At 41.2% G+C, this 576,716-nt stretch overlaps 4 protein-coding genes across 6 annotated transcripts in view; 1 reads left to right on the forward strand and 3 right to left on the reverse strand.

Moving 5' to 3' along the window:
* Positions 1 to 25,648, reverse strand: part of TRPC7 (transient receptor potential cation channel subfamily C member 7) — a 74,349-nt gene extending 48,701 nt beyond the window's left edge. The window contains 2 exon segments of the mRNA XM_036391949.2: positions 16,819 to 17,596; positions 25,329 to 25,648. Coding sequence (XP_036247842.2) covers positions 16,819 to 17,596; positions 25,329 to 25,330 — 780 coding nt within the window. The 5' untranslated portion in view covers positions 25,331 to 25,648.
* A 150,863-nt stretch (positions 25,649 to 176,511) lies between these two features.
* SPOCK1 (SPARC (osteonectin), cwcv and kazal like domains proteoglycan 1) lies at positions 176,512 to 446,284 on the forward strand. The gene is made up of 11 exons (XM_054516394.1): positions 176,512 to 176,788; positions 177,186 to 177,353; positions 262,610 to 262,655; positions 329,981 to 330,095; positions 356,276 to 356,408; positions 388,303 to 388,417; positions 428,006 to 428,122; positions 434,696 to 434,917; positions 435,502 to 435,564; positions 440,603 to 440,740; positions 441,728 to 446,284. Exons 2-11 carry the CDS (start codon positions 177,186 to 177,188, stop codon positions 441,916 to 441,918), a joined length of 1,308 nt encoding a protein of 435 aa, XP_054372369.1. The 5' UTR covers positions 176,512 to 176,788; the 3' UTR covers positions 441,919 to 446,284.
* Positions 446,285 to 507,918: 61,634 nt separating this feature from the next.
* On the reverse strand, positions 507,919 to 556,591 carry KLHL3 (kelch like family member 3). Of its 3 annotated transcripts, XM_036391362.2 has the most exons (15): positions 556,453 to 556,591; positions 548,750 to 548,866; positions 545,663 to 545,769; positions 540,548 to 540,669; positions 532,698 to 532,860; positions 530,010 to 530,119; positions 525,072 to 525,188; positions 523,937 to 524,086; positions 521,261 to 521,378; positions 520,359 to 520,556; positions 519,339 to 519,440; positions 516,539 to 516,667; positions 513,155 to 513,295; positions 512,801 to 512,944; positions 507,919 to 512,568 (listed from the first exon to the last, which is right to left on the reverse strand). In XM_036391362.2, exons 1-15 carry the CDS (start codon positions 556,464 to 556,466, stop codon positions 512,540 to 512,542), a joined length of 1,761 nt encoding a protein of 586 aa, XP_036247255.1. In that variant the 5' UTR covers positions 556,467 to 556,591; the 3' UTR covers positions 507,919 to 512,539. The 3 variants fall into 3 exon arrangements, with proteins under 3 accessions (XP_036247255.1, XP_054372367.1, XP_036247256.1); XM_054516392.1 differs by lacking the exons at positions 545,663 to 545,769; positions 548,750 to 548,866; XM_036391363.1 differs by lacking the exons at positions 545,663 to 545,769; positions 556,453 to 556,591 and having other exon boundaries at positions 548,750 to 548,862.
* A 7,955-nt stretch (positions 556,592 to 564,546) lies between these two features.
* Positions 564,547 to 570,726, reverse strand: HNRNPA0 (heterogeneous nuclear ribonucleoprotein A0). The gene has a single exon (XM_036391662.2). It carries the CDS (start codon positions 570,413 to 570,415, stop codon positions 569,483 to 569,485), a length of 933 nt encoding a protein of 310 aa, XP_036247555.1. The 5' UTR covers positions 570,416 to 570,726; the 3' UTR covers positions 564,547 to 569,482.
* Positions 570,727 to 576,716: the final 5,990 nt, after the last annotated feature.

The following is a 576,716-nucleotide window of genomic DNA, read 5'->3' on the forward strand; positions in this document are numbered from 1 at the left end:
TTATGGCTTCAAAGCACTCCTCTCACGTCAATTCCATGCTTTAATCTTCCCCACACCAAGATGAATTTCAATAAATTGAAAGCTTACCTCTTCACTGAGAGTATAGATGGCCAAACAAAAATATCAGCCTCTAAATAAATACAGAAACAGTGAAGGACAGCAAATATGGATAGATCTGAAAACATGTGTAGGGTGGGAATGAAATGCCTTGCTGCCACAGGTAATGGAGATGCTTAATTAGCCCAGCAGCTTAAAAATAACCAAGGGTGAGAACTCTGCTGGGCTTTAATACCGTTCTCTATGTACTGTTTGCAAAGTTCACAAGCTTATCTCTTAACCAGCACATTTTAGGTAATTCTCATCACCACTTCCACATCATCTGAGCAACTAGTTTCTATTAGATTAGATTATTTCTCCCTCTTCTCCTTTCTTTAAAGAAAGATGTTTAGTAGCAACTAGGAAAGTGCTTCCAAAGCATCTGCAAATGGCAGGTTCCCAGCTGGCAAACTCTATCAAGACCCAACTTTATGCACATCTCCAACCTTAATGTTTTTACTGGTTCTGTACATTTGTAGAGACTATGGATGATTTCCTCATTCAAAGTTTTTTACTCCGATTTTTAAAGTAGACACAAGCAGCCATACATCCTATCCAAGGTACAAACTGTAGAGAGAAAAATAAAATAAAATAAAATAAAATAAAATAAAATAAAATAAAATGAAATGAAATAAAATAAAATAAAATAAAATAAAATAAAATAAAATAAAATAAAATAAAATAAAATAAAATAAAATAAAATAAAATACTGCCCTACAGCAATTCTGCAGCCAGGCAGGCAGGCAGATTGCATCTCTCAGGAGACTGCTCATCTGTTAAAACAAGTCTCAAAGGTCACTGAACCTGCTGTGTCTTCTGATGATCCCTTTTACAAAATCATTTGTCATCTTTGTTCTGGCCTCCTTAATGCTCACAGTCATCATAGAAAAGCCTGATCATCCTGATGGCAAGAACACACTCAATGACTCTCCTCATGTCAAGGTATTTCTCTCAAGCACACATTATTCTTTACTTAAAAACTGAGATTAACAGAGGTCTGACAGCCAAGCCTCTTCTGATCCTGGCTTGCAAAGCACAGCTCTGGTGATGCAAGCAGAAATTCTGTACCTGCACCTAAAATCCTGCATTGTGAGTTCTGACGCACGGGAAAAATCCCAAGAAAGCCAAGAAGATTTATTTACAGGCAGCATCCAAGCTCTATTGGTGTTCATGCCAGCACTGTTTATTTCACACATTTGCCTGTTTTTCATACATTTGGAAGCATCCAAGATGCTGCTTTCCCTGCAGGAAGGAAAGCTGGGACAGTGGATGGGAGGCTGCAGCCCAGGGCAGAGATTAGCCAGGGGTGGGAGGAGGTGAAGAAAAACAAGGATGCATTTCCAGATACTTCCAGAAATTGGTGAGCAATTACAGAACTTGGGGAAATGGCCTGAAGCTGTGTCAGGAGAGGTTTAGGTTGTATATTAGAAAAATCTTCACCCAGAGGGTGTCTGGGCACTGGAGAAAGCTCCCCAGGGCAATGGTCACAGCACCAAACCTGTCAGAGCTCAGGGAGCTCCACAGTCTCAGGAACATGATGGGATTCTTGGGACTGCTCTGTGCAGGGCCAGGAGCTGGACTTTGATGATCTGTGTGGGTCCCTTCAAACTCAGAGCATTCTGTGATTCTCTGTGGTTCTTGTTACACCAAGGCTTTTGAAGATCACAGCCCTGAGGACTCCCATGACTCTGCCAGAGCACAGAGGGGCAGATGGCCACTGTGCCTCGGGGTGCAAAGGGACAGTCCCCACTTCACCACTGCCCTGCCAGCCAGGTCCAACCCCTAAATCAGGCACTTCATGGCCCTGCTGTCCAAATGAGTTTTGTGGAGAACCATCCTGGCTGCAAGCCTGGCCAGGCAGTGGGGTCAGACTTGTGCCACAACAGGAAACTCAGGGCTGGGGACACAAAATCCAGCTCAGTTCTCCTGGCAGGGCAGCAGAAGCACACACAGGTAATGATAGTAACCCAAACTTTCCCAAGCTCCCCAGTTAGGTGCCATAGTATGAAAGTCTCAGGATTTAGAGGCTCATAAACCAGATGGATTTTTACACTAATGAAAAATTGCAGGTCACACATGAGAGATGCAGGGGCCTCATCCTGACAGGCTGAGTGCTGTCAAGCCTCAGGGAGGAAGATGAGGGATACAACCCAGTAGGCAAGAGAGCCAGTCTGTTTCAAATAACACGTGGAAGAGACTTTTATTTCCAATAGAGGTAGTGAGCAGAGCAGGATCAGGATAATGCCTGAGAATGTTACAATATCATTTTTTAAAAACTAGAGTGTAATAAAAGGATTCCAAATTAGTAATTTCCTGCTTCTTCTAACACTGTTGTGCATGTGGAGTTAAAAATGTCTAATTTTGCTGTTTTGAAAAGGCTGATGGTACTTGTCATTCACTGCAATTTCTCCAAGTACCCTATTATTATCTGTTGATTATGTTCTAAATGAACTCTGTCATGTCTCCACATCTGTTCAAAACCAACCAGATATTTTCAGAAAAGAGCTGTTTCAGGTCAGAGGGATGGAGTTTGAGTAAAAAGTTAAGTGAAATGAGAAAAACTAAGACCAGGAACCTATCTGGCTTTTCTGGGTAGCATTAAATTTGCTGTGCAAATGAAAGCTGCAGGCACATTGCACAGAGTCTCTTTTTATGTTTCTCTGAGCTCTTGGCTCTTTGTATTTATTCTACATCACGCATACACATATATCAAGGAGAGAAATACTGCATTGCTTAGATTAGCATTTTCAGAAGAGACAGCAGGAAAAAAATGGAGAGGCAATTCTGTAAATATGAACAGAAAACTCCCCCAAGTAAAAATTATTGTAGAAAGAAAATAAAGCTGAGAGAAAGGAGGGGGACAAAATGCTGAAATATTTCACGCAAGATTTGAAATGAAATTGTTAAATAAACCATCATGTCAAATATTCAAAATGCTTATAAATATTTGCCAATTAGACACCACATGAAATATGCACAAGCCTGCACTGAAAAGCTGTGGGGCAGATTTCCTTGTGGGTACTTACAGTGTCTTTGGCTGGCCATATGTTTGGGAGTGAAAAGAAGCACAAGGCCTGTGGCAGGAAGGTGATGAGAGAAGATGCTGAGGAAGGGCCCTGCCCTGATCCTGGCCAGGATTTGCTTTGCTCTGAAATGCACTGAGCACCCTCCCAAAGAGCTTTGCCAGCTGCTGGCACTTTTGAATACAGTTGAGTGCATTCTTATTGTTTCCAGACTAAATGCCCACATGCACAGTCTATGCCAAGGCTGTACAGTTAATTCTCCAGAAAGCACATAAACATTGGTTTATGTTCTCTTGCTCCTTAAGTGGCAGCACATCAGAGAATTATTGGAGCTCTGGGTACATTGTGCCATAGCCGTGGGCATGTCTCTGAATTTAGAGCCCAGTGCTGGTTTAAAACATTTCCCCACTCAGGTGCAGGTTGCTAAATGTTTCTAGAGGTAGGAACAGATGCCTCAGTTCATTTTCAAAATGATCCAGACCTTGACTTCTTAATCTCCAGCGTGCATAATATAATAAGCAATCTGTTCATATACAAGAGTTTGACATTTCACAAGTGTGACTGTGTTGCTTTCCCAGCAATTTGGACCCTTCTAAATGGAGCCAAGATAAACATGGCCATGGTTTGTCCTCTGAGCAGTGCCCGGTTGCAGCATGGCAGAGCAGAGGGGTCTCCAGGTAAAGGGGGATTTTAGACTCTGTCAGGAGACACCAAGAGATGTGGCCAATATAGGAGCCCAAGGACAAGCCAGTGTGTGTCTGTGTTGACATTATTCCTCTCCAAAGAAGCCCAGAAAACAATAGGATCATTTGACTGAGGACCAAAAATTTTCTGACTTTCAACAAGCCATGGAAATAACAACCCTTGCACCATTGCAAGGATTTCAATGGCAGTTGCTCTGACTGATTTACAATAAGACTATTTTTTTTTTTGATGTCTCTTTATTCTTCTCAGCTTTCTAGCTGCAATTCATCTCTTCCTATGCACTGCAGAAGCTCATGTCTGAGACAGCATATCCCTCCACCAAGGGGATAGAGCATTCAGGAATCCATCAAACCACTGACTTTGGATTTCATCTTGTACCTATTGACTGGTAGATACATTAAATACTTCAAGAAGCTCGACAAGAGGGTGGTAGTAATTCTAGCTGTGGGGTTGAAAATCCTTTAGAATTGTTACCATGTTTTGCAGCATCATTTGCAGGTACAGGTATATGTTTAATCTTCAGCAATAACATTCCAAGAACTTTCAAGTGTGAATTGTCAAAAGCAGCAGAAAGGACAGGTTTGCACCTCCCTGTTTCCTTTCTACTCTTTTGTACTTTAGCTCTTTTCTGCTCTAGCAAATCTAGAAACTTACAAGCTCTTACAAATCTAAAAACTCTACCAATAATACCTTCTGGGAAATTATTAATATTTTTGATAAATGTAGCTTCAGTGGGACCAAAACTAATGAATAAATTTTGGAAGCTGTTTTTCCATCAATAAAAACATTAGAAAAGGAAAAATACTTTACTTTGACTTCCCCTTGGAACAATTCCTTTAAAAGGTGTCTGGATGGTTTTTAAAATCTAAAATTAATGGATGTATTATTTGGGGAAGCAAATGCAGGAATCAAAGACAATCCTTAAAAAAGTTAAGGACTGTGACTGAGCACAATTCCTGACTCTTCAAAGTTTTAGATTCCCTAGCATAAGAAATTTCAGAATCCACTCTCAGCCTTTTTTATTACTTCTATTGATTTTCTTTACTATCTGAAACTTGAAATAAGTTTCCTGTACATGTGAACTCCCTCTACACTGAAATTAATGGATGATTTTACTTATCAAAGTTCTCACCCTGAACAGAATACAGTCTTGCTTTTCATACCTAATGAGTTGCCAGAAAAACACTTCCATCTCCTCTACTCCTTTCCCCCAAAGTCACCTTCAGCCTGACAGGTACCATTACTGAGCATCCCTGTGCAGGAACAGCAGTGCTATTCAGCAGAGAGCTGCAACCCCATTCCAAGTCTCTGAAAATATTTGATTAACCTAGAACAGAAATTATATTGGTCTAAAATTTTTTTTAAAAAATGAGAATATTTAAAGTCTTAAGGTTAGCATAGCAGCTTTTCAACATAAGATGGCATTTGATGCTTGAGGTGCTTCTCTTTCCTATCACCTCAGCTTGTTTTCAAACACACATCACAAATAGGCCACAGCTTTTGATTCCTCAACTGAGTGAAAGGTGTTTTTTTCCTCCAGATTTTCCCTAGTTCATTTGAATGTTTATGCTGAAACACCTGTTTTCAGAAGATAAACTCTCAAGTCACTGGATGTCTCATAAACAGGACAGAGGTATTAGTGAAATGTGCATGCCAAATGTGGGGAATACACAAATGTGGTCAAGGAGAGGGCCTGTCTCCAGGGTCCTGTCAACAGCTTCTCTTTAAATGCAAACTATGCATTTCAAAATAACACTCTGGTGGTTTTGTGGTTGAAGAAGAGTTTAGGATCTGCTCATGTCAACAGTAAAATCAAGCTCATGATGATGCAGTGCATTGCTCCAAATCGCTCTTCATGACATTCAAACATTTGTTCTCTCCTTGTGTGGGGATATGACACTGAGAATCACCTGGGAGAAAAGGCCATCCCCCACCTCATCACAACCTCCTTTCAGGTCATTCTGCAGCTCTGATGTCAGAAATTTTTAAATGCACAAAGTTACCTCTGGGCCAAGCTTCTCATTTCTCATGCCATCCATACTTTTTCTCTCTGACATTTTCCCATGTATATTACATTTCTGATCTCTTTGTTGCAAGCTTCACTGGGGAAGATTTCTATTTCCTGTACAATTTGAGATGAAATAACTTCATTTCACTAAAAGAATTAGCTGCTCTTCCTCAATTGTATGGCTCTTTTCAGCTCAGCTGCTTGAAATCTCTGTGTTTCCTGAAAATCAGATGGCAAACAACCAGGAGAAAATAATGTATTTAAATTCACAGTAATTGTTTGCTCATGACAGCTTCATTTATCCCTTAGGCTGAGGTAAATTTGGTACCTTCAACTTGCTTTAAAAACACATTTGTATGTTCAAAAGTGCTATTAGTCCCTTCTCTCACAGGAATTTTGGCTACAAGCAGGACATGCATATCAGGAAAAAGACTCCTCCTAAATCCATCCTGCAAATGAATGTTGACCTAATTGCAAGCCACTGCAAATGATATTAATAATTAAAATAACCTTATGTTTTCCAGGTCTCAAACAGCCAACTACCACAGTTCTCAATGCCCAGCAAGGAGAGCTTCTAATAAAACTGGTCACAAGCATCAAAGTGGGTGAAATTGTGGTTCCCACAGCACATCAGCAGCAACCAAGCACTTCGGAAAAACGTGATTCCAGCTGCTGAGTCCTGGCATAGGGCACTCTTGACTTTATGGAAATTCTCCTCTCTCTGAGAAGAGCAGACCTAGAAGTTGTGCTGCAGAACCTTCTTGAGCAGAAATATGAACATAAAATTGCATAATTATATCTCTTTGTTCTGAAATGAGTTCAGATCCTGGAGTTTGGACAGTGAGAATGAAATGACACCCAGTGGGTAATGAGCTGTTTCCATGTTGTACTGGTGACAATTTCCCTGCAACGAATTAAATTCCAGAAAATTGCCATTTTTGATCATGTGAATGCCACAAAACCATAGATACTACAGTACTTAGCACCATTTTAAAGCAATATGAAATTGTTTGTATACCATTACTGTTTATCCACAATTCTCTGAATTGTCTGCCTGGACTCAGTGAGGATAAGTTCATGACAATTATCTACAATAACAACAATTAACAACATAAACTAAATCACTTCCCATCTGCATCCTATTTGATGTCAGACTTGAGATCCCCAGAATGTGTTACTTCGTTTACATCCATTAATATGATATTGATTCCCTACAGTGCCTTGGATAAGTGTACCTGACTCCATTCTCCCATCTGCTGATCTAACACCATTATTCTGTTCTGAGCACTCATCCTCATTATGCACATTTGCAGTTCCAGTAGATATCCCTTCCCAACGTGAATAATGAGCAGCACTCTTTGGAAAGCCATCATCTTGCTCATCACAAACCTCCCAGCTCCTAACTATTCCCAAACCCCAGTGCTGGTACCAGCTGGTTGGTTGGCCATTTGGTGGCACTAATTAAATGCAAAGCTTACCAATGTTGGATTGGAATGATATCACAGTAGTGATCACAGCCTTTTCTGCCTGTTTTCCTCAATAAGAATTGGATTTTGGCTTTCTGAAAATATCTTCATTTTTGGTCCTCTAAGCTTGACCACTCTTGGTACCACTCATTGATGAGGGGAGGAAGAAGGGGGATTGTGTTGCTGTGCCATTTTATATCAGTTAGTAAAACAGCAGGGCAACCCCGACGAAGGGAGAAATGATGAGGAGGACTCCATTGATATTCAAAGGCTAATTAATTACTTTATTATACTATATTACACTAAATCTAAACTGAACCTGCACAAGCACTCAACTCTACTGAACAGAATCTTGTGACTCTGCTGACCAACAGTCTGCACACACACTTGGCCCTGACAGGCCAAGGAAACAAAACACCATCACTTGGGGTAAACAATCTCCATCTTGCATTCTACTTTTGCACAAACACAGGTGCAGCAAATGAGATAAGAATTGTTTCTTCTTTCTCTGAGGTTCCTCGCTGTGATTCCCAGAAAATATCCTTGGGAAGTTAGTTGTGCCTTGCTTTTCTCTGTGAAGAGAAATGCAGGCCGCAAGTAAGTGTGCTGAGAAAATTCTCTTTGATGAGTGAGTGTGTAAGGGCAAGCTCAAAGTCAGAGGAGCTCTGAGCTCCCTGCAGAGGACCCAGTGACTGGGATGGAAAGGCCCAATGAGTCTTTCCTTTCAACAGCAGCTCAGGGCAGCAGGAACCCTCTCACTGCACTGCCATCAACAGCATGCACCACTTTGAGCACGAGGACTCATTTTGTCTTCCACGCTCAGTGGGCAAGAAAGGAAAACACTCTGTCACTGTTAGCTAAACACAGGCAAGTGGCCAAATCACTGTCCCTGCTCTCAGAGCTCCTGAGCAGCTGGCAGCAGGGCTGGCAGGGAATTTGGGATGCTCTGCAAGGGCTCCAGCCCAGCCACGGCACAGGGACAGGGCAGGCAGGGAACAGCAGGAGGTGGCACAGAGGGCTTTGTCTCACCTTTATTGCTTAGAGACTGGAGAGACAAAGGTTCATCCTGTGGGAGAATCCAGATCTTTGGGAGATTGTGCTAGGGATCAGTCCCACCTAGTGATACACAGCCCACCACGCCTTGCTGTGATGGATCCGAAATGTGAGATGTTACTCCTCGTTTGTATAAAGAGAGGAATCCACGAGCAGGGGTCAGCCTTGGATCAGACCTGCTGGTCACCCCACTGCTTCAGTGCATGTCATTCTTTCAAAGGGTGAGGAGAAATCATGGCTTCAACAAATCTGAAGACAATGGTCAATGGGTTTTGCCAGCTACTGAGTTTTTCTCCCATGTTAAAGCTGTTATAAAGATCAAAATGGGAGAATAATAAGATTGTGGTAAGCTGAACTTTTTACATTTAAATTTTGAAAGTATTTCTAAACTATTTTTATAGGGATTTTCCAACTCCTCAGAAATGGGCTCTTGTTGGAGGATGGGCTGCTTATTTTTAAGGAAACACTGAAATCCCAGAGGAAAAATTACCTTAAAGCAATTTCAACTGGTTCCAGATTTTACACTTATTTCTCTACCTGGCTAAAGCATCACAGTGATTGGTTTAAAAGCTTTATATGTAAAAATGCTTCTGAATTGCTTGGCAGTGGTGAGGCAACTGCTGTGCTACTTCCTTATGTGACACTTTTCTATTGCTCTCTGCTTCCCAGATGTTTTCTCCCATTAATGATTAGAAAAGGATTCCACGTGATTTTATATTTTTATGATCGTGTCTGTTGCTCACCTAAACTAAAATCCTGCTCCAGGGACGTGTTCAATCAAGCTGGAAGCAGTAAGATGTGAGTGCTGCAGTTGCAATGTTGCTCATCCTTAACTGAGTAGGACTAAAAACGACTTCCCAGGGAGCTGTAAAGGGTAATAAACATTGCACTGATGGTGTGCACACTGGCATTGCCAAAAAGCTCACTTGCAGGAGCATCACAGGAAACAAAAGTGTCCCAGCTACACTGTCTGGGAGAGTCAGATATTTCCAGGGTTGCATCTATCTTGCCATCCTCAAATGTTGAAAGTTTCCTTCAAGTTTTTGAGATTTTTTAGGGAGGCTTAATTCAACTTGAGGCAATTGAAGCATTAATTCAAATTTTCCATTTTCTTACACTGGTGCATTGTCTATGCTTTGATGTGGAGAAGGAAGAACCTTTATTCCCTTTTCAGTCTTTCAAAAGAGAGAATGGGCTGGTTCCCCAGGAAGGTAAAGAAAAGTTTTTCCTGCATATAAAGTATTTTGATAACTTTAAAGAGGTTTTCTTTTTAGCTGGGAGATTTTAACAACAATGTCACTCCTAAGGTAGGTGAAATAACCTTGTGGGCAGTGGACATTATCCAATTTTATGTGACTGCTCAGTGGCTTGTGCTGCCAACAGAGTTACAACTTCCATGAAAAATGTTCTTCATTTTCCCAGGTACAGGTGTGGGTTGTAGATGACTGAGCTAAACCCTTCCCTGTGAATCACAGCACCTACTTCTCTGTGCTAACACACCTTCACACACAGAGGTACAAATCTGCATTTCTCAAGGCAGCTCCAGACATCCCAGCTTTGGCAATGGCTCTGCACCCCTCTGAAAAGCTTTGAAGATTTTTTTCTCATGCAACATTTTAAAACCATTTTTCTTGGGCAATATGCCAGGCAGAAAATTATTTAATCACAGAGCCTAAAAAGAGCACTTACCAAAACAACTCTCAAAATATAAAGGATATTTCTTAGTTTATAAATACGTAGAGAGCAACATAAGAGTCACAGATTTGGTGGGTTTTAAGGGCAGAAAGACTATATATATATCCTTTTTCCACAGCTTTTGCTACATATCCTTAGAAAAATGTAACCACAATGAATTAATTTAGCTATCAAGACAAAGCTGGTGTAGCAGCTATTAATAGTGAATTTGTCTCTGAAAAAGAACAGCATAGAGAATGAGTTCCTTCTGCACAGAGTCCCACTCAGTGAGCCAAGCACTGATTTCACTAGAAGGCTTAAATCTATTCTCCTTCTCCCAGGCTATTTCAATTATCACTTTTAATTTCCTCTCTTATTTTAATACCTAATTTGTTCCAACAAGAAGTTAAACTTGTAACAATAGGAAATTTGTTTCCCTGCTTTACTGGGACTTGATTCTTTCCTGTACTATGAGTTGGGTAATTAATTGGTTGTACCTGTTTATGCATTTGCTTTGCACAAGTGAAAATTAAAATAAAGAAATCATAGGTTCTAAATGTGCATGCTTTCATGGCAGTGGGGAAAATTGGTTTATAGGTGAGAGGGAGAAAGAAGGATCAGTCCTTTTTAAAAGTTAAAAACCACCAACCACATTCCTGACTCCATCCCTAAGAAAAAAATATTCTCACTGAAGATTGACCTGGAAAAATTAATATCAAAAAAAAAAATCATTTGGGAGTAGTGATGTTCCTATACTCATTTGTACTGGGATGCTTAATTTTCAAAACAGGCAGTAGGTAAGACTAAGAGCTGTGCAAGAGAAATAAAAACAGTAATAAAAGGCAATGAGTACATTCTGCCTACCAGACCAAATTTCTGAGGTTCCCTGCTGGCTTCTCTTCTTAAAACCCAGCAAAGTGAAACATGAGGGAAAAAAAAAGAAAGCTGCTTAAGTAAAAAATCCATCTCTTTAAAATATGCAATTCCTGTCTGGAAGAAAAATAAAGGAACAGAATGTCTGAAAAAATAAATGAAAACTTAAACAAATGCCATATAAACACACTAAAGCCTTTAAGAGCAACTTGCTGAAATAATAAATATGAGTCATAAAAAGTAATCCCAAACATAACAGAAGCAAGATGTCTGCCAGAGAATATGTTGAGGGCAGAGATTAAGAAAAGATGAAAAGATCACTGAAGGAAGAATGGGTCAGAGCAGAGATATTAAGTGATGGACTTACAGGAATGTTCATGAGGATAATTACAGAGGTTCCCACGCCAGTTTCTGCTTTCAGTGGGAGATGAGTTGCAGGCACCAGCTCCCATCAGTCAGTCCTGAGAGCAAACAAACCCCAGAGTCTGCCCAGCCTGGGTAGGAAGCAGAGTTTATAAGTACAGCCCTGCTGGTTTACAGTCTGAGGCTTTTCAAGTATTTTTCTCTTTCCAAGTTCACTGCTATCCTCCATTCTCTCAAAGGATGGAGGATACTATTTCACCCTTCAATGTTTTATGCCATTTTCCATCTTTTTGTCACTCATTTCAAAAGAGTCTAATGATAGATATTTTTTTAACTCCCTGCAGCATGGAGCCAGAAATACCAAGAAAATGGACTAAGTAATTTCTCTTTAAAAGTTTAAGTTAAGCATATCCTGTGAAGTTAACAATTTATAGTTAGGCAGAATAAAAGCTGGAGCTGACTTACTGAGGCAAGAGGAGAGCCAGATCATCCTAGCAAATCATAGAGTCTCAAGGGCTGTTTTGTTACTCTTCCAGCATCATGGGAACAGAGGGGTTTGAGGCTCAGCTGCTCTCCATCACTGCAGCCCCAGTGGAAGCAGAGGCAGCTCAGGCTCATCCCTGCAGTATCCACACACTGGACTTGCCCCACCAGCCTCCCATCCCACAGCCTCTCCCAGTTCCTGAGCCTGCACCTGATGCTCACCTGCACATGAGAGCAGGCTCACTGCCAGGACCTGCTTTTGGATCCCAAAAGCTTGTAGAGAAAGTGTTTTAGAGGGAAAAGAGACAGGAAGAAACACATAAGTGAGAAACAAAACATGTTTTGCTGTAGTAATTGCACTGACAATGTTGGTGGGAGCAGTAAACAAAGACCACACACCATATGTCTTCCAGGTGGTGATTTTGATCTTGCTTTTAGTAACATTTTAGTCAAGAGGAGCTGAGCTCTGATTTACTGCTTATGGTTGGTGAAATTTTTTCTAAGCCTCCTTTGCGAGTCTCTAATTTGATTTGTCTGGATTGCTAAATGGAATGATTTGCCTGATTTACTTCATCACAAGGATGCTTCCTGACACACACAAACATGTGGTCTAATTTGAGAGCATGCAAGGCTGTAAAACAGTCCTGGCTGTGGAGTGGGATCTCACCAGAAAAAGGAGTCCACAGTCACTGCTTTAGGAAAAGTAAACAGAGCTCTTGTTCTGGGTTTCACTCCATTTCCACACTGTGGACAGTAGTATTGAGCTGATGCTGCTGTTAAAGACAGTTGCAAAGGCATTTCCTGCAGGCTGCTTGCTAGAAATTCGATCTCCTAAGGCTTTTGATGGACATATAAAAACAATTCTGTTGACACTGCTTTTAATATTCCAGCCTTGGCAATGAGTCACCTGGCTGTGACCAGCTGGTAACTGCAGACATCTGCATATGCCCTCACACCGAGCTGCCACAAGGGAGATGGATTCCTCTGGACCAAAGGGGAGAGCAGTTCTCATCAGCCTGGCTCAGGGGTGGATGCCTGCTCCAGATGGACAAGCCCTGGCTGTGTTATTCACACTGCAAGTGCCATCAGACTTATTTATATGAGCAAAAACAGAATCCTCTGTAGATGGCACAAGGATTATTTGCTTTATGACTGAGGTGCAAGATCTGCAAGCTTTTAAAGAAATTGGAATGTACAGAGTTTTTTTTTTTTTGAATCAAAAGGGGAGAATGAGAGGAGAGAATTTTTCCTGTGTGGACTAGAGAGAACCTAGCTCTGCTAGGCTGACAATAAATGCTTTCTCCCCCAAAACAGCTTCACATATATATCATTAGCCTAATATCTGGTTTTGTCCCTTTGTGGAAAACTACAAAGCACTTTAACTTTGTCCTATAATTGTTTTAATTGTACTTTTGATTTTTGAATTGAGGTGCCCCTCAGTTTCCTACCCAGTTTTTCCTACACTCTGCAGAGGCAGGGTCACTTGAAATCCTTCAATCCACACGGGATCCTCTCTTTCTCTGTGTTTCCAAGGGTGATACAGAAGGGACCCATCCACTGGACTAAATGGGGCCCCCAATCTGTACTGCCTTTGCTCCAGTGGATGGTGGTTTGGTTTTTTAAAACACAAAATTAAAACTAGAAAGAGAGAGAAAGCAATGAACTGGTTCTTAATTTAGAGCTTTCAAGTGGGATACACAAAAATGACAAAGCACTGAATTAGGGTTATTCTTTTTCAACCTGGGCTGCCTCCACTACAGGAGAATATCATTGCTTAAAGACCTGCACACGTACACAGGGACTCTGATGTTTGCTTCTCTCCCTTCTGAAATCTGTCTCTTAGGGGTTTCCTACCCACCCCATTTCTACGTGTATTTTCATAGAAACAACTGGTTCCATATTTTTCATTTTACTTTGGGGAAGGGGTCGTATTCATTTCTAGACTAATGGACTATAAATTTCATAGCAATTTCTTTTTCTACAATTAATAAGAAAAATGTGGGTTTTGGCAACATTTTGCAAAGCTGTTTCATCAGCTTTGCAGCATATTACTGAATCTTAGCAATTTAGGGTGATAAAAATCTATTCATTTTCTGCCACAGTAAAAAAATGAAAGAATGGATAAACTGGCCTACCACAGGTAACCCAAGTTTTCTTCTTTAAAGTGGTCCATGTGGCTGTTTTGTTTCACATTTCTCTGCACAAAGAGGTAACTTGCTTAAAAAAATTTAATGTTCTTTAAAAAATAGCACATGCATTGGCTTCTCATTTTGATGTGCTGAAAGGTGCTATTGCATAAGAGATTTGGGGCAGCAAGCAGCAGGAGAGAGGCACTGCATTTATATTTTAATTAGCTCATGCTAGCAGTTTCTTCAGAGGTTACTAAATTACTATTTGTCCACCTACATTATTAAAATTTTGTGTCTTTCCGTTTCAAGGACTCTTTGTACCTCCTGAAAACTGCATTTTTGCAATTGCACATAATTTTTAAATAATGTTCTTAAATAATCCTGAGTGATAATTTTATAAATCTCTTGAGTACCAATTTTAATTATAGAACTTTAGGAATCAAACATATTAAGTTTCTGGAAAATTCTATTTTAATCACAAAAAAGCCCTCTAGAACTTGTCTAATTTCATAAATTTTCTTCATTTGTGGGCTTCTTAAACATGTTTTCAGCAATTGTGTTCTTTCCTCAAAATAAATTCTTAAGTTGTCATGTTCTGTGAAAAACCCCCACTGTTTTATTAATACCCTATTTCACATCACACTGATTATGTTAATAAGAATAAATATTTTTACATAAATACATACCTCTGGGGGTATTTTTTTTTTTGCTATAGCGAGAATAGATTAGAATCTCGAGAACTTTCTTATTTCTGGAAGAATTAATATAGCAAAGGAATGTGAAATCTTTGAAGCAAACTTATGGTATGGGTAGGTACTTCACTAACATTTATGGATGTGTGCTGCACAGACCCTTCCAACAAGACAATGAACTTGGAAAACCTGGAAATGCAGTCATTTGGCAAATGGTTTCTAATGTTTTGGGGTTTTTTCCTGGTATTGATTTGTTCACATCCATTTGCCAGTGCAAAGATATAACCACCATGGAGCTCTTCAATATTGGATTGTTGGTTTGCTCCTGGAGGATTCGTGCAAGAGAAGATTCTGGTAGAAATATATTTACTTTTCTGCAGCCAGACACTTATCAGGACTGACAGGCACAAAATGCTTGAGGCTGCTCATGCTCCTCTCAATACACAGCTGTCTATGAAATGAAGCTAGAGCATTAATGAGATATTATTGTTGTTAAGTGTGGCCATGAGCCTCCAGTGCTTTCACACTGGAGCAACCCTCACTCAAGCACTGGGATTCACTGAGCCCAAGGAGGTTGCTTCAGTCAGACTGATTCCAAATAAAACGTCCCCTTCAAATTATTGTGTCCTTGCATTCTGATGTACATGGGGAAAAAGAAATTGCAAAATTTTACCCTGATTTTATTGCCCAGAAGATCTCAGTGGTTTGGGAATTTTTTCCTGTTAGTTACTAAATGGTTGCAAAGCCCGAGATTTCTTCTTACTTTTAAATTGGGGAGCACAGATTCATAGAAGCATTTAGGTCGGAAAAGCCCTTTAAGATCCAGCTGTAAACTCAAGAGTGCCCAGGCCACCACTAAACCATGCCCCCAAGTGACACATCTGCACATCTCTTAAATCCTTTCAGCGATGGTGACACAGCCACTTCTCTGGGAAGCCTCTTCCAGGGCTTGACCCCCTTCTCTGTGAAGAGATCTTTCCTGATATCCAGCCTAAACCTCCCATGGCACAACTTGAGGCTGTTTCTCTTGTTGCCTGTTATCTGGGAGAAAAGACCAACCCCCACCTGGCTACAACCCCCTTCAGGGAGCTGTAGAGACTGAGAAGGTCCCCCCTGAGCCCCCTTTTCTCCAGGCTGAGGCCCCCATCTCCCTCAGCTGCTCCTCATCAAACTTCTGTTCCAGACCCTTCCCCAGCTCTGTGCCCTTCTCTGAGCCTGTTCTAGAAATCCCAAACTCTTTCTTGGAGTGAGGGGCTCAAAACTGAACCTGGGTTTGAAGGAAGCCCCATCAGAGTCTGGTGCAGGGGGGAAGTCCTTTGTATTATAGAGCTACAAATCCTGAAACAGATGCTTTAACACATGAATAGTTTTCTTAATTAGAAATGATGGATTCCTGGTGAGCATCCTGCCCCAGTGTACTCACAATGTGGACTTCATTACCCCAGAGTCACTGATCCTGATTGTAGCAGCACAATAGCCATAAGTCAGAAAAAAGGCTAATGTTGATGGCTGAGCCACTGAAAATGAGGGGTTTAATGACTAATTTATATTAGAAAGGGAGACAATGCTCTTTACATCATGTAAATGACATACAGAAATACTGCAAATGGCACTGAACATTTACAAACTCATTATGATAATGGAAATCTCAAATAACTTGTAAGAGAGTTCCACAAGCTCTACTCTTGAGTTTGGCATGATGATAAACTTCATAGCTATTTATTGATTGTTTCTCTTTTCCTTTTTCATGCAATTCATCATGCGTAGATGCAGCACCAAACCATTAAGATGCAATGCAGTTTAAATTATTTTACAGAGAACCAAATTTTCTTGATTTATACCTTTTATCATTGTAGCAGAACTAGATGTACTGGATTCTTAAAACAGTCTCTAGAACTCTGCCTCTAAAATAGATTGCTCAATTAAAAGACTTACCTTTCTTACAAAAAACGAGTCTCCATTTTTTGAACAATCTAATTTTTATTCCTGCTGCAAACTAGAGATTCTAAGCAATCACAGTGTGCAACACAGAAACTTAAGCTTCTGCTGTAATATGCAATGTTCAGTTCCAAGCATTTATTAACTGGAGAATGACAGTGATCTGAATCTATGCATAGCTAACACATCTGGCAGTCTCTGCCAGTCTTACTCCCCCACCTCTCAAACAGCAGCCCAAAATTTGATCAAAACACGTAAACTACTCAAAAGCCTGAGCACTCTCAGCCCAAGGAAAAAGGCACAGTGGTGAGTTACCTTAAATTCAGTTTCAATGTTGGCTAGCCTGGCCAGTTCATTGCTAAGCTCTAGAGCAGTAAGGACAGGGTCTTCACTGGACAGAGACAAATAAGCAGCACTGGCTAATCCCTTGTAGGCATTCATTCTTGAGCGAGAGTGGCTAAAGGAGTCTTTCCTCTGCTTTTCCATACATTCATTGCACTTGCAAAAATAGTCATGCGGCCTTTCAATCCGTGCACCTTTGAGAAGCAAGATGTGAACAATTTCATACTCCTGGCAGTGGGCAGCAAGTATGATGGGGGTAATGTCGTGGGAGAAGCGAGTTCCATCTTCGTCGTACGCGTAGAAGTCATCGTCCCTCAGCTCCTGCTCCAGGGGGCTGAGCGTGAGGCGCTGTCCCTGCGCGAAGGCCGGGTGGTTCAGGATCGCCTCCACAATGCGCACGTACCCTTTGCTGATGGCCAACAGAAGGGCATCCCCGACTCGGGCGAGGTTCTCCTTCTTGAGGAGCAGCTCTGTCACTTCCAGGTGCTCGTTCCCCACGGCCAGCTGGAGGGCATTCTGTCCCATATAATCGACGCAGTTGAAGTTCAAGGTTTTGGATTCCTCCAGCATTTTCCGCACGACGGGAATGTTGCCATACTCTGCGGAGTCGAGGAAATGCTCCTCCTCGGCAGTGAGGCTGGTGCCTTTCTCGTTGAACATGTAGGCAGGGCCCCGGATGGCCTGGCGCCGGCCCTTCTCCCGAAGGGTGGCGTGCCTCCGATGCATGTCTTTAGAATTGCTGTGTCTCAACCTGCAGAAAACCAGAGAGGAATGTTGGTTATATCCCAGCATAGTCATCATTTCACAGAACCTGAAAGAAGGTTGGAAATGTGTCATTATGGCCACATCTGGCTAGCTTTTTATGGCCTGAGCCAGTTACTTAAAATCATTTCGGATATACGTGGAATAAAGATTAGCTTCTGAACAAAAGACAAGTGATTTGCTCCCCTGATTGCAACAAGGATGCTCAGGACATCCTTGACTTGATAAATAGGAAAATAAATGCATAATTTTATAATATATCTCATTTTTATATAATATATTATTTTATATATATTATATAATTATATTATATATCATATCAATGATTATATATATTATTTTATATTTTTATATTTTATAATAGATATAATTTTACATTTGTATTGTTTAGAATTTCATTACATCATATTTAGGATTAGTATACACAAGACATTATTTTTCTGAACTATTCTTCTTGAATTTTGTCCTTGAGGGCACGATCCCTAAAGAACGTTAGCAGGACTCTCCCTTGTCAATAGACCTTGGATCAGGCCAATAAACTATGTTCCATAAAGTTCATATGTTTCTAATTTTAAGCACATGGTAACAAGGATAATTATATTGCATATTCTGATAAGATTCAGCTGGTACAAGAAAACCACCTGTTCCCTTCTTTTTTTCAAGGTATATACTACCCTTTTTCTGTTTCCTGATGTAGAGAGTTCAATAATGAATTGTCTAATTTCTTACTGAACTACAGTTGGCCACTTCAAATACAAGTATCCAGATCCAGGGGAGAGTCTAAAAACACAGGAATAACTCCTGATACAGTGTCACAGCAGTCCCCAGTAAGCATCTCTTAGAGAGCTACTGCAGAAATACAAGACACAGGTCTCTCATCACAAACAGAAGGCAGGAGAAAAAGAGTCATAAATTTCCTCCCTGGTTATGTGGCTGAAATGCCCTTCACTTGGAGCTGGTGAGATGAAGACAAACTATTCTTATTCCACCTTCTCTGGAAGTCCCAAAGAAAGCAATGTTATGTGCAGTTTGTCTCATGGATGAGAAAACGCACTTTTGTATGAAATAAACATAAATCCTAAATGTATCTGTGCCTTTAAAACATTCATATTTTGCATTCACAGCTGTCTCAATGTTGCTCTTTTAAAAAATTTTATTGCAGCAGCCTTTCAAGACATTCACAGTGCCTTTTAGAGTCTAAGCATGTGGAGTTAATTGCCATCCAAAGCCCACAGAATGTGCAGCCTGAGTAAAAAGGTAAAAACAACACCTCTTTCACAGACTGCATTTGCACTCAGCCCAATGGCAAGTCCTAAATCACTTGGGTAAAATCTTCAGGGGCCTCTGAGCTGCAGTGGACAGATGTAACAAATAAGCAGGTGTTAATGCTCAGTGGGTGGCAACGGTTCATCCTTCCACACTCCATCTGTTCTCCAAGTCAGTGCTGACCTTCAGTCAATGAAAAGTTCATGTGTTTCTCTGAAAAAATACTACAGAAGTTGGAAAGTTCTGCAGTGAGTGACGAGAGGGAACTGAGCCAGGAGACAAAGTGGAGAAGGTACATTGCCTTCAAGAACAGGTAACAAAGGAGTGACAAAGGAACCAGCAAGAACCTGGCAAAACACAGGGTTATCAGAAACCCAAAATATCTAAAGATCCAGAACACTGAAATTGTCAAGGTTGCTGTTCTTATGGAACTAATATATACATATGTATCTATCATTTTAATTCATCACTTTTGTGCTGATATGGACTGAAGACTTTCAAACAAATTTTACAGCATTTTTTTTAAGAGTTACATTAAAATTTAAACCAATCCTAGGGAATCAATTATGTGACCACACAAGATTGAAACAGATTCATAATTGAGAACCTCTCCCCCCAAGCTTTGATGCATAACTGTAACATCTTAATAAAAGCTAGTAGGAACTGAACATATCATCCCAGGCTCCATTGAGAGATAAAGTGCTGTATGAATCTTAAAACTATTTCCTTCCAGTGTGGTTTGAAGTTGAAGAAGCACACAGAGATGAGGTATACTAGAATAATGAAGGCAATATGGTTAAGTGAATGAATTCCCTAGACTGCATGAAATTTACTGTAAGAGAAAACAATAACAACTAAATAAATAAAGTATGCAATTAACATATTTGATAGGGATATAGAGTTCTCTAAAGCCAAAAAATGCCTGGGGTAAAATTTGGGACCCTCTGAAGTCAACATTATAGGTTTCATTGATTTCAGTGGAGTCCAAATTTTGGAAACATATATGCATCCACACTGATATTTTCCTCAGCAATTAGCTTTCATCTCAGAAGCAGTTCCAGTAAGGCTAGGAAGAGTAACACATGGTTAAAAAGAAGTGTTTAACCATATGCACAAATGCTTTTCTAAACGGGAGCTCCTGTCTTCAGCCACTCAGGACAGCATTTACATTTTAAACATGTAGTGGAGCCTTGCTGAGTTCATGCAAGGACTGCACATGCAAAGAAACACTTCTGAGTTGTGACTTTGTTAAGTGGGGAGTTATAGAACCAGAAAGCACTTTAAAAATTTACAGCCTTGGGAGTCCCTGAGTGTTGAATTAAATCTCTTAAAATGTTAAGCAACTTGAAAGGACAAGCAAGTGATGACTTAAGCCATCATTGCTGGGATCAAGGGGAAACCAGTCCAGCCCAGGTAGGTGCTCAGTGATCACCCATGAGTGCAGCAGGATTGAACATGCCTGAATATTTTAGGACAGTTAATTTTATTGGCTGTTTCAAGCTGGAGGAATTCCACTTGGATTTTTTGATATTCAAAATCCATGTATGGTAAGGCAACCTTATATTTGTTGTTACACTTAAGTGTCAGTGCTGGAAGCAACTCAGAAATATCTATAATTTCCAATAGTGAGAAATCTATTAGATATTTTTCCTGATGTAAAAGTACAGTTCTTGATTTTTTTTTTTTTGTTAGAAAACTTTTCTCTTCAGGTATTTTTTTACCTCTAAAGGACAACCCACATAGATGGGACAGGTAGTCTTATAATCACACCCAAAGTAAACATAAACACACAAATATTACTGTTGGCCTAGTTAAGATTTTTGCCTGAAAAAGAGGTTAGAGTTTGGCCTAGAGCTATTTCACACCTGTTTGTTGTATATGTGAAAACATGCCAGAAAAAGAGGACCTTCATTTCACTTTCTCCAATTTAGAGAGAACACTGGTTTCATACACAGTTTCTAACAACAGAAAGTGCATCAGAAAAAGAGGAAACAGGAAAGAGCACCTGCTCTTCACAGAGATAATGAGCACCCAATATTTATCTTGCCATAAATGTTCTGCAGGGATGTCCCCACAGCACAGAGCTGATCTCCACTCCCTGCAGCTAAGGGCAAGAGCACCAGCATCCAGAGGGCTTCCCCTCAGATGAATTACGACCCCCCCCACCCCCTTGCTCATCAGCAAAGATCAATATCTCAGCTATCACACTTTATCACCTTTATAGAGAAGTAGAGATGAATAAAAAATTACACTTTGAATAATTTCATTAGACATGCTCAGCTGCCAAACCCCCTTCTGAAAAAAAGTTATAATTATGCTTGACCTGAGCAGTGAATCATGACAAGAGAAGCAGTAGTGCAAAGAGCAAAGTATGCAGTACCTGAAGCTCTTGGAAACTGAACCCTACTGCAATGTCACGACTGTGCTCGACACCTTGTTCTGTTCTGCTTTTCAGCTCTGTGCAGGCAGATTTAGAACTAATCATATTTACTGAGCCTGTGTAGTGTGCTCACTTAATAAAAGTAATTGTGACTTGATTGCATTTATCTTATCATTTTTCTTCAAAGGTGCTTTGGATTGAAATGACTCTATTTGCATATTTTATTGAGACAGCTACTGATCAAACCCATCAGGCACTGCAGTTAAATACTGTGTTTTTCCAGGAAAGGATGCCAATACATGCAGTGCTCTTGGAGACAAAATGGTCCAGGAAAAGAAAATTAAAAATTTCAGAGCCTGAGTACTGCTTGCAGCAAAGCACATCCAGCTTTCCATGGCTGAGGGAGCCACAAGATGTCTGGACTCCTGTGGGGAGTGGAGAAGAATAGCTCTTTCTGAAAGGTGATTTAGCTGGTAACAAATCTTCCTCTGGGAGCATTTCAGTTTCTAATTAAAGTGACTGAGAGCAGGTCCTTGCAATTGGCTCTGACGGCACTGAGACACTCAGTGTCTGAGAGGGGAACATGGCACAACATGAGATTTGTTCTTAAAGTGGATGCATTAGAAACACACTGAAGCTGAAACTCTCCTTTTTTTTGCAGCCACACTCTCTTAACTGATCTGAGTGCTGACATGTAGGACAGGGTGGACATAACAAAGGAGTTGAGCTGCTTCACATGGAGCTTATTCCAGCAAATGGCCTCTCCTTGACCTTCCTTTCCACAGTGCTCCAGACTCTGCCATTCAACACCTTCTGCTGCCTCTCCAGTCCCACACAAAAACCTATGGAAGGGCAGGGCTACCACCTGGAGCTGGGGCTTGGAGAAAATGTTCAAAGACCCAAGTGCCTTAAAAGGCTGAATTGGAGTTTTTACACATGGCTTTGAACCAGAGCTTTAAAAGTGTGTAGGAGAGGCTGAATAGTACCTGCTTGAGTTTTTAAAACATCCAAAGTCTGTGAAAGGTATTGAAATCAATAGGTATTAGGAACTGCAGCAATTCTGGAATTCTCAGGTGATGTCAACCTTTACCTGTCTTTAAGCCTAGAAATTGAGCAGGACTTTTACAAAGGCAGCTTTAGGGACACTTGGTCTCTGACTACACTTTGGGTTTGCCTTCTCTGAGTGGGGAGAGGTTGGCAGGAGTCTCCCTGTGTCCTTTCAATGGCCCCCTTTGTCCAGAAACTACAGAAGAGACTTTGGATATGTGACCATTACTGTGCTCTATAAGCTCTGTAAGCACCCCTCAGAGCAGGCTTTGATGAGACCTTAACTCTGCCTTGTTGAAAAGAAAATTTCAGTTTCTGAAAGCCATTTTGAAAATACTGCCCTCAGTTCCTGCAGAGCCTCAGAAACTGTCTAATTGACACTTTATTTATTATTTTTCTTTCTACTTACATCAATACTTCTGAAAAGAATCAGGGCACATAAAGGCTGCAGCCTCCCTGAGGCCTCTTTGGAATTGACACAGCTCTTATATATCAAAGGACCATTTTTCTCTGTTAACCCTTGGTTCCACATAGAAAACCTGGCCAGGTAAGACATTCTATAAACATGAACAAAATAGAAGGAAATTGGGTTCTAAAAGCAAACACAAACTGATGTAGAAATCAATCAATTTAAAAGAATAATTCAAAATTTTCAGAGTAAAAATAGTAGAATGTTTAATCTTTTAATTAAAAATTGCAACTTATTTTGAAGCATACTCCAGACTTCAGGCAAGGAACACAGACTGAACACAACTGCATACATTTATTATCCTATTTACAACAGGCTACCCTGGCATTCGAAATGCTGCACAGACTTGCATTGCCAGAGTCCTCTGATACCCCCTTTTCCTTCAAAATCTTAATCAGCTTTCAAAATCTTACCTTAAGTCAAGCTTTTTCTCCTGTAAGACAAGAATTTTAAGTATCTTTTCTCACATATTGCTGATTTACTATGTAAACAGACTCAGTAAAATTTGGGATGGCTGCTTTGATTGGCAGCAGCTTATTCTGAAGTTTTCTATGCTTTGAAAAGCTGAAGTGCCACTTTGTTTATTCTTGGATTGTGACCAACATTGAAAACCCCAATTCAATACCATCAGCAATGTGGTCATTCTCCTACATGTAAAGTTGAGTACATGTCTAGGATGTATTATTAGATTTTTTTTTTATTAATAGATTTTTAGATGTAATTAATAGAAAATTTTAGCCCATGCAGGCAGATTTAATTCATTTGCAGAGTAGTCCTACAAACCAGATGCAGGAAGTAATATCCTCTCCCCATCATTCCCACTGCTCATACAGATCAAAGAAAAATTTGGAAAGAGGTCTCTCTCCTTGTAGAATTACAGGAGCAGTCAGCAAAACCACACCTTTTCAAATCTTTTTAGGGAATGGCAGCATGAGAATGTTCAGGAAGACAAACCAGGCCTCTGGTGCTGTTAAAAAATGCTGATCAATGACACACATGAACACTTTTAACATCTTCGTGACGTGAAGCAAAAGCTCTGAGGACAATAGCCTAGAAACATTTAGGATGGACCACCAAATCTTTAACAGCATCTACATTTTCAAATCCTCCCTGGTCTCTGTTAGAAAAGAGGCAGCTCTGTCTTGTGGTTTGGAAAAAAAAAAAAGGATATGGAATTTGGTTTTCTACCAGCTATCTTGCAGAAAAAAACATCCGCTGCTTTTCAGCTGTCTCACCCTTCTCTTTCTTATAAACTAATCATCAGCATTTTCTTCCCCATCCCATAGAAATGTCGTGCACCAATACAAGACTTTCACAGCAGGAGAGACTGATAAATAATCACCTTTGCTCTTTTATTCAAATTCTTCTTGTGTTATAAAACGAGTACTAGGTTACTTTTTTCCCCTTCCTTCCTTGTTTTCCCTTAATCTCTGGTTGTGAAGTTGGCTAATTATTAAAAATTTATCACAGAACACTTGAGATAGATGTACCAAAATTAAGGCTATTTTTACATTCTCTCCCATTGTTCATTCATTAATAGGTTTGACCACCAAATGAACTGTCACAAGAAGAATGAGTTCTACTTTTTTTATTTTTAATCTGGCTTTAGGAACTAGGAATAATTCACCCTCACTGTTGAAGTGCTTCAAAACTCAGGCTTGGATCATACTAGAGAACACAACAGAGAAATACCTGTTCATTCATAAATTTTTACTAGTGATGAGAAAAACGAAAAATCTCCAATTGTTCAAGCAGGGGGCAGTGTAACGCTGATTTTCGTCAAGCAGTTCCATTAAAAAGAGCAAGAAAAGCTTTGAAAAGAACTAGTAATCTCTGTTCTGGCTGCATGTCATTTTCCCCTACTGATGTACCCTTTTCAATGCTCACTTCGTAGTTATCTCAAGACAGGAAACAACGTGCAGAGAAGGACCCCTGACAACCATTAGACCTTGCAAGCTGCAACAGGCATGATACGGGCAGGATACAGTGTCCCCTTTCACTTTTTTTTTTTAATTTTATTTTTAATTTCACCTTGCCCAAACTGCTTTAACGAAAAACAAACCCTTAAACATTTCATCCAGCTACCAAAGAAGACAACAGCATGCCTCCAAACCATGTGCTGCTAGCAAACAACAAGCCCTTTGCATTACGCTGAAAGCAAGCACAAATTCCAAGGGTGAAAAGCCAAAACACTGGTGAAAAGCCAAACCACTCGTGAAAAGCCAAACCACCTGCACACCCATCCAACCCACCCTCGTCCCACCAGCCCATCCTCAGGCTTGCAGGAGACCGAGTCACCCGGAGACCTCTCCAACCCCCACAAAACTTCCCGGTGCCTAAGTAAGGAGCGGCATTGCAGCGAGGAGCCGAGAGGAGAGGGGCAGGGGCACCATCCACCCATCCATCCATCCATCCATCCATCCATCCATCCATCCATCCATCCATCCATCCATCCATCCATCCATCCATCCATCCATCCATCCATCCATCCATCCACCCATCCATCCATCCATCCATCCATTCATCCATCCACCCCCCCATCCCCGCTCAGCCTCTTACATGTGCGCGTCGGGCAGGCTCCGTTCAGCGGGCGGCCGTGGCCGCGGGGCGCTGGCCGCGGTGCCGCTCGGTCCTGCCGCTGTCCGCGGTGCTGCAGCCGCCGCCCAAGCCGCTCATCCTTATCCCACCCTCGGAGCTGCCGGGGCACGGCTCCCCGGGAGCGCCCGCGCTTCGCCTCCTGGAGGAAGAGCCGGCTGCGAGGCTGGCATGAGAGTGGCGTTGTCCTGCCCGTCTTCCCTCCCCCTGTTGGCACGCCGCTGTCCTCCCGGAGGTGTGGATTCGATGCTGGCTTGGGCGCGCCCCCTTCTCAAGCCCGGAGCCCAGGCGGGGCCAGAGCCTTCCCGGGGAGGGCAGGGCTGCCTGGGGCTGCCCAGCGGGCGGGGGGCTCCGCGGGGCTTTCCCCTCGCATGCCAGGCTCTGCCTCACCCCGCTGTGCCGCCCCGCTCCGCGAGGGGCTGGAGCCGCTTCTCCCCGTCTGCCATGCCCGCGCTGGGATTGTTTGATCCCTTACCTAGGAGAGCCTGGCTTTCAGGAAGTGGGGGAGAAGGGCTGTGTGTGTGCGTGTGCTAGGAGAGGAGGGAAAGGAGAGTGAAACCAACACGCAAAAGAATCAGTCAGTTCAATCGCTCCCCTCCCTTGCGTGGCAGGGGAGAGCTGCCAGAACAACTTCAAGCTGCATCCAGGAGCACTTGGGGCATCGTTCTGTCCCCCATTCTGAGTGTTAACAGCAGGTGTTCTTCCCCCAGTCACTCCCCTGGATGCTCCCAGTGCCTCCCACACAGCTCCAGTCACACAGGGCTCTCCAAGTCCATGACTTCCATGTCCTTCCCCACTGTGCAACTCCCCTGCCCACCTGCTTTGCCTTACCTGGATGCAAGGATCCCCTAACCATGCAATTACCAAATAATGCACCCTGCCTCCCCTGCCGTGTCTCTGGGAGTTCAAGCCTGGAGGAACCCCTCTGCTTGGAGGGATGATGGTGGGAGGCAGGCCAGAGCTCTCCAAACAGCACACATGGGAGGATGGCACAGGAATGATTTGCCCCAAGTTCTCCTTCTGCCATGCCCTCACAGCACTGCAAGAAGTGAGAGCACTGATTAGGAGGAGATTTTTCACCATCTTTCAGTCTCAAATCTGTGCAATCATCTGAGGATGTTATTTGATTGAAACACCTGAGGGCACTGACCATTTTGGCAAGGACCACAGAGAGCTTGCTGTGGCTTCTGCAGTGGCACTAGAAAAGCATCCCAGATGATGCCTTTTAGAAACATTTGAAGGTGGCTGATGCAGGACTTTCATCCCACATCTTTGAGCAATGAAGTTAGTTTTACCAGCCCGAGCTGTGAGGAGGAGAAGTCTTTTCCTACTGAGAGTTTTTGTCTGGAATAAGGGGGAGAGAGTATTAACCTCTAAGGATTAAGGGCAGCAGCCAGACCTGTAGGATTCACTGCACTCTGTTTTGACACTGTCAGCACCTCCTCTTCTGTAAAATGCACCCATGGCATTGGTCTTGCCCCATTTAGGGCCTCTTGAAGTTTGCTTAGAAATTAATCAGGTCTTGTATTGGCAAATATGAGAAGGATGTGGATGTCACCAGGCTCATGGGAGATCAGCATTGTGTAGGAAGAGATAACCTGTGCAGATTGGAAAATAAAATGAAAGAAAGCAAAAGAAAGACTCCACAGCTCACAGCTACACACTCACTTATGCTGTTGAGGTAGTTTTGAAATGCAGGCACTGCATTTCTGCTCCATGTGTCTGTACAGTTGCAGTTACATCTCCTGACTCTTTTGAGTTGTAACTTCACTGGAAAACATTCACCAATTCTATTTCTGTGCTCTTATGTTTTTCCCACCTTTATTTAAAAAACCCCAAAACCCAGCCACAAACTCCTAAAGCCCCAGTAATGTCTAGCACTCAGTTATCAGGAGGACCTTCTTAATAATCTTAATAATCAACATATCCACTCCATAAATCTGCGGCTGATAAAATACTGACAGCACTCCCAATTGCAATTAATTATGCCAGATTAACATGCAAAGCAAAAAAAAAAAAAAAAAGAGAGGGAAAAAAGGGGACTGGGGATGTCTGTAGTCTGTTATTATCAATGCACATTGAACGTGTACAAAGTACTGTTGTAGGTTTCTGCTTAAGCAAGCACGCTCAGAACTAGTGGAAACCCAGAGCTTCAGAACCAAGAAATCTTACACTTGGTTCTTTTAAAAGGCATTTAGCAGAAGGTTCTGAACTTCTGCAAATTGCCTTTCATCATGATTAACTTTGCATTTTGCTATTGCAACAGTTTCATATGAAAAGAGTGTGCTGAGAAATCTATTTCTAATATTATACAAAACTCTTCTGACTAAAGTTGTATTGAGTAAGAAACCATAGAAAACTTGTGGTTTTTTTCCTAAAAATCATCAAATATTTGCACTCTTGTAGAGTGTACCAAAATTGTTCTTGCCTCACTGGCAAGATTCTTTTTTTAAAGAATCAAGTTGTTACTTTTCTCATCTCACCTGTGCCTTTAACTAAAGAAAACACATGGTAATTGTTGCATCCTACAGAAACCAAGCAAGTGCACATTTCTCTGCAGAATCAAAAGATGGAAACAATTAAGCAATTTTAGAAGTCATGGAATTGTATGGTTATGTCATCAAATTGAATGAATATTGAGACTTCAAATTCTCTCTCAAGGTTTGTAGTTTTGAAAATTTGAAGTTCTTATTGGGTTCATTATTCCTTATCCTCAAATATTATTGTATTCCAGACATATTGAAGACAGAGAATATCAACTTCTTAACATATTCATGTTTAACAAAAGTCTATTTGTGTTTGCTTATGTCTGGAGTTTCAAGCAGTTATACATGCACCACCAATAAAGACTAAAAGACTAAAGAAAGATTTTTGGAGAGAAAACTTAAATCAAATGGGAAAAAAAGTTTAGAAATTGTGATATTAAACTTTTTTATTGATTTAGGAGTAGTTAATTGCCCAGTTACTCATCAGAGTAATTTCTCTTGTCTCTTAATGATTTCCACCACTTAATTGCTGTCACAACTAGATGAAACAAGAGGACAGATGGAAGTTCAATGATTTTTTGGAAAAACTTTTGCTTCTGTTGATAAACATTGTGTCATTACCATTGATAAACCATTTTTTCCAGACATTTCTGTATTGTTTAGTCACTGAAAAACTTGATTTGGTCCTTCTTTCAAACACATGCATGTATTAATCACCAACATTTCAAACCACTTCAGCTAAAATATGAACAATAAAGAAAAGAACATTAAGAGTATGAACAAGGTTGGTAGGATTCCATCTCTTTTTCTCCTTTCTTTTTGCACTGGCTGTGTATTCTTTGCTGTTTACAGAAGTGCATGTGCAGGTGTTTGAGGTTTTGCTGCTGTTTCCCACCAAACAGTAGGATGATGAACTGTTGCCAACTTCAGATATTTTTTTAAAAGAAGATTCAGGTAGCTTTTCTGCTCTCCTCCAGTTTTACTGCTTCTTCACAACCCTTGCCAAAGCTTTCTAGGGCTTTTATAATTTTCTTTGTCCCATTTTTCTCTTTCAAGTGTTTAATTATTTTTGCTCATCTTTTCTACTCACCCCAGTTTCCTTTCTCCTGAGGGTACAGGTTGGGGACGAGTTGCCAGATGGCCACACTCACACTTGAGCATATAATAATTAGCCCTAAACTCTTCCCATTTCCCTTCTGAATCCTTTCCCTCTGCTGTCTTTTGTAATCAGATTTTATGCAACACTTCCTGCACGCTTCCCAAACAGATTTGGTTGCAGACCCCATGGCCATTTCCCCCCGTGATACTTTCTGGATCCCACCCTCTAATTGCATTTAGATGTCAGAGCAGATGTATTCCTCTCATGGTGATCTCCATCCACTCTCAGAAGTTCTACTGACGTGGTCTGAATTCCTTATATTGCACTTAAATATTGCTCCCTCCAGAAGCATCATAGAACAGTATGATATCTCTCACCAGTATTTAAAAAAAGAAATATTCTATGTATAGGTAGAGCGTATTATGTGTTTCATTAATTTTTTTCCGTCTTAGACCTGCTCAGGATTTTTTATAATGTTCAGCTCATTTTTTTTTTGTTCTTCTGTTCACAATATTGTAAATTGGCAGAATTTCAAGGAAAAGGAATTTTATTCTAATTGCATAGTACAGAACATTTACATCTGTTAGTGCCAAATCTTCCTCTATGCTGAAATGAAATAACTGCTTAAGGGAAAAGAAACCCACAAGGTACAAAATTGCATACAATTGCGTGATTACTAGAGAGGATTCACAGAATTGTGATTGTTCAATATTTTCATTTCTTTAAAAGTATTCCCAAGCACAAAATTATTGATAAAACTCTTCACTAAAATATTGTACATAAAGAAAAAACAACATAAGGTAATTCATTTTCATGGGAATCAATACACATGAACACCAGAAACAAGAGCCCCAGAAAAGATGAACATGTTTTTTGTTGTTTGGAATCAAAAAATCTTTATGTAATCAATACTTGAGAATGTGGGAAAGACATAAAATGAACCAAAATATTCCATTTAAGGATCAGAACACAATGGCAAATTCTCTTTTTGGATTTTTTTTTTTGGGGGGGAGCAAAACAAACTTGGAAAATTGCAAAATCACAAATTACTTTTACATTACATTAATTATAAGTCAAAGAGACATTTTTGCTTTTCCAAGGTAAGATATTTTATACCTATTTTCACTATCTGGTTCTAGAGTATAATCTGTAAACATGGCATCATTTTAAAGTAAAAAAATGCAAAATATTGATGTTTTACAATGTTTTTAAAGCAAGTATTTAACCACATATTAGAGAAATGGCCACTTAATGAAAATCTTATGTTAACACTAAGTTCTCAGTTCTATTTTAAGATTTTAGGCACAAAAACCTTTTTTCACTTTTCACTCCCCAGAAATATGACCTGTTCCTGGCCCTTTCAAAACTGCATTTTTGTTGCCTTTTAGGGAATGAACACAAACTCTACCAATGACAGCCCAAACCCTCAGCTGTGCTATGCTTATCCTGTAGGTTTCCAAAACAATCCGAATAATGATATTATCAGTGAGAGCATCAATGCTGCTGTTCTCTCACCCACTTTTCATCAGGGATAATTTGGGGCAGTTTAGTGCTGTGGGGAACTCGAGGGTAGCTCTGAACCCCCATGGGGACCTTCCCCAAGGCTTCTGGCAGGGCTGCTCCTGCTGAGTCTCTTGGCCATCAACAAGGCCCCAAAAGCCCAGCTACACTTCCCAGCTCCTCTCTTTCACAGCAGAAATGAGATAACACTTCAGGATAACTTTTCCATTTCTTCAAGCATTTAAAGAGGCCAAGGAGCAGAACCCTGATTAACTATGTGTGTCTAAAAGAAGGATTTCCACCTAAATGTTTGTGCACTGGAAACAGTATATAACATGGGACAGATGATGACCTGCTTCGTTCAGTTTTACTCTACCTGAGAAGAGCCTGAAGCACAAGGTACAAAATGAAAAGCTTAGCCTTTGAAATCAGCGTTTCCATTAAATCTGCACTTGAGTCCTTGCAGACATGGAGAGCTCAGACTGTGCTGGTGACAGCAACATTGACAGCACCACTGCTGAGGATTTTTGTAGTTAGCAGCCTGTCCTAAACATCCTGCCATGTGTTCTGAAAGTCAGCATCTCAAAACATTGTTCTGAATCTGGCTTGATTTTGGCCTTCCTTCCTCTCTGAAGCAGTTTTGTAAACAGTGTTATCACCAGAACAAGCTTGTCTAAAGCCCATCCTCTTAGGGATGCTGCTGTGATGCCAGTGCTCTTGGAGTTATCAGCTAAAACAAACTGGATGAAGGTGAACTTTCCTGCAGTACTTAAAAAACTTGAAATCTCAAAATAATAAAAAAAATTAGAACTAGACATTTAAGATATTTTAAAGTAAAAAAAAAATTGTTAGGAACATTCACAAGCAGTTGTTTTTGGAAATAGCACAGTGTGATCAGCAGCATTTGACAGCAAAGCCACACAATGGCCTTTCTTCTGGCTTTGAGACAGTGACAGAGATGAAGGATTGGCTCAAGCACAGATCAGTCTCTCTATCTGAAAGTAACAAGCCTTGAAATAACTGAAAATTTTATGCAGGAGAATAAAGTCCCTCTCAGCAGCCTCTAGAGTCAGCAGGAGGAGGTAAAGCAATCCAGATTAAGCACTGAAAGCTGATGAGTGAAAGGTTTATTAACTGCACCAAGTTGAGCCTGGAGGAATCCCAAGCATTTGTTTGACATAATATGTCTACACATTGATTGAGCAGAAGAGAAAATTAGCAGAGATGACAGCTTAGTTCACAAAACCACTAGTAAATTCCTTGTCCACAGGATATTGAATGAAATCAACAGACTCCACACACTGCATTTATTCAATTTGCTCCTTCTTTGATCTTTCATGCCAAACACTTTAATCCCTAACAGTTTTTCTTTCCTTAAATAAAATCCACAAGATAAAGGCTATTTTGCATAACATTGTGTTCAGCATGAAGCTTAGATTTGTGGGTACCTCATATTATTCTGTGCATTTTCAGCACAGAAGAAAAGATGAAGAAAAAATATCTGAAACAAACATTTTGTGTGTGTGTGTGATTTAGTGCCTTTTAGCAAAATTTGTGTTAATGTCATCTTTGTTGTGCTCTGAAATATGATTGGCATAGTAGAATTAAAATAAAAACAAACCCAAGAAACTATATCTCAACAGTATTTCAAAGAGTGCCCCAATTTGATATTTGCATTAAATGACCATAATAGTAGAAAACAGATCCCAAAGTGGAACCTGCCTGTGGATGAATCCCAGCAAAGTCCTCTGAGTGTCTTCCAAGGAACCAATGGTCAGATATTTTTTACAGAAAATAGACAATTGTTAAGCCTTCAGAAATGCTTTAATAAAGAATATCCATGTTATGCCAGCTAGACTGTGAGCTTCAGATGTGCCTAACAAAGTCCTTACTCTCAATGACAACAAAATCAGCCTGAGCAACATGTTCCATAGATAGGCATCTTTCTGGGCATGTTCTGTAATTCAGCAAAGTCTGGTTTTCTTCTGAGGACAAGTTTATTTGTTCATATCTCTTCAAAAAATTACCCACGGAATGAAGGCATTCCATAAACATTCATCTGGAGACTAACTGAAATAGTTATCAGTATTTGATATGTGATACCTGGCTTCCAACATTAAATTCTATTATATGCTGTAAGAAGAATGAGACAGATAATAAACCCACATCAGATCCTTTTTGAAGGCTAGCAGTCAATTACTTGCCTTAAATGCCTATTACCAGTTTGGCCACTGCCTTGGCTTCCTCTTGGATAAGAAAAACTCAAGAGAAAAATAGAGTTTTTATTCCTTTACCTCATCTTCGTACTGTACACCAATACTTCCATGATATGAGATTTCTCTTATCACTCTCAGTGCAGCCCCTGGCAAATGAAGTGAGCTCAGAGATAGGAGTTTTAAGCTGACAAGTGAGTTTTGATATTTGGATTAACAAGTTGCAGTGTTAATCAGAGCATCTTTCCCCCATCCTTTGCAGAGCAGGCCTGCACCCAGCAGTGCCACACCCTGCAGTGCTGCTGTCACCATCTCCAGTTCTCACCACTGGTGCATTCAGCACAGGCAGCGTGCAGGGTGAACTTGGAGCACAAATCCCAGTGTGGCACAGGAGATGGGAAGTGTCAGACTCAGCACAGGGAGATATTTAACTCAGCCATGATGTTCAGAAACTCTCTAGTGGAACTTCTCCAGTCAGGAGTATTAGATGTGGCATTTTACAGTTCTAAAGAGTCAGGATCAGCTCCACACAGGTGTTTTAACTGGGATTGCTGCTGGGTACCCAAGCAAATCAAAGGTATTACAGCCCCTCAGCACCTATTTAGCAACTTTGCAACTGAGGGGTTCAACTCTGCAAATTCCTTCAACATCAGTTCAAAAGAGGACAGATGTAACCCATGTACTATTGCAGTAAATCAGTGTGTGCCAGTTGTCTTCAAATACAATTCCATTGCATTAAAACTAACCCTGATCTACTTTGTTTTCTTCGTGTGCCTAGAGCACATAATTCTTGCTCTTTACTATGTTGGAAAATGAGTTTTTTGAATTACTCCCTCAGAGCATTTGATATGCACTTCATTTTAAAGGCAGCAGCATTTGAGCATTCTGGAAACCACATACTTGTTTCATGATGGAAACAAAATGTCAATAGTGTCATCTTTGAAAGGCAGGGAAGTACGTCTTTCATTCCACCTTGTTGAGTACATCTGTAAGTCATTTAAAGTTACACTTGACATGCTCCTATTTTGCAAAGAAGGTTGCAAGAAAACAGGATTTATGAACAATAGATACATGATACATCATCACAAGAAAGCAGTAAAAACTTAACATACCTTTCAAACAATGTTGAAAGACTTGGAAATCTTTCCTGCCTTTTACATTCTGAATTTTATGTCAAATCTTTGTGAATCTAACTGGTATGATAAATACCTCATGTTCATATTCTGATTTTAATCTATGTAGGAATCAATGGTGATATTTAAGAATTTTGCATGAGGTGACTGAGTTTTGAGTCTTGGTCTCCACTGCTGATAGATAAAAAATATACAAATATTTGAGCAAAAGAGGATTAACTATGACACCAAACTTTTTTTCAAGCATCATTACTAAAGTGTATTGTATTCTGCATATAAGGCAATATAAAATAGTGTACACTGAACCCTCAGAGCCAGTTTCTTTCTGGAACACATCTGTGGTTATTTAATATCTCTGATCCACATAACCTTCCCTGCCCTTCAGAAAGGAGTGGTGCTGACTAAAGGACATTGGTAGGATGTTCTCTTCTTTTTTTGATTAAAAATTTACTTGGGAGGAAAAAATCTGTCCATAGTGGTGGAAAGTAGGTTCACTCTTCTCCTTTCTCATGCTGTTCAGCTTGGGCTCAGGGATCAGATTATTTATTCTTCAAACAGTGCCAGAACTACCCAAGTAGGTTAGAGGATGGATCCACATGTGCTAAGAGCAGGAAAAAGTGAAAGAAGGTTCCTTTTACTCAAACACAGGTTGGGGACATGAAAGTCTGAGGAAGTCTGAACCAGTTTTTCAGTGAAAACTTTTGAGATTATTTTTTTTAAATGTCAGTCATTGCTTTTAGTCAGTTTGGCTTACATTCCTCTAACCTATTTTGTTTTGATTATATATGAACCTTCTCATTAGACCCCAGGACTTAAGTTCTCCCCAAATTAAAGCAAAGCTCAAAGAGTGGAATAAATAGCATCACACCTACTTCATATGGACAGTGCTCTTCCTAAACCTCAGTTTGCCAGCCTGGGAAACTCTTGTGCTGTGTATTATTTTCAAAACCCTTCAGATAACATTTTAGGCATAATTTTTTGTCTTCACTTTGTACTTAAACACTAAAGCTCTCCTGAAGAGCTTTCCTAATCGCTGGGGAGGACAGTTGTGGTAAGAATCCCCTTTCCTCCCCAGCCTGATGCCACTGCTGACTGCAGCTACTGCACAATGCACACTCATTAATGTGAACAGCCCACTTACCTGTCAGAGTCTGTGCTATTTGCCTCCCTCCTCTATTTACTGTTAAAGAGAAGCAATCAAGGGAAGCTGTGAATGATGAGGTTTAATTAAGATGCAACTCCATTAACTGCAATCCCCCAGGAATTGCCCAGCAATTATTCACCTGCAGCAGGTCATCCTTCCTTCTGTCATTTCCACCCAGTGAAGGAGCTCCCATTGATCCTCCACACCTCAGCCTGAGCTGTGCTTTTCCACAGGGCTCCTCCTGCATGAGAAACTTGTGGCTGTAGGAAATCCCTGCCTCCTTTGTGTACCTCCTGGGCGTGGGATTCATCTTTCCTGACAGGGGTTTACAGAGAGAGGAGGTAATGGCACTCTGAACTAGACATACAGCCTCTCTTTGCTGTCAAAGGAAAGAATGAAGCACTCCCAGGGTGAGATGTGCTTTGTTTAGGTGCCTTAGATCTATTCCCAGCATACCTCTTCTCCTCCTGACAAGACATTAATGTAGACAATGATTTAAGGGATAGTTACAGACATCTCAGTCGAAAAGGACAAATCCCAGTTTGAAAGAACCAAGTCACTGCATATATGCCTGCAGTGGATGAGGCTCAGACTGAACATTTGCCACAAGAGGATGGTCCTGCATGCATCCATCCAACCAAACAATCCTGAATTTGGAGAGGTAACAATTGACTAACTTTAGAAGTGAATTAATTCACCAGATGAGGACATCTTTCATCTTCTTTAACTTCAAAACACAATATTTAGGGGTTTTGCCTAATTTCTAAATTTCTTTCAAAAAAGGGCTAGATAATTTACAATCTACCTAGCCTTTTGTCTTCTTGACCATGACAAGCCTGACAGCTCCTTTTTGCCTTGGCTTTTGCTCCAAAACTTTAGATTTGTTTAGAAGACTTTCCCTCAAATATTATCACCCTAAATCCTTCTCTGTCCCGATCTGCATTTTAAACCTCAAACTGATTCCACTCCTTTTTTCTTGGAGCCAGCAGTCAATGACCCATCATTTTAAAATCCTTCTTTCAAGCTCAGTCAAAAAATTGCAGTCTCGGCTCTAGAAAAGTGAGACCAAACTGTGTGAGCATGAAACCTGATTGTTCTAACTCTCCTTTTATGCCAACCAGCACAAGACAGTATTTTGCAAATAAATTGTCTGGGTAGATGTCTGCTGTGCAAAAGTATTTCCTGAAAAAATTACCCAAATGTAATTACTGTGGATTCTGCACTTGCAGTTGAGTTTGCACAGCTTAATGAATAACACATGGTGGCTGATGCTTTATCTATTATCATGATTTCACAGTGGTGATTGGAATAAAGATTGTGGAATGAAAATCCTTTTTATAATGATCATTTAAGCAAATAGGTACGTCATATCTTCCTGATCATTACAAGGCCTTGAGCTTTGTCTGGAATCAGCAGGAGTTTTGTGACAAAATCCCTGAGATTCAGTAAAATTTCAAATTAAGCCAGATTAGTTTTTTTGTATCTTCTGATAATCAGACACCAAGTGAGCATTTTTGGGTGGCACCCATAGCCTGATGGTGTAACACAGCCCTCAGCCTGGCACAGCCTAACATGCCACTGCACAGACAGGAGCCAACGCTTCCTGGAGGAAACAAAAGGAATCTGTGTCACTCCTGGAGTCATCTTCACAGACCTGGACTGAACCACCACTGGAAAAAAGTGTCAACCATGTCAGCAACACCACTACAAAATGCTGGTTTCATCAGTGGTGCAATTTCCAACTCATCTCAGTCTTTAGGAGATGCTTCATTGTACTAAGACAAAACTCATGGCCAAGGCTCATAATAAATTTAATGAATGTAAATAAATCATCTTTCTATGATCAGTATTTATTTGTAATTATCTGTGCATCCTAAAGCAGTGGAAAAAGAATGTTCTGTAAATTTTTGCCATATGCATTCTGTCCACAACCACCTTTGATAGCCAGATAAAAAGCCCTTATCTCCCCAAAACACAGGTAGAGAGTCTTGTCAATAAGAGATGATTCATGAAAGCCATTTGCCTTATGCTGTTCTTCAGGGAAGCTTGGAAGGGTGAGAAGGTGCATCTTACAGAGATTTATCAGGGTGATAATGGGAGAGGAGAGAAATCTTTCTTTTTCACAGTTCTAGTGGAAATCCAGCATCATTTCCTCCACCAGTTCAGAATTTTAAGAGAATACTCAAGGGATGACTGGTGGGTTTGTCCATCTGAGCAGTGCACACAGTAAACAGGAACCTGGGGGCTCTTGAACAGAATCTCTGGCTCAATGTCATCACTAAATGGCCAAAGGTCTAAAGTAAAACTGAACCCAGTTAGCAGAAAGAGCACTGAGTTCACAGGGCTTCCCTTGAGCACATCCAGATATATTGAATGATGCTCCTCCTGAAGCCTTCGTGCCCATTTTTTCTCACAAATAAAGATGCTGAGTTGATAACTGGAGACAGGTTTATGTATTTTGGTTCACATTTATGACAAGCACAATTTTTTTTAATGTTTTTTCATGCTTATTTTGAAAAAGGCTAACCATCCTCAGAGCCTAATGCTTCCCCTGCTGAGAGGTTTCCATGGAAAGATTTAGAAAGTAGCACTGAAGGTCCTGCTCAGGCTCACATTGAGGAAATGCCTTTTCAAAACCCTTTTCTACAGGGTTTTCTTTCAGGAAATGGGAGTTTTTTTAGCTAAACCAACCTGAGTAATTTGTACAGACAGAGGTCACTGTGGCCACTTTATGCTTTCAGATTTATTTCAGTTTTGAGAAACTGTGCACACCACCTGCCTCTACAGTCTGCTGCTTTAACTGTGAGAAGGGTTAGAATCTTTTGTCTCTACTTACTTTGAATATTAAATTAAACAAGGAAAATCTCCCTGCTTTGTTCACAATAAGTCTTTCAAATATTACTGTTTGGACCGCAGAATTAAAGAACAGAAGAGTAATTTTTCCTCATAAAAATGCAGAGAGTATAAGATTGTTTTAGTCTGTCAAAAGCTAAAAGAAAAAAGTTTCAAAGAGAGATGTTTTTGCAGCATGGGCAAAACCCTTGTTACACCAAATCTGAGGCTATTTGTAAGGTGGCTTCCAAGCCAGTTCTTATCTTTGAGCAGAAATCCTGAGCAAACATCCTGAGCAGCTTGTGTGTGTGTGCCTCACCTTGTTACACAGAACAGGGAATCCAACCCATCCCTGCTGCAGCTGCCCCAGCTGTTCCTGGGGCCAAGGTCAGAGCACTGCAGCGCTCACTGTGCAGGGTACAGAACCCTCCCTTCCACCACAGCAAGGGAGGCCTTGGAGAGGCTGCCTGGAGCAGAGGCTGGACAAGGTTAGGAGAATAAAGCAGGTATTTATTAAAGGCCTTCAATAGGTTCACCCTGGGCAGTCTCTGAGAGGGGCTACAGCCAAGATGGACAATGGTCATGAGTTTTTCAGACAAATATAAGTTTGGTCCACTTACATATCTGGAGTTAATCCTCCAATTACAGCTTCAAGTAATGAAGTCCAGTTATATTCCCCAGTTACAATATTCCCCCAGTTTGCTTCCTGCCAATTCACTTTTGTTTATACTTTTCAGGGCCTGAGGCTGTAGGCTGTCCTTGAGCTTCAGGCCCAGAGGAATTGTTTTGTCTGCCCAAAATGTGAAGACAGTAGTTAACACTCTATATGGAGTTTAAAGTTATGCACTAATGCAGCACAGGATTCAAAAAATATAAAAGCTAAAATGTTAAGGCATCACAAGAGCAGAGTATTTGCCACAAGACTGGAACCAACTCTAGTAGGCACATCAACACTGGAATGCAGTTTCCAGATATGGCAACTTGGTGATGTTTTGCTTTGAACTGATTTTCTAAAATGACCAGGAAGCAAATCCAACATGAGGGTTTTTTTGGGGGAGATTGAAGGGAAAAATACAGCTGCAGCCCCTTGTAAGCCTAATAGGAAAACAAGTTCCATAGGAACTGAGGAGTGGATAATTATGTGTTGCCTAAGAAAAAGAAAACTGCTCCCTCCTAGAGCTTATTTTGTTTTGAACTTAAGTACTGCTGGTGGGTTTCTATTGAGGCAAAATAATGGAAACAGAGAAAACAGGGCAGGAGAAGCTACACAAGGGTTTGTATACAGGAGCAAGAAAATATGCCAAATTAATTTCATAGAATCATAGAACATTTTGGGTTAGAAGGGACCTTATAGATCACCTAGTTCAGACCCCTCTGGTATGGGTAGGAAATCTGGATATTTTTCATATCAAAACAGGTATTTTGGAGATGGTGAAGTAGTTATTTAATGAAAGAGAAAGCAATATGCCTATTGAAGAGGTATTTAGAGTGATACATGAGAGTCAATGGATTTCTTAAGGGGAAAACTTAAGTCCTTTAAGAGCAAAAATAACCATGTTTCACTAGATAAATACATAGATCATGTTTTTCCTATAAACCAACAGCAGCAGACACAGAAAGATGAGGTAAAACTGCGGGGGCTTCTTAATGGTGCTTGAAACTAAGAAAAAAAAAGGAACAGCAAAAGAAAAAAAAATCCATTTGAAAACATGCAGAGATTGGAAAGAATGTGAAGATCAGATCCCTCTTAAAGTGTGATTAGGGTGACAGGAGGGTTCCTTCTAGGACATGCTCCCCACCGTCTGCTCCGGAGGCAGCCAGAAGTGCACGAGTCAGGCAGAGCCATGCTGGAGACAAAACCAAGCTGGCTTCAGGTTTGAAAACCCTGAGGTAGCTCAGGGCAGGAAACTCACAGAAACAGTTCAGCACCAGCCTGGGTGGAAAGTAAAAGGAATTTCTTGGCTGAGCAAAAAAAAATGAGGCAAGACACAAACCCAAGAGAGTCTGGTCACAACAGCTGTGTGATTAATGAAAGAAATTTTAACAAGGACGGCTGTGCTCATTTTAGGTCATACATTTTGAATTCACAGAGGTTACAAGGGACATCTGGAGCTGATTTGGTCCAAGCCCCTACTCAAGCAGGGCACCCAGAGGCAGCTGTGCCCAGGACTGTGTCCAGACAGCTTTCCAGTTCCTCTAAGGGTGCAGAGCCCCCAGCTTCTCTGTGCAACCTGTGCCAGTGCTCAGTCACTTTCACAGAAAAAAATAATTTTCTTGTGCATGACCAGCCCTTGTAGATGGTTTGGCACTGGCCATGTCTTTAATTCCAGTGGTGTGAAATATTACCTTCAATCAGCTCACTGTGCACTTCCCTTCCAGAACTGATTTTTCACACCTGTAAATCTCAATCACGAGTCCTACACACAGATTTAAAATTGGGTAGTGGGTAGGAGCTGCTGCTTTTAATTCTCTTTTAACTGCTTCCTTTAAACTGGTGCCACAGTCACTTAATTTGCCTCTCCAGTAGTACCAGTTGGTGGGATTTCATTTTGCTTGTATCTTTTGGCTTTTTTTGGGAGTTATTTTGGGGGGTTTATTGTAACTTAATGGTTCTCTTTTGAATGGTGGAAGAAAGCATCCACATCCCAGTGATGCAGCACAGATGATGGGCACTGGCCCTGAGGATATCCTGGCTGTGCCACAGCAGGCAGGATGCTGGCAGTGCTGTGGCACAGGGGGCTGGTGGCAGAGGTGGGCCAGGACAGATGTAAGGAGGCTGGTAGCACTGCTGATGGCACAAAATCAGCTCTCTGCTCCAGAAAAATGAGCTTTCTCACAGGACAGACAAACGCAGCACGCTGGGAAGTTGCGTGTGAGGATTTGTGCTTTAGAGATAAGGAGCAGCCTCACGGCGGGCACTGACCCACATCGACAGCTGCAGAGGTAGAGCTGACCCACAGGGAGCTGCATCCAACCCACCAACACAGAGGGAGTGCTACTCAAATGGACTGGGCCATTTAAAGTGCCAAACGAAGCTGGGGCAGCTACTTGGGGACAGGCTTTGTTCCTGCTGCCAGACATAAAAAGCAAATGAGATCAATACTTAATTACCAAGGATTATCTGTAATTGACAATACCCTTTATGTTAGATGAAGTTTGCACAGTTTCCAGTGCAATGCACACTCCTTTGTAACTAACAGAGTTTTTTTTATTCCTTTTCCAATCTCATTTAAGCAGTGCCAGCCCCACTCCTGTCCTGGCTCCCAGCAAATGCATCGGCTGCTTCAAGGTAAAAAATGTGTTCAGAACCAAAAAAGCTCTGCTCTATTCAAAATTTCAAGGCAAGATTGTTTTCATAAACACTAGGCTTGTCTGTTTAGAGGTTTGATGTGTTATTGACAGCCATACAAGTCAGGTTATGCAGATGGAAGAGATGCTGCCTTTTTTAGGGACAATTAGCATTTCATTTCCTATCAAACGATTTCCCTATCATGTTGAGCACCACCAGAGCAATGGGAATATTCAAAAGAATGCTTCATTGCAGATTTTTGCTTTTAAAAAAACCCCATCCAACAAACAGAAAAACCTAAGCAATTTCTTAACTAAGGGATATTTTGTGATCTTTTTGTTTGTTGTTGTTATTGTGGGTTTTTTGTGTGCAGTAATTAATTTAGCAATTAGTGAATTAATACCATGTATCATATCTAAACCTTTAGGAAGGTTTGAACTCTCTGTTTATTTAATTTCTCTGATGGACTTAAAAGTTACCTTATTAAAATTCTTCTTGCAGAAGGGAAGTTTGTAGTGAATATCATAATAGAAAGGAGACCAGTAATCTCCTTGGCTTTTCCCAAACCACCAGGGATGGTTTCCTATCATCCCCAGCTTCTGAGGGGCAGGAAAGGGGAGAAGAACCTCCTGTTAGACCCATGCCAGGCTGTGTTGGGATTTGGTGCTGCTGAGGAAAGGGCTGAGGGTCAGCAGCTCATCAGGACACAAATCCAATCCCAGGAGTTTGAACCTCTCACACCTCCAGGTTGTAGGCAATTGTTAGCCACATCTCCTCATTTTGAGGAAATTTCCAAGGGAATTCCTGTCAAAATTGATGCATCTCTGGAAGAAGTTTGGGATTTTGTAGGAAGTTTTCTCCCAGCTGATCCCTGTTCTGTGGACTGAGGTCCTGCAGGCTCTGGCTGATAGCAGACAGAAGATGACACCCTCCTGTCACAAGGCTAGGTGACCATTATGGTGCTTGTCTGGTTACTGGGGGGCTCTCTGAGGATGTAAAAGGACAAACAGCCTGATCCCTGCTGAATCCTACCCAAAATTCATCACCCAGAGGACATTTTAGCATGGTAAAAGAGACCAACACCTGGCATTGTAATTTACAAAGCCTCTCCCTGTCAGGATTTAACTACAGTTTGCCATAGACTCAGCTGCTGCTTTAATAGACTTGATGTGTCATTTATGCTGCTCCTGCCTCCCACAGACTTCTACAAACCATGAGCAATGCTCATTTTGCCATTCAGTGACAGCAGAGTGCCCCAGCCACACTGTCTGCTGAGTGTCAGTCCAGTCACAGTGGTAAATACACCCAGAAAAGCAGGCTGGAGGTTTAGAGCCTGTGCTGGTGACATTTGGGGCTTCACAGAGGGGTGTCACCACCCAGTGGAACTACAGGATCCTCAGGCTGTCATAACAGCTGAAATAGGTCACAGTGGAAAACCCAGTGGTGCTTCTTGTGCTAAAACAAAAGTTTCTAAAAAGTTATTGTGTAACTTCAACTATCCTTTGCAGAGGGAATACAGAATAAAAAGAAAAACTATCTATGGCTTCTAAGCATAATATTTCTACTTTTAAATTGCATTAACCACTTTGAAATTTAGGTTTTCTGCTCATCCTTTGATTAGAATAGAGATAAGTGTCAGCTGTCCCCTGGCAAACAGAAATGTCCACACCTGGTGTGCACAACAGGGCAGTTTTAATACCCTGTGCATGGTCAATGAGGCTCTGGAAGAAATGAGCTATAATTATTGTCCAGTAGTAGAAAGTGGCTTCAGAAGGTTTGCAGAGTGATCAGTTACTTTCCAATTTAGTAATGACACTGATCTTCTGCTGTACTGGGCTCTGAGGCACAGGGTATGATTTGTGGGGTGTTCCTGTGCAGGTTCCCATCCAGGAGCTGGGATTCAGTGATCCCTGAGGATCTATTCCAGCTCAGGGTACTCTGTCATTCTGTGTTTGTGTGTGATCACTGGAAAGAAGTTTTAAAGAGACAATTTAATAACACTTGAAGAACAAGAGTTCATAGTGTATTCAGTTGAAAAATGAACTGTGAAAGGTTCTAACAGTAGGGGTTTGATTTCCATGGTAATTGGGTGTACACAATAGAATTGTACTTTAAGAAATTATCTATAAAATTGTGGATTCTGTGTTAGCTACAGCCTGAGACTCCTATAGCCATCCTTAAGCAAAAGAAAAAAAAAACCCCAGAGGATTTTCAGGCTTACTTGTCACCTTGAGATAAATATCAAAATTCAACTAATTTCAAAGGGAGCTTGAAAAATGCAGCAATAAAAGGAGAAGTATTGGGCAACCATTCATATTTATTGAAAGCATTAAAAAGATTTATTTTCTGTATAATCAAATCCACACATAAGCATCTGTTTCTACTATTGTATTCCAATAAAAGTAAATTAAATTAAGTCAGAATTGATGGCTTTTCCTCGTGAAACAGATAACAGCCCCAAATGAGTCTATGGAAAGGAATCAAACTATGGGTCCAATTCATATTGTTTAAAGAGCAGGAAAATCAAGCAGCCATGTAAGGACAGACTGTGATGGTAATTTTCCTTCATTCCTTTTACACTAAAAACTCTTTAGTTATCTTCTTTAGTTGTTTGGTTGGGTTTTTTGTTTGTTTGTTTGTTTGTTTGTTTTTCCCTGAGTCTTAAAAAATTAGGAATGATAATGCAAGCCAGTGGCAGCCAAAGAAAAGAGAAAAATGTTTCAGACATTAACAAATCTCCATCAGCTCCACGTATGAAAGCATTTCTAATCTGGGCTGTTTCTTTGTGCTGTGCTGCCAGATGAGTCACGGATAGATGGAGGAGTTTGTAGTGCAGCAGACATGAAAACTGTTCCTTATAAACCAACAGAGGGAATTGCACACAGAAATACTTTATTTAAAGGTAGACACACCAAAGAGTTGCAAGAAGCTGCTCCTGCAATCTCACTGCAGCCTCAGCAGGCTCAGACACTCCTGGCAGCCCCAGTGCTGCCCTGACCCAGCCAGCACAGGAGCAGCCCTGGGGGCTCTGCTCCAGCCACTGAATCCTGAGACCAGCCTTGGTTCTCGTTCTTTAAACATTTCTGCCTTCATTACTATTCAGCCTGTACATGAAAGGAGACTGGCATGCCTCAAATATCCCTGGGCTTGCTCAGAATGTGGCTTTGTCTTGTGGCATTCACTGAACTTGCTGCTTGACTTTGCAACCGAATGTTCTCAATGTGGAAGTTCAGCACTCCTGCACCTTTATTTTTCGAAGAGAAAAAGGCTTAAACTTCTTAGCATGTGTGGCCCAGAGAGATATTCATTGGCTCCATAAGAAAAGATGAAGTTCAAGCTCTAATCAAGCCAGCAACAGACCTCTCTCGACTCTATAAATTCAGCCTTTGCTTTGGATTCCAGTTCCAATCCATCACTGCATGAGAGCTGAAGGAGCAGGTGGCAGCAATGATTTGGGACTTGGGACTCCAGACCACAGGGTTCCAGAAAATTCTGTTCCAAATATCTATCCTTGATATTTGGCTCAATAGAATGTCCTGCAAAGGGCACAGAAGGAGCAGTTGTGTGGAAGAGCCAAGGTGGGATGGAAACCCTGGGAGAGGGATGAAAGACAAGAGCTGCCCCTGGCTGCCTCTGTCCCTGCTGGAACCCCAGCAGGAGGACAGAAACCAAGATCATTTAGACAAATATTTGGAGATGTTAGAACAAGTTAAAAGTTATTGCTGTTATTTTCAGAAGGACTTGGCCCCTGTGCAAAATGAGTTGACCTTATGTAAAGCATGAGGCTATGTCATATTTCTGCTCTCCTGCTTAGTGCTGGCAATCAGAGGCAGAAAAGACACAGGGGATCTCTCAGTTCTCCCAAGGTGTCTCAAATGACCTCAGAGATCTGCTACAAGGACACTCTTATATTTTGATCAGATTAGAGCTTCATGATTACCCTTTTTAGGCAAACTTTATGATTTAGAAATACAGCAGTGTTTTTTTGCCCTGTCTGTGACCTCTAATACAGAAGAAATTCTGACAATTCTCTTCTGGTTTCAGAAAGCAGCAACAGCAAGAGCTGAAACTGCAATTAGGAGCCAAGCAAAACCCAGTATTTTTATGCAATGCCAAAATGTGTCTCAAATTTTTAATTCTTTCCCCTGCCATATTGGAAGCTAACACTGAATACAATAAAACAAACCAACAATGAAACAAACCAACCTGCAGTAAATTATTTGCAAAATGAAAGATCCAAAGTATTTTTTGTCCCTAACAAAAAGTAATAAATGGAACAGCTGCACTAAGTAATAAAGAAAAAAAAATTCTAATTTATGGAATGTTTAGAAAAGCTATATTAATCTAGTTACTCTTGGGAAATGGTCTGTAGTAATAAATATTCTTTAAATATTGCCAGGAAGGAAATAGAAACTGACTTAAAACAGAAAACTTCACTATATAAACATTGCTGAATGATGGTGCCTAGATCCAAAACAAAAGGTTCCAGTCCCTGAGAGACAAATGTAAGACTGAGTCATCCAAACCACTGATGTAAGAACAGCTCTATACCACACAAGGGAGAACACCACAGTGTTGTGTAGTCCCCACCTATAAAGCATTTCTGAATGTTTAAGGTGTCAAACACATCTCTTTCTTTAATACTTTTATTAGTACAAAATGTTACTAGAAGTACTTTTGACATTTGACTAATAAAGAGACACTCCCCAAATCACAACCCAACTCTGGCAGAGATAGAAATAAAAATCACACTTTACACATAATCCCCACATCAGCAGAGTTTCCTGCAGCTGACTGAGCTGGTCCTTCCCAAAGCTTTCAGCTCCTGAACAATTTGAAGTGCATGTCTTGAGTCCTCAGCAAGAGCAGCTTCACTGTAGAACTCTGTCCTTGTACACCTCTTAATGTGAGCACAGAATCTTTTCTTAAGCTGGAGACAAAGGGTTCATTCTATGAAAAACAAAATCAGAGTGAACAAGTTATTATTAATTTCTCATCCCTTCTCTAGCACCATGAGATCCATGCTGCAGAGCCTGGTGATGTTGTTTTGGGACAGGAACATGCACACATTGTTCTACACTGAAAGAGAAAACCCTTGGGATGGCTTGTAGGCAGTAGCCTTAAATCACCTAGAGAGTTTGAATAGTTTTGGAAATTATTCTGCATAGGTGAATGTAGGGAGAGAAAGGACCATGGAATTAAAGAAGAGAGAGCAGTGGAACAGGGGAATGAAAGGACAAGAAAGTAGAAGTTTTCCATAGGTTTGCCATTTATATACACACACAAAAAATTAGCCTTTAATAGTAACAGAAATTTAAAATAAAATTTAGGTACTTAAAACAGTAACACAAATGTATTTTCCTGTTCATTGAGCAAGGCAGTACCTTCTACCTATGAAATAGGAACTTGTAGACAGAAAGTTGATGCAGTTCCCAAAAATGAGAAAATTTTGCTATTTAACTAATTGATATTTCTCTAAAACATCATAGTGACCTTTATGGAGTGTTCCTTTGATGGCTTTTATCCTCTGTTTCAAGGCCAGTATAGCTAAACACAGGAATTTCCATAATCCTCCCAAATCTTCTTTTCCCTCACTGTAGACAACAGTCATCCAGTCCTACTTCCCAGGCAGTACCTTCATTTCCCCTTCTAGGTCACATAGATTTTTATGCACCTTAATCCAAAACTAAAAGTTTTCCAGAAAATAGAACTTTTCCTAGATTTCCTGAGACAAAAAGTTCTTTTTAAAGTTTTCATCTCTTCACCACAGTTTTTTTCCCCCTTTGTTCACTCTGAATTCTGCTGAAAGATCATTTTCCTTGCATGGCCTATGTGACATCTCTATTTCCACATGTTTTGCTGCCTCCCCCACTCTGCTGGTATAAATTGAGTGTCCAGCCTTTCCTGGTCCTTCCCAGGCCAGCTCATCCCTGCAGCACAGAGCCCTTGGACAGCTCTGACCCATCCCCAGACCCTGCCCCATCCCAGACCCTGCCCCATCTGCTTGCCAGATTGCTAAAGACATCTCACCATCTTGCTTACCATCCTTCTTTCTTACTGAGCTCCCCACAACTTTGCTAGATCACCTCATTGCTTATTCTCAACCCCCCCATTTTTACCACTCACAGACATTCAAGATTTTTTCTCTTGATAGGAATCTGCCTTCGGGCATGCGAAGACCAGCCCCTGTCATACTGACAAATATCTTCCTATTACCTTGTTTACTCTCATCTATCTGTCAACATCCATCATATCCAGCACTCATATTCTTGGAATATTATATTTTTCAGCAGGTATTGTCTTTTTCTGTTCAAGAGACCAGTACAGCTGTGAATTTCAGGTGTTCTTCCCGTTCCCAAAAGAGCTGGGTGAGTTCACAGCAGGTCACATAAGTTGAATTTAATTTCTCTCATTAGGAAAGGGATCAAGGAGCTTTAATGCAGGATTTTCTCAACTGAGGACTACTGAAACAGGGATAAGAAAAACGCAAGACAAAATGCAAAATTATTTATATTAAATCCTGATTTATTTTATCATCTGAAAGCAAAATGCATTTATTTAGGCTGAAAAAAAAAGATGGCCAGGCTGGACAGGGCTTGGAGCAACCTGGTCTAGAGGAAGGTGCTCCTGCCCATGGCACTGGGGGGAACTGGATGAGCTTTCAGTCCATTCCAACCCAAACCATTCTGGGATTCTGTGGAAGGTGGAGGAACAGGGTCAGTTTAGAGCTGAGGGGCAAGGATTGCTCTTGTCCCAGGAAGTCTGGTGTTGGCCCAGTGCCACTCACAGCAGGGAAATACAGATCCTGCAAAAAATACATAGAAATGCAAGAAATACAAGAAATACATAACCTGCAAAGCTACAGTTTCATGTGCACTGTTTCCTTTGATCCTTTACCTATAGAATGCAATTAACATTTCAAGCTAGACAAAGCATTATTGTTTTGATTAGAAGGCTAGATAAAAGGGATAAAATACATATTTTAATTCTGGGTTTTGTTCAAGTTATGTTTTAATTCATGACTTGTGGTTTTTTAATTACTTTGGATTACTATCTCAAGAAAATGTCATATATCAATCCCTAGAGCCTTCTAGCTAGAAATCTGAGGGTGTATCTCTATAGGCAAACAATAAAAAACCACATTTGCTGCACTGTGCTCTGTTCAAGGTTCACACTGAAGAAAAACAGTCAAACAAGGACCCTGATTGTAAAGGGGCAGATAAATATGTATTCCCAAAAGAACAGAAATTATAATATAGAGCTGAGCTTCCTTTAGCAGCAATGTCCTAGGAGACATTTCCTAGAACAACCTAGGATGGGACATTTTCTATCTCTGTAAACTCACAGGAGGTCACCAGAGGTACAGGCTGCAGAACTAAACCTGTACATTGTACTCTTGAGCAGTGCAAAGCCACAGTGAGATCCCACTTCTTTCCAAGCACAATCCCTCCATACAGCCAGCTGTGAGAGTGAGAAACCCTCATTTCATGGGATTTAGAGTGCTCTTTGTGCTCTTCATGAGGGTCCAGCAGGGAAAGGCACACTCAGTACTAGATTGCTGAAACCAAGTGCTGAAAATGGATCTTTTCCAGTAGATGAGAACTAAACACAACTACCTAATAGCCCAGGAGACTTCTAACATGTATATTTAATCTTTTTAATTTATATAAAGATATATTTTTAGATCCAACATAAGGCCTTAGTAGTTACAGTCAAAACTACACACAAATTACTAACCATGGAAATCTCCTTAATTTTCTAACTAGTTATTATTTCCATACTTCACTGTGAGATGTTTTAAGTGAATATGATTTTTTCTTCTCCTCCCCAGGCCTAGATAGTAGATATGAATCCCTTCACAAAGCTCCAGGGACAAAATTCATTTTATAAGAAAGGAAGTAATAATACAAGCAATAGAACCATTAGTAAGAGAAAAGGAACATTGTAATTATTGTTTACAATGTTGGTGCTCTTCACACACTGGAGTCATCTCAACTTCTCTACAAAGAGAGATACTTTTTATACTTTGCTTTTGAGAAAATATTGACTTGATTGCATAAATGTAATGTTCAGGGGTTGCAAATACTTGTTTGGATTTTGAAGCGATGGAAATCAGAAAAAGGGAGGCACTTCTGGGAAAAAGTACAGCTTGAGGCCTGATTTTTTAAATATATCATCAAAAAGATTGTGGTAACAAAATGTGTGGGTAGAGAGGCCCATGACTAGGAGCAAATGCTGTCCACAAATCCTGACTTGCTCAAAATTTACCAGGAATTTTAAGAGACCTGTTAATGTGTTCATATGACTTCTCCAAGCATCTTACTACCAACCAGACAGTTTCACTGAATATTGAAGATTTTCTGTGTACTTACCAGATGAATCTCTTGGTACCATGATGCTCAATTACTCCTACCAGTGATCTTCTGTCTCCCACTCAGCATCAGGCCTCCCACACAGACATTCCCAAAACAAGCTAATCAGTGCAACAAAGATCACATCATGCCTTCCTATTTGTGTATTAGTCTGATTGCACACAGCAGAATGTTGAGCTCCAGAGCTTGGGGATTTTACAGCTACCACAGGTATTCTATTCAGTGCAAATGGAACTTCTCACTTAAACCAGGCAGGTCCTGCACAACATAATAGAAAATAATAGACCAGAACCCTTGCACAGTGTGTGTGTGTGGGAAAAGCACTGAAAATCATTTTTTCCTGCAGGGGCTCTCTCCCTCCCCTTTGCCTGCTCTCTCTGGAGAAAGCACATCCACTGCAACAGGGCTGCCCTGCCAGGTCCTGCCAGGTGAGTGAACATTTAGGAAGGAACCAGTTCATATTCAAACACCTCTATAGATTGCATCTGGAAATATCCCATCCAGACCAAACAACTGGATTGTTCATTAAAATCACCTGATTGCAGGCACTTATCTTTGTGTTCACAACAAAAGAGAGAAGAAGAAAGAAGAGCTGCTTTTTTCAGTCCTTTGTACCATCATCTCTTTCTATTAGAGTCTGCCTATTGCACAGAGATTTTACCATGATTGGTTTCTTTGACATGTGTTTCTATTGCTTTTCATTTGAAAGGAGAAGGTGACTAAAAATTAAATGAATTGTTCATTTAATAGTTGCCCCTGCTTTGAGAAAAGGTTATCCTTTCTTTGGATTCTTTGATGCTGTGCTAACGATGCCTTTTCTTCCATAGGCTTTGTGCATAAAAGGAAAGCTCTTGGGGAAAAAATTGGAAAATAAACCTTCTCCAGTCCACCCCTCCCATGATGGTAATTTAAGAGATAACTGTTTTCAAGATAAAGCTGATTTCTGATAACAAAAGACTCGCTGTTTAAAATGGGAGTCTGAAATTCTTAGCAGGTGATTGACAAGAAAAATGGTCCAGTAGAAGGATTGGTCATACTGGCTGATGGAGACTTGCAACAATGAAAAATAAAGTAGCAATCATAAATCAAAATTACTCCACTCCTCTTTCTGGGCTAGAACTGTGTTTTCTTTGTTTGTATTTTGTTTTAACTATTGGTGCATTTAGACACAGCAGGAATGTAGGTCATCTCATGTGAAATTGCATCCAAAAAATAAAAAAAATCAGCCAGCTCCTTGCTTCACCCATCCTCTGTTTGTAGTGCAGACATTCTGAGTTGTGGTGTGTGAGTTATGTAGGCTGTATGGTGGTTTTCCCTCTCTTATCTTTTGTCTATTACTGCTAATAGAGTCAAGTTTATTTGTTCTTAAAAGAAAAAAAGCTAGAGGAATGTAAAAAAAGACAATAAAAAATAAAGATATACTTGGGATTGGCATTTATTATTTCTTGAATGTTGCCTTATTCAGGAATATGTTTATAAGAATTTGTAGGTAAAAGTCCAAGAACAATGTTTTAGATTCATATTTTTTTGCTGAGGGATGCTTTCATACTCAACAAATTACAGAGCAAAATATCCATCAACTCAAAAGTGTCAGCACCCACAATCTCATGACAGATGTAGAAAAATGATGCATGATTAAGTTCCTTGCCTAGTGAGAAAGGACATATGCTATTTGCTTTTTTAATTATTCTGCTGCATTGTTCACCAACTATGAATATATTGATTGGAGAAGAGGCAATAAATGTCACCCAAAGCCCCCCATTAATTGTCATTATTCTTTCTCTACTCAATTGTTCCTATCCTCAAAACATTTATATTCTGCATGCATACCCGAACAGAGTATGGTGGGTAGAAGAGCACTGAGTAAAAGAGATGGGAAATAGGTGATAAAATAAACCAAAGGAGTCAGCCATGGCCAGGAGGTGCTAATATCAACAGATTGGACCAGAGGCTCTGGAAAAGTCTCTTCAAGAAGAGTTTGGGTGCTGTGCAGCAGCAGCACGCTCAGAATTACACACCAGGTAAAGGGTCTGCAGTCTGCTGCCCAGGGAGCTGACTCCTGCACTGACTCCATTCAAGCTGTGTTTGCTTTTTTACTAATAAATGAATGTTTGGATGGATTCACCATGGATTTCAAAAGGCTTGCCAAGGAATATCTTCATTTAGGAGGCAAAATTACTTTTTTATAGTTCTATATATGATTAACCCCTAGAAAATTTCCCTCAAAAATTATTCTGGGGGTACATCAACAAGGACTGAAGAATTATGTGGTGCTCAATGCCTGTCCCATCAGCCCATAACTAGCTCTATAACTAGCTCTCAGCTCTGAGACCTCCAGCTTGCCACCAGCACAGGTGATCAGTGTAAAGGATGTGTTTAGGCTCTTAAGGACAATGCAAAGTCTCTCCCTTGGCAGGACCTTCCAGAGTGTTCAATGACAGCAGGAGAACCAAGAGTTGAAGCCAGCACCAGGTCAAACTCCTGGAACATATTTTTGGTTTTTTCAACCCCCTCTTCCCCTGGAGTTGAACAAAGCTGGGTGCTGCTCCACATGTACTTCTGAGCCTCAGGGACATCTGGAGAGCACATCTGCTGCAGAAGACAAGGACAGCTGGGTGTCTGCAGCACTCTGGAGCAAGGAGACCCCCAGGGGTCTCAGATGAGTGTGAAAAGCAGACCAGAAAGTCCAGTTCCCAGGGGGTCCATATGCCAGGGCCACAGGGGACAGGAGCAGCAGATGTTTCTCATGCTCCTTTGGGACCTCCCTGTCCTTCTTTCTCTCCTCCCTTCCAAAATACTGGAGTGACAGAAATCTACAGCTGCATGTTGTCCTGTGGTTTGGGCAATCTGCATTCATTGACTTTTTCCTCCAAACTCAGCTGGTCACTCATTCTGATCATCCTTTCCTCCAGTTCCTGTTCTGCCAAGGCTGCTGACACTGCCAGGGTTGTCTGGAAGGTGCTGGGCACTCCTGAGCCAGCTGGAGCCCTTACAGTTTCCAGGAGGACTGGATGCACTTGCAGTGCCTGTCCTGAGCCGTGAGCCCAAACACTACACACATGCTCTTGTATGATTCTTGATTAATTCTAGATAGCTCTGAAAATCTATAGCCTCAATATAAATCTGAAATATGATTCTGAGAGCTGTTTGCAGAAACAATCAAAAAACGTAACAATTTTTTTCCTTAGCAGAAAAAATAAATAACCATTCCATTTCACCCAGTTTTAACCAGGAGTTAAAGTTGCAGTTGTTTGAAAATTATTGTTTCATCTATCTCAGTTCTTTAAAATTAAAATGAAAAGGGTGGATGACTGTAGGAGCAGAAAACATGACCTACAGCAGATCTGAAGTAATTGAAATCATCTAGCCTTGAATACAGGAGACTTGAAGGAAAACAATAATAGCTCTAAGATAAAGAAAGCAAATTATACACCATGACATGCTCCACAGCCATAATATATGTGTTCTTTTGACAAACATTTTTTTTTTCTGTATGATTACAGTGACTTTTATTAAAATAAGAAAACCACTATTTGGGAGGGAAGAGGGGAGGAAATTGATTAATTGTATCTCATTTCCTCCCAAAAATCTGGATTTAAGAATCAGAAACTGCATATAGCACAATGGTGACACATTTGTTTGGAAATTATTTTCTAATGGCTCATCTCACCTTAGGTGGGGAAGGGATAGATTTTGTCACTTAACTGTATGTATGAAACGTCACTCAAAAAGGCTTCAAAGAAGCAATGGAATGTTGAGAAATGAAGGGAATAAGTTGCAGAAGCCCAGAGATTATTGTGAGCCCTGTTCTAGTGGAGTCCAGTGGTGTCTCTCTCCCCAGAAGAGAGCAAAGGGTGTTGCATGGGAGTCAGGCCTATCATTCACTATGTCACTATGTTTTTGTTATCTATTCAATTACCATCATTTTTAGAAAGGACTTGAAAGAGGGAAACAAAAAGGAGACAAAGATTCAATGTATTCACTGTTAGTCTGTATCTCATGCACATCAAGGCATCTTCACCTCCATATTTTAGTACATTTTAGTGCATTGTTTGCCATTCTAAGGAACCATAGAGAAATACATGATCATTACTCAGCTGAGGATAGTACCTTCTATTTGAGGCAGACATACAACAAGCCTTCTGCAAGCCAAGCAATCATATTTTATCACTCTATCAGTTAAGTACCTCATTATTCCTACAAAGTTTTTAAACAATTGTATTTCATAGTACTTTTTCTCAAGTATTCTTTCAATGATAAATCTAACAGCAAAACTTAAATAAGAAGACAGCTTACTGCTAAGGAATCTGTGAGCTTGGTTTTGCTGTTTACAAACCAGTCCTGGAATAGTATTTGGAAACCAAGAGCAGCTGAGTTTCTATCACCACTGCAACTACAGAAATATTTAGTAGGTTTATACTTTCACTTGTAAAAAAAAACAAAGGAAGAAATAAACTGTAAATGAACCAGTCTTTTTAGCTCCAAAATGGAAAATTTAGGAAGCTACCTTGAATAAAACCTGCACCCTTGTACACGCCAGTTGAGTTCCTAAAATCTGGAAGAAAAAGGCTGCAGTGATAGTTTCAAAATGCTTGCAAAGAAAAGTAAGGATAATATTTCATTGCTATAAAATCAGAACCTTTTCAGTTACTTAGAAAATACTAGCACAGGTAAAGGCAGCTAAATAACAATTAATGAGAACCTGAGAAGTAGCTGGGTTCTACACACCTCTTTTGTTCACTGAGGTGAAGTTCAATTAAAGTAGGGGAGAATTAATTTAGCTGGAGCCAGGAATCCATGGGAGGACTAACCAGGCTCCTCCTCCTCTTCCATCAATGCACAAAAGCATTTTGGGAGGGACAGGTTGCCTGATTTTCTCTGAAGTGTCCATAAGAAAGGCACAAGACTTCTCTGCTCTAAAAAACCCCAAAAACCCTAAAGAAACAAAGCATACAAAGCTGAACATCCCTAAAAAGAAGAAGGTGGTGGTGTCTGCTGTATTTCAGGCAGGAACCAAAGCTTAATGCCCCAGCTGGCACTCATGGAACTTCCCTGCTGATTGTCCTGTCTGCAGCTGCAGAATGATGCTGAATCAGGATCCCAAGGTCCCTGTCCTTGCCTGGCAGCTGTCAGTGTGTGACAGACCCCAACCAGCCCCCAGGGCCCTTCCTGGGTATCTGATTCCTGGTAAATAACAGCAGCATACATGGGAAGACCCATCACCTCCTGCTTTCAGAAACAGCAATATTTTCATGCAGCATTTGCCAAAGGACATTGTCACAGACATTTGCACATGAGCACAAACCCACTCAGCTGCAGCAGCGCTCCCCCCCAGCCTGGGGATGGATGCAGGGCAATCTTTGTGCTGCACAGGAGAGGGAAAATGCAGGAAAGGGTATGAGACTCACTCAGTAGCCCAAGGTGGACTGTGTTTTTATAACTGATTAGTATTGCTGTGCCATTGCATTTCTCATTAAAATCCCTTTCTTGAAGCTAGGTACAATTTGCACCATGTTTTCCACTTGTTTGAGCTTCAAGCTGTCGCTCAAAAAATTAATTTTAGCTGGGTTCATCTTTCCATCACAATTTTTTTGTCACAGTGGTTGATTAATTCTATGTCATTGTTTGCTCTTTTGCAAGATTAATTGCAGGATGAGAGAATAGATGACTTTCTGGTGAGGGAATATATGAAGTTATTGTAATTCCACAATGCTGGAAAGCAACTTTTTCTCCATCTGACTTCAGGCAGCCAGAAAATGATGTAATGAAGCTGGTTTGTTCTGTTATTGGATCAATAACTGACCCAAGGAAAGACTCTGTTGAGTTTTTTGGTTAAGTTCCATTTAAAGTCTCCAAGATCTAAAAGCTTGAAAAATATATCCAGAGCTCTGGAAAGAGACAAGCCACAATCAGAGCCCAGGCAGGCTGACCAACAGAAGAGAGGTTTAACACTGAAACAAGTATTTCCTCTGGAATTGTGCAGCATTTCATGGTAGGAAGCACTGCCAGAGGCTTTCCCAGGTGGGGCTTGTGCCCCTCCAGCCCAGGTGAGCTGGCACCTCCAGCTGTAATACCCTTAGGACACAGCAGATTTAGCTGAAGTAAGGACAGGAAGGGGGCTTGGGGATGGTTTTTTTCAGTCTGTAAGGACACAAAACTGACATTATTTTGTATTCAGTCAACCTTTCACTGGCTCCCTTTAGTATACATTTATTTCCCCACAGAGCTGCTTGGCAGAGCACATCTTCAATGCTGTATGATACCCTCATGGAGTTCTTTTCTATACAAACCTTATTTATTCAGCTCTTATTCTATTTATTCTGCTTACTGATCCTTTGCAAAAAATACTACTCACTTCTTAGACAACTGAATTGATATTTCTCTACTGGTTTTTCATTTAAGTTTGAACACAGTCTTTCATTTACCCCATTGTATAGAGAAATAAAAGGTTTTCCAGAAATGTCTATGCTCCCAGATGTATAATATTGCAGTTGCTTGTCCTTTCCTGCACTGAAGGCAAGGAGAATATTTCTCCAGTTTCTATGAGAGCAAGTTTAGGCACTGCTTGTATAAATTAATTTCATGAATAATGAAGAATGAATTGCTTTGCATCATAAGACGTCCAACCCAAAAATTCATGGTGCTGCATAAATGCAATAATATTGTCCATAGTCTGTGAGATTTTTACTATTTGAATTAAATCTATAAATATAAAGTGGCTTTGCAGTGTTCAGCAGAATGGTGTAAAAAAGGAAAATGCTTGATATTTTAAATTTTTTGTTAATTTTCCCCAATCAGCTGTAATTTTTTGCATGCACAAAGTTGGGTGTGCATTGCCAGGAATATTCCTCTTTTTTGTCCCATGACACTTGTGAGCAAATTCAGGAAGACTAATGGGGGTAATTCAGGTAAGAGAAGGCAATAAAGCACATCAATTCACTGGTATTAAACCCTCTAACAGAAGCTACAAACCACCTGGAAGCAGCATCGACTCAAAACTGCCTTGAACTGCATGAATATATGAATAAAACCTGAATGGTAATCTGAATTTTGCAATTCTCATCAAAATAGATACTAATGAACACTAAAAATACCTACCCCTCTGCAAGGAGATAACTACAAATTTGTTTGCATTATTTTTCCTTTTTTCTGAATTTAACCGGAAAAAAAATAAATTACTTTTTTTAAGAATGCACTTCAATGGAGTACTTTAAATTTATACTCTTTGAAAGCTGAGCTGCAGATTTTATTATTAAAAAGACCCTCACTCTATTTTATCCAAGAAAAATAGATTGCAATGTTGGAAGCTTGTACTAGCCTTTCATAGTAAAAGCTGACTGTCAACAAAATCCACCTCTCCTCAGAGTACAAATGTAATAAAATATTTAGAGTTTCTGTATCCAGCATCAAGCTACTCATGCAGCAATGAGGGAAAAGCACTGGGGTGATGGACTGAGCTGCTTTAACGAAAAGTGTTTTGGTTTCTGCTTGTATTGGCCCTGTCTAAAGTCTTCCCTCCATGAATGCTGCTGGGGAGGATCCTGTGCACAGAGGGATGACAACTGATCACTTGAACACAGGGAGGGGGAATAAAACCCTAGAAACAGACATTGAGAGAGTGCTGTGACTCCCACAGCATGCAATTTCTTCCTGATTTATGTGCCAGGATAGCTTCAGGAACAGGGAATGCAAAGCCCAGACCAAAACCCAGCAGCCTGTCCAGTTTATTTGGTTTATTGTTTTCTATATTCAAGCTTTTCCAATGTGTCCTGTCCTTTCTTGTGAGAGAAATCTGCCTCTTAAAATCCAGCCCACAGAGGAAATCAAACCTGATTTGACTTTTCCAGATAATAAAAATTTGTGTTCTATGGGGAGTTGCTGTACCCAATTCAGTGAAATCATCACTGACGTTACAGCATCAAGCCTGTGATTTTGAAAGTCTGACTTTGGGGACTTACTTTAGAATTTAACAGGAACTATGTGACTCAATCCCATCAGGAAAATCCCACGAGTAACTGGAAAATTTCAGTATTAAAATTGAAATTCAGTGAAATACTATGGAGCAATCTCTATGTTCCTTCTGTCCAGGTAGCAACGGTGAAATTACATCCTGTGTGGAAGAGGCCAAAGAAATATGTGAGATGTTGTAACTCACAAAGAACACTCTTTTTACAGCTATTTTACCCACAGGAATATTTATTACATCCCTCTCCATCATCCAATGCCACACTGTGATGTTCAAGGAGGCTGAGTAATTTCTGCAATTCCTCTTCAGTCCCAGCTCTTTCAGCCTTCCTGCACCACAGCAACGTGTCTGGGGGAGAATTTGCAATTTCTTGTCATAAGGCAGCATCTGATAATCAAAATATCATCTGTGCTATAGTTGGCAAGTCAGGAGATGACTTAATGAGCCATAACATATACATAAAGAATGCATAGTTTTAAAAAAACTCATGGTTTTCTCTTTCAATGAAAAGCTTTTCTTAAGTATTTATCAAAGCATCAGGATTTCAAGAGAATTACTCTGATGTTTAAAGCTTGTTATTTGTTTAAATATCTCATAGCATGAGGAAACTAAACTTAATGAGCAAATTTCACTTGTTCACAATATGCAATTTTTTTCTAGTCTTGGGACTCTTGGGCATTATACTGAAAAATTTTAGAAAGCAGTAATAATTAGGTAGAATTGCAGCCAGAAAGTAAATCTCAATATATATAACAGTGTGGGATTTCACAGGACTTTCCCCCTCCCTCCAGGCCATGGTACTCATTTAGAAAATATGCAAAAGGAAAATATACATCAGTAAACGAACAAATTCTCAAAACAATTTACATTTTTACATACCTCTGAGGAAGTAGGACAGCTTTATTAGCTACTATGAGGTAGCACAAATAACTGCAGATTCAACTGCCTGGTTTTCTGAAACTTGTCAGAGAGCTTAATAGAAAGATAAATGAGAACTGCAAGCTCTAGGCTTCAAATCCTTGAGATATGTCAAGCTACAGCTTTAATACTAAACTTCATCCCTAATACAGTCTCCAAATTCAAAATGAAGCTATGAAGTGTGATTATAGGCTTTTATTTTGCATCTTAAATTCCATTTTGGTGTTCTGTTCAACATACTGGATTTCTGGGAAGTCCTTTGTGCTTTGAAGCAATATTGCACCTCATATCAGACCAACCTGCCTTACTTTCCCCAAAAATGTTTTTAATTTTTTTTTTGCAACAGAGTGGTGCTGACATTTCATAGTTTTCTTCCATGTCAGGAATTGGGATGACCAGATTATTTTCCCTCTGAAAAGGGTTGTCTGGAGATTTTAATTCCTCCATTGGTTCATTTATCAGGGGAGACATCACCTGCTTCAGATTGCAGGACTGTGATTTCATGCCAGGGATTGAGGAGTACATGGTTTGTTTGGAGACAAAAAACTCCTGTCCCTGCAGCTGGCACTGGAATGGCATAAACAACATGGGTATATTAGTTTTCTCTCAAGAAGGCAGTGTGTGTGTGCACACTAATACTTTATCCCTGTGTTATCTGTCCTTGCTGTTAGAATGAGAATTTTGCATCTGTGTAATTGAATTTCAAGAAGGCCAATGTCTAAGCAAGAAAACAGAGATCTGCAGCAACCCAGCTCCTGCTCTGCATGACCACAGTATCTGAAGCCACTGCAGCATACATTTGCAAATATCCCATTACCCAGGAAATTGCTCTTTGACTTATAAGCTTTTAATCATAGCTTTTTTCATTGGAAAAAGTCACCACACTTTGCTTGCTTAAAAGAAAAAGATTCCCAAGCTGGGTTGAACACCTTTACAATAACCATGTGCCCCTGGCATTTCAGGGAAAGAAAAGAAGACAAGTCCAAGACGGAATATCAAGATTTCAAGTTTTGTAAATAATTTTGAAATATGCTCTCTATGATTTATTTTAGAAATACCAAAAATCCTTCCAAGTTAAAACTGGTATATATGTATTAGTAATTTCATGTATATTTATGTCAACATTTTTAATGCTATATTTTAGTTCATCCAGGAGATATCCTTTCATTACAGCTTTCATTTCCCTGCTAAGAACATACTCAGTGCATACCTTTTTCTTGTGCAAGAAATGAGGCACCAGACTTCTCTGTCCTGCATGTGTAATCCAGGAATTGTTTTTCCCCTGCAGGTAGCAATAATTGGTAGTTGTGATTTGATTTTCTTGGAAAAATAACAACTCAAACAGCTCTTTATCAAGGCTGTAAAGACCAGGGCTTTTTTCCTCCAAACCTTTTGCTTTTTCCTACCTGTGTGTAATTATCTACATACTCAGATCAATTTATTACCCCCATGCATAAGCACATTCACTCTGGTTTTCCTTTCCCTTGGGACCTTTACATTAAGATGACGACTCAGACTGCTCAAATAGCCCAGCTGCAAATGCCCTTTGATCAAATGATGACTCAAGGAGACTCAAAGATTACTTCTGCAGGGAAAGTCAAGGCAAATTGATCAGTGCTGTCACTGGAGAGCAACAGCTCCTGAAGGACTAGATTTAAAATGCATTATCTTTAATGTAATCAAAGGAACATTTAATTTAATTTTAAAATGCCTTGCAATATTTGTTAGTGCTATCATTTCAGGGTGTTGCAGGGACAAAAGTTAATCACACTGACTAGACAAACACTAATTTGTTTAATTAAGGCTATCCTGCTTTCTTTGTGTACTATTTTTCCAAGTTGGTCTACCCACACATTATTTTTGAAATAGTAGGAGGACAGATGTAAATAATGTTTCATGGCAGAGCTGCTGAGCCTAATGAGGTATGAGGGAGAGCTAAAGAAACTGAAGGAAAGTTTTCTTACCACCTCATGACACATTTTAGATTTAAATGAGAAGGCACTAAACATGTCCATGGCATGGATTTTCCAGAGGTAGATCATAATCCACCCATGGATTACCCAGGCAGCATGAGTGAAATTTTGGTTTTCTGCCTAGACACTGCTCCCAGAGCCAGGGCTTAGGGGAGTTTGCAGCCTTCTGCTGTTTTCAGTGTTGGCTTTGCCCTTTTGAGCTGCAGCAGTGATGGTGGAAGGTCTCCAGAGGCAAAGCCCTTCCCATGCCAGTAGCAGGAGGGATGTGCTGAGAGGAGAGGCTGAGAGCCCTTAAACCCAAAGAATTTCACTCCCAGAGCTGCCCAGGCCACAGAGCCCCACACAGGGCACCAGGCACCAACTCTGGCTTTTATCAGCCTGCAACAGGCAGGCTTTGAATGCTTGGATGAGCCAAAAGCATGCATTTCCTCCACTCTTAGGAATTCCCATTGGCTCTAGAAAGCAAGTTAGCATCAAGCTGGCTCTTCCTTATGACTTTCATTTCTGTGACAGAGACTCATTATCTTCCTGGTTTATCCACTCTTAAATGACAGCGTTAAAGAAAAAGAGACATTTAGGAACCAGTGAAAAGTGGACACCTGGAGTTAAGCAAAAGACAGAGCAGGGCAGGGAGGGAGAAATAGGGAAAGCATGTCTTGAAAATGGAGTCCTGAAGTGAATGACACTGAGTAAGATTAATGTTATTTCTAAGGATCCTCCAATGGTTTTTTCCCGTGTAACAACTCACAGGCATAAAATGAAACTCAAGCCTTTAAAACCTTTAAAAGGGAAAGAGATGGAGTCTGAAGAACTTCTGTACTTTCCAGATATCAAGGACATTAGACATAAATCAGGAACCAACAACAACCTGGAGAAAAGATCATAATAATAAGAGTAGAACCAGGACTGCACCAAGGAAAATATGAATTAAGCAACAGAGAGCCCTGAGCAATGAAGCCAGCTGGCTGTGAACCAGGTGAGAACACATCTTCCCTGCCCATCTGTAGGATATGTGGTTCCCTAGAAAAATTATTTGCCCCTGGATTCTGTCTTTCAGTGCAAGAACATGGTGTGCCCCTGTGCACATGTAAAACCAGAATAAGCACAGGGAGCTTTGCAGGGTGGTTTTAGATTTACAGTTGTTATAGAAAAGAAAAATCTGTTTTATTTTTCTCCACCCATATTTTTCAGATGCATTTTTTTTGTTCAAGAAACTTCATGGAGAGTAATTTATTTGTAGTAGAAATAACTTCTGCTTTAAACAAATTCTACAGCAAGAAAGTTTTGTTTAGAACCAGCCTTTACTCTTTTCTTATTTACTTTCTGTGAAATCTACACTGCACCCCACAAGAACCAGACTTAAACACAGTAAATTTGAGTGAAAAATTCCTATTAAATAAAGCATTTATTCACTAGCATAACATTATCAAACCATGGGCAAGACCCAAGATTTAGGAGACCAATGTAAACATTTTCTGACATTTATATGTCTGCTTCCCTATAGTAAAAATGTGTTTGAAAGTCTTCTTTTCAGTAGCATGGGCACAGAGCAGCTCTTTTTCCAGGATGTCAGTCCTTGTTCCACCATTGCTCACCTTCACACCAGTCATCTTCTCAGTCAAGCAGAAAAGTGAAAATGGAAGTAACACATCAAGTCAAGGAAATAATAAAAAGAAAGTTCTCTGAACATGACAATTTGGATAAAAGCATTTCTGTGCATCCTCTCTCTTTGCTGCAGAAACAAGAAGGGGGATGTGTTTGATCTGCTTCTCATTCAGAGCTCCAGCTGTGGGTACAGCCAGAGCTGCTCCCAGAAAAAGCACTTGCACAGGAGGAAGAGCAGAAAGGTTTCAGTTTTGGATAAGTTCCTAAAAATGCAGAATCAGACTCTGGTCTATGTGGAGTACTAGTGCCCCAAGTATAGCTGACTTCCAAGAAATATTTAGTCCACTCCCAAAATCTCTTACAGAGAAATGGTGGGGTTGTTTTCTGATTCACCTAAACGTAGCTCTAAAATTTTCTCAGGAAGTTCAGCTATAAGGGATCTCTTCTGTCAAAAAGCCCTAAAAAGGTTCAGCCTGAACTGGTTCTTGGGCTCAGTGAGGTGGAAAAAGCATAGACTACCCCAATTTGTTTGGGTTTTATGATAGGTTTGTAGCTGGCCATGCCACTCACTTGACTTGTAATGCTGTTTCCTTTCACCACACACAGAGTCTGAGCAATGAAAAAGGGATTCAATCTTCCTATTTCAAACAACTGTTTGAAATATTTTATACTATATATAATGCTATGTATTATATATATAATACTATGAGAAAATCTGGTTTGTATTTAAAAAAGACAGGTTTTCACTAAATTTCCTTCAAGATTTCATGAAATTAAACAACAGCAGCTGCATTTACAAACTGTCCCTTTCCCAGGACAGTCACTCCAGACCAGTCTATGGACTTACAGCTCAGCATCATGAACAGTTTGAGTAAACTGATTTAAGGCTCCTCTTTTTGACTTGGAAGGAAAACAAAAAGGAATAACTTATATAAGCCACCTTTTTTTCCCCCCTTTTATATTCAATAAAGCATCTTAACTCTTACCCTGATCTTTTGTGAATATCTTGTATGTGATGTCACAGAAAAGAAAAGTGATAAAACATTCACTCTGTGCTCAGAGTGAGACCCATTCACTCTGTACTTGTTACAGGCAAGTAATAAGCAACAAGATTCCAGGATTTATTTGCAATAATCCTGGTTCCATGCCATTAACTACCAAAAAATCCCTCTCCCCCCAAAATACCCCAAACAGGCCATAATATTGTCTGAAGTCCACATTTCATGTACTCAAAGCAAGTGCATGGCACCTGCTAAGCTGAAAGGAGAACCAGAGGAAATGATTTCTGGTGATTTACAGGTGAGCAGCAGCAAGGGAATAGAAACAAGAAATGTGTCGAGGACTTTGGGACAGAGAAACTAAAAGGTAAGAAGAGGAAAACAGAACAGTGGGAACAGAGAGAATCCCAGCCTGTGTGGTCTCCTGTGTGCCAGTGGGAAAAGACCTTGTCAGAGTGAAGCAACAAGACCTCAAGGCATATAAATTTCTGGCCTCAGTTTGATCTCAAGCTCCCTTCACAGCCTGGAGCAAGGGACTCCAGAGGAGGAGAGCAGCACAGCTTCAAATGACACCTTGGCAGAAAGCCCAAAAAACTCTGTGCAAGCTCCCACTGGATCATTTCTCCTGCTTCTTATGGAAAGTTTTCAGTCCAGACTGCAGCCAGATTTCATGTTCAAGTTAGCTGATTATGACTTATTGTCCCCATCACAGACCTGCCACCAGGCCACCCCAGCTGGCTGTGCCATGAGGTGCTTTGCAAAAATAAGATGGATGGCAGCAGCAGGAGCAGGAGAGCAAGCTCTGAACCAGGAGCAAAAGCAGAGCTCATTTAAGTCTCTTTTGCACTCTGCTGCAAAAGCCTGGGAGGGAAGAAGAGAAGGGCTAATAGTTTAAACACATATCAATTTATATTAAATAGAAGGAAGAATTTTTTCATAGTGAGGGTGGTAAAGCACTGGCACCCAGGGAAGTGGTGGGGGCTGCATCCCTGGAAACATTCAGGGTCAGGCTGGGCATGGATCTGGGCAGCCTGGCTGAGCTGGAGAGGTCCCTGCTCTTTGCAGGGGCTGGGGCAGGTGAGGTCACTTCCAACCCAAGCTGGTCTATGAGTGCATTTAACTTCGATTAACTATGGTTGGTTAACTTTCCTCAGAAGAACACAGGGTGGGCTGGACCTGCAGAGGTCAGATTGGAGGAACCTAAACAGAACTCTTCCTAAATGAGACATGTTATGGTTTAAAAAGCCCTTCAAAACAAACAAACAAACAAACAAAACCCAAACAAACAACAACAAACAAACAAACAAAACAAACAAAAAAAACCAAAAAACACCCAAAACCCAACCAACCAAAAACAAAACCAAAACCAAAAACCCAGAAAATTGCGGGGTAAAGGGAACAGTGGAAAGAACTTTTTAAGAAAATCCCAGGCAAGGAAAATATTCCTTCAGTATTGGACTACACCCAATTATTTTTTTGTACTAAACTCTCTTGGGCTGCTGCTGAGGATCCCTGGCTACCTCAAGTAGCAGAGCCTCTGAAAGTCCTGACAATTGGCCTCTGGATATATGCAATTCAGAATAAAAAGGAATATATAAAACCAGTAAAGTGAGGAAACCTTCCTTTGGATAGGTAAATACTTTCCCATTCAATGTAAATGAAAATCTTCCAATGGAACTCATGGAAGAAGAATTCTATCACAAACAAATAATTGAAACAAGGATTATTTCTGCCATATGGACTGGTCTCCTTTGCATGACATCAGTTACAGTTTAGGGTTAAAAGCAGAACATCTGTTGAAGCTTTTTCCATTTGCTTTACACACATTTTCTACCACCACAGCATGAAGATTTAGGATGCTGGATGTTTATTCCAGCTTTAATTTTCTTCACAAATTCTTCAGCTCTGTGGCAAATTAAAGGAGCAGATGCATCCCTGGGAAGGTTTCCAGACTGGTTTTGAAGAAAGTGAGACATCCAATACTTGCTGAGCTGAGCTGGGGTTTCTGATCAATGGCAACACCACACACAGGATCAAAGAAGAGCTTGCAGTAAATAACTGATGTGTGGAGCTGTATTACATGGTTAGGGTGCAGATGGTTTCTGTACCTCCCCATGGACTGCTGCTGAAAACATAAACTGCTGATCCCCATCTTTGATTATAACTCAGATCATCTATATTGCCTTATCTTGTGATGCAGCTGAATCTCTGCTTTATTATATGGGTAAGTGATGAAAGCCCTTCCAAAAAATAAATACTCACGTAAATGTTGTATGTGCAATATTATTAAACTACTGTGTGATAATAAAAAGTCTTTTCTGCAAAGACATGACTTTTATTTCAGATTTATGGAATGCAAATAACAAATCCCAATAATTCCTCTCTGCTTCCCTGGGCACTTCAAATAAAAAGGAAAATATCAGCTCTTTATTTTGCTTTTAGTACAGGTCCTAACTAAGTGTTGCAGAGCATTTCAAAAACTGTAATATTCATCTGTTCAGCTTATTGGAGGTGAACTCCCACTGATTTTCATGAGGTAATGAGCATAAATAATGCATTTGAGAAAATTCAGTTACAAAATTAAACTGATCATTGTTCACCTGATGAAATAAATTCTGTCCCTTAAGCACAGGCAAGCAAGAGGCTTGGGGATGTGGTTTAATCTCAGAGGGGCTATGAAAGCTGATGGAGATGGCACAGATTTTCTGCATAACCTGGTTTTCAGAACAAAGCTGGGTTTTATTGGGGACATCAGATAGAACTACAAATAGATTCTTCCAATGCTACTAAATGACCATTTAACTGACACAAACAAGCATAAGTTTGCAAGAAGAAGCCAAAAAACCTCTTATTTCTAATACCAACAGAAAGCTCTTGCTTCAGTGGCCAATTGTCCTTTTCACCACATGAATCCTTGCCCTCTATTGGAAAAAGACATTTCTTTCTTCATTCTTCAATCTTCTTGAGAAGACTGTTTTGGTTTTCATCATGTGGCCAAAGCCTGAGGGGACATTGTAATATAAGTTGTAATTCACTCATTTCCTTTCAGCTCTACAATTTGTTCTGGTGTGAGATTGGCCAAGAGAGTTTTTGTATCATCCTCTTAACTTTATATTTCCTTTAGTAGGGAGTAAAGAGACATTTTTGTTGCATTTTTATTATTCCTATGTTAAGATCAAAATTGCAAATATGAAGAGAATGGTTTCATTTATAATAAAAAACATAAAATTTTCTATGAATTATGATGTTTGAAATGTGTATTTTTTCTCTCAGAAGTAAAGTTCATTACACAATATGAATACTGAACTGCATAGCTAGGCCTTCAGCAGAGCCCCAAAGGCCAGAATTTTCAGTTCTACCATGTGCTGCTGTATTAAATATATATATATATATACACATGGGAAAAGTAAAAAAAAAATGCTGCATTTCATTAGGGAAAAGGAGAAGAGATTACCAGGCTCTTGTGCACTACACTTACACCCTGAAAGTGCAATTCACACCCAGGGAAACACTTCCAATGCTGGCTTTCTGAAAGAACTATCTGATAAATTCAATGTGTAGAAGTGAGAGCTCTCATACCTTCTGGGGAGAGCTCTGCTGAGCATGGAATTGGAGATTAATAATTTAATGTAAAAAAGTAATTTCAATATAACCAGATTTCCCAATTAAAAAAAATAGATTGCCAAGAAGTTATTTTTCTACCAAACTCAAGCAGTTTTTCCAGTTTTACTTTCCTCTTGCACCCACTTTTTCATTTGGCATCTGAACTGGCACACTGGCTTGCCCTGCAAGGGAGAGGGTATAAGGTGGGGATGGATGAGAAGCAGAAGGACACAGCAGAGCCAAGAAATCCCATCACTTTTGTCAGGGACACACACTGATGCCAAGACAGAAAAAAGTCTGTCCTCTAATAAATCTCTGTCTGTCTTGTCAGCTCTAAAACACTTAAAACATTATCCACTGCCATGCTGTAATGCAGGACCTGGATAATCAAGGGAATGTGAGTGTTAAAGTAGAGTGAAATTACAGCATCCTCATGTAGCTCATTTTATGCATTATTTGAGGGAAAACTTAATGAAGGGCTTTCTATCAAGGCAGAAGACCAGGAGGTACTTTCAGAAGTGCACTTCATTTCTGAGATCCTGTGCTGAGCCCCAGAATCAGATATTTTACAAGATTAGCACTAGGCTGCTGTGCTTCCCTTCACCTCAGTGCCAGTTTCCTACTGTGACTGAAGCAATTTGTTAAGCATTAGTGAAGCAGCTCCCCAGTGTGTGTCACCCCATGGCATTCTGGCTCTGGGGACCCTGTCCCATGCCACCTTCTCCCTTGCTGCACCAGGGAGCCTCTGCCTTTCCCAGAGCTCTGCCATCTGCTCTCCCACTGCTCCAGCAGCAGTGGAAAATTCCTTTTTGTCTGGAAGGGGAACTGCATGGTAAATCTCAGTGACAGGATCAGGAAACATCTTAAACCAAATTAGCAAGAAGCAAAGCAGAGTGAACAAGTTATAAATTGTATTACCCATCCTAAGTGTCCCTCTGGTCTCAACTCCTGCTCTTTGCTTTTAATCTTACAAAAAAATAGTTTGTGCTATTATTTTCCTAAGGCTTCTTCTGCTCTTTTTGGGAGGAGGAATTCAGAAGCAGTGGGATTTTAAGGAGTGGTATCTCCAACCAGATACAATGGCATGACCTATTCCAAACTGCAGTACAACCCTCAGCATTGAAATTATTTGCAGAAATAAATCAATTAAATATATTTACCAACCCTGGGTAGCATTGTCTTCCAGAAAACACACAACCTCCCAAACAGGAGATAGATCTCAAGTCCTTTGCAAACCTAAAGGAACAAAACCATGAGCCCACAAATGAGTTACAGCTCTTTCAAATACGTGTGTGATTTTGCCTCTTTTGGCTGCAGAGCCTCTTCCTTTCCTCCCTTCCTCTATTTTTCCTCCTTAATTTGCTTGACACAAACCTCCTTCCCAATATATTTTAAATACAGAAAAACCCACCACAGAATCAGTGATGCACCCAATTCAATGTGATGACACAAAGACAAGAACTTCATTTGCAATCACTGCTCAACACCCAGCCATTAACACAGCAGGAGGACAGTGCAATACAATGAAATCCACAATAATTAATCAGAATCTGGTAATTTGAGCTTTCACTGCCATCCTGAACACAAGATAAGATGACTTTTTGAGATTCTTCCCGTCTTGGGACTGCAGAGGGACTTGTGGATTCACTTCTCCCTAACTTAAGTATTATTGCAATAAGAATAATGTTGAAAGGATTGAAAGATACTTCTTGTCACTTGAGCTTAACTTGTACTTTCTCAGTAGCTATATAAAAGCATCAAATACACTTTGTTCAAGAAAAAAATAATCCCAAACTGCATCTATCAGTGTATTTGAAATTATTTTCTGTTGTTCAGCCTGAAATCCTATTTTCAACTGACTTTTAAAGGGAGTTCTCAGGACTTTTCCTAATGTTCTCCAAGCTATAAAGTCTAAAGACTTGATAACTCAAAGAGAAGATTCTTGGAAATCTGAGGAACACAAAAGTGGTGCTACACAGATGAAATTTTCTATGTTAAACCAGTGATGGAAAATGCCCACCTCCTGCCTGCTATCCTATTTGTCAGGCTGTGAATAGTGGTGGGAATAATAAGCAAGAGGCACAACTAGCTGGATTTCCTTCCTCAGGATCAACCTGTTTCTTCCCCAAAAGCATCCAACCATTTCTGCTGGCCGTATAGAGCTATGGCAAGCTTGGGAGTAAACATCCTAAATAGGGAGAGCTTGGAAGGACTTTGAAACAATTTTAAAGAAACACTTTACAATTCAAGTGAGACAGAAGATGCAGCAAGCCTTGAGAGCAGGGAAGCTTTTGGTGTGGGTCAGAGGAAGGAGCTGGGCAGCTGCAGTGCTAGGTCACACTAAGGAAATCTGCAAGGAGAGTCTCCAAAATGCACAATCTGACTCTGCTCAGCATTGCTAATAAGGAACTTTGTCCTTCAGGACCACATTATCAGTTCAACTTCCCAGGATCCACAGTTCAGCTGAGCCCAATTACTAAGGCTGTGAATTAATCTCCATATGGACTATTTGCTTTCCTCCTGTAAAAACTGCCTTGGAATTTAATGTTTAAGACAAGATTTCTCTTTTCAGAAACACCCACCCACCCACCATACACTGAGTTTGCCAACAATTAACCAGACAATCTGTCTGTAAAATAGCTAAATATGTTCTAAAGAAAAAAAACCTTTCTATTTAACTAAAACAATTACAGAACTAAACAGTGTGATTTTTTGCCAAGTACAATTTTTTTGGAGACAACATGGCCTATGTCTTGTGTGTACCAATTATAGGAAAGTTGTAGTTAAGACCCAACAGCAAAGAGCTTGATCTCACAGTACCTCTCATATCTTGCTCAAATTAATATTCTTTTCAAAAGTTGTTCAGCCTTGCTGAACAACCTCATGCTTCTGTTGATAGCAACCTGAAATGTGAGCTTTCAAATATGGATCTGTGGCTTTTTAATTCTGTCCATTCACTTTGGTGTGAATCTCCCAAATACCTAATTTCAAGAACTGATTAAAATTAATTAATAAAATTAAAATTAAATTCCATCTCACTCATTAGCTATCATGCAAACTGAGCCAAGACATTTTCCTCAATACATTCTGCAGTACAGATTTCATCTGCAACACAGCTACAGAGAAAGCAGCTTGTGGATCCACACAGACTCCAGGAGGTATCACCACACAGGACAGTGTTTGCAGAATACAAATATCTTTACATCTTACTGTAAACTTGTCACCATGGCTGCTCTATTTTGGATTGCTCTTGTATTTAATTTCTTCAACTTCTTTATTGACATTTGCACTTCTTAAAACTATGCCTGAATAAATCTTCATGTCCTTTCCACTTGCTATAATTAATCACCTTCCCAAAAAACTGCAGAAGAGAGCTTGAAAGTATTGAAAAATCTTCCAAACTAGACATTTTGTGAATCCCAAAGTTTGAATGAAAAAGCAAAAAACCAAGAAAAAAGCCACAGTTGAGCATGTTTGCAATTCAGTGCTGTAGATATCCCTGGGATGAAGGGCTTGGTCCCTGGAGGTGCTGAGTGTCTTGGCCATAAATCAGCATTTCACAGCCTCAGGGTTCAGCAGATAAACAGTCAGAGTTCAGTCTCACTTTCCCCAAACAGGCTGCTCAGGAAGTGAGGTGGATTGGAATGAGATTACAAAATTGTTATGCACTTCAGCAGCACTAGCTCAAATTATTGTTAAAAAGAGCATAAAGCAGTGATCACAATTTTTTAGCAGTTCTCAGATTTTAATGGCACAAAAATCAGCCTAAGTTTTCTAGCTTACAAAGTGTATCTTTTTTCAGCTTAGACCCCTCAGAATTTCTTCAATTAAAATTTATTTCTATGTTTATTTAAATTCCTGAATTATTGACAAATGTTGTATTCAAAGAATTTTTTACTTCTGCAGCAGCATATGTGCACAAATCTGCAAGACAGATGATGCCTGCAACATTGCCAAGCAGAATTTTGCCTGGTACAGCATATTTTAATTTTGAAGACTGAAATGTACTGGTCTAAGAGAAGATCAGTTCCAAAATTCAGGATAACACCACATCATAAATTAATGTTCCATCATAGCATGCCATGGATGCTTCATTTCTCATCTTTCTCCCTCTACATGATATCTATCTGATTAAAAAAAAAAAGTGAAAGAAGAAAAAATGCAAGCTGAGAGTTGTTTATTTTGACAAGCAGTCATGACCTCTCCCAGTGAAATTTACATACAAATGTTTCTAAGACTTTTTTATTAAATTGAGAAAATGAATTCACATTTTCCCAGGAAGCATATTTTTTTCTGGAAAACATGACCTCAAGGAAAGGAAAAACAAAATCCCACTGTTAAAATTATATAATCAAAATTACATTTGGAATGGAATTTTCAATTCTCTACTTTACCCTACCTGAAACTCAGGTCTTACATATCATGAGCACAGGCAACACAAGCAGCAAGACAAAGAGATGTAAATTCACTGTAGAGCAAAGGTTTCCATTAAGGCACCCAAATTCTGAATGAAGCCAATCTGCACATCCTAGGAGCAGGGAAATATCATACAAACCTCAGTGTGAAATGGTGGGAAGGCAGTGAGGCAGAGGCTGTCCAGCCCCAGCTTGATCTATCAGTCAGAAAACTTCAGTGCTTTAGGCAAGTCAGATCCCATTTATTATCAGGTGACAATTTTTGCCTCAACTGTGTGGATTTCCTACAAGCCATGTTTATGCTACATTTAAGCTGTTTAAACATTTTAAACCTCATCCAGGTGTGGAAGCTTTTCTGTTATGGTTACAAACCGCTTCAAATGAGCCAGCAGCGCTGGGTGCTCAGGTGGGCTCAGCTCAGGGAGGGCTTGGGAGCTGCCCAGTGATTCCAGCCTGGGCTGATCCAGGGTTCCTGCTGAGGGTCAGCCAGGCAAGCACGTTATCCTGGGGCAGCAGAGCTGTGGTAACTCTGTCTTCCACCAAATCCACTCAGGGTTCTCATTTGCAGCACCCAAACACTGCTGGAATCACACACCAGAAGTATTTGTTTTACCCCAGCTCCTGCTTCCCAGTTCCCCACCAAAACAGCCTCCAGTAAAAACCATAATGGTCTCATTCTCCATGAAATAAAAGGGATTCCTCAGTCTAATGGGCTCACAGTTGTTGCAAACCAGAGCAATCCCTCTGAAGCCAGGGGAGATGGGAGACCTCACACCACCTCCCCTGCTGCCGAGGCACCTGAAGATCCCACACTGAGCCCTGCCCTGCTTCTGATTGCCTGCTGCCCCACAGCTAGAGCATTCCCTGGTGGGCTTTTTGTTTGGTTTTGTTTTGCTTGTGGCTTTTTTGTTTGGTTCTGGTTTGGTTTTGTAACGATAGTGCTCCTCTTTAAATCTCTCCATCCTCATGCCTGAAGAGATTAAAAGTTTCCCAGCTAGGTGCAAAATACACTGATCTGCTTAATGCTCGTGCCAGCTCCATCCTACCAAGATCCATGCAAAGCATGTGGGAAGAAGGAAGCTCTAGTGGAGAAATGAGCAACTTCCATATTGATGGAATGTGTCTCACAATACTTGTTAAAGACATTGCTCATCACTTTGCTTTTACTTGAACACCCAGATCCTTTAAAACTTCCACAATCTACATTTATGTGTGTCCTGATTATGTTCTCAAGTTCTGAGAAAGAAACCTACAGTTTGATGAATTTTAGCTCAACTTGAAGATTTTCAAGAGGTTTGAGGCAGTATCAGGGCCTTGATTTCCTCTGTCTTTGATGCCAATAGAAGGCAAAAGGGTTTAAGTAGCCAGAGGTACTTGATTTCTGCAGAGCCTGCCCCACTAATGTGCCCATCTCACAGGCAGTGCAGTGAAACTTGATTACCATCCATGCACATTGCTTAAGGAACATGGAAGTGCCTTTGATCAAAAATGCAGCCAAAGTAGGATTTTCGAAATATTCAACTCCCACTGAAATCCAAACTCTACCCACTAGCTTTAAAGAAAATAGATTTAGGCCAGAACTGAACACCTTTGAAAATCCAAACCTGAGTAGAAGAGCTCCATGTGGTCACCATTCCCTAAAGTAAAAAGATGCAGGTAAACCAGGTGTGATTGGATGTGGAACTGCTGGAATTTACCTAAACCCATGCTTGAATCTTTGCTGAGTTTCAGTTTGTTTTCATTTAATTTGTGATTTTTCCTTACTTCCCAAATGATGAGTTCTGGGAGCAGCTGGGAGTTGGACTGTCATAAGTGTTGTTTCCATAGCATTTCCAGTCTGACTGGAAGCCAAAAACATTAGAAAGCTCAAGAGACAGCCTGTTTTCAAGAGTTCTCAAGCAAATTTTGGCTGATCCACTATGTTTTGATGACTTCAGAACAGCATCCAAACTGAGGCACATCTCATAGCCAAGCTAAGACCAAACCCTGGAGAAATTTGACTGCAACAAGATGTGATTTGAGAAAGAAAAAGATGGCTAAATATTTTCTGTGGTTTATTAGAAGCCTTTAAAGGCAGGCAGAGCAGAGATAATAAAAACAAAGAGATCCTGAAATATAAGACTGACAACTGTTTTCCAATTCAAGCATTCAGACATTACTAAAATCCAAACCCCTTGGCACATAGCAACATTACTTTGGGCAAAATTAATTTTGGTAGGGTTTGAAGATGGGGAACTGTGTGCTGGGATCTCTACTCTGGACAGGATATGTTTCTACATGCAAAAGAAAAATAATTGCTGTTTTCCCCATTTTACCCCAGGAAAGGGTGGACTCCAAGTTCCTGATACAATTCCTAAGTATCGGAAGGCTTTTCTAGCAAGAGCAAAGTTGAAAATCTACATTCAGGCTTTGTATCAGTAATTCACATTTTCATTCCAGTGACAGAGCCTTTCCTTCAGCAAGCTGGATATTAGCTTGTTATCAGGTTTTCCTTGAGTGCCAAATTGAAACCAGACAAAAATAATAGTTCATTCCTCTAGAACACTTCTAGCCAAGGTGTCAAGGGAAGAGAAATTCGTAATGGTGAGAGCTTGCAGCTTGAGCAGTCAGGGAAGTAATGGACATTCCTGGAGCTGGAATGATATTGAAGACCTGAGAGATGAGCTGGGAGAAAACTACAAGTTCAGCCTATCTTTGGTCATTGTGAAGCCCTTCTAGTTTTTTGTAAGCAGTTTAGAACCTTGGCTCTTTCTCTGCCAGCCAGAAGAAAATATGGAAAGATGCTCCTTTCATACCTCACCTCATGCCATGGTCAGACACACAGAGCCCTCCTTCAGCAGCACTTTCTGAGAGCCCAGGTCCATCAGAAAGGTCAGAGGCACACAGGGAGAGGAGCTTCCAGCAGCTTTATCTCACTGGTCTCCCTGGTGCCTGGCAAGAGCCTGTAGCCTTCAGCTTCTCCCCAGATCCCCAAAACACCTGACCTGCAATGTGATGTGTGCCCTACTTTCCAGACCCCCAAGACTGCTTCCTCTCCTCAGGGAAGATGCCTTCTTTCTGAGCAGGAAGGACACAGCTTAAATAGAGACCTTGCTGCATGTTCCTGGTGGAAGCAGAGCTGCCTGCTCTAGCTGGTGCCTCAATAAACAGAGGGGGAAAAGCTCTGAACAAATAAAAAAATGAATGAATTAATTTGCCATGCTCTCCATGAAGTACTGAGTGTATCATTTTTTGTAAATTGAAGAGAAGACGAATGCTAAGTGTAATTCCAGCTTCTCAGTGCAGATATAACAAACTATTTCCTGGCTCCAAATCTCAACCAGCCACCATGCAAGAAAATACATATGCATGTTAGTATTTCTTGTTTGATCAGTGTCAAGATTGCTTCCATTTTTTTTATTTCAGAAGAAACTAAGAAAATGCAATTTTAAAATTCAGTGCCAAGCACAGATTCAGTGAGAAGATCAAACTCCCAATTGATTGCATCCTTCACGGTCACTGCCACAAATTCCAGCTGTGCTCGTCACCCTCTCAGAAAGCAGACACGGTGCATTACCAGATCTTTAGTTTTATTAGCTGCACCACAGGTCCCAGAGAGACCTCAGCTCAGTTTGCTTTTCTTTCTGCTGCATATAACGCCTCTGGCTTCTGCTGTATGTGCTACTTCATTCTGCATTTGAATTTCTTATTTTAAGTTCAGAAATGTGGCGCTCATTCCCCCGAATGGACTTCAAAGCTCACAAAGCAGGCTGATCCTTGCACATAAATATATTGATTTTAAGAGCACACTTGTATTTAGGAAGAAGACTTTGGCTTTGGAGCAATATTCCTTGCTAATGTCTCATGATCCAAGTAGTGACAGGAATTTTTCTCAGTCGAGTGTGTGGTTACTCATCACAAGGTGTAGCTGCAAATTTCACACAGCAGGACTCCTTTGTCAAAACAATCCTCTGCTGCAGAAGTCTCTTCTGTGGGAACTCCACAGGGCTCTGAGTACTCTGACATTTCAATCAAACTCTCTCAGCTCACAACTCATTTTCAGCTCTCTGTGCTAAGCAGATTTGCTCTGGAATGGCACAAGGAGAATGTTCCTTACTGCTCCAGCAGCTCTCACTGAGTGCTGCTCTCAATTCCCCATCAATACACTCCATGGAAAGCAGTGAGGAGATCAGTGCAGACCCAAAGGCAGCTTGGAACATATTTCAAAGAAATGAAGTTTTGCCTCAGCCTCCTTGCTTTTCTTCAAATATAAAATATACACATAAAGTGTATTCAGTGATTTGTAATCTGTGTACGAGAATTACTGAGAAAATGTACTTCCAGCCTGAAAACAAGGTAATTCCTCAGTTTCATAAAGAGTTTCATTCCTATTTATACTTTCCTTACTCCCTCCTTTTATCAGCTCCTAAACTGGATGGACTAACCACGTGTTTCTTAATTTTGTTTAAAGCTATACTTAATACTATGTCAAACTAGAGGCTGGCTGCCACCAGACTGGTTAAAACCCTGGAAAATCCTCTCTCAATCCACCTAATTGAGTCTCTCTCTTCTTGTCCCTGCAGATCAGAGATGTTTATAGGACAGTTTTTTGACTTTGCAAGCTGGTTGAAGCAGCATAAAAAATGAGAGTGCAGCTGCCATTCCTGTGACCTGCCACAGAGCCTTGGCTGTGGAAACAAGCCACCCTCAAAAACTGAGACTGGGAGTACTGATTGAATTTAGTCCTGAAGACAGAGTTTTTGCTTTTGATTTTTAGATACAGAAGGAAATATAACAATAATTAATATAATTTTTACAAGGAAAAGAGGAAAGTTTTTAATCTCATAAGTATATTCAGGATTGTAGCAGAATAAAGCTAGAAAAAATAGATTAATACCTGGAAAATGTATTCCAACAAGTTTCTTTTGGAGAGGAGAGATTACTGGAAGCAACAGTGAGATGTTGCATTAGTCTATTTCAGCAGAAAAATGGGGAGAACAATGAAGAGGAAAGGAACCCTAACTTTGCCCATGAGAACAGCCTGTATTGTTGTGTGGTTTTTAACACAAAGAACAGTTGAGCCAAATACCAGAAGGCAAAATACCATCTTTTCAGGGAAAATAAAATTCACTTTTCAAAGCTTTTCTTAAAGAAAAAAGTGGTGCCACAAAATGGATGGAAGTCACATGAGACCCAGAGATTTCCTTGTAATCACTGGAGAAGTTTTTATATGAGAAGGCAATACAGCAACAGTAACATGGATTTAGGTGGAGAAAATCCCAATGAAAATTGACCAAGAACAAGGGAATTGAGATGAAAATACCTGATTGTTTTAGAAGAAATGGCTCATTACAAATATAATTTCTGAAAACTCATTGAGTTATCAAATTGTTTCAAGGATGGCAATGGATAGTTCTTTATTTGAAAACATTAAGCACTTGTGAGGACATAATAATTAAACAACAACCAGCACAAATTAATCTAATTATCAGGTTGTCTGGCAGCACAGTGACACATGGAGTTCAAATGAATGAAGAATATTTTTTTTCCAGATTAATTTACAATGGCAAGGCTACTGCAAAAGTAAGAGCTCTTTAAATATGTAAAGTGCTGCACTTCACCTAAGGTCACAGTTTATAACCCAAGGCTGAAAATCATATAATATTAAGTCCTTTGGAATCTTCTATCAGTATCTAGGTGTTCTTTGTTACTACTTTAGTCAAGCTGGATTCTCAATGTAGTATTTTACAATAGCTGAGCAAATACAGACAGGTAATAAAGTAGATTAATTTGGTCATAAGGTTTTTTTTTCGATTTTCAGATTGATTATTCAGCACCATCATTAGCAAGCCCTTCTTTTTCCTCACTAAAAGGATCATGCAACTCACTGTGTTAAACATAATTTTGTTCCAGTTATTCAATTAATGTCTGCACATATGCAAAAATTAGAACTTCTACCTAATCCATTTTAACGTAAGATTTTTCTTCTTTTCATCCATCACTCTAGCAAAATAAGAATCCATACATATCCCACGTCTTCTAAGTAAAATAATTGTATTTGAAACAGGAAAGTTAATTCAGCTACTGGAACTGAGTGTTCATTCACATTTAGTGATAAACAACATCAGACAAACCATCCATGTTGCACTTCAATACTCCCATCATCCTTCAGACACAGCCCAGGTGCTCCTGAACCCCCAAAAGCTGATATTTGCAGCTGGGATCAGTCATTACCTGGGGGAGCCCCATGTCCTGCCCATGCAGGGTGTTTGTGACCCAGCACAGAGCAGAACCTGACAGGAGCAGGGATGGGTGAGCCCCTAATTCCACCTGCAGAGCCCTGGAGGTCAGAGCCCATCCAGGCTCTCTTCATCAGGGCTGTCAGTCACCCCACACCTTCCAGGTGATTCAGACTTGCATTTTAGGATCATTCACTGAGCATTTGTTCTATGGTTCAAACACATATCTACTTGAGATCTGAAGACAGGAGAGCTTGCCCCAAAATGTAGGGCTTTTTTCCCTTGGTGAGAAACAGTGCAAAACTCAGGGTAGCCTCTTTTTAAAAATGAAACTCACCAAATTCACATTCCAAAAATGGATACTGAAAGCCTTTAATTTGAAGCTCTCCTTAAGAAATCATCCTTTGGCTTCTGATAGTGGAAGCCCATTTCTGAGTAAATAACTCTTTTCCAGTTTCTTCTGTAGAACTCAAGCATTAATAGCTCTGGGGTATATCTTTTATATAATGAGCATATATATTTTGTCTATATAAGTTCCAGACTTATTTACATGAATAGAGATGTAGTAAAATGAGATTGAGAAAAAAATGAAAGATGGAGAAAATAAGCTATTGGTACAAAGCCTCCATGCAGCCTTCATTTCCTTTTAATTTTCTGTGGGTACAATAGCTGCATCCTCTGTTTGTGTTTTTCTCAGATTTCCACTCCCACTTTATCACATTCTGCACAATAATGTGAGAGTTTTTGTCCTAACTGTGCTCTGAGACAGCTGACAGCGTGGCAAGTAAATTCCAGAATGGAAAGGGTTTGAATATTGGAACATGAGATGATTTCAAAAGAAAGAAATAGGATTATTTTTCTTCTCCCTTCTGACCATTGCTTATTTTTCACTGGCAGTTTTGGGGTGAGGCTTCTGAATGGAAAATCCCTAGTTCATGTGATGATCCAGTTTTCCACTCTTTCCCTTGTTTGTCAAAGTCCTGAGTGTTTTGCAGTGTTATGTCTCTTTTATTTAAGATCTAGGATGCTCCTAAGTAAGACAGATAGTCTGTTTTCAGTGCTGTGGCATGTGTCTATTTATGAATAATGAGTATGACAGACAGACTGATTAATAGGCATTTTCTATGTGGGAAGAGGCTGGAAAGGAGGACATTGTGTGGAATAATTATTAATGAAGTACAGTCAGCACCATGCAATGGGTAAAGACTTTGTGGAGAAGAAAGGGCGGAACATAAAGAGAAAACTTCCCAAAATCTCCAGAAAGACTGGAAAGTAAGTGGTCAAGGAGAACAGCACAAAAGAGGAATAACATGAATGGAAGGCAGTGAAAAGTGAGCCAGAGTCACATAAACTGAATTCATGAGCACAAAGAGCCTCTCAGATTCTCTGCAGGTGAATAACAGAGATGATCACAGCAGTACCTCACTGGCAAAATTGTAATTTATATTTTATCCTGAATTAATGAGCACACAGTGTGTCAGTGTCAGTAGTGCCACAGCCTGAGTCTCATCCAGTCACTTAAATCTGCCACTCAAACATTAAATCAGAGTTCTCAGATTAAAGATCTGCCAAAGTGAGCACCTGCTGGCATTTCCCCACTGTTGGTATCAGCATCTCACAGTACCTGACAAAAAGTCCCAGGCTGAAATACCTTGTCCAGGAGCTCCAGTAACTGCAGCTGGAGAACAGATTTACAGCAACCTTTTCTATCAATTTAGCCTTTCCTGACAAAGAAAATGGAAGAATTTTTCAAGATTCAAAATAACCCTGAGACAGTCAGGTTTGCATCACCTGAAACTTGTTTTCTCATGTTTAAGAACCACAGCATGCAGAAATTCACCTCTAGTGACAAACACATGCCATGGTCGTGTTTTAGCTGTTCATTAATTGCTAAAATTCTCAGTAAAGCAAAGGAAGGAGAGGAGAGGAGAGGAGAGGAGAGGAGAGGAGAGGAGAGGAGAGGAGAGGAGAGGAGAGGAGAGGAGAGGAGAGGAGAGGAGAGGAGAGGAGAGGAGAGGAGAGATTTTAAGAATGAGAAGTTGCTCTGTATGTCCATGTCCATGGACAACCATCCATGGCTAATATTGTTCATCACTTCTCTTTATTAACAAGTAGTATTTTCACCCTCTAAAGAGGCTGTAAATTAATCTGAAAGTAGGGTTATGTAATGCCTCATTTTTAACAATTTTCTCTCTTTTTTTTCCTGAAATAATAACTTTCCTGTGAAACACTAGAATCCCCTGTGAATGCCCACTGTGTCAAGCAGTCTCAGAACCAGCATGAGACCTTCAGTTCCTATTCCCAGTCACAGGGAATTTTAAAGTCCCTTATCTGTCTTAATCTCTTAGGAAAATAGTGGCTTTTTTCCCCCCTGTTACCCCACTTAGTCACAAAAAATGAGTATATTTGCAATCCTGCTTTATTGTGTTTTTCTCCAAGCCCTCCTCTTCCTCACTGAAGATGCAATGGAGAAATATTACAACTGTGGCTAACTGTGGTTGTTGTGACCCCAGAGCTCTGTGAGGAGCAGAGCTGCCCTGGCACCCTGAGCACCCTTGGCCAGCATGGCCAGCCCAGGTGAGTCCAGCAGTGCCAGGACAGCCAGGACACAGATCACAGGTGCTGAAAGGCCATCTTTTCACTTAAAATGCATGAATACCTGAAAAGAACCTGTAAGCATGTTTACTCCATTTGTCATCTGGATCATGAGCAAAGGATGGCCAGAGAATGGGATTTCTTTGGAGAGTAGGGAGCTTAGTGCCTTGGCACTCACCTATTTTAGCATTTCTCTGGACTGTAATTTCCAGTTTGCTTGGTTATCAGCAACTGTTTTCATGTTAAACAGGTGATTTCAGTGCAGCTTGCCCAGGGGAGCTCGATCCTTTTAGATCTGATTTGTACTGGCTTGAACCTTCTTTGCCTGGTTGGATGCAGCTGGATCTGGTTTGAACTGGTTTGTTCTGGTTTTATTCAGTTTGATCCAGCTGGAATATGTTGCCTGTATATCAATCCTCACTCTAAGGAGATCTGCAGAGCTCAGCTGGAAAGAGTTGCCATGGATTTTACCTATCTGTTTTCAGAACTATTTGTTGTTCTGCTTACACTGCTCACAGGTTTTTCTGTACCATTTCCTCCTGGTCCCCATGCCCAAACTCTAGGATTATTTTGTTTAATTCAATGAATATCTGCCTCAGTGATATGTGGAGCCAGGCAAAAACCTCATTTGCAGGATGTAATTTCTATTTCCAGTGCCCAGTCCTGTCAATCAACTGGTCTCAGGCTTCCACAAAGCTGTGTCAGATGAAACACTTTTCATATTATCCCCTCTAATCAGTGTGAAAGGGAAAATAATTTTATTTCATCTACAGTGTTTCCATATTAAATAAAAAGTTTCTTAAACCTCACCAAGATTCAGCAGGCACAGATGAGACAAAGCCTTAATTAATTTTTCAGCATCAAGTCTGCCCAGTCTGGAGTACTCCTTTCCTCCTCTATTTTTATTTTTGTCATTCATTTTGTCATGTATACAAAGTGAAACAATGAAATTCAAATTTTCAAAGGGAAAAAAAGCTGGAAACCCCATTGATTTGGTGTTGTTTATTTTAGTTTATTTGTGAGAACAAATTCCTGTCTGTGAGCAAGGGGTATGTGGATAAAGAAGATGATGTGTTCTTTGGAAGGACACAGCCTGCTCAGAAATGTGGAGTATTCACTGTTTGTATTTCATGTGTATATCAAAATCATAAAATAACCCCCTTCTAGACTTTTTTACCATTCTTTATCATTCTACCCATTTCAATTTATGGGTACATATTATAAATGTAAAATCTTCTGAAAATTGCTTGGAAAAGGACCACATTACAAATAAAAACATCACAAAACAAGATGAGCTGTATTTCTTTTTAACAGCTCATCATCAGTTCCCTCAAGAGAATACTCGTGTCTCTGGAAAGAAAAGCACTTCAGCTGAAATAATTCCTCAGATTTTTAATTAGTACATTCCTCTTCAGAAGTCGTCTTTTAATTGCTAATTCCTTCACCTGCCCCTTTTTCTTAATTCTTGAAAACAATCCCCTCAGAAGTTCCAGCAGTGATGTGCTTTGCTCAACTGCATTTAAAGATAAATCATAAAAGAAACAATCAAACTGACCAGCTCAGAGGTTAATTTTAGAATGAATATAAAATAAATCCCAGCTACTTTTTAGCTCTAATTTTATCTCTGTTAATGCAAACTGAAAAGAATAGACACAATATTTCCCTGAGACACAGAATCCCAGAATAGTTTGGTTTGGAAGGGACTTTGGAGATCACCTGGTTCCAACCCCTTGCCATGGGCAGGGACCCTTTCCACTGGACCAAGTTGCTCCAAGTTCCATCCAACCCATAGCCTGTGACCTTTCCAGGAGAGAGAAGTGCCTGTGCACTCACCAGAAATTATGCTCTCCTGGGATTTTGGCAGGTGTAAACCTCTTGTTTTAAGCTATCAATTGGGAAACCTGAGAAAATTAAGTCAGAACTATATTAATATTTTATGTCATATAATGATTCCAGTTCAATACTGGAGATCTCTCAACCACTCTTCACACTGTGCCTTCAAATCTGTAAGCAAAACAGTAAAGAGTTCTCACACACAAACATACATGGGTGTTGGAGTAATTATTCTGCTTTAAAGTATGAGAACTGTAAGTAGCAGGAAAAATAAATTACTCACAGAAAATGCATATTCCTCTTTTAAACTTCTATATAGGCTGGTTTTTGAAGACCTAAAATTACAAATCAACTGATTTCTTATTTCTGCACAATAGGCTACTTGGCCTACTGCTGCTCAATGATTACTTTCATGTGAACTTCAAGAGCCTCTGCTTTATTCAAAAATACACATTTTATTTTCTCCTTCATGCAGGAGTTTGCTTTTTTCTCAGCAGTAATTCCACTTGTCCGGTGCTGGTATCACTGAACTCAAACAAGGCTGTTTATTCTTCTGCAATTTGAGTCACAAGAAGAATAAACCCTGACACCAAAGTGTCTCTGAGCACTGCCACACTAAAAGCAGCCCCTCAAGCTATTCTGCACACTCATACAGGTTGGATAAAAATGAGAATAAAAATTAGGATAAAAATTAGAAACCCTCCAAACAACTACTCAGAGATACAAATCTGAGTAATTTCATCTGCACATCTGTATTTGGTGTTACTTTAACTCCTAATTGCTCAGATTCATTCTTTATACTTTCATTTATATTTTGAAAAGTTAAAAGAAAAGAAAGTTATATTTTGAAAAGTTAAAAGAAAAATTACATTTTTTACAAGGAAAGTGATTGGACAAGGCTTTCAATTGAAAGAGTACAGATTTAGATCAGATATTAAGAAAAACTTCTTCCCTGTGAGGGTGGTGAGGCCCTGGCACAGAGAGAAGCTGTGGCTGCCCCATCCCTGGAAGTGTCCAAGGCCAGTTTGGATGGAGCTTGGAGCAGCCTGGGATAGCGGAAGCTGTCCCTGCCATGGCAGGGGATTGGATCTGGATGATTTATTGAGGTTTCTTCTAACCTAAACCACTCTGTGATTCTGTGATTCTAGGGAAGAGCACATTGCCAGGCTTCACCTCCAGGACACGTCACCTTTGTGTAGGACCAGGACAACTTCACTGACTTCACCAATTTTCATCTGAAGCACAGAATCACACATCAGGAAATCTGGATCATCAGCCTGATTTAATGGCACAGAAGGACTTTCAAGCAGAGTGATTCATCACAGGGACTGATTCCCAGGGCTCTGCTGTGTGAAAGGCTTGGCTGGATACGTGCCAGCAGAGAACGGGAGATAAAAAAATAGCAGACATATTTCAGAGAGCATCCTTTTCTTTTTTAAGTCATCAATAAACACAATAAATATTTATGCTAAAATAATGCTTTTACAGCTTCTGAAAAATGAGAAAATTCCAGTGTTGGGTAACAGCTGACTGCTTCAAATCTAACACAGCTGATCAAGCAGAGTTGATGAAATTGAGGAAAACTGTGAAGATTGGTCTCAAAGTCACACACACAAAAACAACAACAACAAAAAAAAGGCCTGTAGAGGAGAATTTCTGACAAAGAAAGTTTGATTTTGAGAGGGTAGAAAAAGAAATGCCTACTTAAAACATCTCTTTCCTGCAAAGAGGTGACAGCAAATCACCAGTGCCTGGTTGATGAAAATCTGCTGCAGATGTAAGGGATGAGTGGAAGGCGCAGGGTCTGCAGCTGCCTGGTTTTGTCTGCAACTGCTGATGGAATTTGGCCTTGGTCATGGCAGCCTCTGGTGATCCAGGCTGGGCAGGAGCTGCCCCTGGCAATGGGTCAGTGAGGATTAGAGACCAAGAGCAGGGGCTGAGGCTTCATCTCAGTGGCTGAGGCTTCATCTCAGTGGCTGCAGCAGTGAGACAGCTCCTCACATCTTGAAAACTGTGGATTTTTAACTTCTCTTCAGGCTCTCTGCTCGCAAGAAGTTGAGAACACTGGTAAGACACAACACATCTTCATATACCACGAGTAAGAAATTAACCCTACTTAGTTTTTGGAAAATTTTACTTATTTTTTGGAAAATTACTTTTTTTTTTCTACTTCTGCTTGACATGGAGCCAAATACCTCAGTAAAATAGAAGATCTATAACTTCATATAGTTGAAAGATCTAAAAAAAAAATAAATTAAAAAATGTATCAGTACAGATTTTTACTAGCCCTGCTTTTGAAAGTAAAGCTTTTACATTAATTAGTGTCTCCACATGCTTACAGATTTGGAGATGTCCCAGAAAAGTTTCTAGGGATTGGAAGCCTCTGGCAGACTTCAGCAAAATATAATAGGTCAGAGTAGAAAAATCCATTAATGCTCTGCCCATCCCATTGTGAAAAGAAAAATGGCTTCTGTAAATGAATATTAAATCAAGACCCTAAGCAAGAGGAAAATTACATTACCTTCTGGATCCAAATCTTTATAAACAGCACAAAAAGAAGGATAGCCAATATCTTTGGCCCAGAGGGGTCTCACTCCCGTCCAAATCTTCAAATTTGCATTTTCCAGGCAGGGGCCCCTTGCAATTCAGTGGCATCCACAGAGCAAGTGGAGCTGGGAGCTGATATACAATAAGTTCCATCTGAACAGGAGGAAAAACTGCTTTTCTCTGAGGCTGACAGAGCACTGGAAGAGACTTAGCAGAAGGGTTGTGGAGTTTTCTCCCTCGTAGATATTCAAAAGCCACATGGAGAAGGTCCTGGGCACCCTGTGGCAGGTGAAGCTGCTTTAGCAGTGGGGCTGGGCTGCAGGGTCTCCACCTGCAGGTCCCTTCCAGCTCCAGCCCTCCTGTGATTAAGGGATTTAAGCAGCTGGCAGGATCAGGACACAGAGCACCTTGGGGCAGTAGGTTCTATTACTGTTTTCCAAGTATTTATTTTCAAAGCCTGTGGTGACCATTCTGCTATAGCAGAGGTTTTGAAGAGATTAATGTGTGTTCTTCAAGCTGGAAAGGATATATTTTTCTATTCCTGAAACCACACTGATTGCATATTAAAGCCACTAGTATTTAATATTTCATCTGAAAAATTCTGAGCTGTAGAAACTACCTTGCAAGTGTCCTCTTATATTCAAGACATACCTCTACTAAAAAAAAAAAAAAAGTGTTAATTTGGGGGGCATTTTGGACCTTTGGTTCAATTTAAGGGGATTTTTTTCCATATTATTATGAAGACCTAAAATACTGGCTTGTTCCACCATACCTCATGTGGAAATGAAAATCAGAAAATAATCAAGCACATGGAGACTAATCATCAAGTAAAAGGAAAATGATAACTAGACAAACCAAAGTGCTCTGGGGCAGGACAAAATAAGCATTTGTTCCCAGGGAGATGACAAGCTGTACTTTGCTTGGCAGCCAGGAAAAAACACCAATTTACACCAGAGGAAAGAGCCCAATTAAAGCAATTAAAGAAACACCGATCAGGAGTTGACCAAGTTGAAAGCTTTTCAAAATGCACACAGTTATGTTCATGATTGATGACATTCCTGTGTGCTGGGGTATTTCATACATTTTCTCTCTTGATACAACTCCTGTTTGATCAGTCAGGGAGTAGTGTTTAAGCATAAATGTTGCTGTAATGTACTTCATACTCCATTACAAGTTAGACAAGTATTTCCATAGTGGATTGGGGTTAAGAGAATAAATTAGAATCCTATTTCCATATCTTGTACCTTTCTTGGTAATAATTGGACAGTTTTGTTACAAAAACCATAAATCTGGTTGAGTTCATCATAAAGGCAATGTGAGAAAAATAAAACTAACTGCTCTCTCAGCTTAGCATTATTTTTAATTCAGGAGAAAGAATTACTCCCCTGCCCAGAAACTGAGGACTGGGTGGATTATCTGTAGCTGCCTAGAGTGATAACCTCGGTGCAATCACAACCAGAAAATGTTTGAAAACCCTGAAAACAAGCCTGATTTTGTAATATTCCAGTTTTTCCTTTTGCTCCTGCGCACGGAAGCAAAACTTAGCTTGGATGGAAGTTGTTTACATCTTATTCTAGTACATTTACCATGGCACAGCCATCTGTTTGCAGCCTGCTGGCTCTAATGGTACATCAGGGGAACAGTGACCCCCCAGGTTCCCTGCGTCACTCGGGGACAGAGTGGGCTCAGGCTTTGTGCTCTCCCTGTGCCATTTGAGCTGCGCTGTGCTGGCAGGGCTGGAGGGACACGCTGTGAGACAGCCCAGAACTGAATATCCTGCCTTGCTTCAGTAAGTAGGGAAAGGGAAGTCAGTATTGAGGACTCTAAACATGCCATAAACTCAGTGGGAAAAACCTTTCTGATGATTTCCCAGGAGGTATGGAAAGGTACATGCAATTATTCATTTATATGCTTTTATTGCAGCTTCTCGTCCTCCTCTAAACCTCCCTCTACCCCAATAAAAGCCAGCCACCAAACCTATAACAAATCCCTCACATCACACCACTGTTTTTAGAGGGGTAGAGTCAGGTATCCCAAATTAGACAACAGCATCCTTAAGCACATGCTTAATTAAAACACTGACTATTGGGAGTTAAATATGTCTTTAAATGCTTTGTTCAATTGCACCATAAAGCAGAATGTCACTTTCCAGACCCAACTTCAGCTATATCATTGTCTTCCCCACAGCCTTGTGAGCAGTCTGCAGCCAAGCTGCTACACAGGTTCCTCAGAGCACATCAGGGCTTGATTCCCTGCCAGCTGCAGCTGCTGCAGCTTGGAAAATGCTCTGACTCACATGCCAGCCCCCAAATAGCTTTTCCTGCCCCAGGGCCCTCTTTCACTAATAAACATAAATTACAAGGGTTTGCCTTTGGATTTAAATTTTCCTTATCAGCCTTAAGGAACCATAGAAACAACATCTAAAATTTCAGCTTTGGAGTAGTCATTCTCAACATGGAGGTGTTTCTATATCAAACATTGTGCCATGGAGTTTTCAAAGTTAAACAGTGCAATTTCTATTACAAATTTATATTCTCTAATGTTTTTTGTAGGTTTCTCTTAAAGCACCAGCCCTTCTGCAGATTATTTGGGTTTTAACCAGCTCTGAGTACCAGTGGATTGTCCTGTGTTCCTTAACCCTCCTGCAGCTCCAGTACTAGGGAGAGGGAGGAGAAAACTGTCCAATATTCACTAGCTTGGGGTTTCTTTTTCCCTTGAAAGAGCACTTTTCTTTTTCAGAATAACCACTCTGCCCTATCCTTCTGCCTGACAAACCCTCAGAAGGCTCAGCGTGAGCAGACTGAGAAGCAGAGCTGTGTCCTCCACACGTGGCACAGGTACTGCCAAGATGTGCTTTCAACAACAATTCCCAAGGCAACTTTCAACATTTCTTTGAATAAACTACACACAGCTTGTAAGGATTCCCATTAAGCTCATCTAGCAAGAAACAATCTACAAAACACCAATCACCCACAGGAAAAAAAAACACAACACTAAAATCAACATAAATATATTGCAGAAAGCATAATACTGCAATATGCTTTTTAATATTCTGAATCAGAAGTTTTAAAAGGGAAAAAACCCTACAAAATGAACAACAGGAAAAAAAAAAAGCCCACAAAACAAGAGTCAGAAAATGTCCTTTAGCTGTTAATAAACACCTGAGATCAATTCTGGCCAGGCAGGTGTCCTGGGGAGGGCTTGTGGGTGTTTTCTGGTTTGTGGCAGCTCTGTGATGATGCTTTAGGTGGTTCAGGGTGGGACTGGGCTCAGTATGGATGCTCAGCATGGCACAAAGCCTGGAGACACTGACCTGCTTGCATGGATGGAGGGAGCAGGGTGAGGTTGGTTGGGAGCCCTTTTACTTCTGATTTAGACACTCTTGAGTTTCCTCTCCTTAAAAAGTGAATTATCCTGATTTGAACTGTAATAAATCCTTGATTTAGTGTAAGAGAATGTTGATCTTTGCAGGGAGCTGCTGCTGCACAAGGCAGAGTGCTGGCCTGGGGTCTGCTCCCATCAGGAAGCAGTGATTGAGTGAGTGTTGCTTTTAAATTACTAAACCTGATTTAAAATTTTGTGGGAGGACAGTAAGTAATGTGATCCTGTAATCTGACAAATTTCCAAGCTAAATGAAAAATTCTTAGCTCTGCAGGTTCTCCTGGGTGTTTATGTATTGTATGCTCTAGAACTGCAATGTTTCTGAATTATTGCAGGTGCCAACGGGAAGTAATTTTCATGGAAAAAATATTTCTTGTATGGTTGGTACGTTGTTCCTTTTCCTGTCATTTGGAGATGATAGTGTTGGTGAAAACTGCAACAAATTGATGCAAATTTCCAAGGTGGATGCATGTGTTTAACCATAACAAGGAATGCTGATTAGTTATTAAAAAGGAGGTTTATTAAAATTATTATATTTAGTCTGTATGAATGTTTGAGTTTCTTAAGGGAGCAAATGAAGAAATTGAAAGGTAAAACCTTAATTTTAGGTTTTCACTCTGTTTCCTTTACTAAAAATCTAACTTTAAAGAAACAAAGAATAGTGTTAGGGAAGAGCAGGGCAGCAAAGGCATCTGTGGAGCTGCACCTCCGTGCTTGGGCACTTGGAAGCTGCTGCTAAAAAAGCAGAGGTTTGAAGGCTCAAAATCAGCACTGGCTGATGTATCTCCCATTCTTTTCTTGGGTTTTGTTCCTTGCTTTTGCTTTCATGGATTTTATCACAGTTCTTACAATAAATCTCGTGTGTATTTGCAGCAATAGCTCTGCAGAGAGATTGGTTGTTCCCTCCTTTCCAGCTACTCCAATACTCAGGATCAGATTGTTCACAGCTAAGAGTAAGACCACAGGCATATAAAATGTACTTTTTTATTTTTCCTACTGTTTCTGTCATTAAAGTATTCCTGTTTTATCTTCTCAAATCTTCCCTCTGAAAGATGTACTTTTAATGTAACTACTTTGATTGACTTGATGGGCTGGAGCAGTGAGGAGGATGCTGCCCTCCCCCTCTGGGCAAAGGCAGGAACCTTCCATGGAGCTCACAGCAGATTGTTGATAGCCTGGAGGGAATTTGGGGTTTTTGAAAGAAGAAATAGGTTTTGGGGAATGAGGTTCTGGAATCAGGCTCTCCAACAGGAATTTTAATGTAAGTTTAATCTATAGAAGGAATAAAACAAGTTGGCTGCTGAGGCCTGGATTCCAGGGCCTTGGAGGCACCACTTGGTCCTGGGCTCCCACTATGCTTTTTCCAGGTGCAGGGGAATGAAAGATCCTGGCTACAGCAAAAGAGGGAAACAATGAAGTAGAATAGTATTCTTGTATTTGCCTATTTTAACAGGCTCCTGTAAAATGAGAGTTACAAAAGCCATTGTTTGCTTTCTTTTTTACTGACTTTCTGGGATCACTGGGGGAATTATTCACATTCGTAGACTAATTTATTCAATCCTCAAAGTAATATTGTAATATTGTAGCATTCATTGATGGTGCTCAGATGAGTAAGTAAAGCAGAGGGTTAACAGCCTGAGAAGTGTTACAGCATTTGCAATGCATAGCTGGTTCTAAAAGCTACTTCACAAAGCAGCTGGTGATGATACAATGATGCTGCACAAGAAAAAGATTGTTATCCAGCTGTCAACTGTCTTACATGTTTTCATCCATCAAGTGCTTTAAAGGGGCACCTTCCTACACTGCTGTAATTTAAGCCACATAGCTGTGACATCCTAGGTCCATTTTATGCAAATATGAATTATCTGTATGCCAAAAAAACCCTCTTGATCTCCCTAGTGTGATCTTGAAAATTGAAAAATTCAATAGATCTTTCCACCCCAACTACACAGGTGCATATAGAGGAGCATTTCCTGGCTAAAGAGTTCCCCTGAGTAGTAAATATCTCCCATTCTTTTCTAGGGTTTTGTTCCTTGCTTTTTCTTTCATGGATTTTATCACAGTTCTTACAATAAATCTCGTGTGTATTTGCAGCAATAGCTCTGCAGAGAGATTGGTTGTTCCCTCCTTTCCAGCTACTCCAATACTCAAGATCAGATTGTTCACAGTTAAGACCACAGGCATATAAAATGTACTTTTTTATTTTTCCTACTGTTTCTGTCATTAAAGTCTTCCTGTTTTATCTTCTCAAAGCTTCCCTCTGAAAGGTATACTTTTAAGAGTATGTAACTACTTTCATTAAAATAATACTTTTTGCAGTTAATCACAAATCTAGAAAGATCAGACTAAAGATTCAAAAACTTGTTTTATCTCCCATAGATTGTGATGTTCAGTTAACCTGCAAATTCTTCTATAGCAATCAGGACACAGTCCTAAGGCAGTTTTGATTACTCTTGAAAGTGTTTTTAGCTGTATTTAAGTATTTGGATGATTCAATATGGGAAGTCTAACAGCCATAATATCTAAGTGAGGTCTGACAAATATTCATTGAACTTACTGACTTCCTTGATAGTAAATATTCATGAAGTAAGGGTAACTTGGATTCATGTTTTAAGAGGAATATTAGTATTAAAAGCCAGATGTTGCCTTGCACGGAGCTGTTCTCTGCACCTTCCAAAGACAGAGATGGAGCAGAGCCAAGGCTCTGGCATTTTGAAGCTCTTGCCATGAGTCTGGATGGCATTTTCAAACATGAATTAGCTGCAGAAACATGAGCTGGATTGGGAATAAGTGTCTAGTGCAAATTAAATGCTATTGCCACTGCATTCCTCACCTTTCTGCTGATGTTTTTCTGAGATGCGCTGGATCTCTGCCGCTGTTGGGTTTATTGGGACCCCTGGCTGGAAAAGAAGAGAGCAGGAGGCTGGTCCAGCCCATCCTGGCTCATTGAGGTGATGATGCTCATGCCAATGTGCACAGGCTCCACCCTGCCTTTCAGCCTTCTGTGGCTTAGCCTGATGTCCACAGGAGCTGGCATGCTGGGATAAACACTGAACTCTGGCTTATGGTCAGCCCTTATAATTGACTTCACTCTGAAACTATGGTAAATACTACTGAGTGCATTAGTATTGACCTGGCTGCAAGATCAGTGCCTGTGGTTCAGCTGGGAATGGATTTGAACAAATCTGTGAGGCCCTGCATGTATTTTATAATACTGTGTTTAATGAGCCATTCATTCTGTTTGTTGCAACTGTATAAAACAGATAAAACAAAATATATTTCCTGCTCCCAGAGCAGATAAATCCTGGTGCTGTTTCCCTGCTTAGCTGACACTGCCTAATAGCAACACTCTGCCCTCTTTGTCAGGGTGTGTGTAGGAGTCTTTCAGCCTAATTTTGCATTCTGTTAACACTACGTTTCTTTCAATGTTTTCTCTCATTGCTGCAGCTAATGTTTTGTAGACTTGTGCCCATGTTGATACAGCCTGGTGCAAGGAACACCAATTTACCTCTGGCTTGCTGTTCATTATTTTCTCTATCTCTACTGGGATTCACAAATCCACGCCAATGTCACTTTTCCACAGTCAGTACATCCCAGGTCCTCTTGCCACTAAATTGGAAGCACTCTTGACAGGAGTGGCAGATATGCCTGAGGAAGAAGTAGTGTCTAGAGGAGAGTGTTCAGATAAAGCTGAAATTAATAAGCAGATGAGTTTATGATGATGCTCTTGAATAAAGTGGCTAATCAATAAAGCACACTTTAACAAAAACACTCATCCTTTATAAGTGCAGGGACTTGTCTGTGGCTGGAAGAGACAAAACATGTGAGGAACTTGTTTTTGTGGTGTAAACAGGGTTCTTACAGTTAAAGTTTTAAAGCAATCTTTGAGATGTATTTTCCAGAAATGTGTTGTAAATATTTTGTAGTTAGAACACACAAAATAGATAGGAATGGTTACAGGATGTGTTGTTGGAAGAATGTTTCTTTTCCACTACTGGTGTGGGGCACTTTTTGCTTTTGTTTTTGTGGGGGTTTTTTTTGTTGTTGTTGTTGTTGGTTTTTTGGGGTTTTTCTCTTTATTTTATGCAAAACAGCCTAAAGGGCCACAGCTGCTACCAATTTACCAATTGGACAGGCTGGCATTAGGACGGGTACACTGCTAAAATGACTTTTCTATTTTCTCTTTTGTTTTGTCTCTCTCTTTTTTAAAATAAATATATTTTTCCGATTCCACATTCAATACCATTTCTGAGACCCCCAAGCAGTCTCCTGCTTCCTTACAGCTGTGCTATCAACAAAAAAATGTGACTTCTTAAGTGTTCATCAAGTGCAGTGGATGTGAGTCCACACAGCCTGGTCCATAACTCTTAAATGCCATTCTGCAGTCTTTTTCTCACTTGATATTTATATTCTAATGGTTTTATTCCCTGCAGCCAAGCAAGGCAGGTTACTTGTTATTCCAAAGTTATCAAAAACCTAACCCCTTCTGTGTATCTGTCCTTCATTCTGTCTGTCCTGGGTTTTCTTTGCAATGAGACAGATTCTGTTTCATTTTACATTGTTGGATTTGTTATTGGCAATGAGATTCAACCCCAAACTGTAGATAGCCAATATAAAATAATATCCTTAAGCAGCTGTAAGCAAAGTGTGATTTTCATTGCTTGTCTGTGGTGCATGCTGCTCTCCCCATGGGGTTTTCCTGGTATTGAGGGAAAGTTCTTTCACATAAATGAATTTCCTTGGCAATTTCCTTGCCTGTTACACTCATAGCCATAGAATTGTTTAGGTTGGAAAAGATCTCTAAGACCCTCCAGTCCAACCATTAACCTAACACAGCTAGGTGCAGCACTAACCCATGTCCCTAAGCACAAAATCTACTTGTTTTTAAATCCCTCCAGGAATGGTGACCCCTAAACCTCCCCTGGTGCAACGTGAGGCTGTGTCCTCTTGTCCTATGAACACCCAGTTGTTCAAACCCCAGTTTTTGTTAAGCTACAAGGGTAAATCATGCAGAGTCAATTGCATATGTTGTTCGGTGGTAACTTCTGCTAGGAAACACATTCTCCTTTCTTTTTTCTTTTTTTTTTTTTTTTAATTTCCATATACCTCCTGCAGTGGGCTCTTTATCATCTTATTATGGAGGTTCTGCGTCAGTAGCTCCAAAGTGGGAGTTGATGGTAGCAAGGACACATTTGTCAAACTACACACTGTGACATGCTCTTAGCAGAGTGGCCATGGCAGGTATGTTTGGGATTTGGAGAAGCAGTTCTGTGGGTTTTCCTCTTGCCTTTAATTTCTGATCTTCCTGTCTAATCAGTATTATGGCCTGCAACTCTGGAATCAGCATTCCCAGGAAGGAATTCTCTTCACTGAGGCATCTGGCAGTTTTTATCTGCAAGCAGGAAGCTGGCCAAACTCATAAAGCATCTGCCTTGTTAGTCCTGCTCCTCTGCCTCCATGGTTAGTTTTATGGTTGCGTGATGCCTTTCCAGATTGGTTTAAATTTAAAATATTACATGGAACACATTTCAAAACAAGATTAAAATGACAGTACGGTTTGGACTCCATCCTAAAAATACTTGTTTGCCCTGTTCCTTAAGGACACAGACTCTGCTCTGATTTTTTTGCTGCCCTGAGTTTCAGATCCAACCTGGGCATGAGAATACCTCATGTGGGTACAACCCAGCAGTAGGAGACCCCTCTAGGCTGAGACAATTTGGCCCCAAAATACCATGAGGCAGTGCAGAACCAAAGCTGGGATACAGTTTCTTTTGTCATAATATGTGTATTTTGCTGTACCTTTTGTTTGTACTTTAAACAATAAACCACCAATAACAGCCAGGTGGGGGAAGCTGCTGAGCCTTTTGAACCTTTTGGACTTGTTTTCCTCTCCCACTTTCCTAATCACTAATGAACATTATCCAAGGAGCTTTTATTCCTGTGGGAAAAATTTAATTTCTCGTGTATGACTTGGGGACACAGTCAAAATGGAATGAAGTGAAAAAACTTCCCCAATGCCTCCCTGAACTACTTAGGTGTTCATTTGTGCCTTAGTGGAATAATGTAAATATTTACAAGTGACCTTGTTTTTCCTTAATATTGTTAAGAGATCCCTGCAACATCATCAGTGTTACTCCACAAACCCTGCCTGTGGGAAAGACCCATTAGAAAAATGAGCTCTGTGTAAGCCTAGTAAATGTTGAAGCAAGGGAGCAAAAGGGACTGCAGTAGAGTCAGATGGCAAAACTCCCATTGTTTCAGTAGGATCAAAACTTCAGTAATTGGCCCTGCTTCTCCATAGAATGAGGAAGGAGGGACAACATGCTCATGTGAGAGAAGTGGTACATATACATAGCATAGGTGGCACTTTTCAAATTTATTTAAAATTTCTGATGAGCATCTTCTTATTTCCAAAAGAGTAGTGTTGGTGAAAGCAGGGGCTTTTGCAGAAATGTTCGCATTTTTCTTGTGTGTTTTAACTTGACATTATCAAAACATGTAATTTGTAGTATTTTTCAAGTTGTGTTGGAGCATAAGCTCAGCAAATCTGTATGATGTTAACATTTTATAAACATAACTTTTATGTGCTGAAAAATTGGAGATTTAAATTTATTGCTGCTATTTCAGTGTTTGGGGTTTTATTTTTTTTTTAATGCATCAAATCTGAGATTCCCTTGCACAGACCAAACTAATTCCACTTGATTTGCTGCTGGGGCTGAGAGGGATCTGGTGCAGCCAAGCCTGTCTCTGTGCACTTGCATCCCAAGCCCCTGCTGGTAAAGGGAAGATTTTTTCCTTTGCTGCAATGTCTAAAATGTTTTTTCTCAGCCTCTTGTAAAAGGAGCAGGCTTTTATCACACCTCTTCTTGACCCTGCACACCCCCTCAGGGATGCAGTTTCTTCTCATGGTTACACAGAGCTATAAAATCACACATGGCCATACTCTGCCACCACAGCAATGTGTGTTCCCACCACGGGGTGCACTTACCTGAGACTGGCAAATTTCCACTAAATCATCCCCTTTGCTTGAACCAAGCCTGACTCCAATTCCAGTAATTAATGTGTGTGCACTGAGCTGAGGAATGCAGGGGGCTGTGTAAATGAATGTAGGGCATTTGCAGAGCCCCCACTCCAGCAGGTTAAATGGAATTGTGTATAGGAAATATTCCCTTACAGCTGCTGCATGGGAATGAGGTGCTCAGGCAGATAGAGCAGGCAGGCTGCAATCACCCCTGTGACTGCCAGCAGCATGGTATGGATGGATTCTCTCTCAGGGGTTTAATTGCAAAAATGAGACTGAGTTTTGTGGCTATTGATTTTGCTATTTGCTTCACCAGTCATTTAAATGAGTGTGGAAGGGAACTCTTGGGTGTTGCATTGCTGAGAAATAATTTCCATAAAGTAATTGTGGTTTGTGTCTTTACTAAGCATCCTGACTGCATTTCCTACATGGGAATTCAGGACAGGGAGGGGTACAGGATCAGTTTGCTTATTAACCTTCTGGCTTTCTAGTCTATTATTTCCTGAACACTGTTTTATAACATACTTTATGTAATTAGTGCAAATCCTCTTATAAAGGCAGCTCTCCTTGCAACAAGATAATCTGAGCCTGGAAGGAACAGTTTGGGTTTTGGTTTCTCAAAACATCACTCCTTGGAAAAAGAAATTGCTGGAATTTGATGGGTCTGACTGAAGCTGATGACAAACAGCCCTTGGGGGGCATCAACAGAGCCTTAATTTCTCTTCCTTTTTTTCCTCTTCATAAGAACTCTCTTACTTTATCACCTGAGCAGGGTTTCAGATACTTGACCACACCTGGCTTTTCTGAAGCTTGTGTCAGGAAAAGGTCTGACACTGTAAAAAACACAAATTTGCGAGATCTGTGCTGAGGCCAAATCTTTCACAAAGAAAAACCTCTCTACCTGCCTGGTGATGTGCAGCAAAGAATACAGAAATAGCCTAGATGAGACTTTAAAGAATAAACCTGCTGAGCCAGAGAAACACTAAAAACTTTGGCAGAAATCTACTCTGTCCCAGAAGGTCACAGTGCACTTGTGGAGCTTGCACTGTGCAGAAACAACCAAAACAACCAAAAACCCCAAAACGACCAACTACCCAACCCTCCCACTCCCTCCATAAAAACTCCTCTTCAACCAAAACTTTGTACACCTGTGAGGCAGTTGGAGATCATTTACACCCATTTAATGAAAGACTAATTCAATTATTTTTGTAAATGGGTGTTTTCTGCGTAGCTGTGTGGAATGAAAGGATACCTTGGCTCAGGTTGGTATGGTAACATCAAAAAGCATGTGTTTATTTACTCATCAGAACTGCTGGCAGGGATTTTGAGTTCAAAGATTCTGTCCCTTGTGCCTCCATCTTGAAAAAAAGCATTAAGTGAAATTGTCTAAAAATATGTCATTACAGTTTCTGGACTAGTTTTTAGGTCTTTTTAAGATCAGAAGGATGCAAAGAAGTACCTAGAATATTAATTTTCCTATTACTAGGGGAGCTGCAACAAGGCCACATTGGGAGATGTATAATTTAAGTGCATCAGAGGCTCTTTATGGACAATTTCCAATGATTTTTAGCTACATATTAAAACATATTAAAATTACTATCCTGGACTCCCTTGCTGTATTTCACTGGCTTAACTTCTGCACAGTCTGAAATACTTTTTCCTACCTCTACATCTTTTCCTTTGTAATTACAGGAGATAGTATTGAGATTTTTCCTACTTTCCAAAAAAACACACAGGGTATTATCTTGCATTTATTTTGTGAACAAAATGTGCTTGAATGTTAGAGGAAAGCCAAGTCTTGTTTCTTTAATCACGTTGTGTAAATGGATTTCAGAAAACTGAATGAGAATCAGTGTAAGTAGCATAAGCTTTATTATCAAAGTCTCATCCACCTCATGGGACTAACTTAGCTATTCATCCAGGTTTTTGCCTGAGGAGGGAAGATTAGAAAAGAAAATTTACTAGGAGCTGGTCTCCTTTGATCACACATTTTATGATCTTTCATATATGCTACATTTTAATGCCCAAGGTTTGCTAAAAGTTCAATAAATGGCTTCAATTTATAGGTGGCAAAGCAGGCAACCTTTCTGTGGAAAAGATCAGTGAACTGAATGTGTGGTCATATTCTTAAATATAACAGATGCAGTAAAAATGCACCCCTGATTATGGCAGGCTTTCCATGAATCTGAGATAATTTCTAAAGGCTGACTTCTTGTAATCACTGCAGAATCATTTGCCTGAGATTTTAATGTTAAAATGGAGGTGTCCTGACCTGAGGGGTAAAGACCAGAAGGTAAAGGCAGTCAGCCCAGATTGTTAGATTAGATGTAAAAAATGGCCTTATAGCCTAATCCAACCTCACCAAGAAACACAAACTTCTGCTTTTCCTTAAAACCTTTGCATATTGTACAGGAAATTCTTGGAATACGGAGACAGCTGTAATTTATTTGTTTTTTTTTTTTTTTTAATTATCAGCTCAGTCACTGAAATAAAAACATAGAAGTAGACAGGAAGGCAATAAACCAAACTTTTGGTGTGAGGTAAAGTGTTGGGTCTGCCAGGAAACCAGAAATTTCTTTATGATGAAAGCGCAAAGATATATATATATATATATATATATAAAATACTTTTTTCTTTGCCTGGAAAAGAGGTCTGTATTTCCACCTTCAGCTACTATTTTAATAATTAACATAAAAATATACCTTTTATGCATGTTAAAATTGTCTTTAATTGGAGCTTTTCTGAAGGCCAAATTCATCAGTACTGAGATGTAATTGGCAAAAAATATCTGTAGTAAATGCAAACCTCGTTTTGTACAAACTAACTCACAATGATAAAGCAATTTCTTGAGTGTTTATTTTTCCCTTCTATTGGATCTAGTTCTACACATTCTTCTTAGGGTCTAAATTCCACTTTTAATTTTTATGCCCTAGAAGTTTTGATGGTCACTGTCTGTCACTGGACCCAGCTACACAGATTTTGCTCTTTTAATCTCCTCTAATAAGTCAGTCCACCTCCATCTGCATCAGTTTATGTTGCTCTCAGTATCCCCAGTGTGTCCATCTCCTGTTAATGAGGTGGAACTACCACCAAAACTCCTTCCCTGATTGCCGACATGACCCTTTGTGATGGGTTCTACTGAGCCACAAAAGGATTGTGAGGAGGAGACAAGTGGGGAGCTCACAGACAGCAAAATGTGTGTTAGTTGGGGTACATCTGAGGTGAGAACTGATAATTCTGACTGGCTGATAATCAAGTGTCTCCTGGAGCATTAGGCAGTCTTTTTTATGTACTCTAGAGCCCAGTCCTAGAGGCACCTGCAAGACGGAGAGGACCAACATATTAAGTTTAACTTAATAATTAATTGGGAAGCCAGCCAGAAGGAAAGAGAAGTCCTTACAGTCCTTGGCACTCAGGAGATCTTTGATTGTGCCTGAACCTACACAATTTTCCTGGGGAAGGAAATGAAATTTCAGTAAGTGAAGAAGAGTTTCATGTTGCCACTGGCAAAGTTTAAGTTTCACTATTTAAAACTACTTCCTTGCTTGTCTCATATTTGGCATTTGGCAGACCACTCACCAGTAGCTTCCAGTAGTTTGTTAAAGTTTCCATTATGTTGTATGTATTGATGGCCATGGTATTTTCCATAATATGTTTTGAGTGAGCTTGGAAGAATAAGGGTTCAAGGCCAGGCTGGATGGGGCTTTGAGGAGTTCCTGGTCTAGAGGAAAGTGTCCCTGCCCATGGCAGGGGGTTGGGAGGAGATGTCTTTAAGGTCCCTTTCAACCCAAGGCATTCATGTTATATTTAGATGTTAAATGAGCTTGTTCTTGTTTGCAGTTTATTGAACCCCTTCTCTTGAGCTGGGACAGTTCAGTCTCAGGGTACAGGTCTGGCTGGTGGCCAGAGTTCCATGGCCTGTGCTGTGGAGAGTCCATCAGCATGCCAGCCCTGGTAAGAGAGTGAGACAGCAGTACTCTGCAACCCACAAAATTCATAAAACATTCTAAGGGAAAATGAAATTACCTGGATGCTGAAAAATCCTGACATCCCCCTCTGAACTCTCACAGTTCTCACTGAAGCCTTGAGGATTTGTCCATATATATATATGTTGGCACATTTCACAGAGAAAAGCAAAGCACAATTCTTCCCAAAGATTTCTGAGATTCACATTCTCTGAACCTCAGAGAAAGAGAAAACACAATTCTTATCACTTGCTGTGCCTGTGTTGTACCAAAGTAGAATGCAATATGGAGATTGTTTACCCAAAGTGAAAGTGTTTTGTTTCCTTGGCCTATCAGGGCCAAGAGTGTGTGTGTGTGTGTGTGTGTGTGTGTGTGTGCAGACTGTTGAGTGACAGTCACGAGATTCAGGGCAGAGTGTGTGCAGTTGTGTGCAGAGTAAAGTGCTTAACAAATTCAGTTTTAAATGTATAGAATAATATAATATAATATATAATTAATATAATAATTAAACTTCTGAAATAATAAAGTCAGATGCAATTCTCTCCCCTTTGTCAGAGTCGCCTTTGATTTAATATATGTATATATATATATATATATTTATAAGGGAGAGGGGGAAAAAAATAATGCTGTGAAGCTCTTGTGGCAGTCTGGCCCAGTGTGCTCGTGCTCAGCCCTGCTGGGCTGGCGAGGTGCCTGGAAGGAGCAGGCAGCTGCCTGTGCATCCCTGCACAGCTCCGTGCTGGGCAGGACCCTGCCTGCAGCACAGCTCAGCTGCTCTGGCACCACAGCACAGCAGCTGAAGCAGAGTTCATGTTTAAAAAATATTTTACTGTTGAATTACAGTTAATTTAAATAAAGTCTGGCTGATCTTCTTTTGGCCCTGCTGGTCTGGGAAAGGCACATTGTGAGCCTTTGAGTGCTGCTCTGCACAGCAGAGCTCAGCTCAGGATAAAGGTTGTGGAATCTGTCTCTTTTCCTGCAGTTTGCATCATAATATAACTTTTTTTTTTTACCCATATCATTTTAGAGATTTACTTCTATATCAGTGTGATTTTGTTGTATGAATGCAAAGCTCATGTCCATTTAATTTTCATTGTCTGAATTCCTAGCACTACTACTCTCAAGACATTTTGGCTAGACAAAACAGTGATTTAAAACATAAAGCAGCATTTATGGCCTATTTTACAGTATTTATAAAATTTAGTAAGCATACATGCACGATGAATCATGGTAGTGTCTTCTGCAGACAAAGCTCCCTGGAATAAATACTTGATGCATAGTCAAGCAGAGCTCTGTTTATGCAAAGCAGAAAATGCAGATACAAGGGTTTCTGTCTTAAAAGGTAATCCTGAGGTAAGACATTTTAGTTGGCTGTTTGTTTTTAATAACAGGAGGGAGAAAAGAGGTAGGATTTTTAAGGAACACAAAGCAAGGTTTGTGTTTACATTCAATAACACTGATTTTATATTTTGGGGTTGGGAAAAGGCTTGTCTTACAAAATCAGCCCAAGTAAACATTGCATACAAAGCTGTAATAACACCTGAAATATCACTTGATGTGCCTTACACCAGGCTGGTTTGAAGGGTACATGCTTCATTGATTTTCAGAGCTTATTGCTTGTAATATTTCTGCAGCACACTCATTACAACTCCTGGCTGTTATCGGGCTCGGAGCAGGCAGCTGTGAGCTGACAATAACGTCTGAAGCTGCAAACCCCAGCTTGAGAGAGATTTACCCTTTCCAAAGTGATTATGTAGATCAAACCAGCATTCTTTCCTTTTGGAATTCTCTTGCAGTGCTCTCATATAACATTTGTACAGTATCTCGTTGCTCATCTGAAAGGCAGCTTGTTCCAGGCATAAAGGTTCACATCTGTGCTGCTTTTGTAAGAAAAGGGTTGTGGAGAGGCTGATAATAAAATTATTATTGCCAAGAACCGTTTAGAGTATAATCTCCAACCTAAACCAGTTACCTGGATGTTTGTTTATTCTGCACCCAGGTAAATACCAGCAGGGTCTGGGTTTTTCCTTCTGGACAGTGATTGACTAATTTTTCTAAAATAACAGGATATGGATTATGCTCTACTTGGAAATTGAGCTGAACCTCCTCTTTTTTATAAGAAAAGAGTTTCCCTGAAAGTACAGCTACCACTTGAGTTCAAGCAGCAAACCAGAGGAGTGTACTGAATTCTTGTGACCTAATTAACAAGAAAATGTATGTTAAGATAGGGATAGCTCCATAAATCAAAACAGTTTGTGTCCTAGAAATCTGTGTTGGTCTGGTGCCACGAGTTGTCTGGCTTTTGAAGGAAAACAGACATATATTTAAAACTCTAATATAAATAATATATATATATATGTATAATACATAAATAATTATAAAATATAACATATACTACATATGTATAAATATATGAAAAGTATCTGAACTCTATTATTTCTGAAGTATGGGTGCAACTCCTATTTGTACTGGTTGAAGCTCTGTCTTTATTCTGCTTGGAAAATGAAGTAGGTTGATTTAGACTGCCTTGAATCAATATAATGGAGGGTTATGTATTCTAAGAGTGACAAAGGAAAAAAAAAAGTAAAAAATTTCTTTGATTTTTTTTTTCCTACTATTGCAGGTGCAATGTTTTCCATTAAATTAAAACTGTCACTAACAAATTGCTACTTAGATTTAGGATGCCAGAGAAGGTATCTGACACAAACAGCAAGAAGGAAAACAGTGCCCACATCAGGGAAATCTATCATGAAGTGGAAACTCCTGAAGGGCTGTCACAGGCAGGCTCAGTCCTGAGCAGACCCATCAGAATAAGTCCTTAGAGCCTGGTAAAGCACCTGGCACCTTTGTGCTGAGAGGCTTGAGCAGCAAAACATCCCAAGGCTGCAGTCCCAGGCTGTGCTATGTGCATGAAAAGGGAAGGATTTTTAGCTGTGGATGGAAATCTCTGATATCTCCTCTCACAAAAATGCTTCTCTCATTCCCTGTGCCCTGCAGTGGTGTGTGGTGAGAGGCAGCAGTAATTCATCAGGGCAGGAGCTGCCTGTGGGACACAACATTGAGTCGTCATTGTTTTCCCAGCTCTTAAAAACATGTTTTTGTTTTTAAAAAAGTGATGAAGAATGATACCAGTTGTCAAATCAAGGTGATGTAAAAGCAGGTATTTTGCCTAATTCTGTCAGGTTGTTCAGTTACTGAATTTCAATCCTGGCCCTTTGCTTTCCCACTCATGAATTTCTCTTATCGCAGCACAGGGTTCTTTGACACTGCCAGCCCATACCTGTTCTGGGCTTTAGTGACACAGCCCTGCCTTCTCACCTTGATCTTTGGCAGTGATTTTAAATTTGAGTTAACAAACACCTAAGGGCTGACAGCCATCAGCTGACTGGGTCAATACTTTGCTGCCAAACTCCTCTTTACACCGGAATTTCTGACTGCAGCCATCAGTGAACACCCACCTTGTCCTGGCTGTGGGCAGTGGTGGGCAATCCCCACGTGGGTGGCACTTCCCCAGTTCTGCCCTGCTTAGGGTTTGACAAGCCCTCTTGGATGCTCCAAAAATTCCTCATTTCCATAAGCTTCTTGGAGGGAAGAAGATGTACATACAGCTTCCCCTGTACATACATCACTGTTCCAGAAAAGCTTGATCAATTCTTAAGTGTTTTTTTATAGCTTAGCTGTGCAAGATAAAAGGTTTGTTTGCACCCTACCAAATATTCACATATCTCTAGTTATACACGTGCAAATCTATAGCATGCAGGCTTTGAAAGTGTAGTGTTCAGGACATACCCATTTATACTGGAAACCCTTTCCTATAAAACTTGATTTCTTTAAGGGAGAGGGGAACTGAAACGTGCTCTACATGGTTACCAAATATAACTATCCCTCAGAGGGCACAGTTGTGCCTCTAGTTTGTAATACCAAGGAAAAGCTCTATGTCAGACTCCAGAGCAGCAAAATATTGCAACCATTTAAGTAAATAGGCTGGTTCCTTCATTATAGAAAGTTTCCTTGCTGAGCTAGATGTACAATGTATTTATTTTTTCATGAATATAAATGTCTGCTACTGATGGAAACAGTCAGCTGTCACTATACTACAAATGCAAATTGCAACCTGATGGTTGAACAATTAAGATCTAGTGCACAGAGCTTATTGCCACTGGAGGACTGTAATTGAATTCCTATTGCTGTCAGACAGGTTGAAAATTACTGTAATGAAGAGCATCAGTTTTCTACTTTACATCTCGTTGTTTCCCAGCCAAAGAGCATTGGTGTTATGCAGGTTCCCACAAACAGATAATTGAATAGAGAGCAGCAATGACAGAGGAATGCTACCTGTCATTAAAGAAGAAAATAATTAATGCTCTGTAGCTTGATTCCCTCATGCCCATGAAATCCAGGGATCTCTAAAATCAGGGGACTGCCCTCGGTGGTCCTGGCTGTGTTGGTGTGTGTGCAATTAGTGATCAAACAGCTGTGCACCCAAATACTGGGTGATACTGTAAATAATTTGATAACTTGATAGGGTTCCTCTTAATACAGAGGAAAGTTATGGTTGTGTGACATAAGAAAGAGGTCCTGGAGTAATCTTTAGTTATTTGTGTGAAGGTAGAGACTTTTGCAAGTTCCCCCTTTAAAATATTCAAGGTGGGCACGTACACATGTTCATTGCATCTAAATGATAAGAACTTTGAATAATCTCTGGAGTGAGCAAATAAGGAAAGATTAAATCATTACTTACAATGTGCATTATTTGGTGCAAAACTCCTGCTTCTTACATAGATATTTCTGCTTCTGATATTGCGGGGAAAAGTATGAGGAAAAAGGGAAATGAAACAGGGAGCTGTCTAATACTCATTTCTCTGAGTTTCCTTTTTGGGGAGGTTATAGCTCCCAATGAGAGTGTTCTGTGCTGCTCTGTGGAGGAAGTTTCCCTGCTGTCTCAAACCTGACATGAGTTTTGTAGCCATTGAAGATATCTGGGATGTGCCAGCACCCCTCCCTTGGTAACGTCTGAGAGCAGGATGTTTGCATCAGCTGGGCTGTTCCCTGTGTCAGGAGCTGGAAAGGGATGGGCTTCCCCAAGACCTCCAAAACCTTTGTGCAGTGCAAAAGAACTCACTTCAAGCTGGAGCATGTGTATTGGACAGCTAAGGTTAGACTGCAGAATGTTTTCTGTGCTGAATATTTGGAGTTTAAGCTCTCTGCCAACAGTGGGTCTCACAATCACAAATGCCCAAGAGGTGCTGCACCCTGTAAGGAAAAAGGGAAATTTGGTCTGATGGGGTCACTCATACATCTTCTTGAGCTGTACCAGCCTTGATTCACCTTGACCTAATGCTTAAGCAGATGCAGGTGGCTTTGGAGATGTCAGCTTTCCTGTAAAAAGGGACTTCAAAATTTTTGGGCATCTAAGATGGATTGGAGAGTCTATCAAGGGCTAGGGCAATTGATGAAGCATTTGGCTGTGAAATCTGTTTGGCCAGGCCCTGATGTGGCAGCAGCCTGGAGAAGTGCCTCAGACAATACAGGTGTGGATCCAGCAGTACAAAAAGAAAGCACCTGCTTCATCTAAGCAGCTACAAAATTTTTGTTAGACTATGTTATAAAGGCCATATGTTGTGCAACTTATTTGAATTTAAAATATTGCTGCTGTGAGTAATTCTCTGTTTAATTTTCAATTACCCCGCACAGCATGATTGTGCACATATTCCAGTATATTAAATGTGAAAAGAAAATGAACATTCTGGAATACGAGCAAGCAACATGCTGTAATCATCTGAATAGACATTTTACAATTTAAAATAGTGCACTAGAAAAATAAAATTGAGGGTTCTGCACAGCTTTCATATCTATTTTATGATCTTCAGAGGTGTCCTGCATGTATATGTGAGTGTATATACCACACCATAAAAACAAAGACAAAATGGCAATTTTTCTGCTTACTTTGTAAGCTGCATAGCTCAGATGATGATGAAGGAGAAGGACTCTTAGCCAGTCCAGCAGATATTATTCCTGAGTTTACTATTTTCAGTATCATGTAACAGGATTTTCTTGCTCTTGTGGTCATCTGTGCCCAGAACTCATTAGTACCCTGATTGTGGCTGAATTCACTTTGTACCAGCAGTGAATCCTGAACAGAAAATTGCCTGATGTTTACTTCTGTTTCCTTAGTGGAAGTGTAAGTCCATCTGGATGTTGTAGGGAAATTCTATTGTCACACTGAATATTTAGTACTCCTTAATAGAATTCAATGCAGTATTTATTATTTCTGTAGATATCAGCAGTTGGTGGGACCATGCAGCTCTTATTGCTTCAAGAACCATTAAATCAAAGCAGAAGAACAGCAGTTCAAGACAGATGTAGTTTTCTTTAAGGCACTCCAGCGCCATAAATGTTGTGCTAATACAGGGATGGTAGTGACAAAGAGCTTCCTTTTGGCAAAACCAAACCTATTACAATCTACTAAGTGTTACACCCCAGCAGCTAAATAATTCATGGTATTGGCAGAAAGTTTCTGTTCTATAAGTCTTTTCAGTCCAATGGAGTGAGATGTAAATAGATCTGAGGAGCAAGATCCATCTCCTCCCTTATTAAGAGGTTATTGTACATTAATAGAAAAATGTTCCCACATACAGGGTTTCCCAGTGCATTGTATGATGTGCTTGAAAACCACAAAATCTAGTCCTTCAAAATTAAAATGCTCTTTCTTTCACGGAATGGTTTTGTCCCTGATGACTACTAAAAGTCTAAGCTTTGCTTCAAGTAACAAAGACCATTTTCTGTACCACGATGAACGATGTACCCAGAGTGGGTCATTTAACAACAAGTTACACACAGACTGTCCACTTTTCCAGGCTAATAGTTTTATAACCAGTAATTGCTTGATTTTGGTGCCTGACATATCTCATTGAAAAAGATCTTTGCTCATGCTGAAAAAATACCAGGATATCTGGAAAGCTCAGCTCTTTTTGGGCTCCTGTCAGCTGTGTAATGTATTCCAGGCTGGTGACACCTACCTTGGCAGCAATGGTTGGGGAATTTAAAGCATGTGCCTCCCTTGGGAGGACTCAGCCATTTGATAAAGGCAAGTGATCATGTTATCCTTCACTTAGTGGTATTCTATACCAAAATTAGAATAGACCACATAGAGTAGGAAAGAGCTATCAAGTAAGAAGCCCGCTTATCCCAAAAATACTCATCCTTGCTTAGACTGGTGATTTTTCAGTAAAAACAAGAGCAGACAACTTGTGCTTGCTTTCTCACTGAGCATCTGCACTCACCTATAACCTTCTGCTTCCCTGGACACTTTCATATTTTCTGGTGTCTTCACCTTTTCCTGATTCCTGAGCACTCTGATAATACACACAGGGGATACATGGGTGAAATTGTCTGGTGACACCAGAGAGAAGGTTTGGTATGCAAAGTATTTAAAATGGCTGATTGTTGTGCTTTTTGTTCTACTTTTAGCACTTAAAGCTGTTCTGTTCCAGCCAGCCTTCTTGCTTCATGCTCCTGTGTTGCTTTTTTTCTGGAGAACACCAGAAAACCAAAGCAGTAGCAACTGGGGGCTAATTGGTGCAACCTGAAGAGTGTCCAGTTCCCATGGTGTGGCCCAATCTCTATGAATAGGATAAGCAAATAATCCTCACTGTGAAATGATTTGTTATAACTTCCAGTTCATTGGACTTGTTCCACATTGAAATGACATTTCATGTGGCCAATTTCCAGGAGCACTAAGCCAAGCTTGCCTGCACACTGCCTAAGCAGGAAAGGTTTTCTGTGTGCTATGAGGTGTGTTGATCAGATGCAGCTCTGGCTGCTGCCTCAGGGGGAAAAAAATAAAATCCGGCACCAAAAGAAATGAGGGCTCCTTCCTGAAGATGATATCTTGAATGTCAAAATTGTGTGTTTACATTCAGGTGGTTTTTGTTCTAGGCCTAATGACAGATAATCAGCCACTTTATTTTCTTATAATAATTCACAAAAAAGCTTCAGATTTGCTAGACTCATGGGTTTTTTCTCTTGAATATACATAGATGCCTTTAAGAGTGGGGGGAAATCTGCTTTTCAAACATTTCTCTGCAAAGAGGAAGACAAAATCTTGTGGATTATTCTTACTTCAACTAGAAAACAAGCCATTAATAATCAAAATCTCTTTTTTCCCCACCAGATCTTTTTTATCTAAAGGGAACTCCATCACTATTTAAAAGAAGAACAAAAGCAGTTTTATACTTCCGTGGGTGCAATCCTTCTATGAACCTAAAAATAAAAATTCCTGAGGTGTTTTTGTGGTTAGACTCTGCAGCAAGAGCCACGTTCACAAGATAAAACTGCTAGATCAAACAAACAGATTCAGCTATTGGTGCTGGATGAGCTCAAATGTTTATTGACATAACTTGATATTGACCCCAGGAGAACAATTAATTAAATGGCCTCAGCAGTGAGTGCTGAAAACATTATCTGCAATGGATGTGTCCTTGTTTAGTACTTGGTTTAATCAGCAGAGAGAGCAGCTAAGTAAATATTGTTATCTTCACCACCTTTGTCTTAGCTTAAAAATATATGAAAAGCTCTGTTGTGATTTTTCTGAGAAAGGTATTTAAATTCATGTTTAGAGCCAAATTTGCTTTTGCCATATGTATAAAACCACTGACATCACTGCAAGCATTGAAATGAAGGAACGAGTGAAATCCCTGCTTGAAGTAGATTTGTCTATTGGTTTTGTGATCAGGAAAACTAACATTCAGCTTGGCTGCCATGCTGAATTCATTCCACAATATTCTTTATGTTTTACCAAATACTTTATTTCTAATTCTTTCTGCTGTGATTTAACTGACAGGCTCAGGTAGGCTCACAGCTGCTAAAATAATCTGTTGCACACAGGTAAAGTTTTTTGCTGAGATGAAAAGTGCTGTTATCCCATGCACCTTTTTCTCCTGAACAGTCAAAAATGCTCCCCAGGGAGACTCTGGGAGCACTGGGTTCCTGGAGATGGAAGCATGTTAAATGCTTTCTCAGCTGTGCTGCCATTAATCCTGCAGCTGTTGAATGAAGCATGCAGAAGGTACTATACCTTATCTTCAACCATTTTTAAATACAAAGCCTTTAAAAACAATCTCTAGAGATTCTAGTAATCCAGAAACTCATCTATCTGCTCACTTTCTCCTTTTTCAAAGGATCCTGGGTGTTTAAGAGCCGTTGCCAGCAGTGACAGCGATGGGAGCACAGCAGTGACCTCAGGCAGGTTCAGAAGTGGGAGGGCACAATTCCTATAATTTACTGGGGGGGAAAAAAAAAAGAACACAAAACCAACACCACAAACCCAACTCTATATCTGTTACCTGTGAGTGAAATGAGAACACTTTATTGTAAGATAGTCTGGGCTGTCCTGCTCCATGTCCTGAGTGCCTGTGCTGTGCCTTCAGTGCCTGCAAGAGCATTTCTGAACAGAGCTGTGCCCACTGCCCCAGGCACAAGGTGTCCTGGGCATTAACCAGCCAGCAGAGCTACCTGAGGTGCTGCAGGGGGCAGGGACCAGGCTGTGTCAGTCCTGCTGGGAGCACTGGGAGGTGCTGGGATGCTCCTGTCCCCGGTAATTAGCCTGGAAAGTCAGAGGCTGTTGGTAAAAGCAGTTACTTGTCCTGGCACTGAGATGCCCAAGGGTTTTCAGAGGCAAAAATGAACCTGTGCTCCAAGTCCTTCCAGCAATCCTGCATCCCCATCCTTCCCTAGAGGGAATCATGGCTGGAGTGTGTGCAATGCAATGGCTCCTCTGTTCCAGGGGTGACAGTGAAGTGTCCTGTGCCAACAGCACTGACATCCTTTGGGGGGATAATGGGGGGGCTGCTTTTTTCCACTGTTAATCTCCCTCTGCCCTGCCAGTCTCTGTCAGTTGCTGCCTCTGCCAGCAGGCAGTCCTATTTCTTTGCCCCAGCAATAGCTGTAAAATTAACTTTCACCTATCCAAAACAGCTTGCAGGGATTTAGCCACGTAATTTCTTCTGACATTAGTGGAAGATACATGATTAAAACTTAGCTCAGTGGCCTGAAATTGTCCCAGTGGTGTGTTCACCTTATCCTGGCACCAGTGATGCCTCAGCATAGCCAGGGCTCCCAGAGGCAGATGGGCTTGAGGGCAGGGAACTGATCTACTACTTCTGCTCATGGCAGAGATTTCTCATCCTGCTTGCTCTGGACACACTGAACAGGAGAACCTCTTTGCAAAATGATAATTAATGAGGCAGGAGGAGGTGTGAGAAGGAAGATGGATGAAGGGGAAGTTAGAGGAGGAAGTATTGCCAAAATATGGCTCTGTCCCCACCTCTTCCTTGGCAAAAGCCTCACCCACATGAACCTTTTACAGCCTCAGCTAGGGTTAGGGTTAGGCACAGGGTTTGGGTTCCAAAAACCCAAAGTTCCAGGCACACTGCAGCTGCAAAAGGCATCCCAAGGGGAACACAAAACTGCCACACCATGGCTTCCACCACAGCATTTTCCTTGGAAGCAGCCTTAGCAGGCGGCTTTTACTGCCTAGATGTCACAGACATATTTTATGAAAAATCCTTTCCTTAGGGTTTTTTCTCCTGAGAAGCTGAGAGGCCTCAGGAACAAAATGTGATCTGCTGCTGTGGAATGCAACAGGTGCATCTGGGATTGGTCTCATGTGGTTGTTTCTAATTAATGGCCAATCACAGCCCAGCTGGCTCAGACTCTGAGAGTCACATTTTTATCATTCCATTTTCTGCCTTCCTTGCAAGCCTTCAGATGAAATCCTTTCTTCTATTCTTTTAGTATCGTTTTATTATAATATATATCATAAAATAATAAATCAGCCTTCTGAAACATGGAGTCAGATCCTCATCTCTTCCCCCGTCCTGGGACCCCTTCAGTGAACACCTCCACACCAAGGGTTAGGGTTATGCCCCCATTTTGCATTTAGAATGGTGATATCATTAATCATATTTTACTGGTGAATGCAGGTGATTCCCACAAAATCCCATAGAAACTGAAATCCCTCAGTAAATGTGTTTCCAGAATACAGTAGTGTGTTTCCAGAAACAGTAAATGTGTTTCCAGAATACAGTAAGTGTGTTTCCAGAATACAGTAAGTGTGTTTCCACACTGGAATTCAGAACCTAGAATAGTTCCCCTGGTTGTTATTCAGGGACTGCCTGCAGTATGGCTGGAAATGCAGAGCATCCATTAATACCCAATTGTTTTATGAAGTATAAACTGAGACAAATCAATAATAAACCCTTTAGAAAATCAGCAATGAAAATGAGGATTTGGAAGCCTCTTCCAGAGGGTGTCAGCAGGGAGTATGGGTTAATTAGTGAAGAGTCTGGCTGAGAGACAGAGATGTCCCTCCTGTCCTGCAGCACTTTGATTGCTCAGTGCAGGTTCAGTCACCTGCTGCACTAAACCCACACTCAGTATCAGCTTTTTGGGATTCTCAATAGCCTGTGACCTTTCAGCACCAAAGGCAGGGAGGAAAGAGGATTGAACACAAAAAAAGGGCAGCAAATGCAATGGGAAAACTTCTGTGGAAGGCCAGAGAGCCCTTAAAATGATCATCCAGAGTGTCATTAAAATTCCTGTCTAGTTTTTACCCCAATATATCTAACAGTCAGACCCCAAACTTCAAAACAAACTATCCAAATCATGAAGATTATTTCTTAATAAGCAGTAGCTGCTGCAATAGCAAGAGGACAAATTCCAATGCAAGAGAGAATGTAATTGTAGGTAAGGTTTTGGTAAAATCTTTTAAATTTTTCCTTCTTTTTAAAAAATTCTTCCAGACAGTCAGAAAATTATGGACACTAAATGGAAGCTGTTCTGGCATGTTACAGGAATTACACAAGTAGCTGCTGTGTAAAAATTCAATATATGCTTAAGAACAACAAGAAAGACTGCCAAATATATTAAATAATCTCAAGCATTAAAGTATACTATGTGGGGAGATTAATGATCTCGGACACAAAAATATCTTCCTGAGGAAGTGGAAAAGCACTGAAGTATGAATGCAAAATAATTGTAGCATTTACATAAACCCTGCTCAGGCTCTAAATCATCCTTGGTCAAGGTTTCTGTGTTTGCAAGCACCTACAGGCACTTATACTCTGTTTATTCCTTCTCCTTTTATCTCTGCAAGGTCAGCCCTCAATGAGTCCTTCATTTATTGTTTGCTGAACAATTGCTGAAATGACTGCAAAATGTACAAATAAGCTGAACAGAAAATGCCTATCCAGAAAAAAATTATTGTAATGGCTGCTTAAAACAATTCCAACTTCCACAATATCACAGAATCCTAGAATGGTTTGGGTGGGAAGGAAATTAAAGATCATTTAATTCCAGTGCCCCTGCCACAGGCTGGCAAACATTCCAAAAGATCAGGTTATATAAACAACAACATAAGGTAATCCTTATCTCCATGATTTTCGGGTCAAGAACATTAAAACCACAAGCACACACACTGAATTTGGCTGTAATTTTGTTAGTGAAGCTATTGTAACATTTATGCCATGAGATGGCAGCTCAGCAACCATCTGAGAATGGCTGGAGGTAACTTTACTTCCCAAAGTTCATGGCTCACACTAAGTATAAGAATACTGCAAGGCCTTGTCATATCCTACTGTATGGCAAAGCAGCTGGCTCAAAACTCAAAAACTGAAATGATGCAGCCAAAGCACGAGCTGGAACCTGGGCACCTCCTGTGCCAGGAGGTTTCTCCATGGGATGTGCCACACAACATTCAAATGATGCCCAGGAGCCACAGGAACCACGACGGATCCCAGGTGAGCAGGGATTTGGTGCTGCTGGTAACACAGGGTTGGTAATTCCTCAGTAACAGCACTTCCAAAGGTCACACTGATGCTCCCAAGAAATAACAGCCACCACCAGGGTGATCCCACTGCAGACATGGCCTGGCCAAACCAGCTGCCCATGTAAAAAACTGTTGCTGGTAGAATGCGAATTCTTTTGGGGAAAAATTTTATTTAAGCATTTAAGCCTCAAGTATTTTGAGGCTAAAATAAATCACAAAGCTATGAAATAATGAGAAACAGTGGGGCATAGAACTAGATACAGCATGTTTCTATGTCTTTGCCAATAGAAGAGAACAAAAAGATTATAAATCCCTTCCCTCAAATTACCCAGGGGTCAGGAGGAGTGAGAGAGAGTTCTGATGTGCTTTTTTCCTGGATCTATTTCTGCTCGCCATCTTCAGCTGAAGTCACTCTGCATCTATTATCTCCTTGGCCTTTCAACTTTTTGTGGAGAGGCCTGGGCCTATAAATAACTACAGCCAAGGGAATGTGGTGCTTTTTGCAGTGGCAGAAGGATGCCTTTGAAGGCTGGTCCTGAAAACTGCCTGGTTCTGAACCATGTCTCCATGAAGTCACACAAACAGAGGCAGGTGAAATTAGAACATTGAGAGACCAGAGCAGCCTGAATATTTGTGGGGAGGGAAAAGTGGGTTTAACAGGTAAAACTTATTTAAAATGCACCAGAGGAAAACCCCAGGTTTTTCCAACTACCCCTCCTAGATATCTTCAGGGATTAAGACAAAGAAAAAGGCAGATACTCAAAGCAATCAGGGTCCAACTCTAATTCTGCATTATCAATGTTATAGAGGTTACAAGGAAAATGCTCCTTTTATTTTTTGGCATATTCTGATGTTATTCCTGTCAGCCTGATTCTTTGGATTTGGATGTCTGTTTTCATTCTGTCACTGCAAGTGAAAATGGATGTGGAATCAAACCGGTAATCCAAATATTTCCCCAAACACCAAGAGAAATCAAATCTGCATTGAAACTTGCTACCTCAGGCACTTTATTAAATGCAAATTATTCTCATTAAAAGTAGTATACCCAAGGCTGATCTCCAGACATACTATTGACTTGATCAAGCCTCCTGCTGAACAACTCTATAAATGTGATTATAAATATTAATGAAGTTCATGTAAATAACATCTCCAACAGTGCTGCTGCTGCTACACAGGTAGAGTGCACAAGAAATTTATTTATTTATTTATTTATCATCTTAGGGAGGTGGTCCCCTTCTCTATTAGAGGGAAAGAACAGAGCCATGAAAAAACACAAGGAGTACCTAGGAGTGAGGGAGAGGCTGAGTCACTGGCAAGGCCAAACCCCTGGAAATTGAAACAAATTGGTCCTGGACAGCAGAGTTGGCTGTATCCAGACAAAGGATTCCCACTCCACCCTCGGCAGGAGCCTGCTTTGGACAGTTTCACAAGGCTGATTCAGCACCCAAAAGCCTCTCACAGCAGTGAATGGTTCATTTTGCAGGGGTTCCTGAGCACTGCCCAAACACATCCCTGCCCAGGAAGGACGGGGCTGCCTTGGCAGAGGGAGCTGCCCATGGACTGGCAGATGCAGCTTCAAACAAGCTCAGCCCACTCAGTGTTGGGCTGCTGTGGGGACAGGACCAGGTGGCCTTTAGCTCACCTTTAGTTTAGACCCTGTCTCTCTGCTTCTTTACCAAAACCAGGCCAGACACCCTTCAAAGTTACTCTTGGCAAAAGTTGGGTGGGCGATCAGGAATATCCTCCCAAACATTCCAGCCCCTGGTGCTGCTCCATGGCAATGCCAGGGTCAGAGAGGACACCTTTGTGCCCAAGGTGAGGACACCTTTCTGCCCAAGGTGAGGACACCTTTGTGCCCAAGGTGAGGACACCTTTCTGCCCAAAGTGAGGACACCTTTCTGCCCAAGGTGAGGACACCTTTCTGCCCAAGGTGAGGACACCTTTCTGCCCAAAGTGAGGACACCTTTCTGCCCAAAGTGAGGACACCTTTCTGCCCAAGGTGAGGTCACCTTTCTGCCCAAAGTGAGGACACCTTTCTGCCCAAGGTGAGGACACCTTTCTGCCCAAGGTGTGTCACCTCAGCTGCTCCCTGGCAGGGTGGCCTCAGTGGGCAGCTGGCAGAGCCCCAGGGCCATCTCACCAAGTCCTGACAGGGCTGCAGATCCAGGATCTGCGCAACTCAGCGACAAGAAATGCAATGCAGAGTGAAGGGTGCCTAGAGCTTTTCCAGAGCACTGAGTTCAGCACCATTGAGACGTCTGAAAGGGAAGATCCAGGCCAGACAGCTCTCAGTTCATCTCCTGCTCTTTCAGCAGGCAGCTGCTGCTGGGGAGTTTCTCAGATCATCTCTCTGATGTGCTCCATAATGAAGGAGCAGCTCCCACACACCTTCAATGCACACACGGCTCAAGAGGTCACTGAAGTCACTCTGCATCTGCCAGCAGGAGCTCTGCCATGGCTGAGGCAGTTCCTGGGTTATTAATGCTGTGATTTTTATCTTTTACTTGTGATTGTGTTTTGTCCTATTTCATAGGGTTCAGGATGAGAGAATAAAGTCTCTTCAGGGGAGGAAAAAGGGAATTTGAGGCAAAAGTCTCATTAGTAGATAATTCTGGTAAAACTACTCTGAACCACTCCCCCCTGGAGAGAGTAATGGCTACAAAATCTTCCCTCTTATTTTATTTTTCTATAAGAAAAGCTTCAAACTAAAAAGAAATCTCATCACTAGGGAAAAGAATGTTTGGTGTGGCTTTGTTTTGTTGTTTTGTTTTTTTTCCTAATGAGAAGTTTTGCTTCTATTTGTTTATAAATAAATAAATATTCTTAAAAGTTACCTTTAAATTTCAATCTTGCTGTGCTGATCCTCCCTGCACATGTTTTCTTAGTGATCAACAGGCAGAATATGTACCTATAAGTATATATCCATGAGGAAACATTGAGCTATAGCTCATTAGTGAGCTGCATTTATTTTTCATTTTGAAATTACCTTGTAAATATTCAGGAGCATGATGCAGAACAGGACCTACCTACGTGCCTCCTATTCATATCACTGAGGTGCCTTATTTTGAGAGTTTAGGAATGTGTGCAATGTGCATGAAAGACATGAATAATTATCATGATGATTGCCAAGAAAACAGAAGCAAAGCCCATGAATGACAGTCAAGATACACAACGAGTTGAAGAGCCAGCACAAGGCAAGAGGACAAGTAGCAACAGTCACAGCTCATTGTATGGGCTCAGCATCAATTCTGTTTTCCATGGCCAGGGTGCCCCTGAAGGGAGATGGAAGCAACTGAGGAAAGGAACTGCCTGAGTAGAAAAATTTTTGGGTTCAGTTTTTCTCACATAATAAGAGGGAAAAATTCCTCAACCCAGAGCTGAAATGTTACTCCTTGCATAGAGGGGATGGGATGTAACTCACAAGGGGAGTGCTCTGGTGCTGTCACACTTGGCAACTCTTCATCCCTGGGGAGTGTCACCTGCAGACAGCCCTGCAGCTCCCTCCCTGATCCCTGTGGGGATCCTCAGAAGGAGGACAAACCTCTCTACCCACAGCTCTTGTGCTCTGGGCTGCTCGAGGATCAGAGGAGCTTGTGTTTGGTATGGTCTTTCTTCCACATTTTTTTAATTTGTAGAGATGCTTCTTTCATCCTTCTCCTCACTATAAATGGGAAGATGGCATCTGCTCCCCCTGTTCCACGTGTCATAACACAGACTTGGCTCTTGCTGCCTATCAGCAAAGTTTGAATTTATCCATTTCCTGGAATTTGGAGAGAGCAAATGTAGGTGGCAGACAGGACTGATTCTTGAAACCTCCTTTCCTTCATGTAAACCAGTGCTGTGAATGTGAATGTGTTTGATTATGTGCAACTCAGACACCTCCATGTCTGAGCCAGCCTGGAGGAGGAGGTTCCTCCTCTCCCCTCCTCTGCTCTGCTCCCCGCAACACTGTCAGATGAACCTGCCTTAGCTGTTCTTAGCTGCATGCTCTCAAGAATTCTTGTCAAAAATTGCCAAATAATTTTTTAAATCTCCTCAGCTGGATTCTTGGAGTGAAAACAGGCATTCCTTTCAGGAAGAGAGGCACTGCCTTGTGTGAAAGATTGATACTGTAGGAGCCTAGAGTTGAAGGTAAGTGCTTCAAAGGAGAAGTAAAAAGATTTGCAAAAGTTCAAGTGAATCTTACTGCTAAATCACAACTAGTTGAAGCATGGGTGTTTAAACTGGTTTTAATTCGGAAAGCAAATAAAAGAAAAAAAAATCTAGAAAGAGCACTAAAAATCTGTTGTAGGACAATTGCCTGAAAGTGCTGATCACATTCAGCTCAAGTTATAGCAATTATGGACAGGAATAAAAAGAAAACAGATTCCTCAAGACAGGCTGATGTGGTACAACCCTGAAAGAGAAGTGTCAGGACAGAAACATGGCAGTGACAGAAAACTGCCATGGTGTTAGTTCTGCACTTGGCCCTTCTGCACAGCTCTGCAGCTCCTAATCTATATTGGGATTACATACAATAAATGGGCTATATAAAAGCTAAAAATATGGGATACAGGCATAATGTGCCTGTAACAAAGGACACATAAGTAACTGCAAGAAACAGAATGTGATTAATTGCAGATTTATAAGCAATACTGGATATACTAAACAATGTAATCTTTTAATGACACGGCATGTGTAGGCACATAGCCACACTTATGTCCCCAGCTACAGATTTGCAACATAAACTGGAAAATTTTTTGGTCCATCTTCTCTTGCAATGCCTCTTTCACTTTCCTCACATATGAAAGAGAATGTCACATTTGGTGATGTTGGAATATAATTGAGAATTATTTAAAAGTCACTAGTAACTCTGTGACTTGCTGCAGGTTTCTTGGGTTTAAGAGTTAGGGGTGTTTTTGTAACAAGTATTTGTTCTGAAAAATAATTACTCTGTGTCTGTCTTTCACAAAAATATTGAAACAGACAGTCGTGGTCTTGGCATTCTAATAAGGATGTGACATTTCACAGCTTAATGCTTATTCTTGCAGGGGAAGATGGGGAATTCATTTTCCATTGACCCATGAAGAGTCCCACTGAAATTGCACTTTTGTCTTAAACTCGTGGAATGATGAAAGATGGGGCAAGAAAGTATTTCTAAAACTATATTTAGCCTATTGTCCTTCCCCAAGACACAGTCAAGTATACTACATCATTCCTTGAAAGTCTTTCCTTTAACATTCAGGTTAAGTGAGAAAAACAACAGTGAAAAATAACCCAGGGAAAAAAATAGAGAGAAAACTGAGCAGGAGACAGACAGGCTGTCATGAAAAGATGGGAGGGCATGCAGGTGAGTAAATAATCCAAGGCCAGATCTCAGCAGAGTAAATCCACCTTGACTCCCTTGCCTCTGCACACCCGTGGGACAGAAGCTGTGCAGTGTCCCTCAAGGCTGATGATTTACTTGCTACCCCAACTCATAAGCTTACCAAACTAAATTTCTACCAAAATGAAATTCTTACCAAGACTTTTGTACAGGCAGTAGGCTGGGCAGGAGAGTGTCTGTTGTGGGTACCATGTTAACAAGGAGACCCAGTTGGGGAGATAACTTTTCTTTAAAATCTTAACTTGCATAGGCTCAGAGATTGGTTTGGGTTGTAAAGGATCTTCAAGGATCACCTATTCCAACCCTTCTGACCATGGGCAGGGACATCTTCCACTGGACCAGGTGGAAGCCCCATCCAACTTGACCTGGAACACTTCCAGAGATGGGGCAGGCCCAATTTCTCAAGACAACTTGGTTCATGTCAAAGTTGAGTTTGAGCTGTTAGCAAGATTCTTCACAGGGAGGAACTTCTGGTAGCAGGAGGAAGGTAAAGATGCAGCCATGAACAAAATCAGGTGGAAGTTGAACAAACAGGGCTGAATTGCTTTGTTAGCATTTAGCCAGTCATGTGAGCCTAGTGACTCCTCTGGCCCTCAGTCCTGAAGTTAAACCTCAGTGAAGCTGAGCAGTTAAATATGCAATTAGCTTTCAACATCTGACACTTCAAATGTATTCCCAAAAATCACACCTAGTTCCTGAACAAATCAATCAAATGTACTACTCCTTTTAAATTTTCTATGTACAAAGAAATTGTAGCTATTAGCCCAGAGGGAATAATCCCAGCAAATCCATCAATCTGAATGTAAGAATAAGGGATAAAACACCTTATGTGAAAGGCACATCAGCAATGTCACTCCTGAGCTGGACTGAGAGCTTTTTGCTAATGTCAGTCTCAGATAGTGCTTCACACAATAGCCAGAGCCAGCAGCCTTTTCAAGCATTACTCATTAAAAATGTCAAAGACCACAAAATATTTGATATAAAGATGTGACCTTCAAGGGAGGAAAATACAGAGGCTTTTCCTTCTGAATGGCTGGTACTCTTAAGTGGAAACTAGGGCATAAAGAAGAAACTCAGCAAAAATTACATCTTATTTAATAAGAATACACAGGATACATGTGGGCCTTCCAGGAGAGCAGGCTAACATTGGGTGACAAGGGATGAAACCAACCTGTGGTCTGCCAGAGGAGTGTGAGCTCCTGTGAATAGTCGTTGGGTTTTTTGTTTGGGGGCGTTGTGGTTTTTTTTGTGGGTTTTTTTTTCCAGTTGGGGTGGGGTGTTTATTTGCTTTTGTGCTGCTCAAGGTAGCATGAACTCATTCTTATGTACCTGGGCAGAAAGGAATTGCTCTCCCTTCCCCTACTGCACTGTTGTTTAACGGGGAGTTCCTTCCAATCCTTTGTACACACTGGGCTCATCTCTTCCCTCTGCTTCACCCTGCAGGAACATTCCTATTGAACAACATGTTCTTCCACCCAGGACAATTCTCCTGATTGTACCACTCTTTTGGCACCATGACTTTTTAGGCCAGCAGAAGACCAGAAGGATTCATTAGACAAATTCCCAGTGGTGTTGTTTGCTGTGTGCCCTCATCCTTGTGGGCATCCTGCTTGTGTGGGAAGCACATGGGACCCCTCCTGTGCTGGCAGGGAAGTTGTGTCAATGGGCTGCACTGAGTGCTGGCTCTGAAAGACATGGGATTTTCACCAGTGGATGCTTGTCTCAAGGCTTGAATCACCCAGGGAATAGCCAGCAAAGCACACAGACCTCTCAGTGGAGACATTACCACTGAGAAGTGAAGAATCTTCCTTGACATTGATCAGTTTTTGTTATATAGACAGAAATAATTCTTGTTTTCATGAAATCAGTGAGTCTGTCAGCACAGCATATTCAGTCTGGGCTGGGCCTTTAGGTATCCTGTTTTTCTCTCACTTTACCAAGGAAAGACAATTCAACTCATTCCTGCTACCAGCAAGAGTCTACAGTTCTACATGCAGTGAAGCTTTGTAAATTCAGTCCTAAAAATCTCCTGCTAGAGGGATGAAAACATGTTATAAGGTTTGAATAGTTGAATGTATTTCAGAGAAGCTTTTCTCTTTTATGACTAAGGACATTTCCAGCAGGAGAAAGCCAAGAAAGGACAAGGCTTATAAGTCAGTGCAGAATATTCTATAAGTTCACACAAGGAAAAGAAGATACACTGAACTGAAAGAACAGAAGATACTTCCTCACTCTCCATCACACTCCAAAATAAGGTGCAAATGCAAAGTCCTCTGCTTCATAACACCCACATCTTCAGGGCAACAAAGGCACTGGTGGTTACAGCTCTCCCTGAGGAAGAGCAGCTACTGCAGTCTCCAGACACAGCACAGGCTTTGCCGAGTACAAAGAGACCTGCATCACTCCCCCAACAGTCTCTGTTTTCCTGAGCAGTGAACACCTTCCTTCAGGGGAACAACAGGGTGACTCAGCTCTGAAGGAGAACAGAGCTAGAGGAGCACTGGGGAGCAGTTTGTGAAAGACTGAGCAGAGCAGCTCAAGCATTGTTTATGCAGCCAACACCAGTCATTTCACAAATTATTTCTTACCAAAGCAGGTTCAAACCTACACAAGAAGGTGCCAGCAAACATTATTTCCTTCCCCCACCTCATTTAGCCTGCTCTCTGCATCTTATAATGGAAAGATTAGGAAAGGTGAGCTTTTCTGTCCCAGACACTTTCTTGTTTGGTAAGGCTGGCAGGGTTAGTGCAGGTCAGAAACTCACAGCAGCTCCCTGGGCCAAAAAGCTTTATAACAGATCTGCTAAGAAAATTGTTGGTGTGAGAGGTCCAGCCTAGTGATTTGAGAACATTTACAGTTGCCTTCTGCAAGCACAGAGGACTTTTCAGCTTTTACAGAGACTGACGAGTTCAGCAGATCATACTCACAACCTCATCTTTAGGACTGGAGCTAAGATGGTGTTACAACACAATTAATCCTATTGAAATCTGTGGGGGGATAGGATGTAAAAGAATAGAGATAGTGCAGAAGGCAGTCTCACCCCTGAGGAGCTGCAGCTGCACTGATCACCAAAGATTAAGAACAGGCCTGCCCTTAACAGGCCACAGCTGTGCCCAATAAGGATGGGGGGGCTATAAAAGAGTGGGTGAGCTGGGTGAGAAGAGGGTTGGAGTTTGTTGGCTGTGCTGTGAGGAGATGCCCATGAGAAATCACTGAGAAGGTATGGAAGTTTTGCAATAACAACAGAAATTATTTGCTAATAATTATCCACTTGCTAATGATAGTGTTGTCTGGTAGCAAGATCTTCTGGTCTGGAACAGGCCTAGTTATGCTGTCTTTATTCATTCTTTAGTGGCCTATATATCATGACATGGGATTTTTACCAAGGAAGCTACACAAAGTTACAGATCTTTCAGCCTCAACATGAACATTTATTAAAGAAATATTTGATGTAGTATGAGGCAGGACTTGTAGTCCTAAACTGGTGCTTGAACTTTATGCCCCTTTTACCCCCATGTATCTATAAGCATGTTTTCTTTTGCTAACTTTTAGAGACATGCACGAAAATAAAAATGTATCATCTAGCATAAGTGATTTCAGAATATAGGATCACTGTGCTTCCCTGACACATCTTCAGCTGTTTTACCCCTCTGTTGAAAATCTACATTTTTAAATTTCTTTAGTTCTAGCATACATTACCTCAGTGACTCATTTGCTATTAACACTAAATTTCATGTGTTGCTAAGATAAAGCTGTTGGTGTTAATACTGCACAGGAGTGAAGCTGTCACATCTTGTGGATGTCTGTAGTAATTGTTTGCACACTTCAGCTCAATGGACTGAGCCCACACTATATTTTAGTCAAAGGAGCCTGTATTGCTTTTCCTTATTCTTTCTTCTACTTTTTATTCCCCATTCAGGGGTAACAGCTCATTTAGCATCATGTTAGTAAAAATTAAACCTTGATCACCTGGATGTGTCCCTTTCTACAGAAACATGCAGGGCTCAGCCTCTTACAAGTCCAGAAAGAGTATTAATTGTAACATTACAGAGAGAAGTGGAAATCTATGAATTGATTTAACAGCTATTTTTGAAATTTTGCTCTGATTTTTATACATGAAATAATACACAGGAGTGACAGACATTCATCTTAAGACAAAGTTCTTCTTGAGTGACATGTGAATTAGGAGTTCAGGCTGTCAATAATCCAACAGCATTGGGGATTTAAAGGGATTTTATTCTTGTCAGAGGGATAGTTTATAACAGGCAGATGTGCAGAGTCAAAAACATAATTTTGACAACAAAAACCTTTTTCTATGAAAGTTTATCTCATTACAGAAGCCAGGAATTGGGGTTGGCCACTGAGATAAGGATCTGTGGGATGCTTTGTGCATAGCAAGAGGTGCATTGCTGTTCCAGCAGGGATTCTGTAACCTCGTGCCCTGCAGCTCTCATTACCTAGTTTGGGCGGACACAATTCAAAGAATATTCTGAGTTGGAAGGGACCTACAAGGATCCTTGTGTCCAACTCTTAGGTAAATGGCCAGTACTACCACAGGGGGACATTCACAGTGCAAAATCACAAGACCAGTTGATAAACTTTTCAATTTATGCCAAATTAATTTCTTACCTGTATTCTGCACAATATTCTGTAGTGTGTCGAGAGGGTATCACTGAATTTCATACTTGAATTCACCCTTCTGAGACCAGGACATCATCCCCTCTGACACTGATTAATGTGTAAAATGCTCCACAGTGCTGAAAGCCAGACTGTGGGAGAGTTTTTCAGATATTTGAGCTTACACTTGTGCACATTTTCCTTCAAATTCGGGCCTGAGCCTTTGTCTAAAAAAGAATGATCCTGCTTGGATCCACATCTCACTACTCTGGGGGGGATCTGCAAACCCAGGGAAGCTGCCTGGGGCAGAGCAATGATGGAAAGACACTTCTGCCAGCAAAACTCACAGGAAAAGCAGAGTAATGGGTGGCCATAATAACTTCACAAGATGGTGAAAAAGGGATGAAAAGAAATGTTATCCTTGTAAGGCTGTTATCTTTGGCAAACCTTTTAGTTTTGTAATAGAAAATAGAGCTTTGGTTCCTATGTTATACTTGGGAACACGTGATACCAGAGTGAGAAAAATCACTGCCCCAAAGATCTCCTAGTTTAAAATGAGAAAAGGGGGAAATGGACACAAGTTCTCCAGAAAGGGAGTTTAGGTAAGAGTAGAAGGGGTTTATGTGCTGCTGTGGATTTTTTTATACAGAGATATTCACAAACAGAACTCGGGCACAAGAATTATGTGAATTGCAGTCCCTCCACATTTTACTATTAAAATGAAATGTGAAACTGAAGCTGCTTTCCAGATGGCCTGGCCAGTTCCACCTGGGGCCAGACATAAAACAGTGTAGCAAAGACAGAAGTTCCTGACAGAGGGACCAAAAGAAAATAGGCCCATGAAACAAGTGCTTCTATTAGGCTAGAAGCCTTCTGCCTGGCCAGTTTCCCAAACAAGAGCAAACTTTGCTCTGGGCTCCAAGGATTCAGAGAGCTTTAACCTCAACCTTCAGGTTTGAGTCAGAGTTTTGCTTTCATTTAGCATTTCCACAGCAGTAACTAAGTCAAATAAAACCTCTTGGTCCTGTTTCCTGTGGGAATTACCCAACCAATTAATATGTTTGTTTATTACTGTATTTCTCTAAAAGAAATTGTAGCAGATTGAGTTGTCTCTTCAGAGGAAAGCACCTCTTGCCCAGGATATCTCAAGACACACATATTGCTCTGCTGTTCTAATCAGCCTGGGGACAGCCTGAATCACAAAGAATATATTTTTACCATTGAAAATCTTTAGCAACTGTCAAAGCTTGTTTCAGTAAAACACACTCAGAGGGAGCTCATAAACATTCAGAGTGTGAATCACGCCTGAACTAATACAATATGTGCTGTGATTGGAAAGGTAGGAGGAGCCCAAGCTGTAACAGTTTGCTTCACAGTTTAGAAAATAAGGCTGTGTTGTATTCCAAGGAGTAGCTGTCATGGAACTGGATGTGTCTTAACTAGTGAAACAACCCAGTCTAGGAACACTTAGGAGCACATCTGTGATCCCTGACCTGATCTCACCTCAAACATGTTGTAGCCTGTTCTAAAGTACAACAGCACAAGAGACCCAGCAGTCTGCAGCACTGCACACCGCATCTTCTGCTTTGGAATATGCCAAATTCTTTAAAATATCAATTCTAGCTTATGCAGACCAGGAAATAATTAAAACATTTTTACTTGCAAGTGGAGGAAGTTAAGGAAGGCTGAAAGTTAAGGAACACTGAAAATGAAAGCAGCAAAGCTGCAGAGAGTTTTGGGTGAATGTTTCATTTGATTCTCATCACATTCAACTAGTTAACACAAATGAGTATTTTTATAATCAGGGTTCAAAGGTGACAAAAGAGAAGCAAACTGCAGTCAAAATGGGATCATTTCACTGGTGACACATATGAAACCTTGAAATGCTGCTTGACTTTTATAGGAAGCTGTAAATCAGGCCTGGATTACTTGAAAAGTTCAAGAGCCCTAGAAAATGTTTTAGCTAAATGCAGCTGAGTTTTATGATTTGTGCTTTTATGCACTGAGCTCTGAAAATGAGCAGTGCCATGAAGTTATTTCAGAATCTCCCTGAAGCAGAATGTTGGACCTGCCAAAAAGAAAAGCAGGAAGTGGTGATGTTTCTTTTGTCATCTTTGTAGATGCAGCTGTACTGTTCACCAGGGTGAAGGCGTGCAAAGACACAGCATTGTAAGGGCTGTAATAGGTATTCCTTATGAGATTTAAAAAAAAAAATAAAATCACAGAACAGATATTTGTCACAAATTTGTCACAAGTTTTAATCACAACTGCAGAGGTTTTAAGGGCATTGCGTACTTGGTCCAATGCAGAAAAGCAAAAGAAGTAGCAATCCCCTTGAAATGCTGATACTGTTACCTGTTTGCAATTCAAAAATACAATATTAACCATTCTGATGTCAAAAGGGGGTCAGGGAGTCTAGGAACCTAGCCTGTAACACAAATGTGCTGCAGTGGTTCCTGGCAGATTTTTCTACAGCATGGGGAAAAGGGGAGTGTTATATCATTTATCTACTTTGATCTATTAATAAAAGGCCTGCCATGAGAAAATGCAGGTTGCATTTTTCAGAGAAACAATCAAGGTTACTGAACCACAAATAAAATCCTTATAGCCATGCCCTGATTAACCTTTAATGCTTTTTAAGCAAATCAGCCTGGTTTGGAGCAAAGGGCAGTTTCCTCTGCTGCTGTCCTATTTATAAACTTTAAAGGCTTGCAAAACAACTGGCAAGCAGAGATGAGAATCTGAAATGTGCCCGTTACAACCTGGCAATATTCTTTCTTAGCTTTTAGGAAATTTGAACAGGAATCAATTTTCAGTGCTGAAACATTTTGTGAATTGGTACACAGCAGTGGTGTGCTGCCTGGTGAAGAATGCAGAGGAAGGGAGAAGAGGTTTCCATGCCAGCAAATGTGTCTTTGACTGTACCAGAGAACAAAGTGTACAGACCCTGACTATAATTTATATTTGCCACAAGACCTAGAGATGCCAGAAGACATCATGTTAGTCAGGACAATTCAAATTGAAGGATCTGTACTATGCTTCTTTAGCCAGAATGTCTCAAGTGGGAAAAGACATGTTGAACGCTTGAAAAAGGAGTAAAATTTGCTTTTATTTCACTGGCAGCTGTACATATCATTTGCAGGAAAATCACCAGCAATGTCTTTGTTAGCTTTATGCATTATTTGCAAACAGCAATTCCTTTAAAAATGCTTCATCTTCTCTAGCTCATCATTTATGCCAACAAGGTTCCCCCTTGGCCCAAATCCATGCTCAGGCTGGAGGGGAGGAGGCTCAGGGGGGAACCTTCTTGATGTCTACAACTCCTTCAAAGCCAGGTGGGGGTTGGTCTTTTCTCCCAAGACATGAACAGGAGGAAATTGCCTCAGGCTGTGCCAGGAGAAGTTTAGATTAGATAATTCAAAAGATTTCTTCACTGAAAGGGTCATTAAGCATTGGCACAGACTGCCGGGGCAGTGCTGGAATCACCATCCCTGGAGGGGATCTACACAACAGATGTGTAAATGTGGCACTGGGGACATGCCTTAGTGGTGGCTTTGGCAGTGCTGGGGGAACAGCTGGGCTCCATGATCTCAGAGGGCTTTTCCAACCTAAACTATTCTGTGACTCTCTGATACCCTCAGCTGTACACAAGCATTTGGTCAAGGGCTCTGTAAAGACCTGCTGGGCTGATGCATCAGGCACAGAACCCAGGGTGGAGATGAGGTCAGGATGGCTTGGAAAGCAATAGAAAGCTGTGCAGCCTCTAGCACAGGGACTTAGAGAGTCAAGCTTTGGTTTAACAGGTTACAGCTGCAATTATTTCTGTGGTAGGGAATGACAGGGCCTATACAAGAGCTAATCAAATAAACAGCACATGCATTTCACAGCAAGAACGGATTCCATTTACAGATGTGTCTCAGGAAACTGAACTGAAAGGTTGAAATTATGGTGGCAGTCATTATTGACTTTGGCATTAACTTGCTGGGATGAAAAAATCTCTCTGTAGGAAGTAAATTAAAACCCATGAATGAAATTAATTTAATTTGTACTACCTGACCAGTAGACTTTATATTCCATCAAGATGTGATACAGTTTGTACTAAGAAGTCATTTTTCTCATGGTCATTTGAAGGAAGGGGAGCAGCAAGCAGAGACTGAAGAGTGGACATGTCAGAATTAATTTGCACCATGGTGCTTTGGCTTTAAACAGTTATAGCCACAGGTCAGTTCTAGCTTATAGGAACTTCTGCTGAGCCAGGAAATTTCCAGGTATGGAAATAAAGAGTTTGGATAAAGCAGGGGTGATTCTGTTATGAAAGTGCTCAAAGCAAAGGGCCAAGCTCCTGTGCCTGGGGGCTGCAGCCCCCTCCCTTCACCCAGGTCTCCCTAAGCCTCCCCCAGGAGGGGTTCAGGAGAGCTGACCTTAGAGTGTTTCAGAGGTCACTTCCACCCCTTTCCTTCTGTGATTTCATAAGGAATTTGCCTTTTTAGCTGCTTTATTCTAGGAGACAGACATCCATTCCTGGGGTGGGGATGAAATGTGGTGTCAGATTTGCTGTTTCTCCTGGTGCATATTCTGCCTGTGCATCTGCTGAGGCAGACAGTGAGGCTTGTGAAAATCCAATACAATCAGCTTTGTGACAATTCCCTTTTTTCCTCCTCACTCCTTGCATGTCTCTCTGTCTCCTTTCAATACTCTGGCAGTTCTCCAGACTAGAAATTTGATGAAAGAGCAGGGATGTGTTATGAGCATTGGCAAGGTTTCTCATCTTTGCCTCCTCGTTCTCTGCTTGCTTACTTTCACATGAGCAATGTAAACCCACGTCTCTGATGGGGTAATGAGGACATGGTATCCTGTCAGCAAAAGCAGATGCTACTCAAAGCATCAAACCACAAGAGTATCTAATGAACACAGAGCAGTAATAAGTGTGTTTTCAGACACCTCTGAGCCTGTCACAGGAGCAGAGCCCTGGATATCTTTATCAGTTTCCAGTACTGAAGTACATGGACATGTCCCTGGTTCCTCATTACAGGTTATGTCCTTTTATTTCTCAGGAATTGAAACACCCCTTGGAATCTGAAATCTGCTCTGAGAGTTGACTGCTTAGTGCTGTCAAACCTAGTAAAAGGCAAGACAGGTTTGTAAGCTCTTTTTGCCCTGGGATTTATGTAAGGTTGACATGAGTAAGTGCTCTTGCTCCTTAGGGCAAGTGTATCAAACTCTTTCAGGTCTTGCCCTCTTATCCTCTGTTTCTGACAACTTACCCTGGGAAGTTTCTCTGCCAGATTTGAGTTTGAGAAATGACTCAGGTGTGCAGAGAAGCAGAAATGTGCTGCTCCCTGCTGCCATGGAGTGAGAGGCAGCTCTTGTAGGTCAGTTCCAGGTGGTGAAATGCAGAATTCCCAGCTTTGCAGTACTCTTCCCAAAACAGAACACAAATGAGAGCAGGACTCATAGGCCACCCCACCCCTCTGCAAATCAGTTGGAGAGTGAGTTCCTCCAGACTAATCCTTCACCTCTGCAGACTCAGATCTCTTACACAGCCCACAGAATTTGAACCTGGGCTGTATGGAATAACTTTCCATGACTGCCAGAACTGAAACACTTCACATGGGGAACATTTTCAGTTGCAGCTCACTGCTCTCTGTCCAGGTACATCCAGCACATGGGTCAGCTGGGCTCCTGGCTGTACAGGGGGGCAGACCCAGGCAGTGGGGAGGGGCTGAGAGAAGACCTGGGGGATAATTACTGGGTTTTGAAAACCTGAAATTTTCTTCCTGAAGCTCAGAAGTGGATCTCCCTTTCTTTAGTGGTGATGGATGTCCTAGCTGTGCCAAGGAGACAGCCCTGGGTAATCAGAGTATGGGGAATGTCTGTGCTCAGGAATTTCCCTCAGGTGAGCTACTGATTGCTGAGCAGGGAGGGCTCCAGCACTCTGCCAGGCTGACACAGGCAGACCGATCTTTTCTTCTTAGCACAATTTAAATAAAGCTTCTCCATCATTGCAGCCCCTCTTTAGGTAATCAAAGGCACTACCCAGCAGAAAATAAAAGCTGCCCATGCCTGAGCAGTGAGCTCCCTCACATAAACTCCAACAGGGATGGATGATTGTCTCAGTATTTGCTGTTTCCCAGTCTCTCATCTGGGCTTTCTGACCCCAAGAAGGGTTGTTCCTGCTGCAGTCATTCCATAGCAGAGGCATTAAAAAGTCTCTTCTCTTCTTGGCTGTCCATTTGCACACAGCTGGCAGAGGCTCCTCTCTGGGATAGCAATGCCTTTGTCACACATCATTCATTTGAGGGAGAAGAAAGCAAAGCATAAAGGCTAAAAGGCATTAAAAAGTGAACTATGGGCAGGATTTCATGTACTGAAAAGACATCTATTTGGATTTTGTGGGCTTATTAAAAGAAAAATATTCATGGTTAATTAATGCCAGTGACAACAAAAAATGGTCCAAGCGTCACAATGACAGAAATTACAGATGAGCTTTCTAAGAATACAGAGCTTCAATTTTATTAATAGAAGACAAGATTGACTTTTTGATAAATGACAGAGAAATTAGGATAGACTTAAAGACAAGTTGTACTCTCTAGGTATGATTCTTCCTATAAGAGAACAAAAAAAACCTCCAAATTACTCTATTTTTCATGTTTCTCTTGGTCTTCTTGTTCCTTAAATACCCTGTTCCTCCAAACCTGGGCAGCTTTAATTCACAATCTCAGCAAGCTTTGTCCTCAAAAGTTACCAAGTGAAATGTCACATGATGTATCTGAGAAGATTTTGGTATTCAAAGCTTTCATGAGATTTAGGAACTTTCGAGAAGACGGAAATTCTCATCAAGAAGTAAATTACATGTGTAAAAGTAGAGGGGTTTCTGGTTTAAATTTTATACTTTGAATTATTTTGTTATTATTGTTGTTGTTATATTGTATTATTATTGCAACCAGTATTGTGATCTCTGTCCAGAAGTTTATTTGTAACTTTCTGACACCCAAGAAAAGGCAGGCTGGTGGACTATAATGCATTTAAAATTTTAGTGTCATCTATGCAAGTTTCTATATGTTTTCCCTTTAATGAGGACTGTCCCTTTGGAAGTGTTCATCTTTCCCAGACCTTCAGTGTAATGTGGGACAATATCAGGTTATAACATTAATATTTTTCCCTGGTGCTCTGTTAAACATAAAATTCACCTTGATGAGACATCCCCACAACCTGCTTGCCCCTTTTAACATGGCTGACACACAGTAGAGCCACCTGTACTAAAAATGCAGGAAAGGCAATAATTATAACTGGGCAAAAGCAAATATCCTTGACAATCCCATAAATCTGAGAAGTCTCATGAGGATAAGAGAAGGCAATGAAATGAAAGGGGAGCTCAAAGCTGGAATGAAGTTTGGAAGTTTCTGAAGATGTGTACAGGCAGGCTCAGAGCTGGGATATAAATAGATTTGCTGTCTGCTTTTCTAGAAACCCAAGGGAAGGTGCAGCTATACTTTCCCTTCCTGCCAACTCCAGAGCTTCTGCAAAGATATCCTGCATCTCAAGGCATTCCTGCTCCTTCAGAAAAATTGGGATTCTCTTTATCACACAGCTCCCCATCTCCCAAGCAGCTCTGTCCCAGAAAGCTCTGGAGAGCTCTGGCAGGAGATGAACCTTTCCAGCTGATCCCTGTCTGAGGGACCTGCCCCAAAGGGAAACCCAGAGTTGATCTGTGCTGCAGAAATTGCTGTCCCCAAACTGCTGCAGTTTGACCTGAAACCCTTCTGGCCCCAGGCTCCCTGCTCTTGGCACAGTGCTGCTGGGACTGTGCAGTCTCAGAGAGGCCCCAGATCAATTCTGGCTTCACCCAGCAGGATTGGAGAGTCAATATAAATTATCTGTTCTGGACCTGAAACCACAAAGTTTTTATTTCCTGAATGACAGGCAGGAACATGGCAGAGGGCATTTTGTTACTGTGGAATCCAGAAAAAGGAGAAAAAAGAGTACAGTAGTCCAACTTCTCCTGAAAAGAGGGCAAGGGGGTAAAAATAGCCAAGCAGAACACATTGTCTTGCCTTCATGATCTTTACTAACAACTGTGGGGTCACCAGTTTCATATTTACTGGCAAGAGGAAGCAATTAACTAAAGCATCTCACACTGTTTTGTCACTGCCCCTTCCAGGCCAGAGACAGGAGTGACATTTATATCCAAAAATTGAAAGATTCACTTGCTAGCAGGATTAGTGTGTGCCAAAAACGATGAGATACAGAAAAATTGATTCAGGGATATTCTGCCAGGAACCCACTTATCCAGGGTTCAAAACCAGTTTAAACTTTAGTCTCAGGCATAATTGTGGAACCCAAAATCATTATCAATGCTTTATACATACTCACAGGACTTTGCTTAACTGCAGTATGGTCATGGCCATTCAAAGAGGGTTTTTTGTTATTAAACAATAATTTTTTGGTATGGCTTGAAGGGAGGTTTTTGTATGAAATTGAGGTCAGACAAGAGGGTAACAGGGTGGCCCAGGGGCTGTGCTGCCCAGTCACCCCTCCCATCATACCTGGATCTTTTATAAAAGGAAAGAGAGAGCATTTTAGTTGAGATATTGTTTACAATAAGGAATTAATTTTCCAAACATGTACCCAGCACTTTAAAGAGTCATTTTGATTGTGCCCAGGGAAGAGGCTCCAGACAGAGATGCACTGCCCACTGCAATTAGGATCACAGTGTGACTGCTGGCCATTAAATGCAAAATTTTAATCTGTAAAGATGCAAAGGGTGTCAATCAGACACTTCCTGGGTAACCAACCAGCTGCTTTGTGTATATAAGCATTGAAAAAAACCATTGTGTATGCTATGATGCCTCAGTGAACCCCAAGGAATAATTTAATGCATTATTAAAAATCCTCAAATTCAGAAGGAGAATATTAACTGTGCTTGGTGCTGAAGTCGAATATTTAATGAATAGAAGGAAGCAGAACAGTTTTGATAATAATGGAATTTCTTATCTCTTAGTTTCACATACTTCAAACTAATTTAAATAATTAGGTAAAGGTCACTGTTTCTGCCCTTTGTTCCAGGTGGCAGCAGCATCTGGTTTCAGCTGATTCTGTATAAACTGACAGCGAATTGTTCTTCTGAAACACATTTAAATAATTTCTTTAGTTCAATGGAAATTCATCAATTCATTTGATTTCTCATGAAATAACTGAAATCAAAGGGTCACCTATTTGCTTGTGAGCAATTTCAGATCTGTGTAATTAATTAACCCTACTTTTTTTTTCCCATAAAGAGGAGATAACCCAGATGTGCAAGTCACATTAAAGTTAGAACAACTGTAATGTGACCAGCACATCTGGGTTATCTCCTCTTTGAGGAATTCCTGCTCTCACTGGCACACAAAGAGGGGGCAAGCAGTTCTTGCCTGGAGGAGAATAGAGAAGGTGCACAGCTTAGGAGTGATTACATCTCACATTTACCCTGAAAAAGGACTGCACTCTGGGCTGGAAAAGCTCACTGAGTGAATTGGGTATTTGGAAAGCATCAGAGGCAGCATGCCAGCATCCTGCTCTGCACCCTGCCAGCTCCAGGATCAGGGCTGGGGCTGCCACCACCCCTGGAGCAGCGGCTGTGCAGAGGTGGAGGGGAGCCCTGGGGAGGGTCACAGCAGCTCCTTGCTGGCCAGGCCACCATCCCCTGCTGCTCAGAGAGCTCTTGGAGGAGCAAAGGGCAGGGACTGGCTGCTTTCCATCTCCAGAGAATGCTCTGCTCTGCTCTGGAAGGTCACTCATTAATAAGATCACTGCCATCGTGACACTGTTAATAGCCTTGCCTCTCCCAGGACTTGTCAGGTTTTCTCCTGCCCATTACTTGGTTCAATGCAAGACAATAATTTCTGGTAATTACAGAGCACCTTGAAAACCTCCCTGGGTGCCCCATGAGTGCACAGCAAGGGGACAGTCACCTCACTGTGCCACTGTGGGCCAGAGGCAGAGAGCAGATGGGCCCAAGGAAAGGACAGGGAAGCACAAAGTAGCAGCAGAGCATGGCTGTGCTTTCTCATTTATCTCTGGTGCAGGAAAGGGTCAGATGTGAGGGATGATTTTTTGTGTGGAATAAGCTCAGGAGATGGCAGAACTGGGTGCTTGAGTGCTGAAGGAAATGTCACTTAGCAGGGAAGCACAGCATTTCCAGCACTTGTGATGTCTAGTAAGGAACAGAAGTAAGCAGTGACAGATCCTCTGCAGGCCAGTTCTTCAGGTGCTAACAAATGATCAAATATACATCTCTGCCCAGCCTCCTGCTGTCCCTGTTCTGTGTTTGTCATGAAGGCCTCCCAGAACTTGAGGGAATTATTGCCCTGCTCAAAACACCAAAGCACAGACAGAAAGAGCTGTGGGCAGCACCCCTGAACCCCTGCTATATTTGGGACCTTGTGAACCTCTACCTTCCACCCTTCTGACACAAGGTGCCTCCCAGGCCACTGGCTGTGGGTTAGCATGTGTAAATCAAGAGGTATTACTGCCAGTTGAACTGGAATTACAATTTAAGATTACTACTCCTTTTGCAATACTTTTTCTTTGCATACTGAAAAACCCATCGGGAGGGATTTCTGCTGCTGTTCTGTTTGGTCTGGCAGGATGCTGGTGCCATCTACTGCTCTGCCCACCACTGCTGTGTCTGAATTCTGAGACATTTGCCCAGAGGCACCTCTCCCCTGCTAAACCTCATGGGACAGAAACACACTCTCCTGGCACGGAATATATCCTTGGTAGCTGAGAAAAATGTAACAAAGCTTAGCTCCTCTGAATTGCTACAACAAACAGTTTTTAAGATTATTGGGGAAAAAATATCCCCAGTAAATTAAAAACTGTTGTCTTACTGACTGGTATGTAGGGGTTTGGACATTACTACCTGGCTGGGGTGCTACAGTCACTGCTGTACTCCCAAAACCCCCACATCATAGAATCACAGAATTGCTGGGGTTGGAAAAGCCTACTAAGGCCATTAAGCCCAAGAATTACCCCAGCATTTCCAAGGCCACCACTACACCATGTCCCCAGGCACCACATCCACACACCTTTGACATCTCTCCAGGGACAGTGACTCAACCACTGCCCTGAGCACCCTTTCCCAATGCTTCACAACCCTTTCAATATCCAACCTAAACCTCCCCTGACACCACTTGAGGCTGTTTCCTCTCATCCTGGAGCCCAAGCCCACCTGGCTACAGCTCCTGTCAGGAGTTTTAGAGGGTGAGAAAGTTCCCCCTGAGCCTCCTTTTTCCAGGCTAAACACCCTCGGTCCCTCCACACCAGACTTGTGCTCCAGACCTTCCCCAGCTCTGCTGCCCTTTCTGGACATGCCCCAGCCCCTCAGGATGGAGGTGTGTCTGCCTCAGCAGCTGTGCAGGATCAGAGTCTGAGTGCAAGCAGGACTTTGAGAATCTGCACTTGGTCCTGTCAAGCTGTGTCTTGGTCATGCTCATTGCCACAGGCCACAGACAAACCTGTTGGGTGTAGTCAATCTAAAAGTAGCTGATTCCCAAGAAAAGTCCTGGATCTGTAATGCCACTCTGCCCTCCCTGTTACAGAATGTTAAAGCCACCTCTGAGGACCCATTGAAGGGAGTGACACATTGTTGTCTGATTAAAGGAATTCTGTGCTGCTGTAGAAAGATTCCAGTGTCTTACCATGTTTTTGGGGTGTTCCATTAGCTCTGTAATGTTTGCACAGTGTATTTTTATCCTGTTGCTGTATATTTTTAGCCACGTTCCCATTTGCAGGTGACACGCAGTACGATGGCTGTCATTGCAGGAACACTCCTGTCTGGCTTTCAGCTAATCATGCACTGTCCCCTCCAACATCAGCATTTAATGTCTCACCAGAATACCTGGGGCTAAAAATAACTCCCCCTCCTACTTGCAGTGTGAGAGCTGCTTAGTGCAGGAGCACCAGCACGTTGAACTTTGCAATCAGCAGATGTAATGCTGTGTGTCAGGTCTGTCAGCAGCATTTCATCCTGCAAGCTGCTCCCAGTGATGCTCAGGAGATTGGACACATTGACCACCACTGGCTGCTGACTTTGATGGATGGTTTAGTCTTGTAGCTCTTTACAAGACTCCAAAGCAAAACATGAAAACAAAATATATATATAGCTAGATCTTTAAAAGATACTTCATTGCCTGGCTTCTGTTGATAGGGTCTGTGTTTACATGGCAAAAGCAGTGTTTATGTGTAACTTCTCTATTAAAAATAGTAGGGAAAAAAAAGAAAGAAGTGCAGCATCACATGAAAGTATTTGTGACAGGGAGAGAAATGCTTTTTATTAGGCCTAAGCTATACATTTTTTTCCTTCTGTCTAGTCCATGCCAGGGCTACCTTGGATGCATTTGCTGTTGGATAGAATTCCAGGAGATTACAAGGGAAAGCATGTACACAATACTGGAAAATTCAGAAGCATATGTAATTGTAAAAACTTCTTTACCACTGACCTTTTCTTCCTTATGCTTTCATAAAGTGATACAAAGGCTGGGCCTCAGTGGAGCTGAAAGCTCACCCTGGGACAGGGTGATGTCTCCTCCCTTGCTGAAGAGAGATTGGATTCATTCTTCTAAAGCAAAGGCAGCTGCAAGAGCTCTCCATAATCTGTAATTCAGTCTGACTGCACCACTTGCTTTTCTAGTGAGTGATGTTTTTGCTAGAGATGGGCATTATTTGCTTTTGACAATGAACAACTCTTCTGTGAGTACAGTAATTTGTGCTTTTTCACAACAATTTGGGAAACAAGAGTCTGAATGGATTACCAGCACAGATCACACAGGAACCTTTTGCTTGTCAGGCTCCTCAGGAGCCAGAGCAGTCATCTCCAGGCAGGGTGCCTCTACACAGGCAGCCGTGGAGAAGAAAAAAAGGCAATTAACTCTCTGGTCTGAAGCAGGGAATTCAAGGAGATGCTGGAAAAAAGGCAAGTCAGAATATGACCAAACACAGCAGTGCAGTGCAGAGCAGCAGGTGCTTCTTGCACCTCCTCAGGCACCCCCAGCACACAGGCAGGGACTCCTCTGCCACAGCCAGCTGCATTTCTGGGGCTCTATCCAGCCTGCTTGAGCTACAGCATCACAGCCTTGGAAATAAAGACTTTTTTCTGATTCTTTGCCCATTAAATACTCTGGCTGTGTTTCATAATGTTTCCTTGTCTTCTAGACCATCTGAGCATCCTTCACCATCTGCATTATTATAGAAAGATCAGTAATCCTTGGTGCTGCCATAGTTCTGTGTTTTTCTTATTCCATTTCATCTTGATCTCCAAAACCTGAAGGAAAAGCAACCAAGCCCCTTAATTGTTTTATCTCAAGCAATGTTACCTGTTCAGATCTTTCCTTGCTTTTCCTTCATCTCTTTATTAGCCTCTGCCCTCCCTCAGTTGTCTGTAGTCATGTGTAAAACACCATTCCTATTGCTCCAGGGCTTTTGTATTTGAAACTAGGTGTGTGAATTTGTGATTATTTCTCCCTAGACTTAAGTTGTGCACATCTAACTTTATTTTATTTTTCATAACTCTGCATTATCTGTTTATTTCTGGTTATAATTTGTTGGTAGCAGCTATTCTGCCACTGGCCATAAATTATTTTGCTGGTGTTTCAGTGATGCTGAGTACACATGTAGGATCAATACAGCTGCTGGGCAGCTGCTGAAAAGGCTGCCTATTGCTGTTGTGATTAATTAAGCTTTGAAAACTTTTAGAACTAAGGTCTGAATTACAAACTTGAGATTTATAGTTGTTTCAACACAACCTAAAGGGGAACCTCAGAGGAATTTTGCAGAGTTGCTCAGAAAAACCTAAGGAAACTCTCTTGAGACTTCCCAATGTAAAGGAGAATTGGGATAGCACAGACTCAAGTGACATAGAGCCAAACTAGGTAATTTGAACTGTAGTTCACGTCAAGTATATTAAAGTAGTGCTTCAGGGTTCCTGAGATCCTTTTCTAGGTGGTGATGGTGAAGCAGGAGCTTCTCTGAGGGGAGGCAGGGTGGGCATGAAGCTGGAGCCGCTCATGGCTCACAGGGGTCTTGTGTCAGTGATTATGCACCAGGGGCAACGGGGAATTTTCAGACTTTGAGCTAAGTCTGGATAATTTCTGGTTTATGCCATTGCACCTGGACCCAAGTCCTGAGTATTTTAGCACCTAAAATGGCACCTGGTGAGTTCATTCTGTAATTTATTTCCAGCTGGAAAATTGTCTTCATAAAGGCTAAAAGTAAGTATAACAATGCTGGACCATGGTCTAGAGACCAAGTGCTCTGCCTGACACATGTCAGTATCTAATATTGAAAATAACAATTAGAAAAACGATTTCAGAATGGGTTTGTTTTCCACTGGTGCTTAGTGTTGCACACATCACGTGTGTTAGCATGCAAAGAGGAGTAAAGTAAAGGCAAAGCACACGTTTCACAGCCAGCGGTTTGTAAATTCCAGCTTTACTGAAGGAATTCAGCAAGAATCCCGAAGAGGGCACTGTTGGCCGCCTTAAGGCTTCAAGTTGCAAAGAGCTCTTTCTATTCAAATCTATTCATCCCAAGTCTGCCCCTACAGGGAGACCCTCCTCACATTTGGCAGGTAACTCAAGGTAGTCTTTGCCCAGTAGCATTTATCCCTTGCTGTAACAATTAATAAAAGTGCTCCTGCTTAAGTCAGTTCTAGTCAGTGATAAACATATCTCTGAAAACTGAACATATCTGCCTCCCAAACTCTGAGCCCTTCTGTTCCCAAACCCTGCTGAGCAAGCAGTAACCCAGCTACTGCTCTGCCTGTCTGAAAGGACTGAAGCAGGGAGTCCCTGGCCATGTAAGCACTTGGTCCCAGTCTCATGAGCCTTTTCACTGCAAGTTTTGTGCTACAAAACTCAGGGGTGGGTGTGGATGGTCACACAGCCACTGAGGTCCCAGGACCTCCCTCCTTTATCTTGGAGTCCTGCCCACAGCTGCCCCAAACACAGGTGAGCTGAGGGCTGCACAGCACAGTTTCCTCTCTTGATATTCCTAAATAAATTCTTCCTTGTGTCTAAAGGAAACAGCAGCCAAATACCAAATACAAAACCAAACCCTTCTTCTCATAGGAAGTTTTTAAGCAAAGATGAATTTTGTTCTCAGATTAATCATTGAAATACAGGATGAACACACAAGAAAGCTCTAAGAATATGAATTTAATTCAAAGGCTTGGCTGCATTTGTGTCCCAAGAGATGCCTGTGTGTGGGAGGAAAGGTCAGGAGAAACCTTTGCAAAAGACTCAGATCAAAAAGCTCTCCCTTGCTGACAAATCTGGTTGCACAAAGGACAGCCCCTCTCTCCGAAGTTCAGGCTTCTGAAGTTGTCTTTAGAAGTGTGAAATCAAAGGCAGTTTATTGATCATATGCCTTTAGATCACAGTGATTTCCAGGTCATCACCATAACTTTGAGCAGGTAGAAGTGAATGGCAGAATTTTCTTAGGTTTGCAGGGGGGGAGTTGTGCATCTCTTGCTAGGGCAGTCAGTGCCATAGCTGATGCTTTTTTGGGACTGCTTAAAAGAGAGGCCAGACAAAATTAAGGGGATAAAAAGTGCTTATATTTATTGTAGGGCCTTCAGGTACATTTCAGGCAGACAAAATCCCCCCAGGGGCTACAACCAAAAATCAATGACAGGTCATAGGGTATTTTACTTTTATACATTTGGTCTATTTGCATATTGGAGGTTAATGTTCCAATTATAGCTTCAGGTAATGAAGTCATTTAGCCCAGGTTTGCTCCCCCCCAACTCACTTTTGTTAATATCTCTAAGGCCCTGAGACAGTGAGGTGTCCTTGGTTCTCAGGCCTAGAGAGGAATTGTTGTGTCTGACCAAAATGGGAGAACAGTAACTAACACTGTATATGGAGTTTGGTTATAAAATAATGAATCACAGGATTACAAATATATAAAAAATATAAAAGCTAAAGTCATAAGGCATAGCCAGAGCCCTGCTGAAATGTTCCTGTAATAAGCTGATCAAGTTTCAGACTTTGCTGATGTTATCTTAAAAGGGTGATTTACTGGAGGCTGTACCTTTATCCTCAGATAAAAACCCCAACACCACCTGTTGGAGATGATGCTGGAGATGATGAGAGTGTTTAGCCATGCCAGATTTCTCCTACAACCCTCACCTATTCCAACAGCACTGACTTTCCTGCTGCTGGTGTTTCCTTTGCCCTGCCTGCCTGTGACACAACCCCCCCCCACACCAGGTACCCCTGGCCCTGCCATCCTGGGCTCTCTGAGGGTGTCACAGCATGGAATTCCAGCAGCACCTGGAATTTCCCACACACAGCCAAAGGCTCCTTCCCAGGGCCATCCACATCTATCAGAGCTTCTTCTACATGGCAGCATTTTCTTACGCAGGTTAAACTCTTTCTGTTTGTTCTTTTTCTGCCTACATAAGAGGAAAGAAGAGACATGGTAAAAACAATTCACTGCTCACAAGAGTCTCATCAGTCCCTCCCTTGTCCACTGATGGTGCTGTATGAATCTGTGAGTGGTATAGGACATTTATGTGTGACTTCATCCATGATTTTTGCCTGTGTATACACTTCCAGCTTTGCAGGGCACCTTGCCCACAAGAAACTTCATGTCTCACATGTGCTGTAAATATTTGTCCTTCCACCGTACCTTTGTTCCTGGGAGATAGATTGCTTTTGCTGACCTTCCTTTCAGAGGTGAGTAATTTCTGCTCCTGCCTTTTAAAAACATGCAGAGCAAACATGATGTCTTTGCCTACAACATGAATTATGTGTTTTCAGCTTAATTTAGACAGGAAAGCAGTAAAGTGTGTAAGAGAAAAGTGGAGGACGTGAGGAGTTTTGAAAGCTAGAGAGCAGCAGTGTTCCAGGAAGAGAAAACCAGCAGGAAAAAGGAACATTAGAGAGGGCTGTGTTAAATGGAAACCTGGCAGGGTCACAAAATCAAGTGAGCATCTGAGATTAACAACAGGCTAAGAATTAATGAGCCAGCAGAGCTGTCCTCAGTGAGCAGCAGCAGCAGTGCCTCATGCATTGCCTCTGTGCTCTCCTGCTCACCACACCTCATCTCCCATCGATGCAGAATCATTTTGCAAATCTATATTAAATCCAGGGAGAGAGCACTTCATGGGCAATGTGTTAGGTCATTCTGTCATTGAAGCTACAAAAGCCAAATTTCACAGTCCTGAAGTCTGATGGTTCCCAGATGGGATCTTGGGACCCCGTCAACCCAAGCAAAACCCTAAAGAAATGGCTGGTATCTGGCAAGATGAATATTTGACATATTTGCATCCTCCTGTCCTGTGGCTCTTTGGTCACTGTTACTGTTTGCAGAGGACAAAGAAAGGCCTGAAGCCATTTCAGTCTGCTGTGATATTCTACAGGGATCTATAGGGATGTTTCTCAAACTACAGGTTTGCTGGACTGAAAAACAGAATTACAGCTGTACTCATCACGTGTGGTGTTTTTGATTTGAACACTTTAATATCACCAAAAAGTTAAATAAATTTTAAAATAAATATTTTAAAAAATAATTGAATGCAACCTACAATGAGCCTAAACACTTAAATGTAGTCAGCTTTAAAAAGAAAATAAAAAGAAAAACAAAGAACAACAACTGTGGGCTTGCTTACATGGGTATAGCTGATATACAGGTTGCTATGATGCCTTGGTTACTGGTAAAATGTGTGCAGACTGATTACAGTGTCATGTGTGAGCTTCAGTGAGAAAGTTTATCCATGCTGATTTGACACAGTCCATCCCTTGCATTTCTCCCTCCCCAGTGTTTCTTTGTGTGCTACATCCCCTTTGCATTAGAATTTTTCAGAAAAAAATTCCAAGCTTTTTATATCATTTTGCTCTATCTTCTTCCTGCTCTTAAAACACCTGACAATTCTGGCTTGTAAAGAATGTAATTCAAAGTTGATGCCACAGGGTTTTAACCCAGGCACCATGGGGTGGATCCAAATGAGATGCAGAGGTAAAAGGTGTATCTGAAACACAGAGAGACAAACACATTTATTGCAGGAGCTCTCTCAGCAGGCAGAGGTGGTGGCAGTTCTCTGTATCTATAATCAAGGGCTCACACTGTTGCTTTCTAAGTCTGCCATACATTTCTAGTGACTTCAGTAGGATACATACCAAGAGCTTCTTGCATAATTGTGCTATTTAAAAGAAAAAAAAAATCTGTTGTGGACTGTAGTCAACAATGCATCAGAAAATAGCACATAGTGTTTGTTAAAAATGGCACCCCCAATTCAGTTTCTGAAAATTCATGGTTTAAGAGTGATTTGAGTTTTCTATAGATCTGCACCTTCCTTTGCTGCAGAAGGAAGGAACACACTTCAAACCAACCTCTGCTCCACACCTGATGCTCCCCAGTCCTTTCCCTCCTGCCTCTCCCCAGCTCAGGTCAGAGGTGTTCTGTGACTCACAGCCTGAAGTCATGGAAACTTTCAACCAAGCGAGTGCAGGCAATTCCAGACTACTGCCAACAAGAGGATAATTTACTAAGAATTATCAAAGTTACCACCAAAGCCTGCTGGATCAAAGCCTCTATTGAGAAGTGCCCTTTGGTGAGAATGAAAACACAGATCAGAACTAGGTTTCAAAGGAGTTATTTACATATTATTTGTTCTGCTGTCACACAATAGCTCTTGCAGTCTCACCCTCTGGGACTGGGAGATGAGTGGATTCCTCTGTTCGTGGGCTGTGTCTAAACCCAGAAGAGCCATGGTGATAATCTGCTCTGATCTGTGGCAGAACTCAGCACAGGAGCCGTCCCCTGTTCTGCTTTAGCTCTCACCTCCTACCTGAGATGTATTAGTTTAATTTCCACGTGTGGGTCCAGCTTGTTTGGTGGTGCCATAACTCCTGGCTGCTCACTGGGGGAAGTTAAACAGGAGATGGCTGTGCAACCTCAACAGAAGGTGAAACAATAGACTTCAAGGAGCTCAGATGTTGTTTCCAACCTCAGAAAAACTCCCAAATTAATTGCCCTTCACATTTGCTCTTGTTAAAGGTTAGAATAATCCATTCCCTTCCATTGCTGTAACCTAGCACACTGTTATCACTCCTAAAACCTTATTAAATTTCAAAATATGATTAAGTGGATTCTTGAGGGAAGCTGGTGTGGGGGGAACTGGGGTGGGTTTTTTTTCTCCTGAAAGGTTAAAATATTCATTTGAGTATCAAGCACACAGCTTATAGGAATTCTTCTATTTTATGGTGGCATATGATACCCAGAGGCATTACATATTAAGAAAACCTATTGATCTCTAGGTTTTAATAAACACTGAACTACTGCACTTGTGAAAAGAGTGGTTCTTAATCGGGAATGATTCCATTATGATGAGAGAAGTATCACAGTGTTTCAATCTGCCTTTTTTCCAAAATGCTGCCATCACACACAGTGACTTGAGTCAGCTGCAGGGAGCGGTGAAGGGGACAGCAGTTCTGTCTCATTAGGGATGGCAGTCATATGAAATGGGATTTTACTCTGGATCCAAAGAAAAGCAGAAAAGGTCAACATTTCTGAAGGAATACTCATGCATTTGTATCTTTTGCTCCAGCAAAAAAAAGGAAGTGTTATACTTCATGATTTTGTTTTGAACTCGTGGGTTTGATTTTTAAAGGAAATCCAGGGGAATGGCCCAGCTGTGGTGAGACTGAGGCGTGCAGTGGGCGGGACAAGGTGCTGGCACCTGGCACTGAGTGCTGTGGGAACAATCAGGGAATGCTCATCTTGCTCCTCCAGCTGATGTGAGAGCACAAAGCTCCTCCAGTACACCTGGTTCCTAATTACCTACAGGCTTTTTGCCCTTTTTTTGTATTAAGGCAGTATTTAGATCATGTGGGTCCTCTGAGAATGTGATATCTGTGGAATCCTAGGCTAAAGCCTTTGCTTGATATCGATGTTATTGGGTGGCTTTTCAAATTACTTTAAAAATCAGAGGACTATTGAGCTGGGGGAAAGAGGAGAAGTTGCTCAACCAGCACCTCTAATACATTCATGAGCTGCAAGACAGCTCCCAGAAAGAGATCATTGTATGTCAGGGGACACCAGATGAAAGGACAAGATCAGGAACATTGCTTAGGATATGCAGTGCCTGCCTTAACAGCCAGCTGGCCTCCTTCCAAGGAAACTCAGACAGCTGCTTCATCTCAAGGCCAATTTAATGCTCAGAACAAACTTGGATTTGAAGCATTCTCAGAGCAAGGGTAATGTGAGAGGACTGAGTGCATCACCAGCACCATTTCCAGCCTCTGAGAACCACCTGCATGCTGCTCCCAGCACAGTGCATTTGAAGATTCCCCCTAAGATTCCCTCAGTGATGAGGTGCTTGTGCAGAAAAACACTACACTGTGGTGTAAGGGAACAAAAGGGAGAAGAGAAAGCAGTTCATATCATCTTGCTGTTTGAGAGCTGCCCTGGTACTTTAGCCAAATCTCTAGTTTGGAAAACCAAGCTAAATATAAGGGAAAATTGCAACAATTAAATATTAAGTAGGTAACTTCTGTTTCCAGTAGCCTGTATCTGTTCTTGCTGATAAGCATGTCTGCTGCCTTTCCACCAAGCCACACATTTCATTTCTTTAAATCTTCATCGTTTGGGGCTATTCTGTTATTTACAAAGTTATTTATTTTGATGTAGATTATGCATCTTCAGAGGGTGTATTTCATCACTGCTTCACAACTCGTTTGACACTTTTCTTCTGGCATATCTGTCTCCTGAATAAGACATCTGTGACATAGGCTACTATAAATCATGGATGGAAAAAACAGCATCAGGGACAATTTCTCTAAGGGCAGCAACATTGAAACCCTCTATGTGCAGGTTTTGGATAAAGATGTATTTTTAAATGAAGGTAAAATTGTATCACTTCTAAAATGCAATGAGATCACTTGATGAGAATTCAGTCAACATTTATTCCATAGCATTTGCCCTGAACATTTTATAAGTGCATAATGTTTTAGGACATCCATGTGGTCATGAGCCAAAAGCTGTGCTGAATTAGGAATCAAAAAAGCTCCAACTGATATATCATTATTAATTTCTAATTCCCCATCTGCAAGGTGTAACAGATAAAGAACCTGTGTCCTGAAATTGCATTTGACAAGTGGAAGAAAAATGCATGTCAGCAGTTGTAATGAGAAAGGGAGGCTGAAGAGGGAGAGGAACTTGTGCATGAAGCATGTTAAAAATGTTTTAACAGAATAAAAGTGCAGGAAAACTCCTAATACACCAGTATTGGAGGCAGAAGCCTCTACATTTGAGAGACTTTATGAAGTGATTTGGATGTCAAAAAAGTGACATTTAATATCCACTTTGCATAAGTGTTAACAACTGTACAAGATTCAAAAAATGGGAAGTATGGTCTATTTATTTCATCTGGCACAGTATGTTATAGTGCAGTAATTTGCACAGTAAACTGTTCTCCAAGAATGTCAAATTTATCATCTTGTCACCAGAATGTTACTGTCCACCAATCTGAGACCCAAAAGGCATAATCAGAGCTGTATCCAAGGAGAAAAGATTCAAAATTTTTTAGTCAATACCTGTCAAGTAAATAGGGTTTGAAAAGTGGGACTCTGTAATTTAACCCACTCTTCAAAGTGTACATAGAACAGAATAGAACAGAAAATTCACTGCAGAAAGCTTCACAAAGCTCCTCCTCTTCCTTTTAGGAACAGCTCTGGAAAGTGCTGGAAGGTGCTGGTTGTGCAGCTGCTCACTGTAACCCCTGTGGAAGAGAACAGGCTTTCAATTAAAGCTGGATTTGGGACAATTTACACAAATGAACATACAAACCAATGCTTGGACAGCTCTGGAAAGGAGAACATATGTGTGCAGATATTCTTGCCCTCCTCCCATGTCTGCCATTTCACTCCTGTGACGGTGCTGACACCTGGATGCTGCACCAAGCCCTGTCCAGCTGCAGGCAGGACCCTCCTCACCCTTCCTCTTTGGGAATGGGAGGATCTGACCTTGAAGCCAACCTTGCAGCCCCTCACAGTTACAAATGTGACAGCTGTGGGGGGACAGAATGTAAGAAAATCAAGACAGTGCAGAGGGCAGTCTCACCCCTGAGGAGCTGCAGCTGCACTGATCACCAAAGGTTAGGAACAGGCCTGCCCTTAACAGGACACAGCTGTGTCCAGTGAGGATGAGGGCTATAAAAGAGTGGGTGAGCTGGGAGAGAAGAGAGCTGGGGTTTGTTGGTTGTGTTGTGAAGAAGGAGGAGTCAGTGCTGTGAGGAGATGCCCATGAGAAATCTCCAATTAGGTATGGAACTTTTGCAATAAGATAATAACAGAGAGTCACTGTGATGGCCAACTTCCCATGGAGTTATTTCCTGGGCTTCCCTATCATTTTTTTGGTTTCAGTAATTAATCTTGGGTTTAGCTGCTGTGGCTCAAACAGCAATTGTCCTTTACAAGATTACACTGGAAAATGATTTAACACTGTATTACACTGAGCAAAGGGTGATACTAAATACAGGCAAGTATGCAAACATTTCAGTAGGCAGGTAATCACTGTAGCCAGAAGAGTATATTTGCTAGGAGTTCTGCAAATATTTAGCATTTAAAGGTTGCTGCTGTTATTTTACAGCCTTATAATGTCTTACCAAATTATACTCCTCTAGCCTGAAAACTAATTTTTTCTTCAGCAGAAGTCATGGATGCAAAAAAATTTAGTCAGCTTGGAAAACTTGGTCCTCTGCAGGTATGTGTGATCTTTTCTGTAAGCCAGCACTTCAAAGCACTTCATGAATGATGCAGGATAATGGAGTCCAAGTTGAAAAGCACTTCAAAAGTTGTAGAATGCTCTGTCAACACAAATCCTCCACACTGCTGGATTTATATTGTGACCTTTTTTAAAGAAACTTATTCTAACCATTGAAATATCACCCCTTGTAATATGTAATCTTATAATTTTGTGTGACAAAGAAAGAAATAGATTATTTTCCTCACTGTTTTGGCTTCTGACTGCTTACAATGACTAATTCTTTACATCAGCAGCAGCACCAGTGTGGCTTCTCATACAGACAATCGGACATGCAGCATTCTGATTCAGCATGGTAGTAAGAAAACTGATTATTTACTTCAAATGTATAAATAAGCCTTTGGAGTTCCCAGCCCTACATCCCCAAATCCTTTTTCAAAACAAGGAGATAAATCAGTTGAGACAGATCCCCTGTGTTGAAAGCTGTCCTGCGGCCACATCTTCCCTGAAATGTTAACAATTTCAAACCCATTTGTCTCAAATAGAGTTTGGATCTCCTAGAAAGTCCTTGTAATACTTAAATTGAGAGTACATCCATTACTTGTCCCATTAGTTTTCTTTTTTAAACCTTTTTGTGTTTAAAATGCAGACTCCTCAGCTGCCTTCAGTAAAACACCTTCTGAAGGGTTGTCAGCTGGAGGCATCACTAAGCTTCCTCAGGTTTAATTTCCTGATCTTATAATGACCAAAGGCTATTTCCACCCAGAAGTTCTACAGCCAAGATCCCAAAAATGGTTTTGCAGGTCTAAGAAAGGTAAGGCAGGAGCTCTTGCTCAGCTGTACTGGAGCAAAGCAGGAGTAGCTCTGCTGGTGTTAATGTACCTGCATCAATTGGGAGCTGATGTAAGGGGAAAATAAACATGTGGGTTATCTCCCTGCCACTGCCCTTTAATTTGTAATGCCAGAATTATCAACAACTTCTTCCAATTATCTGTTTTCCTCTGAAGATTAATGCTAAATAATAGCATTCAAGAGAAAAGATTTTTATCCTGTGAGGCCCTGAGTGCTATTGGAATATTTTCCTGTAGGGAGTATTCTAGAGGAAGCAACAGGGATGATTAGAGAGGGCACCAGATCTGGGGACTCTGTTATTGAGGTTGACATTGGTCTCTTGCATAGCAGAAAGGTCATTTCAGCTCCCTGGCCCAGCTTCTTCATCCAGGCTGCCATGAGGATGCTCCTTGCCCTCCTTCAGTCCAGCACCTGTCCTTCTTACTCTGAATAGCTCTCTCCCCTTGTCCTTGTTATGGGTTAAGCCATACAAAAAATAGTTTCTAAAAGAATTTGAGAATCAAGCTCCCCAGAACAGCAAGATATTTGGAGATTAAAAAAACCATTAAAATTAGTTTCAATTGGGTTACTTTTTGGTTTTCTGAGGTATTAGATGTTGCTGGTATGGGGTTCAGGGAATCTAAGTAGTTTAGAAGATAGAAATTTGCATTTAAAAATAATGACAGCTAAGATTCTCAGGGGAGTTGAGACTTTAAAGGAAAGTACTTTGAAGCATAAGAAATGTTTTAAGAACTGAGAATTTGAAAACTATACTGTGCTTTTCTGAGAGACTGTGCAAAGCTGCTTTCTCTTTTCTAAAGATATTTGTGTCTTACTCTCAGAGGCCAAACTGTGCTTTAGATTAATACCTGAGTATTCCTAAACAGCTGGTTGCAAATGAAGAGTCCTCTCTCCCCCACAAATCCCATTCACCACAGCTTCTTGGGAGGCTGCAGGTGACTTATTCACCTTGAGGCCATCCTGTACAGCAGCACAGACATGAGACAAGGGCATGGAGTGATAGAAGGTAAAATGGCTTCAGACTAACAGAGGGCAGGGTTAGATCAGATATTAGGAAGAAATTCTTCCCTGTGAGGGTGGTGAGGGCCTGGTACAGGTTGCCCAGAGAAGCTGTGGCTGCCCCATCCCTGGAAGTGTTCACAGCCAGGTTGGGTGGGGCTTGGAACAACCTTATCTGGTGAAAGTTGTCCCTGCCCAGGGCAGAGGCTTGGATCTAAATGATCATCAAGGTCCCTTCCCTTACAAATCATTCTATGATTCTAAGAAATCAGCCTAAGGGCAAACTGGAACCTTGGCAACCAGTGTCTGCTCACACTGATAATTTCCAATAAAGGTTTCTCATACTCCCAAAGCTTTCTTCCCACTGAAAAGTCTGCTGGGCTTTTATTCTGTGTTGTTTTCCAGGTGTCCTTTAGAGGACTCTGAAGCCTTTAGCTGCAGGTCAGCAGTGAGTCTGATTGACTCATCCCTCTCTGTGACTCATGCCCCTTCCATGGGCACATGTGTGGCAAAGACAGGAAAATATTGCTTGAAAAGGGACCAACCTCTGATCATTTGGTATGGTCTCTACTTTTCAATAACAGTAAGGATTTCAACAAAAAATCAGTGCTGAATAGATGGCTACAGAAGCTGTTGCATGCTGAGACAAAATACCTTCCTGTGCTGTTGTGTTTGAAATGTGAGTTGGGTTTTGTCTGTAGTAACAAAAATAAGCCTTGTAACTGTTCCTATGTGTAGGGAAAGAAGGAAGAGATGCCATTACTGAGTAAACTGGACTTTAGCAGCACCAGGTAAATTAAATGCTAAAATACATCTTTGCATCCTAAATCACTGTGCAGGTAAATAGTAAATCCAGAAAGGTTAATGTAATTTCCCATCCATCAGTGGCAGATGGAATCAAGGGTTTTGATGAGGCATCAGAATTCTTGTTGTGCCAAGAATGGTTAAGGATGGTGTTAAATTTGATTCCTTTTTTTGAAAACTGAGGAAATTTGAAGGCTGAAAGACCTGGTTGTTCTTTAGGATGTAAGGAAACCAAAAGTTGCAGCGCAGCAGTTGCAGACATTAATTTGGGTTTGTGCAATTCTTGCAAATTCAAGGAGATTCCTCAGTCTCCCTCCTGGTGCAGAGGGATCTGTGGATGTGTATGTGCACAATCCCTCACTTTAATAGCATGGGCTTTTAGTAAAACAGTGTGCTGGCCTGAAGAGAGAAAAGCACTTGGGAAGCAGCAAAGTGCTGAGCAGCCTCACTCACAGTTTTCTGTTTGGCCATCCCACAGGAAGCTCTCAGCACTTTTTATTTGAATCTCTGTTGTGAATCCCTGAAGACTTCATCAGAAGGAAAAAAAGGAAAAAAGTTCCACTGCTTGTCACACTCATTTTTTCCTGAGTCTCTGAGGGATAGAGTGTCTCTGCAAAGACAAAAGTAGAACTCCTCCTTTGTCAAAAAATAGTCCAGAAAGTTAATACCTTTATCTCCACACACAGAGTACTCGATATCTCTAAGAGCTTTTTTTAATTTATTTTTAAATGGAGCTATACATTTCCAAAGACTGGCTCCTTTTGTGTGTGCAAAGGGCTCTTTCTCTGCTGGTGGAATTTACCATGCATAACCTTTCTTTCACATAATAAACTCCCCCAGGAGAACAGGTCTCTGCTTTTGGAACCTTCAGCTCCACCAGCCAATTGAAGGGTCACCCTGTTGTTAAGGGACAGGTTTCTTGGTCTGTTCAGCTGTCCCTGTGTGACGAAAGAAGAAAGGACTGAGCAGGCAGGTTCAATAGGTTCAATTGTAATGTCAGAGAACAGCCCACCTTATCCATGGGAAAACCTTAGCAGCATACACTGTGCAAATGTAGGAAAAAAAACAACTTAAAAAGGTACTGCTCTAAATTATTAGAGTGAAATAAATTAGTAATTTTCTGCAGTCAGCTGTGTTGTTTCAATGACTGGGTTATAGGAAAGGTCTTCTCCCAGGTCATGAGATACTGTACATAAGAACCGTGTCTAAATGTGGATTTCAATTTTGCAAAATATATTTCCCCTTTTTTAATAGATCACTAAAATCTGACATTAAACCACTCTGGCACATTAAGGTCTTGCTACTTAGAGGTAGAAGACCCAAGGGTCAAGTTATTCTACACATGTTGCAGTCTACAGAAATTTCTCTGGGTTTTCAGCAGTGACAGCCTCACTTGTGAATTCAGAGTTAGAGGCTGGCTCAGTGACAAGGATTTAGGGAGCATCTCCCAAGAAAGGCTTTAGACAGACCCAAATACTCTGAGCTACCATAATGAGCTGTCTGGCAGAGGCAGACTGGAGGCTGAGCCTGAGCAGATCCATGGAGGCTCTCGGCAGGAGCTCAGTGCTCTGCTCAGACCTGCCTGCCCTCCTCAGGGCTTGCTGGCCTGGGGAAAGAGAGGGCTCACATCACCCCCTGCACAAATGTCTCTAGAGAAATGGATTTTAAATCCACTGGGAATGAAAGGACTTTGTTAAATACTTGTGAAAATCCCTACCAGGCTCCTCTCTTGGCAAATGCAAACACTTTAATAGTGACTCCTAGGGTCTCACTCACTCTCAATCTTACCTTGCCTTTAAAGTGGGGAAGTCCTGTCTTCCTCAAACATATTAAAAAATAAGGAGCTCAACCAATGTAATAAACCAGGGATTGCAGAGGAGTTCATAAGGGAGAGCATGCTGATACAAGTATCATAGTCTGATTAAGCTCTGATTCAAATAGAATTTTGAATTAAAATATAATATTCAAAAGCAGTAGATGAAGACATACAGTTTTCACACAGAGTGGACATGACAGTGTTGCACAAGGCTGCAATATCTTTATTTATAAAACCCTCTAGTAAGTAAAACTTGGTATTTTCTCCCCCAAACAGTGAGATTTTAGCTCATATAGCTGTTCTAGGAAGACAAGTCACAAGGAGTGACATCAAGGCAAATGGGATGAAGTAGAAGTACAGATTCCAGCAAGGATGGCCTCTAATTTTTTTGTAATGGAGATTTACCCTTGTTGATCCAAAACACTGGAGTCACTGCAAAATATTTTATATCAGTGTTTTAACTGTTTTATCAAGTTAGTTTATAAATAGCTTGATAAAGCTGACTGGAGCACTAGAGATTGCTTTCTTTTGCAAGAGTAATGCATTCCCCAGCTCCCCTTGGCAGCACTGGAGTCCTGTGGAGCCCTGCTCTGCTGTACAGGGGGATGCACTCCAAGGGAGTGTTCAGGTCATGATCCATTTTCCATCCAACTGAGCAAGCTGCCCTCAGAGGTGTTTGATGTAGAGCTGGGATCTGAAGGGACATTTCCAGTTGTCAATGAGGACAATGCTTGAGCAGCAGATAACACCAGGCAGAATTACTTTCTGCAGAAAATACTAGGTCATGGTTATTCTTTCATCCTGCCCAAGGGATGTGTCTCAGCTGAGATTGTCAAAGTTAGAAAGTTTATGGCTTAATTCCTATGAATAAAAAGATCTTTATGGAAAATTCAAGCAACTGGAAAGATATTTAGAATGTTGTGGTTGCCTGCTTCTGTACCAAAGTTAAAGAAATGTGTTTTATTTCACACGGGCTTTCTAGTTTCCCAGTGCACTATCAGATTGGAATTTTTCTCTGCACTCTTGCTTTAGGGAGTTAATCAATGTAGATATTTGGATGCTGGACCTCATTGGAAAGTGTCTCCACTTCCTGTTGCTGGCAGAAAGGACCCTGATAGTAAAGGACTAGAGAGGGCTGGGTTTGGGACTATCCAGCTCCACAACCTTTAGTCCATGACCACTCTCTAATCAGGACAAAAACTTAAATACACAAGATAAGTATTTGTGAATGACTAAAAGTTGGTTTTGCCCCTGGGCACTGCTCCAGTTCCAGAGTGTCCCTGGCTGAAGCTGGCTCCTGGGCATCCCTGCAGGGCAGGCTGTGTGTGGGCAAAGAGCCAGGCTGGGAAAGGAGCTGATGTAATTTCTGCTCCAGGCTTCGTGGTGGCAGAGCAAATATGTACTTTCTATAGCTCCCCAGTTCAAGATTGTTCAAACAAACAGCTGTACCTATTTTATCTTCCTCTAGCTTCCCAACAGGGTACCTTTTTCAGTAGGAAGCAGAAATGTGCATTTCTAAACTGCAGCAGGCTTATCCCTGGAATGAGGTCTGTGTGATGACCTTCCTCTAACTGGATCATTTTTTGTGGTATTTTCTGCAGATTGCAGCAGGTAGCAAATAGTTTTAGTCAAAGCTTTCAAATACAGTAATTTGATGTTCCAGATGGTGCTGTATGATGTTATTTTGACTTTGCTGCTATATTATTTGATGCTCTTTTTGAAATCTAAGTACATCATGTGAAAAAATTCTCATTAAATTATTCAAATATTTTCTTATGAGTCTGTAATACAGCTAAAATGTTGAAGGAAAATAATTGCTGGGGATGTTCTTTCTTACCCAAGAACTATGATTTTCTAATAAACATAATATTCCTTGCTGAAGAAGAGATATAGTTATTAAAAAGAGCCATTGTTTGCTTTTCAAGGTAACGTTTTGGACTTTTGTTTGCTTCTTCAGACTGAATGAATAATGTGTATTTACAGTCACTGTGTATAAAGCTGCATTATCTTTCATTACTCTTGCAGCCTTTCTGGGGTGTTAGGTTGGGAAATGTATTGTAATTAAAAACGAGAAGCTGGCTTTAAAAAATAGTTATCCGTGGCTGTGCCTGGGAAAGAAACATTATTTCCTTTGTGACAAAAGAATAATAACCCTGGCAGATGGGTTGCTGCAGAGCTGGAAGAAAAGCTCTGTTAGAGAGGGACTGACAAAGCCATCTGTGCCGAGCAGGAAGTCCTGTCGTGGAGGTAATAAAAAGACACAGTTTCAGTTCAACTGGTTCCAGATAATCCCTACTTTAAGCTTGCCTTCCGACTTGCTAGGAAATATCATGGTGCCAAGATATTAATGGCTCTTCTAGCTTATTGAAATGACCTTGTTGTTGTTCCTTCAGCAAAGATTATTTGAGAATTGAGTATCCTGCCCTCTTCTCTCTGCTGGATTCTACCAGCACCTGAATCCCTTGGCATTAACACAGAGCAGGCCCAAGGAATTCTGTTGCAGTCAGGGCTGTGGCAGCTGTAGATGCATCACACTGATACAGGAGGAGAGGAAGCCTCCCTGTATTTGCAGAGTAAGATGGGTCGTTGAGGAGGATTATCCCGAGCAAACTTCTCAATAGAACCTCAAGAGAATCGTTTCAATTTGACTTTTGTTTTGTTGACTATTCAATGTTACCCAATCTTTTCCTCTCTTAAAATAGATTAATGGATTTCCTACCAATCATTCCTTTTTTTTTTCCCCTTTCTTTTTCTGTGGTTTTCAGCTGATTTGGCCAGGGAGGAAGGGGTATAGATTTAAGTATTTATGGCCTCCTCTGGCCTGTTTTAAAAACGAGACAGATTGGATCCCCACTATTTGCTCTCTTTATTTTTATATTCTTTTTCTTTTTGCTAAAAAAGTCCATTAAAATGAGGTGAAGCAGAAAAGCTTCTTTCAAAAATAATTACTTAGAGGCTCTCCAGCCATGTGAAAATGAAGAAAATCTAAAAACCTAAACTTCAACAGGGAAATGCAAAACCATTGGTAATAAGCCTTACCTTGAAAACACAGAAAGATGCAAAACAGAACATTCTGATACAAATGCCATGGTTTCTTCTTGAAGAGGAAGATGACACTAAATTCCAGACCTAATCAGGATGCTGCTCTTTCAGGATGGGTACAGTCCCACCCTGAAGCGGTGCAGCTGGAGAAGGATTGATTGTCCTTCTCAGACTGTCCTGGCTGGCTATCCAGCACCGCTGGCACTACGGGGGCACTGTCCCGGTCTCCGTGGTTTGGGACAGCACCTGAGGCAAACGCTCTGTGCTGTGACAGCAGCGCCAAATTGTGGTAGGACACAGCTTGGCTTGTGGCTACAGTCAGCAGAAATCAGAGAGCGCGCTCCAGCTGGGGTGAATCTAGGTTTATTGGGCCCCAGGGGAAACCGACAGCCAAAGAGAAACAGGGGGAAGTTGCAACAGCTCATAAGGAGGGAGGGAAACAAGGGAGGAGTCAGTCCTTGGACGAATAGGGCTTCAGAGGGGAGTGGGATACAAAAGATTGACTTAGGGAGAAAGAACCCCAATGGGGATAAGTTGAGGGTAGGGCCCCGGCCCCTGAGCCAATCACTCAACGCTCCAGCTGGAAGTTTCTAGAGAGTTCTAGGAAAAGGGTGGGAGCGCCGAGTGATGGACAGGGCACCAGGCAGGGATTTGAGAAAGGGTACAATAATCTCCAAGGCAACTGGGGAGGAGCTGGGATAACTGGCAGCATAAAGGAGGGAAGGGAGAACCAGGGCAGAACCATTGCATGACAGGGGGAACAGAACAGTCCAGCTTATACAGACACAACACAACACCACCCAAGCAAGCTGGAGCTTGTTTCTGATTTGATCTGAGCTGCAGCTCCAATATTTGGTTGGAAGGCAAGATATCAACAGGGCCATTGATGCTGTGATCAATGCTCTAAGAGTAGCAAGAGTCTTACAATAAACAGTAGGGATTGTTGTCCCATTTCTGTGGAGACTGAAGTAGTGTAACAGTTTGCAGACATTTTCATTGTGACACCTGATTTCTCCTGGCATCCCAGTCTCAAACCTGCTAAACCTGGGCATCCTCCTGAGCCTGCACCCAAGGATGCTCTTTGGAAAGCTTTGGTTCAAAGCATGTGGGCGTAGGCATTTCTTTTTTCTGAGGCTGTATTTAAAGGGAAAACCACTCCCCTTGTTTGAGTCCTACCCAGTAGATTCTGATACCGAACAAATAACTTATAGGAGAGCAATTATTCATAAAAATAATAATGGGTTCTGGGTAAAAAAGATGGTACTTGATTAATTATGCCTTTTTTCTGGGTTTGTAAGAAGGAGCTGAACAGGGAAGGAAGAGCAATATTTCACAATTTAGTGTTTTCATATGTTGCTGAGAACAAAAGAGCTCACAAGAGTACTTGAGTCTCACTAAGTTAGGGAACAAATGCTTCAAGAACACAAGAAGGTTTAGCTCTTTGTTTTCCTAATCTGTTTTCTGAGTCCAGACTCAAGTTTCTTTGCTTTGCTTTATTGACCTTGAAATTAGCAATGGTAAACAGACCAATATAAATCACCTTGCTAAGATTAGGCTCTTTCACAGTCCTTCTCATAAAACAGCTCTGGGGAGTCATTGCTGGAGCCTTTGTAGTCAAATAAGTACCAAACAGCCTTGGTTCCATGGATGAACAGAAACCACATTGTTATTTAATGGTACTAGCAAGGTTAATTAACAAAGTGAGATGATTAATTCACTGAGACATCTCAAGTAAACACAAGAGTTTGAGTTTAATCTCTGGATGTGCCTCCACTGCTAAAACTATTTTATTTTTATTTTAATAGGGAAGAGAAGGTTGGGTTGATGCTTCTGTCAAGAATGTGCTTGACTCAGCCAAAGACATCACAGTGGCTGTTAAGGTGCTTTAGATGTTCTGTCCACGTTGTAGCATTCACAATTACTATTTTAAGTGTTTGGATTTACAAAGGTTATGAAAATAAATTTATAGAACATTAGATCTATAGTCTTCTGCACTAGCAGAAGCAATGATAGTTGAAGTAACTAACATTGCACCATTTCAGTGGGAAGTGTAAGAACTTAATTCAAATCAGTGCAAACGATGCCCCCTGAAGTAGGTAACAGGTGAGCTGCAGCTTCAGGTTCCAGCTGCCTGTCTGCCACAAGGCATCTGCTGTGAGGCCACAAAGGCCACCATCAGCCCCTCCTGGGTCATACAAAAACAGGCTGGGGTTCAGAGGAGACATGGCAGGACATTGTGCCAAGGAAAAAGTAGTTTTATAAAATCTCAAAAGACACTGAAATGTAGCAAATCCTCAGTTTGTTTACTGCTCTCTCTCAGGAAGGTGGGTTACTGAAGGAGAAGGTGGGATTCCATTCTCTTCACACTTAAGTGAACTGTAATTCCCCCACTGGTACTAGAGCTGATGTGTTGAAGCAGATATTAGTGTTTCAGTTGCTTAATTATTTGCTGCTTTGGGGCCTGACCTTTCATTGCACCCAACACAGAATTAATGGCACGTGAAATACTCACTGATAAATCCCAGGCCTTTGGGGCTGACCTAAAGCCCACTGACACTGAGCTGAGGGTTTTAGGACCCTCATCACCCAGTGACTGAACTGTCACTCTGCACATACTCCCCCTGTGCAGTAACCATGGACTATTCTGAGAATAGCAAGCAAAATTTCAACAAAGTAGTGTTATTTTGGAGCACAATAGGAGCTGATTATCAATATATAAGTACTGAAAGTTTTCTTTTGTGTGGAGAATGTAAGGCAAAACTCACTGTTAACAATTGCCTCTAACTGAGGATTAATTAGTCACTATTGGAGTCTTAAGACCAAATTGGACTCTTTAAATACAAATGTCTTTGTATTTTAGCTCTTCCCCAATTAATTTTTTTATTCTCCTTGAAGGGAAGCTTAGTAACCATTAAGTATATTCTATTCCTAGAAGATAAACCAACATATGAAATGCTGTGTCAGGGAGTCAAAAATAGGAGGTTGAAGTGAATCTTACTACTGGGGGAATGAAAAGCAATCTTTATGTTCAGTGTTAATAGTCCCTCTTTGCCTGTTTAAGAGATCTTCTGTAGTAAAACCCATTAAACAGGTGATAACAGCTTTTCAAAACAGGTTGAATTAAATGTTGAAATTTCAAACTGTGTTGAGCTTCTGTTTCTGACAGAAGAAAATTAAGTGGAAAATGAACAGAAACATTTAGAAACTACTTCTTATACCTGTGAAAGTATGCTAGGATGGGAAAATTACTTTCCTTTGTTAGTAATCAGTCCATGGCTCAGCTACTCAGGGGATATTTCATCCACAGTAGAGAGAGTGGGCAGAAATATCCCAGCATTTGAAGAGCCATTCTTGAGGGAAGGTTTATAATTGCCTTTGGCTGAACACCCATCACTGTCTTATGGACCAGGGAATTTTTTTTTTTGGTGCCTTCACCTTTGCTTACAGAGAATATAGCAACCTCTTTCTGTTCTACCAAACATTCTCCATTACAGCAATGTGAATGAAATTTTTAACATTCTGAGCATCATGAAGCTGGGCAGGCTGCACCCAAGCCAGTTGTCATCATTCTTTCAGAAATAATACAATTTTAAATAAATGCAGTCCCAAGTGTTCCCTTCAGTTATCACCACAAAACAATGCAGGGAAATGTTGCTGACATGAAGACTGATGGTGGCCCATTGAAAAGACTGCTCACTTTCTTAAACTGCAAATACCTGCAGACCAGATCTGAAAACAGCTAATGAGCAATTGCCCTTGGAAACATATAAGACAGAAGACATTCCATCCTGATCTTTTATATATTCAGAGGCATGACTTCTGGGTAATTCACCAGAGCCATAACTCACTATATGATTCAATAGATGTTAAAAAAATGTTTGAAGTTGTCATAAATAAGATGACAAATGTGCAAACTATATGTGCAGCTCTGATGAATCTGCAGAAGATGAACAAAGCAGACTTTTGTGCTCTTTAGAAAGTTCCAAAAATTATTTAAAAATTCCCAAACCACAGCACTCCAGCACAGGGATGTCCCAGTTTAGCAAAGCTTTCATATACTGTTTGTCACCACAAATGTATCTGTTAAATTCTCAAGTAAATCTTCTGTAGTAAATTGTCAGATCTTGTGACTAAAGACTAAAATAAAAGCAAAACTTCTGAATAATCATACTACAGATCTTAGCTATTCTACTTAAAATGTTTTGCTTGACCAAGCACGAAGAGTTTTTCTGACAGCTTCCAAGATTCAGAAAAACTTCAATATATTATTGAACTACATTTAAAAAGAGAATAATCTTGCTCTAGTTCTGAGTAGCCACACAATAAACTTTCAGACATTGCACAGCAGTGGAAAATTCTCCAGAGCACAGACTGCATCATGCATTGCTTTTTGAAGGCCACATCACTAAATCCATGTGCAGTCTCTATTTAAAACCACTGCAGCCTGTGCCTGGAAAAATGGAATGTTCTGGGCATCCAGTGCCCTCTTCTTCTGAAGAGATTTCTCTTCAGAAAGTTCAGTGTTTTGATGGTCAAATTCCTTTTTCTAGTTTATGGGTTGAACTTGCTCCCATTCAGATTGTCTGGAAGCTAAGCAGCACCAGGACCACTGAAAAATAAGACAGAAACTGGCAAAGGTGTGTGAGGAGGAGGAAAATACAAAAAAATGCAAACCAAGTTGATCCAAAGTCCTACAAATCTGATACAAATAAGAATAAATGAAGGCCTGAAAGGTTCCTATAAGTAAACTTTCTCTGATTCCTGATCATGTTAATTCATAGAAAACCAAATGCTCTAGGTTGATATTCTTTACTGTTTGCTACATTTTTTATACATGATTTGGACTGAGATCAAATGATGATCAAAAGGGTGCTCTAATAATGACAACCATTTACCTTCAGCTGTACATCTACTCAGTGCTATAATTTTGGAATTATACCAAGGGATTACAGATAATAAACTCAAGTTTTTATTTCAAGTAACAAAGGTTCAAGTTATATTTCTGTACTGTGTTACACCACTAGTAATGTCTAGAAATTGAGACAAAATAGCAGTGAAATAAAGAAAATGGTCAAAGGAGTGGAGAGTTCTAAACCAGTATATCTCTTTCTTTTTCTTATGTTCACAACATCACAGATATATACTTTTTCCAGGCAGTGCTTCTGCAGAGCTAAAAGGCTTCTAGATTCAACTGAGGTCCACATCATGCCATGAGATTAAAGGAATGGGGTATAAAGATAAAACACAGGAATGACTTATACTCTCCATGAAAGCATTTTGTTTCATATCATTGTAAAAAGTCTTTTGATTATGGAGAAAGGATCTAATTTCACAAGCCTTTCATGTAGATAATTCAGCTCTAAGAAACCATGCCAGGCTACTTTCTTTTTGATGCTTTGCAATATGTGTGCAACAGCAATCCTAACAAAGCAAAACTTCTTGTGCTTTTGAAAGATGCTGATGACTCTCCAAGAATATTTATGATTTGCAAACTAGCCTAAGCCTGTTAACTTTGGGAGCATTATTTAAGTTTTTAATTTCCTAATCAAGATTTGCACATTTCTGAGGAATCAGTTGTGTTCTTGCACTGCTGAGACTTTGTAATTCCCTCCTTTGCTCCAAAGTGGACACAAAAAGACTTCAAGGTTTCCAGCAGCTGAGAGGTCAATTCCCACTGTGAGCCTGTGGGTGTGATTCCTATTTCAAAGCACTGGTGCTACCCCATGGACAGGGATATTCTGCCTGCTGCACCAACTGCCAGAGGCACAGAGAAAATGGAAAAGTAAATGCACATGGGTGCTGAGAAACATGTCCCTGTGTCAATCCAGGCTCTGTTCAGAGACTCTTGTACAAATAACATCAGCTCAGCACGACAGAAACGCTGAATAGTACACAATGGAGGGAAACCTGTGCTATGGGGAAGGGAAAACAGCTCAAAGAAGAACTTGTTAGGTTATCATGGGATGCCAAGAAAAAGATTTGGGTTCCTCTTCTGACAGATTATTGTACACTACAGGGAAAAAAAAAAAAACAACAAAGCTTTACTGTGAATAAAGAGGCCAGGAATTTAATTCTCAGGGTCCTACAGGAAAGGCAAGCCCTACAGGAAGACTGCATTTTCACATGGTCCAGAGCTGAAATGTGCAAGTTTTGATCAGCAACTGAATGCTTTGACACTGCTTTTTTCATGATAGGTCTCACAGGGCTTTGGACCCTTTCCTGCTCACTGGGAAATAAAACTGTCAAATCTTGAAAGCTGCCATGGAACAGAATGTGCATCCTCCCAGCAGCTTTGCCTGTCATGGACATGATTATTTCCATGCTACATACAGGGTGAAACAAAGCTGAGAGATGAAAGGATAAACATCCCCTCTACATTTTCCTTCAGGCTTTTGTCCTCACTTATCCTCACCTTTATTCCCTCCACCCTTTGGTTACCATATCATATTGTACCATTTCATGTCATATTGTTTCAGTATGTGGCTTTTGGAGTCAGAGTGGGCAAGAGCCTTTGGGGAATTTGGAGTCTGGGTGCCTGGGGAGCTGCAAGTCCCCTCCTGGCACTACCCCTCACTCAGACTTGTGGGTGATTCTCTAAGTGAGAAAGGGCTTCTAAAATGATGGGTGATTTAACCTTCCTGGATTGACCTTGAGCTCAAAAAGACAAAAAGAACAATTCTAGAGTGTGACACCAGTCATGGTTGGGAGGGGAGTCCAAAGTCTACTGCTGGCATGTTCAGCTGGCTCTGAACTATTGTACTTGGGAAAGGTGAGTCAGGCAAGCCAGAAAAGCCAGATCAGAGGGGTTACAAACTCAGTTTCCTTCCTGATGTTCATTCCTACTGATCACCCCAGCTTTTCCTTTAAACCATCTTGCTTATGTGCGCACTGTGTTACATAAAAACAAACTCTGCTTTGAATCAATGATTTCCCTGCATGGCATTTGGAAGATTTATTTCCTCTCTTATGTGTTCTCCCTCTAGTTGGGAGGGTCAAAGCCAGCCTTTCCTACTCCTCTCACTGTGCTGCTGCACTTTTCTTGTAATTGAGTGCAGTCTCCTGCCTGTTCTTGGGGGTTTGACTTCCTCACCTTCACATCATTATCTCATGCCCTTGCATTTCTACTTAATGTGGACAGTTGTGTGTTGGCATCTAGGCTGTTCCTTAATATTTACAGTGAAGTATTGTGACTCCAGGAACAGGCTACTCCTGAGTTGGAGACAGAATTATCTTACTAAATATTCCTACTCTTTTGTGCCAGTTGTTTTCTTAGGAAGGAGCTTCATTCTGTTCTCACAACTGCATTTTTCTAGCAGAATCTTAATACAAGGATCTTATGATTTGAGATTCTCAGAATCTGATTTTTTTTCCCCTGCTGCTGCATAGTTTTGACTTCTATAAGTTAACTTCAGTGAATGCAGTACTTAAAATTCCAGCAACTCTGTTAGCTCTCTTGGTTATACATATATTGAGAGAGAAACTCAGCACAATTTCATGCATAAAAAGGCACAAGTACCAAATTTAAGAGTCCTTTTATTGATCTAAACATTGAGGTGTACCTGCCTTACAGAAAATATCTTCAGGCATGTTAGCTCTGAGATGGGTGTGTGCTCAGAAGTGTAACAGAATATCACAATGTAATTATGGCCATTACAGGGAACTGTTTTAATGATCATGAATGTGCCTACCTTGCAATAACATGGCATTCTCTACATAGCTAACAAAAATACTTATGAGTTGCTGTGTGACTTATGTACACAGCTTACCTCACACACTGCACTGAGTCTGGGCTGTGTTTTATAGGACTTGGCACAAAACAAAGCCATTAAAAGAGTGAGCTAGAGAGCCCACAGGGGAAAGGATCTCTGCTCTGCTCTGCTCTGCTCTGCTCTGCTCTGCTCTGCTCTGCTCTGCTCTGCCTGGAGAGGAAAAGAGGCAGCTCTTGCCATCGTTTATGCAGCACATGCAGGGCTTCGCTCACACACTGAGATGTTGATCCTTGTTGACTCCAGGTATTGTGTTATATTGTGCTCTTCAAGGCTCATTCCAACTGTTTTGTGTAATTGGACAGGAGTGTTTGGTCAAGGTAAAGGCTGGAGAATATTACCCAGTAGGCCCAAAGTGAGAGGCAGGCTCAGGAGTGGCACTGGGGCTGGATGTGCCAACTGAACAGCTCAGCTGTGCCATGGTGTCCCACACAGTCACTCCTTGCCCACTGGGACACCTCTGGAATTCTGACACACAACCAGCAAAATAACAGCATGGCTCCTGCAGCAATCCTGTGAGTGCTCATGCAGGAGCTCTGATTATCCAGACACTGATTTGAAAGCAATGAATTTTGGGGGAACTGTCTCAAGCCACTTATTTGACTATAACAAGAGTTGATGAGAATGTGTGCCTGAGGTGAACAAGAGACTGTAATGGTAATAATCTCCAGACCCCACTGATCTAAGTAAATAATAACCAGAGTTGTGAGATGAGCTAACAGCTCCAGTTTATCTTTTGCTGCCTAGTTAGGTGAACTGTGTCCATCTCTCCCTTTACATTTTTCTGGCAAATGAAAGACACACTCTGTGTTCTGAGAGTTGCTGTATGGGAGCAGGGGACTGAACATTGTTGAAAATACCTGGAAGTATGAATAAGAAATCTGAGTGGCAGAAATATTTAAGCAAATACATTTTTACTTCTACCTTTCTTTTCTTTTTTCTTTTTTTTTTTTTTAAGCAGGGTTCTTTAGATAATACCGTAGCTGCTCTTTGCTTTGCTAATGACAGACTGCATAAAGAGAAGAACATATTTTAAACCCAGAGTGTTTCTTATGGGGTGTGTTATGTATTGGGGCCAGAGAAAACATCCTGTTCTGCCCTGTCTTGGTTGAAATGAGGCCAGGGATGAGACAGTCTCAGGACTTGTCTGTGGGGTAGAGGTCTGAACTGGAGCAAGGGTATCATTAGATACTGTTGGATTGTGGTGACCATATTGTAGCATTTCAGTAAACATTCCTTTTAGTCTCTAGGTCTTGAATAATCTGCACATAAACCAATAGAACAGATTTATCTCCTGACAAAGAATTGTGTACAAATGCTGTAGGGCACAAATACTTGGGGAAGGGAGATGATAGGTCTTTTTTGCAAAATTTCTTATTTCATTCTGTTGTGCCATGGATCCAGATAATGATGAGTTTGGGTTTTTTTTTCCCTCTTTAGAAAAATGAAATATATTTCTGTGGATCCTAACAATGAAATTTACATTACAATACATGGCCTTTCTAACCTTCTGTCTGCAGTGTTCCAACTTTCCTTGTTCATAGTAATGATTAAAAATCTCCCGAGCATACAGTATTTTTGGATTTAAAGAGATTTTATAAGAGGAAAATCTTAGATTAAAATCTGAAGTTAAACAGCATATAAGGACAATTAAATACACAATTCTCACTTCCTTACATTCTCCTGTTTGGTGTATTGCCTCAGGTTTCGTTGCTTGTGATCAAAAGATGAATACAAAGTTCAGACAGACACAAATAGGTCATCCTCTCTTGCCTGGCGGTATCAGTATTGTGCAGCTGTAGTTGAGGTTTGCAAGATCTTTAACAGAAGTTCATTTCTCATTCAGAACACAGACAGATTTGTGTTGCTGAATCCTTTTCACATCCACTCACCACACAAAAAAGCATGTGCTAAATTGAGTTCAGCCCATAGCAAGAGTTCTTCTGATAACCTTGGAATGCAGACTGCATGGACAGAGGACACTTTAAGTCTTTAGGAGGAATACTTATTAAATAAGCCCCCGCTTTTATAATAAAAGCCCAATTTTAATAAAACACTCTCAGGCATTCTCTTTCAAGTAACTACTGCATTTATAGAGCCAGGTGCTCCTCTTGCTTTTATCTCACCACTTGTAGCACAATCTCAATTTATGGTTGTAAAATTTTTGTTTTCTGGCTTTTGTCCATCTCTCTTTATAATTGGGCTTCTATGTTTAACTCCATGCTTGCCATCATGAAATCATGAAAATTCAGTTGCTACTGCTGTTTGGATGTTGCCATTTCAATTGTTTAATTACAGTGCTCCTGTGACTTTCTACCCCATTCTTTATCAATCTAACCCAGATTTGATTCTGAGGGGAAGTAACAGTGGGGAACAACAGAACTGAGGTGATATTTCACACTTCTCTCTCTGTTTTCTGGCTCTGAATGGTAGGGAGCTGTGGCAGGCACAGACAAATTTCTACTTTTCCTTCCCTGTCCTCAGCACTTGCACCCTACAGCAAAAATCAGACATTGTGTTTCTGGTCAAGCTTTCTAACAAATGGAGTTCAGCATTATGGATATCTGCTGGAAGGATCCTGGAGTAGGCTTACACTCTTTCCTTTTGCTCAATACCATGTGCCCTGCTCACCTTCTAAGCATTTTTCTTTGTCTAACAAAGAGAGATTAATGGGCATTAGGTGATACTTGTCTGTGTGACCTCTCTGGAGCTCACCCAGAGGACTGGCCTGCAAAGGAATCCCAGGAAAAACAGATGAATGCTCTTTCAACAGATTATCATCTGCTCTTACTGAGTAGAATAAAGCAATATAAATAAAATGCTATATTGCACAAAACTTTCAGATGATAAAAGGTGAAAAAAATCCCATTAAAGTTGAGTGTCCATGGAAAATGTTTTTAGAGACTTATCTGCCTCTACTTTCATGGCATCATAGCTGCATATCTTCATCATGATCCTTAATAAAAGTCTGACATGTTCAATTACCAAAGCCACTGAAGATATTTGCTGTTATTAATTTTAATTTTACCCTTCTGGATTTTGTCCATCACTAAGTTACATCCTGTCCTTCCTTCTGGATGTACTTCCTTTTTAACAAAACACAATCCTATAAGCAATAGGCTGTTCCTACCATCCTGCACCTTAATATGTTGTGATCCATTCTTTAGGAATGCTCTGCATACCTTTGCTCAGAAATCAGTTATGTTGGCTCTTAGTGAAGTTGGTGTTTCTTATCTAAATTGCCTCCAAGTTCCTTCTTGGGTTTGGATGCTTGAAGTAGAGAACCAGATCTCCAGCAGGCATAAATCAACACATCAGTATTGATTTTAATTATGTGCAGTGTCTTCTTATACTGGCAGATGATCCAGCCTGGAATTACAGTACAACGGATGCCTTGTGCATTTCAAGGAAGGAGGCACATTGTTTTCTCCCTGGAAGCATCCAGCTGTGTTTCTTGTACCGTTTTCTCCAACAGCAACATTGCACAGGCCTAACAAGAGTTTTCTAAATCTCATCCTTTAACAGAAGAGGTGTTCTTGTCATACAGGAGAGCTTCTTCCAGAATTAACCTTCTCTGGTTCAAGATACAGTCATAAGCTGCCAAATCTGTATTCACACACTGGTGGATCTGAGCCTCCCAGATAAAGTAAAAGCCTTTCTGCTTTTTTCAGTGTCTCTGGGATTTAGCTTGGTCTTTTCTCTTCAAGGCATGATGAAGAGATGAGGACTTGATGAAATAATGCTTAATATTTCTTCCTTAATGGTAAAGAAACACAGTGGATTTGGACATGATTGAGTAAAAGGCTGGTTCTAAATCCCTGCTCTGACAGAAGACAAGCATGCCAGTATATTTTATGAGATTTATGTGTTAATTAGACACTCTTTCTCATCAGCCAGCCTGAGACAGGAATTGTGTTCTCCAGAAAAGAGTCAAAATGTTCCTTAGTTGCTGTGCAAAATACACCTGATTTGGTTGCTAAATCTGATGTTTACACATAGGAACTAACACTCAAAATCATAAAGGTACAGAAAAGTGTGGTTCTCCATCTGAAAAGACAAAAAGGGAAAAAAACCCCAAAAATCCATTAAGTTAGATGCTTCTATGCTAGAGGAAGGACATTTGATACAGCAACATAAATGATAGCAAAATTCACCAGCTAAAATTGTTTTTACAGTTTTTTTTTTTAGAGATGGCAGTTACAATCCAACTTATAGTCCTGATTAAAATAAACAAAACAAAAGAAACAAAGGAAAATGAAACTCTTTTCTTCAAACACAGATCATAGACAGAATGATTAAAAGAAAAGAGAACTTGGCTTCCTTCCCATGAAAGCAGAGTTGAACTGCCAGCTCCTTAAGTCAATTCTTAAAGCAGTTTGTACACTCTAGGATACAGAGGTGACTGAAAAGTGATGAAAAGAGAGAGTAAGATGAGGGAGTACTTAGATTGGCACCACTCTATAATGAAGTGAAAGCTGTGTACTATTCTCTGGTCAATGCCCGCCATAAAATATGTGTACCCCATACACTGGGATCAAATTCTGAGCCTAATTGTTATAGACTATAGACTGAATAATAAGTTAAATTCTGCAATCCAGTCTGATTATGTGCAAATTCAATGTGACATAGTCCTAATTTGAAATGTGTAATTAAAGGTCACAGCAGCATTTCCTAGTTTCAGAGATTGATTTTTTTTTCCCACCCAAACTCAGCTACTCAGATACATTTTAAAGAAAATTTTATCTAGGAGAAAAATCACATCATTTTAAAACTTCTTTTCATATTCATATTTACAGAGCAATGTTGACTGAAAGGAGTATAAACAATGACTTCAGGGAGGCTGTTTTCATGAGTAAGATTGCACACTGTAAATATGAATTCTGGAATTAGACCTGACTGGCAATTTTTGTAAACGCACAGTCCTGTCCATAATGATATTCAGCACTTGCTTTGACCCAGGTTTATTAAATTTATCATACGTAGCTGCATCACAGCAATTACTGCAGGGGCTGAAGACAGGAGATGGTGAATGCTAAACTCTGCAGCAGAGCTGAATTTTGAAGACAGGACCCGTGTTTAGGCAGATGTTGATTTCACAGAGCAGCTTTGCCATTCAACAAGTCAGTGTGTGTGGGAGGATGCCCAGCTGGGTGGGTGTGGAGGTGCTGCTGAGCACTGCAAGATTGTCCAGATGTGTGCTGGGAATGAATGCAGTGATGCTGTGGTAAAGAAAGTCACAGGATACTTTGAGGTGAAAACTCCTGTTCTTTACATGTGGTAGGGAGAACTCAAAAAACCTGGGCTCCTGTTACAGAAAACTGTGGTTCTGTGGACCACACTTCCTGAGGCAGAACCTTCCATAAAATATTATTCACTGCCTGCCTTGGCAAGCCTTGGACACAGCTGAGCACACCTAACTTGCTCAGTAGAGAACCCTGGACAGACCCACTGGAGTTCCTTAGCAAAATTACCCTCACCTTGCAGACTGACACCGAGTTCCACTTCCCCTGGGATGAGACACAAGGAAAATGCCACCTAACCAAGAACTGCAATGCTAGACAAATGTCCAAAGTAACAGGAAATTAATGCAGCTTTCTGAAAGCAAACCTAAGCAAATAAAAAAGCCCCATATGTTATCTCATGAGAGTGGAAGAGTAAATAAATGCTATCTAGGGTTTACCAATCAAGAAAAGAGCATGAAAAGCAGGCCATCAGCATTTCTGCTGCTTATCTGAGCCCTAAGCAGTCAAGCTAACCAATTCAAGCAGTAAGGTTTTTCTGAAGATATCTCTGAAGGTCTTTTCTGAATTTCTGAGCTTGACTTACCTAAAATTTTAGCTGTGCTGCAGAATCTGGAAGAAGGAAGTCACTAATGGTTGGGCTGAGATAGTGTATCATGCTTCTTTGATATTCAGCCTCAGCATTACATTTTCAAAATAAAAAGGCAAGTAATTCTCCCTCCTACTAAGGAACAAAGTTGCTACGAAGATGGAAGATGGTTGTGTTTCCTGAGTTTCTTTTACTGCTCTGCTTCTCTTAAATATCCTGCCACAGTAGGAGGGGATGAAGAAAAAAAAAACAAGGAAAGAAAAAAAAGAAGCAAGAGAAAATCCCTGAAGTTGCCTCTAAGTTTACCCACAAGGTCGCATCTATGTTTAAGTGCTTTGCTGAAATAACTTCTGCTATCAGGGCTCTGGCAAGGACTGCCTCATATTTTATGTACGAATGCTGAAGCCCCTGGTTGATGTTATAATATAAACACCAGTAATTATTTTTAATGTTAAGGATGAAGATAGTAGTCAGCTACTGGATGCAGACTATGAGGCTGCCCTTGTCCTGAAAAGTTTACAATCTAATTAGGAGTTGAAAGCGGTCTGAGGATCAACAGTCACACATCTGCATACACATATATTGTTCTCCTCAGTTCCCCTAAGAAATGCATAAAACCAAATCCACACTTCATTTAAATCTACATTTAAAGAAAATTAGATCTCATAAATAAAGCTGAGTCTGAGGGGAGAAAAACGCACAAGTAGGATTTCCCAAGTTGCGTGGAAAGTGGAGAATTAGGAACAAATATACTCAAAAAGTTATTCTTTTATTAGGCAGGACCTGTTCACACAAATTAGACACTAATCAGAGTCAAATAAGTACTTTGTTATAAATCCCCATCTTTAACAAGCATAGACTCAGTAAATTAACATGAAGGCCCCAAAAGGCTCCGGTAGACAGATGCTAGGAAATCTTCTAGAACAATGATCTTAGTGTGCTTCAGACTTCACCCTGTATGATAAAGCCCATGAAATAACAGAAAAATTTTAGCTAAAAAGGGCAATGTAGAATATAGATGTAGGAGTATTTAATGATGGCATAAGACAATAATCTCTCCATTGTTTCAGTTTTATTAAAAAAATTACATTAAAAAAATCAAGTAATGAATGCTATAAAAACAATGGAGAATGTGAGCCATGTAAAAGGTCAAAAAGACATTCTGCCATCTTTAGGGTTTGCCAAAGCTGTGCTTAGATGTTGCAATCCTCATGACCAGCTCTACTGCAACTTTGAAGGAGAGGGGTCTATATTTAGAGCCAAGCCCATTGTCAGAAAGTGCTGTCAGAGCAGGCTGTTTGCAGAGGGGTGGGGCAGGCACAGTTTGTGCAGGGAATCTCAGTCAAAGGAAACCCACCTTGGAACTTCCATCTCAGCTGCAACTCCTGCATGGCTTTGTGGCCCATCATTGTCCCAGCACATCATGGCCCACATGTCCTCTCTTCTACAGACCATATAGAAATATAATACAGGATAAAATAGGATTTTACTGTGTGAGGTGATGGGCACTTTCTTTTATACCATAACCAGAAGGTAGCTAAATGCCAAAAATCTTTGCTCTGATATAGAGAGCTATCATATATATATATATATATATATATATATATAATTTAAAAACTCAATGTCTTGGATTGCAGATACACACTATGAAAACTGTGACCCAGACTTTGATTCCATTGCTCTGACTTCATCCTGTGCCACTACAAAGTTTGGCTCTACCTCAGAGTTTGGGAGCAGGCTCTCAGCATTTTGGGTACATATCTGGAAAACAACAAAGATCATCCAAAAGTTTCTCCTGTTTGGCTTAGTGGCCAATAAATGATGCAAGAAGTGAAGAAGATGTGACCTCCTTTTGTGTATGGAACTCTGGAGGTATTTATTTATTTGTTTGTGGTTCACCAGGAAAAGCCTTTCCTTTTAAAGTGTACTTTCACAAAAATTGCTTCCATACCCGTTCTGCATTAATATTCAGGATCTGCACTCATAATCCATTGCTAAGCAACACTTAACAAAATTGATCTTGCATTAAGCAAGCTCTGGAGCTTGAATAATACATTATTTCCTCTTTCTACTTAAAATCAGAGAAAACCTTTGGTTGCTTTTTGAATGTCACAATATTAAAACTGCATTTTAAATACAGATTTTAATTGCTGGGAAAGTCCATTTGGATTAAGGATTGGATGCAAATTCACCATTGGTACTCTTTAATGCTAAGAGTAAATAAATTGCAAAAAATTGTTCAACCCTTGAAGAATATGGGAAAACTTATAAGTGGAATGTAGTGTAATACAGAGCAGCCATATCCCATTTTGCATTCTGACACATCCAGGGCAATACCTTGTCAGTTTTTGTGTGTGTATCTTAAGCATCTCTGTCACGGTTTATTTATATTCTGTATTAAGATTACACAACTGTGTGCATTTATATGCTGAATAGAGGAGTTTGTGATTCCCATACATGAATTTTATGTACATAGGAAATAACCTTACCTCTCTGGAGGTGTCTGGATGGCTGCTGGGGATAGAATTCCATGCCTTGAAGTTGCTAGAAACTACCTGTTTTGTCTACTAGCCCATTTCTCTGCCACTGCAGGATAGTTCCCCAGAGTATTTTCACCAATGCCTTAATCATCCTCTTCTTAAGAGTCTCAAGCAATGTCCCCTTTGGGAGTTCTCTGCACAGCCTATTAGTGCTAGACAGTGCTTATTTATATCCATCCTGCATTTATTAAGCCAGAGTCCTTCCTGTCTCTATCCTTCCAAGCCCCTGTTACACCAGTGCAAGAGAGAGTGCAAGAAGTGATTACTGAAGGTTTAAGGCTTGGGATAAATATGTATGATTCCACTTCCATGGAATAATTAGCTGTTTTAAAACTCTAAAAGTTGAGCCCTAGAGAATTGATTCATATTAATTATCTCACTCATCATTCAATAGGAACTAAATCTGAAATATAATCCTCAACAGGATCCAGACAAAGGGTTAATTTACTGACATCTCTTATTATTTTTGCTTATGCTCTCTCAGTCTTCATAAAGCCTCCAGTATCCATGCTGTAACACCTAGGACTGATGTGAGGAGCTTTAATCAAAGGCTCTTCCAAGAACCTGTACTTTGCATTTAGGAAGTGAATGAGTTGCTTAAATGAGTACAGAATATAAGTTATTTATCATTTGTCCAAGAGAATTTTTTGGTAAAATTAACCAAAACACTCCATGTTCTTGTCTGGAGGTTAAGCTTTTTTTAAAATTTGTCTTCATCAGTGTAAAACTTTATGCTGTGACTTAAAGAGGGAGGGAGTTATATTTTTTCTGTGCAGTTCAGAACAATTCATTACTCAGTGCTTTCCCGCAAGATCTTAAATAACATTTTGCTTTTGCTGTATTGTATCCCATATGCTTCCCTGTCACTGAGTATTTATTAGGTACAAACCAGGACTTGTAGAGTCCTTGTACTTTGCAGGGAGCACAAGAGTTTGGATTTACCCTTAAGAAGGAAGAGGGAAGCTGTCACAGTGGGTGCCCTTCTGTCCTTCTGTCTGGGTTTCAGGGGCAGGGCAGCCTCAGGTGAGAGCTGTGGGATACATATGGGACCCAAACCATGGTGCTGCTTTTCCACTTTCTTGTGTAGCTCTGTGTCCCTAATGAGTGCAGCTTTAGATTTTGAACATTCAACAGGTTTTCTGTCTTCTGTTGAATAAAACATCAGCAAGTGATTAAACTAATTACATTTTTTTTTTAATTTTAATATGAAGTCTGGAAACAAGTCCAGTCTGTCTGGGCAGGCTCTTTGTTCTTTTGACACTTTCTCCCAGCAACCCTTTGGACTATGGATGATGAGGAATACTGGGCAGGAATCTGAAGCCACATTTCAAATTAATGGCTTAAACTGAAGCCACATACACCAAGCAGTTTATTGAGCTTGTCAGTACTTACATATGTAGAAAAATAAACTGAGACACAGGATTGCCTATTTAATTGTAGTTTCTTGCAAGAATGCTGCTGAGAGGGACAGAATAATATAACTGTTATATATCTGTTTCTAGACATTGTTGTTAAATTCTCTTGTTGGAGAGGACAGCAGAGGACAGGCAATTCTTTCTATGTTGCATCAGTGTGCTGGTGATTATCTTCTAATGTGCTCTTTCACTCAGTGTGGTCTCTCTTGCTGGCCTAGGTGACAATATTTAATTGCACATGCTTCATTTGAGGCAAGACTTCAGACCTTTTCTTAGAGTTTTTAATGTCTAAAGTCACCTTTGTGCATATCTTCATAATTTTTTCTATGAAGCCTTGGGGAGTCACTATCTTTGCCTCTTTAACAATTTAATATTCTCATTTTTAAAAGTATATGGGCCAGGAACATGCAGAGCTGACTTGTGCTAATAGTATTAGTTTTTTTTCTTCAGGGGGATCTCAGCTGTATATTTGGAATTTGCAATTTTTACTTCATCTCATGTTAGACAGGCTGGTTTTATGAACTGCATTCAGAAAAACATATATAATCAAGCAGTACACTTCATTCTGTTGCCCTTCTGGAGTGTGTATATGTAACCAACAGCCATGCACTTGTAGATGAGCAAAAACAATTTCAAAAGATTATTTTTCAGGTCCTCTGGCAATGGTAATAAATTTTCATATTTAGTTTGAGCTGGCAAAATACTTAAGAAAAGTGTTTACTCTGCTTGAGATAAAAAAATTGTTTTTCAATTGGAAAATTATTGTTAGGTTTCTGCAGACATAATGGTATCCAGAGTAAGAGAACTGACCCGTCTCCTTTTCCTTCTTTTCTTTTTCCTACCCAAAGGAAGGAAAAGAAGCTGCCTGTGAGAATCAGATTTTCAGAACCTTCATGTGGTACCTGGGACATCAGGTCCACAATTCTCAAATTCCTGAGAGCTCTGCTGGCTCCCAGCAGACGCTGAGGTCAATCCTGCCTGCACCTCTTCCCCTCTTCCAGCCATTGCCACGCCCAGTGCCTCTCTTCCCTCCCTTCCCAAACTCTTCATCTCAAGCACTTGGGCTTCAAGGGATTTGGTGGTTGTGTGAAACAGCATTTGGCTTTCCAGAAGGGTCCAAGTTATTGGCAAAGAGAACTGTCAGCTTCCCTAGAGAGTTTAAGCTTCACACCTAAAATGTAGTGACAGGCAGAAAGAAAATAGTTTCCCTGCATTATCCGAGAGTATTTCATTCCAGCACATCTTCACATTATCCCCCAAAGGAAAGCACTGAAACCACAAAAACTGAGGAGGGTTTATGAGTGTGCAAACCATTATGGCTCAGCTGTGGCTCATCTTTATTGTCCTCATCTATAGACATCAATACTTGTATTTTATTTTCTTTAATGAAAAGAAGGTTTAGAGAGAGCCAGAATATTTGGTACAATAAATCCCGAGTTCCAGTTGTTTCCACATTACTCAGCAGATTCAAAGCTGATGATAACCATATGCAGCTGGGCTGATGCCAAGCCTGGCCTCGAGCTGCAAGATGTTCTGGGACTCCTTGTCCATCAGGCAGCACTGGCTCCGTGAGCTGCAGGAAAGCTGCTGCTTTTGTCAGAATTTTAGCATGTATGAACAAGGGAAAAGGGGGAAAGGAAGAGTGAAGTAAACAAAAGGAGAAAGGGAAGAATGAAAGAAATTTTCAGGCTCAGAACCATAAAGGGCTCACAATGTGAAGGCTATATAAGGTTGTGTTAAAGATCAAAGAAAAATTGCAGCAAAAATGGGGAAATATGAGAAAGTTGAAGGAGGAGAAAAGAAAGTACAAGCATACTTGAGTCTTCTTTAACATTTACATGAATGCAAATTTAAAGTATGTAGTTCTACCATTAATGATGCTCCATCTTCCATGCAAATTTAATTTCTGAAAGCTGACTGTTAATGTAAGTGGTGTTATTTATTATTGTTTTCTGCTGTGGTGCCTGGCAGATGTTCAAAACAGATCTTACTGTGGTAAATATTGAACAAACCCATTTTATATTCCACTTGTTAATCTCCAAATCTCTGTTTCTGTTCATATATTATAGAGAGGCTTAAGGCAACCCTGTAAGACAGCTTGACAGTGACAGATCATGCCATGATATTTTCCAGGTTGAAGAGAACTACAAAACTTCATACCAGTGTTTCATCTCAGCTAAGTAAAAAGTCTGAGAACAAATTTAATTCTAATGACCTTTTCCATCTGAAAAAGAAGGCTGCATTGGCAGAGTTAACTCTGGCATTAAATGGTGAAAGCTCTTCACTGCAATATTTATGTTAACCGATTTTTGTGATGTAATTCCTAGTAAAAGTTCCAGTAGTAATAAAAGCCACTATAAAATATGGTTGCCATTTTACAAGATACTTTGTGAAATACTATAAAATCACTTCTGTCATGATCACCAGACCCACTAGAAAGATAAAAAATTGAAACCATTTGTCAAATATGCAGGGATTATCTTCCCATTAAATACTTAGTCTTTAAATTGATGAATGCTCTGATGTGACCCAAAAAGACTGATTCATGTCAGTTATTTTATAAAGTTACTCTGTAGGTCCTGCGGACAGCAATCACAAGCCTACCTTACACCTGGTGTGCCTCTGGTTTTGTAGGCTCTTTCTGGAGTTGATAACATCCTTCACAAAACAATCCACAGTGGCTAGGACAGACACCAGCTCTAAGGCATCATTCACAAAGACTTGTTTCTTTTTCCTAATGACAGAGGAAATTGAGGATGAGCCTCAGAAGACACAAGTTAAACATTGTGAATACCTGCCTCAATCTCATTTTTCAGTTTAAGTGTAACCTTGTATTTGATTATACATTTTATGTGAACATGAGTCTTTGCAATTTTAAATGTATTTTTCTCTTCTCACTTCTAGACAGACATGGGCAAGACATTGCAACTGGAGAAAGATTTACCTAGAAAACCACCTTCCACATTTTTATGTGATAAATAATTTTATTATTAATTTTTACTGTCCTTTTACTTGAATTATTTTGTTTCTAATACTCTCTACCATAAACTGTGCTCAGCTTTTACTTTTTTCCAGGACTTGCCAGTATTAAAACTCACTTTAATCTGGGTAATTACAACTAGCAAATAGATTGCAGAACATGATAATCTTTCCTGGTCATTGGATGTTTTCTCTTTCACTGAAATCACTGACATTAAGTGATTTAAGTTATTACATTAAGGGGTTAAGTGGTTCAGAAGGATGAGAACATGGGGGATTGCACCAACTGCAATGTCACCAAAGTAACTGGGGACACTTTGCCTGCTAGGAACCATAACTCTCCTGCCATGGGACATACTCATGTAGCAAGCATTTAGCAAATTCTTGCAAAATTCCAGGCACTGTTGCAATAAAATGTGGCTGTCACAGGGAGCAGAGGCCAGGAGCAGAGGCAAATAAAGAGGTCAAATCAGAACCTGTATTTGCAGTATTTTTAAAGCAGAATTATGGCCTGTTGTAAAATGAACAAATGTCTCAGGAACTTTGTATAAGCCACCAATCACTTATTGCACAGGTTAAATAGGTTTTTCTCTGCACAATTGGCCAGCAGAGCTAACAAAGCTGAATCTGCAGTTCTGAGACTCACAGGAGGAAATAAAACTCTTGTCTATTAAAAGGATACGACAGTATATGGAAGATACAAAGGGTTGTTAAATAAAGGTCTATCCCACTGCATGCACCTTTATAGTGATATATTTTTAAATCTGTTTAAATTACCAGACCTGAATTTTTCTAATCCAGTCATGAAGGACTCTGGTACAGTAAAGAAATTCACTTTAAACATTGGTCACTGCAAAGATTTTCTTTCCTTAGTGAATGTTTGAAAAAAAAATTGAATGAGAGGAATTGTGGCTCACAAGAGAAGGAGGAAAGCCATGAATAAAAGTCCACAGAAGCTTTGAGGTGCCACTACAAAGGCTGCAGCCTCTGCCTCAAGAACTATGGAAGCAATCAAGGTAGTGAAAAAGTGAATCTTGCTGCCAAATATAAAAGGAGGAAGTAAAATCCTGCTCATGCTTCTGTGCTATTGCTGTGGACTTCACCTTGCTGGGTACACAGCTGCTGGCTATGGGCTCTGCTGGGAGGCCAGGTGAGGGGAGCTTCAGGGAAAGCAGGAGGGCCTGGCTTGGTTTTCCTGTCATCCTTGGTTTGTGTTTCTGGGCTGGCAAGGCTGGTGCTGAAGGCTCTTCTGTTACCTGAGAGTTCCCAAGTGCCCTATTAAGACCACAAAGACATTCATTGCTCTGCACGGGGAGCTTGGTCTTAGTCGAGATCTGCCCCTTGATTCCTGTGTGTGTGTGAAATTCTTTCTGCACCAGAGGGTTCTGCTTCCAGAACAAACCTGGACAGGCCACAGCACAGAGAAGCTGGCAGGGTATGGCTGTTAATACAACTTCTGATCAAAAGATTTATACAGTTGAATTATCAAATAATATCCAAATTCAATACTGTGGCACTTTTTACAGCTGTAAGAAAAAAAGAGAAAAAAACCCAAAAAAATAAAAGAAAGGTTTTTACCACTTCAGTATTTCTTCTAATTTGGAACAAAGGAGCTGTCTACATCCAAAATACCAAATACTTAAGTCATCCACAACAGGGAGATCTGCAATCCTGTATTTTTGGATGAGAATTAGAAGCAATTATAGCACCATCCCAAGATAAAATCCAGCCGACAAGGGTGTTTCAATTCTAGTCATGGATGATAAACAGTGTGGAGGTGAAATGCAGCAGCTGCTGAGTGATAGAGATTGCTATCAGGATTAAACAGGAAGGCTGTGTTTTACAGGATCAAGAAAGATTAGCCATGTGTTGAATATGGGATTATGAAGTAATTAGATAAATGAAGACACATTTCTGACACAAATTTTACATGTAAGAAAGTAATTACTCACTTTATAGACAATGTTTCTGTAATTTATCATCCAGGTCTTTGACTGGCAAGCAGAGCAGCCTATTTCATACTCAGTGAAGTCAACAGTACTGAGGTCACCAAAGGACTGAGTCTGGTTCACTGTGCTAACAAGTGTGTTTTACAGGGGTGAACTAACTGCTCCTATAAATATATAATGGGTGGAACTCCTGCAAGTTCGGGGGAAACAATGTTCTGCTGCTTTTTACCAAGTCAAGCCTAGGAATTCATGAGTTGAAGAATTGGTCAAGGGAGAATTGAGTTGGTTGGATCTCCAGTGGGATGAAGAAAGCAGTAATTAGTGCTCCTGTGCACAACTGTCATGGTGCATAAAAGTCCTCAAAAAGTTAGCAGGTAATAGGGTTTGTGCCTGGTGGTGCTGAAATGCAGTCAAATGGAGCTGTGTAAAGCTGAATGGCCATGGATTTCTATAAGGTCACAGGGGAAATCTCTTAACCATCAGATTTAAAATGGTGAAAGATCTTTAATGTCTGTGCAGAAGAGACAAATTCTCTGTTGTTAAAAGCCTTACAGAAAAGGCCCATACAGAGTAAACTGAACAGTACCCCATTAATCTAAGTAAGAAGGGAGGGAGCTTGTGTTGACCCTGCCAGGTGGAAGTTATATAAACCTTATCTCCCACAGAAATGAACAGTTTATAGGATGGTCTGTGCACAACAGAGAGAGATTTGAGAGGAATATGTGCCCTGGGCCACCTTCAGCAAAACAGTACAGTCCATTGTAAAAGGGAGGGCACAGAAAGGCTTTTAGGTAAGGATTTACATTCAAATCTGCAGGGCTTCAGTTTGGATTTCTTCTATTTGTTGCTTTTATTGGGTTATATTTTGCCCTCCTGCAGGCATGTACTTTTCATTAGATTCTATGTGCACCAAGGGGAGGATTCAATGCAGGGCACTTATGTGCATGTGTTTGTTCTCTGCTGTTAAAATTAATAAAACTTCACAGTTTTTTTAAATCCCTGAGGATTTTATTGAGGTAACATCACATTTGGGAACTGTATTTAAAATCAGATTTAGGAATAGATCTGTGTCCTGCATTCAGTGCTCAGATGCAGCAGTAAAAAAATAAACGTGACCCTGTTCTGTATTACTTAAGAAATGCCTAATGTGTCTGTCAGGAAATGTGGAATTAACCTTGTTGACAATTTTTTGTAGAGAAAAGGCATTATTTACAAGACAGTTTAATGAACCATATTTGAAAAACATCATATGGAACAATAGTCACAGCTTTATTTAAAATGACCATCCAAAGTGTATGTCCTCATTTTAGGGCATCATATGATGTATCAGGGGATGAGTTCCCAGATGTAGGAAACCAACCAGCAGACCCCTCCCACCTCCTCCACTGATAATGGAGAACTTCCCTTTTTATCCCTGGAGAAGGTCTCCTCCTTTCAGCCCAGTTCCCAGCCCGATGTAGTGCCCCTTGTTTGTTCCTCCTCCTTTTTAACAACATGAGCTGTTCTCACTGCACCCTTCTGACCTCCTGGGCAGTGTCTGAGGTCATTCTCCAGTGCGGGAGCAAAACCTTTTCACAGTGTGGGATGTGCTGGCCCAGGGAGGGAGCGCCTTCCTGAACAAACCCGGGATGACCTTTGAGCTTTGGAAATGTCACTGCTCCCGTAAATTGTAAAACCATTGACTCAAGACAGTCATCCCTTCCCAGGACTTATGAAAGCTGCAGTTTGAGAGGGGTTTTATATTTTTAAGGCCACTTTTATGTCTCTTCAGACTGCAGCGGTAGTGAAGACTTCACTGAGGATTTCTCCCAAGAGATCATCCCCACATATGATCACGGGCACCCTCTCCAGGTATCCTCACAGACATTCTCCCTAAGATTCCTTACAGACCTCCTTCCTAGGATTCCTTACAGACCTCCTTCCCAGGATTGCTTACAGACCTCCTCTCCAGGCATCCTCACAGAGGATTCTCCCCAAGATTCCTAACAGAGCTCTTCCTAGGGTTGCTTACAGCCCTCCTCTCCAGGTATCCTCACAGTCACCCTCCCCAGGTTTCACTGAATTGTTTGGATGGGAAATGACCTCTGGAGATCACCCAGCCCAACTCCAATGCCAGGATCACCTGGAGCAGGTGACACAGGACCGTGTCCAGATGAGTTTTGAATATTCTCCATACAGGGACACTCCACTCCCTCCTGGGCAGCCCGTTCCAGTCACCCTCCACCTGAAGGTCTTCCTCATGCTCAGGTGAAACTTGCGTTTAGTCTATGGCCATTGCACCTTGTCCTGTCTCTGGGCACCACCGAATAGGATCCCCACGCTCCTCTTGGCAGCCGCCTTTGCAGTATTTAAACGCTGCCTCTCTTGTTTGCGTTTAACGCCCCCCGCGCCTCACGGGCCCCGCGGCCCGGCTCGGCCCTGCGGCGGCGCTGCCCGCGCTCCGCCCCTGCGCTGCAGCGCGCCCGCGCCCGCCAGGGGGAGCCAGGCCGCGGCCGCGCCCGCCCCGCGCGCACCCGCAACACGGACACGGCGGGCTCGGGACGCGCCACGGGCAGCGGCTCCGCGCGGGCTCCGACAGACAGACACACACACAGACAGACAGAGAGACAGACAGCGGCACCGCCACAGCACAGACACAGAGTGCAGCGGCACCGCGGCACCGCACGCAGCTCAGCGGCACCGCGCAGGGCTCGGGCGCAGCGCAGCGCGGCACCGGCAGCGGGAGGAGGACGAGCGGCGCACGGTGCTGGAGCCCGGCCGGCGGCACTGCCCGGAGGTAGGAGCTTCTTCTCCGCCCTGGCAGCCAAACTTCGCGGAGCCAGCGCTGGCTGCGCCCGCGAGGGGCTTGGCTGCGATTCCGTACCGCTGCTGTCCCCTGGCTGCTCCCCGCCCGCCCCCAGCGGCCCGGTTTGTTTTTATTGTTGTTATTACTATTGTTGTTATTATTGTTGTTGTTATTATTATTGTTACTGATGCTGTTCCCCGCCCCTCCGGGCCGGGCCGCCGGAGGGTACGGCCGGTCTCGGCGGAGCCGGCAGCTCCGCAGGCAGAAGTTGGCGAGGGCCGTGAGGGGCGAGTGGCCCCAAGTTGGGTCCCCTCAAAAGTTGGGAGCCCGAGGAGCCGGGGCTGCCCCGCTGCCCCCGCCGCTCCTCGCTCCGCTCCTCTCGTTGCAGATGTCGGGGGTGCTGGTGATCGCTGCCTGGTGCTTCCTGCAAGTGGAGAGCCGGCATCCTGAAATCATCACGAGTAACAGCAATCATGGCAATTTCCTGGACAACGACAAATGGCTGAGCACCGTCTCGCAGTACGATAAAGACAAGTACTGGAACAAATTCCGGGATGTGAGTACTGCTCACTTTACCGCATGTTTCTTGTTCCGTTGACCGTAGCATCCTTCCAGGGGGCTGCTGGCTGCCGAGAGCTGTGGGTAGAAGAGAAATGCAGCTTGGGCAACCGGTTGGTGCCTGTGTGAGGGATGCTCGGGGTTGTTTGGGAGCTGGACAGACAGTCCTGGCGTTCTTGACTTACCCCATAGACTGGGGCAGCCCGGGCTCCGTGTCAGTCTCGCTGTTCTTATGGTCTTCGATTTTCCTCTGAGGAGGAACTTTGAGTGAAGTTTCTTGTTCAGTGCTTGCTGCTTAAGAGTCTTCTTAACTGAAAAATGATGGAATGGTGTGTGTGTAAGAAGGAATACTTACCAGTTCAAGCCACAAGGTGGTAAACAGCAAAGCTTTTTGTGCCTGCAGCTTTTGTGGAAAGGATTTTATTGTCAATTCTGCCTGTAGAGATCTTTGATGCTGGTGTAGTGTTGGAGTAAGCAGTGCTTTAGCTCTTTTTCTTCCCTGTAGTCTGGAAAAAAGGATATTTTTAAGATGTATTATAATGTGTTATCTGTATAAAACAAATAGATTTCTTAAGCTCAAAATTAATTCTAGACTTCCCCTAGTTTGAATACAATCATGTATTAAGTCAATGACTTAATACAATCATGTATTAAGTCAATGACAGCAGAAAGGGAAATGCAACTTTTTTTAAATAGAAGTAATATTTATGTAATTCCTCTTACTTCTGCCATCTGTACACTGAAGAAGCTTTTTTGGAGCACACAGAAAACCCTGCTTCAGTCTGCCCAAGACTGTGTGATGGAAGCTTTACTGATTGTGTTGATCATGAGCACAGTGAGGTTAAATGTTCTTTATTTTCTGGGATTTGTGCACCGTTGCCACAGTGAGACTCTAGGAAAGGGAAGACTAGAGCTGGCTATCAGTTCTGGTAGTACCCTTCTGCAAGAATTTGTTTGTTTATTTAGGAATCCTGGTCTTTTATAGAATATTAACAAGTCAAACTTTTATGTTCTGTTTTTGTCTCTGTGATCCTAAAATTGGATCTGACTTTGGAAAGGGGAAGTCAAAGTATTGCAGTTAAATGTGGTGTGTCCCTGCTTAGCTTATTCTCCCTGTGTTTTTCTGTAGTTTTGGTCATCTCTGTGTGAGAAATGCTGCTCGGAATCTCAGCATAACAGAGTGTGGCCTTAGCAATGGTGGCAATTAACAGCTGTCTTGGAATGTGTCTTCACTTGCAGTCACTGATCACATCCACCTGCTGGGACTGCTGAGTTCTCATACAGAAAAGGGCATTCCACAGTAAAAATGGATTCTTAGATTTACCAGGCTTCAAGGGAATCTTTGCAAATATCTGGTTTAGTCTTCTAGGGAACAGAGGTTGAGGATTTCACTTGTTAATTTTTACATCTCACTTGACGTGAGAATTGACCAGCATTTGAAAATGGTAAATTGAATGAAATCGACACATTCATCTGAAAACACTTCTAACTCGAGACAGATTTGTAGCAAGCAATCTTTCAACAGTCTCCTTCCAAATGGAGGCCTCATGTTAATCACAAGACTTAAATGTTTTATTTAAATTGATGTAATTTTTATGTTTTCTGCTTCCCTCTTTCTTTTCTTCTTAAAACTGGAGTCCTTGCAACTTCTTTTCTTGTCCCTTTTTCCAAGACACAGTCTCACAAGTCCAGAGAAACTATTTCTCTTCTTGTGGATAATATTCATGAATAATAATACCTCTCATATTTTAAGAATTCATGGCTAAGAATGCCTTTTTAGACCTTCTGAAAATGCTAAAAAACCCCATAAAAGAGCCTCAAAACTCTTTTATGTAGGAAGAATCATTCTATGGAAAAGTAAAACCAACCTTAACCAGTGGTCTACCAAGCAAAAGCAGTAATATGAAGTTCATCAAAGCTTAGGTATCTTTCTATCTGGCCATCTTAATGGTTCTATTGAATTACTTCAAAACTAGCATTTTACATATAATTATTCATGAGACCTTTTATGGAGCAAATTAACAGACTAGTAATCATCTTCTACTAAGCCTTTTCCAAAAAGAAAACATAAAAAGCTTACATATGTAATTAAGCTCTTAATTACTTGTCTTCAACCACATTGATTTACTGGATCATAATCTTCCATCAGAGGTTCTGTGCCCACAGGTGAAGCCATGCATAGGTAGAGTTGCTGCCAGCATAGCAGGTACAGCAGTGACAGCACACTTCTTGCATGCAGAGATGTGGTTAGAAGAAATCTGGTCCTTACTTCGTGGCTGTGCTGTTGGAGATAGATTGTTAAAATGTTTGTTAAAACATTTCTTAGAAGGCAGCCTGATGTGATGCATCATAAGAGTATTACCTGCTGTGGATGGACTAGACCAGCATTTCGTGGATAATTGTTGATTTCTAGGAAAATTATCCTGCCTTTCCCGTCACTGCCAAACTAATAAACTGATTTTATAGACACCATGTCTACATCGGGTTCTCAGTGTAGGCTTTGCACAGGAGGCTGGAGTGCAGAAGTGGTGTTGCAGTTAAACTTTCTTGGATCTGACACTGCAGTCACTACAGGGCAGAAGCCTTGTACCTCGTAAATCAGCAGAGGCAAGGTTGCAGTAATTAGCACAATTACCCTTAGCTGCTCTGTGAAATTTATGTCATGTTATATAAACATATTTGCACAAATATTTACATGAATGTGCCCTTCTGGATGGTGGGGAAAAACACTGAAGGTGTGGAGCTGAGATTTGATGCTCAAAGCTCTGAGTGGGTGTGGCCACTTTATGTGCATCAGCAGAAACATCTGCACACACAGATGTGCATATAAATCTGTCATAATGTTGCAGTACTGGGAGGGTTGTTTACCCAGATGAAGTGAATTGAATATAAAATTTTAAATTAAGCATTTCTCGACATTTTCAGTTATTCTTTTCAAAATCAATTGGTTGGTCAGCCTTATTGAGCTATGGGCCAATATGGCCTAATTTGAGGAGAAACTAATGGTAGATTTTTATTTTTTTTAGTGTGATCCAAATTTCTTTTGGGCAAAGGCAGCATGGTGGTTGTACTTATTGTCTCAGCAGTCACTACTTTTCTGTGAAAAGAGGGCACAGAAGTACACCTCATTTGAAATCTGCATTACAGCCACAGAATCATGCTAAGTTTTTAAATGTGACTGAATTCAATAGTGTGAAATGTGTCATCATTTTCCAAAGGCCTCAAGGGATGTGTCTAAAACAACAGTTTACAACACAATCTTTTCATGTGATTTGAACACAATTTCTTGGTTAAGTTCTCCATTTAAAAAAAAAGCTGAAAATAAATAGTGAGACCAGTGTGACTGATCTGTTGTTAAACATTTGCTGTTGAAAATCTTGTATATTTTACATCTGCCCAGCATCAATAACAGTGCAATGTCTGTGGGATTAATAAGTTTTCAGTGCAATCTAAACCTGTTACTCCAGTCTGTCTTTCACCCCTTTTTCCTTGTCTGCCATGGACTTTGTGTGATACTTGACAAAATCTTAGCTGTGCCTTAAGTTTAATTTTATAGCTGGGGATAATAGTATTTTTCTTCCTCACAACTATATGTTGAAGCTGTAAATAAGAAAGGACAGAGCTCAGAATCTGTGGTAATATGGAATTTATTATTCACCTAATCCATATATTGAATGTGGCTTGGTACATACTTAAGTAACTGACTAGTAAGTTTCTAAAAAAATAAGAAGTAAATCAATGTAATTATTACTGGAAAAAGAAAAAGTAAGCAAGATGCACTCTCTGGGGAGGACCTCCAGCTATTTCCCTTGTGCAGATCTGAGGCTTGGAAAAGCAGACATGAGGATTATGAAAGTCAAATTAGACCTTCTGATACCAGGAACCCAAATATGAAGACCTCAATCTTTTGATCAAACCTGTGGAGAGGGATCCTTTGGCTTGAGAGGAGCTTCAGAATAGATTTGGGAGCTGAATGTGAATTCTTACAAGCCTTAGGAAGCATTTATTGTTATGGGAATAAGCATACATGTTGTTGTAACAGGTCACACTGCAGCATCTCATTGTGCTCATAGAGGCTTGGCACAGAAGGCACAGAATAAATGTCATTTTAGTGATAGATCTGTCTTTAATCAAAATTATATGAACGGACTAATTCTATTACTTCTGCTTGGAGTTATGTCTATTACATTATTAATGCTTATATATAAAAAGGTAATAAGTTCAACTAGCCATGGATTAAACTGCAAAAAGGAAGAAAAAAGTTAAATGAACTAAGAGGATCTAGTATAAACCCCACAAGGAATTTCTATGAAGTTGAAAGCTAAGAATCTTGGCATGAACTCTGGTTTCAGTGCATGTTTATGCATGGCAGGCTGCCAGACCACGTTCTGAACATTAACTAAGCTGTTTCTCTAAATTTTATTGCTTACAGAGTTTCAGTTCAGGCTATCATGTTAAAACCTCCATGTATTTTATGCCTGGAGATGCTTTGAGACTGTGCAAGCCTAAGGAGCAAGGCATGAAATGTCATCATCTGTGTGTACACATTGCTCAGACTTACTGGGGATAAATAGTTACACAGAACTATTCCTGCTGAGGATGCCTATCAACAGGTTAGATAGATATTAGAATTCTGACACAAACCACTGAAGGGTCAATTTTGTCAGCTATTAATGTACATCACCTTTCTGAGCCTGCAAATTCCTCCTCACACCTGATCAGAAGTGCAGTGTTAGGTGACAAAACAAATACAGGATTAGGAACTTGAATTGTTCCAGCTTTGCCACTGATTTTTGTCATTTGGGCTGGCTCTTCACACTTCTTCACTGCATTTCCCCTTGTTGGCTCTTACCTTTCCCTGATTTTTTTAGCCCCAAATTAGAAGTGTGGTAGTGAAATTTGATAGCAGGGAGTTGGAGAACATGACCAGTACTGAGAAGGGTTGGAATACCAAGCAGGCAGAATTGGAAGACCTTGGGAACTCAGGTAATAGAAATGAAATGAAATTTAAAAGTACAAAGTGGAAGGTCATGGAATTGAGAGCTAACACAAATTTATTCTGGGTCCTGGCAGCTCAGCTCGAAATAGATGAGAGGGAAAACCTGTATACTTTCATTGATTTGCAGAGTTATTCTAAGTTGCAAAAGTAATGCTACTCTGAGGAGAGCAAATATATTGTAGGAATGCAGAAAATGAAAGATTTCTGCTTCTATTGAAGACATAAAAATGTACAATATATAGAAGGGATCACGTAATTATGAATATTGTGAGCTCTTCTGATCAGTAAAATTAGTGAAAGATTTTTATGGAGTTGGTAATCCAAAGGCCTTCCAGCATCATAGAAGAAAAGACCCTGTTTTAAAATAATATAATATATTCATTTACTCAAACAAAAGTTATTACAAATGAGTGGATTTTCTTCAGAATGTTTATTGAGAAGATGACACAAAATCCAGCATTGTGTCAAAATTCTAAAGGCCTTGGGTTTTTAGATCATGAGATTTAAAGCCCCTTGCTGGTTGTTGTCTTGCTCCTTTTCCATGCAGTGTGGTGGAACCTGATCTGTGACACCCAAATATCTGCTGCTCTGGGAGCATCTTTGAGATAAGAGGTCATTTCTGTAGACTGGCTTCTTTCTGCTGTCCCTTCCCTGACAGACACCTGCCTTCAATGAGTCAACTACCAGATTTGATACTGCATTTTCTATTTTTTTATATTGTATTTAGGTCTACAGGAAGAATTAAGTATTTTTCTGCCATAACTTATTAACAGAACATCTTTTTTTTTTTTCTTTTTTTAGCTCAAATGTAAGCACAGGTTTTTCTGTGAAGCAGTTATTGGTACGTTCAATACATACATTCCTGGAGAATCCATTCAGGTCCTGCTAATTATTTGTAATGAATTTAGTCATAAGGAAGGTTACAGTACTCTTGAAGAATATTTCCTAGCTGGGTAATGGATGTACCAAGTGGCTGGGTTGTGACAGGACACAGACACCTCAGGCTGGCTTCCCAGGAGATTGTCATTGCAAGCCCACCTTGAGATTTAATTGAAGGTGAAGACTCTGTGTGTGTGTATTCCAGTGGATCTGCAGCACAACAGAGTTGAAATGTGATTTATAAGTCTACCCAGGCACTCCTAGCATAGGTTGTCTCTTAGAGCAATTCTTACTCAACAGGGGGACAAGGCTGGAATATAAATGTGATTGAAAAGTACAGCTGAGATGTACTTGCATGAAATTTAAAAGAATAGGAAAACATGAAACTGAATCTGTGCAAGTGTAATGCATAATCAGCTTCTTACAACAGAGGAGATATGCTTTTTCAAAAAGCCCTTCTCAAACTTGACACTTTCCTTTTGCAGTGGACAAGGGGAAAAATAATGGCATTTATGTCAGAATAATTAACTTAAGGAAGGTACAGAGAGCCAGATTTTTCTAATTAACTGACACTTATCCAGCTTCCCTAGGAATTACCTAAGACTCTAAAGTTAAGTAGGTCAGTACAAAACTAGGGTGTTAGTTTCTGTATTATGTTTCAAATTATAACTTTAATAATTTCCTCACTGCAGACTGCAGTCACAAATCATATCCCTACCATGAAATTCTGTAGATTTAATGTTTTCTCCAACATGTTTTATGCATTTTTAGAGTAACCATTCTTGTATTCTATTGCTTGTCCCTGTCCTGTCCTCCCCCCCACCCTCTAGTGGATTTCTTTCTTGTTTTAATCCAAATTTAAATTGTAATTTTGTCAGATTCCTGAGAAATTCACAAAAGGAAAAAAGGAAAAAATGCCACAAAAGTGAGCCATGTGTCAGTGTAATATCAAATGAGTGGATTGAAAATCCTTATAGAAGGCTGAGTTCTGATGTTGGTTAGTGTAAGAGCTGCTATCAAGCTCAGGTGTCTATGGGCAAATTATACTACTTTTATTTTAGGTAAATTGGCCAGGGTGAGGGTCCAGAAAAACAGGTCCATTATTCTCAAGGGCCAAAAGGGTATTTATGATACCCTGTTTTGACCATCAGGGAGACTGTCACCTCTTTTTTGGGGGGGTGGTGGGGATGGGGTGGGGTTTCTCAGAAATTTTAACTATTAGCTTTATACTTACAGTTTTAACCATGAGACTAGAGACGTGGAATTCCAGTCAGTGTCTTTATCAACCTGTGTGTGTTTTGAGGGTAAAATGCAAGCCTGTCTGAATTTGGGGTGGAGCAGCTGAGCTGCTTTTACAAGAAGGAGGACTTCATGAGGAAAGTAGAGTTCAAATATTACATCTGGGGTGTGAAAACCTATTTCTTTTAGATAACATCTGCTTATGCAAGGAGAGGTTGATTATTCCTTTCCTTATGTAACCAAAACTGAGATGTGTTCAAAGGAGCTGTAGTGAAGTCTTGGTTATGTTGAAGCCGATTGTCAAAAATTGCCAAATTGTCAAAGGCTTTAGTGAAGCTTGAGTTTGATTCTTGTATTGCTTATCTTCCTGTTCTCTTAGACAAAGATCCACAGTACATGACAGACCAGTTAGATTAAACAGTTCTCTTTGCCTTTTGGAGGACCCTGTGGAATTGGAAAAGCCTGAAAGATAGGTGTCTGGCTAGCATAAATAGAAGAAGCTCCCTCAAAGTCCCTGGAAGAATCAAACTATCTGAAAATCAAACATCTGTAGTCTACAAAGTACACATTTTATAGATTTCAACCAAAACAAGAAAGCAGAGTTGACACAGTAAAATTAAGGTGATGCTGCTGCCTCCAGTGTGATTTTTTGTACTTCCACCACTTAACTCTTCCAGCTTTAGAAAGGGACTTCTTGCTGTGGAGTTAGCAAGTGCTAACTCTGAGTAAGCAGTCTGTTATCAGCTAGATAACTCCAGCAGTTATCATTGGGGGATTTGCTGTAGCAGGTTGGCAGCGAAAATTGAATTACACGTTTGGACTGAGCAGCTAATGTCTAATGACTTTCAAGGCTAAGATATGATTCAAAATTCAGTTTACAGATAAATTGCTAAGCTACTCAATAGTGGCTTTGGCAGGGAGTAGATTGGTCTTTATCTGTCACTTCTGTGACTTGGCTTGTAATCCTGGGTAACAGAAAATCATTCTCATTAAATAGGTACATGGGGACTTCAATTAATTCTGTGATCTTAGCTGTCCTCTTAATGAACTTTGTGTCATAAATTTACTTCACTGATTGCTTTCTCCCAGGTAGATAGAAAAATAGTTTATTAAAGTTTACTGTCAGAGTAACTCTTTTCAGATTAGTTTTTGAAAAAGGTTTCAATATATCATGGCTTACAGTTGAGTTCTGACTAACACAGGGATTGATAGAGGTAAGTGATACTTGTCTGTCTCTGCAGGTTGCTTTGAAATTGTCTAATCAGGAAATTCAGCTGTGCACACAATTTCATTTGAAATTGCACAGCATAAATTTTGTGTGGTTTTTAGCTTGGACATCAGTCTTCATCCTTCCTTCCCTGCATTCCGTTGTCCCTTCAGAAGTTTATTCCAGACCTGGCTTCTAGTATAGTATCTTGTGTAGTATCTTCTAGTGTTTGGCCTTTCTGGCTTTCTCTTCAAGTGGTAGCAGTTACTTGAACCTGGACAAAAGATTGAGATAGAAAGGTAAAAGTAGCTGCAGTCATTGGAACTCAGTGGGGGGATGCTTAAATGTTAGAGAATGGGAGAGAGGCTGAAAATTATACTTGTAGGATTAAGAAGAAATTAGGCTAAGTTGTTTCTTCAAGGGAATAGAAAACATTGCTATTAGAATAGTGTTTCTGTGTGTACTAGGAATGTTAAAGTTCTTGACAGAATTTGATTACAATTAGTAAATATTTATAAAAATCATTTTGAGAGAATTCAGAATTCCCTGGCATTTCTTGGTGAATAACAAGAGTGTTGTACTTTTCTAGAACAGATCTGTCTGTATGTGCGCCAGTGCCCACTCTGCTTCCAGAGCAGAGTGCAGCTCTGCCTGCTGCAGGGTTTGCTGAGGGTCCAGCGGAGGCAGCCGAGGCTGGAGCCGCTCAGAGCCCGGCTGTGCTGCCCGGGGCTGGAGCATCTCAAAGAACTGGCTGTGCCCGTGTGGGGCTGGAGCCGCTCAGAGCCGGGCTGTGCTGCCCAGGGCTGGAGCCGCTCAATGAACCGGCCGTGCTGCCCGGAGCTGTCCGGTGCTGGAGCCGCTCAATGAACCGGCCGTGCTGCCCGGAGCTGTCCGGTGCTGGAGCCGCTCAATGAACCGGCCGTGCTGCCCGGAGCTGTCCGGTGCTGCAGCTGCTCAATGAACCGGCCGTGCTGCCCGGAGCTGTCCGGTGCTGGAGCATCTCAGGGTCCCGGCCGTGCTGCCCGGAGCTGTCCGGTGCTGGAGCATCTCAGGGGCCCGCCGTGCTGCCCGGAGCTGTCCGGTGCTGGAGCTGCCCAATGAACCGGCCGTGCTGCCCGGAGCTGGAGCTGCTCAGGGGACCGAGCTCTATGGCGCAATTTGAGGACCCTTCCTCTCGCCTGAAAGTCCTGAATCTTTTTGTGTCATCCCGTGTTACGTGGGGTAAAGCACTTTTCTGACGTGGTTAGGTACATGGGGATGTATTCCAGATTAGACAGATGTGAAAGCAGAGGATAAAGCTGGTTCAGAGTTATCCATCAAGCTAATGCCAGATATAACAACAATATTTATGTCGTGCAAGTCCCAGGACAGCGCTCTTCTGTAGAGCGATGAACTGTGCTGGAATACAGAAAGACAAAGCTTAACAGGTCTGTGTGGATATATGTGCCACTATCTGACAGCAGGGTTTATTGGCCCAGATTCATTTCTTGTTTGATAACATTAACTTCACTCAAGGTATATAAGGGATAAATTTTGTTCCCTTTCTTTTTTTTTTTAATAAGTAAAGTCAGGGTAAGCAATCTTTTATGCTAGCTAAATGTTATTTATTATTTATTTAACGCTAGGTGAATAGCATATTGGAGGGAGATTAGGTATTTCCTGTTAAAACAGAAGTATTAGGCAGAGTGGATTTCCTGTGTTTATCTAATTTTTATATTAACTACATCTAGTGAAACTCATGAGGCTCAGGTCTTTTACATCTACTGATCTTTTTAAAACTTATCTTAAAAAAACCCCTGTTTTAATAAAAGTACACCGGAGTGCTACATTCAGTGGGGATATCTATAAACATATGATAATTAGTGGTTTAAATACAGAATTGTCTGCAGTATTCCTTAAGCATAACCATGAATCTCTACATTATGGTTCACCCAGGACAGCAGCATCCAAAAGGAAATTGTGCCACATTTAATTAGAATAAATATAAACTGCTAAAATACTGCATACTGTCAGTTATGTGTAGAACTGCAGTTATGCAGCATGAAGGAAGCTGGTAAACCAGATATATTTGCTCATAAGGAAGGATATGGTGATTCAGATCAGTGACCACAGATTTATTAGTCTCTTCATGCTTATATAACAAAGTTAAGTTGAATATAACAAGACACTTAAGGGTTTGTTTTCATTGGAATATGAGGCAAGATGGACTGAAATGAGGATCCTTCTGTGACACAAATGTCTGTTTTTATATTTAGTCTCCTTTTTATAAAGCCTTTGTCTCTTCTGATGAAGAAGTGCTTTCTTTCTTATGCATGTGTCTCATCTTAATAAGTTAAAAAGCTCAGCAGAGCAAAGGTTTGTGACTTGTAATGAACTTATAACTTGAGATGAAATGTAATCCTTTTCCCCTGGAGACAGTGCTGTTGGAGATTGTGAGCAAGTATTTCCTATCCATGTGCACTGCCTGTAAAAGAGAAAAGAAGACTGAACACAAGTACAAGGAACTTTAATGGGTATAGATCAACAATTTTTGAGCATTCACAAAAAGCTACTATAAACAATTTTAGAACCATGATAAAATATATTGAAACTTCCCCTTGTAAAGTAACATATGGCATCACAAATAGTCCTATCTCAGTATGAAAAGGAAAAAGAAATCCAAACAACTTTTTATGGGCCATTTTTTGCTATCAGTATTTTTTTAAGTAACTGCACAACCTTAGCATCAGTTTCTGTTGAGATACTGCATCCACACTTTAATGGCAGACTATGTCCCTGTGTAATCAAGAACAAGCAATATTCTATTACAGCAGGGCAATGTACAAATACAGACAGATGTGGCATGTGCTGCAGTTTCCATTAGCAAAAAAAGAAGCTGCAAATAGGAAGCAATTTTGAAACCTGCCGCCATAATTGCAAACCCATTACTGATATATCAGGGATGGTGCAGCTGATGTGTTCCCTCCAGAATGACACAAAGTTGTCTATAAAATCTGAACTCACTAAGGAGAGATGTGGATATAAAATAAGATGCCATAAGATTTCTTAAGGCATGGCTGATTTTAAAGCTGAAGCTCCCTGAAATTAGGAGTTACTGAAACAGCGATGATGGAATAAATGTGGTTTTTTTCAGTTCTTTCTATAGGTGCAAGGAAATAAATAAAACTAAAAAAATGAATTAAACCAATCAAAAGGCCTTCTAATACCAAAATATCCCAAAGTCCCAAAGAATACAATCTGTGTCAGAGGCAAATGAATGCTGGATGATTTAGTGGATCCAGAGAGAGGAGTCATGACTGAAATGGAGACATGGTCCATTAGGTGAGAAATCATGTCTGGAACAATCTTTACTAAAGCCCAGTGATTTCTCCTCATGGAAAATACTTGGCAGAAAGAGGAAATGAGAACATGACATGTATCTGCATATATAGCAGGTAATGAATCTATAAACACAGAGAGAATGGGAAAAAGGTAGATGAGGAAAACGATGTTTCACTTCATTACAAGCAATTTCAAAACGACACTTTGATGAGGGTTAGAGGGAGAGGAGAACAAGAAGGGATTTAGGAAGGATGCAGCTGAAAATTATTTACCTACTGAGCAGCATCCTGGGTGACCCTGACTTGGGCAGCAAAGTGTTCTTGTGAGCAAAGCTGTTTGCAAGCCCCACTTCAGACGTGTGTGTGATTCTGCACAGTTTTAAGCTTGTCTTGCTGAGTGTGCACAATACATTTTGGACTCTGAGCAATCACCAATGGCTGATTGCCAGATGAGGAGCTCTAAACATCTGCCCTTCTGTGGTCTTCCTGCTGTGGGACTTGTGTGGTGGGTGGTGTTGCTTTTCATTTGAGATGAACAATGAAGATGCATGGCAGAAAGAATATATGCACTTTAATCACTTTTTTCCTTGCAATGTAGTTGTGGGTATTTGTAGCATTCATAATTAGCTGAGGAACAGATGGCAAAAGCTTGGTATAAAACAGAGCATCCATTGAGTGATCATGTACTGCTGCAAGCTTATTTTGGAAGAAGTTTGTTCCGTTAGATGATGCTCTGATACAGTGGTGCAGGAATAAAGTAGGAAGATAATTTCTAACAGTTGGTGTAATTTAGTGTGTAGGACATGGAAAACATTTAAACTTACAAAATATCTCCTGGATGCTCGTGTCCTGTGCTTCAAAAGGATAATTTCAACCTTTACTGTTCTGCAAACCTGAAACCTGTTATGCATGAATTTATGTATAGGGGAAGTACAGCAAAATGTCCCAAGGATCTCCCCATTCCCCTGTCCTATATCTGCACAGCAGGGAACAATTTAGTTGTTCTGTGCTCAAATTTCAGTAACTATTGTACTGTAGCTTAATCAAAAAACACCTCCAACAAAACAAATGAAAAACCCTGGGTATATATTTCACTTGTGTGCTTCCAACATGAACATGGTGCTGCAATTTTTCAAAGCTGGAAAACATGAGAGAATTTTGTCAGCATTTCACCATGACACTTGTTTCACTTAGAAAGCCAGAGGGCAAAACAAAGAGCTTTCTTTTGGTCCATGTAATCTTTTTAGAAGGCAGTGGTAGCCCGGCAGGCACAATCACTGAGATATGTATGAGGTAATGTTGGAAATGATGAGATTCTGGATGTAAAGGCTGATTGATTAGTTGCGTGATTCCATGTTCCAAATTCAAAACTTAGAAATATTTGATTTTAAGTAAAGGTAGGAGCAAGGAGAAGGTTGCTGAAGAGAAAAATAAGCTAAATCTGTTTTTCATTGATAAAGTAGAAATATGGGATTCTCCGTCCCAAAGGAGCTGAATGGATTATTGCAACCATCCAATCTAGTCGAGATCACATTTTCTTTTTGCTTTTATCTTTTCTTAAAAAAAGATAAATGAACCCACGTTGAGATATTTATCTCTGTGAGATGACCTGTATATACCTTCAAGTCACAATGAACTGGATATTCTCTTTCTCTGTGAAACTGTATCACTCTTTCTCCCTGGAGACTCTATGGATGCAGATAAAAAAATATTTCTGTGAGAACAGTGGTGCCATTCCCTCTATGTATGTAATATTTTGGAGGATATCTGTAATGGCCAATGAAATGATCTTTGATAGTTCCTATTTTTCTCCAGATGCTGAACTGTAAATTTAAATATATTGTGAGCTGTGTTTTCTTTTTCTTTTGTGAACTCCCTATATCTCCTCACAGAAAATAGTTCACAGAATATAGTAGTTTTGTGTTTGTCTATAGATGATTGTGCAAAAGCTGAGAGTTCACTGGGGCCTGTCATCTTTCTGAGGACTGCTGACCAGTATAAATTTTATAATACAAATAATTAATCTTTATCTCCAATTGACATGGTCAGTAGTAGAACTGAATTAAAGCAGCCATGTCACTATGGGGTCTTTTTGTGTTGAAAATCTCTCTGCCTTCTCAGTGTGCTGCTCTTTTTAAGAGTAGTTTGCTCAGACTACAGAAAAACTTCAGCTAAATTTATTGAAAGAGCAGCACTGTCACAGGATTTGACTTTTCCTGGGACTCTCTTTCCTTCTGCAGATCCCATAAAACCAGTTCAGGTTCAGAAATAGCCTTTTCTAAGTTAGTTGATGTATTTTCACTTTAGGGATTACCAAAACAGTCACAACAATCTTAGTATTCAGTTACAGGAGCTACAAAAGCAATATAATTTCAGTTGCCCCCACAGCAGAATTAAGCCCAACCTGTTTGAAACTTTAGTCAGAAATGGTTCTTTCACCACGAGTTTCCAGAAATTATTAGCTTATTACAGCCACTTGAGCCAACAGGCCCATGAGTTGTAGGAACTTTGCCCAGTAGAGTTCTGCTTTCTCCCTTGTTTTTGAAGCTTTCAGTTGATTTTTAAGATGCCATTCCTCATAGTGATTGCTGAACACCACCTCAATGGCTCTTATCTGCATGTTCATGGCTTCAGAAGATGCATCTTAATTGCTGAAAGTATGGAATAGACAAAATGCCATATCCATCACCCAGGATCTGAAGTGAATGCAGCTGTGCTGCTCCAAACTCCAGCTGCCTTCAGGAGCTGAGGAATTGCATGGTGTTCCCCATAATGACAGGGCTTACAGCTACCTGCTGGGCTGGGAATTGTTCCTCCCAGCTCAGACTGTAACTTGCACTAACATGACTGTGCAAAAAGCTGAGGAAGAAATTCAGGCCACCTAATCCCCTCTCCTAGTGCCACCAGCAGCCCAGTACTTAGGGCTGTGAGTTGAGTGGATGGTTGAGAAAGCCTGGGGGATGTACCTCAGGAATGTACAGAGAGTGGGAGACTTGACTTTTGTTTTGAAAAAGGTCATTAAGTGACTGCTCAGCAACACAACATGAAAAATGTGCTTGGTATGGTGAAAACCAGTGAAATCCAACAACAGAGAGTAAACAGCATCTTGTTAACAGCTGGGAGGAGTGACAGGAGGGAAAACAAAAATTTCATAAAGCAAATTTTCATTTGCTGCCTATGAAGTGTTTCTTTCTGGGGAAAGGCAGAATGCAAGTTGTTGCTCACTTTTGTCCAAAACGCTGTTTATAGAGTGAATTCCTGATTTGGGAGCATTGCTGCCTTTCTGAACTTTCTAACAAGTGCAGTGTTAAATCAAACCATGGAAGATTTGCACCCTGCTGTGATCATGCAGCTCCTTCTCCTCACACCTCCTTTCCATGTGTCAGCAGCAGTGCTCAGCCTTTGCCTGCTCGCCCTTCCTGAGCACTGCAAATCCTTTTTGCTGGGCCTGTACACAGAGGCCACAGGGGCAGGAGATGGTTGGTGACTTCTTTGTATTCCTGCATTGAACACAGCAACTACCCAGCCTTCCCTCCACGTCTTCCAGTTCATCACTCCTTGTAAATCTGACACTGAGTTCACTTCTGTGCTTAGTTAAGAGCACTTCTTTTATCTTTTGCTTTCACAGTACACAAATAGCAAATGCTGGAACGCTGTGGGAAAAGCTCCTCCTTCATTTCAGCCTCATCATTTCTGTTACATAAATGGTTTTATTTTTATTTTCAGCTTCCACTTTCTGCAAAGCAAAGCAACATAAACGGATTTTTAATCTCTACAGTCTTTTTTGCCCTACTGAATATGAGAAAAATAAGTCTGTTTTTCAGAGATAGACCTTGGATCATGCTTCACAGTTTCATGACAAATTCCCAAAAGTGAAGCAGTAGGAGTTGTCACTGTAATTTGAAAAATAAAAACAATAAGAAAATGCCAAACTAAAAGTCATGTCCAACCTCCCTTTACAAATGAAATGACAAACTACCAGCCAGAGTTAAAAAGAATATCCAATATCCACAGGCTCTGCTTTTATCCCAGTAGCACTGGCAAGGCTCCTAGATTGGTGCCTGGGAGAGCATTGATAATTGGCCAGGGGAGGGCTGCCCAAAAGTGGGAGAGGCCACTCAATCATTTGGCACTTGTGGCAATTTTATGCCAAGAGAGCACTGGGGTTTCTGTGAGTCTGCAGCAGGCAGGATGACTGCTCTGGAAGAGGAATCCTAATGGGCTTGAGATCTCGGTGGAAAGGATCCACTTGCATTTTGAGATGTTCTGGCACCATGAAGCACTAATGTCCCTGTTACTGAGATTCTGAGGGTAAAAAAGGCTGAGTTGAAAAAAAAATTAAAAATCAGCCAACCCAGATTAAAACTGTCTCTGGCAGTTGGTTTGTATGAAAATTATTCACACACTTATTTACAATTACACAAAGTATTGTTTAAGATTCACAGTTTTATGCCTAAATATAAACCTGTTTAGATAAGTTTTACTGTTTATTCTCAGAGAAAAATCTGAAACATTTTTTGCCAAACCTGTATGCACATTTTATAAAGAAGTCATCAATAGAATGAATTTACCTTGTTTTCTAAGTTTCTTTGTCAACAAAGATATATTCAGAAGCAAAAGAGGCAGCTTTTTTTACTGTTCTCCTTGCTATCAACTAGAGTAGAAATGTTCTATGATGTTGTTATAGTTCCTTTCAGAAATAGCTGATATTCCATCTGCTCCTCTGCTGTATTTTGCAGTGAGTTAAGCTGTGTAGGATTCCCTTAAAACATGTTGAACTCTCCCATGGAAATAATAGACTGTGATAACAGAGGCCAAACTTTCATGATTTCTGGAGTTATGAATTTTAATGTGATACTAGAGCTGAAAAGAGTCTTTCAAAAAGAAAAAATGATGTTTCCTTACATCCATTTTGAAGTGTCGTGTAGAGAAAGTAAAAATAATTAACTGCCCTTCATTTTTCCTTCTGGTGACCAGTTTTCTGACTTTTATCCATTTGGTGACTATTTTAGCCTCAGGCTAAGCCCCTGAAAACCAGATAGAATATCTTCCTGCCTCACACAAGGTTAAGTGAGTATTTCTGAAAGGGCTGTTACTAGTATGGATTATCCTTCAGGCAGTACTCTCTCCCTTTGGAAACTCTACACTGACATTTAAAATCCTATATTTGACATATTCATCAACAATATAGGAATAGGTGATGTGCTTCCTGAAAGAGATTTAGTTATAAAATATTTTGGTTTATGTCCTAGCTAAAGAGATCTTAGTAGAATTAAAGCATCTCAGATTTTCAAAATAGTTTCTTTCTGTTCTTTAAGGCTTCCTGCTTTGTCTCCAGGTTCCCAGGAACCCTCCTACTCTTATTTATCTCTGAAGTAGATTTTAAGCAAGAACCCAGCTCTCAAGGAAAGAAAACATTTTAATGGGTTTCTCATAATAATCTTGCTAGTAAGGCATACTTAAAAATAAACTGCTTCTCTCCTTCCCTCCCTTCTGGAATGAGCTGAGAGGACAACAGCCAAATCATCCGTCTGAGTCATGCAAACTGCTGTCATTGTTTGATGTAAAGATGAACTAAAAAGCTGTCATTTGCTTGGGAACATTTTTATACTTGACTCACTTATCTAGTGAAGGGGAGAGTTTTTGTTAGTTTTGTTTTTTAATCTTTTTGCCGCCTTTTACATGGAAAATTACAACGAAGCCATGTGTCATTGTAACAGCTATAAACTCTGGTACTAAAAAATCTTTACAGAAATCTTCCACCTCAGAGCATCTGTCAGTCTGAAAGTGTGGCTTTTTTGCAGTACCCGAGCTCTGTGGGGCTCTGTGCAAACAGACCCTTCCTTCAAAGGGTTTGTGCAAACACCTCCTGCCCAGCTGAGTGCTGCTGAAATGATTCATTCACCTCTGGGCTGTCCACGCTCTCCCCCTGATGCTGATCCTCAGGTTCATGTGGTTTTGCTTCTGCTTTTACTTTCCCTCCTCCATCTCTCATTCTCTCTTGGTTTACCTTGCTGTATCTCTTGTAGTTGACTCTGTAGCATATTCTGCTCTTTCTTTACTCTGCAATCTCAGCTGTTCATCCTCTTTTTTTTTTTTCCTAGTGTTAATCTTTCTCCCCTCCTTTTAGAATAGATATCTGGGGAGGATAGAATGTAAGAAAATCAAGACAGTGCAGAAGGCAGTCTCACCCCTGAGGAGTTGCAGCTGCACTGATCACCAAAGATTAGGAACAGGCCTGCCCTTAACAGGCCACAGCTGTGTCCAATGAGGATGAGGGCTATAAAAGAGTGGGTGAGCTGGGAGAGAAGAGAGTTGTTGGTGTTTTTTGCCTGTGCTGTGAGGAAGAAGAAGGAGTCAGTGCTGTAAGGGGCTGCCCATGTGAAATCCCCTAGAAGGTATGGAACTTTTGCAATGAGATGACAACAGCTATCTTTAATATTTTTTTCCTTCAAGTCCATGTTTCTTCCAAGTCCTGTGAGTTTGCCACCAAATATTGCTTGCCAGTAAGTCAGAGCAGAGCTATTTTATCCGAACTGATGATGATGTGATCAGTCTGACTTTTGTCTTAAACCTGGCACACTGAAAACTGGTGTGTATGCCTGCTCAGGAATTCCTGCAGTCTGGGACTATAGGACTTGAAAGCATGAACCAGTGCTGAAAAATTATATAGCCTTGGCAGAAGTGTAGGGACTAGTTCTGAGTCCTAATTTCTCTAGCAGTCTGTCCAGCTTGTAATTGTAAGCATTTATTTAAGCTCCCTAAACACAGCTTCACCAAAAAAGTGGAGTTTTTCAAGTCTGTCTAGCTGAAGGAAGATCTCTACTTCCAGTTCAAGAGACTAGATAGGAGATGAAGATGCAGATTCTCTTTATTGTTGTGTCTACCATAAAACTTAACATTACTGACTAAAGGACACTTATTATTTCAATATCTCTGAAACAAGTAATGGGTTTAATACATTTCTTACCTAAGGGATCTAATACAAATCTCACATGAACTGGAAGGTTTAGCTGTCCAGTTTTTGTGCTCTTAATGGTTTTTTTTTCTAGGACCCACATTAAAGCAAAGTGCTGCAGTCTCTTTGAAGTGTAATTTAGAAATCTATTACAGTTGATCTCAAAATATTAAAAGAAGAGGACGGTGATATTTCTGCTTCTGTAACCCTACAGGATCATTTCTTTATACTCTGGAAGATGGAATTTATGTCTCTTAAGCTTTGAGGCTAAGCCCAAGTACAACACTCTCCACTGTGACTTGCAGGCTGCACTATCACATTTTTTCTCATTTTCCCCTAATCAGGGTGAGCTTCTTTTCTGAGATGTATCTCTCTCCAAAGTTGGTTTGTATGTTTTGAATGCTGCTTTTGTTTTGGAACGTGTTGGATTCCAAAGGAAGTCATTTAGAGATACCAGGTTAGAAAGAATTTGGATTCCTGAAAAAGTGGTGGAGAGTTGCCAGATCAGTACGATCTTTCCAGCAAGCTTAAAGCCTAGCTAAAAACATTAATTTTTCTGGTAGACAGGATCATTAACAAGTGTAATTTTGTCTGTCCTGCAAATAAATTGAACAGAGCCTCTTGAAACACCACAAAAGGGGTAAACACTAATGTAGAGCAGATATAGTCATTTAACATGGGAAATAAAGGTACTGTATAAAGCAAGTTGCATTATGTGAAAGAGCTATTTGAAACCTGAGGTTAATGTTTTATATTGAGTATTTACCATTTTATAGGTGCTATAGAAATTAATTTAGTTTGTAAATGTCATGCTGTCTTTCAGGAAAATGGTAGCCTGACCATTATTATGTAAAATACCATGGAATTAAATTGCATTATTTTGATTGAGTCAATATAATGGTTAGCTAATTTCTCTGGCCAGCAGTACTAAGGAGACAGCATGGCTATGCTATAGTTTTGGTACCTTGCTGGAAGCTTTGAACAAATTGTTGTTACAATGAAGTTGTGAAGTCCTCACTGTGATAAAGCTTTATCATGGTCAGATTGAAGATACAGCTTCAGCATATTTCAGAAATGCAGAATAACCCCCTACCTGGTTTTCTTATCTTTGTGACAAACCATGGTTTCTACTTATCTGATCCCTTGTGTGTGTCAAAGCAGTTTCCCAGAGAGCCTGAGAAAATTAAGTGTGAGGCAAATCACTGCCTCTCTGAGCCCCACTCCATTTTCTGAAGATCTACTGAAATTGGTGGCATCCTTCCACTTTACCTGCACACATACTGTGTAACCACAGGCATGAAAGTCAGTCATATTTCCAATAATTTCAATGAATCTTTATTTTCACATTTGTGCTTAGCCCCAGTGCAACCAGCAGAGATTTTGCAGACCCCAGTAAGCTCTTCAAACAATTGGCCTCCTCATACTTTGAAGTAAATGAAATATATAACCTTTCCTTTCTTTTTTTACTGGTTTTATCAGCCAGCTGAGTACAAGTTATCTTTCTATTCAGTTGCCTTCTGACAATTTTGCTTATGATTCTTGTGCATGATACAATACGGTGTAGCAATCTGTAACAGCAACAGAAGTTTTATAACCAGATTCCTTGCAGCAGTCTCTTCAAATACATCTACTTATCCATATTTCTTTCTGCTTGGTGCTTTTTTTTGATGCGAGTAAATAGGAAAACTAGAGGAAAAAAAGGTGAGCTTTGGGAAGGAGGTGAGGAGAATGCCTTCTTTTCAAAGGAGTTTAAAATGAAAAAAATCTGAATTCTGGTAGCAGTAACAAATATGTTAACTATCAGTTCTCTTAAATACGCAGACATTATACTTAGAGTTGCCAAATCTGCAAATATTTAAGTAGGTGTCCACTTTAAAGAATAATGATGAATTCAGTGGGCTGGTTTGCCTTCTCTAAATTAGGGTTTTCTATAGCTGTTTGTAGGATTTCTATTTAGTGATGCATTTCATTAGCTTATGGTTGAATTTTGAGCCCAAATATGGAGCTGCATAGTTACAAGTTTCAAAATCTGTTTGCCTTCACTGGAAAGCTATTTATTTTGCAAAAGTAGTTTCATCACTCAGTCCTGATAAGAAGACTTTGGTAATAAACAATCAGAAATGCTGTGGCCAGTGAGGTGGCTGTATGTTGATGCCATAAAACAACAAATACATTACACAAAAGAATTGGTGCGTTTGAATCTTGCAAAAAGTATTGAGGAAAATCTTCTAGTGACTGACTTAGTCCTGAGACTTCATTAAATTGTGGAATGCTTTACCTGCCTTTGAAAGGCAGCTGTCTACAGGGTAAAATGTAGCAGCTGGTCTTACACACCAGAGTTAACCCAACCTGACCCTGCTGGGCTTGGAATCTGACAAAATCACAGTGGGAGGCTGTAAGGCTGCAGGCAGACCTGCAAATAAGCAGTATAAATTACTGACAATTCCAAATAAATGACTAAGAGTTGCAGAGATATGGAATGTGCCATTTTGTATTTTGTGAGATCACAAAATGTATTTTATTCTTTTCAAGCTGAGCTCGCCTTCTGTTTTAGTGGGGTTGATACTTCTCTGTGAACCCACTTCAAGGGTTTTGATTATAGGTCCATTTCAGAATGACAAGGTGACATTATTTTCTTTCCCCGTTTCGGTGTTGTTAAATTCTGAGTGCTGGCAGGGCTCAAAGATTAGTCACTGGGACAGATTTGCCATTATTTTCAAGCAGTCTGGTGACATATTGGTGCTCTGAAGCTTTCACTTTAAACAATACTAAACCCACCTTAGTGGCTGTCTTAGCTCTTGTTTTGTGGTTGAGCACTTTTATAGCTGATGTGCAGCTCTCTGTCCTCAGCTGCTGATCAAAATCAAATCAAATGCTTATTCCTGAACTTGAACCTCTCCCAGTGTTTTTCAATTTCTACCCACTTACAGATGTTAGTTATTTGTAATTTTCAAGTGCCTGTTGTTTAAAGTTGAAATTGTGGTCCCACTCAGGCCAGGTAAATTTACCTCTAGTGGGGTCATGTTTTCCACATGAAGATATTAAATACTCCATATTAATTTAAAGCTTCTTTCCCTTGAAAGACAAGAAAACAATCCTATCAGAAGAAGCCTATTTTTCTGAAATATGTCTGTACTTTGCTTTCTAAGTCAGTAGCCTCAAGCAAAAAATAAAGAGGTATAGGTTAAAAAAATAATTTCAAGTCAGAACACAAGAAAGTTGTTGCAAGTGGCTTTTAGAATTTGTTCACTAGCACAATTCAGGTAATAGAAGAGTCCCAAAGCACATGCTCATATATGTCATGTCCAATACCGTTACAATATAAATCAAAAAATCATGAAAATACTAACAGCTTCCAAATAAAGGAGGAGAGAAAAAAAAAATCAAACCTTGATCAATCTTAATGTCTTGCTTTGTTTATAGTTTATAACGTGTGCTAACTGCATAAGGGGATGTGAGGATTATGATTTAGCAGTCTACATCTGTTTAAATTTGCAGGTCTGATCTAAAGGATTTTACTGATATTTGTGCTCAATCACTCTGTGTGTCTGTTCAGTCATTTCAGATACAGGCAGTCTTCTCTATTGATTTTATTCCCTGTGATACTGCATTTGATATGGCAATTTTTCCTGCTAACATTTCATCTGATAGCCCACTGAATGTGCCCCAAACAAAGTACTTTGCTCTGCTTTGGTTTGCATTCAAACTGGATTAGAGTATTAAAGCCAGAGTTTGATTGAACTATTGATATTCTTCATAGTCAGCTCCTAAACTTCCCTTGGAAAAGGTTGGCATGGGAAATTTTAAGCTTTACATCCAGGCTTCCTTAAATTGTGTTGTACTCAGGTATACACAATACAAATTTATCTTTCTAATCTTCTTAAAAATAAATGTATATACATTCAGATGTGTAGGGCATATTCCACAAGAATAGTTTTGTAATGTCAGTGATTCATATAAAGAATTATTCTCTTGAACCTTAACTGTGAGAAATGTGCAAATACACTGTTTTTTAATCTTGTTGAAGGTATGACTGGAAAGTAATGTAAAAACAACTGTAAAGTAAAAAGCTTTTCATTCTTGTGTCTTCTGGAAATTCATGTCATGTGTTTGGCTCATTTGTGAGGACTTAAAATTCCTTGCTCAGGTTTCCTTCTTCTGCTTTATGTGAATTCTTATTCACAAGAGCAAGATATTGCCAGTGACAGGAGCTTGCCAATGTGACTGAAATTGTTACATTGGACCAAGGGAGCGCCTTTTGATTTCAACAGTTGAGCAAAATAACGTAGTGGTGAAAGGTTTATGGTCAGAAAACATGAATTCAGCCACTTTACTGGACATCAGCAGCAAGGGAGGATGATCAAAAAAGAAACAGCTGCATGTTCTTCCCTCCCTACTCAGTGTGTCACTGTCCAAAGTGGAATCGATGCACTCGGGTTTTGGGCTGTGCAGCACTGCCTGGTGGATGGCTCCAAATAACAGCACTTGGATTTCACTGAGAGAGTGGGAGCCCTAGGAAGGGAGAGGATCATGTTAAGAAAATGGACAGAATAGCTGTTCCTCATTTATTGATCTTAACTAGATCTACCTCCATAGGCCATATCACACTCACTCTAGATTAGATTTTTATTTTGAAGTAGTTACTTAGTAATCTATGAAAGATTTTCCAATTAAATATTAGCATTGATCTTAATGAATGATGCTAGAGTGTTTTGAAACACCTGACTTGTTAATTTTTCCCCTTTTTTCCTTCCTTTCCATGTAATTACTCTTTGATTTAAGGTGGCTATTGATTTGTTATACACTCGTCCTTGGTGTAAATAGATAACCCTTAAACATCAGATAAGAGGGCATGAGTGACACTTCCCATTATACAGCTCCTGCTGTCAGTTACTGGAAATGTTTCCTGCATTGGAAAGGATCCTCCAATGGATTTTCTTTTGTTACAGAAACTCTTTTGTGGTATTTGTTGACAATACTAATGACAATTAGCATGCTTCTCCACATCAATCCTGGTGAGGAGCCTGTCCCCAGGGCAGCTGGCATGTTTGTCAGTCCTGGAGATGAGGGTGTGAAGTGAATCCTGGCAGGAGGCTGGACCTGGATGGATGCAGTTCTAGAAAGAAGTAATGGAAGGGAAATGCCTCATTATTGCAAAGTAAAATCAGATTCTGCCACTTTGAAATTCTTTTGGAAAGCCGCTGAGGTTTGCAAGGAGAAATCACTGATGATCTAAGACAGAAGGAACTGCTCCCTTTCCCATAGGACGTTCTTGTCAAAAGTGATCGGTGTTTCCTGGGCATTTCCAGGGGACAATAACTCTCCCAGCAAGTTCCCCTGTTGCAGTTAGGGCTGCTGCTGGAGGTAGGATTTTGTTATATGTGAGTGGGAGTTGCTGTCTGAGTCAGTGACTTACTGACTGCTTACCTGAGAGACTCAGGGCTGCTGCAATTGGCACAGAAAGACTTCTCAGTAAAAAAAGAAGGGATGTGTAGCTGACTGCTTTCAGTGAGAGCTCATTGCAAAGTTTGTCACTTTTAGTCTGACATGCTGACTACTTGCTGACCTTCAGAGGAAATAGCAGAGTTCTTTTTTTTAATGGAGATTCTTACTGAAAACTTTTCCCTGAGAGGGATTTTTCCTACACATTTTGCTTCTGCTTTGAGGCCTGATCTGATTGTCACATCATGCATGGATGCTGCTGCCTTAGGTGGCTGATTGTGTCATTGGCAAAGCTTTCTACAAGGCTCAGAAGAGATGCCCTTTATGTCTGTCCTTGTGAGTGACCTGCAACAACAAATGGGACACATCAGTAAAATTTAACTCTTACTGTCCATAATCTAAGGAATTTTGCCTTTGATAACACAGTAAACCCTTGAGAAGAATCCAGGCTCATCTGCTAAACGTTTTTTAATGGAATCTTAACATAATGCTGATTAATACACTGTGTATTTTCTAGTTTTGCAGAGCATGTCAGAAGTAATTGATCTAAGATCATATTTTGCCTTTATTGCCATGCAGCTGGAAATATATACCAGCCACTTAATTAGAGCCAGCTTTAATGAAGATAATGAAAGGAACAGCAGTAAATGGAGCAGAAGCAAGATCTAAGTATTGCTTAGTGCAAGTTGCAGGATAAAGGCTTAAAAACGTTCTTTGTGGATTCTTGATTGTGAGGCAATTCTGTACAAGGTCAGCAGGGTTGAGGTTTCTGCCCCCTATAATGGCCTGTTCTAGTCCAGCAGAGTTTTGAACCAGACTGGAGATGTCTGGGATATGAGGAGGGTCTCACTGTATCCCTTCTCTTGAATATGTCTCTGGCTGAAGACTGTGAGATTGAGATTGAAGAATTTATCCAAGACATTTGGTCCTGAGCAACAAACTTTGTCCAGATAAAAGTCTAGCCATACTCAAGGCATAGTGTTTTTATATTAGAGGCACCAAATGAAGAAAATTACAGTTAAAATAAACACATCACCTAGGAATCACTAGAGAGGATCCAAACTGCTACCAACAAACTGCTTGTGGCATAATGTATTATGGCAGAAAATCAAATGTATCAAAAATGCAAATTCAAAGCACAAGAAGCAACATTTAAAATCATTTGCAACAACCGATAGCTGAAGAGAAATAGAACTGTGATTGCCACAGCAGCAAGTGTTTTGCAAGGTTATGGAGCTGCAGGAGGAGAGCAGTAAAGCTGTAATCATTTTTTTTAATCAGAGACAGATTGGCAAGACACAACTCTGAGCCCTAGGGCTCAATAAATGAAACCACAAGGACCCACAAAGTTACTTTAATTTTGTGAGGAGTTTGGGTAAGTGGCAGCATTTTACACATGCATTCAGAAGTGAGAGGATGAATATTCAGTTTGCATTCAACCCTGAATGCTCTGATGGTGTTTGGAGCTGTTCAGGCAGTGACCCCTGTAATTCAAGGGCTGAAATCTGCAAACCATCATTACTGTTGCCTATCTTTCCTTCCTTTCTTGTTTTAGGTTTCATTTGTTCTGTTTGGGTTGTATTGTGGGGTTGTTTTTCTTTGTTTGTTTCTTAAGCTCCTGTTTTAAATTGTGATTGGGCTGGGGATGTGCCAAATAGAACATCACACGTTCTAGGTGTATTTTTTCTTGGTAAGTGATGGATCACTGGGTGCATCCAGAGGAAGGTGCAAAGTTCATTGGCTCTTCTAGAGAGCATATTGAGTGCAAGCATTTAGAAGATTATAGGGGCTCTAGTTCAGAGCTCATACACGGTATTGTTTGTTTATCAATCTATCTGCACACAGAAGAACCCCTCAGAAAATTCTAATGGACTGTGAATTCTCTAGAAAGGGAGTCTAGGAAATATAGTAAGTTTTTTTCCTGAGCTGTGCTTTTCACTGCAACAATGACAATTTTCAAAATCTTACAAGAGGGCACCTCCCTGTTACCTTTTGACTTTCATGTAAAATTCTGTTTCTTCACAGTGTGCTGATTTTTGCAAGGTTGCTGTGAATTTCTGTTTATTCATTACAGTTGTAGAGTGTGAATAATGATGTATTTGGGAAGCTCAAAATGCAGAGGGGAGTCACAGAGGAATCTGTGGACTTCTCTAAAGCCTGTGGCCCCACTTGCACTGGATTATTTGAGAAACTTAAGAATATGAGGTGTGGGTGAAAGGCAAGTGAAGAGGGAACTCTGCCATAAAGAGAACCTCCCCTTTTTATTTCTGGGAAAACTCCTAAGGCAAGAAACATTCTTTTGCAGTCAATATGCAAAAAATGCACCACAGAAGTGATAGTGTTGTGGCAAAGATAGTCTCAGACTAAGGAAAATATTCCCTTTTTCATCCTGATAGGTTGAATCAATGTGTAAATATTTTGTTGATTTGCAATGTATTTTCACACTGTAACACATTAAATAAAGATTGATTCCCATTTTACTTAGAGGTCGTTATGAATTCCTTTAAAAACAATGCATGGATCAGCAAATTCTTGTTTTACTTGTAGGCTACCATCTGTAAGTCTTACTGGATCTATTTAATTAGATTTCTATGCAGCATCTGTAGTAATGGAAGATGCAAATAATTAAGCTTTATGATTTCTTGTGTATTATAAATGTCACCCAACTAGTTGCTGCAGAGCAGATAATTCCTTTTGTAATTGGAATTTGTCATGAGTTGCTCCCTCATTTATAGCAATTAGAACTTTGTAAATAATTTTATATAATTGGGTTCACTTTGAACTGCCTTTTCCTATAGGTTACTTTTTTTTTTTCTGCTGTATCTTACTCTCTTTTTCTTTTCAGGTGCATTTTATGCTTTCCCTAAACTGACTTATTATTCCTTTATCAAAGCAGCTGAAATAAGTGTGGTCTGGGAGAAGAAGAAACAGAAACAGATCTGTTGTGGCTGCCATGTAAGCTGAGTCAGGTTCATCCCAAAGTGTTCCATGCTCATGCAAAGACTGGAGTTTCTAAATGCATGGCACTGGGTGACAATCTCTGTTTCATTAAAAGAAAATGAAAAATTCAAACAGCAACATAGTCAATATCTGGAAGGTTTCTATCTGCATTTCAGTCTCTGGTGCAAGGCTTGCTTTTGTAGCTGTTGAGTTTTTCAATGCTTATAGATGAAGTCCTTTAAGTATTCAAATGTGACCTTCTGGGGGTGTCACTGCATGGCAACTGCTGCCAGAATCTGAGCACCAGTGCCTGGCAGATTTCACCTAGATTTCATTTTGCTTTCTACCTTCAAAATTTTGGAAAATAGTTGAAAATTTAAGATATACTATAAATGTTCTAAAACTAAAAAGGCAAACAAACAACCCCCTTCCAGATAAAACCTGTACATCATTTTGAAGTCCCTTAGGTGACAGTTTGGATCTCTAGATTTCTGTGACTTTGTGGTTTATGAAATTTAAATTCATACAATTGAAAATAACAAGGTTGAAACACAGAAGTCTGTATAAGATATCAGTTGACTGTGTTGTTTTTTGGTCAAGCCCTGACATCTGAGGCTTAGTTGGTTTTGTGTGGTTTTTTTTTTCCAAGAGTGATGTTTTTAATAAAGCCACTACATGAAATTTAAAAATTTGGACCAGATTTTCCTTTACACTGACACTGAGCTTCAGGTGTTGCCCCTGCCCTTAAAATGAGGCATTGAGATCAGACATTTTGATCCCATTCTTGGAGAGGACCACAAAGCTTTCTCACTGTTCTTGAGGTGTCTTAACATGTCCACAGAACTGAAAATGTACTCAACACCCTTAATGAGGTTGGAGTACTGGAAGGCATTGCTGTTACACCTCGTGCTTTCTCTGAAGTCACAAAGGGTGTTTCTACTTTGGGAATCTGAGGCAGAGAGATGATATAACTTTTGGGTTTGACACTTTACTGGGTGAAGGGCAGAGCCACAAATAGAATTCAGGTCTCTGCAGTGCGATCCTGCTCTCTACTCGAGCCTGCTGTTCTAGAGGCTTTGCTGACCCAGCTGCTAGCAAATTTGGGGACAGACAAATTTTAATTTACTTGTATATGTTCTTCATGAACTGCAATTAATGCATTTTTCTTGCAGTCAATGAAAGCCTCTGCACTTGCATCCTTGTTAAGTGACAATTCTGTCAAGCAATGGAAGATTTGCAGTGATACCTGTGGGAAATGTTGCATTTATTGAGTGTTTATTACAAATTCCTTGCTATAATGGAAAATTAGGCAGCCTGGGGAACATGCTGAATAGGTATAGAAGAAGGAATCGGACAAGTTTCTGTACTGCAGGTGAGGAAACCCTGGGCAGCTCCTGAGAATTGCCCCTGAACACTTGGAAGGCAGTTCCAGTGTGTGAGTGTCCAACTGATCGAAGCTGATAAGACACTGCTACCTTGGCAAGATACTGATTGCAATAGAGAAACTTGGCACTGGATTCTGCAGTTTCATGACTTGGGAGCAAAACACAGGTGCAGTGAGATCAAAAACACCAATGTGCTCAATAGCTTAGATTTCCAGGGCAGGCTGTTGAATAAAAAGGTTACACCAGATTTATAAATGGCAACATCACTGCCTTGGTTCCTATTGTATTGGCCACACATGAATCTCACACCATGGGGAGCATTAGTGCAGCAGTCCCAACATGGCTCTTTTGTAACAGTTCTGTCTTTTGCAGTGATTAATGAATTTAGCATTAATCTATTATTACCACTGGGAATTGAGTGGATCAGGCATATACAAGTTATTAGTTTCCAAAACATTTCTGAACTAGGGATTATTTGTCTTTTGAGGGGTCATTTTATTCTTTCATTGTTTATTTTAAATATGTTGCATATGATTTATTGTGATTTATGGAGCTGACAAAGACTGGATTGTTTGGAATACAATGAGTAAGTGTCTATCCATTGAATAGTAGCTTTTGTTGGAAATAAACTATTATGTTTCAGGGTGCTTCTTAAATGTAATTTTCCTTCTTTCCTCATATGGCATTTACTTAATGATTTACAGATTTTTTTTTGCAGTATTTTTTTATTCTGTATGTAAGCAATTCAGGTTCTAACTCTTTCTATTGCTCACAATTCTATTCAACCCAGTATACAGGAGGAATTAAAATACTCTCAGCCTAAATCTCTCTCATTGTTTTTAATTCAGTGTAACTTCATTGAAATAACAAGATTAAGAAAGTCTCAAAGCATAATACTAAAATGCTGTTCTGTTGAATTAGGCTTGGCTATTAGCCAAAAATCTGCTGATAAAACTCCAATAATCCTGCATTTGCAGAATGAAGAAAGCCAGGTATTTTTTTAGGGTCTCAAAAGACTCAGAGACAACTGTAACATGCTTTATTATTGTTGCATGTTTCTGAATTTTCTGGAATCGCACAGATTTTTCATGATTAATATGGGATCTCTTACATGAAGTTTCATGATGTTCTTTATGCTGAGTGTCACCTGGCAAGTAGCAGCACTTGGGCAATAATATGAATGCCTTTGAATGCATAGAAAAAGCTGATGTTCACTGGCATGAAAAGAACATCCATAACAGTTTAACCTATATCTCTTAATCCTAATGAATTGTTACAGAAGTTACTGAAAGGTAACTGCATGTTTTTCCAGCAGTGGCTTAAAGGGAAATATTGATCAGCATGGATGATGTAAAGTAGTATATTAAGACTTCTGGCATGTTCCAAGCTTTAGGCTGGTTTGCTTATACCATGGTTTTAGTAGCATTCAGGCAAATAACAAAAATGAAGATCAATAAAAGCATTAGAAATAATGTTATTCTCTTGGGTGAAGTAATCCATTGTGCTGCACCTGATCAAAGCTCAGGTTTGCAATAAAGTTAATTTATAAGCATGATGGGCTGATTGATAGAGGAGTTGTCTCAGATATCCTGTCTTTAATATTAGAAAATCAATTCTATGGATGGGCTTGCATAGAAAAGAAGATTGTGGTATGGGAATTCCCAAAAGTGCAGCGCTGTCTTCTGACCAGCCAGTGCCATTGTACTGTGTATTTCAGAAGATATTTGGTTTGTATGCAGTTCAGCAATAACACCTTTGCATCTAAGAAGCCAGAAGAGATCCAGTTTTCTGGAACTGGGGCAAATATCTCTTAAAGAAGTGGCAGTTCCTGACTCCTGTAGGGAGCAGTTGTTGAGGTGATTGAGCTCAGATGTCCAGGCAAATGCCTGCAAGGCACATTCTTGGAAGTAATGGGCCATAAGGGCAGTCCCAGAAATTTGTTGCACATCACAGACTCATCTGACAAATGTCTGTTGCCTATTTCTGTATATGTTGGGCATTAATAATTCATATATGTGAAGAGTTGTGTATCTGTGCTTTGCCTGGGAGGTTGGAACCTTCCCACTTGAATGATGTCGTGATTCTATGATTCATGTCCTGATACAGAAATGTTCAACCAAAATGATATGGAGTGGTTTTGTTTTTGGTTTTTTTTTCTCTCTTTTTACTGTGTTTTACAACTGCCAGATAAAGTCATATAGTATTGAGAATTTTAGTAGTTTATGTACTGGCAATTTATGACCAATGAAAACTTAGGTTTTCTCTTACAGAAGGTGGCTCTGGAAAAGCCAGACACCTAGAGGACCCTCAGACAGAATTTCTTCTTGTTTCTGGTGAGATGTGGGAGGGGAGAGATAAGAGGCAGAAGGCTTCATGAACTATTGATGATTCCTTATAGCTGAAATTTGTTGTCATTGCTGAGTGGTTGCATGAGCAGTTGTGATGCCTGTGACTCCTGCTGAGCTGTGCTCTGTGGGAGTTGAGACATGGTGTTCTTTTTCAGTGGATGTGGCTGTCAATTTCTAAGCTTGATGCTTATGTAAAGTATGGCTTTTAAATATTAGGGTGGGTTTTTATTTTTTTTTCTCTTTGTATGATAGTAGTGCAGTTCTTTCAGGCTGATGGTTTGTCATCTTTCTGTAACAATTTCAAGTTGGTTGAGGTTTTTCTTTGTAGCTATTTCTCTGAGGGGAGAGTCAGGGGTATTGTCAGGAGATTGTCTGCCAGTGGTCAGCCCTGGTATCACTCACCTGTCCAATGTTTTCTGTGTTGGGATGCTGAAGGGCTGAGTCAGGCTGTCAGGGCAGGCAGGTGGGGGGCTCTGCTCTAATACCCTGATCAAAGATCCTGTGATTTTGTTGAGTTTAGCCATCAAACAGCAGCATTCTCATGGCAGAGAGCTTGCATGGGCTGTTTGGGTGACTGATGGGATTGAAGGGGAGAGGAAGGCAAAACAATGCTTTCCATCACAGTTCATTGGGCAGAGGCAATGGTGTGAACCCTGACAGACAAGAGATCTGCTCTCTGTGAGCAGTCTGCCTCAGGAGCACTGAATTTCCTAAAAGACTATAAATTAAAATTGTTCTATAGCTTTGGTAGGTAGCAGAGAAACCTAAGATTAGATAACTACATTGTTATTCTGAAATAATGTTCTATAATGTTTTGTTCTATTTAGTGGGAAATGTACCTGTATAGGAAGATAACAGTAATTTCAAACCCTGATCACAGGCTCCTTGGAGGAGTGCAGGTTCTGTTATATGTGTTTGCAGTAAAATAAATGGCCCCACTGAGGATATTACTCTCAAATCCATGAATTAGGAGTATGAGAATTGCTAAATGTTTTTGCAAATGGGGAAAATGGAACAGCTGTAACATTTCAGATAGGCAGGACAGAGAGCAGGAAAGGGCAGAGGAGTAAGCTGCTACATTACCATGCATGTGTACAGAGATATGAGATCCTCATCTGCCTTCAGATTTGAGTCTGCAGGAATGGAACCTGCTCTGCCTTCACTCAGCAGTAGTGTTCTGTATTGTTTCAGTGTGTCTGATGGGGTAAAAGACCTTAAAAATAAAAAATATATATATTTAAATTGAAATAAGGGAATACTTGAATTCATTGAAAATTCTGGACTTTCAGTTGTTCTGTCTCTCAGAGTGCAGTGCACTGCTTTTTGTTCAGAATACCTGATTACAGCATTTAAAATAGCAAATAAATGTAAGTAGCTTATTGTAATATTAGTCATATCATTGGATGACTTGGTTTGATTTATATAGTGCAAGCTAAAGGGTCACATGCTGTCATGTGCCCATAGATGCATTTCTAGTCATGCTATTTGATGTACAACACAGCTGCTACTGTGTTACTGAATTTCCATATAAGTAAAATCAGTTTCTGCCATGTACAGCCTCATTAATCAGCCTGTACACAAAACTGAAACCAGGCTGTAACTAGAATATGCCATCCTAACCCATGACTGGACTGAAGACTATTCTAGTTTTTATTTAAGGACTGGAGTAGCAACTGCAGGTTTGAAGTGTGACTTGTGCTGTTTCAAGCCATCCATCACATGTGTATATATACAAGTTTTATTCCACTCTTCTGGCTGTTTTGGACCTGTTGTGGGGGTGATTTCCCAAAGAAGGCAAACATGCAGGTATTTCAGTCACGACACTGAGCAGCTCACAGAGGAAGTGTGGCTCCATCAAGGAGGTGCAAGGCAGGGGTTTAGAAAACTTGTTTTCAATTTACACCCCTCAGGTTTCCTGTATGACCCAAGCCACTAAATTACAGAATATCCAGCTTCCTGGGCAAGCAGCCGTTGGAGTGGGCACTTGCCTGTACAGACCATACAGTGGCATTTGTGTGGCTTGCAATGGTCACCATGCCATGGCCCCACCAGTACCTTAGATGGACCTGGGAGGTTCTTAGTGCCAAGTGCTTTAGGAAATGGTTTCCTCAGGCCGTCATTGACTCTAATTCTCTGGAGAATTCAGTTTTTGCATAAGCTAAAATATCACATATTAAAAGTGCTAGGAATTTTCCCTGACCTTTCCTTTCTATACTTGCTTCTCATTATTCCAGTGTTCCCTGTTTATCATTCCATAGTTAGCTGAAACAATTGTGGTTCCAGCAGGAACACCTGCAGTGATTAACTGAAGAGCCATATGTTGGCTCAGCAGGGCAAAGTCACCTATAAACTATTTAATTTTTTTTTTTTTGATGCGGAGGACAGACCTTACTTTCAGGAAGCAACTTGTACGTCAGGGTGGTGAAAATCCCTCTCCAAGGGAACTGGCATCAGTGTCCATACTGCTAAGCAAGCAGTACAATCATGTTTCAGTCTTGGTTTTTCATTACAGAATTCTGCCAGGCTGGTGATCTTTCAGGCTTTAATAGAGCAAAAGATACACTTTAAATGCAATTCATCTGATCTAACCTGAGCAGGCTGCACTATAGTTGTACTTCAGCCAAGTGGTTACACTTGTTTTGCAGCCACTGGAGTGAAACGGACAATTAATTTTGGATGTGGTTCATCTGACCTAATTTGGATAGCTGTGTTAGCATGAGATGAATGGAGCCTGCCTCAGCTTACTGGCTAAAGGAAACCTAGACACCAGCTCAGAGGAATCCTGCCTTTCAGGTCAATATTCAGGTATCTCCTCATACAGAATCTTTCTATACTTTAAGCTCAATCAACACAGTCCTTCTATCAACACATAGATAGAACAAGAGTTTCCTTATGAAAATGGCACTAAGTCTTACCAAGTCAGTATTTTTGGGCTGCAGAGTTTTTAACTTTCCTATACATATTCTAGAATATAAATGAATGCATGAATGCAGCTGGGGTACTCAAGGCAGTCAGCAGCATGGAAGAGACTGGTGCCAGGTTATAATTCTAGTAAATCTTGTATTCAATATGCTGTAGTGATCTTCTCTCTGAGACATAAATAATTTACTTACTTTGCAAAAGGGGACCAAGCAATGTACAACTCCAGAGGGAAAAGTGAAAGAATGTGGCCTTCCCTTTACAGTAATAGGATATTCTTAACAAGTAGGCCACAGAAGGAAATATATTGGGAACGAAACAGAAATAAAACATTTTCTCCTCTGTTATGCCCTGGTGACCCATGGGTTTTCTGATACAGATATACACGGAAACTTGGCATGTAAAAATGGACTTAATTTTCCACTCTAGAGCACAGAGGGAAATGACATTTTATCAGGTGTGGGGTTCACCTGTTGATGAGCTGCTGTGAGTACTGCCAGCTGATAACTTATCTGCAGCTCAGAGGGGCTGCATTCATTCTTTCCATGGTGTGACTGAGGCAGAGGAGCAAGAACTGCAGAGCTAAAGACCCTGCATGTGTGGAGAAGGCAGGGCGAGCCTCAAAGTCCAGAGCTGAGATGGCAGGACAAGGGGACATAATGTCATATTGCAGTCCCAAAGTGCTGCTCCAAGGAGAGCACAGATTCGGAGGGCAGGACACAGCCTTACCCTTGAGGGGGAAGATCATCCAGTCGGGATCTGAATATGAAACTTCAGATCTGCACCTTTTTCACTGTCAGTTCTCCCCTGTTGTGCTGATTTGAAGATGTTGTCCATGGTCAAGCTACCTCTGGGACACATCAGGTAACAGCTTTGAGCTGAGCTTTGTTCAGATAATACTGTGTTTTATTCTGAAAGCAAAGTAGCTCTAAAATTCACGATTGTACCTGCTGGCTTTTCCTCATTTATATGGTAATGCCATTTGGGGAAAAAAGAATATTTGGTGTTTTCATGGATTTTTGCAGAATTAAAAGAATAGATTAGCAATGAGAAGCTGGGTCAGAAAAATATACTTTAAAAAGAAAAGGATGGTGAAAAGTATAATTCATTAATGTTGTAATCTTTCTGTTCATGTGCTTTGTAAACATGAAGATTTATGGTTATGTTCCATATTTCTGCACCATCTGGAGAGTAAGACTTTCAGAGCAAAACTTTTTTTCTTATTTTTATCAGTGCATCAGAATTTGCTTTAAGTGCTTCAGGAAGAGCAGTTTTCTGACATAAGGAACTTGAAAGTGAGTTTTGACAGAGTCCTCCATTTGTCTAATAAGTACAGTTCCATAATACACTATATGCAATTGCTGCTGAGAATTTCAGAAATTTGGGGTTCTAATGTGCAGGGGGGCATTTTAAAAGTAGCTAACCTCTACTTAGGACATTACATGCTCTTTAACAAATTATTTCACTATCTCAAATTCCACCTGAAAAAACCAACACATTTTAGCAGTAATACCCTAGAATATTTAACTAGAATTCTTGTTCTAGTGCATTCCACTCTCAGTTTTTCTGAATGTCTGGTTATATGTTTGTTTAAAAAAAATATTAAATGCAAAAATAATTTACTAGTGTTCTAATGTAAATTAGATTGAACAATTAATCAGAAATAGCCATTCAGAAGTTATTCTTCTGGGGAGGGCGAGCAAAGCATTAGCCCAGAGCAGTGTGTTGGTATAAAAATGCTCAATTGAACATGTTCCACCACACAACCAAGGACACTCAGAGATTCCAAAGTTAAATCTAACCAAATCAGTGGGTGTACAGGTCAGCTGGTTCGTCTCTGAGGTTTGTTCAATGCCTCAGAATTAGCATAACTATCTAAAGTATTTCTAGAGGTAAGTTATTGGCACAGGGTCAGCTTGAGTGCCTGAAGACTCACTATGTGTGTAACATCACCAGATGCTTGCAGAAGGGATCCTGCCTTCCTGGTCAATATTTTCTTTTTAGTGTCCCAGTCCTACAGTTACTTAGTTACATTTGACTCCCATCTTTTATGTGTTTCAGGACTGTGTAGAAAAAAGTTAGGAAGCCACAAGTTGGAAGCTGCTAGGCTTAAACATTTTTTTTTTAAATGCAATAATCTGGAATTTAAAAAAAAATTGTGATTCTTTGTGAATCACTTTTTATTTGGTAGCAGCTACTCTTATTCTCTGAATGTTTGGAGTTATTAATACTTAAAGTACTCTCTGCTGGCACATAAAAGATTTTTCATGAGACAGTGGGACTGCTTTGTCTGTTATATTGCATGTAGCATAAGGAAGCCAAGCAATTAAAAATTTGGAGGCCTTTTGCAAAAGTCTCAGTGGATGCTCCTTGTACTGACAATCAGGGCATGTTTGGGGCAAGACTGCCTTGAAAAAGTTTGTTGTACTCTCCTTAATATCAAATGCAAAGGATTTGCACTCCCATGTGGGGAGTAATGTCATATTGCAGTTAAAAATTTAAACCCACAGCCCCAAAGCTGAAAAGGGAGAGTTGGAAATTACATAATCTAAAAAAAGTTTTAATAAGACCATTAACAGACTGAGGCTGCTATACCAGGTGGGAAGGGAATTCCCTGGAGACAAAGGACATTTTTTGTATCTCTAGGAGTTTTCTACTTATCTCACAATGCATGTTTCCAAACTCTGTTATTCTGACAGGAAAACCTCATTCGAAATGGACAGAATGACTTGGAGGAAAATTTGAGGAGGAGGCTTCCCTACTTAGGGAACCATCTGGTTCACAGTTGGAAGCTGCCTGCTCTACTCTCTTTTGTCTTTAGCTGCAGTGACTGTTCTAAATGTGTCCCAACACTGTACATCTGATAGCTACTGTAAACTAGACAGAATATAGATGTGTGAAACTTCTCTCAGAATTTTGATTTTTTTGATCAAAATATTTATTTTTAAAGTACTATTTAAAAGAGTACATTAGATGGCATTAATTTAATGATTCTGCATTCTGGATTATTTAGCTGCATCATACCACACTGAGGTATTCCTGTGGATTATTTTCTCTTCTCTACATTCAAAAGATTTGCTTCAACAGACTCTTCAAGTCACAAAAGTAGCATCCTTACCCCTGTGAGCAGTCTTACTAAAGCTGCCAGCTGATTACTTACTGCTGAATATAGTGGATAAAAAAACCCCAGAAAGTACTTGTAAAAAACATTCAAATTGCTTCTGTGGAGATCTTCACCATCTCTTAAATAGCCTTTAAATGTCTCCAAAAGCTGTGTGTGATTTTCTATTTTCATGCCTGCTGCAATTGTATGAATTTAAAATTTTTTAAAAGTGCTGTGTGTAATGACAAGTGAAGTATAACCAGTGAGTGAGGGGGGTCCATCACAGCCTAGCCTTTTTTTCCCAGCATAACAGATGCAAACCTTTATTTGTGTGGTCAACAAATAGAGCTGTTTGGCTCTCTCATGCTCTCACTCTCTCTGTTTTAAATAAAATTGGATTGTGGCCAAGAGAATCAATAGTTTAAATACTTTTCTTAAAAGCAACGTGGAAGTCAAAAAGCAGCTTTATAACTGGTCAGACACACTGAGAGTTGTGCTTGGTGCTCAGTCACTCCCAGGATCCATGGTGGTATCCTAGAGCAGGTACAGCAGGACAAGAATGATGTCTGCAGAGGGACAGCTTCAGAACTTTAGAAACCCTACAGTTCTGAGGATGTTACAGTTGGCATTGAATTCTTCTAAGGCAGAAATCCCAAACTTACTGGGGAGCTGAACAGAATGGGTAATTTAGTTTTAGTCACCAGATGTGGATATGATGAAAATGAGGAAACAGTCAAGTGTTTGCTGGCAGCTGCCAGCCCTGGTTTGAGGACTTTAGAAGACTTCTGTCTTGTGTTCTATTTTTGTTGCACCATCTGAACAGCTGTAAGTGGATTTCTGTTTTGAGTTACAAAATCATCAATCCCAGTTCACAATTAGGGGTTTAGACACCTTGTACCCTCTAGATTTGCTCAAGTATTGTTCAGAATAGGGGACTGAACCTGAAACTCACTCCCCTTCCTTCTTGAACAGTTACTGCCCTTTACATCTTCTATAATGGCTTCTCTATGGATCACTTGCTGCAGTTGCACTAGACTTTAATAAATTCAATCTAAAAAAAAAAGCAGAATCATTGTAAATATTGCTCAGGGTGAGTTTACTGAGTAAACGTGAATTCTTAGTTCAGTTTCTATATTTGAAGAGGGGAAATCAGTTTTAGCGAAGCCAAAACTTGGTAGAGGGGCATTGTTTTATTTTTTAGAAAGTCTATACAAACAGTAAATTAAAAACCCCTCATACTGAGAGAACACAATTTCAATTTTTATGTGAAAAGCTGCTTTGCTTTGTTTTTATTTTGTAGGGGGTTTTTTTTGTTTGTTTGGTTGTGGGTTTTTTGTGGTTTTTTTTGGGTTTTTTTTTGTTTTGGTGGTTATGTTCTGATGAGTTTTACAGCTTGTCAGAAGGAGGGAGAGGATTAGTGCCAGGGATGCATTTTCCACTGAGCTCCATAAATGTGCTGACCATGAGGATGCTCATCTTGTGTAGCTTCAGCTCAGCACCACAGGAACATCATCTCTAACAACCCTTAGAATGGAACCTTCATGTTTCTTCATGTTTGCTGGTGGCTGAAATTCAACCAGTTGTTCAGGCAATTCATTCAGGTACAGCCAGGCTGGTAAGTGGTAAGCTTGGAAGACTGGCTGCCTGTGAAGTGAAATAATAATAAACTTCAGATTATTACAGTTTAATCCTTTTTTTTTTTTTTCCCCCTCCATTCATTGCTTCTGGCCTACATTTGGCTGGTAGGATATGAGAAAGTGTCAATTTTTTTTACTGTATCCCTAATTGTATGCTGATCATATTAACATCACAATAAGTGCAAAAGGGGGTTTTGGGTTATGATTTTAAAAAAAATTATCTGAATGGAAATTCTGCCTGGAACTACTGGAATATTATCTAAGAGCACAAAGGTTGAATGAAAATTTTCATGAATTTGTGGTTTGGTTAAAATGAGATGAAATAGGACTGTTTTATCTGATATTAAAGTTGTGCAAGGCAAAAATGCATTTTAAAATAACTTGCAAAAATAATGTTAAGAAAGCACAAGAAGTACATCATAAATTCATTGCAAAATGTTCCTGCTAACTTGACTGTTGACTGAAGAGGAATGGATCTCTACCAAAGCAATTTGTTAGAATGGTTCCTGGAAAAGCAAAATTAGATCATTTATGACCAAATAAACATCTCTGATAACAGATGAACAGTATTAACATAGAATTATAGACTAATATAATTAACTGTATTTTTTGCTGTTTGTAAGTGGCCTGTAGCCATTTGTAAGTCAAATTTGTTTGGGGTTTTTCTGCAGTTAATATGTTAAGTGCACAATTTAGCTGATGCAGTAAAATGGACAAGCTGTTCTGTCTCACTGTGTGTATTTCAATGGGGCTAGAGGCAATTCAGGGATCTGTTCTCAACTAATTTCCAGAATTCAGTGGCAGCTCTTGAAAAGTGACTTAGCAGTCCAGTCTCATTCCTACAGATCATCATTACAGTCCCTCTTAAATCCTCCTCTGATGGAGCTGAGAATGGAAGCTGCAGCTGAATAATTACGAAGTCATTGTAAAAATACCTAGGAGAGGTGTGTATATATATGTGAAGTAGCTTTTAAAAAGTGAAATCTTGTTAGAGCCCATCAAGAAAGCAGAAATAATTTGCATGTTTTTCCAGTAGAATGTGTCACATAACTTCTAAAAGTGTATTTATGCTGGCTTGCAATTAAACTTGAAACGTTGATGTAGCTGCAGCCTGTGCTACATGCAAACCATAAAACAACCTTGGTGTGTGTTGTTCAAGGGGCAGTTTAGAAAACTGTTAGTTGAGTATCAGCATATTGCTGCAAGCTCCATGAGATGTGGACTGCTCCCAGAACAGGTCAGAACAGTAAATCTGAGGATGCTTCAGAAATACAGAGATGGCAGCAGCCTCTGGGAATCAGGAGTTACCATACCCAGGGTCAGTGTTTCTTGTCTAACACTTGTAAGGGCCTTTTAGATTTCCCTCTCTTTCAGTACTTCAGGATCAGGATTTTCTTCTCCATACACCTTTTCACTCAGGAAATTGCCACATGAGCAATAAAACTGATTTTTTTTTTGTGTGCCCATATACAAATAGACCAGTGAAGGAAAGCAGGCTCCATGTCTTATATCTGTATCTATATCTGTGCCTAGATATCTTATGGCAATGGGCAATTTCAAGGCATTTCAGTGTTAAACTGCAACTTCAGCTCCCAATTAAGCAAAGAGTCTTCCTACCTGAATTTCTTACCTTCTGTTGAGTAGTACCTTTGATCTATGGTTTCATTGAGCTTCAGGAAGGAAAGGATCTCCCTGAGTCAGCAGTTGCAATTTTTTCCTAATGAGGGCAGTGTGTCATTTACCCTTTTATACTTGGAGAGCACTTTGTTTCCCTGAACCTTGACTTCATGCTGGCTTTCCTGGAGGAGCTGAGCCATGCCTCATTCTCTGTTATTCACTGCAGTGAGGCCTTCTTATTTCCTTTTGACATAAACAAAAGTAAATTTTATTTGTGCATAAGTACCAGGCCAGGCAAAGTCTTCCTGGACCTGTGTGGGAATTTGGAGGCACAAGTGACTCTGCCATACAATGGATAATAATGCTTTTTTAGCAGTAATGATTAATGCTTCTTGAAAGTGATTTAACATGTCTTGAAACTTTGTATGGATATCAAAGTTGTATCCAGATTATGAAAGAACAAATAAAATGATACACAACATTAAGTAGTAAGATGATAGTATTTGTTTTGGCTCATTCAAGTACTGTTAAGGATGTCCAAATAGTTTTTGAAAACATGCTCATTTGCTGAATCCTCTGAGGGAGCAAAGCTTGAAAGAAACCAAGCCATTTGAAGTGTCAGGCACACATGACTGATATCTGTCCGCCAAAATTATTTGGCTTCATTTGACTTTCTGAAATAGGGCTTCTGCAGCAGTGTCTTACATAAGAGATGATTAATAGGATGAGGAAAATAAGGATCTGAATAAAAAATCAAAAATAATTTCCTTCCCTTGAGTTATTACAGGGTTAAAAAATTCTGAGACATCCTACAACTGTTAGAAACCATTTCAAAGAAAGCTTTTTGCCCTGAAAACAGCTCATGAAAAGTAAGCATAAAAAGACATTGCCATTTTAGCAGCATCTTTTGAACAATAAGTCTCTCTTCTTGTACATTAAAACCTCATCACTTTCCCTTATAGTCTGGGAATTCTCTGTCTTGGAGGTAAGGCTGAATCTGTGCTTTTTTGATCTATTTCATGTTTAAGGATATTAACATATATTCAGGATAATGAAAACCATTTCAAATGCACAGAGCATCTTTGTTGTCATGAAAGGCTGATGTTGGCTTCCTGCTGAGGTCTGCAAAACCAGAGCTCTTGAATTTAACAGAGCTCAGAGATGTGCTTCTGGACTTACATTGGGTTAGGAAGATTCTTCCTTGCCATGTTGGCCTGCAGTGATTTTTGGGTTTCTTTTGTTTTTTGGAAGGATGAGGTTTACTTAGACATAATGCTTAGTGATTTTCTTTTGCTACACAGGGACTCAAAACGTGATTCTGTGATATAAATTGTCAAGTTCTGAGGTCAAGGTCCTGTGCCACCTACATATTAATTAATTAATTTTCAACTGCTGGAGTTTGTATTTTTCTTTCTCCTTGTCCTGTTAGAGTTACATAAGGAGTTTTGTGTTTAAATCTCTGAATATAACTTCATTTACAGACTGCTGAAAAAAATCCATAGTATACAATAGTGATGAAATCCCTTTTTTGGACTCTGGTAATTGATATACCTGGAAGTCTTCTTATATGATAAGGACCACTTGTTTCAGTAAAGTTTCAATAGAATTTCCACCTACTTCTGATCTTTCCAAGCTTTAAATCTTTTTATTAATTTTTAGAACCAAGTGGATTATATACTCTCTTTCTTTGTGGAAAGACTAAAACTTTTTTCTTAATCAAGTCATCTCTGACTGTGAATACAAAGCTTTCTTCCAAGTCTTCTGGCACACCAAAACATCCACTTTTTTTAAGGACAGCAGATGTCATCTCCAAGAAATGGCATTTTATAAAAAATGTTACTTTCAATCAAAGCGTATTTTTATAGAAAATTTTCGGCTAGTCTAACAATGCATCACCTCATGCATGTCAGTGATTACAGTTTGGATTTGAGGGGAAACAGCTTACCCAAACTTTGAGGCAGCTTATTATATCCTTGCCATGTTTCCTGAGGACAGAATACATTTGACAACTGTTTGTCATTAATTTAATCAAAAATTCCTTCCTAGGAAATTACCAGGGTAAAAACACTGACAAAAGCAACTAAGGCACAAGTCTATTAGCTTTGTTTCTTCAGGGAAACATTTCATAGACAGAAATTATGCTCTCAAGAGTGAGGAAAAACCATTATGAGAGGAATTTCATTATTACTGAAAAGAACATAAGAGGTGTGTGCATGACTGAGAAGGATGGGATCACTCATTTGAAGCCTCTCAATGCACTGGTGACTTCAGCATTTCAGCAAAATGCCAGAAAAGATGCATGATCTGAACCCTGGTGTCTTTATTACTGCAGCATATTATCCTGGCATATTCTGTACTAAGTGCCATTGAGCACAGCCAACATTTTGGAGTAGAATTCTTCTTTCTCAATTTTTTTAAATGTTTTCTTACCACTTGGTTCATTCTTCCTCACCCTGATCTTGCTTTGAAGTTGTCATTCTTAGACCTCATCTTTTGCTTTCCTGATTCTTTTATAGCCTTGTTAGTTAAGCAATGCTTATTGCCATTTAAACAACTGAGGAAAAACTATAAGACTTGCATCTGATTATCAGATTGTCTTAAAAGTGAAAATTCAGTATCATTCAGGCCTTGTTCTATTACTCTTAGGGAGTTTGTCTTGCTGTTATAGGTAAAAATAAAATGATTTATGAAGACAAATAAGGTGTGCATCATTCTCCTAGTTTGCAAAAAGGGCTGCATATCACATTATGTAAGTCAAAGAAGTGTGAGAATATTAATAACTCTGTCAGTCAACTTAATGTTTCATTTCAAGCCATGTTTTACCTCTAATCTTAAAGCAGAGTTGTAATCCCCAGTTTTAAAATAATATTGTTCACCAATCCATTCCAAAGTGCCTTTCACTGTATTATTCCTATTTTTTAAATCAGGAGAAGCTGAAGCAAAAGTAAAATTAACTGTCTGAGCCCTCTTCAGCTTCCTCCCTGATGCCATTAGGCTTTGCTCATGATTATAGCTCTTTGCTTAAAAGTGTCTTTATTAAGAGAGTCATCTTCTCTTGGACTCACACCACAGTCATGGTCATCTCTCATTCTGTCCTTTCTGACTGCAGACATGTGGGACAAGTGGCTTTTGCTTCACTACCACAAATGAGCCATGAATATATGCAGGGGGCCTTATTCTACTCTGAAAGCAACTTTAGCCTAAAATAATTCCAGAAGCCTTTCTGGCCTTCCTTGCCCTTGAATTGTGCAGGATTCTGTGGAGAAAGCTGGTGTTGTTGAGATGAATAAACCTCTGTGGGAGCAAAGAAGACATTGATACCTGACATGAATGTGCAGTGATGCTGGTGGCAGCTGTGACATGTGCCAGCTCTTTGGTTTGGCATCAAAGAAAGGACCTTTTTGAAGGTGAAGGTAAATTTTACCCCTTCGGATGAGCTGAGGCTGGGATGGGCTCTCACAGGGAATAATAGCTGGGTTAAGTATCTCAGATTTAATATCCTAATCACTACCCTATGGTTTTGGCCCCTAAAGAGATGCAGGTTCATCCTCCCTCTGGTGCTGTCCTCATGCATCTGGAATGGTTTGGTGCCCAGTCCAACTCAGGTGTGTGTGACTGGTACAGGGAACACAAATAGTTGAAATATGTTCTATAAACATACTCACAATTTTGATTTCTCTCAGTTAATTGCACACTGTAAAAGCCATGAAGATTTCCATGGAGAGATCTGGGGTGCTGTGGTCAGCCTATGATAATTTGGGGTGTAACTTTTTTAATTGCCCCTTGTCAAAGGAAGGAGGGAGTGCCTTGGACATCCCCTCTCTGTCTTGCCAAGCTCTCATACAAGTCCTTTAGTTTTATCCAAACCTAGCAGGCTGTCTCCATCGTGGAGGAGGGAGAGGATGTTTGCACTGTGGGATGTGATTAGTACAAGCACTTCTACTCCTGGGCCATTTAATGGGAACAGGAGAGGCAGGTACCCCATCTTGCTCAAACCAAGGTCTTGGCACATCACACTGACATCCACACGTTGGTTTCCTCAGATTTGTGTACAGCCTCCAGGCAAAAAAGTCTCTGTGGTCCTATGTGCTCTGAAAGGTTATGTCTAGAATGGTTATTATTTATTTCTGTTTTCTTTCCAGCTTTTAGCACCATGGTGTTTCTGCATATCTTGATTCCCAAAGTGTAACTGTTGATTATGTGCTCGAGTAAATGTGCCCAAGTTGCCAAGCATTCATTTCATAAGTAATACTCAAGTGCTCTATGAATGCTGGTAAAAAAAACCAAACAAATCCACAACTGTGGATCAGATCTTTTCCTGATGTAAACTGATGTCACTCAGAAAACGTATAATTCAGAATATTTCTACTGGGAGTCAACATGGGGTAAACTTAATAGCTGGAGGTTGGGAGACACAATTACATGGAACCACTAGACACTTTTGTAAAGGCACTTTTAAAACACTCTCCAGTTGAATTTGAAGGATGTTTGTGGCAAATCTTTTGAAAGGGTCATTGACTGTACAAGGATGAAAGTTGTGGGCAATCAAGTTCTGTAATTTGTTTCTGCCTTCTGAAGTAAAAGGGCATATGTTTCTACAGAAGTTTTTGACTTCTCATCGTTTTGATTTTTATTTAACATACAAACTTTAAAGGAATCATTTTATTTTGGAACAAACACACATAAAAACATAACAGAAGACTATTTGGCATAAAATAAATTACCAAGAATGTACACAGTCTCAGAATTTCTGCTTGTGAAGTACACGGCATGGTTTAGAACCTGAGCTTCAGTATTCATTTTAAACCACTGATTTTACTGTATTTGATGGAATGTTTATAAATTTAGAGTAGACATTCATAGGTGATGAGAAAGAACATGATCTCTCAGACTAGTTGGCTGAAAATGGGGTTAAAAAACGAGTCTGGGGTGAAGGGGGAGCAAATAACTTGCTTAGCAAGCTGTTGCCAAGCTGTGACCTACACAGCTGTTTGTTTGAGAACTTTTGCCCATACTCTAATTTCAGAGATGATAAATGTGAAGCAATTAGCACTGATTCATGCTTGTAAGTGCTACTTGAGAGTTCAGTTGAGGAACTGTGCCTTTGTATGATTTTGTGTAAGTGGTGCTTCAGCATATTTAATAAGGTCAGTTATAATACATGTTTGAAAACTGCATAAATGCAATCAGGAAAACATTTCTGATTGCATGAATAATGGTTGTTGCATATGCTTAAAGTGCAGTAAATTATAATGGGATATAAATTGAGCTCTAGAGACATTTTTACATTAATAAACTTAAAATCTCATGTATTTTGACTAAATGTTCTGATTAAGCAGACATTTGAAGAGAGTGAGGAGGGAATACCCTGTTGCTGAAGAAAAGGCAGTTGCAGATGTCACAGAACAGATTTCTAACCTGAGCTGATGACACAGACTAGGATGAACATGTTTTGTGCAGCTAAAATGTAGTTGTGCTTAGATAAACTATTTTATAAAGAGGTTTTAAATCAAAGTACAATAGGCTGGCAAGACCTTTAAGTTATTTGGCTGACCCTTTTGCTCCAATTCCTGTGCTTTTCCCAGCAAGTATTTATTGAGTCTGTTAAAACACTAAATATTCCTACTGCCTGTTGTTCCACAGCTTGCATGTGAGCTTTGTTCCTCTTGACTTAAGATTTTCTAGTCTCTAGTCAGAATATTTCTGCTGGAATTTGATGTGATTTTTTCTTTTCCTATTTACAAGAATATAAAGAATAGATACTTCCCTCTGCATTAATCTTTTGGGGACTGTTTCTTATCTTACCTGCACACTGCATGTGTTAAAGGTTGAGAGGGCACAGTATCCAATTTTCTCCATTTCCAAAGTCACTGTGAGCTTCTCTCACTGCTGTTTCTTTAGTGCCTGTTCCCATGATACTGTTATATTCCCCAGCTTTCACTCCTGGGGCAATTTCAAAGGGCCATTGAAGAATTCAGTGTCCATGAACAAGTTAGTATTCCTGGTTTCTGGTTCACTTAAATTTCCTTCCACTTAAAACTGCTTGTTAATTGTGTTGCCCATATCCTTTTGATGTGCAGAATAAATGGGAAATTTATGTAAAAACTGTTTCTAGGTGTTCTGCTGCATTAAAAAAAATGAAAGAAAAGACAATACTGAAGTTTCTTGCATCTCAATGAATTTTAGGGAAAAAAGTCTGTAGGACTTGAAGGGCCAGTGTGTTAGGGGAGAAGAATGTAGGGATGAGGATGATGAATGTGGTTTCATAGATGGATGAGAGTTTAAGGAACTCTGGAGAGCAATTGGCTTTGTGCTTAGCCTCTAAAGAGAGGAAAATTGCATTGACTGAGACTGAAGCTCCCTTGGGTTTCTCATTCAATTCCACCCTTGTACTCCCTGGGCCAATAAACAGATAAAGAAGAACTAATAAAAAAAAGAATCAGGTTAAAGAGAGAATCTGTAGCTGCTGGTGCAGCTGCAGTTAAATCCTCTCCCTGCATCACAGATTGCTCCCAAATAAAATCATTCACTCTAAGGCTATTGAAAAGACAAAAGCTTCTGCTTTTTAATCGTTGCCTGCTGAAGGCTTTGACCTTTGGCTGTGCTGAGGCAGGAGGACTGTGAAGAAAAATGCAGATGGGAAATAGATCTGCCTTCTTTTGAGGTGTGTTCCCTTCCTCAGTGCAGGAAGGAGCTGCCAGCAGCTTTCTCAGAGCCACTCAGGTGGCTCCAGGTCTCTTTACAGCCACCACAGGTTACAGATGGTGTTGGCAGTTCTTCAGGCTAGTTGGCTAGTTCTCCTCCTAAAGGCCTCCTCTGTTAGCAGAACTGTACCTTCCCTGCCTGCTCTGTAAAACATGAGATCTGAGTTAATTTCTGGTTGTTTGCATTTACCCAATTATGACTCTGACCCACTTTCTACCCTTTCCTGATTTAAAAATATACATTGTCTTAAGAAAAAAAAACATCCCTTATTGCAAACTGGCAGTTGTACAGATATATCTAAGGGCAAATAAAGCTTTATATTTTGCCTTTTTTTTCTTTTAATTCTCACATTAAATTGCATGACTATAAACCTTTGCTTAGCTTGCTGTATTTTCCCATCCTATGGTATGATGGCAAAGCAAAATGTAACAGAAGAAGTTAATTAAAATGTAAACTTTTAAGTTGGAATGAGTTTTGAGTCAGGCTTCTCAATGTTGCAGTGTGTGTTTGGTACTCCAGTTCCAGGGGGTACGTGCAGCACACTTCATTCTGTGGACAGCTTAAATGTTATGAGGTCTGGCAGTTCTTTATTTCACTGCTGATTAGATGACCTATGAGCAGTGTAGTATGTCACCCTTGCATTGCAGAAGAATTGGCACTGCCCGTGGAGTTGGATTCAATTGTTGGGATGTATGAATGTCTGCTTCCAAATGCTTGACAGAGATAAATAAAGTGCAGAGTTTCTTAGAGAGAATCAATGGCAAGATGGCAGATGCTGGTTTCTTTGTCCCTTTTTTTCTCGGGGGTAGCATGGGGGAAGTTGCATTTTCACAGTAACAAACATCATAAAAGCTTGGGGACAGCTGATGTGGGATTCTGAGAATCGGGTTCATCCCGTGGGCCTGCTGTTATATATAAAGTTCCACTTGCTGAACAGTAGGAAGGTGTTTAGTTTGGGGTTTTTTTAATTTCCTGTTAACATTTCAATGCAAGTTTGGGTGTGATGTTACTTTTGGGAAGATTTGTTCTTGTGCAAATGTGTCCTCAGATTGAAAACCCTCTGAGGAAGAAATGAGAGACCCAGAACCTTCAACCAAATAGTCCTCAAGGCCCCTCTGAAAACCAAACTCACTTTTCAAACTCTGTTCCAGCTGTTCTGAATTTTTAAACCTATAAGGAAGTCATGCTATTCAGTGCTTTTATAGAATAAAAAGAAAACCCCACCACTACCAAAAATAGAAGCTATTGATATGTCAAAAAGTGTTAATGTAAACCGCCTACATGTACTTCACTTGGTCTGTTTTAATTCTTCTCACTTTTCCCCTACTCCCCCACCATTTTTGAAGAGTTACAGGGTATGTGTCTATTCCTTTGCAACTCAAGTCCTGATGTGGCTGAGAAAAAGAGGATGGACAAGCACATCTTTCTGAAATGGACCACGTGGGCCAGTTTCCAATAGAGTTATGTACTCACCTAATAATGAGAGTATTCATTTTAAACACCATTTCCCCAACAAGTATTTCTTATATATATATATATATCTTACTGAAGACTCACTAGTGAGTTAAGTTTCTGTAACCTTCCTTTGAGACCAACTGGCTTGTGAGAGAATTTTTTCTGACTACAGTTCCAGAATCAATACCTGAAAAAGCAGTCCTGTATTTTCTGTTCCGTGGACTTTGAGGTCATTTAGTTCTTTCTGTGGTAATACTGAGTGCCTATTAAATTGGAGTTCAAGGTAGCTAGATAGGAGGTAGGAGATAAAGGAAAAATATGTTTTAAATGCTTGATCTACCCTGGCAAAATTTCTTGAAAAAGATCTGCAGAGGCATTACACATTCTGATTGGTGGGTGTCTGTAGGAAGCAAATGGAAGGAAACCCTTTTCATCACTTGCAGATAAATTTAGCTACAACATAAAAACATACTGTGGGGGGGGGTAAGAGAGAATGTATGTTGAGAAGTTGAAAGGCTATTAGGAAAAAAAATCATTCTAATCTAAAGAGTACAAAGGAAAGACCGTTTTGTGAAGGTTTCCAACATTAGGCTTACACATTTCATTTCTCTTATCAGTATGGCAAGTAGGGAGTGTATTAAATAAAACATATCTTATTATGGATTTTAACTGTTAGGTAAGAAAAAGGATTATTTTTCATATGGGTCAACATATAGAATTATTTCTGGTTTTGCTAACAGCTCAAATGTTTTCTATAAAAATTTTGCCATCAAAATTTGCTGCATATATAAATAGAAAAGGCTTACATGGAAGATTGAATCCAAGCAATTAAATGGGAAATTGTCTTGCCTTCTTCTAATAATGGAAAAAGCTAGAGGCTTCAGAAAATGAGGGGAAAAATCAGGTTTTAACTCCTTTTAGAAGTAACAGCCTTTCTAATCTTTATCTTAGTTTTTTACATGTTCCTCTTGCAAACCACAAGTTCATTTAACCCAAAACCTTTTCATGGGAGGGTATCTGTTTCCATGGCACTGTTATCAGAACAGGATGGGATTTCATCTCAAGCTGGGTTGAGGAAGACAGGTGAGAGAGGAGCAATGATTGGTATCAGCTCAGATATTTCATGTCTACCTGCAGTCCTTCCTCTGACTTGTTAGGTGAAGGATTCAGGCTGTTTCACCAGAACCTTCTCAGTGGAAGTTCAAGGCTAGGCAGTTCCATTCTTTTCATTTTGTGTGTGTAAATCTGACTCTCTGCAACCCACCAGGCTGTGGTGATGCTCCAGTCAAGATGTTTGTCTTCTCAACAGCTGCATGTGGTTCAGGGGAGAGAAGAGGTGGGGCTGGAGGAGCAGAGCTGCCCAAGCAAACGTTGCTATAGAAAGAAGCCTCTCTCAAGCTGGGCCCTAAAGGCCAAATAGATTTCTTCTTGCAAAGAACTGAACCCAATGCTACTGCTCTTGCAGGAATAAACTGCTTCCTAAATTTGGTCCCCTTTGTCTCAGAGCTTCTCAAGGGAGAATGGCTCTCAGAGATGGACTGATGAATTGTCACATATGTTTAAATGTATTCTTCCTCTGGCCATTTTATTCTAGTGAATTTTAATGTGAGTGCAGAAATACTTAATGTGAATATAGAAATACAGGGGTTTTTCTCTTCTCATTTTGTCAAAGTCCTATTTAATGTGGGCTTTTGTTGGAAATAGAAACTTTTTAGTTATTAACTAGAAATGTCAAAGGAAAAAAATCACAGTGTTGAAAAAAACAGGTCAGCTTTGGACCTTTAGGAATAAAAACAGGCTTTAAAGTTCTGAAATGCTGTCACAAGGTTTTGGAGCCATTTTTTGCTCTTCAGAAAATTCTTAATACTCTCCTCTTATCACTTGCTACAGTTTTTTCAGCTCCATTATGAAAGCTCATGGAGGCCAAGGGATGAGTGATTTCGTAAGAAGGTCGTCCATCAAGTTGTTCTTCACTCTCTGTAATTAAGCTAAGAGCACAGTGGGAGGCTCATCTTCATACTCTGACCTTCCTGCAAGAAGGGAGGTTATGAAATAGCAAAGCAAAGTTTCTTCCCCAGTGTAATCAAATCTCTGAGATGTGGTTTATGTACCTGCAGCTTCTTACCAGGACACAAGACAGAGCCCTAAACTGGCAGGCTTTTGTCCTTGTAATAGGATGAATCCATAAAAAGTCACCTTTTGGCAGACAGATACATTTCATGATGGTTTTTATTTAGGATTTTTCCATCTCTGATTAGTAAAACCCATTAAATTGGCTAAGAAGGTTTCCTGAAGATGGAGTGGGGAGGTGACATGGGGAACTTCAGAGAATGGGACTAAACCCAGATTATTAAAAAAACAACAAATAGGTAAAAAAGCATATTAATGAAGTGCATGGGCAAGACTGAGCAGGAGAAAATGGGTATGCAACTAAGGCTGTCAACAGCCAATAGAAACTGAGAAAGTAAAACCCATACAGAAAATAACAAATGGAGATCCTTCTATAAACATCCAGCCAGTATGTGTGGAAAAAGCAATCCAAGAAATAGAGGCAGGTTATTGGATACGTCACAGTGTGGCAGTGGGAAGCAAGTGAAGCAGAAGAAATGCAGAGTAACAGATTTAGAATTTCAAGGTTAGATATAACTCCATAATTACAGTGTACATGGGGTTGCTCTAAGTTGGTTTCTGGTTTACCCATCTTCCATAGTGAATTAAATTCTACTTAAACATTTTCACATCTTAGGGCATATTATATGGTCCTTCCTTGAATTGTGTGCACTGAACCACGCAGTGCATTGCCCTTCAGGATTTTCAAAGTAAACAGAATCAAATCCTTATGACTGGAACCTAATGATGACAAGTTTCTGAAGGAGTAAAAAAGCAGATAGTGCTGGGGTGGCAACCAGATGACTCAGTGGATACAGGAGAAATCCTTTTCTCCCAGCAGAAAGGATGTTTGCTGCGCTGATGGATCTCCCTGTGCACTGTGTGTTCTCTGGCTCTGTGTTTCAGCTGTGTCTGGGGTCCCTGACCCTGATCTTACTCATGCTGCAGTGATGTACAGGAGTCTCACTCTGCCTTGGTGTGTCTGCATTCTGAAATGTAGCTGTCTGATGTTTGACTCTTTTATGCTCTGCAGAGATGGAAATCTACTGCTAAAAATTACCTTGTTAAGATTTAGGGATACAGAGCCGTGGAGGATTTTTGTACAAGGTTATTTTTTGTGAGGTTATAACACACTTTAATAGGTTGCAATTGTTTTAACCAGAGGTTGTAAATATTAGAGAGAATTACATATGCTGTAACTTCAGCAGGCTGTTAAACAAAATTATAGGAGGAAGAGGGTGTAGGAGAATGCCTCCATAGGAGATGCATATTCTGGGTAAACAGCCTAATGGGAGCACAGGACTGGGATGTGTGGGTTGTTTCCTCAGCTGTGGTGTTGGTCCTGCTGGGTGACCTTGTCAAAAGTGTTCCCAACTTTGTACCTTGGTTTCCTTATCTGTGCAGCTTTAACAGCTTCGCTTGCCCTGCAGTTGCTGTCGAGGGCTGGAACACATTGTCCTGCTGCTGCCCAGGCAGCTCAGTGCTCCTGGGGCCTTGACCTCCTGTCCTGCTGGCATTTTCTTTGCCCAACAGTTGTTGGTGAGAAAATCAGATTGTTTTTTTTTTCTTTTTTTAAGACAAATGATGCTAGATGTGTCCCAGTTTGCAAATTGGCTAGACAGCAGTCACTACTCATATTTAGCAAAGGTCTGGATCTGCAACTTAGGTGCCAACATACATAGACAAACACCTATCAGGATTTCAAAACTCAACCTATATTTCCAAGCAGTCCCAGAAGCTTTCTCCATCTGTTTCCAGTTCCCTACCCATTTATTAACTCCAGTTCATTAATTCAGTTTTATTTAAGAAATTGATACAAGTTTGGCAGTGTTGTTCTCTTTTTGAATTGTAATAATTAAATGTATGCATCTCTTAGCACCTAACATTCATTTTAAAAATTGGGTCCAAATAAAAAACAAATTTCTGATGCAATGCTTAGGGGCAAGAAACCGAGGGGCAGAACTGAAAACAAAGCATTCTGAGGCCATAAAGTGGAACAAAAGGAATTGTACAAAATATGTATTTAACATGTTTGTTCTGAAATATTTTATTGAATAAATGTCAAGAAGGCAGATAGTAGATAGATCCCAGAACCCATTGTCTTCCTTCCCATTATTTTCCCACCCTTTTTTTTTAACCTTTTTATTTGGAAGAAAAAGTCATGTCCTGTATATACATATCTGAAACAGTTTTTATAACAAGAGTGGACAGATTGATAGAAGGTGCATTCCTTGGAGAATATCTGACTGCTTTTCCCTTGCAGCTGTTAGCGATATTTGTCACTCAGATGATAAAGCTGTTCACTGGCAGTTGGTCCAGAATACTTGACACTATTTTAATAAACATTGCATATTTCCCCTGTGTTGAAGTGAACTGCTTTTATCTGATGGGAGAGGTATTTGTTCCAGGCACAGGAAGGGCCCCTGACAATGGTGCCAATGTGCCACTTAGAGTAATACAGTGATGGACTACCAAGCCAGTCTGATTCACTTTGAAGAAACTAAAGCACTTATTTCTCTGAGGATTGGCTGCTTATTCCTATTGATGAAGTATAAACAAAATGCAAATGAAAAAAAAAGTGAAAAAATTATCATACTAATTTTGGTTTTAGATTTCTCATAGGATTTCAAAAGGAAAAAAATGGTAACAAAAGAAAAAACCAGACAATTGGCATGGCTTTCTTGCCAAGTGGAATATTAATAAAAGGAGGTGAATAGCACTGAAGTCAAGTCTTCATCCTTAAATCTAACCTCTGGAAATAGCATGTCCTTTATTTTGTGTATTACGCTTACTGTGAAGCCTAATTATAAATATAAACCCATACGTTTCTGTAGCCTCTGTCAAGGAACCAGGCTGGCTGAAAAAAAGAGATGAGTTTTCAGCCTAATACAGACATAAAATCCCTGTTTTCTATTTCTGTGGCAACAGAGATTCATGTTGAATTAGAGTGACCAAGTAAACATAGCTTGAGCAAGGAATTTAGCCTAATCTGTGGTATTTAGTTGGCATAAGGGAATCGCTGCTATCCTGATGACATAAGCAGGGCAAAGCCAGCAATCTGAGCTCTGTTTTACCCATGTAATAACACATACCATTATATTTGGTGGCTTTACTTGGGATTTAGTGTAGAATGAGATTGTAAATCTTCTAAAGAAGTGCAAATAGACACAATGTTTTATCTGGAGCCTACGGAGCTAAACTTGTTCTAGGCAGCATTGAGATCCACAGTCCTCAGTATGGATGAGGGGAAATAAATAGATGATGGGAGGTTGAATGTGGAAGGAAGCAGCACTGGAATACTTCAGTGAAAAGAGGAGAGGAGCCCCTTGGGATGTGCAGGGTGAGAGGGGATTTTTGCTGAAACTTGTGGCTTTGACAGCAGCTTCCCAACAGCTCCATGGTGTGTGTGCTCTGTATTGTGCACAGACCATGGGAGAGAGCAGTGTTTGAATATCTGGTGCCCAATTTGATGTGTCTTCCCTCCTTGGAGCAGTGCATAAAGCTTGTCTGCTTGCTGCAGCCTCCACAGTGGTGTTTTGCTTCTTGTCTCCTAAAACAGTGATCAGATATGTGAGCATTTCTCTTTTCTGACCTAGTGGTGTGGCCTTACCTTGGGTTTGCTCTTAGTGGTGTGTGAAACAAGTCACTGGGTAGAAAAAGTGACAGTTCCAGAGCAGTGATTGATGCAGGGAGAGTAATGTGGCACCAACAGGAGGTAAGCCTGGCTCCTAAGCAGATAAGGAGAAAGAAAGGCTGGCTGGGAGTTACTGCTGCTTTTTACATTTTGATTTTTTTTTAAGTTGCAAGATATTCTCTGCTTTTCTCTATACTATTTCCACAACTAGATAAAGTAAGGTACTGTGTGTTTTAGGTTTACCTATTTCTGTCCTCCCAAGAAAGTCCAGGCTTGTCTATCATGCAGCCACCATGGCTTCAAGTCACGATAGCTGAATCCTCCCAGCTAAAAATCCTTGACAAGACTCTGATGCTGTGTTTAATCCTAGCTTTGTTTTAATTGTGATTGTATATTCTGCATTTCTGAGAGTGATTGTAGATGTGAATAAAGCTTGTGAAGAAGTCACTTCAAGCTTTTATGGGTTTTGGCCACGGATAGACATGACCAATAACTTGGTGGAGAAGAACACAGTGCCTGTCTCTAAGCCTGGGGAGTGCTCTGGCATCATGGGGTGAACCCCACACTGGTGTTGCTGCAAGGGACCCCTAAATCCCAACTGGCAGCTCCCCCTGTGTGAGTGTCCCTAGTAAAGGCACAGGAGGCTGCACTCTGCACCCAGATGTGACACCAGCTCAATGAAACTGGAGCTCAGGCCAGTCTGCTGCCATAGGTACAGCCTGTCATCCTCACAACATCACCTCTTGAGGAGAAAAAGCAAGCTGGCTTTAAAATACAGGGTGAAAATCTATGGGAGGCTCTGGTGAGGCAGGTTACATTCTCTAACTCAGTTACCTGAGTTACCAGATTTTTTTTTTCAGGATTTTTTCAGGATTTTGGATGAAAGGTTGGGTTTTCTTCCTTGAGGTTTCTTATAATTAAATGTCTGTTCAAAAATTATTTCTTTCCCTACAAAGTGGAGGGAGGTGAGGGCAGGCAGAGACTTACAGTGCTCTAGAGAGAATAACTCGATTGGCCAGAAGCTGAAAAATACAGCTATGTCAATAATTAAAAAACAAATTTGTATTTCCATACTCCACAAACTATGGAGTAATGAAACCTGCTGACTCATTGGATTATGATCTAATAATAATAGAAGCAAATGGATTTCCAGAGCACTGGAGTAAACTCAGAGATTTGGGTAGGTCAGGTACCTTGAGATGAGCCCACAGGTGTTTGGATGTTTATCTGAAGTGCAGTAATTTACCAACTCCTTTGGCATCAAAATTAGCAACACAAATCTGACATTTCCAACAAGTAGTTAATTCCAGAGATCAAGGATTGCTCCAGAGGCTGAAAGTAAATTGCAATGTTTTCTTAGTATATACCTCCTACTAAGTGCCACCATCTGACGCTGAAGAATGTGACACCACCTCTATTTTAAACGCTTTGGGAGAGGGAGATGCTGCTTTTCAACACAACCTTTAAAAGGCCATGTGATGTGCAAGGAAGTTACTTGAAAGTCAACTTAAAGAGTAATTGCTGAGGTGACTCTGAGAGCTGCCATTAAACAAAAGGATGAGCACAAAGCAATAAACTATTTGGATCCAATAGCTTCCATGAATCTGTCTCCTTTTAAAGCAACTATTGATTTTCACCGTGAGATGAGGCAATCAGTCACTCTCTCACAGTCACACATATGCATGCAAGCAACAATCATGTGGGGCACCCAGTTCCCCAGAGAAACATCTGGTTTGGGGTGTGGAGGTTTTGGTGATTTTGTTAAATTTATTTAGAGTGTTTCCCAAATATGATTTCTTAAAAAAAAAAATTCACCACACAGGTGTTTTATAGGCACTTTTGGTTCTTTAAAACTGTGAAAGCTAAGGAATGACAGGGAGGCTAGTTTAAAAAAAAGATTGATTTTTAGGAAGGTTACTGAAGTCTTAAATGCTTAACTGCTTTATTTCAATTCGATTGTATTGAAATCACTGCTCTTATCAATTGGCCAAGTCAGAGTTATTTGCTTTCAAGAAAGATTTAAACATTATTTGCTCTGTTGTCCTTCAAAATACGTCTATATTCTATGTTGATACATTCTCACTTTGTGGGAGCAACAGAATTAATTATCCACCCAGGTCATTTGGCTAAAGACATTTTAGTTTCCAAGCATCCATTAAAAAAGAAAAATTCCACCAGAAGAACTCAAACACTGGGGTTAAGGGTTATGATTGTGCTTTCTCTCCAGTGTAATCCCTTTAGCTGGGAATGTGTTTTTTGACTATGCAAACTGGAACAGGATGTATCTAACAATTCCCTAAAAACCTTGTTGTATCCATATTGCAGTTTTTTGTCCATATAACCATATATCCGTGTGGTTATTCTATATCTCCCTTCTACTGTGCCTGTGCCTCCATTTGCTATTATTTTTTTAATTGGCAAAATGCAGACTTTTTGGGGTTGGAATGCTTGCATTTATCTTGGGAGCATTGATAGCCTGTTATATATTTACTGCAGTATATTTAATACAAGAAGAATTGTTCTCTCTAAGTGATGTTTCAGGCAGACATCTGATTTTTCATTTTTGTCATTAAGAATACCTGACTTGATTCAGAGAAATGTTTTGGGAAGAAAGAATGACCAGAAACCACTAAGAACAGCACCTTCTTTCTGAAAACTGTTTTCCATTTCAAGAAAAAATATTTTGAGGCTATTTTGTTTCCATAAATTATGGAGTCATAATACATTGAAAGGTTTCTTGCATAGTTATTTGCACTGAAATCTTGACTTCCTGTAAATCAAAGATAAAAACAAATTTTAAAAATGATTGTCTAATAAAGCTATGGCTTTGCTCCAAATCTTAGAATCATGGAATGGTTTGGGCTGAAAGGGACCTTAACGCTCATCTGGTTCCAAGCCCCTTCCAGGGCTGGGGACATCTTCCACTGAATGAGTTGTTCCATGTTTTTCAGGAGATGTCTGAGTAGAAATATTTCTTTTTATAAAATGATTTCTTAGACCATAAAATGAACTTTTCATTTTGATAGGACTTTTTTTTCTTCGTGTGTGAATGAGATTTTGAGGTTTTCCTTAGATCTAGAATTGCTTTAGAAGCACAGGGCATTTGTAACGTGCTGCATTGTCACTCTGAAGCTTCTGAATAGATCACTGATCTTGAAATTCACAAAAGCTCCAAACATATTTTTATTCCTTATGTGTACGAAACACATCAGACAGAGTCAAGAAAACTATAATTAATTTTGCTGTGCTGTTAGAATTGAAGCAGCACAATTTTAAAGCAATCCTTCCATTATTGGAATCTGCGGACAAACATTTGAAACTTTTAGTGTTTGGAAGCTTTAAGATAGCAAAGGATGTACAATCCCTACACCTTAGCTGGCATTAATGTAGAATTTGACCAGCAGACACTGTTTTTGGGAGAGATTCCAAGGCCCAAAAGCATGCTGAGAGGGGATGAGGTATGATAAGTAATTGCTCATTTTGCAGCGTTTTTAGAGGTTATTCTCAAAGCTGTGTTTCGTATTTTTGTGTTTCTCTAAACAACTGTCAAGGAAAGATCCCCATCAATAAAATACACAATCAATGCTGACCTCAGGTCCCCTGGCTTCAATAAGACAGCCAGCTACAAACTGTTCTAATTGAATACTTGACACCCAAAGTATGCTGATAAGATTGGTGCTGCCTTCTGCTGAAGGATGATAAATCATCTGTGTGAAATCTCTGTTCATTTAAACAAAGTCACATACAGGATTGGATTTTATTTTCTGGGAGAAAAGGGGTGTATCAGTAAGAGTGGACTTCAAGCCAGAAGGATTGTTCTTTGGGCTGTAAAATACTTTTTCAAAGTAAAAGCCTTGGAGAATTTAAAATCCAGGGTGAAAGTCTGTGGGAGGCTCTGGTGAGGCAGGTTGCTTTCTCTAATAATTGTTTCCTGTGCAGGACACTTTTACCCCCAGGGAATGTAGGAAACACTTTATAGAGGGGACTTTCAGAATTCAGTTTAAGGCTTTTCATTTTACATTTTTCCTATTGGAATTTAAAAAAAGTAATTTAAATAAAATTCATTAGGGTTTTGTCTTGGGGAACTCAATTTGATGTGCCAGACCCTTTAACATAGAAATGTTAGAAGCTGGGCCCTTGGAATGGCGCTGTGTTGAAGCTGATCTTCAAATTTGCTCCAAGAGGAGATCTAACACGGGAAATACATGCACTGTGGGATATCCTCAGTCTACAGCTCCCAAGAGACAGCTAAAAGGCTGGACTTTGGGAAGGACACAAGGCAAATCCACTGTAAGCAGCAGCAGAGATGGGGAAAATTCTGTTCAAGCCTTTAGTCCCGTTTCACAAGATTAAAGGTCATTATTTTAAATAATTTAAATTTCCATTTAATTTTAAAACTCTTGAAAACGAAATGTAGCAACACAGTTGGATAAGGTGCTCTATATTCACGTTTGAATTCTTGTGGGTTTGAATCTGGGAAGAGGATGAAACATTCCTTCCTGTGCTGACCTAGAAGGGGCTCAAAGCCATCCCTGTATTTACTGTCTGATTGTTGTTGGGAGTTGTTCTTCTCTTGGAGCTCTCTTGCTGTATAATTCAGAATTGATTGAAGCAAAAATAGTGTGCAGGAGAGGCCATAAATCCCAGCCTCTGTAGGAGAAGATGAGGATATTTTTTAGAAAGATGACCAAGGAAAGGCAGTGAATGTGCCCAGGAGAGCTCCTGCCCACGTCCCCAGGGCAGGATGTGGGGTGGGAAATCACCATTTGTGTCTGTGTGACACTGATGTGACACATCCTGGTGTGTCCCTGTCCCTGTGCTCAGGGCTTTGGGAAAAGATTAAGATTTAGGGGTGTAATGGGCACACTTACACATCCTGAAGCAAATATAATTAAAATATAATCCTGGTGCTATTTTTCAGCCCACCAGGGCAGCACTCTGTGCTCCTGACCCAAACCAGGACAGTGGGATGCTCTAGCACAGGGAGACTCCCACTGACTCAAAACAGGTTTTGTTTGTTTTGTGTGAGGGCACAGCAGAGAGTGAAATTTGCAGGAAGCCTTCATTTGGGGTATTTCAGACAACATTGGCATTAACTCTTTCATGGTACATCTAGGACTCAAGACTGTGCACTGAGGTTTTTTGATCAGAAGATGCCCCACAATGAAATAGCAAGATGAGCAACTTAAATGTGTCATGTCGCATGAATAGCTAAGTGCTTCAATTCTAATATCCAAACTCAGATTTTGAAGCTGTTTTTATTTATTTATTTGTCTAAAAATGTGAGGAAAACTTTTTTCTGCCCTAGTCTCCCATTTTCATCCCAGAACAGCAGGAGCTGAGTGAGATAGATGGGCTCTCTTGAGAGCAAACAAACCAGTAACTACTCATGAATTGAAGGTAAGGATGCAGTGGCCAAGACAAATAAAACTGAAACTTTGAATTTCTTTAACCAGTCCTTTGTTACAGTCTCTTGGGAGGAATATCCTCATTAGTGAAGAAAAATATTTTATTGGGGTTTTCAACATTTTTTGTCCCTTTGATTTAACATTTCAACTACTAACTTAAAAGCTCTGGAAGAGTCTCAGAGCTATTTCTATATTCACTGTACTTGTGAGTTGTCAGTGTGGGCTCTGTTCACAGACTGAGAGATGAAGAGTTTTATAAATGCAGGGGGTCTAACACAATAAAATATTAACTTTAGCACATCCCTTAATACATTAGTTATGTATTACATTTATCATTAATACATTTAGCACATTAATATATTAAATTGTATTAACCAGGATAACAATAACTAGAAGCAGTTCTTCCTCTTCCTCTATTACCTAAAACTCTGGATGACCCTATTAATTTTGATTAGATGTCATCTATGGGTATCTGTATTGCAAGGTATGGTGGAAAAAATAAATCAATGTTTAAGACAGAAATAGCCTATTCTGAAATACAGATTGTGTGACTATTATCTGATACTGTCTATTAATTACTGTTTTTCTGTTCCATCACATTTTTACCCCCATTGTCTGTGAGCTGGGCAGATGAACAGCAAACTGTTCAGCAGGGTGATTTCTCTGCCCTGCTAATCATAGAAATGTGTGTTTCTGCACTGTGTTTTGGGCAAATACTTTATGCAGCGATGTTTTCATTTCTTCCAGTAAAGACCAGACTATTTAATGAGAAATCAAATATTTTCTGGGATAGTGTTTAAAAGCAGAGAATGCACTTAGGCAAAGATTTGCTGTGCCCTGCTAAAATCTTTCACCTAGCTATGGACATTTAACCTTCATATCCCCCAGATGGTGAGGAGATGTCTTGTGATGTATTTTATTCTGTGTGCTCTTTGACTCCTTGGTTAACACTCTTAAACTTCTAACAAAAATGTGTAAATATTAATGAATGGCCATGTTACAGTCCATTTGGGCTGTCTGCCAACTTATCTGTCTACCTGGCAAAAAAAGCATCTGCCTGGCCTTTTGGATTAATCAATATTTAAGTATCTTATGCAAAATGGAAAATTTTCAGCAGGCAAAGAAACAATTCCAAGGCAAAGCAGGGATCTGCAGCTGGTCAGAGAGTTCCATTAACCCTCAGTGGGAATACAGCTGCTCTTGTGTACTGATCCTTATCTTTGCTGCAGCCAAGCCTCCAGAAAAGCTCAAGCCTCCTGCAATCTTAGTTACTGGCATGAATATAATGATGTACTTTGGGGGTTTGTTTTGGTTTGATTTTTTAACAGGAATTTTGCTCAGGGTTAATTGTGTTTTGCTTTTGGAGTAGTTCTGGGGTGTGGAAAGGTGGGATAATCCATCTCTTAGTGGTGCTTTGAAATGTTGTCTCCTTTTTTAATTTTGTATTCTTTAAAAAAAAACCCTAAAAATCCCAAAATATCATGCTTATAGTTTCTTCTGTCTTCAAGAATTCCTAAACAACACAGCAGATTACCTGATCGATAGCAAGAATTCAGTTCATAGACCCAAGTAAACAATTTTAAAATCACATCTTCCATTCCTGTAATGAAATAATTTTTCAGAGCAGTTTTGACACTGCTGATCTGTGCTGCTGTCAGTAGCTGCAGCAGCTCAGTGGCAGTGTCTGGGACTGATGCTGTATTTCTGTGTCATCACAGCCATTCCTCACTTACCACTGTGGCAGCATGAATGAGAAATACACACACATAACAGGCCTGTCAAGTGAGAACCTTTGCCTTCAGAGAAAATCTTAGCATCTCTTGGTCAAGATTCTTCCCTGCCTGAGTGTTCTGAGTATTGACCTGTGGAATACTCCTTCACAGGGGTGTGAGACACTGATTACCATGTGTCAGGGTAGCACAGGACACTTAGCTTGGCTTTTCCCCAGCTCTGATAATCATGTTTTCTTCAGACAATATCTACAGAGTAAATTATCTTCTTCCTGAAGTGTAACAAAAATGCTGCAGTAACTCCACTGAGGGCCATGTGAGGAGTTAGAATTAAATCCTAAAATACTTGGTAAAAATTTAAGTATTTTTAGAATATTTGGTCTTCCTAGAAGCTTGCCACTTTTTTGCCTTTTTTTAATTGTGTCAAGTGAACTAATTGGTCACAGAGTGAGAAAAAGCCCTCCAATTTTATCAGGCTTGTTCATCTTGCTTGCATCCCTTGTCAGCTGTGGGCCAAATGCCAAAACCTTAGACTCACAGGTTTGGAATTGAAGAAAACAGATAAGTCTACAGTGTCTGCACTGAAAGCTAAGTTGGAATAAGTAAATATTCACTGAGCAGCAAATTAACGAGGCTTGGTTTCCTACAGATTTATGCCACGTGAAAGCTTTTCCAGCTTTCATAGAGCATCAGGCACATGAATAATATATGTGTTCTTACCACAGCCTTAGTATTCTAGCAGAGACAGTTGGAAAAGCTCTCTTCTCATCCATTTCTCCTGTTGGGATATAGTTACTTGTGAAGCCCTCTGCTCTTTTCACCACACTGATTTAAAATCAGTCTGTGTATTCAGAGTTTGGTGGCTTGTGCACAAACCCCAACACAGAAAGAATGTTTAAACACCATATCCTTAGGAAAATATACTAAAAACTTAGTGTAGCTATGAAAAATGAGGGAAGTTTAGATTGGGTATCAGGGAAAATCTTCACTGAAAGAACTGTCAAACATTGGAACAAGTTTGCCAGGACACTGTGTAGATGTGACACCTGGGGACATGGTTTAGTGGTGGCCTTGTCAGTGCTGGGTTAACAGTTGGACTCTATGATTTTAGAGGGCTTTGATTCCCTGATTCTGTTCCATGTTGTAGAATGGAAGATCTGCAGTCCCACCAGTGGCTGCATGGAGTCTCTGGAGCTCAGATCACAGGATGGTGATCCTATCTTCACTCTCAAGCTGTGACTGAAACTAAGGTTTTCAAGTCCTTTCTAGTGTTTCCCCAGAAATAATGACCCTACCTACAAGTTGTTCTTCCTTCTTTGTTAGTTTATGGCAACGAAGTTCTGCCACAGCTCAAGAACCTTTGTTACCCACACATTTGCTGTCTTCTCAGCACCCTGCAGAATGACCAGAAGCAGCCACTTTCTGCAAATGGTATCTTACAGCTGTCTGAGCTGTTGAGTGGACTGAGAATGGCTTCAGTTCCAAGGAATCAGAGGAATAAAAACATGCAAAAGCACCTTTATATATGCAGCTGACAATGCATATTGTTCCATTCTTTGTATCAACTATATCATGTTTTATGTTTGTACCACTATTACTTTGCTACCATAATTGCATTCCATGAGTCTTCACTCTGGTGTTATTAATGGCTATCATATTGGCAAGTTAATTTGGATACAGTTATTTCCTTCTTCTAATACAAACAAGGTTTGATTAATGAGAAACATTAGGAATATACAATGGGCCCATTATTGCAGTTGTGTGTTTGCCAGTGTGTATTGATGGCTGGAAGAGGCATTGGGTTTTTTTTGCTCATGCATGCATTTATTTCACTTGCATTCTGCATTTTAAATAACAGAAAATTGCTAAAGTGGGGAAGCAGCAGTAGAAAAAAGTGTTTAGAGCTGATGATTAAGTTGTGCGAGTCTGTTACACTCCAAGGTGTGTGCAATGAATATGGACATAGTTAGAAAGCCTGGTGATTTCCATAGCGTTTTAGAAGTTCAGTGTTGTTCCTTTTCTGAATTTGTGCCACTGTCAGTGATGGAATATTGATGTCTTAATGCTAATACTCACTGGTACCTCCTGAATTGCAAAGGTATCAATGACAACATTAAGTACAGAAATAGTTGTCCTGCCTGTTTATGGAAAGGCTGAATTAGGCAAAATAAATGGGTTGTGTATATCAAGGAGGGTATCTGGAGCTGAAGCTGTAATCTTTCCAGTTCAGCCCACTCCTCTACTTTCAGAGCTTTCTGACAGTTAAATCAAACTGCACTGCTTTTATGCTTGGTCTCTGCCCAACCTTCCTCCCACCCCCAGATATCTGGGTTTGATTTGTAGGAGAAGGTGAAATATGCAGAAATCCTCCTTTGGAAATACTCCAAGCATTTTTGTTTTGGGTTTTTTTGGACAGGAACATTTCTAACTTTGAATCGTGGCATAAAAATTGTCCTTATGGCTTCAGGGAAGAGGAGATAAGAATAGGCACTCGTGATATCCCTTTCCAGGGTTCCTGGCTGGAATCCTCAATAATTTTTGGAGTCTAATGAGGACTTGGCCCTTTACAGATCATTACATGCTCTCTCTCAGCAAGCATTGAACAAACCCTTATAAACACTAAGCAAAATAAAAAGCTGTGAATACGACAAGTGGCAGGGATTTAAGGAATGCCACATCTCTGTTAATTTTTGTACATCACATAGGTTTGAAGGTAGAACAATGATACTGTGTCCCTTTCTGCCATGAGTATAAGGATATTCCAATAGATGCTGATAGCTGCTGCTCAATAGCCAAACAGAGGATCCCTGTTCAGGAACACTTTCCAGAGGCTGCATGGTCACTCCAGTGTGTTCCCTGCAGCACTGAGGCATGAGTAGAATCCCATGTGCAGAGAAGAGTAATAATACATATGTAAATTCTGGGCAGTTTGAATTCATGATGTGTTAAGGAGAATTAGAGAGAAATGCAGAGGATCGCCCTCCTCAGTGTCTTCTGGCCAGGAACTGTAGTTTACAGATGCTTTGTACAGTTTGAACAGCTTGACTGTTCTTATGAGTTTGGTCCTTTAAGTATATAGAAGTATTGTGGTGGGTGCTATTTACTATGCAGTAGTGAATTTTTATTCATTCTAAGCCAAAACATAGTTTTAAACAAAGAAAACACTGTTGTGATTTCAGTCCTCTTAGATGGAGTGGGAGTTGGGTTCTTCTCTTTGTCCTTCTTGCTCAGAGGTTTTGCAGAGGGCTCTGAGATCACCCCTTGGGTGTATCCTTGTAGCCAATTACTGAAATACTTCTGTGCCTTGAAAAACACTGAGAGTAGCTGAGTACTGCTCAGTGCCACCTGGGCTTGGGTGATTCTCAGCATCCTCAAAGGAGATCCAGTTGATGCACAGGAATAGGAGGCAGGGAGCAGAGTTATCCCACCCAAAATTTTAATCAGTGCAGTTCCTTATCCAGGAGTACTCAGTCGTGTGAGTGGTTGTGTTGAGACAGTAGAGAACTGGTACAGGGAAAAATAATGACAAAGAGGGTGGGGCTGGTCTTTTCCAGCCTGTGTCAGGTTCAGGCAGCTGTGAAAATGTGTTCCTCCAGTAAGGAAGCAAGAATTGCCATCCTTCCCAATGCAGTGTTGTCTTGCAGTGTCCTCAGCCCCATTCCTTGTATCTTAGACAGGACCCCCATGTCTGAAGGGGCAAACAGAATACAGCAGCAAGGCTCCAGCATACAGCTTTTAGAAGCACAAAGCCTCATGAATAAAGAAGATGGAGGATTTAGTCCAAAAGTTACAGCATATGGTTGATCCATTTCACCTCTGATGTTATCCAGGAATTAGGCTGTCATTTTTGGCTAATCTATGGAGATATTGATATTATGAGCATCATTCTGCTGTCTCAGTGCTTACATATCTGTTGTATATTGGGGAAGAAACATCTCTAATTTAATTAGTTCAATTTATGTCATGAATGAGTTTAGGAATTATTATACAGTGGATGCTTACTTAAGAGAAGCTTAATTATTCATTTCTACATTTGGGTAACAGTAACATTTCCTCACCAGAAATACATTCCTGTTAAGCTTATAAGTATTACTTTTTTCCACTGAGCTGTATAAAAGTCTGATGAAAGAAAAATCTGATGCAGACACAGTAAATTACCCTGCTCCCACCTCACACTGAGACTGAGTTTAGGAATGATTAATGTGCTATAGATTTCTATAGCAGGTCAGAAGATGCAAAGAAAATGATCCCCTCATTCTCACCAGGACACAACAGCTCTAGTGTTTAATATGTTCATCCATGCTTTGTCTGTCTCAAGGGTACGAATTTGGAAGCCAAAAAGGCATTTATCTTTTTTCTGTATAGAGAAGGGAGAGGATGACAATTAAATTACATAATGGAAAGGCTAAGCCTCTGCAATTTGTATTTGATCTAAAAACAACTATTATCTAGAAAAATGGATCAAATTCTACTTTTGGGGATGTTACTACCCTGCAGTGTTAACTAGACAGCACGAGTGTGACTGAAAAACCTTTTCTGGGTTTGTTTCACTGGGTGTCTACAACTTAATGTTACTCATTAAGAGTAAATCCTGAGAATTAATTGGGTGGTTATTGGGATGAAGAGGCTTTTTTCTCCATACTTTAATTCATCATGTGTCTCTCCTGCTGTGTTGTGGCAACAGTTTACATAAGAATTTGCTTAGATAGCCTAGATTTTGAAGCAGAAATAACTTTTCACTTCCAGACTAATGGGCTTCACTTCAGGACATACCTGGGACATGTCCTGTGCTGGGAGAGCTGGAAATGTTCTTGTGCCTGTGTGGCAGTGCTTCCACAGCAAACTGAGACTTCTGCTCCTGTTGGGGCTTTTCTTTCTTCTACAAAGTGATTGTCTATAGGGGAAGTTGATGTTCTGTAAGAACATCACAAAACCTCTGAGGTAGGTTATTCTAGTAAGAGCAGCTGGGTGGGTTTTTGTGGGGGGATAGAATGTAAGAAAATTAAGATAGTGCAGAAGGTAATCTCACACTTGAGGAGTTGCAGCTGCACTGATCACCAAAGATTAGGAACAGGCCTGCCCTTAACAGGGCACAGCTGTGCCCAATGAGGATGAGGGCTATAAAAGAGTGGGTGAGCTGGGTGAGGAGAGAGTTGTTGGAGTTTGTTAGCTGTGCTGTGAGGAAGAAGGAGTCAGTGCTGCAAGGAGCTGCCCATGAGAAATCCCCTAGAAGGTATGGGAGCTTTGCAATAAGATGACAACAGGTTTTCCAGAACAATTTGTTGTATGCAGGCAGGACTTCAATTCAATTGACAGACAGCTGCAAAGGTGCTTTTGTAAATATTAGAGGAAACAATAACTGGTCTTTTCTCAAAATAGCAAAGTTTTGTGTCTCAAGCCAAGGTATATTAGGTTATCCAGGTAGTTGTTATTTGTGCAGTTTTGTTGGAATGATTTAAATTGTATGTCAGTTGCTGCCCCTGGAACATGATTTCCCCCCTATTAGCAATGATCTCACTCCCTATGCCCAACTTGAATCAGGCATGAGTCTGAAAGCAACATAAAGCTGTGTATGAAGCATAACAGATCTCAAATAACAAGGAAAACTGAAGTGGGCTCAGCTTGAAAACCACTTCAAAGAGAATGGAGGAGCCATTTGGAAAAGCTTTTTGCAAACAGTTTGCTTGTTCACGGATTCAGGCCCAGTCAGCAGCTGGGCTTGGAGCAGAGCAGTGAATCTCCAGAGCCCTGAGCTGGGCTCATGTCCTTGCTCCAGAGGGCTCCCCCACCAATGCTGATGGTGCTGCCTGCTCCAAAATGCCCTCCCTGTGCCACAGGTTGTGCCAGCCCAAACTGCCAGTGTTGCATACAGGCGAGGGCTTCGTGTCTCTCAAATATTTTCCACAAAAAAAGCCAAAACGGCGTTTTCCTTGACCAATACATGTTATAGGTATGTTTTCATTTTATCAAAAGATGCCCTTTTGTTATCTTGTTTTTTTTCCAAAAAACTACCCCCACAGACCCACATTTTTATCTGCTCCATTTTACACGTCTAGTTTTACTCAAACAATAAATGTTTGAGTATGTTTCAAACATACTCAATGTTTCAAACAACAAAACTAGAACAAATGCAGAACATATCAAAGGTACATACCTGGGAAATATAATCTGCTTGCCTATTTTTTCTTTGGCTTTTCTCTAAAGGAAAAAATTTGTTCCTGAAATATATTTTTGCACTGGTTCATGGGGAACTCAGACATCTCAAGAGTCAGTGCATAGAACCAGCCTCAATTCACCTGCTTTCAAGGTTTAGTCACCTCTCCTCATCTGTATGTCAGAATTTCAGCAAATCTGTTCTGCAAGAATATTTAGCTGCTTCTTGAGCACTGCAGTGCAATATATTCACTGTTCTGTCCTGGTTTATTTATTTTAAACAAATTCCTTTTCTTGCCTATGATAGGCCAGTCATCATCAGAAATTATCCCTGATGTTTGTTGATCAAGAGTGGATGCTCCAGTGGAAAGGGAACATGATGCTGCCACATTAATTTTTTTGGGAAATATATGTCTTAGTTATTATCAGATGTGATACTCAGGGTTGTGTTAGGATCCAGTGGTTCACGTTGCCATACCAGATGATAAAGGGAAATTATTATTTTTTATTATTATTATTATTTTTTTTTTTTTAAATAGCCTTTTTCCTTCCCTCTTCCCAGTGTTCCTCTCAGTAGCAGAGAGCAAGCAGTTGAAATGAGAGGAGTTTATGGATGGCTGCAGAGGCTGTCTCCATTCCCACCCTGTGCAGATCCATCAGCCACTCTGCAGCATTTTCTCGCAGCAGCAGGGGAGCAGACAATCAGCCCCATCCCAGTGGAGTGTCTGATGGGATGGACAGGCTGGACTGTGCCTTTCTGTAGGCTTGGAAATGCACTGCAATGAGAATTCTTTTTGGAACTTGTGCAGTCAGAGGCATTTTATGGGAGTAACCACCACCAGCAAACACACATATTAAAACCCTTGGATGTTTTAGAATGAAAGGAATTGTACTGTGTAATTTTTAGTTGTTCTTTAAGGCAAAAATTGCTTATTGCAAAAAAATAAGTACCCATTAAAAAATTTACAGACTCTACCTTACCTAATCAGACTTCTTTACATCACAGCAACTCAATTTAGAATACAGTTGAACATAAAAAAATATATTTTTTTCATCTGTAAATCCCTTTCAAGAGCAGAATCCATCATCATGCCACTCCACAGCTCCAGTTGCTAAAGGGAATATTGCAGTAAACAAGCAATGTTAAGAGCTTGTTTAGCATACAAAAGTGTAGGTCATCACTCTTCAAATGGGAGAAAATGGTTTTAAGTAGAATTGAGTATTTTGTGTATTTATATGAATTTGACACAGGAGATGAGAGGTCCCCAGAACATCCCCCAGATTCTCTCTGAAATTACTTTATTTTGAGTGATGAGCTAAAACAAATAACACTGATATATAAGGCAGCAAGTGTAACATGATTCTTGCTTTGAAGGATTTTTCTGTTGATTGCACATACAGCCCTGCTCTATCCATCTTCCATCTCAGGATTTTTTTTTTATTTTGCTATGCATTCCAGAAAAGCTAAGCATACTCTATGACAGCCAGGAGAATATATATCATGTATATAAATAAAACAAATATTTCAGTTATCAATCTGCTGAACTGCAGCAATACCTGTAGTAGCTCAGTGCTCAGAGGTGGCTCAGAGCACTGCACTCCAAAGAGCCAAGCAAGTTTTGACATTTTAAGAGCTATATTGAGGAAAAAAAACAAGGCTCATCTCTGTTATTTGAAGGGTATTTTGGGGTGTTATGATTTATCAACATTTGGATTCGATAATCTTAGCTGCTAAAACTTGACTAGGTCACTTTTGGAGGGGCTTAGCTGCTCCTGAAGGACTATTTCCCAATGCAAGCCTGGGAAAGGAGGAGATATTTTAACTGCTTGAGGAGAGAACTGAGAAAGTGACTGAAAGTGCACGAAAGCTGTTGGTGTGGTCAGGAGAAGGGTCTGGTCAGCCATGTGTGGAGAACAGTCAAGCAAATCAGACAGAGGAGGGGCAGACAGAGCACAGCCCATGTAGATGAGTTTGGGAATGAACAAAGGCCAGCTGCTGCCTTTTTGGGAAAATGATCAATTTTAACTGTGGCCAAGCTACCTTTGAATCTCACCATGCTGTCTGTGGAAAAATAAGTCTCTAGATCAGAGTTGTGTGAGCAGCCCATACAGCCATGTAGCCAAAAAAAACTTGGGTAAGTGATAAGAGACTTTTCTCCTTCATTGGATTCCTCAATGCCCCCACTTCACCTGCCCTTGGGGCCAGCAGAGCCCAGCCCCAGCTGCCCAGGAGATGTGCCCTGGGGCAGGGCTGTGTGTGTGTGTGTGTCCACATCTGAACTGCTTTCTGCAAAGCACCTTTGCAATCTTCACCATCAAAGAGGAACCTGAGTGTTTAAATCACACATGGGAAGTGATGGTGGATTAGAAGCACTTGGAGGGTTTCTTCTTAGTGAAGTGGAACTTTAATCCATTAAATGAAAAATATACAATGTTATTGCCTGGCTAGAATAGACTGAAAGTAGATTCAGATATAATCAGTGTGGAAATGCTGGAATTGTAATAAATTGAGAAGGTTATTATGTTTTGAGCTTACTGACAGTAGGTTGTTGAGGTAGGTCCAGGGGATGTATTATGTCCAGCTTTCTAGGGATAAATTCTTTGGCTCAGTTTTCAGAGAACCACCGGATGATTAAAACAAATAAACTGCAATCTAGTTTGGCTTTCTCTAGAAACTGATGTTGTCTGTCTTTGAAATACAAAGTAGGAAGCAATCCATTGTCTAGTTGATGAGTACTACAGGTACAAATAAGGATTGTTCATCAGAACACCATGAGAATCTGGAAGTGGCAGGATGATGAAGAAAGGCAAGTTTGTGTGAGCATTCCCTAAATAATAAATTTTCAGGAAATTCCTTTAAATTTTCTTTTATTATAAAGGCAGATAAGAAATAAACATGCTTGCTTAAGCTATTTTACTCTACAGCATAAGCAAGTAATGAATTGCTGGCTTTGCCAGTGCTGTTGCTGCAGATGACAGAAAGGAATTTGTTATGCTAAGCATAGGAAGAAATGTTGTAAATTCTCAGCCATGATTTTCCATTAGATATATATGTAGAAAGAAATTAGGTGTTGTTTCTTTAGTCAGTATTCTGCTCTCATTTCTGTCACTTTTACATCTGTACAAATCTGTTAATTTCAGTTCACATACTGCTGATTTATATAATCTGTCCCAGTGAGTGCAAAGTAAACAGAGAGAAATAGGTAATTAAAGATATCAAGGGCATTTAGGAGAGAGAAACTCTAGTGACAATCCATCAAATGGATTGGGACAGATGGTGAAAAATCATGGTATCTCGATGACAGCCAGAAGTGAAATAGAAGGCAGAATAGGAGTTGTTTTTCTGACATAAAAATGGCCAGAGTGAAAGATAGTGAGAATACATTGGAGGTGTGGATTGCAGGAAGCCAAACAGCCAGACTAAGCTCATAATAAGAGGAAATAAAGAATTGGGTGCATAGCTTGAAGAGCTAGTTAAAGATGCTTGAGTGAAAAAAGGAGAGAGACAGAACAGGGTTAACTGTAAACTGTCTTTTACAAAGAAATGTTAACAATGGATGGCTGAAAGCCAGTATGAAGTTGGGAGAAATTTAACAGATCAGTGAGAGCAAAGGAGGTTTAGCCTGATTGAATGGAAAACTAAGAAAATCTGAGCCAAGGTAAAGAAATGCAAGTAATAAGAAATCTTTTTGGTAGTTGCATACTAAAGTTGAAGCAATCAGCTCAGAACAAAAGCTGCTAACAATCTTCAGTAAACAGTCCTTTTGTTGCTGGAGTTGTCAGCAGTCACAGAAAAATCTTTGCAGTGTTTGTAAACCACAGAACCACTGAACCTTGCATAAAGAAATAAAAGATCTACAGGTAATTGTGCAGTTCTCTTTAATGTCAATGCAAACCTGTCAGAAAAAAGCTGTACAACTGAAGGGGCACTCTGAACGTCTTAAAATCCAGAATTAAGAAAATTTTTGATCAATGAATTTTTGCTTCCCCACCTTATTTTGTAACGTTGATGATTTTTTTCGAGGCAGGAATGGGAAATTAAGCATACAGAACTAGATGCATTAAGCTGTAAACCAGTCAGTGCAGGCAGTTTTAAGGGAGGCAAAGGGCTGCAGTTGAGAGTGTAATTGCACAGGTATGGTAGCAAGGAAAGCACACTACAGGGTCACACCTTACAGAGGCAAAGAGTCACACAGAATATTGAATATGGTTATTTTAAGTTCCAAGTATATGGATTTAGTGTGAGTTTTTCAAAAATCAAGGCTCCATTTTTTTTACCCCATTTATAGATATAGAGAAGAGGGGATCATACTGAGCCAAAACACAGCCAAATAAAGCAGTGCTGTTTCTTGCAGGGACATTGGTGTGGGGTGTATGTTTATTCATCCTTCTGAGCAGATGTGCGATTCATTGTGGCCATTTTCTTCAAGCTCTTCATGGCTCTTGTCATGATTAATGACACTTCATTTTTGAAAGGATATTTGCCCATATATAATGGTGCCTTTCCAGCAAATTTCAGGATCTACCAGCCTGTCTCAGAGGTGAGCTATAGATGGAATCTCAGAAAGAGGATCTGCTATAAAGAAAAGAATGATTAAAAAGTGCAAAATATGGTCTGTTGGCAGATGGCTCTTGTGGTTCCTGCTTGCCCTTTTGCTGCTGCATTGTACTTCAGCTTCTGGATTCATCTCACACTGGGCCAGACTTTCCCCTCACTTTCTCTTCAGTCAGTATTATTGCTCATCCCCCAGCAGTTCAGCTGACATGATCTAGATTTAGCCATCCTCTATTTAATCAGGATCTATTTTAGTCCTTGAAGGTCCTGAAGTAGTGTGCAGTGAGCACAGGACATTTCTTCATTAACATTTTAGTTTCCATCCCAGTCTACCTCAGAAACAAACCTCCCATTTGTTTCCAGTCACTGCACACTGCAGTGCACATCAAATGGATTCTTTATTGATGCAAGGCGAAAACAAGATGTGTTTGGAGATATGTGAACCTCACAGCCAAGAGATCAGTGCAGGGGATCAGGCTGGAGCTACTCTGGAGCTAAGTGTGAACTTAATGAGCAGAGCAGATGTTGGATCCTCAGTGTGAACTATCCCATTCTGCAAATCCAGTCCCCAGGCACTCTGCCCTGGTTGTTGGAGGTGTCAGAATCTGCACTGTAGGAGCATTTTCTGTGGATCTGCTTTCCTTCCATGAGATACAGCTGCAAACCTGCTTGTGCAAATTGCCACTGCTGAAGGGTCTGGTCCTTCCTCTGTCACATAAATGCTTTTCAGACATCAGATGTTCTCAATCTCTGTTAAGAAGTGATACACTAAACCATAATTTGCATTTTATTAACTGATTGCTGGATTGTAGCATGAAAACAAGTGCATACTGTTTCCTTTAAACATCTACTGTAGCAGTGTGGTTAAACCATCATTTTCTGAGGACTAGACAAACTGGGAGATCTAGAAGAGGGCAGATTTTTCCAGTCTTCTGGCTAATATTAAAATTCTCTAGGATATTTTTCATTCATCTGAATTTTTTTTTCTCTTGAATTCAGGTTGCTGTTTCCCTCACAAACATTTCTCAAAATATACTTGGGTGAAAATGAGTTCAAGTCTGTTGAAATATTCCTCCGGTTCATATTATGTTTGACTGAGCTGACAAATGGCTTGACAGCCTTCTTGGAATCTGCCAAAATACAGTGTCAGGAATGACAATGCCATGCAAGGTAATAATCTAAATGAATGTTGCTGCAGCTGAGCAGTCACATTCCTGACTGTCTATAATTCAGTCAGAACGAGGCAAGTCCCCAGATGTTTGTTTCATAGCAATTGGAAAAGTTTGGGTTATGTTTCCCTATTAAGACATGATTATAATTCACATTTCATGGTTAGCTTGCTACAAATTTAACACATTTCAAATTATTCTGTCAATAATTGTGCTTTATTTATCTGTTTCGAACGCCATTGGAGCAAGGGCTGCTGGTATTTAGTTTCTCAGAAATCCCAAATATACATGAATTAGAAGTTTCATAGTGCTTGTGGAGGTGAATTTAATCTTGGTGAGTATGGAACCTTAGTGGGTTTGAAGTGTAATTTCTAATTTGAGCTGTCTGAGAGAACCTACAAATAGACATTAAAGCTTTAATGTAAAAATTGTCTTCTCTGCCTTACTAAAACATGTCTTAATTCCATCAATATTTTAATGACACTGTATTATCACAGAATGGTTTGTGTTGGAAGAGACCTTGGAGGTCATTTCATTCCAACAGGCAGGAGCATCTTCCACCAGAACAGGTTGTTCAAAGCCCCATCCAGCCTGGCACTGAACACTTCTAGGGATGGGGCAGCCACAGTTTCTCTAAATTGCCGGGTAATTTAGTGTTTTATATCTTGTAGTGAGTGTTTTCAGAGATCCTCAGCACATTTCTTTAATTCCATATCCTGTAGTTGCAGCTGCTCTCTAAAATACACATTTCCTTTGATTTTATATCTCTAAGGTTTGGAGATTAGTTGTACTGCAAGTTTGAACTATTTTCTCAGTTGTTAGAATTAAATAGCTGGTTGTACTAGGCCTCAGGTGTAAAATTAGAGCTGATCAAAATGCAAATGTTCTCTTTTTCTTAAAGAATTCTCTATGACCTTCTGTACTCTTCAGGTGTCTGTCAATGCTGGCTTTTTCAGGTTCTGTTTTTTGCTGAAATGCTGTTTTGATTTTCTTTAGACCTATTTTGTGATTTAATCCCTTCAAGAGTGAGCAACTATAATGTCTAGAGATCTAGAGCAGGCTTCTATTTACAGCTGAACAGTTCAAAAATTTTGAGATCTGGGAGCTCTCTATTCTCTTGAGCCATGGGCACTTGGTTAGAAGGTTCCTAAGATTGGAAAATAAAGTTTTGCTACATCTTTGTTTCTCATGTCATTGTTCACTCCATGCCACACTACATGCTGACCTTTTGTCACTGATGCAGAGGCTCATGTTCTGGCAGCCTCAGGAGTGCATTATATATTCCTGCAGGAGTTCTTTCAGATGTGTGTCCTTGATCCAAGTGCATGCTACTGGAAGAAATGAAATGTCACTTAGTTTTCTCAGTTTTATCTGAACTTAGCTTGAATATTGCTTTATCATTGTGATCACAGCTGTAGAAGCCTAATGCAATATATATTTCCTATTTATAATTTAACCTTTTCTAAAGCAGCTCTGAATGTGTGTTAGTAATTGATACTGAATGTTGTTTCTGGAGTGCTTACTGTATGAAATTCCCCATGTACACAATTACAAATCTTAGATGATGAACCAAGTGCCAGTGCAAGCATAAACAAAATGATCAAAGTTTCTGAAAACATGTAACACCAGTGAATTCTCTTTGAACCTTTCTGCTCCTTTGTTTGACATGATTCTGAAACAAAGAGTGCAAGTATATTAACAGAAAGGGGTTTGTTATTGACTTCCAGCTGACATTACGATGTAGGATTTGCAGCAGTACTTTTGGGGTGAGCAGTTCTGGAATTAGTGCTTAGGGTGTGAGGGGTCACTGTCTCCCTCCCCCCCTGAGGGGAAGATGCTGGGATGGAATAAAATCTTTATCCAGTAATGCTGGAGTTCCTTTGCTGCCAAGGAGTCCTCCTAGCAGAGATGTGTAAATTAGAGCACCTTCTTCATTGCAAATGCAAGACTTCTGTGGCTTAAAATGCTCAGCATGGATCTGAAGTTGCCTTTGGACAGTGTTCTGTGGACTTCTTAAAAGCAAATTATGCACAAATTGAGCAGTCAGGTGCTCTCTTCTGCTAAAATAAAGTAGGCTCAAAGGTAGTGGAAATCTGTGCTGTGGACACCAACAGCTTTGACATTTGAATCCCGCTGGAACCATTACTGCAGTTTAGCTATCTGATGCCTGAATCAGAATATTGTGTTTCTTTGGCCTTTTTAGCTTACTTTTTTTATCATTGTTATTGATTACTTGAGCTAAATCCTTTGAAATACCGTTCCAAAAAAGTCTGTTTCTCTCCAAAATACTATTGCTTTAGCCAGGTGGCAAGTAGCAGTCACTGAGGAAATGTAACTTGTCATTGTTGCTTTACAACTGACACAGAAAATTAATTTCTTAATATTCATAAAAATCTTATTTAATCAGAGTAATAAATTAATGAGGAACTGTCACTAAAAAAAGTTACATTTTTGTATCTCCAATGATTTTTCAGGAAATGGGTAGAGATAACACAGGTCTATCAGTAACAAAAGAGCATAATGAAGGACTTTGCTGAATGAAGGGACTTCACTTGTGGATGCCCCATCCCTGGAAGTGTTCAAAACCAGGTTGAATGGGGCCCTGAGCAACCTGGTCTAGGGGGTATCATCATGGCTTGGAACTGGATGAGCTTCAAGGTTCCTTCCAACCCAAATCATTCCGTGACTCTGGTGACTGAATCAACCAGCCCCAGCTATTACGTACACTTCCATCACATGATGACTTTTATAAACTGAGCCAGATACTAAAATAACCTGCTGGGTGTTGAAGTTGGTGACAACCAGAGTGAGGAGCCTTTACCAGAAGGGGAGCAGCCTTTCTGTTTGCAGAACTGCTGCACATTTTTCACTGGTTTGCTCCCATTAACCCACCCTCAGTTTTGCATAATGATTTTTGATGTAGTGTTCTTTTTTATTTTTTCTTAGAATGGATAAAATGTCAGAGACAATTAAGAAAATGATGTTATAAACTGGAATGGAAGCTGCACATTTGTAATGGCTCACAGGGTTTCTGATCTAAAATGTGCACAACCCTCTCCCACACTCAGCAGCTGGTTGTGTCGTGGACTGGTTGCCCATGACTGCTTCTTCCTGATGCAGTTCTAAGAAGTTTCAAATTTTGGCTAAAAGTGACTAAAGGGCAGCAAAGTTGTCCTCTTCAACAGCAGCATGTTTGATTTCACCTTTTGCAAAGGTTTCTTCAACAATACTTGGAGCTAGATTTTCCTTGTAGCTACAAATGAAGTAAAAAGCCTGTGTGCTCCCAGGGACAGTGCATTGCCCATAATCCAGTATAATTCATACAGCCTCTTCCCAGTCATTAGTTATGCATTTAAATAAGTATTTGAAAGACTTGGGACATTGTAACTAATTTAATTGTCTCTACAGAAAATTTTGTCCCTAAATATCAAAGTTAGATAAGTTGATTTTATTCAACTGCTGTTTGTTGCCTTGTATGTTTTGACCACTGGGTTTTGTATATCTAAGTGGAACATCAGTATTTTATGCATAACTTCTGTTTTATAACTTTGATATTAGGAGAATTATCACTTTATTTCATAATGAGATTATTCCCAATTTGGTAATTTAAAAAAAAATTTACATGACTCAGAAGAAATTTCTGAAAAATTTAAAATAAACCAAGAACTAGCAATATATTTAATCATTATGCAAATTGTTTTTCTCTGTAAAGCAGTTCCCATGTGTGAAAGCAGTGGTAGCATTAGATTTTTTTTTTTTGTGTGGGTGTTGTTCTCCAGATACAACCCCATAAATGATCAGCTAAGAAGAGCCAGTGATTGTGTCAAAAACAGCTACTGCAGATATATTGTCAAAGCAACAAGGGTACAGCAAGTGAAGCCACATTGCCAATGGCTTTATAACCTTCAGCTTAATGCGTTTGGCTTTCAAGCTGCCTAAAAACAATTGCTTTCTAAGCACGTAATTTGAATTTTTGACTGAAAATTAAGATGTGGAAAGAGTTCAGCAGCTCTCTTTTCAAGGTTTGTTTTCAGTATTACCCCTGTTGAGAATATGATTTATTAACAATACAATTCTCTCTATAGAGACCCTGCAGGGGCCATCCCTCAGTAGTATTTGCAATTATAAACTGAGATCAAGGCATGGTGGTTTTGATAAGTGGAAAACAAGCAAATGATCATGTGAGAAAGCATCATTAGGCCAGGCTGTGACCTGTGAATCTTCATTTCACATGGTGGGCACTTCTGTTATTTTTGTGCATTAGTTGGGACCTTGTGAGGCTCAGCAGAGGCAGTGAGTTAGCCTGGCTGTCCAGCTGGGAATTTCAGAGAGCAGAAGTAATGCTGCTTTAGGAATTGCCCCTGGAAGGAGGGCAAATATATCTTTGTTATCTCTGGCTCTGCTTCTTCCTTCCTGTGTGAGTGGGTGCTGCTCAGCAGGGGAAGGGGGAGCTGATGGTTCCCATTCCAGGGGTCAGTCTGGCTTTGGGGCTGTGGCAGCTCTGGCAGCCCAGCAGGGATCAGTGAGCCCATCCCTTGGGATGGAAACCCTTGGGAGTTCTGCCTTGCCAGCCCTGTGAGGGCTGTGCAGCCTGCAGCATGACCTGCTGAGACCTCTGGAAGGCTTTATGAAGTTAGGGAGAATTATTTAATTCAAGCAGGGGTGACAGGATCTTTAGCACGTGCTAATGAGAGGAGGAGCTCAGGCAGAAGTGCATTGTAGTTCTGAAGTTAGTCTGCCAAAAGGGACAGCAAAGAATAATAAAACCAAGGCACTTTTTCCCTGCCAGTTGCCCCAGTTTTAGATATTTCCAGCACAGATAGTTGTGTGATTGTCCCAGCCACCCAAATATATCAGCTTTGTCAGGAATGTGTGCTGGCACAGGGCTGTGCCACAGTGGCTCACAGCTGGCCCTCATTCATCCTGCTTGGAGCACAGGCACTGAAAATCAGCATGTTTGCCCTCAACATTGCAGACATACACTCTGGCTTCATTCTTTTGGATTAATAAAGAGTGATTTGGGCTTTTTTTAAGAAATATTTTTAATTCTTACTGTATTTGTCTTTTTACAAAAACCCCTAACAGCTAAAAAATCCCCACCCCCCCCAAAAAAAAAAACCTCAAAACCAACCAAATAAAAAACTGAAACAAAACCACCAACTGCAAAACCCAAGAGAGCAGCACGAAGATTTCCATATAAAAGCCCATGTGATTGAGTTGTAAGAAATGAGAATTCTTATTCTAGCTGATATGGGCTCAGTGGTAAGGAATATTTCATTTTTTTCCCAAATATTGTAATTTTTAAAATTGTTGCACTCCAGTGAATGATTGTGAGTATGGGTAAGAAAAGTCTATGCTGAAAGTTTCACATTTTTCAGTATTGCTCATGGAAACTTCCGGAAAAGTCTTTCAATTTCAGCAAAATAGGAGTAGCAAATCTTTCCTAATAAAGCAGGAAAAAAACCCAACCAACCAAAAAAACCTTTTAATTTTTTGAAAATAAGAAACACAGTAACATTCTGGGCTGTTAATATGGGCAGAAGAAGTTGGTGTTGCATGTTAGTGGTATCTGAGCAAAAGTCTGAGAATTTGAGTCTTATGGGAAATCTGAGATTGTAAGATATGGTCAAGGATTTTTTCAATGCCATACACATCTGAGGACTCATTAGGATATTTATTTATGAATTTTATACTGTTATTAATAAACCACTCTTAATGTACTTGCCATTATATAAGAATCTAATGTGAATGGTTATACTTTTATCAATTCATTATATTTTTATTAATGACTTAGCATTCTAGGCAGGTCTGACATTGCAGACTTTTCATCACATTCGACATTGCTTCTTCTGCCATGAATTCTCTCAGTGTCACCACTTAATGTTGGGAGCTCCTTCAGTAAACCTGGATATTCCTGGCCTTTCTGGGACATTTCTCCCTAATCTTAAAACTTTCTCATACAAAATTTAAAACTAAATATCTCCAGCACCAGCATTACTAATTCACTAAGCCAAAGCATCCTGTTTAGATGCAGTTCTATGATTCCTGGGAGAGAGCATGGAATTGGGTAGAGATGTTTTAACATAGAGATCTCATTGGGGAGCTTTGTTCACTGAAATACTCAGTGGGTAAAATACATTCTCTTCCTCTTAAGCAAATAAAAAAATAAATAGATAAATAAATAATGTGTAATTTGCTGACACAAGCTATTTGCTTAAAACAGTCAATAGGCCTTGGGGAGATATTTATGACAGGCTGGATTGACTCTAGCAAGCAGCAGCTGGTGCTTTAACACTGCTTGGTGTTGGAATGATTTTCTGCACTGCAAGGTGGAGAGGCAGAAAATGCAGCTGCATCTTCCTGGAGCTAATTTTAACAAAAGCAATGAGCTGGTAATTACCACTTTTTCCAGCTGGTCCTTATGAGGGTGAAGGGTTTATTCATAGATGGAAGGTGAGAGAGGGAAATAGTGAGCAGGCTGCAAAGCAGTGTTAATAAATGGCCCTCCTGGAGGTACTTAGAAATTGAAACTCATGTTGGCTAGGAGGAGCTGGGAGTGAAGATTGTTTCCTTGGGGGTCTCTGTGAGTCCTGGGCTTCCTCCTTGGTGGAGGAGGTTCCTCAGGAGGGCTCTGTGAGCGTTCCCTGATGATTCTGCACCTCGCAGGCTCCTGCAGCCCTGGGGGATGCTCCCAGGCTTGGGGAAGCAAACTGAGCTGAGCTGGCTCTGAAAGGTACAAAATCAGGGGAATGTTTTCAGTCAGCATCTGATTTCTGCTTGAGTCATACAAATAAGTTATAAGCTCAATTAATGTAGCAAATATAAATATTTATGAAGCCATTTAACTAATGTTTGGCTGTATTGATAAATAAGAGCATCTTGCAAGAGCTTCTTTTTGACAAGTAAATAAAGTGTAGAGAGTGTTTGTGTGTTAAATTATCCATGCTTCATTAACTCTTCCAAAATATCAAGTCTTAGGTAATAACTAAATTCAAAGTGACAAAACAGTAGGATTAGTGGGAATAACTTTAATACTTAAACTTCAGGAGAATGAGAAGCTGTTGTTTGCTTTCTTAGTTGGCAGGGGAAAAGAGGATAAATGTGTTTGGTTTGCCATTAATTTAATTTTTTTTTTAACTGTATTGTTATTGTAGTGACAGAAGGGGTAATAAGAGGGAAGATCAGTCTCATATTGATGTCATGGTCTTAGGGACAATTTCTATTTGCTGACTTTTCTTTGGTGACTAACAGAAATTTGTATTAGACCCAGGTCCACTTCAAGGCTTGATTTTTTTGCAAATCAGAACCCAGTCTATGAATTCTGATGAATCTAAGGGTTCTAATGAAGGAGAATTTTGAAATTTCTGATACAAACTTTTTTTGAACTGTTAAACTAATGTTTTTAACATGCCCTTTGCATACTCAGTTTAAGATAGGATTATTCTCTTGATTGACTTTGTTGATGGCACATCAATCAAGTTGGCTGGATTTGACAGCCACATACTGAATGCTAAAAGTTCATTTTGGTCTTCTTAAGAAACAAGGATTTATTATGCATGGAGTGGCAAAATTGATTTTAGAACATGGTGCTAGGGATGCCAAGATCACTGTTCTGATCCCCATGTGGCCCATTTGCTTAAGAGTTGAACTTGATGATCCTTGTCAGTCCCTTCCAGCTCTGTGATTCTGTGAAAATGTGTTTGCTCTAATCTCTTAATGGCTCAAACTAACATAATAAAAATGCAATGAACAACTGAGGCTCAAGTCTAGAAAATTATATTTGCTTTTATATATATTTTTCATTTTTTATATTCACAACTGATTCCTAAGTTAGATATCCTGAGGGTAAAATCTAGAAAAAGGGTTCCATGATGCAAAACTGAAAAGGCAGCTCCAGTCCTGCAATTTAATTGGGGTGAGGAAATCACTGGTGAGATTCATTCTGTGTGAGGGCCCCTGGGCTCCCTGCCTTGCTGTCTCAGGCTGTGCCCACCTCAGGCAGGCAATAGACCTCATCCAGGGGGCAGAAAAGGGTCCTGCCAAAGGCCTTACCCCACACCTAGTGAGAAGAGAACAGAGCTCTAGATTTCCTCAAGAACTGCACTGGGCCTGGTCTGACATGAGTTGAATTTCTTTTCCTGAAATTGGAAGTGAAATATTTAACCTGTGATGTGAGACTCAGCAAAGCCAACCCATCACTCTTCTATAACCCTGAATTTAGCTAAGGGAGTCAGATCCAGCCTTGGCTTGCAGTATCAGCTCTTCTCTTTTCATGCATGATTTTAGGTGTGCAGAGTCCCTTCAGTTAATTAAAAGATTGACTTAGTCATATGCAGTCACTGAACCATGGGCAAAACCTTCAAAGTGTGAATTCTGTGGAAGAAGAAAGATATTTTTAAATATTTGTTCATCAAAAATATTTCTCACTTGCTGTCACCTGCTGTATTGAAGTGGCCCTGTGCCTGGTTTTGCATTCCCTTCAAAGTCCATCCAATAAATAGTCTTTAAATTCAGCTAAGAAAAAAATTAAATTACGTCTCTCTCATACCAAGTATGTACAGGTGAGCCTATGGAAAACACTTTCTGGTGGTTTTGCCTGCCAAAAGGGAATGAAAAAGCCTTTTTTTGGTGCTCTACAAGAAAGAAACATGTTACTAGAATGGCATTTGGCTAATAGTGCAGCAGATAAAAACTAGGTCATGGCAACAGAGATGGAAAGGGCAGAAAAGAGAGAAAATTGTTTCATTTGGGGGTGAAGGTCATCTGAAATAAGTGATTTCACATTTAAAAGGCCACTAAGGAGATAACTGATGAATGTTAACCTAATTTTATATTGCTTTATTTCATTCCTTTTTTCTTTTCTCATTTGTAATGCTTACGTGTTCAGGAAGTTGAGGTAGGTTTTTCAATTTTAACTTGTAAATATCTGTAGAGTGAATAAAAATATTTACAATATATTATAATTCATTCTATATTTGAAACAATTTTGATGAACTGTTGATATTGTTATAAATGAAATGCATTGATACATGTTAACTATTTTGTTAATATTGATTAATTAAAATATTAATATGAAAATTGCTTAAGTTTCATTTGTTACAGAAGGAATAAGAAATTTTTAGCACAGTAGTAGACTAGTAGAATGTTTAGAATGCATAGATTTATGTCAGGAAGGTCTTTTATTGAATGGGAAATTCAAATCTCTTTATTCAAGTTGATTGTATTTATTTATATATATATATATGTGTGTATGTATATATATATATATATATATATACATGCTGCTTCTCAGTGGGAAGAAGTTGCAGTGAAATGATGATATTCCTTCAGAGACAATCAGAGTTCCACCTTCTTACAAAGTCATTTGAGGATATTGTTATAAATCTCACCCCTTCTTTAGGACTGGCACAAAGCCCTGCCAGCTTCTGAGACAGAGCTTGAGGTGTGTATTTGAATGTGACACAGATTTTCTGCTCCCCATATCCACAGGGTGAGTTTCACCTTTATGGTGCCATAACCCTTCAGTCTCAGTTCTTGCTTGAAGTGAAGCCCAGGTTCTGTATTTTGTGTTGCTGTGGTTTAATCCAGGTACCACCCAACCCACACCCTCACCCTCCCCACTACCTGGATGGCAAAGGGAGGAGAACTGGGGGGGAAAAAGGTAAACCCCATGAGCTGTGATAAGAACAGCCTACTATTATTATTATTATTATTATTATTACTACTACTACTACTACTACAAAAGGAGAGATTAATAAACCATAAGAAAGACAAGTACTGCCCAGTACAATTTTCAGCCCCTGCTGAGCAGTGCCCCCAGTACTGACCATCTCTCCCCAGCCTCCTCAGCCCAGTTTCTATTCTGGCCTTTAAGGGGTGAAATATCCCTTTTGGCCAGTTTGAGGCCCTTGTCCTGGCCATTCTTCCTCCTGGTTCCTCTCTGAAGAAACCAGGGAAATTGAAAAGTCTTTGGCTTGGAGTAAACATTCCTCAGCAACAACTAAAACATCAGTGTGCTATCCACATTATTCCCATCCCAAATCAGTGCTGTACCAGCTGCTAAGAGGAAAATTAATTCTATCCCAGCTGAAACCAGGACAGTTGTCCAACTGGCAGAAGTTATTTTGAACTGCTATTTACTGTATTGCTCTAATGTATGTATAGCCATTATTTACTCCTATAAATAATAATGGGGTTTATATATTGAAAATCTCATAGGTTTTCTCTATTCCACCTTTTAGAGTTTTTTTTTCCCGTATTTTCTATGTTATCACACTGTGGTTTCAGGCACATTCTAAAATAAACATAATTTCAATTTTCAAAATGGAATACTAAACAGGCCTGCATGAAGGAGAAGAGGAGGAATAATAGATCTACAGAAGAGATTGCTGTATTGTAGGGTTTTTTTTGAGGAAGGTGCATTTTTTTGTAAAATATTCCTTTGACACTGAAATTGAGATAAACCCCCTTTCCAATCCTTATTTCAAAACTGGTTCCATATGCCACCAGCATAAGAAATTCTTGCTGGGAGTTGAATTATTTAACAGTTTCTGATGCTGAAAAACCAGCAGCAAAGCAACACCTTGGAAAATATATAAGCAGGTTGCTGAAAAAAAATCCACCATAAAAGCTGAAAACCCAACACATTCTGAAAAGTGATTAATGCTTGGTGAATTTAGCAGTACATCATCATCAGTTGCAAAGCATTGTATAACCATGAGGGGGTTTTGTATTAGCAAAGCTGTGAAATTCAAAGGCAAGCCTGTGATTCTATTTCTGGTGCCAAACCTTGTACTTGTGAAAAAAAATATGGATACTTTTGATGTATCTGAAATAAATTATGGCTAACAGGCTTTGCTGTTATTGTGGAACATTATCACTGTCCATGAAGTCAGTATGACACTGAGCATGAACATATTGGTTAAAAAAAATATACATTTCCTTCTAGTCATGCAGAATAATTTGATGTAACCCAGCATTTGGCCATGATTGCCTGCTCCAGAACAATCCTGTCCACAGTGCTCTGAAAGGAACATGGAGTGCATCTCCTGGTGCTCACTGAGGCTGTGGAGTCCTCACTCCTGTAACAGCCTGCTCTGACCCCATAAAGTCATGCTGACTTCCATGTCTCCAAAATATTCCAGGTCAGGGTGAGCTGGATAGCATGAGAGTGTGTGAAATTCAGTGTACTGGAGATAAATGGTAAATGTAGCCCTATGGAAGAAATAATTTAGGTCTCTTATTCACAGAGATGGGTTTTTAGTTACCATCCTGGCAGGAAAAAGAAATCTCAGTGTCATTCTGGACAGCTTGATGAATACATCTCTTTAGTGGCATCCCTCAGGAAATGAATATAGAATACTGGATATATTAAAAAGGAAACAAAGATTAATATGCAGAAAAATCTGACAGTGCTATAGACATTTTCTATGCTTCCCCATCTCAAATAGATAATTCTGTTGTTATCACGTCCTCTGAAAGAGGACACAAGTGAGATGCACAGAGTGTGCTGAAATGGATAAATCAGCTGGGCTTAACTCCCAGTTCTTCAGCACTAGGGTTGATGGCTCTCTGAAGCAGGGAAATCTTTGCCTTCAGATAAATATTTGCTAAGTACACAGAATACAGATTGATCCAATACATGCAGTTTTCCATTCTTTCTGAGAGAGGCTAGTTTGCAACAATCATTATTTGGCCAGGCACTCTGACAGTCCCTGCTTTCTCCTGTGTAAAATCCAGTGAGAATTGTGTGGAACAGAACCACAACACTCTCAGCACAATGATCTCCTTACATCAGATTTCATAAAACTTTTAAAGTTTAATAGTGGGAACAGTGACAAAAATATTCACTGCAAGTGCTCCTGGAAGTTGTTGTACTATTTAAATGTAATGTTTGCAATATTACTCCTATATTTCTATACGTTCACAACAGTGTGATTTACGTGTGTGGATGTATCTTTGAATTCACTCTGCTGATCTTTTACTACACCAGGATGCTGTGGATCACGTTATACTACCTGAACAGTATGTTCTTTCTTTTCAAAGACTGTAGGCTAACATGAAATCATACAGAGTTATTATAAAATATTTAATAGTGGGCATGCTTTCAAAAACAATCCAGAAGAAAAATTCAAGGTTCTGAATCCAAGGACCTTTTATTCTTTAATTTCTAACCTGCATTTACTACTCTTTAGGACACAACCTGTTGATTAGTTTTATCTTATTTGAGCTAAATCTGTTAGAATCAAAACACAAGTTGATTCATTTAGTTGTGTAAAATAGTATTGAAAATACTGATTCTAGTTTTCCTGAGTTTTTTTCTTTTTTTTTAATCCCCATTTAGGATGATTATTTCAGAAACTGGAATCCAAACAAGCCGTTTGATCAAGGTAAACTCAATACACATTTTGTGGTTGTCTTCTGCTATTTTGTGATATCCCCATATGCTTTATGCCTCCCTTCCTCTGTCTGTCCCATGCTTTAGTGAAGAGCTATATTCACATTTACATCTCCTTCCCAATTTAGTCACAGCTTGAGGTGGTTTATGTAGAAGAGTTTGACTCATCTCGCTATTTTTTCACCATGTTTTTTTCATCCCCATCCATTCCACTTGCTGTTCAATGATGAAATGTGTGCTCAGAGAGATTGTCTGTAACCATGAATCTTGGTTTAACATGCAATTTAAAACAGGGATCTTCACGTTCATTTTCTTTCATGTTAAAGGCTTTACTAAATTAATGTTGTAAATGTAACCATTGTGTTTTCTAACACTCAAGAGGCCAATTCTTTGAAATCAGCTACAATGCATGAATTTCAGGGCTGATTTTAAAAGGGAAATGGTGCTGTGTATATGCTGCTGTTTCAGATGCAGGTTCTGTAAATGGTGTTTTGCACTTTGTCTTGGTGAGGGTTTAAGTTATGGCAGTACCTCAAACATTTCCAGGCTGGCCACTAAAGGATAGGAAAAATACCCAAAAAACCCCATTCTAATTGTGTCCAGGATACAACAGCCATAACAGGAAAAAGAACTTCAAAATTTCTCAAGTGTTTAAGAGGAAAATACTTACTGGAAGTCTCTGAAGGTGCTTTTGAAAATTTCACTTTGTGTCTATTTCTATATTTCATTGCTAAGCATGTTCCTTGTAGTGTCTGTAGCTCACAGGAATATCTTTGGGGTTAGAGCTTAGGAGTGTAGATTCTCTGTCTTTAGGGAAATGGAACTTCAGTGTCAAAGGAAAGGCAAAGTTGATGCTTTTGTCAAGACACATATCCACAGAGGTTTTCAAAGGCATTTGAGGGATTTAGGATTACAAATCCTATTGACTTCAAATAGAACTTATGCTCCTACCACTTTTGGAGGCCTTGTGACCCTCTGTTTTCCCAAGAGAAAAAACAAAAAGGTAAATCCTGGCAAAGTATTGCAGAGAGATTTTGAACTGACATGCTTTAAAACTATCCTGTATATTGTGTTACTGAGATGTCTGACTGTGGGCAAAAGCTTGTAGAGAATGCTTGTAGAGAATCTAAAGTCACACATGGATACCTTGAAGGGATATGTCGGATGTCTGGTAAGATTTCTGTCTCTTTGTAAAGAAAAAGATCATTTCTTTTTCAGGGTAGAGTTTCTCTGACACTGTGGATGTCTCTGCTCAGGAGACAGAATGCAGACTGCGGGTGCAGACTGAGCAGGGTGCTCTGCCCTGCACAAGAGCTGTGCACTGCTTTCTTCTCAAGTCTTACAAATGGGTTTTATGTGGCCAATAGATCGTTCTTTTTGACAGAGGTCACTACTCTTGGCTGTGGCAAAATTCGCCCTGACTAGAACATTAAAAATAGCCGCTGAAACATTTCTAAAGATATTTATTATCCAAAAAAATAATTGTTTGAAAACTGTTGATTAGTTTAGTTACATATACACAGAGCATGTGAGTCTTTAGTCATTGATTCCAGTGTTGTCATCCAAAAAATGAAGAGAAATGATAATTATATGCTGCTGCTGTGGGCCCTATGAGTCAGATGCTGACAAGGCTAATCCTCAGTTTATATTTGCATATAGGTATGTATATGTGTGTAAATGTATACATGATATATTTATGTGTATATAGAGAGAGTTGTATTAAAATAGAAACTGCTGAGATGAAGGAAGGAAAGAAGGGAAGCTTTATCTTTCCCAGATGTTCCCACCAAAGCTTTAATTTCTGTAATTTTCCACAGAGAGGAAAAAGAACAGTCAGAAGAATTTGTCCCAGCTCTTTTATGCAGCATGAGCTGCAAGACAATTGTTTAATCTGTTTTTCTTTTTCCATTCTCCCTGCCCTAGTATTTTTCCCATGTTGTTCTATTTCACTTTGGAGAGTTTAAATGTCCCTTATGCTCTTGTATGGTTTTGAAGATAGAAAAACTTTCATTTTATATTTTTGGGATTCTGATATCCAGAGAGCTTGTGCAGATCCTGTGGTGAGGAGCCCTAGCTTGCTCCTGTGGATTCACTAGCAGGTCTGTGTTCTCACCACACCATTGTTATTTTGAGGAATATCTCAAAGGCTTCTTTTAACCTCACAAGACCGAGATTCTTCCTAGTTACTGAAGAGAAAAAATTTCTCCAGTAGGTGAATGAAAACAGATTTGGGATTTTATAGAAAATCTAAGTGTGGTGTCACCAAGCTAAAGCTCTTTTTGCAAGTACTAACTTTTTGGAACAGGTTTACAAGTTTTTTATATTAAAAATCTACTTCTCGATTCTGCTTGAATATTCTAATTGTGAAGTCTTTATGTGGAGCCAGACTGCAGAACCAGGCTGGAAGAGCTGGGAGGGCAGGGTTGGAAGTAACTGAAGGCAGGAAGCACCTGCCAGAAGATCTCACAAAGGTAGCTGCAGGATTCCATATGTTTAACAGACTTAAAAACCAGCAGTAATCAGAGGTTTTGAAAATCAGCAAAGTTCTACTTCCAGGCTTGGACTTCATTTGCATCTCTTAAAGAAGTCTGCTGCATCCAACCAACTCTCTATTCTTTTCTAACAAAAAGCTGGCTTTATTCAGCAGGATGAATTATTTAATTGTGCATTGAAAAACAATAACAGTGTAATCAAGCTGTCTGCTTTCTGCTTGTAGTGTGGAGAGAAATACCTGAGTGTTTGTCTCAAGAAAAGAAATTCCTTGTTTTGTAAAAAAATCATTCATGGCTTTCACTGAAACCGCTAGGGAGTGACATGAGGTGTGTTTGGATAACAGATCTGTTCAAGGGGAGTCAACTTGAGTGGTTCAACTGCAACTCAGAGGGCACTTGAGTGATCAGAGGGGTTTTTTTTCAGCTGAGCTACCAGCCCAGCTTTATATTCATCTTTAACCCAGGAGAAACCAATACAAAAGTAAGACTTACTGACAGAGCTGAGCTAACGAGGCACTTGGACTGCAGAAGGCAGCAGGGTTTGCAGCCTGGAAATGATTGCTGGTCATTAATATTGAATTTGATTCTGTCACAGTTACAGAAGCAAGAAAGCAGAAGAGCAGAAGGGGCAGGTAGTCAAGATTTTGAAATATGAATCAAAGAGTTGGGGTTTTTTCCTGACAAGGTCATTTGAGAGTTCTTAAGGAGCTTGACAGCTAACCTGGCATACTTTCCTAGTCTTCTTCATCCACTTTGGAGAAAGAAAAGAGGGAATAGGGGAAAACTTTAACATAATTCGAGTGAGAGATTTTGAAATGTGTCTCATATTCAGCACCTATTCAGACTTGCCAGAAAATGAACTCATTAAGACTTTATGGATTCTGTTAATTGAAAACTGTTAAATAAAAAAAATAAGTTTAAGTTACTGAAAAAGTCTGCTAGAAGCCACCCCTAAAATTGCTGGAAGCAGTTTGGAATTGTGTCCAATTTGCCATATGACTTTTTAAAAGCATCTTTGCCCACAACACAGGAACTGTGGAAGTAATGGGGTGTACTTTGTATTGCAGATACATGAGCTGTGAATCAAAACACCTTTAAAACATTCAGCTGCCATTGTTATTAATAACACATCTCTAGAAGGATGCAGTAAGAGGGGTAAAAATGTGATTCTGTGGTAGTGCTGATTTTTTCCCCCAAATATGTGTTTAAAACCATCCACTGAACTGCGGAATTTTCTGTTCAAGGAGGTGCAAGTTTCCCCCTTTCCATTTGGATTGTGACACTGTCAGATGATTGCAGTGGATGGAGCTGGCCTGAGTCCCCTCCCTCAGCTCTGCCTTCAGCACTGAGACACAAGGACTGGCTGGAAACAGGGTACACTTTTACCCATTTCTGGTGGTAGCAATACCAAATGTTCCAAGCTCCAGGGAAAAAAAAGCTCCTGATTAGAAACAGTCTGACCTTTCCCCCTTGTCTTCCAGCCTTTGTCTTTCTTTTCACTGTCTATTCCCAATCCTCTTCCCCAACAACTGAGAAATCTGGACAGGGATGTTCTTTCTCAGGGCTTTCATTATCTGCCCTTGGAGAGGAGGCAATACAAAAAAAATAAAAATATTCAAACTCCTTATTCCAGTGTATTATGTGAGAATCTTTATCTACTTGAATTGGACCTATCAATGATTGACTCTAATGTCAGACACACTCATTTAGACTTGACTATCATTATTAATTACAGACATGTTCTCATTTCAAAGAGCTCCCCTTGAGCACTAATGAAAGGCTGAACTAGCAAAATACCCTCACTTTTGAAGAGGAAACATTGCTTTTGAGTGGATTGAGGCCTCCAGTGTAGCATAGCCTATGACTTTCACAGCCCAGCAGCCCTGTGAAGTGAATTTACCAATTTAGAGCATTACATTTCAAGATGAATGTGTTGGTATCAGTGCTTCCTCTCCTGTGCATCACATCCAACCTGTGTCTTTCCAATCTTTAAATCACAAATCCAGACTCCAGAAATGGGCTTCTGCAGCTGTGCAGAAAAAAAAGTTTGCCTAAAATTCATAAGCCTTCCAAAACAAAAGGAGTGAAAATTGGAAGCCTGAGATGCAGGATGAAAATCATAGAACCTGCAATTATTTTTGAACATGTAATTTTCTGTTAGCCCAGTTAAGATGTTCTTTCAGAAAAGCCTGAATAAATTCCTCACAAAGAGATGTTTAGTACTGAACACATCTCTAGCCACAAATATATGTTAGTTTTATAATAAATGTTTTCTATTACAGTGCCTCAGATGGCAGATTTCAATTGAATAACTTATTTTGCAATTTATTTTTTGACTGTGCTTGAATTAGTTTTAGAGGCTTATTCATAGTGCAAGTGCACATGAATTATGTTTGCAAATCTTCAGTAAATCAGTCCAATTTTAGAACATGTTAACTGAATCAACCAAAAACAATAGCTGAGATGCAGCACATGAAATACACTGTCTCCCATCAAATGCATTTCCAGCACATATGGCTGCTCATCTCCAGACAGATGCACGTGCTTCTTTCTGCATGCTACAAGGGTAATATTAAATTCCTTATAGGCTTGTAAGCAACCAGTTTTGTCATTAAATATGGCACAGGGAGTGACAGGCTGGGGTCCTTGTGTGTGATTGCATTGTGGCTGATGTGCTTTGAGCAGAGGCCGTGATCAATAGGCTGCTTGGCTGGAATTTTATTAGCACTTGGGGAGCACTTGTTAGTTTTGTCAATAATGGTGCTGGCTTGCTTTTAATATCTCTTACTTCATTGACTGTGAAGCAGACATGATTTTCAAAGGGAAATTCATGCCCTCCCCATGCTCAGCCAGCTTCCATTGAAATAAGGGAATTTTGGGGGCATATCACAGAACCCTGCTCTCTTTGGCATCTCTCAGGGAGCAGAGGTGTCCTTCCCTGTGCTTCAGTTCAGTATATAGGAACTCATTTTTGGTAACTTACTTAGACTTTTAAAGATGATATTTGTAAATACATGCCTGCAAATCTTCCTTCCTTATTTGCTGCAAATCTACCTTCCTTAGCCAAACAGCTTTGGTTTGTATTCTGATTAAGAAGGCCAAACCAATGAGGGGCAAAGCCTCCAGCTCTGAAATGTTATTTGACTTAAATTTTGGATGGTATGGCATCTGCATGCCAAAGTGACCCTTGAATCACTATCCAGTCAGAAGAGTAGTTTGAACAGTATTTAAACATGTTTATATGCTTGCCACTTAATGGATGATTACTGTCATTTGGTTCTAGCTGAAAAACAGGAACTCCTGTGGAGAATAAAAGTAGAAGGCAGAGTGGCAATGGCCATAAAAATGCATAATGGAGAATTTTTAGAAAGAGAAAAATGTCAAAATAAAGACAAGTTTTTTAAAATATAGATTTAAGTAAACTAAGAATTAGAGGAAGAAAAACGGGGATAATTAGCATTTGCTCAATGTAGGAAGCACAAACATGAATTGTCCAAAAGCAGGAGCTTGGCTGATTACAAGACCCTTAATGACTGCAGTGACCCTACAGAAAGTACAGCTAAGTGAACTCTTAAGGGTGCACAGGTGGTAGCCTCAACCCAGAAAGCCAAGTACAAAACAAGATCTTTGGGCTAAAATTTAGAAATAGCAATTTTTTACAGGTGTATTAGAAGAAAGAAAAAGAAATCAAGAAAAATGATGGCTCAGTGGAGAGAGATGCTCCTGTGCAGGCACTGGTGAGAAGGCCAAAGCTTTGGCACCTGGCTTTGCTCTGGCTTTCACATAAAAGGGCTGCTGAGACCAGGTGGAAACATAGTTGATATCTTCATTTGGAATGTAAGATTCTGGATGAGGGAAAGGACAGGCTTGGGTAAATTAGATATCTATAAATCAGCTGGAATTGATCTATGGTTTAAGGGAATTGGCTGAAATAATTTTAGAGATGCTAAAAGTTATCCTTGAAAAGTTATGAAATTGTACAAGACTGGGAAAAGACAAGGAACACTGTTTATTTTTTTCTATTGAGGAAAGGAAGAAAATGGGAAAATGTATCCTGTGAGTTAAACCTAAAATCCTGGGGAAAAAAAACAAACTTCCAGACTAGGATAAATATTTAAGCAAATATTTGTTAGCATCAGTAAGATCAGGGGGTGAATAAAACTGACATGGATGTCAAACTAAACCCAGGTTTTTTCTGTGACAATCACAGGCCTCGAGACTCAGGGATAAGCTTGCAGCATCACATATCTTGACTTAATAAGGTTTTTGACATTGGTTTCCATTACTGCCTTATAAGCAAGTTAAAGAAATGTTGTCTAAAAGAAATAATTCTGAGGTGGTACAAAATCAGTTGGAAAACTGTGTTCTGGTAGTAGCTGACACTGGTTCAGTGTCAGGCTGGGAGGATAATTGAGTAGAGGTCTCTGTGATCTCTTTTGGGTCCAGTATTATTTCCCACTTTTTAACATTTACTGTTATTTACCATTTTAATTAAACTATGGATGTTGAAATTAGGCTGCCTATTAAATGTGACACAGAAGTAAAATTCTGTCGTCTTAAGAAATTTAAGAAATGGTCTAAAAACAAAGGATAAATTTAGTCTAGGCACATGCAAAGTTCTTATCTTTGAACAATCATCTGCACAAAACAGGATGAAATCCAATGAGTAATAAATTTGGAGCAAAGGGCTAGGGATTATACTGGATTACAAATAGAACATGAGTCAACAATGTCATTCTGCTGCAAAAAAAGGCAAATGTTGCACTGGCATGTGTAACCATGGGTAATCCTTCAGCTCTAAGCAGTGCCAGTAAGACCTTGGCTGGAATACATTGTCCATATTTGAGTAGCAGGTTTCTTGGGTACTGGGAATCAACTGTAAAGTACCCAGAGAAATGTAATAGGGATGATCACAGTTGCAGAAAATATCCTCTGTGAAGAAAGACTGAAGGAGAAGAGCAAACCAACAAAATAGCAACAACAAACCAAAATAACCACAAAAAAAGCAAAAAAGTGCACAAATCCTGCTTCCAAATGCTTAAAATTAACAGGAGAGTGGAGGGCTGATTCTATATCCGTTCTGGATATAACAAGGGGGAGTAATTTTAACTGCAGCAAAGAAAATTAATTTCAGCCTTCATAGTGGCAGCAATATTTAAGCAGTGGGGAAAATACTTTAAAGAGGATGTGGGGACTCTGTTGAAAGGTGTTCTGGAACACATTAGACAAACGTCTTGCAGATAGTGACCCAGGAGTAGCTGGTCTACAGTGGAGAGGGGGAATGGAACCAGCATCCTTCCCAGAACTGCCATTCTAGCACTGTGACTCTGTGATTGTACTTTGATTAATGAAAACCAGCTAATTCCATTGAAATCGGCAGAAGAAATGCTGAAGAAAGGATTTCTTAAAATAAATTTCCAGTCAAAGCAAAGAATAGAAAATAAATGAACCAATATCCTGGACAGATGTTTTGGCACCACCTGCAAAAATGCAGGTTTTTATTTGAAGGGAGTAATGTTCATAAAGTGCAAGATAGGCACTAACCATGGTTGTCATGGCCTTGCAGAGCTCTGTCAATGTAAACAGGGACTGGCAAAAGGAGGCCCATTCTCTCTGACTGCTTCTCCCTCTCTCTTGCTTTCTCACAGTCAGGAGGACTTACAGGGATGTTGTACTTTGTGTTAGTAGTTGTTTGTTCATTTTTTTTCTCCAGGAATAAAGGTTGTGATCTACCCCTAAGGCTAAAGATCTGCGTGAAAATCAGTTACCTGTTCTTTTTCAGTTCATGAGCTAAGATGTGATGATACCTATGTATTTAGGAATTAAATCTCCCTCTGCTGTAAACCTAAGTGCCCAGGTCATCAAAACACTAGTGACTCACAGCCATTTTATTTCATCTTCTCCTTGCTTCAAATTAAACATATTTGCATGAAATAATATTATTTCTTCTCTAATATGATTGTTTGCATTCTAGCTTTGCAGACTTGGTCATTTGAAAAGTTACTTTAAACTCCAAACTGCTGATGCTAAGCAGTCCACGGCAAGATGAATAAAGCAAATTTTCAAATGTCTTCTGGTGCTATTCTGTGCTAAAAAATTCCTTAAGCATAGTATGTTGAAATTTAGTTTGGCAAGTGTTGTTTAGTCATTTGATCTCATTCTGTCTTTTCTCTCTGAGTCCTCTGGTTGTAATATATCCATGGACTTCAGCATCAACACCTGTTTGTGTTTAGCAGTTATTGCCAACAGCTTTGAAAAGCTTGTCAAATTTACATATATTTCTTTGAAGTGCAAGGACAGGAAATCTGAAGACTGAAATTTTATTTCTGCTGTTCTCCTTGGAGGGTCTGTTTGAGGGTTTATTCTGTTTTACCCAGAGAAGATCAGTAGCAGCATTGTTTCCTTGTGGATGTACAACCTTGCACTGCCCAAAATGTGGAAGTGTTAGATTCACTTTAACCACAAGGCAAAGCAGTACAATAAAACCTGCAATATAAGTATGTTCTGCTCCTGGGATAGCTTTAATTTATATACTGAGCAATCAAATCAGTCTCTCACTTCCCATCTTATCTGTAACAAGTAAACAGAACTCTGGGTAACTGGATGTACAGTAGAGCAATCCTAGGGATGGTTGCACATTACAGCTACCTTTAATGCAATGTAAGTGAGCATCACTGTAATTATTTTTATATGATCTATCTGTGCACTCATGGAGTTTATCCTTTATTTAACTGCTGGGGGTTAAAATTCCTCAGAAGAGGCACATATTCTCTAAGAGCAAATGTATCTTTGCTGGAAAGGCTCCAGCATTGAGGCTTGTTTCTCTCTTCAGTGGTGCCTTTTGAATGACCTTTCATATTTAAATCCAGTGAAAGCTTACTGACATAACCAGAAGTCTGCAAAACCAAAAGGGAAGGACCTCTGCACAGCACAGTGTTAAACACAGACATCTAACAAAAAAGGTCTGGTTCTGTCTCAGTGGACATAAAGCTGCCTAAGGACTCAGTGTTATCTAAAAGAAATCCAGTAGCCATGATTTGTTAATCCTGTTCTCAACTCTAGCATATGGTTATAGTTAATTCAGTCTAACCCAATGGATTTATTTATCCTCAAAATCCAGATTATGTTTAGCTATCCCAAAGAAGATAAAAGTAAAACCATGAAAAGCCAGGTTCAAGTAGAGTCACAAAAAGCACAAGTCTATTTGAAAAATACCAGCAGGATGTTAATGTGAAGGATATATCCAAGTATCAGAAACATAAATATATTTATTGTGATAGTTTAGACCTAAAGACTATGAGTTATTATGTTTTTCATCTTTAGATACTTCATCAATAGAATTCCTAAATGTGACGTTGCTGTGTGCTGGCTATAGGCTGTACTTAATTGTTCCCCCTCCTAATTGCCTGACAGAGCTCCTGGCTTCATCATTATTCTATTGCAAGAAATGGGACTTGATATTTAAGGAAACATTATTCATTTTCCTTATGTTTCTACTTCTAAGCTGCTTTTTCATGAAGTGGCACTTCTAGTGTATTTTCCTACGCAGAGCTGTGGCAATAACATTTTTCCCAATGCCTATAAATAAATTAAGTATACTGTGGCTTGAAAGAGAAATTGCTATCAGCTGGTGTTCCACTACCTACAAAACATTTTATCTTCTTTCAGTTTCTATTACTTTGCTCTCCCTTGATTTTGTAGGGAAAGTTGTGTTCCCTGTTAGTGTCATGGGGTGCATTTGTGAGCAGCGTGCTTGATGTATGGAACTGTGGCAGGCACCCGGTGTGGAGAGCTCTGCCTTGGAAATTGCATTGAAGAGGAACTTTTTGGCAGATGAAGGTGTTGATATGATTTGGAAATAGGCCTGTTCATGTCAGTCAGTCAGGTACTTTATTTTTTAAGATAGGAAAAAAAATAAAGGTTGGAGATGAAAGAGGAGAGAGAGGCCACCTGTCGAGAGGAAGCAGAGAGCCCAGGAGGAGGAATGCACTCCGGGGCTACATTTATGGCTTTTATAAAAATGCAACAGGTTAACTTCACAGGCTGCAGATTTAAAGAAAGGACATAGTTGCTTAACTTTTCTCATCTGGACAGTTACCCAAAAGCTGGAGGTGGTTGTTCCTTTTGTCTGTGGTTCAGATTAGGAAGCCCCTCTGAGGTTTAGCTGAGCCTAATTAACCTTCAGTGGGCTGAAGTTAGATGGGACCAGGTGCAAACAAGATGCACACAGGGCCTCTTCTGGGCACTGATCTCAGCTGAGACACAACTCATGTTAGTTATACATAAGATATTTGGAAATTGCTTTATCCACATTTTCTGAAATATTAAAGAACTACTAATTCTGCCTGGCTTTCAAATGAAGACAAGAACTTGGAGGAAATGTGTTGCATCAAATAACCATGACAGGTGTCCCTTAAGCAGAAAGGTTCTCCTGGAACATTCTCCTCAGCCTTTGTGTCATACTTTGCCAGAGTATTTGAAAATTACCCAGTTTCAGTGGGAAAAAGGGTGTGTTGGAATATAAAGGCTTCAGGAGTTGGAAACTTGTGGTAGTGTACCTTTCGCTATTTTCTTTTGAGTTGGGAAGGGATGAGGAAGAGGGAGAAAGCTGAGAGAAGCAAAAATAAAGTATGCAGTAGATAATGTTGAATGCTTTGAAAAAGGATCATGTAGATTAATAATGGATTTTTTGTGTGGCAGTCCCCTGGCAGAGCTGATTTTTGCCTGCCTGTTAGTATGCTGTCTTTTTCATCAGTCTAGTAGAGAGAAAAGAGTCTTTTGCTTGCTTTTCTGAAATAACAGGAATTCTGTGATCTCTGCACAGGTTTTAAATTATTTTTATTTTTTCTTTAATTAAAATATTGAATCCATACCCTTTACGCCTTAGGATAATGAAGTTTTTATCTCACTTCTAGTTAGTATTCAGTGAAAGGGGGGATGGGGTTTCAGGAGGTTGCTGGAGCAAGGTAGTACAAGATGGAAATAGAGCTTTTTGTGTGGTGAAGTCAAGGAGTGAAAAATTAAAGGTATATCTGGAACAAAGGTGTTTTTTGTGAACAATTTTATTTGTTTTAGGGATGTCTGTGTTAAATTCTATTTCACTATTTCACTCCATGTGTTTGTCCAGTACATTGGCACAAGAGGTTTCAAAAGGAAACTATTAAAAACAAAAGTCTGAAATATTTACAAGCTTGTTTTTTTAAGGCACTAAATAATTATGAGAGACCATTCTTATGTAAATCAGCAATTTCCTCAATGATAAGAACACTAAGTTTGAGAAATTAATTTTTGGTATGCTGACTAAATAAAAAAGTTCATTAAAATCTTTGTAGTAGAGAGCTAATTGCAATGTTTTTTCTTGTATTTCAATTAGGGTAGATGTGATTTAACAAATATTTTAATAAAACTTAGTAGCTTTTATTTTCCACCAAATGGTGTGAATTTAGGTGACATCTCTGACACATAAAGAGCCTAGGGTTGGATATGTGTGGTGAATGGATTTTATTTTAATGAATTATAGTATAATTTTCCTGTATTAACAAATAAAGTTGGGCATTAACTCTAAATTCATTAATTCTTTTGCATCCTTTTTTTCATCCTTTTTTTCTTTGGAAAAGGATGTACTAAAAATTCCTTTAAGCTTATAAAACTGGATGGGGTGTATGACAAATAGATTTAAATGGATTACTGAGGGGCAGAACACAAAGGCAGAATTCCATCAGTGTCAAATTCTACCCTCAGCTACGTGTGGGCTTCTTGGTCAAGTTACAGTGATTTAAATTGGGCTGTGAAGTTACAGTGATTTAAATTTAAATTAACTTGCATAACTTGGATGGAAAACACATGTTCATTGGGTATTTCTCTTTTTCAGTCCTTCTGATATAAACCTGGCTACTGGGCATTTGGATCATGTGCATTTTCCTGTCCATGTAAGAATCATTATGGCAATAGTTGGGCAAATTTGGTCCAAATTAGCTCCTTCTTAAGCTTTGATTAATTGCTTAGCTTGTGGATTTAGGTCATTTCTCCTCTCAGATAAAAGTACTAAGGTTCAAAAGCAGTGTTGTTGTTGTTGTTGGTAGAATTGTCTGACACTTTGGGGGGAATAGGAAGCCTCTTCTCATCTCCTGCCTTCCCTTCACAGGACAGCCAGAGCATGCTCAGGTCCCTCCACCAGCTCTGCTGAGGGTGTTTGAGGGGTGGCCAGCACCCTGTGGGCTCCTTGCCTCTCTCTTATTGTGGTGTCTGAGGTACCCAGCCTCATTCTTCAAATGCTTATAAGATCATGGATTTGGAAGAATTCTCAAAGTGAATAAAGCAGATGAAGCAGAGGGATTGTGCGTGCATCCCACATTTTGTAATTTTTGCCATTCAGTGCTGTTTTCTCGGGCACAATTTCATTGCAGAGACTGAAAAAGTGTTAGTGGTCCAACCATGAAAAAATGAGCATGTGACCAGATCTGGCTTCCACAGTTCCCTAGAAAATATGGCATAAACAAGGAAACTGCAGATCCAGAGGGGAGTGATGAGCTCAGCATGATCCTGAAGCCTGACAGTCCTGTTCTTCTAAAGGCTGTCTGATGCTGTTATGTGCTGAGTCCTTCTACTGAAGCAATTTCACACCTCATCTGCTAGAGATGAAAATGGCAGGCAACAAACTATAAATCCAGCTAAAACTTACTTTAGTAGATATATCATCCTATCAGAATCTTTTCATATAAATAATTAGTTCATCACTTCCTCAATCCACTAAACTTGCAAAGCTTTGGAAATGACATGGTGTGTCATTATCTCAAGACACTCTTAAGGAATTAAATAATTCACCTCTTCCCCCAAGGCAGCATCAACCCTATCTGCATCACTCCTGATGTTTCCTCACTGTCCACAGTCTCCCCAGCAATTTATTCTGATATTTTTAATCATTGGAAATTTGTCACCTGAACTTTCCTTTTCTGCAGTTCAAGCCTTTGAATTGAAAACTTTCGTGTTGTGTGCCATTGAAGTGATAAACAACTGGGTGTCACCTTAAATTTAGTGGCTTGTTCTTTATAGGAAGACTTGGTATGTTTCCTTTCAGTGCTGTCTCTTAACCACAGATCCATGAGTTCTTCCTCACAGAAGAGGAAGTTTGAAACAAATGGTGTTTCCACATTGTTCGAAATCATTTCAGCCTCATTGCATTCATCTGGTCAAATAATCCTTTAATCCATGCTCAGAACCAATTGATCTTTTATTTTTTAATGTTTTTCTTAGTGGATGCCCATATTATGCTATAGTAGTGCAGATAAAGTATGATTGATCAGTTAATCAAATGAGAGTTATTACTGGATCATTAATTCTGGCTACATAGATAATTAAAAGTACAGATTTTCACACCTAGGGCCAGTGGTATTTTGTATTTATTATAATATGGATTTAGAATACATTTATGCAAGCAGAAAATTGAATCAGCATTACCATCAGTGCATTAAATTACCGAATTTTATTAGAGAAGAATTCCCTTAAAATATAACAGTAGATATAGATATGGAAGAAAACCCACAAAAACATGAGAATTACCATGAAAGGTTTTGCATCTTTAAAATATTGTGCATGCCCAAAATCATTCCTTTTGCATGCTGGATATCACTCCCATGTGCTTTATGTGTTCTCAGTGTGCACACCTCTCTCCCTGAGTCATGAGATGCCCCTGATGATTTGGTTTATGTGCTTTGATTTGTGCAGTCTGAGTATGGTCTCCTGAATCAATTTAAATAAAAGGAAGGAAGGTGAAAATTCTTTGCTATGTGGAGGGACTGACTTTTTTTCTGCATTATGAACAAGTGAAATATCAATGTGACAAAGAATAACTGTTACTTAAACTTAAGTAACAGGGCAGCACTACTGTGGTTGAAGCATCTGCACAACCTCTTTGTCTCATTCTGGCCATGCTGAAAAGTTCTCAAGACTGATCTCTAACTACCAATCCTGCCTATCAGAGAGAAGTAGATGTGTTTCATTCCTGGAATATTCATACAGTAGTAATCTGGCCCTTGTGATCATAATTTTTTTCTGCCAGATCATAGCATATCTGTTGGGAAAAATGCTTCTGCAGATTAAAAACTGTTCAATAGGTTTAGTGTATGAAAACACAGGTTGGAGGGCAATAGATTGTGTAGCATAAATTCTTTCCAGTAAGGAAATTTGGACTGCTGAAGCAACTTTAAAGAGGAAAGTTATAAAAATAACTGCCAAAAGTAAATACAGATTAATTCAAATTGGAAATTATTCTCACAGTTTTAGAGTGCAACTAAAATATGCACCTTTCCTCTAACAGAAAACAGCGATAGGAAGTTATAGAACACTATTTAAATCCCCACTCCTGGAATTTTTTAAAACAATTCATAGACCATGAGACAAGATGGTCTAATAGTTAAATCTATCCTTCACATCTCTGAATGAATCTCTTCCCTAACTCCATTAGAAATTAGATTGAGAATCATGAAATAAAGTTTTGTTTTCCATCTCTAATGCCAGCTTCTTGGGAACCTGAGATGAGATCATATAAACTGAGTTTTAGCTCCATATGCATGTAATTGGAATAATAAAGTTTTCTTTTTCCTTTCCTCCCCTGCTTAGTTTAAATGTTCTCGTGTGACTTCCATGAATTGTGTACTCTGCAGTTCTTTACTGGGACTGCCCTCCTAATTTCAGTAGAACTACTCCCTGGGAAAAAAAGAAACAGTTGCCAAAATTCTCATCCCTTCTCTTCCCATGTAGTCCATCATCCTTCTCAGGTTCTGCCACTTTGATGGCCCCAAGTACCAAATCAGGAGTCAAGGTTCAGTGCTCATTAATCAGTAATGAGGCAGTTCTGAGCTAACAGAAAGGGAGGAGCAGGAACCCCTCCAGGTGCTGGTGGAACAGGCACTGACAAGCCAATTGCCATTTAACATCTTCTGCTCACCCTGCCCTTGACTGATCAGTACCCACAAGCTTCCACTGAGGATGAAACCCTCCTGTTTGCCCCACATCCCTTCAGGGACTTCATCATTATTCACTGCCAATGGTTCTTCAGCTCTTCCGGCTTCTTGCCATTGCACTGTCCCATGTGGCCAAGTGAACTTTTGTAAAAGCTTTGAGTTTTCTCATGCAAATTCTATCCAATTTTTCATTCAAATGAAAAATAAAACTTACCCTTCTGTGTACCCTTCAGATACTGCTTTCTGTAAATTGATAAGAAAAAAGTGATGATATCTTTTGACACTGTTTGTTCTATGTAATCCTGCAGGATCTAAAGTTCACATGCTCAATATGTTCTGAGGATGAAACACCAACTCTCTTTGTAGTCAATGGGAATTCAGTCATTTATCCTAGTGGAGGCAGATTTTCAACCCAGATGCTTACATTCTCTTTGGTTCTATTTATGTCAAAATTACATATAGAGACTTTTAGGGGATGAAAGAGGAGATGAAGTTATTTGGGATAACAGACCAGATGCAATAAAGCAGAATGGTTGGCTCATCTGAACTTCTTCAGAGACTGAAAGTTACTGTTGAATTTCAGGATAAGACTTTCTTAAGTCCATTGATTTTTTTTTTTTTTAATTGGGTCTGGTTTTTGGCTTCATTTTCCTTCAGAATTTCTGTTGCATTTTCCAGTACTGTATCTTCTGGCATCTGTGAACTTTGCTGTTTTCTCTGCCTTTTCAGCCTTTTCTTTCATTCTACTACTTTTGACTCTCTCCATCCCAGCTATTGTCTGTTTTCTTACTGCTTCAGCATGGATCCCTCTCACTTGTGAAGTGCTGAAATGTTCCCCATCAGCAGAGTTGATTGCTCCCATTAATGCTTTTTGTATCTTTTTGTAGGAGTTGCTGTGCGATCAGAAAGGTCAGATCAGCCCCCATGTTGTGGGCATCTGGTGTTTTTGCTATCAGAAATAATCAGGGGGAAAGGGAAAGATAAGATCAGGGAGCAGCAAGATGCTTCCATGAGTGTAGGGCAGCTGGGAATCATGAATGAAAGGCTTGCTGTCAAACATTGCATATCTGCATGGAGTCAGAAAATAGCAATACTAAGAGTGTGAAGTTAAAAAAAAAACACAACCAAAAAACCTAGCCAAACAAAGAAACCTCTAAAAGGTCAACCTTTTACTTAATGAAGTCAGAACTGCATAATCCAGGGTGGAAAAAATGTTGGTTCTTCAGGAGTTAAGAAAACAGAGTGAGTTTGTTTAAATATGATCTCACAGTTATGCTCAACCAGGTAACTAGAAAAGCAATTAAGGGCAAAGCATCAGCAAGGAGACCTGCCAGAATGAAAATGAAACTGAAGATTACTGCTGTTTACCTTCAGCCTCCCTGAACTGAAATTGCTTGCTGTTGCTTCTACATTCAAACACAAACACAAGAGCAGTTTAATCTATTTTATATCTTTTCAGAACCTCCTGATGGGAATGATCATTTTTCCAATCTGCCTTATTTGCTCATAAAGAAATAGAAAAGTAGCCACAATAATATGTTATTTTATTTTTTTTCATTCACTGCAAAATTCAGCCCTTACAGTTTCTCTCAAAGTTTCTTTTTATCTTCTCCACCTAACTGTCACTCCAAACCTGATCTAAAATGAGGAATATGCTCTAGATTATCAGTATGCTGTGGGAAGATATTATGACATTTGGCTTACTTTTTTGTCATATTAAGATGTGGTAGTGTTTTTACTTTAATGTACCACTGAAATGGGATTATAACCAATTTTAACAAAACTTGATAATTAAAACAAGTAAGATATTGCCTGAAAGTTTGGAGTAATTTTTGCTGCTAGAGTCAATCACAGGAAAAATTATTTCTAATATGACTGCCACACACTGATTGCATGGAATTAAATATAAATATCCCTCATGCACTCCCCAGAACCTCTGTCTCACACTTAGACTATCTAAAGATGACCAAGAAAATGAGGATGGGTTGCACTCATACCCACACTGGAGGGACTCCTCAAGGATTATCAGCACATTCCTCACTGTGCTTTTTTTACTGAAAATGTGTAACCCAGTTGTCTCTTCAAAATTCAGAAATTCATTCTTTTCTACCAATTGTAAAACTCTCCAACATGAAACCATCTCACCAGAAACAAAGCTCTTGCCCTGGCTGTCTGGTCACCATATTCTTTCCCTGGGAGGTGGGGGATGAATTCCCACTGCTTCCCCAATGTTGGAATCTGAACAGGAATTCTCATTTCCTTTGAAGTCATATTCAAATTTTTATCAGTTTTACTGTCCCCTCCTGAACTCTTATCCTCATCTTACCCTCTTCTCCTGTGTATCTTGTTCATACTTTCACCCAGACTGAGCCATGTGCCAGCTGAGGGTATCAACAATGCTTAATAGAGCAGAATAATCATCTCCTGTGTTTTAGTTAAGACTTTCCTGATAATACACTACAGTTCAAAGACTTTACTTCTGTTGCAGCAGCTTGGCAGTTTTGATTCCTATTCAGCCTGCAGTTTGTTGACACGCTGGGATCTCATTTTGTATTATTTCTACCTAGTCAATCCCCATTTTGTGTTTATTGCTTTGATTTCTGCTTTGTGATGCTGCTGCTTTGTATTTATGTGTACTTACTGTTGCCTTATTCATTCCTCTCATTTCCCAAGATCATTTTTAACTGTAACCTCCAGAGCATGACAGCTCCTTTCCTCAGTTCTGTGGCTTATGAGCCTGCTCCCCATTCCATTATCCCAACAGTTGGGCTATGTTTTTTAATCTCAAAATACCTCCTCATTTAACTGAATCATGCCAATTAGCAAAATGCCCCTTGTGTGAAGACAGACTAATGTGAAAAAAATGAAATCAACTCCTCAGATGCCTGTGTTCACTTTAGCACATTTTATGCTGGCTGGGCAGTTTTGCCTGTTGGTGTCTGGGGGGTGAGGATGGATGCTGACTGTTTAGCAGTTGCTCTGAATTATCCTGTATATTCCACATTCTCTGAGGGCTGAGCCTCCAGAGGTGCTGAGCCTGCCCAGCAGCCCGGAGGGAAGGAACAGATGTACCAGCTTCACACATCCCTGGGAACACTTTGCTGAGCCAGGGTAATGTTTGTTCTGTTTGGCAAGGCCATTATCAAACTGGTCAAAACCCAGGAGCCTTGTTCTCACTGTTGGGAACTGAGCATCCTTCCTGCTGAGAGTGTCTGAACCTAAATCAAAGCCATCAGGCACTAAGTACTGACAAAGAGACAACAAGAAGTCAAGGTGGTTTTGTCAAATTCTTTTTTCCTAGTCAGAAACTGAGCTGCTGAAAACTTTTTAGCACTTAGATATTTCATATAGGGAAACTCAGCTGTCTGAGACTGATAGCTGCAAAGGAATAGAACAAGAGCTGCAAGTCCTGTCTTGGTACACAAAAGAAATTTGGGAGTGTGGGTTTTGTCCACTGCCACAGTGTCCATGCTGCCTGCAGGTGAGTTGCTGTGGCTGGAGCTGTGGGCAGATTGTTTGTTGGAGGCAGAACCAGCCTGTGGCTGTGCTGGGGTTGGCAGCTGAACCACTGGACCCTCCATTTCTGTATCAGCAGGGATGAGAATATCCCTTGGGGACAATCTTTCCAGATTTAGAGCTTCTCCATGTCAGCAAACTTCCAGTTCAGAATGATATGATAAATAAGATCAAATACAACTCTGCTGAAGTAAATCATATTTCCAATCATAGTCCATATTTGATGCTTTTCTTTGTGTTTGCCAGTTGTTGTTTTTGGGGTTTTTTTCCCTCTACTCCTGTGCATGGGGAAGTCACACCTGTGTCCCTCATAGATGTTATCATGTAGTCTCTCCTGGGAGCCAGAAGTGTCAGTTCTGTAAAATGCACTTTGATCCCATGAGGTGTCACCTTGGCCTTTACCAGGAGTGAGGTGTAGATGGCATGTGTGGTAAACACTTTAATTTGGTCAATAGTTTAATTTGGTTTGCAACTTAATGACATTTGAAAATATGTGCTGGCATTTCTGCTAGGCTGCCTGCCATCATTTTTGCCTTGACATGGCAAATAAAGGCTTACTAACTCAGGATGGAATTAGCATGAAACATGCCCATCAATCTCCATAAAGAAGCATTATGTAGTAGATTTTTATTAACTCTGAAGTAAAGGCAGTATAATTGAACAGAATGTGTGCAGCTACTGATAGGCTTGTTTGAGAAATTCTCAGTGCTGCTGGTTTTCATTCTTTTTCAGCAGAATTTTAATTCCAGCTGTGTTTCTTTTGTTATCACTTCTCAACCTGTGGACAATACTAAATATTTTATTTTGAAAAGCTTTGCAGAAAAACCTGTGCTTCTTACTCATCAAAAAGGGGCTGACTGACCTGAAATCAGATAAGGTGCACAGAAAAAGGTTCATTCTATAACCCCTGTGCTGCAAAGTCAGCTGGCTGCTATTAGCCCTATCTAGCAAAATAGTCCACAGCATCCTATATTGATAGCAGGAGATAAATGTTACACTGGATGCACTCTAAAAGTTCATTCCAATTTTAAAAGCATTACTAGTAGCTGAAATATCCAACAACTTAGGTATGCAGAGTATCACTGGAGTAGATATTGCCTCTGCAAAAAGATTTTGAGAATCTGCTGCAAATTAGTCTGGCTATTATGAACACATTCTATTTTATGGCATTATATACTGCAAAGCATGTACACTTGGAAAAAAATGGACATAAATTAGCTTTGTAAATTGTTTCATATCTTGTATTAAATGAACTGCTGAGAGTCTAATCAAAAAAGCATGGACATAAAACAGATTCCCATTGATTTCAGAGGTCTTGGGTTCAGATCCTATGTGTGTGTGCTTGTAAAAGTCATGTTGTGAATCCATTCAAACTCCAGAAAAATTAACTCCCCTCAGTTGCTTAAATTTTAAAGCTCTGGGTTTGCTCATTAGTTAGGTGCAGGAATGCCTTATGCATCATTATCCCTCTTCCTCTCTGTGCACAGTTCCTGTTGACTGCAGTAGGAGTTTCCTGCTTGGAGAGACAGAAGGATCAGCCTTAAAAAGGTGATTGAGCCAGAAATGACCTGCTCAGCTTTCATTACTCAGAGTGCCTTACCCAAGCTTGGTGGCTTTTCAGTCATTAATTACAACTGTCAGAAAGTAAGACTGAATTGAGGATTTTTCTTTACTCCGAAGATTGTATTTCACAAGGTATCCTAAAGGTTCTTCATTTTGGGGTCAAAATGTTTGTACCAATTGCATAGTTGTAACTAAATTGTTGAGATTGCCAAATGTTGAGAAACTCTGGTAATCACTGAATTTTTACCTCATTCCAAGTTTTCTCATATTCTGCAGTCCTATAGCCCCTTAGCTGAAATCCACAGCCTTGACATCAGAATGAGGTTTTTAGTTGCTTGAGTAGATCAATGATTTTGTGACACACTTTTTAGTGAGATTCACATTCTTAATTTACTTAAAAAGCTTATTCAGTCCTTGATATATTACAACAAAAAAAGAGAGTGTCCTCTATCTCTAGAAGTCTCTTTATTTCACTGAGAAAGCATCTTTAACTTCAGAATGAAGGAGCTGTGTTAACTTTTATATCTTGCTACCCACCACCTAGCCATGATTTGTTAAAACTGCATCTTATGCAGAAAAAGCATCCTTTGGTTGGGAAGTATCTTAATGTTTTAACTCCACAGATTTTCCATATCCTTTTAGTACTCCATAGTAACTTGCAACAGATTTCTTATGCAAAGCTGAGCAATGAAAAGACAAAAATAGACAGAAGTGCATTAATTCTTTGCAATCAGATCATTGGAGATGTGGCACATGAAACTCCTGATTAACTGTGATTTAAATCACATAAAAATATATTTCACTTGCAGCTCTTTCTTTGAAGTACCAGAGGCCAGATGCATAGGACACTGATAACTAATAACTACTTCAGTTATCTGTTACCTCAGTTCAGCCCATCAGCTTCATGTGGCACTTTGCAGAATTCTTCATTAGGGGGTTCAGGACCCTGGATGAAGCAATGACCTGACCACCCTGGTCCTCTGAGTTTTCCCATCAGTGGGTGTAGTTAAGGGATTGTTAATTGCTTTTGTGAAATGCTTCAGCTTGATGGTATGCACAAGTAACCCTTTATATATCTAGAATCTCAGCTCTCACAGAATTCTCTGTATTGGTAAAGAGAAACCTTTCTCTTTTTTTTTAATTTTATTTGTGATGCAGATTAAAGATTTGCATTTTTATTAGAGCCCCTGATGCCTGGTTTGGCTTTGCTTCAGTGCACTGATTTTTTTAAGCCCACTTAGTGCTTCTACCCTCATCACTCGTGTTTGTGTGTCTCAGTTTTCCTTCCAAACACTCACTATTTCTTAATCCATCATTGTTTTGTTCTGGGAATGATAAAGGCAAAAGCTACTTTACTGGTCAGCTCACTTGTGTCTTCATTTTATTCATCCTAAGTTAGGTTGCCAAAACTCAGCACATAACTCAGACTTTGGATCTGCAGCAGCTCAAGCTTTTCAAATTCCTGATATGTGTAACCCTGTTCTCTTTCCCAACCCTGCCTGTGCATTCCTTCAGATCACTTGGACTTTTTCCAGCATGCCTTGATTCATTTTTTTCCCTCAACTTTTAAGTGAATCTACAACTTCTGTCTGGTTGGTTTTCCACTCAAAAGCCCTGTGGTAGCTACTCACACAAACCATTTTTGAGTGTGGCAAGTAAAAGTAGAAAACTCTGGTCTGTGGCTCAAATATTCTTGAGCATGAGGCCAGAATTGGATTCAACAATCAGCAAGGAATGGAAAAAAATAACATTAGACAGAAATATTTCATGAGAAGTAGTGATTGTATGGCAACATGGATTAAATAGGTGCAGTATTGAGACAGAATTATTTTATGCAGCATTTTGTAGGAACAGCTGTTTAGCCCTTTTTAGCTCCAACTGAGGAGCTTCCTGTGCATTGCAGCATTTGGGGTTGTGTGTTGAGTGATGTGCAAAGGTCTGACAAGGCACTGGCATGAGGTATTTGACTCATTTATTATAGACATGGTATTAAAAGAAGTAGTTCTTAGTCATGTAGCTCTAATTTTCCATGCAAATTCTCCACATTCATCTGTATAAGTTGTGCTCTTTCTGTTTTTGGTTAAGGGCTATTCTTTTTGTTTCAAGGAAGGCACTTTTTCTAAAAGCTGGAAGTAATCTGATTTTTTTTTTCTTTTAATAAATCACTCCTGGGATAAGATATGGATTTGAATTGCAAAAAAAACCCATTATTTATTAATGCAAATAACTTTTAATCACCCCAAATATGACTGTCATCTCAAATGCCATATAACTCATGCATAGCTCAAGTGGGGCTGCCTTGTGAAAGGAATTATGGCTTGATGTTTACATTTCTGGGTCATATAAGTATAGCTGGGTTTGGGGTTTTTTTTCCCTTTTTCTTTTTTTCCATAATAGAAACTTGGGAAGTGAGTCTATTTCCCAGTGATACAGCTGAGGTCAGGCAGGCTAGTTCAGTTGCATGTGTTAAATATACTATCAAGATACAGCTCAGCAAGTGATAAATATGTAAATACATCAGTTTAAATAGGTCTGGGCAATGAAAATTTGCATCTCCAAGGGTATTTCCTGGTGTCCTCTAGTGACCAAAGCTTCAGAAATGGGCTGTGGGAAGATAAGCTTTCAATTCTTTAGCATCAGATTTTTTTTCCCTGCTGGATAACAAGGGCAGCCAGAATGTGGGAAAATTCAAAGCTTGCAATTTTTTCATTACTCTTAGAATTTCAGGTAAAATAAAATAAATTAATAAAAGGCACTCAGGGAAACAGTATTTACATTTTTTCTAACTTGGGGCCCAATTATCGAATTCAAATACTGTACTATGTACTTTACTGTGCATGTACTGTACTGTGTAGTATAGCTCTGGACAAAAGGGGAGGAACATTTCTTGGATAAGCATTCTAAAAAAAAAACAGCATTGGAGGTGTGATGATCTGTTTGGTTCAGCTGTATTGACCAAGCTTGTGAAATACACTTTTTGTTTTCCCTTTTTGTCTTGTACTGAATGTACTGTAAATGCATCATTGGAATCAGTGTAAAACGTTCGTCATTCTTGTTCCTTTTGTGCATTTTGCACAAAAGTATTTTTCATTTTCGATATATGTCAGAATTATTTCCCTGATTTGAAAAATGATGAGATATTAATTTGTCATTCAAAGATCTGATAAGAAGAGGGTTGAGGACTGGAAAGCAAACAGGTCCCAATTTACTGTGGCAATAATAAATGCATCCCATTCACAAAGGAGGAAAATACTCTATTGCCACAAATTTAATCTGGATTTTTTTCTTGGGTGGAAAAGAGATGCTGATGCTACACTGAAATCTGCTGCAAGACAGGTGCATCATTATTTTACAATTCTCCAGAAGTCCAAACCTTTGCACTGAAAGATTTCTGAGTCTTTTTTTCCTTATTCCATAGAATAAGAACTCTCTTCATTAAAACTATATGATATAGTAAAAAGAATTTTTTATTATTCATAAATAATGGCAGTTGACCTGGAGAGCAGCCAGTGAAATGAGTAATACAAGGAGTCTCTTGGTTTTTAAAAGTTTTGTTTGTATTTGAGCTCTGGCAGCAGCCTTTTGCTGAACTGAAGTGTTAATGCACATAATACATTTGGCATGACAGAAGATCATCTCCAAACCATAAATCCATTGCTTAAGAGCAACGTTAATCAAGCTGCTCCTCAGATTTGATTGAATTAATGAAAAATAAAGGAAACATAAATATAATCAATGTTGAGAGGGAAAAGAAGCATTATGGACAACTTCAAGTTGTTTGTAGATAGATAAGGAACGACCTGAGATGACTGCATAAGCTGTTTGTCAGAATAGGAATAAGATAAAAGCCATTTGCATCTGTTCAACATTTTATTCATCTGTGTTGCTGAAACTGTTTGTTCAGGTGCATTAAGGATGAAAATGTGCAGACCCAATATTTCAGCAGGGAGGCAGTAAAATTGTGAAGCCATGATAATAACTTTGGGGAAAACAATTATGTATGTATTCTGGCATCTGCATTTTGGCTGCTGTTAGTCGTGTTGGTTCCATGTTTCATGGAACAAAAATTTTTTCTAGTGGTTGTTTTTTGGCACTAGGAGAAAGTTGTGGAAGCTTGAGCATCATTCAAGTTGTTGGTAATGAGTTGTAAAATCATGAATGGGCAGAGGCAAAAAATGTCATTACAGAAAAAAATGCAGTATTTTGCAAACCTGAAAATTGATTTATTCTATTTTCTTCATTTGCAGTTAGTTAATTTTAAATGGCTTGGAGGCACTTGGATGAGTAGGAGAGAAATTATTTTGTTTCACTGATTTGGCCATTGCTATCAGCCAGTAGTCTGCAATGTAAACAGCCTTCCCAGCAAGGTCTAGGACTGCTCCAGAAATTGCCACTGCCTGAGGTAGGGCTGTGTTTTGATATCCCTCAGCATTTTAATTCCCTTAATGAGAGCAGGATGTGAGGATGACCAAGGGCTGGATCTGTCCATCAGTCACACTGATGTGGATCAGAGTTACAGCTGCTCTTCCTGAATTTTCTCCTTCCTGAGAGCAAAACTTTGCCCAGCAGGGCTCAGGGAATCCCAGAGTCAGCTCTTGGCACAGGTGAAAGATCAGCTCGTGAAAATGCTGTTCACTTCTTCCTTCACCTTGCTCATTAGTCAAGTCTAGGTGCTTATATGATTCTGCCTATTTTCAGGAGGGGTCAAAATATTTTTTCCAGAAGTTCAGGTACATTAAGGCTATGTTATATTAATTTTGGATTATATGGAAAGCAGAAAAACCTTTCTCCTATGATTTCTTAAATAAATTTTTCATGGAAATTGATACTTCAGCACAGCAGATGTTCTCAGGTATGCAGAGGTGCCTATCCTCCAAAATTTTAGGCTCATATATTAATAGTTCTAAAACCTTGTAATTTCTTCTGTTTTCTTTGTAAACATTTCTTTAAAAGCTATTGCTGGCAAATCTTCAAACTGTTGTTTCAGGTCTCATACAAAATGGTAAATGTCTTTGATATGTAATAAAACGATTTGGCATACACGTATGCAATCATCTTAGCCAAGCTACAAAGGATGGAGCTTTCACACTTTATGCCTCATCAGAAGATCCCTGAGAGCCTCAAACTCTTCATGGGCAGAAATTGTTACTCAAGTGCTTGATTTTGTGGGATGCTGTGATCTGCAGTCTTGAATGATGATCACTCTCACTGAAATCTACAGGAATATCAATAGGCAGAGATGCAATATTCAATAGGAGCTGTTCTCTGCATGACTAAATCAAGCTTGACTGAGGATGATGGAGATTTTATTGATTGTGTTGGGCATAAACCAATGGGCCTTATTCCACCTCCTGGGTGATGGCTGTTTTCTCTATCTGTGCAAAATGGACATAGAAATTGGCCTTTGTTACCAAGTTTTTATGCCCACTTTACCCTGTCTCCCCTTAAGTGCAAATAACTTTGCATGTTTTTAGAGAAAGACTCCTTATTGGTTCATACCCAGTTTTGATAACAAATTCTTGTTACTGTTGTTCTTTGGGTGAAGGGAAGGTTTGTCGAGTGATCAAGTGATTAGCATCATGTAACTCCTATAACTCACCACCCAGAGCCTACCATTGGAAAGGAAACATATTTTAAAATGTGGCTTTGGAACTGATTGCACACCTGTGTAACCATTGGTATATTCGACCATCTAAACAATTTCTGAATTTTGGACTAGGAATGGATGCTCTGATTCTCTTTGGAAGGTTCCATATACCTTTGTAGTAGTTTCCATGCTTGTAGCATTGATCTCCAGTTAATGCAATCAACCCTGCCTGGCAGCTTTTATGTCCCAGAATCCAGATTGTCCTTTGTGATGTACTGAGAGATAAGCAATCAGCAGACCCAGGGAAACCTGGCAGTTATGTTAGACTGCACCACTTTTAGAGAAGAAGGTATAAATATGCTTTATCAGCTTCCACAGATTTTAAACTATTTTGTGAGCTACTTATCTTCCCTGATTTTACTTGGGGAGTGAACTAACTCATTTCTATAGCTGAATGGTTTTGATCTAACAAATTAATGGCAAGCAACATAAAAATAGGTTAGATTAAAGATGCGTTGCCAGATGATTTGTAATTGGCTGCTTTTGTGACAGTGACAGATGAAGTGTAGGGACTTTTTTGGCTGTGGTGTATGTTCTGTCAGCATGTGCAAACCTCAGGTTTGGAGAAACATTCATTCAAAGCATTACAGGAGAGCTGCAAGGAGTAAATAGTTAATTAACAAAGAACCTGCAGATGGTGGTTAACAACATGGCATAATATCTGGGTTCTGTGTGCCACAGGAAACTCACTGGAGGTTGGAAAAGGGTTTTCTGTAGCAGCAATTTGCTTCTTTCAAAGGGGAGCATTATGTGAGGTAGTAATCAAGGGGGAGTAGGATAACATGCCTGCCAATGTTAAGAAGAAAAATTCTCTATGGGGAGAAAAGACAAAGCCTCACTGTTGTGTGGTTTTGATCCTTCTTCTTATGCTGAGGAGAGAACATGATGTTAACAGTGAGGCTGCTCCTCCAGGTACACAAACAAACAAACCAGAAAGATCAAACAGCACTAATGGAAAAGTACCAAACCCCAGCCTGTGGGCAGATGGACATGAAACAGGGTTTATTTACTGTTGAATATTCTTTGGATCACAGTGGGTGCTGTATGAGAAGCACAAAACATGAGCAGAAACACAAACAAAACATGAGCAGAAGTGCTGTTACACAGACCAGCAGCAATTAGCCAGCAGCAAACAAAGGGATCCACACAGAGCTCCAGGAGCACTCCAGGAGTATTTGCAAACCACAAAAATGTCACAAGATACTCAAGCCTGTGCAGTCAGGGACCTGAATAAACACTTAAGTACTATTTAGCTGAGCTGTGCCAAGTGATTGACTCATGCAATTATCAAATCTCAAAAGATGAGTTAATTCCTGATAGATCAGTAATACAAACAAAGAGAGAGATCAAATGAGCATTCAGAGACTCTATCCTCAGTCTATCAAGATCTCTAGACAGTTAAAAAAATCTAGTCATTGGACTTACACTGAATGCAGGATAAAAGGAGCAGAGATAATTCATTAAGTTAGGGAATTAATGAAAACAGAAGAATTGAAGTAAAATAAATGCAAAAATAGAAGCATACACTTAGTAGTGAAAATACAGTTGAATACCTATGGGTAGTGGCAGAAAATAACATGAGAATGAAAAATAACCTGCATAGGGACTTTTGTTGTAATGGCAGTAAAACAAAGCAAGCTTGTAGATAGGAAAATTGAAGGGACATGTTAGCAATTTAGTTTTCACGCACTGGACATCAGCCAACAGATACAGATGCTGGAGAATGTCATTTGAGATTAGTCTGGCAGGTGGAAAAACATCAATACTGAAACAAAAAATAATAACAATAATAGCATGCAAGGCACTGTAGAGCTGATGGTATAATGTTGTACAAAGATGTAGAAAGACAGTGGATTCTAAATTTCCTAAGAGACTTTCAGTACAGAGTGGCCAAGCACAGAGGAGGCCAAATGAGGATTTAATTGTTAAGAACTGATTTGATCAAGCTGTGAGGAGCAGAGACATCTCTTGGCATCTGCTGAGTGCATCAGAGCTCCAGAGATGCCCCAGTTGCCATCCAGTGACAGCACTTCTGGCCAAGATGCTTTTCCATTTAACCTGTCAACCAGTGGGCACATTTCTCATAAAACCACTAATACATTCAGGAACTAGAAACAGAAACTAAAATTATCTACTGAAGCAGGCGCTTCACTGAGATTTAATTAGCAGTACACAAAAGGAGTCCACAGCAAAGATACCAGAATCTCCAAAGACTGTCACCAAAGTGCCAACTATAACACATTCTGTTATCATCTGAAGGAAGATTTTCCTTGGTTATTGCACTAAATTGCCTTGGTTATTGCACTAATAGCTTAGACACAAGGCTTTGTCTAATGGGAACACTTGAAAGTAAGTCCCCAAAAAACTTAGTGGAAAACTGTTTCAGTCTGAAATAAGAATGAAGATAATCATATGGGGACCTTTATCACAATCAGTACATTTTTACCTGGGTTATGGCAGTAACATATAAAGTGTATAATATGTATATTATAATAAATACATAAAGTATATTATATTATTATAAATATATATATAATAATATATTATTATAAATATATAAAGTATAATAAAGTGCTAAATAAATAATCTGACTATGATATTCATGCTTAATATTGCTTTTTAGGTAACATGACAGAAGTTGTTTTCTGATAACTTCCCAGCAATGTATTATATAATGCATAATTATTACTTGCTGATATCCTTAAGCAGCAAGTAAAACACAGGAATATCGAAAATGGAAACTGCAGGAAAGGGGTTCTCAGGTGTAGAATAGAAAGAGGACATTTGTATATGAGCAGCATCAAAATACCAAGCTTCAAAGAATTTTAGCACCTCTGGCAGTTCCTTGGACTTATTGACATTAGAGGGTCTACTAGTAAAAACTCATGTGTGAAATATTTGTGGTTAACCAGTCTGTGTCTTCTCCCACTCTAGGAAAAAAGGAAACCTTGCTCTTTGCCCTGCTGTGTACCCATAGAAACTAGTTTTTCCTTAAATACATCTTGAGAATTGTGTCACTATAATAATAATAGTTTTATTCTGATGATATCACAGATTAAAGTTCGAAAATGAAAGACATGTATCAAACTAATATACCATGGAAATTCTGTGGTCAGATTACAGGGAGAAACAGGTGAAAAAAGTCAAACATTTCAGGAATGAGAAATCAGAAATCATACTATGAAAGCACTAAATCAAGGGTATAACATTTTTGTTTGCATTCTGCAATTACTGTTTTTGCATTTTTAGTCTTTTCTATCCTGATCTGCTTGCAGGATTTATTTCTATAACAGTAGCTTTTAGTTATGTAGTCCACAAAACACCTCAGGAATTTACTGGTTACTTTAAAGGAGCTAGAAAAAGGGATCCCCAGATATTAAGCCTGCTGCTAAAAGAGTTAAATTTGTTTGGCTCCCCAGTGGAGCTTTCTTGTTCATCTGAAAATCAAAGACATATGAAAATTTATGGCATTACAGCTTTGCTGTTCTCTAGCAGCAAAGACTAACTGTCAAATACATGGATTAAGGGAAGTTATCTATATTTTCTCACTTCCATGATAATGCAGATCTCTCTCAATATTTATTTTTGCATCTCCTTTAACTGACTTCAGCATTAATTTCTGCAAAGGCATTTTATATGAAGTAATATAACTGTAGTCAGGTTCAATCAAATATAACATTTTGTAATCTTCTTCCCCAGGTAGGAATAAAAAGTCTCCTGGTACTTACCCCAACAAATTGTTATGAAAATAGCCCCTGCCTATAGTAACTGTCTTCATTTGCTACTTCTGTAAAGAAAATTGGGTATTCCTCTATCAATTTGAGGAAATACAAAAGAGAAGATATTTCCTTACATTTCAAAATAATCATCTCCACTTGCACTGCTTATAGTTTGTGTCCACACTCCCTCCCCAGCCTTTGGTAGCATTGACTTAAAAAATGAAGCATACAACAAATCTAGAAGAAATAAAAGAAATTTAGAAGAAGTTTAAAAATAAATACTCTGTATTGCTGAAGCATGTTTTTTAATATACTTTGATAATAATGACTTTTTTTGTCACACTGTCCTGAAGTTAATAGAACACTTTTGGGGGCCATTTTGGTCAGTGATGAAGTGCATTGATCTGGTGACACGTACAAAGAGGTTTTGAAATACTGAACATTTGTATTTTTGCTCTCTTTTTAAAAAACAGGTGCCTTGGCCTTTTTTTTCTTCCTTCCAGTCCTAAAACCCGTAAATACTGAGGTCAGTGGTTCAAGTGTTGCCAGTGTGAATGTTAAATCATTGGGAGATGCATGGCTGGTTTCTGACAGCCTGCCTTCCTGGGTTTTGCCAGCAGGATAAAAATGTTTGAAATATTTGGGAAGTTTGCTTTAACCTCAGTGTTTGGCCTTTGGCCCCATTGTAGCACTGTGTGTTTTCTGGGAACAGAAGAGAGGAGAATTTGGGAATCTTTTTGAGTTTTCACTGCCTTCTCCCACTTGATATGACGGGAAAAAGTCAGCCCAGTGTATTCAGCTCAGGCTGTGCTCCTCCTCTGGTCTTTGTGGTCTCTGAGGTCCCTCAATATTCTTACCCTGCTGTCTGCTCCTTCCCCTCCTCACACAATAAATGTTGATGTTACATCTGACCATCTTTGCAGAAAGACTGAGGAACAATCATGTGCTCACCAGAATATCCATACAGACATCAGTGTGTTACAAAAGAACAATTTTTTTCTAGCAGTAAGGTTTGTTCTAAAAGCTTTGGTAAAATTCTCAGTGGATTATTTTTCTTATACAGCAATATACTCTTGGGATCTAGCTGGTTCTGCAATTACTTTACACTTCTTCCTCCTGGGGAAAAAAAAAAAGGATTAGTGTAATATAGCTATGGTAAGACAAGTTGATTTCATCCTTGTGCTGTTTAAGTGATTGGAATTGTCAGATTTTTCTCACTTTAATCCCTTTTGATTAATTTCCCTATTTTATCCTTAAAGTAATATCTTTCTCTTCTATAAAATCGTTCCACAATAACCTTGAATATTTAGGGACACTTTTCTGCTCTCAGTTATAAAACTGTAAATCCACAGTAATGCTACACAGTTTCAAGGCTTTGCTTTCAATTTACACTGGAATGTACAGAGTCCTGGCTCTTACAGTAAAAGTAAAGGAAAAATAAAAAAGCTGTCCTTGAAATTTTATACAATAGTAAAACTACAATCCCAAGGTAGCAGGAAATTCTGCTGCCAGATCTGCAGGTTTAGATAGGAATGTGTGACTAGATCCTCACAGTGTAAAGGTCTTACTCAGAAGAAAATTCCCTCAGATTGTGAGCATCTCATTGAAGGAATTAATATTTCTTCTTTTTCCTTTAGGCTTATTTCTTGTGAACTCAAAATTTCTCAAATTAGTATATTTATTGCTGCACCAAAGTGATTGCATTATACATTAGTTCTGTGCAAAAAGATATATTAGGGAAATACACTGCTGTTATAAAATATATCTACTTTTGGTATGTTTTAATTCTGAAATTTTGAAAGGTTGCATTGATGTTAAAATGACTGTCTGCATTCCCTATAGGGGAACAGTTTTTTCCCAAGATTTTATTTACATGACAGAAGATTTCAAGGCTTGACTTGTGCAAGTCAAAATCTTCTGGTACAATGATTAATGCTCCTCTCTTCACATGTGACCCCTCTGAAAATTAAGTTATGTGCTAAAGAATATAAACATGCTGTTTGCAGTGAATAAATATTCCTGTTAGAAAAATTTTGGTTTTTGCTTAAGACTTTTGGAAGTCTCTGAACTTGTGTTTAAATGGACATAGAAATCTTATTGCCCTTTAGGTTAGGGAGGTTGAGAGATATCATGTCAAGAAGCATTCAGGTTCTTTGCTTTAAATTTATATTTTCTCTTTTCTGGAGCCACAAAACCTCAGTGTCCAAGGCTGTGAGACCAGTTGATCATCTCTATGGTTCTTAAATTTAGTCAAAACAATAAAAAGCAAGTTCAAGGAGGAATTTCATTTGCTGCCAAGTGACAAGAGCCTTTAGTTTCTTTCTAGACTCTGACAGTGATACTCCTGGAGAACAGAACTGAAAAGCAACAGGTGTTGAAAAGCCTCTCATTTTGCCTCTCACTTTCAGCATTATCTACAGAATATTTAAATAACTTCTCTTGAATTTGAAAACCTATCATTATACAATATCTTTAGGCATCTTTGGAAATTTCTTTCTCTCAGGTTAGTTCTTCCAGCTTGTCACTTTGATTAAATAATTTAGTAAGAATGTAATAATAAAGGTGATTGCTCAGAAGCATATGAAATTGGTTCTTTTTCTTACTTATATTTTTCAATTGATGTTTCCCATTAAATCTCACCGTTAGTGTAAAAGCTTTATCAAAAACATTTATGTTAACTCAAATGTTTTCAAATGTCTTATGCATTAAAATGGAAAAAACCCACTTTCATAATTTACTTTTTAAACTCTGTTTAAAGTGTATTTCTGCTGTAACACAAAAACAATAAAATTCAAAGCAATGCTTGGAAAAGCCACAAAGAGAAATTTTGGGGTTAAGGAAACCCCTCTTTACAGAGTATGACACAGAATAGGGCCTGGTTTTTCTCTTGGTTTCATATAATCCTGGAACAGGAAGCTCAGATCAACCTCAGAAGCAATTTTTCCTGAAAAAAAAATTCATTATCAGGTCCCAAAGCTTTGATTTCACCTGGTGATCCATCAAGATTTTCAGCAAAACATTCCAGCTAGAACACAAATAGAAAACTGTCTGGGAACTTTTAAATGTATGTGGATGTGTGTGAAGGTTATCAAACATTGATAAGAAAACTAGAAAGAAATCTGATAGGATTACTCAACTTTTCTTCAAACATAGCTACGAAGCAGAATGGAAAGAATTTTCAGCAGAGAAAATGCAGGTGTTAAGAATAAGTCAGCTATAAAGCAGCTCTAATCAGTTCTCTGAACAAATAAAAACCAGATCTCATCAGTTCTTGGAGTAACTCAAACCAGGTCAGGGAGAACTGACTTTCACCCCACTGCAGAAAGCAATCAATTAGTCAAGTGCTTTGATTAGTTGATTAAGAAAGACCTAGGTACTGAATATGTATGAGATTCCTAAATCAGCATCCTCAGATCAGTAGATGATTTCTTTCAAATCATTTGTCCAGCAAGTTTGAATGGTTTGCAGTTCATGAATATACATTTGTCCATGCATTTATACATTAAATCCCTGGTTCTGCTCCTGGACCCTTAAATAGGAGGTGGCTGTTGACAGTCAGTCTGTGATGATAGTGTGTAATTTATTTTATTTTCCATTTTCCTTTCGTGTTTCCAGCATATTCCAACACAATCATTTTCATATGTGAGGTTTCTACAATCCCCTTTTCAATAGACCTGTATCTAAACAGGAACTCACATTTAGGAAAAGCCTTGGATGTTGCCCAGGATGGTATTTTCATAGGTACCTGTGCTTTTCTTTAAAATCAAAGGAGTCTTGGGTATATGGACTGCAGAAATTTCTGCCCCAGTTTGTGCCCTCTGGTGATGTGTGTGGTTAATTATTGTCTTGGGGGTCTGACCATGTCCAGTGCTGCTGTGCACTGAACATTGGTGATGCATTGGGACACTGGGACATTGCCCATCCCTTTTCCTTTCCTTTGCATCCTCCCTGCTCCTCTCTCACTCAAAATCAAAGGCAGCCAACTCTGAAATCTCCAGACACCCTGGAAAGTGTTGCAATCCAGCCTAATCTCTGGGAAGCCTAATGGTGCCAGCCTTTGAAAATGTTGACCTGGAGAGAACTATTTGTCTCATGTTGAAAGAGCTGTCTGGTACCTACCAGGGCTCTTACTTGTGCTGCATTTCTTTCATCTCTAAAATGAGATTATTATGTCTTCCATATAGCTGGGTTAGGAGGGGTTTAACATGTTCTACTGCACTTCAAAACCAGAAGCTGCTCCCTCAGTGTAAGCACTGTCACTGTGTCATGATGAGTCCTTACTTCTGCTTCTGTCTCACAGATTCTGACTGTATTGCAAGGAATGAAAGCTCCTGGTCCTCCTTTCACTCATCTGATTTAGCTGGGTCTTTATACTGCCACAATCAACATTACATACTGTTACACAACTATCAACATAAAATTTTAACACCAATTAATTTCAAATTATAAAATCTGAATTTGGCAGCAGGTTTTGGATAAGATCATGATACAGCTGTCTGGGACATTTTTCAATGAAACTGAATTATTTACAAGAGAAATATTAAAATCCAGATAAAAGGAAATTGACTTACTATAACATTATATTTTTGTAAGCAAATACTACACCGAGAGTACTTAAAGTTAATTCAGAAACAGCAGGGAACCTCATTAATGTTATATAATGCAGATAAGTATGTCTGACTTCACAGCAAGCATCTTTTCTTTTGGGTGTGTTTATGAGAACTGTAGAAATATTTCAAGTTTTAGTTGCAAATATTCATCATCATTATTAGTTTGCATGAAAATATTAGTATTCTGTTGCTTCTTATTTTGTTGTCTTGTTCATTAAATTCTGAGCACTTATAACACACTTGTCAAGCAGAAATGCCCTTTGTACACCAAAGTGACAAGCTGACAAAAGAGTTACATGATTATTTAAGTCCTGACTTCAATGCAAGTAAACCCCAGAGGAGGGGGAAAAGCAATCCCATGTCAGCAATTGTAATAGACACAAGCCAAGTAGAAACCCCAGTGACACTCCAAGGGTTTCAAGACTTGCCAGTTTCACAAGAACCTCATTTGGCAGTGAATTTTTTGCAAGGAGGGGATAGATTTTTCATTGAAGAAGCGACAGAAACAAATTGACAGTCATGTTTTGAAGTTGTTGGGGTTTGCCATCTTAGAGAGAGGAGAAAATTAACAAAGTCTAAATGTTTTATCATCTTTAAAACTGAGAGATCCATTTGCTTATTTGAAAGTTTGTTATATTTTCCCATTATGTACCAGCACTGTTAAATAATAACAATAATAATTATTATGTATTTATGAGAATACATAACTATTTATTTTACCTATAAAAAGAATATGTAGGTAAAATAAATAGTTAAATAATAAACCAAAAGAACCAAGAAGCTAAAAATGGAAACCTTGAAGCACATTATCATCTTGGGAATAACAAAATCTCTGGTTATGCTGTAAATTTTAATTTATTCTGAAAGAATTCAGTTAGTGATGGCTCCTCAGAGGATTAGTGCATTCATTTGGTGCTTTTGAGAAAGAACTATATTATGGTTACAGAACTCATTACAGTTGCAGCTTTGATTAAAAGCCTCTTGGTTTACTGAATAAGTTAAAGGTGAAGAAGTTATTTTCAGTAAGATTCATGAAGGCAGCACCACCACATAGTCATGTGCATCTTGCTGTGCTTTGAAAAAAATACAAGTTTCCAGCATTAGTCACAAATCTTCTCCTAAATGTTTGATATTAAACGATATTTGTCACAGTCCTTCAGATTTTTTTCTCCTGCTTTGAGGGGAACTTGGAGGTGTTGCAGCAGAGTGTCTGTCCACAAACCCTCGAAGCACTGGAGGCTTCCTGCAGCCTCACAGGGAAATCAGGGGCTTCATCCTTGAACTGATGAAGAAGATGGTTCCCCTGTTATTTCCTATAGTAGATTCAATTATTTGCTGAATGGGTTTTTATTTTTAGACTGGAAAAACACCAAGTTCATGTAATATATACCAAGAAGGAGAGTTTCTATCCATTACCTGTTTTATTGTAGAGTAGGCAGTAATTGCAGTGTAAGATTTCACAGACAGTTTGTTCCTGGTATGTTTTACTGAGATATTTTTGTGAAATACACAACAAGAAAAACAACCTGGGAAAGTATTTCTGTCTCTTTTTTGTGTGTTTTTGTCTTCTAGAGGAAATGTCAACTGTGCTACAGAAATAAGTAAATTGTTAGAGTAGCTGTGGGGAGAAAGACACCTCCCACATCCACCAGGGAGTTCAGCTTTGGCACATGAGGGGAAGAGGAGCATGCAGAAGGCATTGAAACAACAAAAATTAAAAAGGAATGATAAATGAAATTTGAATTTGCTGTGCAGGTGCCCTGTATAATGAAAGCTTGCAGATAAAAGAAAAGGTTAAATAAATTCAGGAGGAATGTTTGGTTGGTTTGGTTTAAGGGTGTCAGACTAATGTGAAATCAAAGTTTTTCTTTTCTTGATACTACAGGGTCTGAAAGTCCTGAATTACTATTAAAATTAATGAATTTGAAAGTATTCCTGAGGAAAGAAATCACCTGTGGGTGAGATTTTTGCTTCCCTTAAGAAAAAAGGTTCTTAGCAAGTTTTAGTACACCTAGGAGAACAAACATTAAAAAATGTCAGCTTTACTTATCTTAACTTCAAATTCAGTATTTCAGAAAATAATGTTTATATGATAAATGCTTCTTCCAAAAGTCAGAGAGAATGAATTGAACCCGTTTTCCCCATGGTGCTCTGTCAGGTAACTGTGATTTGTGGCATTTGTTTCAGCTGCAAAATTCATAAAGATGAGCAGTTCAGATACTTATCACTGAATGCAGCCACTTAGTCAAAAAGATCTACAAAGCAAGGAAGCTCAGAACAGAAAATGTTATGGACCTGGTGGTATTCAGCTTCCTGAAATGTTTGAATTATGGATAATTCCTTCCTCAGTTCTGGCATTCTGCTCCCTCCTGTTTAGCCTCCTATGGTGTTTTAAGTTATCTTAGAATCTAATGAAATGAGGAGGTTTGATTTAGAGAAGAGTTGCAGTGCAGAGGGAGCAGTGCATGTCTCCCTCCAGAAATGGAAAATGGAACAAGCTTGGCCCATTGAGCAGAGCCCAGGGGGAGCAGAGCAGGTGTTGCAGGAGCTGGGTAACCATGTGGAAGAAAGGAGAGCCCCACGAGATGGGTTTGGTGCTGCAGAATCCCTGAGGGCTCGTGCCGTGCTTCAGTTTGTGATGATGTTCTGTGGTGATGAAAGGTAAAAAAAAAAGTGTTTCTGCTTGTTCCAGAGGTGTATTCAGATGATGTTGAGGTGCTCATGCAAGGGAATACACATTTCAAAAATATGTGCATTGGTTGATGACCTTGTACAGTTCCAGTTTACATTTTTATCCACCCATTCAGTGTTGTCCAGGCATGACTGGAGAACAACAGAACTTCTCAAGCAGCTCATACAAATCAATTTTCTGTTTTAAATGCATCATAGGCTATTCTCTTTGGTCCAGAACAAACGATTTGTTTCTACAAGGGAATTTGTTTCACAAAGCATTTGCAAAGCTGAACCCCAACCCTAGAGGATAAATGGAGATGAATCCAAAGCGGGATTTTAACACAGCCCATGGGCCCAGTGTTGACAGCACATCAGAGCTGGTGATTTCAGAGATGCCAGTTCATCCAGATCTTGATTCATCTAACAATTAATTAGCATGAAAAAAATAACAATAAAAGCAGCTGAAAATAAAGCACATATCTCAGAGGCAGATTTCAACTGTGGACTCCCAGTGTGTTAGTGATAAAACGAAGTTGTCTTCAGGGAATTAGGATGCTGATGAAGAGGAAAATGTGTGATCATTTGTAAGGCAGCAGCCTGCTCAAGACTTGTGTAATGGTTTCCTTACTCCTGTAGAATAGAATTAATTTGTCCTATCAAGCACAAATCAGTGCCTGTCTGTTACAGACTTTTTTGTGATTCTTCCATGCAATCATAGCTTAAAGTGTAAGGTGAATTTTGCAGGACGTAGAACTCAGTGACTGTAGACATTTTTGGTATTTCTAAAAAGCCCAACATGAACCATTACAAAAAAAAAGTCAAGAATCCCACAGAGTATATTTACTTAGAAAAAACTAATTGTTTTCATAGCTCATTTTTGCTTTGCTATTGCTTTAAAAATATATCATAGAATAACACAGCATAGAAACACTGATGCTATGGCCTGTAGAAGTAGCAGAGAGTTTTTAGATTACTGCTGACTGTGAAAGGAGTTCAACAACTTTAGGCAAGGAAGCCCTCATCTGTTGGATTAATTTTATTTTTTCAAGAAAATAGGACTTTTTAAAAAAATGAGAGTTTCACCTGAGTCATATCCTACTGTCCTTCTAAGAGAGAATCCTGCAATAACTCAAATTTTCACTGTCAGCTCTTTCAGGTTAGTAAAATGTGATGATTTTACAGTCTCTGTCACTGTAATATATGTATCCTTTGCAGTCTCACACTTTTACATTAAATATTTTTGAAGTAGGCAAGACTGGTAATGTGACCTGTGCAGAAATGAGGTCTGAAGCTTCCTCAGGACAGAACCCAAGTTTCAGGGGATACAGTCCAGTGCCTGAAATACAAAATCCCTGTTCCTTCCCTCACCAGGTTTTCCATAATATATTATTGCTGTTTTCAAGTAGGAAAGTAAAACAAAACAAAACACCACTTGTAGAAAAGAAACTGAAGATGTGTTATTTTCTACTGAATATTCTTTCCATTTGTAAAGGATTTTTAAGCTACTCTGCATTCCAATTTTCTCCTGATAGTGCCACTTGAGGTATATTACTATTCTATCCTATGTGTGTTGTCAATAAACAAATCAAGAAAATATGCCTAAGTCTGGGAGCTGGGTGAAGGATACTGTGTTTTTACTTATTGTACCTCCTCCTATTCAAGTGTCTTTGTTTCCTAGCTACCATTTGTATTTTCTTCCAATCTCTGCTGAACATGATCAGAATTTACAGTTGCTGCTTAAACAGCTGTGATGCCAAAACCCTTTTGGGGCAAATTTTGTGGTATATTCATGAGTGTGCTCTCCATACCACACAAATCCCTGATGTGTGTAGAGTTTGCAGTGAGCCTTCGCATGGCATTCTGATTTCAGAGGAATCTGTATATAAATAACAAATGAAGTACTGAGCATATTCTAGACTATATTTTTAAAAAAACCTGCTGTGTTTTAAATACCAGTATAATTTTTTATTGTTCCAGTTGGGGCAGTTAACACATATTGAGTGTGTATAGAACCTCTTGACAGGGCTGAAGTCTGCATTTGAATTGGAAAAAGCTCAATCTGCTTGAAAAATGCTATGTTAATTGCATAGCTGTTGTATATGTGAGGAATCTCTTGAGGAAAGTTATTCCAGCACCATGGCATTGCATAAACATTTGGAAGGGAGTGGGATTCAATAAGCCAAAAAAAAAATTGCATGGCTGCAATGCTAGTTATGATAACTTCTCTTAGGAAAGCCCTTCCTTAAATCTTTGATCGTATTCTACCTATCTTGATCTCCCTTGTTTTTTGTCTTTGCCTCCCATCTTTTCTTGTATCCATCTGAATAATACTTGTATGGCATTGAACATCACCATTGTTATCACTGTGTTTCAGCATCAATGGGGGGTAGAAAAACAGCTTTAGGATCTCCACGTGTTCTGTCAATGCATTGGCTCCCATCTTGCTTAGAGCCTGGTTTTACACACTCAGGGAAAGGTGCCTCTTTATGAAGCTGACCTGAGGCCCTGGCAGCTCCAGACACAGCTCTCCAATATTCTTCTGCCCTTACAGAAGAATTCACACAATCACTGGGTTGGAAGAGACCTTCAAGATCATCAAGTCCAACCCATGCCTGAACACTTCAACTAAACCCTGGCGCCCAGTGCCACATCCAGTCTTTTTATAAACACATCCAGGGATGGTGACTCCACCACCTCCCTGGGCAGAACGTTCCAGAACTTTATCACCCTTTCTGTAAAAAACTTTTTCCTAATATCCAACCTATATTTCCCTTCACACATAGTTTGAGACTGTGTCCTCTGGTTCTCTCAGTTGCTGCCTGGAGAAAGAGACCAACCCCATCTGAGCACAGCCACCTTTCAGGAGTTGTAGAGAGTGATAAGGTCACCCCTGAGTCTCCTTTTCTCCAGGCTAAACACTTCCAGCTCACCAGGGTAAGGTGGGGGAAGGGGTGACTCTGGCTGGGTACAACATGAGTGATTTGCTTTATCCTCTTTCTGTCCTGATTGGGCAGCTGCCATTGCCTGGCTGGCACAGAGTCAAGTTCTTATATCCCCAGGAATCTCTGTGAAAAGATTGATCTGTCATTTCACTCAAGGTTTGCAATACAGCACTCTCCAGACATCTGTTTTCACAGCTCTGCTCAGAAATAGCCTCTACTGAGACATTTAATGAAATTCAGTGAGCTATTTTAAAAATTACAACAAACGTTGAGCCACAACCCTTGATTATCTGTGGAATACATTGTAGCTAAGCAAGTTTGATATGACAGTCATCCCCATAATACAGCACAGTGCTCTAGTAGATGTGGAGGCAGGAGAGCTTGGGGTGACAGGTTGGGACAGGTCCTTGAGCCCCTCTCTTGAAGCAGACAAGGATTTATATGTCATTTCCAAGTTCTTAGGCATCATCTTTTACAGGAGAATGCAAACACTAAAGGGCTACGGCTGCAGTAGTGCCAGCTAGGCCAGTATTGTATGTTATGATAATTAATATATTTTTATAGGCTTTGCTTCTCCAAATTACTGCATATCTCCTTGGGGATGCAAGGTCCCCTAATGTCTACTGACACTGATGAGTTGAGGCTTGTTTAGCCCTCTTGTTGTTTAGTTCTTTTCACAAGAGCCCCCAGAACTCTTTTGTTGCTACACTCAGTCAAAGTAGAGAGTTGAGGCTTTTTATATTCACCAGAGTGGTCAGGTCACTCCTGGTGTTAGAGAACAGGTTTCAAGCACTGCTTCTGTTTTTGCAAGTGCCAATTACGATAACATTCCTTTGTTGTAGGTGTCTTTTCGTCTTGCTCCTGAAATGGCATTAATCCACCTACTCCAATTTAATGGATTAAAAGGAGACAATCAGTTGAAGTAATTGAGTATTGAGACCATCATTTCATCATCTTTGAATAGGGCAAAGCCTGTGTCCTTTGCTGGAGGTCCTTGGGTAGCAGAGTACTGTCAAACATTACATCATTCTAGAACTGCTTTGTCACATCACACAAGAGGAAATGTTCTCCAGCACCATGGAGCAGAGAACATTTTAAGATGTTTAGGAGTGCAACAAGTACATAATTCCTTCTACCTCAGAAATCCATTAGAAGTAAAAGATGGTGTAAGTCACCAAAAGAGGCTATCTTGTGCTGTACACGTGCATATTTTAGTATATAGAAATATGTATTTGCAGGTATTTTTATTTAAAAATTCTCAGGGCTTTTAATCTTCACACTTCATGAGTGAACAAGAAAATGTCATCTTGGGCAGCAATTATCACTGAATTTCTCACTAATATCTGATGAAGCTGTGCCAGCTGTGTGTCAAGAAATTTAACCCTGCTTCATATCTAAATGGTTGTTGGCAGCTTTGGGCCCTTGTAATGCTTTAAAACTGCAAAATTACTCTCATTGCTTCTCTCAGAAGAAACCAATTTGGGAAGAGAGTTATTCATGTGTGCAGTAAATTGATGGTCCTTGCACTGCAGTGGATGGAGAGTCATCACTGTGAACCTGTGGGACAGGGAAGCCAGAGGTCAAGTGGGGATGACAGACATGAAATAGTTTAGGGCCATCAGACCATTACTAAATTTCAAGATTTTAATGGTAGGTTTTTTCCTCCTTTATACAAATTTACTTCAGGTACCAGCCTTTCAGGTTATTTGCAAAGACAAACCTCCCATCCTGAGCTTTGCGCACAATCAGTGCACAAGAGTGTAAGCAGCTGGGGGCGTGGAAAGTGGCATTTTAAGGTGCTGGTTAGACAAAAGGCTTCTCTTACCTCTATGTCCCCATGGGGGATGGAGCAGCAACTCATTTCTAATTCTTCCTGACTCATTTCTGTCTCTTCTCAGTGGGTGAAGCACTTCCTGTTTGCCATTCTCTAGCAGTGAAGATTGGAGAAATGATCTTCCCGTGAAACACATCAGTTGCAAAAAAATCTGAGCTCTCTTTCATCTCTCTGAAGAGAGGGGGAGTTGAGAGGGGAGAGAGCTTGTGGTCAACAACCTCAAAAGGCTCCAGAGAGCACAGGCAGCTCCTCAACCATAATGGGTTTTTAATATCATCCATTGTTTGTAGCTCTGAGAGCCAAAAGGCCACACAGGTTCTGTAGTTGCACATGAGTTTTGCTGAGTATTTGGGGATTCTGTCTGTAGCTCCCAAGCTACAGACATTTCTGTATGAACATTTCTGTTCATTTTTTTTTCATTTTCAGTTGAGTAGATGCGTGCTTTGTTTCCCAAATACTGTGGAAGAGAAGATTTAGAATAGCGTTGCCTGTGTTTGTCCACTCCTTAGTTACAGAGGTTACCATTTTTTTTCTTTGGTATTTACAGCTATTTATATATATATATATATAGATATATAATATATATATATATTTTTTGCTTACATATATATATAATATGTGTAAAAATATATACTCTTTAAAGTTTTGGGTATAAGATGAACAAATTACTGAGAAGGATTTTTTTTCTCTCATGTCACGAACACGATAACCCAGAAGCAGCAATGTAAAACATCAAAAATTTCATTATACAAAAATATATTTAAAATCCTGGCAGTCTAAAGGAGAGGGGAATTATTTATTTTGAGATTCAGTTTTTGGCATGATTTACTGATTAGCAAATTCCATGTTAATTTGTGTTATTGAGCTTTAGTTTATCTTAAATATTACACTAATTAAACCATCTTTCTTATAACATTGCCTCTGATTTTTATCCTGACTAAGGCTTCACAGTGAGTTTCTATTTTTTATTTTTTAATTTGAGAAATATTAGATATATCTTGTAAACCACTAAGGGCAAGCAGGTTGTACAATAAACTGTTTCTGATCACAATCTGTAGTAGTTGCCCAGGTTGTCAAGAGTCAATTATATTGAGGTAAATTAAGGTTTAAGGCATATCTTATTCATCTTTAAAACTCATCAAATGCATTGCCCAGGCAGTGAAGTCATGGAACTGTTCACATTAACTGTATTTATTCCTTTTATAAATATTGCTCAGAGGATTGCTAAGTAGCAATATTGTGCTCTAATGAGCATATGTATTCTGCAGAGCTTTCAGAGAGATTTAGTTCAGTGATTACAACTCCTTGATCTGCCAATGTGCACATCAAAAGAAGCTATTTTGTTTTAATACTCTGTCTACCAATATTAACTTCACTGAAGAGGTGACCCCCCCCCAACATGTCAGTATGTTTTAAAACTATTTGGGGATTATATTTAAGCCACTGTAACACTACTTTTGTGTAAGGGCACCTCAGTATCTCATGTAGCAAAACATCCGCAGATGAAAGGCAGAGAAGATAAAAGGCAAAGAGAATGTTACTAATTAACTCTGGATATAGACAGGCCCCATTTCCAGTCCAGTCTCCCAAAAATATCTGGCATGCACAACAGGCTCCAGATGGATTGGCTGCCATACACATATGGCTACAAATAACCAGTGCACATGTCTTGGTCTTCCCTTGTTGGGTTCCTGGCTCATGGGAATGGGATGGCTCACAGCTGTGACACAGAAACAGAGATCCCAGTGCACTGGCATGTCTCTAATAATAATTCAGTAATTTTAGTCCCAGATGGGAGGCAGTGGTTGCTGATCTTAACTGAACATTGAAGGGCTAGAGCTTCTTTTCCCATTTCATGCATGTTTGACACGGCATTATTGGCATTTCCTGGAGTCTCCAGTTGTTCTTATGAATAATTATAAACCCAGTGAAACTTATAACTTTAATTTGTTTTATTATTTCACTCTCTCTGTGAGGTCAGTTTTGCCTTTTGAGTTGGTCAGCTACCTGCACAGCCTATTTGGATTTTAAGTCAGCAAATGTCTGTCACGTTGACTGGATAAAAACAACAGAGGAAAATGGGAATTTCTTTTCTAAATTACACGAATAAGTCCAATGTCCCCTTTTTCACAGGGGATTGAGGAAGATCCATTAGGAAAAAAAGTGTGTTAAAATTGGACAATAAGCAAATAGGCAGGAATTTCCTTCACACACAGCGCTGTCCTTCGAAGGCCACTTCAAAGACACCTTCAGAAGCAGAGAAACTCCCTGCAGCTGCAGGCAGCAGGGCCAGCAGGAATGATGTAGAGAAAAGAGGACCTTCTGTAGCCAGAGTGCAGGAGAATTTTTAATGTGCCAGTGAGGGCTTTGGGATGCCAGTGGGCACCGTGTGTGCAGAGAGCAAGTGAAGCAGAAAGGAGCCACACACAGCCACGGTCACAGTCATCTGTCACAGCCACCCAGCACAGCTGCACACTTCTTCCCATTAGGTCTTCTCCTGGGCTTTCACAGATACCAGATTAAGTCTTGAAATAGTTAAGCTTTAAAATCCTTTGTGTGGTTAATTATGATAATTCTAGGTATTCTTGCTGTCTGCATAAATGCTCAATCCTTTAGGGATCTTGTTAAGTTATTAGCTTTATCACTTTCCTATGACAGTGATGTTGCAGTTCTGGTCAGCATGAAAAAAAAGCCCTTTTATCTGTGAATTTCCATACAACAGCCAAAGTTTTGAATTCTGAGAAACTGAGCAAAGAATTGCTGTTTTCCTGATATTTGAGCTTCTGTTCATGTGCACAAATGTCAAGTTTGAAGAAGGGCATCTTGCACACGTGGAACTATAAATGGACTGGGTTTTTTTCACTCCAGGGAAGCTTGTTTGAACATCCCAGGGGAAAATTCTACTTGCTGTTTTAATAAGGCTTGCCTGTGTTTTGCCTGAAGAGCAAGAAGTGTTGATACCAGCCTCAATCCTAAAGCTTTCTTACAAAAGCCAGTACACAGGGCAATGGAAAATCTGCGGTGCTGCCGGTGCCCTGTCGTGCTGGGAGCTCTCTGCAGTGTTTGTTTACCACCTGCCTCAACAGAGGAAACAGCAAATGGGGCCTTTGTTTTCAGTGACAGCAGAGATGCTGCTTTAATGTCATCGCTGTCTTTGCCGTGCCTGCCTGGCTGTGCGAGCCGGCCGTGCTGTCAGGCAGCGGGATCCCGTGTTTGGGCAGGAGGAGCACTGCTGAGAGAGGAATAGCTTCCATAGCAGGAGAGGTGGCTGCATGCCCACCTCTGTCAGGTCTGTTTGAGTTTACTGAGCTCCATATTAAAGGCTCCAGACAATGAGCACCTTTGGGGAACCATTGCTTTTGTTATTTCTTCATATTTATTATGACACTGTCTTGACCAAGATACCAAAGGTTTTGGGGACAGAATTGAAGAGGATTTAAGAGACAGCTCCCCAGCTGTGATAGCTGTTCTCATACTGACTGAATCAAGGCTTAACACTCACCTGTGGCAGATACCTTCCACCACCTTCCACACTTGCATGTTTCCCAGTCCCTCAGGAAATGCAGAGTTAGGTGCTTGAATATTTCAGTTGTTATTACCAGGGTTGTGACCGCAAGAAAGGTCGAATGGTTTGAAACTTGGGCATTTTTCCTGCCATATTTTATCCATCTGGCAACCTGCTGTTACATAAAACGTAATTTGAAGTATGGTGCTTCGTTAGATGATTTTACAGTATTAGAACCACCCAAAAGCTTTGATGTAGAAGATAATTAGTAAGAAATTATGAGGAGATAAAGGATGGGTTGGACAGACAAGGCTAATGAGTCACAGTCAGCAAAAAGTGTGAACTGCTGTAGTTCTTTGTCATTAATATCCCAAGTATATTCCTGTTGCTTTTCTTCCCCAGGCATGAGAGAAGACACTGAAAAGATGCATTTTCAGAGCCAGAGGTTAATTCTAATCTGCCTGTGTGGTCTGTCAGACAGTTGCAGCAGTGCCATTGATAAATCACAGTGCCTTGATTTCTGAAAATTCAAGGTCATAGATATCAGACTGATTCCAAAATAAGCCATGGTTTAAATGGTTGGTTTTGTCTTTAGTCTAAAGTATTCAAAGGGAGGGTGTTTTTTTAGGCTAGCTTCATTTCAGTGCTTCATTTGAGTCTATTTTCAGACTTTGTGACTGCTGAGGTTATTGAGCTTCATCTTAAATTTAAGCATATGTAATAGCACCAAGTCCCACAAACACACTCTTCCCCTTAGCCTCTTTCCTCTTATCTGTTGTTTCATCAAGAGAAGGTAAGAATCATGGAAAGAACTTATTTAGTGTTTAGCATCCATATCAGTCATGACCAACCAGAGGTATCACCAGGTCACAGCAAAATTCTGTAGTTTTCATTTGAGGTAGCAAAGTGGTCTCTGTTTGGGAGTTTGGGTTTTGTTGGGTTTTTTGTATAAAGCAAAACTATTTTTTCTTTATACAGAATTTCAAGACTGATGACCATTTTCAGATGTATTATATTTTGCTTGAGTCATGTGCATAAACTGGTCTTTAGAGACAATGTCCAAGGTGATGATGAGTATACTGTGGTTTATCTTGAAACCAAATATACCATTATTTAATCAGATAATAATCCATAGGTAAGGTCTGTGGGTTCATTGCTTAAGGAAAAAATACATGATTGAGAAGACAAAATTAGAGAAAGTTTCTATTGAGGTTTTCCTTCCAGCTAATCACATATGCTATTAGAGCACTCCTTTCATTCAGCAGGAGATGGTTTTAGACTATATTGTATTTTAATAATCTCTTCCCTGGTGTTAGCACTGCCCTTACCATGTCCCTTGCAATTTGTCTGTGTTCTGTTACTGACAGAATTTGCAGTTATTGTCTCTTATATCCACAAAACTGCCTTCCTGAGGAGGTAACAGGGTATCAGCTCTTGTACTAATTTTTAATCATTGTGTAGAATCATTTCTTTCTAATAAGGCAAGTGATTAATTATCATGCCCTTTTTATCAGTGTAAAGCCTGCCAGGGGTGCACTTGCTTTCAATTACAACTTTTCAAGGTTTACTTTGATAGAATCCAGCATACTTAGAAAGACAACTCCATAGTTAGACAGCCTTTTTTCCGTACAAGCAATAATTATCTCCTCCATTATTGTTCTGTTTATTTACAAATCAACACCAAATATCCACAGTGGAATATATAAAAATAATTAAAAATTCCATTACCCCAACGCTGAAGAAAAAATTGACATCAGAAACTTGATGGAAACGGAAATGCACTATCCATTTGCATGATTAGAGTATATGAGCCCTTTATAAGCCTAAAATAAATGAAATACCAATATGAAATTAGGAATATGTTTCTCATTTATAGAGAGTCCTGAAGCAAGATGCTTTTGTCTTTTCCTAATAGCCTCACTTCAGACTCAATTGTTATAGATTACTGTGGAGATGGAATGGAACTGTGCAGCAGTACAGAAACAAGGCAGGAGAGCTATGCCTGAGAATCCAATTAAAGTAGCAGGAATCTTTACAGAGACAGTGTGAAACTGCTTTATGACAAGCCATATTGCTTGCTTCTCCATAAATCTGTAGGAAGGTTTGGCAAAGGAGTTGAGGCAGTTCAGATCCAGAGGTACTGAGTGTCTCCCAAAATCAGTGTCGCTGGCGGTGGCCACAAACCCATCCACAGCAAAATCTTGATGTTCCTCATGCTAATTGAAATTTTCCATAGGCACATCAGGAAGAGTTCTCTCCTAGCCTGTGCCTAGGGAAATAAAAACATATGTGCCCCTTACTGCTTTGGGAATTTTCAAGTGGACTTGAAATTGTTTCCATCTGCCTTCTGTGTACGCTCTGTTCCTTGAGATGCCCCTGGTTTAACACCAAACTCAATGAGCTCTTTAACCTGCTCAGTGGGAATATCCACTCTGCTTTTACACTGGGGTATGAAAGATTTCCTCCCAGAGGGAAAAAACACAGCCATTTTGAGTGTTTGCATAAATATCAGAAGGATTTGGAGGGACACAAATCTCCTTCAGCAGTAATCATATTTTTTTGTTGCTATTAGTATAATAAACTAAAAATCCTTTTGCTTATACAATTTCTTTTCCCAAAGGGGACTGTTCATGCCCTTAAAAACTCTTAGGGTGTGAAGCAAGTTCATAAATAAAAAGAGAACAGGAGAAAGAATGAATATTTATACAATCAGCATTCAGGGTATTAATGAATCTTTATTTAATTTTTTCTATCTATAATTGAAACAACCAACAAATAATGAACTTTCTTATTGAGAAGATATTCTTAGAGATAAAGCCTCCCACTAGGCATGGGGATATGGGGATGCTTCTGCTAATCCTAAAATCTTCTGATCCAATTTTGGCCTCACCAGAAGTTGTCATAAGGCACATTCTCTAACACACTTTGAAGGGATCATTACTTAAAAACTCAACATTTCATAACAGAGAAAAAGTTTGGAATTTTATTTTAGTTGGAGATATGGAAAAAATTTTTCTCAAGTTTCCAGCTTCTTTCTGAAATGTGCCAGTCATCCTAATATGAAATACAGGTCCAGTCACAGTACTCCCAAGAGCACAAATGTTTTTTTAATGGCATTGGCAACACAATTCACTTTCTATTGCTTCCTGTACTTGATGTCCATTAAGCTAATTGTATTCAAATCTGGCCATGATTTATTAATGCTATGTGAATTCTAGTTTATCTATTATTCCTAATTTTTTCTTCCATTGATACTGGTTCTTTCACTTTTTTCCTTGCAGGGAGTGTACTGTGTGTGTGAATGGTGTCAGTTCTTTTTGTGAGTTCTGCATAGGGGTGGGAAATTCTCCCCAAATCCAGCAGAGTTTGCAGTTGCAGGAAATGTTCGTGTCCTTCTCTTTTTCCCCCAAGCCCCAGTGCAGTGTGAGAGGCAGCACAGCACTCCTGGCTTGGCTGCCTGTGTGTGACACTGTGCACTCAGGAATTGCTGCCCAGCCCATCCCTGCACTACCTCAGCAGGGAGCTCTGGGATGGAGCCTGCATCTCCCCCAGGATTTACTGCGTCATATTCACATTTCTGTGAATATACAGGGGTTTTTCTTGTCTACAGCATAAATAAAATCATCCTCTCTTTAATCCTGACACTACCAGTCCTTCAGCCAGCCAGGACAGGCCACTCCTGGTAACTGAGGTCTTTTTCACATGCAGTTGCATCCAGAAATTTCCGACTTTTGCAAATGCAGAGTGCAGCCTACAATTTGGCTAAATCATGGTGACAGAAGCATGTTTCAGTGAACTGGCACAGAACTGGCAGCCAGGGATAATAGAATTCTCTGTCTATCTCTGCCTGCTTTTCTCCATATTTCCTTGCCTAAGACTGATAAACTTGCTTTCATTTTCCCCACAGGCTAAAGCGGCCCACTGCTGCAATTTTATAACATTCTTGAAGGATTACTACAGAAACTTAAAATCTTCCTGAGGTGCTAATAGTGTTAGGCTGTATCTACCAGAACAAGCTACCAGTTCTGATAGATAACTGGCGTATAAAAGCTTAGGTTAACAAAGTCACTGTAAATAATGTAGTCTAAACATGGAATCCATAATCCTGCTTACCAGGCTTATAAACCTCAACACTCAAAAGATACATGCAAAGACACGTCCTTGATTTCAGGTACAGGGCTGAACAAGCTGCTTTTTAAATAAATAGCTATGGTACCTGTTGATATATTTGCTGACTGAATTCAAAGCATGAATGCTTTTTGAATTTTTTTGATGAATAATGAAAGATATGATACCCCTCTCTTTCTTCTTATCTAAGGAAAGCACTTTAAAAATTGCCTGTATGAAATGGCCAAAGGACAGACTTTGTGAATTCTTCACAAGTAAATTGGATGAGACTCCCTCTGGTCGAGGGTTTGTTTTTTTTTTTCATGGTAGTGTTGTTAGTAATGAAATATTTTTAATAGCAATACCTCAGTAACAAAGGAGCTTGCCAAAGTTCTCTTTTTTCCCTGTATGGATTGTTGCAGTATCCTTAGGGTGTATCATCACAGCAGCAGAGATTCATCTGTCTACATTTCAGTGTCTGTTACTATGGATCTGATTGTCTGGATTCTGTTTCTCATCAGTACAGGCAATAGGTACTCCAGGGTGTAATTCAGCTCACAGTCAGATTGCTGTAAAAAAACAAGTCAGGAGAGTGGTTGGGTTTTAGATGCCTAAAGTGTGGGACTCTAATGTTAAATGAGATGGCTTCCCACCTGGTATGTTTATGTCTTGACATTTCCATATCAATATAATTTCCCAGCTGGTAGTTGTCAAACACTGGAGAACTTTTGATTTTTTCAGATTTAAATAGAAGTGTGAATGAGTCAGATTTAAGTGATATAAATGTTTTCATTTCTTGTTTTAGTCTCTCAAATGGAGCAACTTACACTTTTGTCCCTTTGAATTATACAGGCTGCAAGGAAATGTGGAACAAAATGTGTTAAGGGATTACACTCCCTTGTATGAAATGGACACCAAGTGCTTTAGATTGCTTCAGCTACCAGAAAGAATGTTTTAGTTTGAAATTGTGTTATTGAAATGGCAATTCCCCTCACCACAAGCAGCCCCTGCACAGAGAAGCTCTGTGTCATAGCTCTCCATATCACAGATTTCTTGAAGCAGGCATTCATCCAAACATTTCGGGTAAGAGCTTGAATTGGACGTGTAGTCAACTGTCCTTGGTAATTATTACCTTTTAATGAAATGTAATCATTGCAATAGCTTAGGACCTTAAAAGCCAAATTCTGGCATCTTCTAATTGCTGCCTGTTACCATATTTTCATGTCTAGGACATTTCCAACTGGGAAATGTAATATCATTTATGTTTGTTCCCTCCTGGAGAAGTTACTTGGTAGGTGCTACTTAATGAAATTCCACTCACCCATATTCCCACCACACCCACCCCAATTAAACATCAGCATCATTTCCCAGGTCAATATTTCAAGGCAGTGCTGATGAGATAGGATGTCAAGTTATAATAAAAGATTGTGTTGGTAAGTAAATTTAGCACTTACTCACTCCAACTGGCAAAATTGGGGAACAACTAGATTTTCAGAAAGTTAATTGGATATTGAATCCTCTGAGTTGTTTTAAGTAAGATGAGCAAGCCTCAAAGCAGAGGATACAGCCTAGAGTTAAATTAAATGCTGGCTGCAAGCTGAATTAGCAAATGGAATCTGTGCAAAACTCTAGAGCGGAAAATTAGGATTATTTTATGCCATCAAGCAGACAACCTGTGGTTAAAGTACCAAAACATACTGACATGCTGAGAAACAGCATTTATGGGGTACTTCATTTGCTTTTGCAAGCTCTCAAGTAATCTGTGTGCTAGAGATAGGAGTGGGGTCAGTGAGCCCACATAAGATGTGGCAGTCAGAAAGAATCTTTGGTACTTCTGTCTCTTAGTACTTCTCTCTCTCTCATGCATTTCCAAGAGCATTAGCTGATTGATATTTTTTAGGTCTGGGGCTTTTTTTGCACTGGAAAATGCACAGTTGCCAGTACATGAAGCCTTCTGTTCTTCACGTAGCATTAAGTGCTCCCTGGGGGCTGTTCATGTAGGAGTTCTCAGCTAAAGATTTGCCTCAGGAGTCTGAGGCAAATCTACAAGAAGAGCACGTATCTTTATTTTAGAGTCATCACACTGGTTGATGCTCACTCACATTCTGCTTCATTAACTGTTTCTCATTTGTTTCCTTCTCTTGCCAGCCCACTTAAGCCAGATCCCCAGTGTACCCCCAAGAAAGCTTTTACCAGTTTCAGGCAGAAGACAGATGGCCTCATGCCCAATTCCCTCTCTCTGCAATGTACAAATTTTATCTGGGATACTTCATTCAAATGTTACCAAAATAGTAAATGTACTCTTTCCTTTCTAATAAAACAAGCATAACTACTTGGTTTTATACTTGATACAGAAAATTCTTGGTCCTAGAGAGGAAGACATTTGACATGGGAGTGTGGACACAGCTTGAGATGTCATTAATGGGCAGCAATACTCTGTTAAGCACTTTCTGTCTTTCCCCACTAAATCTGAGGCAGTGCTGTGTATTTGCATATCCTTGCAATCTGACCTAGGACAGTTGATAATAGGCACAATTAATCCCAAGGAAGTAGTAAAAGGAGTCTAGAAGCTCTTAGGTGTTGATGGATAATGTAATTAAATGTGTAATCTAATGTAATAAAGGGGCTTCCAGCTGATCTTCTTGGGAAGGCCCAAAGCTTGTTCTGATAGACAGTGTGATCAGTTGTGGGTTTCTTCATCTCCATGTGGGATCATTTCAGACAGTATAATGGTGTGTTATATGGCAAAACCTCAACTGGGGTGTTGGACAAACTTGAAGATCATTTGGAAGCTATGTGCATTGTCTAGATGTTAGCAGTCATGTGATGCTTTTATGATTTCTTCTTCCTACACTGCTTCTGTATATGCACATGTAGGAATGCACTTTGTCATCTTTACATGAACTTGGGGAAACTGGTAAGTGAACCATGCAACAAATCCCCTATTCTTTATTACTTAATTATCTGGTTGTAAGGCCCAGCATTCAGCAGTTCAAGCAAATTCCAGAGTTGTGAATTATTCATTACAGGAGAATGAAAGATTCTAGCTGTTCCAGTCTCCTTTTTTTGACAGCTCTATCAAGCATGAGAGACAAAGATATTGGCACTATAACAGCATGCAGAGATGGGGTCATTGACCCAACCTGTCCCTACTGTTTGGTTTGCTTTTTTTTCTTTTAAAACATGGTGGGAGCAATGATATGTATTGCTCAGCTATCAGCTTTTTCATGGTGGCAAGAATGTTTATGTCTACTGTTATTCTATTTCCATTTGTTACTTTCTGGTGTGCACCTTTTTCTCAAATGTGTCAGCAATACAATGAAGTATTTTAATCCTGTAAGTGACCAAGGCTACTGTGTAGATAAGCATTTCCCTATTTTCCTGTTGGTTTTATCTTATGAGTCATTTAGCAAAGCCCATTTGAAAGCAGAAAGTGAAATCCTCATCCCAAAGAAGGCAAAGCTTCCACCGGTCTATGATAATGTCTGGTGTTTCATCATTGAAAGATAAGTATCTGTAAAAATATGGCCATTTGCAAATTTGCACATTCTCTGATGGAGGCACTTAGTACTTCCCATGCAGGTAATGGCTCTTCATGGATGATGACATTTCTACAGCAAGTTTTAATTGCCAGTGAATGCCAGCAGAGGAAGTTGTGGATAAACAGCTTTTTAAAGGATCAGCACTGCAACTCTAACACTCTGGGATTTTAAGCAGGATGAATACCTTATTTCAGATTACTTACAGAAGGAAGCAACTATATGTTCATTTTATTTCACTACAAAAACCTGACAATCCACTCTCTGTAAAAATACACTTCACTTCTCTGTATTTGTATCACGAGCCTGCCAAGCTTCCTCTTCATCTGTTTGATTTCTCAGGCTTCAAGGAAATAAGAAGGGTCAGTAAAGCCTTTTAGCTGTAGCCTTTTGGCTTTGTCCTGTTTCCTTCTAAAACCAAATGATCCAGAAATCGACCTGAAACATAGTTAATGATGTGAAATTTAGATATGCTAGCAAATTATCAGTAGGAGAACATGCTGAGTTTCAGATCATCCTGCTGCCTGGAAAACTGCTAAATTAATTAGCTTAATAGGAAACTTTAAGGAGGAGCCACTGAGACAATCCACTGGAAGGAGGAAAGAAGGATGTTTCTGTGGAAACAATGACATTGGCAGTTTGACACCTCCTGTTCTGAAGTGTTTGCCAAGTCCTTGAAAAAAATCAATCTATAAATTAATGTCAGTGTTGCACCATCCAGTTCAGCAGACTGGGACCAGTAGTAAGGGCTACTACACACATGGACTAATGGCCATGTCCCACATAGAATCTGCCCTCTTCAAGGAGCCCATTAAGCCTAATAAATATCTTGATTGTTATTGACTGTTCAACTCACATTAAAAAACCTCCTATGGTAGTCTTCCTTTAGAGAAAAAAAATCACGAAGATTTGTGGGCCATTTAAAAATCTATAGGGCATGAAATTGATACTGTGTGAGAAAGAGAGAAAGGAAGTCCCTCATTAGGTCTTGTACATTAGTACAATGGCTGTTACTGTAGTTTAAACTGAGGTTTTGTGATATTTCCTCATAACTCATTTGTACCAGGCATGCACATGGAATAATACACTAAAATCCTGTTATTTCTTTTAATTATATTTTCTTAATGTCTTTACTTTTTTTTTTAATCTATATGTACTGTCTAATCAAGGGATAGTTAAAGTGAGTAGCTGAATTAAATACCCTGAACTGAAACGCTGACTCTCTGCATCCAAATTGTGATGTATAGCATAAAGGCTCTCAAGAGAATTACAAGGGCAGAATTACATTTTTACTCTGTTGTTGATGAACTTAATGGTACCCAGTCCTGAGGCTGCCTCTGTGGCAGCAGCTGAAGTGATGTGCCAGTGTTCCTTGTGATGGAGAAGACTGGACTGGAATATAACTGCTGCTCAGGCTTATTAGTTTGTACAGCTGTTCCCCACATCTGGATCTCAGGAAAGTTACTTTAATGTCCCAAGTGTTGGAAAAGGGTCAGAGCACAGAGCATGAAGCTCTCAGTTATTTTTTTTTCCCTTCTGCACTCCTGGCATGCTCAGATTGTCTTCAGTCTTTGTTCTGATGTGACTTTGAGTGGATTAAAATTTTGAGTTAGTCTTTCTGTCAGCATCTGTATCCTGGAAAGTGCTGTGACATCAGCTGGAAAATGATCTTGCCCAAATTATAAATGCAAATTCAGTATTCATGTCAGACAAACACATTTTCTCTGAACAGATTTTAATGTTTGACTATGGCAAAATCAAGCTAAACTCATTTTCCAGTTCAGTGTCAGCCCAAATATCACAGGGGCTTATTGCAAACCCTATGAAGTAGAGAGGAGGAAAGAGAAAGGAGCAGAGATATGAGATACACCCTCACTGAGAGGATTTCTTACTGAACACCTTGCTCCAACCTCTTCTGAAAGTTTAGAAGACCTCTTTGTAGTGAAGTATTAAAATGGCAATTTACTGATTAAAAGCAAATAGAAATATATATTCTGCAAGAGAAGCAGTGGAATGGACAAATTGTGCTGCAATAAAATTTCTGTTTTCTCAACATCATAGCAAATTTATATAAATGGACATTTTTTATCTCCTTAATACTCAGGTCAATTGTTCTAATTGTCATTTTTCCATAAGGATCTTGTTTGGAACTGAAAAGTATTTGGGGCAATGCCTCCAGATCTGTCTAGAGACTGATCAGACAAGTTGAATCTGGAAGTATAATATATGTTCCCTGAAAGACAGTAAACCCCAGTTTCCAATTCCATTGTTAATGTGTGTTTAAATTATTCATCTTTACTCATACATAGGGTTCCTTTTTATTAGAACGCTGTTTTATCTTTGTTCTAATAAAAAAATATCATGTACATCAGGAACCATGAGTAATTCAGTCTGACTTCATAACTCAGGGAGCTTACTCTTTTCCAAGGCAGTTCTTGCCTAGGTGTTCCAGAAATCAAGCAATTCTCTTATGATCAGTTGTTCTTCTGTTGTAGAAGTCAATTTTAGCTACCATGCTGAGTGCAAGGTTACAGAGTTTGCTGTTGTATTGCCTGAGGCAGCTTCAGCTCTTTCTCTGTAGGAAAAGGACAAAACAACATTTTAGTTATTCCACAGTTACTCGAAAAAGGAACTGTTCAAACTTTAATTCTCCATAAAGGATCTTCTTTCAGAATTATTTTAGCTAAATAGTGGCAAGAGGAAAAGCATTTCTCCTCTGTCAGATGAGATCTTCATCAATGCATTTTTTGAGAAACTTAAAACATTTTAATTAAACTATGAATTCCTTAATAAACTATGAAATCCTTGAAAGCCTTCTAAACATTGGGTTTGTGTGTTTAAAAATTATCACTTATCAAAAGACCTATCATGATGCCCTGAAATGCATTAATGAAACAAGAATTGTAGCATTTGTCAGAGAGCTATAAAAAGACAACTTTGATCAGCAGCAGCTCTCTAGAGGTGATCTTTTGTTGTTAAAAATTAATTTTGGGGTCTCAAAACCGAGATAGTAACTTCAGGTTGTGTGAATTAAATATTGTATTATGAGATGTCAGCAACTAAATTGTAGCAAGGAAAAAAAAAAACTATAGAAAGAACCTAAGCTTGCTTTTTTTTTTTCCTCTGTACATAAATTCTGCAGTGTGGTACAAGTCCTGTGACTTCACCTTTTCGTTGCTGTCATTCCACTCAACACTTCTAAACTGCAATGCTAATGCTTTTCCTTGTGACCACTTTCTGTCTTCCAGCCCATTTGACAATCTGCTTTTTCCACTCCTGAGGTTACCTGCTAATTTTACCCTTTTATCTCATTCTATGCAGAAAAGTCACTGATCTACTTTTAGAGACTCCCAGTCTCAAAAGTTCTACCTTTAACACAATTCCAGCAATTACTGATCAATTCCAGCAGAGTGAAGTTAATTTTTACAAAATGATTTTGTAATTTAGGAGCTTTCATCTTTATTTGTTTCACACTAGAGCTTCTCTCTTGCATTTTGGAGTGAGGAATGGTATCAGACATTGGTTGTCCTAGAACTTGTTTCTGTTAAACTCATGCTTGAAGAAGGAATTCTCTATGCTGTATTTATATTCACTATACTTTAGATCCAGGCAGGCTGGGTGTTTGTCCTTTCATTTATTTCCCATTTAAACCTCTTCCAGATATCAATTATATGACTAATTGATTATCCATAGAGAAGCTTCATCTTTTCCTGCTTAGGTAATTCCTCTCAGAAGCAATGAAAATTCCATTAGGCAACAATCTATTACACCAGCCAGCCCCAGCCAATTTCCACTTCTGATGTGTTTCCTTTATCTGGATTAAGTACAAGCCACGTGCAGCAGCAGCAGAACACTCATCATTCAGGGTATTTTTGATTCTGTCTGATAGCTAAAATCTCTATAACTTAATGATTCTAGTGGTTTCTTCTGACCATAAATTCTTTACCTGTAAACATACAATTCTGTGATTTTTCCATTTCATCCCTAATCCAGAGGTGTTCACAGAACACTGCCCATCTGCAAGGTTTTCCACAGTGGCATCACCTTGGCAGGAGGTGCTTCCACATCATAGGACTGAAACTGCTGTTTTCATAATGAAATCACTCTTTCAAGAGCCTTTTATTTTAGTATTTGTTTTGCTCAGTGCACACTAAAACTAATGTAATATGGAAATAAATCTTCTGTCGCTGAAAAAGATGAAGTGTTTTTCCCATGTTTCCATGGAGACAATCAGGCTGCCATAAATGCACATTAAATGCACATTAAATTAAATCTTAGTTCTGCAGAGTTTGACTTTTCTGAAACCATTCCCTTACAAGTCATTCTCAGGCTCCTTTGCTTGTGTTCTGTGATGCTTTCCAAGAGTCCCAGGCTGATTTCTTGACAATGAGTTTTGCTATCTCCATTTTAAATGCTGGGAAAGATACTGGAGCACAAAGTGACAAATTCATTTATCTCAAGGGACAAACAAGGCAGTGATAGAAGAAGAAGGCAGTGTAAGGGTGTCCTTTCCTTGCTGCCCCATTGACTAGGACTGGCACTGCCCATGCGCTGAGGTTCTAAGAACACTAAGAAAAGGTGAAAATTTGGAAATTCTTCCCTGACATATTGTTTTAAAGAATGTTATCAGTGTTCTGGCTTATTCATTAAGTAGAAAATCAGAGAAGCATAGAGTGTTTTGGGATGGAAGGGACCTTAGAGATCATCCATTTCCAATCCCCTGCCATATGCAGGGACACCTTCCTCTACACCAGCTTGCTCCAAACCCCATCCAACCTGGTCTTGAACACTTTCTGGGACAACTTATACATTTTAAATACAATAGCTGATAATCTTTGCAGCCAAATTCTGTTTAATTTATCCTAGAAAATAAGCTTAGGAACTTAATGGGAAAAAGTAATTTTTTTTCTCATTTCCAGAGCAGAATGTCTTCCCTCACATTTAAATCCAGGCATGTGGAGATAGGCAGCAGCCTGTCTGGGAATTGCTGTAACTGTGACAACATTGACATTCAGTCGACAAATAGAGCAACCTCGTCAGCCTTTCAGAGAACTCATACCCAGAATTTTTGTTGCTTGCTTAGCTCTCTACAGTGCTGTGTTAGGAAAGAGTTGTAATTATGCATACTGAAATACTGATTTGTAAAACCAGTTTGTTCCTTATTTTTTACTATTTGCTGATGGAATCAGTATTAACAGTGATGTAGTTTTTCTTCCGCGTTACCTCTAAAAACAAGGATTAAGAGATGTACATGTTGTTCATGTTTTGAAATGACATTTAATGACAAAAAATATATTGAATAATAAAATGTGATTGGTTAAATATTCTCCTCTGTGAAAAATACAGAGGAGTTACTTTTTCAATTTTTTTTTCTAGTCATAGTTCATAGTATTAAACTTCATTATAGCTTTTAATCAGAGTTGGAAAAGGGTTCAGTATCTTATGAATTAGCTATCTGAATTAAATCATAGCAATTTTTTACCCATTATATTACTACTTCTGTTGAAGTATAAATTCCAGCAACTTCAGAAGTACTACAGAAGTGTTTCACAACAAGCAATGCAAATTCTCTCTGAGCACATTAAAACATATATTTGTATTAATCTGAAATGGGAATGGTATATTTTTAATTATGCATGAATAATTTCAAATATTATTTTCTCAAGAAGGTATAACCTGGTTTGTTTTCATTGGCCTCGGAGTAAAATAATGTGTATTAAATTAAATCCCACTAAATAAATTATAATTTGCTCCAGTGTAACAGAAAGCAAAAATAATCTAAGTCAGTTCACAGGAGAAATTATATTCAGTATTTCAAACTTACCATAGGATTGTTAAGTCCAAGCATTCAGAAATCTCAAAATTAAATTAAATATATTTTCTCCTTTTAATTTATTTATGATGATATAGAGGTTTTTTGTATGGTTTTGACATTATTAAAACTTTCTAGTTTTTATTTTTAGTATTTTCCTAGCAGCAAAGAGAATAAAATCTTTCAGGCATTTGGAAAGAAGCAGAGTTCTGTTCTGGCACTGGGATCTCGAGGTTTAAGGAGATCAGGTGGTGTCACAGGACCCAGTTCAATGACAGATATTCAAAATGCAGCCTCAGCCTCTTACAAAATTAAATCTGATTTAGAATCCTGTGGCAAGGTGTTACCAGCCAGCGTGATCTACCAGTGCAGAGCTCTCAGGCTGTCTCTCTTTTCCTCACGCTCGTTTGCCAGGAAATTGAAGGTGGGAGTTCAAGGGAGGGTGCTCCATTCTGATGAGGGCTGGCAGGTCTTGGAGCACCCAGGGGCATCAGGTCAGCAATGGCTCTCCCAGTGGATCTCTCCCAGTGGATCTCTCCCAGTGGATCTCTCCCAATGGATATCTCCCAATGGCTCTCCCAGTGGATCTCTCCCAATGGATCTCTCCCAATGGCTCTCCCAGTGGATCTCTCCCAGTGGATCTCTCCCAATGGATATCTCCCAATGGATCTCTCCCAGTGGATCTCTCCCAGTGGATCTCTCCCAGTGGATCTCTCCGAGTGGATCTCTCCCAATGGATCTCTCCCAATGGCTGTCCCAATTGCTCTCTCCCAATGGATCTCTCCCAATGGCTCTCCCAATGGCTCTCCCCATGGCTCTCCCAATGTCTCTCTCCCTGCTGGGGCAGAGCAAGGAAAGGCCGGAGTGCTGGAGATCCCTGGAGAGCCTGGGGACAGGGACCGTGTCCTCCCTGTGTTGGTGAGAGGCTGCAGAGCTGAGCAGTGGAAGGAAATGGACACCTTTAGCTCTGCTCCTGTCCTGAGGGTCTCACAGCCCATCCTGCAGAGCTGGGCCTTCCCTGCAAGGCAGGCACAAAGGGTTCAGCATTTCCTCCCGTTCCACCAACTAAAGTTTAGAGCAGTGTTTTGAAGCTCTCCCTTCCATCCCAGCAAGTTTGAAGCTGGAACACCTGGGGTTTTTGGGGACTCTAAACCAGAAGCTGCAGAGCTGCTGTCATTAAACATCTGCCAAAGCCCTCTGAGTCCCAGAGAATGGGGTGATTTTTATACCCCACTGCTCCCTGGAATTAATAATTGAAAATAACATCTGACCAATATGTTTCTGTCAGGGGCCTTTTTTAAGTCTGTTTTGCCTTCAGTGAGATATGCAGAAACACACCCTTGGGTACACATGCAAGCACAAATGATCCCATAGTGGAATTGCCTGGAGCTGAGGGAACACGTGGCTCTGATTGTACTCATTGCACTGATGGGAGTGAGCCATCCTTTCCTTGGAGAAACCTTTGCCTTGAGGGCAGGAGGGTTGTTTGTGAAAAGTGCCCCTGCACTGAGGGTTGTGATTCATTATCACACCCACCAGTAGAAGCACATTTCCTAACTTCCAGTCCTGCCCTATTTCTCTTTTCTTTGCTTTTTTTTTTTTTTTTCCACTGAATTGGATTTCTGTGTATTCGTCAGAAAATGTAATTTAAATACCAAGAGTCCTTATCCTTTTCTTCAGAAAGGAAACCTGCAGAGTCCTTTGAAGCATCTTCTGCCTTGGATGGCCCTCAGCAATGTCAAAAGCAATTATATGTCAGTTATAAAAAGCGATTTTTAAACTGTCTGTAAAAATTAAAATAGCTGTTTCTGTGCGCTGTATCAGCATCTTCAGCCTCTCAGATGTTAGAGTGCTCCAAAACAAAGCTGTACAAAAATACTACACAGGGATGGAGCAAATGTTGCCAGTTTGAGATGTTATTGCCTAACTGCCTTGGGAAATTCCATTTATTGAAAATAATTCACATACATGTTTGAAACATTCAGTAATTAATTTTCAGCTGAATTGATTTCTGTATCCAAACTGCTCTGAGGGGAGAGAGAGAGAGAGAGACTTAAATATCAGAGCTGGTGGTTGGAGGACATGTTCTCTCCTAAACTTGGGGATGGGCTAGCACAGATTTTCTCCCTAATGAAGCTGAATGATTTATGCCAAGATTTGCAGAAGCATAATAAAACCATTGGTGTTATTTACATTTGTTTGATGGGTGGGTCTTGTAATCTGTTGTTAAATAAAAATTTTTAAGACCAGAATTATTAACGGTATCAACTCTGAGAACAAATGTTACACTTGGCTCCAACAAAGAACAAAGTCTTCTGAATAGCTATAAAAGCCTGAAATTCCATCAAGGGCTTCCTGGGACATCTTGTCCATTCCAGGGGGGTGGGCTAGTCCCATTGCACCTGGATGGAGCCCCAGTGACAGACTGATCCCAGCACATGGACTGGCTCAAGTTTACCAGTAGGGCACTGGAAACTTACCATGCCAAGAGAGGTGCTCTTTAAGTTAATATGGATTACCATGTTCACCTTAGAAAAAATAGCAGAAATTCACCATGAAGCTGATGAAGCTCTAACTCTGATGGGAAGGCTGTGGTGTACTTCAAATAACCAAAATGTTAAAGCCAAAGCTGGTCTTAGCCAGCATGTCTTGGAAACATGTCATTTCCCTCATAAAAATCAAGGGGAGCTTGTAGGAATTTTTATTAACATGTTTCACCTGGCTTAATGACTCCTTCACATTTGCTCTATGATGGCTTTCATGGAAGCATAGAGTAAAATTCCTCCAAGGCCCTACTCAGCAGCCTCAGTCACTTTCTCTTTGGTCCTCACTCTGCTGGAAGTGGACACACGATGCTGATTTGAAACCTTCCCTCCTAGATCTGCAGGTTGACATTAAATGCCATCTGAGTTTCATGCTGAGAGGGCAGGAGGAGTCAGAGCCTTCTGTCCACTGCCTGCCCAGAGCTGTTCATTTACAGCTTTCCCATTCCTGCCCTTCCTTCCCTGCCCATCTCCTGGCCTCTACAGCCAGGAACTGTGCTTTCCTTCTCCTGCCTGCTTGTGAAGCATAGCTGGAATCAAGTAACACATAATGATATTGAAATGCACACATATCATGTAATGCATCATTAATTGACTTTATTATTGATCTCTTTTGTATTAAAATGCACACTAGGATCTTTGTATTGAAAACAGCAGGTCTCATTTTCCATTTCATCATACCTCCCCAGCAGATGTTCTTTTCTTGTATAGTCAGAACAGTTCCAAGGGGATTGCATAAAAGCAACTGCTCTTGACATTGCATTATGCAGGACTATTTTGTCACTGAATGATCATAGTGCTTATTGGCAGGCAATTTTAAATACAAACCCCCCAATATTTACATAACACCGTCTCTTTTTATTGTGCAGTTCATTTCAGCTTCACTAAACAGCTACATTTTGAAAATACTCTCTTCCCCCTAAGGAACGGTCATAAAAACAGAACCAACCTCATAAATCTTGTTGTGAACTGGTTGTACAGTTTCTGCAGGATTACACATCCATTGCTGTGAGACACTGAAAGTATTTATTTGTTATCACCCTTTTAAAGTCAAATGTGTGAAAAGCAAATTGGCTCTGTTGTGATTAACACAGTGACCCACTGGCACAACATATGGAACTACATCCTTACAGAGCAACTTCCCCCTCTACTGCCATTGACTGAACTAAGATTTTCCTGCGAGTCATAAGTCTTTTTTTATTGTGGTAATAAATAAAAATGTGAAATGTAATAGAAAAGTGTCTCAAACACTGTTGGTAGGTCTTTGTCCAAAACTGATTTATATTGCAAATCCACAGCTCTGGTGAATGGTGCAAGGAGGGGAGAGGGAAAGTGTGTTCAGTCCATAGGGGAAAGTTCTCTGGGCTGCTGTGTGGAGCTGGGACAGAAAGAGATTTGGGATGCAGTTGGTGTTTGTAGCCCTTTTGGTATTGGAAAGCAACATCACCATATCATTAGGAGGTTTTTAGGAGAATGATGCAATCCTGCAATCCCTGGTGTTTATCATCTACCAATTACTTTGGTCTCTCTCTGATATTGCCATAGAAGATTTATCATTTTAAGAGGGAACTTAGGTTGCTCTGCATAATAAAAAGCTAGGCCAGAAAAAAAAAAAAAAAAAAAAGGAAGAGACTTCTCAGCTCTGAGTACCAGGACAGCTTCCCAGAAAGTAAATGTCAGCAACAGAAACTTCTGGGTGTGAAGTGAGGAAGAGTGAGATTCATGAGCCAAGATGATATTTTTCTAATTTCCTACATTTTTCCAAGACAAAAATCTTCTGAAAATTGTTATACTGAGATGTCCAGTACTATATTTCAGGCAGCTGCCTCCTGGGGTGGATCCTTCCCTTGGAGACCCAGTATCCATGGGAAATTCTCAGAACAGGAAACCATGGAGCCTAGGTTCAAAAAATGTTAGGGAGGATGACTGAAGGGGGTTTTCATCAGAGAATTTTTGTCCAAGTGAAACGTTTAATTGCAGTACTGACTGGACATATATCTCCCTACATAAATGTTGAATGAATGCTCAGCCACTCTAAAGTGAGATTAATTAATCATATCAGTTTCACCTTCAGACTCAGCCTAAAGAAAAAGTGGGAAAATGTTCACATCTCAAAGCCAGGCTTACGGTATTTTTGTTATTACTGTGCAGCCAGAGCTGAGTGCAGACTCCCTGACATAGCGAAGGGATGGCTGTAGTTTTCCTTTCAAGCTGATAAAGTAACATCTTCTTGTCACTTTGTTTATTTGTACTTTTAGCTCTTCATTTTCAAAGAGTTCAACTCATTGCTTTAGGACAAAAAGAACTGTAATGACAAATATGGTTGTTATGTTTCATCTTATTCCCAAGGGTGTGTTCTTCTTCCAGTGATGAGCATCTGCTCCTAGTCATGTAGAAATCTGATTAACAAAGCATGATCTTTGATTAGCATATTTCAGAAATTGTTTCTTATTACAAACTCTCCTTAGGGCTTGTCTTGCTTAGCAGTAGAACAACCTTCCAAATGGATTTAACATGTTGAGGAACTTTGCAGACATATAAATTCCTACTTTGAACTTTTACGTTCATATGGACCATGCATTCTGCATAAGTGGGGAAAAAAATCTCCAGAAATAACAATCCACATCATGGGTTTTTGCTGTATTCTGACAAAGTCCACACTTTGGCTTGTATTTAATAAATTGCTGTTTTGAACTGCATGTAAGGGTTGTTTGTAATGAATAATAAATGATGCTTCTATTATGTGTTCCATTTAAGGGTTTTCATGAGGTTTTCCACCACTGGTCCTTTATATTAGGGAAGATTTTGATGCCATGGGTGTTGAAACTAATGACAATGAGATTGAATGCCTGTGGGTGAGAATTGAGGGGAAGGTCAACAAGGCTGACATCCTACTGGGAGTCTGTCATTGTCCACCCAACCAGGAGGAAGAGGTGGACAACTCATTCTACAAGCAGCAGTAGAATGTTTCAGGATCACCCACCCTTGTTCTTGTAGGTGACTTTAACCTACCAGACATCTGCTTGGAACTTAATACAGCAGAAAAGAGGCAGTCCAGGAAGTTTTTAGAGTGTGTGGAGGACGACTTTTTGTCACAGCTGGTGGGTGACCCCACCAGGTGTCCCAGTGAGGGACTGTGTTAGACCAGTTGTTTGCAAATAGAGATGGGCTGGTGGGAGATATGGTGGCTGGAGGTTGCTTGGGGCACAGTGATCATGAAATTTTAGAGTTCTCAATACTTGGTGAAATCAAGAGGATTTATTGTCAATATTATTATTGTTCTCAGATTTTAGAAGCAAGTCACTGAGGTATAGAGAGTTGAGGCCAGATTTGTAAGGAAATGGAGGCTAGGATTTCCAACCACATCTTTTCCCATTGCTTTCCTTCCTGATGATTATTCAACAGTGTTTATTCTTTTAGGATAGACAATTTTTAAATTGCAAAATATTGAAAGTTGTGTTCCTTTTACCAGTATTGTATAGTGTGATGCTATTTCAGAACTGCATTCATTTTTATTGCCTTAGAAGACCTAAATAGCTCCTGGAATGGATTCACCAATTAGAGTAAATTTTACTGTGAAAAAACACTTAAGTATTGTAGCTGTGCATGATGTCTCATAGACCATGTGGGCCTAAATTTTGCTCCTTATTCATGCCAAACTAGTATTGACTTTCCAGGCTAAAGCTACATCCCCACTTCTCAGGTTTTGGCTGATGGAACACTGAGCACAAGGCCAGGCTGTGCTTCCCAGCAGCCCAGAGCTCCTGGCAGCTCTTAGCCCTGGGCTCCCAGCCAGTTTGCACAGCGATTTTTGTTGATGCAGCATTTTGCATCAAGGATGTGTTGCCAGCAGAAGCAAACAATGTGCATGGGCTCCAGCAACAGAGCAAGGCCAGCTGCAAGAGAGCAAAAGTTCTGGTCATTAATTTGTGTGTGGATATGACCTTTGAACTACCTCAGCCACTGAAACGATGATGTGGTGACCCTGCACACTCCAAGTGGTGCTCACTCATTAAAGGCTTTGCAGAAGGGGGGTGTTTCACTGGTTTGCAGTTTAAGAGTATCCAGGTAGACAGCCAGCTCAGGAAACTGTGGCTTGCCATTTAAATCCCTGTCAAAGATGTGCCTCAGTCCTTAACTCAGTCTCCAGAGAGAGTGAAGTAAGAGGATTAAGAAGGTGTCTCTCACTGTTTGTGTTCTGGGAATGTAAAGGGCAGGGAATCAGATACTTCTCATCTGTCTGGCTTTAAAAAAGACACCAAAAGGTAGCAGCAAAACATCCCCGAAGAGCTTTGACAGCCTTTGGTCTTTCCAGTGGGACAGATCCTGTCTGCTCAAACAGTGCTTATGTGTTTTCCTAATGGCAACACTTTGAATGTTGCTGCCTTATTGTTTATGGTGTAGGAAACAGATGGTCTTTTCTCCTTCCTTGTTCACTTCACCTCTTCTATCAGTTTTAATGGTTTAAAAGAAAAAGCTTTTAGCACTTTTGCTTTGTTTTTACGGTTTCCCCCTGTCTTGCACCAAAGGCATTCCAGTAAATACATATGCACTAGTGAAGCTTAATTGCCCATCACAAATGTGTAATGGGTGTTAACGTGGCAGGAGCTTGTAGCTGTGGCTGTTTAACCCAGCACAGAACAGCTGCAGCACTTCAGAGCCGAAGGAAAACAGAAGAATCCTCTGCTTGTTGGAAATATATTTGCTCTCAGAGAAATCTGGTACACAGCAAACTGAAACTTCTTCTACTTCAAATAGTCTCCTTTGAAAGTTTCTCTGATTATTCAGTAGAAATCAAAAGTGGTTATCATAAAGGGCAATTAAGAGCTTTATACCATCCCCAAAATGAAACCAAGAGTTGCCCATTTCCAAGAATGGACCAAGATGTGAGGAGATATGGGAAAGGAAAAATGTGATTTAAAGACATTGAAGAGGAACAGAAGTCAAATCGGTGGCAACAGAATGTCCAAAAAGAGCTTCTCTAAAAATCACTTCTCAAACAAAAGTGAAATTTCTCTGTGACTGGTATGGCAGAGACTTTCCTTCTGACATGTTAACATAACCATCTTTTGAATACTTGTAATTCATTTTGGCAGAAAATGTCTTATTGCTGATTTTAGAAACCTTCTTTTGTGGAAGAATGAATTTAGACAGATACAAATGGGACAAGAGCCTGGACATGTTTGCTCTGAGATGGCAACTCATTGTGCTGTCTGATCCCAACTCTGACAGCACTGCTGGTGCTGCAGGTTGTTGTATGAAAGCCAGGATTATTTTGTTGCAGCATTTCTACTCAAGCATTTTAAATACAGGGGATGCTTAGCTGTAAAAATTAAAAATAATCTCTGAAAATATTATGCCTGTTTTACAGCAGCTGTGAAATTAAATTTATTAGCACTCTGCATTATATCAGTTATTAGTTAGCTCTAAAATACCGGTCATTTTGTTATTTGAGTACATTTTATCCAAACGTAGCTTTTCTGTGAAATAAACAGCGTGATATAGATTGTTAAACCAGAACTTCATCCCAAAGTCTCGTGTCTAATATTAATGTGAACACCAATTAGATCACTGTTCAGTAAAGAGTCTTTAAGCTCTCCATCTATCTTTCTGTGTAAACGTCTCTACTTCCCATGCAGTCTGAAAACAGCAGCACATACTATAAAATATCAAAGTATTTGTTCACTCACATGGGGGAGTGTTCCTTCTAACCAGTTGTCACCTGCTGGGAGAGCCCTCTGCGTGCATTTCTCACTTTCTTTTTTTAATGATTTGATAATTTACTGCTAAATCTTTTAAATGATTTAATAATTTAATGATTTAATAATAATAATAATTTTGATTTCTTTATAGCCCTTGATCCATCCAAAGATCCCTGCCTGAAGGTGAAGTGCAGCCCACACAAAGTGTGCGTCACCCACGACTACGAGACCGCGATTTGCGTGAGCCGCAAGCAGCTGGTGCACAGGTGAGGAAACTTCCCCTTCCTCCAGGCTTTTGTGTCTGCCACAGACATCCAGTGTGGGAGAAGAAGGAAAATGAGAAAACTCCAAAATTTATATTTAAACCCCCATCATTTTACAACATTCTTTTAAATTTTAATTTGGGTTAAAAAAAAAAAAAAAAAAAAAAGACAGACATTTTATATTTATAGCTGAGGCTATTTAAAAAAGATGACCCAGAACATGCTGCATCCTGTGGTGTGGATTGCAGAATTCTCTCCCAGTTCTGGGAGGGATTTTCTCCCCCCAGAGAGCAGTAATTATGCATATTTTAGAAACTGAAAACATGAAATATGAAAACACTGTGCCAGAAATATCTACACTTCTGATAACTTAATTAGAAGTAATTAGCAGGAGATTAATAAAGATTTTTTTAAATGTATCAAAGTCTGCTTAAATTTGCTAAAGAGCTGAAAAATGTTGGTGGAATTTTGTAGAGCAACTCCTTGAGAAGTCTCCTAACTAGAGAAATCTCCAGATCAGATTGCTGAATGACTGAATTAAGAGCAAATGGCCTAGCTAATATGTGACAAGACCAGGATGTTCAAATTAGACCACAAAACTTCACAGAGAGAAGCTACAAACAGAAGAAGAAAAGCCTTCTGATCATGGGTTGAGATATGTTACAACCAAGAACTGAGAAATTTATAAACAAATGTTGAGAAAAAAAACATAACTTTGCCCTATTTTGGAAGGAGAGCTAGTAGAACCAGTAGGGAAATTAGAGTTGAGTATCTCCAGAGCTCAAGACCCAGAATTAAACTGGAAGAATCAGCCCCTCCACCTGCCAACAGATACATAACAGAATAAATTGTGTACTGCTGTAATGAGCAACTCTGAATGCTTGGTCTGCACTTTAAGGAGAATACATTGTCTTGCTTTCATTATGTTTGAGTGATAAATCTGGGGACTGCTATTCAGTTTCTCTCTCTGTTTAGTATGGAAGAAAAAATTTGCCTGTAACACAGCTCAGGTCCCCAAATGTTGTTGTCAGCTAATATTGTAGTTCAGCAACTGTTTAAGCCAAACTAAATCCAGGATGATCTGATTCCCATGTACTACATCTCATCTTTCCTCACTGTCACCTGGTTGAGGAAGCTAATCCTGTAAGAAAAATTAGTCTTTGATTGATAATCCAAAGTTAATGGTGTAATGCACATGAGGCAGTGTGTTCAGTATTTGGTTTTTAGTATGGAATTATCCCTGGAAGGAAGTTAGGGGTCTGCTATATGCAGTGCTTACACTCTAACGATATTTTTGACATTATGTGGCTTATATTTTCTAGTGAGGATGGATTGAAACCTGGTTTAAATCCTTGCATTATATAGTAGTCCTTGTGATCCATAGACAGAGATGTTGAGCCAAATGCTTTCTGAGCTATTTCCAGTATTTAACGTCTCCAAAGTAGTCAAAATGTTCAGAGGAATGGTGCAGAGGAACTGAATATCCTTTCTTTGCAGAAAGCAAGCTGTGTTTCATGTGATCTCTCTATGATTCCTCCACTGCCTGCAGCTGTTTCAGCAAACCTTTGAGTAGCACTGTGACTATGGAGATGAATCGAAAAGCATTGAAAACTTACTTTGAAAATTCTCCAAATTTCCAGCAAGTTTTGCAATGCCAGAAGAACTACTGCTGATATGTGACAGTGGCACATATAACCCCACAGTGGTTTTATTCTCCATGTACCCAGCTAGCCTGGCCTCAGAGGGCAGATAGGTCAAGGAGGGAAGTAACCAGGGCAAATTGTCTGTTGATTTGAATCAGTGGAGTGACACCCCCTGAAGGTTTTCATCTTCAGTCCCACAGCATTCTATTTTTTTCTGTGCCTGAGCTGAATACTGCTATACATCTGACTCCAGTCATATTAAATGCTGTGTTAATCAGGAGTAAACACATTAAAAGGGGTGGAATTGCACCTATGTAAAACCAGCTAATATCTGAATATCTTAGTGAGGGCACATGTGATAACAATTACCAGATAACACGGTGCTGCTCTGATTGTTTCGCACATCCAGGGTGCTTTTGGGTGTGCTCAGGAGGATTTTCCATTTCATGCATCATTATCAACTTGCTGCAGTGGCTTTGCACAGGATGTTGGCTCAGCAGAAAGCAATGGAGAGCAACACCTTTGTTATTGCTGAGCCTCCCAGACAGAGCTGGGCTGGTTTGTGTCCCCCAGTGCCTGCCTGGCTGGAGAGCTGTGGTTTTCCAGGCACAGTGTGCTGCAAACTCTGAAATCACCAGTGCCAGCACGATGCCGTTCCCATTTCATTTCCTTTCTGCTGGAATGCCTGCTTTTTAAACCACTGCAGGAGCTCAGTAGCAGTGTAGAAAATTGAGTTGCATGGAAATGTGTTATTTAAGCTACTGAGACCCTGCCCCAGGGGCAGTCTGGCCTCTCCTGTGCAGCATCTGCAGCCTCCTCCTTCTCTGCTCCTCCTCCCCTGCACAGTCACCTCATAAGCAGCCCTGGGTCCTGAATCATGGAATGGTTTGGGTTGGAAGGGACCTTAAAAATCATCTAATTCCAATCCTCTGCCCTTTGGATCTACTGATACAATCAGTTGGTTCCCCAATTAATCTTGCTGTGTTTGTAGATTTTTTTTCAGTCTTTTGTTCCTTTTCATACTGATTCTGAAAATAATTGGTTTTTGTTTGATTATTATGTACAATTCAGGGAAAAGGGTGTAGCCCAAAGGGAATTTTGCAAAATGGCATAATTTGGATTCCTGTTGGTATATTTATCCATGTTAATTGTTTGTGTTTTATTTGTATGCATTTTCTTGAAGAGCCTATCACAAGCAGAAAGATGGGAGAACCCAGACAATAACAGGGGAGAACCACTGGGGGTTTATTTATTTTTTTTTGTCTTTCTCCATGGGCATTAACCAACTAATTTTTCTAGTAAGCTGTTAGTACTTCAGAAGTTAAGGCAGAAGATGTCTGAGAGGTACTTCAGACAGATAATAGAGTTTTGTCAGCACATCCTCTCAGCACATACTATTTACAGGATGAATTGGACAGTACATTTAGAGAAAAGGCAAGACTGAGTTGTAATTGAAGAGTGTGAAAAAGATAAATTTGGAGGTGCCTCCTTACATGCTTAATAGTCCTTGTACTAGTGATAGAGTCTTACGAAATCTTTTTGAGTGGATTAAAACCCCTTTCAATTTGGACATCTATGAGGAAAAGTCTTTATTAGCTCAGTTTTGCATGAAAGGCAGTAGTTAATGTCTCTCAAAGTTGTCTCATGCATTCTCAGTCCCTTTAAGCCATTTGTGTCTGCTGGTGCTGACAGTGCAGCGGCTGGGAAGGAAAGATGTCACTCTTGGGCTCTTTTCAAAAGAACAGAATGAGAAGAGAGGATTGATGTGAAAATAATGGCCATATTAACATGTCCAGGGTTTACAGCTTTGTTCAGTCCATTTGACCAGCAATGACCAATTAATTCATCACTGCAATGGAAGTCACTCACAAAGATAATCACGCATCTTCTCTCCTTCTCTGCTGTGTCTTAGAAATCCAGCTACTTACTCACTATTTCTCCAGGACTTTTAAGGATAATGCTACTGACAAAAGAGTCTACTACTGAGTTTCTCACTTTTTTTTTTAAGATCTGGACAAGTTCCCAGATAAAACATCTGTTCTTCTAAATTACACGTCAAAGCCTTGGTCTGACCAGCGTGCCAGTGCTGGCAACTACACTTACCCACAAGGAGCAGACAAATCTCCCTCTCTTTCTTTACAAATCCTGCAACTGATACACCATTTCTGGCTAGGAAGGACCCTGCTCAAAACAAGTCAAGTAAAACATCCCCATATGTGAAATAGAGCATTTTTGTAGCATTGCTCTGGTTTGCCAGTGAGTGCTTTGAATTGTATCCAAAAGGGGGAGGCAAAGCAATCACAGCCAGGACATCAGTGACCCACCTGCTTTGGAGAACTGCTGGGAGCATTACAGAAAAATCTCTGACCACAGCAAATGCCCTTTCAGAGATTTACTGAAAAGTTGTGCACATAAGCAAGGATTTGAAACAGTGCTATTCCTCAGTGTCTATGATTACATCAACAATCACCTTTTAAAAGGTGCTAAAATAGGGCCTCTAAACCCAGCCCTGTTGTTTTGCTGTTCTCGCTGACTTGTGTTTTTTCTTGTTTGTCTCATTGCTAATGCTAATGAAGGGTTGGCACAACACCAAGGGCTCCTGTGGGGGTTACAGCCTCCTGTGCTGAAAATTCTGCTCCCACATTCCCAGTGCCCTGACTGATGCTATGGAGGGCTTGGTCCTCAGCTCATTTAATTCTGCCTGATTTATTTGGTAATGTTTATCAAAGCCTGAGTAGGTGAGAAATCCATAGGAGAACCAAACTTGGTTGATGATTAATTATCTTTGGATCAATTAATACCATCAGTTGGCTCCCCAGTTAACCTTGCTGTGTTTATAGCTCTTTTCTATTCTCTTCTTCCTTTTAACACTGATTTAGAAATAATTGTTGCTCATTTGTCTATTATGTGCATTTCAGGGAGAAAAGCATAGCCCAAAGGGTACTTTACATGAATCACAGAATCACAGAATATGCTGAGTTGGAAGGGGCTTATCAAGAACATCGAGTCCAATTCCCCGGACACCCCAAGAATGCCCCCACGTGCCTGAGACAATTGTCCAAATACTCCTTGAACTCTGTCAGGCTTGATGCTGTGACCATTTCCCTGGGGAGCCTCTTCCAGTGCCCAAACTTCTCCTGATATCCAACCTAAACCTCATAAATATCATAATTATTTTCTGCATCTCTAGTGGTCTTGGTGAATTCTGGGATGAATTCACAGTTATGAGTTATTTTTTTTACTGCAGATTTATTTATGAGCATCAAATGAATTCTTTTGCTGATTAATGTTTTCAGAATTAAGGGAAGAAAACTCAGCAGTTCAGAGTCAAAAGAAAATCTTTTGACCATTGTTTTATTATAAAAGAAAGCCATTTCAAATAGGTTGGATTTTTTCCCAAGTAACAATACAACAATATTTACACATATCTGCAAACTGATTTGAACTCTCTAAATCTGGATTTTCCTAGGGAAAAAAAAAAGAAAAGGAATGGTTTTATGAAAAACTTTTATCTACCTCTAGTGCTGAGTATTGATTAATCTACTGGCATAGATTTTTGCTTCAGAAGAAAAAGCATTGAAATATTTGATTAAACACACAATCATGAGACCAAATAGATTGCATTAAGTTTCTTTCAAGCAAAGCTATTGTACTGGGGAAATTGCCAGAATTTAGGCTTATTATTCCCAAGGGTTGCTCTGATAGAATCTTGGAGAGTTACTTTAATCCTCAGTGAATGAAAGTTCCAGACATGAACAGGATTGAGTAAATGTTTGTTGTTTGGGGTACTTTTTTGTAAGTTATTAACTCCAGTGCATTACTCTGTAAAAACTGTTATTCTTACTAATATCCAATCCCTCACGGTACATTGCACAGTTTAACTGTGGCTCATGCTGTTTGTCCACAAAGAGAAATGAGAAGCACGAAAATCAAGGAGAGAGGGGCCTTTGAGGTCACAGCCAAGTGCAGTAGATAATGTGACGTGCAAGGAGTGTGCAAGTGATGTGTGCAAGTCCTTGGAGGAAACTTGAAAGCTTTTAAAAATATTTCATCTCCAGATTGCCTGACAACAAAGGTACCTCCACTACAGCACAAGAGCTTGGGATTTTGCAACAGGCAAGTACCAGACGCATGGAAATAAGGAATGTTCATTTTGTTATGGAGTCCAAGTTGCCTTTGCATAAGACAGAGAGCACATGGTGTGATGTGCCATCAATCTATAAGTGCTCAAGGGGACCACTAACTATTAAGAGAGAACAGCATAAGAGTCTGGCACTATCCTTTATTCTCCATTACAGTTATTTCTAAAATTTTGATTATGAAAATTCTGATCTAAGCATGAACTCCCAAAGGTTAATAGCTTTTCCTCCAAGAGAGTCTCCATCAGTAGCTGCCCGGGATTCAATCCAAGGATGCTCAAATATCGGAACAGCACTCGCTGGTGTTAAAAGCAGATATTACTCTACTGAGCAGGGTCATTTGTAAACTGTAGGTCTCCCCCTCAAAGTGGTCCATTTCTCAGTTTCAGCTCTGCCTACATTAAATTGCTTTTAACTGAAGAGACCATGTGGAGAGGCTGTGGAGGGACTGGCTTTCATCCCACACATTGCTGTGAGCTCACTCAGTTCTGAGCCTCCAGTGACCTACTTGCAGCCAGGGGTTTCTGCACAAACACCCTCCAGTTGATTACTTTCTGGAGGAAGCTGGCTATGGTCTGTCCTCTCAACAGATGAGAATTCATGTTCCTTTTAGGCTATTTTCTGGCTTTCCCAGGCTCTAGGTGTGCTGTTGACGTTGGTGTATTTGAAAACTCGGAGGTAAAAGACCCCTGAACAATTCACAAACTTATGAAAGATCCTTCCTTGACTTTAAGTCAAAGATGACTACAGTCATCTTTAAATTCATATTGAAATTCAAAGCAAAAAGAGCTCAAATTTTACACTATGCATTTTGGTATTTCCATGAATTTCCTAACTTCTGCAGAAAAACGTGCACATGAAAAGCCATGGTCAGGCAGAGCACAAATATCTCCCATGGCAATTGCACAAGATTGTCACCAATAGCCTGGACTTCCTGCATCCCAAGGCCAGGTAGCCACTCTGCTTGTCTCTCCACAGAGCTGGTTCATACTCCAGCAGCTTTAGACCTCATTAGAGTAGTGCAAGGTGGTGGGCTCTTCCTGGACATGAGTAATTTTTGAAATATATAGTAATGCACAGCTCTCTTATAACAGACTTTAGAGTGCATCCTCAATCCCTGTCTGCACGGGCCATGCCAGGAGATGAAGTTGTTCTTGCTGTCAGCAGAGGATTCAGGGTATTTTGCTCACAGCCACCAAGTACCAGGCTGCTGGGTGAGCATCTCACTGCCGAGGTCATTGGCTTTTACCCTGCAGCTCCTGCCTCTCTGTGCTCTGCTTTCCCCTGAGGGAGCTGCAAGCACAGAGGAGGCACAGTGGGCATTGGGACAATCTCCTGCTGCATTGCTCCTTTCAGACCAGCTTCAGAGCCCTCACTGAAACCAACTGAATACTTCTGGGTACCTTTGCTATCATCAGAGCGTTTTTATATTGAACAGAATGAGAAAATAACTTCTTTTTTTCTGCACTTTAATTAGCATTTATAAATAGTTTTTGCATTTAAAGATACTATTACTGAATGGGTTGAATACCTCTTTGTAATATTCCCGCTCATAATATTTCTAGTTGTATGCTTTTAGCAGTATATAAAAATGGACTAGAAGTGACTTCTTGGATCATTAAGTCTAATCCCTCTGCAAAAGTATAAAATCAACTTTTTCATAAGCCTATCAAGTTCTGTCTTAAAGATAATAAGGTTTTTTGCCTCCTGTACTCCATTTGGATGAATCCTGAACATCCAAACCTTTCTTGTTGGGAACTGGCTAATATCTAGCCTAAGTTTATTCAAATCCAGCTAAAACTTTTGGAGTTTTCCTAAATGTTTCCTCAGTATTTATTTTGGAATAATAACCTTCTATTGTTTTGCTAGATTGGCAAATGTTCATAGTCTTTTCTTATAAATCGAGCTCTCTTTAAAAGACATTCCTCTTGGCTGTTTTAGTTTTCCTTTGTAGCAGAGATCATTTGGTTCGGCTGCTAAGATCAGTAAAGAAAGAAAACCAAAATTATCATTTCATCTTCTTGCTATTTAAATTCTTTTTAGATCTTTGGTTTTGCAGTGACTCTGAGTCATCAAAAAAAATTTTAAGATTTTAATTCTTTTTTTTTTATTTCTGAAATTAATCCCTTTTTTAAAATGGCTGTTCTGTCCATGCCTGCTTTAAACCTCTGATGATTCTTCCATCACTCCTGTTGGAATGTGTGCAGCTTAGTAGTCGTTATTCCAGCTGGGCTTTTCACCTGAGCTTTCTGGAGGACAGCTCTGGCTTTGACACTTTGTGATCTCTAAATTGATATATATTGTAAATACATGTGCAGTTTGCTGCTTTAAGCACTCCTGCATAACATGCTGTATTTTTTTTCATCCTTCCTAGAAACACGCACTAATTACTTTTGTCTGTAATGTAAAACATTTTTTATTAACATGATAACAAAAAGGGGGCTGAGGGAAGAGTTTGAAGTAAATGCCATACCTAGTTCAGCATTACATACAAACTATATATAAAATGCAGTGTTTAGAGCTCTGAGCTCTGACTAATATGTAAGCTAATGTATAATGATGGAATATGCATGCCTGAAATTTAATGTGTGAATGTAAGATCTGCAGCAGATTCACGGGAAACACGAGCCAGCAGGAAAACTTAAATATATGAAAGGTAAAACAAGGACAACATCATGTTTGTTCTTCAGTGGTTTTACTGTCTCAGTGGGTTCTTTTGGAGACTATATATTGGTCATATATAAACCTCTTGGCATACCTCTTATCAGCTTGTTGAGAGCCACCATCCAAAGCTAAGTTAGCATCCAAAAGTTCCTGTTTCCCTCAGGATAGCTGGAAGAAGGCAAAGTTAAAAGTTCAGTCACCTCCTCCATGGCATTTCTCTGTTCCTGACTTGGACTGTAAGCTGTTGATAGCATAAGGGATGTTGGCTTTTTTGTCGTTTGTAAAGCTCCTCTTGCTCACTTTAAAGTGAGCAAGAAATGAAAACAGTAATTGATATAAATGTCATCTGCTTGGCAAATGTCACGAGATCTGCCAACAAATGAATAGTGAACAAATAAATAAAATTGGAAGGGATTCACTGCCTCTGAATCCTCATTTTTTAAGAAGCTGTTAGGCTTTGCATATGGAGTAGCCTCATAATTCTTGGATTTTCAATGCTTTTTCAATCAATCTTCATACACTGTCATCACTATATTTAAAATACAAGCAGGTTGGTGTAAGAGGATGTGGGGTGCAGGAGGGCAGTTCCACATTCTTTGGATTCCTTGTCAGCACCATTACATTTCACCACTGGCCCTGGAGGTCACATGGGTGTAGTTTTGCTTTGCAGTTGTCTGACTTCTTCTATGACTACATTAATCCTCACATGACTTGGAATCTGCAATATTTTCGGGTTTATCACAGCCCAGTAAGTTCAGGATGTATTTCCCGATTCATCTTCTTTGTGTTCTTTATAAAAATCTTAACCATAGAATTGCTGGAAGCAAATTTGTGTTAATATTTAATATGTGCCTCTATTTTTGCTTTTTATCCCTATCTTAAATCTGTTGAGTAATCCAGTCAGTCGTAAATTACTATTTAATGTTCACAAATGACCTCCAATGCACCAAAAAATTATCCTGTGTTTATACAATAATCTGTTTACTGGAGATTCTAAATTTATTGCTGGTTTTTGCTGTAGAAGCCTCAGGACATAAATGTGTTCAGTGGAAGTCTTTTTAGTGCTAATAAAAGCCATGCTTTTGTAAGATTTGGGCTGATGTTTACAGTAAAGGAATTTTATTAAAGTTTTTCTTCAATTTCCAGCATCCTGTTATATTGGAAAAAATGTTACATATGCAGAATTTAAATTCAAATCTGCCTTTTGGTAAATGGCATTATCCATTCCAATTGCAGTCAATATTACAAACAATATATTTTGTATGAAATTTTCAAATTAGGTCTTAAAAATATTGCATTTCATTTGATGCTGGCCAGGTTGCTGCTTTTTCCAACCACGTGTCTTCCATGTGATGAAGACTCAACACACACAGCTTTTAAACCAACTAAAAACTGATCTTTATTGTTTGCAAAACAGTTTTTATTTCACAGTTTTATTTTAAAAAACAGTTGTTTTTTTTTCTATTTTATTTTACCTTTGCACTGCTGAGATTTGCCAGTTATTGCTTCTGAAGCCATTCCCTGGCAGTGAAAGGCACCAAAAACAACAGGCTGAAACTCTGATCAGCTGGGTCAGACCCTTCCACACCTCCTGCCTTGAGTACTCTCAGCTTCCTACCCACATGTGGGGCTCTGCTGGGGGAGAGCTTTGGCTCCTCCAAAGCTGAGAGTGGTTTCCAGCAGAGTTCTGCTAAATTTCACATCTCCTTCAACATCCTTCATTTCAGGCACAAAACTTCACTAGGAAAAATGATGAAACCATACCCAAGACTACCCTAAGGAATTCATCAATGAGCTTTCATTTTTGAGTTGAAGTTTGCAAAAAACTTACACTGTGAAGATATTTCCACAGAGGTTTGCCAGTTCCAAACTAGATTAACAACAAAGACATGAATGCCAGCTAAAATAGAAAATTGAAAAAGATAGTCTTTGGTGTTTGATCCCTTTCAGAGCCATGCAATTCCATCTAATGGCACTCTTCTGAAAGAAATAGCACATGAAAACAATGAAAAGGAGCTTCTTGCATCAATCATTTTCTTATTTGGTGGATGTTATATTATCAAAATTAACTTTTATTCTATTACTTCCTCCTTCTTTAATATTTCAATTTCTATCATTCTCTTTTTATTAACAAGCTTATGATTGCCTCCTTAGAGCTCGGCCAGAGCTCATCAAGAGTTCTACCTACAGATTTTCAGTTTAGTCATTTTGTATCAGATTTCGTCAACCAATGAAGCACAGATGAGATTATTTATGGACATGAGCCACCAGAGTACATTCTGCTCAAAGCTCTGTATGTAGGCAGTGCTAAACATGATTAGAAATCAACCCCAAATATTTTGCTTCTTTAAATGTGTTTGCTCAGGTGTCACTGTTCCACTCCCAAATTATGTACAGAAAGGTGATGCTGAGCCATTCACCTTTTAGGCAGAGAGAGCAATATCTTAGCACTTTTGAAAGAATATTTCTTCCATCTCAAGGTTGAAAGCAGTCTTGTAATATATAATTATTTAATTCTCATGAGCACCTTCTACATCTTGAGAGGTGGGGCAGAAAAAATCATGGGCATAAGAAAAATGTTCCTGCTCATTGCAGGGGGTTGGACTTGATGATGTTTTACAGATCCCTTCCAGCTGAAACTATTCTATGGTGTCGTTGATCTGTGTATTCATTCTAAGCTGCTTAACCAGCTACAGCATAGAGCTGTCTAAAATAAATAAATAAGTAGGAAATGTATCGTGATAGATTCCATTACATTAATGGAGCATAATTATCACAAAACATTTCTACAGATCTGTGTTATTAAATCTTTGTGAAATAGCAGGGGCAGGAAGATTAACAAGTTTTCAAATTAGTTAAGAGAGAATTATCAAGCCTTCATTTTGTTATCACTTATTGCATTTATGTTCTCTACTTTCCCAATGAAATCCTAAAAGATTCATTACAAGCAAATACAGAATGTTCAGTAACTGCAATTTTAAAAAATAAAAAATTCTGGCACATCCCATAGAGTTATTTCCTATTCCAACTAGTGGTTAAAAAAAAAAAAGATGAAATCTTGCACTACAGTCACTGCAGTTGGTGTAAAATTGCCACCTCTATGAAATCAAATATTGCAATTAGATAAAGTACTTAAAAACCATGGGGGCTTTATTGTTCTTGGATTAGCTCTTAACTTTGTAGAATTTTCTGTGTAGCTTTTGCTCAGTTTGCACTTGACTCCCTGCTGAGATTTTTTTGAATGCTGGAACATTTTGAGAAAGTGGAAATAGAAATAAGCTCAAAATGAAAACAAGCTTTCAGCTTTAAGCATTGAGTAGATGTGTGCTGGAGTCTTCTGACAAAATGGTTTTCCTGTCAATTCAACAAAACATTTTCTAGCAATGTAAAGAATAGTTCTTGACAAGAAAGTCTCTCACCTCACAAATGTGAGTAGGATGACAAAGAGACCTTGAATGAAGAATGTGAAAAGGAGAGGTTCAAGCCTTGTCACTCAGGTAGAATAGACTTCTGGATCTTCTTTGAGTCATTATTGAATTCTCTTTCCCTGAAAGTCTGGAGGTTTTAGTCCTTTCCTTTGGTGTTAATTGGAGAAGAGATTGATCTCTCCATTAATTATGCCAAATTCACCCAGCAGCCTGATGGTTATGGCACTCAGCTGGCACTCAGAATTTACTGAGTCCCTACTGCTGTTGTAAATAAAATCCACTCCCACGACTTCCCAGCACACCTTTGAGAAGTCAGTCAAATCAGAATGGTGCTGTCATCACCTCCCATCCTCATGGAGTGATAAATTTATTTCATGCTAAGCTTGTGAAGAGAGTCAGTAGCATATAGACCGCTCCTACTGACTTGAGTATTCAATTATCATTTGCACCTAGAGAAAATAAAACATTATCTTTCATTATTATCTCTGGAGATAGAGTATGAGTGTGCTCCTGGAAAAGTGTTGAGAGATATTTTTTCTTCTCTTTTCATTATTTGGAAGTGATCCAGCATTGCTGCTTTCATATTTTATTTCTAAAATGATAGCTATTAAACACACTGTATTATGATTTGTGAAAGATGAAATCCTTTGCCTGGGTCTTCACTGGTTTCTGATGAATGCCAACTACTAAAAAAACATCCCTGGTCTCCTTTCTTTTCCATTTCCTGGGACAGTATCTTTAATAAGTAATAATATTGCAAAGTAGACTTTCCCAACAGCCTTCAACTTATCTTTTTTTCTGTGCATAGGGAGAACAGGCAATTTCTATCATTACCTCTCTGCATAGTTTTCCAGGGAAAGCAGATGCTTCAGAATGTTCTGAGGACTTCCTACTACACCTGCAGGATTCAGAAATCTTGTGAACACTTAGTGATGTGATCACTCTAATTACTGCAGTGTTTTACTTACTTTTTACTTTAACTCCAGCAGCAAAAATTGTCATGAAATAAACATTCTCTGACAGTCACTGTGCTTTTCTTCTTTCTAGGTCTTCACTCTGAAAAGAAATTATTTTTTCCCTTAGTGAGGGCTTATGTTATCTCACACATCTGAATGAACACTCTCCTATACAATGCCATGCAGTTTTAAAATAAAGAACAATTTTTACCTAGAGGCTCTTTTACAACCGTGTCAAATTTCAAAACTATGTTAATTTTTAAAAAAAGAAAAATACATCCAAGGGCTAAAACATGCTGTGCATTTCATTGAAATTTCAATTATTTTCACTGTAGTTTTTTTTTGTCCTTCAAACCTAAAGGATTGTGCAGCTGTTTTTTTTTAAGGGGGTCATGGAAGGACGGTCACAACAGTTTTGATGTTTTGATTTGGATTAGAAGAGTTTTCTACTACAGCCACAGTTCTGACCCAGACTGAATCAATATTCTGTAAATTTTTCAAGTAGCAGGTCTACTAGAAAAGAATAGTTTTGCAGAGGTCTTGCTGAACATATTTCAAGTATTGAAGTTATGTCACTTCTGCAAGTAAATCTTTACAAACTTTTTATTAACACTGCATTGAAATTTAACATATTTTGTTCAGAATTAACAGTCAGCCTGTCACCAATGCAGATTGCAGCCTTGTGACTTCAGATTCTCTTGCAATTTTGTCAATTATTCTTCTGTTTCCCCTTTTTTTCTCCTTTCACTCACAAAAATTTTGAGCCTTTCAATTTTTTTCTTTTTTTTTTTTTGCTTGCCAATATTGTTAAGAAACAATAGATTCTGCTTTATTTTTTTATTGCAACTGCTGCTGTCAACTTTATTATGATCATATCTAGGATAATATTCTTTAATGTATATGGGGAGTAAGAGTAGGGAATTTTGCTTCATTTATCTGGCCTCTAGCTTTAATCACCATGCAATCCATCTTCTTTTATGAAACAAAACAAGCATTCTGATTATTTCATTGTTACAATCAGTGATCCTCAACTGTGGAAAGTTAATTAACCTTAGTAGTAAGACATAATGTGAGATTTTTGTTCATTTGTTTAATGAGTTAAAAATTCAGGTGAACAGAGCTGGTTAGAAACAGATTAAAACATAAATGAAGACCCAAACCTGCTCCTCTAGTCTTGCATCCAGTCCCTTGCCTTGCAGTTCAGCAGACAGAAACACAGGAAACTTACACATGCTTCTTCTTTCCTCTTTTTATAAATTCTAAATTTGTACCTTATTGGCATTTAAATAGATGGTTCATGTTGAACAAAAAGGACACTTTATGGTTTTGTTGCATCAATTATTCTGTCCATTATTCATTGCCCTATGTTGTAATGTGTGTGCCATTATTCTGGATGGCTTTAAATCTCTTTCAAGTCCTTTGACAGATTTTTGTAGTCTTTGCTACCCCAGATTACCCCGAGCCCAGGACTGCCAAGCTGAATTACACCACGGTCATTCCTGCTTAGCACCTCATCCATAGTTAATTTCTTGAGCCTCTATGTTTTATCTGTATATAAATTTTTCATTTGCAACAACACTTTTTCTTAGCTCAGAAGTCTGGGGGTTTTGCTAATTAGTTCCTTCATTAGTTCAGAAATTTTTGCTTCATTTTGAACCAGCTGCCTGCCTGTGTAACAGGTTCATAGTGCTTTTAGAAACTCCTATGGATGAAACACAATGAGAGGTTTTTCATTTCAGAAAGAGTTTCACCCAGCCCTGTGCAGCACAGCAGAAATGTGAGTGCTGAAATGGAAACCCTGCCCTCCTCCCAGCCCAGGAGAGAGCTCCTCTGACACTGACACCTCAGGATCACCATCAAGATGACATAAACTGCCTGCAGAGCCTTGTCAGGAAATACAAGCTGAATTTTCAGTGCTGCTGATATTCAGTGTTTAGAGGGCTCTCTGCTAAATTCCAAAAGGTAGAGGAAAAATGAGGATCAGTAGAGCATGAATCTGAAGCACAGTAATCTATACAAAAAACAGCCTTACAGCTGCTATCATGCAACCCTCAGAGGAAGATTTAACCAGCCTCTGCCTTCCTTTAGGGAGAAGGAAGGAAATGGGCTTATGAAGAAAGTATCTCAGAGCATGTAAATTAATTTTCAGCTCTGGAAAGAAACAAACTCATGTTTTGTACTTTACCTTTGCAAATGTGTCCTGCCCTCACCCAAAAGTATTATTTACTAATTAGCCCTAAATGTAAAAGTACATTGGTACCCTCAGTAGTGTACAGACGAAAATAAGAGAAAAATAGATTATAAACAAATGAAATGAAAGAATGATTGCTTAGATAATCTGAAAGAATTTTAGGGAGCTATAGGACATAGCTAAATTCATGATTGCCTCTTGGGCATGGTGGAAAGCAGAAAGATTATGTGCTCTGGTTTGCAGCTGGGAAAGGGAGGATATGGTTAAAGAATAAATCCAAATAAATGTGACAGGGAAACAGCAGCTGAAAAAGGAAAAAAGATGATGTGGGAAGAAATACAGGATATTTAGTCTTGACATAGTGAGCTTCTAATGTGGACAAGATGTTCCTGAGAGGAAATGGCAATAATAGTGCAAAGAGATGGAAGGATAAGCCAGAGAGGACACCTATAAAGTTTCTCAGACTTCCAAGGACTCAAGTGTAGAAGGGTAAGAAGACTAAACTATTACAGGTAAAGCACCAAAATGACATTGAGATACAATTTAGAGAGAATATAACACTTAATATGATACATCCTAGCAGAGAGGAAAAGAACAGGCAGGAGTAGATGAAGAAATAACTGCTTCTCCTAGGGGCCTCTTTTTTGAGGCTGAATGAAGCAGAAGAAAGTTTCAGAAGTAGGAGGGAAAAAGTGTGAGGAAAAGGAGATTGAGTGGGAGGATGTCAGGGCAAAACAGGCTGAAAGATTAGAATCAAAATGTTTAAATACAGCAGTGACTAAGAAAGGACTCTGCAATTTTTTCACAATTTTATAAAATTTTCCTTAAAATAGCTGACCAGATCTTGGGATGTAGGAAATAGGGCTAGAGGAGAAAGTCAGCTAAGCCAGTCAGGCAGAAGATAGACCAGAGTCTGTAGGATTTGAGAAAACAAAATTGTTTTTTGAAGAAATGCAACAACATTTGAGGAAAAATAATAGCATCAATTTACAGTGACAGAGAATTAGTGCAGTCCTTAGATTTCTACTACAGCAGCAGAGAAACTGTGGAAAGAATAAGAATGGAGTCCAAGGAATCAATAGTGAGTAGCTGAAGTGAAATTTGGGTGGTAAGAAGTGATGGAAAGTAAGGTGGCACATCTTAAGCCATCAACACCCAAACCTGATTCCTGTGTAATAACTCAGCAGCAAAGTATTTAATTTATTTTTCAACCTGCTAAAGTCCCAGGTAATTTTATGTTTTCTATCTAAATATGCTACTGGTTGAGTCTTTCTTTTTCACACAATAAAATCACAGTAAAATTCAAAGTAAACTTTTGAGGAAGCAGCTATCGAATGCTGAAAATATCAAAAGTGTGAGTAGGTACATTGCCTTTTAACACCACCTTAACCCCTGTAGTAGAGGGGCCTCTGGAGCTACCTGGTGAAAGAATATGGGAAGAAGGGATGGTTTGGAAGGCACAGGTGCTGGGCTTTGTGATTCAAGGTCACAGCAAAGCGAGACCTTCAGCGCTCAGTGGAAGTACCTCATGAAATGTATATCTTGCAGTTTCTGCAAGTATGTCAATTGAACTCATCTTCAAATTTTACCCAAAGGTGTGTTTCACTGTGTGCTGTCCCTGCACTGGATCGTGTGCATTCAGTTTGTGTCATAAATTAATGTGATTATGGAAATGCTGTCCATCAGTTGGGCCCTTCCTGAAGCTGTAGTCACCTTTCATTAAGACACAGCCTGATATAAGATGGGTTAATGCTTCTGATGGCCTCATTTGAGAAGCTGGGAATGGTATAGATATTATGAGCTCCAGCATCCAATAACCAGACAGCACTGAATGTGGGAGAAATTCAGCAGAATGTTTAGACATTCATAGTACTGAGCTCTATAAATCAGCAGTGCTGAATAAGCAACAGGGGCATTAGCCTATTTAGATGCTAAAAAGGATGGGATTTTAAAATTACTCAGCTCCTTATAGTATTTATAACTGGTTTAGTTTGCATGCACTTCACTAACATTCATTTTATTCTGACATAGGAAACTGCATTCTGATTATTTCCCTGAACCTACCTTGAATAGTGGATTTTGACTACACTCTGGAGGTGGCTTTGGGATTGATTTTTTTAATTGTCTGTTGTTTGACAAGCCAATTCTGTTCAGAAATCACACATGAATTCTTAGGTAATCAATGCTAATTGTAAAAATCCTCAGCAGCTTAATCTGCTGTAGCTTTCTTGAGAATTTAATAAGCCTATCTCATAATAAAATGTGTCAGAAAGGGCAAATATTTTGCTAGCACAGCTTGTAACTGATTGTCTGAACCATGGCACCAAGTATTCAAGAACAGGAGTACTGTGTAGTCATTTTTAAACAGAAACATTTGATTTAGTGCCTTAAGGGCAAGAATTTTTACTATATTTTTAAAATTCATTTACTTTCTCATCCCTACCAGCAATATGTCAATTTTTTTTTTTTTTCCTGAGGATTGCATGTTATTTGCCTTAGGATAAGCAAAAGCAACATAATGAAGCAGAACACAGCTGAACTGTCTGAGGATGCTTTGGGGGGGCAGCATTGATTTTTCTCCCTTGCAGTTGCAATGTGTCAATGAGCTTTCTGAACATTTTTGCTTCAGAAAAAAAACTCTCACACTTTGGGCAGTGGAGCCATTTGGAATGTAGAATTAAAGGTTGTGTTGCACATGACAGAATAACTAAGGCTGGGTTATAAACTGAACTGAAGGACATGGAGCTGAGCAAGACCCCAGGGTGGGTCTGTCACCTCTTTCAGGCCATTCATTTGTTCCATCAGTTCCATTCTGCCAAACTGCTGAATGTCTGGGGAGACATCAGAGCTTTGATGGTGCTAAACCTCACAGACCTCTGCATTTGGCCAAGACTGAGGGTGGTTTGAAAGCTGTTCTATCCTCAGCTTCTGGGGGATTCATCGGTCAGGTTGGAGCTTTAAAATGTTATTAAATGCTGGCGAGAAATCTGCCCTGAATTTTAGCCTTACTAAGTAACCTGCACCTGTTTGCACAGCTATGGTTATGCAGGGTTCAACACTGGAACTAGAAATATGAGCTGGAGCAGGGAACTGGTGGGAAATGACTGCTCTGCCAGGTTTGGTGAAAACAATTTTGAACCTGTCTAATTTCATGAAACAGTGCATAGAGAGGGAGGATCAGCTTTCCTCCCCAAACAACCTGACAGCTCAGATTAATCTCACACACCATCAGCAATTCAGCCTCCTTGGAGATCTTGGCAAGTTCTGCCAGCAGGAGGAGGCAGACCTGATCAATGCATTATTTTAATATCAGGGCACTCAGATCCTGGGCAGAGAAAAGCCTCCTTTATCCCTTCAAAATGTATTCTTTGGTAATAGGGGAAAAAACAATAAGCTGTCCTAGAAGGAAATAAAGAGGGCCAGTGCCAAAACAAAGGTAGTACATGTGCTGCACATTTCACCTTTACGTGCTTGGTGCCAAGTTCTTGCATCTCATCCAGCCTGTGAAATCCAGGACTGGAGATTCCTGCAAACTGACGAGTGGTGAATAAGATTTCAGCTTTAATTACAAACTTCCTGCTATCTCCCCTCCTCCTTTGAAATTCAAGGCATTTCATTTTAGTTTTACATAGTTTGGTGTCTGAGATTCCTTTTTATGTTAGTGGAAAAATAACGATGAAAAGGAAAATAATTCTCTTATAAAAATTCATGAGAACAGGCAGAGTTTAGAAGCTGTGTTATTTATTCAGGAGAGCACAATGACTTTTAAGAACACTGGTATTTTTTGTTTGTGTGGATTTTTTGGTTTAGTTCTTTTGTTTTGTGTACTTTGCCTGTTTTCATACCTGTGCAGCTGTTGAGCATATGTATTAGGTCTAAAAGTTGAAAATCATTTAGAATTTAGATTAAAAAATGAATTGCCTATAAGCACAACAATCTGTTACCTTGGACTGTAAGTGGAACTTTCAAAAACCATTTTTATGCATTGAGTGCTCAAAGGCAGGAATCCTTATGCTTCTCTAATGGCCTTAATAAACAACCTTATCATTTTTTGTCCAGGAATAAGTAAAGCCAGAACTAACATCTCAGAAAGATACCTGTACTGAAACCCTGATACGGTTCAGAGTTGTCCTGGCAGTTTCAGAGTATCCATATTGAAATTACATACTATATCTGTTTAGACACAGACCTTGCTGCTTTCTGAGTAGCCTTGCTCAAGTAGCTGCATTTGGGGTTCCCTGACTGGTGTTGCAGGATCTCAGAAGTCACCTGCAGCAGCTGCATCACCTCAATCAAACTCACTAGAGTTTTTCTGGCCTTCCAGGCCCTCAGAATCTGTGTCCAAGTCATTTTTTTTCCTTTAAAACACAGAGAAAGTAAAAAAATAAGAAGATTCCTTCATCTTGCAGAACCAATAACCCTGAGGACCCTGGCTCCCCCAGGCCCTTTGTTCTCTTTCCAGAGCTGGTTGCCAGCTGGACCTAGTGGGATCCATGCAGGAATCTTCAGGGCATTTTCCCTGCAAGATGTGTCAGGGGGTGTTCTTGCAAAACATACACTGTACAACACCTTTCAACCTTCCCTACATCCAGCTGACAGGTTCCTTCTGGAATGTTTTTCCCCCATGCTTATTTCAAAATGTCTTCTTACTGTTGGTAAGAAATGGAGGCTCAACTCTTCCTCTTCTCTTGGAAACCCATGTTTTTCATTTCACTGGAATGACACCTGGTACACTTTCATTTCAGCACTTGAGATTTTTGCTTTAATTCTTCCCTAAATTTTTCATCTCTAACCCTGTCTTCTGATACCAGTTGCTTTCTGGGAACACTCCAGTGGCTACTGGTTCTCTCTGGACAGACTTAATTGCTAATATAATCTCATCTATGTCATTGTTTGAAAGAATAGCAAGGAAGTAGAGTGTCCATTTGCTGTGGGGGCCAGTCTTGAATTAGTTTTATTTTGCCAGAAGGGTCCCCAGCCATCACTAAGCCCCATTAAAAACTTTGCACATCTGCCAGTGAGCCATGGACTTTTTCTTTCTTATGGCTCTTTTAAGCCAGATCTGCTGGGGAGAAGATATGAAGGCAGCAAGAGAAAGTAAAACCAGTTAGGTGAAGTTATTTCTTTGAATATTGAAATCAGGGAAAGTGGTACTTAGTACAGTGGGATGATGCTGACATGCAAGGCTGCATGTTATTATTCTTTGTATCTGAAAGTGTAAAACCCAGATGGAGAAATTGCTATAATCATATGTCTGTTCTCATTTTACAGTGTTTGTTTTAAATAAAGAGTCTGTATCAGATTCAATAGCATAGCACCTTTGTTTTTCAAGGTAATATGCGTAGACTATTTTCTTCACAAATCTTGTCTGGTAGTGGCTCAAGGTATACGCAGCTCTTGTGAAAAATATGAAAGGTTCTAGAAATGAGGCCAAGCTCTTAACTCTAGCAGAATACCAAAATGATACAAAGAGAGAAGAGAACACTGCCATTTATACTGGTAAATTTCAGGTTTGTCATTCTTTTCCTTGAGAACAAGAGAAACAACTTATGCAAAGGAAAGATAAAAAGAGGCAGGCACTGCTGGCTTTATCTTCAGTGTGATAAGCTTCCTTCAGGGGGACATGAACAAACTATGCATGAGGCATGGAGAAGGTACAGACAGTACATTTTAAACTGTTCCCACTGTGAATTGTTCCAGCTTCAGGAAGCCATTCAAGTTTGCTGTCAGAGCTCCTTCCAGCTTCTGGTACCAGCTCTGGTGCACTGAACTTTTCAGTTTTGTTTTAACAGAGCTTAAAATAGTTTTATGTGACTTAGGAATTTTTGTTTGCTTTAACATCCAGAAAGAAAGAAGGATGGATGAAGTTAATCCTAATCTTGAGGAATGTCTCTGTGAGAGCTATAATTGAATCTCCAGTACACAACTCACAGAGCCCCCAAACAGGTTTACCTGGAGAATACTTGCAGTGGGTGGGCCCTCCTGTGGGTGCCTAACTCAAACCTGCCTTCCAGGGCACCTGCAAACCCTGGGGATGGTGACATGGCTGTTGCTTCATGGAAGAAATCTCTGGAAGAGACTGTTGGGAAGAGATGGCCTTTCCTGCAATCGGCCCAGCTAGGAGTGGCAATGTCAATAAAAGTTCAGTAACACCAGTTTGTCCCCATGAATTAATTTGGATTTGTCAAGTCAGTATTTTGTACATAAGGCCTGTTCTATCAAGGAAAAAGAAATCCCAACCAGCTCAATCCTGTTCAGTAGGATCTCAAATAAGTAGTTGTATGATTTTAAGCCCAGAAAACACGATAGGTGTAAGGAATTTACAACATGAATTGAACCAAATCTATGGTTGTGTAACATTACTGAAACACCAAGTTAAAGAACAAGAAGAGACAGTACCAATCTCACCATTTGTTTACCTGATACTTTCTGTCAGAAGACATTGTGTAACTTATTTGTTGGGGTTTTTTAGAAACTTTCTGCTGTTATTTCCAGCAGACCTTTGAAAACTCACCTAACAAAAACTGTTTTGGGTAAAATGTCTTTTTCTTGTCCAATAAAATTACTGAATAAATTCTAAAGTCCCAAGGAGAAATTTCTATTTACTGTCTGCTTCATCCTAAAAGTTTGTCAGGACATTCAAAACAATAGCCTGCCAAAGGAACCTGATTTGTAATTGCATTAAACCCATCAATGCTTAATCTGCTAATTTACTTTATGTGCATTTGGGAGTAACTGATCTTGAAGCCAAATAACATACTCTCAATATTGTACATTTTCTTCTTTATGAAAAGTCTGAACATGTGTCAAATACAAAATTAAATGTAAATAGATTGCAAATGTAACGAAACTAAACATCTTTTTTTCTCTGCAAGTGCCTTTATTTTGGCTTTGCCTGAGGTTTTTCCATATATGTTTTTCTGTACTGTTCCTGAAAAAAATTGTTACCAGAAAAATACAGAGATTCCCTAAATAGCTCAGCTTATGTCATCCAGTCAAGGGTTGGTCAGGAATTAAGACTTTGCATTTTTGGGTTTCATTGCTGTTTTTTTTGTTAACCTGAGTCAATTTAAGGTGTTTTGTTTGACAAACTTTTGCTGACTCAAAGGCACAGTTCAAGCTCCCCAGCAGGATCTCAGTGCCCAGAACTGATGCTCCCTGCCAGGCTGGCAGGACCAGGTGCTCCCCATCCTTGGGGCTGCCAGCTGCACCCAGCTGGGGCTGGGCTGGCTCCCCAGGGCACACCTGGAAGCCATAAAACCTTGAGTGCAGGCACTTTTCCTAAAGGTCCTTTTTCCATGGCCAGGGCTGTGTGCTTGGAAGCCGTGTGCTGATGTGCAGCTGCCTGTGGCTCTGGGCTGCCCTGCACCCTCCTGGCATCTGGCTGGTGGCATCTGCAGAGCCTCAGGCACTGTCCCTGCTCCTGTGCAAGCCAAGCAGATGGCAGCTCCCTGGACTGTCACAGTGTGTGGTGAGCAGTGTGTAAAGAGTAATGAACTTGAGTCACTGTGCAACTGTGGATGCTTTAAGCCACTGACATTTCTGTATGTGATAAAATACGAGAGGCTGAATGCTGTAAAACTTACCAACTCCATAATTCTTCTGCCTTTTGGTGCATTGGTTCACCACTTTGCAAAACAAGAGCAGACAGGGTTTGCCTATATGTCTTAATACTTGACCAAAACATTCATGTGTTCCAGCTTCTGGAATAGTGAAAATAGTCATAGATCCTTTCAACTCTGAGTCTTAAAGCAGGATTAAATTTGGTTGTCAGGAAGAAAAAAAAAGCCTAATTGGCTTTGGCCAGGCTTGCTCCTGACACATTCATTCTAAACCAAGATAATTAGCATAGCAGAGCATTCCCAGAGTATGTGAATGTGCACTTCCATTGAGAGGGGATTTGCTGGCTGGCTGCTTGTGGCAGCCAATGTTCTTGTCTAGGTTTTAATTTGTTTGTTTGTATGTTTGATGTGTTGTTAGGAGTTATAGGATTGAAAAGCTTCCAAAAGTCCTATCCAGCCTCTCAAAAATATGACTGCAGAAAAATACACGTTGGTTTTTGGAAAATAGATGTTCCTTTTACAAGACAGGTGCTCAGCTGTGGTTTTGGTGGGGTACCTGGGTATCCAGTTAAAACTTTTAGGTGTTGCTCACTTGGCCAAGCTGACAAAAATTACTTTTGACTTGCTTCAAATACAGTGGCACTTTGCACTATCATTTTGGAAAAACTTGCAGCTTGAAAAGAATATATTAGGTTTTGGAAGCCAGACTGTTTCCTGCACAGAAATGGCTGCTCTGCTACCAGTTCCATGCACCTGCAGGAATGAGGGAGCTTCAGATTCCTTGCAGCATTCTCTGCCTCATTACCCCCATTATATGAAGTGCTACTAAAATTGTTTAGTTTTTATGTCATATTAATGAAATGCTTTGGGAGCTACTCCACTGTAAATTCTTGTTATTAAACATCACTCTTTCCGAGAATAAACTTCCTTTTATTATTAAAAGAAGATCCTGAAGATGAATGTGGGGCTTAGGAAGAGTAAATGTTTCCTGTGGTCCCCAGCTGAGGGGACATGCCAGCCTTGGTGTTGTGTTCCAGGCAGCTGCTCGAGAACAGAGCTCAGGCCTAAGGCTGTGCATGTTCTTTATACTCTCTGTAAAGTGATGGAAAGGGCCACCAGGCTCAATGAGCTGCTGGAATGGCTCGAAACAATCAAATTTAATTACTTTTTTCTTTTTTTTTTTTTTTAAGTGATGATGGGAAATGAAAAACATCAGCAGCTTCAGAGGAATTTTCCAGTAGGAATTGTCTTTGCAATATGAATCTTGAAGGGATCAAAGAAGGATTGAATAAATTAAGACCAAGGGGGTGTAAGGCTGTGCAGAGATGGACAAGAAGCCCTGTCCTGAGTGGATTTTTTCTTTTAATTTTATAGTGTAGAGTACCTGATGTAGTGTGGTCCACAAATGCTGTACAATGTGTTTATATTCCCACTCAGATCCTGTGATTTTTTAGGCATCAGTCTAGCTAAGAACTGCAATATATTTAATTTTGATGAGGTGCTCGTTAGTTCACTCACTCCTCTCCATCCTGCACTCTTCGTGGCTGATGGGTTTGATGATGATGGCACTAAATCACACACTTCAAATTTAGCATTTCTTGGCTGTTTTTCTATAACTAATCCTAAAATGTTCTTCTTAATAATGTTATGTATAGCAAAGGATCTAACTTTTGAAATTGTGGAAGTTAGAGTCAGTGAAAAGTCTGCTTTAAGCTCTGACCTCTGCAGTCTCCAGAGGAAAAGCACAGCTCCTTTCATATTTGTCTCCTGACTGTGCTCATCAGTATCTACAGTACAACATTCAAACGTATTTTTGACTCTGAGTTTGTGCATTTCTAGAAGTGTAGGGCTGTAAGTAAAGTAAATGAGGAAATTTTCCTGTCAAGCTGAAAAAAAAAACAACCAGAAGTCATGCCTGTAATCCAAAGAGGTCAAGAAAATAAGATAATCATTACATTTTGATAACCAAGCATAGTTGGGGGCTGCAGTGAAATCAGTTACTGTGGAAAACTTAAATAAACAGTTTGTACAGCCTCAGCATAAGAGATCAGATCCACAGAGCTGCTTTAGGGTGTTCAGAGCCAGTAAACATCCTTATCCACAGCATTTAGCACCTGGTGTATGATACCTTTGTAGGCAGAATGCATCTGAAACAGAGAGTGCTGCTCTCTGCATTAAGGAGACTTTTTCAAAATAACAAGGGAATTTAGTCTTAAATAGTTGGCTTCTATTTTCATAGTTTATTATATCATGATTGGATTCCTTTTGTGGACCCAATCTTCTTAATAGTACTATTCATCTCTGGCAAAGGTTAGACTTGAGTGAAATTAGGACTGAGAAGAAAGAATAGAATTTATCTTATTTAGCAGCTGGATGTGTCATTACATCAGAGTTGGTATTGTGTAGCAAATTGCAAGCTGTAGTGAAATTGCTTTAAAAAATATCTGTATATATTTTTCTGAAACTGTGATAAAGTCATTCAGCAGCACATTGAAATGCATTTCTAGCTGAACTGTTATATCATATCTTTTTCTTCCTGTGGTACAAGAACAGATGGCAGTTATTTTTCTTACCAGTTCTCCAGCAAAGCTGCTGCAATGCTTTGCCTTCCCTTGTAAATGCTTTCAAGTGAAAGACAAGTACACACCACCAAAATGAATCTGCATTGTAACACTGGATTGGGGTATCTAAAGCAAACTTTTAATCAGCTTGCAACATTAGGCTGGTGATAATTACTTAATGTCCTATCAGTCAAGTAGTTCATTATGACAGGAAAATGAGCCGTTAGTCATTGTCAATGGCACATTTTGCAATAAGTTTTTGGAGCAGATGTCTTTCTTCATAGGCATTTTTAATGCAATAATTGAGTATTCTATAACTTGAACACAGGTGCAGTCACTCCCCAGGGACACACACATTGGTGGGTTTGGAGATGCTCTCTGTGACTTTATGGCATTCCTGGGGGACTGTGATTGATCTGAGAACCTCAGCTGATCATTCAGTAGCTGGTGTGTCAAAGGGGCTCCTGACTGTATATTATATTCTGTATATTATAGCAATATACAGAATCACACACAAAAGTGTGATTCTGTATATTGTTACAAGCACAGGATAAATTGCAGTGTTTTCTGAAGGATTTTGTTTTAAAATCATTGCTAGCTTAGCACTAGTTTGGCAGCTCTGAGAAGGCCTGGTGAAAATGTCTCTAAATACAAACTGGTGTAACCAGAAATGCTGTGTAGCTCAAGAAATGCTATATTCTGAAGTGAAATCATTTGTAGTTATAAATCTAAATGAAACCATCAAGTGTTATAAATCTAGGGCTGCCTACCAATTTATGACTTTTTAGATTGTCTGCTGTAATACGCCATATTATAAAAGCATTGTTAGGAGCTGTATTTCATTTACTTGCTCTAAATTATGGTTTAGTAGACTTGGCAGCACTGGGTTAATGGTTGGACTTGATGATCTTAAAGGTCTTTTCCAACTGAAATGATTCTAAATAAATGCTGTACTGGAAATCCAGCTTTATTCAGAGAAGCTCCAATTCTTCTGTTTTATATAAACCTCTCAAAAACCACGGTGTGTCTTATTTTACAGCCTTCGACAAAAGAAAGGCAACTTGGCCCAGAAGCACTGGGCTGGAGCAGCCAACATGGCCAAGTGCAAACCCTGCCCCGTGGCACATCCCAGCGCTGTCTGCGGCTCCGACGGACACACCTACAGCAGCCAGGTAAGGACACACACCCACAGCACACACCTACAGCAGCCAGGTAAGGACATACCTACAGCAGCCAGGTAAGGACACACACCCACAGGACACACCTACAGCAGCCAGGTAAGGACACACACCCACAGGACACACCTACAGCAGCCAGGTAAGGACACACACCCACAGGACACACTTACAGCAGCCAGGTAAGGACACACACCCACAGGACACACCTACAGCAGCCAGGTAAGGGCACACACCTACAGGACACACCTACAGCAGCCAGGTAAGGACACACACCCACAGGACACACCTACAGCAGCCAGGTAAGGACACACACCTACAGCAGCCAGGTAAGGACACACCTACAGCAGCCAGGTAAGGACACACCTACAGCAGCCAGGTAAGGACACACACCCACAGGACACACCTACAGCAGCCAGGTAAGGACACACACCTACAGCAGCCAGGTAAGGACACACACCCACAGGACACACACCTACAGCAGCCAGGTAAGGACACACACCCACAGGACACACCTACAGCAGCCAGGTAAGGACACACACCCACAGGACACACCTATAGTAGCCAGGTAAGGGCACAGAGCCACAGAACACACACACAGCACCCAGGTGAGCTCTGCCTGCAGCCCCAGCTCCTGCAGCAGCATTCAGCTGGGATGTGGGGTGAAGGTGAAATGCCTCTTGTTATTAGGCAATATTAAATTATACTCTTCGTTACCCTAGGAATGTTTTTTATGTTTTTTCATGTAAAAAGTGCTAATAAATGTACGCTTTTCTTTATTTGACAAACAGCAAATCAGAATGCCAAATTGCAATCTTGTGACTTTCCTAATTCATGTTTCTCTAAATAGCCTGTTCTCTTAATGAAGTAGAACAATTTTAATATTGGTGATGCAACTGAAAAAGAAGTATCATTTGATGAGATTGGCTTGTTTAGACAAGAGGATTTGGGGATAGTTTGTTTAGGCTTTTTTTAAGACTTGGTCTCCAAATCATAAAGTAACTTAGCAGAAACATTCTTCAGTGATAGATTTATTTTTAATTGTCTCTTTTTTCCTAGACTGCATGGGTAACATATTACAATTCATTTAGCCTATGGCTTTAATAGGCTTGTGTGCCAGATGTAGCATATATGGTACCATAAAAAAATTCCCATAACCCAGTGGGGATAAATTGACTCATTGTTATACTGAAAATATGATCACCTTAGGGCTTGACTCAATAAAAGAAAATGTCTTCACAGCCACTCAGCATTCCAGATCTCCCATTAGCAAATAAAGCCTTCCATGCCTTGGACACATGTCCCAAAAACAGCACTTCAGGCACTGGAAAGCATATTTTAGGGAATACCCTTAAGGTTCTCTTAAATTCATGCATACAAAGTAATGTTTAACAGCCAGTATAACTACCTTTTAAAATCCAAAAATAGACTTCACAAAACAAAAAAAAAAAAAGCCAAAAAAACCAACAAACAAACAGGAAAATAGAGCTATCAGGGAAAAAAAAATCTTTGCTGTGTTGTGACAGCTACATTATTTTCTCAGCTGGGCATCTTGAATTCTCCACTTAGTAATGGACACAAATATTAAAATGCTGCCATGCCTTGGTAATTTCAGCTTCTCTCCTGATCTGGCTGAAAGATTTGCATGGCCAGAAGGAGCAAATGAAAGCAGAAACTCTCATCTGTGCACACAGACTGCAGGAAAAATGGCCACGTGTTGCCTATTAAACAAGTTAGTCTGTAATTCTCTCTGTGAGTGTGTATTGCAGTAACATAGCTTTGGTATTTATGGTTAAGGTGGGCCTATTTTAAAAATAACTTTTTCTGTCTGAACTCTTGAGTCCATAAGACATTCTGTAGTAAATAGATTTCATTTCATGTTCTGTCAATCTATACATTCATTTCTGTGCATCTCACCTGCCTCTCTCAAGGTATAAACACATGGCACCTGCCTCTCTGTTAGCTCCAAATGGGATTTTGGCCTTCTCTGTTTCTCACCATAAGATTTAACTGGTTTTCATCAACATACTGCCAATGTTATAAATTCACTGAGCTATTGTCATTATGATATAAGCCTGACAGCTACAAACAAGACATGAAACATTTCCTAGTGCTGACATGTTTGACTGTCAGAGACACCTCCCAACAGAAGTTGCCTGTTTGGGTTTTGAGTTCTTTTCAAAGGAGATTTTTTAAAGATTTATTCTGAAACAACTTAGTTTCATCTTTATTTATTGTATGTTTTACAATCAATTGCTCCTGTTCTAGCAAAATTCAATTTATTTTTTTTTCAGAAGATGAATTTTGGTCAATGAGCTGAAAATACTTTAGGGAGAGCATTAAAATAAAATAGTGTATGTTAGTGTCCCAACATATAATAATAGTCTATAATATATAATAATAATAATATAGTATATAATAATAGTATATGTTAGTGTTTGTGATCAGGAATGATCATGAGTATCTAGTATCTTTTACAAAAAAACATACTGCTTCCCTCAAACTCACTGTTAGAATTCACTAGACAATGTGATCCCTTTTTTCTTGCCTTCAAGTCACTAAAATCAAAGTTTTCTCAGTAATTTTCTTTCACATGCCAGTGCTGTTGGCAGGAATTATTTCTGGCCCTGCAGTGCTGCCATGTTCTAGCACTGACTGTGAGAATGCACCCAGGGGGACTGGAGTGAGGGCACTGCTTTGTCAGGGATGTGTTTGCTGGTCCTGGCTCTGCATCTCTGAACGGGCACTGACGAGCTGGGAAAATGGGCAGATTCCTGCTGAGCTTGTGAACAAAACATGGAGAGAGGCCACAAAGTTTTGGAGGGAAAAAAATCTTCTGAAAGTGCACCTTGGGCTTCCCCTGCTGCTGGCAGCCAGGTGGGACAGGCAGACACAGCTGCAGGTGGGTCTGGCCCCTCCTGCAGGCACAGCTCAGGTGGGAGAAGGGATTTGGGCTCCTGGCCTGGCAGGGCAGCATCAGAGTGTTTCAGTGGTGACCTGGGGCTGCCATCCTACAGCAGCAATGGCCCTTCCCATACTTTGTTATCTGAGGGGAAAAAAAGGAATGAAAAGGAAAAGACACAACACAAGTATGACTGGGTGATCAAGTGCAGGTGAAACTTGGGTGTCAATAAATGCCCAGGAATTCACATTAAGAAAATGCACACGTACTAAATATACATCTCAGAGGCTCTCATTTAGCCATTTGATCCTGGAATAATTCCAGCTGTTTCTCAGGAAATGTAGTAGACCTAGAGGCAAGAATTTCTTGGCAAAACTGGGAAAAGTCAACCAAATCAATAATGCAAGGGTTATAGGGGGAAAAATAACAAAAGATAAACTAAAGCTCTGGTTTTGAGCTTACTGGTTGATGTAGACAGAGGTTCAGGATGTTTAACTCAGCCTTGTTGAGTTCCACCAAAGACTTGGAACCCTTCAGCCCCACAACTAATTTACTGAGGGCTAGTCAAAGGAATCTTTTGTCTTTTTAATCTTCCATTGGAAGATACTCTGTGTGTTGATTTCCAGCACAAAGACAGATGGTAAAATGTTAAAAATTATAAAAATGCCATGCCTACATCTTGTGCTACAATGATTTAAGTGTCACCTAAACTATAGGAGACACAAGGTAATGAGAACTTTGATGGCTCTAAAGTTGATTTAGCTTCATGTTTGGGAGTTGTACTGCTTAAAAAATCTCACCGACTTTTAGGCATTAAGCCTTTCTGGTTCCTTTTTCTGAAATCTTGAAAACTTGATCTGGATTTTTTTATCTGCTACATATAAGTGCTAAAGTGGAAATTGATAAGCCCCTTTGTTGGGCTGTAGTGTGTGGTGGGGTTTTTTATTGTCTAGTTTTGTTCTCCAGATGACAAACTAATTCTTCCAAGCAATGGGATTCTTCAGTTGCCTCAATAATTCAGCACTTCTTCATGACAAAATTTGAACACAGATGTAGTCTGTATTACTCAGTCCCTGTACTCTGTTTACAGCAACTGAAAAATTAGTGGTTTTTGAACTTGCAGAATTTGCTTGTATTTCTGGAAAACTTTATAAATGATCACCCTTCCCTGTGGGCTTTGAACTCTAAGAGGCTTAGGTTTATCAAAGATTTCCCTGATTTATTTTTTCTAGTTACTGCTTGAAATGCAGGTATATTAAAATGTGCACCATCTCTCACGTAATAACTTTGTACAAAGAAGTTTCCTGGGTATAACAGCTCTATTTAATACTGTGACAATACAAAGCACTTCCATAGGTTATACAGGCAGATTTTTCAAAGCTCTTGAAAGTACTAATGAATGAAGCTTATGAGGGACGTAAGCCCTGTAAAGAGCTCAATGTAATTAGTTAATGTTTTTGTCAGCAACACATTAAGTAGAATAACTTTGAAGATGTCAGTTTTACAGGAACTTTAATTAAGCTTGTTAATAAAGCAATTACATGAACATGACGATGACTGTACTTAACTAGTCAGAAAATGAAAATTAGGATCATCTTAAATTACAAAACATACCACCTCAATGACTAATGGCCCCTTCAAAGATGGAAAGGTACATTGGCATAATTATTATGTTTCTAATTAGGTACATTGTTGTTCTGCAAATTTTAATTAAATCATTGTGAACTAATTAAGTCCATAATCATGTATCTTTCTGTTTGAAAATGTAAAAATCATGTCCTGTTGTCATAACATTAGGTAATAAATTTGATATTAAGGGATGTACAAGAAAAAAAATTTCCAACAATCTTGAAACAGAATAAAAAAATAACGACCAAAATAATGAGACACTATTAGTTAAATGTGTGCAAAGTGAAGGCTGCTACATTTAATTAGGAGGGGTCTGTATGCAGAAGCACAATTAGCAAAGACTTGTTAAAGTGTCTAACTGTTGAGCATTTAGTGCAATGTGGTTTGGTTTTCCACAATCAATCTGTTGGCTGCACTACCTGTCCTTGAGCCTGGGTGCTGCTCCTCAGCTGTGGTTTTGCACAGCCTTCCTCTCTGTTATTTATCTGAGGGATTGCTTGGCCTCTTCTGATGGAAACAAGATACTCAAAGACTCAGCAAGCCTTAACACTTCTTGTGTGCCCACTTAGATAAGAGTTAGGTTAAATTCTCTGCTAACTTTTAGCTTCTGGTTTTGTAAGGGAAAACTAAGAAAATAAGAGAGGAGGTGGGGGGGAGGTAAGTGAGACGTAACAGGATATGATTAAAAAATTCCATGGGCAAGAAAATCAAGTCATCCTTATGCATCTTTTCCCTGTATGCATTTTAACGATTGTTGATGGGAGGTACAAGAATAAATTATTCTTTCATATATCTCTTTGTGAAAATTGATAAATTTTATGGGATGTGACCATTCTGAATGAACTTTCTACAGGAAAAAGATTTTGCAGCATTTTAACCACTTCCTTATTCTAGTAGCAGATTTTCAGCATTATCCCTATTTGATAATAGGGATATTTGACTCCATATGTTATTTGACTCCATGTGCTGCAGGGGGTTCCTCACTGCAGCAATACCTCTGATATGAGGCTTTTAGCACTACTGACTTTATTCTCCCAAATAACCTCTGGGGGACTCAGAGGACTGTGGGAGAACTAGAGCTGGCCTGATGTTGAGCACCTTTGTGTATCCCCTCTTTTGACTCTGGCACATCTGGCTCCTGCATTCCCACGAGGCAGATGTTCCCTCAGCCTGTGCTCTGGGCCAGTGAGACTTGAGTTGTGTAATCCAAAAGCTGTGTGAAGCTGTTATTGCATAATCAACTCCTAAATAATAAATTTTGTCTCTCAGAAGGCAAAACAGGCAGAGTTGTGTGCTGTGCATCTGGGGCTGCACACTTTATTTGGCTTGAAGCATGAGATAAGCAATGGTTTTTGATCAAGTGCTGTGTATCCTAAAGACATCCTGTTGTTCATATGGTGTTCTTCTCTGCATGGTCTCTAGAAATGAGCAGAAAATTGGGAATAAGGTGGATTTGTATTCTTCTGTACCTTGTAATCCATGTCAGTGTCCTAAGATGGTTAAGTGTAAAGGGCATTTTTGCATATGCTTGAAGAATGGCATTTCTCTTTTGGTCAATTAATAAGCTTAAAAAATGGTTTTCTGCCTCTTACAGTCTTGCCAGTGATGCCTCTTGAGGGTGTCTTGGGCACAAATTAACAATCCAGCACAAAGATCTGTGCTTCCCCCTGACTGGGGTAACCTTTGTTAAATTCTGAGGGAGCTGGGAAATAGCACTTTTGAACTCTGCTCACATAATCATTCAGGTCTGCGAATTCCTGAGCTTCCTTTCAAATCCCATTTAGTTCTGTGTTGAAGTAAAGAAGCTTTTGCTTTTAGTGGTGTCAGATAGTAAATTCAAAACCCCAAACAATGCTCTACCAATTTTACATCCTAACCAGGAAAAAAATAGCCCTGCATAACCACTCATCTGTGCACTGCAGCTGCTTCTGTGACAGCTCCCCAGCTAAAGCCCATGAATATATACATGTTTGCAAGGATTTTTACCTGACATAATATGAATTGTGAGAACAGCCAAAACAGAGGCTTCTGCAGTGACTCAACAGATAGAGGGGGGAAAGAGAAGGGCTCTGGGCAATTTTTACAGAGTAAGGGCTGCTTTGTCATATTGCCAGGTTTGAGATTCTGTGAATTAATGAGAAATTGCTGTGGCCCAGGACATGATGTCCCTTCAGAGACTGGTTGTTGCTATCCCCTTAGTCTTTGGAGGAATCTTCATGAAAACAACTCTTCAAAAACAGACTGGGGGTAGGGGGGAAGTAAAGACACAAAAATGAACAAAGAAAGGAAAAACAACAAAGACATTTTTAATCCCTTGAATAAACCTCTTACAAAGAAGACACTGATTCTTTTTGTTGGAAACTGGCTACTTAAAGCTCTGTTAAAGCCACTGGTCAGTGTGGGAGGGAGATGGGGGTTGCTTTGGTCCTGCCTGGTGATCTCTGCTCCTGCACAAGGGCAGGACAGAGAAACATTGGAGGCATTTTGGGAACAGATTAAAATGGATCACAACCTGGTTTGGTTTTTCCTTGCTATAATCTTTCTTAAGAGAGATTACTTAAAATTTTCACTGCTTTAATTTGTGCTGAGGTCAGTGAGCAAAAAGGCCCTGACAGAACTCAAAATTTATGCAAAGTTGTGTGCCCAAGTTTTAGCAACTATGAGCTAAAGAGGCTGATCTAATTGGGGTATGCTGATGTTTATCTCCTTTCTCTAACCTTGCCTAGCAGGGAAAAGATATTTTTAGTTTGTTTTTCCATATTCTAACGTTTCTCAGTCCACAAGAATTTAGCCTTGCACAGACTGCGTTCTTTGTGATTAACACATTGTGTCAGTTTCTAAATCCATATTTTCTCTTTAATTCCTGAATCTGTTTTTTTGCCATATTAAGGCTTGTCAGAGTTGAATGTTTTAATTATCAAGTCAAGCCTAAAGACTCTGGAGGAGATTATGATTAAATGCCTATGTTAGGTGGGTTGCTGCAAGTGGTAACTCTTCCTTCATATTATTTTGGTAACTTCACTATAGAGAGAAAACTCCTCTAAACCCCCAAAAATCCTTCTCAATGTACAGCTTCAGTAGTGATGTAGAAATATCATGCTGGGAAAGGCAGAATGAGAACCTGTGCAGAATAAAACAACCTTCAGGTTTCCAGCCCACAGCCCCCATCCCTGAGGGACAGGGAGAGGTGAAGCTTCCGGAGCACAAGGCTGCTGCTCTCACATCCAACTCCCCTAAATTCTGTACTGGCCCATTCTCCCAAATGGCTCTGAAAATACTCAGAGCTCTCTAAAGCAACTGAATGTGCTCATCTTTTAGGGCTGCAGAAGTGCAGGATTTTGGCCTGATTGTCTTGAGTTTCATCAGTGCTCACACAACACAATAAACCCTAAATAAATTGTAAAAGAAGTAGTCTACTCTTTTGGCAGTTTTATGCTTTTTTTGTATTGTGTTCATTTAGATTGACTAGATTTCATTGATAGGATTCATTCAAATGTATCCTCCTTAAATAGATTAGATTCATGTTTACCCACTAAGTGTATCTAGAACCTGCTGCATGATAATGCAGCTCCTCATATTTTCATGTCAATTGTTACAAAAACACCAAAAAAAAGAATGAGGAAAGGACTGGGAAGATGTGTGTGGGGTTGAGTCATACATGTCTAAAGTATCTTGGCCAAGGTATCCACAAACAACAATATTTTGGGGTTTTGTTATGGCAATTTCTAGCATTCTAAAATAATCTCAATACAGATTTATGTTTCCTTCTGGTTTTGGTGTTTTGTGGGGTTTTCGTTTCTTTCAAGGGAGGAAAATGACACATTCACTTTCTTTACATAGCAAGGGTTAATGCTGAAGAAGAGCAGCTTCTTGCAGAGCTTGGTCCCCATGCTTTTCTGATTTCCACACGTGTTTTATTCAGAAGGATGAAATAATGTTTAGAATGTCACTGATTTCCCCCCTTCCTGTTTATGAGCTTCTGCAGTGTTGAGGACAATGTTTTTATTTAGGCACCCAGGTAGGTGCTGCCAATAATTAGAAGTCTGAATATGTAACATTCCTGCTGCTGACTGCTCATTATTCAAAAAGACCCAGAAAAACAATGTTTTTCTAGGGAATGTGTTTAAATATATGTGCTGAAGTCTTACTGAATCAAATAAGACTGAATCCTATTAGCATCTTGAAAAATGCAGTTCTGTGCCTGTTTTAGGCTGGAAGATATAGGCCTGTCAGCTGTATTTTACACAGTAAATTAACATCTTATTTAGAACATAATTTCTCTAGATTTTCCAAAAGTCTATGATTTTTCCTGGTGTTTGTTATTTTGTGGCTGATTTTTTTTTTGGGGGGGGGCAGGGGGGAGGTGTATTTTTAATTCTTATTAAAACATTTTATTAGATTTCTAAAAAGTATTTGTGGATAAATCATATCAATGACTTGCTTGGGCACATTACCCCAAAGCAGGGAGCACTAGATGTTGTTAAAATAAAAGCAGAACTTGGAGCTTTTTCTTTTCACATGTGTGGAAGGAGCCAGCACTGAGTGACAGAAGACAATGTCCTTATTAATAAGCCTCTACATTAAAATTACAGCAGGAGCACAGGGAGAAAGAAGCAGCAGTGAGTTGACTGTGACTTGTGTACTTGGACTTACTGTGTCAGTAATGATGGATGGAGCAAACAATAAAATTTGACCTGTGAGGTTATGCTTCTAGAAGCCTTAAGGCATTTGTAATTGGCTTCAGCCAGTATGTTAATGTAGGTGGTTTGGAAAATTAGATTATTTGAGTGATACAGCTGGTTTGCATTTTTAGTATTCAAAAGAAAAGCCTAGAAACTCAAAGGGACTGAAGTCATAATGCTTGTTCTTTGTGAGCTGCCTGTTGTCCCTGTATAATAGAGCAGGCAGAGGAGTAGTTTTCAGATGAGATGTTCACAGTGTGTAGAATATGAGTTATTTTAAATGATTTTGTGGGGCATAATTCTTAAACAGTGTGTGGGAGGTGCAATGCACATAGTTTCCATTACACACATAAATCTCATTATTATCTTCTTCATATTCTACATTATGCTCAAATGTGCCCCTGTAGTATAACAGGACTAGAAAACACTTCTTGGGGTTGACATTACTCAGTGATTTGTCAGTGTGGCATGAAGTGCTTAAGTGGACACATTTCTCATAGCTGAAAAAATCTGTGCAGTGTAAATCCACAGCTAAAGTGGGTTTTTAATAGCTGTGCACAAAGTAATTCTATCATATTAAATATGTTCAGTTGGTGTTAGAAAGAGATCACATTGATATTATACACGTAATATTGAGGAGATATTGTGATAGTTGTTGCAAGTAGAATGATGTGCATATTTTCCAGTGAAAGCATTTTATAGCATAATGTCAGTCTGAGCTCCCAGAGTTTTCATCAAAATCAGTATTGTGAACTTTCAATGAATCTAAGGCAAAATTCAGAGAGTAATGTCTCTTCACCCTCAAAATATTTGTACCCTTGGCTGGAAATCAGTTGAGAGCCTGCCCAGTGATAACTTGTGTGTTAACAGTTCTTCCTGAGGAGATAGGGAGTGGCTTTGGGGAGGGTGGGGGAGTAGGGGTGGTGGGCTGTGTGTTGGGTTGGGTTGGGTTGGTTTTGTTCATTGGGGTTTTGTCAGAGTGAAGTGGTGGAGGTGGGACAGAGTGCTCCAAATCATCAGAACATGGAGTCATCCAGATTACCTCTTGGTAGTGCTGTAAGGATTGGGCCATTTCCAGGGGGCTTTGTCTTTTCCTTTAAGGGCTGTTCAAATCCTCTTCTCCATTTTCCCCTCCCTATACCTCATGTACTCTGCTTTAAGGTGTTTACTCCTTCCAAGGAGAGGAAATGGCAGGAGGGAGTTTTGATTGACCTGGGAGCAGTGCAGAGGATGTCAAAGGTGGTTTTGGACTGGTGGTATTAGGAGAGGATCCGTGGGAAGGAGAAAAAACAATGCTGAGAATATTATAGGGGAAGGGAAAGATACTGGGATTCATTTCTATGAATCCATAGAAAAATTTGACTCCATTTCACTGTTTGCAGAAAACCTCAAACAAACTGGGCCTGTGCCCAGTCACTGGCAATTAGATGATACAAGCGGAATTTTTTGATTCACTGAGGGTTTTCTCCCAGAGGTAATACTACACAAAACAGAAGCAGAGAGCTCAACTAGATTCATTCCCTTCATCCAGGATATTTTCATCATAATTGGAGGAGAGAGAAGAGAATGTAAAATGCATGTAGGGATACCTTTTAATTTTTGTTTCCACATGCTTTGGACTATTCTCCAATGATCTATACTCTTATTTTCCCATTTTAATCTGTCACAGATAGAAATAAGTATGTAAGGAGAAATAATGTATGTTTTAATGTGATCCTTTTAGTTTGCTTTAATGCAATCTTAGTATAAGCAATTTCTGCTGCAAATATACTTTTATAATTTTTCCCAGGAGAAAAAAGTATATGCTTTGTTACATGTGTTTGAGAGTGGTAGATATTTTCTTATTAATGGAAGTTATGCCTTCATTGTTCTTACCTTTTCAAACTGAGAAAAGAAAGTAAAGTGGGTCATTTTGGGTCTAGCTGGCTGTACTCACTTTTTCTTGCAGGAGATCTTGATGAAAAGCTAGGGAAATAAAGGAGAGATGGAAGTTTCCAAGTTCAGGTTTCAGCAGTGCTGGTTGTGAGATCTCAGTATGAATTTCTGCAGCTGGATAGAGCAGATATATCAAAAGAGTTATGGTAACCTGCACTGTCTGATAAAAAACCCCAACTTTTTAAAAACTACTGAGATGCTGGAAAGAAATACCAAAATGTCTTTTAAAGAAAAGTTTCTTTAGGTAGCACAGGCAGAGTAAGGAGCCTTTGGAAAGTTCAGCAGTTGAATGGGGGTGGGAGTGGCTTTCTTCAGTGAGTGATGAAGGCACAGCCCTGCTTCATCTGCATTGCACGATGAGAATGAGCTGTAAAATGTAAGACATTATTAATAGAATAGCAAAGGCTTTCAGAGGGGAGATAGCAAAATTATTCAAGCTGTCTCTTCCAATTCCTGTGTAGGTTGGAAAAGACAGGAAACCCTTGTTGGATGCAGCTCTAATCTGGATTTCTGCCCAGCCTGGCAGAGTTAACCCTGCAGGACCTCTGCAAATAGTTCTTGTGTCCTGGGGCAGTACATGGCAGCAGCACACAAATTCTCCTTGCTGGATTGTCTCTCCTGCAAATTATATCCACCCCTGCCTGAGCTCTTGGGGCTGAGCTGAAACTGCTAATGGGGCTCAATCAGCAGGGGAATATTTTTGTCCTATTCTTGCATGTCTGTCTGCAGCTGTGCACCACATGGTTCTTCAAAATTTGCCTGCAGTCTTAATATTTCATGTTGAGACTCAGAATTCCTTTTCATGCAGACATGTAATCACACCATGTAATGCATCTTGTCTGCCACCATGTACTATTTGGTTTTAGGTGAATCTTTTGGGGTTTCTTTTTTCTCTTTTGTACACAGGCTAACTGAAGTGTTAGGTTAGTCCCAGCTGACTGGAGAGGTGGAATCTGGCTATTTTCAGTAAGTCAGTAGCTGTCCTGCTCCCAGATGTGATAAAGCACATCTTTCTCACACCTCCCTGGCTTAGAATAACACAGCATAATGTCTGTAAAAATATGGTTTGGCTGTAAATGTGCTGGAGGAGCTCTCTCTCTATCAAGCTTAAGGTAGAGATCACATTTGCAGAGTTGAAGCCCTTAGTTGCATTTCCAGTAACAAATCCAAAAAAAATGACATCCTTGAAGCAGCCTCCCTTGGAGTGTGGGGTGCAGCTCCCTTTGGAGGCTGGGGCACTGCTCAGCACCTTCAATTTGGGCAGGTGCAGGTGCCAAGTGCTTTGCTGTGAGAGGATATCCAAGGTTGGAGGAGATCTTTATATTTTTATAGCCAACAGCAGCACATGGGAGTGAAAGGCCCCACCAGTGAAATAAATAGAATATTAAAAGAAAAAGTTGAAACTGTTTGTGTCCCAGCATATTTCAAACCTCAAATAAGTGTACAATCACTTATTCAGCTCCTCAAACCTGTAGTCACGTTTTGATATGTGTACTGTGCTCCCACCTTTTGGGTAAGATTCAGTGCATAAATAACTTGCAAGACTCCTTGACACAGATCATGATCAACAGCCAGTTCTTGGGTTTTGTGGGCCACTTTTTGATTTTGACCTAACTCTAATAGACTTGTAAATGGAAGTTCACAAATAAAACTGGCACAAATTGTGACTGCTTCTTTTAGCTGCCTCTCTAAAAGTAACGAATCCAGTTAATCAATGGGATTAATTATCTGTGGAAATGACATCATTACCAGGCCAAAGCAACACCAGACTATCTACACATTTCAAGGAGAATATCTAAAGATGTAAAATTGAAATCTGCAGAAAGTACAAAATAATTAATTTCATTCACAGGGATTCTTACTGGGGACTGTGGATGCACTGTTTGAAAAAACCTGTCTTATTAAATACCAATTAGATTAGATAAAATTTTAAAAGCCTCCTACAGATAAAGTCTTCAACTTGTTAATGGACTTTTTTCCTCATAACTTCAGAATTTCAAGTATTTTCAGGACTGTCTTGCCTTTCATGCCAATGAAAAGCTGCTTGCTAGAAATTCCAGTTTCAAAGTCTCTGTGTTTGACATTCTCAAGAGAGCTATGTCACCCAGGGGGTGATTGCTGCTACAAACTGTGTGAAGTTTGAAGATATTTACAGATCAGATGTAGCCAGTTTAAATTGCAGGGAGACTGAAATGAAAGGCTCTTTAAGCTGCTGTGCTGCACCAGGCTGGGGTATGGTCTGGGCACCAAACCTGGGCCCATCTGATCCACATCATGACCAATTCCTGCCAAAGTTGATAGCAAAAGTTTTTCAGTTCAAAGCAATAAATAATGAGTAGAAAATGACCAGTCAAAGCTTCTGTAAGGGCATAGAAGAGGAATGCTGGCCTGTATGGAGACCTCTATTTTCAAATCTGAAATCTGTCACCATAAAGCCCATATAGAAGGGTTAGTGCCAGAAGCATGTTTTATTACTTAAATCTATCTTGCACAAGCAACACTGAGCAAGGAAAACCCTTTTGAGTTATATAACTCTTTGATGGGATGCCTTAAGGTCTTTCTTTTTAAGCCAGTAAATTCCAGAGCAGTAATTTAAAGACTGCACTTTTCCTTAAATCTAAAAGCATGTTCTAAATCCTGTAGCATTTAGTTTGAACACTTATCCAATAGGCCTGATCCCATATTTCCAGACTGAGTGACATCACCTGCAGGCACTCAGACTTGCATTTTGACTCACATTTTGCCTTCTATGAGGCAGCTCTCCCAGGTGGTGGCACTGGGAGTCAAAGAATGTCCCCAGCCAGACCTGAAATGGGCGAAACAGGAATCAGAGTGAAGGCTTGGGCTCCTGCAGGGGCCTGAGTGGTGGCCAGGGCTGTGCCAGCCCTTACACCTCCAGGCACAGCAGGGTCAGTGTTTTGCCCTGCTGGGAGTTGTCAGTGGCACTGATCCAACAGACTTTAACCAGACCCTGGAATTCCCACTTCATCTGAGCATCAGAGCTGGAGTGGCACTGTGCACCCATCCACAAGGGAAGGCACAAGCAACCTTTGGGTTTTGGTGTGCAGGTTTTGTTTGGTTTTGGTGGGATATCAGTGTTTTTGCTAAAGCTGTAGATGCTGGTGCTTAACAAAGGGGTCAGGTGAGGACACTTCAGTCTTCAGAGATGTTTGTGTACTTTCTTTGCAGCAGTAATTTTACTTTTAGGAGCTCCTGAATCCAGTCTTGCAGCTCTAAGTGTTCCTGGTGATGCCAAAAGATATGGGCTGCAGGCTGAGGGCAGTTAACTGTTATGTTTTCACTTAGCTGTTTCTTTGGACCATATAGTGTCTATAAAAATAAAAAGAAGCTGTTCCTTGGGAAATGAAAATAGGAAATAAGGCAGGTAAAGATTAATTCAGGGGCATTTATGGACCAAGAATGTTGTGAGCTCGTGTGGTCATACACAGAGATAGGTTTTGCTGTCAAATACAGTGAAATATTGGATAAATATTAGATTGGTAAAAAAAAATATAAATTGATGGCTACAACAAAATGTTTGGATTAAGAATACCTGAATATAATCTGCAGTAAACAGCTTCCATATGGCTGAGAGCTCACAGCATCGAAAACTATAGTAACAGGAGATATTCTTTTGTCATTTTTCAATTAGCTCTGTGCAGCTAGCAGGAAAGGCTGTCAGGCTTTTTGAGGCACAAAGCCAATTGATTGGAGCCATGAACTGAGACTCCAGAAGTGCCCAGTGCACCACTCTGAAGGTAGTGCTGTGATCCCAGGGGTATTTGACTTAGATTTGCTCATTGATGGTGAAATACAGGTTGATTAGTAGTTTGTTAGGTTTTTAGTCAGCTTTGTCAGATCACTGCTATGATAAAGTATGAATAATACAGGGTTTTAAATGAGGCAACAGCTGTAATTCAGGAGTGAAGGGTGAAAAACTCTGGAAGAATTACAGATGAATCATATTTCTACTGTGGTGATAAATTTGACATTATTATCTAAATTTCAGCTCTTTCTGTTTGTTGATTCCATTAGAAAAGTTTTCAGACCTAAATCATAACTGCAAAATAGTAGGAGATCATTCTGAGCAACATCCAGGCTGATCTGTGACTAAACAACTGTAATTGTATTGGTTAGAAAAGTGATATGAGAAGAATTCCTAATTTATGTCTGTGTGGAACACCCCCACAGGCTGATGCAATACAGTATTTGAATGATGGTCAGCAACAGTTTCCTGGTATTTCAACCTTAAATCTCATTCATTCTGGTTTTCTATTAGTTTAACTTAGAGCCTTTCTTTTCTGTAAGTAGACAGTTACTATAAAGTTGTGGAATTTTTCTTCTTCTTATGACTAATCTAAAAATTGACTCTAAATCTAGTTTTTGTCATTGTTTCCATTTTCTTTAATGGGAAGCCTTTTTAATTAGAGTTTTTCTTTTGATGTACTATCATGAACTTTTCCATGTCATCTGTGTGAGTGAGCCCACAGCACAGAATGTGAAAGCTTGGAGTAGGTCTTGTGACTTTCAAAGCACTGAAGCTTACAAACTTCTGTAAAGTGACTTAGAAGAAAGCTTTCTGCATTACCCAGAGTCATCTCCACAGTGCTGTGATTAGTGAAACCCAGTTCATCAGAATCTGAGCTGTCACCATCTGAGTCTTCTTCAGAGAAGACTCTGCAACTTCAGCATTACATCTCACAGTCTCCCAGTAAATTGTGACCTACTTAGAGCTACCTTTGGAAGAGAATCTGAGATGGAAGCTGGCCCTGGAACTCCAGTATTTTCTTCCCTTGGGCAAAAATCCTCAAGGCTAAGCATACACTGTGCTTTAAGGGTGGCAGATCACTCTGTGGGATTTATTGCTTTGTTAATGTGCTCAAGACATCATCTGTCACTGTAGGAGCTGGGAGCACTATCTAGGGTTTTCTGTTCATTGCTCTTCTCTGTCTCTCTTATTTTACAACTTTAGCTTTGGCCTGAATCCTGTGTTTGGGAGAGAATCAGTTGCCACCCAAAGTCTGATATGCTCCAAGCCTCCTGTTTCCTCTGTACCAGCAGTAATTTCCCTGCTTCTGCTCAGATCCAGGAAGCCACTTTTAGAAATTTAAAAAGTTAATCCTTTGACTTCACAGGTTCTTCTGGATGCATGGTTTAAGTTTGTCTATTTAGTGACTTTAGTTTCACCTCTGCTTGCATGACTTTGGGAAGTTGAAGAGAAAGGAAAGGTCCTTTCCTATTCCTTCCTCCCTCTAATCAGCTGCTCCTCTTGACTTTGGGTTTTCTTTTCTCCCCTTGCTTTGAACAGAGCTCTGTATCTGTAAATGGAGTCTGCCCAGGCACTGCCCCAGCCTCCACAGAGCTGCACTAAACAACCAGCCCCTTCCCTCAGTGTTAAAAATCATAAAAAAAATTGTCTCCACTTCTACTGGCAGCTCTATTTCCATTTCATCTCAGAGCACAAGACACTTGGCCATAAAATCAATAGATTTTTTATTACAGGTTTTATATTTAATAGCTAAATGCTTCCCTCTTACTGAGCATCATCTTTGCTGTGGGAGCAGGGTGGAGGCTGTGGGATGAGCCGAGCAGTCCTGCATCATTACACGCAGGATATGCTGTGGATATAAAAAGCAACAATGAATGCAGGGAAAGCATTTTCCATAGCATATCCAGGAGGCTGGGAAGAAAAGGCAGTTTTATAATTCATGTTGGGTGCCCTTGCCGCTGATTGTGAATTTAGTCTTGATCTGGGCAAATCAGTCACACTTAAAGAGTGACAAGGAAATGTAGCGCTGGTGACAGCCTGTACTGTGAATATTTCTAAGGTCTTGGCTAAGGCACACTTCTAGCCCAAAATATAGGCTCAAGGCCTTGCTATAGAGGCACTCTTGTCAGGGGCGATTGTGACAATCTAATCTTTCTTAAATTAAATGTTTTTTCTATTGAGGGAGCTGTGCAAATCCGTCACGTCCCCTCAGTTTCCAGCCATCAGCCTGTGCATTGCTCAGGGATGAATTTCCTTGGTGATGCCATGAACAGGGCTGCAGTTGCCTTCTGCATGCTGCTGTCATCCTTCAGCATCACTCTGACAGCACAGTTCACCCATTCTCATCTCATTTTTAAGCCAAATGATCCTGATCATGGTTCCTTCACAGCACCTTGATGAGGGGAGCCCTCCCTGCTGAGGTGAGACAACCCAGAGACCAGGAGGACGTGGAAGGGTGATGAGGCTCTCACCCCTTGGGCTGTCCAAGCTGTGGTGGGAATGAGCAGGGACTGAGGCCTTTCCTGAAGGATGGAGCCCAGTTCTCACTGATTTGTTAAATGCCTCCCCATGGAACTAAGGGCTCAGAGCCCCTACCAGGCTCTACAGGGCAAATGAGTGGGTGCTGCAAAGATGAACTCTACAGTCACTAAGTGATTGATTTAAAGCAACACAGCAACTCTTTATTCCAGATATTCTCCTCATAGCACCTTCAGCCAGTGTACCAAATACTGTCAATCAAAATATTTACATTATTTTCAACATTTTAATACAATTAATTCTTCAATATGTGCATATATGATAGTGAACAGATAAAATAGATTAATTTGTGCTTCTATCTTCAGCAATGTTCACCTATCAAAATACTCAGTCTCCATAATGTTCAAGAGAATAATATCACTGCTAAAATGGCAGGTGAAGCTTCAGATGCTGAAGTTGGCCCTTCTGGCACCAGTGCAAAGGAGAGACAAGGAGAGGCAAGACTCATTCTCTTCTCTATGAGAGAATGAGTCTGAAGTTTGGGAATAAGGTAGAAACCCAGCCTGAGAATTCAGTGTCTGTTTCAGGCATTAAATGTCTGCAGGTTGGGCAGATCAAACTTCATTTTGGCACTTGTTATCAGTCACTGTGGGCATTAATTCTGAGCTGCAGTCAGTTATCAGCTGGACTGGCCTCACTTTTATTGGTTCTTTGGGGAGTTGGACCCTTTCCAAACCCAGATGAGAAAGGCAAGACTGCAGTTTCTGTCCATGGCACTTCGCAGTGCTTGGCCAGTGCTGCCTCTAGGACCCAATTTCCAGCCTCTGCTCTGAGCAGGCACCAATGCTGAGCTTGGAGTTTCAATTGTAAAAACAGAACTTGGGCAAAGATGCCTCAAGTCCTTACATATCAAAAGTGGCATCCTCTGGACAATTCAGGTATGTGGCAGAAGCCACACACAGATTTTCTCTACCACAAGAAGTAATTTCCAGACTCACTATGGAAGAGCTCAAAAAACTGGTTCCAAAAAGAAGCAGTCATCTTTGACTTTGAATTTGGTGAAGCTTCAGTAGGAATTTAAAATACTGTTACAGTCTGCAGGAGATGTGATGAATTGTCATTTAGAAATGTAATTTCTGAGTTCTATTTATGGACATTCAGGAATGCTGCAGACCTGTGAGGGGGAAAAAAGGAAGATTTTGTTTGGACCATCACAAGCAGCTGCAACCAGCTTTGAGCTCAGCCATTTGGAACAAATGGAACATTCACATAAATGGGGGATAAATGCACGTACCAATAGATGAGTAACTAACTGGTCAACAAACTGTACAGTACTAGACATGACAGCTTTGCTGTGTTATTCTAGGAAATAGCTTTTTCAAAAGGAGTTTAAATAAATCTCTTTATGACGAAAGCAGTTCAAATATCAATGGTGTATAACTGGCTGTTTGATACTATGTGAAAAATACTCATTTATTATCTAGCTAGATCATTTGGTTCTTGAGCTATTTATGTTTCAGAAAAAAAATCTTAGTCTAATGGGCTGAATTCCCTTCAAAAGGGTAAATGCACTCTTCAAATGTTTTTCATGGCCTTCTGAAGCACAGAAATATGACTTCAGACTGCAGTTTTACTTAGCCTTCTACGGGGGTAAACTTTAGCAGCAACATCCTTGTATTCTTTTCTGCTCAGTCCTGTAATATTACACAGAAGCAGGAATAGATTTGGCATTTTCAAGTGCCAAAGGTTCTACTAATAATTATGAGGTCATTGTACTTGTCATGGCAGGAAAATATTTTTAATCTTCTGGAGCCTTACAGTTCTGTGGGAGATAACATCTAAGTTTTGCTAATAAGCTTCACTCATCCTTGATGAATTTATAGTGGCAAATGAGAAGATTTATGCCACAAACTTCATCTGCCCAGTGGCCATCCAGAAACTGAGACTGTATTCGCCCTAGTATTTAGTAATTTTGCTAATGTCCAGACTATGATCCACATTGCAGTTCTACTTTATGATTTTCTTAAAGTAAAATTGTTGGATTTTAAGTTGGTATGTTAAATGGAGAAAACCTGAGAAGTTTTGACCCATTTGTGTGGCTCATTATGTGAGACTGTTAGCAGAAAGGAGGGGAACACTGTTTTACTTTTCTCAAACTCCTGTAGCAATTCAGCTGTAAGGCTTAGGGGTTGCTTTCACAGAATTTGTGGCTCATGGGCTTTTCCAACTTGAAATCATTTGGTTCCAACCATTCCTTTTGCAGTTTTATTACCAGTCCTAGTGCCACTCAATGCCACGCTGAGTTAATGCAGGTACAAGTGTGAGACTTGCCAAGAGCCCATTTAGTAGTGTGCAAACCATGGGTTTGTGGAGAATGTTGACATTCTTGTTGATTTATGTTTAAAGCAAGCAGTGGATTCTGAAAGGGCATCTGTGGGCATCTGACACAGGGTCTGAGCACTACCTTGCTTGGCCAAGAGAGGTATGTAAGAAAATAAAAGCTGCTTTATGAGGCCTAATTTTCAGCAGCTGGGGAATAAACAAAAGTCTGAAAAGAAGCCCTGTGTTTGAGCGCAGGTTTACTGCTCTTATCTGGTTAATTGGGTGTTGTCATCTCTCTGAATTTAAATAGCATTGCTCCCTTCGAACATCCCATTATATTTTCTGCTGGTGCAGAGCATTTGATATTTCCTGCTGCAGGATTGGCTGCACTTGAGCAGTACTGGGTATTTATACCTTTATACATACATAGGACTTTGACGCCTTTGTGGATGAAAGGAGTCATATAAATGGTAATTTTATAGCATAATTGTCTTACTGAATATTTTTCAAAAGAATATTTAGGAGAATAGATGTAGTACATCAGGCAATTAATCATTCTAGTCAATTAAACTTCTTTGGGATTTTTTTAAGGATTAACAAGTATTTTCTGGTGTTTATAGAACATGCAATACTTCTCTCAAAAACCTACTTGAATATAAATTTTTATTCCTTACCTTGTATTGCATCAAGGTTGCATCTTCTCACTAGAAATGCCAACAAAGATATAAACTTTTTTGAGAAATTTAATGCCCTGGCTTATTTTAAAAGTAGCATGTAAAGGGTTTTATTTAGGAGATATGTATGCCATAGAATATCATATTAGAATAACAAAAATGCCTAAACTTTGGAGGAAGTTCTTCAAGTCTTTAGGTTTCTTCAGAGTCCATGACCTTTTCTTCTGCTCCCATAGGGACAGATGCCAAAGCTATTCAGAAAATCTCACTTTTGAACTCACTGGAGTAGCAAAGCTGAAATAAAACGTGTTGTATACTAGAATTTTATGTTTCTTATTATGCGCTTCATTAACTGGACGGTTTTATTTACATGAGCATTTGTCATCTCCATGTCAGATTTCTTGAAAAACAAGTTGAATTAACAGGACATGTTTAATGCAGTCCTGACAGAAAGGTTAATGAGAATTCAGAAGGCAGCAAGAAAGAAAAATAATACATCGATGAAAACTACATGGAACCAGAGTAAGTTGTAATTTGACTTGTCTTAAACAGTGGTATTTACTAACTCTGCAGTGAATGAAATTTAAAATGTGTTGAGCAATTCCCTCCTTTGGATATTCTTTTGGAAGAATATCCAGTACTCTCTGTTGGTTCATGGTGCAGAAGACGTAGAAGGTGGGTGCCCACTGGTTGAACCATTTTGCCAAAGAATATTTGAGACGAGTCTTTCAGCCTGCATGCTTGGAAGGGAAAAGGATTTCTGCATCTGCCTGTATGAGACTGCATGGGATCAAGGTCTCATGGCTGAGAATGGCAGAAGGAAAAATGGAAATGAAGGCCGGGATGATGGTCACATCCTGGTGAGAGTGGGTGCTGGTTTATGGCTGCTGCTTTCTCCCATCACTACCCTGGTTTAGCCAGCCCAGTTACTCAGAGCCCTGAGAGGGGGCACAGGACAGGGAAGCCTTTGGCTTCCTTGCACTCAACCCTGGCACCTCCAAAACCTGCACTTCTATATGGCTTATGGAAAATTCCCAGAAGTTCCCATGCCTGCCTGCAAAGCTGCAACAATTTTCCCTGAAGGGGATGATCAAAGCATAAAGCCCAAAGTTTGAGCAGCTCTTGTCCTTGAGCTGCCTGTGGCTGGTGACCTGCCCTGTGCCAGGAACGGTTCTGGGCGAGAGCGCACCCTTCGAAAGGAAGTGAGCAGTCAGTGAGGATTGCAGATACACAATTTGTTCTTTTTAGGAAAGCTACCAATCTGGATGATGGTAATCACAGGTCTGCTTTTCTAACTTGATTGGAATCACAGTTGTGACTGCCAAATCAAACAAATTGGCATGTGATGGTTGGAACTTAAAAACCCATCAATTACGTATGCTCCTGCACTAAGGACAACCTTAGGATTGCTGCTGGTGTTAGTTCCACTTGCCTGCTGTACATTTGGTGTGTAAAACCAGTATTATTTTTAAAATCCTTCTTTCTGCAGTCAAGGTCAAAACGGGAGAAAACTGTTACTTACACGGTGAGTCATCTGATACAGTGCAAGTACTGAAAGTTGTGTTCTTGACTGGAAGAGGAAAGAACATAGAGTTTATTGCACCAGCTTGCAGCTCATTATACAAGCTTAAATACAAATATCATTTGCAGTTGTTTAGTTGTTGTTCCAAGCTTTCTCCAAGCTCTATCCCTGCATTCAGTTAACCTGTAAAATTCCTTGTTTCAGTATTTCAGTGATGTGGTGCTGTGGTTCTAAAAAGAAAAAAAGGGGATTAGCTGCTCTTGGCTACCTGGCTTGTAAGGGACATGTATTTCAGGATTTTTCCCCCTAATGCATGGGCTCAGGAGGGACCAATGCCTGAGATGCTTCTGATTTGTGGTTTTAAATGGTCTCTGACCTTCCTGAGAGATGCCAGCCTTGTAGCATAGAAGGACTTTTATTTTTTTCAGTTGCAGAATTCCTATTTTGAGCTTTTTCTAGCAAACAGCTTATTTGAGCCATTTGAAACATCAAAGGAGGTGTTTCTTGGCTTGGGTGCATCTTTAATTTAAAGCAGATTTATTAAAGGCCAAAACAGGATAATACTGCAAAAGGATTAGCTGTGGGTACTTGATTTCTAAGCAAACAGACTAATTCTGCTTTCTTTGTATGGGTGTCTTTCACAGCAAGTCCATTCAGTGAGCATTGAACTAGGCCTGAGGTTTGGTTTTTCCTTTTTTTTTTTTTTAATTTCTTGTTGTTTCTATTGTGTTCTTTAGAAATCAGAAATGTTGCTGAAAGCTTTAACTTCAAAGCTTAAGCCTGCTTACTCTCCCTTGGTTGCTATGCTCCAAAAGACATCCCTAAAGCTTCTTTGGTAGTAACTGTCAAATGTTTTGTTTCAGTGCTTCTTAGCATTGGAGATTGTTTGGCTTTTGTTTTGATTACAAAATAAAAATTCTGAGAAGTCAATTAAAAAGCACCCTGGCATTCTTAGGACTTCAGTCTTGTTGCTAATCTAAAAGCAACCAGAGCAGGGGTACTACAGGATGCTGAGCATTTTATATTTGTACTTACACTTCAGGTTTGTTCTGTCTGTAATCAACACACAAAAAGTCTCTCTGAGAGCTGGAAGTTTGCTGGATACTGTGCATTTCATACATCTGTAACAAGGAATGAACACTGCTGGGGCCACATCATGGTCAGTGAAATCCGTGCAAGCCTACTGTGAACTAGTTCATCTGATAGATGTAACGGATAGGAGGGGATAACTATTCTAGAGAGCAGGAATAAACGTTCCTGTGGCTTCCTGAAATCTATTATCAGGGAACAAGGAGCTGCTTGGGAACAGAAAAACTCAGACTGGCTTTCACCTCTTGCATGCAAAGACAAAGTTTGGTTAGAAAAAGATGACACATTTGAAAACCAAGCATGCATGCTGGGAAACCTGGTGTGTCCAGTTTTGCAGAGGGACTTCAGGACTTGATGGTATGATTGGCCTATGACTGGCAGCACAAGTGAACTCCTGAGTTTGCTGCTCACTGCACCACCACGTTGTCAAACAAGCCAGGGTGTTCTTTCACTGTATCCCCAGCCTTTTCCTCCCACCACTTTCTAGAAAAAAAGTGCAGTGAGTTCCTAGAGATCCTTGCTAGTGCAGGATATATGAGCTCTGGAGCCCAGACTACAGCACTTGGTCTAACCCTTGTTCTCTCTCTCTCCTGGAAGCCCCCCAGACATTTTCCATGGATTATGAGATGTTTCCAGGTACTTACTCCTTCTCCCCAATAAGTTTATAACAATGGCCCTGGGAAGCCCAAAACTTTGTGACCACAAAATCATAGAATGATTTGGGTTGTAAGGGAATTTAAAGAGCATGGGTGGGGACAGCTGTCACTAGACCAGAGCCACATCCAACCTGGCCTCAGGTTGGAGCAAAACAACACCCAAGCTGTTACTCAGTATGTGTGGCAAGAGAAGAAATGGGCAGCATAGAACAAATTCAAGACTAATTCAACAACATTTCAAGAGGGGAAGCAGGTGTAGTAGTAACTTTTCTTTGACTTTGATTTGAAAACTTGGATACATCAGAGAGAAGGTTGAGCTTATCCTGATACTGTTTCAGGACTTATCCAGACTTTTCCTGATATTCAGTCCATACAGCCATAAGTGGTCAGAATCCCATCCCCAGTCACATCCTGTTGGGCATCAGACATCCCAAAAGTAACTGCAAATGTAGTACTAAATACTTTGTAATTACTGATTGATAGGGAGAGTCAATAGATTTTTGGGATGCTAAGATATTGCCACCATACCAAGTGCATGAGAGCCTTCAGGGAACATGCCCACCCTTTATAGTGGTCACCAGCTGCTGCTTTTGGTCCAGGTATGGACAGATGGGTATGGGAATGACTGTAGATGGAGCATTGCCTCAGCTGAAATCTGAATTGGTGTAGTCACTGGCATAGCTAAATTACTGTGTTTATAATGTGATTGCCTGGGTGGAGAGCCTGTGCTTGGGGATCTGAGTGTCTGGTGTTGCCTCCCCTCTGCCATATGCAGGTGGCTGTTTAGCTGGTAACAGGAGCAGCAGTGTGTGCACAGAGCCACAGATCGTTACCCCTTGATTATGTTCACGTTATCTGATGTGTTGTCTCCATGAGAGAAATTAAATTGCCTTTAGTAATTTGGAGCAAGTAAAAATGACAAATCATCCTTCTCATGTGATCAGTAAATGGCTGCAGAATGAGAATGAGAATGCATCTCAATTACATGGCAAGTACATTTCAAGCAGCATCGATCACTCCAAATCTCCAGTTGTTTTTCTGTGATTTTCTTTACTTTTAATCTAAGATGGCTTTGGTCTATTAAAGGGAAAAAAAATTGTAGCTTCATTCCCCTTTGAATAGTGCTATTAGCTATGAACTCTCAGCTCATGATTACGAGGCATTAGAATAGGGAATAATTTCATAGAGGCAAAAGCAATACAATATAAATCTAGAAATGAAGGAAAGCAAATGCAGTAGGAAAGGGATTTTTTAAAGTCCATGTCCTGAGATACAGCAGAGTAGTGTACTAGAAAGCACAAACTCCCATGTGCAGCTAGGAAATGCTCATCATCAGTGACCTGTCATGCAAATCCTGCAGGGAGACAGCAGAGTAGACATTAAGCAGAAAAAGCTTTTGTGACTGAATACAGAGTGCAGAATATGGGGTTGGGTGACTGTGCATCATCTCCTCAGCACCTCAACTCCTGCATTTATGCACAAGAGCCAGCTGGTACAGCCCAGAGTGTGAGGATGACCTTGGGACTCTGAAATAGTCACCAAAATCAAAGTGCCAAAGCCTTTGCATGCTGTGTAACAGGAGGAGGATGGGAGCAGAGCAGGGTGGTTTGCAGATCTAAGCCAGGCTGGTGCTTTGTGTTAAATCTCCGTGAGAAGGGAGGATGGGTGTCTTTATTTATATAAGGGACAGAAGTGCCTTGTCTTCATTTCCCACTTTACTCATGGTGGTCTCATCAGCCAGTGAAGGAAAAGTTGAAATCAACATTGCACAAATGCTTCAACTTATGAATTGATTCTTCTGTGTCAAGTTCCAGCTCTGTTTGGTCTGTACTTCTCCAATAAGGACCCAAATTTCTTACAAGGTGATAGACCAACTGAGATATTCCCACACACACCCCTTGACCTAGATGTTTCCAGAACCGGCATCTAAATTGTAAAAACAAGTTCAATTTCTTTATGATGCAGTAGATTTTGGTGCCTGGAACTATTTTCTTGCTTGATCACAGAATAGGAAACCATTTGTTTTCATTGTCACATTGCATTAATAAATGGTTAAATGGTCCCTTGAATGTCCTTCACCTCCACATAGTGTTGTGGCCTTGAATGCCATATTATCCAGCTCATGCCATCAACTGCATTTTTTAGAATTTCCTGCTTCACATTGAGCTGATTGCCACTTGTTTCTTGGGGCAATGTGCCCTGTATTAAAACAGAATTTTGTGCTTCAGTGGTCTGTCCAGAAGTCCCCAAATTAGCTGATTCTTCTCTGGCTGTAAGGGCAGTTTGCAGCAACACAAGTACAGGATCATTTGCTTAGTTTGCTGCCCTGCCAGTCAAACACTGAGATGGTTCATCATGTCTGCAAGCAGTCATCCTACTATGTCTTTAGCCATCAGTCACATTGGAAAACTGTTCTTTTTTCTTTTTTTAAAGAAGTCTTTAATATTTACCTTATGATTTTTTTTATATTTATTTATTTATGAAGTCATGAACTCTGCTTAGGAGCAGAGCTGACCCTCTATGGAGCAATCAAGCTCTATGTTTTCTAAAGTCACTCTGTCTTTAGCTGATGAAAAGAAGGAGCTCCTTCTGTTCTCCTGAGAAGCTGAAGGCTATTTTTAGAGAGGTGTGTAAAGTTCTAATTGTAATGCAAAGCCACAAAATATGCAATTATTGCCATCCCGAATTGCGTGATTGCTGCCAAATGCAACTCAGCTTGTTCTTTTCTGAAGCCCAAGAATCAATTGTTTCTTCTTGGAAGATGAACCTTCTGACTTTCCTGTTACTCTAAAGGTGGTACTTTGTGGTTTAAGCACTATTATGCTGTAATAGTGAAAAACATGTCACTTTCTGATTGTATATGGCTGGGATCTAACAAAAAAAAGCAGCTAAAAATTTTAATAGTTAAAAAAATTGTTTCATTTTAAAATCTTAAACCTGGCAATTCTAATCTTAAGGACCTGAGCCATGTGCTTGGAGCAGTTGCTGATGTAACTGCCTGACTTACCCTAATATTTAAAGGTTGCTGGGGTCTCATGCTTTCCTTCTGTTCCCTGGTAATTTTCCTCAGAGGGCAAAGTCCTGCAGCTGTCCCTCATTACAGCTTCAGGATGGCAGAGAGCAGAGCTGTGCAGGGTGCACCAATTTCTGCTCCTTGGAGCTTTGCTGTGTGAGACCTTTTGGTGCTACTGCATTTGGCTGCATAAACCTGTTCAGCCCCTTTAATATCAGTGGCTTGGGACCTGGGTCTCTCTCTTCTTGACCCTCCACCTGGATGCTGTTCTCTTTTTCTAGCAGATTATGAACCACCAGCCTGTCAGCTACTTGTGCAGTGAGAGACATTCTCAAATATTTGTTGTTTACCTGAGATATAACAAGGTCCTTCATGCCACTCCTTGCAGAGAGGGGAATTTCTGAGCCTATCAGCAATAACATCTGCTTCAAAGCTAGAGCTAGCACACATTTTTAAAAGCCTTTAATATGTATTTACACAATAGATTGGTTGTGTTAATTAGAGTTTATTCCACCACTAGTATGTATGCATAACTCCCATCAATATCAACACCAACTATGTATTCTCATAAGGAGAGCATAGCTCCTAATTAGAGCTCCAGGATTTTAAGATATCTTTGTACAGCTTTTATTGCAAAGATCAAGTGTGCTCACCTGGTAGCTATTGTAAGAGGGAAAAATGGTGTGGTTTTATTATAGTTATTTTTCCCTCAGCCTCCCTTTAATTTTTGTTGCAATAGCACAGGCCAATCCTATCCTGGACTAATGCCTGTGCAGGGCAGGAGGGCTGGAAGTGGGGAGCTGTGCTCTGTGAGCAGAAGGATGCCCAGAGAAATGAGATGACTGCAGCAGCCACCAAGTGTTGGTCTGGCCATGGAATAGCCACTAATGCCAGCAGGCAGCCTGCCCAAGTGGCCAGTCCTGGGGACAGAGCTTGGCCCATATTTTCAGTGCCCCCCTGAGCTGCTGTGTCCCAGGGCAGCCCCTCTCCTTCCCAGCAGCCAGGTCAGGGGAGCTCTGGTTTGCAGAGCAGCAAAAAGGCAGCAGAACCCAGGGCAGGGAGGGGAAGTGCTCAGGGACCGCACAGCCCTGCCCTCAGCCCAGAATCTGAGACTCACCTCCAGACTTCACATTAGTGTCTGGTTTTTTAATGAACATGAATTCATGTGGTTGACTGCTGTCTCTCAATCCTTATTTCAGGATTTCAGGTTTTACAGAGCCTGAAATTTTGGAGAATTCCTATTAAAACCTAATGTATATGTTCAGCAATGGGAGTGCACCATCTGACATTTCTTTTGGGATTTGTAGAAGAGATACTGAGCCTTTTTTTACTGTGACAAGTTTTTTTTAAAAAAACACTATTGATCTGAGTGTGTTCCAAATACTGTATTTTGTTTTCCATCTGATGAAAACTGGAAGGAGAGGCTTATAAAGAAAATGGTGATAAGAGTCCCAGCTAAGGAAGAAATGGCAAGCACAGCTCTAAAGCTTGTAAACAAACAACCCCTCTCAAAGGGGTGTCTGAATTCCAATGGATTCTAATTATCTGCTAAGACAGATAGGTAGGGAACAGTACTGATATCAAGAAACTCTGGACTAAAAATATATACATGCTATAATTTTAGGAAATTTTAGCTTCTGCCTGTGGCAGCCACTGGGTAAAAGATAAGGTAGAAAATAATGAGCTTTTGTTATTTGTATGTGTAGTTTCGAAGAGACATATTGTGAATGAACAAAAGATGCACCATAAAACAAACACTGCACTGAAATCATTCTTGGTGAAAATGTAAAAAGCTGTAGGGTGCTAAAAACGCAGTGTCTTCCAGGCAGGAGCACTGTTCAACAACAGGCTTAGAGACACTGCCATTAATATGATGTAATATCTCAGGAGTTTAATGCTTAATTAGGATACTATAAAATTTAACCTCCTGTTTCAGTGCTCACTCTTTCTCAAATGAGATTTCATGTTTATCTTTGTCATGTAAATTGTCTGCTAATTCCTACATACCCTCCTGTTTAATTCACATTGAATTAACGATAGAAGCAGCAGAAGTTTGGAACCTGGCACTTTCTCCTGTGTTAGCATGACTACAAAAAAATTTTCAGTTATTGATTATTTGCTTGTGATCAATCACACAGGATGTCCCAGGGCCCCTGGGGCATCTGCAGTTGCATCTCATTTACTCTGCTTTGCCACAGAAAGGTGCCATCAGGGCAGGATGTGCTGCTGTACCTGGCTGTGTTTTAAGCAAATCCATGAGTTGCTTGTGTCAGGATGCAAAGCTCTTCACAGCATTAATGCACTGGGCTGCACCAAGCTGTCCATGAACACATTCAGTAGTCAAATACACACCCTTGCAGAAAAGATCACAGTAACTTATTCCACAGGATTACCTACTTGAACATTAGATCAAAACCTGACTGCCAGAAGTTGAAAGCCAGAATAAAGGCAGAGATACACTGTTTTATTATATCATTAAAGAAAAAAAAAATCTAGATTCTCCTCTAGCAGGGGCTGGAGGCTGGAGACTAACAGACAAGAATAAAATAGCTAGGAATAAATTTTATGTAGCTATTTTCTTTCTCCCTCAAATGTGAATGCTTATGCAAAACACATTGCTGTAGATTCACTGACAATAAAGAGGGAATCATTATACGAGTAGTGGATTCTCAGGGGAACACTTTAACCAAAACACACTCTGCAGTAATTTCCCACATCTTAGTTGAATAAATTAATTTATGAATTTTCCATGAATATGTTCAACCATTTCTCCCCTCATATACTTTATTGATCTCCATATACATTTAGCAACAAATAACAGAGCTGCTTTTCCATTTGCAGTAAAATAGTTTAGAGATGTTTATGTGGGCCTTGGGGTTCAGAGTAAACAAATGCAGTTCACACACCAGGGAGGCTGCAGAAAAATACAAAGCTTGCACAACCCAGGGAGCTCTACTAGAGCAGCTCAGCAGAGAGTTGAGGCATATCCAATCATATCAGTGGCAAAATGAGTCCCCTGAAATGGGAGGGACTGGCCCCAAACTGTGGGGCTGCTCCCATGGAGTCCTGTGCACAATCACTGCAAGGAGCTTTGAGACTCATGTCTGCAAAATGTATAATGTCCCTTTGGTGTGAAAGACAGAGAGTTTTTCCAAGCACTGTGTATCATCTTATTGTCCATGGTCTGGAGAAAGCCAGCAGGCTCCTTATATGCTGTAGATCCAGTGGCAGAGTAATCTAAAAAGTCATTATTGCTCCACAAGACATCCTCTGTGGCCACTCTGCCTCTGAATATCACTTAGTGAAGCTTAGGCAAAATCATTAAATCCAAAGTTGAGCTACTTGTGTAGGTTGTTACAGTGAGTAAGCACACCATCACATGCCAAGAAGAGATCTCCATGTTTTCCTCTAGGTAAGGAATAAAGAGCTACATACAGTGATTAGGTGTTGAAAAGTAGTTAGTATTATCCTAATTTAATATTTAAAATGATGGAATTCTTTGATCTTCATCCCCCAACACCAAACCTGCCAAACAAGCACGGTGGGAATATAATGTGGTTAATCATGGCTGTAATCTTACTCACATGTGGGTAATGACTGCAGCATTGTGATCTTCAAGCTGGGCTCTCCTCCTTGCCCTCAGATACTACAAATCATTTAAGCAGTTTCTTTTTTTGGTTTGTGTTTAGCTTTTTGGGTGTCAGTTTTATCAGTTGCCTGGAAAGCTGAGGAAAAACTTGCCTTGATGTTTCTAAGTATAAAGTTCTTACTTTCTTAACTGCACAGGCTTGAAATAGGCTGGTGCCATCTTAAAGGTTGGCATTTGAAGTATAATTGCTAATGCTTAGATACATAATTTACATTTATTATGCATAATAAAATATGTAAGTAATTGATGTTCTGTAAGGGATTAAATGATCAACTCCAGCTGCAGGAAGAAGATTTATGCCTGTGTTCTCAATAACACATTGACTATCAAAATATGCTGCAGAAAGTCATTGCCTTCAGGACTGCACTCAGTGTTGTCCTTTCTCCTATTCTTCTTTCCTTCTGATGTGCTCTCTCTTGTCTTTGTGCTCTGAGCAAAGTGTATTTATGGAGCAAATAGTTGAAAAATAAGTACATATATTCCCTTCAGTCTTGGGGCAAATTGGTGTAAAGTACAAGCAAGCTTGTAAAGTACACTTGCAAGCTTGTGTGTGGCCCTGCATTTTCTAAATGAGAAGGGCAGGACATCACAGAGAGCACAGAATTACCCTGATGCATTGAAGCTGAGGATGGTGGGGGGATAATGTCAACAGAATGGGATGTAGGCACAGCATAATGGTCCCCTACTGCTAGATTAAAGCTTGGCCACGATGAGCCCTTCTAACAAAAACAAATGCAGGCAAAGCCAAGGTATTTGCAGTACTTTCAAAGCAGGAGGTGTTTATCTTGTATCAACATCCATTCTCTTGGCTGCCCCTGTACCAGAATTGCAGGGCATGATGCTCTGGGTTTCAGCAGTGACTGCTGCCCAGTGAGCTCCAGTTGCCCACTGCATCCTCCATGGTAACACCATGGGCCAGGCTCTGTGTCCTTCAGCTGTGTCAAAACACGTCATGTCCCACTGTGTAAACATGTTGGCCTGCTTTTAAATGAATCATAATCTTCAATAAAACTCAGATCAAAGGGATTTTGCAGCCCTGGATTCCCATTTTCCTTGGCAGGGGGCAATCCCTGCAGGGAGGAGCTCCAGCCTGGGCACCACAGGCAGCACTCCCCTGTGTATCAAAAGCCCTTGGATTCTGGTGTTCTAAAAGCAGGGCTTGAAGAGGACAAAAAATGGACCTGAATTTGGTTCACTAGGCATCAAGCCAAAGGGAACATTTGTGTTTCTGTGCTGTTTTCTTTCACTTCATTTTATTACTTCATTAGTCCAGTGTCCAGCCACTGGTGCTGCTGGGTGCAGAATGGGGAAATACCCATGGGGCAGTCACTGAAGAGAGGGCAACTACACAGGCACAAAGCTCTTAGAGGAAAGTCAGAACTAAAATGTAGGTAATGCAAACAACGAAGGCTAGGAATAGTCAGTGTTATCTTATAAAAGTATTTGCAGTAGAGACTGAACTTTTGCAGCCTATCCGATGTAATTAATAATAACACAATTTCTCATTTAACCAACAGCTGCTATTTTATATCTTGTCCTAAATAGTATTCTTGCTTTTTTTATGCTTCTAGTGCAAGATGGAGTTCCATGCCTGTACTTCTGGCAAAACCATCACAGCTCGATGTGAAGGGCCCTGCCCCTGCCTGCCAGGACCTGAAAGTTTAAAACACAAGACAGAGAAAACTGGTGAGTTGAACTGTTAATGAAATCATGGCAGATGATTTGGCTCCTGCTATGTTCTTATAAAAATGTAAGAAAGACTTTTCTTAACTGGCATCTTTTCTATGTAAGGCATTCTGGGAAAGAGGTATGGTACAACGAATCATTTTCTAAGCAGGTAGTGCTTTCAAACACCTTAATTGCTGCAAAGATAACTCCTGCTTGAGAGAGTATCATAGGAAAACTAAATTCTGGCTAATGAACTGAAATATTTTAAATGAAAATATTTCAAATGGAAATATTGTAAAAGAAAGTAGAAAAGAAAACATACTTCAGGCCTCATTTTACTTTCTAGAACAAGTGTTACTCCAGCCTACAGTTTGAAAATTCAGGTTTAGTATCATTTTTTGAAAATTGCAGACATTTTTCTGCACAGCTCTCAAACTTTGACCAAGTATTGTAGATGGCAGTGTTCTCAAATCAATATATAACTGTACTATCGCTTTGTGTGGCTTGAGTCTTTTGGTTACAGAATGCCCACTGATAAATTGCCTTATTCATATTTTCTATTTCTTGTAGTCCTTATCAGGCTACAAGAAATATTTCTTTTTCTCTGCCCTTTCTATTTCTTTGCCCTTATCAGAAAGAGTATCAGATTAATAAATCTTCAGTGACATTTCAAGCTTACAATTTCATTCACACAAGAGAAAAAAGATTCTAATAACCCTTATCTTGATAAATGCAATTTGACAGGGTATATGTATTCTGAAACCCAGGCTTTTGTTTTGCCTGACTCAAACTTTAACTCCAGCCAACAAAGCATTAATTTAATGAATTGGGTGATCTGCAGAGCAACTTTCCTGAGGGCTTTTCAAGAGGCCAAACTTGAACTAGCAATTCTCCTGCCATTGCCCTGGTGACAAGGATGATATTATTATTATTATTATTATTATTATTATTATTATTATTATTATTATTATTATTATTATTATTATTATTATTATTATTATTATTATTAATGTTGGTTATGTGGTATTTTAGTGCTTTCTCAAGTGTTCATACAAAATTATTTTATTTTCTCATATGCTACAATAATATCATTAATATTGCTGAATTAGCCTAAAAATCAGTAGTTTGATTTCTCACATAAAACTCTGAAAAAACTCTGCAGACCATTGGGATTAATTTTTGCTCCTTATTTAGTAGCCAGGTTTGTGAAGTGTAATCTTAAGTAGAAAATGATTGAGAGCTAAACCTCATGCCTTATACAGACATGCCAATGGAAAAATACTAAGGAGAATAACTGCAAGTGCTTCCAGCAAAATGGAAATGCAGCTCTTCAAGCTCACATATCAACATTTTTATGCCTATTACACAACAAGGTTAAACATATGTGGTTGTGATCTTCCAGTTTGAAGAAAGTTTGCATTAATCTTTACACATTCATTCAACCATATTCAAATATTATTCCATGATAAATTACTTTCAGAAATTAAAAATTTAAAGGAACATTTAATTTCCAAAGTAGTGTAATTCTAAATGTCATGACCTTTTTTTAAACGCTTGTGAATAAAATTGGCAGCAGCATCAAAGGAAGGCAATCTCAGTGTATGTGCTCAGAGGTAACAATGGACTGTGGTGGTGTCTGAGTCTTATTCCTTCCTCCTCCCTGAGCTCCTCTGAAAACATCCCAGCTTGGAGGATGAAAATGAAGACTAATAATCGTCTTAAAAATTGGAATTCCTTTTGCAATGCTAACTGCTGCTATGGAGACATTAATAAAATAGCACGAATGCAAGCAAAAGAAAACTACACCAGAATTATTACCTTTAATGGCAAGTAACAACAATAAAATCTTTCTACCATAAAGTTAAATCTTTGAGGAGATGGCAGGATCATGTTCTTCATTTTCTTAAATGGAATTTTGAATCAGTGTCTGAGAGGTAGAAAACAGGTCTCTTTGAAGATACTAATGGAAGATTTTGCAAAAGAAGACAAACCCTAATGCTTTTACTTTTTGCTGTTTTAAGCCCATTTAGATTCCTTTGATTTATCCAAACACTTGATATGCTTCATAATTCACAGCAGTATCCCAGCTTTACAATATGCTTCTATGATAGCTGCTGATTTTCAACTTGGCTACCCAGAGACAGAGGTTGAGCTGTAAACTGCCCTGAGGTTAGCTGCCCTTCCAGAGTGTGTATGCCCTTTGATTTAGTACTATAAAATGAATAAGGCTATAATTGCAACAAAAGAAAAGGACTAGAAACTGTGTCTCAGTGACAGAAATTATTTAAGGCACAGAACCTTGTCTGCTGGTGGTTCTCAGGTACCTCTTTGCAATAGTAAGTTGAGGCCTCATCAAGCAGAACTTATTTTTAGACCAAATGAAGCTTCCAAAAATCCCACCCTAAATAAGTTCAGATAAGAAACAAACTGTTTCAGTTCTTCAGAAGCTCCTGGCAAGTGGAGAGGTTTTGCCTTGAATGTGCTGTTCATTCTATCAAAACACCGACGCAGTGCAATGGCTGGGCTGTCTCTTGGCAGGTGTGAATTTGTGGTTGCAATAATGTGGTTCTGTCAGCTTCCCCCGTTGCTCTGTGACTGCTGTTTGCTCTGTGTTAGTGCAGAAGGTGCTCAGGCAGGGTGGTAAATGTTTAACAGTCTGTCAGGGCTCTTTCTGACCATACCCTTTCTGTGCTTTCAAAGTGCTGTACTCCCAGCACACCAGACTTCATTTGTTGCCATCAGGGTTGCAGAGCCACTGGAGCATGAGTGGATGCAGTAATTCAAAGTAGGTTTATCCCTGTCTGTGCATTGTGTGCTTTTGACCTTGCAGAAATGCCCAAGGCAACTTCTGAGGAAATTTTATTATCTTGATAAGGGGAATATAAGGTCAATAGGCAGAAGGAAATATATTCAAATATGCCATGTGTTGTTTAAATTTCTAAGGAGAATCAAGGGAACATTTTTAAGTTGCAGAATAGGTCTTGGCAAGCTTGATCAAGAATCTACATTGTTTAGGGTATGAGTTGTAGCATTTAACTACCAGCACTATTGGGTGTGATGGATGAGAAGGTCTAATGTTCCTTTCCTATATAAAAAGAACACTCCGTGCATGAAATACATTGGAAGAAACAACAGTCTTGTTTCCCAAATGAGTTGTATCACTTCTTGTGTCTGAATGACTGATAACTAAAAGAATTTAAAGTCTTGAAATCCACTTTCAGCAAATATTTCAGCTTCAAATTGCTGTTCACAGATTTTCATCACTGCAGAGTACATAATTTTAAAGTTTATGAAGATGAAGTGTGAGTCATGAACATGGTTGATTTGAAATTGGTGCAGATTTGTCAGGAAATGTTTCCTTTTGTGGCTTTAGTTTTGAAAAAAGGCTCTTTCTGACACTGAAGTTCCAGGTAGATTTCCAAGTTACTTACCTGGATCTCAGACTTTGGGAATGATAAAAGAAAAACATTCCAAAATTAAGGTTTCAAAGCTTTAGTATATCTCATGAAAACCAGGTGGGTTTTTTCCTCTGGACTTCATCAATAAATAATAGGTTTGTTAGCTCTAAACTATGCAGGATCTGATATTTTTGCCCCAAAATTTTCTGTCTGAATACTGCAATTCAATTTTTTTATTTGTTACACGATGAATTTAACTTAAGTAAATCTGAGTTATGTAGTTTCTGTAAATAATAATTGCAATTACCAATACAATTTTCCTCGCTTACAAGCCTTCACACAAGCAGATCAGTCTTTATGCCAAAAGCATCCCCAAAGCATGAAATATTCACTTTTTTTCACTTCTGCAAGATACTGTTTGGGAGTAGTGAAGTAAGTGACTGCACCCAATTAATATTTGATTAAAGAAAGTCAGGAAGCAGGCAAGGACAGATACCTCTGCTCCCCATGGATGGCTCTTGGTGTCACCCACTCCTCTTGGAAGCAAAAGCCAATAGCTCCAAGACTGAGCCAGCAAAATCAAACTCTTGCAAGCATCAGAAGAAAGAGCAAAGCAGTGGTGGCTGAGGGCTGTTCTGCTGCTTGACCTCACATGAATCCTCCTTTTGTGCACTGGACAAAAGCAAGAGCTGATGGGGGAAAGGCCAGATATAGAATTATTGTAGTGTTTTTTCCCATTCCCAAATACAATGATTGTGACTGTATAATTGGACAACACATAATGTGAATTGCAAACTTAATCATTGAATAACCAAGTCTAAATTTCTCTTGCACCAGTATATGAGCACCATATTTTAGCATGTAGGTGCAAACAGCCAAAATGGTAGGGTTTAAGAGCTCAAAGCTCTGCTAAGGAGGAATGCAGAGAGATTTCAAACATCAAATCTAAAATCACTTTTCAACTTGAGCAAATACTATTGGATTTTTCACCACCATTCAATATTCCCATACTGATGTTCTGAATTATATGTACAAAGCATTCATACAATGGAAATTAAAAGCAAATTTTCAGGTTGCTCTGTTTTCCATCATGATTGTGTCCTAAAGGAAAATCAGCCAAAAAAACTTGATTAGGCCTGAGAGTAAATTTAGGTTTGGATCTGTAATACCCTAAATGCTTTTTTTACCAAGGAATAGGAATTAAAATATTTTTTGTGCTCTCAGCAGTTATGCCCAGAAAGCACCCAGGTGCCTGTGTGAAGGCTGCTTTGACGTGAACTTGAAAAGGAGACAGAAGTGTCCCCTGTAGAAATGCTGTGGTTTGATCTGGCTCTGAGGGTTTGGAACTTGGCACAAAAGCATTGATTGCAGCAGGCCCCAGACAGATAAGAAGTTAGGGATGATACCATCCATTGACTAGCTGTCACTTTTTGCATGATCTTCTATGGATTTGATCAAATTATAGCAGGCTCCAAAATACAGCAGCCAACATCTGCTTTAGAGGCAGCACTGACAGAAGGGAGGAGCAGGCAGCACTTTGCTGCTCTCAGGTGCTTGCTGAGAGGATGCTGAGTGCAGCAGCAACATCCCTGTCAGCAGGATTTGCCCTTTTGGTAAATGCATCTCTTTAACAGGCTATCCTGGCAAGAGAATCACGTTGAGCCAAAATTCCTGACATAATTTTCAAGGCTGAACCAGGACATGAGACATAATTCCTCATCATTGCTAAATAAGGGCTAATCCCAGATGGCAGCAGGAGACAGGAACTGCATAAAAATAACTGTGTTGTGGTGTAATTGTATTAAAAACAGTAGGGTATTCTTTTCAATCCTTTTGAAATCTTTGCAGAGAGAACTTTTAAGGCTGTGTTAAATCCCTGGCATCTCTCTGAGGCTGAGTCAAGTCTTATGTTTTCTCAAGCATTTACAGCAGTTCATTTACCCAGGCTTAGCAGTAAATACAGGTTTCAGCCCTTCCCCTGGAGTGGTCACCTGCTAAAATAGAAATAATACTGAAAAAATTGATTTTGTGGGTCTCACCCATGTAACCAGTAGCTGTGGATTGCTCAGTTCCACATTAAATTTGATACAGAACCCAAACCTAAATGGGCCACAGGTCCCAAGGGCAGTGTAGGCATCACCTGGATCACTGACCCTGCTGACAACTTCCCACCTGGACACACAAAGGACACAGTGTCCCAAAGGATACTGGGATGCATAAAAGCACAAAACCAAAGAGAGCACACTGAGACAGTTCAATGGTTGTTAGTTTCATAAACAGCATTTAAAAAAAAAAAAAGTTTAAATGGCTATTGATTTCCTTTTCTGGCATAAATAAAAGGTTAGAAAATGACAGACATAGTAAACACTTTGTGTCAGCAAGTAACAGTAATTTTCAGACAAGAAGTAATTTGATTTTGGATTGCCAACAAAAAACTATTGAAGTGGCACACTGTGTTAATAGAAACACCATCTAGTAACAGCAGGTGTTTGTGTGCTGATAATGATAATTAGAGCACTAAAATTTCTCTCATCATAAACAAAATCAAATAAATAAGACTGGTTCCATATAGCTTTTTCTCATGGATATTGATTTATGCATTGTTGGGAATATTTCCCTAACATTTATTCCAAGAAGAAGTTTGGAAAATCTCTGGAAACCTGACAATGAAATAAATTATAGTGCATGTCATTGTGGTGTTAAAGGTAAAACATCCCAGCGTGAAGGGAAAAAAAGCCTCAAACCTTTTCAGTAAAACAAAGGGGAAAATAAGACTTTTGATGTTTCAAATACATCTTTTTCCAGTTTTTGGGTTGTTTGAGTTTTTTCCTTTTGGTATCTTAAGGACTGAGTTCCATCTTTAGTTATTCCAGTATAAACCTGGAATAGTTCCAGCAACAGTGTTGAGCTAGTTACTTTGGGTTAAGTTATTCTGAGTCCATAGAGGTATAAATGAGTATAGCCTAGAGATTAATTGATCCTTCCAGACAGGTTGTAACTTTTTATGCAGCATTGTGGCAAATTAGTTCTTGGTTTTTTCAATTTCTAAGTCTTTATTAGTGCAGAAGAAGGAAGATGGCATTTGTGATATCACCACCTCATTCCAAATATATATCCTTGCATATTTTATAGCTTCCACTGACCCAACAGGGACCTTTCTACATTAATTTGCCTCTGGAGAATTGCATTTTTTTGTAATTCATTTTAATGGACTGCATGTAAATCAAAAAATAATGTTATCTGTTTTCTCTGAAGTAGCTGTCTTAGATGTGGACTAGAATGAGAATCTTTACTAAATTACTAAAATCTGAATGATTTGGCTCAGGCCCATCTCTGTCAAATAGGAGTCCAGCATGCACACAAAAACACTAAAATATCCTGCAACACAAAAAATAAATAAGGGAGAAGCTTCTAGGCAACCACCATAGATCTTTATGCCCCAAATATTAAAATATCCATGTTTCAACATTTAGTGCTTTTTTCAGATTCAGGGTCAAACTCTGAAAATGGGGTTGGTCACTCAAAACTGCAGCTTAACCTTCCCTGCAGGTTTCCTGATGCAGCCTCTCTGGAGCAGTCCTTGGCATTAGCTTGGACAGTCAAATCTCAAATTTGGAGCTGAATTATAAATTCTTAGACCCTGCAAGCATTCAGACAAGCTTTTATAATATTTCTAATTAATAGTAACATACAGAGTGGTTAAGATTATGTTTAAGCAATCTGTTTACTCTGTGCTGATTTTCAAACTTGGTCTTAACTACATTTCTATAATATTGTATTCTAATTTCATTAATAGTTTAGAAGGCTGTGTTTATAGGGAAACATTTTCTTTTATGAGACTATACAGTGTTATCACTACGTTTTTGGATTGAATAATTTATAGTCTTGGCTCCATCTTGCTTGTCTGAAGGTGATTTTACTATCACTGTGACCTATTTTTCTATTTGTTTACAAAGATAGTTGGGGTTCAGGTGTTATCAGGCACAGACAACAGTCAGAAATTGTCCAAATTTTAAGTATAGTCTGTAGCAGCAAGTATTTGCTTATCAGGGAATCCCTGTCAGCAGGAAAAATGAAAACTGGGTAAAATAAAATCATGTCACTGTCATTCCAGACAGCAAGTTGCATGTTACAAATGCCTTGTTGATCATTCATGACTGAAATTCAGATTTAAGCTCTCAGTTCTTGAAAAGGTTTCAAATGTCCATGGAGAGTTAAGGATGCAAAAGGAAAAGCAAAAGGGGTACCATCTTTTGAAAAATCCTGGCTGAGACCACAAGAATTAGGCTTCATTTGGGACTGTGAAGTGACAACAAAATATCCATATTTCTCTCTTTATCATGATTTTCCAAACACTTCTGGTTCATGGTTGTTTATCTCTGTAATAACTCCCTGTGAAAAAGCAATGCCCACATATTTCTCAAGTGTGTTGCATCCTCTGGTAATGTTATACAATAACATTCAGGTGTGGCTAAAAAAAATAGTTATATAAAGAAAAAGGTGCCTCATTCTGTTTTGTTGTTTTCACAAAGGGATCAATTAGCTCCTACCTGAGCTGTTTGCTTGAAATGAAACCCAGGAAAAACACCAGAAATAACTTTGAAACTGCAGGATCTCCCATTTTCGGGATGGGACCAAACAAAAACAAACAAACCTTGGGTTTCATGTGTGGAAAACTCAAGGTCTGCAAACCATCCCTGTGAATTCAGTATTTTCCATAAGCTCTTAGCAGGAAATGTGCTGGAGTGATACCTCAGCACTGGGACTTTGGGGACAAAGTGCAGTGAGATTGGCCTGTGTAAAAAAAATCCTTCCCACATCTGCAGTCCTTTCCTCTGAGCCTGATGGGCTGCAGAGGCACTGGAAGAAGCATCTCATATATGAAGTTTCTTATCTCTAAATTAGATTATTGGTGGGCAGTGGAGGTTCAATTTGAGGGAAATTGCCAAAGGCACAAAACTAACCAGTGTTATGAACTATATATCATGCTTCCCTTTCATTTTTAATATTGACACTAGCATTCTGGACATTATAAATAAAAAAATCTTTCATAGAAATCTTGATATTGTACATTTGAGATTGGTACATGAAGCTTATATGTTAATCATTTTCCTCAATTTAGTAAAATCCCATGAGCAATGAGAAGTTCTGAGCAAAAAAAAAAAAATACAAGATCAGAATTTTTAAAGCACAGGTTTTTACCAGTAAATATAACTTTTAACAGATTTGATTTATTTTATTAATTGTATGAGGATTATGCTGTATAGTGTATAGAGTAAGTGCATTTGAGAATGCTGTTACCCTGAAGGCAATAAATGATTAAAATGGATTTTTCAATAAACAAGCAAGTGGAAGGAATTGTTATCTGTTCAGTTTACATTATGCCAAGAAATTGAGTTGTTTGCAAAAACCGCTGGACAGTATTTCACTTTAAAAAAAAAAAGTTCCTTTTTGTATTTTCAATGGGATGTCCTTGGGAGCTGGAGCAATAGAAATGGGAAGAAGTTCATTAGCACAAAGTGCATAATTATACACTTGAGGTGTAATAATGTGAACATCTGCTTTATCTAAGTGCTCCTTGGTTAGAAATGTCTGGAGGAGGAAAGGCCTCAGTTGTGCTGCTGGTCACAGAATAACTGTGAGCAGCTCTGGGCTGTGAAAAAGGCATTTAAACCTCAGGGATGTCAGGAGGGGCATCTCCAGAAATACTGGCAGGTCTTGACAGGACGTCGGTAAGACTTTGTCTGGGCTTTTTTTGTATATTCAGATCAGCAATGCTCTATCAGGGAGAGTTCCAAGATGAAACAGGAGACTGAGTGAGTTTTTCACTGCTTCAATCTAGAGCTGAGCCATTCCTGTCACAGACTTCTTTGTGCTTGGTGCAAAAACCTCATAAAAAGTCCTGTCTCTTAAAAGTTAACTCTACAGGACTGAAGAGATTAACTGAAAAGATTTGTTTCAGCTACTTTGGAGAAGCCAAAGGGAGAAAGAAGCCTGGTATAGGTATTTAAATGATAATATAAATACAGCTTTAAGTCAATTCTCTCAGTATGCATTAAGTGGAAAAAAAATATTTTTGCACATAATTTTTTTAGATTTTTTTTCTTGTAGTCATATAGTTTAGAGTGTGAAATGAATGAGGAATTTGAGAAAAGGGGAAAGACATCTGCTACTTGTAAGGGATTTTGGAAAATGAGAGCTCATGGCAGCATTTCACACTGTCAAGGTTCTTGAATTGAAAGGCAACCTTGCAAATGTCTATCCACTCAAACCCAGGCTGACTTTCTCTCTCTTTCTTTTCCTCACTCTTTTTTAAGACATGTCTGTTAAACATCACTGCTTTCTATTTTTTCCTTACCATCCCTAACACAGTAAAGGTGATTGAGGAGTTTCTGTTCATGGGCTGCTGTAATTTCCATATGGTTTTGCAAGGCTGTGCAAAGGTGATGTGTTACTGCTGAGTCTTGGGACATGAGGCATTTGGCTACATTCTCGTGACAAAGAATTCATAAAACAGAATTTATGTGGTGCTTTATGGAACCAGCTGATTAACTGCAGCCCTCAATAAAAGAAAGATGCCATGTGCAATTGAAGTACAGGTATAAAAGAGCTACAATAAAGAAGATGCAAGTGAAAACAATATATTAAGCTCCTGAGAAGCAGATTCATTGCCAGGCCTTTGTGTTTCAAAAGAAATTCAGGACCTGCTGATATGTGGTGCTGTTATTTCATGTTGTATGACAGCACTGTTAAGAGCAAGGCTTTGGAAATAAACTCCTCCTGACCTTGGGAAACTGAATTACATTAATGCAGTTTATGTTTTAAGCAAGCCTGGACTCGTGTGTCACACTCTAAGAATTAGTGAAGGCCACAAAGTTGCTCCTACATTTAACTTCCTATACAAAGAGATTATTTTCTTATTTTATGGCAAACTGCTACCAGGTTCCAAACACGTTTCTGTTTGCTTGGGCATAATTTTTATTAGCAGATACCTACACCTTAAGTTTGTAAATAATTCCCAATAATATTGCAATTATCATTGGAGTTTCGGTTTCTGTAATTGGAAATGTTGCAGATATATATGAGTTTGAGGTTCTCTAGAGTCACTGTGTTTATAAAAGTATTGTTAGGCCAACTTATTTTTACTAATGCTAAAGACAGTGCTTCTCTAGCAACTATGATAATGAAAAATACTGTGCTTCTCCTGGTGCTTCAAATACCCTAATATGGATTAAATGTGTTACATTTTGGACTGGTAGAATCCCTAAGAAAAGCGTTGCATCAATTTGGATTGAAATGCAGTTATTTTTCAAGTAGATAGTCAAGGGGCAAATTCAGAAACTCTTTTCACTGGTATGGCAAGGTTCTGAAAGTAGCAAGAAATGTTTTAATCATGAAATAATGGAATTAGAGTTAGCAGTGCAAACTGTGAATATTTCATTGTGTCCTTGCCAAACATCTGTCCTAAAGGAGAGTTAACAAATTGGTTCGGTCTTTCTTAAAAAGCAGCCATAAATGCAAGTGTTACATAGTATTATATTATTGCTTAATATTCTCCATGACAGCAAGACAAATTTCAGTCTGCTCAGTGTTACAGCATTATCCTTGGCAACGTTTTGACCAGTGTATTTTCTTGCCCTAATTCAGATGCAAGAGAATACCAGTCTCCAAGCTCTTCACAGGCTTTGAGTAATTGCCATTTGTTTTTGTCCTTCACCTCTCTGCTCTTCTGAAAACAGATTGTATTCCACAGCAGGGTTTCAGTGATGAGAGGTAAAGTAAACTCTCCTCTAGCAATTGGATGCTTTGACTTCCTAAAGTCACTGCTGCTTGAAAGAGAAATTGCTTTCCCTTGAGAACATGAGAGCAATAAAAAAAAAACACCCCAAAAACAACAACAACAAAAAAAAACTCTAGATGAGTTTGTATAAGGGCACATAAAATCCAAATTCCTGGCTGTAGACATTTTTGTGAGGAGCAGAAAACTGATTCACTTATTACTCGAGTGGCCATTGTATTTGTCTAAGGCATTTTTGAAGTCCAAAGGCTCTTTAAAATGTTTATTTCCCTGGGGAGACAAATGTAGTACAAGTCAAGTATGCCAGCCTTTAACAAGATTATGAGAGCCTTTTCCATGGGTCTGCAGTGTGAAAAACATCCTTAGCTGTAGGTCACAATGAATGGGAGGAGAAGACAGTAGCCAGAAGAGATCCAGCCAGCTGGCTGGTTTTATGGGCAGTTTGTTAGACTGGCTGTAAAGGACTGGTTTCAGATTTAGACTGGTGCCTGCAAAGCAGCTGGGTGCACACATTCTACTGGAAATACTCCTCTTAATCCTCTGGGGCAAAGCAGTTACAGGATTCAATACTTTTAGGAAATTTATTTTAATAGAACAGAATGCCCTGAACTTCTGCAAATGACTTATCTTCCTCCTTATACAAGGCAAAATTCAGTTTGCTTTATTTCACAGCTGACTGTTTTGAGTCCATATCCCAGGCTCTATATCAAGGCTGAAGAGTGGCATTGATGCCACAGTGATAAGTGCTCTGTTAGTGTCTAAACAGAGAGATAAGGCTCGAGGACACTCATCAGCTAATTCAAGATAATAAATTAAATACAAGTGAGTTGTAATTTATGTTGTTAATAAGTCTCTTCTCCTGTTAGTAACATGCAAATCTATGCAAAATTATTTGTTTTGCATAAAGCAATGGAATTGGAAGGATGCCACATGGCCTAGCTACAGAAAGTCCTTAACAAATTGCATAATTTTAATATCACTAAACACAGTCTAGGTGCTTGGCTATATTCTTAATTCAGTTCCTCTTGCTGTTGTCAAATACTAACCAACATTCTTGTTGTGGGCTTCAACACTTTGTGCCACCAAACCCCTTTATTTGAGTTGTTTATGCTCTTTGCTAATGTCAATGGATTCAGCCTCACATTGCCTTGGGGATTCACATTAATGCACAGGTAAACAAATGCAAACGCAGCTCCTGTGACTCACACACACATCAGGAAACCTCCAGCAGAGGTTTAAATCTCCAGCTTCAACTGCTGTACTCATCTGATTTCCAAAACAAGAATTACTGTCCTCCACAGAGAAACATTTCAGTTGGATTTCCAGAGGGCTCTTTTCCAGTTTTTTTAGTCTAGACACCTACCTTGCTCCAGGGACTGTTGTGTCACGCACATGCTTTTAATTTCTTTTCAGATTTTGAAGACCAACTTCTCCCTTAGTATACTTAATGGCTGTCTTCTGCCAAGAAGTGTTAAAATAGTTTGCAGAGACCATCTGCCCTCTTGCCAACTTGGAGTACTTGGGTTCTCTACATGGCTGTGAACTTGCCAACTTTTCCACTCACAGCAAGTTTCTTCTCCTACCTTTCCCCGTACATTTCTAAATATAATTTAGGAATAGAAGACAGCTTCTTGTAAGGCTCTGTCTGCCCTATGGATAAATCTCGTATTTGCTCTCTTTCACTCTCCAGTTGATTCTGCAATGACTTTTGTATGTGGTTGTCTCATCTTCTGGCCTCCTTCCCCAAAACCAGTACTCTGCAAATAATTGATTTTTTAGTTTACTGACTGGACTGGAAAGTCAGGATTTAAGGGGGTAATTCTTCATGGTAAAGTAAAAGACCTTTTAAAAAACTCTTAAAAAATGAAATCTGACAGTTTTTGAAGCAGAGACATCACTTTGAAATGAACAAGCTAAATATCAGTATTGCAGTGATTCATCTTGTCAATCCCTATTTGTAAATTATTTTGATAATCTCAAACTAAATTAAGTACATTTTCTGCAGCACAGAAGCCATAATAATAATAATAATAATAATAATAATAATAATAATAATAATAATAATAATAATAATAATAAAGTAATTCTTTTCTCCCAAGGAGTGCAGTAGCATCTCATTATTTTCTTTTAGCAATGATTTTGCTTGTAACTCTGATTACCATGTAAGCTTTTGAGTTCCTGGTGTACTTCAAAGACACTTTGTCATTGCATTAGAATTTTAGTTTCTTGCTCATATTTTTGATCTATCTCAGCTCTAAATAGTGAAAAAATCATGGGAATTTGAAAGAAATTTCTGGAGAATAACAACAGCACATTCTCCCACCATCACAGTGCATTAGGCTAAATGAACCTGGTGTGACCATGCCATATTCTTTTATCCCTTAACATCCTGTCCCTCAGGCATTTGTTCATTTCCCTGGGTCTCAGGAGATGCCCATTAATCCTTCCTGGTTCTGCTCAGGGGGAATGTGCTCGCATGGTGTTCAGATGTCCTTGTCACTGGGCTGGAAAGGAGCCAGCACAAGGACATGAAAGCAAACTTCCATTTCTGTCCTGCACTGGAGTAATTTAAGGATAGTTCATCGTTGCTCTGTGCATTGTCAGTGTTGTGACAGCTTATCCTTCCACATCAAGGAGACATAACCAGCTCCTGCATCACCACATCAGTGATTCAAATTGCTCCTTAAATAGCATTTGCTGGTCTCTGTTGAAGTACATGGTAATCAGTTCCACAAAGCTGCACTGATGATTCTGACATCTCTGTGCCAGAAATTACTCTTGACCATATCATGAAAGGAAATGAATGGCTTTTTTCACTAAAGTGGTTTGAGTATTTAGCATATATATAATATATAGTAAGTGCTATTATCATTACAGAAAACTCTTTTTTTTCTGTCTTTTCACAACTGTTTGACTTCAACTAGACTTTACATTTCTCAGTATTCATGGCTTGTACCATACACATAGGTCTGGTGTAGGTTGTAGGGAATACCTATTTTCAGCGGAGTCCTCCATACAGGAGAGTTGTCAGTTGGAAAATCAGACAGCCAAGATCTCTGCCTGCTGCAAATCCACAGAGCTCCATTAAAGTCAGGCCTGATTTGTATCAGAGGGACCCATCCTGGAGCTTTGATGTCCTCCTCCTTTCAACAGAAATAAAGCCAGCTCTGTAAGAGTTTAAAGCAGTTCTTACCAATTTGTAGAGATCTACATCACTATTGTATATGTTTAGGGTTCTGTAAATGATCTTCTTAAAAATTAGAATTAGGTATAATTTGCTGGTATGTTCCCATAGCTACACTAAAGATGTTAACCACTGTTAACATGGAATGTAAGAGAAAACAAACACACTGTTAACAAATGCAGGATTTGTGCATGAATTCAAAGGCTTATTACCATGTTTCTCTTCTTATCTCACACCTCAATGTCACCAGCCTGGGAATTATGCAAGGCCATGTTTTCACTTTTTTTGAGAAAAGTGTCTTTTGAAACTTCCTGAATATGTTTTAAAATACCTCTGATATTTGAAATCATTGTCAAATAATTGTTTCGTTTTCAAAGTACACTTGAAATTGGGAAAGGTTGCCAAGTCCATCCATTAGGTAGGATTAATTCAACTCTTTTCTGTATGCAATATGATGTGGTTTTCATTGCATATTTTTCTACCATTTGGTCCATGGCAGAATTTTCTCACTCAGTACAGAGTGTTGTTTTGGCCATGTCACGTTGCAGGCTACAGGAGCCAACAGTTCATCATATTTTTCCAAAGCTGTACAGCCCAAGAGGCAGCAAAATTGCAAAGGATGAAGAAAAAACCTCACGTAGGCAGAGCAGTTGAAGTGTGCTCTCCTGAAGAATTTTATTCTGGTGCAGTCCCTGGCTCTGATTTCCTTTGCAATGGTGCCCATCTTGCTAAGCCAGATTTTTCACAAATGGTCATTAGCTGCATCTTCTAATTTTCCAGTTTCCTGATTTGAAACCCTGAGGCCTGATTTGCAGAAGTGCTGAGCACTCCCAGCTGAAGGGAATGGTCGGTGTGGACCTGTTAATAGCTTTCAAATACCATGGAAAAGCAAGTCCTCAATTCCTGGAACTAGAGATCCAAACATTGACTAGCAATACCCTTCTTATAGTGCTTTTGCTTTGCTTTGTAATTCAAATTGCTATATAATAATCCCTATGAATGGTATAGCAGCAGCAAACAGCACTGGTGATTGATTAAACACTTCAGTTTCTCTTCAGAGTTTAATTATCTTAGCAGCTCTTCATTGCTTTATAGGCTACAAAGCAATGGACATTATTGCCACCTTAGGAGGGAATAGAGAGGAGCTGCTCTGCACGGTGGTTGTGGCTGTTCCCCTTTCTGAAAGTCTTCCCAGACAAGAGAGCAGAAAGTTAACTTGCTTATGAGTTTCAAATACTTGAAAAACTCTGTTCCCCCTTTCTTAGGATGAATAAATAGCACATGGAGCTAGAGCTTCATAGAGGCTTTGCAGGCAGACTGAGCAGTGCCTCATGAGGTGACCTCTCCCCTGACCTCACAAAGACCCCTTCCAGCCAGAGCTGCACTTCTCTCTCTGTAATGGGATTCCTTCTAAAATCTCATTAAGGGAGGCTTTTCTCCCTTTTAGGTTTTTGTTGTTGTTATTGTTCATTTCTAAGCATTCTCCTGTAAGAAAGGCACACTGTAGAAAATTATATATCATTGTACTATGGTGGCCATCATATTTTTTATTAATCATTTGACATCTCTATTGTCCTTCCCTTCCCTCTGTGTATCTGTGCCAGTATTGTGGGGATACATTATCACTCCATGTGGCATTTTTTACCCTTTGTCCAGCCCTTCTTAGAATTTTTTTTTCTCCTGATACAGAATTCATTCTAGAAACTGACCTACTTTCTCAGCCTGTCTCCCCATCCCTTTTCCTGGGAGAATTCTTGTGCCTGGCTATGGGACAGTAACTCAGGGCAGCACCAAAGAGTCAAAAGGAGATGCTCTGGTTTAGAGCAATCCATTCAGGTGATGGGTCAGATCACCCTGTTTGATGGGTCAGATCACCCCTGTTTGATGGGTCAGATCACCCTGTTTGATGGGTCAGATCACCCCTGTTTGATGGGTCATATCACCCCTGTTTGATGGGTCAGATCACCCTGTTTGATGGGTCAGATCACCCTGTTTGATGGGTCAGATCACCCCTGTTTGATGGGTCATATCACCCCTGTTTGATGGGTCAGATCACCCCTGTTCGATGGGTCAGATCACCCTGTTTGATGGGTCAGATCACCCTGTTTGATGGGTCAGATCACCCCTGTTTGTCCATGCTCTCCTTGGCTGGATAGGTTGGCTTCTCCCTGTTTTCTTTCAGCACTTGCAGTCCCCTCATTTCTTGCATGACCCTGGGTGCCTTTGCAGTAAATGCCACCATTTAAAACAATAACATGAGAAGATGATTACCTGACACTTCTTTACTCAGTGCTAGGTTCACTCTTGATTACTTTTAAATTTCATACAAAATGAAAAACCCTAAAACCATGGTAGCAGGAAGAGGATTAGCATTGGGTCATAATAAACCATTTGGGTCTCTCAGACCTTTTAAGGGTGAAGGGTGACTAGAGCCCTCCACATCTCCATCAAGAGTGGATTATTTCACACAGCATAAATGCATGTGAACTACTGGCAGAATAAAATTAGTGGCTATTACACAACCATCTTCCTCTTTTCCCAAATTCTTTTTGTCACTGACTTAAGAACAGTTATTGTCTGTCATTTCCTTCTCTTCCTGCTTTTTTCTGGGCTGCACAGTAAGAGCACAGAATGTATATATAACCTGTAAGTCACTTGCAGGATGAAGTTAACCTTTTAAAGATTTAGTATTTTGATTATTTACCATTCCACCTGTTCCTCTCAGATTACCAAGACAGCCAAGGAACAGCAGTGACCAGGCAGTCAAACTGCAGAACCGTGAAAAGGTCACATTAGAAGCTGTATAATGCACTTAGTGCATATTATTCTGCTGTCTCTTAAAGACTTTATGGGGGATTAAAAACCTCCCTCTTGTGACAGAGATCGTAATGAGAACTGAAAATGTCACAACATAAATTGATTTTATGTTAATGATTGTAGTAAGAATGAGAAATTATTCAAATACTACTTTTTGCACTAAACCTTCTCCTGCAGTGTTGCAGTGTTGTGCTGCTCCAGGTTGTAGCATTCACAGCATGTTCAGGCTTGGGCTGGGGACTGAGCACTCCTCATCTAGGAGCTGCACTCATCTCACCTGGTGCTTGGCACACCTGTAGTTACAGAGGGAACAAAGAGCCTGAATGGGTAAGTTGAAGGAAGCCAAGCCAATATCTTCATCACTGCAAGCCAATCTATCACCAGCAAAACTGCTCCTAACTGGGCTTGGAGGTGAAAACCAAGCAAATTAAAATGAAAAATGAAGTTTCTCTAGGTGTTGGGCTCCCTGGGCAACTTGTTGGTGTCCATGCAGTCTTGCAGTTGGAGAAAACACAATTTTGAATTTAGCTTAGATCGTGCTTTAGAATAAAATATAGATGTATGCAGTTACGGTTCAGGGCTGCATTATTTGCATACTTCTATTACCTACTTTGCTTTTTCAGTACTGTGTTCACCTCTGGGAGAAGAATGCTGCCACCCTCCTTATGTGATTTTGGGGATGAGAATGGAATGTGCACAGGGATGTGGATGATCTGATACTGTCCCAGGAGAACTGGGGGAATTTCAAATGAACAAGTCAGGCAGATACTGCAATGATAGTGCTGTGTTTTCATCTGTCTCTAGAAGGGATTAATTTCAGCAGAATGAGCACAAACCCACTTCCACAAGTAGCTTTGTGATATCTGTGTGATACCTTGTGCTGTCAACAGTTTTGAAAAACAGGTTGGTAGAGTGTAGTTCAAAGCAACTAGCTGCTGTCCTAAAGCTGCTAGTGATCTGGATTTTACCCTTTTTTGTTGTTGTTGATGGATATAGAAACATCTTTTCCAGAAAAAGGCTCACTAGTGTTTCAGATGTTGTATACGCACCTAGATAAGAAGGAAAAGATTCATGTCACTGTAACCTAATTCTAACAAGACACCAAGATACTTTTCCCTAAATCACTTTCTAACCACTATTAACTTTCTGTGAATTCCTTGAGAATATAATATTGGGTTTATCTGCACATGGAATCATTCTTGATGGAAGCAGATGTGTTGTTTCCTGTCCATAAATAACTTCATACATAAATAAGCCTTACTGACACCCTGAAAGTATTCTGAGAACATGTAGTAAAAAACCCCCACAGATTTGCAGAAGAGTTTTTTAAAAGCCTAGTAATAAATAACATACTTAAAGAACTGACATACATCTGCTACAAGAAAAATAAATGGCAACAGCTAACAGTGAATAGAAGTTCCCTCTGAGATTTACCACCTGTATGAAAAACAGTATGATAGGGAACAAGGTAGGCAATCAGATTTCAGAAGTACCTATTTAAGGGTGAAAGAAAGAAAAAATTACCAGAGTTACAACTTTGGAAGTAAAAAATGTAGTTTCTTGATATAATCAAATCACAGGCCTCATCTTTTGATTTCTTTTTTCCTCACTGTTAGCTACTGCAACTTTGAGAGACTAAATTAAAGGGGAAATGGCAAACCTCAGTTGATTCTCTCCAGAACTATTGACATTATCCTTAAAGATGATTATTTTACTTGGAAAATCATGATAAAATGAGAAGATTTGAGGCAATGTTTGGCATGGCAATGAAACAGCAGAAGAAAGTCAGTATCTCCTTATCCCTCTTATTACATCCTCTTTCCTAAGGTGTTCTCCTGTCTTCCAACACACCTCAGTCCCCTTCTTTTCACACTCAGTCACTCCTTGGCTGGCTTACAGGAGCTCTGGGTGTCAGCATCATTCTGCTCTTACAGGAGCTCTGGGTGTCAGCATCCTGCTCTGTCCTCTTTTCCCAGCTTCTGTGTTGCTATTCCAGCTCTGGTGCCACCTGATCTCCTGGCAAAAAAAATTACACTTCTGAATGTGTTATGTGCCACTAAAAACTGGAAACCCAGGGCACAGGGAATATTCTCTGTCTGCTCTGAGGTGCCCTGACCCCCAGGGCAGCACTGACTTTGACCCTCATTCATGGAGAAAGTTTCCCAGACTTCAAGATAGACCAGAATCCACAGAAGTGTGAAGTAGATTGTAGAGAGTAGTGCAGGTGTATCGCTTAGGTGGGAAATTTAGATTTTGAGATTTTTAGTATGTTGTGGATGGAAGCAAGATGGAGGGCACAGGGTGTTGTCCTGGCTTTCTTCCTCATGCTTCTTCTTCCTTCTTCTTCATGGGTTTGAGTAGCATTTTATAATTGGGCAGAAAGTCCACATTGCAGGCTCTTTATTGGGTGAAAAGGGAAAATAATCTAGGTGTCAGCTCTTAATTGGATAGTTTAGCTTTAAAAGACTTTGTACCAAGAGATTGTTGGCCATTTTTGTGGTGCTTTTCCAGTGTGCTGAGCCTGGTGTGGACAGCATGCAAAACTCTAGATAAGATAACAATAAACAAGACCTGAAGACTGACAAAATCCAGTGTATCTCTCTCTCCTGACACAAGACCACTCCAGGAGGGTCTCCCCCCACAGCTTGAGTCCCAGAAATCAGGGAATTGGCAACAGGTACCCCACAAAAAACATCAGTTCATCACCAGCAAAGTGCCTGAGCACATGGACACTGGCTCTTTCCTGCCCCACATCCTTTGTTTGACCCTAACTCTCCTCTCATGAGCACAAGGCTTTTGAAATTGATTCTTTCCAGAAAATATCTGTCTGCTTCTCTTCTATGAATGAGCTGCTCCTGCTCTTCAGCCCTGATCTTTCATCCTATTTATATAATCTTTATTGTACATTATCTTCATCTTAACTACATAAATAACTTGAGGAAAAGATCATATAATACATATTATTCACTTTATTATAAATATTCACACATAAATCTGCAACAGATTACTTCCCAGTCTGAGCTAATGTTCTTTTCAGAAAGAAGGCATGCCCATTAACTAAAATTTTTTTACATGGCTTCAGCTTCAAACCTGATGCAATTTTATCTGACTTTCATCTGATTTTAATTCAAGAATTTGCTTGCATGTGCAAAGTAATTTCCATTAGTTTCTTCCCATTATCTCTACAGCCCTGTGAGTAATTGCTGCTGCCTATGAGAGAGTATGTATTAATATTTTGTTAGACAAGATTGTAACAGGTGACTTTTTACTCTGATTTTTACAGACTGATAAATGTGATAAAGAATAACTTTCCCAAAAGGCCAGTCTCTTTAAACTTCAGGTCCATATAACAAGCAAGCAGGACTCTTGATTTATAATATTCCACATAGAACATGCTGTGATTAAACTCTTAAAGATGATGAAATATTGCATTAATACACAAGGAAAATAACCAGAATTTTTTTTCAACTCAGAGCAAAGAGATCTGCCCATATCATGGCATTTGATGCCAGGCTTATTTGCACCTAATCATATTTGTTTCAACAAATGGCAAATAAAAAATTACAAATAGAACATTTTGATTTAAACCTGTGACCTTCACTCCCAGAAAATCTCAGTATTTTCTGCTAAGTTGATTCTCTGGATGGAAAAAAAGTGGATTAATGTGCCAGCAGTCAGCAATCTGTGCATGTAGATCCCTTTGGCTTGTAATTGTTATTAAACTGGTTCACTGCACCCTTCATAAAGTGTGGAGTCTCTTGGTAAGGGAGAAAATAGCCCTCTGTTTATTCTGAGAGCTTGTGAACTACTGTAATTCATTTCAGATTTATAGATTCACCATCTTTAAATTGATGTTGTTTTTTACAAGGAAACAAACAGCCAATTTTTTTTAACAAACCAATGCAATTTAATTCTTATAGAATTTATCTGCCTGTGCATCAACAGCATAACACAATTTTAATTACACTGACCACACTTGACTGAATTCCCTCATTCTGTAGCAAAGCCTTATCAAAATAAAGGTCCATGAGATGTGTTGAGCTCTGCTGAGCCCTAAGTCACAAGGTCTGCATTCTTATCATACAAAAAAAAAAAAAAGAGCCAGTCATTTACACTTCTCTCTTGGGGGAAGCAATACTTACTATTATATAGAGAATTAATGGAAAATACAAACTACTAAGTGCCTTTGTGGTTAAGAAGTCAAGTGCAAAACCATCTAAAATATATGATTAGAAAAAAAGGAAGGAAGTGTTGAAGCAGGCCAGCAGCACTAGACCGAAATAATTATTGTCAGTTGTTCATGATGTATGAATTCACAGCTAAGTGGATTTTACTACTTTCCTTGCAGCAGATATAGTTCTCTGCTAGTGAGGCTTTGTATCAGCCCACTCACACTTAACTGCAGTGTTTTGTGAGTATATAGATATGAATTCATTGCAGCTGCCTTTGTTGTATCTGAGAGGAAAGAAACTCCTGAAAGGAGATCCCGTCCAATGGCAGGGACATGTGAGTGCTGTCCCTGTGTCCCTGGTAAATGCAGCAGAGCTGTTCCAGCACTCACAGTGGGGGGAAAAGGCCTCAACATCAGTACTTTAATTGCTTTAACACAATTTTCCCTGCTTTTAAATAAACCCATGGGGTGGAATTATCTGCATCAAGAACTATTTTTTCCTCTATTGAATTTAAATATATTTGAGGGGTTTTTGAATAAAAACTGCACAGCCTTCTTTCCTGAACTGCCTTTCTCACCTGTTGAACCTATAAATCAGCTCAAGCAGAGAGGTGGAGGTGGTGATTTTCTTCTGGTTTGGGACAAAATTGAGAGATGGGCTGAAGAGAGAGGCCCAAGGGGAAGAGTTGGCAGTTTCCTGGCCTGACCCCAGCCCTGCAGACAGCAGGAAAGTCCCCGTGGCTGCTCCTTGGAGATGGAGTTTTGTGGGAAGGCAGTTTGGCATGACTTTGGCACATGTGACTTTAGAGAGTTCTGTGGGCTCAAATCCATTGGGGACATAGGAAACAAATCTGACTTTTTAGCAAAGCAGACTTTGTTAATTCTGTTTTTTAGAGCACTATTTATTTTACTTTTTTAAATATAATCATTAACTGATGGTGGTACTTTGTCTTTCCATTGAAGAGAAGAAATAGCTGAACAATTTAGGAAAAAGAAGTAATGTCAAGGAGTTCTTAGGAAGACTTAGCCAGTGATTTTGATTTGAAATGCTTCTGTAAGGGACTGGAGAGAAGACAATTTGAAAAAACGCTCTCAGTCAATGTGCTGTCAGCCACCATTCTTGCTCCTTGGCATCTCTTGTAACGTCTCCCAGGTTTGACAGCAGAAATGGTGCAGTTCAGTCCCACAGTACTTTTCAAAGTACAGATGGGCCAAGCACAGATGGCTGAATTGCATCCTGTGCAATCCTCTCGCTTAAACAAATATAGAATAATTTCTGTGACACTGCTGGGGTGTTTTTCAGATTTACATTGAACTAAGTCATGCCATGAATTTTTGATCTTCTCTTTATCATCATCCATCCCAGTTAGTGGGTTTTCTTTCTGACACAATGCCAAATTATTATATTCATCTTCATATCCTTTGCAAGATACATTTTATGCATCTGGAAGGGGTTATACAGTTCTCTATTTTAGAGACACCTTCCTGTTAACAATTTCCTTGCTTAGCTAATAAAGTAGTCAGATATTTTCTATGCCCATTTCATGTAAAAAGAATAAAAATATGGTTTCTAAGCAAAAAGTTTACAACCTACATAAAGCCAAGGGAAGGAACAACACTAGCACTGCTAATTAAAAATGTGCCAGCACAGGTCAGCAGTATGTGCAGTCTTACAGTCAGTGCCTCAGACAAGAATTGTCATGTATTTGTCTGGGTTTTTTGTAGGCATCATGTTAAAGCTGAGCTTCAGAAGTCCCTGAACATGACTTTGCAGGTGTTTACAGGGAGTTTCTGACAGGTGTGACAAGAAAAGCTGAAGATACTTGTTTCAAAATTTAGTAACTGGGTAATAAAGGCTGTCATAGTTAACAGAGAGAAGTCAGGGATGGCTCAGTAGAGGTGTGATCAGAAGTGAAATGTAAAAGGTCTCAAAACTGAGAGTTACAGCTCATGTGTGTGGGGGGGGACTGGGAGAACAGTGGGAAAGTGCAGGGAGCAGAGATGGCCTGGTCAGCATGAGGAGCTGGGCTGTGTTATCTTGGCAAAATTGTCTTTGCAGAAGCATTCTGGAGGGGAATGAAGGGAAGATGGTGGGACTCAGCAAGGCCAGAGGAAAAGGCATGAGAACAGGCAGGAGGAGAACTGATACATTCACTTACCTGTGAGAATGGATTGGAAATTATGTTTTAAAGTATCATTTACTGACTTTGCACAACATTTAGGCAGAGATAACCTTGAGGCAGTCCCAGGAAAGGCTACAGCCCCCCTAAAAACATACAGAAGGGTGGGGGAAAATCTGCAGTGAAGGGGTTTGAGCACTGGAGAGGAGCAATTAGGAGCTCAGCTCTGCTTGTGGGGAAATGTAGGCTGACCAGTTGGCATTTTTGAGGTATATGAAATTTAGACAGAAATTTTAATTTGATGGGAAGAAGTCAATCCATCCATCCTTCACGTGTGTGTCTTGGCAACTGAGCTGAGTTTGTGTTTGTGGAGGACAAAAGGAGGGTGGGGACAGAGGACATCTCCCAGATTGTATGAATTCTCTCCCAGATTGTATGAATTCTCTCCCAGATTGTATGAATTCTGTGCTCTCCCAAATTGCTGCAGAGAGCAGGAATGGGACCTGCAGGAAGACAGGAAGAAAAATGTAGGAGCAGAAACCTGGCAGAACAAGATTCTTGAGGAACCTGTCCTGAAGGTAGCTGAGAGTTGGAGAAATGGAGGAAGAGGGGGTGGCATCAGCCTTGGCTGGACATGCTCAGCTTGGAATGGATGAGTCTGTCTGTACTGGTGTGCAGGCAGAGAGTGGATGCTGAGCTGGGAAGAAAATTCTGGTGGTGCTTTGGAACAGGGCCCAAGGCACCAGAGGGGGTTGAGTGAGTTCCCAGACAATGGGGAGGTCACTGGGGTTTATGGTAGAACTGTAGGAAGTAAAGAAGAATGATTGCAACATTCTGAAAGTGAGAAGTCACTTTAGCTATTCCTGTACTGGAGAGCTTTTATTCAACAGTTTTACAAACATATTCTATTGCCAGGGACAATGCCATAGCTGCAGCATTTGCCCAGACAATACCAGTATAACAAAATATTAATTTTTTTAAATTTAGTAAAATATACCAAGCTGTTTGAAAGTAAACTGATGGTGAGAGCAAGAGGAGAGAAAAGTGGGTGTCATTTTCATTTTCTAAACAAGCAGAATAATGATCTTTAGAATTCAACACAGCAGCTATTGAATTTTTCATTCTGAGATAACATAAAAGATACAGATATACAACAAACACAATTCCTACAAAAGCAACTAGGTGAAAAAGGCTCAGTGAGATGTGGATAACTGAATTTCCTCTGACAGAAAAGTGATTGGCAGATCAATAGCCAAAAAAATCCAGCTCTTGAGAAATCTGTGAATATTCAGCTACAACTCTATTGCACATCACAGTTCATTTCTGTAAGTCCTTCCACCCCTTATAGGAGCTAAAGAATGAATTTATTAATCTTTGTTGACCTAGTGACCTCTACATTTATGTCCTAGAATACAGATTTACTTTTGAAAATCCCCAGTTATTGTGCATGCATACATATTCCATCATGCTGTATATACAGTTTAACATATGGAGAATTGATATGAATCCTTTTCTTTTTAAAAGTGCCTAGAGAGGCATAAACAATCAGTTCTTGTTTGAAAGCAGTCAGCTCAGGAACTGAGCAGCCAATTTGTAAGCTGTGAGACACTGTCAGATGTAAGGTTTCCCTCCATGACCCTGCCAAACCTCCTCTGCTCCCCACTCTCTTGCCTGTGTCAGCTCATATTCCACATCTCTCACCTAAAAGAAATCCAAAACAAAAGGTCTTTTATTGGGCTTCTGCTGGCTGGCTCAGAGGTTGGTACAGGCTGCCCCGGCACTGAACTTCCTCCCCACTAAGCACTTAATTGCCACAAGTTGTGCTCCTGCACACTTAGAGCTGGGTCCTGTCACCTGCACCTCTGTGGGATCTTCAGGAAATCCTTTGGACTGATGTTTTGTGCTGCTCCCTTGTGCCTGCTGCCTGTAAATACATCAGTGCCTGAGTTCCTGCCTCCTGGCTCTCCCATTCCTCTGACACAGGAAAATATATAGACTTGTTTTCATGAAATGTGGGTGCTTGAGATTTTTTTTAATTACAGCTGAATTCTGTTACACAGTAAAAAGGCCTTGTAGGCTGAGTTAACATTTTCACTTTATAATTTTGACAGTGCAATACAGTACAATTGAATTAATCAGGTTTTCCTGAGTTTCTGTTACAGAGATTTTGAGGGTCTCAGTTAAATCATCCTATTTGAAGACTGATTACTAGGGAGGGAATGTATCATTCTGGTTTTAAATTATCTTTCTGGGAACAGATTTTAATCTTCTCTTCATTTTTTTCCCTATGGAGCCCCGTGGATGTATTCAACTCTGTGTTTTCAAAATATTTCCTATTTCTGTCTGTTTAATGAAGCATGTCAAACATTCCTCACTTTTTGCACTTTAGAAATCTGTAGGAGTTCCCTGCTATCTTTTCCTGCTATTTTTCAGAAAGAAGGATTAAGGGTTAGCTTTACTTTTTTATTTTTTCCAAAAAGCATAGAGTCTTTCATGCATGAGAAGTTGTTTCCTATGCATCATTGAGCATGATGGGTTACTTAAAGAAACCAACTTCTCAGCTATGCAGTGCTGGGATTTAGGAGTCTGGCAAAGGGTCAGATCTCTGAGGGACCAATCTGGTGGGACAGGCTGTGCCCAGAACTGCTTGTTTTCTACTGCAGCACAGCCATGTTTCACTGCTGCTTTCTAGGAGTTAAATGGTCTTTTTGCTGAGTTCCCCATGAGGATTCTGGCCATAGGATCTGGAGCACACAGGGCATTTTCTGTCAGCTCAGCCCCAGCTCCTCGGTGCTCAGGAACAAGCAAGAGGTCAAAGCCATTTCTGTGCCTGGGACCAGATGCTCTCTGCCCAGGGTGTGTGCAGGTACTTTGAATCAGGAGCATGAGCACCTGACATTAGGGCTTGGACTCTTTTACAAGAGCTATTGAACTAGAATTTGGATGATTTAATGCCTGACTTGGGGACAGCAGAGTAGTTATCCTGCTGAAGGTCACATTCGATCACTCGAGTCGTGATGAATATGAGAGCGTAAGACAGCTCAGGGGAAATCTTCTTTATTTTTATGAGACAGTCCAGGATCCACCACACTTGTGGAATATATAGGTAGAGGGATGGTGCAGGGAATTGTTTCTTTTCACCATGTCTTCTTTAGTAGAAGATAAAAAGGATCTATACACCATATTAAGAAATCCAAGGTGTACTCAACCTGGAGAACTGCAGACTCTGCTTTCTTTGGCACTGTGAAAAGAAGGGAAAAGAAGGAAAGAGAAAAGGAAGGGAAGTCTTTAATTCCTGTCTGTGACACTACCTAGACAAGTACTTTCCAGATTAGATATCAAACTGTCAACTACCACACTCAGTTGTGGTCTGCTCCTTCGTGTGCAGTTTTGGTGGAACTTTCACGTTTTCTCTGAAGAACTCCTTATGTAACAGGACACTTGCTTTCTTATCTCTCTCTCCTCCACAAATTATTGCTTTTCAATCAAACCAACAACAGCAAAGGTCAGGATTTATGCCATAACATTAGGTGGGAGTGCAAAGGGGGAGCTGGAATAGAAGCTGGAAGGCAGCCATGAGCCATGGGCAGCTCTCTTCCTTCTTCTCCAATGTGTCGCTCATCCATGAAGGAGCATTAATGCCCTCTGTGTGTACCATCTCTGTTCTCACTGCTGGGAATGTGGAATGTTGCTCTTAGTAACAACATTCCATTATTTTCTATCTCACAGTTGTCAATAAATAATCTGTTAAATGAATCAGGCCTTGTGAACTTGAGCTGGCAAGATTGATTTTTTGCATGATGTTTCTTTAGGAAATGAATTAAATCTTAGAAAGAAAAATGTGTGCACAGTGGCAAAGCATGCTTTCACAGAGAGAGTATTTATGATGAATAGAAGGAAAATAGAGTACACATGCTTCAAAGAGCACATTCTTGTAATCATGCTCAGTACTAATATGATCTGAAGTAAAGATGCTAAGATCAGAAGCTTCCAATGCAGAAAGATTACCATTTCCTTTGAAAGCATTATTTACTGCAAAATCCTGATATACTTTTAGATATACATTGAGTTCTTGCATTGTAATTTACCTAAGTCCTTTTTTTTTTTGGCTTTCCCCTGTATCTGTCAAAATAATTGGGCTTTCAGCAGTGCTTTTTACAGACAGAGGGTATGAATCCAAGAGTGATTTTTTTCTCTTTACTGCCTACCTTTACAGCAGCTGATGGAGGAAGATCCTCTTGCATTATTACTTGCATGGAGGCAGCTCTGAGAGTCTGTGAGCAAGAGTGAATGTGTGTCCCCTCCACCTGTTGGAACACAGATATTTAAATCCAGGCTCCTGTTCCTGTCAGGGAAGGCTTCAGGAAGACTCAAAAAAATTCCCAGTGACTTCTCCAAGATTTTCTTGACATTAGAAGTGCATTTCTATGATCAGTCATAGCAAGTGAAGTAGGGAATTATGTTTTATCTTTCGCACTGAGACACACATAGAGCAGCCTGTGGTTATTAGCTCACAATGAAATGATGAGACTTTTGTTGCCTTTGTGGAATGACTGCTTTTGCTGACAGTGACAGGGATAGTAAATGGTGCACTAAAGTCCTGACATCTGCAGATACTTCAGTGTCCAGGAAGTTGTGGCAAAATGGGGAAAGTAAATTCAAGCTCTATAGTGAATTAAAAATAAAAAAAATAAAATGTATGGAATGTGAAATTATATCCCTGCATCCTTAAAGAGCACCAAAGAAATAGTGAAATCTAAAAGGCATAAGGCAACTTTTGGAGCAAGATTAAATAATACTAAAATGAAGACTAAAAATTCTAAAGTTCTTTCAGTGTGTGACACTTGGAACTTTCAGCTACCCGTGTAAATTCAGAACCTTGGAAAATCAGATGCAGACCCATAGTCTAATTGGACTAATATGATCTACATGTGCTCAAATCTGGGATTTGAACTGGACATTCTGATAAAAAATCTAGGCAAAATATGTTTTCACTGAAGGATGAATTCCCACAGACAGCTCTGAGCAGTGTTAGAGAAACCAGCACAGCCTCAGAGTTCCCAGTGCAGAGTCACCCCTGGAGAGCTGCTGATGTTTGCACAGTGGGCAGTGCCTTATCCTGCACTCCAAATCCCCAATCCTCCAGGATGCCTGGCTGGGCCTTTTAGAAAGTCTTCTAATTGCAAACACTTTGAGGACATTGATCCACAGGCACTCTGTGGATCACTCAGAGTAATTAAATAATGACTCTGAAGAGCACTTGTGTGGCCTGGCAGGGGATGGGGCTGGAAGAACCCCCCCAGAGCTCCATTCTGACCCCTGCTGCTGCCCCCTCCCAGAACATTCCTCTTTTCTCACTTGTTCTTCCAGCAGGTACAATCCAGGAATTTAATCTTCTTCAGAATGACCAAATTTTAAATTATATTCAGATTATTTTGACTTTGGCTTAAGCCATCAGCAAGTCAGCATTTAGGCCTGGGAAAGGGGGAGGTCTCCTTTCCAGGCAGCCTTTTCTCCTATTCTTTGCTTTTTATTGCTCACAGACTTGCCTGTGCTTTGGGGAGATGATAATAATTACATCTACAAAAGCTTACAACTGCCCTACAATACACCCTGTCAGCCTGGCACTTTCAAAGCTTTTTCAGCCACAGTTGCAAATCTGTCATTTTTTTCACAAAAAAAATTCCTTTCACACAAGCCATTTTTATGTTTTTTGGAATTGCACAGCCTATGGTTTTCAAAATGCCACAGGATGGTTTTGATCTCACTTGCTGCTTTCCTATTATTTTGGATGTTAAATATTTTAATAGCTCAAATGTTTTTAAAAATTGGGACATTTTCAATAAACCATATCCTAGAATACACAGAACTCAAGCCTGCCTCTAAAATATTTTAAAAATAAACAAATGTGCATCAAGAGCTGAGAAAATTGACATTTCTTTAAATGGTTCTTCAAAATATGCATTATTAGATCTTTGCAGCTACATTCCATACTTTTTTGAAGTTATAGATTCCCACAGCTTCTAGGTGCCATGTGCTCATTAGTAAGGCCCATCTCATATTTTTCTTTACTCTGTTAAACGAAGTTTTGTAGCTACATGAGGTAATACATGTTACAGGAGGCAAATAACAGACAGTGAGTATTTTGAGCCTTTTTTATCTACAGTCCTCTCTGACACTCAGCTCATCTTGGCTATCCTCTCTTTAATCCTGGAGAAGTTTGTTTTGTGCCTTTAGCAGCTCTTTGGCCCAGAAACAGAGCCCAGAACGGTGTCAGTGACCACCTCAGCCAAAAGCACCAAATTTTGTTAAAAATTGAGCCACTCCACCACTTTGCCAGGATAGATTGAGGCAAGTTGCCAAGCACAGGTTCTGTGAGGGAGGAGGTGCTTATTCATTTCAGCCCCAGCTGGGGTCCTGTCCTTTGGGGAGTTCCCACAGTCCCCTGCTCACATCACACTGCAGAGTGTGGCATTCACATTCTCTGGAAAATCCCTCCACCCAGGATTGTTCTCCTGGGAAGCTGAGAAGCCTCAGCGATAAGGGAAAACAGTTATTATCTCATTTGCTTCTCCTGTGTTATGCTCACATGTGGAATGTGTTTGGAGATTGTTTACCACAGGTGATTGTTTCATTGGATTCTGGTGGGAGTTATTTTGACTCATTTGGCAATCGCTGCCAAGCTGTCTTGAGACTCTGGAAAGAGTCATGAGTTTTTCATTATTATCTTTTTAGCATTCTATAAGTATCCTTTCTGTATTCTTTAGTTAGTTAGTATAGTATTCTTTAATATAATACAGTATCATAAAGTAGTAAATCAGCCTTCTGAGAACATGGAGTCAGATTCATCATTCCTTCCTGCCACAAGAGTCCCTGCAAATCCAATAACAGAGTTGTCTGCCCAGAAGCCAGAGCTCTGCTTGAAATGCACTTTCTTGTGCCTCTGCTGAGAAGTGCATTCTAATGCCTTTGCTAGTGGGATGCACTTGAGCATGGATGAACCATCCTAGACAAGTGTGTTTGCTCACACACTGATTGCTCCTCACTCCTGGTAATGGTGTACAAATGGCTCCAATAAAATCCTGGTCAGGTCATAAATCTGTGCAAATTTGATTCCCAATATTCAGGACTATTGTATTTCCTTGTGGTGATTTCTGCTCCATTTGGTTGTTCCATGCTGCCCAGGTCACAGCACTGCATTTCCTCATGGCATTTGTGCATTTCTTCCTTTGCAAGGTGCAGTAGTGCATGGGTAGTTCTGATTTCCTGTCAGGGGATCTTTGCAATCCACAGGGGAGCTATGTTGTCTCATTTGCACTTTCTTATTGAATTTCAATCAGGTTTCCCAACAATTTGCTGGAGGAATTCCTCTGGGACACCTTCAAATGCTCCTAGCCACATGCCATCCAACAACTCCTCATTTTCTCTTCTAGGGCTGTGTTTTCTCATTTAAGAATAATTCACCACATGACAACATTTCACATTAATGAAGCCCTGGTGGTATCAGATATGATGACATTCTGTAGGGAACAGAGAAAATAAGCACAGGGATAGACTCAGTATAAAGTAAAAATCAGCTGATGTGCAAAAAAGTTAATGAGGGGGAAAACCAGCTTCTGCTGGCATATGCTGACTCACGAGTATCTCTCTCTCCATCCTGCTCAAGCACAGGCAAATTGGATTTATCTGTCGCTTTTCAAGGGTCTCTCAGGAAGAGAATAAGTATAGCGGGCTCCAGTAAAAATTAAGTGAGTCTACTCAATTGTCTCCCCCTTTTTTTCTGTTTGATAGAGCACCCGTTCCTGGAAGAAGGAGTCTTTCCAGTCAATTCCTGGGTTCCTTTGCAGGTTTTAGGCAATATCCAGTATCCTGGCAGGGATTCTGGGAAGAATTTGGGGTGGGGTATTTTCCTGTGAGAAAGCAGCTCAGTCCTAGTGCTCACTGTCACTCTGCAAATGCCCTGTGCTAGATCCACTCAGGCTGCACAGTGAGGGTCCTGCTTTTGTCTTTCTCCACAATATTCTGCAGTTCCTTTCTTCAGGTAGAGCAATGATCATTACTGTGAGAGTGAAGAGCCCAAACATTACCCCAAAACAAGCATACCCAGCACACACTAGCATTTGGATCTCACTGACCATAAAAATGGACATTATTAATTTTCACATTAAAGCAAACAAAAAAAACCCAATGACCAACTGGGAGCTCCTTAATTTTAGATTTGAACAAACTTAAAGAGATGGAGTAGTGTCAAAAGAACAGAATTGTGTAAAAGTGGTTTTATCCTATGAACAACTTTCATGTGTTTTAAAAGCATGGTATCAAATAATAATGAAGATCTCTTTTTACTATGACACTTTACAAAAAATTATCTACTGACATTGGGTTTTCTCCTAATTTAGTTTAGGTCTATCTGTGATTGCACAAGGAACTGTAAAAATTAGAGGTCTCTTACAGCTCATTTCAATTATAGTAATATTTTCAACTTCTTTTTGAGAAGTGGTGCATGAGCTTATTCTTCAACATAGGCATTCTGTGAAACAACCCTCTTTTTTCACTTTTTTCCCCTATATATAGTCTTTTCATTTTTATTCTTGGCTGTTGCTTTCCCATTCCAACTGGACATAAATAGATCTGCCCATTTCTTCTCAAATAGTTTCAATTTACTAATTTTACTTCCTGAATTTTACTCTTTACAGCTCAAAGCCATTTTCTTCATGGAAAGTAGCAGCTTCCCTTAACATCACCAGCTCAAGTTATTTCCAGCTACTGTAACTCAGAACATTTTTACTGAAGATCAGAGTCTAAAATTTCTCTTTGTTCAGCAAGTGAAGCAAAACAACCTCCTGGATGTGAAGTTCAGCAGGTTGTCTCTAACATTTTCAGCTGTGGCTTTGGAAGGTCTGTGGGAAACAATTCCATTTAAAGCCCAAATATACACACTATGGTAGCCTGTCCCACAATTCCTTCATTTTAACCACAGTGATTTTGTTTCTACTCCTAATCATTCTTCCAGCTTTGCTGATTTGTTATTCCCAAGGCCTTGGAGTGTAATATCTGCTGAGCTGTCAGCAGTGAAGTCAAGTATCTGTGAAAACCTCCCACGGGCTGTGAGCTGTGTGTGTGCTTTAAACAGTGCTTTAATCTCAGAGCAGTGGTCAGTTTTTCTGAGAACTCAACCCTCTTGCAAAGATTGGCCAGTGCTGGACAGGCCATGGCTAAAGCCAGCTGGAGTCTGTGCTCTGAGATGGGGACATCTGCTCAGAGTAGTGTGAAAAACAGAGAGGGAGAGAGGGAGGGAAGAAGGAAGGCAAGAAGGGACATGATGACTCTATAAAGCCTTTTTTTATCCAGAGTGCTGCATGAACTGCATGTTGGAAAAGTCCATTCAGACAGACATTTTTATTTGCTCTGCTTTAGTTTCCAGTTGATGTAACTCTATTCCACCTTTCAGGTGTTGTGACAGAATTGAATGAGGGCATTAGAGTGAGCTGGGGAATGAATTTTTGGGAGGCTAAGAACCATGCAGGAGATGACATTTTAAATAGTACCTGACATGGCCAGAATGTCACAAGGGACGTTACTCCCACAAGCTTCCTGCTTGGCTCTGAAAGTCCCCCACCATCATTATAGTTTGGATGTGTAAAAAATAAAACTCCAGGCTTCTTACTCACCTGGCAAAGATGCCCTTTCCAGGGCTTCCACAATTAATGTGAGCACAAAAGGAAGCAGCAGTAAGCACTAGGAAGGCAGATGTACACTTTGCCTCCAGTGCTGAGGGAGCTTTGTAGCTCTCAATCTTGGTTCACACACTTCTAGCTGAGCTTTGTGTTTTAAATGTGCCTTTTTAAAGGAGCTCCAGATCAAAAGCCTATTTCATCTTCCCAATAACTCAGCTGCTCCTGTAATCATCTCAAAGTCTGAACTGCAGGATCTTGGCATCTGCTGCTGTATATATGAGTAAGCCAAGGCAAAACAAGTGACAGGAGGATCAGAGGTGGTTATCAGCATAGGTGTCAACCCTGTGGAAGAATAGCCAGTGAGTGCCAAAAATGCAGTGAGACAAATATATCCTTGTAGAGCTCTGTCATGAAGTGTTGTGGCCACAGGAGCATTTTACAGGAGAGCTGTTCATTGATTGGACTGGCAAGGTATGTTTGGCATGCACAACCTTTCCTTATAGTAACAGCAAACAATCCATTCCTTTCTACTTCATAAAATTATTGGCATAATACTTCATTTTTTATTGTTATAAGAAGTTGCCTGAGGCCTCAATGAAAAGAGCAAATTAGAGCATTACTCCTTCCAACCACGAAGAATGAAATATTTGTGGAGGCCATTATTGTCAGAGCTGCATCACCCAAATATCACATATAAAACACTTGGGAGTCATCTGCAAGTCACACAGATGTGTGTATGTTTATATGCATCTGTGTGGAGTTGGATTGGAAGTGGAAGGTTAGCACAGCCCTGAATTTATCTTGATGCTTACTTTGAAAGCAGCTCCTGCAGCAGCAGAGCACTATTCTGCATTTTTGGGAGCAGACCCACCCTCTCAGCCCAAAAGATGCCACAATTTTTTTAACTGCCTGTTTTAATAATCCACACACGTGTGGACACAATTCTAGCAAGGTGAAATAAGATGCTGACCTACCTACAAGAAAATGTAATGATGTTTGTCAGAGAAAGCGTGGTTAAAATTGCTGCATTTTCTTTTTACAAAGCATGCAAAAATCAAAGATAATATAAAAATTAGTACTTAGAACAAAATATCTCCTGTCAACATCCATGCTAAGGTACATTTATGTCAAACCTTTATAAGAAGTGTTGCCACATTGTTTTCAAATATGTTTTACCATATAATTTTGTTGAGTTAGTCTTCAAAAATGCAAAAAATGAGTTTTTTCCCTTCTGAATTGCTGAAATAATGCTTCTAAGTGGAGGAATATATCACTATGGGCAATGTCATTTAGGTTTGTGCTATATCACACGTTAATCAAATCTAAATGGACTTGTCCTCCAGGCTCACAGGACAAATGACTGGACAGTTTGTTACCACTCACATGTGCTACCAGCAGAGCTGCTTTCTGCTTGGAGCCAGGCAGCAGCAGGGCTGGACTCCAATAATGCATCCACTACCTCTTGGTGGTTGAGGAATACAAAGCATCTCAGTCCATGGGCTCTCTTGCAAAGGTTTCTGTTTCTTATTTATGTTTTGTGGCTGGTCACCTCAACCACAACCCATGGATTCTGCTCCATGCAGCACATTTGCATCCTTAAGCAGGTTATTAAAAAGGGGCATGTCCCCAAGCTGAAGATTTAATTTGCGTGGGAAGAACACTAACCTCACTAAACTCCTAAATATGCATTTTTTAAAGCTCCAACTTTTTTTTTCTTTTTGTTATTTCTCTGCATTTGCAGTTTCTTTCCTTCTACAGTACAGAAACAGTGGAAGCTGTTCCACCTCCCAGGGGTGTGTCCCTTTGGCATTCAGGGCTCCTCAATCTCTACCTAACAGACTAGTTATATTATATAGCAATAATATGAACCCAAACAACGTCTTTCCACAAGTAATTGGTAGGAATAGGAATAGGAAGTGGTAGGAATATTACTCTACAAGTAATTGGTAGTACTATTTGTAAGAATTATTATTAGAATAAGAACAGTAGGAGTGAGAAGGCAACAGACAGATGCCAGAGAGATGTCAGGAAAGTCAAATGACACAAAACCTTTTGTGCACATTCTGTGAATCTGGTTGTCAACACTTTGCTTCTTGGGAGATAGTGCAACATACCACTGTAGCTTGTTCCTGGACAATATGGATTAGCCACACAGTGCCAGAATATTCCAGCAGCAGGTGAGACACTAATATGATCCTGCAGGAATGGGCTTCCTAAGTATTAAGTTTTGTTTAGAATTCACTGCAGTAGGAGTTGTGAGGTTTGGGAGTTTTTGTGTTGTTAGTGGATGGAGATTTTACAATATTGCTTTGCTAGGCTGGAGGAGAAATGGGATGTGATTCAGTATTGATTTAATCTTATACATCTACAGGTAAGTTCAGTTTTAATGTTGATTTCTATCACTAAGTACTCTTGAAAGTCCCTATCTGAAAGAGTGAAATTAAATATTATACTGCTAATTTTCACTACCAATGTTTATAGATTAGTATCTGTAGAACTGCAAAAGTCCATAACAAAAGCAGGCCCATAAAAGCCTGAGCCTTTACAGCATGCTAATGGCTTTCCATTAGGTCAGATTAATGCTTTCTGCTTGGTGAAAATAGGTATTTAGCAACAGTGCTTTCAGTTTGTGAGGAATAAATAACTGCTGGACCAAGTGCTTCACCCTTGGGAATAAATCTGCACGTTGGGTTCTTGTTAATAAATCACTTTCTGCAGGATAATTTGTCACATCAGCAGATGCAGATCTGAGGATGTTGTTGGGTCCAGCAGCTCTCATATCCTCCCCTGCATTCTCATTGCTGGGACTCAGAGCAGGGGCAGATGCTGGCCCCGCTCCGGGTCCCAGTGCCACCCCAGGGGCAGGGACTGTGCTCGGGGTCAGGCTGGGAGCTGCCCTTACCCAGCCTTACCCTTACCCAGCTGCCCTTACCCCGCTCTTACCCAGCCTCCCTCCCCATCCCTGGCTGCAGCAGCTGCCACCCCAGCCTGCTGCTCCCAGGAGAGCCATGGGCTCTGAGCAGATCATCACTGCCATCAGCAGGGGAGGATCCAGGAATCCATGTTACAGAGGGGCTGATCTCAGATGGCTGCTAAAGCAGTTGACATCAGTAAAATAGCAGGGGTAAAGAAGTGTGGGTTGTTTTCTCTTAAGAGGGGTAGGAAATGAATTGAAGCCCAGGTCTCTTATCTCAAAGACACACACCAGTGAAAATGTATTTACATATGTGTGCACTTGGGTCTGTTTCACAGCAGCAGAGCTTTAAATGGTTGTTGACAGTTGACTGGACAGATTCCAGTTGTGAGAGAGGGGCTGTGGAGAGTCTCCTCCCTTGGTGATTCTCTTCAGCCTGGATTTTTAAATCAGTGCTTCTAGTCATGCCAATACCCATATTGTTTGCAACCCCGGTGTTCTCTCCTTATAAATCTTCAAATAGCAAGAGACCCATTATCACATCCATTCCTCCTACAGCCCTGTTCTTCTTATCTGAGAAATGGGACTTGAAACTTCTATAAATAGTGAAGAGATACATTTGCACTGCATTTTTCATGAAGAGGGTTCTTAAAAATGCTTTATAACTTCTACTAATGTAAATTTATATGTAAGGATCTCAGATGAGGGGCTCCTCCAAGATAATTGTTTGATATATAACTAATGGGCCCTACCACCAGAAATAAAACATTGAGTGCTCTGGTTCCTAGATGCCAGAGCATTGATTTTGTTTGTATGAAACTCCTGTCCCAAATGTACCCCAAACCGAAAAAATACAAAATTATTATATGCCTCTGATAATGAAATAAATGAATATGAAATGAAATTCAAATGAAATAAATAAAAATGGAATGCAGTTCCATTGGGTAGAAAGGCAGGATATTTTTAACCAGGCATTAAAATAAAATTTAATGCAAGAAATGTAAAATAAAAGGATGCTTCCTCTATTTTAATGTGCAGGAGAAAGTGAGATTGAGGGCATTAAATACTTGAATAGAAATTTAACTGAACTTTGCATTCAATTTTTGAAGTCTTGTCCAGAAATTTATTATTCACTCCATATTAATAGCAAAGTTGGCTCCTGTTTGACTCATGAAACAGTATTTATTCCAGTGAAGAAAGACTGCAGTCCTAAGAGAGAACCTCAACCTCATACTCACTGTGGAATCATCCTTAAGCAGCATACTCCAGGAATATCTCATTTATTCACAGAAAATTTATCCAGAATGCAGAAAACTCCAGTTCTGGGCTTGCTGTCAATCATGCCTCAGATCAGATTCCAAAGGACAGCTGCAGGGTTTGTGGTCAGCAAAACAAAAGCAATAAATTCACCCAGGGTTCACTCTCAAACACTGCCCTCAAAAAAGCTGTTTCTCAACATAGCTGAAGTTACAAACATGAAGAAACTGTAATGGCTTCATTAGAAATGGCATTTTACAGACCCTGACATGTTTGATTGGCTCAATTATAAAGACAAGTTGTTCCAAGTCTGATTTGCCATTAATTACTTCTGTTTACCATTCATTAATTACTTCTGTCCCACCTATGCTGTGCATTCGATCCTGGTTTGTATTGCAGTTTAAAAGCATGGATTCCAATTATCCCAGTCAATGCAGCTTACACCAAATGACCACTTTGTGAGATTTATTTTGGAGACTTTATTTGGCCCTGGGGAGGGCATCCTGCAGGGTGCTGAGGCTGGGGACAGGGGTGTGGGCTCCTTGTTGCTGCCCTCCATGCAGGGGGAGTTTGGGAGCAAATCCAGGGTCCCCCGAAGCATTTGGCTTAATTTGGATTGCTATGGTGTCTGGGGTTGGCTTTGTGTTTGGAAGCACACAAATCTGAATCAGAAAAATGGCTCTAGAAGGTATTTTCTTTATTATTATTTCTTTTTCCTGGGCCTTGACTGTCTGTGGAGCTCCGTGTACCTGTCCAGAAGGCACAAGAATGGATCTTTGTAGTCCAGAGTTCCAGCCTTGTATTCCTTGAATCATGTGCCACCATGATTATTTAATAAGCATCAGGTTTGCACAATAAAACTATATTATTCATTTCTTGGATGAATTAATCCTCTTTTTTTTCACCCAACTTGGAATGATAAGATAGTTTATTGTGAGTAAAATGTAATGTTAATTCAAGTGAGAAAATAAAGTGGTAGCTTTTTCAGCAAGGTAGGCCACTTTACAATTAGTATTGTGTTGTCTTCCTTTTTTTTTACATTGATGGGATTTTTTTGTTTAACACCTGATTTTTCCTTACCTGTACTCAACTTTAGAGGGATATTGATCTTCATATCTTTATCTTTCATAGGAAAATTTATCAAACCCTTTCAGTGTTACAGAGAAAAAAAAAATGGGGAAATCTTTCTTTTTCTTCCCCTGAAATTTAGGAAAGACTATAATTTCTATTTTCAACTTCAGAGTTATTCCTGTCCCAAACTAAAGTGTGAGAACAAACAAATCTTCAGAACAGCTGTGACATATCAGCAAGTTCCTTGTCATTGGAGCAGTGAGTTAAACTTGGGAGAGCTGTGGAACTCAATTTTCTTCAATAAGGTGGAAGGAGGGATATTATAATGTGCAGTGAGATGGAGAAGACTTATTGTGACTGTGAAGGATGTCTGCCTCTATGGCATAAAGTCTTGCTCTGTATTTCAAGAAATGTCATTTAAAATGTAGAATGAGTGCACAGTAGGAATAATAAAATTGCCTGAGCGTGTCAATTTTAAGCACTAAACATGATACAGAAATAAGAATATTTTTTTGACAGAAACTCATGGGTAATGCAGCTTTCTTCCCTAAAAATATTTGCTTCAGCTGAACATTAATCTCTTGGCAGAAATTTCTGGGAAAATTATATACTTCTCAGTAAAATTTATAAGAAAATAAATGTTTTACCAAGATAACAAAATGGAATTGACAACCTTCAGAGGTGGTAGAGTCTCACTTGCAGTAGAACTAGAGCAACATAACAATTTTTTCTGTATATAAGTAAGTATATATATTTTCTATTACTGTGATAATAGCCTTATACAAAGCCAAATGTGGTTATAAATTATACCTAGCATCTTTTTCGAGTAGCATGTCTAGGCAAGGATGTCCCTCCTCCCCATCTGTTTGACTGATATTTTTCTCTGAAATGCTAAAAGGTGAAAACATTTAAGTTAAATAGTCACATAGCTCTAATTGCCAACTGGCAGGGAGCTTTGTATGGCACTTCTCCCATCACCACTCGTGTCAGCTTCCAAGGAAGTACTTGAGTACAACTTAAAATTCATGACTTACATTTTCTTTTTATCTTGCATCCTTTTCCCTGACCTTCTCTTTTTCCTTCAGAGCTCTTAATGAGGAGAACTTTACAACCACAAACACAATTTTTCTAATGGACTCTCTGGGGAGAGGCTTTTCCCTGGTGCCCCTGACTCAGCCTGCTGCTTTGTTCTCTCCTAGCTTGCACAGACAAGGAGCTGAGGAGTCTGGCCTCGAGGCTGAAGGACTGGTTTGGAGCCCTGCACGAGGATGCCAATCGTGTCATCAAACCCACGAGCTCGGAGACAGCACAAGGCAGTAAGAAACCCTTTCCCCTTCAACACTGGGTGTTGTAGCAGCTTCCCAGCCAGAGAGAATTGAACTGAGCACTGCTGGTAGTGCTGCAAGCACCACCTGCTTATTCACTGGCATCCTGTCAGGCAGGTGCCAGTGAATAAGCAGGTACCTGAGACCTTATCCTGCAAATAAATGCTGTTTTCTGAAGGAGATGCAGTCCTTCTGTCCTCTCTCTCTGCTCTAGAAACTGGCAGTCAGAGACAGAGAGACCTTCACAAGTTAATCAGGCAAATAAATGTCTGAAGGCCATGGAGAACACCCCTGTATGAGGAACTGCAACTGCTCAGGGAGTTCTCTCAAGAGCTGGGGTTAATTGTTATGGTGTAGTTTGTGTCTGTACTGTTAAATTCCATCATCCTCCAATTCAACGTGGCTGCATCCAAATCATTTCTTGGGGTTGGACTCTGGTCTCTGCTTAGCCACCAGTTTTATGACCAAGCATTTTCTAACACAATGTCAGTGGCATAAGATGAAAATATGGCATACAAGCATAGGGAACATTATGCCAATGCTGGAAAAAACTCACATTTTACTTTGAAATTTTCTGCTAACAGTTTATGTAAGGGAAAGAACAATAAAAACATCCACATCTGAGCCATGTAGCTAGAAGAGTTAAATGGTGGAGAAAGCTGGAGCCCATTGTGTCCTAGGTATTTAATAACACCATCTTTGCCTCCTTTGATGCATTTATTTTTAAGAAAGGAAGAAGATGAACAGTCTAGAGGACATTTACTCTCCGTGGGTTAAGCCAACATGACTGATTTTGATGTCATTTAGCCACCAGGGAGGGGAAGGATTCAGATAACAGCATTAAAAGAGGTCATGCTCATCAGAGAGCAGATGCAAATTCACTTTCTGTAAGGACTCATTAATTCTTTTAAAGAGTGTCCCAAGACACATGGGCCCTTGGGCTGCAAAGCAGGATGCACAAGTTTTATCTAGGTGTGTGCCTCACTTCACTTCACTGATTCTCTGGGGTGAGCTGTCTAAAGCCAGGGTGCAAACCCAGAATTGGAAGGGCCCAGCAGCTGCTGCTTTTATGGCTCTTTTCACCTGGTGTCCCTGTAGAGTGACACTGCAGAGCCTACAGGGGCACTAGAGCAGACTCAGCACATCAGGGTGAGCATTTTGTGTTGGTCCAGGTCTCCACAGCCCCAGTTTTTTGCTACATTTGAGCTGGGGTAGCAGCAGATTAGCTCTCCCTAAAGAGAATATACCATGAGCAGTATTGCTCAAAACTACAGACAAACCCAGTAATTCCACCACTTAAAACTCTTTGGTGAAACAAGTCATGTTCTGTGTAAATCATCTTTTTTCATGTGTCCCTTATTTTGCACAGTATTTACTACAAAGTCAGAGTCTTTAAAATTGTATGTCCTACTTTTTTCTGAAACAGTGCTCCAAAAAAAGATATTCTCATGCAGAGGATCCGAAGCACAGTGCAAAAAGCAACTGGATGTACAGCTAATCATGGCTTCCAGATGTGAATTCATTTCAAACCCCATGACAGAAAGCCTGAGAGGCTTTAAACTTTATTTGAAGTCCTTTAGGCCCAGAATCATAGGAAATCTCATTTTATCAGATTGTCAAAAGGATGTTTTCATGCAGATGATTCGTGACATCCTCATGGTGACCTTGCCAGAGACCAAATCCTAAAGGTGTTGAGTAGTTGTTTTTTGGGGTTTTTTCCTTAAGCAATTTCAGTGAGAAAAACATTCCTGGTAATTCTGCAGTGTTTGCTCTGATTCACAGAGGAGCTGTTATCTCTTTTGAGTTTAGTTTGATTCCTGGCAGCTTTTATTTGAAAGGCTGACTGATGATTTTAAACACTTGCTCTCAACAATGTTCGTTTTTAGACTGTTGATTTAGTTTGGCACATTTTCTACATTTTCTTATTTTCTTCTATATCAATTAAAAAAAAAAGAAAGAAACTTTATGAGTTTACATGCCTAAGCCATTTTTGAATGCCACAAAACTTGGGCTTGTTTTTCTTTTTGAGGCTTTGCAACAGAATTCATGAATTAATCTGCATGTGCCAAATTCTGCAGCTCACATTCTCCCTGGTGGCACTGAAAATACACACAGGGTGAGGACAGCAGTATTTGGCTCTCTCCAACTTCAAACATTAGTAAAAATGAAAGACACCTTAAACTCAGAATTCAAAGCAAAGTTCACATACCCAAGCTGTGGGAAAGGATGTTTGTGAATCCTGGCAAACAGGACACCCACACTCTGATGTACACATTGCCCTTTTTTATGGCTCAGCCTGTGTTGCCATCCTCACCACACACTTCATTTCATTAAACTGAGCTGGTTTGGTTGTGCCTGCAGGGTTTGAAAAGGCATGAACATCCTCAAATAATCCATTTTGGATGTGCCCCCGTGGCAGCAGAAGGAGCAGATGGTGGGATGCCATGACTCCAATGCCTCGGACACATCAGCTGTCCAGAGAAGGTTTTCCAGCAGAGATTTCTCTGCGCTACATTAATTTTTCAAGATGTTAGTGTGAGTGTAAATAAGCATTTTGAGTGTATTATGTTCACCCCCAGGTAAAGGAAAAAAAAAAAGTACACTCCTTTTTATTTTCTTTGTAACTCTCTTGAAAGGAAAAGGAGGAGGAAGATCATTGTGTTTAGATTTCAAACCTTCCTTCCCTGAGCTCTGATCCCAGCAAAGCACTGTGGGCCAGGTACTTTGTCTTCTGAAGACTTTGTGCAATTAAAATCTCCTCAATAAATGATGTAAGAAACTCAGGGACATGTTTTGACATAGGGAAATAATAAAACTAATTAGGTAGCAAGATCAGATACAAATTGCTCTTGAGCCTGTTGAAAATTCATAACATCCCCATATTGTATCCAGATAGTCTCCCTGGTTGAAGTGGGTGTTGTTTTTCTTTTACTAGAGGTCTATGCAATATAAAGGATTTTTTTTTCTGGGGAACATTCTTCTCCTTCTTTTATTTTAAGCGATGGGGGAAATTAGGTTAATTATACCCCAGTTAATTTAATTGTAGCATACTTTAATAAAATAAAAATGGCTCATGTAAGTCAACTCTTGAAGGGGGAAAATAAGTCTTTCATGCCAGAAGGTGTGTTTATTTTTAATAAAGATTTTCACCTAAAGACTTTTTAAAATTTAATTCCATTTTCATTCAGAGGAGGTGGAGCATTTTATGTGTTCATGGGATGAGAGACTTTTACATGTAGGTCACCAGCTTGATTTCCTTCCAGCTCTGTAGTGAATGAAAGTTGTCAGGATGCTGAACAGCTGTCAGTTGAAAAGAGGAACAAGATGGTCTTAGTCCAGGTCCTTGTGAGCAGGTGTCCAAATGAGAGCAGCCACCACCTCAGCTGGCATTAATTGGCATCTGTGTGGGCAGCCTCTGCCAAGGAGCCAAGAGGGATGTGGAGCCTGCACCATCCTCCTGCTTCTCACCAAAGGCACTGCAGCACTGAGCTGATGAGCAGAAAATGCAGAAGAGTTCTCACAGAAGTTGCTTATTCTGGGTCTGTTGTGCTGGAAATCCAGCCTGTTAACCAAGCACTGAATTCTTCACAGAATTATAGTATGTGGTTTATTTCATCCAGAAAATTGCTTCATATTTATAGATAAGTATATCAAAAGAGTCTAAAAAGAAGTTAATTCAGTCAATATCACTTGGCCTTACCAGGAACACAGTGACCTCCCAGGGAAGGTAAGTGAGCTCCAAAAGCCATTTTCCATCAGCTGCCCTGGTTATGCCATGAATCAGAGCCTGTGTTGGACATTTAGGGGACATTTGGCTTTCACTCCTGGTGCTGGGTGCTGAGAGCATCCAGGGCTGTTGGGTTTGGGCTGCAGATGCAATTTATGGGCAGTACCTTTTATCAGGAGACAATATGAAGTGGAGCTGCTATTTACCTTCAACAACATACTGGGGGACAATTAAAGAATTAACTTTCCACTGATAATAACCATCTAGCTAAGGACTTTCTGTCACACCTACCACTTCAATATTTCAGGACTTCCAGACCACATTGTCTGATAATCCAGCACTGTTTAGTAAACCAGCCTCTTAATAAATCTAATCTGGAACTCAGGTAACAACAGTGAAAGCTCCCCTGTTTATAAGAAATGATAATCAAAACCTCTTCAATTAATGTAATTAACTGTCTTCTTGAGTGACCTTTCCCAGCTGTATCTCCCATCCAGCCCTGATGGTGTGTCACAGAGCAGCTTTGTGCTCACTGCAGTCACTACTGGTGATTTGCTCAGACAGATCTGTGCTGAGGGCAGGCTGGTGGTGCATCCCCATTGCACACACAGGTGGAGATTTCCCAACAGGGAGGACAAGACTCAGAAATAATCTATAGGCACTGTCAGGGGCAAGTTCATTCCAGATCTCCCTGCTTTGGTCCCTGCCAGTTAAGAGATGCCTTTAGGGACTATTAGGGCTGAGCAACACGTACCATACTCAACTGATGACACAGCACACCTTGCAGTTACTCATCCTTTGCAGCAGTAAGTGCCACCACCACATGTAAAATCCATTGTCAGAGAGAGCATCTGTGCAGAAAAAGAGCAGACATTGGAAACTAGCTCTTTTTCTCCTCAAAACTGGTAAACTGGGATAGCTGGAGCTGATCCCAGCTCCACCCTGCAGTTGAATGATCTACCCCTGCCTGTTTGACTACTTTTAACCTGCCCTGTGTGGGGAATGTGGCACCAAACACCTGCACAGGGCAGGACTGGGTGCCCTGCTCCTGTTGCTTCGTAAAGGCAAAGGTGAGGAATCTTAAATCTTTTCACTTGACAAAAGATTGCAGAGTGACCAAGTCCTGCTTGCCTTCTTTAGATGACTTCAATTATTTAAGTCAATATTTCTAATTGCTTCAGCAAGGCAAGGAGCTCCCTCCTACATCTATTCACACAGCCTTGTTCTTTTTCACTGTGCTCAAACATGATTAGATAATGTTATGGGAGATAACAGCATAAAAATGTGATGAAATGTTCAGCATGATTTCTCTCTTCCCTTTCTGAGCTGCTCTAGCCCTGAGGAAATGGCTTTACCTTCTTCCTTCTTTAGAGAAACATGTATTATGAATGACACAAACCTTCCCATTAGTAGACCCTTCTGATTGTCCCTCTGTGTCACTGACAACCTATAGCCACAGCTGCATACAAAAACCACAGCTTCCAGCAAAAAGCCCTGCTCTCCTTTGGATTCATGCCTAAAATAGCGAGTAGGGTGCAGAGCTTGGGCAAACTGTCAGCATGATTCCAGCAACATCTCAGCTTCCACTTCAACAAAGCAGCATCCTGAAAGGAACACGTACAGCAAACAAAGCTAAGCTTAGCCTCTTTCAGTGAAAGTTGCAGCTGAAGGAAAAAGCTCATCAGGCTTCTCTTCTCAGGCCCAAAGCAGAGTGAGAGTGCACAGGCAGGTTATTGCTCCCAGCTGGAGCAGTGTGAGCGCCAGAGGCCCAGGGTGTCAGGAGCCCTCTGTCCCTGCAAATCCCCAACCAGTGCATTTCATGTTTCTGAGTCCTGGTTGAAACCAATACCCTTGTTATCAGATTTATTATCTCTGTATTACAAATATACTTCCTTACATTGTAGATAACTTGGAATTTAGTTTAAGCATTGAAAAAATACCATGCCAGTGTGGATTTATAGTGCCCCACACCACTGTTTTTCTGGAGACTGCAGGATACTGGAACGTGTCTCTCATATACACAGTGGGTATCTATATGCATGACTTGGGCTTTCTGTGATAACCACTGCTGCTGCAGCAGTCTTTGAAGAATCTGGGCTGTTAAAATGAATGATGGTGATGGTTTCCAAAGCGCTGGAGAAGCAGAGTCCTGTGTTGCTGCAGGAAGGTGCTGGTACAGCATACAAGAGCATGGGCAGCTCCAGCTGAGGCTGTGCCCTCCCTCAGAGCGATGTGAGGAACAGAGACACTTCACCTCTTCTCTCCTCCAGACAGCTCACAGTCCAGATCAAAGCAGTTTGTTGTCACAAACCACAGACAGGCCTTTGAAAAGTGAAAAGCAAGGATGAGAGGTAGAAGGTGAGAGCGCAGCAGGAAAGAATGTGATCAGACAACTAGAAATGAGTCTGGGAAACAGGATTTAAATTGCATTCAGATACAGTCTAGGTTGAAAATATGGTGGATACAGCCTTTTCTCATCACATTTCAGTTTCCTGGAACCAGGCCAAGACACTTGGACTGAGGACTGAAGCAAAAAAAAAGCAAGAATTTTTTGAGTAGAGATAACTTTAAATTACAGAAACTAGTTCTGAAGCTCAGCCCTCTTTACCCCACAGCTCCCACAGAGTGTGAGTAGTGCTCTGGTTTGTAGCTGTGCTTGGGTTTAAGCCTTACACAGTCAGTTCAGTCTTAGGATTTTGTTCTGCTTTGGGCAAGTCAGCTCAGTGTTCAGAGTCCAGCCACAAAAACAAAAGTTGGCAGGGCTCCACCTTAGAGTGGTTCCTGTGCTGGGGGCATGCCGGGGTTCAGCTGGAGAATATTTGCCTGTCTTCTTACAGGATTTGACACCAGCATCCTACCAATCTGTAAGGATTCCTTAGGCTGGATGTTCAACAAGCTTGACATGAACTACGACCTGCTGCTGGATCCCTCGGAGATCAGTGCCATTTACTTGGATAAGTACGAGCCGTGTGTCAAACCTCTCTTCAACTCCTGTGACTCCTTCAAGGACGGGAAGCTTTCCAACAACGAGTGGTGCTACTGCTTCCAGAAGCCAGGAGGTGAGCTGGGCCATGCAAAGAGGAGCTGTTTGGCTCTCTCTGTCTCAGGGCCTGCCTGTAGAGTTTGCTCATTGGCAGGCAGGTGTGTTAAAAGCCCTTTTGCTCAGCACCAGTGTGAAGGGCATTCTGGAACCATGTTTATTGTCAAAGATGAACTATATTAACATCTCTTGATCATTAAAGCAAATAAAGTAGTAAGTGTCACTGCAGACAGTCTAGAAATAAGCTCTATTGATGACAGAAAGCTCAAGGATTTACTCTTTTATTAACACAGAATTTAGCCAATTAGCAAGTCATAAATCAGGGAGCTGGCATGATGTCAGTTTGGTGAAAAGGGAGGTAGAATGGTTTAACAATTAAAATGGCCCCCAAACACTACTCTCAACTACAGTGTTGCCTTTTTTTTTTTTTTTTTAATTAGTGGAGCTAATGACATAAATTTGTTTTGCAGTACAGTACCAGCATATGGGCTTCTCTCAGTCCCAGGTGTACAGTAGCCCACATTTCATGTCAGCAGTGAAGCCACTCATTACAGAGCCTGTCCCGTGCCATCTGGAAACTGATTCTTATACATTATATTTTAGGTCTTCCTTGCCAGAATGAAATGAATAGAATTCAAAAGCTAAGTAGAGGGAAGAGTCTGTTGGGTAAGTTCGATTACTTGCTATTCATTTGCTCAACTAATTAAAGCTTCTGTGATTATTGTAACTTTATATGCAGTAATGGTTTTTCAATTAGAGACTAATGTTTTGAGTCGGGAATATGCAGCACGGAGCGTAGGCCTGACACTATGAAATTAAACAAATAATGAGATAGCAACACACAGAACAGGTGTCAGCGTGGCAACGGGTTCAGAGCTAATTTACAGCTCTCCAGAAATGCAAAGCCTTGTCTGCACAGAGCTTAATACTGCCTTCATCACCTCACAGGTCACAGTAAGTACTGGGAGGCTGCTTGATACTCAAGGCTCCCATCTTTGAAGGGTGACTGAAGGTGCATAGCCCATGCATTCATGTTCCCTTCCAGTTATGGTACAATGCAGGCTTTCCTTGGGGTTCAATTTTGCCTAATCACTCCTTAAAATGTTTCAGTATATTCTTTGTATATGAAAACAGGAATTCATACCACCTCATTTTAGGCAGCCTGCAGGATGCTTCCTGCTGTAGGATGTGGTCATGCCTGTCCCTCTCTCATGCCTATTGGGAGCCTGAATTGATTCATGACTTACTCTGATGAATATCTAAAATTAGGTTAAATAAATCCCCACATGGCATTTCCCAATTAATTGCTGAAAAATCAGGTTGCTGAACTGAAAAAATTTCAAGTGACTAATTCCCTACCCTAAAATCAGCCAGTGATGTGTGGCCTGGTGTTTGTGTGCTGGTGTTTTACCAAAACCTGTGTCCCAGCACATTTGTGCACACAGAGCCCAGCCCCTGAGGCACGGCAGGACAGATGCAAGCCCTGCACTTCACCCTTGAGGAGTGGCTGAGCTCAGCCCTGCTGTCAGCCCCATCATGGAGACCATGTCAGGCTCCCAGAGCATCCCCAGCTGCAGCCCAGGGTGTGCACAGCTCTGCTGCAGGCTGCTCGTGCCTCCCACACTGCAGCCTGCTGCTGCTCCATACTCAGCACACCCTGCAAAAGCTCAGCTCTGCCAAATCCTGCCCCTCCCAGATGCCACTGCCATTTGGACTCAAGGTTCAGGTGCCTTGTGAACAATCCCAACCTGGATTCATTGGTTTAAATGAAGAATAAACATTCCTAAAGGCCACAGGGACTGTGGTTTAGATCCATCATCCTTTCATTGCAAGTTCACGTGAAGATTAGGATGTTTCAGAGTCACAGCTCCTGCTGTTCCTGGCTGTGGGAGCAAAGGGAGGATTGATCACTTGGGATATGTGTGCTCCATTCAGTAAATATTCTGCATTTGTGTTCAAGGGAATGTTGTGGCAGAGGAAGTCACAATGTTCTCTGTCTCATGGGTGTCATGATTTTCAAAGTCACCTAAAAGAATAAGAAGCCCAGTTCTTAACAGATATCTTTGACTATCCCATATTTATTTTATGCTTTGCTGTTATTTTCTACGTGCAATAAATGTCACCTAGGTTGAAACATTAGTTTGGTCTGGTGTGTGGGAAGAATGATGCCTGGGTTGCAGGTAGTTCAACATGCAGGTGGTTGTAGCACATGTCCCTGGGATCTGATCACAATAGCAGGAGTAAAATGACAAAGTAAAAGCAGTAAGAATGGTCCCTTAACACAAATAACTTCTAGTCAACTGTATTAATAAAAAAAAAAAATAGGAGAAGAATGAAGGTGGTGAAGCTCAACAAATCAAGGTGTCAGGCACAGGTTGTTCCACAAGCTAGAAAATTATAATATAAAGAGGAACTCTTTGCTTCATCTACCCTGAAAGTCTTCCTGCATAATGACACCTGTCATGGAGATTTTAATTTGATATAAGAGCTATTTATACAGCAGAAAACATTGTCTTTTCTCTTCACTGTCTGAAAAATCATTCAAATGAAGCTCAAACATACATGTGACTTGTAGCAATGGCAAAGTTGAAAAGAGATTAGTATTTTCAGAGAAAGTAATATTTAATTATTCTTTTTCCTCCTCTGACCCTGACATAGAGAGCACAGCACTTACAGTCTGGGCACTAGCACGAAGAATATTTTTGTTAACTTGTATCCATTGATAAAAATGATGACTTTTGATATTTCCTTCTCTATATATTTTTCAAAACACATGACAGTTGCAACAAAGTACTTCAAAGCCATTGCCATTAGATATGTTGAATTTGGAGGCTTTCAAATGAAGTCTAGCATCCCAGGAGACTGAATTAAAAAATAAACAGCACTATTCATCTTTTCCTACCAGATTTATCTGGAGTAAAATTAACTGCAGAGACTGTACTTTTAGAGCATACAACTGTGCAGACTGATAATGCTTCTCCCACTCCACTAAAGTAATAAATTTCTGCTCCCATCGCTGTTTTCTCCTATATCAACCCTGTGGATTCAGCTAATATAATAGCTAATACCAGGAGCTGTGTGCTGGCTAGTACTTAATTCTGACAGGCTTTTACCTCTATCTTTAGCATATAATTATTCTCCTCCTGTTCTCTAAGGAAGGGGAGTGTTATATAGATAAGGAAATTATGCAAAAAAAAAAAGGTCTAGGTCTGGGTCCATAGAGAGGATACAGATGCAACAGTGCTGTTCAAGTTTGTGTGGAATAACTAAACCTTTCCCAGGACAAAGGGAGGTGGGGAGGCAGGATTCAGTAGCTTGGGGCAGTTTGTGGGGATGAACTCACATTTTGTGGTGCCCAGGCTTGTGGGAAGCACTGCCTGTGCAAGAACCTCTGGAGAGGAAAGCTCCAGATGTTCCCTGATGCCAAACCCAGCAAATGGCCTGTCTGGGTGCCATGCTCCAGGATAGCAGAGCTTGTAGCCAGCTCATTTCTAACAAAGACAGGCTGATTTGTCTACATTTGTGTACAATTCACAGGGAGAATCATCACGTTGTACAACACTTGTTCCCAGCCACTCTATCCTCTCCAGACCTGCACCTGACACATCAGAGAGGACATGCTGCATCCTCCCTCTGATGGCTGGCAAATACTGGGACATTAGTGTGCATAGATAAATATTTAAAGCTCCAGTGTTACATAGAAATTGGCACGAATTTCCCACGCAGAGGGAAAGGCACCTTCCACTCTTCACTGTGACCCAAAGTGTGAATCTATTCATACACAGTTATCTTGGCTCTGAGCCTGGGCCACAATTTATTTTTAAATCTTTTAAAGCTTTTATAGGCAGCGTGGAACATTTTCATACCTTACAAGAAACAGTGAAACTATGCAAAAAGGCCTGTTTGAAAGAAGGAAAAGATTGCATTGCCCTAGGAAAAGAGAAAGCATGAGACAGTTTAAAATGCAGAAGCTGTTCTGTGCTCACCCTGTAATGCCCCTGAGGTTCCCCCTTTGATCCTTCCCTGGAGCCAGATGTTGATCAGAAATAAAAGGGCACCTCTAGTGACATGGGTACAGCTGTGCTGATTTACACCAGCTCCCAGTCAGCACCTGAGCACTTTTCCCAAGGTTGTGTATGGTTTGATAAGCACCTGCAGTGCTTATCAGAGGCAGGACATGAGCGTAAATATGAAAAAAAAATCTTTCCTAATTGATAGTGAAATGAAGTTTTGAACACTGATTATTAACTTACAAAAACCTGCCAAGGAAAATACATATATTTGTTATTAAAACTATTTTCACTAGAGTGAAAATTAATCTTTGATAGTTGCTAGCATGCTTACATTTGTACATGAACATAATGGTGATTCCTATTAGCAAACCTACTACAAGATCATGCTTTGACAATATTTAAAATATTCTCACTCGTGGATGTGGTCTCCAAAACTGATGTGATATACAAAGATTTCTGCAGGTGTTCAAAGGTTTCTCTTCTCATCTCCCAGACCTGTATTAGCAGCACTCAAACTTTAGACAAGATCTGCAGAGCAACGAGTTTGGATATTCAGATTCACTTTGTGTGAATTTCACATTCACTCTCTGTGTGCATGAGACTGACTGACTTCCACTTTTATGTCTTTTATATAGGAAATCTGGTGACATTTGGGCAGCACCTTCTCCTTCATCTTTTCCTGTGAGAAATGTAGTGGAAGTGGCCCCTTTGACACATGTGCTGTCTGAATAGATGCTACACATGGAACTAGTTAAAAAACTTTACTGAACCACCAGTAAATCACTGGTATCTTTGACAAAGGAGAAAACCACTTTCTCAAAAATCATTTGAGACAAGAAATTTGGGGGCAAGGGGGTGTTTATGTCATGTTTCAAATTGAAGCAATTGACAAAGAAGGGAAAAATGAATGTGCTGACCTCCAGTGGGAATAAAGCTAACTCATCTCCAAGAACAAGAGGGCTTTTCATACTGAAGTGCATTTGCTGTATCTGCTGAAAATGGTGGGAACAATAACATAGGTTTCTCCTGAGAGTTTCCCTCTCTCCAGAAGCCAGAATGAACCACACTCTACAAGGCTGAAATATATTGGTTTTATTGTGAGACAAAACTTGGGCTTCAAATCCAAAGACTTACTGACTCAGATCCTGTTGCCCCTCTCTGTAAAGCCTGTGCATTATTTCTTCTTTTATACATGGGAGCTCTCAGTAAGTCAGGGGATGTGCCTGAGATTAGTATGAATAGCAAGCAGATGGCAGATACCTTCCAGGGATAATTACAGTGTTGTGGAAAGACTCATGTGATAAACACTGAAGGAGGGGAAATGCAGAACTAATGAAGTTGGGGTAATAATCCTGTTGGGAAGAAAAGTTTAAAACCAGGAGTTAAATGTGAAAAGGCTCTGTGGGAATATCAATCATTCAGGGGCAGACTGAAGCTCTCTCTAGAGCTGTGTGACACCCTCCTCTGTGTGCTGGATATGAGCACACATTTATACACTGTGACCAGGCTGTCTGAAAAGAGTTCACCAGAAATAATTCCTTCACTCTTTCAGGCACCAGATAATCGCACGCATTTCCTTGCCAACATTGTCAAGATCTTCATGTATATAAGTGCTAAGTTCCTAATTCCCTGTGTGTGTGTTTGCTCCTGCAGAGGCCTGCATTACTGAGCACACTTTATATTTTATTCAGGTGCTTTCATCCCCCGCTGCAATGACGAGGGTTATTACAAAGCCACGCAGTGCCATGGCAGCACGGGGCAGTGCTGGTGTGTTGATAAGTATGGCAATGAGATAGCTGGCTCCAGAAAGCAAGGCACAGTCAGCTGTGGTGAGTAATGATCTGCTTTCCTCAGACAATGGGGGAATTAACACTGCGGTAACCCTGCCTTTGCTGTACCACTGAGGATGATGACAAGAGGGAAAACACGAGTAGCATAGTTCAAAGTGCTCCTCTGTTCTCCTGTTCACACACAAATGGGGCTCTCGTGGCTCCTTTGGACAGCAGGGCTGCAGCACAACTTAACAGGCAATAACCACTGTTAAGGTATTTTTCCTACCAGCCTGGAAAGTGCAGTTAGTGATATTAAAATTAAGGGTCTGGGGTTGATTGCATGGTTATTAAATATAATCTGTATACTCTGGAATGCACATCTACTGGAACTTTCCAGACAAGAGAAGGCCTAAATGTGTAAAATTGTATGCATTAGCAGCCAAGGCAGATACAATTGCTGACAGGACAATATTATGTAGGTAAGTGAAATGACCAATTAGCTGTTGTGCCCAGACAAGGAAGATGTCACCTACAGTCCTTCTGGGTGCCTCAGGGAAGGTTTGAGTGCAGCTTTCTTTTTTGAGAAGGAACAGAGACCTAGAATGTCCAGGATGCCCAGAATAACATCACAGATCTTTGGTTCAATAACTGTATTTGCAGAGTGAGGTTTATGCCCTCAAATAAAACCATTTTTTTTAATTTTTTGGCGTGGTATACAGAGCAGGGATGGAATGAAAGTATTTACAAAGGAATAATGATTTTCTGGCCTGCATGCACATGTTCTGGAATTTTCCAGTCAAGCCTCTAGAAGGAAGAAAATGCATAAGAGGGCGTTTTATGCAAAAAAATTCAGACTTTATAGTTATATGTATTTTTCCTAGTTCAGAATGAAAATTGAAATTTTAAGGTTGTTTCATGAATAGCTGAACCAATTAATTTAAAAAATAACATTGCAAATGACAGTGGCTTGCATGACAAGGATAGTGATTAATGTGGAATTTGGTGTTCTGTGAGGAAATGACCTTTCCTGCTCACCTGTTTCAGAAGAAGAGCAAGAAACCTCAGGGGATTTTGGCAGTGGTGGATCTGTTGTATTGTTGGATGATTTGGAAGAGGAACCTGAAGCAACAAAAAAAGACAAAGAAGGGAAACTGAAGATTCATGTAAGAGCAGCTAATGAAGATGATGAAGATGAAGATGATGATAAGGATGATGAAATTGGTTATATATGGTAGTGCCCATCATGATGAGGACTCACGTTTTGCACAATATTGCAACTCACATCATATCTCTGCAATTGTATCTGAGAGTACCTGGCACAAAAATTCCCTCTCTACTGAGTTTAATTTTGTATAGCAAATTTAATTTGGATGACAACTTTTTTTTTCCAGCAAAGGACTGTTTGAAATACAGCTTTTGTTCAGTTGGTTTGGGGGATTTTTGTTCTATCCACAGGGGCAATGAGTTTTGTTTCAAAACCATTTTGTGTCTTAATCTTCATTTGCACCACTTATGAAATCCATCCTATGAAAGAATCCTGGAAGGGGCTCAAAAAAAAAACAATACAAAGGCTAAGAAGCCCCTCTCATGTCAGAGAATTTGTGTCATAAATTGTTACCTGGATCATATGAGAAAAAGGTTTTTCTTTCATGAAGAAGGAAAAGCAGGTGCCTCGTTTTCCAGCCTGTATTTCTAATGTCCCATGAAGAGTAAGTCTCTTTGGACAGTGGCTGCCCAGTACCAGGGGTTAAATCCAGAAGAAAACCCCCTTCCTTCCATTCTCTGAGAATGAGTCTAACAGGTTTAGTCCAGCTCACACTGAAGGCAAAACTCCCACCAGGGCACAATCAGCTCACTGACACTCTTTATTTGATAAAGGAACACGACCTTCTTGATCTTCAGAGATGCTGCAGCTGCCATGGACCAATCCCTCGAGGCAGGGACAGAGTCCATCTGCCTTTCAGAGTGTTTAAGGGGAGAGCATTTGGTGAATTTGTAGCACCATAACCACCCCCAGAGCTGTTCCTCAGCTGCTCATTTGCACCAGGAGGGTCCCTGATAACACACAGGCAGCCCCTGCTCCCAGCTCACACAGCACAGAGCTGCCTGTTCTCCACTGAGCAGCCCTCCTTCCAAAGCCAGAATGCTGCCCAAGACACCAGCTCTCAAAAGGAACTGTCCCTTATTTCAAGTAAAGATACCTGCTTGAAAAAACAGTTTTTGGTGGTGATATTTCAAAAGCAAAACCCCTTGGCTCAGTGTGGCTGCACACTTGTAATGCACACTCTTAAAAGAGAATAGAATTAAAATCCAATCTGTGATTCCCTCAATACCTCCCATATATTCAAAGCTCTTGTACCAGAGCATATTGACATTACATTATTTGCAGTATCCTTTCCCATGGCAGTTCCCAGATGCAGTAATGTGCTGTGGTGATCTTTTATTGGTTTTGCTGTTTTGTGAAGCAGTAAGAGGAACCTTAACCCCACTCTTCCATCAGGATGCTGGTGTAAGTACTTTAGCAGAGCCTGTGGTTGGCCAATGAGCTTTTCTGCAGAATGAAAAATGTGTTTTTTATAACAAAAACTAATTAGATTTTTTTTTTTCTGAGTTAATGGTGGATATAGAGATGGAGACAGCATTGAGTCACAACATGGTTGTCTACATAGTTAGTTGAAAGCTGGAAAATACCACACAGATTGGCAGAAGTCAGTTTTTAGGTACATTGGCCTGGGGATGTTGGCTCTCAGCCCTCTCCAAAGCCAGTGCCTGCCTGGCAGCCCTCTGGGTAGGACCTCTGCTTTCAGATGTGATCAGAAGTGGAATTCCTTTCAGGTACCATGTGCTGCAGGGGCTCTCCTGTTTTCTCCTCTTTTATTTCCTATTTATCCAGATCAATGACCTGAGAACAAAGAGCAAGCCTACATAATCATTATTAATGCAGAAGGATGTGTAAAACCATGAGGAATTTGTTGTTTCACGCCCCTGCATCCTCCCAAAAATCTGCCATCACAGTCATTTGCAAAAGGCCTGCAATCTGCCCTGCCTCAAATAAATCCCTTTGGTTTTCCCATAGCTTTAGAAAAATATATTTAATAATCATTTTCCATGAGCTGCACCACACAAACACACACAGACACACATATGCACACTTTTTCTATTTGCCTTCCACAGAAATCCTGCCAACTTGCAGGAGGAGCAGATAACCCACCATTTCTGTCTCCTAAATATGATTTTGTGAGAAGCAATTGAACACTGTCAGTAGGTTCCTTCTCAAACATCCTGTCTAGTTTTCCTCTGGTATTTTCTTAATTAACCCCACACTCTCTGGGTCTGGCTCTGCTGTCCTGTGCAAGACCTGCCTGAGGCACAGAGCTGCCATTTCATTCTGCCATAAGTCTGAGCTCCACAATCAGCAGATTATGCTGATCCTCCTGGCTGGACTCATTCTCCACATAGAGCTAGGGGGGCTTTTGGCAGTCCTGTGCCAACACAGCTTATCCTGGGCTGTGCCTTCCATCAAAGGTCACAGATCCCTTCTCCTGCCCAGCACTCCCCAGGGCAAAGCCTGGCACTCTGAGCCCTGGCAGGCAGTACCAGGTCTGAGGCTGCAGGGGGCTGTGTCCCGTGTAAAACATGCAAGATGGTTAAGCTAAAGCTGTTAAATAAGCCTTTAAAAGGGAATGTGAACATCTTTGAGGTTACATGTGCAGACATGGCAGCACCACCCACTGGTGGTCTCCTGGCTGAGATGTTTCACATGTGATGCTTCCAAATCAGAGTTGGAATTATAAATCAAAGCTTTATATCTAACTGTAAACCAATTACTGTCTCTCAGACTCACCAGCTCAAACATGGGGCAGTGAAACAGCCCCAGTGAAACAGCTCCATGCCCAGCACAGCCTGGTGAAGGGTCAGATGCTTTGGCTGGCTTGGGTGGCCTCTGGTAGCACATCCCCAGCACCCAGAAACACACACAGACACACACAAACTGTTCTAGGCATGCTGGCCTGGATCCAGGCACACCCCCCTCTCCAGGTGACCGTTCAGTCACCTCTTTGACTCGTGCAAGTGTTCTTCTGGCTCCAGCCAGAGTGGGAAATGTGCCATTTATGGGCTGGGGCAGCTGGGCAGGGCAGCCCTGCCCGGTTCCAGGGTCCAGCCAGGCAGGAGCAGGGCACACGTGCTTGGAAGGGCAGCTCAGACTCTGGATTGCTTTGAGAGCAAGTTCCCAAATCCTACAAAGATATTTGACAAAGCCCTTTTGTGATCCACTGGCATCCTACCGTGGTGGGGACCTGCAGCCTATTTATACATATGTATATCTCTGTGTGACTGTATAAATGCATTTATGCACAAATATGTGTGTGCATATGTGTGTGTGTGTGTGTGTGTGTCCAGGTTGGGGAGATGCATTAAGAAAATCTTCTATTTAATTAAATAGTGATAAAGAAACCAGCGATTCTACCAAGAACCTGTGCTCCTCCAGATCAAGCCCCTTCCATTTTTCATGCTTTGTAAAGGATTTCATTTGCTTCCAACTTAATTTAATTCTTTTTTTTCTCTTTCCTTTTTTTTTTTTTACAAAACAAGACTTACTTCCCATCTGAATCAAGTCATTGACCTTCCAAACATTTTCTCATTGTGAAAAATGGACTCTGAGTTGTCCCATTCTTTTCGAGACACAAGCCAAATGGAATCAGAGTTGTCCCATTCTTTTAGAAACACAAACCAATTTTTAATCTCATTTTCTTTTCATATTACAGTCTATGAGATACTGTTAGGCATTGCTTTATGTTCCTTTTAACTAGTGTAGTTAAATCAAAATTTTGAGTTCAGATTTCAGCACAGCTGGGTTTTTTTGGGTCATTACTGGCCTTTGCTGTGAACACAAAGAATCCTCTTTATTTACTTTGCCTTTTTTTTAAGCTATTCTGTACTATTATTTTTAACCATTTGAACTGTTTATTTAATATTTATTCTACAGTTTATATTGAAGATGTAAAGTTTATATTTAAAACAACACTGTTTGTTAGTGAATGCTTCTCTTTGCCTCTCCAGCCTAGTCTGTTAGTCTCAGTGTACATTTCTGGCATGGGAATATTTTGATATTAGGAGTTTTGTAGCCTTTTCTCCCTCAAGCAGCAACTGATGTAGATCTAAGGTCACCACCTGACCCAGACCAGGTCGCTCGAGCTTCGCTCCCTCCATTTGTTGGCTTCTCTGCAGCCCCTCCTGTGTCCCATCCTTTCACCCACAGACTGCCTTGTACAGTTACTACACATCAAAAAGCCCTTTCTACAGTAGGTGGGTTCTGGTCTTTTTATACTTTTCTCAATGCTGTTGATGTCTGTTACTGTTCAATGTGTAGATCTGTAAGGAGAGATCCAAATATTTCGTGTTTCAGTTCGATGTCCCTACTGTAGATGGATGTAGACTATCATAGTAAGTAGAGCTGCATAGTAAATTCTGAATGCTTTTTCCATAAGGAGTTAAGTGGAATGTGAGCATTTTGCTACCTTTGGTTAACTGTAAATGCTTAACTGTAGTCTGAAATAGTTGCATTTTTGTCTGTCTCAATAAATTTTAATTTGTCTGCGACTCCTTGTTGCCTGTCCTGAATTTTATTAAACTTAGGGGACCAAAAATACTGCACTACCTTGAGTCAGCATTTAATCATACATGGAAATGGATGCTCCTTTATATTTGCTTCATAACTTATACCTCTGTTCAATGCCAGCTGTAATCTGTGGAGTTAATGCAAGGTCTCCAGAAACCTCTATTTCAGAAGCAGAAATGAAACCAAACGGAATGGAATAACTGTACCAAAATCAGAACTTTTCAAATTATATTAAAATTGATTTTTGAGGAACTAGCAAGGGCAGAGGGGGAAGCTTTCATTTCTATTTCCTCTCTAGATTGCAAATTGTCACATTTTTCTGTCTCTTCTGAAGGTATCCAGGGCAATTCCACAAACACAGCCACACTCAGCCATTATCTACATGATAAATGAAGGCAAAATTATATTAAATACAATTGGTGAGAAGCCATCCTCATTTAGAAATACTTGGGTTTGTGTCTCTATAATTAAATAGGAGCTTGTCTTTAATATTATTAACCAATTTAAACAGCCAGCATTATTGCAGTGCTAATTACAGAGTTTAAAAATGTTATTTCATCACCTTTTTCCTGTATGTGGAATATTAAAACTACCAGGTGAAAAGAGAAACCAATTTGCAGGCATTTGCACAATTGTCATCTCATCAGGTATGCACTGATAATGTGTCTGTCCCTACACCATTGGCTGAGTTGGGCCATCAAGGGCCAGAACCTGCCTGAAATTTCAGTTCAACTGCCTGCATTCATGAGTTTATTTTTACTGTGGGTACCACACATCACTTGCAGTACATCACTTACCTGACTCTGAGAACAACTGGGTTTTCCCTTTCCCAAACCACTCTGAGACTCTTTGAAGTGTTTGATCTTCTGTGCTGAAGTGTCTCAGCTGTTCCAGATGTCAGATGCTGTGTGTGGCACTGAGTGCTGGGAGCAAAGCAAAAGAAATCCAGAGCTTAGAGGTGTGTGAGTTGTAAATGAGATTTTAGTTGTCAGAAAGGGTTGATGATTGGAGCTCTATTTTTTTTAAATATTCCTTCTAGCTTTCAAATTACAGCTACCTTGCAAGCTTTGCTTTGTATTACACATGCACTATACACAGACACACCACTCCCTTCTAATTACAAATGTGTGTATAAATAGATACATAATACATGCATTACATATATATGTATGTAAATATGTCTTTAGACCCCCCTGGGCATGAGATATCCACTGGAATTTTGGGATATCCACTTCTGGGAATTCCTTCTACGCCTCATATAAGGTTCAGCCTGGGTTTTATCACCCCTGCTTTGCTCCTCCCTCCTGTAACAACTTGTGCTGGGCTTAATGCTGTACTTTGTTTTCATACATTAAAATCTACTAAAAAGTAGATTATTATATGTCACCTGTCATGTCCTGATAAGCTGCAGTGATTTATATTTAGCTTCTCCATGACTCTGTCCTCCATTTTCAGAGGAGAATCCTGGACTAATTTCCATGAACTCCCTCCTAGGAGATAATTTATCCTAGGAGATAAATCCTTTGCTTCCCCACTGATACTGAAGACTGTGGCTGGAATGTTGCTCCAGCAATACTAAAAGGTCATTTGGGGTTCAAGGTAAAATGTTGGCAAGGACAACTCTTACCTGGAGGACAGTAGAGTTCATCCAACACCCAAATGTTGTACTTTGCATCTTCAGTAAAATCTGCCAGGCTGGGCAATAGGGGGGTGTCATACCTCTGCATGGAAAGGAGCACTCAGGACAAATTTACAAAAATGGCCTTTTTTCACTTTTTTCCAATATATACTTTCCTTATTTTACTATTATTTGCAAATGAATGTACTTTTTGGGTTGTTCTGTGAAACCTCTAATATGACATGCATGCATACACTTACACACATACCTCCTCTCTCTCTCTTGCTCTCTTTTTTATCTTCTCCTACAAAATTTCCTTCTGAGCTCCCCAGCAGCTATAAAACAATAGCATTACAGCCTTCACTGATGATTAGTTTCATTTTTCCTTAAATACTGACAGTCAAAGGGTGAGTTATTAAAAAAGAAAAATCATGTCACAACAGCTTTGCACACTGTACAGCTTTTTGAATAGATTAAAAAGAGGCAGAGAGCTATTAATAAGCTTTTGACTTTCTGAACACTCCCATTTTTGGAATGAGACCAGCTCTTTTAGAGGGGGTGAGGAGGAAGAGTGAAGAAATGGTTTCATGTAATCTTGGAAAGAGAAGGAAAACAGTGAAACCAGATTTAGGTAAGCTGTGAATGAGGAGGATGGATCCCCTGAGCATGGACAGAGAAGTCCAATCCACTTCTTCCAGGACTGAACCTCGTTTTTCCCAGTGGAGAATTCCCAGTGACTGGAGCAGCTCAGGGTCAGCCCATGAAAACCCAGAAACTGCAGAGGCAGATTCCTGCTACAGCCTGGGCAATGTCCAGTAACTGCTTGAAGTGAATCCCTGAAAACAAGGCTTAAAACACACAAACCACCCAGTGGCACTCCAGGAGGAAAGGAAGAGCAAGGCCAGAAGCAAATTCTGGTGGTGCAGCATTCTGTCAGGCCAGCAGTGAGGGAGAGGCATGGAGAGACTCTGGTGTGAGCACTCAGTGGCTCTGCAGTCACCCTCCAGCTGTAGCTGTGCAAGAAACCCCTCTGACAGCAGCCTTAGAAAGAAATACAGTCCCTGGCAGCCACTGCTCTTGAGTAGCAGCTTCTTCTACATATTGCTATAAATTCCTGCAATTCCACGCTAAAGGCTTGGGCAGAGGGAGAGTTTGTAAAGAAACCTTAAAATGCAGGGTCTTTGCCAGGTAGTAACTGCCTTTTCTCATCTACAGTTACTCAATAAGAATCATTGCTGGAGCATGACTCTGCTCCATTCCCAGCCAATACATTTGCAATCTGGCCCTTGAACATGGGAAAATCGACCCCAGAGCATATTGCTAAAGGAAAGGCCCATAAGCACATTGGTTTGAGCTTTGGGAACACATTACCTCTAAAATTATTTGGAGGGTTTGAGAGGCTTGCAGGTTTGACACTGATTTTTCTGTATTGAGTATCACAAATCTGGTTAATGCAAAACTATTGGAGTAAGAGTCTGTGTAAGCAGAAGCCCTGACACAGTTTTGCTCCATCACAGATGATGTATCAATTTATCACAACTGCAAAGAATTGACCCAAATAACTATTAGCCTAAAGTAAAATTAAATAAAACAGAGACTGTAACAAGAGTTAGGTTTTCACAGATTAATGTAGGCTATTGAAATACTTTGGGTTACAAGGGGCTGTTACAGAAGATCAATATCCCCCTTGCTTTTGGTACAGGTCACGTAGGAGCCCTGCACCTGCAGTGAGCTTTGGTGGTTGTTAGAGACCCTAAAGCTGCAGAGCAGCCCTGCAGCCCTCCTGGTACTGCAAGAGGAGCTGGGAGGCACAAAAACAACAAACACATCTGCTGAACACCTCCCTCCTCATGTACAGCACCAGCCAGCTTGGGAAGGTGGGCACTGAGCAGTCACACAAGGAATTACCACAGATTTGTCTTGGCAGGCAGGAGAGCCCAATTTGGCTCAGCTGGCTGCAGTGGTGAGACAAACATCAGGCTGGTTGTTAAACTACCCAGAATAACTCCACTGTCGTCCCATCTGGTCCCCAGCCCAGTTTCCATCCTCTGTTGGAATCATTCTCTCCAACTGATTCTTCTCTAGGATTTGGGTTGGTTTTTTTTTTTCCTTTTTTTTTTTATTTTGTCCCCAAGCCTGTGTATTAATTAAGTTTCAACAAAGAGCTGTATCATTGTAGAACAGGATATCGGATTGCTCATCTGTTTTACATAATTGATTAATTAATTACCTTGCTAATTGAGTCTCATGAAATCCTCTATGTTATAGTGGAACAAGGGTAAGTCCCAAACCACTGCTTGTAGGGCTCCATTAAACTCAGGGCATTTTGGCTGCTCAGCCTGCCCCAGACTGGTGCAAGTCGTGGCACAGCATTAACTCAGCTGGGGTCCTGGGCACCTGTAGAGATGCAGAATTACTGGCTGAGCCTTGCTTTCATCTGTACCCAGAATTTCAAACCTTCTGCCCATTTTTCCTTTCCACACCCCCTGCAGCAGCTCTTTGCAGGCTCCCTCAGCCCCCATTCACATTGCACCACGTGGTGCAGCCCCACAGCTGAATTTGGTGACATTTTCTGGCACTTTTGGGGAAGGGTGAGTGCCAGCATGGCTGCAAAGGAAAGTGACAAAGCAACCCTCCCTTCCACTACCTGAAAATTGCACCTTGAGCTCCTCTCAAAGGCAGTGCCTCATCATGCTGTGACCTACATCTTTTCTTGGGAGCCATCACAGCTGAAATAAGGCAGAACATGATGGATTCTCTGCTATTAAATGGAAATGGACTTTCCATGGAAATAACCACTGACAATACTTTGCATTTTAGTGCCATTTCTCTTCTTCTTATTAACCCTAGATGTAGAGCATGATGTATTTTTACTACATGATATTGTCTGCAAGCCAGCAGCAAGGTGGAGGTTGCAGTCTTTGCCCAAACACTGCTCCTGAGGGTGCTTTCCAAACCAGCTTCAGTCTTACAGAGCAGAAGATACTTTCCTTCAAATCTGTCCACTAAGTAAACTTTTATTCCAGTTCTAACCCACTTTCATTTAATGTGACATAAACCTGCAGCAATTGAGACTGTTCAGCCTGGAGGAAAGAAGCTCTGAGGACAACTCTGAGTCTCTTTCAGTGTCTAAAGGGGCTCCAAGAGAGCTGGAGAGGGACTTGGACAAGGGCCTGGAGTGACAGGACAAGAGGAAGGGGCTTCAAAATGAGAGAGGGCAGGATTGGATTAGGTATTGGGAGGAAATTCCTCCCTGTGAGGGTGGGGAGGCCCTGGAAGAGATTGCCCAGAGAAGCTGTGGCTGCTCCATCCCTGGAAGTGTCCCAGGCCAGGTTGGAAGGGACTTGGAGCACCCTGGGACAGTGGAAGGTGTCCCTGCCCATGGCAGAGGGTGGAACTGAATGGTCTTTAGGGACCCTTCCCACCAAACCATTCTGTGTTGCAATGATTCACCAAACATTCAGGGATTTAGGGCAGCCACAGTGGGCAGGTGAGCAGGAACCTTCCTGCTGTGCTCTGGGCAGCGAGTGAAGAATTGTCCTCAGACAAAGCAACCATGTTCTGAAACAGCAAATGAAGGTCTGCATCCCCCACCTGCATTGTCAGGAGTCAGCCAGGAGGCCAGGGTATAAATCCACCAGCCCTCATCCATCCCAAATCCCTTCAGTCCATTCTCAGTGCTGATCTCTGGCTGCTTTATGCTCTCAGCAGCAGTGGCTGAGCTCATCCCTGATGCAGGCTGCATTCCCACTCATGCTGAAGGGTCTTGGCATGGTCTGGTCTTGATGATAATTTAATCCCCAGGATCTGGAAAGGATTTAGGACCTGGAAACAGAGATGGGATAAAATCCTCCATGGTGGACAAAAAACTGCCTCAATACATGCATCTGCAGAAGCTGGGAGCAGTGGGTGTTTATTTTTGAATAGCACAAGGATGCCTGAGATGGGGGGGAAGGAAGAAAGTGCAGTCAATCAAGAGAGCACAGTTAGCGCTCAAAAGCCCCTTCTAAATGGCTAAATCAGGAAGGAAAAATGCCATCCCCTTTTTTTTAATCTCTCTGTAACAGTGTGAGAAAGGCTGAGGGCATCACTCCTGCCAGGATTATTTGTATGTTGGGGTGGAGGAAGGAAGTGGGCTGGTATCATGTCTTACTTCCACACTGCTGGTGAAGGTTTTGAGTAATGAATCCAGGGACTAATCCATCGTGTCTGCCATTTCAAACAGCCCTGATAACCTCACGTCTTCTTGTTTTCTTCTTAAGGCTTTTGCAGATTTGCTAACACAAGTTTTCCCTGGAGAAGGATCACATTCTAGGCCTGAAATGCTCTGATTATTTACAGTTTGTCACGCTGTAATTTATATCTATTGATTGTGGCTTTTATTTACATGTGTTCATTACTTTCTTATTTTAGTCATTTATCCTGTATGTTCCCACCCTGCTTTTTCAATTATTTCACATACTCAGAGTTTATCAATTATATTGCCAAGATGCATTTAGAGAGAATAATTTGTTTCTAATGCATGATTTTTTGACAGCATGATTTGTTTTCATCCTTGCATTGAATCTTAAGATGACAATGACTCTAGGGCAGAGAATACAAAGTTGTGAAGCTTTTTGCTCTGAAGAGCTGTGCTCACATGTGCAACGTGCACGTGGCATTGGCAGCATTTGCTGATCTGCTCATCAGCTCCACATTGGTTCAGCTCTTGGTGCAGTTTCCCTCTTCCTCAGGCAGTGTTAGAAAGTCTTAGAAATTTTAAGTGCTCTCTCAGTGCTGCTGCCCCACCAGGCAGCATTTCTGGTCACTGTGGAGGCTGCTAAAGCACCTGCAGTGGGCTGGCAGGGCTGCTGAGCCTTGCTGGCCCTGGCAGGTCTCAGAAATGGTGTTTTCTCCCTTTGGAGCAATCTTTAATGACAAGGATGACAGGCTCTGCCTGCCCATCACTGGGGGAAGCAAATGGATCCTTTCTGGCAAAGTGCTATCAGGAAGAGGCTCAGTGCTCAGGTGGGCTCTTAATGCACTCAGCTTCAGCCTCATTAGTCCCTCTGCTTATTAACAGCAGTGAGGGGTTGTTCCTGCTGTCAGGCTTTTGCTTTCAGAGCTTTACAGGCTGGCAAGGCAGGAGGTGAAAGCCAAAAAGCACAGACCCCCCCAGCATCCTGCAAGGAAGTGACCAGGCTGCTTTCCTCTCTGGGCCTCACTGCCTGCCTCTATCCATGGACTGAGGCAGCCTGGCCTCTGCTGCAGTGGTGCCTCTCCAAAAAGGCAATGACAAACATATTTGCTGGTGTTTGCCCTCTGAGTGGTCTCTATCCCAGGGCCAGAGCTTGGCAAGCCAGGTCAGCTGCCACCCATGCCACCACAGCACTACCACAGCCATGGCCCTCAGCTGAATGCAGGGGATGTGCTGGAAAACACTTTGGCAGAGCTGATCCATCACTTTTGGCTCCTGTCCATGCTCATGAGCTGCCAGAGATGAGCCAGGCTGAGCTTGGCTCTCTAGCACAAGGTCTCTGTGCTTCCAGCATCCCCCAGAAATACTCAGCAATATTAAGCTTCAATTTACCATTCTGCAACTCCAATCAGTGACAACACTAACCATGCTCTCAGTTTTGGTCATCCCTGGAGCAGAGGAGGATGAGGGAAGAAGAAAGGAGTGTTTTGGGTGAGAGGCTCACTTTCAGAGCCATGGAAGGGAGTGAGGAGTCTGCTGGACGTGGCACAGTGAGCACAGCAGTGCCAGCTCAGCAGTGACTCAGGCCCAGAGAAAATCTCTCACCCTGCTGTTCTGAGGCCCAGCAGAAATTCCTCTGTGGTTTCAGGGCCCCAGCCCCATTTTCCTGCGTGGTTTCTGTCACTGAAGCCCTACTGTTCAGATTGTTTTGCTCCCTTGATCCAATTTATTCTGCCCAGGTTGGAGGGAGGGTTTCTGGCAATGAGGTCTCCAGCAGCTGACAGCTCACTGTGAGAGCAAGCCAGGCTCCTCAGCAAAGCCAGGTGGAATTCAGCCTGGGCACTGCTGTACAGTGACCAGAGCTGTTGCACTTACCTCCAGGCTGGTTTTTTGAAAAGCCATCTAGAAGGGCCCTAAAGGGCTGGGAAAGAACACAGGGGATGTGGAATGGTGAGACAATGGGTGTCCATTGAGCTGTTTTTCCATCTGGAGAGGTAAAGGTTGCTGGGTGGGTCTGGTGCCCTCACAGCTGAGAACATTGTCTTGAAAGGTCTGAAAGGTCAAATTTTCCCCCACTGTTTTTAATGGGACATTCTTCATGTCCTCCTTTTCCTCCCTGCCTTCAAAGCCCTTCCCAAGTGTCTCCATCCCTGGACAGACAGCTCCCAAAAATCCCTTCTCAGCCAAGAAACGTGGGCTGAGCTGGACCTTTGAGCATGCACCTCCAAAAGACACACACCTGCCTTGCAAGATGCATTTCAAAACTAAAACACTTTGTTTTTTCTAACCTGGATGCTGCATTCATGGCTTGTCAACCCCATTTTAGTGAGCAATCCATTTCTCAAAGTTGAAACAGTCTTTCTGAAAGTGCATTTAAGTAAATATTTGGAGAAGATAAGAGGTAGTAAGAATACGACTCTGAAAGTATTTATGTACAGAAATCAAAGCTTTCCACACTGAATTCAATAAAGTAGTTTTATAGGCTTCTGAATTTGGAGTTTGTTATATAAAATTGGGAGGCAGAAGCAAATTTTGTAGGATTTTATAGGAGTTTGTAACAGAGAGCATAATCACTTTTCAGAGAAAAAAAGCTGTAAACATCTTACAGCTTCATATAATGAAATTCCAAATGGGACATCAGATGGGATGTTTAATTTCCAGATTGGGTACATTACAAAAAGGTCATTTCAGTTAAAAGAAACGTATTCATTCTTTGTTCAGGGCTGTAAATCAGTGCAGCTCCACTGAAAGCATCTAATTTAAGGAGAGGAATATGGGTAGGACCTGACCTCTATTTTTTTTGAGTCAAAAGGAATCACAGGAGATTCACTGTCATCCCACAGTGCTTATGAAAGACACTCTGAACCTTTGGCCTTTTTTAGGGTTTGAGTAAAACAAGTATTTTTTAAAGGCAAAGCTACCACATGAGATATTCCTGCAGTCCCCAACAGTGCTGTGGGATTTGGGGGATGTCTCTGGGATGCAACACAAGCCCCACCTTCCAGCATCCTTAGGACTCTGTCCCACCTTGCTTTCCTTGAAATTGGTGCAGATCCAGCTGAGATCTGGTTGAACACAGCTGGATTTCAGTTCTGGCAGGGGAGCAGCGGGAGCAGCTCTGGCACAGAGCAGGACACAGGAGCTCCCTGGACGTGGGAGTGCTCAGGCTGTAAATTCACCATTGCAAGCATTTCCTTTTTCAGCACTGCAAAAAATTCCTTTTTCTCAGCCTTGTGCTATTGGGGTTTTTTTACAGCTGTTCCCCCCACCGCCTCAACTCTCGGCACAGCAAACTCCTGCTTTTCACCTTCACTCTGACTTTGTAATCCATGGTTGGTTTCAAATCAGCCTTTCAGCATGGTAATGAATGGATTAACTTTCTGCTTTCTGATAAGTAATAGGAAAAATGTTTCTGAATTATCAAAAAATAATTGGAATTAAAATTGTAAATGGTTTCTACAAGGGAAGTTTTTGTAATTAGTTGAATCTGTGTAATGGAAGCTATTATAAATAACAAAAAAATATGTTTACCTAATCACTGGGAAAGTGCACATTAGCTCTCTAATTAGAAGTCCCTCATGGCTCTACTACAAACTTTGGACACAAAATAATTTGTTTCATGCTTCCTTTAGCAGGCAGAGGAAACTCCATCAGCTCTGTTTGTGCATGCCCATCACTGTGAAGGCTGCTGGGACTGAATTGCCAAATTCCCACATTTTCCTCAGCAGGTCCCTGTGACTGCCCAGAGCCTTGTCCTGAGCCCAGCCTGCAGCCTCCAAGAGCCAAATCCCTCTGTGCCAGTCCAGAGCAGAGCCTGGGCACTGCTGGGCACAGGGGAAGGTTATCAGCAGGCTCAGGCACCCCTGGGTGCAGAGGGATGGGGTGGAGCAAAGCCTTGTCTGCTCTGGGCACTCTGCTGGGGGCTTTGATCCAGAATAAATCCTATTTGCTGCTCTCAGGAGCTGGGCTGGGTTTTGCTCTAAGCTGTCTGCCCAATTGCTCTCATGTCACAGAGACATTCATTGTCTCTCCTGCCACGGGCAGAAAGGGGTTTTCCTTCTAGACACAACTTCTCCTTTCACACACCCCACCAGTTCTCCCAGAGAAGTCTGGGTGACAAACTTAGTGTCTGGTGATTGTCACAGTAGAACAGGTGTTGTTTAACGCAGTTGACCCATTTTGTGAATGGTGAACACTGATTTGTCCTTGTCAAGCTAAATAGCTGCTTGAACTTGCTGTGTTAAACTGAGCAGAAATGAAGATTTTCTTATGGTTGCAGAGATAAATTCATAATGTGAGTGTTGGGTTTTTTCAGGATCCACTTTGTGTGATGAAAATCCACTTAAATGACTGAAAACACTATTTAACAAGTGAAAACACCCTCTAGCACTTAAGAATATATGACCTATTTTATCCACTTAAGAAAATCTCTTTCCTAGCTACATTTGCCACAGCATCAAATTCTGTAAAGGAAGCTCTGCTGCATTTCATAAGAGCCTGGCAATTAAAGTTGCTGCCCTGCTGTGATTGCCATCCCACCCCAGCACAAGCATCAGCCTGCTTGGAGACACCAAGCAGGAAAGTGCTGATCTCCTTTTCTGCAATTTCACCTGGTGGGTAGGCAAGCAGAGGAGCTCTGTGATTGATGATGACTTCAGTTTTCCAGGATCTCAGAATCAATTGAAATATTTATCCTTTTGAGATGAAAAGAGGGAAAATACATCGTTTTGGAAATGAAGGTATTAGTTTTGTTTATCTAAGGCTCACAGGCTTGGCAGCCCCCACGGCAATGCAGCTGCTCTCCTCATCTCCAGTCCCTCCTTCGCCTGCTCTCCTCATCTCCAATTCCCCCTTCACCTGCTCCCCACCTCACACATCCCTGCTGGACACAGCTCCAGGCAGAGCTGTTGGGGATGTGGGAGCAGTTTCCTGGCAGGATTGTCACCAGCACTGGGAAAACTGCTTGGCTGTGCCCATACAGGACATGGAAATGCAGAATCCCCTTCCAGTGAAACAGGACCAGCCCAGGAGATGCTGCTGCAGCAGCACACCCAAACCAGCAAGAGGGGCTTTACTGAGCAGATGATCCCACCACCCTGCTCCATGGGTGATGTTCCTGCAGGAAGGCACAACACCACCAGCCTGTAGTGAGATCTTGCTGGTTCAGAGCCTCCTCCTGCTGGGAATTGCTGTGGATTTTAGAATGGTAAGAAGAGGAATGGAATCAGGGGATGATTTGGGTTGTAAGGAACCTTTTAGGGTCATCAGTCCAAATGGAATGAGCAGGGACATCTCCAGCAAGAACAGGCTGCTCAGGGCCCTGTCCAAGCTGATCTTGAATCTCTGATTTCTTCGAAGGTGTGCACATTGATACAAGTTGTAAGCCTGGATGGTAAACACCCACTTTTTGTCATGTTTTGCTAATGCTGCTGGTTGTGGGCAATAACTGCATGTTAGTTCCCAGCAAGTGAGGCTGTTACATGAAAAATACACTTTGCAAGTCTGGGAAGAAATGTGGGTACCCCAAATTACTGAAAATCTGAATAAGTTTCTCAGGCTCTTACCTCGACATTGGAGGCAAATACCATGAAATCAATTTCTGTGCCCAATTTACTCCCAGTGACATCTGCAAACATTTTAAAGGGCAATTTGTCATTTTGCTCCACTTGTCACATTATTTCAGGTCATGGGACCATCCAGTCAAAAACTCAGGTTTGACCCTCTGCCGCATAATCCAGAAATGGAAAGTCAAAACACCCCTTTGGTCCCCCTCAGAAGAGAATCCACAAGTTATAAATAAAAGTAGACAGAGTGGGTAAATCGCTCCTGGTTTTCTGTCACCTCAGGCCTACTCTATTGTAAGCAACTCTTTTATTATCCCACAGCCCATGATGGGAAAGGACCATTTCATGTCCAGGGAAAGTGTGATGAGCCTGATGGCCAGTGGGTGATGGGGGCTGGACATGAACCCTCTGGGTAATTTATCCTCCTCCTTGTTTACACAGAGCTGCAGCCTCAAACAGCAGCAGCAGTAAATGGGTATGGGAGAGAGTGACAGGATGATATTTGGTGATATACTGAGCAATTTGGATGTAGGAAGCATAAAAAGAAAGTAGTAAGATGGTACTAAATGCAGTCCCTATGAGAGAAAATGATGGAGGCAAACCAGTAAAAAATATATATACATAAACCAAAGAAACCCATGATACAAGTGGAGGCAGAAAAGGGGGGCAGAACAGAGCAGCCCTTGGCCAGAGGGAGAGACAGGACATGGGGAGCAGAGGAAGATGAAGGGCACAAAAGATGCTACACAAAAGGGTGCTACTGCTGGGGGGCTCCCCTGTGTTTTCATCCTGCATGGGGCAGGATGGAGAGGACTGAGTCTTGTGGAGCACAAACACAGCACAGCCATTGCTCAGCTGCAGCCAGGGAAGCTTTATTTACCTGTCCCAAACATAGAATTTATTTATCTGTCCCAAGCACAGCATTTGCACTGTTCCACCTCTAAGGGCAGTTTTTATGGCCTCTTTGGTCACTCCCCCATGCCCCCAAGTGCACTGCTGGTGAGGGCAGCCCTTGCCACAAAACCCATCCCAGAGCCCTGCTGTGACCCTGCCAGGCAGGACCTGTCCCTGCCAGGTCCCTGTCACCCTCACAGGCGGTCACACATCACCACTGGCAAACAGTGACCAGGATGCTCAGCCAGGAGAGCCCTGGAAACTCTTCTGTGTCCCAGCAAGGGCTTTAAAAATCCACCAGTGCTTGTGAATCACATTTTATATCTAGATAAAGTCACACATATAAAATTGCTCTTATTCATCAGTGAACTCCTTTAATAATCAATTGCTAATTAAGTTCCATTGCCCTACTAGATCTAAAGCAAATCCCTTTGTTTGCCACAGGAAGTGCAGCCAATAGCATTTATTGATTATGTTTGTCACAGGCACTGGAGAGGGAAAGGAACCTTTTTTTCTTGCCCCTTCAGAAGCTGTAAGCCAGCAGGGTCAGGAAGAGAGATCAGAATTACCAGAATAATTGTTATTACCTAAGTCCTTTTGACTCTGGGTGTGAACACATTTTCTACAGGAATAAAAGTACCAGGAAATATCTGGTACCTGCCCTGACCAAGAGAGAGGTGGAAAGAAATCAGTGTAATGCTCATAAACACAGAAAAGCTGGCTCCTTTTCAATGGCTCTTGAATTTCTGCTGGAGCAGCTGCCCCAGTGAAATACATTGTACAAGAGTGGCTTTTCCCAAAAAAGATTTGTCCATAAAACCCCTGGTTTTGCAGGTTCTTCCAGTGTGGCTTTACCAAGCCTGACCAAAGTCTACCTGGGGCCTGCAGCCCCTTTCTGTTGAGACCTGCTCTGTTTCTCTAGGCTCATCCTTGCCATTTGCATATTAAACCCATAAATTCCTTCACTAACAAGAGACAATGCTCCTTACCTATATATTTTTCTTAAATTATAAATCTTGCACTTAGAACAATTTAAAACTGACTTACAGTTGCTTTCTCACTGCTATCAATCAGAGATGCACTTCAATTCCACAGTGCTCTGGGGACCCTGTAGGTTAGGAAAAGCAAATAGGAAAATAGAATGAATATTTTGTTTTTGTTATTCATTGCAATAGCCCGAAAGCAGACCATGAAATCTGCTAAAAGTAATAGGAACTGGCTGCCCTTTTAATATATCCTTTTTTAAGGTGTCTATTAGGAATCCAGAGCACAGCTCAATATTCATTCCAGCAGCATGCCTCGAGTTTTTTTTTTTATTTAAGTTCAAATTTCTTGTGTGTCAGACAGACTTTATGCTCCTTCTTGCTGATATTTTACTGTGGTTCAAACCTCCTTGAATGCTGCATGAACACGGATGTGAGTGTGAGCATGTGAGAGGGAGCACCCACCCAAAACCTCTCCTGAATCTCTCAGTGTTGGACCTTGGTGCCATTTTCTGTTACCTGGGGCCACCTGACAACCTAAAAAGTGCCCAGGAACACTGGGCATAAACCACAGTTTTCAGCGAACCTCCTATTTGTGACATTTTCCTGAAATGAGCCTTTTTTTCCTCTATATATTTTCTTTCAAAAGCCCAGCTGTGCAAAACCATTACAACCATCACTGATGCCCCAGGCAAACCTTTTTTTTTTTTTTTTTTTGCTTTATTTCTACAGCAGGAGGTGATTACTGACAGAAGTTCTCTCATTCTTCCTGAAAATCAACCCAAGTTTCCCATTGCCTCTGGGCATGAGCTTCCCAGCTTGGGAGCCTGTCAGCTGATAAGGACAGAAAGAAGAATCTGGCACTTAGAATATGGGGAGAACACCTGAGTCAGTGTTTAATCCTGCACTGCAAAGATGACATTTGATCATTGCCTCATACACGATGTAAGGCCTCACATATCTCCTCCAGTTTTTTACAAGTAAAGAAAAAATACACTCAGTGTCTTGGCTGGTTTTCAGTTTATCCTTGTGTTAAATTGTTTTTCTTTCATCAAACTGGAGAATAAGAATAGAATAGTAATTATACACCTAACGTGATCATGTGGGATATCTCACCAGAATGGCTGTGTTGGTCAATAGCAGGGAGACACTGGGATCTGGGGAGCTGAGATGAGTCAAGGCTTCCTTAAATCCTGATCAAAAAATGATAAACTGGGAAGAGATTTATCTGTAGAGCCAGAGCAGGTCCCAGCCAGCTCCAGCAGGAGTTGTTGGGTGCTGAGAGCCCTTCCTGAGGCTGGGGGAAGTCAGAACTCCCGGGAAAGCAAAATGAAAGGAATGAACTCAAACAGTCCCAGGGTGGACCAGACCTGGAGGGGCCTCAGGGCCCAAACCCAGGCTGGGATCTGGGCAGAAACGCCTCCAGCCTTGCTCCCATGGAGGGGACACCCCCAGGCTGGGGCAGAGGAGATTCCTGAGCTGAGAAGGGCTCCAGGTCCCTTCCCTTCCCCACTCTGCCTACTCCAGGCAAGCCAGATAAATAAAAACCCAAGCAGGAATGCCTCATTTCACCTGACACTGGGAAAAAAGGCAGATCAGCTGCCTTGAGCAACAATTAGGAAGCAGAACATTTCTCTGGGCATTGCTACAGAAGCTGATCATCCCTCAGAGCAGAAGCCATAATAGCTTTTGAGTCATTATAAGCACTTCACATTCAAGCAACAGTGATTTGCACTGAAAATAATCTCAGGAAGGCAGGGAAAGCAGCATTTATGTAAATAAACTAACCTCACTGTTTGGATACATTTGTATTGCACATGGGTGTTGTTTTTCCACATCTGAGGAACCTCATATCAGAGAAAGAAAACAAGAACTAAAAGGATTAAAGAGCTTCAAGAATTTTAATATTTCACTTCCATTTTGAGGACACTATTTTCCACAATCTGATACTAGATGCAAATAGTTACAGTCAAATTCAGTTCTGTGTTTGCCAATGCAATTCCAGGTAGATATCCAAAAGCCACATTTACTCAAACCCAATGAAAACTGCATCTCAATCACAATGTCTGTATCAGAATCAGAGCTGGAATATTTTACAAAAAGCTCTGAGAAAATGCCACTCAGAAAAAACAGGTGAAGGTGATTGAAGCTGTTACTCCTGTGACACCCTGGGACTGCCCATAGCAGCACTCCTGCACACTGCTTAAAACAAACCAGTTCTCTCTTTTTTAAGGTAACACAAGAAGGAAAAATTAAATGTTTTAAAAAAAAGCTACTGAGAGAAATAGTAGAGACATGCAGTTGTGCAGGGCAGAGAGGTGACCTAACTGCACTTCTGCATTGTAAGACACCACAAAACATGCAATTCCAGATTAAATTATTGCAGCCCAGTTTTAAAGTTTGTTTGTTTAAGAGAACCAGAGAACTATTTTCAGTTGAACTGCTATTCCCTAAGGGGTTTTGCTCCAGTTTCCTTTGTTTTTACACTCATTTTAGTTAAACTGTTCCAGCTTTGCCTACAGGAAGAGTGCCTGGATTTATAAATACATTTGCTGGGAACAAACAAAACTGTCCCATGGTGCCAATTGTACCAACAAAAATCTGGATTCCTCATGTGGTGTTATCCTCTGTGGTACCTCTCTTCTCTCACTGCTAGAAAAACAACCCAGCAATCTCCAGCTGGGCCAGTAAAGGTGGAAAATGCACTCCTGGGGAGCTGTCCCTGCATTGTCTGCCCCAGGTGGCTGAGCCCAGCAGGGCATTTTTGGGCAGGTGAATTTATCAGCAGTGCCCACCCCACACATGATCCTCACCCATCTCACAGCTCCAGCACAGCTCACCTCCGAGAGCTTGGGCACAAATTAAGGTGTCCAGGCAAGCTTGGAATAACCTGTTTCACTGAGTCAAGAGTCCCAGATTGAGGCAGGAAAACCCAGAGCCAAGCAAGGCCAGAGACACTCTGCCAGCTCAAAGGGCACCCACACACTGCCCCATGCCCTGGGCTGCACCAGAGAGGGACCACAACCCTCCAGGGCTGGATGTGTCGGGACCCAGGACATTGCTCTGGCTGCCCTGGGTGATTCCAGACCCTGGCAAGGGGCTCAGAGACCTTGGCACAGAGTCAAAAACACCTGTGCCTTCCATTTTAGCCCATGGAAACAATTACCAACTCTGTGTGAAGATTTACAAGCCACAGGAGTTTGAGTAGAATGATAGTTAATTTGTCACAGGGTGAAAAAGTAGAATTTTGGGGTTTTAGAATGGGGGTTCAAGGGGCAAGATGGAGGAATCTGGGCATGTCCTGTCCTCCTCTTGTCCTCCATCTTCTGCTGGGATGGTGGCACTTCTGGATTGATTTAGAGACAGACTAACATAAATGACAGGTATTGGAAAATTATTGTAAATAAAGCACACGTAGCTCTTAGTATAAAAAGTTAACACCACCCCAAGGGCAGGGACTGTGCCACAACCCAACCTGCTGGCCAGATCTCAGCAGGTCAGAGAAAGAATGTAATAGATAAGAGAAAATAAACAACCTTGAAAAGCAGAACCAACAAATCTCAACTTCTTCTTTGGTCACAGGGCTGGGAAAGAAAAGATTTTCTAACACCTGGGGGTCATCTCAACCACAGAAACCTGAGAGGGATGAAGCCAAAGTGCTCCAGCTCTGGAGAAGAGCCACAGAGGTGGCCTCTTGCTGTAGAGCATCTCCAGGAGGTGGCACATGCTGGCCCAGTGACTTGTTGGAATGATTGGCACCATCACACAGGGAGGACTTCAGAGGTGTCAGCAGTTTTGGGGAGAATAAAGCAATTCATCAGAAGTGAAAAAAAATTCCCCAAGAGAGGTAAAGGTGTGCTGGGCATTCCCCTTCTCCTGCACCCCTCCCTGGAAGCACTGCAGACCCTGGTAAGGTCAGAGCCCGAGCATATGGGCCCTGCCCTGCAGCACTCCTCTGCTCTCAGGCTGTGGGCTCAGAGAGGTGCCCAAGCAGGGTTCAGAGACCCCAGAGCAGGGGGTCTCTGAACAACTTCTCTTTAGCTGTAACATTTTGCTCTGACACAGGACATGCAGTGACACCATCAGCACAGCACCAGCCTGGCCCTGCACAGAGATGTCAGAGGGCTCAGCAGGAGCCAGGAGACAGCTCAGACACCTTCAGCTGCCAAGTGCTGCAGACCTGGGCTCCTCTCATGCTATGGAAGCCACGCAATCCCTTGTCAAAGTGGTATCAGCACACACCACAAGGATATTCTTGCATCTGCTGGCCAGATGGGGGGAGGACACACACCACAGCTGTTGTGGAGAGCCCTGCAGGTTCCTGCAGAGGGCCAACCCAAAAATGCAATTCAGCATCCCCAGGCATCCTCCAGCCCTGTCTAGACTGCAGAGTGCTCTGCTCACAGGTGGGAACAGGCTTGAAAAGCCACAACTGCACTCAATGTTCTTCCACCCACCAGGCCTGGGGCTCACTCTTGCCAGTTTATTGTTTCCTCCCTATCTTTTTGTGTCAGATGGGGTTTGCAAATCTGAGACAACTCTATTTTATAAAGTAAATTGAGTTCTCGCCTATCTACATAATAAATATTAAACCATCATCATTGTAATTTTAGGCTGGGAATGTTTATGTAAAAACATCAGTGCAGATGTGGTGAAAGGCTAATAAAGCAATGCTAATTATCTAATCAATCTTTCTTAACCTTTGTCTTAGACACTGTATAGTGCTCATGCTAAGCTTAGATTCATTTTTCAGGGTCTAAATAATGTTGTAATCATAGCTGTAATGTGTGGGTTCATTGGAAACTTCTCTTTAGCTGTAACATTGTCAGTTTACACCCAAATCTGTCTATAAGCCATCTGTTGCAGAAACTGGTCATTATCAATTTTATCAATCTGTTCCCGAATATTGCAGATGCCAGCCACTAGGAACCATCTGTTAGTGTAAAAAAAAAGTAACAATTCAATAAGCAGACTATTTGGGGAGGAGGTGGGGAAATATTCTGCAATACCTGGCACAAAAGGCAAACTTACTAATGGCTGCACTTTTACTACTGACCTCTAAGTCCTTTTGGAGCCATGCCAAGCTCATTGATCAGCCATCAGTGGGAGGGAGAGTGCCAGAGCACAGTAATGACCATCAGCAGGGATGGGAGAGGAGAACTGACACCTACTCCTGCTCTAACATATTGTCCAACAGTGCCCAGGCTGGTGCTGGCAGAGACTTTCCTGAAGCCACCAGTGCAATTGGAGCAGCTTTGACTGATTACCTGTAGCCACGGTTTAAATAAAGACAGTCTGCATAAACAGGCTGAGATTTTATGTTCTCGTGGGTTTGTTCAGTCTGAGAAATAAAGCAAATTCCACATCACTTTCTCAATTGACCATCCTCACTGCAGTGCTCAGAACAGCTGGGATCCTCTGGATGCCCCAAAATCAGAGCCCCTGAGCCCTCCTGTGACCTGAGCAGACAAGCAGCTCCTGCAGAGACAAAGCTTCTGTAGAAATCACTGGAAGAGTTCCCAAAGCCACGCTGGCATCCAGCTGGGGCTGGGAGTGTCAGTGCCCAGGACTGGGTCTACTCAGAACTGATAAGAGTAGAAGAGATAAAAGCCATGTTTTGGTCAAAAACCTTTCAATCCTTCATTTTATCATTTCTACATCTGTAAGCTTGCACGTTAGCCATCCAACAGAAACCCAGGCATTGACCATCATGATAATGGCATAATGGCCACGTGGCCATCACCAACAGGCCTGGGCCTCGTGCAGCCACCACCTGCACCTCATCTGCTTGCTCCTAAGATAGCTCTGCTGAGCCCTGCAAGCCCTGGCTGGAGAATCATGAGAGCTAAAAAGTTTTGTGCCAAGAGAAGCACAGGCTGAAAAATAAGAAAATCCAAGACACAGCAGACATGCAGACACTGAAGTGCTGAACCCGTCTCCCTTGCTAACAGTTACATTTCCCCCTTGCTTGTCTTGTCCACAGAGCAGCCTGATCTGACAAGTACCTGGCAGATAAACATGCAATGCTGAAATTATGACGCACAGAAGCTCAGTGTTAATGAACTACTCTTGCAGCAAGAGCAAAAAAAAAAAAAAATTTGTTTTCAGACACAGCTTTCTCAAGAAAGAAAATTCCCAGTTTAGTTTCAGTTTGTAGGAGGATGTACATTCAGAAAGTGCTTCCATTTGCAGGTCATAATGGGAACTTTTACTTGAGTCACATGTATATATTGTTTAAGCAGTTATTCTCTGGGAAAGCTCCTTTTTCCATACAGTCAGCCTCGAGACTCTTTCACCTCAGCAATTTGGACTAAATCCTTGTGTGTCTCAATCCCATTTAGAAGCAAAAAGACCAAGCCATTTCCTTCAGCCAGAATAGACAGCACCTGCAAAACTACCCTGCCAGCTAATCACCATCTCCAGGCCCTGCAATCCCTTAAACATGTTCTGCTGGACATTCTGCATCACAAGATCACATAGAACTCCCCTTGCAATGGTTCCAGCTCAGGAGAGCACCCATCATCTTACAGACTTAATGTTTCTCCTCATGCCTAGATATTTATATCCACATGTAGATATGTAAATACATATAAATGTTCAGATCCAAAGTGTTTTTCCTGGAGAAAGGAGCATGGAGGTAGGCTGAGATAAACAAGGGAGTGGATTTTTAGGTTAGAACTCCTACAGCTCTAAGATCATTCATCAATGCTGTTGGGGAATGAAGAAGCGCAAATATTTCTCTGAGGATGCACGTGTTGGAGTAGGCAGGCAGGAGGCAGTGGGAGAAGCTGATATTTGTAACAATTTGATGGGAATTGATATAGCTGAGCCCTTTGCTGGTAGCAGGAATTGGAAAAAATCAAAAGCTCAATATTCATATGCTGTGAGGCGAAAGCCAGACCTGTGTGGGATTATTACAAATGGATTTGGCTGTGCTCAGGGTTTTCAATTGGGTGTTTGTAATAAAGAGTAGCTAAACTCTTACTCACAGCTGAACATCAGCATGCAGGCCTGCAAGGGTAACTGACCTTTCTGAATGTTAATTATCTTTAAAAGGCCTGTTTGCCCAGAATTGTCTGAACCAGCTGTAACCAGCCAACAGGGTCACTGAGGAGAAATGATGGATGTCATGAAGAGTCATTTGATATCCATTAAAGGGGAGGAAAGTCATTAAAATATATCGGGCCCAGGGACCTTATGAAACAAAGAGAAGGTAATTACTTTAGGCTCAGATTTACCTGCCTGGATTAATCAATAAAAAGACACTCTGAAAAGAGAGAGGGAGTAGAAAGAACACATTTTGACATGTCTGTGAGGAGCATCTGTCACCAGGGCAGAAGAAAAGGTCAATGCCTGCCTGAGTGCTGCTCATCCAGCTGTGCCCAGTGAGGGGACAGGGGCTTCGGTGGGCAGCAGGGGCCAAAATAAACCTTTATAGAAGCATCACAGGTCAGAACAACTGTGTCAGCCCAGCCCTGGCTTTGGGTGGTGTGTGACTGTGGGACTACCAGGAGATGCTCAGGCTGCATTAACCAAGCAGATGGAGGTCCCTAATTAGGTGCCCTCATTCTGCTGTCACTGTGTATGGTCTCAACTGCCCTCCCAGGGGCTGGGCTGGGGGTAGCAGAGCATTTCTGAAGCTCAAAGCACATCTTCAATGGCTCAGCAGCTATGTGAAAGCAACCAAGCTGCTTTTTTCAGTGTGGCAGTAAAGATGAACTTTGCAAAAATTCTCTGGATTATGCATCATCTTCCAGAGCTCTCCACAGCCAGATGCTCAAGGCAGCAGGACTCAAGCCCTCACAAAAGTTTGCTGGCTTTTTAAACACCCTGGTGGACACCAAGCTCTTTGAAAAACCTGATCCCACCTAATCCCTTTTAAAATGTAACACCAATTTACTTCTCCACCAGGATATGTGCAAATTAACTCAGCTATGGCAGATGAGCAGGGAGGCTTAGGCAGAGAATTGCCACGGGCAGCTCGTACCCCTGCCTTCACTACCATCAGTGGGCATGTCAGCACATTTTTATCCAAAAGCAAAGTTGCTGACTTTATTCTCTGTGCAAATCACTCAGGTTTTTGCAAAATGAAATATCCTCCGAGCCACTTCACAGAACTCCATGTATCTTCCAAAATGAGACATGCTAAAAACCCACTAGTTAATTTTGTGTCATTACTCATTCTAATTAAAATCTTTGTCAAGGGAATCTATTGCCTTTTTTCTATTTTCTGCTCTGATGTTGCAGTCCTTGACATTACACTGTGGCCTATAAAGACACAGAATATTAATGCCTCCCATTCTAGGAAAATATAGTGAGTCTGCTCCACTATTTTGACCTTTTCAGTACATTGTATTTTGATTAAGTGGCCAGCTTGCTTCTGCCCCACAGGTTTCCAAGGCTATAGGGGGACAAAGAGGTGGAAAAGCTACCAAATCACGTTTCTAATCACTGGGAAGGTTGAAGGGGTGTGATCAAACATCACATCTCACAGGCTGGCTGAGGCACAACCACACATGTGGAGGAGGAGAATGCTGGAAACCAGAACCAAAAAGCCCCACCATCATCACAAGCACCTTTTCCATCTTGAAATTCTGTATTTTTTTCTCTCTATAGCCTGTGCAGGGACTTCTTTCCTGAGAGCCAATTAATTCAAGTCACAAATATCTGCCCTGAATTCTTGCAGGTAATTAGCACCACGGGTTATCAACAGGAAGCCGGTACCCACAGGCACTTCAGATAATTGTGTTTCAATATTGGCACATTTCTGCTTACCACAAAAGGTCACTTCAGTTTCTCTTCTCTATTTTCTCCCTCTCTTTTACTAAATGAATGAAAAATTGTTATCATTATTTTGAATGCTCTAAATGCTTGGCAAAGGTTTTGGGCATTTCAGGACAGACATGAGTGACATGGGCACTTCAGGTGGTTGCAAAATTATTATTTTCTAATCCTCAGTTTCAGATATAACCCCCCCTCAGCATACCAGTAAATAGGAAAAAAAAACCCAAAACAATTCTAGTTAAATACTCATGCTCCTGAATTAATTTCAAAAAAAAAAAAAAAAAAAAAGGAAAGAATACATAATTATAGAGTAGCAAAACTATTGGTCACTTTAACCAGCACCTGCAATTTAGGTAAAGCTGTATTTAATACTGAATTTGGAGGACTTTTTACCTGTTACAATAAATTTTAAAGAGTAACAATTCATTTAATCTTATGATTAATAACTTCCACAGACTAAGTCTTATACATGAAAGACTATGTAATTACTTTGTAAATATGGGATTATATCTGTCCTTGAAACAAGAAAACAAATTAAATCAGCCTTGCGAAATTGTACTCCCCACTCACAGTGAGTGCAATTCTACTGCAAAAATAAATTACAAATCATCTTTTTTACAGAATGGTCACAGTGAAAGGACAGCTGGGCTGGTTTTTGCCAGGGCCATACAATTTCAAGGCAAGGCTGTATCAAGTGTTAAATTTCTATAACAACAAAACCTTCCCTGCAAGAGGAATTTGAGAGCGTGCAATAATTTTGTACTCGCCTTGGACCGCTGAATAAGCTGTGTATTGGAAAATAAGTCAGCAGTTGTGCCCTGTTAAGCAGAAGTTGTGAATCACAAGCATCAGTGCTGGGAGTGAAGGGGGTGAGCCATGGCACCCCAGCAAGCGAAAGCCAAATTTCCCCCTGCACAGGGAGGTTTGCACACACACCCTGTGACACTGCTCTGTCAGGTACCAACATGAATCAAACCAAATTTGCTTTCTGAATTACTGAAGATGTGGCCTCATATGGAGTGCATGAACAACAGGAGTGCTCCGAGTTTCTCCCCTTGTATCATCACTGCATTATTGCTCTTAAGAGTTTATTGTATCGTTAAAGTTAATGAAATTTTATAGACACGGATCTGGGGTGGTATAACAGAGAGCATTAAAATCATACTCTCATTTCAGTCCCTCACAAAACCAGAAAGCAAACCACTTAACAACTAAAGACTGCAGAGAGCTTGAGTAAAGAGACATCCTGGCCCTTAATAAAAATGAAAAGGGGAAAAAAGGTGACACTATTTCAGCAAAAGAAAGTGTAGCCATAGTGCAATTCCCAGTAGCCTTCAGGAAATCAATACCCACTTCATATGGCAGAAAACTTTTCCTTTAACCTTTATTCAGGGTACAGCAGCACAATCGATGCTGGGTGAGGTGACAGCGACCTTCCCGGTGACACAGCCCCAGCCCCGGGGCAGAGCTGCCACTGCCAGTGTCCTCGGGGCACAGCAGAAAGACCCTGAGAAAGGGTAAAAGCTTCTTGCTTACAGCCACCCGAGGAACTCACTGCCTGCCTAAGAAACCAACAGACCACTCACACCCAATAGATTTTTTTTTTCTTTCCTTTTCTTTTTTCTCCCCCCCCCAGAGATGCTATTCTAAGAGTCACTGGAAGTTTTATGCACGCTCACCTCCCACTGTGAAAGGCACTCAAGTACTTTCTTCCTAAAGGAATGAAGCAAAATATCAGGACAGAAGGTCACCTTAGCTCACCTATTTTGGATAAAGATTGTTTTGTTAAACCAAAATCTTTTTCTTTTTAATGGGGCGCTTGGGTCGTTGAAGCTTTTATTCACAAAATAAATATAAATGCTTCTTACTGCAGTCTACTGCCAAAGCAGAGTGAACATCATTCCCAACCTGACTCACACCTAAAACCTTCAGCAGGAATCCTGCAAAGCAATGCCATCTGTGCTTCTTTGTGTTTCACACCTCTGCTGCACCCTGGATAAAAGAACAAGAAGTTATTTGCTCCTCCAACATAAGGTTTCCAGTAGCCAGTCCAGCTTACACACCTCCTTGGCTCAAATTCAGTTAAAACCCTCTGCTGTCCAGGAGTGAGAGTCATTGCTCAAACGTTACTCTTCAAATTTCAACCTACTGATTTCAAACTGCACCATCTCACACAGCCCATGATCTCCTACAACCCTTCATGGTGTGACTCACACACAACATGCAGGGTGTGAGCTCCTAGATCTGAAGCCTTCTGTAAAAAGTGGAGTCAAACAACAAAACTCAGCTCTGGACCCCCATCCCACCATGGATTTTTCCCAGGTACAGAGAGGGTGCTGCTCTCTGTTCACAGAGACATGACAGCAGAGACCCAGTGCATGGCAACAATCTGTGTGTCCACGTGCCTGAGAACTTCATTTTGGTTTGTTTTTTATCTGATAATGCCCATTTGCAGCATATTTACTTCCACCTCCAGCCCTGAGCATCCTCAGGACAGGGCTGCCCAGATGTGAGATGTGCTGAAGGTGCTCAGTGACAGAGATGTGTGTCTGCACACTGTTACGTGATTTGCTGCCACTCACACCTGGACAAGCAGGAGGGCTCTGGGTGTGGGTTTGATTTCCTGGAATGTGTCCAGATGGATGTGCTGCCGATGGTTGCCTTAGAAACCAGCAGAGCTCTCGTGCCTGGGCAGGGCAGAGTCTCTCGTGCTGCCAGGAGCAGGGAAGACACGAGGCAGGTACAAATGTTCCCTCTGCAACGTGCAAGGTTCTTCTGCTCTGCACACAGCAGGAGCTCCAGCAGATGCAGCTCCAAACTGCTGCCAACCAGGGCCTGGCCATCCCAGGGGGAGCCTCATCTCTGTCCAGGCAGAGGGGAGCTGGGTTTTCCCTAAATGAACATTTTATTGCATTAAACAATTTTCCCTCTGTTTTTATGTGTAAATACAAATTATATGTAGCAGCTAGAGATCACTATCTTGATGATGTTTCTATGAAGTGATCTGCATATGCAAAGGCTACTGCTATGATAATTTGTATTTTAATTATCAGCATAGTTCTGCTAATTTCAAGCTGTAGCACAAAACACAAAAAAATCAATGTTTGATAAATGGGAAGAGGCTTCAGTGGGTCAAGGAGGATTATTTATGCACTTTTAAAAACTGTACAAGAGAAGTAAACAAAAATGTTGGAAGCTATTTAAAGAAACACAATTGACAATATCCCTTTAGACAGATTTAAAATTTACATACATTTATGCTGAAACTTTCCCAGGATATTTGAAATCACATTAATTATTTTTTGGGGGAGAGGAGAGGGGGGCAGGAAAAGGTAAGAAAATATAGAAATATTTGAAAGAAAATTTTAGACTATATTTATGTCCTTTTCAAATGAAGTTTAAAGGTCTGCAGTCTGTGCAACCATTGCCTTTAGTGCCATTTTTGTCAGCTCAGTGCAGTATTCAAAATCCATTTAATGCCATGAAAAGGAGCAGCCTTTTTCATGAATTCTGATTTATTTAATATTGAATCCAAGTCTAACATGCACAGAAGCAGCAAAAATTACGCTCAAAGCAACAACCAAACTTCCTTTCCACTTTGACAGGTGAACAAGCAGTTATTACATCTCTGCAGAGCCCCTTGCACACTCTGTAGCTGAGTTTCCCTATTAAGAAATGCAATTTCACCTGAGTGCTGCAGCAGCAGAACGTGGCTGTTGGGCCATGGCTAACAATGGAGATGTGAATGTGAACACAGATATAACTAACTTCCTCATTCCCCCCAGTGCAGCAGTAATAAAAATGGAAATCAAGTCCAGAGCTGGAGTTGTTGCCAAGCCCTGGCCAGCACTGAGTGCCCACCCCAGCCCAGCCTGGCCCCCAGGAGCTGGGCAATGGCAGGGACTGAGCAGCCTCCCCCAGCACTGGGCACACAGAGCTCACCCAGCCAGGCTGCTTTCAGGGGAGCAGCCTGCTTTCAGGGGAGCAGGCTGCTTTCAGGGGAGTGCAGCAGCAGCTGCAGCTTTTTCTGACAACATGTGCAGCAGCTCCTTAGAGTCATGAAATTGTTTCTCTTTGAAAAGACTTTTATGATCTTTGAAGAATACCAAGTTCATAAAACCAGCTCTGCAAAGTCCAGCAGCTTCTAAACCCAAGACCAGCCAGTCCATGCAAGGGCAGCTCAGCAGCACCCAAGGTGCAATGAAACAGCAGCTAAGGGAGGCCAAAGCTCAGTAAGTGGCAGAGCCCCTTCCCCTGCAGGAGAAAACTCATCCCATGATGAATAGAAAAGGCTGATTGATTTATCTTGATATCCTATGCTCTTTAATGAAACTACAGAATGAATACCAGCTAGGGTAGGGATATCAAATAAAGCAATGATTAGATCCATGAAACAACCAACCAAATATATTGCACTGAGCTCCAAAATTAAGATGCCAACAACAGACAATTACTTATCCTGGCTTTTCTCTGTGTGTGAATTAAGGAGAGTTAACTTCACCAATGACATTAGTTACTTGAAATGGTGAGGATGACTAATGTCTTGTAAGTAAATTCATTTTACATCTAATTATGAGTGTGCTTTGCCAGTTTTTGATCAGGAACAAGTCCCTCTACCTTAGTGCACAAGGACAAACCCTCAGATGAAGCAGGGCAGCAAAGTCAGCTGTACCTCAGAGTATTTGCACTGCATTTTTCCTGTATAGATACCATTAACAAATAAGGCTGGCAAAAGGATTCCAATACCAAAGCAATAGAAAGGTTCCTATGGTGGCTTGGCAAATGTTTGTTTGCAATAGCTCCTATTGACAGCATTTGTGCCAGCTCTGTATTTTCTCTCCTCAGGTGTTCATGTAAACGTGGTTTAATCCAGCAGCCCTGCAAATGTTCTCCCCCAGCTCCTAAAGCCAGCCAGGATCAGCTGCCCCCACAGAGCACAGCTCCCCTTTCCAGCTGAGCCCCCCAGACACTCAACATGTGCTGTCACCTCATTGCAGGGTTCCATGCTGCTGTCTCCTATCACAAAGGTTCCAAACCTTCTTGGTGTTTCTCATGGGCAGCTCCTCAGAGCACTGACTCTTTCTTCTTCACAAAGCAGCCACTGACTCCAATTCCCTTCTCCACCACCCACCCCACTCTTCTATAGCACTCTTCTTCTCATGGGTTACAGCTGTGGTCTGTTAAAGCCAGGCCTGTTCCTCATCTTCGATAATTGGCCCAGCTGCAGCTCCTTAGGGGTGAGATTGCTTTCTACACTATCTTTATTTTCTTATATTCTGCCCCCTACAGCCATAGGGCAAACCCGAACCTGCGGCCCAGTTAGGGACAGTCTCATGGAGAAAGTGGCTGCATTTCCCAGGGAATGGAGCTGCCAGAAAGAGTTTGCTGTGCTCAGCACCTCAGGGCAGAGAGAGCAGGGCTACATCCACAGGAGGGTGGTACCTGTGGAGCAGTGCCTGGGGCCAGTCCTGCCTGTCCCACCTGTGCCCAGGTGCCTCCACCTGTGTCCCACTGTCATGTTCAGCCACATGGCCTGAGCTCAACCCCCAGCAAAGCAGCTGTGACCTTCCCAGGGCTGAGACTGCTGTTTAAAATAAGAGCAGCTGTGCAAGGAAAGCACAGATCAAGTCACACTCACTGGACAAATTCAGGTCCTGGGGCTACAACCTACTTAATGTGATAGGGGTGTGATTTGTGAAGCCTTGTCTCAAAAGACATTTTTCCTGCTGAGATCCAAGTCCCATTCTGGGCAGGGAAGGGAAGCAGTACAGCAACTGCTGATTGTCTGCTCCTCTGCATCCCCTCCTGCAGAGGACACCAAGTTACAACTCCCATTTAAAAATGCACATCTCACTTCCCTCTTCCACTAAAGACAGCTGCAGACACTGTTCCTGTGACAGTGCCATAAACACACCCTGTTGCTGAAGGTATGGGGGAGGCAAAGCAAAATGCAGAAATATCTCAATAGCTATAATGATGATGATAATAATAATAGTAATTAAAAGGATGGTTTGGAAATAGTCATTTGAGTTTGTACATAACCAGCTTGAAAAATAGGCAGGGGTCTGGGAAGTAGACTGCTTCATTTTTTTCAAGGTTATATTCCTCTCTACTTTATCCACCACCATTGTAATTCTGTCTGTAAACCTAATAAATTTCCCACAGAAGCCCTATTCATTCTAAAACCTATGTCTGCTGATTCAGGGAACTGTCATGTTTTTCCATGCCAGCATCAGTTCACACTGTACTAAAAAAAGCAAGATAAGGACTAGAAAATAAAAGGCAACATTGTGCTTTTACCCAAAAGCAAGAGGCAGCTTAGGGGGAGTTGACAGTCTTGTTTTGCTGATCATCAGTCTCTGCAATAGGTTCTGTGACCAACTAAGGAAATGCAGGCTGGAGGAACCACAATTTCATAAGAAATCTGACCTCTCTTACACTGAAATCCAGAGACAAACGTGGGGTGTAGCTGTATCTGTGCTGCCCTGCCCAGGCTGAGGAGCCACACAAATGTGAGTGCTGGGGTGGAAAGGGCACAACAGGCAGCCCTGCACTGCCCCAGGGTCCATGGTAAACATTCCCATGAGCAATGTGGCCCTTGCAGACCAGAAACAGGGGGTTATTCTTTTCCTTCTAGCTTTGAAACAGATGCAGTCTTTATATCAGAAAGACTTTTGTTTCCTTTTGTAGGCAGAGAACAAGATCCTCCCTGCCACTGCACAGCACACGTGGTACCCCCAAAGGGGGAGCCTGGAGCCCCCCAGCTCCTGCCAGGGCAGGATGGATTCAAAGCACCCCAGGCTGCCCTGCCCTGGGAAACCCTCACAGCCTTCCAGGAGGGGATCAGCAAAAGTGCTGGGTGTTTTTGATCTGGCATCTGTTCAGGAGTGAGTGATCTGATGCCACCAAACTCTGTCATTTTGTCATCCAGGATGGGACAGCTGCCCTCCCTGGTCCCACAGGCAGCCTCACCTGTCTCCTGACACTCCTGGTCACGTTTTCCTTTAAAAAAAACATTGATTTAGTCAGATTTCAAACATTTGTTTACACTCATTCTTTTTATCTTGAGTGTGCCCTTTGACATGCTTCCCTCCCCTGAACCTGCCATGTGTCACTGTGCCAGGAGAAATCAGAATTAACACACAAATATTCAGAGGCCAATAGGCTGAACAACAAGATTTGCCATGTTTGTACACATTTCCTTTTTTTTTAAGGTTATTTCTTTCATAACAGAAGTCTAGGCATTCTCTTTGAAGCTGTTTTAATTGGGGAAGAGCTGACTCTTGCCAGCTGTTAAAACATTGATATTTGCCACTGTTGAGGTGCCTTTTGATTTGGTTTGGCTTTTTGCTGATACAATTTGCTAAGTGGCCAACCTCATCTTAATTTATTTATTGGCTCATCTCAAGCAACAGCTACAAGTTAATTACAGTTTGCTTTTTGCAACACAAAATTGTGCAGCACGTGTTTTTTTTTTTTTTTATCTAGATTCAAATCCTTGGATTACTGTTAATTGTGACCTGGATTAACCACAGAGAGTATTCCAATTTAGGAGACAATTTCCCTGGCTTATTTTTGCAGTCACAAGCCATGTTTCTCTGGCAGAATGTAAGGTGAAACCATTAAGTGTGCTCTGGGAATGGCATTTAATTTCTGTATCAAGAGCTCTCCATTTAAATCTGCCACCATTTCTGCTATTAAAAGAAGCAGAGCAGCAACCCAGGCTTTTTTGTAATAATTCATAACCTCTCAGCAACCAAGAGCAGGTTACACAGAAACTGCTGCATGATCCATCTCCACCCCCCATGGACTCAACTTTTGTTGGCAGATTTGTCAATCATGTTTACAGGCTCCTTTCTGCTGTACAGTCAGGAATTCTCATCCTATTTTGATTTGTGTCATAAAAATGTACCAGGACTGATATACACCCAAGGACTTTCTGTTGATTTGTTTCTGTCGCACAGGCTATGTCTAATTTATTTATAACTTATCTCATTCTATTAGATCACTTTGTAATCATATTTAATTTAGATTTATTCCCGACAGTTCAGGCTGGCTCCAGGCATTTAATTAAATTTTGCCCTCTTAAGCCACTTAGTCAGTCTAGATTTTAAACACGATGGCGTTTTCCCTTGGACAGCGCTTTGCCATCCATAACCTCTGAATTGGTAATTTGGGCAGTTGCATCTCACATGACATTTTCAGGAACTCTCTGTGCTGTGCAGTGTGAGCACCTGTGAGGAGAGGAAGCTCAGCACCATCCAGCCATGCTGTGATGGGCACTGCACCATTAAGACACCATTTTATTCTGCTTTTTAACCTGAAATTGAAACCACCGACTCAAACATGGCAGAAGGGATGAGGGCAAATGTTGAGATAATAAGATAATAAACTGTGCTGTTAAATTACAGATTTCATTTGGTTTTGGAGGCTCAAATTGAGAATGAAAATCTGTGTTTCTCAAAAATTCTAGCATAAAAGTATTGAATACTCCTAGAATGCAATTCTATTCAGATTATTTTAATGTGATATCATTACCCTTCAGGAGATGTACCTGAAAGTGTTTAGAAAAAGAATAAAATATATAACTGAAAATTAAAATCAGAAAATAATCTTAACTACAATTTTCATTAACTACTTTGCTTTTCTTCCCTGATTTCTATTAATAAGCAAAAGACCTTTGAATGAACAGGATTCTTCATGGTTTCTTACAAACTTTTCCTCTCTTGCTAATTACTGGAATTGTGTCTCTCCTCCTGCTGGTACTGACAAATCACAGTATTTCAGAGAACACGCTTTAAATTTCCCTTTGTCCTGCAATTTACCTCACTTCTGTTCCTCAGTCTTGAACAAAACCCTCGGAGTTTCACTAATGCCTCCTCCTTGGTGCAAATCCTTCCCCTTAATTCTCTCCTACCACTCTGTCAAGTCTGATATCATCAAAATGCAGATTAAGACATGACTCCATAATAGCCACACACTTCTGTGTGCCTTATTGTGGTCTGAAGTTCCCAAATCACCTGGACATCCTGCCTGCTGCTTTCTTGCCCACACCCAGGGCAGAGCACACTGCAGAGACAGCTGGGCTAATCATAATGCAAATTCAGTGATAAACTAGTCACTTAAATTCCACTAATATATCTTAATTTTTCACCCAGCAATGTGATATATGGTGCCAATATAATTCAATCTTCTTACATTTTTCATGAGTTAAATAAATCACATCAAGATAGAGTTCTTCAACCACAGTATTTCACTCTGCCTGCAAATCTCCTTCACATCCCCCTTTACTGGCATCAGGGAAGTGGAACCCAAGGAACTGTGGATCCCAGGAAGCAGCAGGTGATGGACATGGGCAGTCCCCCAGGTTAGCACTCTGTGAGTTACTATTTCAAAAAAGGCATGAGAGGATCCTGTCTGTAAGGAGCTTTTCTGCTGCTGCTCAAGCTCAGGCACTGGGATAAGATTAATTATACCCTTTCCATAATTCTGGACTTTGTTTTTAAAGCACAGCAATTGTTTCAACCCTTCCCACCTCAGCCCAATGGATCCACAGCATCCACAGAAATGTCTGGACCATTCTGGCACCAACATCTTCCTTCAGCACTGCTGGGCAGGAGCAGTGAATCCATAAGGGCATCCCCCAGAAATGATTTCCAAAGGGTTAAAGAGGGCTCTGATTTGTTGACTGTCCCAACTCACAGCCTCACAAACCTGGCCCACCCAGGGCTCTTCCCTGCTGCTGGTTCCAGTCTTGCAGCACCCCAGGCTGCTTGAATGAAAGTATTGTAAAAATCTGGAGTTTTTCCCCACATTTTTCATGGAAAAGAGCAAATGGACAATTCCCATGAGTAAACATCATTGAGAGCATGCAATGAACCTCTGGAGGTACGAGCAATCTTGCTACCAGAGCAGTCACTTGGCAACCTCAACCTTCATAGTGGTCACTATGGTTTAGGGAATTACAATTCTATAAGAAATGTCTTTAGCATTCCATATAAAAGTATTTTGAGATCATAAAAAATTAGAGATCAAGGAAAACGTATTTCATATACTTGCTTTCCATTTTTCCCTCTCTAGCAGAGGTCATTCTGCTACAGAGCACTTGCTCTCCTACCTCTGGCAGAGCTGCTCTTTGTCATCTTCCTTTCATCATTTATTTTCAAAGCTGCTCTATAAACTTCTTATCAATGCATTTCTAATAATCTTAACAGACTTTTATCAAGGAAAATGATAAGTTTCCACTGTCAAGAGGCTTTTCTCTGAGCCTCAAGTGCTGACATTTTTTTGACAATTTGTCTAAAGTCAATAGTCTTCTATTGACTTTTTTCAGCCACTTCCAGAATGACGACACTTTTTAGCTCTGACAGTTCATTTGGCTTTCTATGCTTTCTCTTTCTTTTGGTTTTTCCCTACCATCCATAAATCTTAAAAAAAACAACCACTGTACTTTGCCAACAATGTCTCCACTTCAAATGTGTTCCATTAATTTCTCTGATTCTGTTGCTCTCACTGCCATCAAAACCAGAAACAACAAAACATTTTTAAAAGGTACTGAGGTTCTCATTTGATAGCCAATTTAGGTATGCTTTCAATATTTTGGTTTGCTGCACTGTGGAGTGTTACTTGCTCTCATTTCCCTTTGGAATGACTTAGGGCTCATCCTGGAAGGTGCTGGAGCTGACTCAGGGGCCACTGCTGCTTTGTGCCCAGGGAAGCCAGCAAGGGGTGGCTGTGTCCCTTTACCATTCCCACAGCCACCCCTTTACCCAATTCCTCAGTTTTCAGCTCTGAGGTCTGACTCTGCACCTTCTTTGCTGCCTGCTCATTACAAAATCCCCTCAAGTTCAGCAGAGAAAGATGAAAGCAGCATTTACAGCCTTTGCTGAACTGGAACCACATGTCTATTTTCCTTCTGCAACAGACTTTTTTCTGCAATACAACTCCATTTTCCTACATGTTCCTTCATTCTTCATACACAAACGACTTGATCAAGCTTTACTCTATATTCTCTGCCATAAACCACTTCAGGATTTATTCCAACCTTATGTTGCTGCAATGTCATGTTAGGAAGCAAATTAAGTTTATTTTTACATCACTTTCTTACAAGACTGTCTGTTCAAACAGAGATCTCTTCTTCTTCTACATACCCAGGTTTTTATTCTCTTTGCAGTTCCCATCACCTTTGACTTCCTTCCTTTCTTCTTTCCCTTCTGTTCACGGCAGACCAATGAGGTCTTTCCTTCAGAGCACCATTGTAACACCCCCACAGCACAGCTCAGCCATCAGAGCAGCTCAGCATTTCCAGATTCCTGTATCACACTCACCCATGAGCCCAGGAGATCCTGCAGAAGCCACTGGCCCACACCACAACTCAGTGTTATGGCTCTGTGACCACCCACTGCTCCCCAGCCCAAGGGGCTTTGATTCAGGGCCTGATGCCAAATAGGAGAAGAAGGAAACTTTTAAATTTACTACATAATCTCTTCTACCTTGCCCAAACCTCTCTCACCACTGCATTTCCTTGGAATTTTCTGGCACACCTCAAATTCCTTGCAGCCACCTGCCATGGAATTGTGCCTATTGATTGCAGCTGTATCCACACTGCTGAGAAATCCCTCTCCACTCCATAAAGGATTCTTTAGGTGTGAATTGCAGTTGCTGTTTTTAAATTCATAGCTGTCACCATTGAAAGGCCTTCCTCAGCAACTTCTGCCATGTATGTTCTCAGCTATTACATCAAACCCTCCTCTGCTACCTAAGAACAGAACAAATAAATTCTAATCACATGTACAAACATCCTTCCAATATTTGCTAAGCATTAAATCAACTCTTTATCTTCTCTCTTATTATTTCCCAGCATACTCTTAAAGCTCAAGAGAGCCAGAAAATGAGAGGAAATGTGCAGAGCATGCCAAAAGAAAGCAGGAGGGGACTGCACATTTTTGATTCAAGGGAGGAATCAGAGGCTTGAGTGATGGCTGACAACAGACTGGATGAGGAGACCAGCACCAGATCTGAACCTCAATCAAGTCTGAAGCTTATAGCTAGACCACAGCCTTGAGAAATATATTGGGTGAAAAGGTTTATTATTATCAAAGAAGAAAATGTGTAGGAATTTTTGGTAAGATATGTATGCTATAGAAGAGACTGTCTTTCTCACAGATCTGTTTGGCAGGTGCTGGCACAGCCTCTTTCCATTTTAATCCTCGTAGTTCTTCATTGTTATTTACTTATGCCACTGTCACAGCCTTCAAAAAATCAAGACCTGATTCAGATGCAATTTTCTTACATTTCTAAATGACTTTGAACCATGAGTCCCTTTTGCTTTTGATAGCAAAGGTGCTCCTAAGAACACATGAAATCTTTAATCTGCCAGAATTCGAGGAGGCAGAGGAGCATGTCTGTAGTAGGTGGAAAACATTGCAGCAGCAGTGGAAGCAAAGACACCCCCTCACTCTCAGAGCCACATTTGCCTCAGTCAGAGGCAAAGTGCCTTTTCTTGCCACAGCTCAGCTGAACACACCTCCAGGAGCAAAGCTGAGGAGAGAACGAGAGGTGGTGGTCCCAAAGCCACTACAGAAGCAACAAAATGAGATCAAAATGAGATCTCTGTCTGACAGACTGCAAAGTCAGAGAGAAATGGACGAAGCATAATTAAACCCAAAAGCTTTTTTCCTTAAAAAAATATCAAGAACCTCACACACAAACACAATCTCAGCACTCAAGTGCAGCTGCACAAAGACATGCAGATACCCCTGTTTTACCAGCTCCAAATCTGAAAGTTGCAAGGAGAATGTATTCCATCTGATTGCCAAATATATTGCTATAAATGGCATACAAAGCTGTGAAGAATATGTAATGTTACCAAGAGAATTCCTTCATTTTATCTGAACCATTCTTTGCAGTTTTCATAATTTTCCTAACTGAACCCACCAGCATTCTGCACTGCACGAGGATTAACACACCCATTATGTTTTCTGTTCCTGAAATCGTTGTCTCTACAGTGCATTTGGAGAAGAAGTTCACATCAAAAACATGTTCCCAGTAGTGTAAAATGGAAACTGAAGAGTGTGGAAAGGTGCCTGTGCTGTGGATGAGGCAAAAGCCAAAGTCCTGTGCTGCAGAACACCTGCAATGCCACACATCCTGTCCAAAAGGTGCAAGAGGACACATTTATGGAGAGAAAAGGAGGATACTGAGGGCCAAGGGTGGAAAGAGGCAGAACCTCCCTCCTTTGTGAGGAGTGCCTTTCCCAGGTAGGCACTACCTCAGGGACAGAGGAACCTTTACACTGCTCCATCCTCACCCCCTCCAGGTGGATCTCCCTTCCCAGCTCTGTGGCTCCAACAGCAGCTGGTCTCAAGTCTTAATCAGTGCCTTTCACAGGAGTCATGAACTCTGAGGGCACAGAGAAGAAACTGGGCATTTGAAATGTCAATCAGCACACACCACACAGGATCCTTCTGACAATGTCCCCCACAGATGTTAGGGGCTTAAGTCATCTACTAATTACAGGGAGCAAAGGACACCTAGAGCAAGAATGGTAAATTAAATCAGGGATGTTTCAAAGGAGGAATGGTTCCAAAGCACCTGGCAGAGGGAAGGAGCAAGGAAAATGGTCATGATGATTAGAATATGCTGCCAATATTTTTAATGAACTTTTGGTTGTTTAAATTCAGATTTTGTATTTGCACATAACATATACAGAAGCAAATGAGTCTACTCTGGAAAGCTAAGCAGCCAAATCCTGCTAATTCCTGCTAATAACCAATATTCCATTACAAGCTGCTGAAGCTAAAAAAATTAGTGAGGAAACAAGCAAATAAGACAAGCTAAAAAGCAGAGTATCACAAGCTGGTTTTTATGGGAATTCAATGACTTGTAGCTGCTTGTGGAAAGCAGATATGTAATTTTCTACTCTGTCTCATCTGACAGTCAGAGAGGAGGAGGAGGAGAGAGCCAGTAGCTCCTATTGCCAGAATGGCTCCATCCAGGGCACACATGGACCCTGGTGCAAACTGGTGAGCAGTGGGAGGGAGCAAGTCCTGGAAGGGCAAGGAAAAATTTTAACAGGCTGCAAATTCAACACCATTTCTATAGGTCATGTTACACAGCCCAAGAGGGGCCTGTTAGATCAAGTGACACAAAGCCATTAAACATTATATTTCCCCAGTGCAATTGGAGTAATGAAACACCTAAAGTTAGATGGGTCTGTGCTACCCTTGCCTGCAAATATCAAAGCTGCTGCTGCTGGGAGCTGTGCCTGGATTGAGGGAGCGATGCATAGGAGCCAGCAGAGATGCAGAGCCTGGGGCCAGGTCTGCAGCAGCAGGACAGAGCCCAAAGCACAGCAGAAGATAACCAAGGGTAAATGGGCTTCTGAGGAGCTCCCACCAAGTGCCTGGAGGTGCTCAGCTTCCCAAAGTGCCCTGGTGGGAGAGCAGCACTTCTGAGGGGCCATTCCACCGGTGACCAAGTGATGGGCACACACAGAGCCCTGAGCAGCAGCTGGAGCCAGGCATGGAGGGGATGCTGAGGCAGCAACTTGTGCCATAGCACGGGCTGTGTGAGGAGGACAGGAGCTGTGCTCCCTGCTCCTGCCATCCCAGAGCATCCCAGGCCAGTGGGAAGGGCAGGCTGCCACACCCCATCCGTGCTCAGGTGTCACAGACACACCTTATGAAAAATCCTTTCCTTAGGGTTTTTTTTTCTCCTGAGAAGCTGAGAGGCCTCAGGAACAAAATGTAACCAATGGTTATCTGCTGCTGTGGAATGCAACAGGTGCATCTGGGATTGGTCTCATGTGATTGTTTCTAATTAATGGCCAATCACAGCCCAGCTGGCTCAGACTCTCTGTCTGACACACAATCCTTTGTTATTCATTCCTTCTTTTTCTATTCTTAGCTAGCCTTCAGATGAAATCCTTTCTTCTATTCTTTTAGTATAGTTTTAATATAATACATATCATAAAATAATAAATCAAGCCTTCTGAAGCATGGAGTCAGATCCTCATCTCTTCCCTCTTCCTCGGACCCCTGTGCGCACGGTCACACTCAGGTGCTAACAGAGCTCAGGATCACTCCCAGGTTCACCCCTGTGCATGAAAAGGTTTCCTAAGAGCAGGCTGTGGTGTCACACGAGGAGCAGGAGAGGTGGGTGTGCTGCCAGGGAGCCACAGCTGCACGGCAGGAGCCAGGCACAGGGTACCAGACACTCAGGGGTACCCAGACACTCAGGGCTACCCACCTTGGAAGACAAAATACAAGTGAAAATTGGCCATAAAATGACTTGGCCAGGTTTGATGGGCCCTGAGCAACCCAGGGTAGTGGGTGGTCTCCTTAGGAGGGGAGGGGAGGTTGGAGCTAGCTGATCTCCAAGGTTCCTTCAACCCAAGCCATTCTATGGTTCTATGAAACCCATGGAGTTCGAGGGTGACAAGGAAATGCAAAGAAAGGCCAAATGTGCCCAAAGCTGAGAAGCAGCCTCAGCAGCTCTTTTCCAGCTTCACAGGTGTGAAACAGCAGTGTCAACACCCAGGAGAAAGTTTCCAAAAAGACCATTTTTCTCAGCAATTCCCCAATTAGCTGATTTGACACAATAACCACCCCTGTGCATCCTAAACTTTCTTTATAATAATAAAGCAGGTGTCAGGAGCTGGCAGGCAGGCTGGTGGGCAGTAAGCCTGGGGAGAGGGGAGGCTGGAATAGCCCCACCGTGCTCCAAACCTTCCCAGCACAGAAGGGAACATAACTTTCCACTTTCCATTTATGATTTATTTTTAAAGCACTGTATAAATCTGAGCCTACGTGAAGCTGTTCCCACAAAAGTGCTGCTTGCCAACACTCCCTTTGAAGAAATATTTCCTTGGATTCCATTGCTGCCAGTTGCCAAGCCATGAACTCCCTGAGATCAGGAACCTTGCCCAGGTGCTGCAGCAGCTGCTGGTGGGACACAGAGATACCACCCAAATCAGAGTGTCTGAGAGAGGGACAGAACAAAGATATGCACAGGTCAAGAGCAGCAGAGCAGCTACAGGCACTTCTGCTCTCCTCCTCATCCATCTGCTCCCCAGGGACACTGTCAAGGTCCTGCCCCACAGCAAGAGCTGACAAAAAAATAGTAAAACCAGGAAAATTTTCATTTTTAGTTCAGGCTTTTTCTGTTGAAAGGAGGCCTTCTCTCTTCTATTATATTGTTTTCAGACTTCAGGATCTGATCACACTTTAAAAGTTTCCTTTTTTCCCAGGAAGTTGACTCACTGTCACTTTATTTCAGCTGCTTGAACTTTAATATCAGCCACAGGCTACTTCAGGAATTATATATATAAAATAAAAAAGGCACATCCAAAAAGATGAGGAAGTCAAATTATTTTCCCTGCTTTGATGTTTATTTGTGTTTTGTACTGCAGGGCACTTGTGCAATATGCACAGAGAAATGCCAGGAAAATGAGTGAATCCTGCTCAAGTAATTTAAAGGATGAAATGGTAAAAGAAACTGCTTTGAACTCAGCCCAATGGCCATGGGGAAATGCTCCTCCTGCATCTGCACATTGCCACTTCTTCCCAGCTTGGGCTTGTTACCACCAAGGCAAGACTGGCCACAAAGACACCAGGCAGGCCTGGGATGTTGAGCTGCATCTTCTGTCAGGGTTGGAGACAGCAAGAGAGGCAGATTTGATACCAAGGAAATATGTGCCTTGTTTTCCTTCAGAACCCTCTGGATTTAAAAACTTTAAAACCACCAAAATCTCATCTTTGTCCATAGTTTAGAAAATTGGTCCAAAGTTCTGAGGGAAATGTGGAAGAGAGCTCTGTAACTGCACCTTGTTTGTGTGAACACCACACCAATGTCAATGGTTTGGCTAAATAAACTTTAGTATTGCAACTGTAAATTGAAATCCAAACCTTGGCTAATGTGAATTAGTGCTGGATTATAATGCTACATCATGATAAGCAGCTTCAAAATATTTCAAACAGATTTGGAGAGTTGTTCTTCATTAGATTATAAATACTATTAACAGATAACAAGCCATAAAAGCCCATCACTTCAAAGGGGATCTTCTGGCCATTTTCTATCAGAGGAGCTGAAGGGACATAGTTTACTGATCTAAATTTGCAAGCAGAAAGCAAATCACAGCATCTAGAATTATTATTGATTCCTGAAGTTATTAACTTAAAGGATTACCTCGTTCCCTTCATTTTTGTTAGGGATAACACATTAGCTAGATATAACAAGAGATAAGACAGGCCATGATTTTAGCTCTAATCATTAGGGCCCTTTGAAGTTAAGCATGAAATCCCTATAAAGATGTTGTTTTTTCTTCCCAGAACAATACTGGGGACATGAGGGAAGAGCAGGGGGCTGACCTGGGCTGAGAAAAGAGGCAGGAGGGCTTTGGCAGGAAAAAGCTTCATGTCTGAGACAGCAAAGCCCTTCCCCATGTCTGCAGAGGACACAGCTTTGTTAACAGTTTATGAAATAGTCATTATTGACAGACCCACTCAGGGTTATGCCAGCAGCTATGCAAACATGTAGTTAAACAAGCAGCCACAAAAATGTCCTTCCCAAATGAACAAATCACAGAGGATTAACGAAATGGGGCAGCCAAGGCCTCCTGAGGGAACACCAGACTAAATTAAACTTGCCATCAGCTGATCAGCATGAAGTTTTCTTCTCAGAAAAACCCATCAAAAGAGATTTCATTGCAAAGAACCTCTTGGACAACTGGATTTTATTAAAGGGTTTTAAAATGTTTTCCACCTTACTCCAGCAAATGTGTCAAGCCTTGCCCAGTCTCAGTGACAGCATTTGCACTGACCCAGAGAGCAAAGGGGGTTTTCTCTGTGTGATTAGAGCTGAGCTGTTGTGCTGAGACCTATTTTGATCCTGGAACTCGAGATAACCCTGTAGACCAAATGGGTCTGTATTTAGATTGTACTGTCCTGCCTCTGATAACAGAGATTTCAAAAAAGTGCTTCATGGGAAGGATTTACAGCAGGATCTGTCTGTCCAAGACCCCTGTGAGCACAATCCCCTCTCCCAAATTCCCAGTGTCCTCCCTATGGGCAGCTTGTCTCGATGGCTACAAATCTCCCATATAAACCACATAACAGCTAGTGACACATTTGCAGCACTTTTCATCTTTACAGCACAGTGTGCGGGTCAGTTTTTATTACACTTACCAGACAAAGTGCTTTCCTTCTTGTCCACTAGCAAAGAGATTTTTTTTTTTCCCAGACAATCTGTAACCATACAATAAAGATATATACACATTTTGCCATATTACAGTAATTGACAGAAAAAGTTAGCTCTAAGCCCAGTATGTTCCTGCCTCCATTCCCAACTAGTCCATCACATCATTCTGAAAATGTTCTTTTTATGGTGCCTTAGTACTTGGCACCAGCTAGGCCTGAAGTGCTCCCCCAAGGGCTTGCATTGGGCTCAGAGAGGATGAAAGAATGAACTAACAAGATCAGAGCTGTAGCAGGTTCAGCTTTAGGGGCCACAGCAAGTAAATTTCTAGTTTGTAACACTTGCTTATTCCTGAAGTTATTAATCGCTCCCATGCAGTATTTATAGCTGGGCTGCCTGTTCCCTTTCCCCAAGCAAAACTGTCACTATTTTAATGCTATAATAGGCTGATTTCCTAATGTGTAACTTCAAAGGAAAACTTTCTTCTCCTGCTTGATAAAGTATTAATGGGGCTAATGAAGCATGGTGACATTACACTGAACCCCAAGAACTCTTTTGGGGCTCCAATGCAGTACAGTCCCTGGCTGGCAGCTTTTGCTCTTGCAGGTTAACTGATAAAGCTGCCTGCAGGAAGTTCTCTGTCTTCTTTCCCAAATTGTGACCAGGGACTGGAAGTATTTACCCTGCACATTCTGTTCCTTTTACAACTCCCAGTCAAGGCAGTGTCAGGAGAACAAGGAGGAGGCTCCTTCATTTTGCACCTGGGAGGGTTTAGCAATGAGGGCACAATTTGGGAGGGATGAAGGAAGAGGCAAGAGCAGCCAGAACAAGGTATGGCTTAAAGCCTCCTCAAGAGAGTGCAGAAATTATGCACCCACCATCCCAGGCTGTGCCTGCCAGCCAGACCCTCTGCAAACACAAGCTACAGCCAAAAAATCCTCCCTTTCAGCTAGGGAGCTGCCTCAGTCAATATTTGATGCACAAACATGTCAGTTTGATCTCTCAAATACAACACATGCACCTATCCTGGGTATTCAGCACCAGCCCATGCTCCTGCATTGAGATGAATTTGCAGGAACCACACTCAAACCTGCTTGAGGAATTCAAACATGTAGGATGGCTGGAAAGCTGTGAGGAGAGCTGTCAGGGGAAAAGAAAGCTGAAGAGTAGCTCAGACAGCAGTTCTTGCTGGGGGCTGGAAGCCACAGAGTGCCAATCATGGCCCAGGCATCTGCATTGCACAGAGACAGCAGAGGTGCTGAGCTGCAAGGATCATTTCAGATGGGACCCTCCTGCCTCATTGTGGCTGCTGGCTCTGCTGCAAGGGGATAAATGCAGCTGTGCTCTATGGTGATTTATGCTAATTCCCATCCAGGTCTCCAGATTCTATCATTTCTTTGCCCAGCATTGCCAAGACTTCTGTGTAAAAGGAAGATGCTGCAAAGCTTGGGAGAACCAGCTCTGCATGTGTGCTGCAAATGGGCAAATACAGCACAGGCTGGGCTGAGGTGGAGTGGCTGGGTTACACCTTGGGGGTGGTGCTGTGCTGCCACTGTTTGTGAGCTTTCTGTCAGATCTTTTACTGCTTCCCATCTCATTTCATGATGACTGGTATAGCTGCTGCCATAGTGCCCAACCAGTCAACTTCAGTTATTTGCCAACATATTCAATATGCAGTTATTTAATCTGAATTGTACTTACATGAGAAAATGGATTCTGTGCTACTGGTGCCATCCCACAGGTTTAATGTCACCCCTGGCTAACCTCAATAAACATTTCATCACCCCAAGTCATTATTCATTAAAGGAACATCAGCTTCTGGCCTCTGTAATGGGTCCAGTGCCCTATCCTGCTGTGCTGGAGACAGAATCCCCCCATGCCAGTGCTGCAGCTCCAGCCTTTCTGTGTGGGAACCTCACAATCCTGTTGCTTATTCAGCCTCTCACAGAGGAATATTCATTAATGTTTACTGATGTAGAATGCACACACTACATTAGTCACAATCCTATAAGTAAACATGTTTTTCATCCACACTACATTAATCCTGAGCCTATAAATAAACAGATAGAGCACAGTCATAGCCTGCTAAGATACCCCCTGCAAAAAGAGAGTGACTGTACCAGAATACAGCACAGAGCAGGACTGTGGCATTATGAAGAGGCCTCAGGTTTGGTTATTATTGTAAAATGGGAGGTTATTTAAAGGAAAAATTGGGATTTAGGTGGGCAGGGTGGGGAAATTTCTGTACTGCAGTACTGACTTTTGGCACTGTCTCATTTAAAGGTGTGAGCTGCTGCCCACAGCCTTGGGTAACAGCTTTATTATAAAGCCAGCTAAATAAAGCTTGGTGTCCCAGCAGCAGCACCTGAAAGACTGGATCATGCACAGAGACTTTTCCATATGATGAATACACAGTACCATCTTGCCTTCCCACAGGATCCCTTCTATTTGCCCATCATCCTGGAGGAAAAGCACTGTGCTTTCCAAATTAAACACAGGAATGGCTTCACCAGTGGCAGCCAGAATGCTGCAAGCCAGCTGGGGTGGAGAGGACATTGTTCCCAAGAAGATGGCAAGGAAGCATCAGGAGGCAGAACATGCTCGCCCAAAGTGGGATTTGAAGCCATCAGGAGTGGATATTGCTGCCTATATAAAGGCTGTAAAAATTAGTTCTGAACCATCCACTTTAGACACCAACCAGCTAAAGAAATGCCAGCAAAGAAAATAAAAAGAAAAACCATTAAGATGATGAAAAGGTACAGAAAGAAAAACAAAATGGAATTGAGCCCCTTTAACCTCAAGCAAGAGGGCCTTGAAACTTGAAAATAATTCAATACAAGGAAAGAGAAAGGAAAAAGGAAAGGGAATGGAGCTTAGTGTTTAATCTAAGTCACAGTTTCACTGGTTGTGTCTAATTCTTTAGCACAGTATTGGGCTAGACCTGACATTTTTGTCTTTGCAGTAAATAATAGTTGTGTTTTAACAGGTGATGAACCTACAACTAAGAGCATCTTACATCTCTGGCTGTGTGCACCTCCATCTGTACAACCTGAATTATGTGCAGGAGGCCATAAAAAAGAGAGCACTGAGCACTATCAGATGGCTGGTAATATGATGCATTGGCTATTTTAATTAACTTTCCCACTGGGAGCTGACTGTTTATACAGAGCACAATAAAATGCGTTCTTAATTTTTAAGACTTTAAAGATAACAGACAAAATTGGAGGAGGCTATTTAGGCTGCCCCTAGAGATCAGGACTGTTGTGCTCCTCTTTCCCCCATGAGGAGTGGACCAAGACAGAAACACTGGAGAGGGAGTGCAAATGATGGCTAAGGCATGAGATTGACTTGATATACAGAATATCTGAGGCTCGAGCAAATTTCTCTCTAACATTTCCCCTCAAATGTTTTTACTGCATCTTATTCTGTGAAGGGCACTTAAGCAATCAGGAAAAAAGTTTACCATTTGCTTCCTTTTCTGGTTTTCCTTCTCAAGAGTCTGTAATCAAGGGAAATGTAATTGTTCATGAAAGACAACATCTGCATCACGTATCCATCACGTTTCCACTTGGAAAGCTCCCCAGTGCAGCTGCTCTTTGGTGTGCATTACCTTTACACTCATCATTAATGAAGTTGATTCCATGATTAGAGACCTGGGAGCTGTAACAGGGGGTGATGTTTATGTCCAGAGCATCTGTGTGCTTTTGATAGGAGCTGCACCTCACCAAAAGCTGACACAGATGACTAAACCAGTGGCCAAGGTATGTTGACTTTTGATTTTATTTAACAGTAATGAAATGTAACAAGTGCACCAGAGGGATGCATTTTCATAAGCAGACAAGCAGATGGGTGAAGAAATTTGACTTGCTATAAAAAGCTCATAACTGCCAAGCAGCCTGAAAGGCCCCATGGAAGGAGTTGTCTCCTGCACAGTGAATTCCCTCACCAAAGATTCCACATTATATGTGGCACTCACTCTCTCTGGCACTCCACATCCTACAGGTGATGAGCCTAACACATGGCTGCTGGAGGCCAGCCAGAAGCCACACACTGCCAGACCACATTTTGCTTGAATTCCTCCAGACCTCCCTCTTGCACAGGGTGGGTGGGGTGTGGGTGGGGAGGACAGAGGATTAAACGTGAATTGTTCATTCAATTGATTTCACTCCCTTGTGGAAATAATGTTTTTCTAATGAATTGCATTAGAACCTCAGATATTCTCTACTTCAAATGGTCCAAAATCACACACGTGCTAGGGGAGAGGTTAATATCAGCTATCACCAAACACTGGGCATTAGGCCAGCCAAGCCACAGCAAACCAAATCCAGGTTCTTCCCCAGTTGTATCCTTTCCATACCTTAAACTGGAGAAATTCATAGTTTGATGGAACACAGTGGGACTTAGCTGTAAATCTGGTTTTGAGTTGAGATCTCCTAAATCTGCTATGACTGCACTGTAGTTATGCTGCTAGATTTTAGTGTCAAACGTACTTCACATCCTTTCTAGTTGTGATCATTGAATCCATCCAAAATGCCCACAACAGGCACAAAAGCAATAAAAATGTCAGCAACCAAGTGGGAGGGAGCACTAAGTGGAGTTTCCCTTTTCCCCCCACCTGATAACACCACGCTGCCCCCCACAGCAGCCCTTGATGGCAAACCCTTCTCATTATGTTCACAGCACACAGAACACAAATTTAGCATATCAAAATCACAATCAATAAGACATTTCTTAAATCACCTAGATTCAGAAGAAACGAGGAAAATTAATTAGTGCAGCTTATCCCTGGGTGAAGGCTTACACTGAAGGTCCAGATCAATACTTTTGAATACAGATGCTGAAAGTCAGTCCCACCACCCTGACAAGGCTGGTGGATGGTGGCACTCCTGAAATCCAGGCAGCTCCCTATCAATATTCCATAAGCTCTTTATTGCTCTAGAATGCTTCTCTCAGAGCTGCAATCATGCTCAGCCTCCTTCAACATTTCCCCATACCAACCTGTTTCTTTGTTGTTTGTTTGTGTCTTTGGGATTTCACATGCAAACTGATTTTCCTGGTTATTTGTGTTCATTTGCAAGAGGCACAAGTCATCAAGAGCAGGCACAGATGAACACTCCACTGCTCATCATGGGTTTTCTTTTTAATACCAACGCAGTGTAACAAGCCAGCTTGAGAAATGTGTGTTTATAACTGGTCAGCCAGATGGAAAAATCTGATTTGCTATAAAAGCTTATAGCTGCTGAAAATCTTCAGGATTTTCTGGAAGGACTCAGCTCTAACAAATCATGCCAGGGTACTGAAAAGATTGATAGTGCTTTGTCCAGCTGCTGTCTCAGCATCAGCTTTCCCTGGGATGGGATGGGCAGTGTGGCACCCCTGGTGCTGGGAATGGGTGAACCACAGGTGTTCCAGGGGTTTGTGTCACAGCAGCCCTTCTCTGGATGCACTGGAGCACATTCCCAGCACCCAGCGGGGTTCATTTGAGGGATCCTGCTCTGAGCACTCAGAGATGGCTCTGCCATGCAAACCAGGGCACAGGAAGTATGGACAGCCATGGGATTTGCTTCAAAAGAGCCCTATCACCCCAACCACAGCCCACCACACACAAATCCACACGCACAGAGCTCTCCTGGGCAAACAGGAGCCAAGGGAGCAGGTTCACAACCAGTGGAGTGTCAGCTCCAGTCAGAGCTCAGCCCTCCACAAACTGCCAACACCCTCTGAAATCCCTGCCTCAGTCACATCTGAGTGACATCACTTCCCAGGGCCTGAAACTCCCAAAGGAACAGGAGATGACTGTGCCAAAAGCCCTCCTGTCAGAAGCTGTTGTCTGTCAGTCTGTCTGCCTCCAGATCCAGCCTGTGCTGGAGGAGATGCCCACACCGTGGTGGTGGATTTCAGCCCTCCCCAGCTCACAGAGACTCCTCTCAGCTGTCCCTGGGAGCCCATTTCCACAGCCCTTCACCTCCTCTGCACCCCAAAGCCACTGCTTTACCTTCTGCTTGTGGCTAAACTGTTTTGCAAGTCCAATTCCAATGAACTTGCCTATGGACTACAACATTTCCCCGTCATCCACAAGCAGAGCACACAGAATATATTTTTTCTTTAGTCTTCACAGGCAAAAAAATTTCTTTTGCACCTAAAATGAGATCTGTAGAGACACAAAAGGTGTCCAAAAGCTGCCATGGGCTGTTAGTCCAGTTGAACTGGAGGTGTATCAGAGCCTTCCTTCCAAGGCTCTGGGAAATGCTTTGCCTCTCCTCTAGGCAGCTTTTCTCCTGCTTCAGGCATACACAAATTTTATCCTGATAGGGGAAAAAATTGCTATTCAGTTTATAATTTACGTTTTTGTGAAAGGCAGTTTTCATATTTTTGCCTCTGGGTCTCTGGAAGCCTGGATCATAAAAGGGTCAAGGTTCTCCAGCTATCCATGCTTGCAGAGCAGGTACTGTGATAAGAATAAAGTGTCTGTTCAATATAGATGAACACAAGAAATACCCACTCTGAAACAGCAAAAATAATAAGCTGTACAGAGTCACACTGGATTTTGATATCTTAATATGAGAGATATCCTTAAAAGCACTCTGGAAGCAGCTTCATCAGCCCTAAACACCGACCAAATGCAGCTGCTGGGGCCACACCTGCATGCCTGCTAAATGCCAGGTTCCCTCTTTCACACCCCAGTGAGAATTCAGCTTCCCTTGGAGTGCCCCAACACACAGCCCCACAGTGGGAAGGCACCAAATTCATCATCCCCACTCACTCCTGCCTTTTTCCTGAGGTTGAGGAAAGGGAACATCACTGAAAAACATATTCTGCTGCTTTAAAACCCAGCAGTGGTGACTGGAATCCATAAATCAGAGTGGAGGGGTGTTTTTATCCCCCCAGACTTGTGGGACTGCTCCAAGCATAATTAGGTTTTGGGTTTACAAAAAAATGCCAGCATCTGTTGCCTGCTCTGTGCATGCTGCCAGTCTGGGGGGACTGCTCCAGGCTCACTACAGCTTTTGTTCTCACAAATAGAGAAAACTCTGTCAGGCCTGGAGCAGGGCTGCTGGCCAAGGGACTCTGGGGCTCACATTATGCGTGGGACTGGGAGCAGAGGAGGAAGAAGGAGAGGAAGGATATTGAACTCAGAATGCCTCATTCTCTGGTTCAATTTAATTTGATGAGTCTCAGTTAAAATTAAGACAGGGAAAACTCCCAATAACAGCTTCTGCCAACAATCCATTGCAAAATAATGCTGGTGTAAAATAATCACAAACATATGCATATCTCCCTCTTTAAAGTCAGTTCCAAGAATTCAGAGACTGGCCAAGGCCCTTGCTGATTAACATGGAAAGATCATTTCCTTGGATGAAAAGGCTTTCCTCCCTCACTCACAACAGAGACAGACATCACAACAGTTCCAGCAGAGCAGCCCCATCCCCAGCAGCCCAGGGTGCAGGGGAAGGTGGACAGAGAGGGATCTGTCAGTCTTTCTCCTCCATTTCCTCAAGGACACTCCAGGGGAGCTCCTTGGAGACAGAGGACCCAGCACCACCCAGGGTCATCACACCCACATGGTGCCTCCCCAAAAACTGCTTAACATCAGGCTGTGGAGGCTTTAAAGGAGGCCCATGCCTTTCTTGATTCTTAACAATTCTCTAGGGACTGCTCATGCTGTAACAGCAGCAGCTGCAGGTCACTGCACACAGGGCTGCAGTGCAAACAGCGTCCTGCAGAACCCTGTGCCAGCTCAGGAGCTTCTGTCCAAATCCAGCTGAACTTCTAGGTACATTGGGTTTAAATCCCTTGAATTCCATCTAATTTAGTATTACTTTCATTTCTAGATAAGCAGCTCCACCATCTCCTCTTGTTTCACATCTGAGCTCCCAGCCTGTTTGGGCTCAGCACGGTGCCTCTTTCCTTTCTCTGTTCATTACTGTGCTGCACATGCATTGCTCAGGCTTGATGAAGCACTTCTTTTCCTTCTCTGAAGCCCAGAAACACTTCCAGGAACCCTTCCATTGTTTTTTGAAGTGTTGCTTCACTTCTCCAAGTCAGGAGGAAGTTCATTCCCATACCCCCAGCATCTCCCACACAGGGGTAACCCATTGGATTATTTGGTTATAAGTAGCACTGATTCTGACTCTGGGGACCATGTTCAGCCAGCTCAAACTTGAATACATTTTTAGGAATACATTATGTATGTACAGCTATCCAAATGGAGTTAAAGAAAAAAAATAATAAAAACTGAATGTTGAGAGGGAAGAGTCAAATTACCTGCCCTGCCTCATACCACAGTTCCAACACGGGAAATTGATGATGTCAATATGAACATGTATTTAACAGCACTGGGGATTGGCAGGTGGCAATATAAACTGTATACTGTCAGAAAAGGAGTGGGACATTTTCAAAGACTTTCTCCATCTGGTGCCTCCTAGCCAGGGGGGAAATTCCCAGCCAAGAACAGGCCCAGGAGCAGGAGCCTTTGCACTCAGTCCTTGCTACAGCCACCAGTAAAGAACTGATATAAAACCAAAGTGAGTTGCCATGCCATGAAACACAAGGTTGTACAGAGTCTGCCCAAGGAGAAGGGCAGTGCTTCTGCAGAAATAAAGCAAAATCTACCACAAACTATGTCTAAAGCATCTGCAGAGTTGCTGGACACTTTGCCCTCATAGACCAGGCTCTTGGGTCCTGCAGGTTTTCTGTCAAAGAGCTTTGATGCCAAAAATACAAGGTTTGCAATTATATAATTTGCCTTTTTATTTTCTTATCTACTTTTCTAAAAATGTAGAGGAAAGAAATATTTAAAATAATTTGATGAAGGATTAATTAAGAAGTGCCTCGAACTAAAAAGAGTAAAAAGCCATTAAGTGGACGTGTAGAGGGAAAATGGTATAATGATGTGTTACCTCTACGTGATTAAGAAGTTAAAATGGTCTATGAAAGAAAGGTTATTGAAGGAAAAAATAATAGACCTATTTCCAGCACATTTCAAACAAAAGTCTGGTAACATGAGTTGTCAAACATTCCAAAGATCAAAGGACAAAAAACCTACCTCCTGGGGAGTTAAAAAAAGTTAAAAGGAACATTTCTGCTTGCAGGAAGGAGGGTAACTGACACCAGAAATGAACATTTTCTTCTCTCAAATCTGCTCCAGCAGGAGATACCATGGGGGGTTCCCAGCTGCAGGTTAACAGAAGGACACCACACCTGTAATCCCCAATTCTGCAGAAAAAGGGAAAAATAGACAATAACACCCCAAGAGGTGAACAGGCAAGCCTGTGCTAGGAAAACCCAGCTTTCCTCAGCATGACACTGTCCTGCCCTGCCTGGCAAAGCCATCACTACTTGGGACTGGCCCAGGATGGCCAGTGATGGACACAAAGTGCAGGGGCCACCTTTGCTCCTTTGTGGTGCTTGTTGGGGGCCAGCTGAGCAAATCCTCCTGGGAAAAGGACCAGGGCACTGCAGGCACCCTCCAGGACACAGACATGGGCATTGCTTTGATGCTCTGTCAGTTTTTGGTGCAAAATGGAGAAGAGATTAAACAGCTTGAGAAAAGCATCTCCAAATGCCTTGTCATAACCCTGTGACATCATGAGTTACAGTCTCCAGTGTGACACTTTGAGAAGTGCTGTTAAGACAAAATGAAGTGGGGGGGAAAAAAAAAGAAAAAAAATGAAAGGAATCAGATTTTTTTTTCTCTCTTTTTAGAGGAGTGTGGCCATCCTGGAATGCTGTAAAGAGCCTCTATTTAGAAAATACCACAGACCTATGGTACAGAACAGGATTTTGGACATCTTTCATAGCATAAAATAGAAGAAAAAAATCAAAACTCTGAACAGAAAAGTCCAATTCCTTCCAATATATTCTGAGTTTAATAGTAGATTACTACTGGATTTACAATAATAACTACAAAATTATCTAAATTAATATAAAATGCAGTCCAGCTGATGATGTTCACAGATTTATGAGGCAACACAGGTATTTAGAGGGATTTTACCTCAAAAAAACTTTACGAGGCCACACAGAGTCAAAATAGAACCCAGAAAAAGGATTAGAAAATACACATGTGAAGCTTCAAACATGTAAATGAGGATTTCTACAAAGCAAACCACAATAAAGACCTTTAGAACACATCAGATGAGCTTTAAATGAGGGTAAATATTGTTGCTAGCTTACAGCAAACAACTGAAAGGCTTTAGAAGGCCTATGAGGGCAATATAAACTCACTTAGATCTGATGTGCACGAACAGCAGAAAGCGTTTGCAGGCAAAATTTGGTTCATGCCAGTAGGATCACAATCAGCAGCTGCACTGGCTAATCTGATCAGTGGGACCTTCATTTTGTGCACCCAAAATTAGGTAACACAGTTTTCCAAGGCACACTTGAGAGACAAATACTTTGTTCGTACCAGTCTGATATCAATTTTAAAATGTTGTTTTATTTTAAATCCACTCTTGCCTCCAGCCTAAGGTCCTTTTGCAAGCCAATCTCTGCAAAACTGATGCCATCTTGTGGTGGAAAAAACTCCTTTTCCTGAGAGTTTCAGTCTCCTTTAATGGCCAAAATGATCCTTGACTAACTCAGTGTTACAGGAACAGTGACTTTATTCCAAACCAGGAATGTCTCCTCAGGTGTCCCAGCCTCCAGAACTGTGTTTCTATTAAACTCCAAATGCTTATTCCAGCACTGAAATCAGTTGAAGTATGAGCTTTTAGAAATTGAAGCTGCATGCAGATTTCTGCCTCATTCACAACTGGCCCTGCAGCCACAGTTTTTCCATGGACAGCTCAAACCAAGGCTGCTACTCCCAGAACCACCATCTTCCATGGCAAACAACTCCATTTCCTTCCATTTGCTGAGTCCTCCTCTTGCAGAGTCATCATTTTCAGACATCAGCACTCCTGCCCTACTTTTGGCTTCTTTCAAAGCCACTACAGCTCACAACACTCTGTGCCTCTTCTTTCTATCACCTGGAGAAGTTTCACTGACTCCTAGATGTTTTACTCACTTTTTTCCCCCCATTTTTTCTACTGTCACAGTTTTTTCCAAACTATGTTTCTACACACTGATCTCTCCATCCCCTATGGATCCCCAGAGACTCTGGGTGGATCTCTGCATCCCCCAAGGGCTGTGGGTGGGTGTTGTCATTACATCACAAGGGTTCCATATTGCTGTCTTATTATTGCAAGGGTTCCATACCTCCCTGATGTTCCTCGTGGGCATCTCCTCCAAGCACTGACTCTTCCTCCATCTCACAGTAGCCAATGGACTCCAGCTCCCCCTCAACCAGCCAGCCAACCAATCCACTCTTTTATAACACACTTCTTCTCATTGGTTACAGCTGTGGCCTGTTAAAGTCGGGCTTGCTCCTGATCTTTAATAATTAGCCCAGCTGCAATTCCTCAGGGGTAAGATTACTTTCTATACTACCTTTATTTTCTTATATTCTATTCCCCTACAGGTGGATCTCTGCATCCCCTATGGATCCCCAGGGATTCTGAGTGGATCTCTGCATCCCCTGTGGATCCCCAGGGGCTGTGGGTGGATCTCTGCATCCCCTGTGGATCCCAATGGACTGTGGGTGGATCTCTGCATCCCTGTGGATCCCCAGGGGCTGTGGGTGGATCTCTGCATCCCCTGTGGATCCCAATGGACTGTGGATGGATCTCTGCATCCCTGTGGATCCCAATGGACTGTGGGTGGATCTCTGCATCCCTGTGGATCCCCAGGGACTGTGGGTGGATCTCTGCATCCCTGTGGATCCCCAGGGGCTACAGGGGCACAGCTGCCTCATTCTGCTCTCACCATGGCTGCAGAGGAATCTCAGCTCCGGCCCCTGGAACACCTCCTGCCCCTCCTTCCCCACTGACCTTGGTGTCTCCCAGTTGTTTCCCCCACAAGTTCTCACCTCCTCCTCTTCTCTGGCTAGGAAAAAACCTGTGTCCCACTTTGTTTTGATTTCCTTCCCCAATCTGTTATCACAGAGGTGTTACCAGCCTCTCTCATTGCCCAGCCCTGGCCAGCAGCCTGTCCATCTGCAGAGCCATGGCAGAATCTTCCAGCAGCTTCTCACAGGAGCCACCTCTGTGACCCCCCAGTACCAAAATCCAGGCCATGCAAAACCAACACACAATGTTATCACACAAATCAATCTTATAAAGGCAGCCTCCCTTGAATTACTTGATAATTAACCTGTAGGCACAACACTCATCTTGTTGTTATACCTTCATTATCATCAGATTCATTAATTTCATCCTCTGTGTGCTGAGGCATGGTTAAAGGCAGCATTTAGCAATATTTAGAGTCTTGCCAGGGTTCCTCATCCTCTGCTGAAGAGTTTGCAGAAGCAATATTACACCACGAAGAGCAAGAAATTAATATTTCATTTAAATCCTTGCTATATTCAGGTAATAGTTAAATTAAATTAATATTAGTACTTATTTAGTTGTAATTTCAGTACATGCTGGGCAGAGTGAATGGCCTTCAGAGGGACCATGAAAGAGCTTTGCCAGAGGGTGGCTGGGTGAGCATCTTCCTTCCTGCATGGCTGGAGAAACTGGGATCTGCTGCCATGAGGGTTTCTTGGCCCCTGGGGTAAGAGTTTCACTGTCTGAAGCACTTCTGGCAGCAGCTGGGTTTGTTAATTCTCCTGTTAGCCAGGGCTCTGTGACCAACTTGTCATTGTTTATTCCACAGCTCTTGGCAGTGCCTGGCATTGCCAGGTTGTGCATAATTCCCCTATATTCCAATTCCATTTTAAATAAACCCTTTTGGAAGTGGCCAGGAGATCAGACAGACAGAGGGAGGTGAAGGATGGACAGAGCCATCAAGGTCATGAGCTCAGAGAAACTCTCCAGGTGCTGTAGGTGATGAGTCCAGACACAACAAAGCCACCACATCAGGGCTGGCAGGGTCTGTCCAACCCTTCCAGGGTCAGATCACCAAATTATCTCTCATTATAGCTGTGATTGAGTAAAATGGGGTGTCACACCATTTATCTTTAAAACTCAGAGCAGTACCTGCTTGCAGAGCACGGTTTTGGTGAGATTCCCCCACTCTCTCACACCCTCCCAGATGCCCTTCAAGAATAATATGAATTATGATATGAAATTATTTCAATAATATGAAAGTGAAGAGGCTCAATCTGTGTCAGTTTTGTAAAAGCTTCCATACAGGACCATCAGACAAAAAGTTCCTGTATAAACATAACACATCAAACCAGATCACTGCCACAAAGAGCATTTCTGTGCTCTGTGACCACTAAGAACAAGCACATGGCTTATAAAAATAAAAAGAGTTGTACGTGTTCCAGCTAGAGGCATAGGGAGCAGAACAGCTAAGGTATCAAGCACAGCAATTTATTTTTTTTAAGATTACTAAATTAAATTCTGTATTCTAAACATAGTATTTTAGCTTCTTAGCAAATCAGTATCTTTGGCAACAGGTAGAGATTGATGCAACATCACTTTCAGTGGGAAGTGATACAGATGCCCTGCCAGCAGGTAAAACAGAGAAATATTCCCCTGGCATGCTGAATATATTTGGTAAAGAAAGGAATTAAGTAAGTACACATGCAAATATAGGCAGGACAATTTAATAGAGGCCTTCAAACTCAAGTGCTAACATTTGTACAGCTTATGCTCTGCACATCTGTGTACTTCCAAGCTGCAGACAGCTTCATTCAACAGGACAAATATGAGTTGCACGAGAAGAGCAGGTGAAGTGTCTCTCTGGACACTGGAGCCCAGACACAGGATGGAAAATATATTTGGTGAAAGAGAGATGGTTATTATTCTAAGATTATAACAGCTGGTTTGGAGAAGAAAGGTTGTTCAAATATTGAATTCTGCAAGAGGCAGAATTCAGTGTCACCTCAACATGACATGGATCTGCCAATTCAAAGGTGTCCACTGGGTTGTGGTGCTTTTCCTGCAGATCCCCTTAAAAAGCAGCCTCAGAGATGTGCAATGTTACAAACCAGCAATTTCTGGTGTCCCTGGGAGGTTTCTGTGCCTGGCTGGGGTTGAACAGGGCTGGGGAGGAGGGAGCTGTGCAGGGACCCTCAGTGCCACAGCAGGGCCACCTGCAGGTGACATCCTCTGCCAGGCACCACTCCTACAGGGAATGTGCCTTTTCTTTTACATAAATAAATAAATAGACCACCCTGACTTCCCAGTTCTTTACGAATTTGCAGTCACATGGAGAGCTGGTGAAGCCTCCTGCTGTCCCTACCCAGCTTTTAGCTGGGCTCTGGACCAGCTCTCAGTGACACTTGATGGATGGTGGGCTGGCACTGCTGCAGCAGGGATCAGAACACAGGCTTGGCTGTGCACTGCCCCAGTGCAGAATCATGCCCAACAAATTAAATTAAATTCAGTTATACTGAAGCCTGGGACCACTTAGGACCCATTAAAATGTCAGTTAATTAAAACTGGATTTACCAAAGGTGATGAAGCAAACTGTCATCTGTTAATCTGTCACAATCTGAAACTGAAACTGAACAGTTTAGGGGATATTTTAAGGTGATCAGGCAATGGATTAGGTTACATTTTTTCCACATTTACTTGCCTATGTAAAGCTGCTTCCTGACACAAAAGAAAAAAAAAAGTCTTAAAAATGTTAGTGATTCCCTCAAGAAACCACAAATAGGCCAGGATCCACTAATAATCCTATCCATAAACCACAAGATTTGGGGAATCTGTTGTAGCTTCATAAGATTAAAAATGGAAAATATTTAGTTGAAAGGGCTCAGTTAGTACTAAAACTATCTGTACAAATAATCGAGTACCTGATCTTGATTTTACCATTTGCTTTTACATTTGCTTGTGAACAAATCCAGATAATCTCTCATTGAAGGAAGCAGGCCATCTGAAGAGGTATTTTCTAGAAAGGGCAGAATTAGAGGAAACTGTCTGATTTGTTTAAATGGTAATTATAAAATGAGATCACTGCAAAAAGACACAGATTTCAGAACCAAGGACCTGCTCCTTAACAGCCACATTAAGAACCAGCAGTGTATGCGTGTCTCAACTCACATATCTTTTCAAAAAAAACTAATTAAAAACATGGCATGGTGTCAAGCTTTTGTGTAAGTCTCAGTCTCATTTCCATAAACTAATAGAAGCTTTTCTGGTTCATCAACAAGCCAGTGACAGCACAGGCAATCAGTGCCTTCCTAGGCAGTGCCCACTTCTGGGTTATGATAGAAAAGGGAGATGCTAATAACCTCTGGGGCCTTATTTCATGAGTTTCAAATAAAAAAGGCCTCGAGGTAGGAGGCAGAGTGAAATAAATAAGGGGCTGTGATTTCTACCAAGAGTAATTGTTTGCCCTGCTACCAACTGTACCTGCTCAACAAAATCATACTCTGACATCCAGAAATTACTAAATGCTACTTACAGAGCTGAGTAGCTTGTAGGTAATGTCATTGAGACTTGAAATTTAAACGTTGTTTCCATCAGATTTGAATCCCAGAACTCAGCTGTTGGAGAGCAGCATCCTCTCATCCTTCCTTGTCACCTGCACTCAAGGATCAGCAGCTTTGGCAGGATTCAATCATTATACAGGAGGCAAAAAGCCAAATTTCTCCCAGGCATCTTTGGCATGTCCCAGCTGGAGAGAGACCCTAAACCTCCCTCTTTTTTTCCCCATCAGTAAGGGATGATTTCTGCTCTGAGATTCTTGAGGGAACTAGAATTAGCAGAGAATCAAACTGTGAAGGGGGTAAATCATGACATTGTTTAGGTTGGAAAAGCCCTCCAAGATCATCGAGTCCAACTGTTACCCCAGCACTACACCATGTCCCCAAGTGCCACCTCTGCACATCTTTTAAATCCCTCCAGGGATGTGACTCCACCACTGCCCTGGGCAGCTGTGCCAGGGCTGGGCAGGGTTTTCTGTGAGAATTCTTCCCTGATATCCAACCTAAACCTTCTCTGGCACACCCTGAGGCTGTTCCTGCCACCCTGTCCCTGTTCCCTGGAGCAGAGCCCGACCCCCCTGGCTGTCCCTCCTGTCAGGAGCTGTGCAGAGCCAGAGGGTCCCCCCTGAGCCTCCTTTGCTCCTGGCTGAGCCCCTTTCCAGCTGCTCCTCATCAGACTTGTGCTCCAGACCCTTCCCCTGCCCTTCTCCGGACCCACCCCAGCTCCCCAGTGTCTTCTACACAGTTCAGTTCACAAAACAGCTCATGACACCCCTAGGAGCTCACAGGCAGCCAACGCTGAGGCTTAATTGAGGCTGCAGCTCCAAGTGCACAGGTTCTGTCCCTAAGATCAATCAAATGCTCCCCCACACATCAGCTGTTGCTCAGCTCACTGCAGCTTCAGGCACCTCCTACCAGAAAAGAGATGACAAAGTACAAGGCTTAAAAGAAACAGCCCTTAAAAACTCCAGCTCCTTGTCTGCAGCTCATTTTTAATGTGAGGCTCAGATATGATGACTCTGAAGAACAGAACAGGAAGGATTTGTGTCACTTGCAGTACTTTTCATCCCAATCTGCCTGCAAAATACAACACAGACGCTGGAATCGTGCAGTTGCACTGCTTGAGAAGAAAATATTTCTATTTTTCCCCCAAATACTGTTTTCAGGAAGCCCCCCTGAATCACAAAAGGCTTTGCTAGCCAGGCTCACGCTCATTTATTTGGCTGTGCTGACCCCCAGAGTCCAGTGCTCTGTATGGCACATCCCGAGCCAAATCCCATCAGGCTCCTCAGCCTCTTTCCTCCCACTGCCACTAATTCAAATGGATTTTTCTGGAGTGATTGTTCCCACAGCCTGGGGATGATTGCACCCTGCCAGCACCAGAGAAAACAGACATTTACCCCGCGCTGACTCAAATTGCTGCGCGCATTTGAAACTGCAGATTTAGAATTAACTTGATAAAGGGGGGAAAAATTACATAGGCTTTATAATAAAGCACATAGAGAATCTCGTGGGGAACTGCCTGATTATATCTAATATCTCCAGCCACACAACTGGCAAAACCTGAATTATCACTCGATAAGCACCTGCTGGGGCAGAAAGAATCCTTTATATCTGCTACTTAAGTCTGGAGAAAGCTGATACTATTTTCTAACATACATTCTAACATACATTTTTGGGACTTTCTAATTCCATTTTTCAGAAAAAAAAACTGTTTGCTATAATAGCTATCAAACATAACAATCAGACATTATAAAACACACAAAAACAGAGAGGGATTAATTTAGGGTTAATTATCCTTAGGTAGTTGCTACATAAGAGAAATTGTTTAGACCACAGTCACAATGTTAAAATCACTGTGACAGACACCAAAACTTCCCCAGGACAAGAAGACACTGGAAGCTGAGTGATTGCTCACCTTTTTTTTTTTTTTTTTTTTTTTTGAGAGGAACTCCAATAAATGAAGTGTCCTTTTCTTGCACATAGCAGTAAAAAATCAGAGTTTTCTTTACCCAAATTCAGGTCTCCTTTGAGATGAGGTTTTGCAGCTGCTTTCTAAGCAAGTTTAAAATACCTACATAATGTTTTAACTTTTAAAGCTCAATGCGACCTTCAGTCTAGAAAAAAAACATTAGTTTGTCTTCAGGTAAGAGGCATTTTTCACAACCCAGATGGGAATTATCTTCCCTCGCCCCCCTTCACAAATGACAACCTGATAAATCTCTTTTGTCTCAGGATACCCTTCTGTGAAGACAGGATCTTTCTTCTTGGCTGTACCCCAGTCTCTGCCTGGCTCTGCAGCACCCTTCAGGCTGACACTTGTGCCCTGAGCTACAGAGCAGCTGAGGAGACATTTGTGAGCAGGGGCATCCCCTGAGTCCCCTTTGTCACCAGCATGGAGGACGCCAGCTGCAGGACTGGTGACATTGACACTGTGCACACACAGGGGACAAAGGGAAAGTGCTGAAGTGTGAAAGAGAGAAAGACAAAAAGTCATAATAAATAACAGCCTGGAAAGGCATCAGAGAGAGCTATCACCTGATGGATCACCCAGGACTTGCCAGGAGCCCTGTATCAGCAAACAGGCACATGGCACTGATGGATCACCCCTGCTGGGACAGCCAGGCCAGGACTCCCACCTGAACCTGCAGCCCTCAGCCCAGCACCCTGGCTGCATGCAGCCCCTCAGTGTATCCTACTGCCAGCAGGATTGCACTGGAGAGCATCACATTCCTTCAGCCAGCACCTGAGGATGCAATACTTTGCTGTAAACAAACATATAAAATGCTGGAACTCATTAAACACAAAATAACTTTTCAAAAAAATATCCCTGTCCAAGCACAGGTGAAGCCAAGAGAAATCTGTGGTGCCGTATCCTCAAAGCATCATCTCCTCCTAGGAAAACACCCCCTGCACTTAGGGAGGGATCCCAGAATTTTTTCATCCTACAGCATGACCATCAGAGATGCAGAGAGGAAGCACAAAGGAGAGTACACAAGAATTCCCTGTGACCTGGCACAGGCACCACCACCAACCCTGCCAAACACCCCAATGGCTGCTGCCACCTGTGTGCCAGGGAGCCCCCTGGGGCTGAGAGCTGCCCTGCTTTGTGGGTGCCCTTTGTGTTGCAGCTCCCTCCTCACCCACCCTGCTCTGCTTTGGCTGGGGCGCGATGTCCTCTGGAACCTGCTCTGCCAAATCCCCCTCGCAGTCAGCCCTGCTTCCCATGGCTTCCACACAGCAGCTCCACAGAAACCAGCCCTGCCTGCCCCTCTGGGACAGGGGTTTGGGGACAGCTGGGTGTGTGCACCACCACAGATCCCACAGAAACCAGCCCTGCCTGCCCCTCTGGGACAGGGGTTTGGGGACAGCTGGGTGTGTGCACCACCACAGCTCCCACAGAAACCATGTCCTGTCTGTACCTGCTGGGACAAGGGTTTGGGACCACCTGGGTATATGAACCAGAGCAGCTCCCACAGAAACCAGCCCCTGCTGGGACATGGGTTTGGGGACCAGCTGGGTGTCTGAGGTATTTCTGCAGAGAAAAATGGGAGACAGCCCAGAGCAGGGATCAAAGCTTCCCTGCCTTGCCAGGGTGGAGGGTGGGTACAAGTGAGGCAGCCAACTCCTGTGCTTCAACCAAGTGATAGCAATTAAGGTTAGGTCATCAAGCAGGTGCTCCTGCTTTAAGTAACTTGCCTCCACCTGACTTCCCACCTTTTTTTTTTCTTTAACTAAGATTGTAAAGATATCGGTTTCATTTTGTGTTAGATAAACCAAGCCACTCCCAATGTCACATATGCTTTGGTAAACAAAAGCATGTTTTATGTTCAAGATGAAGCTATTAAAAACAACTTATGTAACAAGTAACTTGACTGATTTTTGAGACATAAAGCCCTGCTCTTGCAGGATTTTAAAACCCCTCTTTCTTGGGTTGTCCATGGGTTGAGACTAGACCATAGTGCACCACGTATCCTGCAGGATTTTCTCTATCCAAACTCAAAGGTAAGGGGCATTTTAAAAATAATAAGTGACAAAATGTTGTGGAAAGAGTATAATGTAACAAAGTATAAGAAAAACATTGAAAAGTAACATTTAAACCTATTGTGGTTGGGTAAGAAGAACAGATCCTTTGGGACAGGTATTCATACTTCAAAGGGCCTTTTTAGAAGCCTTACTGAGTGGAGAATAAAACCCCTCTAGATTTAAGACCAGTAATTCACTGAGCAATGTGCTTAGCAGAGGCTGTGGAGGTTTGCTGTGTAAGAAGGAGGAGGCTCATGATAACATATTTTGTAAATCAAGGCCAAATCAAATGCATTGAGTTTCAGCAGCTGTGCCAATTAAATCTCATTCAATTTGCTGAACAAGAACGTTAACATTAATCACTTTGGCAAATTTCTTAGAATATTTCGTGTCACTGAGTAGTTAAGTGATTTTGTGCCTGTTTACAGTGCAGTATAACATTCTGTGAGGCAATATCATCAGTCACTGAGCAACTGTGGGATGCTTTGGGACCCCTGGCTGGTTCTTAGCAATGTTTCTGTAGTGGTCCTTTGCCTCCTACAGGCTTTTTCAAAAGTATCCAACAGATTTTGTTATTTTTTAACTGCCATTATTCTCTGCCATCCATCCTTAGCACAGCCAAAGAACAAGATTCCAGCCAGAGCAGAGGCAATTTTGCCACCTGAACCCTCCACAGCCACATCCCATCTCCAACTCAGAACATCGCTGCAGCTCAGGGACACAGGGAATTCCTCTTTGGCCTTTTTTATTCACAAATTGACAGGCTCATCTTTGATCAGGCATTGGAGTTTCCATAGCTGGGATTGTCTCCTCCCCTACATTTGATTCCAGTTCCAGATGACTCAGGCACCAAATCACAAAACATTTCTGCTGCAGAGGAGGCACATCTCACCCTGGGTTATCCCAGCATGTGTGACACCCAACAGCAAAGAGTGGAGCTGCTTTTCTGACCTTGTAACCCCACTGGATGAATTTTCTCCCTGTTTTCTTTCCTTTCCCCTCTGCTTTCCCTTTCCTCACTGCAAAGCCCTAACCCTGACCCTTCTGAGGTGAATGAGGCAAGGTGGCAGCTACTGCTATGCAGTTTCTGCCTGTCAAGGGTGAAATGTAGGATGGAAAACATGCCCAAGGGTGAAAATATAAGATTGGTGATATATAATATAAGGTGAAAAAAAGAAACAATAATAGCAGAAAAAAAAAAAAATCAGGCAGCAAAATCAAGATAGTGAGATTTCTCCCTGGATTGCCAAGGCTTTTCTTTAGCTGCAGGTTCATAGATTCATCAGTTTAAACATGAGTAAAAAGGAGCCAGCTGCACAACAGAGAAGTCATTTTGAAATGAATCAGGAATAATTGCAAAGTCCCCCAGCTGCATAGAGCAACCCACAATATGTCATTCATTATCTGTGTATCAGGTAATTAAATTTCAGGATCCCACAAGGTAAATTTGATGTTGTACATTGGTATTAACAGATGAGGGAGGCACAAGGAGCATTTCTGGAAAACCAAAGAGCTCAGTGAGATGTTTTGTGAGCATGAAGCAAAATGAGTTGGGTGACTTGGCTAATGTGTTACTTTATGGTGTTATTAAGAAATATTGAGCCTTAGGTGCTAAACTCTCATTTTTTGCCTTTTCTCTCTTCCCAACTGCATTCCCTAAAAGTTTCTGTCTTCTGCCAACCATGCCCTGAACCAAGGGCTTCCCCAGCCCCAGGAGAAATGCTTTTACCTTGCCTTGGAAAAGGAGCAGAGCAGAGTCTGGTTCAGCATCAGAGCTGGCATCAGGGCAGCATCTCAGCATCAGCACGAGTGAGTGCCAGCACCCCACAGCAAGGGGCAGAGTGACCCAGGGCTGGCACCTGCTGTGATCACAGAGGGGACAAACAAAGCCATGTGGAGTGATGAGATTGCTCCTCATTGTCAGAAGCCAACAAAGCCAAAACAGAACCAGAAAAGTTTCATTAATCCAGTTTTTATTCAAATTAAATGATGGGGAACTACAGTGTGATTTTCTTTCATAATAGAAATATGTCAGTGAGGAATGTTTCTTGAGTTGTTCGTCACACTGGACAAGACAGCTGTCAAGAGAGTTACTTTGCAAAGTCCTTTGTCCTCCACACTCATGCAAAAAAAATCTTTAATTTAAAAAATGAGCTTAAACAGTCAACAAACTTGTTAGAGTATACTGTCAGCTACTGAACAAAAGTAGTCTGGTTTACAAAACCAAAATTTTTTCTCACCCAAGTAAATTACTTCACAATCATTCATTACCCTTGAAGGTCTTTATACATAAAATATACAAATTAAAATTATCAATATTTATTTATTTATTTATTGTCACTGAAGAGGAAAATAATTTATAAACCCATAAACAAAGATAAAGGAGGATGAAAAAAAGTGGATGAGCCCATATTCAGACCATGATATCTAGCACACTCCCAAACACTGCAGCCTTCAGCAACAATGCTCACATGAAAGTGATTTTTGGGCATGATGTGGGCAAAGGGGGCAACTGCTTTGACAATATAGTAATGAATCCCAAAGGTTAAGAACAAGCTGCATTCATCTGTTGAACCATCACAGTAGCTTGATGAACAGCATTTACCTTTTGAGCCATCACTGGCTTCAGGAACAGGCACCACACCTTGCTGGATATTAAGGATTTTGGTCTCCAAACAACATAAACCAGAGAAGAGTATTAAGCTTTCATGGTGGTGACATGCAAACACTGCCAAGTGTATTTATGGTAATTATTTGTTGTACACATCCATAAAAAGACACTGTTTGGATAAACTGAATGAACTGAAAATTGATTTTAAACACCCCCAATTTATCTATTAGGCACCAGTGGAAAAGATGGACCTCATTCAGACTTGTTTAAACAACAGCTTGCTTGGGGCAAATCCACCCTGCAGTGCAAGCCCAGCAGGGTGTGCACCACACACGATGCTCTTGGGGCTGGGGCTCATCCTCGGGGCTTTTCTGCAGGAGCAAAATCCCCTTTAGGAAACCCTGGGCCAGAGTCCCACGGGGGGTCAAGCACAGGGTGACCCCAAAACGAGATACAACAGAAGGAGCTGAGGAAAGTGCTCATATTCACCAAGGACCAACATGAGGAAGAGGTTAAGGTTTGGTCTGTAAAGCTTTACTAAAACTTCTGCAATAATTTGTCTGATCTTGGCATTCTGGGGGTTGTGCCCAGACTGCTGTGGGCAGAGTATCTCTGTCTTCAAGCAGCTCATGCAGGAGACAAGAAACAAAACCACCAAGTGACAGCTTGTCCCCCAAACTACCCAGGAACCAAACTCATGGCACAAGGAAATTAAATCAGGGTATTGGAATCATTGTAAAATAACCAATAATCTAAGGGCCTACTGGTGACTGAGGTAATGGGTCTGAATTTATCTCATAATGTGGAGCCCAGTGCTGTCCTTCTAACATTAAAATCAGCACAGCAGCTATCCCAGATCTTCCTTACAACATGGCATTTCTTGTGCAGAGAACATACAGAGTCACACCAACACCACAGCCAGCAAAAACCACACTGGAGTGCACAAATTAGATACAGAAATGTCATTGAAGACCATAAAAAGCAGTCCAAAAATTATTTTAAATTGTCTTATAAAAATATTTACAATAAAATTTGTTAGTACTAATGCTACGTTTTCAGTCCTAGAAAAAGGCAATCTGTAAAGGATCTGGCTCAGGTGCTCAAAATGAACAATACAAACACGAAACCACACATCAAAGACAAATTCCAAAAGCATTTTGGGGGTGGGGGGGCACAGCTGGTTCATCACATGTTGTTTGTATTGCATAGCTGGAAAACGAGGTCACTTGACTTGCATAACACTGCAACGTTTGGGAAGGAAGGGAGGGAACACCACGAGGAGCACTGGCTGGGCTGGGAACAGCATCACCCACCCCTGGCAAGGGCTGTGAGTCCTAGCCCTGTCCAGCATGCCAGCTCTGGGCCAGCACTGGGCAGAAATGCCATTTTACAAGAGCAGAGAACCACCAAAACCTAGTAATTAAGAAAGGTCTATGAACAGATGGAGAGCAGGGGATAAAATTATCCCACCTCCAGGCATACCCACTTTTGCCACCTGACAAACACAGCAAATTGCAGCCCTGCACCTCTCTAGCAGTACCTACCAATTTTTATCTCCAGCCCACATAAATTCTCAGTCTCTGGGTAATATTGGCCTTTACTCCAGTGAAGCCAGAGGTCTGGGAATGTTGGCTGGGAACTGTTCCCAACTGTTGAGCTGCAGTTGGGCTGCACAGTAGCTTATACAGGAGTTTATTTAGCTTTATGTCTGTACCAGACCTAACAAGTGCCCAAATGCTTGTCCAGCCTTGTCCAGTCACCTCTGCCTAACAAGAGATGCTACCTTGCACTGAAATGCTTTGTCTGTCCCATTTTATCCTTTATTCCCAGGCTGCATAGAAGGGAACCACCTTTTGGGCCAGTGAATTTGGGTCTGTCCCAGCTGAGGCCTCATCACGTTCCTTATGCCACCATAAAGGTGCATCTCAGGACTCTGATCTGAAGGCAGCTGCAGTCAGGAGAATATTCCTACTGGGATAGACATTCCTACTGGGATACATTCCTACTGGGATAGACATTCCTACTGGGATAGACATTCCTACCAGCCCCAATGGCTTTTACAGTTAGCAAAACCTCAGAGGAGAGCAGCATGTCACACTATGATTTTGGCACATTTCGCTGCAGATTGGAAAACTCAAAGCAAAAGGTTTAAAGGGTATTATGGAAAGGACTATTTTTTTTCTTAATTACTATTTTCAAGATCTCTGAGCTCACATACAGTGGAAGGGTAGACATAAAGAGCAGTAATGCCTTTTCTTTAGACAGTTTGCCCTTGTTTGTGAAAGCAAGAAGATCCCAAGAGGAGTGGGAGCTACCTCACATTCCTATGAAGGGAAGGGCAGCCCCTCTGCAGGGCAGTGACACAACACAGGCAGGGGCTGTTTCCCCACCATGAACAGGCACCCATCTTACTGTGTCAACTCAAACACCAAAGAACACATATTTATAGAGGAAACCCACTCCTCTACAAAAGCAGCACAAGGTGATGCAGCTTGGATCCCTCTGAAATAAATTTTTAAAGTATTTTTCTTTTCTACTGTCAAAGGTCACACAGAGCAGATCTATGGAGACAGAAGCAGCATAACAACTCTGGACAGCTGCCCACAACAAAAAGCCTCAGCTGATCTACAAGGGGAAAACAGAAAAAACCAAACCCAAACAACAAGAAAAAGAGTAGAGAAAATATTTTTCTTCACTAGTTCCCTTTAGCTAAGGAGCTTCTGGGAGCTCATCTCTGTATGCAGAAGCATGTCAGAGCTCATAGGGAGACACAAAAAGGTATTTTAAAGTCAAACATCTTCTTAAACAGAAAACTTTAGGGATATGGTATATAAGCAAGACAGGTCCCTTACATCTGGATCTAGATTTGTCTGTTTTGAATAATCTTATGAGTTCTTGATACTAATAAAGGAATGCTTTTAGTAAGGGCAAGACTAAAATAGCAATTACATTGACAGTGATTAGTTAATCTCCCTGCTCTGGAAGCATTAAAACACTGCAGATATTTTACTTGGCTCATTAATCCCTGCTTGGGTGACAGAGGGCTCTCGCTGCATGGAATGTCTCTACATTAATGGCACCATAAGGTTTTTTTTTAACATCTAAATGCTCTATTATGAAATGGCATTGAGATGCTGGACAGAGCTAGAACTGAAGCTTTCAGCACAGCTGAAAAGTGTGGGTTGGGAACATTTTGTATTCAAGCAACATTTGTTTCACAGGAGCAACAAAGCCCGTGGGAGCAGCATGTGTTGTGTGGGGCTGGGAAGTTCAGTGTGGCTCAGGTGCAGAGAGCTCAGCCCCAGGGAAGGCACTGCCCAGCAGGTCCCGGCACGCACAGCACACAGTATTCATGGCAAGTAGAAAAACCACATGGTGTTTATTTCCACAAGCATTTCAGGGATACATACAGCAGTCCAGTGGCATGTACAAACATACGGCTGAGACAGCGTCACACTCGAGCCAGACCACCCTGTTCCAGTCCATTTCTGCTGTTTTTCTCTGCTGGAACTCAGAAGTTTCCCCTGCCAGTATTAAAGTCCACCCTCCAGGCACAGTGAGTAAGTAGTTCAACCAACAATGTGCACGGAGCATCAGTAGGGAAGAAATCCAGAAACGTTCGTTTTTACTCACATGCCCAAACGTAGCAGTTTTGTTTCACACAAAAAATCCCGTGCCTGCAGTCCAAGCACAGTGTTTATCTCAGGACACATGCCATCGAGAAGAACAGCTGATTGCACCACAGATAACAAGCAACACCTCGTGTCTAGCATGGAACACGTCCCCAGAGGGATTTTCACTTGGCTATGCAATCCACTGCAGAGTGGATGACGCTTGCAACGTATCACTTGTCATGCTAAGACATTAACAGCAATGAGATGGGTCAAGTCAGAGGTCAGTCATCTTCCCAACACCACCTAGCTGGATCCACTTCACTTCTGCTCCTCACATTGGCTTGATCGTGTGTCACAAGGGTTTGTGAATCACAGCCACACCTGTTGTAAGAACAGACAGACACAGTTATGGTGGGAGCAGCTCCTGGGTTGCTACAATCATCCTGCAAAGCCAAAGGCAGCAACGAGGGAGGTGTCTACCACTTCTGTGAAAGTTCCTTCTACTGAAATCAACGTAAAATATACAAAAAAAGTACAATTAAAGCCTCAGGGGGCACAGCCCTCAAGTTTATAGTTGATGCCACTGCTGGCCACTCTCCCAATGCCTGTTTACCTGCATAACTCCTCCCTGTGCTCATGCTGGTTGGCAACAACGTCCACTTGTCTGTGCTGGGGTTGTAGTACTCCACCGAGGCCAAGTTGCAGGAGCCATCATCACCTCCCACCACGTAGAGGAGACCATTCACAGCACACACCCCTCGAAGCAGAGCACAGATGGTGAGACATGAGCCAACTCATCCCCCACAGCACGCTGCTGCCACATTCCAATTCACCCCCAAGCAGATCCCTCAACTCCCATTTTTATTTTCTACAACACTGATCACATTCACCACGAGCACACCAACTGCATTAAAAACCACACACAGACAGCTGAGCCAACCACCACAGAAAGGCTTATCATGGTTACCTGCATTTCTTCTGCACATATTCATATCTGCTACTTGCTTCCAGGTGTTTGTCCCTGGGTCGTAGACTTCCACACTCTTCCTCACCAAGGGCCCGTCGTGGCCCCCAGTGGCGTAGAGCAGCCCGCTGAGCACCCCAACACCTGCCAAGCACAGCCAGGTCAGCCACAGCACAGGGACAGGGCTGCACATCCCTGCTTCTGCTACTGGGCATGGCATTTCCAAAAACATGGGCCACGTGTGCATCAAGATCAGCTCTGCCCCCGCCCACCCCATGGCGCTACAGCACCTTGCACAGTAATGCCTGGCAGATGTCCCCTCTTAGGAAGCTTCAGGCAATCCAAGACCAGCAGTCTAGTCCCATGATACTCCTCTGCCTTTATTCCATCTCTCTGTACTCACTTGCTCTCTGCCTCCCACCCCACCTTGTTTCCATCTGCCTGATATTTTCTGCCATGGGACCCTCTGCTTTTCTCCTGATTCCCCTTTCAGGACTTTTGTTTTTCCTGCTGCCATTGTGCCACATGACTTCATGCCTTGGATGATGTTCCTCTCCTCAACAACTGACAGCTCTTGAAGCTGCCATTTGACTCCTCTCCTCCCACTCCCACCCCAAAACCTGGCAACACTTGGCACAGACAAGGTGTCTCCAATGCCACCTTCTCAGCCATTTTTGAAGGCCCCCATTTTTGAAGGAATGACAGGGATCTTAAAGCTACTTCTGCCTAATATTAAGTAAATTAGTTAATTAAAACGTTCACCAATCCGTGAGAGTTAAAACTTCCAGCAACATATCTTCATTAATAGGTTCAAAGGCCTCTATTAAAATTAACAAGGTGGGATGTTAGTAAAACAGAAACAGATCTGAATCACATCATTTCAACCATGAGCAGGGAGGAGAGGGGCCCTGCCAGGCTGATAGCAACAGGTTTTTGACTTGGTCCCTGTGCAAGGATCTCTCCTGGTCAGGAAAGGAGAGGGCAGGAAGAGCTGCTGAGCCAGAGAACAGGCACCACTGAGGCTCTGCAGCTCCATCAGGAGCATCCCCATGTGGGGACAGGTACATAGATCCACCACTGTGACCTCTCCCCTCTCCAAATTATCCTAGCTTGCTACTGCTGGCTTTGGTTTTGGCCAGCCATCTTTCACTGTACCAAGTGCTGAAATCCTAATATGACATTGGGATTCATGGTTCACCTCTGGCAAACATACAATTAATCTCTAACTGCCATAAATATCCACCTTACTGGACCACATCCTTGGTGTGGTTGAAGTACTCCAACATGCAGGACTTGGGAAGAGCAGAACACATCCACACATGTTTGTCCTGGCTCCTGAGCTGGAGCAGGTGTCTCCCAGGTCACTGAGAAATGGAAAATCACTTAACTGCACCTGAGCCCAGCAGCCTGGCTGTGCAGCACCTTGGCATTTGATTATATTCAGCTGTTAGTGGAAATTTTATACTTGTAAGAAATAATTTAGCAAGCAAGAGAGTAAAGAGTCAGAAATGCTCAAGCTTTTTCACATGAAACTGCCTCCTTGTGCAGTGAGACAGGGCATGCAGGGACAGGGGAAGTGAACCACACAGCTGGTCCAGCAAACCCAGGGAGTGTTCAACAAATGTGCAGATGTGGCACCTGGGGACATGGTTTAGCAGTGCTGGGTTACTCGTGGGACCTGATGATCATAAAGGTCATTTCCAATCTAAAATAATGTATGATTCTACAAAACCTGGGCAGCACCTGCACATGCCCACAGCCCCAGTGCCTCCAGGGACTTGGGGCCACCTGTCCTCAGCCCCACTAGATGTCAGCACGGGGACAGCAGTGCAGAGCACGGTGTCATTGCTGGAGCTGCACAGCAGACTGTGCTGCAGCACTGCTGGTGGCCAGTGACACTGGGCAGTCCCCTCCATCCCTGCTGGATGGGACAACCAGAGCCTGAGGAGCTCAGCTGACAGGTGGGAACAGAAAACTGCAAAGTTTGGCAGGGGAGTATGAGCATTCCTAACAAAGGACTTGCTACATGGAGAAACACTTGTAAAGCAGCACTCAGAGTGATTCCAACAAAGACAACTCAATAATATCCACTTCACTACAGCCACAAAATTCTTGCTGTTTCAACACACTGCCAACAATAGGAGATACTCGTTCTGCTCTCCTGGAAGGCTGCACTGGACTAGGCTTAAGCATCAAGCAGATACCACAAACCTCTCCCACAGAACTCAAACCAACAGTGTGTCCATATTTATCTCACCTGGAGCTACAGAAAGATACTGGAGTGAGGAGAGAGAGACAGGGTGTAGAGAGCAGCCTCACCTGCCCAGCTCAAAAGGGAACTCCCACCACAGCTTAACCTGCAGGGTCATTTCAGCCCCAAAGAGCAGCCCCCAGGCTCGCCTGTGGGTTCCTACACAATTTAATATCAGGGAGGACCCACGGCACACACTGAGCATTAAGACCAACAGGACAAATTCCCATTCACCTGAAGATGATTTTAAATGCAGTGGATGAGGGTTCTGCTCCCTTTCAGAGAGAAACAATCACAGAGAAGACAAATTACTACCTGGCCCAAGATCATGTAGCAAATTAGAAACCATCAAGACTAGAATCCAATCATTTTACAACAGGTCCTTTAATCCTCCAGATCACCAACTCTTGCCAACTCTTGCAAAAAATCAACTAAAAACTAGCTAAGGGAAAATCTGAGATTAATTTTATTATCCTACACAACGTGCAGATGAGGGGGGAAAAAGGGGAAGACCACAAGGTCACAGGATACAATCATGTGCACAGTGCAAATTACCAAAACACCCAGTGCAAACAACTAAATAACTATTTAGGGCAATACAACAAGCCACAAGAGCTGCTAAGAGATTCCAAGCCATTCCATTTTCATCCCTCACGGGAAGCAAGACACACAAGAGGCTGCACTTGCAAGCTCAGCAATGGCAAATCCCACTTTGGCTCCCTGTGTGTGAGCAGAGCTGGTGGTGTGTCACAGACATATTTTATGAAAAATCATTTTGCTAGGATCTTTTCTCCTGAGAGGCCTCAGAAACAAAATGCAAACAATAACTATCTGCTGCTGTGGAATGCAACAGGTGCATCTTTGATTGGTCTCATGTGGTTGCTTTTAATTAATGGCCAATCACAGTCCAGCTCTCAGACTCTCTGGTCAGCCACAAGATTTTATCATCATTCCTTTCTGATGAAATCCTTTCTTCTACTTTTTCAGCGTTGCTTTACTATATCATTTTCTTTTACTATAATATATACATCATAAAACAATAAATCAGCCTCCTGAAACACAGAGTGAAGATTCTCATCTCTTCCCGTGCCGGGGCTGCCTGCAAAGCCCGCGGCGGTGCCCGTGCTGAGCAGTACCTGCCCCGCTGCGCCGCGTGCTCATGTCAGCCACGTAGGTCCACTCGTTGGTGGCGGGGTTGTACTGCTCCACCGTGCTCAGGCACTGCCGCGACGCGCCGTCGTAGCCGCCCACCGCGTACAGCTTCCCTGCAACACACGGCAAGGGTGACAGCTCCCCGTGCTGGGAAGGGTGGCAGTGTGGCAACAAAGTCCCACAGATATGCTTAGCAGAAAGGTTTTTGAAGGTAGAGTCTCAAGGAGGAATAGAGATGGAAGCAGGTTTTGATATAGAAGAAAAGAATTGCTGAGCCGGTCTTACTGGATAATCAAGGAGGCAAAGGGTGTGTTAGTTAGAAGGGGGTTTTATGTCTTAGAGCAAAGGATAAACCCACCTCTATGACTTAGAGCAAAGGATAAACCCACCTCTATGACTTAAAGCAAAGGACAAACCCACCTTTATGACTTAAAGCAAAGGGTAAACCCACCTCTATGACTTAAAGCAAAGTGTAAACCCACCTCTGTGACTTAAAGCAAAGAGTAAACCCATCTCTATGACTTAGAGCAAAGGGTAAACCCATCTCTATGACTTAAAGCAAAGGGTAAACCCACCTCTATGACTTAAAGCAAAGGGTAAACCCACCTCTATGACTTAAAGCAAAGGGTAAACCCACCTCTATGACTTAAAGCAAAGGACAAACCCACCTTTATGACTTCAAGCAAAGGGTAAACCCACCTCTGTGACTTAAAGCAAAGGATAAACCCATATAGAGCAAAGGATAAACAAGAAGATGTTTTCACCAAGCAGAAAGATAGCACAGGCAAACAAGTCAGCAAATTTTGCAAGTAGAAAAAGGGTCTCAGAATTTTCCACTGCAAGAAAACTGAAAAACAACTTCTGGCCTACACTGTGACATACTAGCTTTTAGTGATTGGAGAACAGTAACATAAATATGGTAATTATAGCAGTTATGGTAGGCTATAGATAAAAGTTAAGGTATAGATTGGTTCTACTGTATTAAGATGCTCAGGAAAGAAAAGTATATAATGCAAGGTAACCAAAACCAGCTCCAGGCCTGCCTGCAGCTGGAGCTGACAGCTGTAGGCTGTAACCTCTTGGATGGAATAAACTGCATTTGGAAGAGCTGCCTGGAGTCCCACATCTCTCATTCAGGCTCTTACACAGCCAGGCTCACCCACAGGCACAGCCCAGGACAGGCCCTTCCTCAGGTGGCTTTAGGGGACACACCTAAGCCTGTCACTGTCATATTTTCTGAAAAATCCCTTCACCAGGATTTCTTCTCCTGGGAAGCTGAGAAGCCTCAGAGAAAAATGAAAACAATATTATCTCATTTTCTTTCTCCCTCAGGCCCACTCATGGCCTCTTTCTGCATCTTCCTGTCTCTAAGAACATTTCAAATTCTTACTTGTGCAGTTGGTCCTGCCTGGTATTTGTCAGTGAATCAGGCAAGAGTGTCAATCTAGGCAAGACAGATCAATTTCCCTGGCTGACATAGATTATTAGGTATTTTCAGTATATAATTGATCATCAGATCAATTTTTGTCACATTCAGATGAACCCTGTGGATTAACTGCAGGCTGCAGCTTGTTCCCTACACCAGTGTGATCAGCTCTTGTGCCCATCATACGCCCTTATTATTTTTATCATGGACTCCAACATATTCAACACTTACTTGTGTTTTCAAAAAAAAGAAAAGGAAAAGGATTTCATGAGTCTCCAGTAGAAAATCTGTCCATAGAAATGCATCTCTCAGGTCCATATTTAATACTTTTTCTGCATTAAAGCCACTTGAATAAATTCCAATGACTGATAGAAGCCCAGCACTTCCCAAGCATGGGCCAATTTTGAAGAAGGTGCTTCTTAAATATGCAAATGTAAGTTAATGACTACAATTTATTCTGAATGTATCTCCCTTGTTCTTCTCACATAAACAGATTTCATGTACACTAACATATTCCATGTACTTCCCACTCAAACAGGTCCAACCAAAGCACTGTAAATCATGGTTTATATGGTTTATAACAAGGCTTGTGCCAAAGCTGCTCTGCGCTGCACTAACAGGAAAGTGCTATGCCACACTAAAGACAAGTTCAAATAAAGCCTTTCACTTGCTCCAGAATAGATTTTGTAAAGGAATAAATGGTTCCTACTTAAACTTTTCATTCTCCTGAGTCCAAACCAAGCTGCTCAGTTCCAGCTCCCCCAAGTTTGGTGCTGACCCAGAGGTGCCAGCAGCTGCCACCCTCCTGCCCAGCCTCCCAGCTCGCTCTGAGCTGCCACAGCCTTTGCTACCCTCAGCCCCTGCTCCTTCAGGAGCCTCGGCAGAGCTCTGCCTGATGTCAATAAACACAGGTTTTTGTATTCCTGCCAAACCACCAGCCTGGGGCTGTGGGACAAACTCTGTTCCTGTTTCTCTGGCTGAGCAGATTTTCCATGATGGGTATTCCATCCACGCAGTGTCTGCCAGCAGCAGCCACTGCACAGCAGCGCTGGCTCTCACCAGCCAGAACCAGCCCAGCAGAATTAGGATTCAAAGAAACCTGCACACACCTGATTGCATTCACAGGAGGCATGGGCTAGTCTGATACACGTCTGAGGCTCTTGGAAAGCTACACATGATTTTTCACCAAGATAAAGAGGAGAATGGAAAAAGTTGCAGCAATTACATCATATAAAATCAATCTTTCCCAACTGGTATAGGGAACAGTTCTTGCCATTCCCTCCTACTGCACTTAACCATTCAGGCTTCTGTTTGACAAGTAACATTTGCTTGATGGAAATGGCTGCTCATTTTCTTACCCTCCACAACTCCAACTCCAACACTGCTTCTTCTTGTGTTCATGGGAGCCACAAAAAACCACTCATTGGTTTTATAGCTATAGGCCTCAACTGATGCCAGACCTAGTTAAAAAGGGGATACACAGGTTTTCTAATTAAAAAAAAAGAGAAGAAAAAAAGATTGGTGTTGCACTTTCATCTGCCTTCCACCTCCTCCCAAGCCCGTAATTCCCACCATGCTCCTGCAATCCCACTTCCTAACCCCTTGCCTTTCAGGCTGGGACCAGCATGTCAATGCCACTTCTTCAGTGGCTGGGAAAACTATTACCCCATCACCCCTGCCCTGGGACTGCTGCCTCTCCCATGTGCTGAGGCCACCAAGGTGAGCAGAGTCCAAATTTCAAGCCCAAAAGCCCCACATCCTTTCAAGCATTCCAGAACATCCATGCAAAGGTTTAAAAATTCCCCCAGACCCTGCTGCAATAGTTAGTTCAGGGCTTAACCAAGTGGCAGAGCTTTACAGCAGAGGCAGAGGTGTGAATCTAAACACACAGCCATGCCAAGACAAATCCCTGTAAGATTCCTTACTAGTATTTTATTCATGTTGCTATGAAAAATTTAATGGAAACAAGGAAAAAAATCCCTTTTCAGCCCAGAAAAAGCATAATCATACAGAGAATGAGGCTGAAAGAACCGTATCACAGTTCTAAAAATAATAAGAAGAAAGAAAATAATAAAGGGTGAGATTCTCTGCAATAAAATAATTTTGATTTATTGCAGAGAAATAAAGAAAACAATAAGGAAAAGAAAATAACAAGGGTGAGAAAGAAAATAATTAGGGTGAGATTCTCTGCAATTACTGACAGGTCAGAACGTGCACATGGATAGTTACAACACACACCAAACCCCATCTCTGGCTCCCTGTCTACAGAACCCCAGGGGAAGGGCACAAGAACTGCTCCAAAGCTCTGCAATCTCTGCAGGGCCTCCAGAAGCCCTTTTGCCAGGTCAGGCAGTGCCTGGTGCTCGCCCAGCACCTACCAGTGCTGCCATCAAAGCCTCCCACGGCGTAGAGGAGGTCGTTGAGCACGGCGGCCCCCAGCGTGCTGCGCCGCTCCTGCATGCTGGCGATGGACGTCCACTGGTCCTTGGCGCCGTCGTACACGTCCACCGTGCGCACCCGCAGCGAGCCATTGAAGCCGCCCACGGCGTAGACGCTGCCAGCCATGAACACCACGCCTGAAAAGGGGACAGGGGTTCACAGCAAGCTCCCTGGAGCTGCCCAGCTGCTGCTGGCCCGCCAGGGTGTGAAAGGCGGCTGGGGAGAGCGGAACGCGGGTTGATGTCAATCGGTGTTTTCTGCCGGTTAACGCCGAGCGTGATACAACGTGTGTCATATGGGAGGTGAAATGCACATGAAAACATGGCAGCATAAGGCACAGATGGAGCTCACACCTGAGTGAGTAATTCTGTGAGCCAGAGGGAACACCAAATGGTGAGCCACATTCACAACCCTGTCAGATGTTTTCAGCTTAAAGATCTGCTCTCCATCACCACTCCTCCACACCAAGAGGGACTGACTCAGCTCCTTTGATTTTCACTAGGAAACCAGCAAGAAAAACTGGACCCCTGTGGGCTGCCAAGACAGCAACGGGGGAGGAGGAGAGGAAACACTGATGGAGGAACAGCCAGGAGAGAGAGATGATGAAGGGGAGACAGTGGGAGGGCTGACAGGCAGGAGCAGCCCCACTAGAGAGCAGGACATCCACCTGAACAAGAAGGGAAAGATGTCTGTAGGGAAGGAAGAAGGAGGCATGGCAAGAAAAAGACCTGCTTGAGGCCAGGGGCACAGAGGAAGCTAAAGGGAGGACTAAGGACATCCATCCAGTGCTGAAGAGCTGCATAAGGGAAACAAAGAAGGTTGCAGCAAAAGTTCCCTTTACCTGCTCTGCATCTCCGTGAGGGAAGCTCAGCAACCTGATCCCACCGCTCCTCCTCAAAGTCATAGCACTCCACACTGCGAATGGCTTTGGGTGCTTGCCCACCCACCACAATCATCACCTGCAGAGGGAAGAGGAGAGCTAGAAAACCTCAGGCATGACCCTGGGCAGCTGCTCTCTGCAGAGAAACCATCACCACAACCCGATCAAGAGCAGCTGCCAAAACGTGCTGAAGGTCAGCTAGAAGCCTCTGCAGGGACATTTATTTCAAGCAATTATATTTCAAGAGGGAAAAATTTCTCTCCAATTGAATGCATGCTAAATTTCTCTCCAATTTAATGCATGTTAAATGCCACCCCATTTACCCTTCCTCACTGTGTCCAAGGTGGGCAACTTGCCCAATTTCCCCTTGAAATACAAAACCTTTTGGCACCACAGCATACCCAAGACTCACTGCAAAAGTATTTTTAAGTGAAGAAGATTCCAACATAATTTCCACTGGCAGCCCACTGTTTAGTCATTATCTCCATGGTGGTGCTAAAAATAATCAATGCCACTCAGCAAATAAAACGTGACAGCTGCGGTGCCACCTGCGGGGCAGGCGACACTCAGGGAAATCACCAGAACTGTCACGACCTGGGGGGTCTGGGCTGCTGAAGGATATTTGTCAGCCTCATTAAGGCTTTTGGCTGCCACAGGTACTGCAGGAAATGCAGGAATTAAACCCTGAATTCCTCACAGGTAGGGAAGGGCTATGTCAAGGTGGTCAAGGGCAGCCTCAGGAGTGGAAGAACCACCCTGCTGGGTCAGGCTAAGGGTTCATCCAGCCCCAGGCTCCACTACCAGCAACAGCAAGGGGTGGACACTGGTGGGAAAGTGAGAAGAGCAGAAGATCTGGGCAGCATACAGTGTGTTCCTTCCCAAATCTGCCCTGTCTGCTGCCAGAAGACAAATTCCCCATGGACACAGATGCCAGGGGCCTGCAGCTCTGCACTCGAGGGTGCCCATGGCTCTGAGCCCCAGCTAGGCACTGCAAACCAACACCTGCACTGGCAGCCAGCCCCCAAAACTCCTGCACTGGCAAGCAGCTGGACCTGCACTTGGTTCAGCACACATTTCATTCAACCCTCCACAGCCATCAAGAGGGAGGATTGGCTCCCCTAACCACAGCAAATCAAACATCACCCAAGACAATCTGATTTTTACAAGACCAAGGAGCTAGAAACAAGATAATGAGGATTCAAATATTGATAAAGAGTGGTTGGGAAACTGGCTTTAGCCTCTGCGAGGCAGCTGGGAGCGGCTGAGGGGATAAGATCGTCATTTGGGGTCACTCAGATAACAAACTCAACTCCAAGCAAGGTTGCTTTAAAAGTAAAGAGCTAGACAGCAATTTAAAGAATTTGAAGAGCATGGAAATAGTGGCCTGTTTGATCTACAAAGATGAGAACATGATATTGGAAACCAAATTAAGTCTAAATGAACAGCCTGACTACTAGTTGTGTAACAGTCTCCCATGGAAGCCGCAGGGCTCCACGCGATTACAGAATTAAGGAATTTCACAGCAGACAATAATCCCTCATCAGCAGGACCAACAGGCCAGATGAAAGTTTCTCAGTAACAGGATTGCTGAAAGATCATCACCTCCTTCCCTTTCTTCACAGTTCAAAAGAAGGGAGGAGAGACCTGCAGAAGGATTTGGGTTTGTACTCAGAGGTGATGCTATAAAAGATGTTGAGAACCCCTGAACTCACTGATTTGCTGTTCCTTTTATCCTTAACTACTTTAGTCCTGAACAAGGGCCATGTCAGCCCTTCATGGCCCCAAAGCTGTGCTCTACCAACTTCATCTCAGCCACAGCAGGCAGAAAGGACACTGACACACACTGCCACGTGCTGCAAACCCACGACTCCTCAAAGCACAGTCCAGTATCCAAATATCAGAAACAGCACAGATCTCATAGACCATCCCACAAAGCAACCTCATTATTGTTGGTGCTTGGAAAAATAACACATTGTGCTTTTGATGTCCTGGGATCTCCAAATGCTTACTAGCACCTTCAGTGGCAGTCTGCTGACAGACTGTGCCACACTGTGTTTATCTCTGGGGCACAGAGAAAAGCTCCTGTGGTTATTTTTTTCTTCACTAATAAAGTGGTGGCTGGAGCATCCCACGCCTGCAGGATAAACGTGGGGAGTAACAAGGATTATTTATTCAGTTGCTGCTTTGAGTCCATTGAAATTCACTTCAGACTTCCTGCCCATGGGGCTGGGTGCTGTTTCCTGCTTTCCTGGCTTCTGATTATGGATACAGGAAAGGAAGAGACACCCACTGTGACCTCCTCAACAGGGCTCCACACACTCTCACCAGGCAGCAGCACCTCAGGCAGCCCTCCCAGCACTCCAGCAGCCACTCCACAGCCCAGCCAGCCACCAGCCACTTGTGGCTGACAAAACCCTTCAAGAGCAGAGATACTCCTTCCCCTAAGGGCTTATCTAAGCTTATTCAACTTAATTATGTCTCCTTGCTGGGCACAGGCAATGCCAGAAGAGGGAGTAAAACACTTCCAAGCACAACCACTGAGCGAGTAAAAAGTAACTCAGCAAGTTCTGGATCTCCTGTCAAAGGACTGAAAATGCCACCAGGAACAGGGGTGAGGTGACACAAAGCTCAGCTTACCTTTGGCAAGCTAACGGGGGTCCTTGGCTTTGTCCTGGGATTCTTTATTAGTTGCCTTTGATCCAGAGGAAGCAAATGATATTTCATGGCTTCAATAAGGAAGTCTTTACAGGTGTTGTTATTCTTGATTAAAGCTTCTTCTTCGACTGTCTGAGAACATGCACACACAACAAAGATCATTTACACTGGCACAGGTCACAAGGAGCCTCAGGGAAAGAACATGTAACCTGGACTTTCCCTTCAAATGTACCAACATTAAAAAAAATGCAGGAGACAAATAGATTTCCAGCTCCTCCCAAAGAAGCACATGCAGTAACATCCAAGTTTCTCACTTTTTCCCAAGATCACTCACAAGAAGTGAGTATTTTATCACCCTCTGCCAAACACTTGATGCACTTAACTCACCAGGAGTCTGGATACAAAGTGATTTCTTTTATCTGAGTCAGAATTTTTAAGGAGAGGCAGTACCTTTTATTCCATTAGAAGATACAAATGAAAGAAAAGTAAAACCATGATGGGTTCATCTTGTGAATACCAATTTTACTTTATACCAATTGTATTGATTTTTTTTTAGGCATATGATAAAAGCATCGTAGTCAAAGAGCCCAAATGCCAACCCCTTCTTTGGGAATTCTCAGCTCATTATGTAGGCCCAGATGCCAGGAATTCATTTATGAAGAACAATCTCCAAGTCAGACTGAGTCAGAGAGTGCCTCCCCTGCCAGCCACACAGACCCATATGCATGCACAGCACACGTCTTAAACCAAAATTATCACACATTATGTGTTTCCATTATGATGTTTTGCCTGTGCATGACAGAAAAAAAGCTGCACGAGCTTGTAACACCACCACTTCAGTATTTTCAGGGTGAAAAATCACAAGATATTCACTTATCAATGTTTCCCCTAGAGGGAGAGCAGCTCTGCCCTCAGCATTGCCTGGCAGAGCATTTTCAAGAAGGTTTTTGAAGCACACATTGATTTCAGAATCCACTCTGTTTTTTGCTTTTATTCTTCTGTTTACAGACTCAGCAACAGACCAAATTACCCATCTCAGACACAAACAGCCCAGCCACTGATTAAGGAGCAGCCAGCAGCTGAAGTGCAAGCATTGATGACTTCTCTGCAGACTGACCTGTACCAGGTAATCCCTGGGCAAAAGGGGCAGGCGAACGTGCTCCATCAGCTTAGCCATGTGCTCCAAGCGAGATTCCTTCTCATAATTGATCCAAGAGATAACTGCTTCAAAGACCTACACAGATAAAGCACAATTAAATGGGGAAGAGACAACTTCCTTGCAGAGTCACCCACCCAAAATCAGCAGCATAGTGATTTTAGAGCATCAGAGCAAGGGGGGGCAAGATCTCTATGAAACAGATGAAAAAGCTGTGGCTGCACAGAGCACAAGCAGCACTGTAGCAAAGAGCTGAGCTGACCATGCATGTTAACAAGCAGCCTCACATCTAGATGTGCTGTATCACTCCCAGAGCTAAGTGCATGTCCAGAACAATCATATACCTCTTGGACATGAGCACTGGAAGGCAGCCAGGAAACTTAATGAGCCTGCTGACATTTGCACTGGACATTATTCATGAAATCAGCCACAACAATTACTCCTGATAACAGAGATCTCCCTCCTCCAGGAGCCTGGCCACACAGTAAAGTCACTACACTCATATTTAATCACTGCACCAGTTCCACCAGCCCCCAGAAACCAAAAAGTCTTGAGGACAAGTTCCCCACACACACAGGGCAAGCCCTGCCTGCAGCCATGGAGCCTCTGCACTGTCTGCATTTCCCTGCTAAAAATACTCAGACACTCCAGCTGGGGAACAAGGGCACACTGGGCTTCTGGTCTGAACCAAAATCTAGTTTTACTTCCAGATCCAGCTGGTTGAGATAAGCATCCAGAGCTGGAGCCCGTGACAAAGTGCTCACAAACAGCCCCATGGGCAGAGCCCTGGCTCAGGAGAAGCCTCCTATGTGGGCTCCTGGATGAATATGCATGTGCTTATGTAACTGGGAGCCTCACTCACAAAAGAAAGGCCTAAAAATGTCACCAGCAGTGGGAAAGGCTTCCTGAAACAGCCAGCAAGGCAGGAAGAGCAGCTGATGCAGTCTGGGATGCTGCACAGCAGGATCTGGATCACTGCAGTGGAGCTTCCCCACAGAGACAGAATTAAATTCTGACACATAAGCCACATCTACAGGCAACTCTGCCCAAGCTCTCTCACTGCCCAGTTACTCAGGGGGGCTGAGCAGAGACCCCATCTGTCCCATGCTTCCCCCAAAGGCTTCCCTGGCCCTTCCCTCCAGCATGCCAGGCAAGCAGCCTTGGTTTCAGCTTCCTTCCAGGGTCACCAAATGGTCAGGCCAATTTGCACAGATAATTATTTCTTTCTTTCCATCCCGCCCATCACTCCCCAAGAGACCATTTTGTTTGGTCCAAGGTCACTAATTTGACAAAATCAACCAAAAAATGAGGGCACCATCTTTCAGTCCCCAGTTGTTGCTGGTAAATGTACTTGCAGGAGGCCTTGGCAGACACATCCTGCCATGAAGGAGATGCAGAGCAGAAAGGGGTTTCTTCCTCTTGGGCTAAACTATATACTTTTAAAATGCAGTAAAGCACCAGCCTCATTTCCTGTGCCAACAAAGTTCCTGCTGAACTGTTTGGAATTCAGGACACTGCAATGAGGATTTCAGCAACCCAACAGGGAGCGGTGTAATCAAACCACAGCAAATGCTGAGGAGAATAACTACTGCAGAGCCTTTAAGTATTTTAAAATTAAAATAAATAAGCAAACAAACATTTTAACTTTGGTTATGAGGCCTTTAAAGTAGAAACTGGGTTGTTGTGAGATTTTTTTAATTGCAAATGAGTGTGGAAGGAGGATAAAGCAAATGTTTAGCTGACAAACAGGCTTTTCATTAACCTCTTCTGCACAAAGGCTGAGCTGCAGAATGGGTTACAGGGTTGGGACATACCCAGCTACAGGTCAGGAGGACAGTGAACAAGTCTAAAGGAAGGTAAGGCAAGTGTGCACTAGCAATGTGCACTAGCAATGTGCACTAGGAATAAGCTGCTTCCTCAGTGCTGGCGTCCACTCCTGAGTCAGGCAAGCACTGATGCTTCCCTGCTGTGCCTACTCTAAAAATAACTTTTTTTTTTTTTTTTTAAATCAGATTCTGGCACCATCCATTTGCTCTGATTCCTAATTTCAGAGAAGGGGAAAAGGCTTTAATCCAAGACAGCAATATCTCTATTTAAAGGCCACATCTGTTTCCAGTCCTGCCGTGCCCGCTGCAGACCCCGAGCAGCTGCTGCCGCTCCCCCGGGACCCTCCAGCCATGCAGGACCTGCTGCCAGGCTGGGATGGGCAAAGCAGTTGCCCACACAGCTTGATTTAGAGCTGAGGCACAGGCTGAAGTAGCAGCTGGCACCTGCCTGGCTGCAGGAGCACTCCCGAGCTTGGGAGAAGGAAATTTCCCACTCTATGGAGGAGAAGGGTAAAAGCCTGGAATATCCCCTCTGCATGCTGCCTAAGGAAAGTGCAAGCCCAGATGTTTTCCCAGTCTCTTCAGCCAAAAATCCATTTGTTAGAGACTCCCAAGAGTGAGGGCCAAACCTTGCATCAGCTTCTGCTGCATGTCAGCAGCATGAGACAATGAATCAGTTACCAGACGCTGCATAGAATCCCCAATCCAAAAAATCCCAACCCTCTAAAAAATTTCTTTAGCCACTGTTCTGAATTGGCAGGAGATCATTCTCTAGTCCCTCCACTTCATATATATTTAGTAAATAACAAATAATTATTATTTTTATTTGGTTTTTTAGCTTGCAAACAGTAAAAAGAGCCAATTAGGTCAGTACAGAAAACATTAATAAAACTGTCTTCCAGTTTTATTTACTGTACTGGCTATAGCAAAAAAAGCAAGCAGGGACAGCAAATCTCTGCCCTTTTCTGAAAAGGCTTGTGTAACTGCAGAGGCTGGTGCAACAAGGGGGACAGAAGAGAAAGGAGAAGAATCTTTGAGTGATGAGGAAATGCTGTCACCATTTGATAATTAAAATAGATTTCTGTGGTAGCAGAGAATTTTTGTCATCCTGATGGCCTAGGGGTATAAATAAGCCAAAACTGGTGAAGATAAGGATATATTTTATTAGGCCAATTGGTATTAGTTGTGGGGTGGCAGAGGAAGGGCAGAACACACAAATTCCTGAGGCATTCCAAGGGCAATTCTCCCTCCCTGATCCTGGCAGGACTTGGCTCTAACACTTCCCAGTGATCCAGGGATGGCAGTGCTCTGGTATGAGACACAGCAAGAGCAGGAACGAGAAAACTCCCTGTGAAATCTGGCTGTGACAATTAAGCTGCCAGGTTTCTGAAATATTTTGCACTTGCATACACACAGATATAAGTGTGTATGTATAGACTGGTATCCACACATGTAGACTTTTACATAATACATATCTGAACCATTAGCAGATAGGAAGAATAAAAGTGAGGAAAATGGCTTGTCTGTCATGAAGTTAACATGAAACAGCAGCCTATGAATCTGTCCTCAATTTCCAGCACTTCTTTGAAGTCCAGCACATTTCATGTTTATGTTCCATTCCCATTTTCTGCCTCTCTCCTGTTATTCAGGTCTGTTGTTTTGAACGTGCAGCTTATGCTTACATTTCCTTCCACTGCCTTGCATTCTCAACAATCTTTTCTTTTACAAGTTCTTTTACAGTCAGCTAAAGAAATACTGGGTTTGATTGTGTAAAGCTCAGATGAGGGAAGGAGCGTTTTGATTCCCCTGGGCGCAAGGCCAATAAAAGCTTTTGAACAATGCTGCACAGGACTGGAAAAAATTGGTTACTAAACTTGCACTTCCCTTTGCAGGCTGCTTGGCTCAGGCAGAGGGATTCTGCTGTGAGTTTGTGCCATTTGCTGTTTCCCTTGCTGGCCCTGCCCCGGGGCACCTCACAGCCCCACACCTGCAGGAGCCTCTGGGTTTGCTGGCTCAGGATCAGCAGGGAGCACCCCTGAGGCCACACCTCACATGGAGCAGGATTTCTGGAGAGTTTTACAGCCCCTCTGGGCCCAAGCACTTGTGTGTCTGCAGCACAGAGGGGCTGAGCAGCAGAAGAGCACACACAAGGATGTGCAGCACCACCACACCTAGGTCCAGCCTCAGCCCACACAAATGCAGGCATCCAGGAAGGGCCCTGAAATTACAAACCACACAACCCTCAAGCTCTTCTATGAATTCACTCTCACAAGTGACCATTTACATTTAGGAACATGGTTTAGTGGTGGACTTGGCAGTGCTGTGTTAGTGGTTGGACTCAATGATCTCAAATGTCTTTTCCAGCCTTACTGATTCTGTGACTTTACAATCTCTCCACGGTGACAATTTGGAGATGAGCTGAAGGACTGGAGGCACGTGCCTGTCCCCAGAAACCTGCAGCAGGTCACACAAGAAACTCAGGCCAGAGAAAGGGGCTGGAGTTCACCAAGCACCATAAACACTGCTCACCCTCCTCCCCAGGAGTCCAGACTACACAAGATGTGCTGAACGTTTCAACCACAAAAACAGCATCAACCAGTGCCTTTCTCCCCTTTTTTATTAAAAACACTGAAGATGATAGAAAAATATTTCCTTCCTTCCTTTTGGTTCTACGCTTCCTTTTGTTTTTCTAGCCAACATGTAAGAGAAGCCAATATTCCTCCCCCGCCTAATGAAATTCACTTTTTTTTTGAGGTTTTACAGCAGGTATTAAATGCTTTACACAACAGCAGATGGGAGTTTCCTAGTTTTCCAGAGAGGGAAAGTAGTTGGTTCTGAGCCCCAGGGCTTTTAGCTTGATATGGATCTGAGAGTCATAACTTCCTGCAAAGAACAACCAAGTGAAGGTCATTTTTATGTGCTTTTAGGATTCACATTATTTTAATTTTCCTTTCCACATGATCTCTGTTGGAGAATGGCCCCAAAGGAGCATATCATGATAACAGTTCCTGGTGTAAGATCTAGAAACATTCCAGCATTCTTACATTCACTCTTGCTATACAATTTACTGTACCTTTTCTTCAGAGGAGACTGTGAGCTTGTCACTTGATATTAAACTGCAAACCTGGTCCAGACTAAGGCTAAGAAATTCTTCTCCTAGCATCACCTCAGGGAAGTGCTGCTCTGTTCAACAAACGAAAAGGGGGAACAGAAAATTATAATGAAATCCATGTTTTCAGTCAGTGGCAGGAGCATTCAGAGAGCAGCTCTGGGCACCCAAGACAGACTCACAGCAGCTGGGAGTGCAGCACAGACAGAAACCAGCCCCAGAGCAGCATAAAGAAACCTGATGTTATTCCAAGCAGCACCAGCCCCATTAAATACTTCCATAAATGATACTAAACTTTCCGAAAAGCCACTGAGAATATTCCAGTGGCAAATACAGTTAGAAGTGGCAATTGAGACAAGGGCCAATGTCCACAGTAGTGAATAACCTGGCCACCACAGCAGCCACCTTCCCAATAGTTTTCCCCTTTCCACTTAAGCCTGCAATTGTTCAAATTTCTATTTCTCCATTTTTGCCTCCAGATCCCTCCATACTGTAACTCTGGGAGCCACTTGAAAACAAAAAGCATGAATATAACCCCAAACTGGAAGAATTATGACTGAGCATCATCAAATCTGTCAAGCTTTATATCTAGCCAAAAGGCACACAAAATAATCACTTCCTAAAAAATAATTTCTAGGTCAAATATGTCATTAGCCAGCTGCAGCAATTTTAGTTTTGCAAGAATTTCTTACATATACTGCCAATTTAATCTCACCTGTCACTTGCTAAGCCCCATTTATCTTTGGCAGAATTACAGAAACATGAATCTCAGACACTTTATCTGAAGCAGCTTCTTTCAAGTTCTAATTCTGTAGCTTTGAGAAGCTCAGACTCCTGTATCCCAAAAGCTCTCTCTGCAGCAAGATCTGCCTCGAGTTTTCACATCTGCAAAGTGCTTTGCCTGACAAAAAGCAGCACCACAGGGACATGAGCTGGCATAACTTGCAGAGAGGAGATTTTTGGAGCCCCCCTCACCAAAGCTGCTGCTGCAGAGTTGGACTCTGGGCTTGGACTCCCCAGTCACAGACCCTCCTTGCTCTACTGAGAAACAAAGCCCCACAGCTAAGCCAAAGGCTCTGATTAAAAATAGCAGCATGGGGATAAAATTTAATACTGGAAATATACATATGATCCAATGAACTCTTTAGGCCTTAAATATTTAAGAGGCAGGAAACACTCCCCACACAATAAGCTGGATGCACTCTGACTTCTGGGCAAAATCTGATATTCATTCATTCTGGACTTGCATCTGGCAGCAGAAAGGTATTTGATCTCTCATTATTAGTTGGAAGCAAGGAAGAATATTTACTGATTTTAATAAAGGAACTCTTGCCTGCATCAAGAAGGCTCCTTCACCTACTAAAGTTATCCATTGGCCAGAACTCAGCATTTCTCAAGTAACTGAGCTCATGAATGCATGGACTCTTGAGCTTGGGGACTTCTGTCTTGGTTTAAGGCTGTTACATAAACAACATAGTGAAAAGAATTTTAATGGCATTTTTATTAATGGAGTTCCATTAACATTACATGGGCTGCTGTACTAACTGGGACCTATGAAGGCCAATAAAACAACAAAGCAGACCTTCTAATTGCCAAACAACCAAATAAATATACAGTGAATGCACTGCTTGTTGGGTTAAAGATTAAACAGGGCCTGGAAACAAGGATAATGAGATATTACAAGCAAGCTTTTATACAATTAACCATTCCTTCCAGGGTACCTTTTTCTCCAGGGGATAATACAGCCTGAGCAGCTGAAAAGGTTCTAGTTTTATTTGCAGGAGAATAGAGGAGGACTCAGTGGATACATTTTTATTCCACTGAGCCTACTTATGGTCCAATTAAGGACAAAACCATTAAAAAGGAAAATGTTGCAGGACAGAGCAGGTGCTCTGGGAAAGAGCAGGTGTATGTGTCCCTATACAAATTATCAGGAAAGAGAAAAACAAACTGGGAGAAAACTATCAGCTTCTCCCAAGCAGAGGTCAAGGGCAACTCTGCTGGAGGAGACTGGAAAGTGCTGGGCAATTCAGAGCTTGGGGCTGGCTGAAAAAGCTTTACATTTATGATGTAGAGGAGAAATGCTGAAAGCCATTGCCTGCACCTACTTATTGCAACCAAACACATCCACTCCCAAAGTAACATGAGCCCATCTATCCTCCCTTGGGGTAAGGGGCCATTGCTGCACAGATCAGAGCCTCAGGCTGCAATGTTAGCTGAGTGTTCCAGCTCCCACCCCAGGATTTAACTTTGCCCAGTGCTGTTCATTCCAGGGGATAATGCCCCTGGAATAAATGGAAACGCCCAGCAGTGCCTGCTGCTCTCCAGGGCAGGGTCCCAGCACCAACACTGAGCTGTTCAACAGGCACACCAAGAGCTTGCTAGGACCACACTCAGGAACTGTTTTGTGAGCTGAAATCCAGAGGATCAAACCTTTTTACGTCCTAAACTCCTCCTTTTTCACCTCCTAAGGTGCTCCCCCTGCGACCAAACTACATTTCACAACTTGCAGCACCACTGAACTAAACAAATCATTCCCTTCCTGTTCTAATATCAGAAATCTGAAGGGACCAAGCAGGACATGCTCAGCCCCAAGCTGCCGTGCCTGGGGGCAGGGTGAGCTCACAGACCCCCTCCCCTGTGTCCCCTGACCTGCGTAGGCGTTGGCCTGCTGCAGCAGCTCGCTGCAGGCGTGCACGTCGGCGAAGGCGCGGATGCCAAGGCAGTTGGTGGGGTGCAGCTGGGACTGCAGGAAGTCACAGCAGTTCTTCCTGACATCCATCAGTTGCAGTAAACTGGCAGCTGGCAGCAAAACCTGCAAAGGCACGAGAGGGGAATGAAAGTGAGCAGCGAGGAGCGGTTCACAGCTTGCACAGATCAGAGGCAACTCCCTTGCAGACAGGGACACGTCCCTGTGGGGTCATGAGAGGGAAGGTTCAAGTCTTAGCTCTACCCATATGCAGAAGGTCCCTCTTCATGCTCTGAGACATGAAAACAGCTATCCTACACTGGGCTATAAGTGGAACTCTTCTCACAACTTCTCCCAGCTTCTCCTCACAAGACCTCAAGGCAAAGTGAGGACAAGGTAGAAGCAACCACAGATGCTCCTGAATCTCTGGCTTTGCTGCAGGTAGGTCCTGCACAAAGATTTATTTTTTTTTCACCCAAAGGGCTTTATATTATTTATAAGCCAGATTTGTATTATTTATTGCCACCAGATTCAAAGCCCATAGCAGCCCAGCAGTCCTCAAAACTCTGGACTTTGTTACTTCCAACAAAACCTTACTGGCTTGTGAGGAGGGTGCCCAAGCAGTCATGTAAGAGAGGAGGTTCCAGAAGCTCAAGCAGGTTTTGGTGACAGCAAGGCCCTTGGGAAAGACAGATACAACTATTCAAATCAGCAGCTCTCATTTGCACTTACACAAAATGCTGGGGACACTTGTGGATCATGGCTGCATCTGAGTATGAGGTACTGCTTTGTACCTCCAAAACCAAGCACAGAAAAAGGAGACAGAAATGGATGATGAATGTGACATCTACTGGGAAAAAAAAACACCTTTGAGGGCAGTGAGAAGGACAGGAAGTAGAAAACAAAATCCATCAGGACATTACAGCCCGTGACATCAGCTACTTCCTTTCTTGTGTCCAAGAGCAACTGCAGACGTGTCTTATTCCAGCTCTTTCATAGCTCTGGCTGCCTCACACATGTCCTTCCAACTGGGCATCTGTGCTCACCATCTGAGCACACATTTCCGGAAAGTTATTGCTAACCCAAAAAAATAAGCAGCTGTTAAACAAAACAAATAGGTTACCAGCATTCACCTCCCTGGATCCTGATGGCAGCAAAGGGATAAAGATGTTCCCTCCCTGTCCCTGCCACCACAGTCCCATTTCACACCAGGGCAGGACACTCACAGCCTGCTCCAGGTCTTTCTAAGCAACTGCTGTGTTCCACTCCAGCCCAGCTGTACAGTGGCTGACTGCTGCCAAGCAGCCACCCCAACAGGCAGCAATAAAAAGAGAAGGCAATTAACCCAGGAGCCTGTTTTGGCCCAAGCCTCTTGATGCCAGGAGCAGATTAGTTTGTGGCTTTGATTAAGTCAAGATAGCAGTGCTCTAGGATTTTGAAACCTGGCTGTGAACCACTTTCTTTCTAGCTGAACCATTTCTGACCACCTGAGCTACATAAAGGCTTTGGGTAGCCAAGTCAGAGTCCATGCAAGCCATCTCTGGGTACAGACCAGCCAGAGCCTCCTCTGTGCACCCCCCTCCATCCAGGACGCATCCCTGCCAGTCCAGGTGGGCTCACTGCCATCCCCACATGCACCAGCCCCTGGGCAAACCAGTGCTGCTCTCATGGCCTGTGCTGGCTCGAGAAGCAGTGCAGAAGGGGCCTTACACCACTTCAGCCTTCAGGAAAGGGCCACTGTCATACAGCACTTCTCAGAAATAGGATATAAAAAGCCTATCAAGAGATGAGGGGATTTTCTCTTTCTTACTTCCCAGCTGAACGTCTCAACACTCATCTTGTTTTTACCAGGGAAGGCAAAAAGCAAGCAAAGGATTTCCGTGAGAACAAAGTCTGTTTCCTTTAGAAATAACAAGAGGAAATGCCCTGCCTAAACATGCAGCAGGACCAAACTGCAACCCCATTAATATCCAGGCAAGTCACTCACATGGGTCTGGATTTGGCTCTTAATATTTGAACTCCAACAGCCATGAACGATTTTGTGAGAGCTGGATCCTCTACCAGATCTGCCTCCACATCAAAACCCACTCATTTTTTGAAACTATGTCAAAATTATCAGCTATTACTACTAAGACTGACTACTTTGCTTAATTTATGTCCAGAGCTTCGTCTATAGGTGTGTGTCTAGAGATATATATATATATATAATACACACACATATAACATCTAGCTCACCAGCTGTGCTCTGCAGACTCCACACAAATTTCAAGTTTCACACAACATTGCCTGGGCAATTACCTCCATAGACCTTTGATGTCTCTAAACTAGAAATACCTTTCAGCCAAAAGTGCTCTGTATATATAAGGTTCATTCATTAATGCTGGACTGCAGAGGCTGGGGTGAATTCCCTACTGTGACAGAGCCTTACAGGTAGCCTTGGCCAAAAGTTAACTTACATCATTCCTGCTCTGCAAAACTGGGAAAGGAGCATTTCCCCTAGGCGGGGGATGTATTAAAGCTTATAAGAAGCTTTGACAATTTGATCAAATTGCAAGCCAAATAGAAGTGCTGGCTGTAAGCCTCAGCTGCACATCCAGGGCCACAGCTGGGACTGAACATCTGCCCAGACAGGGAGACAGCTCCAGGCACCTGCCCAGAGAAACAAAGGGATTTTGTGCTTGCAAGGCAGGTAAAATGCTCAGTTTTAAACAAGCTGCTCTGAACAGCACAAATAGTGGAGATAAAATGACATTAGCTTAATGATGTGGCTTTTGAGTGCAAGGGTGGCAATCAGGCTTTATTACACCCCAGCTGCTCCCAAGCAGCACACGGGCTGATCACAGTGCTTCCACTTAAATACTCCACCTGAGGTGAAATAGCCCAGACAGGGGAAGGTGTGACAGCATCAGGGAGACAAAAAACCTTGTCAGGAGCAGGAGACGGACAAAGGATGTAGAGGTGAGAGAGAAAACAGGGGAACAACTGGCAACTTCCCTCCTGAGCTACCTTCTCCAACTTCAGACACACCATGCCTTGGTTAAACAGTGAAATAAAAAAGCGAACACGTGCATCAGGCACAACACAGTGCTCTGGTGCCACATCCACAAGTTTCTCCTCAGATTTCTATAAGGCTGAGCCAATTTAAAGGCTTCCTATGGGTTTAAGGAAGGGCCCCCAGCCCAGAGGAGTCAGCCCTGCAATGGCCAGGGACCCTGCACCCCAAGGAGATGCACAGCAAGGAGCTTTGGCTCCAGGGAGGAACAGCCCTGATTCATTGCTGAAAGGTGCTCTGCCCCACCCTGGGCTTGCACCTACTACAGCTGCAGCTTTTGGACTGAATAGGGGGAAGAGAGATGGACTGACCCATTTATAAACCCTTTATCATCAAAACTGCACTTGCCAGAGAACTCTCTTTCCTTGCTGTGAACTCCTAAGTGTGCAGGGAAAGCTGAGGTGCAGAAGCACTTTTGAAACAGAAATATTGCAGCTCCTAGCAAATCTTTTTTCCTCTTTTCTTGAGACTTTTTTTTATGACAATTACTATGCCTGCAAAGCTGACAGGTTCAATATCTACTTCCTCCAGACAGCTGATTTCAGATTTGTTCTCTGTATGAGCCATATCTCAAACTGTGGCAGTACACAAGGACACCTCACACATGGTCCATGGCACATCATTCCTAACAACTGAATTGTGAAACCAGGTTAGTCAGGACTTTTTCCAGGAATCATTACAACCTGAATGATAATGACTTTCTTAATCAGGAGGGTAATTCTCAAGCTGCCTGCCAGTAATGAGGTGTCATAGGTAAGGCTGGTTGGGGCACACTAAGGAGGGAATACACTAAAGTATTCACTGTCTAGAGCCAGAGGTGCAGGTGTTTTCCCAGGACTGCCTAGGACAGGGAGAGCCTGCTCCCAAATCTCTTCATTCAGCTCTGCTCAAGGACACCATGCAGAGCTTCTCCATCACTGAGCTGGCAGGTTTGACATGAGCATTGGGGAGCAGGCAGCAATGTAACCACTTCAGCTGCAAAATCAAGACCCAATTGAAGAATTCAGGTAATTAATATGTTAAAAGCACCAGCTACCCCACTCATGTAGGGAGCAGCAGACCCTGTGCTCTGATGTGTGTTTATGATTTCCAGTGAGATCAGCCCAGGAGCCTGAGCATCTCTGAAGTTCCCTGAGACACTCACTTTAGTTTTCCTTCCTTTTACAGAAACTGCATGCTACAACTTCCTTCTAAATAAATGTATCAAGCTCCATCTTCAAATGAATGAGGTTTTTATATCATGCATATCAAAATTTACAACCAACCCTGAGGAACAACAGAAGGCAGCAGGTGTAGAAATCCCAGGATGGATTTTCCTGAAACTACAACACGACTGCAATAAAGACAGAAATTCTGTCTCTGCTCCATGCCTTCCAAACAAGTGGGAGGTTTAATCCCAAATACATGTTCACAGGTAAAACTTCTCTATCATCCATCAGCCCTGAGCCCTCCTACTGCTGCACCTATATTACCATGAAATCCCACTCCAAGAATGAGGCTCCAATAGATAAAGAACATTGCATTTCTTGGGGTAATTCCCACTCATGTACCCCAGCAGGGTTAGAAGAGAGTATTCCCTCCACATGGGCTCAGGATGAGCTGAAAATCTCCTTTGCCTGCACATTTGGGACATAATCTTGAGAAGGAATTGGATGAGCACCCCCAGGAACTCACTACATGGATGATGACTGGAACTGACCACACAGTCCCTGGTACACATATCTATCCTTCCATAAAAACAAAACAAAAGACACCGTGTCATTCCATTGCACAATAGCTACAGAAATACGTGCTTAGAAAGAGTCTCACTTCCTGAGCCCATACCAGGCCTATAAAAGCAAAAAAAAAAAAAAAAAAAACCAAAATAACAGGTTTCCATTAGGAAAGAAACAACAAAAGAGGTTGTTAAAAGGCTTCTTCTTGTGAAGGCCTGGGCACAGCTCAGCATTCAAACAAGCCTAGGAACATTCATTCTGCACTCCATGCTACCTTTACTGTTCATCTTTTTCTCATTTCTATCTTGCTCTCATCTTATTCTTCTCACTGCAAAGACAGTGTCTTTTCATTTATTCACAAGTTTTGATACCTTGGCTGCATCTGCTCAGTCAATGCCATTGAGCAACTTTTTTGTCTTTCCATAATTTCTACAATGACATCACCTGGCACCTGTACCCAGAAACTGCTTCTTCCAGCTTTCTACCCAGAAACTTTCTTCTTCAGAGAAAGTCGGAAGAACTCCCTTAAAAAAAGCACCCTTGCCCAGCTAGAGATTCAGAACATGTGACAAGGAAACAGGAGAGCTCAGGAGATACCTGCTGGGAAAAGAGAAATTCTCACTGTGCCCAAGCAGGGCTGCAAAGAAACATTGCTGAAACAGCACAGACAGGCACTGCTGAGGTGTCCTTCCAGATGGAGGGATGGACAGAGGGATGGAGGGATGGAGGGATGGATGGATGGATGGATGGATGGATGGATGGATGGATGGATGGATGGATGGATGGATGGATGACCCAAAGCTGTGCAGCAGGAGGATGTGGTGATTCAAGGGACCAAACCTGCTCACTTCTTTCTAATATTGACACTGCTAATTCAAATGAAGGACTACAAGGAGATTAATTTTTGTTGTTTTTAGCCTTCACTTCATTTGAAACTTTCCAATAAATGACAGAATATTCACTTATGTAACCTTTTCTTCTTGTGGCCAAAGGTGAATATTAACCTGGTTACGGCATTTTGTTCAGAGTAAAACACCCAGGGACAGGATACAAATTTCTCTTTCTATTGGTTTCATAACACAATTATATTAAATTCCATAAAACATTTTCAGCATGAACACTTTAAACATGTAATAAAATTTAAAGCAGTGAGTAGATCAGTTTCATTTCTTAGCTCCTATGAATTAATTTACCTCTAGCCTGAAGAGTTAAATACAGAGTGGACATTGAAATAAATCCTGCAGTAAAAGGACCTGCTCTACTAGATTGGGAAAAAAAATTAGTATTCAAAACTTATATTTTTTTAACTTACTGTCTGAGAGATGAAAGCCAAAATGCAGCCAGGGATCTGCTTTAACTCCCTGTAATCCCTGGGCCACAGAAGGCAGGCTTTGGTTATGTTTTACTAAAATATATGGCTGTCTAGTTGCTCAGGAAAGGCAACACCTGGACTTTCAGAGACCTTCTGGGTAGGATGGAGCTGTTCCAGCTCCCACAGCACTGCTCACACCCTGGTGCAGCTAGAGCACCAAAACTGGAATGCAGCTGGGGTCATTGCCCAAGCCCCATCCAAGGCAGGCTCAGCAAATGGGATCCCAAGCTCTGCACATCCCAAATGCCAAGTGGGAGCTTCTGGAGCACCCAAGGCCCAGCAGCATGGAAGGAAAGCAAACCTTTCACAAAGCACGTGGATACAGCCTCCATATTCCTCACAGACACAGGGAAATTTACAGCCTGAGGGAGTGAAAATGTCATTGCTCCTCCTGCAATGGGAGATCCCAGAGGTGCAAGGAGCTCCACCCCAGTCCCCCAGTGAGTGATGTTGTGCCAGCTCCTGATGACCCCGATGTGGGCCACAGAGCATCAGCCAGGCCAAACAGCTGGGTTTGAGCCTCAGCTCCTTTGCCATAATGCACCTTGAAGATCTCATCACTGGGGGCTCTCACTGCAGGGCAGCCGGGCTCCACACTCCTTCCAGAGTGACACTGCCAGGCTGAGAGCACACCAAACAGTCACATTCGTAAAACCAGAGGGCAGAAGGGGCAAAAAAAAACCCCCACAGATGTAGGTCATGAAGGATGGTGCAGGGTTGTGCTGCAAAGTGGGACGAGCTCAGGGGTTTGTCCAAGCTCCTGGGCAGGGCAGCAAGAGCCTGCACTCTGCCTGAGGGGTTGGAGCAGAAGAGCTCACAGCAAGAACCCTGTTTCAAGCAGAACCAGTCTAATTTTGCCATGTTAATTAGGTCAACAAAACTTTCCCCAGCATCACTGACACCGATTTGCTCCCCTGGCAATGTCCAAGTCAAAGTGAGGAAGACAACAGGCTCAAGCTGCCACTTGCACTTGCGAACAAAACCAGACCAACTGAAAAGCATGTCCACACACAAGCTCTCAGCATCCCTCCCAGACATCAGAGGCCAAGTGCAGAGCCTTTTTCTTACCACAAATACAAGCAGAGTCAAAGAAAGAGCTTTACCAGCAGCCACAGCCACGTGACACTGCAAAACACTCTTCCTGAGCACCCTGCTTTATTTGAAGGTTGCCTTTCAATTACTCTTTCCACTTCTGAACAAATATTTACCTCTCAGAAATTCAAGACAGAGCACACACACAAACATAAAGGAAGAATGTCCTTGTTTGAACAACGTATTCCACTCAAAGCTCTGTGAAACAACTCAAACTACCTAGAAGAATTTCAAAACTAACAGCCACATTCCTCTGCCATGGCCTTAAAACATTTGACTCACTGCTTGTCTGAGTCTGTTCTGACCTTCGACAGACTGACCCACAAGTCAGCACAGCTTCTTGGAAGGCAGACGCCTGCTCTTGTTACAACAGCTCCACACAAAAGCCAAATGCAACATGACTTAAGCGTGGGGAGAGCACTAAACTGCCTCAAGACTAAACACAGGCTGGAAGCAGCTCTTTTCAAGCTCAACCTTTTACTTTCCACAGCCTGAGGAGATCCCTCACCCCCAAAGAACCTGTGCCTTTGAGTTCCAAGCGTTGCACTGGGCTCTGCAGAGGAGCTGCTGAAGCAGACCCACCTGCACGTTCTCCTCCGTGACCTCGATCTCCGCCGTGTAGATGTAATCAATCAGCTTCCTCAGGGTCTGCCCATCCACATCTTTGATCTCAATCTTCTTGGCCTTACTTTCAGACATGTCTCCTGGAATTCAGTTCAGAAGGACAGTTACAGTTTGCTCTGCAGGACCTTGCTTGCCACACACATCCAGCACATTCTCCTGCTGTCTGACTACTGGCACTATCCCTCACCATCGAAGAACCACCAGGGAGATTCCCAAAAGCCTCCTAATGCCACCTGAAAAGTAACTCAAGATTGAGGACACTGGTGTAAAACAACATAAATCAATAAATGCAAAAGCTCAATTTCTTGACAGAAAAGAACCTGCCATGGTTCACCTGCATTCAAACAAATACAAGAGCTAAAAATAAACCCCCAGTATGTCCCTCAATCATGTCTCAGAGCAGGGACAGACTCCAAGAGACTGTGGATGTGTCTTACAAAGGCCTTTGAGAAATATAGTTTTATATAGATTTATTAATGTTTTTAAATATATATACACATGGATAGAATGAATATGAATGAATGTGAATGAATATGAATTAATATGTTACAACAGCAACATCAGGGTATTTTTTTGTATAACCTTCATTAAAAGCAAAGCAGTGTTATTCTCTTTCTTCAGAAAGAAGCTAAAACCTGCTCAGAAAAACAAGCACACAGGCCAGCAGTTACACCCAGCATGCAGCAAGCTTCTCTCCTAAATTACCCTGCTGTAACCTATCCATCACTTACACCTTGTGCAAAGCATCCACACTGAAAGATGCAGTTCTCATCTCTCACCTTCCCAAGCTCACACCTTTGGATCCAAACTGTATCCCTTCCCCAAACCCATAACTCCAAGGCACATGGAACTAGAGCAATAATTTCCTCTCTGAATACACAAAGCAAAGCCCCACAGCTGTGTAAGAGCCTATTCATGACCCAGAGCTTTATGCACACCTCCACACTCCCCGTGCAACAGGAGCAGACCAGAGGAACAAAAACATCCAGTGGGGAGGAGAAAGGACTCCCCAAGGCCCTTCCAGCATCCCCACACACGCTGACCTCACCCAGAAGTTAATCACCAGGATCTCCACAGAAAAGAAAGAACAAACTCCCAAGTGGAAAGAAAATGATAGGTGGAAAAACAAAGCTAAACAAAGGAGAGCACGAAGAAATGTCAATTCTTAAACCTGGGCATGAATAATCACTACTCTCAGAAATCCGGTGACTCAGTACTGCTGTGGGATTAAGTGGGAAAATATTTCCTGCAGCCTATAGAAGTAATTACAGCCTACATCTCTGTGCAGCATTCACAGGACGTGGCCAGGCACAGTCAGTGCACAGCACACAGTCAGATGCTAAAGAGGGCCCAAGCTTGAGCAAAACCTGGATCCTGCTCATTGAACTTTGCTGACTTTCCCTATGTGAATAAGGAGGTGAATAATAGGAGTGGGGTGGGACCATGAGTGGTAGAACAGTCAACAATGTCCCAAGAACTGAAATAATATTTGCCCCAAATTCAACTTTTAAAATGGAATAATAAAATGTTATTCAGAGAAGCTCATGAATACAAATGTACCAGTACAAAGGCATAAATGACCTACATTTGGGAGGCCTTCAAAGCAGGTAGGACTTTTTAATTGACAAAATGTCATCTTCACATACTTCTTCCCCCTAAAAACCCCAAATATCTCCAGAGATGAAAGGGTGCCTCTGAGGACAGAGCAGTCCCTATCAGCTCTGTGGTGCTGGAGGTGCCTGTGAGGAGCACCCAGTGACCCCCCCTGCATGGGGAGGGAGAGTTGGGACCCCCAGCCCTGCAGGACCCTCAGAGTGGGGAGGGGCTCAGCCACACACGCCCAGAGATCGATGCAGAAAGAGCTGCAGGGACCAATCTGATAACATCATCTCTCCTGGTGGCATCCATGTGACACAAGCAACAAAAATAAAAGCTGTGTGGGCTTCCCCACCCACCAGCAAGCTGCCAGCCCTGCATACCAACAGCCTCCTCTGGCTCTGCTGCAGGACCAGCCCAGCAGGGCCAGGAGGGTCCCGTGGGCTGTGCCCACCTTTGGACAGGACCCAGCTCAGAGCCACCCAGCCCCTCCCACTGTCACAGGGGGACAAGTCTCCAGGGCTGGGGAATGGGAAAGAGCCTGGAGACACCACAAGGGAACCAAGGCAGGGGTTGGTGCAGACCAGGAGCAGGCGACAGGCTGCCCCTTCCTCCAAGCACAGACCCAGGGCAAGCCTCTGGATTGAGGGCATCACATCTCACATCTCTCCAGGAGAAAACCCACACCTTAAACCCCACAAAACACAACTCCTAGGGTGTCTTTCATAAGTCAGACTCCAGCCCTACCTGACACCATAATTACAGAATAATTCCTCTCACTAGCACCTCTCACAGGAGGCTGCACAGACCCCATCCCTGCACTGCTGCAGCCAGACAGACACCAGCGATGAGGTGAGAGGGAGCAAAGGCAGGCAAAACAGGCAGGGTGGCTCTGAGCAGACCTCTGTAGGGGACAGACTTAGCAGACACCAGCCCCTCATGGAGGCATTCCTTTCCTGCACCACACTCAACACCAGCAGTGCCCTTTCCACTCCCCTCTGCTCATCAGGGCAAGAAGAGAGCAGAGCTCTGTTTTGTCACACAATGAACCACACTCCAAGCTGCAGCAGCCCACAGTGCTGTGTTTACCCAGCACAGCAGCCTGCCCTGCTCCTACACATTGCATTTCCCAGTGCAAAGCCACAGCTTTGGCTGTTTCCTAAGTCACAGATGTGCTGAGGGAGCATATGAGTGCACTGGATAACAAAACCACAGCTTCTCACACATGGGGTGAGTGCTTTGAAGCAGCACATAAGATCTGCAAGGGAGGCTTCTGCTTCCTCCTTCAGCACTTCCAAAATTCCTAAGGTATCTGACAGGAGCAGTCCTAGCCGTGTCACTGGAGTATTTGTTACCCTTTCTGAAATGAATGTGTTTTCTTCTAAATGGACAGACCTTACTGTCCCAAATCATCCCCACAGAATTGTGCCAGCATCCAAAATGCTCTAGAAAGCCAGCATGGAAAGGGACACTCATGAAGTGCTGGTCCCATCTCTCCTTCAGCAGTGGAAGATACAAATGGAAAATGTGCCTACCCAATTTCAGACCATCCAGGAATACTTCAAAGAGGAGTGGCTAACCAGAGGACACACGTGGCTTAGGAAAGACCCCAAGGTCATCACAAGGTCATTCATGGCTCCAAAGCCAGGGCCAGCTGACAGTGACAGAGCCTGCAGAGCAAGCAGTGGTGGAGGGGGGTGAGCTGTGGGTCCCAGTGTGGTTCCCACTGCTCACAGCTCCACACTGATCATTCACTACTCACTGCTGGGGGACCCCTCCAGAGGGAATTCAGTGTGCACAAGCAGCTCCTGCAAATACCCCCACAGTGCAGCTGAACCTGAGCCCTTGGCTCTATCACTGCTGTGCAGAGCAAAAAACCCAAGTTACAACCCCCAGCTGGTGCTGAAGGTGTGATTTTAAACCGTCCCCTTGCAGGGAGTGACCCCCAGTGCAGCTGGAAGGGGATCACACACTCTGTGTGATCACACAAGGGATCCTTGGGAATCTGGGGCTGGCCAGACTGAAGGCAAAGGGAGAGCTGCTCTTTGCCTGACCCTCTGCCCCCGGGGACTCGTCAGGGGGAGGGGACAGGCGGCTGCCAGGCTGTCACCCAGCCCAGGGCAGCCACATGATGGGTGAGCTGATTACTGTTTAACTCACACAGTGAGGGATTACACGGCCCAGAGAATTCCTGCATGGAAACATGAGCAGCCCTGCACCACCACCTTCCCACTCAGATGACCTCTAAGGATCAGAGGGTTTTTCCAAGGGTTTTTCTTTATTAAACTCTTCATCAGGAACAAGCACCACAAGTTGCCCTCACACACAGCTGCTTCTGAGCAGCGTTTGCTCCTCTGCCTCACCATGCAGCCAGTACCAGCTGCAGGGTTCAGCACCCCAGAAAACACAAATGCTCCCCACCTTAGCTCACCACACTGATAAAGCCACCATGGGGAGTGTCACATCTCACACCTAAGGTTTTCTCCCCACCTCCATCACAGAAGGGAAAAAAGCTTCACTAACGACAAGCTGCATTCTGCTTCCAGCAAAATGAATTAAACTAGGTCTAATCTCAAGGCCTTTAAAAGGAAGAAACAAGGCCCAGACCACAAGCAAATGAACATGAAACAGGGAAAAAAGCCCTGAACCTCATTTATGTTGGAGCTCAGGGGCAGTAAAAACCATTCCCTGGGGTGTACAATCATTTTCTTTGTATTTGTCAGTTCCTATCCTGAAAATGAGGGCAAAGAAGGGAATGAAGCTCAGGAGTTTCTGACCACACTAATTTTACTAGAATGACTTAAATAAGCTGTTCACTCCCCTCCTCCAGGACTGACCTAGCTTTCTTTGGGATTTTTTTGCTGACCCATCTGGGCACAGCCTTTGAAGGGCACCTGCTCCAAGGATCAGGTGATCAGAGCAGGAATTTTGTCCTCTTCTTCCTTTCTGTCATTACCAAAACACACTGGGCTGCAGCAACTCACTCCGTTAAAAAGCTGGGCTGCTAAAACACACTGGGATCAAGAGAACAACAGTGTTATTTCAGGCAGCAGAAAAAAGTGCCATGGGAGATTAAACATCTGTGACTGCCAAATCAGTATCGGCAGGACTGAGCCTTGAAACTACAACTCCTGTGCCAGCAACTTCTTTGATGTGCACCATGAACATTTAGGGCACTGAACACGTGCTCAGTGGTAATGCTTTCATGATGCAAGGTCTTGTTAGGGGGAAAAAAACTAACACATAAAGCAGTGAGCCAAACTCCACAGTAACCTCACAGTGCCCCACATGCTATCTACTCACCCCACAGGAATTAGTCAAGGGTGGCCAGCATCACCCAGCAAGTAGAGCAGACTGCAGACTCATCTGTGCCCCTTCTCCCTCAAGGAAACCCTCTGCAGCCTGTGCTGCAGCTCCTGACAGAGACACAGCCCAGTGGCCTGCTCAGCCCACACTGTCTGGTGTCACAAGCAGTACCTGTAAACATGGCACAGAAATAAGGGCTGCAGGCTGCCAGCACCACCCGGTGAGCTTCCATCTCCACGGTCTCGGCCACAATCACCACATCGCACAGGAGCCGCTTGCTGGGGAAACACCAGAGAACACAAAGATCATCTCAGAACTCCCTGAGGAGTCAGGGTGAAAGCTACATCACCACAGCCCCAAAAGAATGAAAGACCCACCATTACAGACACAGCACCTGAGCTTCTGCCAAATCCCAGGGGAAGGTTCTCTAATGCTTCAGTACCAACTCCTATCACTGTTTGCCTACACAGCAAAGCCTGAGTCCTCCTGAGGCTGCAGCCCTGCCTGTGCTTCTGCTTTCTCCAGGGGAAAAAAAAACCTGGAAGCCAAATGAGGCATACATGCTGCTCAAAGAACAAAGGACAAGCAGCTCCTTCACCTCTCAAACAAGCAGGGCTTGGAGAAGGCACAAAAGAGCTTAAAGATTTGGGCACTACCTGGAGCCAGGCTCTAGTAGATCTGTAAGACAAGAAATAGCCACGCAAGGGAACACCAGCATCACTTCTGTCTTTCCACGGGGAAAAGGTGGAGTGGAAAATGAAGTGATTTCTGTACTTCCTTCCATGCTTGTCACAAAGGAAAGTGGCCACCAAAATATGTCCTGGCACTGGTAGGTGCAGAGGCTGCCTCAGCTATCTGCCAGAGCCGAGGTATCAATCACTGGAGTTTATCCATGGGCCTGAGGACTTCATTTACCTCATGAATTAGTCTGGGATTAAGAGTCACTGGGATAAAGAACGGGGTTCCAGACAGAAACAAAAAAAAAACCCTTGTAAGCTCCCCCACTGACTCATTGTAGAGCTTTGGAAAAGTCACTTCATTAAGGAGTGACCTTTTCTGCTCGCCCCACGTCTGTCCTTTGAGGATTCATTAGTTAATGTTTGCACAGAGCTTCGCAGATGCTGACAGCAAGAAGTGCTCAGCCTCCCAATAAGTTGGTTTAAGATGCTTAAGCATACAAATGCAAACTAAGGGTGTTCTTTTCAAATGTCAAGCCCAAAAAAGGATCAGTCCTGTAAATCTAGATGTTGCCTTCTCTTTGGAAATACTTATCTCCACACTGAACTTCGTCTTAAGGAAACTGCATTATCAAATAAACACACACAGAGTTTCTAATGGATCAGCTATGTCTCTTCTTCCCCACATATTGAAATATGTGAAAAAACAGCTGTGAAATGGAGGGTTATGGTTGGAATACAGAAGAAAGTGGGAACGGGCAGTCTGTACCCTACATTCTTTCCAGTTTGGAAGGGGAAGGGCAATGAGAGGACTTCTTTAAGAGCCACTTAATGGAAGCTTCCTCATTTCTTTTAGCTTATGTAAAATGTGCTCTGCTCAATTCCATTTTGGGCTGTAGTAATCTAAAGCACCACTCATAAAATTAATTTCATCTACATTTGCCAACTAAAAGCCGAAGAGACATGGTTTAGTGGTGGCCTTGGCAGTGGTGGGTTAAAGGTTGGACTCAGTGATCTCAGAGGTCTTTTCCAACCTAAACAATCCATGATTCTATATAGTATATAGGTTAAAAGTTTAGCATGATTTTTCTAGACCCTCTGAATAAGATTTCTGGATGCATATGAAGGGAGAAACTATTACTCAAGGCATCTATTAACACTGATTGCTGAGAGCTTAACAGATCCCAAGCTCAGTGCACATTCAAGAGATGTGAAAACTGTACATTCCACAACAGCACAGGAGCCAACAAAAAAAAAAAAAACAAAAACAACAGTACCCAGAGGATGAAAACATCATACAGGTGCTTAATGGCAGTTTTCATTCTTCTTTATTTTATCTGTTCAGTATTGCCCAAGATACCTAACCACAGGCACTAAGAAACATTGTCTGTCTCCAGTTATTCCCACTCTGCTTCAATTAACAAAGGAATAATAGTAGCACAATAGATTTCTGAATATAACTGCTCCAAACTTTAGCTTCAGATCCTTTGCTCTCAGTACAAAGAAAGGACCAGAAGGATGCCAGTTAAAAGTAAAAAAAAAAAATACAACATACCCTGCTTCATATAATAGTTACAATATTTCCATTTTGTTCCTATGCAACAGAGAATTGCTGTCAGATATCTGTAGAAGGAAACATTTCCAATCCTTCTCCACACTAGAGAAGTGTGTATTAGGAAACTACTTAATCCATGGAGAGTTAGCTATTAGAGCATCTTTTGATTACTTGGAGTGTGCAGAAGAGCAGAGGGTGTTCCCTGCTTTCATCACATCCCCTCAACAGTTAGGGAGCACGCACATTCATGTGTGTGACACACACACTTTACATAAGAATTCTTTTTAAACTAGAAGGGTGAAAAGTCTGATGAATTAGTCAGAGAAATGCTCACTGAACTTCTGTCTTGTTAGTGGGATAACAGCCACCAAGAAACAATTGAGGCTGAACCACTGCCACCACCTTGCTGATGTGATGACAGCAGTTTTCAAGGCTGTGTTCACAGATTTTTTTTTCAGCCTCTGTTCTCCCTGTACCCACACAGCTGTGTAAAGACCAAGGTGTTCTCTTTTAACTAATATGAGGATTTTTCAATTTGCAAGAAGAGAGCTGACATTCTTACTGAGTACTTGCTTTTTTCCACCCCTTTCTTTGGAGTGCTGTGCCCAGACTGAGTGATGCTGCTAGTTAAAGAGACTAAGAACAGTACATTAATAATCTTTGGTCTGTAATTATGTGTAGGTGTCTTAATGTCTGTAATGTTCTTTTATTGGGTTTCAGACCCTTATCTCAGTTAAGGACATAGTTTACAGCTGAATTTGCTGTAAGTAATGGAAAAGACTAAATGAATTATCATCTATAAATGAAGGCCATGGCTCAGATAATGTTATTGGGAAGACAGAGGTCTGAGACTGGGGAGAGCAGCCCACCACAAAAGGACTATATTTTAGCTTCCTATTTGTGATTAATCCTCCACATGCAACCATTAGCTGTAATAAAAATGGCACAGACTATTTTCTACATCTCTCAATCAGCACAATTCTGCTAAACCAGAGAGGGTGCCCAGTAAGTCAAAAGTAAGTGTACCTCCGTAATTCATTCATGACCTTGAAAGCCTTTCTCATGTGAGAGGGATTAACTGTCACTGTCCTCTGGTCCTTTTCATCTTCAGCTGCCTCAGAGGAACGGGAACTCTGCTTAATGCTAAAAACAGGGACAAAAAAAGGAGCAGAAAGTTTGATTCAATGGCACTTGAAAAAACAAGCATCCTAAAAGTGCAGCACAGGGTATTAAGCATGGAGCTACTCACGAGTCAGTCATCAGTTTAGGTTCTCCACATGAAGCACACCAAAAAATGCAGCTACCTCTGCATGGATGTTGAAAGCCAACTCAGCCCACATTTCAGCCAGCAGGGAAGAAAAGAAAGAAGTGCCAAACACCTGAGGACAAAGCCCAGTCTTACAGGCTTCAGTCCAGGAAAGCAGTATAAGTTGAAATTCAAGCCAGAACATAATTGCCTCACTGTATAGAAATGGACTTCAACACTGGCAACTACAAGAGTACCATGGATTTTTTTAACATTCATACTGAGAAAAAGAAGTTTAGCCTTCAATGTCCCGTCTGAAAAAGGCAAGCACACAATACACGACTTGTATCTTCTTTAGAGGCAAGTAGAAAAGGGCTATTAAATCTCCCTGCACAGCTTTCAAAGCTTTACTGAAGCTGCTTTCCATTTCAGAAATAGTCTATTTATTGCCACTGAAACATATGGAATGAATTATTAAACCTTCCTAGCAGAAGCACCAGCTCCATAGGTAATGTCAAAGCAGAGGCACTCAGCTCTGTGCTGTGTTTAACCAGGCCAACAGGTGCCTAAGGCACACACGTGGCCTCATTACTTTGTTGGGAGCACTGGCTCTTTACACACAACTGACAGCAGGTCAATATCTCCACCTCCCTGATCTGAGAGCCTGTGAAATCACTCAGAGCTAAAGGCTCCCACCTGAGAAAGGAGCAGCACTTTGAGGCAGGTTCATGGCTCACCCCTCAAACCTGGCAGCAAAGGCAAACAAGACAAGTCAAGGAGGGCTGTCCTTGTCTAAAGCCAACTCCAGGAGAATGGCAGCTCTCAGGAGGCAGCTCTATTGCCCCATGTGCCTGACTGGAGACCTTCTCAGAGCTCTTCCTTCCAAGGGACAGTCTCCTCCACCTTTGTCCCCTCCTCCCTACCAGCTTTCTTAGTTGGGCTGACACGATAAAAAAGGCTGAATTGGGGTAAACCAGCAGTCTGGACAACCCAGCATCCTGGCCCTCTGGTGACTAGAAGGTGATGTCTGCAGAAGGACACAGAGCAGGGAAGTGTGGAAGGATCCTTCCCACAACACCCTGTCAGCTCCTGTCAAGGTGTGCATGTATGCACGTATATCTCTATACACAAGCACACTTACACACACTGACTTTCCCTTTGAAAAACACATCATTCACATTTACAACCCCTGGCAGTGAAGCCCTGGCTAGCATTACACCCTGCCTGCTCCTGAGCAGTGGCTGTCACCACCACCGTGTCCCCTGACAGCACACAAAGCTCTCTGCCCCCAGCAGCCTTTGGTGGGCTACACTCTCCTTCCTGCAGCAGCAAGAGGCTGAGCAGCAGCCAAGCTGCACACAGCTCAGATCCAGCCTGCATACTGAGCAGCCTCCAGCTTTGTGCCTGACACAAAGGTTAATGCCAAAAACCAGCCAAGTCCAATTCTTTCACTTTGCTGAGCGAGTGAAATATTTCCAGCCATAAGTGAAGCCACAAGGCTGAGCAGAACATCACTCAGCACATGTCCCAGGGAGGGAGACAACTTCCCAGAGTCCGTTACACTCATCATCCAATTAGCTTAGTGTGGCTGGGTTAAAAGAAGAAAAATCAGAAAGAATTCCTCGTGTTAAATGTTCAGTATTCAAGGGACTGGTACCAGGCAACGACACAAACAGCTTTTCTATCCCTGAGGAACACTGAACTCATTCTGTGCCACACAAACTGCCAGAGGTGTTCATGGCCATGGAGCTGGGCTGGCCCTTGGCTCTTCCCCAGCCCTGCACACTCCAGTGAAGAAGCTCCCTTGCTCCAGGGACACAGCCAAATCCAGCTGAGCCTCAGTGCTGGGTCTGTCAAAAGCCTTCATTGAAACTTTAGGCCAGGTGACCACAGTTTTCATCACCCCAGCATAAACCTTTGATTTTTAAACAGCTAAACCTGCCCATGTGGCACCATTGAGGCAAGAAGGGAAAAAAAGGCTCTGGAAGTGCAAGTGACTTCATGGAACTTTCAGGCTCCAAAGCTGGAACACGTACAGGAAGTAAGCAGAGTAAACAAAAAAGAAAAAAAATTAAAAAGAAAGTGAAACCAAAAGGAGCATCAGGGAGAGCTACTCCCATTGCTCCCAGGGCAGGAGAGCTGGATCACCACAGGACACTGCCCTGGGCAGCCTCACAGACACCTCAGGGACCCAAAACCCAACCATGCACACAGAAACCATGGGGGCTCTTTAATAAGAGCAAGCACACTGCTGAGATTTGTTTATTAGCTCTCCAGTGCCAGAGACCAAAGATGTTCAAACTTTTCTGCTGGCAAAAGATACAGTTCAAAGAACACAGCAAGTTTCACTGAACACCAAAGTAAATGTCAGGTCAAATGTCAAGCTTTCATAAAGCCTCAACTGCACCAACATTCGTCTGTGTATTTTAAAAGCAAAAAAACTTGCTTCAGGATTTTGGAAGAAGATCAATCAGCTCTTCCTAAAAAGCAGGAAAGATAAGTTTTCAAAAATCATCCTAAGAGACACCCTCAGCTTAATTAAAAGGGGCAGATTTCAGAATTTACCAAAGAGAAAATACTGCAGATTGTCTGGTTGAAAACTTACTTCAAAAAAGATCAAGATATGCTATTTAAAGTTTTTTCCACGTGACTCATATCAAAAACACAAATTTGAAGAATTAATGGCTTAGAGCCTTTAACTCATCTCTAAGACTGATTCAGCTACCATAGAATTGTGTTCCAGTAAGAGACAGAGGATGATTTTATCTGGGAGAGATATTTTACACTTCCATGCACATACTCTCAGAGATCACTGACACATTTCCAACATAAAAATGCAAGAACCTGGATGCTCCAAGCAAATGCACCCTGACAGAAAGCAAAAGCTGCCCCTGAGAAGACCAAACCATTACATTTCACAGCCTTTTCTGAGATTTGTCCCCCCACAAGGCTAAGAATTATTACATTTATTGCACTGTTGTTATTTTAATGGATTAAAGCAAAGGAGGAATTGGGTCCTCTGATCAAAGACACCAGACAAGACCAACTGGAGATGCTAGAGCCCCTACTCCCCATGACCACGGGGACATTGTCCCCACGTTTGCCAAGCTGATGTCCTACTACAGCAGCAGGACTCGTGAGCAGCTGCCAGGAGCAATTTGTTCTATTCCTGGGCTATCCGAGGCCGTGCACTCAGTGAATGGACAAATGATTTAATTTCCCTGGGCCAGATGAACATCCTCTTTACAGGCACAGCAGGATGCTCCTAAAATGAGCAGAGAGGCTCTTAGTTTCAGACAGTGCCAACCCCACTGCCCCCTCCTGCGTGGCCTTTCAATGATGTCCCCAAGTAGAACAAATGAACCCCTATTTGAGAGTCCCCAATTAAGCCAGTGAAGCTAATCACCACCCTGTTGACACCGTGTTCCTCCTCTCCAGGACCCCCTAGCAGAGCTGGGCTCAGGTTGCCAGGGTTCCCAGCCCAGCTCCTGCCCCAGTGTGGCCACCCTCAGCTGACAGGAAGGTGTTTGAAAAGCCCATACCCCACCGTTCTGCTGCCCGCATGCACCAACTGTAAAGTTGGGTTGCCTTAGTTACCAGCAATAATTACAGATGTCTTTGTAGATTATGTGAAAGAATAAAAGCCTTCCTTTTAGAGATAAACTGTCCCCTGGCAAGATTATTGCCATGCAGAGAGCTGGTAAACCCCAGGAACAAAAATCCCAGCTCTGCCAAATCCAGTTCTAACAGTGGCTTTATGGGAGCCAGGAGCTCACCCTGAAGGAAGGGCAGATCTCAAATGCAGTCTCCTTCAGAGCACAGAAGGGCAAGGTTCTGCTCATGTTTCTGGGAGAACAGCCTCCAGGCTCAGCTCGCAGCCCAACATGAACACCACAGAGCCCCCCTCCACCAGGCTCTCCCACTGGGGATGGCACACCAGACATGGCCAGGCCAGCCTCATCCCACTGTGCATCCCTGGAGGGTCCCTGGGAACTGCTCTCCTCTCCTGCCTCAGCACCACAGGCTGAGCTCTGCTCTCCTGGTTGGTCCCCAACACTGCAGAGCTTCAGCACCACAACCAAAGAGACCCAGCCAGGCTCAGAGTCCTGCACGGGCAATCCAGCACCTCTGTAGCAGCTTCATACCCCTGGATTCACTTAAAAGTGCCTGCTAACCATGAATTTCCAAAGCCTGTGGAGCTTCTTTGGGGGATATGTAAGAATCATCACCAGGAAATGTGATTTCTACATTTCTGAGAGGTTTGGCATCACTCTGGTCTAAAAACCTGACAGATGCCCAATAGCAGTTAGTAGTCTTCAAAACCTTAATACCTGTGCAAAAATCAACAGAGACCAAAATTAGTCTTAGTTTTACTCTAAGCACAATGAAAAATCATTTTACTTTAACTGGCCTGATTCTCTGTTTAGAATCAGCACCCCAAATCACAGGACAAATACATTATGCCCAATAGTTTTATTCCTCTAGTCAGGCAGACACAGTAAGGAAAACATGTCTATGTAATGGCATAATTATAAAAATCTCAATTTCTGAATTTGTCTTTAGGTACATACAAAGGTATTAAAAATTATGACTGAAGGGATCCACATACTGAACTGGGTTTTGAGAGGATTTCAGAGAAATGCATTTTCATTAAAACATATGGGAGCCAGCGTAATGCAAAGGATTATTTTTCTTTTAATAGCAATATTATTTTCCTATTTTGTTGATTTTTTTCAGTGCCTAGATCAACATGGAGACATCAGCTTAGGAAAACACACAATTGGCATACAGCAGATCCCTAAAAGGGTATTCATATCAAAGAAGACCTCAGGGGGAAAGAAGACTTTGGGAACTAGTGAGAAGAAAAGTCCTTGCTGACACTAATGGAAACAACACAAAATAACTCAAATATGACAATACCATTTGCTTTCAAAGACAAGTATTGTATTTCTCAGATACCACAGACTACCTTCACTTAAATATAAAACCACAGGTGTTTTAATATTTTAACAAAAATTAGCATTCCAGAGGGTTTTTTCCTATTCAAACTCTTGCAAATTCAGAACCAGAGTATCATGCCTAACTGCAAGCCTTATGCAATTTCTCCATAAAATAGAAGTACCATGATTTTACTATGAGCACAGTAAAAGAAAAGCAGGATTCTGAAATATTTTATTGCCACACGTGAATGTTTCAGGTTAAATCTCCCTTGCCCTCAGGTGCTTCTGCTCATGTGCAATGACATGGGCACATGATACCACTGAGTGTCCTGGGTGTGCAAGTTAACAGGATATTTGAGTCTGGGCAGGCTCAGGACCAGAGTCAGAGGTGAAGTGAGCACCAACAACACGGATCCTCACCGACCACAAAAAGGGAAAATGCAATAATATTAAAAACCAGGGGGAACTCTGCCAGAATGAAAGCCACCAAGTGTAAAATTTGAGGAGCAATCTGCCCAACACAGATCTGAGTTTAAATGGGGGGCAAAAGCACAGCACCAAGCACAGACTGAGCCCACCAAGCTCATTTCTGAGCACCTCCTCCCAAGACTTGCTCTGACCAGCCAAAGCGGCCCCAGCACAGCCCCACACACTGTGCCCTTTTAACCAGAAAGCAGGTGAATATTTCCAGCTTTTCTTGCCAAGAGTCAAACCCCACATCATTACTGCCCACAACCAGTTCAGGATTGCCTTCCTCTTCCCAAAAACTAGAAATGAAAGCAGCAATTTGGGTAATCATTCCTCACTTCCAGAGGCAGAGAACATGCTGATGGGGATACTCATTCATGCCCTAAAAACAGATGGTCTGGAAAAAACAGGATAAGGTAAAACAGTCCAGGTATTTTCCCAGGGGCTTTTTCACCACTGTATCCCCAGAAAAAGGCCTCCAGTCAAAATGAGACCATTGCTGGTAGCCATCAAAAAAAAAAAAGTAACAAACAACTGTGCCAAGGATGAGCCCAGCCTGGGGTATCAAAACAGCTCTGTTCCATTTCCTCAAACACAGGCTCATTTATAAAAATAAAGAGAAAAAAAAATAAAAACAAACAAGAAAAGGAAATCTCATTCCATGAGCTGGCATCTAGCGTGACAAACTAAGATTTCAAGGCACTTGAAATTAATTAATGTTTGGATTAATATTCAGAGGTGACTATTCACACCATTAGGGGAAGCAGAAGCCCTGCAATGAGAAACGTGGCAGGATGAAAGGTTTTGCACATTAAATACACAAACAATTGCAACCCTTGAGTCACAGAAGGGTAGAAAGCTGCCCTTTGGAGCTTGGAAAACAACTCCTACAGGCTGCTGTGAATGTTTTCCCTCAACAGAAGGAAAATTTCCTGAATTTGGGGGTTGACTCCAGCTTAATTTTCTAATGTATCATATTTAAACAAAACTCCTGTCAAGCCCTGACATTTAGTCCTACCAGCAGGTCAAGCCCCCTCTCTGTTCCCCCACTCCCTGCAAGGTCACCAGCACAAAAGGAAGCACTCAGCATATCCTGTTCTTAAAAAAATATTGTAAAAAACCCAGAGCAGTTTAACGTTTCATTTGAAGAAGCACAAGTAGCTTCTGGTGTGCAAAAGGCACCTGACAGAGGGGAGCAATGAGGGCAGAGCCAAAACACTGAACATCTCTGGCATTCACGAGGTCCCTGCGCAGAATAATATCTTTTATGGGTTCGGTGGACATTAGGTCGACTCTGTAAACACTTCTTCACCCGGGTTTTGGAGCAAAATAGCTGCCTGGCAGGAAATAAAGTCTACACGGCCCGGCTACCGTGCGAGGGAGGCGCGGGATGCCCTGCACTGCCCGAGCACCGCACAGCGCCCGGCAGGAAAACCGACCCCAAAGCACCCACGGGCGTCAGGGATTTTCACTCGTGACTCAGAAAAGCAGCGAATATCAGCGACTCTGTCCTGAGCGGAATGCCGAAGTCGGCTGCCTGATGTTCCAGGCGCAGGCAGGGCACACACACCAGCCCAGCACGTTGTGCCGGCGGGGCAGCTACCTGCCCCCCTACCCCCCTGTCCCGCATCCCACCCCCTTGTCCCGCATCCCGCCCCTCTGTTCGGAATTCCACACCTCTGTTCGGCATCCGACCCCCTCTGTCCCGCATCCCACCCCTCTGTCCGGCACCCTTCCTCCTTGCCCGGCATCCCACCCCCCTGTCCTGCATCCCAGCCCCCCTGCCCCGCACCTCCATTTTAGCGAACACCCCCCGACCTGCCTCCCTCACGTCCTTAATTCCATCCCAAGCGCATCGCACGGAAGCCCCTCGGCTGCTCGGCAAGGGGCTCCGCCGCTGTCACCATGACATTGCAACATCCCCGGGGCTCGGCGGGCTCCCGCGGCAGGAGGCGTTCATCCCCGCCGGGGTCCCCGCAGCCGCGCCCCGCATTCCTGCGCACAGCCCCGGGCAGGGCATCCCCATCCCGCAGCGCTCCGGGCGGACACAAAGGCTGCCTGCCGGCGGTACCCACCTCTCCTCCTCCATTGTGCGGGGCGGCGGCGGGGCCGGCTCAGCGCCCCGGGCCCGGCATGGCTGCGAGCGGCCGCCCCCGCCGCGGAGCCGCTTCCTGCGGGAGCGGAGCGCTGAGCGCTGCGTGCCGGGCGCGCCCCGCCGCTCCGCACCGACTGCCGCCGCTCCGCCGCCGCCGCGCAGCCCCCTCCCCTCCGCGGCGGGGCTTGCGAGCGTCTCCGGGCAACGGCAGCACCGCCCCCCGCACCGCCCTCCGCACCCCGGGCCCGGCACGGCCCCGCTGCCGCAGCGGAATCGGTCAGGGGCAGCCCCGGGCCGGGCCGGCCCGAGCGGGACCCGCCGGCAGCGGCACCGGCAGCGCCGGCCCCGCGGGGCAGCCCCCGGACCCGCATCCGTCCCCTGCCGGGACTTGTCATCCGGGTGGCCCAAAGCGCTCCAGTCCCTGCGATCCACGGACTGGACTGGAGATTCAGTGGCTGAGCATCCCCAGTGCCGAGGTCAAGCCCGCGCACAGGGCAGCGCAGGAGAGGAGCGGGGGGGGTGAGGAAGGAGAGAGTCCCAGCTCCCCGAAGTCTCCCCACTCCCACAGCAGAAAGCAGGATCTTGCCTTCAGTTCCACAATTTATCAAAGCCTTCCTGTCCTTTATGCAATCTATCAGGCCAAATGGATTTGTTATAGATAGACCCTGCATAGGCAACATGGGTCCTTCTCAACTGCAGGTGCTATTTAGCCCAAAGCACTGAACTAAATTACATTTGTCATTTTTATTCCAATTGATACATATGAACAGAGTTCTGCATAAATCTTTTTCTAAAAGAATTTTTCAGTTGTATTCTGCACCAGTGAGGCCTTTGAGGTTAATTGCATTAAAGACAAGAAACATTTGCCTTCTTCATTACTCATCCACTCACAAAATGTTCTTGTGCAAGAGGAAGAGATAACTGGAAGTATCAAGTGATTTCTCTTTGAAGATGCCATTTCATCTCTTTTATAAATAAAATTACCTTGCTCTTGTATGTTTCTCCTGAAGCCATGTCCTCAGCCCAAGTTTCATACATCTTTTTAAAACCTATCAGCAATGATGAACAGATGCTATTGTGCCTTCCAGAGGAGGGTTTCAAAAGCTTGTTGAGAATCTTAATGACTCATCACCCTAATTGTTGAGGTAAGAAAACTTAACACACCTGAAACTTAAAGGCCTTTATCAAAGACACATGGGGATCGAGAGTCCTGCTATTTAAACACCATTTGGCAGCCTACCCCTAAACAGAAGGAATACAGATAAAGCCATGAAGTCAAACCTCACACACAGTTCAGGCAAAATTCCTTCATTTTCCCTAGAGAATCCTGTTAAACTACCAGTTTAAAACATCCAGATCCTCGAGTACTTTCCCCATGTCCAGTCTTACACTGTTGATGCACAACATGCAAAACTGCAAGACACAAGCTCCAACCAGAGAAAAAGCCAGTATATAAAAATAGTAGAATTTACCTCATAAATGAGGGCTAGAACTTGTTTCCTCTGAGTAAATCCCTCAATAATCATAAAAAGTCCAGATACAAGAGCAAGTCCTGAAACTGCTGCAAAGTGCCTGTGTATTTTTATTAACACAAAGTTTCTCAATAACAAAATATTAGGCTTTCACCTTAAAAATTTACATCTCACTCCAATCAACCTGGGAGCAAAGCACCTAAATTAAACCAAACCAGCAATACCTTCTTACATGCTTTGTCCCACAGGCTTGTGTACCACTGGATTCTACAAATCCTGAAAGGTACAGTGACAGAGAAGTTAAACAGTGAATAGTCCTTGCTGGAGTGGAACAAAAGCATGTTCCAATAATCAGAGATTATTTTTACAGCAGCCTTGCAAAATAATCATGTTGGTAACAACCCCAAGGCAAAAACTTCTTGTTTGTTTTTAAGCAAAGACTGGTATCTTGAAAAAGCATTCAGCTAAAAGGAATGAGTGACACCTGATGGGTGGAATTTTTCCAGCCTCTTTCAAAAATTTCTAGTCTCAAGTAGTCGAAAATTACTCCTATATCTAATCTACCTTCAATCACTGACAACCATATAACCAATTCTCAGAGTAGAAAGGTCCCCAACACCTGTTCCAGCCAGTCCCACCATCCCTCAGCCCATCAAAACCTTCCCAGATTCCTGTGACAATCTTCAGATCTACGGTGAAAGACCAAAGCCCCCAGTTCCAAGGAGCCACAGGGAGACAAGAGAGAAAAGCATTGCCAGTGTCTCCAGAGCAGCAAGGAATTTCTTCAATAAAAGTGGCACAAAGGGAGGGAATAAAAACAATCCCTACCAATCTGATCCAAAACTCTCCTGGCCCAAAAGTCAGCAGCTGGTTTAATGCTGAGGTTATAAGGAAAGGACACCGAGTGCTTACAAGAACTTAATTCTGTGAAGAGCCCCAATACAATCAGACAGCACCTTGTCAATCTCCACAGCCTCTGCAGAAGCCTGAAAGGTCACTGCCCCTCCCCAAAACCCAGCAGAAAGCAAATGGCATCAAATTGGGAAAAATCCTTCCTACTTCTACAAGGCAAACTGCAAGAGCTGTGAATTACTGCATCATCCAGCCTGAATACAGTGCAAACAATTCAGGAGCACCTCACTCCCCTGTACATACCTGTTTCCAGGTATACACCAATGTTCAGGCTCCAGAGACCCATATCAAGAAATTCCTATCTTTAGCAGCTTTTGCTTAGTTGCATAATCTCTTCCTTGAAATTATTAATCAACTTCCTTCCGAAATCTTCAAAAATCTTCCTTTAAAAAAGGTTTCAGCATTGAAGAGCTGGGAAAGGTGTAAATAAAACACTGCATTTACAGAAGATTCTAAAGCTGCATCTTCCCAGCCTAAACTATTTTTCATTCTGTTTTTTTTAGAGATACAGATATTTAGATAAAAATATATGTTGATCTATATAAACATATTTATTTTTAATGCATATATTAAGTATATATATTTATTTTTGAGTGACCAAACTGATCTCACCCTGAGGCTGGTCCTGCTTTGAGGGCTCTTTGAACAAGATCATCTCCAGAAGTCCCTTCTAAATAAACTTCTTTTGTCATCCTAATTAAGTAGATACTCATTTAGATAGATCTGTATTTAGACCATATGTTTTCTTGGAAAAGGTTCACTAAGGATATTAATATAAGAAATGCAATGTATAGGGTATCTGCTGGAACAGCTGCCTTGGTAGCTCCCAGGCTAAGTGCAGTCACTTGGAGGTGCTGGCCAGGTACTGGCTCCCAAGGGACCTGGAGATGCCTCAGCAGAGGAGTCCTGAGGGTATCTGCTGTCCAGCTGCTGCTAGAATTCAGTAACAAAACCAAATCAGCAGCTACAATTTACCTACTGCAGCAGCTCACAGGAATCCAAGTTCTTACAAGGCTCACAAGGATGGGAGACCTCCTAGGTGAGGACCTTCCCAGGGCTGGAACCAGGGATGTTCTGGCAGTGAGAGACTCCCACGGGTGGGCTGTGTTCTGAAGCCTGTGATTGCAGAGCAGGGGCAGGAGCAGCCAGGCCAGCATTGCCCCGGGATGAGCATTGCCCTGGGATGAGCATTCCTGTGGGTGCCAGCATTCCGGTGGGTGCCAGCATTGCCCTGGGATGAGCATTCCGGTGGGTGCCAACATTCCTGTGGGTGCCAGCATTCCCCCGGGATGAGCATTCCGGTGGGTGCCAGCATTTCCCCGGTATGTGCATTTCCCCGGGATGTGCATTCCTGTGGGTGCCAGCATTGCCCCGGGATGAGCATTCCCCCGGGATGTGCATTCCGGTGGGTGCCAGCATTCCCCCGGGATGTGCATTCCGGTGGGTGCTGCAGCAGCACCAGCCTGCCCAGCGGCGCTCCGGGCTGTTGCCCTCTGCTGGCACACATCCCACTCCCGAGCTCCTGCAGGCCAGCACAATCTGCCTTCAGAACATTGCTTTCCTTTACTCTTTTGTACAAATCACAATTCCTACAAATGGTGGGTTTATTGCAACAATTTTACAATAACATTACCATCTTTAGGGCGACGACCCCTGACCATCTTCACCCTCATCTGTGATTTCTGGGGCATGAGCCATTCCACTGCTCACCTACCCAGCATTTACCCAGCAGCTGAAAATGCTCTTCCTGCTGCCCTCCTGACTCTTTCCCGGAGCATCAGTCACGGATGTCACCCGCAGTCACCTGTGTCAGAGGCACACACTTCCTGCCCTGCAGTCACATTACATATTTATCAGAAATTTGCAGGAAGATTTTCAGATTGATTTTATTGTTTAGAATTCAGTGCTCAAAATTAAAATCAGGAAGAAGGCTGTAAAGACTACTCTTGTGGGCACTGGAACAAAGGCAAAGGCCAATATTCAGTTGCCTAAATCTACCAAGTCTCTCTGCCTCCTTAGAGTCTGCACCTACTGAGTGCACAGTTCTTGCTACAGGCTCAGAAAAAGACTGAACTTGGGAAAAAAGTTTAGGCTATGGACCAAAAAAGTGGGATTTTTTACCAAATTTTTTCTAAGATATAATTTTAATGTGATTCTTCATCTTTAAAATATAACCCTAAATGCTTCCTTATTACCTTCTGTAATAAGGGGAAAATATCCATATGCTTCATAAAGATGTATGGCTGAATTAATATTTGTATACTGTAACTTAGAGAGAACAGCATAAACAAAGCTATTCCCATTCAGGATCTCAACACCATAACCCAAGTCTCTTGCTACTGTTATTCCCTGCACACTCATTTGTCTTGCTCTCTTCCTGGAATTTTTTAAAACATTTCATTTCTTGCTCTTTGCAAAGCCAAGAAACACAGCCAACCACCCTCATATTGTAACATAATGTGCTGCAACATCAACACAAATGAGTGAAACCCACAGATGCTATACACAAAAGTTCAGACAGGATTGTTTCTGCAGGCACATTATTTTACCAGAACAGAAAACCCTGTCTCAGGCAGCATATCTTCCTCACAGGTAACTGACCTTCATTATCTTGCCTGGTATTTTCTGGACAAACCTCTTTTTCTGTTCAATATTCCATAGTTTACTCAGAGTGGGAACTGTATGTCAGGGGCTCAGCTCAGGTTTCTGTTCACTTACTCGACTTTTGTGGTGTGCTTTTCAGGGCTCAGCTTTCCCATCCTCTCATTCACACAGAAGTGCACCCTGTGAAAGAAGAAAACCACACTTTAGAAAGGCATTAGAGAGTGTGTGGCATCAGCTTGTTGCAACACTTTTGGCACAGAGCAGCTCCAGCAATAAAACAAGCCCAGCTCTTCCTTCTGAAGGTGATGCTTCCCAACTCCCTCCCATCTGACTCCCCAGTATATCCAAAACAAGAGCTCCCCATTGCCACCACCTACACCCAAAGCCACTGTAACATTTCCAAAACACACTGGGGCTGATTCACCGCCAAGCTCATGCTTCGAAGATTTAAAAGTAAAATTGATACCACACAGAGGAAGTTGAGGTTTTAACTGGTGCTGGGTGAGTAAAAAAAATTCCCATAACATCTAAATGATGTCATTTGAGAAAAAATAATTTGCCTGCATTTATGACTGCTGAAAGGAATGGAGGGATGGGCCTGAGGGAAAAGGCACACTGACTGCAAGGGCTGCAGCTCCTCGTGCTGCTGGGGATTTCTCTTTTTCAGGAGGACACACCTCCATGAAAGCAACAGTAGAAAGCTGGCACTACCCTTGCAGAATGCAGCTGCTAACCACCCTGTGCAAGAGGCATGAGCAATGACAACTCCAAACATCCAGCAGTGATCCTGGGGGAGAAGTTCTGACCTTGCAATCAGGACTCAAAGGAGCCCCTTCCAATAAACAGAGCATCATTATTACAGTGGTGGAAAGAAAACAAACAACTCCAAATGAAATCTCATAGTGAAGGACTTTGGCCAAATGTGTTACCCAGTAAACTTAAAAGAGTACTAAAACCTGAAGAGGTACTAAATAAGCACAAGGAGAGAATTGGGGATTTAGCATCAGGAATATTTCACAATGCTCTGACCCAGCCCAGGGAGAGCCAGTGAACCTGAAACCAGAGGACACCCCTTCTGAGGAGGGAGGGGATCTGGAGGATGAAATTGGAGTAAAGGATTTCAAAACACAGCTGATAGTGCTGTGCTTGTATACAATAACAAGGTAAGCACAGCCTCCCCCAGGGCCATGCCCTGCCCATGCTGCAATTTGTTCATCAGGGTGTGAGGTTGGGAGAGGGAGGCTTCCCACTGCAGCTGGGCTAGTGTGCAGTATAGAAAACAAGATTACTGATCCACAGTGAAAAAGTAAAAAGCACATGAACTTCCAGACCCAAAGTACTTGTGCATTTTACCTAGCATTGCTTTCATCCACACCTGTGCTGCAAACAGGTTCAGCATTCCTGAACTTTCTCCTCCTCAGGCAGTGCCTGCAGTGACTACACTCACGATTCCCTCCCCCCCAGGGGTTCTGTGGAAAGCAAATTTTCTTACAAAAGAGGGAAAGTCCATTGTAAAGCTACAGAAAGCAACAAAAATTACAGAAATGACAGAAGAGACTGACATGGTACTCATCTTTTATATTAACTAGATTACAGACTGACAGTGTGTTTTCAGATGTGTGGTTTTGCATGTCTTTAAATTCAAAGAGCATTCCCAGGAGAACAGGGCTTCTCTGAGACAAACCAGTTGGCAATTCCATGGTACAAAGTAGCATTTGAACAAATTATGTACTTTCACATTCGTCAGCTCATTTTGCTTCTAAGGAATTTTTCTGCAATGTTAATCAGTGATTGGTACTTTGATGGTGGTGAGCAAATGTGCATCTTGACATATTTCCAGCCAGAAATGTAATTCCCTTCTAAATTGGCATAGATTCCTCACTGCATTACTCATGAAAGGTATTTATAGTAGTTTGATGAATATAATATGCACCAAAATTGTACACAGCTCAACATAGCCCAATTTAATTTTTTTAAAAAAAGAAAAGCTATTCTTTCAAATCTGTGTACTTTCCATCTGCGAAAGCATTTGGGAATGAAACCCTAAGCATCATGCTAAGAGGGTTAATATCCAGATACCTCAGACAGATGGCATTATTAGTCTGCCTGGGCTTGACATCTAGTTTTCCAAGTTAAGGAGCTTTGGTTCTTTGGATGGCTGACAATCTGAGAATAGCACTGCTGTTACTGCTGTAACGACAACAGGAAACATTGCAGCTTTGCCTCAAAGACTTTTAGCAAAAAGAAGTTACACCAAGATTAACCACACACAGAATGTACTTTAAAAAATGCTGTTGCAGCTTTAGGTTAGGACTCCTACTGGCAAAGGCTGAACCACAGAGAAGAGTACTTGAATTTTGGTTTTTAAGCTGGCTGGTTTTTTTTCTTTTGCTACAGCCTAGACCTGAACTGTACCATCTTTTTAACTGTTCAGTCTACTCAGCAGGTAATACAGGAAATAGAAAAATCTAAAGAATGTCTCTTTTCTGCAGAGAACTACAGCTTTACAGCTGTTGTTCTTTCAGGGTTCCCACTACCCATTTTCCCAGAGAGATGTTTTTAAGGGGAATATAGATTTTATAGGATTAAAACACTCTGAGAGCCATATGAACAAGAGGTATCAATTCAAAAGTGACTATTTCCACCCATTTATATATAACAGAAATTGGTGAGAGTTCTGGGAGCAGAGAAGGTAAAAAGACTAAGATTTGTCAAAGTGAACAGCAACAAGAAAAGCATCCAACCCCATCAGCCCCTTAAAAGTCCTCATATACAGGTAAATACACAAAATTCCCAGGAAAACATACATAGCAGGAAGACTTTCATCTTGTAATGAGAAATACACATCTGACACTCATCGATAGTACTGCTTACATTACAGCACAAATAAATACTCATTAAAGGTAAGTGGAAGGAGAGGTAACATCTGTGTGTGTATAAATGAACATTCCAGAAATAACAGAGCAGTAATGCTTCAACAGGAGACCAAAAAAAATGCCCATCAACAAAAGCAAATAGTGCTTGTTCAGGCTAGCTCAGAACTCCTTGTGGTGTGCTTGCATTGTGAAATACATTTTCAAGTGAAGCAGGGATACAACTGTTTTATTCATTAAGAAATACAAAAATAACAACCAGAAAACTCATCTTTAAGGGACACATACACCAGATCACAGAATCAGCTATGCAAAACATGTTAAATAACCCATTGTTTTGTAAAGTATGCCTCAGGCTAGTGTGAAAGACTGAAAATTGGGTGTTACACTTTTAATCACCTAATATTAAACCAAGGTATTACCCATATAAAGTTTGAAAAACCACTGAAAATGCCTTTTTCCAAATAGCTCAGAAAGCAAAGGTCTCTAACAAGGTAAACCACATAAACGTGGTATAAACTGTTGATAACATGATAAACACTAATCCTTAGTAGCTACAACAGGTCAAACAATCCTAATCTAAAGGTTTGGATAAGCTGCCTTCTATCAGAAGCCCAACCCTGTGACAGACTGTAGGAGCAAAACCCCATTCTCACAAAACACACCGTGTTTTGTTCACTGTGTGCACATCAGAGGGGTATCCTTCAGGCCATTTTTCAGGGATTAACAATATGATGATTTAAGCCAAACTTTTTCACTTCAGGATATACATTCTGAGGTATGTAGAGAAAGGAAGCTGCTCTCTTTTCACACTCAGATGGGAGGCTGAGGTCCTCAGCAGCACTCAGACCCTTTCTGGCAGCAGTGGCAATGCCATGTTGGGATGGCAGCATCAGCTGGCAGAGCAGGGTAATAAACCACTTTTCTGACCTACACCATCCAATTAGACCTTCCAATGCCAAATGAAAGCAGAATTTGTCTTACAGGGATCTCAGCTGAGGCTGGGGGGGGGGGAGGAGGACACCATAAAGCATTTGAGAACTTTACATTTTTAGCGATTTTAAGTATTCCTGCTTCACAGGTCGTTAAGTCCATATGTGCAAATATCTGGTAGAGTTCAGGCACACCTCCTGTCAGTGCCCACCTCCCCGTGGGGCTGAGCTCCTGGGAGCAGCACGGGACTGCCAGAGCCAGCACTGGAGCCTGGACTGCAGCTATTGCAGCATTCAACACAAAGCCTTGCCCAGTTCTGGAGGGTAAGGATTGTTACACTCCAGAAGCCTGCAAGATACAGCTTTTATTTTGCAAGTGTGTCACCCCATCAGTGACCCACAGAGATTTACTGCCATGGCAGCTGTCTGGGCTGTTAGCACTGCTCTAAACCACCTTTCCAGCACCTGATACTACAACAAACACGTGGGAGGTACTTCCACAGACTTGTGCAAGTATCACTGCACTCCACGTACAAGTGTTTAGCGTGTTTCTTTTTAATGCAGTAGTAGTCAGTATTATGAAAGTTTAAGTTAGGCTAGTTTTATTAGCCAAATAAAATTTACAAGTCAAGAACAAATTATATTTTAGAGCAGACATGAACACCCATTACTATTAAAAAACTGTATGTACATCACAACACACTGAGTTCAGTGACACTGTAGCCTGAAAAGTTTGGTTTTGGGAATTCCATTTTGGTCATGCAGATTACAAAAATAAAAGAACATCTGTGTTTTAAGAAAACTACCACATTTTTACTTTATTAAATGCTGAAAGCAAACTAATTGCTCTTATTTTCTATTTCTCACAGGTGACACCAACACAATCAAGCATTTGGTCCTGAACAGAAGGCCATTAACTTATCGAGATAATTTCAGACATAGGAACTTCATAACTCAACTACAAACTAAGGGACAGTAAAGTTACTTTATTTCTATCTTTGTGACCTTCCTGAAGCAACTGTGAAGTCACAAACTTATTTACATGCCAGCCACACACCTTATTTCAGCTCAGCTCTTCCTATGCACCTCTATGCAGACAAATCCACCCAGGGCTCAGAAAGTCATTAAATACCTTTAAACACATGAGCAAAGCTTTATCAACAAATCTCTTATAACTAGGAACTGTACTAGAAACAGCTTTATATTCCAAGAGTTTTGAAGTCACAGTGTCTTCAACGCCACCCAATACAGATCCGCACTATTCTGTATTCCATGGTACACCCTGGGCCCCTTCCCTGATCCTTCACAGGATCCTCTCCAATGGCACCTGCAGGGTCACAAGTTCTCACTCCCAAGACACCAGGGGTCACAGAGCAGGTGCCACCTACTCAAACCACATGGTTAAACAGGTGACAATCTCCTGAGGGTGACACTAGGCAGCCCACCCCCTAATCCACGTGTGATTTTTGGGATCAGCTCTTTGTCCTAGCAGACTGTAGTCCTACAAGGACTATTGCACACAGGTAACAGCACATTTCAGTACAGCACTTCCCAAATTGTCAGATTTCACAAAGTCACTTTTTTAAAACCTACTTGTTTCTAGTATCAACATATTCTGTTACAGCACATAACATGAAAATACCATAAAGCTACAGCTGGTGCATAAACCTTTAGCTTCCTAAATCAAATGACAAGACACATCACAAAAGTGAATTTAACCATTTCCTGCAAGCCAGGTTGTTCCTTCATAAGGTTAAGGCAACAACACTGCAAAGACTAAATCATACCCCCAAACACACAACCTAGAACTCTGCTGCTCATCTCAGCTAAAAACAAGAAAACTGTGCTTCAGATGAAGTTCAAGGATGACTGTCCAACATGGTTGTAAAGTGCAAAGGTACAGAAAAAGCCTTCAATGATAAAACCACCTGAAGCTGTGCATGAGCAAGAGCTGGCACTTGCAGTGTTTTACAAACTCAGACTCTGAAACTTGACTTACAACAATGCATAAGAGATGCTGGTGCACAACAGTGACTAACAGGCTTCTGAGATAGAAAAATTACAGTATAATTGCAAACAGCAAGTTATTAGGAACCTATTCATAAAAGCTCAGCTAAGCCAAAGAGAGCCAGTTTCCCTAAGAGCCATAAACAACCACAATCAGGAGGAAACTCAGCTCTCAGTTTAAATCCTGATGATACCAAGAGGTTGTCCTGTTTAAGCTCACAAAGGCAATTAAGGTGATGCAGTTTCACTTCTAATAACAACAAAGCTCATTTCAATTTAAATCATCATCAAGTTATATTGACAACAAATAGTAACAATACCTTGAAATTTCATTCGAAATTCTTCAGCCCAGAAGCACCAAGCCCTACACATTTAACTTTGCACTGGAATCAGTGGGAATTATTTGTCTAGTATCTTGCATATCTGGAGGAAAGCAAAAAGCAGCTTTTATGATGCAGTCCCATGAAACATCAGCATTCTAAGAGCTTAGAAACCTGAAGTGAAAATAACTTTGTACTTTTTAAATGCATGCCCCACATCATATATACTCTCACTCAAGCATATAAGGAATTCAAATCTTTTATTTGATATCCATAAACCCATAAACGTTGCTATTCTATATTTCTATGCAGGAAGGCAGTTTTCCCCTAAAACATTATGCTTTTTAATAAACAACAAACTTTAATTCTATTGCGTGAAAGGGCTACAAATGTACATTTTTTTAATCAAGCAGACTACACAGATATCTTTGCTTTACAACTGGCACCTATGTTACTGGTACACTTGCTGGCTCACTTCTCAGAGCTCTTTGCCCAGTTTAGATCACCACTTTCTGAAATATGGGCAACTGCAATCATTATTTGTTCAATTACGTGCTCAGGCACGTATTGCAAATCCATTCCTTTCCCCCTCCCAGCCAACCAGCAGTCAGGGACCCCATCTTTATTGACATGCAGATGTCACTGCACTCTACACCAGTCATCTAGTGGCATAAAATAACTTTCCAAAGTCTGGTACAATCATCAGCAAGCCAGTTTTACTCCTGCTTTAAGGAAGCCCTTAAAGCACGGGGCTGCCACGCTGACAGCAGATGGAGCTGCGAGGGTTCTCAGGAACTTGCAGGAAGGACAATAGTTCCCAGTGAAATCTGTTAACCCGGGGCTAGGAAAACAAGGATGCCTTTAATAGAAGGGATAAATGTCGACCCTTTCCTGGAAGGAATCACACACAGACAAACCAAGGACTTGAAAACTAAGCAATAAGAAATTCTGAACATTTTATATGAATGAAACACATGCTTAACACAAACTATTTCTTCAAAACTACACAGTACATACGTTGATGGAAAAGTCCTATAGAAAAAATTGACCAACCAACCATGTCAGCACGTCAAACTGCCTAGTACAAGATGGTGGATGCACACAAACTGCCAAAGTGAGAACGAGTAGTTAAAAAACAGACCACATCCACGGATTAGTACTTCAAAAATTTCTCTGTTGAGTGTTTGAAAGCCACTAGCAAAAAAAGTCAGTTAGGACCTTTACTGGCAACAAAATATTTACTACTCTAAGTACACAGAGATTTAAAAGCAGAGGAACACTTGCTTCAAACCTAGAAAAGCCTTAAAACCGTACGGAATTGATCCTAGGAAAAAAAATTAGACATGTAAAGGTCAATGAACACAATGATTTATTTAAAAAATAAAAAACGTAAAAACCATTTTTTCTTCCTTTACAGAAATGTTAAAAGTCAGTCATGGGATCCGAGTAGCTTTTGTAGAAAAAAACGTAGTATCCAGGCATCGAGTCCTTACAACAAAGGAACTTCCCCCCAACCCTCCCCAGTATTTACTCCAGATCAGCAAGACACTTCCCACCCCGCACCCCCCAAAAAACAAATTAAAACAAGACATTTTTCGTTGCTAGTATAAAAACGACCAAGGTCCAAGTAATAATAAAAAAATAGAGTCCATCAATGACTGTAACACAAAATATGTGTATGTGGGGCCCAGTCCATCTTCAGAGAGAAAGAAGTGGCACAGGCAGCAGAGGCGACCCTCAGGGGGCATTTAGGAGCCGCTCCCACAGCAGGGAGGCATTTAAAAGGAGCTGCCCTTCGGCGAATGAGGGGAGAAACCATTTGGAAGCTGCCCCGTATCGAAGAGAGGGCTCTGCGCGCCCCCCCCCCTCAATGGGTATGGGCGTTCTAGCTCAGAAAGAGCCGCCCCCGTAGCCTCCCCCACCATAGCCTCCTCTGTACGGTCCACTGTTACTGCGGCCCCCCCAGTTGCCGCCCCCTCCTCCACCTCCTCCGCCGCTCTTCATGGGGCCGTAGGAGGACTGGTGCTGGCTGTAGCTGCCGAACCCGCCGTACCCGTTGCCGTAGTCTCCGCCTCCCCCTCCGCCGCCGCCTCCGTAGGAACCGCTGCCATAGGAGCCGTACCCGCCGCCTCCTCCCCCGCCGTAGCTGCCGTAGCTGTTGTAGCCACCGCCTCCTTTGGAAAGCCCGTTGTGATCCCGGTTACCGGAGCCGCCGCCGCCCCGACCCCTTCCTCCTCTGCCTCCCCGGGAGGGCCTGGACGAGCCGCCGCCTCCCCCGCCCGCCTGGATGTCCTCCTTGGGCACGGCCTTCTTGACCTCCACTCGGTGGCCCTGGATCGGGTGGAACTTAACCACGGCCGCCTTATCGGCGGCGTCGTGGTTCTGGAAGTAGACGAAACCGAAGCCGCGCTTTTTCCCGCTCTGTTTGTCGGCGATGATCTCGGCCTTCTCCACGGGGCCGAACTGGCTGAAGTGCTGCACCAGGTCCCCTTCGCCCACGTCCCCTTTGAGGCCGCCCACGAAGAGCTTCTTCACCTTGGCGTGAGCGCCGGGCTTGGCCGAGTCCTCCCGGGACACGGCCCGCTTCAGCTCCACCGCGTTCCCGTCCACCGCGTGGGGGGACGCGGCCATGGCGGCGTCCGCCTCCTCCACCGCCGAGTAGGTGACGAAGCCGAAGCACCGGGAGCGCTTGGTCTGCGGGTTGAGCACGACCACGCAGTCGGTGAGGGTGCCGTAGGCCGCGAAGTGCTCCCGCAGCCCGGCCTCCGTGGTCTGCACGTTCAGCCCGCCGATGAACAGCTTGCACAGCTGCGAGTTCTCCATGCTGCCTCCGGGGCCGCGCCTGGGCCTGGCGCCGAGACTCCTCCTCCTGTTCGGGGGCAGCTCCGGAGGTTTTTTCCCCTCCTGCTCCGTCTTGCCGCTTCTTCCCCCTGCGAGCAACGCGACCTCACGGCTGCGGCGGCCGCCGGCGGTAGCTGCCTCGGCGCGGCCCGGCGCCTCCGCTCCGCCTCACCTGACCGGCAGCACAGTCGGGGCGTCCCCGGTGCCGCCGCTCCCCCGGAAAGGCGGGCGGGGGTGGGCGCGAACACAGGCGCGCACAAAATGGCGGCAGCAGCTTCTCGGGAGCGCGGCCGGCGACTGGTGCCCACACAAAGGGGCCGCCGGGAGCCCCGCCCCCCGCGCCTTCCTCCTCCGCCGTTGCAGCCAACGAGAGCGATGCGCCCGCGCCGCCCGCCATTCACCTTTAAGGGGCGTGGCTTAAGCCGCTATGGACGTGTGCTACAAGCAATGAAAGAGCGCGACCTCCGCAAAAGTCCCGGGGTTCGCCGACGACGGACGCGGCGGACAGCCAATAGGAACGCGGGACGCGTTCCGCGCGCGCCGGGAGGAGGGGCGGGGCATGCTGCGTCAATGCGCCGGGCCCGCGGCCGACAGCCAATGGAACGCCGCCTCCGGCCCGGCGCGCGCTCCCTCCCCGTTGGGCCCGCCCCGCGGGGGGCGGGGCAGCGCGCGGGGGGCGGGGCGCGCGGGAGCGTTTGAACGGCGGGGACCGTTGGGCGCCCCTCGCGCGCGCCCCCAATGGCGGAGCCCGCCAGGGGCTCGGGGCCTCCCCTCAGAGCGCGGCGGGAGCCCCGGGGCGCTTCTGGCCCGAGCTCCCCGCTCCAGCCCACAGCACATGGACAGGGTCCCGTCCAGACGGTTCTGGGTTATCCCCAGAGAGGCACGCTCCACATCCCGTCTGTCCCAGCACTCGTCACTACACTGTAAAGAAGTTCTTCCTCACGTTCATTGAAACTCTCTGTGCATCCCTTTCTGCCGCTGCCTCGCGTTCCCGTGGCTGGCACGGTGAGGCGGAGCCCGGCCAGCGCCTCTGGGCACCGCCCCTGTGGACACGGACACTGCCGGTACCCGCTGGGCACGGCCCCGGCCGGGCTCCGCCCCGGTGCCCACACCTCAGCGCGCCCTCGCCTTCCCCAGCGCTCCGCACCGCCCTCCCCGGGGTTTAACCCTCTGGGCCGCCCCCGTGCCCGCACCTCACCTTGCTCTCCCCGGGGTTTAACCCTGCGCTCCGCCCTGCTGCTGTCTGCTCCCTGTCAGCCACGGCTCTTCCCTCGTCTGTGTCCCCCTTCCCCTTGGCAGCCCGCTCCCAACGGGGACAGGGTGGCAGGAACACCGTCAGGGTGTGCCAGAGAAGGTTTAGGTCGGGTATCAGGGAAGAATTCTCCACAGAAAACGCGGTCCAGCCTTGGCACAGCTGCTCAGGGCAGTGATGGGCTCGCATCTCTGGAGGGATTTAAAAGGCAGTGCGGATGTAGCGCTTGGGTCACGGTGCAGGGGTGGCTTTGGCAGTGCTGAAGGAAGGGTTCGATTCGATCGTCTTGAAGGGCTTTTCCAACCTAAACCTTTCTGTGATTCCTTCTCACTCACTATTCCTGCTACCGATTCCTCCCCTGCTTTCCCTTTCTCTTTCCAACCCTATCACAGCCTACTCATCCTTAAATCTCTCCTTAGCTCTGAAAAGGAGGCATTTTCTCAGAAAAACAATTAGAGCTATTCAAGAGCGTGCAAGCCCTGTGGAATGATGAATAGTGAGATAATTTTCCTTTTTTTCCTCTTACTTTTATAGTACATTAAACATCACTGTCATGAAGACTGCAGCATTACTTTCAACTTAAGTGAATTTTTCATTAGAAAGATTTTTTTTTTTTTGGTCTTGCAGCCACTAGGGTTTATGTTAAAAATTAAGCAGGAGTTAAGAATGGCTGCTGTTTTGCATTAGGCACTGTCAGGATGTAGTTCCAAGTTTCCTGAACTGATCCTGCCTTTTCCCATGTGCCAGCCTTGATGCTTCTGCAAACACACAGCGATCCACATAAGAGAACTGAGACAGCCATAAATGGTTTTATCATGACAAAGGACTTGGTTTTCAGCTGCCTCGGCTTTTTGAAACATTTTTTTGTGTGACCTGCTGGTGCTGGCAGGAGGGAGGAAGCAGAACTGCAGCATCCCCCTGATGGGGATCAATTGGAAATGCTCCCTTGGAGACACACACACAAGAGGAACATTGGCTGTGCTGGAAGGTTGGTTAACCACAGCCCCAGAGGAAATCCAGAGAGGCTGAACAGGCTTTTGTCTCACAGGCTATGATTATCACTACCTGTAGCATTGGTACTTGCAATACAGTAATCTAATCTGACTCAGACTGGATTTTTTTTTTTTATGTTATAGCCAAGTCTATAGTAGAGTAACCTATTAAATGACTGTGTTTGACAGCCACAAGGAAAGTTGTTTAAATCCATTTATCTTAATGCATGAACTGACACCATGATTTTATCTAGTTTAAGAAAAGAGAATATCCCATAATGCCACTGAAATATTTGCAGGTTTTAAATAAACAAACATATCCTACTGTACTAAATAAAAATCTTCCCAGAGGCTGTCTGCAAGCTGCACATAAATTACAGGAAATACAAAACTATTTTGTGTACTAGTTATGGTGAGAGCTGTATGGCCCTTCACAAGACAAATTAGTATGTGTCACCTGGAAAATAATCCATGAGAGTTTTATAGACCTATAGTAATTTAGAGCAAAATGAATGAAAAATTAAGAGGAGCTAATTATGGCCTCAAGAGATAACAAAGAAAACAAAGCTTGTTTCCAGACACTTTCTCTGCCTGAAAGCAAGACAGACAAGTAGGCCAAGAACAGATCAAAGAAAAAAGTCACAGCTTGCACAGGAGGAGATGAGTCTCTTTAAGATGTGAATAAATCAGTAGGAAAAATCAGCTGCTGACTCAATTCAGGTGTAGCCCAAATTCTTCCTCTTCATTTACACTTTTAACTGGTTGGTTAATGAAAGGAAAACACCTTTAAGACACACGTATCCTTGTCCTGCAGGTGGAAACGTCTCCTCTGGAAATGCACAAAGGCCAGAGTGCACTTGGCCTGGTGTCCTTCTGTCCTGCCGTGCCCCTGCCTTTCCCAGCTGCCAGAGTGAGCTCATGCTGTTCATTCACACCTTCACTCCAATCCTGCTCTGCTCATTCCCTGCCTGGCAGGGCTGAGAGCCTGCTCACATCCCTGTGCCCTGACACACCTCCCAGGCTCTGGGGTGCAGCTGAACAGCCAGCTGAGCACCAGCTTCTCCTGCCCACCCCACAGAGCTGCACTCCTCCAGGTCATCCCAGCTGCCTGGAGGCTCCAACCAGCCCTCTCCAACTGCTGCTGGACTCACGTCTGCTGAGGCACCCACTCATCACTTGGTGCACACATTCCCAGGAACTAGGTGCCTTTCTGTGCTCCTGAAATGCACTTTTCCTTTGTCCTGGACTGCCAAGCTAATTGTATTCTATTTGCCATCTGGATGGCAGCTGTCTTCTGTTAAGTGGGCAGTTTTTCTTATCTCTTCCACAACATCTGCTGATAACAGCTATTGAATGTCACTGCGTGACTGATAAGAACTGCAGCATCCCACTGGGAGATGCTCTGCCCAGAGGGAGGAGCCAAGCATTCCTACCTGGATATAATCTGGAGATTCTGGAACACCAGCACAGCTTCTCCACTGGATTTCCCAGAGGAACAGCAGCTGCCTCTTGCCCTGGATCTTCAGAGGAAGAGACTGCACCTTTCTCCAGGATCCCTGCTGCAGCAGAATCACCCCTGACACTGCAGGAGGGCTGAGCCACAGTTCCAATTGGACTGCTGCCAACACCCTGACCCACAGGGTGTGAGGTCGTGTTCTGACTCTGTCAGTGTTGTTCTGGTTTACTGCATTGTTTATTTTATATTTTTCTTTTCTTCCCTATTAAAGAACTGTTATTTTCTGCTCCCATATTTTTGCCGGAGAGCTCCTTAATTTAAAATTTATAGCAATTCAGAGGGGTGGGGAGAGTTTACATTTTCCATTTCAGGGGAGGCTCCTGCCTTCCTTAACAGACATCTGGCTTTCCAAACCAAGACATCCTTCAAGCTATGTGAGCCAAGGAGATACAGTGCTGCCAGAGTGAGTGCAGTACCAAAGATGAGCCTGACTGTGTGTGAGATGTAAACCAGAAACACTGCAGCAGCCACAGCAACTTCCCCACAGAATTTTTAAACTGCTTTTTGCTGTAAACTAGTAAATGCATAATATCAGCCTATGGATATAAAAATTCTTAGGAAAGTGTCATGCCAAAGAAATACATGCTTTTCACTTTCTGACAAGGCAGTTGCAGCATGATATTTTTTCAATTCTGATAGCAACCTATAGAATAAAAAAAAATCAGCAGCTGAAGTTTCTAAAGCTAGGTGCTTTTTCAGATAAAAGCCCCACCTGTATCATTACCTAGGGGAAATGTGTTTCTCAAACCAGAAGCATTGGCCAAATAATGCCAATTTAATCAAATGTCTTAATAGGACATTTTAATTAATGTGTTAGGAAGAAGGAAAACCAAATCATGTTCATGGATACACCTTTCTAGTTATTCAGAAGAAATCATTGTACCCAGAGTCCACAGGAGGGCATTGCTGCTTAAGAGATTGAAAACCAGAGAGCTCTGAGCAGTCCCTTTCCAAAGCAATTTCCTGTGTTACCAAATATTCTTAGTAAAAGCTGATGCAAAATAAACTATTAAGGAATTCTTTGTATCAATTTTTGTCATTCAAGAAACATAACTTTTTCATGCTACTTAATGGGTCCAAACTGCCAGGATGGAAAAGGAATAATTAAGTTCTGGAAAAGAGCATGAAGGGCAATAGAAAAACATCATGAAGTGAGAAGTAGTTTGTAAGTTATAAATATTTTATCTAAACCCTCATATAAACACAAAGTCATATCTTTTTAACTAGTTTCAACCTCTTTAGTTACATCTGTGGCTTCCACTCTTGGCAGGCATTGGTTATTTTTTTAAGCAATTTACATGTATCACTTGAATTTTTAATGAGTTTAAGAATTTTTTTAGTATAGTACAATGCTCTAGACTTAGGTCTAGTTTGACCTTTCAGCAGACAGAAAGCATTTTGAAGTTTCATGCAGACTGTTTGCTGAATGAGTTCTGCATTCACATTGAAGACTGTAACACTATCACCTTAGCTACACACAAATTTCACCCAGATTTTTTTAACTGTGGAAACAGTTGGGAATACAAGGGATTCAACCATAACTTTCCACATCACTCTGAGATACATACAGAAGCAAAGATTTTTATTTTCATCATTTCAATGAGATATTATTAGACTTTTGGAAGGCTCACTCCTACCCAAACCAACACCTCAGGCAGTGTAATTGTGTGGTTCACAGGAAGCATTGCAAAAATACAGCAGCACCATGAGCACTGCCAGCCTGGCATTTTGCTTTAGTTACAGGTACAAAAACTTCTGAAAGATGTACAGCTGTCCTTGAGAGAGCACTTGCCTTTTTGGCAAAAGTTTCTCTTTCACTCTCTTTTGCTGTTTGCACTTTCATCTGCAGAAACATCAAACCTATGATCTTACTTTGGAGACTTTCATGAATTAGTAATGATCAGGAGAGGGCTTTTTGTTGAAAAATTTTAAAAATACTGAGAGGCAACTAGATAGACTTCTATGCCCCTAAAGTCTGAACATGACACTCCTCAGGATAAAAATCTCTGCCTTGTGTAAATTCAGATGGGGAATAAAACTCTACCCCTCTCTTGTATTTGCCTAATGCAAAAGAAGATAACCTACAGATAAAAAGGTAACAGAATAACCCACAGCTACTATTTCTTCAGTAAGTAGTATCAAAGTTTATCTGTTAAACAAAATCTTCCTGGAGCCCTTTTAAGGGGAGTTTGCTGAAGAAAGAAACACACCTTTGTGAAGGGTGAACTGGAAAGTCATCAGAGAATTGAATTTGCATCCTTTTCTTTGGATTTAAGTTACCATTCTTCCTTAAACCCTGCCCTCCCTCCTCTTCCCTCTGAAGTTCAATTTCTCTTTTCCTCTTTCATCTTTTCACTCTTCTTTAATAATTCATTATTTCCTTTCTTCTCTTTCCTTAAATTGTATATAAAAGCTGGCCATAATTTGAAGTGATGGGATGAAAGTAAGGCAGCAAAATACGGTCTCAAAAGTCAAGATTCTTGTGAAGGATCAAAGAATGTAGTGATGCTGTCACAGATGTGA

Source organism: Molothrus ater, chromosome 15, assembly GCF_012460135.2.
Source record: "Molothrus ater isolate BHLD 08-10-18 breed brown headed cowbird chromosome 15, BPBGC_Mater_1.1, whole genome shotgun sequence".
Taxonomy (NCBI): Eukaryota; Metazoa; Chordata; class Aves; order Passeriformes; family Icteridae; genus Molothrus; species Molothrus ater.

Excerpts from the sequence above, each read along its gene's own strand:
- SPOCK1 (XM_054516394.1), top strand. The coding sequence starts at position 177,186 with ATGTCGGGGGTGCTGGTGATCGCTGCCTGGTGCTTCCTGCAAGTGGAG. Across the intron at positions 435,565-440,602 it reads TAGAGGGAAGAGTCTGTTGG|GTGCTTTCATCCCCCGCTGC; the intron begins GTAAGTTCGATT and ends TATTTTATTCAG. Across the intron at positions 440,741-441,727 it reads GCAAGGCACAGTCAGCTGTG|AAGAAGAGCAAGAAACCTCA; the intron begins GTGAGTAATGAT and ends CACCTGTTTCAG.
- KLHL3 (XM_036391362.2), bottom strand. Across the intron at positions 516,668-519,338 it reads TGGAGTTGGAGTTGTGGAGG|GGAAGCTGTACGCGGTGGGC; the intron begins GTAAGAAAATGA and ends CGTGTGTTGCAG. Across the intron at positions 512,945-513,154 it reads TATGTGCAGAAGAAATGCAG|GGGTGTGTGCTGTGAATGGT; the intron begins GTAACCATGATA and ends CTCTGCTTCGAG.
- HNRNPA0 (XM_036391662.2), bottom strand. The coding sequence starts at position 570,415 with ATGGAGAACTCGCAGCTGTGCAAGCTGTTCATCGGCGGGCTGAACGTG.